Raw genomic sequence first — 556,166 nt, forward strand, 5'->3', positions numbered from 1 at the left:
GGAGGATGAATCGGGCATGGGGGGGCAAACAGGGTGGAGGGGGGTGAACCAGGCTTGGGGGCTGGACTGGGCTTGAGGGGATGAACCGGGCTTGGGGGGGGCAAATTGGGCGGGGGGGGCTGAATGGGGCTGGACTGGGCTTGGGGGGCTGAACCAGGCTTGGGGGAGCCGAACCAGGTGGTGGGTGGGAGAACGGGGTTTAGGGGGAGCCGAACCGGGCTTGGGGGGAGCCAAACTGCGCTTGGGGGGGTGAACCGGGCTTGGGGGGGAGCCAAACCAGGCAGTGGGTGGGAGAACAGGGTTTGAGGGGAGCTGAACCGGGCTTGGGGGGCTCAACTGGGCTTGGGGGGAGCTGAACCGGGTGGGGGCTGGACCAGGTGGTGAGGTGGAGAACGGGGCTTGGGGGGGCCGAGCCGGGCTGGGGGCTGGGCTGGGCTTGGCCGGGGCTGAACTGGGCTTGGGGGGAGCCGAACCAGGCGGTGGGGGGAAGAACGGGGTTTGGGGGGGGGGGGGGGGGGCTGAAATGGGCTCGGGGGGAGCTCAACCGGGCGGTGGGGTGGAGAACGCGGCTTGGGGGAGCCGAACCGGGCTGGGGCGGGGGGGGGGGGGGGGGCTGGACTGGGCTTGGGGGGGCTGAACCGGTGTGCGGGGAACCCGGCGCTTACAGTGGCTCACGGAGCCCGAGGGCGGGGTCGGGGCGGTCCCCACGGAGGCCGATCCTCGCCGGTGCCGCCCCCCCCCCACTCCCCAACCCCTGCCCTCCCGGGAGCCCGAAAGGGCCGCCCCCCCCCCCCCCCCCCCCCCGAGCGATCCCCGGCGGCGTCTCGATGTCTGCGGCGGCGACGGGGGGCTGCCGGCGTCGTGCGCGGTGCCGTCGGGCGGCGGGGGGGTGGGCTCCGTGCGCGGCGCTGGCGCTGGGGTGGGCGCTGGGGTGGGCGCTGGGCGCGGAGCCGCCCCACCGCTGCCGGCCCGACGCCGCGCTGCTGCCGCCGCCGCTGCGCCGCCTGGCGGGGACCGCGCTCCTCCGCGCCGCCGTCCCGCGCCTCCGCGCCGGCTGGAGCCCCTGCCAGCTCTACCGCTACCGCCCCGCCGGCGGCGGGAGCGCCCGGCCCAACGGCACCGGGCCCTGTACGCGAGGCTGGCACTACGCCCTGCCCGCCGCCGGTCTCCGCTCCAACCTCGTCACGCAGGTTTGGGTTGGGGGGGGGGGGGGGCGGGCCGGGGAGGGGGTGTGTGTGGTTCTGGACGGGGGTTCGGGGGGGTCTCTGTGGTTCTGGAGGGGGATCGGGGGGGGTGTGTGGTTCTGGAGGGGGGTTCGGGGTGTCTGTGGTTCTGGAGGGGGGTCGGGGGGGTGTCTGTGGTTCTGGAGGGGGATTGGGGGGGTCTCTGTGGTTCTGGAGGGGGGTTCAGGGGTGTCTGTGGTCCTGGAGGCAGGGTGGGAGGGTGTCTGTGGTTCTGGAGGGGGTTTGGGGGGGTCTCTGTGGTTCTGGAGGGGGATCGGGGGGGGGTGTGGTTCTGGAGGGGGGTTCGGGGTGTCTGTGGTCCTGGAGGCAGGGTGGGAGGGTGTCTGTGGTTCTGGAGGAGGTTTGGGGGGGTCTCTGTGGTTCTTGAGCAGGGTTCAGGGGTGTCTGTGGTTCTGGAGGGGGGTCGGGGGGGTGTCTGTGGTTCTGGAGGGGGGTTCAGGGGTGTCTGTGGTCCTGGAGGCAGGGTAGGAGGGTGTCTGTGGTTCTGGAGGGGGATTGGGGGGGTCTCTGTGGTTCTTGAGCAGGGTTCAGGGGTGTCTGTGGTTCTGGAGGGGGATTGGGGGGTCTCTGTGGTTCTTGAGCGGGGTTCAGGGTCTCTGTGGTTCTGGAGGCAGGGTGGGGGGGTGTCTGTGGTTCTGGAGGGGGATTGGGGGGAGTCTCTGTGGTTCTTGAGCAGGGTTCAGAGTGTCTGTGGTTCTGGAGGGGGTTTGGGGGGGTCTCTGGTTCTGCAGGGGGTTTGGGTGGGTGTCTGCGGTTCTGGAGGGGCATTGGGGGGAGTCTCTGGTTCTTGAGCGGGGTTCAGGGGTCTCTGTGGTTCTGGAGGGAGTTTCGGGGATGTCTGTTGTTCTGGAGAGGGATTGGGGGGTGTCTGTGGTTCTGGAGGGGGGTTGGGGGGGTCGCCGGGGTACAGGAGGGGTTAAGGGGTGTGCGGGGCGGGGGGGGAGAACAAGCTGGGGACCCCACAAGGGTCACACAGGAAAGCCCTGGGTGTGCACTGGGGGTGGGGGGAGAGGGAGTTTGCGGGGGGGGGGGGGGCAGGGACCCTGGAGAAGGGAGAGGGGTCCTCGGGGGGGACAGTCCCGTGGAGGGGCTTTGGGAGTGGCTGAGGGGAGCCCTGGGGTGCTGGGGGGGGACGACAACAGGGGACAGGGCAGTAAGGGCCATCGACGCTGTCCTGCCACATCCAGCCCCACGTTTTTCGCTCGTGGGGTGGGGGCTGGCCAGAAGCCCCCCCAGGCGACTCACGGGGATGGTGACCCCATCCGTCCCACCCCTGCGGGCAGCGAGGGAGTCCGCCGGGACCCCAATGCTGACGTTTCTCCTCCGTGTCCCCCCCTCGCCCGCAGTGGGACCTGGTGTGCACCTCGCGCTGGAAGGTGCCCCTGGAGCAGACCACGCACTTGCTGGGCTGGATGCTGGGCAGCGTCGCTGCCGGCCTGGCCTGCGACAGGTAAGCGGGGGTCCCCGGGGCAGCTCCCCCCCCCGGGCAGGGGGGACACCGTGCCCAGCCCCGCTCAGAGGTCCCGTCCCCCGGCAGGTTCGGCCGCCGGCCCGCTTTCGTGGTGTCCCTGGTGCTGGCGGTGCCCCTGGGCCTCGGCGTGGCGCTGGCCGTGGACTTCGTCATGGTCCTGGTCGCACGGCTGCTCTTCGGGGCGGCACTGGCGGGCGCCTTCCTCTCCCTCTACGTGGCACGTGAGTGGGACCGCGGGGGGGTCCGCGGTGGCGGCGCGGGGACCGAGGACGTTCCGGGGCGCGGGATGCTCCGGAACGCAGGATGCTATGGGGTACGGGATGCCCCGCAGCACCCCTCGTGTCCCGTCCCCCGCGCCAGGGTTGGAGCTGTGTGACCCCCCGCACCGGCTGGGGGTGACGATGGTGGCCGGCTTCTTCTGGATCGCTGGGGAGCTGCTGCTGCCGGGGCTGGCCGTGCTGTGCCGGGACTGGCGGGTGCTGCAGGGTGCCGTCACCATGATCCTGGCTCTGCTGGCTGCCTGCTGGTGGTAAGGACACCCCCCCCCCCCCCGCGCCTGGGGGCTGCGTGTACGGGGAAGGGGGCCGCTGCCTGCGGTGGGGCTGAGCAGTGCCCTCAGGGCTGGCACCGAGCCGTTCCCCGGGGAGCGCCAGGGCAGCACCCCAGCTCAGCACACCCTGCCCAGGGCCGCGGTGGGGATCAAAGGGTGCCAGAGGCTCTCCAGGTGGAGCGCAGGGACCCCCCCGCCCTGGGTAAATGTTTGCTCAGGTTTGAAGTTGAGGGTTTCTGGGCAAGTGTCGCTTTGAAGCCGGAAAGGGGGGGGTCAGCACTGGAGGGGGACCATGCCGCTGGAGAACCCCGTGATGCCCACACTTGTGCCCCAGGTGCCCGGCGCTGCTGCTGGAGTCACCGCGCTGGCTGCTGGCCACGCGGCAGCTGGAGAAGGCCAGGAAGACCCTGCAGGCACTGGCCGAAAACAGCGGCCCCAGCTCCGACGACAGCTCCTGCCACCAGGAGAGCCTTCTCGAGGGTCTGTGACCCCGGAGCTCCTGGCCGCAATGCGGCCGCTGGGCCCCCTCCCCAAAGCCACGGTGCCGGGGCGGTGGGACGGTGCCGGCTCTAACTCGAGTCCCCCTGTCCCGGCAGAGCTGGAGTCCCTGTCTGAGGGGTCCCCGCAGCCCCGGTACCACGCCGTCTGCGAGATCTTCGGCACCAGGGTCATCTGGAAGAACGGCGTCATCCTCGGCTTCGCGGCGTGAGCAGGCGGGGGGGGCGGCGGTGTGTGTGTGTGGGGAGGGGTCCCGCTCGTGGCCCCCTGACCCCGCTCTCCCACAGGTTCATCGGCTCCGGCATCCGCCACTGCTTCACCCGCAACCTGGCCCCCCACCTGCCCCACTTTTTCTCCTCTTACTACGTGGTGGTGGGCACCGAGGCGGCCGCCTGCCTCTTCGTCTGCCTGACGGCCGAGCGCTTCGGGCGCCGCGCCGTCCTCCTGCTCTGCACCGTCCTCACCGGCATCTCCTCTCTCCTGCTGCTGGCCCTCACCCAGTGTAAGGATGCACGGGAAGACCCCCCACCCTCCCTGCGGTGGGGTGCAGCCCCCAGCTGGGGGGCTGGGGGCGGGAACAGGATGTTTGAGGGGTGGGGGGTGCAGGATTTGACCCCTGATGGTGCTTTCCCAGACCTGCTGGACCTCATTGTCCTGACCCTGTCCGTTGTGGGCATCACCGCCTCCCACGCCGTCACCATGCTCAGCATCTTCTTTGCCAGCGAGGTGCTCCCCACCGTGGTCAGGTAAGGGGGGGGGGAGCTCCCACCCTCCCGGTCCTACCCCGGGGTGGGGGAGCACCCAGGCAGGGTCCCCCCCCGGGCCCCCTCTGAGCACGTTTCCCCCCGCAGGGGTGCCGGGCTGGGTCTCGTCGTGGGGGCCAGCTTCGTGGGCAAGGCGGCCGCCCCCATCACCGCCATCCCCAACAGCCGGGGCTTCTTCCTGCACCACGTGGTGTTCGCCTCCTTCGCCATCCTCGCCGTCCTCAGCATCATGCTGCTGCCGGAGAGCCAGGGCCGCAGCCTGCCTCAGTCTTTGCAGGATGGCGAGAGCCAGCGCCGGCCACCCCTCTTCCACCGGCCCCCCCGTGAGGACCACCTACCCCTGCTTGCCCCCCACGGCATCCCCCACGACTACTCCCACCTCGCCGCCTCCACCAAAAGGGTGCTGGGCTCCCCGGCCGCCCCACCGTGAGGCATAGCCGTGTCCCACCCCAGGCTCTCCCTGCTGCTGGGGGGGGGGCTGAGTGTGGTGCTGGGACCCCCATCCCATCCCCCCGTGGAGCACTGGGACCCCCATCCGTGGGCGCCCGTGGGGATGGCGGGGTGCACCAGGACACATGCAATGGCTGGGCTGGGGGGGGGGGAGCAGCGCACCCACCCCGTGGCGGGGCCGGATCCTGCCCCAGGAGGAGCTGTGCTGGGAGTCCTGGGGTGGGGGTGATGCCCCCCAGGGTGTTTGCGGCGGTGTGCTCGCGGGCTGCCAATAAAAGTGCCTTGTTTCTACAGGCGGCTGGCGTGGCTGGGGGCCCCGCGCGGTGCCCCTGCCACTGGCCCCCTTCTCTGGGATCTTTATTTGGGGGGGGTCTCCTTGCCCACCCTCCCCAGCTCCGTGGGGCCTTTCCCTGGGGTGTCCCCCCCACCACAGGGCTGCCCGTGCCCTCGGCCTCTGCCTTCCTGGGGTTTGCTGGGGGGGGGGGGGGGCCTGCGGGTGTGCGCAGGCGTGCAAACCCCCGCGCTGAGGCCTCTCTTGGTGCACGCGCGTGTGCAAAGCCCCTGCAGCCGGGCATCTTGTGCACGTCCATATGCAAAGCCGCTGCATCTGGGCATCTCGTGCACGTGCGTGTGCGAGCCCCCCCCCCCGCGCTGCCCGTTCCCTACCCCAGCCCCTCCGTGGGCAGCGGGGTACCCCCCTCCTGACCCCCCCCCCCCCCCCCCAGTCCCCGCTACTGCCCGTAGAGATCGGCCAGGCGCCGGAACCGTGGCCCCCACTCGCTCAGGTAGTCGTAGTCCTGGTCCTCGTCCGTCAGGCTGGAGACGATGGAGCTGAGGGGGCTGGCGACGGAGCCCGAGCCCTCGTAGTCGTAGATGAGGGCCGTGTCGTAGGGGGGCACGCTGGGGTCGTTGTCGGCCGCCTCCAGCCCCTGCGGGGACGGGGATGGGGGGCCACCGTCAGCCCCAAAGGGGATGGGGGGGGACCGAGGGCAAGGGGAGCCCCGGACCCCATCCCCACCTCGTTGATGAAGTCCTCGATGTCGGAGGGGCTGTTGGGCAGCTTGCGGGGGGCCGGGGGGGTGGCGGAGCTGAGCGGGGCGTCCCTGCGCACCGGCGGTTTGGCCCGCGGCGAGAAGAGCTCGGGGTGCCGGAGCTGGTTGATGTCGTAGGCGTCCTGCAGGGACGAGGTGGGGGGGGTCAGGGGTGTGGGGTTGGGACAGACCCCCCACCACCACTGGGACCCCCCCCCCTCCCCACCTCCTCAGATCCCGCTCACCTGGTCCTCCTCGCCCCCGCCTTGCTCGTCGTAGTTGAGGATGTTGTCCCGCATGTCGTCCCGCGAGCGCTGCAGCAGCCCCTTGCGCAGAGCCCGCCGGCGCCCGCGCGCCCGCGCAGCCCCCAGCCCCGCCAGCACTGCGGGCAGAGGGCGGGTGGGCACGGGGTGGGGTACCGGGGGCGTGGGGCACGCGGGGATGGGGTGGCTGGGCCCGGCGGGACGCGGGGTGATGGGGATGCTGGTTGGGTTGGGATGCCGTTGGTGGGGCCGGGAGAGTGGGATGGGGATGCAGGTAGGGATTTGGGGTGGGGGATGCTGGGGGGGGGGGGGGGGATGAGGGAAATTGTTGGGGGGGTTCGTGGCCGGGATCAGAAGGGGTTGCTGGGGTGGTGGGGGTGTTGAGGGTCATGGGTGGGGACTGGATGGAGTGGCCAGGACCAGGATGGGGCAATGGGGGACGTAGGTAGGGAGAGGTTGGGGTGTCCTGGACCAGGACGGGGTGACGGGGGGACGTGAGTAGGGACTGGATGGGGTGGCCAGGATGGAGTGATGGGGGGGTGGGGGACAAGGTGACGGAGAGTGCTGGTGGGGTTCGGGATGGGTGGGCAGGACCAGCACCGCACGGTAGAGCACCGGGCTGGGGTGCCGGGTGGGAGCAGGACGGAGGGGCTGGGAGGGGTGGGGGTGAGGATGGTGGGGGGGGTCTCACTCACCAAGGAGGAGGATGCTGCTGCCGAGGATGATCATGAGGGCCCCGAGGGTGATGCCGGCCCCGGCGGTGGCGGCGGCCAGGACACCGTCCTCGCAGGTGCCGTCCCGGCCGCAGTGGCACACCGAGAGGTTCAGCAGCTGCTGCCGCTCCTGGGGGGGGGTCCCCGAGTCCCGGAGCAGCAGCGGGAGCGAGTAGGGCCCCTCGGGCAGCTCCACCAGCACGGCCAGCACCGCGTGGGTCACTGCAGAAGGGCCGTGGGCAGGGGGTGAGCGGGGGGCCCCCTATGCAGCAGCCCCCCTCCCCTCCCCCAGCCAGCCCTCACCATTGAAGCGGGTGATGCTCCAGTTGCGGGCAAGCTGGGGGTGCTGGGGGCTGAGCTGGAAGTGGAAGGGGGCAGCGTGGGGGGGCCGGTCGTCATCCGTGGCCCCCAGGAGCAGGGTCCCCCCTCGGCCCGGGCGCCCACAGACCACCCCGGCCGGCGGCTGCAGCAGGGGCGCGTGGTCGTTCACCTCCAGGATCTCGATGGAGAGGGTGCCGGTGGCGGAGAGCGGGGGCTCGGCTGGGGGTACAGAGCAAGGGGGGGGGTCAGGAGAGGGATGGCGGGAGCGGGGGGGACACAGCAGGTGTGGGGGGGCCGCTCACCGTCATCGCGGGCGAGGACCAGGGCGATGTACCAGCCACCCTGCAGGAAGGCGGAGGGGTGCAGCAGCTCCCGCTTGGTGCGGACGGTGCCGACGTGGGGGTCCAGCTGCAGCCAGTCCGCCGGGTCATAGAGCAGTGCATAGCTGTGGGCGCAGAGGGGGGGTCATGCTGTCACCCCCCCTCCACCCCAAACACCTGGCACAGGCTGCAAACGCGGGAACCCGAACGCAGCGGGTGCTGGGAGGTGATGCAAGGGGACCGGGTGCCCAAACCCATGGCCTGGGACTCACGTGAGGGTCTGGAGCTGGCGGGTGTCGGGGTCGCTGGCAGTGTATGTGGTGACGGGGGTGCCCGGGGGGGCCCCCTCCAGCACACTGACCCGCCGCGGGTTCTCACGGAAGATGGGTGCCTCGTTCACATCCCGCACCCGCACCCGCACGGTGGCCAGCGCCCGGGGGCTGGCGGGGGCCGTGGGCTCCAGCGGCTGCTCATTCTGCACTGACATCGTCAGCTCGAAGCGGTCCCGCACCTCGTGGTCCAGTGGCTACCGAGAGGGGACACGGGTCAGCCGAGCCACGGGAGACACCCCCCCCCCACCAGCCCCTCGGCTGCCCCGCGCCCACCTTGGCCACGGAGAGCACGCCGTCGTTGGTGTAGGGGTCGGTGCGGATGGCGAAGGCACCCTCGGGGTCGCCCTCCAGGATGGTGAATTTGGCCAGCCAGTTGGGCGAGCCGGCCAGGTCCTTGTCGTGCACGAAGACCTTGCCCACGTCCACGCTGGCCGCCTGCTCCTCCACCTCCATGGAGAACTGGGGGAGACACCAGCGTGGGGCTGGTGTCTGCCCCCTTGGGATGCTGCTGCTCCCGGGGAGGGCCGGCTCCTACCCCCCCCGACCCCTGCGTGTCTCCTCACCCCATCCCAGCCATTACCTCCTCCTTGGTGAACTCGGGAGGGTTGTCGTTGATGTCCTCCAGGTAGATGACGGCTGTGGCGGTGGTGGTAAGCCCATCCCCGGACATGTCGGCTGCCTGCACCGTCAGGTTGTACACCCCCACGGTCTGCGGGGAAGGAGGGGGTGCGGTGCTGAGCCCCTCCAGCCCCCCCCAGGAGCCCAGAGGTCCCCCAGCCGCTGGCCACCCACCCTGTCCCCACGCCTGGGTCTGCTCACGGCTTGGAGCCGTGGTTTCACCAGCTGGGGGTCTCTGGCTGCCCCCAGTCCCGGTGTCACCCCGGTGCCACCCGTGCCCCCCACGCCCGCTACCTCGCGGTCAAGGCCGGGCCGCGCGGTGCAGATCTGGCCGGTGGTGGCGTTGATGCTGAACATGCCGCCAGCGCCCTGCTCCAGGATGGAGTACCGCAGCGCCGCGTTATCCGTATCGGGGTCGTCGGCGTCGGTGGCAGCCACCGTCATTACGCAAGTCCCTGCGGCCGCAGGAGCGCCCTGGTGGGTGACGGCGTGGGGGCTGGCTCGCCCCCCCCCCCACTCCCCAGCCCCGGCTCCCCGGCTGGACCCACCTGGTTCAGCCCCCTCCACCACGCGCCCCGTGAAGATGTCCTGCTGGAAGAGCGGCCGGTTGTCGTTCTGGTCCACCACGATGATCTCCAGGTCGGTGGGGTCCTCCAGCGTCACGCCACCCAGGTCCAGCGCGAAGGCTTTCAGCTGTGGGCGCAGAGCAGGTGGGTTTTGGCCCGGCTGGGGGGGGGCTGAGGAGGGGGCTGCGGGCGGCCAGGCAGCATCCTTACCCGGAAGCGGTCGTTCTCCTCCCGGTCCAGCATGGCGTTGAGGAAGACCTTCCCGCTGAACTTGTCGATGGAGAAGATGCCCAGGGGCTCCTCGTCCACCCCTGGCCCCTTGATGCTGTAGATCACCCCCCCAGGCTGCTGCTTGTCCGACTTGATCTGCCCCGGGGAAAGCAGGGCTGGTGGTCCCGGGGCTGGGGGGGGTCTGTCCCCCACCTGGGGTCCCCCTGTGCCCTAAGTCTCCCCCCATACCATGTCCCCCTCCTGGGGTGCCCCCATGCAATCCCCCCCACCCCACCGCCTGGAAGAAAGGGTGGGGGGACACCCTGCCTACCTGCACCAGGAGGTGGGGAATGCGCTTGTGGTTCTCCGAGACGCTGATGGGGGGGATCACCCAGGCCCTCTTCACCCGCCGCGGACCCTCGTGCTGCCGCCAGGCCTGGGGGCTGCCCGGGGCTGCGGCACCCAGCTGGGCTGGGCTGGCACCCTGTGGGAGGGACACAGTGCTGCCGGTGACCCCAAAACCTCCAGAGCGGGGTGCAATGCCGGGGCAGCGGGCACGGCGTCGAACTTGGGCTGGGTGCCTGGTGCCGGGATGTGCGGTGTGGGGGTACACAGCGCCGGGATGCACGGTGCTGGGGTGCATGGTGCTGGGGTGCACAGCACTGGCACCCCCTGATGGGGTTGGGTTTGGGGGAATGGAGAGGCCACCCAGCTCCCCCGGGAGCTTCGTGTCGGTGGTTCCCTGACATCCCGATGTGACGGTGACAGGCATCCCACCAGGCTCGCCGGGAAGGGGTGCCCCACGGGACCCTGCAGTGGGATGAAGGGGTTACCCTGGGCTGGCAGCGCCTGGCGTGGCCCCAGCCCATGTCACTGTCACGCGTGGATGTGGCAGCGAGGGCGGAAGGGTCAGGGATCGGTTTAGGCTGCAAGGGTGGCCCGGCTGGGGTACAGAGCTGGGGGGGGGGTAGGGAGCTGGGGGGGCTGGGGTGGAGCTGGGGGGGGGGGGGATGTTGGGGGTGGAAGATTAGGAACAGGGACTGGGGGAGCAGGAGTTATTGGGGGGCTGCAATGGGCATCAGGGAGCTGTGGGGGCTAGGATGGGTTTAGGGGCCACGAGAGACTGGGCTGGAGGGTCAGGGAATTGGGGGGGGTGGCATGGGGGGGTCTGGAGCTGTGGGGAGCAAGTGTGGGGGCTGGGAGATGGGGGTTGGGGGGGGTAGGGAGCTGTGCATGCAGCCTACCCCCTCCCCAAGCTCCATGCCACACGGCTCACCCTTGTCCTGGGCCCTGGGGACATGTCCTGTCCCCTCCCCGGGGAGGGAGCACATCTGGGCAGCACCAGGCCTTGCACCCACATCTGCACCCACCCACATCTGCACCCATCCTGGCTGCACCGCCGGGTGCTGGGGTGCCCTGCATGGGCACCCTGCCCACGGCAGGGGAGTGGGCCGGTGGGGATGGCTGTGCTGGGGGTCCCTGGGGATGGTGTGGAGCTGTGCAGGGCTGGGGGGGGGGGTCTGCATGCCAGTCCTATGGGATGGGCAGGACGAGGGGCTCATTTTGAGGCTGTGATGGGAGCTGCCCCGCGGCCTCCAGCTGTCCCTCTGCCCTCCCCAGGAGAGACCCCCCCCCTTCCCCAGGAGGCTGACGGAGCTCGGGGCGGATGGGGAGGGTGGTGGGGAGCGATGGGGACCCTGCTGCTGGGGGGGGCTGCCCTGCAGGCCCTCTTTTCTTCCCCTGCCCTGAGCACCCAGCCATGGGGTCCAGGCCAGAACGCCAACAGCCCCATGTGGCTCAGGCCTGAGACGGCGGTGAGGGGCTCTGGGGGGACATGCATGGACAGGGGGGTGCAGGGAGGTCTGGGACCACAGCTGGGGTGGGAAAGGGGGCAGCAGGCTGTTTCTGAATGCCTAAACCTCCCCCAAATCCCATCTCCCGGTTCACAAACGCAGGCAGTGTGCCGGAGCCGCAGGCTCCCCCCCGCCACCACCATCTGTGGGGTGGGAAATGCCTCAAGAGGGGCACCAAGCCCCCATCAACCCCATCCCCATCCCCGCTGCCCCCCAAGGACGTGCCTCCATGGGGTCTGGGGTCCGGCCATCCCCCCCCCCCCCCCGGCACCGCATCCGGGCTCCCCATCCCGGCCGGCCCTCCCAGAGCACGGAGCGGGGCGGGGGGGGGGGTCCCCATCCCCATCTCCCCGTACCCCTTACCCGAGCGCAGAGGGGGGCGAGCAGGCAGGCGAGGAGAAGCGGGGGGCCCATGGCGAAGCGGGGCGCAATCCGGCCGCCAGCCCCGAGCCTTTCACCGGCCCCGAGCTAAAATAACCGCGGGGCTGGCTGAGTGACAGCACATGTGCTACCGAGCGGGCCGGGCCCCCCCCGGGCCGGGCAGCTGTCCCCTCCGCCCCCCCCCCTCCCCTCTCCCCGGGCCGGCAGTCTGCACCCCCTGCCCGGCGGGGGCGGCGGGGAGAAGGGGGGGGAACCGGGCACCGGGGGGCTCGGAGGGGGATGCGGAGGGGTGAGGGAGGGGGTGTCCCCGCTGCCCGGGGCGGGGGGGGGGGGGGGGCGGCCCGGGGGGGTGCTCGGCCCCCGGGGCAGGGCGGGCGGGAAGGCGGCAGCTGTCGCCGGGCGCGCCGCGGGGATGCCGCGACGGGGCGGGCGGGAAGGAGAGACCCGGCCCCCGGTACCCCCGCCACGGCTGGTCCGGCACCGGCACCGGGACAGGGAAGGGAACCGGTTCTGCCCGCCCCGCTCCGCCGTGCCCCCCCCCGTCGAGGCGAGGTGTCCCCCCCCCCCCCCGGCCCCACTCCCCCCCCCCCCGGCCGAGCCAGGGACCGGGGCCGCCCGCGCCTGTGACGGGGCCGGTGCGGGCTCGGGAGAGGAGCGGCAGCGTCCCGCGGTGTCCCGTGGTGTCCCGGTCCCGGCGGGTTTCCACGGGGCGGGGTAGCCCCGGGTTGCTCCCGGAGCCCCGGCAAGGCCCCCGGCCCCGCTGCCCCCTGACACCCCGGTGCCTCTCCCGGACCCTGGTGCCGGCTCCGGCGCTGCCCCCCCATCCTCGCTGCAGGTCCCGGTGCTGCTCCTGACCCCCGGTGCCGGTCCTGGTGCTGCCCTCGACCTCCGGTGCCCCCCCGCCGACCCCCGGAGCCGGTCCCGGTGCTGCCCCCCGACTCCCGGAGCCGGTCCCGGTGCTGCCCCCCGACCCCCGGAGCCGGTCCCGGTGCTGACCCTGACCCCCGGAGCCGGTCCCGGTGCTGCCCCCGACCCCCGGTGCCCCCCCCGGACCCCCGGTTCCCGTCCCGGCGGCGCCGCGAGGCCGCGGCACCAGGTGGCAGCATCGTCCCGGCCACCGGCCCCGACACCGGCGGTTCCCCCCCCCCCCCGCCCCCGCCCGGGGGTACCGCAGCGGGGAGCGCCCTCCGGCGCGGGGTCCCGGGGGTCCCGGCTGCGGTAGGGCTGGCCGAGCCGCCACCCCCCCCCCCCCTCCCGCCTCCCCGGGCAGGGCGGAGGGGGGGCCGGGGATTTTCCTCATCCTCCCGGGGAAGCGAGCCCTGGGCCTGGCAAGGGAACGTGCGGCGTTTCGGTGACACTGGTGGCATCGCCACGTCCCTGCCGTGGGCACCCCTGCCCGGCCAGCATCCCTCCCCTTCTTGGCAGTAAGTGCCCTTGGTGCCATCCCGGTGCGGGGCATCGTTTGGAGGGGGGTGCGTGGCGTAGGGCACTGACACGGCGGGGGGGGTAGGCCACAAGGCGTGGGAAAAGGGACACGGGATGCAGGACACGGGGTGCAGGACGCCTTCTGTCCATCCCCAGAAGCTGAGCGGTGGCGGCAGGGCTCTCGGTGTCCCCAGGGACGTGGAGCCACGACACGAGCGGGTGAGCGTCGGGCACCGGTGACCCGTGGCGCGGCTGGGCCCTGGCGTGGGCAGCGGCGCTCACTTGCCCGTCTGTCTGTCCGATCCCATCCGTCCATCCCACTCACCCTGTCACCCTGCATCAATGTCACGGCAAGGAGCTGCCCGGGCGGCGCTGGCCGGGGGTCCTGGCGGCTGCCCCTGACCCTAACGCGCCGTGGCAGCGGGGCGGCCGAGCAGATGTTCCCTGCCACCGGCACCACGGCGTGGGGGGGGGCGTGGGGGGGACAGACGTGACAGGCTCTGACAAGGCGCCAGTCCCAGCTCGTGGTGCCGGTGCTGCCGGCCACGGGAGCTGCCTGGTGCCCGTGGCACGGCTCTGGCTGCAGCACGGCAGCAGGACGCCCACCCCCCCCGACCTCTGGCCCTGCACCACCACCCCCTGCCCCTCTCCTCCTGCAAGCAGGGGCTCCCACTGGGGTGCAGGGATGTGGGGTCCCACAGATTCCCCAGTGCCAGCCCAGGCCTACGACCCTCCTCCTTGCCGTGCCGGGTCGGAGAAGGGGTCACCCTATTTTAGAGGGGCCAGGTCCCTCCCTCCCAGCCGACATCCTCTGATCTCCCCAGGACAGTGCGAGAGCTGCAGGTGTTGGGACCAGTTGTGCCCGCACCGTGGGTGATGGGACCAGTCACATCCCTAATGACGGTGCAGTGGGAGCAGTCGTGGCCCCAGTGCAGGCACTGGGGGGTCTGGGCAGCGCCCTGTCCCCGCCATGCCCAGCGATGGGGAGAGCGAGCAGCCAGGAGCGCAGAGCCGAGCAGAGAGGTGCCAAACGCCGGCACAGCAGCCATAAAGCCACTGGAGCTTCGGTTTTTATATGGCAATAAAAGATAATGTCAGCCATAAAGCACGAGAGCAGGTCCCGGCGTGCCTAGCCGCCCGCCAAGCCCGGGACAGGGGCGAGCTGCTGGGAGCAGCTGGGGGGGGGGGGGCACAGAGGTGTGGGCAGCCCCCAGCTCCCTGGGGACACCCCAGCGAGGCGATACCTTGCTCGGGGCGAGAAGGTCCCCGGGTGGGCTGCGGGCAGGGGGACGCTGCAGCGAGGTGGGAGATGCTGCGGGACGGCGGCATCGGCACTGGGGCCGGTGTTACGGCCGCCGCATTAAAGATGCTACTTTGGGTTGTTGTTGTTGTTTTAATGGTTTTATTGCGCGATGCTAGGGACGGGCCTGGCAGGCCTTAATGAAGGAGATTGATGGCTTAATAGCCTGTAGCCATTACGGGGTAATTGAATGGTTGTGTACATATGATCAGACCGTCAATGCGGACGTGGCTTGCAAGCGAAGTGCCTGGAGCCATGGGGGGAGGAATGCACACAGCCCCCCCCCCCCACGCCCCTGATGGATGCAGCGTGGGGGGAGCAGAGCCCATGGCCTTGGGGACACCCCTCCATCCCTGAGGTCCGGGCTGTGTTGGTGGCCAGGGCTGCATCCAGCGGTAAGGGAATGGAGCAGGTCTCCAGGTTCATCCAGTGGCACCGGGTCACCGAAACCCATCTTCAGCCGGCTCAGCTCCCAGCCTGGGCTCTGGAGCACCATAACCAGGTGCTTTAACGAGGCTTTTAATTAACAGGTCCCATCTATAGGGATGAATAGTGGTGGGGGAGCAGAGGTGGGAGGCATTGGGGTCCAGCATGGATGGCAGCCCCAAACTGGGGGCTGCAGCTGCGGCCGCCAGCACCCCAAGGCTGCGCCGCTGACCACCCTCCCTGCGAAAGCCACCACCGAGGAGGAAAGCCGGCAGAGTCACAGCCGGGTCCCTGCGCCGAGGTGTGAGTCAAACTACTCATTTTTGTGTGTGACAACCAGGTGTTTTACAGTATTTGCTACCTGTGATCATCCATCAAAGCGATCGATAGCGTTCCTGCAGAGTTTTATTAATGATCTTGTCACCGGGCTGGTGCTGGGTGCCTGAGGTTGTCGAGAATGATAGATCATTAAGAGCTTTTGCTGCTATTTATTCTCCAGTGACCTTGTCTCTCTCCATTGTTGCTTGCTTAAGAGTTATGAATGTGAGACATGATAATTTGATATTGATCTATTTGGTAAGTTAAAAAATTTACTGCATCGTTGATGTTTTAACAAAGGATCCGCTCGGTCCCTCCTGCAGACCGGTGAGAGCCGCCGGTGCTCGGCTCTGCACGCCGCGGCGAGGGGGCAAGCCGGGCGCCGTGCCGGTGCATCTGTGTGCCGGAGCACTGTGCCCGCCGGGCGCGGGATGGTGAGAGGAGGCTGCGTGAGCTCTGTGTGTCCCTGGGGAGCCCCGTCCCAACGCCTTCTGAGCCTGAAGTACCGAAATCCAGGTGCTGGCACTGCCCTGGGAGATGCTGCCGTGGGCAGGGATGGACAGAGCGGGTGCGTGGCTGGACCTGTCCGTGTGGGGAGGGTGAGGTGGGATGGAGGGGCTGCAGCGGAGGAAGCCTGTCCCCATCCATACCCCCTTCCCCTATTTCCCAGCCCCTCTCTTGTCCCAGTCCCATCCCTGCTCCCTCTGCCCAGTGCCACGTGTCTGCCAGCTGTCCCCTCCGTGTCCTCTCCACCTTCACTAATTGTCCCCCCAAATGTTCGGGGCTCCACTGACCCTAACAAAGGTATTCGATGTAATTACTTGTGCTCCCGATTCCTCTTGCTCTCCCTGGTGCTCCCAGGGTCCTGTCGTCTGGCAGGGAAATCTGGGGCTCCCTGTCACCCCCTTGGCACCAGGCAGGACCGGACCAGCATCCCACTGCCTTCCCAGTGCACTGTTCCCACACTGGGATGGACCTCACTGGTCAGGGAGCTGCAGGGCATGACCGCCATCCTCTCCCCCCGGCGTTATCCATCCCCATCGCCCACTGCTGCGTGGCCGGCAGCTCACGCATGAAGTCAAACAGGGACAAAAATCCGTTTATAAAGGTAGGGTTTATCAATACCGCCTGTCCTCCAGGAAATCGATGACCTTCAGACGTTGGCACCGGTGTCAGCGCGCACGCACACACACACACACAAAGGCACAGGCGTGCACATGCAGTATAATTCACGCTGCATCTGCTCCCCGGTGCCTCCAACACCCTGCTCGGCTCTCCCCCCACCCCACGCCAGACCCTGTGCCCACCGTGGCTCGCACCTCTTGCCACGCTGCGGCCACGGCCAAAAACTGAGCCCAGCTCCTGCCTGGCCACACCATTCCTCCCCATCTCCCTGGGCTCGCTGCACATTATTCAAGGCTTCACGGCTCTCCTATCACACTGAGGTCACTGCAAGCCCCTGGCAGCAATCCCTGCCCCTTCCTCCCCCCGTCTTTCCCCCTCCGCTATCGGATGGGAGTTGCAGGCAGAGGAACGCTCCCCGGCACCGGCCAGCGCGGCGGGGCTCTGTCCCGGTGGTGCCGGCACCCCTGCCATCGCTCCGTGCCGAGGCCCGGCTGGCGGGGGAGCACCTGGGTGGGGGAGATGCACTGGGTTGGCAAGTGCCGCTGGTATTTATTTGTGATTTTTATTTATTCTTCACTTCTGCAGGGAAATGGGAGGTGGCGCTTGGTGGAGCAGGGAGGTGGATGGAACCGATTCACAGCAGGTTGTGGGGCATCCCATGGAGAGCAGGATCCCACCGGTGAGGGGATCCACTCGCTCTCTGGGGCTCTCCCTCTCTATAAACCGAACTATGGGGAAAGTCACTGAGTCCGTGGGAAAGGGCAGAGAGGATGCAAAATTACCAGGCATCACCGCAGCTGGCTGAAGACAGGAGTTTAATCTACAGAGTGATTTCACCTGGCGATGAGTTCCACGTGGCCTGAGGCAGAGCTATAATGGGAACAAGCATCCAGAGAGGCAGATGAAGGCAAGGTGAGGGAGCCAGGCTGCCTGGCCAGCCCTTCCCACCCGGGCAGAGCGGCTCTGGTGGGTTGGCATCACAGGGCTGAGACCCACCGAGGGCCAGTGGGGCCTGTCTGCTCCCGAGCAGCTGCTGCTGGGACCAGCTTGGGATGGATGCGGAGGTGTTTGTGGTGTCGGCTTTTCACCTGCCTCCCACTACCTACATGGGGCTCAATAGAGCAACTCTGGCCAGCGTGTGGCTGCTGCTAGCACTGGCCCGGTGGGCCGTTCTGGCCCGGGACCCTCCAGCTTTCACCCCACGCTTTGCTTTGAGACCCAGGGCTGCCCCGAGCCTCCTGCGAATGGCTCCTGCACAAGGAAGGTGGCCCTGCAGCTCCGGCTCAGTTCAGCCAAAGAGGAGACCACACTGGATGAATCCTGCTTTTTTTGGACTTTATTCATGGACCAGACTGTAGTGAGCCCAGACTTGCTACTGCTGATCACCGCAGGTACCTCGTCAGTGGTGTTGTAGAGGGAGAACAGATGCGGTGGAGGACCAAACACGCCCTGGGCTCCCCGGTCCTGGCCTGAAGCCGTGCTCTAGGCTGAGTAAAAGCGCTGCAGAAGCTCCTTCTTGTTAACTTTTCCCATCTGATTGCGTGGGATCTCCTCCACCACGATCAGCTCGGTCGGGATGGTGTACGGTGCCATGGTCTCCCTGCATCGCAGAAGCACAGTCTGTTACGGCTGACAGACCAGCGCTTCCAGCCCCTCCATCCCACAGAGCCCATCTTGAGACCTCACGAACACCACCAGACCTGGGGGGGGATCTGCTCCGGGACCCTGGCGTCCTGCAGCCTGATGTGGGGTACAACCAAGCTGCCCCAGCCACGGCTCTCCAGGCAGTAGGGCTTTGGTTGCAAGCGAGTGGCTTTGGCCGAATGTTGACCATGCCCTGGCTCTCTCCTAAGGGCTCAACGCAGACCCCGGGAGAGCTGCGGGGCTGAGTGGTCACACCATTCACTGGTCACACATTTCTGTGTTGCAGAAGGGGGGGGGGGGCTGGAGAGCAGCCCCTCTAACAGGCTGAGCTGTCCTGGGAGCACCCACAGCCCTGAGCAGCAATACCTGTGCCCCCCACCCATGCCCCAGGAGCCCATTTAGGCTCAGCCCTGGACCCCAGCCCCATCCTGAGCTGTGCTGTGGGGTGCCTGCTCCCAGCCTGTCTCTGCAGGGAGCTGTGCTGCCAGCAGCTCATCCGTGGAGGGACAGCTCGGAGGTGCGGAGCTTGCCTCCAGCCCTGTCCTTGCCCCTCTCTCCGGGGAGGATTTTGGCCCCACACCATCACTCATCTCTGGCCCTGTTTTGCTCCTGCCTGTGCTCCCTGGTTGTGCCCTGGACCTGGCTCATCGCTTGCTGCGTTTTGGGCTGCTCATGGACTAGAGATAGGAGGGGAAAACAGCGGCATGATGGATGCTGGACCCCACCGATCCCTGAGGAGCGAGACTGCAGGTGGGCCACCTCCCCGGTGCATGCCAGTGACTTGGCAGGGACTCGCAGCCACGCGCTCCGGCCCACGGGGGCTCTTCCCGCTGCGGGAGGGAGTCTGAGCACCGAGCATCGTCCCCATGCCCTTTGCAGAGCGCGGAGGGGGGGCTCTCCTGCCTTCTGCTGCCTGTGTGTCACCAACCTGGGGCCGTGCCCAGCTCCGGCAGCGTCCTGGCACTGACTCTAATGCGAGATGCCAAGTCTGCTGAGCCCTTCAACCATCCCCTGGCCCTCCTCCTCCTCCCCCTCCCCACCCGCCACCAGCACCCCCTGCCATATGGATGCCTCTAACTCGGGATGGCGCCTGTCGCCGGGAAGCACGATTGGAGGCGAAAGCCGCAAAATGAATCACTCTGAAGAGGGACATGTGTCTCCTGCCAGGGAGTGCGAGAAAAAGGGCCAAACGAATGTAAGTGACATAAAAAATAAAGGGGAGAGACAGGGTGAGAGGGAGAGGCAGGCGGGGGGGGGGAGTCGGAGCGATGCCCAGAGCAAGCGCTGGGCAGGGAGCAGCAGCCCCGGGTGGGCGGCTGGCCCCTCCAACCCCTCCGTGGGCTTTTGTTCCAAGGGCTCCTGCCCTTGCTCGGCACGGGCAGAACAGCATCGTGTCTGCCCACAGAGCTGGGGACGGCGATGGGAAGAGATGTGCAGGGAGAAGGGGGAACACCCCGGGAGGGGGGCAGGCAGGGGACGATGTGGGGGGGGGGGCCGAGCGCAGCCCCCTGCCCTGCGACAGGGACCCCAGAGCAACACCCGGGTGACACGCAAAGCGCAGCCGTGTGGGGCGGACGAAGGGATCTGCTGGGGTCACCAACATCCCTGCCAGGAGGCTTAGGGATGAGCAGCCATCACACCGCACGGTGAAGGTCTCCCTTCCCTGCTCTCCATCGCTCCTGCCCCGTGCTGAGGCCAGGGAGGGTCCTGGATGGAGAAGCCCAGAGCACCAGAGCCCGTACCGACCAGGACGGGCTGAGCCTGGCCGAGAAACGGCATCTCAGCTTGCAAGAGAGGACATCAGTAAAAACAAGCAAAAGCTGCTGGTGGCCGTGGAGCTGCCCTGGGAGGAGCAGGAGTCCCAGATGACCATCAGCCAGGGGGTTAACGTGCGTGCACAGCGCAGAGGTGGCAGCAGGATGGACACCCTGGCAGGGTCTTGGCCCCTCTGCCCCAGCAGCCACCCCTGTGGGTTTGGTTTCTTTGCTTCTCTTCCCCCACTACGTAACTGTTTAATCAGAGCAGCAGCCGGCCAGCTAGCGTCTTCCTTGCATTTGCTAAATCGCAGTCCCCCAACTGTGATTTTTGCAAATCCAGGGGAAATCTTTAATTGGCTGCTGCGCAGCCCCTGATGAAACAAGTGCTCCTGCCGCTTACAAAATAGCGCCAGCCTTGCCAAAAATATCCGCAGCCTGAAGGAGGGAGTTGCCAGGAAAAGAAAGAATCTGCTCTTAAATATTTTGCTAATGGAATATTAGTGATAAACCCAGTGATTCTGCTTCCTGGCTCTTGCCTGCTTATGCTCCCATGGCTGACGCCCGAAACCTCGGCCGCTCTCTGACCAATTTGAACGAGGAGGTGCAGGTCTTCATGCCGAAACCTTGCAGGATGGCAGGCAGCTGCTTTGTGCCATGCTCATTGGTACTGCGATGACTCCAAGCAAGGTCCGTGAGCTCTGGTGTCTTCCTCCTCTCCAAACCCCATGGGAGAGGTCTCTGGGATTAACTGGGGACTGGGCTGGGCCAGCTTCCAGCAGGTAGGAAGGCAAGCAAGGAGCGATTGCAGCAGCACCAGGGAAAAGCTGAGCAAATATTCTTGCTGCTGAGAAAACATGAAGCTTCCCCTGCTCTGGTGCTTGCTCTGTGCTTTCTGCCAGCGGCTGGGCTGCGGGGCGAGAGCCACACGGCCGTACCGTGCAGGTCATTTATCAAAGGCACTTTTGGGGTGAGAGGCCCATTTATTTCCATTGTCTTGTGTGCTCGGTGACCTCCTGGTTGGAGCTGTGGTCTTTTCTCCATCCCCAGAGCCTGAGGTGCTATGTTGCTGCCAGTCACCCCTTCCCTGACGTGTCCCTAATGAAGATGCTGCAGGCTTTGAGCCTGCTTTCCCCGTGCCGCGCCGCTCACCGTGCACTGCCCCGTGGCATCTTACCTGGCCCAGTCCTTCAGGTCCTTCACGGAGAGCATCTTACCCTTGCGCAGCTGCACGACAGCACTGACCCGCTGGCCCCAGACCATGTCCGGAGGCCCGATCACAGCTACATCTGCAGAGAGAGCAGAGGACTCCTCTGCCTGAAGAAACCTGAGTGATTTCTGGGGTCAGGGGTGGGGTAGAAGAGGGGTTCAGCACCACTGGTAGGTGCCAGCAGCAGTGGTGGGCAGGGAAGAGCAGCGTGTGGAGGAGGATGCCGTGGGACGGTAGTATAGGAAAAGACTAGGACTTTTGTGCTGACACAATTTCCAAGAACAGAACTTTTCACCAAGGAAAAGGCAGGAAGCCCCATGGTTTGAACGATTTAGAGTCAACGGGGAGGAATATGATGTACGGAGTGGTGTGGAGCCGGGGGCACCGCTTCCATCCCCTCGTACACGGTCATGCACAAGGGCAGGACAGATTTAATTATAGTCTCATTTCCAAAATCAGATGAGAGCTGCTGCTGACTTGGCACCCCGCCACAGGCTTCACAGCTTCAGCCCCAGGAGACAAGTAACAACGGGCTTTAAATGCAGCCTGCTCTTTACTCGGACCCAGCCTCGCTAATGGGAAGGCTGGGAGAGAGCCTCCAGGCAAGAGCCCTCGGGCAGCCTCCCGTCTGCACCCGCTGAGCCACGGCTGTCGCTCGAGCCAGGCTCCCACGCACCGTCCCTTCTCGGCACGGCACGGGGACCAGGGAAGAGCAGCGTACCTGTGATGTGCGGGTGCGCGAGCAGATGACGCTCCACCTCCAAAGCGCTGATTTTGAAACCCCCGTTTTTGATGATGTCCACCGAGGTGCGGCCCTTGATCCAGTAAACGCCGTCTTTGTACGCTGCCGTGTCTCCTGAAAAGCAAAACGGGCTCCATCAGAGGCCGTCCCCTTGCTTCTCCTCTGCCTTTCCTGCCGTGTGGATGTGATGCTCGGGCGATGCCCAGGGCAGGCGCTGAGCCCGGCTCCCTGAACTGGCACGTGGGGAGAGCCACGCTCAGCATGATGTTCACGAGCGTCTCTGCAGAGACCCCAGGGATGGCGTGTCAGCCTTCCCCACGTGACAGGCTGCTCCTGGGGCCATACAGAGAGGAGACAGCCATTGCTTTTCTGTGGAGGAAAAGGGAAGAATAAGGCTATGGATCCAGAAGTCCTTTAATATGGAAGCAATGAAAATAGGAGCCATTGCTGCAGGTGGACATGTTCCCCAGCGCACTCTCGACATGGACCACAAGACAAGCAGGTTCCAGCTCAGCCCCTTCCTCGCATTCCTGGCAATCACCAGTCACAAAGACCTCAGTTGTCCCACCCCGGTAGGACATGACTCCTCCTGGACCTCTGCCATCACCGGGGCTGCTCAGCCCCCATGGCGTAGTCTCCAGCCTCTTCTTCCTCCCACCCGCTCACCCATGCCAGCGATGAGACGTCTGCCTCCAGCAGCCTGCAAAAGCCACGGCGGGTCTTTCCTAGCAGCTCCAGCACCGTATGCGTGCCCTGACCGCAGCCACCAGCCCCTGTGCCATCCCTGGGAGCAGCCTTGGTTCCAGGGACTTCCAGCTGGCAACACCACTGCTCGCGTGGGGGGGGCTTTCCCCCACTCCTGCATGGCTACTACTAATAAAAAAAGGTGGGGGACGACGTCGGGAAGATGAGACTGTCCCAAGCAACACGTTGAATCCGACCTGTCCTTTCTGCAGGGGGAGAAGGCGTGTGGCAGGTGTGATCCGGTAATTAGCCGCTCGCGCTGAGGCTGGGAAGATTGAGGAGAGAGGTCATGTCAGCACAACCTGGCTAAATGCTTAACAAGCTGGTGCACTTTGATAGCTACTTAAGATGATTACTCACATCCTGCTAATAGAGCCTTTGCCAACCGGTGGGCGAGGGGGGGCTGAGGACCTCGCATTTCCATTTCAGAGCCTTGATGGCAGCACCAGGGGGCCCTTAGCTTTCCCCCCCGTGTGTCAGCCTCCATCCTCTCCTTAATGATACGCGCTGCCATTGTGTCCACACACCCGGCCCGCTCCCCGCTGTGGCTTCGCTCGCAGACCTCATTTCACTGCCGGCTGGAAGGCTCAAACGCGGAGATGACACGGAGATTGGCAGTGGGAAAAAGCAGCTTCCAACAAAGCGGGGTGAACCGGCACGGCTGGGGCTGCAGGAGTTCCCACACTCGCTTGCCTTGTCCTCCATCCAGGCGTGTGTCCCAAATCTGGGGAATGAGGACAGCCCGGGGTCCTGGACCCCAGCATCCCTGCGGCTGGGAGCCCGCTGAGCCAGGAGAACCTGCTAAACCTCTGGCTTGGGGGAAAGCTGTGCAAGAAGCGTGCCAAGTGCGCTCTGAGGGCTCTGGTAGGCGTCAAGACCTGGGGACTTTGTTGGGTGGCCCCGGGAAGAGCCTCCCCACTGCCAGGGACCGTGGGGACCCCAGTCCTCTCCTTCAGAGATGAGGTCCTCTCTCCTCCGGGGGACTCACAGTGTCACCCCAGCAGAGATGAGCACACCCCACCATCCACGTCGCTGAACCCCACCTCCGCCTCGCTCCCCTCCTTTCCAGTGGTCCTTCTGCCCCCCCACAGTGCTGCTTTGCAGTGCTCCCGGCACGCTCCACAGCCCAGGTACCATAAGACATGTCCACCAGCTACGCAGCTTTGCAAAACCCCGTTTCCAGCTCACTGCGGAGGTTGCATGTGGTGTGTGCGAAGGCAGCGAACGCCCAGAGATTTACGGTGTCAGAGCAATGAAATATCAGAATCAGTTCTGAAATTTGGGCTGCTCCCCAAAAGAGCTGTGTCCCTGCTCAGCTGGCACATGCCAAAATCCTGAGCAGCTCATCTTGCTCAGATCAGCCAGGGAATGATTAATTGTTCCTGTATTTGCCTGCCTGGCTCTTGGCTCTCTCCTGGATGTTGAAGGCTGTCTGGAATATTTTAAAGTTGTGGGAGAGTTTTAAACTCGGGCTCTCTGGGTGTTTGGCTGCTCGGGGTTGAAAGGAATTCATGACTGCTGTGATAAACTACCTTCTGCGCCTGGTATCACTGTGGCATGTGTGACTGACACAGGACCAGAGAGTGAACATTAATTAAAACGTGGCACTGGGGGACCGGAGAGCCACGAGCTTTCGGCAGGGAGATCAGGAGCTGCTTATTCATACAGAGAAGACAGGGAGAGGAGAGGGAATTCAGACCTGGTTCAATGACACACAGTTCCCATGTTGTTCTTCACGATTTAAACACACAAAAGCTACCACATTTGTATTTTCCCCTGCTCTGCGATGGGGAGAACAGTCCCGGGGACAGGTCTGGGGACGGTTGGGTCCATGAGACAGACCTGGGTGGGGGCAGGACATTTCTCTGCACCAAGGTCTCCCAATGTGAAAGCTGAAAGGCTCTGCGCCTGCCGGACGACTCGCTCCCCTTATCTCTCCTTACAATGAGCAAGGACTGAATTCACATCCCTGCGTGCCCTTGAGTCTGTTGGGGAGGTGTCAGCCACGGCTGATTTCTCCGGAGCCTGTTTGCAAAGCAAACTGCCAGGGCAGAGCCTGTCACCGGAGTCTCGTCTCTGCCCACTCCCGTCCCCCCGTACACGGGGCACGGGGCAGAGCGGCACATGCAAGCCCCAGCGTTGCCTGACCTGCGGCAGCGGGATTTCAGGGCATGTCTGTACTATAACAAAATACCGGAGCTGGCAGCAGCCTGAGCTCCCAGGACTGTGTGGAGTATCCAGCCCGGCCCCGCAAGCCGTGCCGAGGCGATGTGGGTGCTGTGCTGGAGCAGGCTCGTTAGGCTGGGCACTGTGCCCGGCTGGCTCAGCTGGGTGGCAGCTGGAACCAGGCTGGCTGAGGGCTAGCCTGCCTGAGCATCCCTGCACGGCCATCGCCAGCATCCCTGCACGGCCATCACCCCTGCATGGCCATCACCAGCATCCCCGCACGGCCATCACCAGCATCCCCGCACGGCCATCCCCTGCCTTCCCGGCTCTGGCAGGGTCTGCTCACACCTGCCCGTGGAGACGTGCACTCACACTCAGAGGAGTGCCACTGCCAACTGCGAAATGTGCTTTTTGAAGGAGACGCGCTCCCCAAGCTGTCACCCTCCCAGATGTTCCCCACGCAGCCAGGGCCGGGAGGAAGGGTCATTTCAGATTGGGGATGGAGAGGCAGGGGACACCCCCTCCTCGCCGCTCATCTTCCATCCCTGCGCTCCCCACAAACGCCGTCGCTGCTTCTCACATGGATCCCTCCAGCCCCGTCAGCAGCACGGCGTGGCGGGTGGACAGCATTATTATTGCGATTATTGTGAGCTTCTGGGACGAGCTCTGTAATTTCCCCCCGTCTCTTTCTTTCCGTCTGCTCTCTCCCATAAGCCGAGCATCAGGGTCTTGCTGTCACTTCCCGCGCTGACAGCACAGAGCACGCTCCGGGGGACCGCCGTCCGCCGAGGACAGCCACATTACCCTCTGCCCTGTGCCATCTGCTACCAGCCGAGCACATCAAGACGGCGTGTGCACCGGCACATCCAGCACAGCAAAGTGCTCGCTGCCTCCCAGGCCAGCGGGGATTTCCTGGGCCAGGGAGACTAGTTAAAAGGATGCTGTCGTTTGCTTAATGACTCTCCCCCACATGTTGCCGTTCAACAGTGCTAAGAGCATCATTTCCAAACCTGGCCCTGCACCGAGGGCCCGTGGCGAGGGTTGTGCCCATCTCCCCGGGGCTCCCTATGCGGGTCCCTGTGCCCAGCGGTGCATAAGCCCACCCAGTCCCTGCAGGCAGCGCTGCCGCCGGTGTCATGCTCCGTCCCCGCCGGCTGCCCAGGCTTTTTCTGCTCCGTGATGCAGGCAGCCACCTCCAGCGGGCTGCAGACCACGGTGCTCCTCACCCAGCAGCCCCTGAACACTTTGCCAGCGTGGGGACCTCCTCCCCGGCAGGCAGGGGCAACAGAGGCGATGGGGGGGGATTTCTTGGTGGGGAACAGAGCTCTGCCCCCCATGAGATGACATCACCTTCCAAACCACTTTTTTGCCAATCCTCCTTTCCAGTTGGCTGTGCCCGTGGCTCCCGGCTGCTCCCAGGGAGCACCCAGTGCGGGGACAGGAGGGACGCGGTGGAAGCGGTTCAGCAAACAGTGAGTTCAACACCTGCGTGATTCTGCTCCCAAACCACCACCTCATCTGGTATGAAACAGGGACAACTGCCCTTACTATCGCCTGGCTGTCTCTCCTCCCTGTGCAAGCCTTTTAAACACTTCAGGCCAGGGCTCCCACGTGCCCAGCCTGGCTCAGCTTGGGAATGGTGAACCCCAATAGCACCCCATCACTTCTCCATCCTCGCTCCCAAAGCCTTTCCCTGTCTCCTCCCTTCGGCACAGGAATCACCCCAGCAGCACACAACAGCAGGGTCAGGACAGCCGTGCCTGTGCTCAGATGCTTCCCGCAGCACGGAGCCAGAAACGGTATTTCCTTCCTCGCAGCCAGCTGTGCAGGGAAGGGGATTTTGGCTGATGAGAAGATTATGGTCTCTGACACCACATCTCCGCCTCTGCTTGCCCGGGCCACCTCCGACCGAGCTCCTTTCATCAGACAAAGCAGCCAGCGGCAGAAGCCTCCGTCGCACGTGGCTCAGCTCCGGTGCTGCGGCGCAGCTGATGCTGGCGAGGCCATGGGATTATTGTTTCCCTGACAGCAGCCGTCACCGCTACCTTTGGATTTGTTTCAAGACGCTCAGTGGGCATCTGTTCTGTGAAATGTTAAAGGCTCTGCTGAGCTGCATACTGAACAGGCTCCTGCGCCGGTTGAGCTGGGGGTGGGCTGCACTTTGCCAGAGTTTTAGACAATTCTGTATATCTATATATGTAGAATCACAGAATGGTTTGGGTTGGAAGGGACCTTAAAGATCATCTAGTTCCAACCCCTTGTCATGGGCAGGGACACCTTCCACTAGACCAGGTTGCCCAAAGCCTCATTCAACCTGGCCTGCTTTTTATATATATATATGTGTGTGTGTGTATATATATAACAGGCAGCAGTCTGGCTCAAGCGGCACAGCTCCGAGCAGCGAGGGGGGGGAATGTGGCCAGGCCAGGCTTCCCCATCAAGCTGCCGAGGGCTGCCCGTTCAGCACCTTAAAGCAAGCTGTGGCCATCTCCATCGTCCTGCTGGCCCAGCTGGCACCATGCCGTGCTGACCCATGGCTCAGCCCTTGGAGACACCAGGCTGGCATGAACCACTAAGTGAAAGGCATAAAAGACCATTTCCAGGCTACCTTTGTTTTAGAAATGAGGCTTTTGGGTAAGATCTATTTAGAGGGAAGGGTTGTCTGTAGATAGTTACTTGGCAATGGCCGCCAGACTGTAGATGCATGCCTTGCCCAAATGAACTCTAAGAAGCAGACACGCTGCAACGGAGACCCTATTTCCAAACTCAAACCCTAGAGATTTCTGCAATGAGGTCCTTCAAGTTGCAAAATACTTGTTGCAAAGATGAAAGAGCCCTTGTGATTCTGCCACTACGGCTTCAGTTTGTGCCCCTCCTTCGCCGAGCGGCAAGATGTCCCAGTGACTAATGCGGTGCCTGAGCTGCTTTCCCAGGACGTGCTGAACAAGAGCCTCTTTGCTCCCAAGAGCAGAGCTACAGGAGCAAACCTGCCCTGGAGCTCCTGTGCCAAAACCCTCGCCCATGGGTCAGCTTGTTCCTGGCAAACACAGTAATGTTTCTACATCAAAGGTGTCACGAGCAAACATTTGAGCAAACATTTGAACAAACTATTGACCAAGAGAACACTTTAGCTGGAGAAATGAAATGCTGAGCTGCTTGGAGAAGCTCTGAGATAGCAGAAGTATGCAGGAAAAAATGAGACTTTTCAGGTAAATGACGAAGAACGGTGACTTCAGCCCAGTCTAGATGCAGACTGTCTTAGGATCTGCTGGAAAAACCCAATGAATGGTGATAGTGTTGCCCTCATAATGGGTCTAACCCACCCGGCTTCATTAAGTGACCTCAGCCCTGCAAAGGGGTGCTGAGGAGAGGTTGGCGCACGGGAGCTGCACCCCAGGAGGAGCCCACCCTAGACACAGCCGCTGCCGACATGACATCCCTGCTCACCGGGGACAGATGTTACTCGGATGCCTGGAAGAACGGTGAGATGGAAGATTGTTTGGTAACACGTGTCTCCAACTTGGCGGCAACGACAGTGCCGCTTGCGCTGCGACATGAGCTTCAGCTGCGGCTCTGCGAGCCGAAAACCTGCACGCCGAGACGACACGAGAGCGACGCGGCACCACGCTGACTTGCAAATTGTCACACAGCCTTTCCTGGCTTCTGGGAGGTTTTTCACCATCCCCACATTATTTATACACCTATTCCTTTGTGTTCAAAGCTCCCCAGAAGGGACGTGCCAGGTGTTTCCCAAGCGTCTCGCCATGCCGCCCCAGCAGATGGGAGGCAGGACACCCGAGGACACGCGCTGCAAAGTTTGCAAACCAAAGTCACGCAGTCTACCAATGTCACGAACGCAGCCTGGCCCGGGAGCATCAGAGCGGATTTTGCTGTTTGCAGCTGCGATATGAAAGACTTGCTCAGGACCTCCCTAGCTGCACTGCTGGGCAGGATTGAAGCTGGGCAGATCCGGCACTGGTAATGCTTGGCACGGCAGCATTCGTGCACGTCAGCAGTGGGGAAAAGCAGCAGGAAAGGGATGCCAGTGCCCTGGACTTGAGTCTAGCCTCAAACACAACCTTTCCCTTGGTCCCGCTCAGGCACTGGCAGCGTGGAGAGGACAGCCTGGGCTCAGGCCAGGTCCAGCCTTCACAAGGGTACTTGCAAAAGATGAAGATAGAAGCAGACAGTGTACGAACGCTTTGCTGGAAGCACACAGGAGGCATTAGGAGAAGCATCGTGCACAGCTGTGGTGTCAGAAGAGAAAGCCTCAGCCCTGCTTTGTGTATTATCACACCTAGTCTAGCTTGAGGACGTGGTCCCTGAAGGACAGGAGAGCAGGGACACTCAGGACTCTGTCTCCCCAGGGCACAGCACGGCAGAAGGGTCTGCGAACGTCCCTGCCACCTCCCATTCACAATTACACGGTGCTTTTGCAGACCAAGTGCCTCACAGCAGAAAATACTGAGAAACAGCAAAACAGCCCTTTGAAAGGGAATCTGTTTTGTTGAGAAGCAAAAAGTGGATTATTTTACCCTCCTGCTATGGTGGCAGCTAATGCTCTCATTGGGACTTCCAGAGTCTTGATCAAATGCTGCAAAGCATCCCCCTGCGTGGGGCACAGCCCTCGCCCGGGTAAATGGTGCTCTCAGGCAAGGCTGGGCTCCCACGGTACCAGCTAAGTGATTTGCTCCTGGTGGAAAGTGCTTGCTGACCCAGCAGGCTGGAGCTGCTCATTTGAACAGTTTCTTGGCTGCTGGAGCGGCTTTTCCAGGTTTCAGAAGTGCCTGTGGAAAAACGTGAAGGCGAGGAGCCCGGAGAGGCAAGCTGGGTCTCCAGGGCCACGGCAGTGTGGGGGATGCTGGTGGGCTCTTCCTTGCCAGCAGCAGAACATGGTTTGAGCACTTTCTAATATTAATTAGACATTTTGCTGCTAATGAATCACTCCAGATTTTGCAAAGTCTTGGCTTGACACAGAGCCCAACCCAGCGCTCCTCAGAGAGCTGGGCTGGAGAGCGGGGATGTCTCGCAGCCACTTTTCCAGGAGATGCTGACCCACAGGGACACAGAAGAGACCCGTGGGGCTGCCCGCCTGGGGACGGTCACCCCCCCGTGCTGCCCGGGGATGGGGCAGGATGGCAGGGGACAGCCAGCAGACCTCCCTCAGATCCAGAGGGTCTCCGTTGACGGTCCATCCTGGATGGTCCCTGGGAAAGCATTGTGATCGGTCCCGCTCCCCTGCCGCAGCATGGATCCTGGCCCGCGGCCGTGCCCCCAGCCCGGCTCAGGACCAGCCCTACTGTTGCAGGGGCTGGGGCCAGACCAGCCCCATAACCACCGTGAGAAACCAGCACCGGCCGCTCCAGCTGCGCCGAACGGAAAAACAAACCCCAAGCCAGCCCCGTTCCCTCTGATGGGCGGCTGCTGACGGGCTGTCAGGGGGTGTCGGGGGGAGTGGGGTGCTGCTCCCCAACCAAACGGGAGCCCGGGCTCCTCCTGCCCTGCCGGCATGGCTGCTCCCAGCTCCGTGCCACCGGCCGGAGCGAGCTCCTGGCCCTGCCGCGACACTGCCGATGCTCCGCTCCTGCCGGGGCTTGACACCTGCTCTTTTGGGAGCCTTTAAGTTGTTTTGTTGTTTGTTTTTTTTTTTCCCAAACTCCAGGAGGAATCCCTGGAGTCAGCTGCTCTCCTGGCATGACAATCCCTCATTTCCAGAGATCAGAGATGGAGCGAGGCGCTCGCCTTCCTGCATTCCTCTGCACTGCCTGTACCTGGAGAATTGCTGCTCTCGCCAAACAAGCCGTGTCGGGGGGACTGGCAGGTTCCCAGCTGGCAGACCCCCGGGGAAGCTTGCAGGGAGGCAGTTGGAATAATCAGTCTTTGCCCTTCTCCGGTGCCTTTCAGCTGAGGATCTCCAAGCACGCTGATCTGGAGGCTAATTAGGCAGAAATGGGAACAGCTGGCAGGACAGCGGCAGGATAGGAAGATGGGAAGCAGCCTCTTTGCTGCTCACACCACAGAGCAGCGGGCAGGAGGTTGTGCATCCATCTCTGCTCTACCCTAGGATTAACTCTGACCTGTCTCCCACTTCCCTAAAATGGTTGTTGATGCTCCTGGTCCATCCCAGGCTGAGGCAGAGCTCACCCTCTGGCAAAGAGACACACATCGGTGATGAGGACGATGATTTATTTTCCAGGTGGGATTGGTCCAACAGCCTGAAGAACCTGAGTCCTGATCCTGATACTCACGCTGGTTCGGACAGCAGAGCGAAAATCTGGGGGCTCAAACCCCCTTTGCCTGAACGGGGCATTGTGCGAGCGAGTCTAAGTCCCCGGGCCAGACTTCACCAGCACGCACAGCTGAACGGGGGCACGCAGGGGACGGCCACCCTGCCCACTCAAAGGCAGCTGTGGGACCACAGCTGGCAGGCATGTCCTCCTGCCTTTGGGCACAGGTTTTCCAGAGAAGCTGGGCAGGAGCAGGTTCCTGCCTGCAGATTAGGTCCGTCCTGGGCTGTTACACACAGTCCAGCAGCAGACCGCAGAAATGCTCCTTCCCGGTCTGAACACCAAGCTGTCGGCTTTGGAAGCCTCCTGAAGCAATAAGCTCCACGTGCCCATCACGCCTCACATGGACAAGCACTTCTTTTGAGGGGTTTCAAGTTTTCCTCGCTCTTTCCAGGGCAGTTCAGTGTCTCGCTGGTCTCCTAAATCCACGGAAGTTATTTTTTTGTAGGTAACGCAGACACAGTGGGACGGAGAAGCTGCAGAGCGTGGCGTGGCATGGCAGTGGCATTCCTGCGGCCGCTCTGCCTGTTTTCCCATCCCTCTGGGCACAAGCTCCCCACGCGGCTCCCAGCCCCAAGTCCAATGCTCAGAGAAACAGTTTCTTCCCCCTGCCAGAGGCTCCTGTGGTTGAGAAAAGCCGCGGGTGGAGATGTGGGGTGGACAAAAGATTAGGAGGCGAGAGCTAAAGGCTGTCTATAGGAATTAGATAATCCGTCCTCTCTGCGGCCAAGTGCATACCTTGACGGGCAGAGGGATGGGAGGCTGTGCGATAAGTCTCCGTTATGGACATAAACCTTTCCCTCCCCCCATGCAATGAAAACTGCATCAATAGATCCCCCATCTGCTCACATACATCACACACTTCACTCCAGTTTATTAGCTGGAATAAATCATAAATATTTCATTATATATCAACGACGCTCGACTCCGGGAAGGCGCAATCCATCACCTCGACACTCCTTGCGACCTGCCGCCATGCAATAAGCTTTCCAGTCTATTAAACAAGATCGATACAGTGTGCTAGGATGGACTAGGGGAATTTATTTATGGGGCGCTAGGAGAGGGAGGGCACCGAACGCATGGTGCCGCGTGGGCAAATCGGACCTGCTCTCATTAGCCCCTTGGACTGGGCAGCCCAACCAGAAAGCCCCGGAGCAGCAAGAGGCAAAGTCCTCCTCCGAGCGTGCCGTGGGACTGCTGCCGTGGTAAGAAGATGCCGCAGCAAAGCAGGGTCCAGGCTGAACCCCAAGGTGCCCAGGTCCAGATGCAGGACCCCGGGGTCCTGTGCAAGGAAGCTCCCGCTCCAGGTTGGACCACTCGGATGGATTGGCAGAGCTCCGGCAGAAAGCTCCCAACTCTGCCCTGCTCAGCACCCCGAGGCTCATCGGCACAGAGAGGAGAGCCCAGCGCTGCTGTGGCTGCACAAGAGCAGTAGCTGCTGTTCTGCGCTGCTGCACAGGTTCCTTGGTGCTATGAGGACTGGTGTGCCCAGAAATACTTACTGTAGTGCCAGGATTTTGCTACTCTTTGTAGCTCCAGGCTCATTTTAATGCCACACCTTCTCCTTTACTTCTGCCTACCGTGAAAGTGAACACATTCTCCCGCTCAGCAGAGGCCAACAGCAAACAGAGGGGACCTTTCCAATACAGAGCGCTGCTACTCACCCTCCACCACCACCACGTGCTATCGTGTGGGGCACTTCACCCTTACAACCTTATTGCTATTGCACAGGGCAGCAATGCTCCCACAACCTGTCGTTATCTCCCCTCTGTCAGCGGTGCAAGGATTAAGCGATTCAGCGAAGGTGATGCAGAGCAGCTCCGAGCCCAAGCTCGGTACTCTCAGCCCCTCGGCTGCTGCTCTTTCCATGCCGGAGCTGATGCAAAGCCTGGCAGAAGCATGCTTCCTCCGTCAGGAACCTTGCAGACGGCTGCAGGTCAGCCCCCAACTCAGGAATCTGACCTCATCCACCCAAGAGAGACCTCGTCTCTCCAAGCCACATCTCCATTTAGGAGCAATGGCATCATTGCTGCTAGTAACTCTCTGGTTGAATATTGGGCGTGCGACCGGCTGATGAGTTACCGATGCTGATGGATGCTGAGCAAGATGCTAACCTGGCACACGGTAATCCGGAGCCTCTCCATGGCACGGTGCGCTGCTGGGATTGATTAGAGGCAGCCTTGCTCCTGAAGGGGATTGACACAGCCTCGGCAACGATGATGTATGTGTACATATCTATTTAATGAAATGCTAAATGATAGGCTAAATAACAGAAGCAACTTTAGCTTGATTTATTGCATGGAAATGAATAATGTTTGTCACTGCTGTCAGCCATCTTGGCTAAGAACAGAGGTTACGAGCACAAATTGTAGCTAATTAACAGTAATTAGCACTTCTGAAATTCTGGATTTTGGCTCCTTTGCAGAGGCCGGTTGTGCAGCAGTGCGTGTCCCAGCTCACACGGGTCGCCTGCCGGGGCTGCCAAAGGCTCGTCACCTCTCCCCGCTCACCCCCCCATCCACCCCAGCCCTTCAGCACACACGTTCTCTGAAACCAGGCTGCTTTCCCAGGCTTGCTCCATTCCTCCTCTGCTCCCCTGCTGCTGCCTCACATCCCCGACTGCTTCAGCAGGGAAAGGCGGCGGGAAAACCCTGGGCTCCTCTGGCAGCCTCTAGGCATCAAAGTTAAGCAGAGCCAACCCCTGATCTCATCCTTTCTGCAGGCTCTTGGATCCTCTTTTGAGTTACAAGAGGACCCGAGGAAGTTCCTATTAATCCCGATCCAGGGCGTAAAGTTGAAATCTTGAACTTCTGCTTTTGCAAACCTTTTCCACCCTGCGCAGACCGCAATGGTGAGTCCTGCTGAGCTCCCAAAGACCGGCTTGCTGCTGCCTCCGGAGCCTGTCACAGCAGTGGAGTGGCTCTTCGGGGCTACTCAAGTCCATCTACCCTCGCCTGGTCGCTTGGACCAGCAAAATGCCTTCCCTGGGCTCATGAAAGACGACCAAAAAGAAATGGGCTGCTTCTGCAGGGGCATGGGGCTGCTCTGAGGCGGTGTACCGAGGGGCTGGCATGTGCCGCAATCATTAATAAACCATCAAAGGCTCCTGAGGGGGAGAGTTTGAAACTTCTTCAAAAAAATCCATGCATATTCATAATGCACCAATTATTCATGAGGAAACCATCTCCCCTCCCCAGCATCTACCAGGGCTCCTGTTTGCTCGGGTGCTGCCTGGGTGCAGTGCAAAAGCCTTTCCCAGTGACCCAGCCCTGCCCAGTAGAGCCACTGGCACCAGCTCTCCGCTGGGAGAAGTGCCGGCACGGCACTTCTCGAACCAGCAGCTATCCTGGCACCGGCAGCCCCGGCGCAGCGCCTCAACGCTCTCGCTGGCAGCAGCCCTACCTATCTGCTACCCGTCTTGCTGTCAAAACCCTTCAGCGGAGCCCGGGAGCAGAAGAGAGGAGAGCGGCTCAGCAGCTGCAGCCCAGAGATAGGTTCCTGTGGTTGCGAAGAGGCAGGTCAGCTCGGAGAGGAGCCGGCTGCTCTCCTTGCAGGTCTCGTCAACCGGTGCACGGTGTCAGAGAGCCTGGCGAGCCCCGGTGCCGACGCTCTGCCGGGGCGGGGGGGGTGATGGGTTTCCTAGCAAACCCCAGCCCAAAGCCTCCTCAAGGTCCAGAGCAAGTTCTTGCTTCAACGCCCTGGAAGGGAAGAGCCCTTCACCCTCTGGTCAGATGAAGGAGCTGCCCCGAGGGGTCTGGATGAGGCCTCTCGCCCTCCAGACATGGGCTGCACAGCCACCGAGCTCAGCCCGGCACGGGGAGGTTTGCTGCTGCCTTCACTGCAAACTGCCCGGCGGTGGTGGGAGCCCCGGCGGGAGGTGCGGACATCCAAAGACAGCGATATAACGAGGATGATACCGGTTGCTCCCATGCCTCCCCCCGAAACCATATCTGAGAGTAATAGGTGGCTGTCACGCTTTGCGGGCCACCGTCCACTGAGGCAGAGCGAGATTTCGACACTGTTACAGATTTCTACCTGCGTGAAATCTGGAGGTAATTTAATGGCTCACGAGAAAGGAAATAAATCTATTAGAACGGAATCGCTGTTTGTTTACGTATCTTGCCATGAACATCACCACGAGCAGCAGCAGCAGCAGGTGTATGTGCAAGCACCATTTATTTACATAATAAAATTGCCAAGTAGATTTGTAGCTCAGGGGCATCCTTGCCTTTCCGTGCGCGTGCCTAACTCCCATTAGCACTAATGGCAGGCGCTGTGTGCTCAGCAAGCGGGGAACAGACCCTCCGACTGCCCTAATGGCTGGTACTAAGGGATGGAGGGATGCAGACATCTCAATGTGTCGGTTCCTCTCCTCTGACTCAGCCAGGGGATGGGAATTGCACCGCAGCTTCAAGCTGCTTTGCAGTCCTCCCCATCTGCGAGAGCTGTCAGGTCTGCTGCGAGCTGCCTGCTCCTGGAAGAGAGGGGGTTAAGTAACTGGCTCCCCACTCTCAAAACTTCTCCAGAGACCCCTGAAGCATCCAGCACAAGGGAAAAAGAAAAGCAGAAAAAAAGCCCCAGTCTGGAATGAATTCCTGTCATGCTCTGCAACAGGGAAGTTTGTTTGTATTCCACAGGCAGCAGCGCTGAGCCTGCTGTCAGAGCCACGCTGGGAGAAAGGGCAAAACCCTGCCGAGATGAAAGAATGTGAAGCACTGGTACAGCTTCCCCTGGCATTTACACCTGGAAAAAAAAAAAAAAAAATCACTCAAGGGCATCTCACAAAGAGCTATGCTAACAAGGCACTCCTCCCCATGCTGTGTGGCTGAATCGGTGGAGCGGGAGATGGAGCGGTGCCGGGAATGTTGGCAGCATCTCCAGGTACCTGGGAGGGGAAAGCTGCAGATAAGACAAGTCTGATTTCAACCCAGTAATCCTGAGCCGTGCTCTCCCCCACTCTGCTTCCAGCGAGGGGACAGGGGGAGTCAGGGACTTGTTGCCGGACAGAGGAGGAATGCAGCTACCTCTTGTCTTGGCTGATAAATCAGTGAGACCTTCCCCTCCCACTTGTATTTTTTTAAAGGTTCCTTTGAGTTTATTGCACCTTTCAGGCAGCTGGGTGAGAAGCCAGGATGATGCTCACTGACCCCATGCTGCACTCGGGTCTGCCCTCGTGGCTGCTTGCACATCGTATTCCCTTCGCCATCCCGAAGCCTGTTCGGTGCAAATCTCCCCCTCCACGCTCTGCTCTGCAACCCCGACCCGGGTGCTGTGAGTGGGCTCAGGCCACCACGCAGACCTGCCTCTGCTCGCAAGAGGACTTTTCTCCTGGGGGACCTTGCTCAATCAGAGAGCTTTGCTGAGCACAGGAGGGAAGGCAAGGCAGTATTTAGGCAGGGGCAGATGAAGCCCTTGTGTCACTTTGTCCTGCTGCACCATGCCTTCACGCAGGATTTGCCCCAAGGGTGCAAAGGGCTGGTTTAAGGCTGGCAGGGGTGCTGGCAGCTCTCTGAAATCCACAGATGAACAGAGCTAGCAGCTTCAGCCTTGTCTGCAGACACATTAGGGGAGCTTGGAAACCATCGTCCGCTGCATCCCTTCCAAATCCCAAACCCTCTCCCACCCCCTGCGAGACGAGCTTCCCAGCATGCCCAAATGGCCAGCAGGTTTTGGCTAGCAAATACAAAGGCCCATCTCCATCCTATTGTTTTGGGGCCTTGGGGATTGCTGCATATGGTCCCTGCTCCAGCCTTGGCTTGGGTTGGCATCAGAACCCCTCACACGACATATGCCAGCAGTGTCCCGGGCACCAGCTTTCAGCCAGGAGAGGCCAGCACCAAATGGATTAACAGAAAACTCAGACTTTGGCAATGACTGGCAGCATCCTGGGTCCTGCCTGCCCTTGGCAGGGGTGCTGTACCTCGGTTCTGGGTACGCTCTGCACATGTAGCTCAGCATGACCAGGAGCCTCTCCAAGCACATCGCAGACCCGAAGGACAAGCAGCAGATGAAGGCTCCCCAGGCTGCACCCCCTGCTCCAACGGTGCCATACCCCTCTAATGGAAAATAGCAGATAAACCAGCCGAGCCTTTGAACGTTTCTGCCAGCCAGGCGGCCAAGACTTTGTAGGTTCGCTCGTCATTAGCAGGAACTCATGGGTGACTGATATGACACAAGTAGGCTGGGCAGAGGGAGCCCCCCCGCTGCCTACAGCCAGAATTACTGCAGATGGGTTTGCCCAGAGGACAAGCCAGAAAAGAAAATGGGTAAGTAAAAATGAAAAACGTTTTTTTTTCACATTAGCATTTAAATATTTATAGAAATCCCTGCAGACAACGAGATGAAAAAGAAAACTCAAAGACTAATAAATAAGTGCTCCAAGGTGTGGCAGCCCAGCTGAACGCGGCTGCCACTCAGCTGGCAAAACTTTGAAGACCGCGGTAACCATGCGTGCACAGCTAAAAATAATAATTGTAATAATAAAAACATTAAGACTAAACACCTCTGTTTTGGCTTCTGCCCTCTGCAGAACAGCTGAGGGATCAACTACACCTTAGCTAAAGAGAGCACTACTTCTTCTTTTCCATGCTGTGATCTGTCCCAGTCTCTGGTGAGACAATTTATTAAATAAAACAGAGATACTGATGGGAGGATGTTGACTAAGAGAGGCAGCGGTGGGATAGGAGGAAAGATATCTGCCTTAAATTGTTTGCTTAAATATACAGAAGCCTATACTTTTGCTTACAGCATAACAACATTAGTTGTAAGTAAACATGTTCTCAATTGTCTTGAGCAAAACCCAGAGGGAGGACTCTTGTCGAAAGTAAAGAGCCTCTCAAAGCCAGAGATGTTCAGCTCTTCTTCAAGCACTATTACCAGCTCAACAAAATACCCGACACAAACCTCACCACTTAATGACGCCTGGCCTTGGAGCACGCCTGCTAAAAGTGATCCCTCGCTTTCCTGCGCTGAGGAAGGAAGGAAATCAGGCCACTGGTTACCCAGCTCGTCCTATGAGCTGTAATCAGTTTGAGCAATTCCCCGACCCTGCTCCACTTTCGGCTGTGCTGGGTTATGTAAATCAAATGCCAAAAACCATTCAGCAAGCTAAACAGATTGTGTGGGCACCAGCAGAGTGCTTCAAGCAACGGGAAACCCAGCAAACGAGGAGGAAGGGAAAGTTGAGGACACAAAATAAGGCAGAAAAATGATAGATGGCCAAAGGTGGAAGGAAGGCCTATTTTCAACAAATTTCCTCTTGAGCTGGGCATCTCTGGTGACAGGCAAGTGTCAGGACTGAAGATAACCCCCATCACCATCGAAGCTCGAAGAACAGGCGTCCCCATGGCCTGCAAAGCAGCCTTTTGCACCCGTGTGCTGCTTTAGGGGAAGCTCCTGGTGCGAGATGCCATGCAAAGAAGCCCACCAGGACACGACGAGCGTGTGCGGCAGCTGGGAAATGGACCCACAGGACCATCAAACGCAAAACCTGCAGCGCAACTGCTTGAGCATCCCTGCCGAGCAGCTCCGGCTCTCTGCCCCAACCTCCTTCAGCCTCTACAAGGTGAAGCTCCTATGGAAGCTCTGAGTGAGCAAACTAGCAGGTTTAACTCCTGCCAGATTGTTGCCAGAGTGAAACCTCCATCCCAAGAGCTGGGCATGGTAGCTTGAACAGGATGAGGCCAGGCAGCAGCAGGCTTGGCTTGGCAAGGCACCGAAGAGCGAAGCACAAACAGTCTGTACACAGATCACAAGTCTCATTTGGAGCAGCGAGTTGCCAGTCTGGCATCTGCAAAGCTGAATGCTGTTTGGATTTTGGGTGATCACTTCAACATTCAGTCTTAATCGTTACCTTTCCTACCCTGATGCTTTCTTCTGGGGTACAGTAAATCCACCCCCTCAGTCACTGCTGTAGACAACCCTCTGCAGCATTTATCCTTCCTGCTGAAGAGGCTTTCCAAAGCCCTGTGGTCATGGGGCGATCAGCGACAGTAAAGACACTACAAACACTAGTCTGCACAGTGCCCCGGCCATGAGCACGGACCAGTGAAAACCCCTGGGGCCCCGTTCCAGCCGCACTCAAGACAATACATGCTTTGACAGTGCCTGCAATAGGACCATGGTCCTGTCCTCTGCACGACTGCTCACGGATCTCACTCAGCTGATTTGATACTGACCTTTCCCTACGGCGTTTTTAATTTTGCACTGGAGGAGACATGCTATTTATAAAGCAGTATGTAGCCACTTGAAAGAAAGCCTTGCCAATGATCCAACGGGCTCTGCCAAGTACCATGAGAAAGATGATTGTTCAGCCCATTTCTTTACCACATACTGAGCTCAATCCTCCACTTCCCCTCTTAACCCACTTGCCGGCTTGCAATTCTCCTGCTAGATCTTCTGACAGGCTTGCAGAGCTCAGCTTGACGTCTCTACAACATAACCCAGCCGGAGCTCCGGCCAGGACTCCTTGCATTAATCCCTGGGATGGGAAGGGAAGAGTCACTCCCAGCGGTCAGAACCTGAACGAGCCCTTCTCCCTTCCAGCTGCAAAAGCAGCTCTGCCGTAGCACAGCTTGAAAGGTAAAAGCAAATAGAGACTGAGAGGGAACAGCCTGGATTTTGGAGATGTGGGTGCCTGCTCTTCCCACCAACTCTCAGCTGGGGTGCAATTGCTCCACGCCTCTGAAAATTGGACTCTGTGTAGCAGAGGTTCTCAAACAAGTAAAGGATTGGCATCCAAGATGTTTGATACAACTAGAGCAGAACTTTGTAGAGAGTAAACAAATTCTGTGCCAAAAGCTGCTCTCATTTACAGCTACCAAAATCCCAAGTCACTCTCTGAACTGCTGAAAACATCAACCTCACAAGCAGTCAAGGAAACATAGGGTTTCATTTTGCTGTGTCCTGATGACCCTAAGACTTCTAGCCATTGGGCAAACCTGGCAATATTGTCTCCTCAAGGAGAAAGAATAAATACTGAGGCAGGAAGCAGAAAAAAAATGAATTCTCTCTCCATGGTGTTAGAAGGGTGTGTATATAAGGAACGTTTTGAGATTATAAAGGAATCTTTACACCATGCCATCTTTATGTTTTTACTTCTAGAAACACCTCTTAAATGAGGGCTGGGCTGGAAGCGTGAGCCCAGCGCACGGGTGGTCTGGCTTCACCGGAGAGGCTGCCCAGTAGGTGCCTGCAGCCTCTGTTCCTCTCCCATGAAGATCCAGTGGGATATCCTTCCCAAAGCAGCACACGGAGCTGTGTTTGGGGCACGCTTGGTGGTTTTTTGGGGTGTCCTTTCATGTCTTTTCATTTGTGGGAACGTGGGTCCAAGTTCTAAGCCGCTGGCAGAGGAAGCAGGTGAGAACTGCCACCCTGCCTGACTCATGAGCTTAAGCTACGACAGACTCAAAAAAGAAGCTCCTTCAGCCCAGCCTCAGAGGGAGCCAACGCTTCATCCGGTGGGCTTACCAAACCGGTAAGTCACATCATCTGCAACGCATTATAATTAAGGAATCATTTCTTTAAAAATAGAATTTGCATTAACTAGATTTGTGACTAGGAAAGACACTGCAAACAAACAGAAAACCTGCAGATTAGGATGCTAATTAGATGCACTTCTATTTATAATCTGCCTTGATCAGGCTAAAGTATTTTCTGTTTCAGGTGTCAGTGCTACACCCATGAATGTAAGCAATTCCCCTGGCAGGGAAACACCTGCTTGTCTCTGGGGACAGGCAAGTGCCAGGGAAAAAGCTTATGCCGGAGGGACGGGGTGTACCTCGCTTGCTACTTCTCCTGCCCCTTCTCCTTGGAGAGCAGCCCGAGAGGAGGAATGGGTCGTGTTTGGCCAAGGGTGACCTGCCCAGGGCGCTTCCTACAAACACGAGATTTCTCTGCGCTGGAAAACTGCAGGCAGCTTTGCCTTTTCCGTCAGAAGCGGTGGGGTGGAAATCTCCAAAGAGCCGGGTCTGGGAATGGCAAGGATCTGCAGCTGGTGCCAGCAGACCTACCCAGCTATGGACTGGAGAGCTCAGTCTGAAGAGGACAGACGGACACCAGGAGGTCCCTGAAACCGGTCTGAGAGAATCGCTGGGCTTCTTCCCTTGACTGGGGATTCACGGCTGCAGCAAGAGTAGGTCCCATTTCTGGAGCAACCTGGGAACTGCAGTGCTGAGTAGGATGCTCCCAGCTAAGCCAAGGCTTGTCCTCGGTGCCCGAGTTTGTAGATCACAGTGGAAAGGCCTGAGCTGAGAGGACGGCACGTTCGGCAAGCACAGACAGATGCACAGCGTGCTGCCGACTGCCCAAGCTTGGCAGCATCTGAAAGCCTGCCAGAACTGATGGGTGCTTCTCATTTCTCCTGATGATGTCTTCTTCCCGATAAACTACCTTTTTTTTTTTTTTTTTCCCCTGGAGCTCCCTCTTTCACTGCAGAACACCCAGAAGCAATAAAGAGAGAGCAGGTCCACCCTGTTCTCCTTCTCTTCTAAGGCCTTCAATAATGGCATATGGGAAGTCTTTTGGGCCATAGGAATTATTGTTCATGAGAGTCTGGGGGGGTCTGAGACCTGCATAAAAGGATCTAGCAAAACTTCAGTGATAAACTAGGACATAGCAATGTGAAAAACAGCTATAAGGTTGTTTTTTTAAATGCAGCTTAAGGAAAGAAACTTAAAAGATATGAGTCATCATTCTGAAATGTGCATCAAACAAGTTAAATAACTCTTACTTTCTTAACGACATATTAATCAAAGTGCATTGATTCTTGAATCAGATTCTACTACCAACAAGCTTTCTATCTTCTCCATCCTGATGCATGCATTAAGAGAGTTTTATTCTGACAGATACAATATAGCAATCAATAAAATCTTATTATATGGAGCTGAGATACATGGATTTGTTGCAGGATTTATGCACTACTTTCAAACCTGGTGCTATTTCACGTCTCAGCCTTAACCTGTAATTGAAAATAAATCTCCCCGAATACACCAGATTCTAATTTTCTGGATGTATGGGCAAATGTGAATGGAAGCCGGCCTTCCCTCAGGGAGAAGTCAGCTTTCTGATCCTATCATTCCCCCTGTGCACACCACTGTATTGCCAGATTCCTCCAGAGAAAGCACCCTGCCTGGCCCTGCGCAGGCAGAAAAACACGCGGGCAAAGGGGTAGCGCCTTGGCACTGCGCTGTGCAGCTCCATAACGCTCCCAAACCCTCTGTCCCCTTCCTCACGCCTCCGAAGCCGCTCGCTGCCTGACGATCGCTGCCTCCTGGGCAGAGATAACGCGATCTGACAGTGCCAGAGCCTGAGCGACACGAGCATCGCAAGGCTGGGACGGATGAATAAAGATCAGGGAGCGGGATGACGAGAGAAGCTGGTGTTTGCCTGCTGCTTTCCTCCGGCTCCCAGGGATTGCTCATAGAATCATCGAATGGTTTGGGTTGGAAGGGACATTTAAAGGTCATCTAGTCCAACACCCTGCAATGAGCAGGGACATCTTCAATGAGACCAGGTTGCTCAGAGCCCCATCCAACCTGACCTCGAATGTTTCCAGGGATGGGGCATCCACCACCTCTCTGGGCAACCTGTGCCAGCGTTTCACCACCCTCAGCATAAAAAATTTCTTCTTTCCTTATTTCTTTCTTTCCTTCTTCCTGCTCAGCGGCACGCGAGTGTGCTCGGAGATTGCCTCTCACCTCGCAGGGCGCAGGACAGCTGGGAAGGTATTGCAGCGACAGGAGAGAGACGGCCGTAGGCATTTTTCCTTTGGGTTTGTCTCGGACTCCGAGGGCTCGGTGCCGCTTGGATGTATGACAGCAGGTGGATACCCAGCAGTCTCCCTGGAAATGGCTGGAGGGGACTTTGATCTAAGCAGCTCTGTCAACAGCGTTAATACAATAAAAATAATCAAATTCACTCAGATGGAAATGAGAGAGATGGAGAGATAGGCAGACAACGGTGCAAATCAGAGGGAATAAAGAGGACGGGAGCAACGGTAAATCACCTACGCAACACCACAAGTTCACATGCTTCTCAAAAGAGCCATGATCTTGAATGCATCAAAAAGTCACTGCAGCATCACACCTTTTTGTCTGCCTTTTTTTTCCCATCACACACACACACACACACATACTCGTTCCTTCTCTAACTGGAGGCACAAAACCATCATGTTTGCAGAGGGATGCCTGCACAGGCTTCCCGCATGGAACACACACGGTGTTTGCCTCTCGCCCCCGGGGGAGGAAACACAGGTTTGCAATTGTTGCACTAAATGCCTGGTCTTTCTGAGATTTCCCTAGAAACCGAGCAGGGAGCTGCAGGAGCACGCTGTGGAGATAGTGCTGGTGGCCAGAGTCTGCAGCGCTATTTTTTGTCTCCCGTCATGGAGGGAATGACCATCCCCAATGCTCAACATGAGGTTGTTTTCTCGGGGAAGACAGTTTCATGGGAGAAAAGGGGATTTTGATAAAGGAGCTGTCAATCAGAAAGGAAAATGGCTGCTGCCATTAAGTGTTGACTCTTTTTTTGGTTCCTATACTTTTCTGAAAAAACCCACGATAACTCAATTTACAGGAACAGCAACTAGAAACAGAGAATTGGCCTGAGAAAGGTACTTGGGAAATAAATGACCTGCAGCCAGAAGACTTAAAAATTCAAGATTCCTTTGTGAGCCCTGCATTGCGGGAAGCAGCCCAGAAAAGCACCCGATGGAACATTTCAGCAGGCACCTTGCAAGGTTTGAGCATCATCCCTCACTCTGGGGGCAGGGATGGAAGGGAACCTGCACTCAGACCACGTGAGACCCATGCAGTGGTTCCAGCTTAACTCCGATCACAAAACCAAAGAAGGGAACGAGCTCCAGTGGCTTTTGGCTTGGTGTGTGCAAACTCTGAGGATGGACACCCAGGTAGACCCCCCCAAACCGATCATACTTAGCAAAGCCAGTAGGACATGCGACCTCGTGAGACGGCAGCAACGCACGGGGAGGGTACGCGCAAAGCCCGCGTTTGGTGCTCGGCATGCGGAGACATCACGCTGCCTTCTGTTTAACAGTACGGCGAGTGCCAACCGCGGGACACCCCTCCCCGCGCGCCCCAGCTCCGTGCGGTGCCACCCGAGAGCAGTGCCCTTCCAGGGTTGGACTCCCGATGAGGTGCAGCACGAGCAACACGCCAGGATTTCCATTGCAATAATTATTCTTCATTTGCTGACCCGCTGGTTTTTCAGATCACCAATGACAGCCGAGGAGTTACCCGCACTGTCTCCAAATTTACCCGCTCCAAACCTCGTCCCTGCCACAGCTGAGTGCGCGTTCCCCGTGTCCTTGGGGGACGTGGGGGACCTAGCCACTGCCTGCAATCACACGGTCATCTGCTTTAGGTGACCTGTAGGTCACTTGGTGGCGACCCACACAAGGGTCTGGCAGCAAGAGGAACGCTAGCACGGAGTCAGAAATATCATCGCCTGGGTTTCAGGAGCACCGTGTGCATGCATGCAGCCTCACCTTTAAAACACTGACCTGTATGACCTGCAAATGGCAGATATAGCAGATTATAGACTGGCAGTGGCCAGGCTTTGCCTCTTTGGGATTCTGCCCGTACAATCTCCACTCCAAAGTTACCCACTGCTGCTTAATGGGAGTAATTCACTCTCCAGATCCCAGTCACTATGATGGGACACAACCTCCTCGGTGCCCTGAAGTGGATTTTTACCACCACAGGGACATTTGCCATCTCCGAGTGATCTCCAAAGGCTGTCACCGTGGCGGGGGCGGGCAAGGGGTGATGGGGCTTGCTCACGGCACCGCTGGCTAAATGAGGCTTGGGAAAAAATAGCCCCATCGACCCGACATCCACGAGAGATGAAGCAAGCAGTCAGGAGAGGAACGAAAGGAAAGAAAGGCAAAGAGTGGGGCAACGGGATGGAGAAGAGAGTTAAAAGCCTGCTGTCCTCCCTAGGCAGCTGCGGGGGACGTCGGAGAGGCAGCCTGGCCAGGGCTCTGCTGCTGGGGGGGTCAGCCAGGCACCCCCCGACCTGGCCTGAACCCCCCACGCCTGTCTCCACTCCCCCCCCCTTATTTCTAGCTCTGAGCTTTGCTCAGCTAGTGAAAGGGTTAAGTCTAATTTATACTGATTTCTATTTAATATCATTCTCTCCCCGTAGGAGCCGGCAGCTGTGAGCTGATTGTACTCTCTCATTATGCAGTCTGTATCACTAATGGCCTGTGACAAAGGCATGCCATCTTCCCGGCCTTACCCCCGAGAGCCAATTAAACACACATACTCCCTTCCTGTTTGCAGCGCATTACAATGAAATTAAACTGAATTTCAAAATCATTTTCTCCTAAAGACATCTCTTTGCAATAATTAATGCATGCTATTCCTTTGCATCTGAAATATTCATCAGGAGTGTTGACTAAAAAATTTTTAGAGCTGATTGCCCTGCACCCGGCATCGCCTGATGATGCTCCAGTCCCAGCCCGCGGTACCCGCCTGGGATGGGGACCTGCGGTGACACTGCCGGCAAGGCAGCTCCGCGTCTGCTTCGGGATAACAATAATAATAAATCACAGCTTCTTCAAGAACCGTAAATAAATAAGATTACACAGAAGGCATCAGAAATCCAGCCTGACTCCTGACTTGATGGCACTGTTAACACACAGTGAAAGAGGGGAACGGGAAAGTCGGAGCTGCATATGTGTTATTAGGCAGAAATGAGCCATTTCACCTTTTTGCACTCACAAGATTTATCGGCGGTTTGGCGCGGTGCAGGCAGACAAATGCGCTGCCTGTATTTACCCCGCTGCCCAACCGGCTCCCAGCCGGCGGCAGGGGGGGCAGGAAGGTGGGCACGCCGAGATACCAACCGGCAGCCAGGGCCAGAGCCTGCCAGCCTGTCCTGCGGCTGGTTTAGTATTTAATCTAAATTGCAGAATGGTGCTGGGGGACAGGAACCTCTGACCAAGGAGGTCTCCGACCGCTCGCCATGCCACGCGCAGAGCGGGAGGCGTAATTTGAAGCACATAACTTATTCACGGCCTGTCACAGCTATTCCATTTGGGAAGAGTCTTCAGCCTGGTATCCTCTTGAATTTGTTATCCCATGATGGGCAGGATTAGCCGTAAAGAGTTCTCCTCCAAGAACTTGCCGTCCCAGCCACAGTGGCTTCAGGTAGGGACAGTCCTGATGGCATCTGCTGCTATCACAGATAATAGCATCTTTCTTCTGTTTGCAAATATTTGATAAAACCTACCAAGGTGCATACAGGACCTACCTGCAATAGGTATTATTATAATTAGGGTATTAATTACCTTCTGGTGAAATTTGATTTGAAAGAAGCAAATACCAGAGGTGTTACCACCCCTGGAAACATTTTGTGTTTCAGAAACATTTCTCTTAGTTGAAAGGGAAAGGCAAATCCTGAGAAAACACAGAAGAAGAAACATTTCCTTTGCATTTCCATAATATATCATGTAAAAATAAAATGAGCCTTGGTTTCAAATTAAAAGGTCTCTTTATTTGGAAGACTCAGACTTTACACTTTAAAAAGATGTTCTGGCAATTTCAAAATCCCTTCCTGACCCGCTCCCACACTGAAGACACCCGCTGTGATTTTTCCCCAGAAAGTTCAGCTTTCCATCATTAGTACTTTCTGACTGACAAATGACGGTTCCTTGAAAAGCTCCCTCGTGACGCCGGTGGCCAAGCCCACGACCCCAGCCCACCCCACGCAGCCGCGCTGCCCCTGCTCACGGCTTCGACCCTACACACCTTGTCTTTAAATAGTCAGCCACGACCAGGAGGGCAAACTGCCCCGCAGACACCACGCCGGCGGTGCGAGGGGAGGCAGGATGGATCCAGCACCTCCGAGCTTAGTGGGGGTTTTCCACTGACATGGTCCCCATCTAAGTTAAGCTAAACCCCACCCATTTGCAAAGTTAAAGGCCCCAGAAAACATTAAGCATCAGTATATTACGCTCACAACCAAGCAACGCCAAACATACCCCATTACTTGGCTGACTAATTACGGCCAACGCAAGCAAAGCCCCTCCCTGAGCCCGGCTTTCGGAAGCACGCCCAGCGTGCACCCCCAGCCAGGCTGTGACACCCCCCCCATCTCCAAACACCCCCCAGCAGCCGGGGAACCCATCGTGGTACCTGTTTTGAACCAGCCGTCGGGCGTGAAGGCATCTGCTGTTTCTCTGGGTCTGTTCCAGTACTCGCGGAAGACGGAGGGTCCCTTCACGAGCAGCTCCCCTTCTTGGCCTTCGAGACCCGGTGTCACCTAGGACAAGCACACAGTGAATGCATCCCGGGGAGCGGCAGCGAGCAGTCGTCCCTGCGGCCGCATCGCCTCCACCGCCCGTCCCCCAGCACCACGGCTTGCCACGCAGCGCGGTGGGGGACAAGCAGGACGCACGCCGCACGCCGCATGCCCTCCCAGCCTTTACCAACCTCCAATGCAGCCTGCCGACCTGCAGGACCTCTTTCCTCAGGTGGAATGGCTCCCTTAAGTGTCTTTGATATTCAAAAGCACTGAAAACATACATTCGTGTTATATGAAAACAAGAACTGCCATCCTGGAACTGCAATCCAGGCAGGCTGACGCCTTCCAGCTGCTGGCGGAGGAGAGGAGAGGTCGGGAAATACTCTTGGTCCTTTCTGACCCCTGGATGGCCGACCGGCTTCACAAGAGCTCTCTGTACCCTGCTCCCACTGCAGCACCTGTCAGCCTCTGCCAAATTCAGGTTGTCCCCTAGGAAATCATTCAGGAACCCCCCCCATCCCCATTTACTGCCCCCGGAGCCTCAGCACGGTTCAGGGGGTGGGATGCTGGGGGGGGCATCAGCAGAGACAGCGTGTTGTGCTTTGCAATCTCCAGGCACCTCGACCAGGGCACCCACTCGCTCAGGGAGCCCGTCTCCCATCTCTCTTTGGCAAGATTGCCCTTCTCCGCGATGGAGGCTCTTGGGGGATAGATGAAAGCAGGTCACGGAGGCTGCGTCCTGGAAGACCCACACATCCCTGACAACTCCGTGTCCCGTCCCCAGCGTGCTGCTGGGGATAGCTCACAGTGACAGCAGCAAGCTGAAAGGGTGAATAGATGGCTCAGCTAGGGAAAAAGCAGCCACGAGGGACACCGGCCACCAGCTGCACCGCTTGGCACTTGCAGCAACCCATCGCTGGGCTGGCAGCGGCGAAGCCCTGCCCTCCCTGGGGAAGGGAAGCACGGACCACTGTCCCACAGCAACTGGGAGATCGGATCCTGGTCTGATGTTGAAGGCATCGCCACCACTCACCCTAGACGTACTAGATTTGCAGTGTCCTCGGGGATGAGAACCATCCTTCTGCCCGCCGCAGCCGGGCAATGCAGCCCGTGGGCAGCCGCTGCCAGGCTGGGGGAGGCAGGGGACGATGCGCTCCTGTGACTGTGCCATGCTGCTGTCTGCTCTGTTGATAGATAGAAAATTTCGCTTTCCAAAACTGTCAATCTAACACTTTTTTTTTTTCCTGAGGAGGTGGCAGGAAACACCATCTGATTTATTCTCAGGGACACGCGGCTCCTCTCATGCTCACTGGAAGGCAACGGTTGTAGTGACAACTCGGTACCCTGCAAACCTGCACGGGCAGGTTTTCTATGGCAACAAAACAAATATCCTGCTGTTATGGAAACTGGAGAATCGCAGGAAGGTCACAGACTTGCCTGGCATAGTACGGTATCTCATCTCCCCTGCACGTACATCGCTTCACAATTATAAGGATGCAGGCAGGCTAAGAGAAGAGGCACTAGAGAGGCACGAATGTCGCACTGCTCGTGGGACTGTATTAACCTAAAGTCCTTTGCAGGGAAGATGTGCAAAGCCACTGCCGGGATGGAAGATTACTGCGAGATGTGCTCGTACACATTGCTCCCTCCCTTTGCAGAGAACATCCCAGTAACGGGAACTCCGAGCCACTTTGTACTTGAGCTGCTGCAACACGGACGAGATACATCTGGGACCCCGAAAGTCAGCAATGCCAGAAACGCAGCCGCGAGGGAAAGCAGTAATAGCAGAACTGGAGCGCCAGGCAGAATCCCAGGGCAGCGCAGGCTTTGTGTCTCTGTGCAGCCTTTGATGGAAACAAAGCTTCTCCAGCAGAAAATACTTAGAAAGCTGCTTTTAAGGCACAATTTTTGTTTTAAGTAATTTCTTCCTCATGGCCTGTCTTGGAGGATGGGGTGACATGAGGATCTCTGCACATACAGCCCAGGCACTTCTACAGAATTGCCTAAATGCCCCCGTGTGTCATGGGCTGGGCTGAGCCCCCAGAGCTCTGGCTGTGCATCATCTCCACTGCCTGGAAGACGCTGCACTGCAGGAAAAAAAGGTCGTTAATGCTGATGACAGGAGTTTAGCTGAACAACGGCAAGGTGAGGATGGTGCTGGTGAGTTCTCCCCAGAGGATCTGAAAGAAGGAACCTGCAGACCAGACTATCCACAAGCAGGACAGCACAGAGAAACCTGTGGTCCAGGAGAGCCCGGGACCAAACCTCTGTAGCTGCAGCAGCAAAAGGGCAAGAGGCACAAAGCCTGCGTGGCAGGGACGTGCTGGGTGACGCAGAGGGACCGGCAAGGCAGGGTTTCAGTGCTCTTACGGAGGCTGCGTGTCGTTTTACGATGCAGCTCACTCTTCTCACTCCCTTTCCTTGCTGGTCCAGCCATGGCATCACAAAACAAGCAACTTCCTTGAGCAACCCAGTGCCCCTGGTGTTCTCAGTTCCAGTTTAGCCCATCAGGTAACCCAGCCCTTACGACCTTGCCAGGGACACCTCTTCCTTCAGAGGGGGACAACTCCACCCTTCTCACCTCCCTGCAAACCCCACTGGAGCCCATCCACCCCATCTCAGCTAGAGATAACTGGCTATCGAAATTTCCCTCACATTACAGGCATTTTAATTACTACTGCAAGCCTCCAAAGTCAACCCCTTTAGCTGTCGGGCTGCTTCCGACTCCCTCGAAAGGGCTGGGGAGGGGGTGGCGGAGGTAAGGACAGCAAGGACCCGCGAACAGCTGCCTGAGCTTCATCTACAGATCCTGCCAGATTTTGTCTTCTGCTTGTCGGTGCTGAACGCAAGAACGGGTGTAAATTTGGCTACTGCAAATGCCTTCAGCCCCAGGCTGCCCGGCTGAGCCCTACCCTGCGCAGGCATTGCACGGCGCCAGCCGGCAGTGCTGGATACTGCCCCACCTGCACGGCCAGTGCCGTGCCCCGGATCAGAGCAGCAGAGCTGCCCCAGGGACCAATCCTGCACAGTGTTTACCTGCACGCTGCAACGTCTTGTGCGAATCAAGCCTTGAACCAGCTCCAAATTTCTTGTCATATCAACTCAAATTTTGGCAGCGGCTCAACCCACATCTTATCTCGAGCAGAGCTCCTTGGCAGCAGGCACCTCCCTGTTGTGTAATTTAATGATGTTATGGCTGGCTTGCAAACAGTAAAACAGAAAGGCCATGACGTTATCTTAATAGGATTTTGCTTGCTGAACTCCGAATGTCACTGGCACTGCTCCCCAGCGTAGCAGAGGGGATGCAAACCACCCCAGCGCCAGCAGCTTCTGCTGCTTGCAAACAGCATAAATTAAAATTCAAGGTTCAAGGCATTTATCTCCTACAACCTCTTGCATCTGATCCCTGCTAAAACCCCACGTACCCCAAGCTAGCTGGCTGCTAACCCACTTTGAAAGTGGGATTTTGGTGGCAGCAGCATGGCTAGTGCGTTTGTTTCCTTTCCCCGTCAAATCTCAGCGGCACCCGTTGTTGATACACCGGATCGACGTTGTAAGCAGCTGCTGAAACATCAGATTGCTAATTGCACAGATATCCTCCTCTCCTAGTGTCATATTTTAATGCACGTTTCAACTGCTTTAATGCATTCGAGCAACTTTAACACCCAGGCACAGCGTGCCCCTGAAGGTTGCTGTTTGATAGCTTTCTGCTGTAAAACCGATTCGGTGAGTTGAGCTGGGCCAGCCGGCATACTAGATAAGATTACATTTTCCACGCATGAAAATAAAAGGTTGTAATAAATCCTTTGAAGGACTAAATCTGGGTGATTATAAAATGCATATTTTCCCTGCTTCCATTTTACCTCTTTATTAGGAGGAAGCGAGGGCGGTTTGTAAATAGCTGGGAATCCCCGCTTGGCAAGCGTCCCTGGGATTTGTTCAAAGTGGCCATTTGTTTTCTTGCGGTCTCTGATATACGCTGCCCCGTGCTCCTCCGGGAACTGTGGGAGAGGAGCTTGTAATGGCCTTTAATGGAATTAGGGGCCTTTATGGAGGTAGGCTCAGAGCAGCGTGTCTTCCACTGGGAAGCAGGGCAGGCACTGCAGATTCCTAAGCAGAAACATGTGGAAAACACAGAGTGAAAGCTGGAAGGCGAGGCTTGTAAGGGGAGGTAATAACTTGTTATTGGGCTGATAGGATCGGGAGGAAGGCAGACAAGCTTTTAGGAAAAAAACCGAACACCTTCAGGTTGCAAACAGCAGGTTTCAGGGGGACACATTTAACTTCTACCAGACCCCTCCTTCCCCCTGCCCCCCAAAAAATAATCTTCTGAACCTCTTTCCTGGGTGAGTACCAAAGGCTGTGGATCAGAGCATCTTCTCGCAGGAGGGACCTTAAAAGGGACCTTGCAACTCTCGTACTGCAGAAGTGCAAGGCAGTGCATTTGCAGGAGAGCAGTTTGCCTGGATGGGGTGAAGCGGAACAGGGAGGAGGGCAGTGCAAGGGGCTCTTCTGGCCCTACAGATCTCGTATCACTTTCCTTTTACTCTTCCCTACTTACACTTCTATCCTTGGGTCCCCACTCCTTGTTCCACCCTCCTACCCAGCCACAGCCTGCTTTCCGACTCCTCCGCAGTCCTTGCTCCGTGAAGAACCAGTTCCCCGCAGCCAAGCCCACTCCTGCAGCTCCCATCACCCTGGGCTCCGAGCAGCCCAGCTTCCTTCACACCACTGTTCTCAGAGTAGGGGACGTGCACGGGCTGGGCACCATCACCGATGCAACCAAGAAAAGCAAATGCATTTACATTTGTGGGGAAGAAGGAAATGTTTCTGCAGCCCTGCCTCCTCTGCCACAGCCCTACTGTGCTGCTCAGCTTGGAAGTGCTTGGCACTTTTCCCCACCTTGTAAATAAGTGATTACTGTGATGAAAATAATTAAGCAACCTAGCCTTTTAAGTGACTAATAGAAGACAATAATTTATATGTGTGAGGTTTATGGAAGTGATGGAGCCCTTTTAGCAGTTCTCGCAGAGTAGTAATTTTGGGGGGGGGGGGTGTTGTTTTTTTTAAACATACCAGAGCATGGAAAATAATATGATGAAGCCTGAAGAACTGCCCCAACCTCCCCCCCTGCACCCCAGGGTCGAGCTGCAGAGCATGGATGCCCTCCCACGCTCACCACCACACTGCTGCTGAAGCTTACCTCCCACCAGCGCTTCCAGACACGTTCCCTGTCCCTCACGAGACCACTCACTCACCCTTTCAAGATTTCGGTGGCCCAGAAAGCGCTGCGATACAGCAAAGCCTTGCCCCAACATGGCATCCAGCAGCTCAGCCCCCACCAACCTGGAGAAAGCACAGGAGCTCCAGGCTTTGCCCAGACCCTGCTTTTCCAGACCAGGGGATCACGCTACATCCAGGACTGCTGCGGTGGGTGACGAGGGAGGTGAGGACATGCTCACCTGCCTCCTAAAAGGAAGCTGGAGACCAATAATCCACTTGACAGTGCCTTTTAATCACTGTCTCCCTGGGCCATATTTGAATGGATGTCCTAGAGGTGTGAGGCTTGCTAGAGCATTACCAAATTCCCAGGCAATCTGAACTCTCATGCACATTCATAATTAAAAATTCCTTGCTAAGTTGCATGGTTTTGTAAAAGCATTATCCTTCCTCTGAGCTTCGTGTCCTGCAGCATCCTGCAGAAGGCTAGCAGGAGGCAATTTAGACACAGAACAATTTTCCTCCTGCTGCAAAAAGGCAGATTTCTGCTCCTCGGGGACACAGCACAGAGAGAGAAAGAAAAAAAAACCCAACCAAAAAACCCCAAGCCCAGACTGTAATCTACGAGGCCACATTTCACATCTGTTTTTGCAATGTTAACTTTTATAAAAGGGCTGGGAATAACACAATCAATTTACTTTTCATTTTGGAGGGTTATAAATTTAAAAGCAAGGCTGGTGCACAGTGGAGCTGGAACACTGAAACTTATTTTCAAAAAACCCAACCCTCTACTTACAGCAAATGTTGCTCCACTGAAAACAAAAGTGATTGTATATATTTTTAGGCAATACTGATTTTTGAAAGTTACCAGACTGATTAACTCCAGATGATCCCAAAAGAACCACAGAAAACAACCCAAGTTTGGGAAAGGTCAGTCCTCCCTGCCGTTGTTCCACAGACCCAAAACTTCTTGATCTATATTAACACCATAAATTAGACGTGTAACACTATTCCAGAAACGCCAACAGCTCTCCACGCTGCTGTTCTCATCCCTCTTGTTTGCAGGCTTCAGAAGATAATAAACGAGGCGAGATGTCAGCACATCTTCCCACTCCCTCAGCTCTCTTCATTAGAGAAAGGCTCCTGACGTGCCCTCGCAACGCCCGCTCTGATTTTGTGCTCGGGGGAGGCAGAGGACCAGGCAAGGATTCAATTAGTGGCCCACCTTCAGTTCGTTTTTCATAAGCCTCACTTAAAAGTCGAGGTCAGAGAGGCTGTGATGTGCTGTGACTACAGACGATCACGCTGCCCGAGAACCTCTAATTGCTTCCTTGTGCTAAGCCGTCCCGTCGCGGCCGGTGCCTCCTCCCTTTGCCTGGAAGGGCAGAGACCGTCCCTTTTTCTTCTGGCCTCTGTGCTTCAGCATCTCCCCCACCACATCCAGGGCTCTTTGGCCAACACCTCCAAGAAATGCTACAGCAGCAACAGCTTCCACGACCCGACAGAAGTCCAACAAGCTTATCACGGGAGGAGGCAGGTTGTAAGCATGGGGGTTGAACCCACAGGTCAGAAGGACTCAGGCGTGAAGTTGCAAAAATCAAGCAGGAACAAGCACCAGCAACTGCGTTGGCAGGAGACCCGCTTTCATCCCATGCCTCACAACACCAAACATGAACACCCCAGCCTCCCAAGGCTCTCCTGGCACAGGCAAGGATACAGAAAAGGGCTGAAGACCAAAACCAGCCATGATGGGACCAGAGAGGAATCCACCCACCCCTTGTCCTTCACGCTGGGAGAATCAAGACTGCCAGCCTGGTGAAGGGGACCAAGGACACATATCCCAAGTCTTCCCCCTGCTACAAGGAAGAATGAAAGCATAAAACAATAATAAAGAGATTAACAGAGATCTTGAGCGTGCTATGACAAAGGTTAGCTCAAAGCAAACACTTGTGGAAAGAAGGTTCTTCTTGACAGATGGATTCAATTTCAATGTGCAAGGAAATAGTCTTCTGGGATCAAGGCTGCTCCTGTGATAAGAAAAGTTTTCAGCTGAGAAACAAGGGGACATGATGCTAACATAATCTCTGCCTCCACTTTTACTAGCAGGAAGAAATAAAATACAGCTATGGCCACAAATAAAAAAAAAAATCAGAGGACAGACAGAAAGAAAGGAGGAGATATAAATACATATGAGAATTCAATTACTGACTGAGTTGACTAAGGAACTGGATGTGACCAATGAGAAGCAGCTAAAATGTTTATACAGTAATGAAAGCAGCCTGGGCAACAAAGTGGAGAAACTTGAATTACTTGGGCAGGACACAAAACAGAATACTGAGGAGAGGAACATGGTGAAACAGAAATCGTAACTGGAATACACACAACTACAGTGTCCAACGCTGCGAGGGCTCTGGAAGGAGTTTTTGGAAGAAGCAGAGGCAAATGGAAAATGGGAAAAAATGCAGCATGAGCTTACCAAAGGTGGATTGTGCCAGAAAACCCGAGGACTGATGTTCCAGATAAAAGAAAAGCAGCAGATCTAATCCAGGCTGCCTTCAAGAACATATTCCCCACGCTGCCTGCCTGGGAGGTGCCTACTGACAGGAGAGATCACGGGGCTGAGGGCAAGATTCGTGAGGCGGGCAAAGACCCAGGTGGAGGAGACGAAGCCCAAAGCATCCCACGAGCCCCTGTGGTAGCCAGCCAGCCTTGTCAGCCAGCCTTTGGCTCTCTGTAGATCAACTTGAATTTCCCCCCAAGTCCCAAGTAACAGTTTGACCCTGAATCTCAGCGACCTGCTGTCCTGAGGAAGGCATCCTATGAGGCTTCAGCACCCTATGGCATATCCTGCACCTACAGCAGTGAGCTGCTGATGGGAGCTGGAACTGGGATGCTGGAGGTAAGGTTAACCATCAACAGACCTGTGGGAGGTACCAGGACACAAGAATGGGATGCAGCAGGGACAAGAAAAGAGATGAAAAATTGTACCAATGGGAGGAGAGATGTTCTGGAAGTGTAGGAGCACTGAAGACAAAGAACAAACTGGTTTAGGCTGAGGTCTGATCAGGATAGGAAAGGAACAAACCAGGGTGGCTGCCTGGGACAGCCAGAGACAGGACTCCCTGGGCCAGGTGGTCACATCCCCGCCAGCACGTCCGTACCTGTTCATTTTCAGGAATGCCAGTCACGGCTGGCACGAGCCTATCTCTAGCCTCAGGAGCTACACGCAGGAGAAGAGCTGGGTACATTCGCACCAGCCGTTTCAAAATACCTGGATGGGTGAGACAGAGGCGACGCCACGCAAGAGATACCTGTGCAACAGCAACTCCATGCAGGACCTGGCCCAGAGAGGTGCCAAGTACCCAAGTCCACAGCACCCACCCCCACCCATGGACAGCAACCATGGGGGTGCCCAGACCTTGGAGGAAGCCTCCAAGACAACCCTGGAAGCTCAGTGACGACCGAGCACCTCCCCACCGGTTCTCTGGAGATCTGGGATGAACGTGAGCGAGGTGAAGCCACTTTTGATCCCCTCCACAGGGGCATCAACGGCCAAGACCTCCGGTCATAACAAAGGGTGACAGTGCCAGCTGCCCCCAACGCCCGCAGCCCCACGGAGGTGCTGGCAACCAGCAGCAAGCTGCTAGCAGATGGCAGAGATGCGGGGGGCACGGGGAGAGGAGGGGCCAGGAGATGCTGGTGGCTTTCGGAAGGGATGGCCGCAGCCGAGCCGGTTCCCGTCCAGGACGACAGCTTGCATATGGATAAACAACGAGATAATTACAACCTTTGAGGGGGGAGAAAAGCCCATGGCTGCAGTGTCCTCCTGCTGCCAGCTCCTGCAACCCATACGTCCCGCACGGCTCCCTTCGCAGCCTCATCACGAGAAAATTACTCGCCATAAAAGCCCTGGCTAGAGCACTGCATTAGATACAGCTGTGAAACCATTTATCTATTGATAGACCCCTATTGTCAGAGACTGGGGTTTGGCTTTCGTATGAGCGAGCAATTTGGAAAAGGAAAAAAAAAAAATCCAACAAAAATGACAACCCAAAAAACGTATCAACCAACAAACAAACAAATAAAGAAGGAGAGAGACAATACCCGACAGCTTGCAGGGTTTCCAGGCCTCTGCCAGCTGGGAAGCTAAGCGTATGAAATATGCATCGCACTGAACAAAGCAAACTGAAACATTCAGCGCTGGAGAGCTGTAACCCTTTCCTGTGCGCCAGAGCCAGGCATGGGGAGAGCAAGATCCCCAGGCTGCCAAAAAATTAAGGGGAAAAAAGACCAGGAGAAAAAGCATCCGGGGCCATGGATAAGGATTACTGAGCCTGCCTGTATAGAATCACAGAATGGTTTGGGTTGGAAGGGACCTTAAAGATCACCTAGTTCCAACCCCCCTGCCATGGGCAGGGACACCTTCCACTAGACCAGGTTGCTCAAAGCCCCATCCAACCTGGCCTTGAACACTGCCAGGGATGGAGCATCCACAGCTTCTCTGGGCAACCTGTTCCAGTGCCTCACCACCCTCACTGTGAAGAACTTCCTTACATCTAATCTAACTCTACTCTCTTTCAGTTTAAACCCATTACCGCTTGTCCCATCACTACAGGACCTACTAAAAAGTCTGTCCCCATCTTTCTTATAACCCCCCTTTAAGTACTGGAAGGCTGCTCTAAGGTCTCCCCGGAGCCTTCTCTTCTCCAGGCTGAACAACCCCAACTCTCTCAGCCTTTCCTCATAGGAGAGGTGTTCCAGCCCCCCGATCATCTTTGTGGCCCTCCTCTGGGCTCGCTCCAACAGGTCCACGTCCTTCTTCTGCTGGGGGCCCCAGAGCTGGATGCAGTACTGCAGGTGGGGTCTCACCAGAGTAGAGGGGCAGAATCCCCTCCCTTGACCTGCTGGTCATGCTGATTTGGATGCAGCCCAGGATACGGCTGGCTTTCTGGGCTGCAAACGCACATTGCCGGGTCATGTTGGGGGTGTTGGTTGACAAGAAGCTCAAGTCCTTCTCCGCAGGGCTGCTCTCAATCCACTCATCGCCCAGCCTGTATTTGTGCTTGGGATTGCCCCGACCCATGTGCAGGACCTTGCATTTGGCCTTGTTGAACTTCATGAGGTTTGTACAGGCCCACTTCTTAAGCCCGTCAAGGTCCCTCTGGATGGCATCCCTTCCCTCCAGCGTGTCAGACGGGCTCAGCAGGCAGCTGCTTAAGGTAGCTTAAAAGTTTAGGAACTGCTTCAGATGTGAGTGGCTACAGGAGGAATAGCTGGGATGGCTCAAAGCAGGCAAAGCTGCTGCTGTCCCGACATCCACTGCCACACCTCTGCTCCCCAGGGATGTATGGGAGGAGAAGCACTTCTCCGAGCGCTCGAAGGACAGCATCTCTCCAGGAGACCACGCTCTGCATCACCACGCTCCTGCGCAGGGAGGAGGTGGGGGACACCGTGTCAGGGTGCAGGCCTCGTCTCACACCAGGTTGCAAAGCATCCTCGGCTGGGAACGGACCCTGCGGTGATGGGATCTCATCAGGCTGGGGGATCTCGTCAGGCTGGAGCACCTTGTTTCGGTGTTGGCGGCGACGATGCAGCTTCAGGCAGGGCATGGCCGCCAGCCCGATCACACACGGCTCCATGTCAGCTCAGGAAACCAGCTCGCAGCCCAAGGTGCAGCAACAATTAGCAAGGAAGCGGCATGACAGCCAGCTAGAAAACCTGAGCAAACTGGATGCAACGGAGCACAAAGCTCATGAGAGCTGCAAGGAGATCGGAGGGCTGGAGCACGTGTGTGAAAGGAATCCAGCACTCTCATCAAGGGAAGGGAGAAAATGAAGGGAAGAACAGAGATCCAGCAAACTTTCAGCTAAATAGATTATTGATCTTCAGGGTGTGCCAGAAACCAGCTTTGCAAATTACAGCAGTCCCCTGCTGCAAGCTCAGGCACTTACCGGATGGCAAAGCAGAAACTCTCCCCACCTCCCCGCTCCTGCCACCCACACGCCTTCCTCTGCCACCGCCACGATGCCGCCGAGCTCCTGTTTGCATCTCACTGCGGCAGGATGCACAAACATGTCCAAAGGGTGATGATGTGAAAGGAAACAGCGCGATGCCCCAGCATCTAATGGGAGAGACAGTGTTAGTGGGGAAGAAACAGTTCGGAGAAAGTCTGTTGTCTTCTGTTGTCAAGAGGGAGCAGAAGGCAGAAACCTCAGCCCGACGCGAGTGGGGAAGGCGGTGACCTTGTGAGGCTCCGTACAGCTAAGCAAATAATTTCCTTGGCAAAGGCAGGCGCTCTTTCTGCTCACAGTCAGGAGGGTTTCTGCACAGCGGAGCCGAGGTGTGAACGCCTTGCAGATTGCCCTGACAATGCGCCTAACCCCCGGCACGAAGATCACCTGCTTGCAGGAGCCGAGAGGCTGGTGAGAAGAGATGGCTTGGACCCCAACTCCCACCGGGGCGCTCAGCATCCCACTAGATCTGGCCCACCGTGCTCGTCCTTAGCCCTCCGTGCTGCCGGACACGGCCGCCCCACAGCACGGCTGCCTCACGGCACGGCCCCGTGTCCTCGCTGCGGCCAGGACCAGCTCCGGCTTGGCAGTTTCATTATTATCTGTGCAGCCGCACAGATGTGCACTGCGCTTTCTGTATACTGAGAGAGGTCCCTGCCCTGAAAGTCATATAACTGAAGCAGACGGCAGGCGCTCCCTGTGCCGGCCCGGCTGCCATGAGGTGTTTATTTCCAGCAATCCATTACATGACATTTGGTAATTTTTCATAGCATCAATGCTAAACTAGAGAGAAATGCCTGGAGCAGGGATGGGGCTGTGGATGCTCATATCAAACCAGAGCAGAGTGGGCGCTGGGAGGGCTGCATGCCTCCTGCCACTGGTCCCACCACCACTGTCCTTCCACCAGGACCCCTCTGCCTTTGGGACGTCCACCCTACAGACCTTCCAGCCCTCAACCAACATGCTGGAAGCCTCAGAGCCCTCATGCGAGGGAGGTGAGGAAGTATTTGTTTATCCCTTCTCATAAGAGGCAAGGAAAAGGCCACGCCAGGGCTGTCGGGTGGCACAGGCAGGGAGGGTGACACTGACCAGGTCTTCTCATCCCAGGGACAGCCCCTCCACTATGGGGGAGCAGATTTTAAACAAAGCCAGGCCTTTCTTTGACTGGCGGAGCATGATGAGCACTCGGACTGTCAGATCCTCCTTGTTTTAAATAAATTCCACTGACGTACTCTCTTCTGACATAAATTATTAACCAAGCATGATGCACACAGTGTGCCAGCAGCAGCATCCAGGGCAGGAACACGCAGCAGGTGAGGCTTTCTGCCTGCGACTGCAGGTGTGAAGCAGTTAAATTACACCGTCACTGGGAGAAGAAATGTGCCACCACGGCTGCCACCTGCCCGCCAGCGTGGCCACGCGATAGAAAGTCACACTCCATACCCAGGCCATATAAAAACCAAACTCCTGGCATCTCCACGCGTCCGTCTGTGCCAAGACACACTGAGAGTGGGGACCGTTTTTCCCACCTTGCCACAGCCCTTCTGACAGTCCCAGGGACAGAGGCAGCCGGCTCCGCTCTGCCCCTGGAAATGCTGTGGATGTCCTGGAGGTACCCATCCAGGCACTGTCTCCTAGGGTGGCCCAAAGCAGATGGGACCATTTGTCTCCCTTCAGCCTGAAGAAACTCCCAGTTAAGCTGGGGCGAGGTGGGTGAGATGGGGACAGCCCTTCAGAGAGGGACCAACCCATCGGCCAACACCCAGAGGCAAACTCTACCACCTCCCCACACCCTCCCCAGCTGATGTCTTGAGAATTCACCAGAACATTCAAAAAAACCCAAGGGAGAGCATGACTGAAAACCAGCCATCAGCAAGGGGTGTGGGGCCAACGCCAGCGCTGGTGGGAGCTCCTGGGAGCACTGTGAGATGTCGGTGTGGACCTCAGCCACCTGCGCTGGGGGCTGAAGGGTGTATGTGAGAAACGGCTGGGATAAAAGGGCAATTCCTCTGCCCCAAATATAAACTCAAGCAGCCTGAAGCCAGAGAAAAGAGAAGAGTTATGTGAGTCTCAGCTCTCTGAAGACCTGGGGGGTGGTGGGCTTTCAGCACCAGACACAGGTCATCTGGGCTCCCCTTCTTCTCCAGTCACTCAATACAACTAGAAGGAAGGGGAAGGAGTATTGAGCAGAAAAAAAAAATTACGTATTTTTTCCTCTCATAATTCAGAAGAACAACGTCCACATTTCATGTCAGAAGTAGCGGCACTTTGGGGATTCTTGTGTCTGAGACCTAATTTGTAAAGCGCCTAGGGATCCCTTAGGGTAAAAAAAGCATTAGAGGATCATTATTAAAATGGACACGTATTTCATGTCTCTGTTCCACACCAGTGAGAAAAAAAGGCCAAGATCTAACTCCGGGATGAGGGGACAAAACCGTGAAACAAAACACTCACCCAGTGAAGTGATAAAAATGGGACGCAGCTTCCTACATGTTGAGTGCTGCACCAGGGAGGCTGCTCCAGGTCTCCTGCTTTGCCCACTGCTCAAACATGCCATGGCAGTGACACAGAGTAAAGAGCAGCAAACCTTTTTTTTTTTTTTAATAAAAGCCACAATCCCTGGCCAGAGTGGTCCCTCTCAGCCCTCCCCTGGGCTCGTTTTGCACGTCTGGGGTGAGATCCAGTGCTCCGTTACGGCATCAGAATGAAACCTGCTGCAGCTTGACCACAACCCACACACACGGCTGCCCGTGGTCCTGCTGGCTCCTCCAGCTGCCAGCACAGATAATCTAGAGAAAAAAAAAAAAAAAAAAGGCTTTCTCGAGCCTTTCACCACTACTTACATCAGCAGTGTCTCTAGCATACCCTGTCACAGACTGGGAAGCTCTTCTCGAACCCTTGGCATGTACGTGGCTAGATGAGAAGCTATTTCCCCAGAGGAACGAGTGAAGCCACGTATTTCAGGTTGAATCTCATGCCTGCCTGTCTCCCACCCACACGACGCACACGACTGCTGGCGTAATTTCTCTCGCACATACAGAATCTATCTACTCAGCCGAGCCTGTACATCACCTGGCTATTGATCTGCTGGAGGCAACATGACCTGCACCCGCAATGAGGGTGCAAAGGAGATGTGGCAGGAATGCAGACCCTGTTCAGCCGTTTCTGTGGGGAGAGAAAGGGGCTGAGGCAGCAGGACACCCTGAGTCTTGGGCTGGGGGCTGCTTCTGCAGCGGGGAACACACAGCACACTAACACAGGGGCAGCTCACGGGGAAAGGCGCCCAACCGCTTCACCATCAAGGATATCTGACTTCTGAGATACCAGAACTGCTGGTGCAGATATCACTTGGTGGTTGGAGTTCGGCGTGGAGCTGGATTTTCATGGAAACCTGACAGGTTTCCTCCTGCGCTATTTTGAAGTGAATGCAAGCCCCAAGGCCACCAGTTCCAGTTCTCACTGCTACACCCCTGATCAACCCAGTGAAATAAACACAGACCCTATTTCTAGGGTGAGAAATCACTCATCCTCTCCTCCAGACTGCAGATATTTAGTGACTCTTTAGATCAGAGCAGGGTCTACCTGAATTCCCTTCTATTCCTTGTTCTTACCTTCTGCAGTAGACTTCAACTTTTTGTCCTGGCTTTCAAAGGCCAGGCACTGCTTAACTCCTCACCTTCCTCTGGGGCATCAACAGCCTCAGCAGACACAGTATCATCTTCTTACACCATAGCCCATAGCCCTCATACCACAGCCTTCACCTCCCACTCCCACGCAGGGCGTGTTCTCGCTCAGATGTTGTTCATCTGTGCGGCAAGGATGACACTTGTGCAGTCCATAAAGTACCATGGCTATAGTAACCCATAAAAAGAATACAAGAAAGAGAAAACTCTAAATAGCATCACTGAGTTCCTGGGAATAACAGCAGTGCAAGCCTCAGTCCTTGGGGCTTCAAAGGGCTGGGGAGGAGAGAACTTTTCATGAGACAAAGTGAAGCAGCAGAGAACATGGCTGAGCACTACCTGTGTGTTGTCTTCATCTCCCTGAGCATGGATGGTGTAGGAACGACCACCGTTCTTCAAGGTCTCAGTGGCAATGCGCACTTCCACCCCTGGAAGCGGGGTGCCCACAGAACCTACAACAGAAAAAAAGGCTGAAACAGTGGACAGCCTCTGGGAAACAACAAAATCAAGGATGCAAAAGAGCAGCTGCTCGTCTATCAATGGCATCTGCAGACTGTGCTGGCACTAAAGAACTTCCTAGCAGGGGGTTACCCTTCAGGAAGGCTTCGATCACATCGTATGTCTGCATGCAAATGTCACTGCGGTGCAATACACCGTTGTTCGCTGAGCAGGCAGTGTTGGAAATGCCTAGGAAAACAAATGTGTCTCCAGCCCTGAACAGTCTCTCTTGGCCAGTCTTTGAAGACATCAGCACAGCTTCGCAGCTCAGTAATGAAGCTGTCTTTAAAAAAAAAAAAAAAGGCACCATGAAACCTACACAAAGATGTGAAAAGAAAGAGCACAATGATTACTACAGTGGCTCACTGCTTCTCTATAGCCTGGACCTGACAGAGAAGGCAAAGGCTTAACAGTGTGAGAATTGCAAGGGATTATCTCAGTTTTATGAGACATCAATACACTGTATATAAAACATCACAGGAGAAAAGCAGAGATCAAAACCACACCATTCGCCCACAGGTTTCAATTTTCAAAGCCAGGGAATCTGACACAGTGTCACGAATGACTGCTATTAAGCTCCAAGATGGTTCTGCGACCCAGAGCTCCCCAACCTGCAGCATTCCCACTCCTTGGTTTTAGTCCATGCTCTTCTTGGTGAGCATCTGAAGGCACAGAAGAAAGGGCAGCTTTGTTCCTGCGACCTCTGTCTGAAGGGGGGCTCCAGGCTCAGCAGCAACCAGGAGTCGTGGGCATCTGCTGGCTCAGCAGGTTTCGCTCTGCATCTCAACGGCACGAGACGGCTTTCATTGCAAGACGATGCCTGTGAGTTTCATCCCCTGTGAGTGGGAAGAGGGACGTCAGCACAGAGCAACCTGTGGCTCAGGAGGACTGGACAGGTCTGAGCTTAAATCAGTAAGTGTACTCTTTATTTTAAGAGATGATCAATTTTTCCCCTGGAGACCCTCCAGTTGTTGATGCTTTCTAGCTCTGCTATGATCAGCTTGACATTGGAAAGTCCTTAGAGCAGGGTGTGCAGGACCTGGAGCTCAGCGCTGCCTTCCCCTTGTCATCTAAATTTCAGGCATTTGGGTTGAGTGGCATTTTTCCTATCCTGGTCTCATTCTCCTGTTCAAGCCCTGGAGATCTGGTATCTGTGACATCATGATTTTGTTTGCTACATTGGTCAGTTGCCATGGAAATAGATATGTCGTCGTAGCCCAGATTTATGGCATCCCTGCAGGATCAGCTAAGAGCAGATGGGCTATGAGGGAGTGAGATTTTATTGCAGCGAAACTACCCGAACAATTAGCAAATCTGGCAAGAAATAAACAGAAAGCGACGTGGCAGTTCTGTGATGTGTGTCTGTTCAGCTTGAAATTGCCTTCGGCATTCAGGTCAGCCAACACGCAGCCAGGTCCTTCTCTTACCACAAGCATCACTTGGGCTGCTCTCATCTCGTGGCCTGACGCTGCCAGGAGTCAGAGACAGAGCACTGCAGTAAGGACGGAGAAGCATGTGCCAGGAGAAGTCACCAGGGGAAGTGCCTGGAGGTGCCATGTAGAGGTATTTATGTATTTTAAACAGCCTGGTACTTGCCATGGTAGACTCCAGGAGGACTCAAAGCAAGTAACAAGTCATGGAAAACACCCTAAACGTTTGCATGCCAAGCTTGCTGAAGCCAACTTCTAGACTTCTATGGGAACATTTTCTCCAGTGTGAAAAATGCCTTGCGCGGACAGTCGCCAACCTGCCTGTGAGACATGGCAAGGGACAGCGGGCAGACACTGTGAAGTCAGTCTTGCAAAGCTCATGGAGGGAGCAGTAACCAGTGCAATGAACTGCTACAGGCTCTCACAGGCTTGCCACCTCTGGAAGCTTTCAAATCAAGATCAGATGGATGTCTTCCTGGAAGATGCTTCTTCCCTGTATGCAAGCTACTGACCTCAATGCAGAAATGTAATTGACTGATTCAGGGGCAGCAGGACTCAATGATCAGTGCTCACTTCTAGTCTCGGTCCTTGAGAATGAAATACCGAAGATCAGCACAGCACTGTCAAAACAAATCTGAAGACACAGAGAAGGCAGTGTGTCCCCCATACAGTGTTTCAGATCCAGTCACAAATACAAGTCCATCAATTTATTTCCTACTTGGCTAAAGTAAAACCAACGTGTAAAATAAGTCCCTTGTGGAGAGCTGTTTCCTTATATTCAGTCTGGAAAAGGCTTTCTGGTATTTAGGAAAAATCACAAACTTGGAAATCCAACATCTGTAAAGGCTGAAAATGCTCGTAATGTTGATTAGAGCTACACGAACCTGACAGTATTAATAAAATTTGTGCAAAACCAATGACTAGAGCTTCTCAGGCCCATCTGCTGTGTCAAGATACACACCGTGCTGACTCCAACAGGTCAGCAGAAGGTTGAGCCCCTTCCCAAAGGAACGGCACCGGAGGTCCTGGCTTCACCAAGACCACAATCGAGGGTGATCAGAAAGGGGTCGACACTCCGCACTGGCTTCTTTTTGTCCCCAGCCAGAACCCCGAGGGGAAACTGGGGACAAATCCCTGCTCCTTCCCCTCTCGCTCCCTCCCAGCTCTCTCCAATTTGCAGGCTCCTGAATGTTAAGAAATGCTGGCAACATGCCCGCGGTGTCAGCTCAGCCGGCATCAGCCAGGCTGCAGTCAGGAAGGAGTGACACTATTATACTTTCACCAGTTCTCCTCTGTTTAAAAAAGTTGTCAGCTCTTCCCAGATAAATTTAATTGGCCCTGCGGTCTGTGTCCTTCGGTATCTGGGGACCTCGACGCTGTTATGCGCGGTGGTGTCCTGGGAGAATTGAAACAGGCCAACGATAAGGCACTCAACGATCTCACTGTCAACAATACACGGAGTCCCCGCTGTAGGAGCTATTAGCCGCCTCTGATCTAAACCTCCAATTAAAGTGGTGATTAGGCCCAGTGAGGCATTCTCCGTCCATGAATTATTCATCTCCCTTCACAGTAACAGCACCGGGGGGGATTAGAATGAGAGCTGGTGAAAACAGAGGCATTTTAAGCAGGGTTTTAACCATATACAAGCAAACATTTATCTTTCAAATCTTTCATCTTTTCTTCTTCTGGAAATTAAAGCCCCCCCCTCCCTGCCCCTTCAGACCTGTGCTGCGGGTGGAGAGCAGTGTCACACTGCCAGAGACACCGGTGGTGACACGGGCAGGACAGGCAGGCTCCGAGGACTCGACCCTTCCCCAGCCACACCAAGTGGGTGGAAGTGGGCAAGGGAAGCCCCAGGACCTCTCTTCAGAGGCTCATGAAGCAGTAGAGAAGGACGTGTGCTGCTTTCACTCCAGGAGAAATCCCCTGGCAAGTGTGAGGATCCCTGGACCTACCCACGGAGTAAAGTGTCACGCTTGCAGTGCTCTTTTTTCAAAATAAAGCTAGTAATCGCTTTGGCCAGCGTGCAAGTCTGTGGTCACCACCGCCTGTACTTCTAACACCAGTATACCTGTACACCAGAGCCATCTGAGGTCTTTTCTCTGGATACTTCACTCCTCCTCCTGCCCAGCCTCTGTTCCCAGCCCATCATTGCGTTTGACTCTCAGTTGATTCTCTCGCACTGGATGCCCTGTGGTACCTGGTGACCTTACATCCCAGCCTCTAATGGGGTACTATATCAAAAGCTTTTTCACAGCTCCAGTAAATTACGCCTCAGCTTCACCCATCTGCTTCCCAACTGACACTTCCTGAAATAAATTAATCAAGCCTATTCAATTATAGCCTTCTTTCTGTAAGGTCTCTCGCTGATCCACAGCTTTGTGAGATGCTTCTCTCCCCTCTTGGGGCTGCAGCGAGCCCCTGGACAGTGGCTGGAGTGACAGTCAGCCAGCCTTTATCCCCAGCCCCTCTGCTTGTAGCTGCACGAGAGGATTTGTCCCCAGCTCCCCTGCAGACCCCAGTACCCTCAGGGATGCTACCCCAGCTCTGTTCAGGAGCACGGCCACCCAGATCTGGAGTAGCAGCTGCCCTTCTGGGTGCCAACGTCTGTCTTGCCCATGTTACTTTCAGTCTTACTTCCTTTCTGCTTTTGTCTCCTGGGAAATTTCTAGAGCCTCCGCTCATTTCCCCTCCTGAAGATAAATGAAAAGCAAACGTGACCAGGCCACAGGGACATTCAAATGATCTCTGCACCGTCACCCTGTGGTGTGGGGCTCACAGACAGCTCGAGCTCGTGCAGGTGGGAATCTTGTTTCCCTGCCTGCTTCCCTCTCCTGCCTGCAGGGATGGGGCTTCTGGAGGAAGGGAAGACTGGCTGAGCTGGGGTGGAGGAACGACAGTTATTCTGCAAAAGTAAACTAGAGTTTGTATTTCACACTGTCCCTGAGCTGTCCTCAGGCGGAGGAGCCACTGCAGGGGAGCTGCGGCTTCTCCTCTCCCTGTGCAATCCCTGCAGGGGCACAGCTACTGCATCCCATGGGACTGGAGTGCTGTGGGAAGCCACAATGCCCAGGAGAGTCCCCCTGGGTAACATCGGTCCTCCAAGACACCGGAGACCAAGATGATGCATACGGTGCCATGCATGCACAGACAGCATGTGGGGAGGAGAAGGTGGCGTAGTGGTGGGCTGGGTTGCTCAGCAGACAGATGGCCATGTTTTTAGCCAAAGGGAGGGTGGGGGCATTTTATATTTTTCATGTTTCAGATCAATTTATTTCTAGGTTATATAAAGTACAGATATTGAGAGGAGTCACAAAGTGTACCTAAGAGAAGTGAGGGAAGACAAGGAGAGAACAGAACCAGAGTGTACAACGAGGTGTGACAATTTTAATTCCTGAGGAGTCAAGAAACTTGCACTAAAATAAGAGTAAGCAGACATCCTATTTTAAATGTTCAGTACCGATCAGTTGGACGTGAACTGCTGCGTGGGGAATCCTGTGTCAACACCACACATGAATACAATTTCACAGAGCAGGAGCTGAAGACGCAGTCCCACCACAGTGCTTGAATTAAGACTTTGGACATAATAAAGCATCAATATGGACTCTGCCTCCTGGGCAGAACCAGCCTAGCTGGTCAGGTCAGCGTGCACCACTGTGAGCTCTGCACACACAGCTTTGCCAATCCACCGTGGCCAGCGATCCCAGAGAAACCCACCAGCCACTTCCCACATACCCATGCCCCCTCCTGGCTTCCCAAGGCCAATTCCCCTGCCAGCATCATTGTTCGTACCACAGCCTGCTCCTCAATCATGACAAATGGCGATTAGATGTATATTCTTTGTGATGACAAAACCCAAGAACACTTCACAGCCAAATGCCTCCAAACAGTGTGCACCCTCTAGAGACTCCTACCTGGGACACGGACTCCATGCAAAGGGTTAGAAAGCGCCATCCCAATCTCAGTCATCCCATACCTCTCCAGCAATGTGTGCCCAGTGATGCTCTTCCACTTCTCCAGGACAGGCACAGGCAGGGCTGCTGAGCCTGATACCATTAACCTGCACAAGGAAACCCCATTTAAGAAAGTATCCAAGATCACCTTTGCTCCAGGGAATTTGCAGTCTGACACAGGGTTACATAAAGGCTGCTCCTACGCAAAACCTTAAGCCAGAAGCCCCCAAAGCCTTTTAACTGCAACCAAGGATGTTCCTCACATATAGAAGATTCTCTGTCTGATATGGGTTTTAAATTAAGATGGGACAGCCTCCTAAAAGAGATACTGCACTACAAACTTGGGTTGCAGGACAAAAAGTCCTTAGTTTTGTGTTATGTAGGGTGACACATATAACGAGCATGCAGACCCCTTCTGGCTTTACCATGCAAGAGTGGCTCATGATTAAGTAATGTCACCCTGGTTCTTGTCAAACAGACACTAAAGCACAACAATCAGCACTGCAAAGAGGTGATCCTAAAAAGAAATCTCAGCAGATCCACTGTGGGGACAGCTAGCCACCAGCAGCCCCTGCCCAGAGGGGCATCGCTCACCTACCTGATGTTCTCCTGGCAAAACGCACGCACAAAATCCTGGACTTGTGGTTGAGAGAAATGCTTGTCATAATACTCTATCAGCTTGGCATAGATAGTGGGCACTGCCATGAAGACACTGATACGGGGAGCTTGGGAGCTTAGGAACTTCTTCCAAACCTACAAAGGAAGGGAACACACATGTATAAAAATACACCTCAATGTAAATTGTAGAGGGAAGTGATTGTCAGCGCTGTCCATGCTAAATCCTCAACACCTTTGAAGAGGTTCACACGCGAGGGCTCTGCAAACGCCTCACAGGGCAGTGAGCCCCACCACTGCTCCTTCGTACAGTGCAAGGGGCAACTGAGGTACAGGAGGGTGACAGGCTTGTCCAAAACAAAGCCACCCCGGGCTGGTCGCACACAGTCAAACCTCTGCTATCTAAGACTTCTGGAAAGTACAAACAACTGGAAGCCTGGTGTGTGCACCTCATCCACGTCCAGAACAATGGCTCCCAACCCTCATCATGCCCTTCTTGCCCAAAGCACAACATTCGACCTCCTCATTCTACCAGTGGATCACCCACCTGCTTTCACTCTCAATAAGCACAAGATGATGGAAATGGCATTTTTAGTACCATCATGTTACAGCCAAGAATTTGCTCATGAAGATGTAAGCTTGTGGCAGAATCAATTAATTCCCTTATCACGTACAACTCTTCAGAAGCTACACAAAGCCACCAGCTTTTCAAAGCATGGGAGCTCTTCTTTGCAAAGGCACTAAGCCACATGCGAAGAACGTGATACACAGGTAGGAGCCCACAGACTTGAACCTTTGAGGGAGAAATGCTTTTAAGATGTTGGCAGGGCTGGGAAGAGAGATATCACGCGCTTAAACTGGGAGTGAAACTCCATTGCAATAGAAATGGTCATCTTCTGGTGAGCAGGCGCAGGGAGACGGGCCCCCAGAGGGCTCAGATCAGCCATCAGAAACCACAGGTAAAACAGCTGTAGCCAGGAGACAGCAGCTAGCCAGGAGGGCCACTACACCAACCCCGCTCTTCCCGAGAGGAACCATCCCTCTGGGACGGATGTTCTTCAGCTGCGACTCCTGCTAACATGTGGCAACTACAAATGGGGGCAAATTCCAGGAGCCAGCTCTGCTGGGGGGGGGATGAAGACTAAGCGACCCCCGGCTGCTGCCCTGGCTGAGCAGCCCCTCCTGGGAGCAGCTAGCAATGGGAAGGAGCCATAAATATTGCAATTGGGCCCATTCCTTCCACACCTCGCCACTCTTCCCCCTAGATAAGCTCTTCCCAAGACAGGAACGATCCAAAGTCATCAATAAATTAAAGGCTACGGTGACGGCCGCCTCTTTCCTTTCGCTCCGGTCCCTGCCCCGTTGTTGACAAATGTATTTCCTAACAGCTCCTGACAACGCGCGCCGCCTCTCCCCTCCCTGCCCGCGCACGCTCAGCTGCACACAGGCGCGTGCAACGGCGAGAAAAAGCAGGAATTGATTGAAGGTGAACAAGTGATTCTCCTTCATGCTGTCACTCTGCCCCCTTCCCCTCCGTCCCGCTCACTCAGGCTCCATTTCATTACTTTCTACTTCGCTGCTCCGGCACCGCCTCCCCCTGCGTCTCTCACTCCACTGCTTCAGAACAATCAGCTCCTAAAAAAAACCCCACCACCACCATGTTGTTATTCTTAATAGAGCCGGACACATCCAACAAAGGCACCGTCCCACCAAACAGAAGGGATTTCATGCTGCCTCCCAGCCCAGAGATGGTCCTCGACGGGGCGAGACAAATGCACAAGGTGGAAACCCCCCGGACACCTCCGGAGCTGGGACATGAGCGCTGCAAGATCCCCTCAGCATCAGGGAAAGCAGAGGAGGAACATGACTTGCCCAGACCGATGGGTGACATGCCCAGAGAGGGAACATCACACTCCCTTGCAGAAACCCCACCTACCAGCACGATCCCCTAAACCAAGCTGGAATAGACAAAATTGCATTTAGAAGGATCTAACCCCTGCCATACTCCTCCCAGCCTCTTTCCCCAAAGATCTTTTTCTCTTCAACCCCCCAATATCTTTCTCATTCAAGGCAGCAGGACGGAGAAGGACCTCTCCAAAGCCAGGGGCTGAATGCACGGACCTGCTCTCCTCAGCCTGGTGCTCCCGAGAGCCATTGCCTTGGGCAGGGAGAGAAGCGTGATGAAAAGCAGGGATCAGGACTGTGCCAAAAGAATTGAAGGGAGACAGATGCTTGGGGCTGTTGGATCCTTGCTTTTCGATTTTTTTTTTTGCTTTCACAAGTCCAGAGCAGCTGCGGGGAGCACAGGCAGACTTCTAGTCTGGCCACGCAGCACAGTTATTTTCACACGGATTTGGATTTGAAAAAAAAACACCAAACCATTGCTCCAAAACACAGCAGATCTCTCTTGCACCCCAGAGTCCCCTTTCCTCGCACACCTGCTCCACTCCTGCCCTAGACAAAATCCTCCCTACCACCACTCCAGACACAGGAGCAGCTTTTTCAGTGTCAGTCCAACTCGCCCCAGCAACAGCCCCTTCCTGAAGATAAGCAGCTGCCTTTGGATTTGTGCCACCAGCTGCCGGGGTGATCTGCTGACAGCCAAACCTCTCCACCTGCTCTGCTCCTGCTCAGCCAAATCTGGATCCTACCCATGTGTTTTAACGGTACTAAGCACTGAGCCATGGTACAAAGCTGGCAGCCCCAAGCCCTCTGCAGACCCCGAGCTGTCCGGAGAGCTTGTCACTGCCCAGCCAGCTGTAACAGCTATTTCTGTTTTATAACTATAACTTCACGGTTTGAGAGAAGGATCTGGGAAAGTCTCGTTACCTGGGACTAATCAATCAATCCCGGGGCTTGGACAGGCTCGTAGCAAGAGGCCAGCTTTGCCCTTCCAGCGCACGGCATCCTCCCACACCGTCAGGCTTAGAGCAGCACAATCAATCTCCTCTTCTGTTATCCCATGTGTCACTATCACCACATCAATTACCTGTGGACAGGGTATTGGCAGCCCATCACTTCATTTTATTTTGCTCACCTGATACCTCAGGACTCCAAGGGCTTTTAAAAAGCCACAGATTCCAGAGGCAAACATGACACTGTGTGCCAGGGCTGCTGGACTTTGCACCGGGTGCTCACCGGACACAAGGGAAGCAGCAGCCTTCTGATGGAATACGTTCAGGAGATGGACCAAGATTCCTTTTAAGATAAACGAGGGCTAGAAACAAAAAGTTTCTAACTGCAAGACAGCAAGAGTGGGAACAGCTTCCTACCAGCAATAACAGCAGTGAAAGCCCACAGCAGGCTTACAGGACAGGGCTGCCTGAGCCAGCAAAGAAGTGGGAGACCTTCTGTTCCCAAGAGCCTTCCCGTCAGCCTGACATTCCTGATTTTCTTCCCCTCCCACTGCACAAAATCGTATCTGGACAATTCCATGGGCTGGCCAATGGGATTTTGCCATCAGTAAATGGAAAAAAAAAAAAAAAGGAAAAAATTACACCAGGAGGTACAAAACAACAGACACAGCTGTAAGATTTTTCCCACGTATTTCTTCCAGCACACAGATGGCATGATGGTGAATGAGGACAGAGGAACACGCAAGCTGCTCCAAGAGATAGTCATTCCATGCAGCAGCCTTCCCAACCAGCCTCCATATCTGCTAAGATCACCTGAAGCAAGAGATACAAGCACAGGGGAGAAAAGCCAGTAACTTTTTTTACCTTTACAGAGGCCTCACCTTCAGAGGGAGATGCGCAATGCCATAAACTAGACAGAAAACACCATATCTACCAACATCTGGGCATCTTCTAATGCAAAAAAAGATAAGAAGGTGGCAACAACCATTTGTATGCTGAATCTTGCAAGACTTTGCCCGATAGAGGACTGCCAAAAACAGCCAGAAGAGATGCAGGCAAAAATGCCTAAAAGCTGAAAAGGAAGTGAATATCAGCATGGATTTTCCCATCAGATAGCAAACGGATAATAGACAGCCCGTGCTGCTGCCTGTATTGACAGATACTACAGTTCCTCTCTTCTATAAAATTATTGTATCATTTTCAGTTGTTATTGAATTTTTTTTAAACCTTTTCAAAAGTAACAATACCCCTAATGCAAGGCTAAATCATCCCTTTACTTCCCTTTTGATTGGGCAGATGGGTTTGTGTTTTGCATCGATCACTGCCATGCGGGCAGCACTGCCGGGGAGGAAAAGGGCGCCTGCAATTTTCGGAGCATCTGCAAGAGCAACAGGCAGCAACGTGGCTGCAGCCAAGCCTGATCCTCGTTTGGCAAGACCCTGTGCCTAACACCAAGGACAGAAAGCTCCCAGAACTCTCCAGTACCACCAAAGGGATGGCAGGACCACGCACCCACGTCCAACACCGGTTTATCCCCAACAAAGGCAGACGGGCACAACATGAGATGGGAGAGAATCAAGGAGAGCTCTGCGCTCTGCTAAGGACCAAGCCATGATGGTTCGTGAGCAATATGCAGAGAGAGAAACATTCTTCTCTTCAAAGGGAAATTGGGCCCTTGGTGGCTTCGTCTCATGTTTGTTATAACCCCAAACTGTTTGCGCTCTGCATGACTCTGGTTTTAATCATTTATTCATCAGTGCAGTCTGATGGCCCCTCTGCATTCCAGGCTGAAGCTTTTAAACCCTTCCTATGCTTTAGGCATACTGAAAGGAGCAAGTGCTTTCCCTGGGACCTGGTAATATAAGTAAATATGACAGGCTCTGGTTCCATTTTTTATATTTCCACACACACATCAAAAGACATTACTCCGTAACAGATGCTGAGGACAGACGGCAGATCTGGGGAGATGGGAAGAAAAACTCTAACTTTTTAAAGCCAGGTCTGTGAGAAGTGATCAAACATAATCCATTCACTAGTGACCTGCTCCTCCCTCCACCGACTCCTCTTTGAGTCTGAAATAAAATTACTCCTCTGAAGCCTCCCATTAACGGATGAAAAGACAATTGCCTTTCTCTAGCTGAAACTGGATGGGAGACACAATCCCCAGCATGCTATGAGCAGCGTCTTAGCCATGCTTGGTTATTGGAGATCAGACTCCTCTACTTGGATTTGCCTTTTTTTTTTTTTTTTTTTAAATAAACTAAAAGAGCTGCCCAGAGTGATGTTTGCAGAACTGACATATCAAGGGGAGAGGCTCACTGCGGTGCACGCTTCTCCTTCCCAGAGGCAACCGTGACTACCGAGCCATAGATCTCCCCGCACAGCCCAGTGAAGGTATAAAGCATCAGCGCCCAGCCTCAGCCCAGCCTGGTTCACACAGATAACAGCAGCAGCAAGGACAAACAGTTTGCTTGCAGATGTAGCACAGGCTGCTGGTCTTCACGAGGAAGTCAGGGGTATAACCATACGATGCAGCAGTGACCCCCGAGCAACACCTCACATGCAAGCTCGACAAGCATCAGGTCCGCGGCAGCCTCCCACCACGGGAAAAAGCTGCCATGGGTGACAGCACGCTTACAGCATGTTGGGGGAATTAGTCCCGAATCACACACTAGCTTTGGGCACTCATTCCCATCAGGCCAAATGCCTAGAAAGAAGGGTCCAAATAAAATTAATGATTTTGATGGCTTTGCGTGTGACATTGTAAAACTGGGTATGATTTTTAGAGGGCTTGATCCTCGGAGGCACCTTAAGTCAGACGTGCAGTAACACAGGCACCAAAACAACAGCTCCTTTTGGAACTTAAGGGCACTAAATCTGCATCTTGGCATGTTTATCATGGAAGCAGTTGCAGGGTACAGACAGCATTGTCATTCTGCAGGCAGCACACCACAGCTCGAAACCTGCCTAGCAGAGGCAAGCGGGTAGTGCACGCTACAACTAGGTCACACCAAGTTGAGATTTCTATAAGCTTCCCCCATCACTCAGAGCAAGTTTCTTCCTTCATGTTTTTGAATACTTCCCCACCTTCCCACTCTGTACTTAAGGCTGAAAGACCTCCCGGGATCCAATCTCACATTTATCAATGTGAAGAGCTGACAGGGAGCCTTTTGCTATTAGAACATCTTTCCCTTAAAGAGAGATCAGAGGTGGTCCAAGGCAAAGACAAGCTGTTGTTCAAACTCAGGGTGGATCCACTTTGGCCAAAAGCCTCAGCATAAGATCCTGCAAAGCAGACACTGACCTCACAACTCGCTCCAAAAGACTCCTGTCCGCAGGGTGCCCAGCGCAGCCGGGTCCCAGTCCAGAACGGGATCATCAACGTGTGACTGTCACGGCAAGAGCACCGGCACAGAGGACACATGACTTCCCCTGGGTCTCTCTCTCCAGACTCGCTGACATTTCCATTGAGTAACAGTCACACCACAGGGTGTGCTCAGCCTTCGCAGCCGTCACTGAATCGATGCGGGGAAGGGAGATGGAGAGAGGGAGTCTTTGGGGAACGGATGCTCTACTGTCTGTTTGGCGCAAAGCCCGATGCTCCAGAGGCCTTCAAAAAGCACTTGGTCATGGGCTTTCTCCAATGCCCAGTAAGGAGAAGGCTCACCTTGCGCTCCTTCCTTAAGCAAAGGCATTAATCTCTTCTCCTCTGGCCACCAATTTACACAAAAACTGTATAAATCCAGCATCTTTAAAATTTCTACTCCTGCACAAGAAAAAAAAAAAGGCAGGCATTTCAACCAGGCTCAGAAGCAGCTGAGAAATCCTGGCTGCCTGCAAACAGGAACAGTGCAGCTGGAGAAGTAAACTTGGAAGCAAGTTAGGATGGGAGGATCGTATAGGGATGCTCAGGCTGCAGCTTGCTCTGGCTCCAAAGGAGGTTTCTGCCCTCCCAGTCCTCACCCTTGGAAAAAAAAAAAAAAAAACACAAACAAAAAAACCCCCAAAAAACCCAACAACATCACAACAACACTCTTGCCCCACACAGCTGCTGGGAGGAATGCACTTTAAGGCTCACTGCTGTTCTCCTGCCTGCTCCAAGTCCACATGCTCATAGCAGCACTGAAATTTCTCCCCCCGCAGTCAGTGCTGTCGATCCCAAGCACCAGAAGCACGGGCAGGAGCACTGGGTGCCAGTCCATGGTCTCCAGGCAGGAGCGCAGGCAGCAGCCTGAGAAGGGCAGCCCGTGGAGACACACTGCACCCCAAGGAGTACACGCACCAGAGGACTTAGCACATCATGTACAAGTGGACTGTAACACTGGAAATTAAGGGCCCATTTATAAACCCTTTATTAATAAGTGATTAATAGATACAGCCATATTTTTTAATAACTTACAATAAAAAGATGCTACAAAAAGCTTAAGCAAGACAGTCTTAACAGATGGTGCTATAAAGTGAATTATAACATGTACAGTAGCTAGTGCAAAGTAATGGATGTCCTCATTTAATAAAAAGAATCAGATTTTATGCAGCAACTTTCACGCTTGAGGCATCTCAATACACTTTAATGAGCCCTTGTGGCCTCAGCAATAGCTTGCATGCAGCCACAGACATCAGATGCTGTTTTAGTAAGAGAGTGGATGTTGGTCAGGACACTGGGGTTACTCCACAGTCTTGATTTTTAACCTTTCCTTGGACAGTTACCAAAAACAGACAGAAGGGTCTGAAAGATGCCACCTCCTAACACTGCACTGCAGGGAACGACAAGCAAGCCTTGGTCTGGGGCTTGAAATGTCTTCTAACTAAGAAAAAAAGAAAAGAACATTATTACCACTACCGAAACCAGACTGGCATCTGTATCCACGACTATAAGGCATGCCGCAAATTATGTAATTTAATAAACACTGTAATAATAAAGTATTTATTTTGTATAATGAAGTGTTAGTGATTAGAAACCAAACACACATTGGGCATGCTGCTGCGGTTTCTCTTGAACCCTTGCCAGTATCACTCAAGGCTAAATATGTCTGCAGCAGGTTGAGAGTAAGTTCCTAGCCTTGTTTTGATCAGCCTGTCAAGTGTTTTAGCTGCCATTCGAGTTTCTTTATATCACACTATAATTGGCTGCTTTCTCAAGGTGCAGCAAAGGAAAAAAGCACATAGCAAAACTCGGGCTCCTTTTGCAAAATCCTCCACTGAAACTCCACTGCTTTTCTGAAAGCTGATTTCAGTAGCAAAGGGCATTTTGTAAACAGCTGGTGAAAATAGACTGGAACTGAAAGGCAGCTTGCATTAAACTCCACAAGAAAGCCTTATTTACCCTCATGTGCTTTCTTTGTAGTGTCGATCAAACCACTTTCAGCTCCCAGGGGAGGCCCTCGGAAAAATAAAGGGAATAAAAAAAAAAACCAGAAAAAGCAAATGACGTCCTTCAGAGCCTGAATGCACCTGAGAGCCCTCGAACGACACTCGCGGCGGCAGGCACGCTTGCCACGCCGACCTCCCTGCCCAAGTTCAACCTCCAGGGTCAAGCAGACGCCCTCCAGCACTGTCCCCGCTTGCCCTTGGTTGTCAAGTCTGGGGGAGAGCTTTGATCAGAGAAGGCAGGCGGGGTGTCCTGCTCCCCCGCACCTGAACCCATCCTTCAACGTCAGCTCATTGATTTGCAGATGTCGGGAGACAGCAGAGAAAAACACAAGGGTATAAGGGACAATCAATCACCGGTGGCACAGGACGTGGAGAAACGCGCCCTCCAGAGGGCTTGGCTTTGCTTCCAGGCTACCAGCACGCTCTTCTGCCACCTCACCAGCATCACCAGGGCTGGCCACGATCCGAGCTCCAGCTTTGGTGGGGCACACGTCCCTACTGCACCCTGAGCTTTTGGGGCGACACCCTAAAGACAGGGGGAGACACTTTGGCAGCGACCATCGAGGAGAGAGCCCTGGCTACAGCTGCCAGGGGACCTTCCTGCCTTCTTCTACCATAGCATCCTACCTATTTACCATGGAAATGCAAATGCAGAGCTGCCCCCCCAGGATTCTGGGGCTGTTCCCCCACCAAAGCGTCAGTGCGCGGGCAGCAACTGGATGTTCAGGTGTCAGGGCCATCTTGAAACAAGAAAGGAAGCGTGCATTTTCTGTGGTTGCTTCTCCGAGAAGCAGAAATAAGCAATGAAGAATCACATGGTCCTGCAGCCGCTCGTATCAGAGCCCAGGCTCACCCTGGCCTGACAACAGCACAGTCAAAGGCTTCTGGGTGTATCCCACACCTTTGCACTTTGTCTTTTCAGTGTGACAAGGCCACCCAGCATATGAATAAACAGGTAAAGCAGTCTGTTTAGTTACAAAGCACAGGCTTGACAGGCTCTTTGCACTTTCCCAGGGAGTTCTGTAGGACAACGTTTGTTTTCTTTCTGCTATGAGGTGGCAGCAGCACCTGAAAATCCAGTTGCTCCCTTAACAGTGACACTCCAACATCTCTCACACCACCCACAACACTGGGAGACTTAAATGAACGGTGCTGGATCCCAGGGGCCGGTAACTGTAGAAACTGTTCTGTTCAAACCTTACTGTTGGTTGCCCTCTTTCTAGCCCCTTTTCTTCCTCTCTTTAGGTCGGCTGCCTGCCACCGCAGCAAGGAACAAGAGAAGCAGAGCACTGGGACTGGTGTTTCCTGTCTCAGCTAGAAAACAACATTATAAGCATGTCTTTACTGCATTCAAGTAAGGTCTCCCTCCTGCCACCTTTCCTGCAAGGCTGCAAGAAGGTCTCGATTTGCAAACTCTCTCTCGTATCACTGAGTCTAAACCAAGAGATCTGTTAACACTCATTTCTCCACAGAGGAAGAGCAATGTTTCCATGCAAGTGATGAGTACCAGTATTTCTCTTACCTGGGCTGCAAGAAACTCTAAAGCCTGTGTTCTGTCATATAATGTAATACAAAGCACCGAGGACATAGGATTGGAAGGGAAAAATGCAAGCTACTAAAAACGTCAACAAGCAGCATAGCTTCAAGCAGCACACCGCTAACATGCAAGAGAAAAATCCAGTATTTCCACCTTTCCTGGTACTAGAAAATTAACAACCCTTATTCTGGGTGCAGATGCTCTTAAGTGGGTACGTAGAAGGGCCCACTTCCAGCCAGAGACCCTCAACATCATGAGGAGGGGCAGTGTAGCGTTACAATTACATACGTCACACTTAAACAAGTTGTAGCCTCCAGAAGAGCACGTTTACCCCAGACTGAGTGTCCAACCAAAAGCGTTTTTTAACAGACACTTTGTGAATGGCATGCAGCCAGTGGCTGAAGAGGCTGGAATTCTTTAAGAACTTATTTCCAAAGTTGCTCTAATTACAATGCATGGGGTCTTGCTGCTGAATTTCAAAGACAACGCGCAATCCCTCCAGGCTTACCATCTGTGCATTAAATTCGGGTAACATGATGCATGTCGCTCCCACCCAGAGAGGACAGAGGAGCTTATTGATCACGCCGTGGACATGATGTAAAGGCAGCACATGCAGAATAACATCCTCCTTCTTCCACTCCCATTTTTCAACCAGCCCCGTGGTCTGCAGAAGAAAACATATAACCCAGTGTTAGGGCAGGAGGAAAGACTCTCACTGCTTGAAAAGCCCAAGGTATCCAGGCCCCAGATCCCCTGGGCACAGCTGGCAGCAGAAATCCCAGACCTCCTGGAACAACGCTTAGGCACAAAAATCTTTCCTTTAGGGTCAGCATAAGCAAAATTCCCACCACAACAGTAGAATACAAGAGGAATTCCTCCTGCATCTCATCAGTACATGTCTTCATATACATCAGCAAAATTCTTCCTCATTTCTGAGAAACAGTCAACAATTATTTTAAGCAGGGCCTACAAAAATTATTAGCCTGCTACTGCACATGCAGAGCTGGCAGATATAGTAATCAAAAAACTAATTTTCCCAGAACTCTGTTGACACAGTTTGGACACCAATGACATTGGGCTTTTAGCACCTGTAAGGGATAGTCAGTAGGAGCAGAAAATCACTGTCTGATAAACAGAAAGTAGGCTTCATGTTATTAAAAAAAAAAATAGTATATCAAGCTTCTAAAATACTCTGCTGTGAAGGGATAATTGTCTAAAGCGTTAGACCTCAGGCCTCTGGGTGAACAATAACCTTCAGAGCACAGCGTTAGCAACTGGAAAGCTTATTTCCAGCCATCTAAAAATAAAAAAGCATTTGAACAGTGGAATTTAGTCATGTCATTCACAACCCTCTTCCACAGGGCAGGGAGAAGGTTTTAGGCTTTCTGTAAGACAGCACAAAAGATGGTGACTGCTCAGGCCACCTCCCAAATGATCAGCATATTTGTAAGGGAACAGATTCTTTGCCCAATATAGCCAAGCCCTGGCTCTATCCATCAAGGCTTTCATACCACTCCCGACATTGCAGTATCTGAGCACCCAGAACAACGTAAGCTCTCAGAGGCATCCGTAAGGCACGATGTATTCCCTGCCCTTTTTCCCTAATGGCATGAGTCTATCAGTTGCAGGCAGTGATAACCAACTGGTGAGGTAGTCAGCAGGCTCATTCAAACTTTTAATTCCTTTTGGCTCAGAGAGCTAATGGATTTTTTGCCTTGGGGACATATAGCTGAATAATGCACAGACTTCACACAGTACTGTACTGGGCTGGGCTAAGTTATATTCCAATTAGGGGCACAGATTTTTTTCCTAGTCACAGTAAAGAAAAGCAAACTGTAAAGAAAGCAGTCTTTTTACAACAGGTCTCATCCCTTCTGCTTTCCAGGAAAGCAGGAAGAGTCCATCTGCTCCTGGTTGCAGTTGCAGCACCACAACACCAAAAGGACAAGGTTTAGAGCCTCAAACACGCTTCTGTGTGTTCACTTCAAAAGGGTTGAGGACTTTCGAGATACAATCCCACAGCTCTGCGCAGGAACTCGGTTGTGGTAAGGTGTGTCGTGCTTTGAGGTTTGCAACCCCAAATCAGCTCTGAAGGCCAAGACCTCTGTAACTTGGCACGAGCTTTGCAGAGGGAAAGCAGCACTCACCACAGCTTGCACGTTCTCATGGGTGCTGAGGACACCTTTCGGTCTTCCCGTTGTCCCACTAGTGTAGATTATCATGGCTCCTCTGTCCTTCCATGAGGAGCAGGTTGTCAAGGGACCCTCTTCCACTGCTGCATGACTTGCAGATTCATCACCACGAGACCTAAGAAGCGGCAGAACCGGGACTCCCAACTTCTCAGCGCTAGGGGCTATTTTCCCCACATATTCCTCTGCTGCGATGACTAGAGCGCTCTGCGAATCCCGAATCACGTACTCCAGTTCCTGCACAGGGTGTTTCTTGTAAAGGGGCACTGCTATGCCCCCACTCATCCAGGAAGCCCACTGGGCCACCACATATGAGGCATCATTGGGACACAAAAATGAGATCCTCTCTTCCTTCAAGTCCCTGCTGGAGCACTCCAGAGCTCTACAGATCTCCTGGGACAAGCGTAGACTCTGGCTGAGAAGGTCCCTGTAAGTGTGCTCACCGTTTTGGTCAACAATGGCGATTTTATCACCAAAAGCCAAAGCCCTAGTGAAGACAGGGGTAACGTCACTGCTGTAGGTTGCCCACACAGTCTGCAGACCTCTGCGAGGACAGCCAGCCCTGTTCTGCCCACGCAACCCCCATCTGCAACGGTGCAAGTCCTGGACGAGGCATCGAAGCGGCCGGCTCACTTGGGGGAAGAGCAGAGAGACCAGCATCCTGCCAGCACCGCTTGTTTTGAAGTGATTCTGCAGAAAGCAATTATAGGAACAGATAAGTATGTGCAGCAATTACCCAGGGGTTTATTCCCACAAAGGAAAAGTGGCAGCCTTCATTTGAATAATACCCACTGTATTATTAATGTTTATGCTTCAGACTGCTGCATCCCCAGTGCGCTAGGCCCTGCCCAGATGGAACAGGAGACAGAGACCCTTCCCTACACAGCCTCCATGTCCCTAAAAAACAGTCTAAGTTAAATTATGAAATAGTTTTCATCGATCAGTAATATTAGGCCACTAAGTAGTGGCTACTTGAGGTGTCACTCTAACTCAGCGGGACCAGCATTTAAAGAAATTAAATAATTACAACAGTACCCAGCTCTCAATTTACAGTTTCCACTGCTTTGGTAAACTATTGCCTTGCTCTGTGCTTCCAGTTAGGCAGCACAGTCCTAGACATGAAATCTAAGCCTCCTAAGGTTTAGCCCAGTGGAAGATTGTTTCCTGTGTGAGCCTTCTTTCAAGCAATAGCACATCTAAATACAGGGAAGTGCCCAAACCCTCCCACCTGACGGGTCATCCATCACAAACACTGCTTCAACTCAAAAGCTCTTACGCGACAGACCAAGCAGTTAACAGCTCTGGAACAGCCACAGGCGGCAGGAGCCCTCCCCATGCCGAGCAACTGGTTTTCCCAGCAAACCGCAGCAGGGAAGCGCAGCCGCACACACGCTGACCTGTGGGTTTGGTACGGCACTTCTGAAAGTACCAACCTGGCAGCACCCAGAGCCAGGCAGAGCATCGGGACAAGCTCAGCCATGGCACCAGGCTCCACCTGGGCAGCCAGAGCTTGATCTGAGCCCAGCCCAGCCCAACCACCAGCCTGGCCCAGCCACTGCGCCACAGCGATGACACGATGCACAGAGGCATTAAGAGAAAGTCTCCAGAAAGAAATGGGGAGGCGTACCAGCACCATTAAAGGCTTTACAGGAAGATCACGGGCTGGCACAAACGGCACGCATTCTGCCTTTGTGCTTAGACAGCATGATGATATCAACCTATCCGCTCACAGGAGAAGTTACCAAAAAAGCTTTTGCGGTAACTAGCGAGAAGTACCAGAAGTTTGCACTTTACCCCTCTTTTCATCATCCCCTATTTTTCAAAGGGAAAAGTTTGTGTAATAGTATCGGGCTCTACCTGGATCATCTCACAGAAACATCAGGGAAAAAAAAAGTTAATGCACAGTGCGAAACCCATAAGAATATAACAGGGAGAAGGAAGCCTTGGGGACTACGGGAACGCTTTGCAGGGGAGACTACTGGTACACCAAAGACAAGAGGAAGAAGCAATAAATTGAGAGGACTGAGGAGATGCTTCAGAAGAATCCTAACACCCCTTTGCACAGAGCCTGGAGCTCTGGCTGGAAGCTCAGCAAGAGCAAGCACCCTCTCCATACACAGACCATCACCGACACCAACAGGGGAGCGGAGAGGAAAGAACAGGGCTGTGGCAGAAGAGAAAGGGCTTTACTGCATGGCCTACCTAATGGCGGCTATTAAACACCACCATGAAGCATCCCCAGAGAGATACTATGACAAGAGGAGACAGCCAAAGGATGACAACTTCTCACTCTGTAAGAGTGTACGTGACGCTTCCTCAACGCTGGCAATAATGACTTGATTTTTTACAAATTTTCTTATAAATGCCTATTAGTGGTGTGGCTCAACTCAAATAGCCTCCTAGCTCAGCTTCCCACCATGGGGAGGAGCTGAAACTAAAAAGATCCAGAGAACTGGCAGCTACTCAGGGACAAGCTGAACACGGCTTAGCCCAGCTCAGGCTGCTCAGACATGTCCACGGGCAGCACCTGCTGACAGCAGCGAGTGTTTATTTTTGCCTAAACATAGCTGCGAGCCCCACAGTTTCTCCCATCCACCTTCAGAGCATTTCTCCAGCCAGACATTGGTTTTGCACTTATTTTCTTTTGCATATTGACCTCAATTTCTGCTTCTGCAAAAGAAACTTGTGATTTAGTGCGGAAACATCTGGGAGGGGGAGAGGCTTTACCCCAGAGCGTGGTAACCATGTGCACTCATGACATATACCATCAGCATGGAAAAAAACCAAAACAGGTCATGAAAAAGCTTGCATGACATCTTTCCATTTCTCTGCAGAGACTAAAATATAAAGAGCCAATACCATTTGTAACCTAAACCAAACCACCTCCTCCTAACCCACGCCCAAGGCCAGCTCACTGGCGAGATGTTAATGCCCCAGACATTAAGAGGGGCATTAATTGGAAGCGACCGTTTGCCAGGATCACGCCGTGCTCCAGCCCAGCGCAGCTAAGTGCACTTGGCGTACTCGCTCTTCCTCATACGGCTCCAGAGCAGGTGTTAGCTGCTGCTTCAGAGCAGCGCCTTCCAAAAATTACATTATTCCCTTTTCACCACAGCGCCAGTCCAGATTTAATGGAACAATAAACAGCAGCACCTTTAGCCAGGCCTGTGCGTTTATGGACTTCAGAGAACTAGCATTGACTGTGCGTGCGCTGACTTGCAGACACTCAGGACGGGCAGAAGTAACACCGGGGGCTGTTTTCTTTACCTCACACGTTGCTCAGGGATAGCTGGTAACACAAACTTGGGCAAAGCACGCCCGAATACGAAGTTTGTCACTGGGGGCCTTGGGCAGAAGATCGTGGCAGCGCAGCAGATGAGTGTTTGCCGCCTTGAAAGGGAAGGCTCAGCCCCCACCTTCCTATGGCTAAAGTAAGAAACGAAAGCGGCTGGGGAGCTCACACCAGCTCCCGGCATGGCAAAACCCACCGCAAAGCGCGGCGGAGCTGGAAGGTGTGAGGCTGAGCCCTTGCAGGCCCTGCGTCTCTCCTGAGAAGGACGGGCTTTATTCTTCTTTCACCCCAACCCTCTGCCCTTCACCCTGCCCACATCAAATCTCGGAGCAGCAGCAGAAAACCCCCTCGCCCCGTGACTGCCGAGCTACGGAGGATGAAAATTGGCCTCACCAGGCCGGAGCCGAGGCACAGCGCTGCCACACACCGGGAGCACCAGCGTCCCACCGTGTCAAGAGAGCGAAGGGCCGGTGTGACACCCCCCCCCCCCCTCCCCGCAGGGACCGGGGCCGGCCCGGAGCCACGGCCGAGACCCGCCACAGGCCCCGCAGGCCAGCGGGTCCCGCAGGGGAGCAGAGCCGGACCCAAAGGCACCGGCTCAAGGCTCGGCCCGGTTTAACGGGACAAGACCGGGCCCGCTTCAGGGCTCCGGAGCCCCGGGTCCCCCCCCCCGCGCCCGCCTCCTCCCGCAGCCCCGGCGGGGCCTCACCTGGCGGCGGCACCGCGCACCGGGGGACCGGTCCGCCCGCGAACGGGCTCCGGCGGAAACGCGGCACCGCGGCCCGCACGTTCCGCGCCCAAACGTTCCCCCCCCCACCCCCAGCGCCCCACACCCGTTTTATGGGGATTTGGCCCCAAACCGCCCACTAGGGGGTGGGGCTTGTCGTGCACGCGGGGCCGGCGTCCTCCGCTGGCGCCGCAGCGTGCCCCTGATGTCACTGCATCCCCCTGCGGCGTCACCGTGGCGTCCTCTGACGTCACGGCGGGCATCCGGGACGTCATGGAGCTGGGTTTCCGCAAGGCTGAGGAATGGCCCGGGACCCCCACTTTGCGGAGCCTGGACCCACGGCACCTCCTGGGGGGGGGACACACACACAGACACCCCCAGGGACACGCAAAGGCCACCACGGTGGCACACGGCGGCCGAGCTGGAGCTCCCCGGCTGCGGCGGCACCACGTTCCCCTCCCGCTCCGGCCCCGTGGCCACATCCAGCACCTCCCAGCCGGGCCGGAGCAAAGCTCCACGCAGGGCTCGGATGGGGGCTCGGCAGGAGCCGGCAAGGGACCTCAGCACGGGACAGCCGGGCGGCACCGACCCCCACCGCAGCCGCGCAGAAACCCAGCCCGGTTTATTATTTTTGGCCGGTCCCGCTGCAGATTCGTGTTCGCCTCTGCAGCAATGGGGGACGTGCGGGATGCGGCGGGGGGCACGGGGACAGCCGGACTCTCTCCCGGCAAGTCGCCGGCAAGACCCAGCACGCGGCTGGGGGCACCCACGGGTGACGGGCACAGGGGTGCAGCCACGGTGGGATGGGGCAGGACTCCCCGCACAGCCCTGCCAGCCTCGGCGACGGGATGCTGCCGGTCCGGCCGCGGCGCAGGCAGCCCCTCGCACGGAGGCACGTGGCCCTCGTGCCACGCAAGCCGCCGTGCGCCTGCCCTTCTCCGGCCCTTCTCCGGCGGCACGTGTCCCGGCGCCGTCCCCTCCCAGGCCCCGCAGCCCGCTCCTCTGCTGGAGCCTTGTTTTTCCGGCTGTGCGCGGCGGCGCGTGAAGCGGGGCGGCCGGGGTGACCCCCCACCCACCTCCCTCAGGTGTGTTTCCACCCGGGGCCGGCGGCCGGCAGCCCAGCGAGGCGCAGCGGGGCTGGGAGCGGAAGCGAGGACAGGAGCCCAGCCTTGGGCAGAGCCCGGCCATGATGGGACCTGCACCCGCCAGCCCTGCGCCAGCCGTGCTGCATGGCACCCCGTTGCACGCCTCCCTGTTGCACGCCTCCCCGTTGCATGGCTCCGCACTGCACGCCTCCCCGTTGCACGCCTCCCTGTTGCATGGCTCCGCACTGCACGCCTCCCCATTGCATGGCTCCACATTGCACGTCTCCCTCCCGTTGCACGCCTCCCCGTTGCACGGCGCCCCATTGCACGGCTCCCTCCCATTGCACGTCTTCCTGATGCACAGCTCCCCATTTCACACCTCCCCGTTGCGTGGCTCCCTCCATGTTGCACAGCTCCCTGTTGCACAGCTCTCCACTGCACGGCTCCCTCCCACGCTGCACGGTTCCCCACTGCAAGGCTCCCTCCCAGTTGCACGGCTTCCTCCGCATTGCAGAGCTCCCCATTGCACGGCTCCTTCCCTGTTGTACACTACCCTCACCACTGCTCAATTCCCCATTGCATGTCTGTTGCACGGCTCCCCGTTGCATGGCTCCCCAATGCACAGCTGTTGCATGGCTCGCTCCCCATTGCACGGCTCGCTCCCCGTTGCACGGCTCCCCTGTGCGGAGCTGCTGCAGGAGGGACCCCTCCCTCACACCAGCGGCCACCCATCTCCCCGCCGGAGGGTTCGGCGTGCCCCGTGCCCACGTGCTGCCCTGCAGATGTGCCCGGCTCCCACCACCACCCTGCCACCGCCGCTTTCATTCTCCTTTTCGCACTTGCCACCTGTCACCGGCCTCCCCCGGTCCCCGCAGGCTGAGGGGATTAACCCCCCCCACCCCACCGAGGGGGACCGGGGGGTGACGACAGTGGGGTGCCATCGTCCCTGCGGTGGTCCCGGGGCTGGAGGGGACAGGGTGCGTGGTGTGGGGACAGGGCTGTGACAGTCGCAGATGCGTGCGCCAGGCAGGATCCTCCTCTGCCACTACGTGGCCCCTCCAGGTTGTGCAGGGACCCCCATCCCCGGGGCGGGGGGTGACGGGGCCGTGCCCCCCCCCGCGACCGTGGCAGGCTGCCGGGCCAGCTGGCCGCATGCACAGCAGATGTCCACCCCGAGCCACCCTCTGCGGCTCCGTCCCCCGGCACCTGGTGCCCACTGGCCATCTGGAGTCGGCCGCATCCCCGGAGACGATGCTCAGCCCTGGCCCCGAGCAGCACCCGGCCACTGCCGTCCGTCCTGGGGGGCTGCCGGGGCTGCGCTTTGCTCCCCAGGGCCAGGAGGGAGAGAGCTGCTCCGCAGCGGTGCCAAGCCAGCCCCGGCCATTGCCGGTGCTGGGGGAGCGGGTTATGGTTTATTTAGCAGCGGCAATGCCGGCTCACCCTGTGCCAGTGTTTGGCCGCACGGGGAGAGACGTGCGGTGCCCGGCCCCGTTCTCCATATCGGGATGGCGAGGACAACGCATCGGGGAAGGGGTCAGTCCAGATGTGCCATCACAGCTGGAAGCAAAATACCCAGTGCCTGCGGCTGCCGTGGAGCAGCCGGGCACTGCAAAAGCAGAAACCCGGGTGCACTACAGCCCTGCCCACCCACGGACCCCCCAACCCCGGGCTCACAGGGCTGCTGCAGCGGTCCCCGGGGCACTGGGATGTCCCCAGGCTGCCACCGTGGTTTGTCACCTCCCTCCCAGCCGGGTGCGAGCCCTGCGGCCCACGTTGGCGGGAGGGTTTTCCACTTGCTCCCCCCCACCTTACGCAGCTTGCTGATTAATTATGGATCCAGCAGAAAGCTTTTATTACATTAGAGTTTACTTGTGGCAACATCCGTATTTATTAAAAAAAAAAAAAAAAAGAAAGGAAAGTAATTACTATGGTGGTGTAAACACCGCAAACACCGCTGGGTTACGGGGAGCTTAGGGTGAGTGCCACGGCTGCCGGCGGCTCCAACCCGGTGCTCCATGGTGGGATGGGATGGGGGCACAGGGGGCTGCCGCCGTGATGCTGCTTGGGGTAAGGACAGAGCACGGCAAGGGGGGAGCCCGTCCATTCCCGCTGGGACACCCCAAGGCTGCGGGCACCGTGTCCCCAGCCCTGTCCTTTCCCAGCCCAAGGTGGGACAGAGCCAGAGCCTGTGCCGGGGTCCCCGGCCGCTGCCGAGGAGGGAGTGGTAAACAAGGTGGAGTGAAACGTTTGATCTCCATCCATCTGCCAGTGCCTAATCTCCCACCGGCAGCCCTCGTGCCTCATCGCCTCCCAGTCCCCCCTAATCTGCTCCCCGCCAGCCAGCGGAGGGTCAGAGCCGGGGCTGCTGGCCGTGCACACGCCGCATGGCATCGGCGCAACCGAGAGGCTGCCGTGGTGCGGGGAGCCTGGCCGGCAGGGCCATATGGTGGGAGAAACCAGATTAACTGTCCCCGTTTCGGGGTTTAACCCCTGTGTTGCTGCTGCAGTGGTGGGAGGGCACGAGCCAGGGGACACGGTCCCGCTACCATCCCCCCCCGTGCCCGCATCCCACGCGGCACGAGCATCCGCTGGGGGTGGCAGGGGACGGGTCTGTCCCCCGGAGCTTGTGGGGGACGCGATTGCCGTCGGGACTCCCCGGGGACGGGAGCAGCTCGGAGACGCTCGGCGTGAAGTGGAGCCGTAAGTGCCTCCTGCGTCACGTGGCGAGGATAAGTGCAAAATGGCCCTATTATGATAATTGCGCGAAATTATGATTGATGGAGATTAGCTGCTTATTTGAGGAAATGGCAGGCGCACGTGTGACACGGGCAGGCCGGGGTACAGCCGCCGGGGGACGGGGGGGTGCGGGCAGAAGGGCACGCCGGGACGGCTCCTGGGGCTCTTCCTATGGCATGGACCGTCACCGCCATCCCGGGAGCTGCCGCATCCCCGGCCGCTGGCTCTTGGGCTGGGATGTGCCACAGCATAGGGACACCGGGTGCTGCATGGCAGGAGTCCGGGCTGGGGCCGGTGTGAGCCACGCACGGCCCTGACCTGCCCCGTGGAAGGCTCCTGGTGTCTCCTACCAAGCCCATTAAAGGCATTCCCAATTAGGGGGTAAACCTGTTAAACAGTGATAGCGGGCAGGTCTCTGTGTGCTGGTGCCTTGACCGGTGCTCCCGGTGCTCCGTGCCATGGGGCTGTGCCGTGGGGCTGGGGAGAGGACAGCGGGGCAGCCCCAGCACCCCTGCAGCTCCCAATAAATGTGGCTCTCGGTAAATGACTTATTTCAGGTGAAGCTGAGCAGGGTGCTGGGCCGGCTCTGGGCTGGCAGCCCGTCCCCTGCCTCCCGCTCGGCCGTCCCCACCGGTGTCCCTCGGCCTCCGGGACTCTCCCGGGGCATCGGTGCCGGGAGCACCCAGGCGACAGTGGATGCTCAAGCCACGCTCCCGCTTCTCCCTCTAAAAGAGACGCCAAGACCAGGAATGTGGGGAAGAAAAGCCGGAGAGGCAGGCATTGCCGCAGTGCCGATGGCTGGCCAGGATGGAGCCATGGCACGACTGCGCCGCCGGGGCCAGGATTTCGGCACGGTGTGGGGATGCCGTGTCGCACGAGGCTGAGGTGGCCACGTAGAGCAACGCACGGCCGGAGGGCACCCCAAAACCACCCACCCGTCGCCAGAAGTCCCTCCTCCGCTCTCCCCTTCCCAATTTCCCGGGCCCCCCTACGCGGCAGACGGATGCTGGGTAAGAGGTGTGTCTGCGGGAGCCGTGCTCGCCACGCAGCATCGCCGAGCCGGGCTGCGTCGGCGCTTGCCATCCCCGCGATGGGTTCTCCCGGCTGGGCTGGGGGCACGAGTAGAGACAGACGGGGCTGAGCCTCTCCGTGCGACGCCAGCACCGCAGCCAGGCTCCCGTGCCCTCCGCCGAAGGACGAGGACGTCGCCCAGCCGGCCGCGGCGAAGGGAAGGGGCCCCCAGCGGGTTCCCCCGCCGCCGGGCACGGCGAAGCCAGCTCTTCTCTCTGCCATTTTCCCCTTTTCCTCCCCCTCATTTGGCTTTTGGCAGCCGAGCCGCGGCGGCGGCTGGGGCGCGCGGTGCTGGGGAAGGGCTGCCAAGCGTCGGCAGCCCCCCGCGGCCCCCCGGCCCCCCGTGCCAAGGCTGGTGGCTGGCAGAAGGGCTGCCTGCGCCTGGCGGGGCTCCGTCAGCTGCGGGAGGATCCCTGCGCCGCGTTCGCTGCCAATTTCCCTGCGAGCTGGCACCGCAGGCGGCTCCGGAGGCACCGGCGGAGAAGGCTGGGGAGGACGGATTGTGAAAGGGAGAGAGGAGAAAAAAAAAAAAAAAAAAAAAAAAAAATAATGGACACATGCCATCGCTGGAGCGGCGAGGCTGCCGCTGCCAAAACGCCAGCAGGCAGCGCGGGGCCAAAACCCGCCGGCGGCAGAGAGGAGGGTCTGGCAGCCCGTCCCGGCGCGGGACACATGGAGGACGGGCAGCGCAGCGGAGGCAACGGCGTGGCCGAGGCAGGACGGGTAGTGGACGACGGAGCCGGAGAGAGGTATTTGCCTTCGTTTTAAAGGCTGCGTGTGCACGCGTCTGCTGCCGGGGCTGCGCACCCCGGCCGCCTCAGCGCCGTGCAGGCTGCCCGCGGCCTCCCCGTCCGTCCCGCCGCTCTCCCGCCTGCGGCCTGCCCCGCGGCGCTGCCGGCCCTTTGCCGCCCGCAGCCGCTGCCCGGCGCAGGCGGGCGAGGGCTGCGGGTGCGGGTCAGGTTCGGCCGGTGGCTGCGAAGGGGGGATTTGCCGTCCCCTCGGCCACGCACGCTGGGGCCGGCGAGGGAGGTCGCGGCTTTGTCTGGTCGGGCTTTGTCTGCCGGCGGCGGCGGTGGTGCCGGGAGCTGCGCGGTTGCGGCGGGCAGGGGCGGCCGCGGCGGAGCGGGGAGGGCGTGAGCCGAAGTCCTGCCGGCGGCACGCGGGAACCGTCCCCTGCTCCCAAACTGGGGCTGCCGCGGAGGCGAGCCTGGGGGTGAGGGAGAAGGAGAGGGTGGGCAGAGAGCCCTCCGCGCCCACCGCCACGCTGGGGAGGAGGAGGAGGGAAGGGGAGGATTGCGGGGCACCGGGGAGAGGTGCCGGGAAGCTCGTGGTCCCGTGGCCACGAGCCGCGCCGGTGCAGGGGTCATGGTCGCGGGGTGCTGGCCGCAGGGGTTGGGGTTGCGGGTGGTGGGCGTCGCGTGGGGTTGGGGGTGTGAATGCGTGTCGGGAGCCTCGGGGAAGGGGCTGAGGGGTGGAGGGCAGAGCCTCAGTCCGGCAGCACCGGTGCTGCCGCGTGCTGGTCCGGGTTGGTGAACGTGTTGCCTGCCCCGTGGTGCGGGAGCAACGTCGGAGCCAGCAGCAGATGCCAGTGTGCTGGGAACGCCGTGGCTTCGCAGCTCCACCGGCACCCACGCGAAGGCAAAGGGCTCTGGCTGGGCCCCCCAGTGCCAAACCTGGCCGGCACCAGGGGAAGGAGCCGGCACTGACGGGAAACAGAGAAGTTGGCAATGCCGAGCCCCCCACACCACCCCGACTCTCGCCTGCTGCTCTGCGCCTCTGAAGGACCCGGGCTGTGCCCAGCAGCACCCCTGCGCCTGGGGATGTTCTCTCTGCACAAGCACCACCAGGAAAAACCTCCCTCGGGGTCCCTGACCCCAGTACCCATCGCCTGCAGGAGCCAGGGCAGGGCGCCCAGCGTCCAGCTTCAAGGGCATCAGCATCTCCCTGGGAGGGATGTGGAGCGAAGCCAGAGGAGCCGTCCCGTCCCATCCCATCCCATCCCATCCCATCCCATGCTCAGGCATCGCTGGCCAGGCTTGTCCGCATCTGGCCACCCCACAGCCAGCCCGTGCATCGTGACTTCAAGCTGGAGGAGCAGCTCTGCCCATTCCTGCATCGGATATTGGGATTAAACACAGCACCCTGCTTGCGAGGGGCAGACCGTGCTGCAGCCGAGTCCCCAAAACGTTCCACGGAGAAGGGTCAGAAAAGGTCCCTCCAGCAGCCAGACAGCACTGCCGCAGCCTCTCCACCTCATGCAAACCTCCCGGCACCACCATTCATGGGAGGACGAAGCCCCACGCCTGCCCCATGCTGCTCGTCTCGGAGCCGGAGGGGGGGGGGGGGGGCAGGAACGTTCCCTGTGTTGTGGGACGCTTCCCCCTGTCTCCCCCTCTCCCTCATTTTCCTCCATATTTCACAGTTCCTGCTTCCTGCACAAGGCAGGGGTCTCCAGGGACTCCAGCCAGATGTTCTCTGCAGCACACCACATTGCTTTCCTAATGAAATATTCATGGAGCCTCTCCGCCTTTTGCCATGAAAGCCTTCTGCAGCTCCCAGCCATGGAAACGCTGTGCAGGCAGCATTCCTGCAAAGCCACCCGCCCGGGGCTCCTGACCCCCCGCTTGCCGCTTGGCACCTTCACGCCGCTCCTCCTTCCTCTTCCTCCTCCCGCGGGCAGTGCCGGAGCGGGGGGCTTCGTCCCACCTTGCCTTGCAGCCGACGCATCACCAAGGGTGCAGCCAGGGCCAACGTGCTGGGGACACCGGTGTCCCCACGCGGCCGTCACCCACCCCGAGGCAGGGTCCGTCCACGGCTGGGAGGGGTGGTGGGTGGGTGGACACCCCGGCGTGGGGCACGGAGGCATCTCACCCAACCCCTGCCAAAACCACCCCCGGCGCGGCAGAGGCGGAGGCCTCGTCTGCTGGCACGGCCGCCGTGCTGCCGCCGGCTCCCAGCCAGCCCGCAGCATTAGCGATGCTGTGCACTATAATCCAATTAGGTTGTTTATGCAAACAATCAGGTTTTATGTTTCGGTAAAAAGCTTAAATAACCTTAATCAAAGCAAAAGACCTGAAATTATCACCGGTGGAGGCTGTGGTTTGTTGGGTGGGGGGCAGGACACCCTGCCCAGCTCGGGACACCCTGCCTGGCTCGCACCAGCCGCCAGCGGCTCCGGGATCTCTTGGGGGGGGGCTGAGCACCAAGAGCCGTGTCGGAGATGCTTTGCTCCAGCCCAGCGTTGCTGCCAGAGGGTCTGAGCCGTCCCGCTGGCACTGCCAGTGCAGGAGGTGCCGGTGCCCTTCGGCGACACGTCCTGCAAGCCCCAGCGTGGTCCCGCGGCTGGCGGGGGGGCTGGGGGTCGGGGTCCCTTTGCCCGCAGCCACCCGCTTAGTGAGCCTGTGGGGGCCCAGCACGCCTGCCTCCTCCTGCCCCTCACACAAAGATCATTAACTGAAACTCCAGAGGCATTAATCAGGCAGAGTAATAATCCGAGGAGGGAAGGGTGGGTGGGGGGTGGCCGTGGCGGGGGGCAGCAGGAGGGTGCTGGGGCGCAGGTTGGCTGTGCCGGTTGGGGACAGGGGAACACGTCTCTGCCACAGCCACCTCTGGGGCTCCCAGCTCTGGGTGCTGAGCGCCTGACCCTCTGGTTCTGGCACCCAGGGACCTCTTGTCACCCCTGTCCCGTATGTGTCCATAAATGCGGGAGCATCCCTCTGCACCAAGGTGTGGCGTCAGGCCCGGGGGGGCGGGATGCAGGAGATGCCAGCCAGCGACTGATCCAGCACGCTGCCACCATCCCACCTCGCATCACCAGCCTGGGCTGCACCGACAGCACCAGAGCATCCCGGTACCGGCAGAAAATACCTGCAGCTCCAGCTCGGGTCAGGGACAGCAGCGTGAGGTGGCACGGGGGACTGTGCCGCACCGTCCCTGCGCCTGCCTGGGGATGGGCACGGTGAAGCGGGGAGCAGGGCTTGCTCTGGAGGGCTGTACCCGCCGGCGCTGCCTCCCCGCACACCCCGAGTTGCTGGCGGAGTAATAAGCTATGCATGTAGTGTAGAAATAAAACATGTTCTGCAGAACAAATGATGTTAATTTGCTGAGAGGCTCTGAAGCTGAGTATTAGCGAAATGCCTTGAGGGAGAGAGCGGCAGCTGTGCTGGAATTAATGGCAACGTGCCGAATTAGCACCGCTATGCATCATAGTCAGAGGGAAAAATTACCGGAGAGGGGGAAAACAACCCCCTCCGTGTGCCAGCCCAGACCCTGAGGCACGCTGCGGAGCGGAGCCGGCCGCGGCAGGTCCCGGTGCCGGTGGGCTGCCCTCGCCCCAGCCTTGCCAGGGCGCACAGTGGGGGAGGCTGTTTGCTCCGAGCCCGACAGCCTCCTCTGCGAAGGTGTGTCCTTGGGAGTGTTCAGCATCCCTCTGGGATGCTCGACATCGCTCCAGGGTGCTCAGCATCCCTCTGGACCAACCCATGCCATTGCATCCCACCCTGCTCCAAGGGACTGTCTCCTCAGGGTCTGCATCCCTGCTGCTCCCCCATTCCTTCCCCTCCTTTCTGGGGGGCTATTCATCTCCTTGTCTATTTATTTCTTCTATTTATTCCTGGCGGTTGAGCGCCTAAAGTCTGTAGATCCTCATTGATTACTAACAGTGCATCTGGCTTATGGCTCTGCAGCCTCCTCCGGAGCATCCGTCTTCCTTCCCCGCCGCCTTCCGCCCGGCCGCTCACCACGGCGTGCCCCAGCTACCGGGAGCATGCTGCGGATTGTGCATTACCTCTTAATGGACGGTTCCAGTAAAATCCACGCCTCTGATGAATATTTAACACCAACATCCGTCTCTGCTGCCCGACGCAGGGAGGGGGGTCGGTTTGGCTGGTCCTGCTGCGGCTGCCGGGTCAGGGCTGCAGAGCCGGCTGCGGCCACGGTGCTGCCGGCTCTCACGAGAAACTGGGCTTAGCCTTTGCGTGGCTGAACCCAAGCCCGTGCAGACAGCAGTGAGCAGTTAGCCCAGCAGAGACTGGGGCTGGTGACATCCCGAGCCACTTTCCCCGTGAATCCCTTGTCATCCCATGTGTCCGTCACAGCCCACGGCCGCTCATCCCCAGTGTAAAACATCTCCCTATCTGTCTTGTCACCCTCAACCTTTTCTCCCACTTTTGCCTCTGCAGATCCCCAGCCCCGTGGGTGCCGCCTTCCTCGGGGGACAAGGCTACGCTGGACGGAGCAACCCTCAGCCTGCCCCGGATGCCACCGTGCCACCCAGCCCTGTCGTGGGACCGTCCCGAGGCGGGGGCTCGCGCCTGCCCGTGCTGTGGGCTGCGCGGTGTGATGGATGTGGATGTGCCGCCAGTCTGGTCTTTGCTGGGATGCGCCAAGGACTGCCGGGCACCGAACCTGCTGGGATGTGGCGACGGGGATGGGACCCCCCACCCCATGGCCCCCCTGCAGCCATCGGGTCTCAGCATCCCCAGGAGAAGGAGGAGGTTTATCCACCCAGAGGCTTATCCATCTGAACACCAGTACATGTGGAGCTTTACCAAACACGCTCAGGCCCCGCTGGCTGCCTCGGGGACCAGAATTGGGCCTGGGGAGGAGAACCGTGCTCCCAGCCACGCTCCGGACGGTGGGAGCATGGGAGGCTGACGGAGGCATCACCCAGCGGGACCTGCATGGACCCACCGAGGGCTGTGCCGGGAGCTGCTCTGCTCGCCCGGGGCACCATCACTCCTAACCCCGACCCCGCTACCCCCGCATCCCAGGGATGCTCCGGGGTGGTTGCCCCATCCCCACCCCAAACTGGGAGCTCTGGGTACACAGGGCTTGGCTCCGCAGCACGGGGCCATCCCACCTCTCCATCCCCGGGCTGGGAAATCTTGTAACCTGGTTGGTTTTGGAGCGGGAGGTGAGAAGTGGGAGAAGGGTGCCGTGGGGTGCCACGGGTGCTCCGGGCATGGGTGCCCGGGTGCGGGCAGGACGGCAGGGGCTGCCGGTCACTGCCAGGTTACATCTGCCGGGGCACGCAAGAGTGACTCCAGATGCATTAGAAGTGCCGTGCTCCAATTTCAATTTCATCGTCTCACAATCATTTTCAGGCTCCTCTTAGTGCCACATTAACGAAGCCTGCTCGTTTGAATGCATAATTAGCCCAAGCATTCTACCTCGCTAATTTCGAAGCAAGAGCTGGGGGGGGTGGGGGGTGGAATTTGCATATTAATTTAGCAGAGGGAGAGAAAAACTGTTTACCACTTGCTTCTTGCTGTTGATCACAGCGGACTTAACTCTTTCCCGGGTGCCATCTGGAGCTGCAGAGCCGGGCGCCTGGCCGGCACGTGGGACGGGGCGCAAAGGTTACACGGCAGCAATTAAATCCTCTCCGTGATGCCGCGGCCGTCCGGACCACCCTGGTTGCCTATGCTACTGGGAGCCAACTGGGGCCACTGGGGCTGCAGCTCCTGAGAGCGCAGGCCAGACAAACCGAGGCGGAGGTGCAAGCTCCAAGGTGCACCCCAGCCCTCCTCCCCACGTGGCCCTGGGGTGAAAAGTGCCATCGTCACCCCCCCCGCAGGGTGTCAGGGTCCCATCCTGGGTCTGTCCCTACTATCCTTGGCTAAGCTGGTGGGGTGCCAGGCGCAGGGATGCCCAACAGCATCGCCCCTCCTACGAAGGGTGGCTGGGACCATGCAAAGAGCACCCTGTCACCCTCGGTGTGTCCCCTCCAAGGCGACAGCTCTGTCCCCACAACCCCCTTGCTTTTAGCATCACCCATCCATAATATGATGTCGGATGCTCACGTGTGCCATCCCCAACAGCCCTTTGCAACGGGGTGGCTCATTGGCATTGGTGTGCATGGGATGCCCGCAGACATGATGCACCCACGGAGCACCCATGGTCCAGTGTGGGCAGCCTCGCTGAGCACTGACAACTTGCTACACCCCCCCATCGCCATCTCCCTTTGTTTGGGAGTCTGTGGGTTTCTTGAGCCGAGGTTGGAGGTAATTTGTCTGTCTCTGGCAGCGGGCTGTCATCTTGCATCTGCGAACCAGTTCCATTTGCACTGCCATTAAAAAATCTCAGGTTTGACAGGTAGTAAAAAAAATTTTTTAAAAAAGGAGAAAAGCCTAAAAAAAGAAAAACAGCCCAGCTGAGGAACTCCTGGGCAATAGGATGCTGCAAACATTGTGGGCTCATCGCATCTGCGACCACCCTCAAATCCAGCGGTACCTGGATTTGAGGACAGTCACAGATGCAACGAGCCATAATTTGGCCTTTGGACCTGCATCCCCATCTCATCTGGGCTTTGCACCTCCATTGCCATCTTATCCGGGCTCCCCAAAAGGGCTTAATCACCCCTGGAGAGCCCCTGCCCCAACCGTCCACCCTGTCTTGCTGGCTTGGAGCCATCCCAGCACGTCACAGCGATTTGGGGGACAGCCTCCATCGCTGGCATCCCGGTCTGGCTTCTGCACCCACGCTGTCAAGGAGAGATGCACACGGGGTTTATCCTGTGCCCGTGCATGCTGCCAGGTCGTGGAGCCGCATAGCCAGGGGACACCCCGCATGTGGGTATGGGGTCTCCGGCATGGCCGGAGCCGTGCCGGTGCTGCTGCGGCACGTGGGGCCGGCTCGCAGAGGGTTAACAGTTGATTACAGCCTTTGTCTCTGCATCAGTGTACATAATGCGCCCCACATTTGCATACTGCAGTGTGCGCTCAATTAAAATGAACTTTTAATTTCTTCTAAGTAAATTACTTCTTCCCGGTACGTGACGCGCACAAATGTCAGAATAATGGGAGAGCCTTAATGAGCTGGGAATGAGGGGTGGGGAGGGGAGCGCTGGGGACCCCGGCCCCCCGGGCTGCTCTGCAGCCTGCAGCCTCCCTACCAGGGGAAAGGACGGATCCTGCCTTCTTCTGCCTTCCCCGCCGGGGCCTGGGACATCCCTGCTGCCAGCACGTCCCCCGGGCAGGGCAGGGGTCCCCACCTCCTCCCCATCACCTCCTCCTGCCCATGTCCCTGCAAGGGGCTGAGCTCTCCGGGTCCTGCCCACATCCCGGTACGTGTGCACCCCTCACCATCCCAAAAAGGCTCCCTTGGGCAGCTTCTGCCCAGGGTGCCCCAGGCCATTCCCACGGACCCCGCAGCCCGCTCTGCCCTCCCTACGGCAGCTCGGGGACGATGCTCGGGGAGGGACGGGGAGCCCTGCACCCTGACCCTCCTGGCTGCCTCCCACCCGGGGCCAGGGCCGGCCGTGTGTCCGCGGGGGCCAGATGGCAGGCGAGATTACTGGAATTTGATTTTCAGATAAATCACAAACCTGGATGAGCGAGTGCTGCTCCAGATGCATTATCCGTAATCCCCTGGAAGGGAACCTTTCGGAGGAGACGGTCCCCGTGCCAGCTCGGCAGCAGCTGGGTAATCCCGGCCGACAGCGTGGCCCCGCACAGCCCGGGGGGATCAGCTGCTCCCCGGCCGCACCGCGGTGTGTCACCCGTGCTCGCCACGACCCACATTGGGTCCCGCCGAGCCTGGGTGGGAGCAGATGGGGCCAGATGGAGTCACACCAGGAGCATGCGGGCACCAGGACGAGCCCGTGCCCACGGTGCCCATGCCTGGCTGGCGTGCCTGCTCAGCTCAGCTCTGCAGGAGGAGGATGCGGGGATGCGGGGGGTTGTTGCCGGGCTTTCCCCACCCCGCTTCTCCCCATCAGTGATGCCCGGAGCATCCCCACGCTGCCCAGTGCTCCCAGTGCGGGGGCCGTGGAGACCCTCCCTTCGCTCACCCCCCGCAGTGCCCAGCCTGTCAACACCAACAGCGTTGCTCGGTTAAGTCATAACGATGCACCTCCACTCGTTGCACTGATTAACTGGGACGTGGGAATGACTTCGCCCGTGGCGAAGCAGCTGAGGAAGAGGAGGGAAGAGACAGGGTGGCCACAGCCAGGGCCTGACACCAGTGGGGGCTGCCTGCAGCCTTCCCCGGGGTCCCGGTGCTTTGGGCTGCCAAGGGGAACCAGCATCGCAGAGCCAGGGAGGGAGGGGGGTGCAAGCACCGGGCTCCCCGGCGGTCCTCGGGGCCATGCTGGGGTCTGCAGCTTGCTCCTGCTCTCTGCTCCGGCTTGGGGCCATGCTTTGGGGGCACACGGAGCTTTTGGGGGTTCTTGGTTGGGCAGCAGCTTCCCCCAGCCCCAGGGCCGGCTTGTCCCCACCATTGGGAGCAGCCGCCTGCAGCTCCCCATCTCCTTCAGAAGTGCAGATTTGGGGCCCCCCCCAACTTCTGCAAATAGATGCAAACAGCAAATGGTGGGGATGCAAGGTCCAGCACAAAGCCCCCCCCTCTTCCCGAGCCACCCAAAAAGCGCAGCCGCGGCCCCCGGGGCTGACCCCCATTTCCCAGGCGGCGGTGGCAGGGTCGCGCCCGCCCTGAGACAGGCCATCCATCACGCACCGGGAACGGCAAAATAGGCAACGGTGCATCGCGGCGCAGAGCAACCGTAACCGGAGGATGCTGCCGATCAATGGGTGCATTAACCTGAGCCCGCGCCCCCTCCCTGGGGGCCCGGGGTGGACGAGGGGGGAGGCGGCGGATATTAATTCCTCTCCAGCTCCCCAAGGAGGAGGAGATGAGAAAAGCCAAGGGGGGGGAAAGCAAAGCTTTGTCTGGCTGCTCCTGACGCCCTGCTCTAGCGTGGCTCTGGGAATGCCACCATCGCGTGTATGAGGACAGTCCTCGCACAGCTCAGCCCTGTCCCCACTAAGGGGAAGGGTCCCCCAAGCCGGTCGGGACACCGAGTGTATTAGCAAATGCGTATTTGTGGGAGCCAACAGACATACCAACCCATGGACATTGCTGGACTCCGCTTTTTACTTTTCCTCCCCAAATCACCTGGTTTTGCATCCTTATTTACAGGGACTGGTAGCCCATCTCCCTGGGCTGGTGGCCCTTCTCCCCAGGCTGGCGGTCCATCTCCCCAGGGTGATGACCCACCTCTCCGCGCCCCCGATGCAACGGAGCCTGGAGGCAGCGCTGCCAAACACCATCGCCCCTAAGGCCAGGCATTACCCATCACCTTGTCCCCCTCGCTGGGTTTGGTGCTCCCCCAGACCCTCCACGGCACGGTCCCAACAGCAGCCGGCGCGTGCTGGTGCACGAGTGAGGGAGCGTGCGCCGGCGGCAGCGCGCGGGAGGCGAGCAGGACCGCGCTTTCCCCCCAATGCCAAAATTTACATTGAACCACAAATTAATTTCATAATTTTTTCCTCTCTAATTATGCCAACATCTGCTGCAAGGCCCAAGCTGTGCACATGCATTTTAATACATCCCTCCCCCCCGTCTCTCTCGGCACTGAACTTTTCAGTAATTATCGTCAGGAGAAGGGTTCCTTTCCGCGGGAGGGAGCGGCGAAGGCTGGCAGCGGGCAGGAGCACGCGGAGCGAGGTGCAGGCAGCGTGGGGTGGGCAGGGGCTGTGCCCGGTTTGCGGGCTGCTCTCGGAGCCGCGGCTGGTCCTGGCCTCTACCGAGCCACGGCGTGGAGAGCTGCCAGCAGCAGTGGAGGATTTGCCTCCTTAAAGGCTGGTTTTATTTCTAGGAGAAAAGGGAAAGAGGAGGGATGAGGCTGCTCTGGCGGCAGCTCAGGAGAGCAAAGGGGCAGCAGGGACCCTACATGTGCAAGGCAACCCGTTGCGCCCTGTGCCGGGCTGGAGCCCGGAGTGCTGGCTCTGCCCTGGGGATGCTGCACCATGCCGGGGCTCCAAAGACCAACTCTGCCCCAGGGATGCTGCACCATGCCGGGGCTCCAGGCACCAACTCTGCCCCAGGGATGCTGCACCATGCTGGGGCTCCAAAGACCAACTCTGCCCCAGGGATGCTGCACCATGCTGGGGCTCCAAAGACCAACTCTGCCCCAGGGATGCTGCACCATGCTGGGGCTCCAAAGACCAACTCTGCCCCAGGGATGCTGCACCATGCCGGGGCTCCAGGCACCAACTCTGCCCCAGGGATGCTCCCTCCCAGGGCAAGACCAGCCCATGCTGGAGGCGACAGTGAAGAGCCCCTGGAGACCTTGGTCCTGTTTTCATCCTGGCATCTCTAGCCACACTCTCCCACGCTGCACAACAGGCTCTGAATCTTTCCCTTTGCTCCTTGGTGTCCTGCCTGCAAGAGGAGGGGAGCGCTGGGGACGTGTGATGTCCGGGGGTCCCTGTGCTCAGCCTCCAGCATGCTGTCCCCCGGCCTTGTCCCCATCACCTGAGGGTCCAGGCGAAGCTGATGGCCGTGGCAGCCCCCTCCTGTCTCCCACTGCACGTCTGCTCCCACTCAGGGAGATGTTTCATGGCCTCGCTGGCAGATGCAAAAGGTCATTTGGCTGCCGAGTAATTAAAACCTGGCAATTATCAATTTAGAGCAGCAAGCTCCTGGCCTGGCGAGTGCTCCGGTCCTCCCACGGGAGCTGCGGGATGCAGTTGAGGGGCAGAAACAGGGCAGGCACCTGGGAGGGGACGGGGGGATGATGCATGTCCTCCGTGCTGGGACCTCACCTTCAGCCCTGGCAGCTCGCTGGAGAGCCCGCAGGGATGCTGCGCTCTCATTACATAGTTCATCAAGTGTTTTAATTAAAAGGCGTGGGGATGAAGGTCCTGCTCGGGGTGCAGGGTGAGTTCGGCTGCTGCGCTCCAAAGAGGAAAATCCTCCATCCTGCTCTGGGCACGGATGCACGGCCCAACCCTGCGTTCAGGCAGCAGCTCGGAGCTGCCTCTATGATGGGAAGGGGCCCGATCCTGCCCAGGGCTGAGCGCCAAGCGTGCCACAGGCCGCGGCACTGATGGAATGACCGAGGGGGTGCAAACCCTTTTCCCTCTCCCTGCCTCCCCGCTGCCAGGGGTTCTGCCGGTGGCATGGCATGGCTGGGAAGCCCATTCCCCATCCCAGGGGGGTCGGAGCTGAGCCCCCAGCTCCTACAGTTAATTACAGCTATAAAAACCAAGGTGAACGGCAGTACCGGGGCTCCGCTCCGACTCAGCCTGCAGCGAGGCGGGGAGCAGGATCAAACCTTGGGGCTGGGGGTTGCCCTTTGGGGTCGTGCATGAACTCTGAGGGGAGTGGCAGGGGCCTAATCCTGCTCCAGCACCAAGAACAGGCAGGGAACCGGTCTCCAATGAGGGAGGCTGTGGAGGAACGGGGGGCTAGCCACTGCAGTGGGACCCCTTCCCGCAGGACGCCCCATGGCACGGCACGAGGCTCCCACCCACCCCACGGAGCATCACCCTGGGGGGCAGCGGGGACATCCCGCACCCTACCCAGCCACCACACGGGTGCCGTCCCGGCATGGTGCCGGCTTTTGCGGCAGCCCAGGTGTGACAGCAGGAGTGGGGCCGCGTCAGCCCCGTTAGGCTGCTGCCGCCCGCCCGACTCGCAGCCGGGAACAGATGGCAGGCGACAGAAGCTGCCGATGAATAATACACGTCTAATGAGCGCCGCTCCCAGCCGCCCGCTCGCTCAGCGCGCTGCCCCGCACGCGCGCCCGCTCGCTCCATCTGTGCCCGACGCCTTGCATGGGGTCCCGCACCAGGGTTTCCCTGCCATGTGCCCAGCACCCATGGGTCCTGCCCCATACCAGGGTTCCCCTGCCATGCCCATGGCACCCATGGGTTCTGCCCCATACCAGGGTTCCCCTGCCATGCCCATGGCACCCATGGGTTCTGCCCCATACCAGGGTTCCCCTGCCATGCCCATGGCATCCATGGGTTCTGCCCCATACCAGGGTTCCCCTGCCACGTACATGGCACCCATGGGTTCTGCCCCATACCAGGGTTTCCCTGCCATGCCCATGGCACCCATGGGTTCTGCCCCATACCAGGGTTTCCCTGCCATGCCCATGGCACCCCTGGATCCTGCCCTATACTGGGGTGCCTCCACCACAACTGTGGCACCCGTGAGTTCCACCACATACCAGGATGCCCCAGCTACGTGCGTGGCACCCACAGATCCTGTCCTGTGCTGGGCTGCCCCTGTGGGTGCTGGGGCTCTGCTACAGCAGGGTGGCCTGGAGAAGTGTACCAGGGACCGACCGAGCACTCCAGAGACCTTGTCTGAAAATGCTGCGGGGTCAGCAAGCAGTGTGTCTGGCACGGGGCTGGCAGGGGAGGAGCACGTGGGTGCCACGGCACGTGGCAGCCCAGCACCCATGCCGTGGGACCGGGAGCAGAGGAGAAGAGGCAGGACTGCGCTTGCTCAACACCTCTCCCTCTCACTGATGAGGCCCTGGCTAATTAGGGCTCCGGGGAGGGCTGCTCCCCTGTTTTGGGGCTTTGGTTGCTGCATCTGGGAAACCAGCATCACTCGGGGTGTGGGAACAGTGAGTTTCTCCTACTGAGGAGCACACAGGTGAATTTTCCATCACCTGGGCACACAGGTCCTGGATCTCCAGGCCCGCGATGCTCCGCTCCCCGGCTCTGAGGGCTTTGTGCCTCCATGCCCTGATGCCCCTGGCTGATCTCCCAGCCATTGCCATCATCCTGCAGCAAAGCTCCCGCCTTGGTGCTCCCCACCGTGGTCCCTGGTCCCTGTCCGGAGGGGTGTGGGTTAGTGGGCACCCACAGACAACGCCTTGGGAAGGGAAGGAGGAGGATGGAAAACAAAACGCTGATGGATTGTAAAGCTATTGAAGTGCCGGCAAGTAAACTCCATATTTTTAACGGCATTTAAATGCCTCCAAGCAGATTAATAAGGTCTAGGTAATAGCAGAACCAGTCTATATTTATTCTATCTTAAACGCCAGTTTGTCAGGCTGTATTAATATTGATGGTAAGGCTTGGATTGAGGACAGTAAACGCTGGGACTTCACTTTATCTCTCCCAAACAGGCTGCCTCAGCCCCTTTATCAGGGCTGCGGCTGAGGCAGCAGCTGCCTCTTCAAGGGCTCAGCGCATCCCCTCTCCCCCCCCGCTCCCTCTTTTTAATCAGAGGAGGAGAAGTTGCTGGCTTGATCGTTCCATTTTTATCTCTTTTATTTACTCCATTTTCATGTCTTTCAGTGCATATTTTATTCCCATCAAGGCAGGACCATTGATAGCTTAAACTGTCCCCCCCCCCCTCGGCTCCCCCCACGCAGCGTGACGGGGAAGGACGAGGGGTAATTACCGGAGACGTGCCCCCCCTGCCCACCCCTCCTGCCCTGCAGCAGCCGCACGCAGCGTGGCCCCCCGGGAGAGGACGAGCTGCCGTTTAGGGAGCCTGCGGGGGGGGACAACCGCTGCTGCCCCATGTTCTCTTCCCCCTTGGCTCCCAGCCTTGGGGAGATGGCTCAGCAGCCAGTCCATCCCCCCCCCCCAGTACCCGCTGCCCCCCAGCCCCACAAGCATCTCTCACTGCTGTCGTGGTGCTGCTGCAGAGGGTCCCGTCCCCGCTGCCACCGATGTCCCTGAGCACCCAGGACCGACCCCCCCATCCCACCCCATCCTGTCCCATTGGCACAGCCCCAGCCACGCCGCGGGGCGGCACCGGGCACGCCGGCACCCCAAAAAGTGCTTAAATAGGTGCTGGGTTTCCTGGGGCTGTGCCACGGGGGGAGAGCCCACTGGAGTGCCACGGGGCAGAGGGGTCCCACGCTGGCACCCCACACGGGACGGCTTGGGCGATGGCAGAGGCTGAGGACAAACCCATTTTCTTCCTGAATATTCCCCAAAGCCCAGATTCCTGCCTGGTTCTTCCCTGCCAGCATTTGAAATTCAAAGTACGCTCTGCCTTGATTAGTGCTACAAATCATCCAGCTGGGGAGCAGCCGCGCGGCCACGTGGCTGGGGCGCGGGACCGGCAAGGATGGCATCGCCTCCCCGATCCCGGGCTCTGAATATTCACAGCAAACTGTTTGTACAACCCTTCTCCTCCAAGAGTGGGAAAAATGATGCAAAGAAATTTGCAAATTATTTCAGATGGGGTATAGCGCTGGCTCTCGGCTCCGCTGGTAATGAATGCGAAATAATCATAATAAATGCTAATTGCAGGAGGAGGTTTGCAGCCTGCCACAGGTTTTAAAAGATAGTCTGTAAAAATCCATGTCAGGGGCAGGACAAGCTTTGGCTCCTGCTGTGTGCATCCTTGTCCTCTCGCTGTGGTGGCCCGTGGCTCCCAGCCGGCCGCAGGCACCGTTTACTGGCCACCGTGGGCACTGTGGCCGGAGCAGCTCCTGCTCCCCCATCACCCTCCACCACCAGCAAAGCAAACAAGTTGAATTTAACAGCCATTAGTCCTGGAAACATCAAAGGGCTCCTCTGCTGGAAAATGAAAATCCTCATTAACTAATAAAAAGCCCATCGCTCACTCTGCCTTTAATATAATTAACAGCAGCCAAGACTTCAATTAAGGTTTTATCCAAACTTCAAAATGCCACTCTCTCTCTATAATTACAGCAGGCACAGCGGCTCCAACCTTCACCGGGGCTCCTCCAGCCCCGCACACACGTGCGCGTTCACCCATGCCACCGGCCGTGCACACGCGTGTGCCCTCAGCCCGTGCCACCCCGGGGACAGCGTCGCGGCCGAGGATGCAACGCTCGGCGCGGCGGGCGCGTACATCCCAAATAGGAAATGTTTGTGCAATCGGTGCTTGGCAGGAACCGGGTGTTTTGCCGGGTGGCTCTGACTTCAGCAGGGAAATATGCTGCCGGCGGGGAGCCGGCGGTGCCGAGCGATGGGAACGGGCCAGTTCTCACCGCTCTCTCCCCCGCGGCGGCCGGGACGGCAGCGCTCGTCTCGCTCCGATGATGGGAAAGGCCAGGGGCTGGCGAGCCTCACGCCGTGCTGTCACGGGGGTATGTCACCCTGTCCCCTGGCCAGCATCCCCGGGTGCGTGGAGGTGGCCCTGAACCCAGACGTGTCACCCTGAGGGAGGGCAGCAGCGTTGGCTGAGCACCCTGAGCCCGCCTCGGTGCCCGCGGGAGGGTGCTGCGGGCAGCAAACCCCTGCCACCCTGCCGGGCACCGTGCCACTGGTGCTGGCATGGCCATAGGGACGGTGTTCCCAGGCACAGCCCCAGCTGGGTGCTGCTCGGTGGGCAGGGGATGCCTCCAGCCCCGTCTGCGCAGAACAGCCTGTCATGCCTCTGAGCAGAAACAAGAGAGCCATGTTCATTTTAGAAGGGAAAACGGTGACTGCATGGCTTAGTCCCTAAATACATATAAACCACAACTTTCATAAACCCTTTTTTCTCTTTTTATTGACTTGATAAAACATTGGCTGGGTTTTTGCCCTGTCTTCCTCCCAGTTCCCAGCCTGGCTTTCCCACGTGCCACCCTTTGCAGCCCCAAGGCTGTGAGATGTCGCTCCCCCAGCGCCCCATCAGTGCCACCGGCTTTGATTTGCAGTGCTCTGAACCCTGGGATGTTTTTAGGACAGGAGCTGGGAACCTCTGCCAGATCCCTGGAGAGGCAATGGCCGCAGCGCAGCTCCAGAGGTGGCCTGGGCATGCAAGAGAATGCTGAGTGCCCCAGGGATGTGCAGGGATGCTGGGTGCCCTGGGGATGCAGGAGGATGCTGCATGCCCTGGAGGTATGGAGGGGTGCTTGAGCACCCCAGGGATGCAGGGATACTCAGTACCCTGAGGATGCAGGGATGCTGGGTCCCCCAGGGATGCAGGGGGATGCCTGAGCACCCCAGGGACATGCAAGGATGCTGAGCACCCCAGGGATGTGCAGGGATGATGGGTGCTGGGCTCATGTGCAGGACAGCACATCACCCACCCCAGATGGCCATGAGCCCTTGCTCCCACATGCCCCTCGTGGGGATGGGGCGTGAAGTCCAGCCCCGCGGGGTGCAGCGGGTCGGCATTGCCGTCCTGGGACCCGGCACGGATGAGGGAGAGTCCGGCTGGGCTTGTCGGGGAGCAGACATGTCAGGAGACGGATACGCAGATGGCAGCTCTCTTGGAGAGACGGGGACCGTAATCCTCCCCATGGGTCCCATTATCATCTCTATCTGGTGAAAAAACTCTCATCCTGGATGTGTCTAATCCTAATCACTCCCTATCGCACAGGACCACTTCAGATGGGCCAGACGGACAGACGAGTCCTCCTCCTGCCCCGCATATCTGCACAGGCAGCCCCCGGATGGGGGGGGGGAGGAGAGGCCACCCCTTCGCTCCTAATCCCTTCGCAAGGCCTTCATTTAAAAGGGGATTTGCTGTTTATTCCCTCCGCAGGCTGCGCGATCATTACAGGGGTCAACATCTGATCTGGGAGAGCCTTGTTAAAAAATAATAACGGCACGTTAATTTAGGGGGGGCTGGGTAATGCACTGGCGAGTTTCCAAGCCCAAGAGCATCGCTTGGGCTCGTTGCCTGCAATGAAATTCTCTGGTCTCTGCAGCAGTGGCCGGCCGGGGCTGCTCACCGAGATGTCCCCTTTGACTTTCCCAAAACAGCCCGGAGGTGGTGAAATCCATCCTGGGGGAGGGCAGTTGTGACACCCACTGCTCCCCCAGGTATTTCCTTGGGGGGGGCTGAGATTTGGGCACCACATGGCCTCTTTCCCCCATGCCAGCCTCCCTGCTTGTGCATTTAATTCAGTCCTCTCTTGCTTCCACATCCGTTTTTATGGCAGGGACGGGTGCAGGGCAGGAGGGTCGTCACTTGGGGGGGGTCTCCCGCTGCCTGTCCAGCCCTGGGGAGTGCCTGGGGCTGCTGGGGAGGGGGGGATTAAATCCAGAAGGGAAAATATCCTGCAGCAGGTGCAGCTTGCGACAGGTCTGAACGGCTGCCAGCCGGCTCGGAAATCCCAAACACATCTGTGCTCATCAGTTGGACACCAGCTGGGCCCTGGGTTAGTATTTTGGGCTGGGGTTAGCTTGGGGGGGCTGGGGAAAAGCCTGTGGGGGGGGCTGGCTGCTCCAGCCCGGGACACTTACACCCTGCCTGCATTCCCCTGTATACTTAGCCTGGTATTTTTAGCATGTTTTGCCAGCCAGAGGCCAGACCCCTCTCAGGGTGTGGGGCAGATCGGGGCTACACCGAAGACCACAGCGATCCTTGCCAGGCACGACAGTTCTCCGAGCCCCAGCTCTGCACCCCGCTTCTCACCCCAAATCCCCCAGTGAAACCCAGCTCCTCGCCCCTCCGGGGTCCTGCGAGCATCCATCAGGCGAGAGCTGCAAAGCCCTGCGTGCACAAAAGCCCTGCCTAAGTGCTAAATATTGTTAACCCCCAATGTTCTTAGCCGCACGTCTAATTCCCTGGTGGATTAGGACTGTCCCAACCCTGAGAGCATCTCTTGTCCATCCTGGTGTCCTGTCCCCAGGCTGGCACAGGGATGGCTGCATCCTCCCGTGCCGGTGACTCCAAGCACTCCTGCAGCTGAACAGTGCTGGGGCCAGCTCTGTGCACCCCAGCGCCAAGCACCCCAGCCCCATGCACCCCAGCCCTGAGAACCCACAGGATGAAAGCTCCCTGTCCGCTCCCTGTGCCAGCAGATGCAGCTCACCAGCCTCCTGGCTCCTGGCTATTTTTAGGAGCTTGTCGGTGGCTAAATCTGGTGCCATGTGGGCTCGAGGCTTCCCGGCGCTTCCCGGCAACGCGGCGGCTGCCACCTCGTGCGGCGCTTTTGGGCTTCACATCTCCCTGTGTGAGCTGGGAGCATTGCGAGTGCACATGGGCCCGTGCTCCCCGGCCGGGGTGCGTTCAGCGTAGGACCACACTGCAGGATGGGAAAACCATCCCAGTGCAGGGATGGATGCAGCGGGAGAGGAGTTTCCCAGCCCCATGGCACCAACCCTTGCCTGAGCGAGCGTGGGGTGCAAGGTGGGTGGCAGAGGGGGCAGCATGGGCACCCCCAGCCCCATTTGTCATCTCGGTCCTGAGCAGCAGGAGTGAGGGGCAAGCCTTGACCCCAAGCACAGGGATTAAGAGCCCATGAGGGTCCCCGATGGCTTCACCTGGTCTAACTTACAAGCAGGGGGATGCCACCACCTGCCTCTCCCTTTCTGCAGGGCTGGAGTGATCAGGACACCTCTTCCCTCCCCATCTCGCCCTGAGCCCTGTGGCCTGGCCAAGCTGGGAGCCTGCAGCCCCTCCGACAAGAGGAGGAAGGTATTGAATGCAGAAACGTGGCTGCAGGGAGAGGAGCCGGCAGAGACTTGCATGCCCATGAGGAGGAGGATGTGCCTTCTTCCAGCTCTGCCTCTGCCCAGCCAGGGCTGAGCCGGGGAGCTGCAAGGGGCTGTTTCCCCCTGCATGTCCCCCAATCCCTCTGCCCCTGTGCACTCACAGACCCATCCCCATCCCCATCTCCATCCCCATCCCCATCCCCATCTCCATCCCTGTCCCCATCTCCATCCCCATCTCCATCCCCATCCCCATCCCCATCTCCATCCCTGTCCCCATCACCATCCCCATCCCCATCTCCATCCCTGTCCCCATCTCCATCCCCATCTCCATCCCCATCCCCGTTCCCCCACCCCGAAGCCCCGGAGGTGCCGGCACAGCCCCGGGGATGCTCGGGGACACTGCACCCAGGGCGCAGAGCCCAGCACCCTGGCTGGGGACGGCTGCGCGCCCCTGCGACTGGTGACGGCCGTTCTGCTTCTCTCACCCCCTCCCCTCTCTCTCCCTTTCTGAAAATTGATAATTAACCTTTTGTCCATGGGGCTGTTGTGTTTATTTGGTGCAGGCGGCTGCAGGGCGCTGATATGGAAATCGCAGCCGGCAGGCAGCTCCCCGTCCTCCCGCAATCTGCAGCCTCGCACAGCCGTTGGGCAGAGATAAGCAGGTGCTTATTCACAGCCCTGCAGCTGCCTGCGAGGGCAGCCCTACCTGATCACTCCAATCTCAGTGAAAAACTACTTGAGGTTAGGCTACCGTGATGGAGAGAGCCGATAGGGACCGCGCCAGACAGCTCCCCCGGCTCCCCGGCTTCGCCTCCGCCCGCGCCTCCTGCTTCCCTCTGCCCGCATCCTCTCCGCTCCCTCCGTCTCCCTGCTCTGTCTTCCCTCTTATCTCCCTCTCCACATCCCTTTGATTTCTTTTTTTTTTTTTTCTTTTTTTTTTTCTTAAAGAATTCATCTTTGTGTTTCATGTGAACTCTCGGCGGCTCCCGTCTCCCCGGCTCGGCTGCCGCTCTCCTTCCCATCCCCGGCTCCTGCCTTTGCTCCCGCATCCACATTTCCCTGGGGTGGAAGAGGCAGATTTGGGCATTGGTATATAAACCCCCATCCCAGTTGCATGCATGCATGCAGGCAGCCAGGGCCGTACACCCCACCACCAGCCCCAAAGGCAGCACCCGTTTTGGGAAGCAATGGTCTCTTTTTGGTTCCGGCAGCTGCCGGTGGTGTTTTGCTCACGGGTTATTGTCGCCGCTTCCTTTCACCTCGGGTTTCCCCCCACCTGGGGCGGCCGCATCGCGCTCAGATCGAAAGGGGAAGGCAGCGGGGTGCTGCAGGCAGCGGGGCGCGTGGGCACGGGCAGCACGCGGGGCCGAGCGGGCACCCACCGGAGCATTCCCAAGCGCCGGGGAAGCGTGCCGTGCCAAGCACGGGGCTGACACGGCCCCGGTAAGTGCGAAGGCGGGTGGCGGGTGCCGCGGCGGGGCCCCGGCTGCCCCCCCGAGGGTTTCTACTTTCCTACTGCCCTCCTGCTCCGAGTGTGGGGGTGGTGGGAGCCCGTCCCGCTTCTCCTTTAACCGGAGGGGGAAGTTTCTGCTGGGCAGCAAGCGTGAGGTTCTGACTCAGAGAGAAACCGGCTGGGAGTACCGGCAGGCTCCCCGGAGCCGACGGGGACGGGGGACTCACCTGCACCGGGGCAGACCCCACGTCCCCAGGGGTTCCCCCCACACCAGGTTGGACCCTGCACCCCCAGGGGTTCCTCCCACACTGAGCCAGACCCTGGGACCCCAGGGGTTCCCTCCACGCCGGGGCAGACCTCGTGCACCCAGGGGTTCCCCCCACGCCGGGGCATTCCCCGGCCCCCGGCGGCCCCGTGCCGCTGATGCACGGTGCCTGCAGCTGCCCGGGCAGGTGCTCGCCTGTTTGCCTGCGGAGAAAACCCTCCCGCCGCAGGTGACGTGGGGGACACGGGGCCGCAGCTGGGTGGGATTTTCCTGGCTGGCCCTGAAACCCTCTGGTTTTGACTCGCTGCCCCGGGACACTCCCCAGGAGCAGCCGCTGCCATTTAATCCCCCATGCACTTTCTGTCTCTCGTTGCAGTCGAGCCTGACCCTCGCCGCAGGGCAGCTTGGCAAAAACCCGAGCCGACGATGCCGAGCCCACCTGGGCCTGCGGCTGCCTGTCCTGCCAGAAATAAAAGGGGAAGAGGCGAGAGCACGAAACACGGATGGAAACCCTCCTGCTCGGCAGGACGGGCAGGTGGGAGCCCACGGCCCCCACACGCAGCCGAAACCTCTGCCAGCGCTCGGTCCCCGTGCCCAGGCTGCTCGGCCCTCGCCGGTGGGGCGCGGGCATCTCCAGGGCAGGTAGGATGGAGCTGGGACCCCCCAGCGTCGCTGGGGTGCAGGATGCGGGTCCAGGGCAGAGGCTTGCTGGGGGCAGCTGCAGCATCCCCGCCTCGAGTGCACGGCCCTGGCTTGGCGCATGCCGTCCCGGCTGGGTTGGGGCTGTGGTTTGTAGCTGTGTGGACCTTTCCCCCGGCACATCGGCCGTGTGCCGGGGCTTCCCCTCGTCTCCCTCCAGACCACGCTCGCTGTCCCCCAGGGTCCCGGGCTGCACCCGGAGGACAGAGATGCTGCAAACCCTCCCGGTGACACCCCACTTCGCCCCGTTCTGTCCCACAGCCTGTGCCCCAAAGCACAGCACACCTGCACGCCCATGCTCTGGGACCCTCCTTCCCACTTACACCCCACCATCCCTTCCCTGTCCCCCCCTCCGGAGCCCTGGGCTGGGGGCACGAAGCGGGGAGCCCCGGGTACCATCTGTAGGAGCCCAGGTGGCCACCGAGACACGCCATCTGCTCAGCCACCTTCGGGGACCGTGCAGGCGCTGCTGTATTTTTAGGACATGTTTCCTCCCTCCCACCTGCAGCCCGGAGCCGCCTTTCGGTTTTCTAACAAGTTGTTTCTCTCGCTGGCGGCTGTCAGGGAGCCCAGGCCCCGGCGCAGGGAGGGCTGGCCTGGGGGTGCAAAGGGGGGCTCCGTACCCGGCGGGGGGGTTATCCCAAGCACCCAGCAGGCCAGGGCGATGCCAGGAGCCAGGCTGGTTCGTGCACGGCGCTGATGCTGCGGCTGCGGTTCAGGAGGGCAGCGGCAGCCGGGGGACATCCTCGCCCCCGCGGCTGTCCCCAGGCAAAGGGGAGAGCGGGTTGCAGGGCTGCAGGAAAAGGGACGAGCCCTCGGTGTTGCAGCATGCTGGTTGCGCCGGGCTGCACCATGCTGTGCCCGGCTGCACCATGCTGTGCCGCGGCTATCCCCGTGTTGCACGGGCCGTGCTGTGCCGGTTGCGCCATACTGCAGTGTGTTTCCCATGCTGTGTTGCATCATGCTGGCCACGCCATGCTGGGCTGCATCATGCCGGCTGTGCCACACTGGTTTTCCAGTGCAATGCTGCAACTTGACAGCCATGCCATGCCGCGCTGTGCCGTGCCGTGCCATGCTGCATGGTGCTGCCTGTGCTGAGCTGCACCCTTGAGAGCTGTGCCATGCGGCACCGTGCCGGTCCTGCCGTGCCGTGCTGCATGGCGCTGCCTGTGCCAAGCTGCACCGCACCAGCCCCTCGCAGTGAGGAAGTGAAGCCGGCGTGAAGGGGAAGTTGTTGGAAAGTCAGACCGGAATGGCTGATAGGCAAGGCAGAGCTGGGCTTGGTCGCAGATGGTTCCTGTTGGGGAAGGACACGGGCGCAGCTGCCCAGACTCCCCGCACCCGCCGCATTATCACCGCCCGGCAGCTGTTCACCTTCCCCCTCGCCGTGGGACACGGCTCCGCTGCCACCCCGGCCACGGCCATCACATGAACGGCCCTCGCGGCAGGGCAAGCACCGGGCGGGCAGGACGCCCCGTGCCCCGCCGGTGCTCAGCATCTCCCTCCCCGGCACGGCTCCTGCACCGACACGTGTGAGCAGGCTGGCTGTGCCGGCTGCTGTGAGGCTCGCGGCGCTGGGGTGCTGACACCCACCCGCCCGGGATGCCCGGGGGAACCCCCAAGCTGGACGGCCAACCCTCCTGGGCCAGGGCGGCGGGCAGGACCGGCCAAGGTAAGGCCGAGGTAGCGGCGGGAGGAAGGCAGCGGGTGGCCGTGGCCGCGCCGTGTGCCGTGCCGTAGTGCAGGCGACTCACCCCAATGTCAAACGCAGCCCTGGGCGGGCACGTGCTCCCCGAGGCTGGCACGCAGCCGGTGCCCATCGGTGCATCCCCGTGGGGACCGGCCAGAAGGAGCGGGGAGCCGGGGCATGGCCAAGCCCATGGCACCGGCGCCGTGGGGTACCATGGGCTCACCGTCACGGGGACCCATTCGGAGCCTGCTCTGCAATTAACCTTTCCATAATAATCAGCCACGATTATGTTTTATTTACAGGGTTTCGATCCGCTGTTTACCGGGTGTTTTCGTTCATTCTCGGGTCAGCAGCTTGCGTGCGGCTCGGGAACGCGTTCCCATGCTTGCTCCCTGGCAGCGGCCGGATCCTGCGTGCAGCAGGTTTGTGCCACCGGGGTCAGGATCCGACCCCACGAGCTCTCCAGGTGCTGCTGTTTCCTTGCAGCGTGGCAACGTCGAGCCTCCGTGGGGCCGGGGCATCCCGTGGCCCTGTGTCGGAGCATCCCCCCGGCAGTGGCACAGCCACGCACAGGGCGAGGGGCACCCCACAGCCCGGCCTCGGCCAAGGGGCTGCGGCAGCTCTGGAAGGGCCCGGGGGGGGTCCCGCTGGGCCCGTGCCCGGCGCGGGCAGGAAAGCGGCTGCCGGCTGAGTCACCGGCATTTGTTTGCCCCGAATGAACAATACTGGCCCTCTGCCTCGCTTCCCCTTGCACACCCCTCTCCCCACCGGCACCGCGCTTCGGCCGCAGCCCCCTGCCCCGCTGCCCAGTCCTGGCACCCACCCTGCGGGTCAGGGACACGGCAAGGATGGGCTCGAGGGCAAGGTTTGGGGTGCACCCTGGGTGCTGAACCCATCGTGCCGGTTCGCCGCAGGTGGGAGCTGCACTGGGGTCCCTGTCCCCCAGATCTGCCGCCCGCAGCAATGTTCGGCGCATTCCGGGCGAGGGGCACCCGCCGATAAGGCACCAGGGACCGGGTGGGCGCAGTGCCACCGCGGCGGCTCGGTGGGCACCGTTGACCAGAATGATGCAGCGAGGGGAGCCGTGCAGATTGCTGCGGGCTCGCCAAGCTGCCGGTTAGGAGCTTGGCAGGAGAATTGTTTATTTTGTTGGTCGAATATCTCTGCAAACTTCCTGATTTCCTTGCGGCCGGCGAGGCAGCGATAGGGCTGGCGAGGCCGTTGCCTGCCCTGCACTTCGGCTTCGGTGCAGAGAGCTGTTATCTCCGATGCGCAGCGGGCAGGGAAGAGGTGGAGAAAGGGAAATGAAATACAACAGAGGTGGCACATTTTTTGCTCTTGATAACAAGCCCTGCTTTTAGCCTGGGAACTTGGAAACGATGCAGGTGGCCAGACACAGCCGCAACATCCCCTGCTGCCGTGGCGCATCTGGACCTTGTAACGAATCCCAGACCTCCCTGCTGCGAGGCTGCAGCTCCCCGTGGCACGGCACGGCACGGCACAGACCAGTGCCGACCTCCACATGGCCAGAGCTCAGTGCCGGGGCATTTTGGCCCCGGGGGGGTTCTGAAAGCAGCCCCAGGTCTTTGCTGCCGGGCCGAGCCGTGTGCCGGAGCGAAGGCAGGCTGCGCTACGCCACCTCCCACTAGCTCTGATTGATTTTTGCAGGGATGCGAGGTGTTGGAAGTGCAATGCAAACTAATTAAATTCCCATCGTTAAAGAACCCTGTGCAGGCAGTTGCAGCCTGTGGGATGGGGAAGGCTGGCAAGCAGACAGGTACCCCTGGTTTGGAGGGGAGAACGGGGGTGTGAACCCGCTATTAACTCCACTGGGGCTGCCCGCCGGGCGAGGGGCAGCGAGGGCAACCGTGGTGCTGCGGCAGGGCCAAGAGATGCCATTGCATGGAGGTCTCGCATGCCCCAGGCAGTGGTAGGGACCAGGCGTTGAGGACATGGCTCTTGTGGAGGCTCAGCACCGCCATTCCCGGCAAAGGGGAGCAGTGCCACGGAGAGGGGAGCTCCCTGGGCGAGGGACCAGAGGAGCCAGAGGGACCCTCTGCCCTGCGGCAGGGTGCGTGGCTCTCCCAGCATGCTGTGCTTACTGGGGCAGCTCAGCGGATTTTGTTCAGCATCTCCCAGAGAATTCCCGCTGGCCAAGGACGAGGCTGGCAGGACTTGCCGCCGGTGCCGCTGCCAGGCGCTGCTCCCACGGGGGTGGCCAGCAGTGTCTTCGTGCACCCCAAAGCACCAGCTCCTGGAGGCAAGGCAGCACGTGGCCATCTCCACTAGGCAATTAAAACACTTTCCAGACTCTCTGTGGCAAAGAAAGGCTGGAAACTTGGGCTCCAGCAGCCCCAAAACCTTAAAGCCCCCAGAAGAATGGTGCCATATCCCAAAGTCTCCCGGTGTTTAAGCCAATCCGGTGATTTTTCAGAGCCTGCGGTGCAGGGCGAGCAGGGATGGTAAGCAGTAGGGGCCGGTTTCCCTTTGAATGCCATGAAGCAGGAACGAATCTGTCAGCCAGGAAAACAGGATTTTTTTTTTTTCCTTTTAATGGAAGATGCATTTTTTTTTCTTTTCTTTATGGAAGTTGTGTGAAAGCCGCAAAACCTCCGCGTCTGCTTCCCGGCAGCAACAGCCTGGAGAGCTGCTCCTTCCAGCCCTCGGCCAAGGAAGCGAGGGGCCGGGGCAGCTGCGGGGTGGGTGACCCCAAGTCCAGGGACCCCCACGAGCGGGCGCAGAGGGAAGCCGGGCGCAAACGAACCCCCTTTCTTCAGAAAGGCCGGTGAGCGATGCTTCCTGCCGAGCAGATGTCACCACGGCGGATGCAGCTGCGGCGGGCGATAGCCGGCGGGCGGGCGAGCCGTCTTCCCCGGTTGCTGGCTCCCCACCAGCCCCTTATCTCCCCCGCGCATTCCCTGATGAATTAACGCGCAGGGAAAGGCAACGCCAGCCCGGGTCCCTGCTGCAGCAAAATGCCAAGGGAAGAACACCGGGGGCTACAGCCCGGCTCCTGGAGCTCCTCTGGGCTGGATTTCGGCACCGAGACTCAAGCCACCGCGTCCATGCACGCAGCCAGGGCGATGGGACCATCCGCGGTCACACTGACCCTTCCCAGCCCGGCAGCTCCCTTCCCCGAGCACGGCATCCCCGCTGGGATGCTCTAAGCAAACGGGTCCCCAGCAAAATGGGGACGCCACCAGCGGCGTGGAGCTTTGCATCGCTGCGGCTGCTCATGAGAACCCGGCCCCACGCTGTCCCCAAGTTCTGCTCGGCGCTGTGCCAGGCAGGCACCGTTGGCACAGCCTCATCTAGGGAGGACCGCAGAGAGGCACCCAGGGATGCTCTGCTCCCCAAGAGGGAGCGGATAGAGATCGAGAAACCCAGACGGACAGACAGACTCGCTTGGGGTGACACAGGAAACCTGTGGCACGCCAGGGGCTGAGCACCGGCACGGCTCGCTGCCTTCGCCTCCAGACAAGCCTCCCGCGCGAGCCAGGCTGTGGTGGGACCCCCGGTACGGCGCGGCAGGGGGACCGCGGGTGCCCACGGGTGCTGCCCGCAGCGGGGCAGGTCTGCGCGGCTCCTGGCTGGGTGGCATGCCGGCAAGGGGATGACTCACCAGCGCGGTGAGGGGGAAGGTGTGATAAACCAACACCGTGGGCTTTTTTAAAAAGGCTTGCGAAGTGGGGGGGGACGCAGCCTGAATAGCAATCAGCTCTTCCAGGCACACTGGGAAGAGACAGGGCTGAGCGAGAGCCCGGGTTGAGAGAGCTCAGGGAGAGCTGGGGAGAAGGGGGACGACACGGTGCTGGCGGGATGCAGGGTGAGGGGCTGAGCGAGAGCTACAGGGGGAGAAGCCGTGGGTCAGGACGATGGTCGGGCGCCCACAGGGTGTGAAAAGGGACCCCAACACCGTGGTGGCTGCAAAGGCACGAGTGGGGCACAGGGTTGGGGCCGCGCTGTCGGCAGCGTGAGCCGGCGGTACCCACCGTGTTGCCCCCAGCCCGCGTGCGCGGCCCCGATAGCGGGCGGGGGGTCACGTGTACGGGCAGATATGGGGCCCGGATGGCGCGTGGTGGTGACCATTCCCCACGAGGGTTGGTGCCGGTTGCTCTCATCTGACCTCAGTGGGCATGTTATCTGCTGGAGTGCGCCGTGCCGGGCCCCGGTGCCTCGGGGAGCCCCTTTGCCTGGGGCAGGTCCTTAGCTGCTCCCTGAGCCTCCCCGCTTGCAGTCTCTCCCCACGCACACCCAGCAGGGATGGAGGACATGGGACATGGGTGCCGTGAGCGGGAATGATGGGTGACAGTACCGGCATCCTCCCGTGGGACCAAGACACCCGTGGGGGCTGCGCTGGTGGGAATGGGGAGGACAGGCAGCGGTGGGCGCAGGATAGGATGTACGGCGGCAGGAGATGCCGGCTCCTGAAAACAAAGGGAGCGTGAATTGCCATAACATGTGCAGTTAATCCCCGCGCCGGGCTGTTGCACGCTGCGCCATCAATCACGCGCCGGCGTGACCGACACCGAGTCATTACAGGAGTTTCCACCCTCTCTGCTGGGTGGGAACCCGGCGGGGCCCCATCCTGCCCCGGCTCCAGATTTGCTGATGGACGGATTGCCAGGCCCTGGGCTGGGATGGATCCAGGCAGGCTATCGGGCCCTGGCAAGCGCTTATCTCCTGGCCCGGCCGTTGCTTTCCCACCGCAGCGAAGCGGGGCTGTTGGCTCTGATGAAGTGGGGCTGGTCCCACCATCTGCCCCACTGCGCCGCATCTGTCCTGTGTCTCCAGGCAGCTGAGGGATGGGGGATATTTCCCCACCCCAGGGATGCCAGATCCCCCCCCTCTCCATCCCCATCCATGGGACCCACGAGTGACAGCGGATGCGTGGCCGTGGGGCCAGCTGGCAGCACCAGCCAGCAGCCACCAGCCCCGGGCTGGGCAGGGACCGGGCTTGGGGGGGGGGGGGACCACGAAAGGGTTAACCGGGGGAAGTTTGCTCACTCTCCGCAATGATTTAAACCAGACAGAAAGGTTCTGTCATCCATCACGCTAACAGCCAGATCATTGTGTTTTAAAGTGTCTGTAATTGCAGCAATACCGGGACCGGGAGAAAGATAAAGGCTGGGAAGATGCAAATGGGGAGGGGAAGCACCAGGCCCCCCACCACCACCCAGCAGGGAGAAACCCGGGGAGCCCTGGGGCCAGCCCTGCCCGGGCTGGTGGCTGAGCAGGGACAGGGATGGGGACAGGGATGGGGACAGCCAGAGGTGGCCCAGTCGTCCTCCTGCCTGCCCCAGCTCGGCTACGGCACAGGGTGGGTGCTGGGGCATCCCGGCTGCAGGTGGGAGCACCCAGAAAAGAGCAAAAGCAAATAAAAGCAGGGACGGGCACGGGACTGGAAGGGTCCAGAGCAGGTGCTGGACTCGATCTGCTTTACTCTAAATATTACCTTTACATTACCCCTATCTTGTGGCAACTCCCTCGTCATTGCCGGCTTAGTTCTAAGTGGCACTTCTCTCCCCATCTCTTCTCTGTCGGGATCCAGGGATCCCCAGGACAGCGTGTGAAGGATGCTGAGATCCTACCCAAAGCGTGCGAGTTGGTGGCCACGGCCATGGGTGCCTGGGCTTTGTCCCAGCGGCCGAGGCCACGTGCGAGCATGCCAGCAGGGAATTATTAACATTCAGACGAGGCCCGCCGAATAAAGCGAGCTAACACAAATGTTTATTTTCACAGTAGTGAATTATGACTTCAATAGACCAAAATTACAGGCTGCACACGCGGAATAGAAACGAAGCAGACCCTGCCACCCAAACGCTGCCGGCTCCCTCCTGCCCACGCTGTCCCGTGCAGGCGGCAGTGCCGCTGCCTGCCCATCCCGCCGGTGGACGGGCAGCTCTTGCCTGCGCGGTGGCCCCGGCAGGGCGGCTCTGCCTGGCTCCGTCCGCCTTCGCTGCAACGACCCCGTGGGCTCGCAGCCACCCGGCTCAGCCTCAGCTCGACCCCCTTGGCTGATGTCAGGTATTTGATGGCATCCTTCACCTACACCCCAAATTAAGCAGGAGCCGGAGAGGTTGCGGCTTTTCCCGGCAGGTCCCCGCGTGGTGCCCACAGGCAGGGTGTCGGCAGGTCCATGGGGTTTGCAATGTATTCAATGGCTTGCGCTGCATTGGGGTGGGTGTGTGGGACAGCCCATCTGGCCAAAAGCATGGTCACCCCCGTGGTCAGGTCCGGGCTCTCCCAGTGAGCGGCCAAAGCCCAAAGGAGCCCTGTGCTCGCACCCCAGAAAACCAGGCTTCTGCCTTGGGAGCGCTCTCAGACTGCCTCGGTGGTGGCTGATGTTCTGTGATGCCTCGACGTGTGCGCCGGCGGGGACTGTGCCGTGCACCACGTGTCCAAATGCACATGCACCGCCGGCATTTGCATGTGCCAGCCGGTGCTGCCTATGCAAAGCCGGGGGGGGCGGCGGGACGGGCATGCAGCTGTGCGCGGGGGCGGATTTTCCTCCGCTGCTCATGGGCCCTTGCCAGTGGGGCTGTGCCGGTGGGGCCGTGACACTCACCCACAAGAGGCTCCTCGAGAAAGGCCCCTCGGGGAATGAGGGCAGCGCAGAGAGGGGCAGGAACGGGGACAACCCCAGTGCTTCAGGCTGGGAAATGCAGGCAGGGCAGGCAGGGTGCTCAGTAGCAGGGTGTGTGATGCTGCACAGCGTGCGCACAGCGTGCCAACCAGTGTAGGTGCAAAAACTTCTGGGGTGAGCACAGACCTGCTCATCCCACCAAAGCAGGGAAACGCTCTGAGCCTCCCCACTGTCGGGTCGAGCCACCGTGAGAATGGCAGGGAAGGATGCATCAGCTCTTGGGGGGAACAAGGGGGGGCAAAACCAGAGCTGGAGGTCGGGATGGAGGGGTCTGGGTTGGGGTGCTGCAGCATCAACCCACTACAACCCTGTCGGTGGGGTGACATGGGGGGCAGCTTGGCTGTACAGCGACCGTGCAGTGGTCATTTAGTGGCCGTGCAGTGGTCACGCAGTGGCCATGCAATGGTCACTTACTGGCCATGCGGCGGTCACGCAGTGGCCATGCGGCAGGTATGTCGTGGCCGTGCAATGGCCGTGCGGTGCCGATGCAGTTACCACGCAGTGGCGATGCATCGGTCATGCCAGGGCCATGCACTGGCCGTACATGGTTCTGCAGCGGTGGTGCCACCCAACGCTCCGGCAGCGGTTACTCACCGCCTGGCAGAGCTGCCGCGGTTCCCAGCGCCGGAGCCCTGGGAAGCGGGCGAGGATGAGCAACACAACAACCGTACGGGCGGCAAAGGCTCCGCACAGCAACTTGCAGAGAGAAGGCAGCTGCCAAGCAGAGTAATTACGCAAAGAGGCAGGGCTTCGGCTTGTAGGGAAATTAGCAGGGCTTGCATTACCCAGCGCACAAGCAAGCAACAACATCGTAGTAGGACTTGGGGGTGTGTGGAATTTTTAATGTCCCCCCCCAGCTGGCACAGGGCAGGCGGGAGGGGCACGCTGGGGACCCGGCGTGGGCAGGCAGCGCCGCAAACGCGTGCACCGTTGCCGTGCACTGCTGTAAAGGAAGGGCCCCGCTGGCATTCCTGTGGTGCCGGTGCCACGCAGCCACCTTAGGGAGCCCTGCCGAGGCCAAGCTGGGTGGGGGGCACCCCGAGGCCGGGCTGGGACCGGCATGTGGACCATGGGGTGCAGATGGAGAGATGGAGGCTGTGCCCACGGGGCTTGCTGTGCGCTGATGTTGCGGCTGCGCGTGTGACTGCTCCTATTGCAACCCTGGCCCTCAGGCTTCCGGAGGGGGAAGCAGAGCAACCACAACTCCAGCCCCCCCCAGCCCCCCAGCCCCTTGCACACACCCCCACCCTGCAAGCCCCAGCCCCTTGGCTGTTCCCAGGACCCCAGACAGGCCCCGGCCCCATCCCCTCGCAGTCCCCCCACCCCACGCAAACAACTCCCGGCCCCTTGCAGCCCCCTAAACCACATGCAGCCCCCCACCCTCCCCAGCTTTACAACCCTCAGTCTTCCTCACCCCCAACCCCTTGCGAACCCTCAGCCTTTTGCAAAACCCCAGCCCCCTGCAGCCCCCCCCCCAAACCCCATCCAACCCCTGCACGGCCGCCTCCAGTCCCCATGCGGTCGGTCCCCAATCCCTATGAGCATCCCGTATGCCCGTGCAGCCCCCCGGTGCCGTGCAAACCCCGTATCCCCGTGTAGCCCCCCGGTGCCGCGCAGCCCCCCCGGTGCCGTGCAACCCCCGTATCCCCGCACAGCCCCCCCCGGTGCCGTGCAACCCCCGTATCCCCGTGTAGCCCCCCGGTGCCGTGCAACCCCCCCGGTGCCGTGCAACCCCCGTATCCCCGTGTAGCCCCCCGGTGCCGTGCAACCCCCGTATCCCCGCGCAGCCCCCCGGTGCCGTGCAACCCCCGTATCCCCGCGCAGCCCCCCCGGTGCCGCGCAGCCCCCCCGGTGCCGTGCAACCCCCATATCCCCGCGCATGCCCCCGGTGCCGTGCAGCCCCCGTATCCCCGTACATCCCATTCCCCCCCCCCCCCGCCCCAGCCGCGCACCCCGGGGGCCCCGCTCCGGTGGCGGCGGCGGCGGCGGCGGGGCGCCCCCTGCCGGGCCCGGTGGAGACGCCGTCTAAGGCAGGGGCGCGGGCGGGCGGCGCTCACTCCGGGGCGGGCGGGCGGCGGCGGCGGCGGGCGCTGCGGGCGGCCCGGCCCGGCACGGAGCGCGGCCGCGGGCGCCCCATGGCCGCGACGCGGTGCCGGAGGATGCGCCGCCGGTCAGCGCGTAGGAGGTGAACCGGCCCCGCGGATTTACCGGTTTTTTTTCTCCGTTCCCGCCTTCTCTCGCTTCTCCGGTGCCCCCCCTTCGGGGGGGGGGGAAGCGCCCCGACCCCCGGGCTGGCGGCCCTCGGTGGTCCCGGGCGCGGCGAGCGGCGGCGGGCAGGTGCCGGGGGCAACCGCCGCCGCGGGGCCGCGCTCCGCCCGCGCCGGCCTTAACGGGGCCGGGGCCGCCGCCGCCGCCGGGGGCCGCTGCCGGCTCTGCCCGCTCCTACCGGCCCCTGCCTTGGGACTTACCTCACGCCTCCGCCACACCTCAGGACGGTAAGTGCCGTCCGCGCCCGGGAACGGGGACGGGGAGGCTCCCGGTGCTCGGGGGTGCTCCCGGGGAAGAGGGGCTGGGGATGCTCCCGGTGCCCGGGGGATGCTCCCGGTGCGCAGGGGAGTCGGAGGCTCCCGGTGCCCGGGGGATGCTCCCGGTGCGCAGGAGTCCGGGACGCTGCCGGTGCTCGGAGGAGGCTCCCGGTGTCGGGGAAGCTGCCGGTGCGCAGGGGAAGGGGATGCTCCCGGTGCCCGAGCCAGCGCGGTCCCCGCCGCCGCCGTCTCTCCGGCCCCGCGCCCGGCCGCCCCCGGGACGCGCCGCGGCAGCGGAACGGAGCAGGGCGAACCGGGGCGAGCGGTCCCCGGAGCCGCCGTCCGTGCAGCGGGCAGCGCTCGGAGCGGTTCCTCCAGCGGGGAGGCCGGGCAGGAGCCGTCTGCCGCGACCGTGGGCCCCGCTCACGCCGGGGCGGCGGGATGCCGACCCCTCTCCCCCGCCACGGCGGCGGGGCCGGGGGCTTTGCCTGCGCTCCCCTCCGCGGACCCGGCGGCTGCTTTCCGAGAGCTGGGGTGGCGTGGGGCGACCCGGCATCCCCGGGAACCCACGCGAGTTTGTGCCCTCTACCTCCCACCCCCCCCCCGGAGTAATCCCTCCCCGGTCGTGGCTCCCGACTTTCTGCCCGGTGGGAGAAGTGGTTTTCATCCCCCGCATCCCTCCTCCTCAGAACGCCAACCGGCTCCGCATCCCGCTCCGGTCACCGACGGAGCCGCGTTTCGTGGCGAGGAGGAGCTGATCCACTCGGGGAGAGTTTGTGGGAGGAATCCCAGAGCTGGTTTGGGAAGTTTACAGCTACAGCAGCATAATTCTGTGTTTACACACAAGGACACGGGTCCGTGTTGGCGACACGGGTCCGTGTTGCGGACACGTGCCGTGTCCTCGCGTGTGCCGTGGGACAATTTTGTTGGATGCAGATTTGGGAAGGAAGGCTGGCTTGGGGAGCCTCCAGCTCTTTGCCTCAGCGCTGCCCAGCTTCTGATCCTCGCAGCCATTAATCACCGTCCGGCTCCTTCTCTGGCGGCGGCAGTGGCCTGGTTTTGCTAAGGGGATGCTCTCCGCGTAGCAATGGAGCAGGGCTGGCACCGCGCTCCTCCGTGGCTCCTCCGTGGCTCCTCCGTGACGCTGGGCCGGGGCACGGCCAGCTCTCCCCATCACTCCCACACACAGCCCTCGCCGCTGGATGGTGCCTTCGGATACTGCAGAGCATTTCTCTGGTTAAACACACCTTTTGTTGGATTTTTTTTTTTTTTTCCCCTATTAGCCAAGAAAAACTTTGCAACTTTCCTTCGCTTTTGGAGAGGAGCTGCTGCCGCTGCTGGGTTTCATTTTGTTTTTTTAATTTGAGGTCACGTGCACGTTGACAGTGTCTTTGAATCTAAGCGATGGTCCCGTCTCTCGCTTAGAAAGAGCTTTTGAGCTCTTCCCTCTGTTGTTTTCTGTCTGTTCAGGAACAAAGAGATTTTTCTGCCTTTAATTAAAAGGAATATTAATTTTCCGCTCCTTTGTCGAGTGACTTGAAGACACTCTGCAAACATCCGTCTGCTCGGCGCTGTGGCGGGGTGAGCTCTGCTATGGTACGGGGCACGGAGATATGGGGGAACCGTCCCAAAATCCCACTGCAAACGCAGAGCAGCAGCCGGGGAGGATGCTGAGAGCCCCGGCACCCGCGGTCCTCGGGTGAGGAGCCCCGTGGGGCCGAGCTGCCTGGGTCTCCGGAGGTGGATAAGGCAGGTCCCCGCGCAGTGCGTTTCCACGCGGGGAGAAGTTTTGAGCGTTGCTTTTGCTGTGGTTGGGGAGGCAAGCGGAGATGAATTTGGCTGTGCAAAGGGGTTTTTCGCTGCCTGCTGCCTCCCGGCAGGCCCGGCTGGTGTCTGCGTTGGCAGGTAAGGTTTTACCCGCGGACGGCCAGATGTCGGGCGTGTTTTGTTTGAAAAAACGTGTGACTGCAGATGTTGGCTTGTAGGGAGGAAAAGCCGAGATGCGTAGCGGGGAGAGGCTGTTCTCCCGTGGCGCTGGGTGCCGGCACGGGGTGGGTGCGGGGTTCGGGCAGGTTAGCAGCGAGGCCTCGTGTGGGTGCAGGATTTGCCTCTTACATCAGGAACTTCCAGGATGCAGGATGGAAAAATACTCTGGTGCTCGGCCCCGCTTTGGGTTGGGAGGGTTGAGCAGCCCCCCAGCCTCTGCCCGTGGCTGCGGCACGCTCGGCACCACCGGGCTCGGGGGCAGCCCCGTGGGCACGGCTGGGGTGGGCTGCCTGCAGCCAGCGTGCCGGGAAGGGGGCTCTGGCAGGTCCCATGGGGAACCTGGGGCTGGGGGCTGGCGGGTCTCTGCCGACATCCCCTGCGTCGCTTCCCTGGATTTCTGCTTCTGAGCCGCGGTTGTTTGCAGGCGTGGAAAACCCCATGCAGGATCTGGCCTGCACGGTGTCTGGCTTTGCCATGAAAATGGGGTCTCGGCTCCGCTCGCTGCCGGCAGCCGGCTTAAATCCCCGGCATGGTCTAGAGGCAGTTCGGCTCTCTGCCCGCGGGTACCCGGGGAAGGGGTGTGGGGTGCCACGGGGCAGCCCCCCAGCCTCTCCCTCCTCCCGTGGGACCCCGGGAGAGGAGAGGCACCCTGTAAATATCTATTATTACGTCTCTTAATGGGGGGGGGGGTGTCAGTTGATTGCCGGTGAGCTGGCCAGGGAGCACAGGGCTGCTGGTGCGGCATGCGGGAGCGCTGGCAGCGGGGCAGGCAGCCGGGCCCCCGGGGGGGACACACCAGCCCCCATCACCGGCACCGACGCCGCTTCTGCCTCCGGCCAGACCGGCACAGTGCGCACAAGGTTTTGGGCAGATCAGGGCCTGATCCTGCAAACGGGGCTGCCTGGGCCCTGGGAGGGAGCTGGGGGGCAGCCCATGGGTTGCAGCGCTGAGCTCGATGCAAAGCTGGGCTTAAAAGCTGCTGCTGGGGTCGAGGGGATGTGGGTCGGATGCTGCAGCCCTGGCTTATGCTTTCCAAGCTGGACCACGGGTGGGAGCTGGATTAAGCTGCCCCCACCAGGCTGGGGCCAGGGGGGAGTCCCCAAGCTGGGGCCAGTCCTTGCGAGCTTCGTGATGGCCGGTGTGGGGCAAGACCAGGCCGGTGACACAGAGGAGAACCCCCCTGCCCAGGCACCGCTGGCGTTAGTGCCATTGCCCGGTTGGGGGTTTATTTTTAGATTTCCTGCAGCTTGTTTTCTGCCGTCCCTCCCAGCGCGCTCAGGCTCCCCAGGGGCAACCCCACCTTGACAAGCCCGCAGCTTTCCTTTGGAAGATGCTGACCAATGTTTCCAGAAAACATCCAAGGGATTTCCTGTTTATTTTGCAAAATTCTCATTAATATTTTTTTCTGTGTTGTTTGATTCAATCTCGCATGGGCAAAATTGCTTTGAAATGGAGCCCGTGGTGAAAAAATAGACAAAGAGTCAGTAACGCAGCAGCCCAGAGGCTGTGGGGATGCACGGCTGGATTCGGCACCCCTTTGGAGCTGTTACCATCCTGGCGTCTGCGGGGCAGGATCCGGCCCCGGGTCCCTGGGGACCCAGCGGTGTCTCGGCGTTCCCACGCTGCAGGGACCTCGCAGGGAGCTCCCCGCCGGCGCTGGCATGTGGAGGGGGATGTTTTCCCTTCCCCAGCCGCTCTCTGCCTCCAGAATATCCCGAGTCCCCTGGCTGCTTGTGCCACTTGTCCCCGTTCCAGCCGTCAAGGCCACCTTTGGGCAGGAGCGTCCCTGTGCACATGCGTGGCTGGGTGGCTGCAAAAATTGCAGGTTAGGGGCATCGTAGCCTGAACCTCTCCCTGCCCTTGAAGAGCATCTGGCTCTGTAGCTAGGGCATCGGGCTGGTTTTGGGGTTCCCCTTTGGCAGCATGTTGGTGGAGCAATTGCCCTTCTAGCGTGGCCGCCGCGGTGATGCACCCGCAGCCCTTGCACCGAGGAAGTGGTTTGCAGCTAAGAAGACGTGGGTGTTTCCCGGGCGGAGGGCAGCTCCGGGCGATGCTGCCGGTGCCCACGTGCCTTCAGGTGTGCTGGGCTGGCCACGGCACTCTGTTTACTCCTGGTGTTTAGCCAGTATATTTAATTTCCAGAAGAGTAAGGCAGCTGAGGAGCAGTGAGGGCATGTGGGTGCCCACCTCCCCCCGCCGCCCCGGGAGCTGCTGGCAGGATGGGTCAGACGGCAGCAGGAGGGTGCAACGCAACGGGCAGCGTCTGTGGCAGATGCTGTGCCCCGGCTGGGGGACTCGAGGGGTATCGTTGGCCATCCTGCCGCTCCTCCGGAGCCAGTGGATCAGGGGGACCCCCCAGCCTGACCTTCTGCGTGGGGGGGATCCTGGTTCCCGGCCCCTCTCCGTGCCGGCCGGCCACGTCGCCGCCAGCCGCTGTTGACTCACAGGCTCCGACGTCGAGTCCCAGGGCTGAGCCCGAGATGCTTTTACAGGCAAGGCTGAAATGCACAAAATGTTCAACTTGTAAAATATGTAGCGTGAGAAAATAGCCTTTTCTGCTCTCCTCCTCGCTGCCGCCGCTCCCCTGCCCCATCTGCTCGCTTGGAAATCTTCCCGCAGCCGGGGGGGGGGACAGACGAGGGGCTGACGGCGCCTGGGGTCCCTCGGCAATCGCCACCGGCCCGGCTCGAGGAGGGCATCCACCCCGTGCCGCTGTGCCCACGCAGAGGTGTTGCCACTTGGCAGCAGGAGGGCTCCCGGGGGCGGCACGGGCTCCTCGAGGATGCGCTTGGTCCATGAGGATGCTGCCCACGTGAAGCCTCCTCCATCCTCCCGCCCTTCCCGCGCGCTTCGGCATCCCGAGGTTTCTCTCCCCCGGGATACATTTTGAGAGCAAATGTGGGGCTGGCACCGGGAAAGCCAGCCGGGCTGTGCCGTGGCCACCGTCGGCACGGGGGATGACGCAGGCGGTGTTGGCACGTCCCGCGGGACCCGCGGTTTCTGAAACGGGGTGGCACGGCACCTCTCCGGAGGGTGCCGGGAAATACCCCCCTGAGGCACCCCGGCAGCGCCCATCGGGGCCGGGAGGGAGCTGCCACGCTGGAGCTGGCCACGAGCCACGGTTTTCACCAGCCACCTTAATCCATCATTATCTGGGCACATTTCGGATCCTTGCCAAGAGCAAGGTGGGAAGGGGGGGTTGTAAGCATGCTTTGCCTATTCCCCTGCCATCCTTTTTGCTGCCTGTGTGTAATTAACAGAGTAATTAAAAACAGGATGAGTTAATTGGTATTCATTTATGTGGCAGATGTTTTTAATTGCGATACGAAACAATTTACCTGTTTACATAAACAATAGCAAATGAAGGCTTGTAAAACAGAGAGGGTGCTTTTTTTGGGGGGCCTTTTTTTTGTTGTTGTTTTGAGGAAAATCAAACCCACCTCCCTCCTGCCTGGCCACGCCGGCTCGGGGGGAGCGGGAGGCGGCTGGCACTGCCTGTGCGGCACCGAGGCGGCGGGTTTGGGTCCCTGGGCGGCTGGTTGTGGCTTGAAAAATGGAGGTTTTTTGGGCTTGGGGTGCCTGGGGGAGCCTGGCCCCAGGTACTGGTGTCCCATGCAGAGCCGTGCTGGCACTGCCACACTGGGGGAGGTGGAAGGGGAGCAGGCGGCAGGGTCCCCGCTGGCACCGCTGCCCTGGAGCCGAGTGGGGAGCATCGCCTGTGGCGCATCCCCCAAGCAGCACCGGACCTCCCCGGGATGCTGGCACCGCTGGTGCAGGCAGCGCGGTCGCAGGCTGCTCATGCGATGGGGCTATGGGGAAAGCAAAGCAAATCGGGATGTGTCTGCGCGTGGTGAAATCCGCTTTACGCCTGGCATCGGGTGGGTAGGGAGCGTCCCAGCGGCGTGGGACCCGTCCCAGGACACTCATGGGCAAGGTGACGATGGCGGGGACAAAGGCTGGCTCGCCGACCGGTGCAAAGGGCTACCGTGGTGGTGCGAGGATGGCGTGTCCCCTCCGCTGAGCAGCCGAACTAAACCGCAGGGGCGATGCCCAAATTCGTGGGTTGGTTGGCGCGGCACTGTCACTCATCCTGGGCCAGGCTGCTGCCATCCCCCCGGCTGGAGCAGCAGGGCAGAGCAAGGCTTGCACCGCTCGGGGCATGAGCATCCTTGTGAGGATCCCTGCCTGCAGGCAGGAGCGCAGGCAGGGCCCAGGTACCCGGCAGCGCTGGGCACCGCTGCCAGCACTGCCCTGGCACTGCCGGGCACATCTGCGTCCCGTCGTCCTCGCAGCAGCCATTACTTGCAGCGAGAGCTCCGCGCGCCTGCAAGCGCCTCCCCGGGCCTGGAGTCGGCCGAATCCAGGTTCATTTACATGTTGTGCAGAGGGTTTAATTAATTGAATTTCCTTTTAAAAGGCTTCATTTGTGCTGACGAGTGCTGGGGTTTGGATCGCTCCCTGCTAGCCCGGCTCCCCAAAACGTGCGCACGGGACACGTTGGCAATGGGATAACTGCCGGGGGTGGGCAGCATCCCTGCCGCATCCCGCAGGCGCCGTCCTGGTCCTGCTCTCTCCCCCTCCGCGTGCAATTGGGGATGAGCCACCTCCGAGCTGCCTGCTGTCACCTACCCCCATCGTCGCCTCGTCCCCGGGGAGGGGAGCAGGATGGGTGCAGGGGAGGAGGGAGACGATGGTGCCCTGCAGCTCCCACCACCTCTGCCGGGCTCGCGCACGTGGCCGGCGCTGCTGCCTGGCCGCCGGCGCTGCACGCTTCCCTGACGTGCTCCAGCTGGGACGGCTCGGTCCCTCGCCATCTTATCGGGGAGTTGTTCTTGGCCCCCGTGGCAGCGGCAGCTGAGGAGCAGGAATGCTTGCCTTTGTTTCGGAGGCAGCCTGGCTTCAGGAGACGTCGCCTCCAGCATCTGGATTTCATTTGTGGCCATTTGGAGAGCATGAAGGATGCTGGTCTTTTAATTCCCTTTTAACCCCTTCCTCGCCAGGAAGCTTCGCCTGGCCTGGGAGGGCTGCAGGAAGCCGGAGCTTTCCGACGGCTGCAGTCAGGGCAGCTCCCTGCCCTCTCCATCCCCATCCCTGGGGAGGTAGAGAGGAGAGCAGCCAGCCTGGGTGCTCCACAGTCATCAGGCTCACCCCCGGGGCTGGCGCACCCCTATTCCCATCCCCAGCTGCTCCGTGGCCCTGCCCAAGGCTGCAGAGAGCAGGGGCCGCTCGCTGCCCGGGGAGGACGGGTACCCCGGGCCGGGGCAGAGCCTGCAGCGGCGGGACGGGATCCCCACGGCCACGGGAAACAGCAGACGTTGGGCTGGGCCGGCTGCTGGGCACCGTCCCTCACGCGCCAGGCTGCAGGATGCCATGCATAGGTGCCCGCTGGCATGCACGGCTGCAGGATGCCATGTGTCGGTGCCCACCGGCGTGCTCGGCTGCACGTCGGCGCTCGCTGGTGTGCACGGCTGTGTGATGCTGTGCCTTGGTGCCTGCCGGTGTGCACAGCTGCGCAGCGCCATGTGTTGGTGCCCGCCAGCATGCACGGTTGCGCCGTGCCATGTGTTGGTGCCTAATGGCGCGCACGGCCGCACGGTGCCATGCATTGGTGCTTTCCAGCATCCAGCGCTGCCCGCTGAGGAGCACGCAGCCGAGCAGACCCCCGGCCCCAGCTCCGGTGGGAGGCAGGGGACCAGCTAACAGGCTCTCCTGCAGCTTCCACCCGGGAAAAGCGACGCACAAGCTGGAGCGAGCGATTCGGGGGTTGCTGGCGCCCAGCGGGGTCACAAAACCCGACCCCTGCGGCGCTGCCGGCGCGGCACGGGGCCAGGCACCACGAGCAAGCTGGGGCCAAGCCGAGCTTTATCAGCCGGTAGCGGCCACGCTGGTGTGTCACCCCAGCGGGGACCGTGCCCGGGCCAGTGTGCCAGGGGTTAAACCCTCCGGTGTGACAAATGGGGGGCTCGGGGTCGTGCGGGGGTGTGCGGGGTCCAGCATTTGCTGGCCCCGGGAGGCAGGGTGGGGGACGCCCGCTCCCGCCAGCCAAGGAGAAAATACTAATCCTTTTATTTTTATATTATTACTTATTCATCTGGGCTGTACGGGCCTAATGGAAACCAGATGGAGGAAAACAGACACAGCCCCGAGCGGCTGGGACAAATTACCCCAAAGAAAGAAAGAAAAAAAAAAAAAAAACAAACCCAGAGAAAGAAAAAAAAAAAATTCCAGCAGACTTTGAGTCATGTTGGGGAATTATTGTTTGGAGGCACTGCCAGGAGGCTGCAGCGTGCCCCCCTGAAACCCCCTTTGCCCACCACGGAGCTTGTCCCATCCTGTAAAGGACCTGGGTTGGTGCCATGGCCATGGCCAGATCCTGCGGGCATCCTGGGCTCTGTTTCCCATGGGCTTTTCTGGGCTTGGGCACTGAGAAATCCCATCGTGTTTGGGGCCGTCCCTTATCCCTGTGCCCACATGGCAGTGTTTGGGTTGCAAACACCTTGGGGAAAATTTATGACTTAGAGAAGAAAAAGGAAAAGACATGAAAAAACACAGCCAGGCCCTGTTTCCCTGGGTGCTTGCTCAGCTTCATGGAAACTTTCCTCCCAATGGGAAGCTGTGGAAAAACCGTGTCGGTGCCAGAATGAGTGTATCCTTGTTTTCCCCTCGGCGTGGACTTGCGTACGGAGTCAGGACAGCAAGGAGGACGGGGACAGGGATGGGGATGCAGGCAGGCATGGGGATACAGGCAGGGACAGGGATGGGCATGCAGGCAGGGATGCTGCCAGGGAGGCAGACGGGAACAGGGATGCACATAGCGATGGTGCCAGGGATGCAAGCAGGGATGGGGATGCAGACAGGGACAGAGATGCAGGCTGGGGCGAACATCTCGCAGCCTGCAGCCTCCTCCCTCCCTGCAAGCAACGGCAGAGCCAAACGCGCCAGCGCAGCCCCACCGTGCTGGGAGCCGCGCAAGCAACTGGTGCAGGTGCACTTACCCGGGCAAGCTGCCACGCTGTCCCCAAGCTGCTGCGGCTTGTCCCCACGCCCAGCGGCTGTTGCGCGGAGGGCTGGGGCCGAGCACGTGGGCGGTTGCAGCGTTGCCGACGTGAAGAACGCGTCGCGATGCCTCGCCGCGCTCGGTGTGCAATGCCAGCCAGCGCCCCGCGGTGCAAACCCCGGGCTCGGAGGGGGCAAGAAGGGCGAGGGGATGGCAGCGGTGCCCACGCAGAGCTCTGTGTCACGGGGAGGTGCTGGCCCTGCCTGTTGCGGGCAGGAGCCAGCAAGCAGAGGCGATGCAGGTCGTGCTTTGCCAAGCTGGGTGGAGGGCGATGGTTGGGGGATGCTGAGCCCAGGAGGGATCGTGTGGGCACCCGGCGGATCAAGGCACTGTGGCTGCGCGGATGCAGGCACCCACTCCAGGTCATGCTCTGTGCACGCTCGCGGCTCGTCCTCTGCCGTCGGGGCTGGATCCTGCTCCGCTGGTTGACGGGGGAAGCCTGGAAGTCTGGAGAAGCCTTGCCTAGAGATGGGCATTTCCATGAAAAGGAAAATAAAAGGTGTTTTTCAGAACACACCATCTATTTTGGCAGGTCCTGTCAACAAACTGTTGTTTTACGGGGAGGGATGCTGCTTGGTCTTGGGGTTTCTCCCGTGCCTGGAGTGGGAGAAGGAAGCAAGGAAAGGGAAACTTGGAGCACGCACATCCAGGCATCTGCAGGATTACGGTGTGCCGCGGGTGGGGAGGGATGCTCCCACGGTGCCGGAGCAATCTGGGGAGATACTGTGGGACCACGATGGTGACTGCCCAAAATTTTGGCCCTTGCCACCAGCTCTCCCATCTCCCGGTCCTCCGCGCACAGCATCGGCTGCGGCACGAGCCCCGATAGCATCTCGCTCGGGATGAGGCCCCGGTTTTATTTAGCCCAGACAATGCGCTCTTGCAGGGTTCAATTAATCTCACAACAGTTGCAGCGGATTAAGCATGCATATTAGATTAGTGTTTATCAGCCTTGCCTGGCAGGGGGGAGCGTGCCGGGGCGCAGCGGGGACCCCGGCCGGGTGCGGGGCTGGGGGGCAGCCGTGGCGGCCGATTCCTTCTTTGGCTGGGGCCGGCGACGGCGCGGGCTCGGGCACACTGACAGATCGCCGCAGCTGCCCGCACTTGCGGTCACCCGTCACTGCCCGGCGCAGCAGCCGCGGGGCCAAAACCTTGCACCGGGGCCGTGCCGCCGCCGCCGTCATCCGGACTGGATGGTGCTGGCACGCTCTCCCCGGGGATGCCGCTGCCGGGTGTTATTTGGGGTTGCAAGCGCAGGGCGGTGGGAGGGAGGCAGTGATGCCTGGCGGGGAGCCCCGTGCTCCCCGGTTTGCAGGATCCGGTGCCTCGTGGGGCTCCTCGGGGCTGTGGGAGGACAGCCACTGGTGGGTGTGTGGGTCCTGCCATCACCACTGCCACCGAGCGCCGGCTGTAACGAACCCACGATTTACTGCCTGTCCGTAATCCCCGCCTGGGATTACGGCAGCCCTGCGCATAGCTGCCGGGGACGGCGAGGGGTTAGCGGGCAGCCGGGGATTCCTGAGACGTGGGCAGGTAACCGCTGGCAGGAGGGTGCTGGGATGTGACAGCGATGGCTTTGTGGGGACACGCACGCCGTTTGTGTGCTGGGCCGGGCTGTGCCCCGTGCGTGGGGCAGAGCGGTGCCTTGCCCTGTCCCCACCACCCTGCATCCACGCCGGGCACAGGGCACCGTCCCCACCGTCGTGCAGATGCACGGGAATTCGGTCACCATCCCCACCGTCCTGCAGGCACACAGGACACCAGGCACCGTCCCCGCTGCCCCAGCTCTGCCCAGGGTGAGGGTTGCTGCCATCCTGCACCAGCGAGCAGAGATGCCCAGCCCAGCCCGAGGTCCCCGTGGGTCCCCTCTGCCCCTGACCCCGGACACCCCCGCACGACCCCGAGCCCCCCATTTGTCACACCGGAGGGTTTAACCCCCGCTCACCGCCCCGTGCCCTCTCCCCGCAGATAACGCGGAGACACAGACCGCCACCATGCCCGACTCGCCGGCCGACGTGAAGACGCAGTCCAGGTCCACGCCGCCCAGCATGCCTCCGCCGCCGCCGGCCGTCACGCAGGGAGCCACGCGCCACCCCTCCTTCACACCAAACACCAGTGAGTACCGGGCTGCCGGCGGGGATGGGGACGGGATGCCGGGATGAGGATGGGATGCCGGGATGGGGGGCTGCCCAGCTCCCTTTGTCTCTGGGTCACATGCTGCACCCGGGACCAGCGGCATCCTCAGACCCCTGCGCGGTGCCGGCCATGCCGTGGGGTGGCATTACCCGTTCTTGCACCGGAGAAGGGCTTTGGGCTGCACGCCCCAAGCCCCGGCTCGTGCACGTGCCTGCGGGGAGCACCACGGCACTGCCCGTCGCCAGCAGTGCCCCACGAGGTGCTCGGGGACGGGGATGTCCCGGTCTCCTGCCACGCGATCACCCAACGGTGGCACAGAGCAGCGCGTGGCCCCGGGTGCTCTCGCCCGCAGAGAGCCGGCCGGAGGATGCTGCGGGCTGGGGGAGTCCCCGTGGGTCCAAGCTGGCCCCGTCACGGGGGTCCGGGCGTGTGGGGACCTGCCTGCCCATCCGCATGTGGCACCCGGTGGTGGCAGGTTGGTGTCACGGCCAGCCACGGCGGCAGGGACCTTCTTGCCCTGCCCAGGCCACGGCGTGGTGGCATCAGGGGACTCGGCGGGGACTCGAGGTCCGAGTCCTTAGTGTCTGTAGCATCGTTGAACCGGGCAAGCCCCGACGCGCTGGTGGCACGTGGGCTCGTTACACACCTGCATGGCTCGCACCGGGGATCGGTCCCTGTGCCGGTGTCACCGCCCCGGCACACGGCCAGACAAGGCACACGCAGGGCAGGATCCGGGGGGGGCAGGGGCCGAGGCTGGTCCCCCCCGGCAGGAGTGACGGTGGCCATAGCGAGGGTTGCTCCAGCTCCGCCGAGACGTATCCCGGGCACGCGTGCACGCAGGCGTTTTGCTCGTAGCTGCTTCTTGCTTAGAAACCCCAGCGGGGAAGAAAACACCCCTAAAACAACCCCCCGAGCCGCAGCCCCCCCAACAGCCGCTGCGCCCCGGCGGTGCTCCCCGCCGCGGCCCTGCCGCCCTCCCGGCCAGATGCTCTCTAATTAGAAATCAGCTTGTGCTCGGCTGCGCTCTGAGGGGGTTTGCTTTTTAATCCGAGCCCTGCAGCAGATGTGGCATCGTGGGTTCGGCTCGGCGCAGGATGCGGGGCCGGGGGTGCAGGTAGCCTCTTTTGCCGTGGCTCGGCCCGCAGCGCGACGGTGTTTCGGTTGTTCTTGGTCTCGGGAAAATGTCGCAAACCACCCCCCTGCGCTGGGGCTTTGCAGGGGTGGTCCCGAAATGCGGGGACCACGTTAGGCAGCCGAGCATCCCTTGAACCCTCCCGATGGCTGCAGTGGGATGCAGGGACCCGGCTCCATCCCTGGCACGCCTGGGTCCGGGTGGCTTAGCCCACGGCACGCGTGCCCCTGCCGTGCCCGCTGTCGAGGAGCGTTGCCTGCAGGAGGAGCGGGTCGTGCCCAAGCCGGGACCCCCCGGCCGAGAGCTGCCCCCTCTGCTCTCTCATCATAGCGTGTTTTATTTTGCTTGCAGATCGAGACGCTGGCCCTCCGACGTTTCTGCCTCGCGGCCGTTTTCATGGTTGCTTGAAATGGTCGATGGTCTGTCTTTGTAAGTAAAATGAAGCATCCGCTCTCATGAGAGACCCGAGCCGCAGCCGCAGCCCCCCACCCCGGCAGGCACAGGGTCCCGTGGGGGGCACGGTGCCGCCGCGGGGGGCTTGGGCAGGGTACGCTCCCCCATGCCAGCCCCTCTCCCTGCTCCGGCGGGTCACGGGGATGCGAACCCCGTCCCCGTCCCGGCCGAGGGACATGTGCGGCGTCTAACTTAGTAACGCACCTGTCGTGGGAATAAAAGCAGTTGTGGCCACCGGGTTATTTTCGGCACCTCTTTAGCGGGCGGCTGATACTGCCCGGCCGTAGAGCGAGCGGGAGTCTGCCAAAGCAGGCAGGGCAGGCAGGGCGGCACAGGCACCGCAAGGTTAGTGCGATCCCAGGAGCCGGGTGCCCGGCGCGCCGCGGGGAAAGGCGCGGTGCATGCCCGGGTGCCGCGGAACGGCGCGCGGTTGGGAGATGGGGTGACGCGTGCCATCACCCGTGCCGGCCGTGGAAAGGTCCCTGCGCTTGCGCGGTCTGTGCGGAGGGCTGGCGCGGGAGCGAGGGGCCCGCCGCGCTGCAGGCTGGCACCTCCAGATGTCCCCTTCCCGGTCCCCTGGCGTGGGGTGCTCTGGGCAGCTCCCGTCCTCTCCTGCCTGGGCAGTGGGGCCAGAGGCACTGGCGTGCTGCAAGCCGGGCTGGGCTCCATGGGAAATGGCTCGTGGCTTCTCCCTGGGGGGTGCTGAGCAGCTCCCAGAGGGGCAGGATGGAGCCCCTTCTCTTGGCTGCCGTGAACATCGCAGAGCAGGATCAGGCCCTCGCTGTGCTGGGGCATGCACTGCATCCCATCCCTCCCTCCAGCCCCCCACAGCACCAGGGACCGGTCCAGGATGCGGCCCCAGGGATGCAGCAGCATCCCGAAGCCTCCCGGGGGGTGCCGGCCCCGCGGTACCCGGCAGGATGCTCCGGTGCCCCCAGCCCAGTCTTGTCCCCGTGGTGCCAGGGCACGGCCACCCACTCTGACCTCCCATCCCCTCTTCTCCCCGCAGTGATGAACGGGAGCAGCCACTCGCCGACCGCCATCAATGGGGCTCCGTCCACCCCAAACGGGTTCAGCAACGGGCCGGCCACCTCCTCCACCGCCTCCCTCTCCACCCACCAGCTCCCGCCGGCCTGCGGCGCCCGCCAGCTCTCCAAACTCAAGCGGTTCCTCACCACGCTGCAGCAGTTCGGCAACGACATCTCCCCCGAGATCGGGGAGCGGGTGCGAACCCTCGTCCTGGGGCTCGTGGTACGTCTGCCGGGTGCGGGGGGCTGGCGGGGCGATGCCGTAGCTGGGGATCCTGTGTTCTCCCTTACGGAGATGCTGCTAAATGGGGGAAAAAAGAGGGTCCTGTTGGTGCTGGATTGACCTAAATCCTGGAAAAATGGGGGCTGTTTTTCCGGCATCTCCTGGGATCTGCCCAGCGCGGTGCAGGGTTGGGTCCCGGCTGCTGGCATTGCCAGCAAAGCCTTGAGCATGGTTTTCCCTCGAGCGTGGTTTTCCCTCGAGCGTGGTTTTTCCCTCAAGCGTGGCAGAGCAGCAGAAACGGGGGAGAAACAGCAAAGCATCCTCCTGGGGGGTGCAGGGCAGGCGGGGGGCCACGGCCAGCGGTGCTGAGCCCGGGCTGTCCCCACAGAACTCCACGCTCACCATCGAGGAGTTTCATGCCAAGCTCCAGGAGGCCACCAACTTCCCGCTGCGACCCTTCGTCATCCCCTTCCTCAAGGTGGGTGCCGCAGCCCGGGGACCGCGGGGATGTCGGGGTTAGCGTCCGTATCGCCGGCAAAGGGGGATTTGGGGGGTGGCTTTGGGGTCGGGGCTGGCGGCTGCCTGCGGGGCTGCCTGCGTCCCCCCCCCGGGCACGTGTGTCCCCCCTGCACACCCAGCTCCTTGCACGTGTGGAGTCACACGAGGCCGGGGCTGTTTGCAATAAAGCGAGGGGTTTGGCCCAGCTGGTAACCATTTGCAATTCATTAAAAATCCCCTTCTTTTTATTTGCCTTTTAATTTCGCGCTGACTCCACACTGTCACCCCGCTCCGGAGGGATTCACTGACCGCTGGCACGCCTGGCAGCACTGGCGCTGCCGGCAGATGTTCAAGCCCGGCGTCGCCTGCCCCTCGTTAGCAGAGGAATAACGAAAAAAGCGCGAAAAAAGCGCAAAAAAAGCCCCTTTTCCACCTCTGCATCCCCGGCCCCCTGGAGCGGAGGTCCACACTCACCGCAGGAATCTGCCTGCAAAGCTGCCGGAGCGGTTTGCTCCTGGCAGGGGAAGGCAGAACCGAAATACGGCCAAACCGAGCCGGGGTGGCTGGGGGGACGACGACGGCAGAGCCCTCCCGCTCGGGTTTGGAGGGCAACGTGGGGTCTGGGGGAGCAGGGGGACGGTGCCTCCCCGGCTGTGCGGCTCACGGTGTCCCGGCGGGTGCTGGTGTCCCCGCGGCTGGGAGCCGTCCCCGCTGTCCCACTGCCAAGTTCGCGGCGGCCCCGCCGGCCGCCCTGGCACCCTGCTCCCAGCTGTTCCCACCGTGGGCTCCAGATGTTTCTCATTATCCTAACTGCAACCAGCCGGGCTCGGCATGCTTCCCAGACTCGGGGGCTTGCTTGTTTTTGTGGGGTTGTTCCCCCCCCCCCTGCCCCGGCTGGGGAAGGGGAGGGTCCGGACCCACTCACCGCAGCGTGCATCTCCGGCTCGGGCGCTAACGTGTCCGACAGATGGGCGCTTGGCTGCGGATCAGCTGCCTAAAGAGAAAACCAGAGCTGGCAGCCGGAGCGCCTGGGCAGAAAGGGGTCTCTGCTCCTTCGTTCTTGCTGCTCTGCGTGATCCTAGGGGCTGCGGTGCCGGGGGGGGGACGGACACGGACACGGTGGGTGGGTGGATGGGGAGTTCCCAGCCGGTCCTCGTGCCCCACTGGTGCCAGATGGGCTGGGGGGGTCTCCAGCCTGGAGACTTGTGTCCCCAGGGCGAGTACTGCGGGGACAGGGTGGCAGAGGTGGCCGAGCTGGCCGGGGGAGGATGCTTTGCAACCCCTGCCAGGATGCAGGAGGGCTCGGTTGAAGCTGTGCCCATGCCGGCACGTGGCCGAACCCTGCGGGGTGCCACATGTGTGTGTGTCCCCCCCCCACCCCGGCAGCCCAGCTGGCCCGGGCACGCTGCAGCGAGTGGGGTCCCAAGGATGTCCCCATGGGGAAGGCGAGCAGGACCCCAAAGGGAAGGCTGCTGCCTGCCCGGCACCTCCTGCCTGCGGCAGGTTGGGGGCAAAGCCGGGCTGCGCCGGGGGGGCCGCGGCTCTACAGAGGGCTCTGAGCCGGCTGGGTGCCAGGCTGGGGCGGAGGGGGGGTTTGCGGGACCGTGGACTGGACTCTCTCCCCTCTCGCAGGCCAACCTGCCGCTGCTGCAGCGGGAGCTGCTGCACTGCGCCCGCATGGCCAAGCAGACGCCGGCCCAGTACCTGGCCCAGCACGAGCAGCTGCTGCTGGACGCCAACGCCTCTTCTCCCATCGACTCCTCCGAGCTGCTCCTGGAGGTGGGCGAGAGCGGCAAGAGGAGGACGCCAGACAGGTGCGAGCCGGGACGGGCGCGTGGGGTTGGTTTTTTTTTGGGGTGGGGGGGATGCATCCCTGCCACCCCCTCCTCGGGGCAGCGGGTGCCGGTGCCCGGCGGGGACCGACCTCCTCTCCTCCACCCAGGACCAAAGAGAACGGTTTGGACCGAGACCCTCTGCACCCCGAGCACCTCAGCAAGCGGCCGTGCACCATGAGCCCGGCGCAGCGCTACAGCCCCAGCAACGGGCTGAACCACCCCCCCAACGGGCTGGGACACCCCCCCCCCCGCCGCCCCCCCTCTCCCCCAGCACTACCGCCTGGAGGACATGGCCATGGCGCACCATTACCGCGACGCCTACCGTCACCCCGACCCCCGGGAGCTCCGCGAGCGCCAGCGACCCGCCGGTGAGTGGTGGCATCCCCCCGTGTGCCGGGGCTGGTGGGGGGGGGACACTGGGGAACACACACACACACTGCCCCAGGGAATGGGGTGCTGCAGGGGGGATGACCCCCACCCCACGCTTGCCTTGCAGTGGTGCACGGGACGCGGCAGGAGGAGGTGATCGACCACCGGCTCACCGACCGGGAATGGGCGGAGGAGTGGAAACACCTCAACAACGTAAGTAATGCCCCCCCCCCAGCCATCCCACGGGGCTGGCGTGAGTGCTTTCCCCTGGCTTTGCCCTCCATCCCCACTGTGTCCCCCCTCCAGGGCTTTTCTCCCGAGCATCCTTTGCTCCCCACAGCCAGAATGGCACACCGGCCCCGGCACAGCCCGGCATAGCCCAAATCCCCCGCTTCTAGCACCAGGCACCGCAGCCCCCCCAGCTGCTCGCAGCAAAGTCCCCCCCCGCCCCGACCCTGACGTTGCCTCCCCCCCGCAGCTGCTGAACTGCATCATGGACATGGTGGAGAAGACGCGCCGGTCGCTGACGGTGCTGCGGCGGTGCCAGGAGGCCGACCGCGAGGAGCTCAACCACTGGATCCGGCGCTACAGCGATGCCGAAGACATGAAGAAAGGCAGCCCCCCCTCCGCCCGCCCCCACAACAGCTCCTCCGCCTCGGAGGCACCCCAGTTAGGTATTGACCCCCGGGGCCGCGGGGTGCGTTCGGGGGGGGGCTGCGCTCCTCTCCGGGGTGCCCGTGCCGTTCCCCCGGGGGTCCGGCGCTGCCGGCGGGTGGGTTCGAAGAGGACGGCGTCTCCTAACGGCGTTGCCCCCTCTCCCGTCGCAGATGCTCACCGGGAGTTCGCGCCGCGGCCCCTCTCCGGGTACATGCCGGAGGAGATCTGGAGGAAGGCTGGTGAGTGCGGGGCGGGTACCGGCGCCCATCGGTGCGCTGAGTTCGCAGGGTCTCTGCCCCATCCCCTTCCCCACTCTGTGTGGGGGTGCCGGCGGGGCTGGAGAAGGGGGTGAGGGTGGGTTTGCCGCGCAGGGTGGATGCTCGCAGCCCTCCCACGGTGCTGCTGCAGAGGGGGACGTGCAGAGCCGGGGCTGGGGTGCCGGCACACCCCCGTGCCACGCTCGGCCGCCTTCCTTCCAGAAGAAGCTGTGAACGAGGTAAAGCGTCAGGCCATGTCCGAGCTGCAGAAGGCCGTGTCGGATGCCGAGCGGAAAGCCCACGAGCTGATCACGACGGAGCGAGCCAAGATGGAGCGAGCCCTGGCCGAGGCCAAGCGCCAGGCTTCGGAGGATGCCCTGACCGTCATCAATCAGCAGGAGGACTCGAGCGAGGTGGGGGCCCGGGGGGGGACAGGGTCGGTGGCAGCAAGGGCAGGTTTGGGACCTGCTCCTTTTGCAATCAAGTTTTCAACGTCTGTGCTTGCAAGCGTGGGTACCGGGGGGGCTGTGGGAACACCACGGGATGGGAAGAAAAGGGGATTTCTTGCAGCGAGCTGGGGATGGAGCGCATGGTCCAGCATGCAGGTGCATGGTCCGGGACAAGGTGCATGGTCCAGGTTGATGTGCATGGTCCAGGATGGGGGTGCACGGTCTGGAACAAGGTGCACGGTCCGGAATGGTCTACATGGTCTGGGATGATGTGCATAGCCCAGGATGGGGGAGTATGGTCCAGGATGGGGGAGCACAGTCTGGGATGATGGAGTGCAGTGCTCAAGGATGGGGGCGCACGGTCTGGGATGGGGGTGCACGATCCGGAGCTGAGGCTTGGCTTTGCATCCCCGCAGAGCTGCTGGAACTGCGGACGCAAAGCGAGCGAGACCTGCAGCGGCTGCAACACCGCTCGCTACTGCGGCTCCTTCTGCCAACACAAGGATTGGGAGAAGCATCACCACGTCTGCGGGCAGACTCTGCAAGGGCTGCCGGCCCCCGCCGCCCCCGCCGCCGGTGTGGGGCTGCCGCCGGGTCCGGGCCAGCCCGACGGGGTGGCCACCATCGCCAGCAGCCCCAGCGAGACGGGCTCGGCGGCCGCTTCCCGCGCCGGCACGCCGGCCACCCCGGCTCCGCTGGAGAGCGCGTCCCGCTGAGCCGCCCTCGGACTGCCGCCGCCGCCGCCGCCGCCGCTGCTACCACCGCTCTCCAAAAGACACGGACTGCACTCGATGCAATTTCCTCAGCTACCTGACTCGTGTGACCTCCGAAACGACCTCTCTAGCTCTCACAAATAATCCTCACGGATCCTCAAACTGGGCTTTAAGTGGAGTTAAGGCAAATACCGGTCTTCTCTGTTCTCTCTTTGGTCTTTGTTTTGGCTTTTTTTGGTTGGTTTTCTATCTGTTGGGGGATTGCGGTTCGGGTTTGGTTTTGGTTTTTTGTTGGTTTTTTTTTTTTGTTTGGGTTTTTTTTTTCTTTTTTTCTTTCCGGATGAGGGATTTGGCTGTAGCCTCGCCACGCAGTGACGTGGGGAGAGGTCGGCCCAGCCCCAGCCCGCATTGGCGCTGCCGAGGGGCTCGCTTGCAGGAGGAAAGAAACTTCTTTTCTTCGTCTCTCTCTTCCTTGTTTTTTCTTTTTTTTTTTTTTTGTAAAAAAAAAATAAAGAAAATAAAAAAGAAAACGTCGGACTCTTTGGCTTTAAGTAAGAAATTGTAAAAAAGGAAAAAAAAAGAAAAAAAAAAAGAAAAATCCAAAAACCAGACAACGCCAAGTCAAGCCGCGTGATGGACGCTCACCTGTAACTACCTTGCTAGCTAGCCAAGAACAGACCAGACTCACCTCTGCTCCAAAGGAAATCCAAAACCAAGGAAGATCCAAACGTCTCTCCACTGCCAAAGTTCGTTTCGTTCTGTTGTCGCTTCCTTCCCCTCCCTGTAAGGATGGACGGACGCGCCCCTGGGGCTTTAAAGAGTTTCTATTAAAATAAAGCAAAAAAAAGGTGTTTTTTTTTAAAAAAGCAAGCCTCCGAGGCGTGGGAGGGGGAGATGGTGGCTGAGAACCGCCCGGGTGGGCGCAGCTGGAGCTGGCATATCTCTACCTCTGCCCGCCGCCGCCCTGGAAAAAGAGAATAAAAAAAGAGATTAAAAGACAGATTTTGGTTTTCTCCCTTCCCGAAGCCGTCGGGGGCCGCCTGCGGCCGGACCCCCCCAGCCCCTTGCTGCCGGGCTGCTCTCACACCCCATGTCGGATTTATTTTGCAAGGATTTTTAAGAGGAAAAAGGAAAGGAAAGGAAAGCGAGCGCCACCTCCTTCCTGGCCGAGGAGGCAGCCAAGGACGATGTCGATTATTTTGTATTTCTCGCATCATTGTACAAAGCGCAGAGGACGGGAGTGCAATACGGAAAGTCCCCCGGCTCCGAGAGGAGGGAAGCCCCGCGCGGGGCAGGAGTGCTGTACGCTAATGTGAATGTAAATAGTGTTTTGCAGAGGTCCAAAAAATAATAATAATAATGATAGTGATAATAATAAGAGACATTTGCCAAATAAAAGATGATGAGAACCCGCTGGAGACTGTGGCGTGGGGGAGCGAGGCTGGCCGGAGGCGAACAGAAGTCGTGTGCTCGATAGGAGCTGTAGTTTTTCCGCATTTGCAAAAACCATCCTATGTGTTTTTTGTAGGGGAGGAAGAGGAGGGAAGGGCTTGGGGCCGGGTCGGTTGTGTTGCCGGTCACCCAGGGGCCCAGCTGCGGCTGCCTTCTGCGGCAGCCGTGCCGTGCCGTGCCGTGCCATGCCGTGCCACGCTGCAGCAGAGCTTGGTGCATGGGGGACCCCCGAGGCAACGTTACCGGCCCCATGCCACCAGCACCGAGCCCTGCTGCAGGTTTCTGTGCACCCCAAGGTCTCGGTGCATCCCCCCGGGGGGGGTCTGTGCACCCCGAGACCTTGGTGCATCTCCCCGGGGGGTTTCTGTGCACCCCAAGTCTTCGGTGCATCCCCCCGGGGGGTGGTTCTGTGCACCCTGAGGCTGGGAGCTTTGCTGGGTGCCCCTCAAGTGACTGTTCACTTTATTTATGGTGTGACATATGTAATATTGTCTATTTTTCTTACGTTTCCTGAGAAGAGGTAATATATAAGAGTATTGCAGATGCACCTGCTGCGGGGCCGCCTGCTCTCCTGGGTGTCCGTCCCGTCCCTGCCCTTCCCACCACGCGTGTCCCCGCGTGTCCCCGTGTGTCCCCGGCCCCGCTCCGCGCTGGGGCTCTGCCTCTCTACCTCCGCCTCGCCGGGAAACCGCGGACGAGAGCATTTCCACAGAGACTGCTCTCGTTTCCACTCCCTTCTGTTTTGCTTTTTTTTAATTATTATTTTCTTCTTTTTTTTTTTTTTTAAATAATAATAAAAATACCCTACAGAACCTTGTATTGAAACCAAAAGCCGAGGGAGGGAGGGGACAGGCGGCGCGGCACTAGCAGACGTCCAAACCAGAACGACAGCTTTAAAGTGTAGTATTTCCCAAAAAATTAGTGATGCGGGGAGGACGGCAGCGGCGGTGCGGCCGCGGGGCCGGAGTGATGCGGGTGCAGAGGGGGCCGTGGCGGCCGGGGAGGCTCTGGCCGGAGCAGCGGGCGCTTCCGTGGGGTTTTGCTCCAAAATGGTGTTGGAGCGTGGGGGGGGCCAGGGGACGCGTGTCCCATGCCGCGTCCTTCGGTGGCTTTGTGGCATCTGGGAGATGGCAGACGGATGAGCCTCGTGGTGCCGGTGCAGGCTGGCCGGTGGGTAGGGACACCCCAGTGGCTGTGGGGCAGTTCGGGGACGCCGGGGTTCCCCGGGCACAGTCCTCTGCCGGATCGGGTCCCCGTGGCCGCCCACAGCTCCCCTTCTTGGGTTTCCCCCCCTCAATCGCGGCTGGGGACGGGGGACGGTGTTGGCGGCGTGGGGACAGCCTGCCCGAGGTCCCGGTCCCCAGGGGGAGGCAGAGCCCAGGGTGCTGAGTGCTGGGTGCTGGCTGCGGCACCAGGCTGGAGGAGGTGGCAGGAGAGACGTGGCTCTCCTCCGGCACCGAGCGTGGCACGGGGGCCCCATCCCCAGCTCCTTTCTCACGTTCCCAACCCGAAATCCCAGCTGAAACCAAAGTGCCGCATCCCAGCGAGGCAGGGCACCCCGGAGCGGGGGTCCCACACCTGCCTGGGCTTTGCTCCATCACTGTCGGAGCCCCCCACAGCCTCTCCTTGCCCTCCTCCTCTGGGGCCTGCTGGGGTCCCCCCTTCTCCTCGGGGTGCCCCCCTGGATCCCAGTGGGTTTGAGGTCGGGAACAAGATGCCACCTTATTCCCAGGTCCTAGGCACCGTGCTGGGGTGTCCCCGCCGCGGTGCCAGCCCCGGGGGCTCCTCTGATGCCACCCAACGCCACGGCCCCGGGCGGGAGGTGTCGTGCCACCGTCCCCACTCGCTCACGGCTGCGCGGGCAGCACCGGTTCCCCGGTCCCATGCGGGGCTGAGCCCTGCCCGCGTCACCCTGCCAGCCCTGGGGACGGGGACACCGGGGCATGGGGGTCCTCGGGGGGGAGCTGGAAACCAGAGCCCCCCACCAGGGCCGGGTGGGCACGGCGGCAGCCTGCCCTGCCCTGTTGCGTGGGTTTTGGGGGCCAGTCCAGAGAGATGACGTGTTAGGACTTTCCTTCGGCATGCTGTCCCCCCCCTTGCTGTTTCCCGCTTTCTCTAAGTGTACTGTATGTTTGACCTGTGAAAGATGTAAACTTTATGATTCAGGTTCTGTCTGTTCTTAACTCTGTATCTGTGTAATAAAGACAATTTAATATCAACCGGAGGCTCCGTAGCCTGGGCTTGTGCTGGGTGCCCTCGCCCCACTCTCCCGGCAGCGCCCCGCACCCCGTGCCCGCAACCCTGGTGGGGTTCATTATAACCCTGGGGTCGGTCGCTGCCCCGCGTCCGGCTCTGAGGAGGGGTGTCCACGGCGGGTTGTCCCCAGGGAACCCAAAGGGATGTCCCCTCCTGGCTGCAGATGCTGCACCCCCTCGGGGTGCCCTGCTGCTCCCCCCTGTGCCAGGGGCAGCCGCCAGGAGCTGGCTGCGGTCCCCAGCACCACCAGCGCGGTCGGTGGACACGGAAGGTCCCCAAACCCGGGGGGGGGCCGTGCCCCCGCCTGGCCACGCGTGTCCCCGGGTGCACACGCGTGCCCGCTGCCGCCCCCGGGGCTCGAACCCTCGGCCCCAGAATCACGGCTGGGCAGGGCCGCCTTCCCCCCGCCCTACCGGCACGGGGCGGGGCCTAGCGGCGCGCCCGGCCCTCATTGGCCCCTGATGTATGAAAGTGGCGCGCCGGCGGGAGAGGCGCACGTGGTGGCGGGAGATCCGCACGTGTTGCCGCTCCGCTGGTTCCCGCCGGCTCCGCGAAGGCAGCGCAGCATGTTTGGGGGCCGGGTGAGGTGGGTCCGGGGCGGTGGGAGGCCTGGGGCTCCCCGGGCTGCAGCGGGGTCAGCTTCCTGCTCATGGGTGGGTGAGTTTGTCCCTCTGTGGGCTCAAACAAAGAGCCCAGGGCTGGAAGAGTGCGGGTTTGCCTTTGCTTGGGTGAGGCAGGGTTTCCTGCTGCTCCCTCTGTACAGCCTGTGAGCTCTGCTGGTGGGGCAGGTCATGCCTCCTCTTCCTCTTCCCTGCCAGCAGGCTGTGATGTTTGTGCCTGGTTTGTTTTTTTTTTTTTCACCCAAGGGAAGCTGCTTCCAGGTTCCCTCTGCAGCCCCCCTGAGTTGGGAGGTGGCTCAGCATGAACTGGAGACCTTTCAGTAGCCCTCACTCCTGCAGTTCTGGGGTCTTGCTGCAAGCCTGCCTGCAGCACCAAGAGCAAACTGCTTTGGTGGCACCTGTTCAGCCTTCTGCTGGAAGCAACCTTAAAGCTTTTGCCTGGCTGGCGTTCTGCTTTAGGTTCTATGTTAAATGGCTGTTTGTTTCTTAAATGGCTTTTTGCCCCTGTTCCCGCCCAGTCCTCTCTTCCTGGACACTTCAGGGATCTGGTGGCAGGACCCGCCGTCCCTGGCAGCAGTGGAGGCGTCCTGGGATGTGGCAGAGATGGCAGCTCTGCGGAAGGCTGCAGATGGTGACTCGGACCTGAGCCACCTGGAGAGGGACAGTGCAGAGGAGCTGGCTGTGCCGGACCCAGTGAGTGCCTGGCTGAGTGTGGAATCAATTTTCCCTGTTTCCTCTAAGGAAATGGGAAACTTTCTACACCTTTCTTCAAGCGCTTCCAAAAATAAAGAATAAGAATAATCTTGGGCCCCTGATGTTAAAACCCCTGAGCTGAGAAGCTGGAAATGGAATTGTTACTCTCCTGCTGCTTAGCTTTCACTGCTGAGATGTCTGCCTGGCTGAGCGAGAGTAAATGGCTCCTGTTCGTCACCAGCTTAAATCCCCGGTTCCCTCCAGCAGCTCTGGTGCTGCTGGTACACCTCTGCTGCAGCACACGCTGCTTTGCAAGCAAGCATGGGAAAGGAAATATTTACCTGGTTTTTTTCTCCCCAGCGAAGCTGGGAGCTGAACTCTCCGTTTGTGGACAGGCTGTTGTCCCCAGCACCCAGCCCACCCTTGTCCCCAGTCTGGAAGGGCACTGCTGGTGGAGGTGCATGCTGTGCAGCACTGCAATGTCCCAGCCCGGGGTGGGGAGCAGGGTGGGGGTGTCCCTGCTCTGTGTGCTGCTCATGCAAGTCTTGGTTTGGGTTTCAGGAGCTGGAGGCCATCAAAGCCAGAGTGCGGGAGATGGAGAAGGAGGATGAGAGGCTGAAGGAGTTGCAGCTGGAAGCTGAGAGCCGCCTCGTCATGAGCTCGGAGGCAGGTACGGGCTGTCCCTGGGTGCTGCTCTCCCCCCAGGGACACCTCTGGGGCACAGGGTGGCAACTGGAGCCAGAGCATGTGGCTCTGCCTCTCCTGGCAGCCTGGGACTGCACATGTAAGGTGGGTGAGGGACGGGGTCCCAGGCGTGGTGTGATGTTAATGCAGGTTATATCCACTCTTACCTCCTACCTTTGCAGGCCAAGATGCAGTAAATTAATTTAATTAAATTTAATTCAGTTAAGTAACTGAGTTTAGCACCAACGGCCCCAGTAGAGCAGTCACCCTGTGGGTCTCTTTAGTGAAGAGAGAGGGGGCAAGGGGATGGAGGAGGAGGAGGAGGCAGCAGTGTGGGGATTTGGGTATGCCCAGACATGACCGGGCACCCGAGGAGCTTTGCAGTGTGTCAGCTCGGTGGTGGCCATGCTGGGAGCAGACCTTGCACGGACAGACGTGCCTCTGGTTGAGGGCTCCTGCGACTCCGTCCAGCACAACCCCTTGTCTCTGCAGGTCTCTTCCCAAAGATGACTCAGGAGAAGATGGAGGTCGACCAGCGATCCATCTACGTGGGCAACGTAAGTGGGAGACCCTGGAGCAAAGCCCACCTTGCTGCTCCTTGCCCAGCTGGACGTATGTCCGAGATCCCTAGCATGGGGGTCCACATGCCCCCCCCACCGAAGGCTGGCTGGTCCCATCCCAAATGCTTCTCCTCTGCCCAGCCCAGACTGGGAATGTGGCTCAGCATCTGCCCATGATCCTCAGCCACTTGCAGATAATCTGTTGCAAGTGTCAGCTCCCCAAAATACCCTGCTGCAAGCTGTGGGTTGTGCAGTGTTGCTTGTTCCCTCAAAGGGGGGGGGCTGTCTCTTGGATTTGGGTTTCCAGGCTGGAGCATTCAGCTGGAAGGGTCTCCTGAACCTGAGGAGATGATGAAGCTGTGGTGGCAAGGTGTGAGTGGGGTCAGCCAGGCCCTTTGCCTCCCACGATGGTGTGTGAATGCAGACCCACAAGCCGGAGGGGGACTGGCTGGAGGGGCTGGGACTGTTGTTGCAGGTTGATTACGGGGGCACGGCGGAAGAGCTGGAGTCTCACTTCAACAGCTGTGGGCAGATCAACCGAGTGACCATCCTCTGCGACAAGTTCTCAGGGCATCCCAAAGGGTCAGTACTGTGTGCAGGGGCTGGGATTGGGATCTTGAGGGTGCTCCCCTGTGCTCCCCAGCCTTTGGGAGCAGTGGGGTGTCTCTGGGGCTCTGCTCACCCTGTCCCCTTGCAGGTATGCCTACATTGAGTTTGAGGAGAAGAGCTCAGTGAAGGCTGCAGTGGAGCTGGACGAGAGTGTGTTCAGAGGCCGTGTCATTAAGGTAAGAGCTGGATGAGGCCCCGGGGTGATGCATCCATCCCTCCCAGCCCCATGTGCATGGGGCTGTGCCAAACCCCAGTGCCACCCGCTGCCTTCCAGGTGCTGCCCAAAAGGACCAACATGCCGGGCATCAGCACCACTGACCGTGGGGGCTACCGGGGCCGCTTCCAAGCCCGGGGAGGGCTAGCGCGGCGGAGAGGCTACTACGGAGGGCAGCACCCGAGGGTGCGAGGGAGGACGTACAGGTGAGCAGCCAGGCAGGGCGGTTTCTTGCGTATTTGGGTCAAGATCCCTGTGGAGCAGGGTGTCCCCAGGGTGGGGATAGCTGTCCCTCGCTCTGGCTGTGCTCAGCTTCATACCTCCCACCCTGGCATGGACAGGAGGATGGAGGAGGGCTCTGGCAGGAGTTATCCTCCTGGAGACTTGTGCTAGAAATGTCTCCTGCCCATCATATGCTGTTAGCATCACCCCGGTGTCTGGCAGGAGCCTGGCAGCTGGTCCAGCTGGGACATGGGCACCTCAGCAGGGACTGTGGGCTGCCGAGAGGGAGAAGGACTGAAGTGAGCAGTCACCAATGTCACGGCAGACCCATCCCCGCTGCTGTCCCGGCATCCCTCACATCCCCAGCGCAGGCCTGGAGCTATTCTCCGGCACACCTCCTGCTGCTCGTGCATCCGTGAGCTCGCTGCGGATTAGCTTCAATGATGCCCCGGCCCCTTTGGCACTGCAGGAGGGAGCAGAGAAGAGCTTTGAGGGTGGAAGAAACACCTGGAAATGTGCTGCTCTCCCCCCCATCCCTGCAGGGATTTGGGGGGTGGTGAGTGGGAAACGTACTCCCAGCCTGACCAGTCCCAGAGCTGTGCCTGGCTTTGGGGCTCCCCCATCTTTTGGGTGTTCAGTCTAGGTTAGCTGGGGCAGAAGGGTGAGTCCCAGCTCTTGGAGGGGTGAAGGAGCAGGTAGCTGTGCTTTTTGGCACAGCTGACCTCTCAGCTGAGCAATGCCCCGGTGCTTTAGAATGCTATTTTTGTTCTTGTTTAGGGGTCGGGCAAGGCTGCTGCCTTGGTATTTTCCGTACTAGAAAGGACTGGACTGCCCTGGTGATGCCGATGGGACTGAAATGAGATGGGATTGGAGAGATTTAAAAATATGCCTACCCAAGCCAAAAAAGATTAATTTTAAAAATGCCATCTGCCTGGCCGTGAGGATTACCGGTGAGGCAGCTGTGTGCCAGGCTGCGGGAGGGAAGACTGGATCTGCTCCACCCGCACATCGGCCGGATCCCTGCCAGCATCCCAGGAGGGGCTCACCTTAGCTTTGCTTAGGGGATTGCATTGTCATCAAGAACAGTCTCATTCCAGAGAACACCCTGGCCTGAGAAGGGAAGAGCTTTCCCAGACCATCAGTCTCATCCTCATTCCATAGAGAAGGGCTGTACTGGAGGATTTGGTTTGGCTTCCAGGTGTCCAAACGCCCTCTGCCCCACCGCAAGGGCAGAGCTGTCCTGCTCGGCACGTGAAGCACCCTCAGCTTTGCCAGATATTTCTAAAAGAGCTGGATGCTGCTTTCTCTTGCCCGTAAGAAGATGCTAAAGACCTTTCCAAAGACCACTTTTTTCCAAATCGGTGCAGAAAGTCTTGGGTTGCAGCCGTAGATCTGACTGCTGGGGAGCTTTTCCTTCATCAGCCTTGTGGATTTCTGACCTTGCTCTTGGGAAGAGGATGGAGCCTAATGATGTGTTTTGGGTCTGTTTTTTAGCTTGCTGCTGCTGTTGTACACGTAACAACTAGGGGAGGGAAAAAGCATCCCTTGCTGTTTCTCTGGAAGCCTCTGTATCTCTGTGGTGGTTAAACAAGACCTGGGTGTCACAAAATCCTTCCCCCTTTTTATTTCAGAAGTCAACAAACCCCCTCTTACCCCCTCCTGCTTTCATTCCAAAGCTACAGGGATCAAGGGGCACTGCCAACTCATCATTTTACTTTATTTCTAGCAGTAGCAGTACTACAAAATCATCCACTGTTGCAAATTTGGTCTGATCTTCCTCTTTACTCCTGTCACCATTCTTGCTCCAGATCCCTGTTTGGGAATGGTGTGAGCCCAGCTGAACTAGAGGGTCAGGACTGAAGTGCACCACAGGAGCTGGGTACTGGGAAACAAGCGCTGCCTGACACTTCCCCTTCCTGCTGATCTTGCATTTATGAGCTCTGAAACCACTTGTTTTTAAAGGAAAAACTTTGTGTTCAAAGAGGCAGGCTGCAAACACCAGCAGACAGTGTTACTGTGTGAAGTTCTGCATTGAAATCGGTTTTATTATGTAATTCTCACGCTAATCTTTCGGGATCCTTGGTTAGGATTCCTCTAACCCAGATGCAACAGATGCAACTGACTCCTAAAGCAGCTTTTCACAGCTCAGGCGGCATTGCCAGGCTAAAAATCCCACTTTTTTTTTTTCCCTTTAAGATCTCAAGATTTTTTTTAAAGCTTGGGGCCTTAACTCTTCATGGTGTGTTGATTTTGCACTTTGCCCAGTGTGCACTATGCTGCTGAGACTGGCCTTGATCTGAGCTACCCTTAGGCTTAGACTATAAAACAGGCTTTTTCTAGGGCTTTAAACTTTCCATTTAGTAGCTTTGTAAATTTTTGAGACTTAATTTTTAACAGAAACTACTTTGGGGTGTTTGGACTCTTGTGGAAGAGGAAATGCTGAGCTCCATATCTCTGAGTGAAAAGAGTGAAGACTTTTATATGAATGTTTCGGAATAGCAGTGTACAGCTGTGCCTTGTTTAGATGGTGGGAGAGGCTTGAACACTTTAATCTCCCATTATTTGACAGTTTGTTGTTGATTAAATGTATTTAAGTTCTGTTTGAGAAGGTATTGTAAATTTCACTTATTTTTAAAATAAATGATCCTGCTGTGTGAACTTCATCTGCAGCAAGACCGTGCTGGCTGTGAGCTGACACTCTATGCTGACCTGGCTTTCTCCAGGCTTCTTGTATCCTTTGGGGCTGTGCAGCTTTTTTTTTTTTTTTTTAGCTATGTTTTATGTATTTTTTAACTGATTAGGTGCTTGAAGCACAGACTGCTGCCTGTGGGGCAGGAAAGACTTGGGAGTAGAGGTGTGTGAAAAGCACTGAGTAGCTGCTCAGTGCCTATGCCTGCCTGCATTACCTCTGCTGAACTTGCTATAGCTGCATAGTGTGAGCATACTGCACAAGTGATTAAGAAGCTGGGATGCTCTTCTAGTCTAGTTTGTAATTTTTTTTCTATATAAATACCTGCTATTGATTTAGTAGTCTTTAATTAGAACAGCAGGGAGCTGCAGGGGGAGGAGATGCTAATAGAGATTAGTTTGGGATGAGCCAGGCAGCTGTGCAATCCTGATGTCTTAATCTATTGGTGTGGATTTATCCCAGCTGCACTACCTGTGCTCCTGACCTGGGCTAGAAATAACTGTTAAGTCTGCCTGGCCTGTCTGAATGAGGTGCAAAGTGATAACAGCAAATACTGTCAAATGTGAGTCACCCAAAGATCTTTCCCAGGAAGGCAAGATCAGTGTAGGGCTTAATCAGGTTCAAGGTGGTGCTTTGAGACCAGCTGTTTGCTGTCTGCCAGAGCTTTCTCAAGTACATAAACAGTGGTTGGGGTTGTAGAGAAACCTGGAGCCTTCAGCTGACTTGCAGAGCTTTCTCTTTCCAAGAACTAATGGAGTAAGGTACGTACAGATCTGAGCACTCCCAGCTAAGTAAAAACAGGACAAGGAGCCCAAGTATGTTTGAATTAAGCATTGCTTGTGATGTTCCTGTCAGAATGAACAGTCCTGAGCAGCAGTGAAGTGGGCTGGCACAGAGCAAAAGGACTGCTGTTGCTGATGTGCTCCTCCTGCTTCAGAGGAACTGCTCTGAAGCACCAGTACTTCAGAGGAGCAGTGTCACTCTCTCTGCATCTCAGCTGACTGAAATCTAGGTTGACCCTAATAATAATCTCTTAGCTGTCTCTTGTGCAGCTGTGCTTGCTCTAATCACAAGCACAGCAGGAACTGCTGTTTTTACCCAAAACCCAATTTCTACAGCAACATCTGAGTTGCACAGAGGCACAGCTGCATACATTTCTGTAGGGAACAAACCTCCTATCTGACACAGCTGACCTTCCTGAAGGAAGAGCTGGCTCTCACATGTTACCTGAAGGCATGAAGCTGAACAGTGACTTCTGTGCTATACTCAGGTTTGCTAGAGTAGAAATGCATGCAAACCTTGCAGGTGTCAAGTTTATTTTACATAGAATAAATTTAAAATATTACACAGAATGAAGACAATATATACATCACTTTGTAGGCACACTCCTGTACATGGGGAATGTTCTCAACACTCAGATGAGAAGGGGCAGAGCTTCAGCACACCTGCATCATCATGGAGTTCACCATATTATCAAAAGCCCTAGAGAAGGAAATGAACACAGAATATTAAAGGAAGCAGCTAGTTCTGCACAACAAATCTCTTGTAACAAAACCAATGGCTAACAATGCCTCTTACTGGTTAACAAGCTAGCTTTCCCTAAGCAGAATACATGGTTTTACTCTTTAACTATAGCATACTCTTTAACTAGAGCATTGTGTAAATAATGACTTTTAACTAAGCTGAAGTAACGACAGGTCTTATCCTGGTTGTAGACCTGCCTCAGTGAAGTGTAAAAGAAGTTGTTCTTGCCTAGGCAATAGAAACTCCCAAAGTTATTAAATAATTTCCCTGTGACATTACAGATGAGAAATGGGGGGCACTGGCCTTCACATGTGAGGAATTACATGTGCTGAATGCCCATCTGTCCTTACCCCAGGATAAGCCCTGGACAAGAGCAGTTGTTCACTCTTTAACTTGCTCTACTTACCTATGTTTCTTTTCCTATTTATCTATGAAACAGGCAATTTTTTCTCCCCAAGAAATTAATTTTCTTGAGTCAATGTTTCCAACGCCAGTTCTGAGGTGGGAGTGAGTTCAGTGTAACTTCTCATGAGAGTATCAGTTTTCTGTTATGCAGTAATGGCCCAAAGACAACACAGCTGTTCTCCATTTAGGCAGTTAGAGCATGCACATCTGAACTGGTCAACCACAGAGGTTATGCTCTTGGTCCTATTACATCATAGGTACACTGCAAGTTCCAGAAAGATGACAAAGATCAGAAAGATCAGTATGGTCAACCCACTTACCTGGAATGGATACGGTCTCCAGGGTTATAAAAAGGGTTACACATTATGTCCGTATATGAATTATGCAGCTTTCGGAACATCTGAAAAGGGATTGTAGTTTAATTAATTTTTTTTGCTTCTCAGCACTTTATGAATAAGTGGAAGTAGCAAAAACACTGATGTGGCGAGTTGTGCTCTGATTTCCTGCACTTACACTGCGGATCTCATTGTCTCGAAGTGCTGTGTTTGAAGAATCCACCACCATAACAAACTTCACCTTCGAATTTGTCACGTAGCCATATCTGTGCAGCTGTTAAGGCATGTGCTTCTGACACACCAGAGCCTGGCAAAGCAACTGAAACAAGGCTGGAATACACTCAAAGAAACAAGCTGAGAGGAAACATGACATTCTTGCTGTGCCCAGCACATAACTAGGACTAGATGAGGTAAGCAAGACACTAGATTGCAGGCACTGTATCCCCTTTCTCCCTGACTTCTGCCATCTCTGATAACTCCATGTCAAGCTCACTCCTATGGTGGCCAGTAAGGCATGCCTTGCAATTTCAGAAGCAGCCTCCCATTAGCTATTTTGGTGAGGGTTTCTCTCTTCTTAAGAACCATTTTAATGACACAGCCACTTTATTTATTCTTGTTTGGGAGGCCACAATCAGAGGGCTGGAGATCTTCTAATATCAGCCAGCGTGACTGACCCGAGACTTTAAAAATTAACAACCGGTTTATGAAAACCCAGAAATCAGGTATGCTGATAACTTCCATCTGGGGGATTCGGAGAAAAAGACAAAGAAAGTTCAAAAGATCAACTCTGTGACTTAAAAACATTGGGGATGCTGTGGCCATGAACTACAGATTTTAGAGAAATCAGACCACACACCTGGGATTTAGGTACTTGACCAGAGACACCTTCATACTCCTGCTACTTTCACTGGTGTTATTAAAGGGTCTAACCTTTGTTCTAGCCACAGTCAGCTGCTGAACTGGCCAAGGCACCAAACCTGAACCTTTACGTGACAAACTGGTCAGTGAACAAGTCTGTATATTTTCTGCTGATGTCTTTAACTTGGCATCCAGTAGGAAGAGAGGTTTCCCACGTGGAGCCCCTCACAAGAAAGAGCCTAAAAATACATAATGGCATGGCAAAAGGCTTTAGAAAGATACACCTTGTAGTCTTCAGTGGGGTAGAGGAGCCCTAGGTACAGTTCCCTCTGATCTACAAGGGCCTTGCCCATCGCAGAGATCTTCTCATCCACAACATCGAGGGAAGTGTGCACGGTGTAGTGGAACTTCAGCTCATTTTCAGTTGGAACGCTCCGGATGTAGAGAGGGTAGTTCTGAGGAGGAGAACAAATTATGCTAACTAGGACTGGCCACTCTGCTGTGTAAGTGACTGCTGATGCCATAACAGTGCTTTCACCCAAAGAATTGCTGCTGTCAGAGTAAGCTACTTTAACCATTTAATGTTCACAGCTGTCACAGCACAGCCCCCCTTTACACCTTGCAGCGCTGGTGGAGCAGATCAGTCTCCATACACCAGTGGCAGGAGAATCATTGCACAGGCACGGCACAAGGCTCAGGTCTCTCCACTGCTTGACCTGTCCCCTTGCCCCACCAGAGCCTGTCCCCAGCTCTTTCTGAGGAAAACCCTTCTCCTCTCCTGGCAACAGGACACCACAGACCACCCTCGCACTGTCCCTGCGCTCGCTACCCCAGCTCCCTCTGCCCTGGTCCCAGCCTGCTCAGCCCACTTCAACTTCCAGCGTCTGCCCCGCTCACCCTGTATCTGCCAAGGCTCTGGCCCGCTCCCCTCACCCCCGTTCAGGCCCCACAACCTGAGACCCTGCCCTGGTCCCCTCACTCCCACCCCACAACCTCACCTGGCCCCACCACCCTGCTCAGGGCCCACAATCTGAAACCCAGCCCTTCTCCCCTCACCCCTCCTCAGGCCCCACAGCTCCACCTGACCCCCCTGTCCCCCTCAGGCCCCACGATCTGAAACCCAGCCCTTCTCCCCTCACCCCTCCTCAGGCCCCACAGCTCCACCTGACCCCCCTGTCCCCCTCAGGCCCCACGATCTGAAACCCAGCCCTTCTCCCCTCACCCCTCCTCAGGCCCCACAGCTCCACCTGACCCCCCTGTCCCCCTCAGGCCCCACAACCTGAGACCCAGCCCCCCTCCCCTCACCCCTCCTCAGGCCCCACAGCTCCACCTGACCCCCTTGTCCCCCCTCAGGCTCCACAACTTGAGGCCCACCCCCGCTCTCCCTCACTCCCGCCCCACCTCCTTAGCGATCACGGCGATGCAGACCGCCATCTTGCCCCCACCTCCGCCGTCCCCCTCCGCCCCGCCCCGCCCCGCCCCGCCCCTCCCGCGCGTCACGTGAGGCAGAGCGCGGGCGGCGCTCACGTGACGCGCGGAGGGGCGCTCACGTGACGCGCGGGGGGCGGCGGTTGCCATGGCGAGGAGGGTGCTGGTGCCCCTCTGCCTGTGCTGGGCCTTGGGCCCCGCCGCGGCCTCCGCGCCCCCAAACCTCCTCCTCCTCCTCATGGACGACGTGAGTGGGGCCGGGGGGGGGTGTCCCGGGGGACGGGACACTTGTCACTGGGGGGCAGAGGCCCGTGTCACTGGGAGAAGGTCACTTTGGGGGGGGGGGACACACACTGAGGTGGGTGTTAGGATGGAGGGAGGGGACGGCGGTCACCGGGGAGGGGGCTCTGTTTGTGACTAAGAAGGGGGCTGGGTGTCTGTCCGCAGAGCGGGGCTTGGGTTCCTGGGAAGGGGTCACTGTGGCTGAGGGAAATTGGGGCCTGGGCTCCATAGAGTGCTTGTCACGGGGTGTGGGCTGTGGGGGGGCTTGCCATCGGGGTGAGAGAAGGGCCCTCGTGGTGAGGTGGGGTCCCAGGGCTGGTGGAGGGGCTCCCGTGGTGGCCCACCCTCTCCCAGGCTCTGGTGATGGGTGCTCGGTGGGGCATGGTTTGAGCGCCAGCGCCTTGCGGGCAGGGCCGCTGTCAAAAACCTTTTGCTGGTGCCTGGGAAATTTGTTCGCGGTGCGTGCACAGCACATCGAAGATGCTGTTGTGGTGGTCCGTGAGCTCACGGGAGCATCATGGTGCACAGGCTGGGTCCAAAACTGTATTGGTGCCGAGGCAGAGGCCTTTAAATAGAGGTTTCATCAAGTTGGTTCCCCATGAGCCTTATCCTGGAAACTACTATTTTTTTCTAGACATCCTCCTAAGTGCGCATCAAGGGCCATTTCTGGGCCTGGCAAGACTTACGATTTGAGAGCGTGTCTTGAGCATTTATTTGCTGCTTTGTGCTCCTTAGGGCTCTGTCTCATTGACTCCTGCTGAGCAGAGCTCTCCCTGATGTGCACAATCCCCCCTAGGTCACAGTTTCCAGGTTCACACATCATCCCTTCCAGGTGGCATGGCCTCTGTGTTCAGCCATGTGCTACATCTGTTCCCTTTGTCTGTAGGCCAGCGCCTGTGGGATAGCATGTGAACAGGGTCTATACCGTGATTCATGGTCGGAGGTCTTCAGGACAGTGATTCAGGCACAGCTCATGGGTCGATGTGATGATCTGGAAAAGTTTGAAATAAGCAGGAACATTTGAATAAGCACTTACTCCAAAAGTTGTCATGCTCAGTTGCTTTCTTTCTCGAGTCCTTTCCAGATTTTGTGTAAAAAGCAGTGAAGAATTGAAAGGAAGGCCCAGGCCTGGCGTATCTCTACCCTGCCCCTCCTTCAGGGCAGAGCTGCCCTAGGGAACCTGCACTAGAGACACTGCACATAAACCTCTCGTTATTCCTTGTGCGTGGATGTCCTGCTGAAAACAAATGAGACTTCTCAGATCTAGAAAGTCAAGCCCATGTGCAAGTCTTTTAGAATTGGTGCTTACAAACCTACATACCTTATCTAGAAGTCTAATCATCTTATCTATCAGTCCATTCATAATGACTGAGCAATTAACTCCACAGTCCTTGGCAAAGGATTCCACCAGCTGGTAAATGTGGAAAAACAGGGTGTCTTGGTGATTTTCAAACCTTGATAGAATCATTTGGAAGTTAAGGCTTGATTTTGTAGCCTACAAAAATAATCCTGGCAATATCTTCTAATACCAGTGATGGATGTAGTTGTGGTAGCACTGAATAAGGTGCATCTACAAGTGTAGACAAAGAAACTCCAATACATTTCAGGAAGTGTTTTAGAAACCCAAACTTGCCTGCTGAAAAACTAAACAAGAAGAAAGCTAATTCTGCTAATTTTTGCTCCCGAACTGGGGGGTGGGGGAGGCAAGAAATCATTAAGGAGCAGAAATAATCACAGATTTGTTTCCAACTAAAAGTCTTTTCACTTTTGCACCCTGTAGTGGTCTTAGCCACGTGGCTAAGGAAATATATTCTTTTCCAACATGTTCAAGTTGCTGCCATCTTCCTATTTTGCTTCTCTTCTAATATTTTCATCTCATCTTTCAGGTATGTTTGTAGTAGAAATGCATTGTGTGCTGTTTTAAGCTACTTGAAAAGCTAATGAGGGTAGGTATGTGACTCGAAGGGTGGGCAAGCTCTTATTGCCTGTTTGGCTCCGTTCTGCCAATTCAACATGACTGTTGTTTTCATAGTGTTTCTACACTCCTGTACAAGATAATTACATTGTAAGCTTAGTTTTTCTGGCCACTTGAGCCTCCGGCAGTCCATCTCAATTTTCCATTCAGGAATATTTCCCCCCAAGCTGGCATTTGTAATTTTCAAGATGAAAGCTCCTTGGGCCAGTGATTATCCCACTCTAGAAGTGTTGGTATGGCATGAGACATGATGAGGCACAGATCCTGACTGGAGCTTCTGTGAACTGTGTATTTATTTATTTAACAGGCTGTTCATTAAAAATACATCTCCGTGGTCTTTTTCCTTTGATCCTTCCGTAACTTCTGTGACTCTGTCACTGTGTGTGAATTAGAGCAACATGATACTCTTTTTTTCTTTCTTCCTTGATGATAAAGATACTGAAGAATTGAGAACTCGGGGGTGATCGTGTTGAATCCATTTTAATTCCACATCCTAGTGTTAGGTGGTACCATTTAATTGCTATTCTCTCAAACCTCAACAGCCGGCTCTGCAGCTCTCCAACAGTTTTCTTTTCCAAACTGCACCACTGCAGTGTAAATGTTAGACTCTCAAATAGGACCAGACAGATGGTTTTCTAAAGATCTTGATACGTTATGCCCTCCATATCAGTTGCTTACCTGATACGCATCTGTATTAAAGAAAGCTATTGCCTTTTTTAAAGCATAATATAATCTCCAGCAACCATGGTGCCTAATTGCTCATTAAGTTGTTCCCTTCTAGAACCTTCTGTTTTAAGTCACTTAATTTTATTTGTATTATTACCAGTAATAGTTGTCAGCAATGAACGTAGATAACGTGATGGTAATTTTATGGTTCTTCTGACTCTGTGACCCCTCTGAATTAGGAGGAGGACGCGGGGTGAAACCACTGTCTTGCAAATAAGCAGAGTGACACGTGATGCCTCCGGCAGGTTTCTCTCCAGAGCTTGCTTTTAAAATAAACACTTTCTCTCTTTTCCTGTACTGCTTTTGAGTTAGACCTTTTCCTTGCATTTCTAGTTACATATACACAGATGGATAGATAGATGCAGCAGGCTTAGATGGAGTCCTGCGGTCAATGGTCCAACACAAAGACACGTAGCCAGGGACTGAACGGTCAGGGTTTGCAGCTGTAAAACACTGAGCATATGATGTGTAACTTCCTTTTCCTCCCCAGTATGTGTGTGCTTGCCAGTCTTCAGGCACGTGAGTAAGAGTGAAGGCATTAGGGCTCTTACCCAGTTCTGCTACAAGTGTTTTAATGCCTGTTAGCAAGTTATTTAATCTCATGTGTGCCTCGGTTTCCCATTCACCAGTGAAAAGTGTCATAGTTCCCCACTTCACAGGGTTGGGGAAGTTCATTTTTATCTCATTTGTGAGGTACTCCCTAAGTAGGGAGATGAGCACTATAAAGATGCAGAAATGAAGGGATACAATGAAAGTGTTATAGAATCATAGAATCATTTAGGTGGGAAAGGACCTTTAAGATCATCAAGTCCAACCATCAACCATGCCCCCTAAACCATGTCCTGAAGTGCCTTGTCTACATGCTTTTTGAATACCTCCAGGGATGGTGACTCCACCACTTCCCTGGGCAGCCTGTTCCAATGCCTGACAACCCTTTCAGTAAAGAAATTTTTCCTAATATCCAACCTAAATCTCCCTTGCTGCAACTTGAAGCCATTTCATCTCATCCTATCACTTGTTACTTGATAAAAGAGACCAGCACCCACCTCACTACAACCTCCTTTCAGGTAGTTGTAGAGAGCGATAAGGTCTCCCCTCAGCCTCCTTTTCTCCAGGCTAAACAACCCCAGATCCCTCAGCCGCTCCTCATCAGACTTGTGCTCCAGGCCCCTCACCAACTTGGTTGCCCTTCTCTGGACACGCTCCAGCACCTCCATGTCTTTCCTGTAGTGAGGGGCCCAAAACTGAACATGAACATTATGTGGGCCCAGAAGCATTGTCACTGTGGAAGAGTAAAAGTACTTTTACATCTTTTGGTGTGTTCTTTTTACAGATGGGTTGGGGTGATTTGGGAGCTTTTGGAGAGCCTTCTAAGGAAACTCCTAACTTAGACCAGATGGCTTCAGAAGGGATGCTTTTCCTAGATTTTTATACTGCCAACCCCCTCTGTTCTCCGTGTAAGTAAACTTGAGTTTTAAACTAGCATATAAGCATGCCACCTTCTGAGAAGATTGGGACGTTTGCCAGCATCTAACATGAACTAGCAACCAAACCAGTGATTACCCTCAGGGCAGAGTTTGGATTTGGTGCTTTGATCTTGCATTTTGCTCCCTTTTTATTTATGTTTTGATTGGAAAACCTACAATCTTCAGTTCATACAAAGCACTGTTTTAGTGATCAAATCAGTCTAGCTAAAGGATTTTTTTTACATTATGGTTTAGTATTCTAGCCTCAGTCATTGCATTTTTTCATCTTTCTTATTTTGGGACAAACAGACAAAGCAGTATCTAAATTGTTGCTGAACATAGTTTGTACGTAGTTTGTCTGATTCTATTGGATTTGGTGAGAGTTTCATGCAAGGAATGGCAGCACGTTGTGTCCTGTTGTTGACCCTGGTGGCTTGCAAGATTCTTGGGGAAGGGACAAGAGATAAAAGAAACGTTTGGGTCTGGGAGACACAGATATTTTTATCCTTACTGTTTTTTCTGGGGGATGGGTTTTTTTTTTTCTTTCTTTTTTCCTATAACTTGATTGGTAGCCAAGAACTGAAACAACAATGAGGAACAGGGGCTTTTTATTTGGGCTTTCATTTAGGATATAAGTTGTCAGTGTGCTGATGACGTCCTTGCTCTGAAAAGGCATTTGAAATATGCTGAAGTCCTAACTCCAGTGGTGGTACTGCATATGCTTAAAGTTAAACATCTGTTTAAATGTTCCCTGCAGTCAGGACCTGACTTGTATTGTCAAAGCTGGACAGCTCTTTATTTGCTATTACATGACTTTTGTTCAGGCAAGCTTGAAAACTTAGCCTTAAGCGTGTAATCAGTTTGTGTTATGATTTCCTCTTAAATATATATGTCAGGTATTCCTTTTATAATTACTGAGTTAGAAGGGCTGCTACATTGACTATTGAAAGTAATTATTCTTCAGGAGTGGGTAATTTAATAGAGGAGCCAAATTTCAGTCGGGTTTGTCTTGGAATAACTCAAATGGTGTCATATCAGAACCTGGCTCTCTCCATGACTCACTGGAGACAGGAGTTGCCGCCTGTTCCAATGTGAGTGATCTTACTAGCTGGCTGGGGCAAAAGGACACTGACATCCTTCAGTCAGAGCGCTGTCCTCAGCCTTAATGTTAATATTAAGCAAAGAATGCATGTAAAATAAAACGTTTTTTGTTGTTTGCAGCAAGGGCAGCACTGTTGACAGGCCGTCTCCCAGTGAGGAATGGTTTTTACACCACGAATGCACATGCCAGAAACGGTATGGGCTTCATTCCTGATTTGCCTTCCTCTCTTGATTTCCCTCTGTGCTTTGTAGGAAGTCTTGCTTTGAACAAAAGCTTGGCTCGGTGATCTTCCCCTATGGATCTTCCAGAGTGGCACAAAAAGATTACCATGTTAACTGCTGGTAATAAGCGTGAAATTTATTGCTTCCTCCTCATCAAGCAGAAAACCTCCTCAAATTAAGAGAGATAAACAAGGCTGGTTGATCCATTTGCTTCTGCTGGCTGAGAAGTGTTTCCTCTGGGCAGACTGATTGGTGTCTGGTGAAAGAAAGTCACCTGGGGTGTATGTTAACACCCAGAGTAAAGAACAAGCTGCTAACAGTTTTATTCAGCAGCCAGTTTTCTAACCATTTCAGCCTTGGAAGTTTTAAAACACTGTTGTGCCAGTGGTGCTTCTAGGGAAGGTTACCAGTTCATAACGACCCTGGGTTGATTTTGATTCCTGTGATTGGTTCCAGTGTGAAAGATGCCATGTGCCTGGGCATGCTTGGGCAAGAGCCAGCAGCTATGTACTGATTCACACTGTGTATCAGCAAGCGTGCTTGGCTATCTCTGTCCTAACCAAAGTCACACCTTAGATTCTCAAGGGCCAGAGAGCTGTGGACTATGGGAGACATATCGTTTTTTTCAGGTCTTGCAGTCTGAGCAAGTTTCTCGATCATTTGATTTAGGAAAAAAATGCCTTCATTTTAGAAAATATACAGCAAATTTGCAAGAGTAAAGGCAACTCCAATGCACACCTAAAGCACTTGCTCTTTTTATGACCCCCCCTTTCAAGGGTCTTGCCTTCATTCTGTGATGGCAGCCCTCTCTGTTATTGGCAGTGGTGTGCAAGTGGGTGGAGATGTCCCTTTGATCTCTCTGAACCAATTTGTTCTCTTCATCTCGTGGCCTGGGAGGACTCCCAAGGAGTGATATTGCTGGTACTTCAAGCTAATTGCTATTTCTGATCCAGTAACAGTGCTTCTAATGATGGGTAGCCATGAGCTGTTTGCTCCAATATTTGTAAGAGTTGGAAACGTTTTTGTTTGTTTGTTTGTTTTATGTAGCATACACACCACAGGATATAGTAGGAGGAATTGCAGATTCTGAATTACTGCTTCCAGAGTTGCTGAAGAAAGCTGGCTACATCAATAAGATCATTGGCAAATGGTAAACTTATTTTAAGATCTCTTGCTTTGAGATTTCAGTATGTGTGTGTATGTATTGTGAAAGGGCAGCAGAACAACCAGAACTGCAGGAAAAAAACTGTTGTGGAGCTCGGATGTCCAACTTTTGAAATATGTGGTGGATCTTCCCCCCTGCTGTGATCAATTTCTGAATTGTTACCATTACAAGTACATACATATATCTTCATACAAAGAGTTGAAGGGGGTTTTGTGTATGTATATATATATTTATAAACCCTTCTACTCTTTGTGCTTTCATCCATGTATCACACTACTTGATTTAATCAAATAACACCAAGATGTTCTATTGGAACTTGCCTTGAGCACCTATGTGCGTTTTATCTTTGGCCCCTGCTATATGTTGGGGTTTTTTGTTAATAGAGTAGACTCAATTGTGAAAGCTTCTTGTTGGGGGGGTAGAAGTGTGTGGTGTAGAAATAGAGATGCAGACATCTCCAGGGCTACATTGAAGATTGTTCATCGAATGTAGAAGGTCGGGGTGGATAGGAATAGGCTTGATTGGGATGGTTGATACCAGGTGTTTTAAAAGACCTAGAAGGCTGATCCAATACTCTGTGAATGTTGTCCTTTGACTTGATGGACTTTCATAGGAGTACTGTATAATCTTTGCAGAGGATACAGAAGAACTTCTAAAAACCAATGTTTTGTGATGTCTGCAAAGAATCGGAAGGGAAAAGCCTGAAAGATGTCCAGATCAAACACACACAGTGGAATTACCAGTGTAATAGTTGAAACTGGTGCATTTGTAACATTCGATTTTCAAATGCACTTGTGGGCTGTTGTGGAATCCCATGGGGCCTGGGGATCTCTGAACAGTTGATTCGCAGTTTGTAACAATGCTGTAATAAATAAATGCATAAATAGCAACTTCAAAACTACACAGACACCAGAGGAGTACTGCTTGGTTAGCAGAGTAATTGTTAATGAAGAGACTTCGGACAGGAGTAGTATCAGGGGAATACTGTTTGGGAAAGTAATGGGTTACAATTTATTTAACAGTTTCATTAACAAGTTAGAGAAAAGTGAGTTTGAATTGTGGTTGGATTCACCGGTGCTGCTGAAATTGGAAAGAAAGCAAACTAACCTAAAACAGTGAATTATTTATTACCACAAATCCAAACAGCAGAGTGGCCGTAAAGAATCGGATCAGTGGGCTGAATGCAATAAGATGCAGTTCAGTGCTAATAAATGTAAATTCATACACCCAGGGAAAAGAAATAAACAACGCAAATACAGATTGGTTCCAGGCAGTTATTTGGAAAACAGCAAATCTGGAAGGACCTGCAGCTGTTAGCAAGAAGCAGACTAAATATGAATGTGCAGCGCACTATCGTTGTGCGCCCAAGAACTGTTATCCTGGACAGGACTAGGGAGTGATACTGTACAGCAGCAGTCCTGTCATTTGTGCACACCACCTGCTTCCTAGAAAGGTGTAAAGAAATACACAGTACGGTAGTTAAATTGGAGTCTCATCCTAGCCACGCACAGAATTTTAAGGCTTTTAAAGATTTTTAAGTTTTCCAGAAGAAGATTTTTATATCCTTTCAATATCCCTTCTAAAGACTTTGCAGGGTGTCCTGTGACAGTAAGTTCCACAGTTTAATTATATGTTTGCAAGTCAAGTATTTTCCATGACCGTTTTAGAATTTGTTGCATTTTATTAAATATCTCTTTATCTTTTGTGTTGTGAGAGGGAGAGAATAATGTGCATCTCAGTAATTATTTGATACCTTTTTCAGGTCTCTTCCTCTGTAAGTTCTCTTAGGGCTTTCTTAGAATAAAATATTTTTTCATGTCCCCTGTTGTAGGAACAGCTGGGAATAGCTTTGTTTTATCATGTATATAAATGAGGAAAGGGTAGAATCCTTCAGGTCAGACTTGAAATTTTAGTTACATCACCGAGATATGATCATAGCTGGAATGATGATTATTTTCTGTTATAACTAATTTTGGAATAGCTCAGAATAACACCATGGATCATTTTACTTCAGGTAATGCATTTTATGCCCCTTATGTTCAGAAAGTGTGCAGAGGGTGATGGCACAAAATGGACAGGTTGCAGGTGCAGGCTTGTGAGTAGAAACTGGAATGATTAAATAAACATTTAGCTACAAAGATCTCCTTTAGAGACTGGGAGATACATTCTGTATCTTCAAGATAGTATAAATGAAGAAAATGTAGAATTTGCAATACGGAAGTTGGAGATTAGAGAGGAGCTTCATCTTGAAGTTAAGAACGGAGAATTTTCAAGCTGCGTAGTAGAATGGAACTGTCATCAGGAGTAGCTAAATGTGTTTTGTGTTCACATGTGCACATAAAGAACTCATTCTCACTTACATTCAGGTGTCTCTGTACCATTTTGGCAGCGTGAATACTCCATAAAGGGAATACAGATATAATGGTACATTTCATGAGCTTTACCTTGTGTTTTTACAGCTTAGTGGTATAAAAGTGACTTGTCATAGATCAGAATCCTTAAGTAAAACATTACATGCGTCTTCGCAATGGCTTTGGGCAGTGTAGTCCATCAGTACACATCATCGAGACAGCATGAGAAAAGACACCAATAGAAGGAAATAATGGAAAACAAAGATTGGACAGTAGACTAAAATGGGATATATGTAAGCACTGGAGTGAGTCTGCATGGATGTGTTTGCAACAAGTATGAAACCACGACAATGAGGAAGATCAAGACAGTGGTCTGCAATCATTTATTTGATTAAAATGCTTGAAGTTTTTCTTCTTAGGCAAAGATTGTTTTCTTGCATGCCATTCTGATGAGATTATTATTTGCTTCTTTGCAGTAGAATTTTAATTCCTCTGTTGCTTTTGTTCCTAGGCATCTGGGTCACAGGCCCCAGTTCCACCCCCTGAAGCATGGGTTTGATGAATGGTTTGGGTCCCCAAACTGCCATTTTGGACCTTTTGATAACAGAGCGCTCCCCAATATCCCTGTGTATAGGGACTGGGAAATGATTGGCAGGTAATTCTGCTACTTGCCTGGTAATGTTATTTTCTTTGCTTTCCCTGCTGACATTACAGTGCTGGAAGGTAAGTGCTAGCGTAGCAAACCCATTTCAATGAAAAGGGGTTGGCAAAAACAGCAGCTGCTTCAGAATCAGAGTTAACAGACTCAGGTGGATGGGCAGTGATCTACAAGTGCTTTACCCTATGCAGAGGACTTTTATAGCGCGTCAAGCATTGGGAATATCCTGACTCTCATATGATCTGAGACGCTTACTTATTCAGAGTGCCCTGAATATCCTGCAGTTCAGCAGTAAGCCAGTGCAGGAAAGATGCTTGTAAGAGGTCACGAAACACATGAACAGCCCTTCTGGGTCAGGCCCAAGGCCCATTTAATCCATTATACTGTGCAATGACCACTGGTAGTGAATGCCTACAGAAAGGGTATAAGAAAACAGATAGGTGGAATGGTCCTTCTCTTGTATGGTTGTCCACCTTCTGAAACTGAAGGTTGTGTCCAGATCTTAATAGCCACTGACTTAACTTCCACGAACTGTCTCTTTTCTAAACCCATTTGTATTTCTGGACTCTACAACATCCTGTGCCAGGATCTCATCTCTTGCTTTGCCCTTTTACTTTTGAACAGGACTTTCCCTCTAGTCTGGTGATGGCCAATATCCAGCCTTACAAGGCCTGGGTGGTGGTTTCCATTGGAGCTAAGACAGACTGAAGGGGAACCCCTGTGGGAAAACACACAAGACAGGCAGAAACAGGAAGGTATAGATTAACCGTCAAGAGGTATGAGAATTTCACACCTAGGAGAGGAAGCAAGGATAGTCCTTCCTGGGGGAAGAAGAGATTTTGAAGGCAATGCCGGCAGCAAAGGATACTCAAGCACGGTTGTGTGGGCAGTGCCTGTTGCTTCTCAGTTGTGATTGTGGCACTCTGACTTTTCCAGTTAAAGCTGAGACAATACAGACCTACTTCTATGGTATTGATGCCCCTCAGAGACTAAGCATGGTAGCTGACTACTAAACTTTATTCTAAACTCCTAAACCACTTTTTGCAGGAATCCTGTCTTCTTCATCTCTACGTTAGCATCTAAATTTAAAGTTGAAGCTCATTAAATATGAAGCTAGATGTTTGATTCTGAGGATTAATAAAGCTCTGAGTACCAAGGCCAACCTGCAAGTTGCATGTGGGCCATCTAGGGGTGTGACTGCTCTAGAGTGCCTCCCTCAGAGATGTTTGCTTATCCCATTGCACCCTAAAGGCTTCCTGTGATGATTTCACTCCACTACTTCTCTTGGAAGTACTGTACTGGTTCCATTCTGTACTGAAAGACCTCTTTATTCTTTCTCTTCCTGTTTGTAATAACCTTTTGTCTGTTTGCGTAACAGCATTCTATGCTCCAGCTCTGCAGTCTGTGCCATTCTTGTCCATTCACTTTTGAGTCTGTTATCATCTTATTTCACTTGCTGTTATTCTCCTGAGGACTGCCCTCTACCCTTCTTTGCTTAATTAGTGTCCAAAGATATTTCTAACATAAAGTTTTCAAAGCAGCCCAAGTTCTGATTCCAGAATTGCTCTATCTCACTGAAAGTTGTTGTGTACTTCTGAAAATTTTACTCTTCTTTCAAACAGCTCTCTGTTGAAAGAGTAGCAGCATGAGATCTTTAAGCATACTACCCCTAGTCTAATAGCTTAACAGTGAAAGGTTGGTGGCTCGGGTTTGTCCAAAACTTGCAGTTGTCATTAATTTGGATCTAGCTGTTTCACTGCTTTCTCCCATAAGAAAAACTATGGTGACATTCTTTTTAATATCTGAAGAGAGTTTGCTGAGTAGCAACTGTGACCTGTTTGTCACCTACTTACACAGTAAGGGAAGAAAGGCCTTTTTATGTTGTATATTCCTTAGGATTGATTTTTTTTTTTTCTCTCTGATTCATTTTATCATAAGGTATTATGAAGATTTCAAAATTGATCGGAAGACAGGTGAAGCCAACTTGACTCAGATCTACCTGCAGGTACTGTCTATTTTAATACTGGTTTCTAAGCTGCAGTGTCTTTATGCTTCTTTTTTTTGGAGAGATTTAGATGGCAGAGAACGATTCCATTAAATTCATTTTTATTGTTGTTTACAGGAAGCTCTCGATTTTATTAGCAAGCAGCAGGGCAGCCAGCAGCCATTCTTTTTATACTGGGCAATTGATGCTACCCATGCTCCTGTTTATGCCTCCAAACAGTTCCTGGGCACTAGTCAGAGAGGACTGTAAGTCTTGGTTTTGTGGGTGTTGGTTTTGTTGGTTTTGTTTTTTAATTAATACCTCATGCCGCAGAAGCAGAAAACCTAAGCAATGTTTATTAGAACCAAGTATATAGATCGTTTCTCAAAAATGTATGTGTGTGCTGAAATACACTAGTTAGTGAGGACTTTGCTTGGATTGTTCTTGAATAATTTTGCTATAACCTGAAATGAAGATCATGTGACTAAAATGGGGGTGAAGGGGGAGCCTAAGCTCCTTTGCCAGTTGTGTGAGTAATGAAGTGCTGTATGTGGCACAGATGATTTTTTGGAAGGCTTTTGTATGATCAATGCCTGTTTTAAAAGCCTATAAATCAGACCAGCAAGTAGAAAAGCATGCATGAAAACCACAACTTACAGGAGGCAAAAAGCTCTGTGGATACTGCGAGCCCTGCTTCTCAGAGCACAGTTTCAAACCGGCATCCATAAGCAAATCCATGTTACTAGCTTCAAGTCTATGGCGAAGTGCCTTTGCCTATATTTGAGAACTTTGTACCTAAATTTGTATCAGTTGCTGGTTTCTGTCCAAGAGTGGCTCACATCTGATCAATTCTGACTCTTAATATCCAAGAGAGGTTGCTCTCTGCAGGCAAGAGACACGGGATTTGCAGTGACGGTGGAAAACTTTATCACAGTACCTGATGCATAAGAGAAGTATTTCTGCAGCACAGGTATAACTTACGTGCACTGAAAGCATTGTGGCTGATTGCAATGCATTATGCTGTGTGACACTTTTCCTCCTTTGCTGCCTTTAATGTTTTACATCTACTTTTGCCTCAGATATGGGGATGCTGTGCGAGAAATTGATGATAGCATTGGAAAAATCCTAAAACATCTTCAGAAGCTGGGTATCAGCGAGAAGACTTTTGTGTTTTTCACCTCTGATAATGGGGCTGCTCTCATTTCAGCTCCTAAACAAGGTGAGTCTCAGATGAACAAACCTGGTCTGGGGCTGTGAAATCAAGGCTTAAATCTCTATGTCTGAGGGGTAGACACACCTGTACCTGGGGTTTTCCTTTATGCAGTTAGGAGAAGCCTCAAAATGCAGAGCATTTATGTTTAGAGTTAGCTTATGTTCATTACTTCTGCTCACTGTTGAAGGAGGTATCCTTGGCTAAATGGACTTTTGGCCTAACCCAGTGTGGCTCTTCACCTATGTGCATTTCCACTTTGTGCTCCACTGTCAGGGGGTGATTTTTTTTTTTTTTTTAATTTATTTAGGACCAGGCGCAGTAACTTAGCAGGGTTTTTACTCTCCATCTGCCAAATGCATATTTGAGCTTTCTGAGTAATTACAGAGAGTTCAAGAGTCCCTTCTTCTTTAGCTCTCATGAAGAATAGCAAGAAGAAAAAGTATTTTTGTTACTTTACAAGTTTTCCTTTGTTTAAATGATTGTTTCTCAGAGTCATTGCAAATTGATTTTAGAACCCGCTCTCTTCTATTTAGAGGCAGGCTGTCTCGTGGTTATTGGACCACAGAGCAGGGAGTATCCTGAGTTCTGATTTCAGCTGAACCACTGTGTTTGACTTTGTGTGACCTGGAATCAGTCACAAGACCTCCCTGTTTGTTCCTCAGCAAGCTTAGCTACAAGGTTGGGTTAAAAACCCAGACATTCCTCCAAAGCACTTGCTATGTCTGAAAGTGAACATTCAGGGAATGCATGATTATTTTTCTCACTCTTGTATCTGCATCTAATACTGCTCTGGTACTTTAAAAGGACTATGAAAAAATTACTATTTCTCCCTAAAAGTGTCATATTTCCTTTAGTTCCAAACAGCAGTTAACATCCTTAAAGGGAAGGAAAATGCCAGCTAAGTATTTTCTGTTTGTTTGGTTTTGGGTTTTATTTTCTTTGTTTGGTTGATAGCAAGTTGTGTTTAACTGTCACTTTCTCCCTGTGCTGAAAAGACACTTCTAAAATTTCATCACAAATGGATATTTAAAAAAACCCAACCCAACAAACAAACCAACAATGAAAAAGGCCCACCCCAAAACAACTCTGGACATGTTATTTGAAGAAGCATTCATGCAGAAAGGAAAATTCATTTAAAACGAGCCTAAAAATTTCCTAGTTGACAGTGTCCCTTTGAAGTGTGATATTGGCATATCGTGTTTTTTATGGCTTCTTTTCTCTCTCTAGGAGGAAGCAATGGTCGTTTTCTGTGTGGTAAACAAACCACCTTTGAAGGTGGCATGAGAGAGCCAGCTATTGCTTGGTGGCCCGGACATATACCTGCAGGAGGGGTGAGTATCTGCTTTGAACAATTCCGATCAGTCTTAAGTGGACTCAAGTGGATGGAGTGGTTCTTGCTGGATTCGGTGGGCTTTGGATGAGACTTTTAACATGCCCAATGCATCAGTCCAGATGCTTGTCTAAATAAGGAGCTGAACACTGCCCCTAGAGAACGATGTCATTCCTGTTCCTTATTGCAAATTTACATCTAGAGTGTCTATGATCAACACTTCTGTGAGCACCGAGCGGTCTGGTCTTTTTGTCTTCCTGCTCTGTCTAAACCCTTTACTCTTTTGGACAACAGTATTTTTAGTGGGTTACGCGTTTGAACAAATTGGAGTATAAAGACACATTGCTGATGTGCGTCCCAGTCTGGAGCAGGAGTGTGTTGCCCACACACACTCTCTGTGCCCTGGAGTATCAAGTGATTTGACCCTCACAGCTCTCGCTTTGGTGTTTGATAAAAGTTCCACTCAGGGAGGTCTAGATACCAGACTATTCCTCTTTCCTGCCTGTACCCAAATTCAGATATGATCACTTCAAAATAATCCTCCAGTGGCACTACCAGCCTCACTTGTCCCAGTTCTCATTAAAGAAGGATGCAATCAATTCTTCTGCAGGCAGGGTTCACAGTAAATAATAGAGATTCCCTCCCCTTTGTGAGCATCTCTTATCCCTGAAGAAAGTGATACTTCATTAACTGGGCACTGTGCTTAAGACTGCAAACTATTCATAAATAAAACATTTTTCTAAGTTGCATTCCTCTTCGGTGGTTTAATTGAGTCAGGATAATGATAATTTATCGTTTACATTTAGGAGGAAGCCATCAGCTTAGATCTGCAGCTGAGGGCAGGAGGGTAGTTTGGTTTCATCATTTTTAAAGAGTTCACAAAACCTACTAGGGATGTTTTATTATTTTTTTAATTTGAAAAGAAAACAGTCTTTTTGTTTAAATTTAAACATTTCCATAAAGCCTTTACAAGCCAAGTACAACAGCCTTGGGCTAGCATACAAGAACATGAAACTGAAGCTGACTGTTTTGTTTTCCATGTCCAAACTAAATAATGTGCTAAAAGTAAACATGCATTATAAATGGGAACAAGTAAATACCAAATTTAAAAATTCTTTCCATTGTAGTAACTCTGAGGATAATTAAGAACATGAGTAAAGAAATCATTGTGCCTGCTTATTTTCTAACTGTAACTGGCTGGTACCCTTCTCACAGGTAGTCTTTTGCATGTAGTGCAGCGGTGAAGCTTCATGTAATGCAAAATGTTCTTGGTAGCCTGGTGTGAGGCATGGCTTTTTGCTTGAGGCCATAGTTGAAGCTGCTGTTTGAATTCCTGTGAACAGTCATTTCTGTGCAGAGTTAACATGTTTGCATAGGTGGGTGGACTGACCAACGCCATACTATCATAAGCCCATGCATGCTCAGCAAGCTGGAGAGTGTGCTTAAGGCTTATTAGGGCAGGTACGTGCCTGAAAATCCCCTCCTCCACCACTGCTGATACCATCCTTGGCACTTAAACACATGCTTAACTTTAAATCCTTCCTATCCTGGGCTCCAATTCACGATGCTGCCTGCCACATATCTGCACATGCAGGTGTTACACTCCCAAATGTCCTCTAGGACTCCACTCGGTACCTCGAGAAGCCTCTTCTGAACTCTGTCCCCAGGATGTGATGCTTTGCTGTGAGTTAGGCCCCCGTATGATGCTACTGATAAGTAAATATGTGATAGCTACTTATATGTCTTTTCTGCTTGTATTCTTGCCATCGAGGCTCCAGCACTGGTACCCACAGCAGCACTGACCGCAGGTGAGAGGTTTGGCATTGCTTCTGCGTAATACAGCTCACGCTACATTGGCCTGTAGGGCACCTTAGTTACTGCTTCATAATTGCCTCTTTCACTGACAGTAAGTGAAGAGACATGTTTGCTAGTACATTTTTGGCTTCTTTTCTGTATCTTATGGAGTTTGTAGCTTCCACATCTTCTTGATTGCAAGTTTAAACTAGTCAGCTTAAGCCCCGTGTAGTCCAAGAATCTGTAAAACGTGGGAAAACTGCTTCAAAGTCTCTCATTGCTCTTTCTTTTCAAAAGAGTTGAAGGAAACAAAGGCTCGGGAGCCCTGAACCAGGGTGGAAGCAAAAAGCTTCTCAGGAGTGCCAAGCACAAAGCTGAAGGGTCAACTCCTCCTTCCTGGGCTGGTGTTGCTCCCAGTGTAATGGTTGTTCCTTTCCAGCCGTGGACGTTTTGAGGAGCAGGCGGAGGGCCAGCAACTGTTTCAGTTGGCACAACTGCAGCCAGAAAAAGAGGACTTGTGTCTCTGGCCAGTGAAATCCAGTTATTGGGTGGAAGGCTCATTCCGCTGATGGGATCTGGCAGTTTATTAATAATCTTATTGATATATAGGGTGGGGTTTTTTTGTTTCTATTAAAGGGTACATGTGTTTGCTGAAATAAAGGAGTACCTTTTTATTTAAACAAAAGAAGTTAGGTGACAGCATTGTGAACACTTGACAGGATATTGATACAGGTTAGGATAATTGGTGCAGTTGGCTGATTTGCAGTTTTTGGGGGGAGAGGGATGCCTCGGGAGTGTGTGTTGCTCTTGGCATCAACATTCAGTTAATTCTGGTCCCCCATCAGGAATATTTATTTGTACACAAAGAGCCTTTCTGCAGTTTCCTCCTCAGCTACGTTTTCCAGGTGAATTCACAACAAATCAGCATTTCAACATTCCCCACATCACATCTGCCTTCTGGAAGGATCCAGCTGGAAAAAAAAAAAAAAAGAGTGAAAAAAAGAATCTTATTCTGTTGGTATTTGAATCCTCCTCCTCTCTTCCCTCACCCTCCTCCCCTTCCTCTCTCGTGCCTGCTTCCTGAAGGAGAAAAGAACATATCAACCCAAAGACAGCATTGCAACCTTTTCTTCACTATCTCCCATGGGGCGCAAATTGAAATTGAATTAGACAGGGATATCGGGTCTGCTCGCTGTGATAACTGTAAAAGGATTTTATTTAAAAACACCCTGACATTTGTTCACCCAGTTTCAAATATTTAGCTTTCCTCCTTTCCATTCCTGGCGGGGGCGACTTTATTAATTGTCGCCTTTGATTCAGAGTTAAAGCTTGAAAGCACTGATAACAGCAGTGGTGACTATTTCTTCTAGCGACGTGGCCCACAGCAAAAGGATTTCATTTTCTTAAAGACGTTATGTGTATACTGAGAGTTTATTAAAAAGAAGGGGGGGAAGGAGGGGGGAAAAATCCGTTCTTACGTGCGTAATACCGGCTGTTTCTCACTGATACGAGCAATATCTGATCTCACTCTTTTTTATATATTATTTATTTTCTCTGGGCTGTTGCCCTCTCTGGATTTTTCTTTTTCTTTTCTTAAAAAAAAAAATAAATAAATGGGAAAGGCAACTAGAATGAAAGAGCACTGTTGACAGGAGAAAATGGTAATTTTTTTATTTTTCTCTGAAAATACTTCAAAGTTTTATATAAATATTAACCTTTTTTTTTTTCCCCTTTCTTCCATGTGGTGCTGCAGAGCACAGATAAATCCAAGTGGCTGTGGCATGGGCATTTAATTTCTGTAAGAAGTTTTCTCTGCTTCACGGAAAAATGTTGTCTGAGACCAGAAACATAATTGGATGATTAAAGAGAGTCATCTACATCTGGTTATGGTTAATAAGGGCCAGTACAAGAAGACCATGGTGGCCCCACAGGATTGTCACAACGCGATGTATAAATTAGGTGATATTAGAGGCACGAGTCTCAGGTCAGCGGTTGCCTCTTGCTGCTTGTTATCAAAAGATTGAGGCGAGGGAATGGAGCGACAAGAAAAGTGACTTTTGGATGTGCCTTCTAAATTGTGAGAGGTCTAATTACAAAAAGTCTCAGCCGCCAGTCTGCCCGCCTGCTCCTGACGTAGCAGTTGTCAGGGAGCAGGCATGTGCCAGATCTCCTCTTTATTAGATTCCGAGCTCTGCATATGGTGTTCTGCTGACCCCGCAGCTCTCCTAAGGCATGCTCAGGGTAAATTAGCTAGCAGATGAGCCTGTGAGGGACTGAGCACCTTTGCTGAGATGCTGAGCACATGTAATCCCCTTTGACTTCAGAGGGAGCGCAGCCTTCCTAACACCAGTGGCTCACGAAGCTGTCCGGCTCTGTAAGGAGTGACCTGATGTTTGGGGTTTTTTTGGTTTGGTGCACCGTTTTTTTAAGGTGTCAGTCCTTTCTGAGTGCACACCCGAGACCAGAGAAGAGCCTGTGCAAGGGGACGGTCCAAGGGGCACACAGCACTGTCTGCCACAGTTAATCTCGAGGACGACACAGCCAGCTTTGGTCCTCCTCGGCGGTCCACGTTTGCCAAGTGGCCCCGGGGAGAGCAAGAAGCCAGGTTATCCCATCGGAGGGCTCAGTTCTGTTTCCTTCTCCACAGCTGTGTATCAGAAGATCCCCATCCTTTTCTCCATGCAGAGAGGGAACTTCATGTATACATCTGCTTTTTGTGAGGGATTTGTGGGCTCATGTCTAATTGTCACTTTCTACCAAGGACAGGCTGAGCATGACCTCTTTCAGGCTGCCTGCTGCAGCAATGTCCGTGAATAAGGCTTAACTTCAAATGTCTGAGACCTTCTGCAAGACCTATTGATCCTGGTCAACTGATCCAACTGCTTTCCTGGGCAAGGGTTTCCATGGTCAGGCTTCCTCTTGGGCTTAGAGCTTTGCACTTTGATTTCTTCTTAAAAGTTGTGGAAGTATTCTTGCACGTAACTTTAATATTGTGTGTTCCTGGCAACACCTTTTGATGAACGAAAGCCATTAAAATTTGAAATTACTGTAATCAAGTAATGTGATACTGTAATTTTAGACTTGTAATTAGTCCCCTGCATGTTGCTTTCTCCAGTTTCTTTTTTAAAAAAAAACTTGTTTGTTCTTCCTTTGTGTTCACTTTTTTCAGCCTGGTGTCTTAATAAAAGGCTTAGTGTCCCAGCAAAAATAGCATTTTCCCTTTAGTTTTGCTCTCTAGAGCCAGCATCTCACAAAAATTCATTTATCATGTTATCATTTGTTGTCATACTTAAATAATTAGTGTCAGCTTACAGGCTGGGGGTCTGTTTGTGAGTAGAAAGAGGATTCAGAGATAAAAAGTCTTTGATAGTCCCAGCATCGTAATGTTCACGCTGACATTCGCAAGGCTGCTGCTAGGACTTGGATTTCAGTCAGAAAGTGCTTCTGTACTTACAGATGTGGACTTGTATCAGATGGCTTCTTGTTTCTGAACAAGTGGTATGGCTGAAAAGGCTCTTTTCATGTTGCATCTTGTGCTGGTGCATCCTGGTGCAAAACAGTTTTGCTCTTGATTTGAATGCATCTGCTTCGATTTAGTGTGTTGCTGGCTAGTTAAACATCCTACAGCAGATAACTGTAGCATACCACAAGCAGGGTGGGAGCAAAGATTCAGAAAGAATCAGTCAGAACAGACTTTTTAGGTTTTAAAAATATAAATAATTAAGACCAGAGAGATAAGTATGGCTTCCAATTAAGGAAGGCAAAAAAAAAAAGAAAAAAGCAAGGGGAGGGGGGTGGAAATGCTTGCACATCTCCATTGGAGCCAAAACCAGATGTTTTTCTCCCTTATTAAAATATATACTAAAAATACCACGACTTTACAGTTTTTGAATTGTTGGAAATGGTTTGCAGATGAAGTCATCAGGCTCTTTTTGTTATTATCCATCTATCCCTGTGCTTTCTGGGGACTCTCTCAGGTTATTCTGGACTCCAGAGATGACCTGGAGAAGGAACAAATCAAGGACTTTCTTTTTCTTGGTTTAAGTGCTAATTTTTTCAATCCATAAATGACTTGGACTTTGCTAAATTAAGTTGATCTCTGTGAAAACATGCTCCCGTAAAGTGGATACAGAGAGAAAAGTGAGAAGAAAGAGAGGAAAATGAAAAAATGAATCAAAATGCAAATGCTCCCTAGCAGTGGAGAAATATGGATCATCTCCTTTCCTTTATTATTTTAATAGGAGGTTTGCTGGTGACTGCAGCACTGTAAAGGGAGATAATCTCAAAAGATGCTTGGCGGAGAAGGAGGTTCAGGAAGCAATACTTCTGCTTTGGTGGAAACCAGCCTGTTTCATTTTGGCTTTTACTGAAGGTCTTTTTGCAAATGTGTTTCTGTTGATTTTTCAGGTCAGTCATCAGCTGGGCAGTGTGATGGATCTCTTCACCACCAGCCTCTCCCTGGCGGGACTGCAGCCTCCCAGTGACAGGCAGATTGACGGCATCGACCTTTTACCTGCCATCTTGCAGGGCAAGCTAATTGACAGGTTAGTTATGAGCCCAGAGCTCCAACCCTTGCCTCCGAACTGAAGTGATGCCAAATTTTGGGTTATTTTTTAAATCAAGTTTACAGAAATATTTTATAAACTGAATTGATGCATCTTTGCTCCTGCTTAGTGAGGTGGGGTAGCACCAGAGCTTTTTGCTATGTGCTAGTTCTCTGGTGGAGCAAGCAGCGGTGGGATTTCCTGACATGTGGCATGTTGCCATACAGTGGAGTCTGGGGACAGATGAAAATGTCAGGGGGTTAGCAGGGATCCCTGGAACAACATATGGCAATAGGGGAGATAAAAGCCTGAGAACTGTAGCCTGGGTAGGGGAGAATACATTATTTATTACTGGAAAAACATCCAAGAGCATGCTAGGTCGTTATAGCCCCAGCTTGAGAGAGGTTGGAGGTAAAGGCTGGGCTGCTGCGTGTGAACTGGGAGCCCACCTCCTCCCAAGGTCCGGTTTCTGCAGATGCTTTTGCAAGAATAGATTTGGGTTAAAGACCTGGGATCTTCATGGGCATGGAGGAGTGCAGTCAGCTCTTTGGTACAGGCACTGAGATCTGCCAGCAAATATCCTTGGCTCCCTTGTTGGAAGGATTGGAGGTCAAGAGAGGTCTCATAGTTGCGATTTTGATGAGGAATTTGGCAGCCCGGGAAATCTGAATACAAGCGTATTCTTTCTCTGTGAGACAGTGAGGAAACATATGCATGGAAAACATACTTGACTTCTTTTCTGTGTTGCACATAAGGCTTTGTTCCATAAAACTGCTTTTGTGCCTGTTAACGCAAGAAGCACGCGTACGGTATTACCTGAGAGCTCAGCCAGTGGCTGACTTGAGGCATTGCAGGTTCCTCAAACACAGCCTATCCCATCTTTACTTCTGTAAGTTTGTAAAGCTTCTTTGTTGTTTTAAAAGAGAATTTCACCGCAGTCACCAGCCCCTTGGAACTGGTGCTGTTTGTGTTACAATAGCAGTTGCTCAAGGCACATAATGGCTTTTTTCCCTTCTTTTTTTTTTCCCTTCTTTTTTTTTTCCCTTCTTTTTTTTCCCTTCTTTTTTTTCCCCTCTTCTTTTTTCCCCTCTTCTTTTTTCCCCTCTTCTTTTTTCCCCTCTTCTTTTTTCCCCTCTTCTTTTTTCCCCTCTTCTTTTTTCCCCTCTTCTTTTTTCCCCTCTTCTTTTTTCCCCTCTTCTTTTTTCCCCTCTTCTTTTTTCCCCTCTTCTTTTTTCCCCTCTTCTTTTTTCCCCTCTTCTTTTTTCCCCTCTTCTTTTTTCCCCTCTTCTTTTTTCCCCTCTTCTTTTTTCCCCTCTTCTTTTTTCCCCTCTTCTTTTTTCCCCTCTTCTTTTTTCCCCTCTTCTTTTTTCCCCTCTTCTTTTTTCCCCTCTTCTTTTTTCCCCTCTTCTTTTTTCCCCTCTTCTTTTTTCCCCTCTTCTTTTTTCCCCTCTTCTTTTTTCCCCTCTTCTTTTTTCCCCTCTTCTTTTTTCCCCTCTTCTTTTTTCCCCTCTTCTTTTTTCCCCTCTTCTTTTTTTTCTCCAGACCTGACCAGGTGAGTTTCCACAGCCCCAAAAACTTTCCAGGAGATGCAGTTGTGTTCTTTTAAGCTTAAAAAGGAAAAAGTGGATGGGGGGGAAAAGATATTGGTAATAGCGGAATTCTGAGTACAAGCTGTAATCCTCTTTCAAAGATGGACTTTTTTTTTTTTTTAAAAAGCAAAAACCTAACCCCCACACCTTCAATCAAAGGGACACATAATAGCTTGTCAAATAGTGAGTGTTTATGGCAAGGAAAAAGGAGACTGGTGTACTTTGAGGCGTATTTGTTTGGGCTTTTGTTAATGGGACTGGTTTAGATCAGATTCTGCACTTTGGCAGATCTCTCAAGCTGCCTTTATTTCACTGGCATTTCAGGTGCGTTAAGGATGCAGGAGTGGGCTCTGCTGGCAGCAGCGTTTCCCCTTTGTTCACGGGCAGCTCCTAGTGACAAAGGGGAAAGGCTCATTGTTTGTGCAAGGAACCTGCAGGGGAGGCTACAATTTTAAGATAGAAGAGATCTAAGGCCACTCCTGACATTCAGATGTGGAGATTTTAATCTTATCTTGCATTTAGGGACTGTTTTTTCAAGGTGGCATCACGGGAGTGAGTAGTTTTTGCCGAGTGGCATCTCTGAATGAGAGACAAAGATGTATGTACCCTCCTGACAGTGATAAACAGCTTCACCATCTCGCCCTGTCAGCAGCCTGAAACAACTGGAGAGAAGAGCTGACTAAGTCTGATGTCCTTGTGTGATGAGCCGCACCAAGAAATCAAGCCTCTCTCCTGCAGATAGTCTGTTTCAGTAAAATTTTGTACTGTTCCCTCAAAAAACAAGAGCGTGTTATTGGGGAAACTGACAGGGGCATCGCTGGGATGCCCAGGGAAAGGGAAGTGTATGTACACAGGTGCAGACCAAATGCTCCAAGTGAGGTGCATTTCTCAAATGTATTTTTAATTAGGAAAACCTCCGGGAAAAAACTGCAGTTTTCAGTGGTATGTTTAGATGATGCAAAGGGAGATTTGGGGAAAGAAAATGGACAGGAGATAAAAATAAAGCACGTCTGGCTGCCAGGTTTTTCCATATGGAGTTTTTCTGAGATGTCATCCAGAACAGGCCAGCATCTGGTGTCTTCCCCAGCCACCCTGTCCATGCAACACTAACGGCACATAGCTTGGTGCTGCCCTAAAGAGAAGGCTGAGCATCACATATTCTGTGAATCCCCGTTTCTCTCTCGCGCGCACACACACGCGCCACTTCTGAGACACTTGGTGTTTAAATCGGCATGCTCTGTAGGAAATAACAGGGTCTGATAGTTCAAGGATTAACAATCACTGGCAGCCAAGCTGTATAATGTTTCATTCTTGCGCCCTGTAAGCTCTCAACTTGACGAACACTTTAAAAAATGTTAATTGAAAACCTTGCAGTGGAGACTATTAGGAGGCAGCCTGTTTCTGACTGATAGCCGAATCGGAAGTCAGACGCCATTAAAGTGTTTGTCTCCCTTATCAGCGAGGCTGCTGCGGCGGTGGCTGCCCAGGCCTGGCACGTTGGCGTTTCTCATGCATCTCTGCTCTCCTTTTCAGGCCCATATTCTATTATCGTGGCAACGAGATGATGGCGGTGAGAGTCGGGCTTTACAAGGCTCACTACTGGACCTGGAGCAACTCCTGGGAGGAGTACAGCAAGGTAACAGGACACCGACCTGCACCCTGGTCTCACTGGTTCTCCTGGGGACAAATAATCCTTTAAAGCAGAGCTTTAAATTGGGGAATGTCGCTGTGCACTTGCAAGCCAGGCTTTTATTCACAGCCACTTAAGAGCTACCAGATCTGCTGCAAAATCTGAGGGGACTGGTGTCACCGCACCCCTCTGCTGAAGCTGGAGACAAGCAGAGGAAAATGAGCAAAGTCTGAGTTGTTCTGAGGGGTGTTCCCTTTAATCAGCACTTAATGCCCCTTAATATTAAGCTGCTTTCCCTGCTGAATTCTGAGCTTTCATGCGTACCCTTACGAAGTTTGGAGTCCGATGCTGAATTGATCATGTATCTCACAATTTCTAGTACGAAAGACCTAGTGCCCTAAATGGAATAGGGATGGGTTTGTTTGTTTCCTTTTTTTCTTGAAAGGGAAAAGGAAAGCCGTAGGAACTGCACAGTGGAAAGAACAGCAGTTGTTGAAAACAGTAGAGTACATGTGTTTAATCTATTATCAGCACTTTTGCGAGCCCATATCGCACTATAAGATGTTGTACGTTTTATTTGCCAAATCGGCACAGCTTTTGTAATTTCCTGGCTGATCTTCTCACAATTGGATGTTAAGCACTATTATTTTTCTTCTTTTGTGTCTTTCTTGCCTCAGACTTGGGTACTAAACTCTGGGGCATTTCTTGAATGGCAGGTTCACACATGTGCCTTGCTGATTATACCTTTAGATATGAACTAAATGCATTATGGCACAGCTCTCAGCAATTTTGACAGCAGGCTGGTATTGGGGAGGGATTGTTTGTATGATTTTTTTTTTATGTCTTTTTTTTTTTTTTAACTTATGGTGGGTCCTCAAGGCATCACAGGTGCAGAAATAAGTGCTGATGACATTTGTGGATATAAAAGTGCGTGTTTTCTTTCATTGGGATGTCCTGGGGGTAGAAGGAAACGTCAGCTCCAAGGGAGTCATTTACATTCAGGGCTGTAAATATGTGCATTTGTCTTTTTAAGACTGTAATGCTCCAGGAGTCAAAGTTTCTGTTTTACATGGAGTAAGGAAAGGAAAGTTGGATCCAAAAATGCGTTGCACGCTCTGCCTCAGTGCTAATTCTACACAGCTAAAATGAGATAATGTATTTGTCTAGGTTAGTATGTGAGTAAAACCCATATATCGCACGTGGCACAGTGTGGAGGATTTTCCCTGTGTGAGAGACGCTGGAAGCTTGTATGTACATGTGTATGGGTATATGAATGCGCTCAGAGGCATGCTTTTCCCATGTGCATGGAAGATAGTCTCACATGTGAATAATTGCTCTCCATTGTAATATAAGCCCATACAAACACTTACATACCTAGCTGGGAAATAAATAAACGTCTACGTTGATCTAAACTTATTTGTACATGTCTGAGTATGTGTGCAGCCGTGATAATGGGGACCAGTTACTCATTTCAAAGGCTTTCCTACTGTGAGCAATGGCAGTTGTGCAATTAAGAAATATTTATTTCTTTCTAAGTCTTTGTTTAACTACTGTCTGATAAAAGTCAGCAATTGTACTGTACATCAGAGAGATGATTAAAAATTTACTTGCTTTCCTGCAGCTTGTGTCACGTGCGGTTGATGTGGGTAAAATTGGAGCACATTAGTGGACAGACTAGCCATTAACAACATGCAGAGGAAGCTGAGGCTGAAATTTGTTCCAATTCTCCTCATGTTCTCAAGCCATTAATTACAAGTCTTGCAAGTTTAAAAATAGAAATAAATCAGAATGCAGAACAGTTCCACAGTTCTGAGTCCTGTTTTAGGAGTTTTGTAATCTCACCTTATGATACAGTTGCCTCTTTCAGTGACTAGTGTTCTCAGCTGTATTGATATTGGACTACAGTTATGCTGCCGGAATCAAAAAGGCCAATTTGTTTGCCAATTTCATTTGAAAAATGTATTTAAATACATGCACATCTGTGGCATTAGGAATTCTGACTGTCGGCAGGTTTGCTGTTCAATAAGTTTGATTTGCCATCCCAGTAGAACTTCAGCTAATGAGGCCTTGTTAATTGTATGATCTTTAGCATGGCTCCTTACCTTATTGTGAATACAATGTGATGATTTATTAAACTTTCAAACATGAAACTCTATGTCTGAAGGTCCAGATTCAGACCTGGAATAAACAAATGTATCTGGTTGGCATGTCATCCATTTAAAAGAGGTCTGAAGTTGGCCAGGTGTGTCAAAACAGCTGTCTGCAAATTTTTAAGAGGTTTGTTTTATGGGTAGTTGAGTATGTCATGATTTTGACGGATACATGGCGCGTTTTAGCCAAACCTCCTTTTACTTTCAGAATTCCCTTGTTAATTGACAGTGTGGGAAATCATTGATTCAGAAAACTTGCACTGTTTTTAATCCACACTTTATGCATTTTTGTTTGACTTTTAGATGAGATTATACCATTAAAGCAGCCAGAACCACATTTTCATGTTGACACTGGAAAATGTGGAATTGGTGCACGTCCTGGGTCTGTTTAGGACTACCATGTCTTTCAGGATTGTCTAGAAAGAATGTGTGCAATTGTGGCCTCTAACCTATGTGTGTGAATGTGGTATAAGTTAGTTAAGTAATAAAGTATGTATATACAAATAAAAATGTACCAGAGAGACGCAGCTTACAGAAAGCAAAGCCTAGGAAAGCAGAACAGGCATATGAATGCTTCTCACCATATGGCACTTGGAATATTTACACTGGAAAGATCCCATGCAAGCAGTACACAGGTTTACAGTCATCTTAGACTCCCATGACATTAACGTGCCCTTACTGGTCTGCATCCTCTGCCTTATGGCCTGGGATTAAAATTTGTCATCTTTCACAAAGATGAAGTGTGCTGTTCTGTTCTTCCTATTTTTTGTTTGTTTATTTGTTTTTTAACCCCCAAGCAATTTTTTTCTAGTCTGACTCCTCTCATAAACTCCTGTAGTCTTTCTCAGTGCTGGAGGATACCTTGATGCTGTCTTTTCTGCTGGCTTAACTTGATTACTTAGGTAACTTGCCTTCTTGAATGGTTAGTCTCTTGAAAGCATAAAGGGAAGGATCACTCAACAGAAGCAAGTGAGAGTAAGCTCTCTGTGGGACGTTTTCCCTGTGGATTGCATAGCATGCTTGTTTGGGTCTGTTTACCTGGCTTCCATCTCCTTTCATATAGGTGGCTCATGTTATGTATAATTTGACATATCTGACATTCAAAAGGTGATAAATAGGACAGAGCAGATGAAAGGAAACTTTACTTGAAAAATAGGGTTTATTTTTAAATGGTAAAAGATTTTTAAATAGTTTGGCAGAGGGAGAGAATTCTTCACCCTGCACAAGACCTGAGTCCCTGTTGCTGTAGGACTGGTGGATGTCAGCGCATAAGCTCTTCCACCATCATTGACCACCTTTCTTCTTGTAGCAAAAATCAGCAGTGATAAAAACAGCCACATGTGTTGTGTGTTGGAGCAGAAGTAAGAACTAAGGATAAACCTGGGGAGCTCCCTCTCTTGTATGGCATAAGACACACAGGACTTTTACGGGGAGTCTCCTGTAAAATGCAGTTCTTGTTGCTGTCATCATCCATCCTTTTAGCCTGTAAGTCATGCTTGTTCGGTACCAAATTTGAACTGGATTGCAAAGTGCATGACAAATAATGCACACAAACTTGGCGTTTCTGTTTTATTGCTGCTGGTGCCCACAGCCATGATGCTGGGTGCATAGCTTCCCATTCTTAAAATACAAACGCTCACAGTCTGCATTGTTATGAGTTATCTTGTCCACTGGATGGAAGGGAGAGGTACATTTCATCATCCTTGTTTGGAAGGAGAGGTCTGAAAGGGGAAAAAATGGGTATTCCCTATGGATTTATCTAAGTAGCCAGCAAGTCCTTCAGGCATTGCCTAATTTAATGCTATGTAGAGAAAGTAGGAGTATGAGCTAGCAGGAGAAAGGAAATTCCCTTCTCTCTGCCTGCCACAGAGACTATCCAGCAGAGAATAGTTCTTGTGCCTTCCAAGAGCAGTGATGCAAGAAGGGGAAAAAATAATTAAGAAAAAATGTGGAAAACGCCCTTTGGTTCATTGGAGAGTGGCTGATAACATCAACCTTTCTACTGTCAGCTTAGTATCTTGTTAGTAGTCTTCAGTGATTTTTCATGAGAGCTCCTGTGTCTTTAAATGATTGGTGTAGGTGCCTGCCAGAAGACCCTATTGTTTTAATGTAAAATGCCAAAGGGGTTATTCCTGCCGCAGTCTGTCTGATTGCCCTTCTCCTCAACGTGAAGGGATCGATAAAGCCTTTTCTGCAAGGGGGATGTGAAGTCAAGTAGAACCTCACAAATAATGACATTTGATTGTGGTCCTCTGAGCATATGAGCTAGCCATTGATCGCTTCTGCTTGAGAGCCGCTGGAGGCTTGCTGATCTGCCCATCTTCTGGGGTCTCTTCCAGACAGTTAACACATTAGAAGCAATTTTTGTTCAACAGGGTTGAAGCTTGGCAGTCACACTTTCAGGTGTCTGGTCGCTCAGAGCTCCAGTTTGGGAGGCTTTTGCTGGGAATCGCCAGGAGAGTGAGAACAGCCACTTACCCGTGCTGTGGCAAACAGCAAGAAACAACGTTCCTGGCTTTAATTAACTGCTGTTCTTTTCTCCTTCCAATATTAATACAGTTTTGCTGCTCTGGGTTTTGTGTGGTGGAATGAGGAGACCTGACCAGGAGACAGACCCCAGATTTTCTGCGCCACTATCAAAATCTGCAGCCGCTTGTCAAGTCGGAGGGATCTGGGATAGCGCCAGGGTGACGAATTGCCAGAGGGCTTACGTTAACACAAGTGGTGATTCCATCACTTGGCGGAGAGCCCAAACTGGCAACCGGCTGTATTTGTCTCGTGTCTATATTGACATAGCATCTGTGGTCCATTTGCTCTGGAAATTAAAGCATAAGCTGTGCAACCAATAGCCGCTAGATCTTATGAACGGAAAAACAATCCAGGTTTCACGATTGCTGGGGAGAAGGGCAGAAAGACGTGCTCACTGAAAGGTTTACCTGATGTGCAGGAAATGTTGTGATTTTCATTTTTAAAAAAAAAAAGCGTTGCTGGAATTTCTCCTACAGCAAACAGGTCTGTGCAGTGGTGCAAAACACTGTGCCTGTGCAAGAGACTGGGTGCAGGAGCTGAGCTATTTCTGGTTGCCATCTGATGCTCTTTTATGGGCTCCCTTAGAAGGCAGGGAGCTGATCTTCTGGTGGTTTTCATGCTTTTATAGTTGAGGAGGAAAGCTCCAAGAATTTGCTTAAACACTGGGAGTAACCTTTCTACTTTGTTTGATCAGTGTTACCTGTAAACATGCAAATTACCTTGGATAGTGTGCAGAGTAAAATATTAGGCACGTACTTTAACTGGCTATTGATCCCCTGCATATTGTTATTAACAGTCTGCCAAATAAATAGCTTAAAGGAAACAACAGCAGATGAAATGGTAGTTGATTTGGATTTTGTTATCCTGGTGGATAGGGCAGGTATAGCTACCTCTTTACTCTTCTCAGACAGAACATAGCTTTATTTTTGGGTGAAGTTGCTGTTCTGTTGGCAGTGCCAGAGAGCTGAAGCCAGCGTAACTGGGGAGAGTTCCTCTGCAGCCCATGGAACGATGTGGCTTTTGCTCCAGCTGAGAACCTGGCACATTTGCATTTATTGTTAAAGCCTGCAGTGTTCTTGGGGTCCATCAAGCATGTTGTCAGCTCGGGCTTTTGCAAGGGGAAAAAAAAAAAAGTTTTGTTTAATGAAGAGCAAGAAATGATCCAAAATGTTGACATGATTTAAAATCATCACCTAGAACAGAGTCCCCTTCCTCACCAGGCCTGTTGTCCTGCAGCCTGCTTGGGGCAGCAGAGCTGGAGGGCAGCTCCTTCTCTCCCATTCAAGACGTGCACAAGGAGTTTTGGCTTGTCCCTCTGCCCCAGCTCCCAGTACCACACGTGACCAAATTTGCACGCTTTCCAAGCAACCAGAGGCGTTGTCCAGATGCTCCAGAGAGTGGATTGTCTTGTCTTTAAATACTTCTCAAATCTCAAGCAGATTTAATTTATACTGGTTTTGCTCCAGAAAAGAAAAGCAATCCAGACTTGGGATCCCAGACTTTCAGTTCACTGGTATAGCTGATTTTTCTCTTTCCATCCTGCGAACTGAAAATGCTTTGACTTACAAAACAGAATGAGATAGAGTTGTGGATCATAAGTTAAATATTCTTTTCTGTCAGAGGGACAGAAGACTATGCTGCTCTAGCTGTATCCGTAGTGTATCACTTACTCTGGTGCAGAACAATGCCTTGATCAGGGGTGTGAGGATAAAATTTTACCTCTTATTTTTTGCTCATTTGTTGATGAGCAGGTAGAAACTATTTTAAGCTCTCTCTGTAGGTTGAATATTGGCAGTCACACAGTACATAAAAATTCTAATAGTCAATTTTATTTGTGGAGATAAAGTTGAAAGGCTTTAGAAATTTAAAGGGTGGTTTCAGCCATATTTTAAGAGTGTTATTTATCAATGTCATAAAACGGTATGCTTGATTTTATTTTTTGTATTTATTTGATTTTTTTCCCAATAGACTTCTTTTGAAGAGGGCATTGAGTGCTTAGATTAGAAAGACAGATAGCTTTTGGCTAGGGGCATCAGGCAAGTTGTCACAGCACTTTCTTTCCTGGGAGTCTTTGGGATGTAGCCTGGGCTGTGTTCTAGAGTCTCGGCTACAAGGATTTTATAAGAAACAAAAGATAAAATGTAAACAGAGCGATGTATAAACAAATACCCAAGAGACTAAAATCTTCTTTCAAACCAAAGCATTTGCAGCCGAAGAGCATTGTACCAATTAGCAGGCTCTTAATTAAATTGCTTGTTTGATTTGCATCCAAATTATAATTTGGGTGTTATGTAGGCTTTGATACCTTTTCATTAACTGTTCCTTTTGAGGAAAAAAAAAAAAAATCTATTTTTCACTGTGTGTTTCAGAGGCCTGTGGCGTCACAAGGTGGAAAGGTCAATCATTTTTGTATCCATTTAAAGTCCATTATTGGTAGGCCACTACAACCTATCAAGCAACTCTCTTATTTTTCCAGTCAGTGATTCAGGAATCTATAGCTCTGTGCAGATAAATGGGATTTCATGGGCTTCTAAACTTCTTGCTTTATTGAAAAGCAGAATATTAACTGCTCCACTGACCAGCTGTCCATTAAAAACAGAGGATATTTTTAGAAAATTGTTTGCCAATCAAATCCTACCAACATCTGTAGAGAGCCTTTTCAGTTTGTTTGTTTTATAAGCAAATGCTACAGCTGCTTTCCCACCTCCATTGAAATATTCCCATTTACCTTCTCTCCATGTCTCTGTCCGTGTCTCGGGGCATTCTGAGGTATTGTAAGGAGCGCAGCGTGTTAGCTGGAATTGTAAAACTGAGCTTTAACAAGTCCATTTGGTGCTAGTCCTTGCTGGTCTGTGGGGCCCCCTGCTTTATTTGCTGTTCAGTGAAATTAGTGCTTTGCATTTTTTGCTATTCCCAGGGCTTAAATGGGTTCTGTTAGCCCTCAAGACTGCCGGCCAGGCTCTAGGTGATTAGGGAGCTCGACACCTGGCTAATAACCGGCTGGGCTTCGGGAGACGCAGCCTGGCAAGGCGTGCAAGGGCAGATGCAGAGAGCTCACCGCTCTGGATTTGCGAGCAGGCGGCTCGCTCTGTCCCTCGGTGGCCAGTGAGCACTTTAACCCGTTGCTGCTAGCAAAGGGAGAGCCCCAGTACTTGTGCCCTTCATACCCACTGCCACTGCTGGGAAAATCCCAACTTCTGACCCCGTAGACTTGAACGTTAGTGAAAGGAACGTCTCCAGACTTAATACAGTTCTTTCAGCCCCACTGTCATTCCCAGGTGAGTGCCTCAGTACCAGCTTGCTATGAATCAGATCAACAAATGCACCCATTTCTTTAAAATTAACTGGATTTGCTCTGTTCTTCAGTGAAACAGATCCTTCAGGTCTGGTGTCAGGTGCTAGCAAGCTGAGTTTTCAGGGAGGCTAGCAGGTGCGCATTGCCTCTTAGGGTGATGCCCCTTAGTTTGGCTGGATGTTTCCCCCGGGGACTGTTGCTTTTTGATCAGAACTGCCAAGTGATCTGATCCCCTCTGTGAGTTTCAAAGCCATAGAAACCAAACAGAGAAGATACTTTCCACGTGCAGAATTTTTATGATTAAATGGTTTCACCTCTTTGTCTTTTGTTTTGCCATTTCATTTTAATGAATATTTTATAGAGATTACTTTTTTATAAGGCAAGAATATAAGGCTGCTTCAGCTTTTCTGTGAGTGCAATGCCAACATTGTCACCTTATTTTACCCTGTCAGATCAGAATCCATTTTGCAGACTGAAGTGGACTCTCGGTTTAAAATAATTCTGAGGTTTGTGGGTATATTGGAACAAGGTGCTGAAGAAAGTGGCATCAGCTAACATTTTGCTCCCTCCCCTACTGCGCCCTTGATGACCTCTCTCCTCTTCACTGTAGGGCATTGATTTCTGTCCTGGGCAGAATGTCTCTGGAGTGACAACACATACACTGGAGGAGCACACTACCCTGCCGCTGCTTTTCCACCTGGGGATGGACCCTGGAGAGAAGTACCCATTAAGGTGAGCCAGTTAACGAAGGTGTGAAAACTCTCAGCACTGTCAGCATATGCTTTATATAATTCATTTGCCTTGGTAGCTGTTTCTTGCAATATGCTTGAAAACTATCCCAGAAAGCCATTACTGGTAAGAGTAGTGAAAAGAAAGGAACAAACCTTCATTCTCAAATGGTCAGGTTAGATGGACGTGCACATGTCCATGGCTCGACTCATCAGTCCGGTCGTTCTTGCTCTGTGTCCTACAACCCCTGATGAAGGAGGCAAAACACACACTGTTGGACGGGAGAGGGCACAGCAGGGTAGCTGTGGAATAAAGCAGTGGTGCTGGTGAGCATAGGCATTGGAGCTGTGATTCTCTGTGTGTTTTGGGGCTAGGGAAGAAATGTTTAGTGATCTTTGCATACCCTGCAGTGTTTTTCCTCTGTGCACTGGAATCTGTGGAAGGCAAATGTGGTAACCTTCCAATCTCCTAGCCCCTGCTAAAGGAGCTTCTCCAGAGGGTCTTTAGCAAGAGGACTTTCTGCCCAATCCTGTTCCTTCCTTGGACTCTCCTGGCTGTCTGAATCCATTTTCCTATAAGCCTACTATTATAATACTTATCTCTGGCACACACCATGCCCTGAGAGATTTCTGTAAGGATTTCTGTAGTCATCAGCCATCACATATAAACATGCCACCTCCAAAAAGCTCCCAAGGTGTCCCCACCTCCCTCCCTCCTTCCTTCTACTGACTGCGTTTTACCCTGTGGCAAAAGTAGCTGCAAACAGGGGCATGCAGCCTCATCCCTTGCCAGTGGCTCCAGCTCAGAGAATGTGGAAATAAATAAAGAGAAAACTAGTGCCACTGTGACCGCCTGCACAGAAATGGTTTTGTACAGCAGCTTTAACAGAGAGATGTTTTCTGAGCTGACAGGACTGCAATTACTCAACTGTTTTAAATAATTGAGTGGATACACTCGCTCCATTACTTTCAAAAGAACCGAGCCTGTGCTGTCCACTAAGTGTTTTCACTAGAGAGAGAAGGGGAGGAAAAATATTTTCACTTCTCTCTCAGTTAACAGACGAGCACCCTAGAGGTGCATTACGCAGTGTATAAAGCTCTTCAGAAGCCCAGCATGTTAGCTCTCGCTTTCTATTGCATTTCAGCACTAATGAATAAAGCATATCTGAAGCTCCTGTATTTTAAATTCAGCTCAGTGAAACTACGCTACTAGGTTGGGATTCCAGATGAGACTATGCCCTGTTTGGTTTAACAACTATTTTATTTTAGGAAGATGAGTGGATAGAAATTGCCTGTTTTTCCAAAAGTCAAACAAACGGGTAGTATCAAGTGAACTGTAGTTTGCCTACTCTTTGTGTTTCCTCTGAATTTGAGGGAGAGGAGCTCTTCCCTAAGAGGTGTTTGCAGGACACCTGCTTCCCTGTTATTTAGATGTTCCTTACCACCACCATGGATTGAGCATTGAAATAAATTCCAGTGTTAAATCTGCAATCATTCCTCATACAGTTCCATTGATTTTTGGGCATTCACAAGCTGTTGCTTTGATTGAATTTTATGGCAAGATTATGACATGATTATGGAAAGCTGTGATGTTGTTTAATATGCAGACCCTAATAGAAAGCCTCTTTTTAGTAAATGAATCTTCCTTTCTGCAGCACGTTCTGTTGCTATTGTCTCCTCTCTGGTCACAATGGAAAACTCATGGGAAGTGGGTCTCCTATATCGAATGTGGTAATTAAATTACCCTCATTTGTGGAGCTGTTACTGTTGTGTATTTTTATTTAGCTTAATTATCCCCCTTGGCAGACAGCCTGTTGGGAGTCCCGACACTAATGTTTCTCAGAAGGGAATCCAGCATTCTCCTCCAAGCGTGCATCTGTCTGTCCGTACATGCTGGGTGTGCTCGTATTGCTTCTGCTCCAGCCCGAGGTTTGTGCGTGTTCGCAGTCCATGTTGGCCACGCTCCTCTGTTCGCCCTCCTGCAGCCCTGGAGGAACAGGGTGTATCATATAGCTCTTTCACCAGCTTGGCTCCTCTGGTGCGTCGTTATGTTGCCAAAGCGTTTAGAAAAATTTGCATTGCACCCCTGATTTATTGGTACCTTTCCCTCTTTTATGTAATTTACTTTTACCACTTTGCTTTGTTAAATCTATACTGGATTTTACTAGATTTTCTGCTGCTGTGAAGGAGCAGCATGGCGCACCGATGCCCTGTTCTCTCTGCCTGCTTTTGCTCATTTTTTATTTCATTTATTCCTTATTTTAGTGCAGCCTTTTCTTCTCCCTAAAATGATTTTAATAATCTGTCATATCTCTTGATTTGCATTAGTTTGGAGTGGGGTCACATGCAAATCCACCGGTAAGAGGTTTCATTGCTGCGCGTGAAGGCCAGGCATCACACGCACCTCCAGAGAGATTTACTGCTTATATATTTGGGCTCCCTCTAGGATCCTGGGGGATCTCAGAGCCAGGGTATCCTAGAAATCAGTCATCTCAGTCAACTGTGGCAACACTCTTGACTTGCAGAGTGCTTATGCTCAGGCAGTCTCATCTGAAATGTCTTTGGGTCGTGACATTGTGCACACAAGATACTGCGTGACGCGAAGAGACTTTTTCAAGGCTACAATTTCAGTTCATCTCATAACATGGGGATTAGCCTTTTCAATCTTCGTTGGAGAACTGGCTGCTAAAGGGATCACTGAAGATGCAAGTCCTTCAAAATCTAGAGACAGCACGTAAAGTTTTCAGTTCCCTGGGTTTCATGGTGAAGCAGGACAAGTCCTTCCTCTTCCTGACTCAGTTCACTGGATTTCCTGGAGCCTGCCTGGAAACAATATCAGCAAAAGCTTATCTCCCACAGGAGCACTTTTCATGCAGTGGAAAAACTGGTCAGGCAATTACAGGCAGGTCCTGTCATCATGTTGCGGACACATCTGGCAGTTCTGAGCCACATGGCACCCTGCACTTATGTTCCCCTTCATGTAAGGCTGTGCATCCATCCCTACCCACGTCTGACTCTAGGAACAGACCCTCCCAACAGGGTTGTGACTGTTTCTTCTTGCTATTGCCCATCTCTTTAGCCGGACTGCCTCCTGCACCCCAGCTTCTGCCAAGGGACACAGTTGTGTTTACCCCTTTTTCTTAAAAGATAATTACTGATGTTTCTCAGTGCGGACTGGAACTTCACCCCAGCAATCCAACAGCTTCACAGACTTTGCATTTTGTTAGCTGGGATTCATAGCAGTGCCAAATGCATGGTATGAGTTCTCACACTGCCTGAGCTTGCCCAGGTGATGGCACATTTACATCATCACAGCAACAGACTGAACGGAGCAAGATCCCTGTCCTGTAGTTGACCTTCAGGACTTGACGTGCTCAGCACTAACATCAGATACGTTCACTGCCAAGCTCTTATCCCCTTCTCTCCTGGAAAGAGGAGGACTCTCCTGAGAACTGCAGGACTCTGGGGTCCTGGCATTGAGAGAAGCTTGGCATCATAGGACAAGCTCAACATTTCTATGGCTGCAGGATGAGGTAGGGCATGAACATGCCTGCAGGTACTGACGAGGCAAAACTGGCATCTGGAGAGGTGCTTGTAATAAGAACACCTGCAATGGCAGGGTATATATGGGCAATATATTTCAAAGAAGTGTGGTTACTGGTAAGTAATCTTCTGCTCGGTTGCCAAAAATGGTAATGTAACTGCAATTACATAAGTAAGAGTTACCTTGTTATCTGGTCCTTGTGTAGTGAGAAGTGAACTGTTTGTGTCTTTTGTCATCCAAGAGATTAACTAGATCTGTGTGGGCTGGGGGTAGAAGATCTTTCTTTTTTTATAGCTCTCAACTTTAAAATATAAATAAGATAGTGTGTTAGGCAGCACACAAAACAGAAGCATTTCCCTAAGCCTAAGCAGTATTTTGTTTCCTCCCTAGAGGCAATTACTAGGGGTTTTTGCTTCGTAAAACAACACTCAAACTGTGGGATGCCCTTGTTACCAAATTTATCAGAACACAGAACTAAAAGATCTGATAGGTCTTTTTCTTTACTAAATTCTGTTATGTTTGGGATATTGTGTGTCTGCTAAGTACCACATAGGGAACTTGTTTCTCCATTCAAACCATATGTGACAAATAGAGTAAAAATATCTGTTAGTAACATCTTCACAACCAGTTGTCAGTTTTATTACCCAAGTCACAGATTACTGTTTATACACGCCTTTACTAAAATACTTCATTGCCAGTCAGGAAGAACACAAGTAACAATATATAGCAAAAGCTGGCACAGCTTAAAATACAGTTAGCAAAATACCTAATGCAGACTGAAGTAGAGTGTTTTGAGTCAGACTCCAAAGCTGCAAAAATAATTTATAACAGAAATCTCTGAAATTCTGTCAGTTTGAGCCAGAGGTGCAAAGCCTTAATAACAAGTAAGTACAGCATGCTCACGCCTTGTTGATACTCCAGGTTAGGAGCGACTTCTGCTTTGAGTGATTAGCCTCTGTTCAAAACGGAGTTTACTAAATTTTGAACGTCAAAATACCTACCTCTGTTTTACTTAGGGCAATAGATTTTACTATTATGGAAAAAAATGGAAGTGATAAGGCTTGGTTGATGAACATAATGATTTTAGAACACATTAATTAACAAGAGAGCTCACAAGTGCCTATTTTGAGCAGATGGAAAATCCAGGAAATCATCAGAGAGGTAGTTGCACTGCTTATGGAGCCAGAAAAGAAGGGAAGAAGCTCCTGAAGGGAAGCTAAAGGGGAAAGGATCTGATAGAGAAGTTGCCAGTCTCACCTTACTGATCAGGGCAGAAACCTCGCTGTGGGGAAAAGACAGAAGGTGCAAAAGAGGGAAAAAACCGTGTGTAACAGAGCCAGAATCTTGCCCAGGGAAGATGCTGACTCCTCATCTTCTTGAAAAAGAAGGAAATGGTACCAGCTGCATTGCAGGGGCGAATTAGCTGCTGCCACAGGAGAGGTGGCATTGAGGAACACTAAAACCGTGGAAACTGTGGAGAGCTATGGATAAAGAGCCTCAGCCATGCCAGTGAAAAACACTGAGCATCAACCATGCAGGGGCTGGACCCAGAAAGGTTGTCAGAAGTATGCAAGGCAGGCTTGACAGCCGGTACGCAGCCAGCTCTGGTGGGAAGCAAGCTGAAGAAAAATACACCTGCAGAGGACAGTCACTAGCCTGGGGACTAAGAATGGAGACAAACTTGTCTCGATCGATAGCTGCTCTTTACCCAGTCCAGGATCAGTGCTCTGCGTTGTGGCACACCATCTGATCAACCTGTAACTTGTGCTTAATCGTGGCAGACCAATAGCCTGCAGGTATTTTGATGAGTAACTGTCTAGACTAGAATGATGCTGTATAAAAAGGAATATTGAAGTAAAAAGCCATATGAACCAGTTTCAAAAATGCAAAATGCTGTTTGAAATGGACATTATCTTCTTCAGAAACAGGTCCAGGCAGTGCTGCAGCCTCAGAGAGTAGCCTGAAGAGCCCATTGCATAAATTATGATTCAGAAATACCACTGAAGCAACTAGCGGGAGGATCAGATAGATAGTCATTATTTTCTGTCGCCTGTTCATGCAGAGACTAAGGCTTTACGTAGTCAGTCTGCCTTTATCCCCTCTGCCATTTAAACGCTGTGGTTGCTCGCAATGTGGTGGAAAGGCAGGATTGTCGGAGTTGGGGAGTTACAGCTTCCATGAAAATAGGTGACCAGGTAGAGGATTGGCACGATCACATCTCCTTGCTGCAAGGAAGGCTGTGGACACCATTAGAGAATCCAGACAGGTGAGAGGCATCATCAATACTCCCAAATATTCATGTGGCTAACTGGCCACATGCCCCACACGCCTCCAGGGGCATTTGCCTCTGGGGCCCACAGATGCTGCTGGACCAGAGAGGAGAGTTGGGGTACAGGCTGCCCTTCAATCTTCTCTGTGATTCCTTGTTTGTTTTTCTTCGGCCCTGTGAGTCTCCCCAGTAATTGCAAGTCACCATGTTTCGGAAGCAGAGCCCCAAACCTGTTGTCTGCCTTCTGTATTGTGCAGACTTTAAATTGCAAATAAACTTGATGATAGAATAGAGGAACTGAGGAAGACTGAATAATAGGACAAGATCAAGACTTGGATACTACAGTGCTGAGCAGCCTCAAAGCACTGATAACAGATAAAATCAAATTACCTGAATCTGGGTGTACTTCACAATTAAAAATAATGTTTTTAATTAAAATAATTCCAGTGGAGAAGGAAGTAAAATATACAAACCTTTAGCCAAGTTTTATGCTCTTCCCATAAATTCATGTGCATCTGGTATAACATGCTATAAATCTGAAAGCTGCTATTAAGAGCCCACTGTAAGGTTTGTGTGAAGCGCGCTATGTAATACCCATTTTGTTACATTCCTCTCAATAATAACATGGTCCTGTCACTCCCAGGATAGACATACTGTGCTGTGCCCATATATGAATCATCAGGATGAGGTATAAACCATCAAGATCTAGATCTAAAAAAATGCTGAAAATGCTCTTTAATTTGCTCCGGTTCTGATCTATTTGAGGGTGTATTTATGATGGTAGAGAATCGCCCTCTCCCTCTCCTTACAGCTCAGGATGCTAGCAGACCTGAAGGTGACAGACTGACGACTGCAAGATTAAACCGGAGCTCTAACACCGAAAGCAGCGTGTGAGACAAACCCTCCTTCTTCCAAACCTGAATTTCAGCGTAGGGCATGGCAGGGTTAATGGCAGAGCAGGTTACACTGGAGTTGTTTGGCTAGGGAGGAGATGGGAACAGATTGCCAAGGCACAATTACACTAAATGAAGGAAGCACAGGCCACACCTGTGCCTGGGACCCTGCGCTCGCAATCCAGCCCTGATTGGATCTCCAGAGACTTCCCGGAGGTAAAGTGTCAATTAGTGTAATGACCCTGGACTTTGTCCACTCCGTTCGCTCATTCTGAGCGTGGAATAATTTTGTGTACGCTGGGGGATCTCTTTTAGCAAACTCCTCACAACACCACCTGCTCGCCCTCTCATTCTTCCAGTGCTATTCCCAGCTCTCCTTCTGCAGGATTGTTGAACTAGAATACAAAATGCAGCATGCCCCGGAGGCAGCAAGGTCTGGATCTTCACGCAGACAATAATGCCCAAACACCTGTATAGATAATATCATCTTTTTTTGGAACAGAGAATGTAGCAAACCCTGCCCTTGCAGCCCAGTCCTGCATACGCATTCAGGGAAATAAGGGGACTCCATGTAAGGGTAAGAGAGGTTCCCAGCTCCATTAACAACTCAGACTGATTACCATGAAGTAATTATCCCCATCTTACATACAGATTAAAGGCACTTTTCTCTTGCAGATTTTCTCTCAAAATGCACTTCTTGCGTAAGGCTGGAGACAGTTTTAACCTCCCTGTATGCGGTCAGTAAATACTTTACAAATCCCTGCATGGATATTGGATCTTGGTGCACATGGTGGAGCAAAACAGGTCGGTCTGAGCAAAACCTGAGCTCACTGGAGTGAGGAATGGGGACCTCCATGGGGCCAAGACAGGAGAACCAACCCTCACTGCCAGCACGGCTTTGTCTCTGTGTGACTCCAGTTTCACATCAGTGCCAGCCCCGGGGCTGGTGCCATCCTGCAGGCATTGCAGTCCCCTGCTATGCCTGGAGACTTGATACACGTCTGGATGAGGAAGATAGTTCATGTGTTTGAGGCATCTGAAGACGATCAGTGACGATCTTCCAGTATTGAATGACACCTTACAGCACTCGGGGTCTGTCACTGTCGTGTACTTCAACACAATCGGATATGTTTTAAGCTAGTGTCAACAGGTTTAGCCAGCTTAAGAGCATGTTAAGCCCTACTGAGACAAGGTTTATAGGTTAGCGGTATGACTTGGAGCATAATCTATACATGTTCTTTAGCTTTAGCCAGCTTTGTACTTATGTGAGAAGTGCGAGTCTTTTATATGTGCCAAGCTGTTTCTATCATGCTTTGGGGAAGTCATTCAGCCTGTGCTAAATGCTGAAATAATCTAAAAGTGTAGAAGCTGCAGGGGAGAGCTGTTCAAAAACACCAGGAGCTGAAGTTAGGCCAAGATTTCCTGTCACTGCTGAGCTAGCTGAAAAAAACAGGAGTGTCCTGAACATGGGAATTAAAGCAAGGAGATGATTCAAATGACTCGAGCCATTTTGTTATACTGCAGCATTCATGTGTCTTAGGTTGCTAATGAGCAACAATACCGTGGATAAATGCAGTAGTTAAGATTATAGCAAAAAAGATTTTTTTCACTTCAACAGGACTGGCATATTTGGAGCAAAAAGCAGCAGTCGTGACAACATATTGTTTATCTTTCATCCAGAGCACAGCTGTGTTTTCCACTGGTCTGTCCAGATTATAGCTAATTTGGAATCCTATGTATGAAAAGCCGTTTCGATGGATGAAATTGGGCTATCTCTTTAGCACTTAAATATTTGCAAAGATGCTGTGGAGCTTAATTAGTTAGCAGCAACATTTTATCTTATGGGTCCACTTCCAAAAGAAGATCATAAATGCTGGAGAGATGACACAAGTATGTGACAGAAATAAACACATTAGATAGTTACAAGAGCAGCAGTAGGAGGTATTAAATGATTTGATATTTAGAGTATCTGTTAGACTCTAACAACTGATTAAAATATGTATTAATTCATATTAATCCTTAATACAAGGATCTTAATAAAGTGTGATTAGCTCGGGTTTGGAAGAGCTTTCAAATCCTGGCACAATAGGTGCAGTAGAAATCCAAAACACTGAAATACACGTGTCTCCCTAAACAGCATTTCTTCTCCGTTTCTATCACTAGAGTACATAGGCTTTAAAATGTTTCTGGCTCCCCCGTTTCATCCAGTCTCCAGCTCAGATGTCCAACATGCTGTGTGCATCCCTGGTACTTGCCTGCGGTTTTAGGCAGACTCCCTCGGTGTGTTTGTTTCTGCAGCCTTTTCTCTCCATGTGCAGGCTCTCCCGTGTTTGCTGTTCTCTGCGTGTCAACACAGGTTAGCTTTAAACCCTCTCTGCCTCTTTTAAAAATCTGTTTTGATTTTTTTCAAGCGTGCTGCCGGGCTGGCAATCCTGCGTGCTTGAAACGCGACCAGAGGGCTTCCAGATAAAATCTGGCCAAACTGAAAGGCCATTGTGCCACCGGGATGCAACGCTGGCTGAGCCAAGTGATTGCTGCCTTGAGTGTCCTCATCGGGGTGTGAGTCAGAGATGGTCTTTGGCAGCTCCCAAACTTCTGCCTGTCCCTCTGTTTTCATGAGTCTTTGGGGCAGCGCAGGAGCACAGCTGCCTGCTGCGAGAGCTAAGGTGGGATGCGTGGGGAGAGGAGCAAGCAAATTCGGGAGCTTCGCAAGAACAGGCTGAATTTCAGGGTGGTCCGTGCAGGTCACACAGCCGGTCCCGGTGATAGCCTCTCCACCAGGATACAGCTAGCTGGGTGTGAGAGCAACAGATTAGTTTGCTCAAGCTTGTCATTTCAAATTCCCTTCCGGTTCTCTATCAGCAAAGCTCAGGCCCATCCCCACAATCAGCTTCTCTCTGGATGGCTGCCGAGATGTGATATTTATAGGGTTTACTGGAAACTGTTGGCACATTACTGGGCTTCAAAATGTGATTGTTTTTCAAAGAAGGAAATTAGCTGGAGTGTGGGGCTGGTGGCCAGCTTGGACTGTAAGCAAAGGGAGCCTGAGGTCAGGACCAAGCTGCATTGTTTCTTTTATCTTCAGAAGCAATTTGCCGCTCTCTGTTTTTTAAGTGACTCTTCATGTGATGGACAAAATGAGATCATTGGGTAGTAATCCTCCATTTTAGAAATACTTGAAGTATTAGTGAAGTACACCCTGAACCACTTAAACAAGTACCTACTGGAGTAATTGGGTGGATAAAAATCTGGTAATTTATAACCCTGTATGAGGGCTTGGAGCATGACAGATGGGTCTCGGCTTGGAATAATAAGGCTGTAATGGAAGAACGTGGATGGGGCAGAACCCTGGGGTGGATGTTGCGAAATGGAGGAGGTATTCTTGTCTTGGACAAGTCACTTCTATTCTTCTTCATCTTCCTATTTGCATAATATTAGTTCATCTTACTTGGTGATTGTGAAGTTTTACTAGCCAATGGTCGTATTTGAAGCCCTTAGCTTGAGAACAGCCTTGAAAAACAAAGTATTGACATTACCTTTGTTTCCCTACAATAAATGCCTCTGAGTGATGCACGTGTTACGGAAAAGCACTTGAAAGAGCGGAGGACGTATGCGCAGAGAGCTGGGTGACCTTTTGGGTGACACACCAGAAGGATTGCCTCAGCAAACTTCTGTATGTACTAGCGTGGCTGGCAAGGTGTTTGTCCTGTGTCTAGGAAGTCTCCCTTGACATTCGCTTAAGGCGCAGCTTGAGGAAAACCCCAGAAGCACCCTTCTTTGTACATGCCACCTTTGCCAACAAGATCCCCTTTGGGAATCAACACGAGCTCGCAGCCTATCTGCTTGACTACGAAGCGACACGTTTGGGGCCGCTGGGACTAGCAGTTTGGAAAGCTGAAGCCCCATACTGAGAGATGATCTGCCAGGAGCCATGTGCTGCTTTGCTGGGGAGGGCAAGCCATCTGCCGTCCTTGCTGCCCTAAGCAAAGCATCTCAGACCCGCAGCCCCCAGGCCCGGCCAGGCTGGACTTTCTCAGCCCAGATGCTTCATTGCCCTATGGACCTGTTAGGTCCTATGGGCAGTTAGTGTCAACTGCATGTTTACGTACTCTTCTCCTTCACTATGGCCCAGGAAAAGTCTTCTGACCTAGCTTAGTGATGTGGACACTGTAATGATACCATGTACGAAGCCCTACTAATAACATCTGTATTTTTTTCACGTACTAGTTTTCCCAGCGATGAATACCAAAGGGCTATGGAGCGAATATCTGTCGTTGTCCAGCAGCACAAAGCGACCATGGTGCCAGGGGAGCCGCAGCTTAACGTGTGCGACAAGGCCGTCATGGTGAGTGGTTAAAGCATGAATACATTTGAGAATCCTTAGCTTAAAATATATTTTGTAAAGGCTTTATAAAATGCCACATGATGCTGGGAAGGGATGGAGAAGAGATGCATGCTCACCTGTTTGAAGGGCTGTCTGGCTGTTCTACGGAGGAGAGGGATGTTTGTTACCTGTGGAATGCAGCAGTGTAGGAAGGCTCATACAGAGTGGGGTTAGGTCTGGAAGGTCTACCAACATGCTGGATAAACTGTGGCTTCCTTCCTTAGAGATACGGCAATATCTACAGCTGTAGGGCCTTCTTCTCCTTTCTAATCCCCTTCTGCAAATCTCAAAAGTCCTCTGTGTTTTGAGTGGTGGGACTGGGACAGTGGCTCTTTTTCAGTGATGTGTGTGAGTATCTCTGGTCTTGCTTGGTGTCCTCCAATTCTATCTGTGCCTGACTTTTCCAAAGTCCTTATGGCTTGAAACATGACAAACATTTACAATTCTGTTTTCTGCTTCAAATTGTATGTTGGGAAGTTACAGTTTGGCTTTCCTGTCAAATGCTGCTTAGTTTGTTGAGAAACTGCATGGTTTGTAGGAGGCAAAGTCGTCAGATGACAAGAGTGTGTGGAGTCTAAGGGGATGTGCCTGTAGACTGACACAAAATAGTAATAGGCAAAATCTTTCTGACACTGAAATAATCTTCTGAAACAAACAGTCAATACCTGCTGCTTAGGGTCTGGCTCCAGACAGACAGAAAAGTACAAAATGTGGAGCTGTGTCTCCTTAGTGAGAAGGCAAAGATCTTTTTTAGCTTTGTCACATCTTTTTATTTTTGGATGTTAAGTAGGAAAAAGATTTGAAGGACCATTGTTTCTGTGTTGTTTTCTTTCATTATTCAACTTTTCCCTTAATAAACACTATTCTGTGCTCCTCTGGGACCTTTTGGGTTCAGGCACTCTCCCCAGTGCCTGGCTGCTGCCAGAGACCTTCACTGGAAAGGCATTTCTTCTGTGCTAACTCCAACTCCTAAACTGGTTCATAAAGTGTAGGCATACTCCGCTGTTCTGCAGCTACCCTGGGGCAGTGTGTTTAGGTGCTGTGAAAACATCTGGTATTCCTGTTTGTCAACAAACAGTGTCTTTGGATTGCATAATGGAAAAAGTGCTGCACTGGAGGTCCCATACTTGGTCCTGTAACCCAGCCCTCTCTTTGGGGCTACTGAGAGTCAGTCTTCTCCCTGAGCATGCCTTGTTCTATCTCAGTTGGGTAGAAGTTTTGCAGACCATGGGCTGCCACTTCTGCTTTGGCTATGGCAGCGTCCAGGGCTTGGCCAAACCCAGTTATGCCTGCCTAGTCTATAAGCAGAGAGAGCTAATGACTGCTCCAATGCTTGGCCGAGCTCAAACCAGACCATTCAGGCTCTCTGAGGCAGAAAGTCCTCCTTGGCGGGCTGGGAGGTAATCTAGTCCCAGGAGAAATGTTCAGATCCCAGCAGGAAATATTATGAGTTTTCCATTCTATTCTATGTAAACTCCTACCATAGAGTAGCTAATAGTAGCTTCCTACATAGGCTAATTACACGGTCACAAAACTGAAATAAACAGGCACCGAATTATTGCCTTTTGAGGCCAGAAATGAAGATACCCAAATCTTTTTGGAGTGATAGTATTGCTGGGGTTGATTGGGCCCTAGATCTGTCTTTGGGGGATGCTGGGAGAATCACCTACTAATACTATGCCCAACATTCTCTTCTAAATTCTGTCACCCATTTATTTGACATGGATATTTGACATCCTTTCTGGGACAGAGAAGAATTGTCTTTACTTATCCATGAGCAAAGCAGATGGATCATTTTGTAGCTACTGCAGTCTTGGGATTGATGTAAGCGTAGCAGCAGCAGCCCTCCTGAGCAGGGGAAGTGTTTGCTGGCCCATCTGTGGTGTATCCCACCAGCAGTGTAGATGAAGCTCCTGCGGAGCCAGTTCTGCTGTGTTTTCCTCCTGTGGAAGTGTAGGAGAAATTGCTCCATGCAGTGGAGCCATGCTGGCTTGACTGCATGTTTGACCTGCAGCACACATGGTGTCCTCAGGGCGCTCTGCACTTCCAGCACGGATCCAGGAAAGCCAACTTGGACTGCAGGACTGAAGCAGATACGATGTGGTTTTTTCAAAAGAACAAACATTTCATTTGTTTCTTTGGATCTCTATTGCTTCTACAGAGTGGTCAGGCGTCTGAAATTTCCAGCGGTGGTTGTGCATTTTAAAATTGAGAAACGGATTTAGAAAACAGTATTAATTGTTCTTAAACCGTCTGGAGCCCTTCATGCAGTGAGGTGCCTTCCGCCAAAGCTCCCCTCCGTGGTCTGCTCCTTCTGCAGAGATAGCTGGTGTCTCACTGCCATCTGTTGTCAGCTGGATGGAATAGAAACCTGCTCTGGCATTTTCTCCAGGCTTAAGCTTTTCTTTTACTCTATAGGAATTTAATTCCAAGAAAACGTAAATGACTTGAAGGATAAAAATAAATAAAATGAAAGGCATTCGGTCAGAGCTGAACTGACCTTTAATAGGCAACAGCAGGAATCTCCCATGGATGGATAGACCTTGAGAGAGGGAGGGACAGAGAATGGAGGCAAAAGATTTCTGAAGGCAGAATGGGAATTGTAACCTGCCATTCACATTACCACAGTCCCAAATTTTAAATGGCAAGGCCCCATGAAACTGAAAAAGTTTTTGTCCAAATTCCTTCCTCCGTTAATCCCTTTGGAAGCTGAGGTTTGCAGTGGGCTTCCTTGCTGACGTCGTTTCTCTGTTGTACACGTGCTGGAGAAAGGTAGTGCAAGAAACATGGAAACAAGGGACACAAATAGTTTTGGTCTGCATGCACTGGAGTAGTTGTCTCATAAATGCCTCCTACTCCATCTGTTCATGAATTCATCCATCAAAATGCTCATTAAAATACAGGCATTCTTATCTCTCTCACACCCTTGGCCTCCTGTTGCTTCTTGCTTGTTTCCACAAGAAAATGCATAGATATCTTAGTGCTAAGAACGAGAACTCGTTTGTGGATCCCAGGAGAATTGGGGGTTTCACCTCATGGTCTGCTTGCTCCACGCTACTACAGGAAAGAGAGGAAGGTCACCAGAGTCCCAGCAGACTGCATTTGTACAGGAGAGACCACTGTATCCCAGAAGAGGGAGTCATCTGCTGCAGGAGGATTTGTAGTCTTTCCTAAAGCTTTTTTTGAATAGTGTTTGGAGTTGGGAAGTTGATGAGCCCAGGAGCATCAGCTGTAAGAGGAGTTTCATTTTTTCAAGCAGGACATAAGAGCGTCTTTGTGAGAACCAAAAAGGGTTGGTTAGGGTACAGGGCTTAGCAGATACTTGGTATGAATCATCTTTCTGTATACTTTTTGTTTGTTTTTAACAGAACTGGTCTCCTCCAGGCTGTGAGAAGCTAGGGAAGTGCCTGAAACCACCCAAGTCTGATCCTAAGAAGTGCTTTTGGCCTCATTGATCTTCCCTGCAGCCCTCAAGAGCTACACAGAAAAGCTATAACCAGCTGGACATACAGTTTACAAAGCATGTCTTTTCACGTTGGCACTCCTGTTTACACAGGAAGGGTGTGATGTATGTATGATATCATCATTTGCTCTTCCAAAAGGGCCAGTGTTTATATTGCTAGTGCTCAGGGTTTAGCCTGTACTCTTGTGGTGTTCTGGTTGTTTCCGTAAATGGTAACTTTTCAGTGAAGACTGTTTCAACTGTAAAAGCTCTCTGGACAACCACAACTCTGCCATCACCTCAGAAATGCCATGGATGCACCTTTCCTCTTGCTTCTTCCACCCAACCTGCTCTCTCAAATCATTTTTCGATCGGATGCCCCTACAGCAGCCATGAGGGACTGTTCAGGAAACTTACAACTGCCAGCAAACCCTGCCCAAACTGCCCTTGTTTTGTTTGCCTGTAACTTGTTGGTTTAACATTTGATTTCCATTGTGAACTCTGGACACCAACTTGTTTTTCCTTTCTCTCTAAACTTGTGAGTACTGGGTGCAGCTGTACAGCCCAGACTGCTGCTGTGCATCGCTGGGTGCAAACAAGTGCTCCCTCCCGTTCCTGACTAAGGGGTTGGCTCCAGGGAGAACACCCTGCCTGCCTTCCATCTGTAGCTGCAAACATTCCCTAGGTAACGGTATAAAGAAATTTGAAGATGGTGTTCATGTAAGTATTGCCTTATTGATGGTGTGCAGGATGTTCTTGTGGAGCTGGGGGTCAGTTGTTCATTTCAGGGGTTTTCTTTGTTTCCAAAAATCTGGGTCCAAATATGGTTTAAGTCACACTTCTAGTCTCATGATCTGGGTCCAGCCAACTGCAGGCTCAGAAATGCCCATTTACATCAGATGTTAACTCTTGACCCTGTTTCCAGTGTACGCTCTCTGAGGAATTCTCCTTGTGCAAACTTTCCACAGCCTGGGTGTAGCACTTCTCTAAACAGAGTTCATGGTAAATGCTGGTCCTTTGCACAGTTCCACATTGCAGATTTCTCATCTGCTTTTGAGCCTGTTTCACACCCTTCGCTATTGCTAATTAAACGTGTCTCGAACAAAACTGCGCAAGGTTACTCTGGGGCTTCGGGGGAGTAGTTAGAAGCAACCCTGAACATGCTGTTTGCGCCACTGACAGCTCCACTTCCACCCCTCCAGTGTTTTGTACAATACACAAGCCCTCTCCGTATGGCGTTGTGCTGCCTTGGGAAAAATTGAGGTGCTCTGTACCTGTAAACAGCCCTACTTGCTTCCCAAGCAAAGCTTGGGGCTGACTTGAGATGGGTTGAGAGCTCTGCTTTTCTGGTAACTGCTGTGCTACTGCCTGCTACGGGCTTCTCAGCTGCTTGTTCTTACCCTCCCTGTAATCCCAAATGCTCTCATTCTCTCCGTTCCCATGGTTTATGCTACCTGTAATCCCCTCCACAGTATTTCCTACTGTATATCTCATGAAGCTGGATAATCCTATAAGATTGTAATAAGAACAGCAGTTGAGTCGGCTCTTAACTGTTCCACCTATCAGAAATCACAGCCAACATTTCATCGGCTGGCAGAGCCTCTGAATCTCTGTGCATCTACAAATGGCATTTGTTTATAGTCCAAATTTCTTAATTGCCTTATGATGTTCCCAGTTGTCCTTCAAGTGTATCAAGGCATTTCCAGTTCATCCATAACGTTTCTCCTTGCTTTGACATAGTGCGGATAGCTCAAGTCTTGGGAGATTCTGATCAGCCTATTCTTCAGTGATGCTGTGTGAGAAGGACTGGTAGGAGGACTTGCAGCAGTCATGTGCGTCTGGCAGCACAGCAGACCAGACAAAACCAGTAACTTCCCATTTTCTGGGGGCTGTCCACATCTGCTTTAGCGCTTTAGCGCTTGTGTCACCCCAAAGTGTTCAGGGCCCTGCAGTTCATTATTATCAGCAGATGAAGGTACCACCAGAGGAGGGAGTCTGTCACTGCAACTCCCTGAAAATCCCTGTCAGCCCTCAAATAGTTACGAACGTATCTGCTGCGACTTGTAACAGTGCTTTGTCTTTCTACCTGCTGCTTATTAAGAGATTGCATCGCAGGATCGCAGCTCATTGTCTGAGCGCTAGCCCAGACATGTTTCTCAGTTCTTGGCATTTGCAGTATGCACATCGTGAGCGTACTGGGTGCCTGCTACCCTGCGTCCCCTACCTGTCTGGCTGCCACTTTGTTCTTTACTCTTTCACAGCTTGCAGTTTTGAAGATACTGCTTTTCCCCTGCCTGTGTAACTTGCTTGGACAAGCCATCCTGTTCTCAGAACGCACGGTGTTTGTCTGGTTACCCAGCACACAAAGTCCTCATTCCTCATTGAAATAATCTCTCCGTGCATAGATACTGGATGTAAACTTTGCACTAGAAAGCTGGCTGCTACAAGTGAATTGACTTGATGTCTGTTTATTATTTGCTTCATGTCCGTTTATTGTAAAAGATCAAAGCTTAATGTGAAGAAGCTACTGCTCTAAATTTAAATAAGAATAGTAGTTTTACAGCTGGATAGCTAGGAAGAATTCTAAATCAATGCCTCTCCCAAAGATGTACAGGTTTTAAAGTTGTGAGATGAAGAAATAATGAAGAAAAAATAAACTATCAGAAATGCATTATATGATTTGTCTGTGCGCACCTGTAAAACAACTAACTAACACCTTGCTTTGGGACAGTCTCACAGATACGCCTTCCAGATCATGAGACTGGCTTGGGTTAAAAATAGCTTGTTTTGTTTTCCCTGTATTATTTTTAACGTGGATCAATTTCCCAGCCCACACAGCTGCCCAAGTACAATTCAGAGGCTGGTGTGGGGACCAGGGGCATACGTGGCCTGAGGCTGCATCCACCAGCACAGCCGCAGGGATGTGTGGGGCAGCTCAAAAACACCGATACACGCCGTGGATCACAAAGCGGCCACCATGTATTACCACGTCTGCCCTTAATCATTATCCTGAGCCTCTGATCTGAAGTTGGTCTGTGTGATAGTTGCCCAGTTCTGGGAACTGCCCGTACTGGGGCAGGTGTTGGCTTTGCAGGAGCTGCCTGTGGGACCTGCCTGGGGTTGTGTGTGCAATAGCGGTCGACAGAGGAGTGGGTCTGGTGGGGTTTACTGGCCGCCAGTCAGGGACCTGCAGCACTGAAGCGGGCTTGTTGGTGGCTTCTTTTCTCAAGCCGCAAGACATAAGAGCTAAAGGAAAGATGATGTCTTTCTAAGACTGCTTCTATGTGATGTTCCTTTCTTTATATTTAAATACATCTGCTAAATGCTAAAAGCTTAATATCTGCTTGGGCTAAGAGTCCAAGGAATTTCTTTCTTGCCTTTAATTTCCAATTAGCTGAGCCTCTCGAGTCCCCCTGCTCTGCCCCTGAGGCTGTGTTATCATCCAACCCTCCATGCAGAGAAGCTTCTGAAATTGATGTAGCTAATAATCGTGGAAAAAGTCCTACTGCATTTACAGTCTATGGCTGCAAAAATGGAGCCTTGATTTAAAATCCTGCAGCGACAAATGGATTATTTCGGTGGCAAATTAGTCTCTGAGGACCAACAATTTGGGGATCTGAACACTGGAATTGGAAACCAGAAGATCAATTCCGAACACTTAGAGCCAAGGTTAATGCCCTGCAAACTGTATTGAGTGCAATGATGGAAGATAACATGCCTCTGCATTTTAAATGGGAAGCCGAGGAACACAGTATAAAATGTGAAAATGGGCACGTTCGGAACAGAACGAGAGCGAGCGATACCCACGTATTTGCTAATAAAACGTTACGTGGTGTCTGGGGACTGAGTTTCCAGGCGAGTGCTGAGGATGACAGTGGGCTTTTACTAAAGGAACGGAAACTAACATCGCCGAGAAGGAGCCTGTTGAACTTGGGACACTTGCTGCCACGTGGAAGCTGGCAGTTCTTGGTACCTGCCGAGTCGAGCCTTTCCCGAACGTGGTGGACAGCTTCCAGAAGCCTCCTGGTTTCACATAAAGCGAAGCAGACAAGATGAGAATCTCCCAAAGGTGGGTGAATACTCTTTATTCCAGTGAGGACATTCTTGCAGTCACCATGCAAGATAATTTCAGCAGCTGAAGAAAGACCTTTTGAAGGTGAGAATGGTTTGAATTGGGGCTTTGGGGGGAAGGCAGTACTGGGAGGCAGTTTATTGTCTGCAGAGTTGCCAGCAGCCTCTTCAGCACAGCTAGATGAGAAATCTCTCCCCGGGGATCTTGCTGTTGTCCTCACCACTGGGAAACTTTACAAACTACATGCACTCTCCAAGAGTTACTCTTGAGTGCTTGTTCAGTATCCAAATAACTGTTCTGCAGTTAAAGTGGCTTGTTTTCCATTTCTCTTCACAGTTACAATACTTGGAAATAGACTTTTGCTTTTGTTTTCTGGTAGTATTTGATGTGAGTTTTTCATATGTTATCAGAAAGCGACACGGCAGTGCCTCTTGAATTAAACTGTTAGTTTTTAAGAACAATTGTAAGGGAAGAACTGAAATCCCATTTTAGGTTCTTTCTTCCTTTGGAAAATAGCTATTTTAAACACCGAGAAAAGAGTCCATTTGCCTGTTTTCTTTATATCCCCTTCCACCGTTTATAGTTTTGTTGTTGCTCGAAGTCTAGTTCGGATTATATAAATCCTAAATAAAGGTGGATCCCTAGCCAAAAGGCTGTGGTCTCTTAGGAGTGAAAAAAACCTCTGCCATCCAACTTCGAGAGAGAGCCAATCTGGCAGCTCTCTACACCTTTGTCCCTCCTGAAGTCACTTAATACCCTTCTGGGCGATACGTAGGTTGGTAGCACGATTCCCATCTGAAAGGGATAGGGGCTGAAAAACCCGCCAGCCCCTTCGCCAGCAGCGAGGAATGCGTGCCAAATCCATTAGTTCTGGATCGGACTCAAAATCCCCTCCCGGCTCGGCCAAGCTGGCCGGAGGAGAGAAAGAGAGAGGGGGGTTGTGTCTTCTCCAAGGGCCTGATCCAACCTGCTGCAGTGGGCAGGAGGGGCTGGGTTCGGCTCCATGCAAACAAGGATGCTGTGGAAGGGCAGAGCTGGTTCACCATGCTTTCGCCTCTTTTAGGGGGGACAACGCTAGCTCGTTATTCAGTACGGATGCTTCGGTCCCGAGCCCAGGGAGCTGGCCAGGGAACTGCATTCTTCTGCTGTTGAAATAAGATATTTCAAATTTGTTTTTTAAAAAAAATGGGTCTAAAGTGCATGCGTTTCTAAAGCCGAAATTGAAACGAAATGTTCCAGCAGATTTGAAAGGAAATTTTAGTTCTCATTTCCCCTTGTGGGGCGTGTTGAAATTTTGGGCATTTTGTTCCACTTCACGCTGAAGTTTTAAACTCCTTAACGGAACAGAAACTTCCATACTTGGCACAGCTCTTCTAATTGCCTGCTTAAGCTGATTAGAGTTAGCTCTCAAGCTTTTACACCCCCAGTTTCTATGTTCACCGGCTAATTACATCTCTCGTATGAGGATCTCAAAGCACTTTTAAATCACTGATCACCTCTGTGTCCAAAAGAGAGGCAAAGCCAGTGTCCCCCTGCTACAGTACGGGCAGTAGTTCCTCTGCCAGGCACAGAACAGCCCTAAACCTCTCCGAGCTGCGAGCGGATGTTGAGACACCTCCCCAGCGATATTCCAGAGCCGAAGTCCTTTGACATCACATTTGGAAATTGGTCCTAGGAAAGTTCTTTTCAGATGGAAATTGCAGCAGGAGTCAGCACTGTTGTTTGAAAGATTGAACAATTACAGGGAAAGCTAATTTACTTTGGATGTTAAAAACCAGTCTGTACTGGTAGGTGCAATTCATATCCTTTGAAAGGGAGGATTAATGAGGTGAAGTTCTGACAGAGATTTGAGAAATGTTGGTTTTAAACCTGAGCTGGCATGTGGCATTATTCCTGGCAGCTGAATAATTGGAAGTCTGATTTGGTATAACCTTTATGTTCTTCCTGGCAGAACTGATGGTGTTTGAGAGGCCTGATCCTGCATCAGAGGAGAGGAGAGATCCCCCCAGCTGCTTCTTCACCCGGCTGCTGGATGCAAAGGGACCGGTGGGAGCCCTCGGCAGCTCGTCCTGGTGAGAGCTGCTGGTTTGCCGGGGGTCGGTTGGCATGAGAGCCCTGGGAACCTTGCTTAGCCTGAAGAAAAATGTGGTGGTGTCTTCTGCTAGTAATGGTGATGATAGTGTAGGAGGGTCACAAACAAGAAAAGTGTGATGAAGACCCCAGCTTACGGCTCCTCCATTAGTGAGATGCAGAAGGCAGGGTTGCCTGGTGTTTGCACTGCAGGCAAAAGAGCCCTTTCTCAGCTCCTGCTTATTTCCATGGGTAGGCAGATAAATTCCATCACTTCCATCCGCCAGGAAGAAGAGGAGTTGCTGGAATAGCTCATTGTCCGGTATCGTGGTTGGTAAGGTTACAAGAGAAACCCTTCCAGCTCATCCGAGGGAGTGAGGGTGTTGCAAAGCTGCTGTTCCAGCGGAAGGCTACGTGCTTCGTCCGTGTTTGCTTCACTGAAACAGCTGCTAGAGAGGATTTTTCTGGTGCCAAAGAGATAATCTGACTTCAGGGAAAATCTTAGTCTGTAAGGGAATGGTTGTGGAAGGAGGCACGCTGACCTCCTGCGCAGGCTGTCTCTGGCAATAGAGAGCTTAACAAGAAAGGGAGCAACCTTTTCACTGGCCTTCAGCTTGTCTCTCTTTGCACCTCAGGCAGACATCCATTAAGCAGGTGTCTTTTGCTGTCTATAGAAGAATTAGGAAGACAATAGAGCAGTGGAGGATTCGGTGTACAGCAAATAATTCCCGAGGGTTTGCACCAAGCACTGGCAACCGTGCAACGACACAGGACGTGTCGGATGCTGGGATGAAGGCAGAATCGGGTGTCTCGCGAGCCGTGCTGTGCATACGAGCCCGTCACGGCTAAGTTGGAGGGGAGACCAGCTGCTCCTCCTGTGCGAGAAGCACCTCTCGTAGCAGGGGAGGACCCACAGGGCTGTTGGGAGTGACTGGTCCAGCAAGAGTAGGAGAAAGCAGCTCTGCGTTCGTTACCAGGCTGCTGCAGCCCTCAGCACTCAACCCACGGGTTCCACATCAAATCACCGCAAAATACCTGGATAGCTGCTGGCACGCTGTCGCACGCTTCGAAGACCGGTCCTAACGGCTGTCCGGAGGGTGCGGAGCTGAAACCGTTCCCATCACAGCTATCGGCAGCAAGCACTGAGTTCGGCCAGGGGTGTTGCACGCTAGAACTGCCTTTGCTTTCTGCGGCGGGTTGTACCCAGATGCATTTGGACCAGATCCAAGGCGTATTTGCTAATGTAAGAGGAGATCTGTACTCATTCAACAGTACGTCTCCTGCCCGCAATGGATTTTGGATGGGCAAACGGATGTTCACCCATCAGGCGATGGGAGATAGGAGCTGTGCGAGAGTGCTTTGACCTGCCGTACGAACGAGTGACACCAATAGCTGCTGAGCTGTTAGTCCAGGACCGAGGGCACTCAGACCGGCTGTGTTATCATCCCCCATGAGTGTAATCCAAACCAACGGTTTTAACAAGCACAAAATGCGATTTCAGGGGTTCATAAGAGGTGACGAGGGACAGAAAAGCAGGAAATAGTTCAGTCCTAACAAGCTTGCTATCTATGCGAGGTGCAGGTCAGGTGTGAAGGGGGGTGAAAGTGTAACCCCTGGGCACGGGACCCCTTTCCCAAGCTGGCTGGGGCAAGGCAGGGTCCCAGGGCTTCACGTAGCGGGGGAAATACGGCTCCCCACGCCGCAGGTACCAGAACGCTCTTCAGAGGGGAAACTGGGGCTCCATACACTGGGGTACCAGGGCTCCATGCAGCGGGGTCACCCAGGCTCTCTGCAGCAGGGTACAGAGCACTGTGCACTGCAGGTGTCCGCGCAGCGTGCACCGAGGTACCGGGGTGCTGTGTGCTGGGATACCTGGGCTCCCTGCACCGGGATACCAGAGCTCCGTGCTCCGGGGTAGCAGGGCTTCGTGCACCGGGGGGATCGGGGCTCTGTGCCCCAGGGGGCCAGAGCTCTATGCACTGGGGGGACTGGGGCTCTGTGTACTGGGGGATCGGGGCTCTGTGCCACAGGGGGCCAGAGCTCTATGCACTGGGGCGACTGGGGCTCTGTACCCAAGGGTACCAGAGCTCCATGCACTGGGGGGGACTGGGGCTCTGTGCACTGGGGGATCGGGGCTCCGTGCCCTGGGGGGGACTGGGGCTCTGTGCACTGGGGGACTGGGGCTCCGTGCCCTGGGGGGGACTGGGGCTCTGTGCACTGGGGGATCGGGGCTCCGTGCCCTGGGGGGGACTGGGGCTCTGTGCACTGGGGGATCGGGGCTCTGTGCACTGGGGGGGGACTGGGGCTCTGTGCACTGGGGGATCGGGGCTCCGTGCCCTGGGGGGGACTGGGGCTCTGTGCACTGGGGGATCGGGGCTCTGTGCACTGGGGGGGGACTGGGGCTCTGTGCACTGGGGGACTGGGGCTCCGTGCCCTGGGGGGGACTGGGGCTCTGTGCACTGGGGGATCAGGGCTTTGTGCGCTGGGGGGGACTGGGGCTCTGTGCACTGGGGGATCGGGGCTCTGTGCCCCGGGGTACCAGAGCTCCACGCACCGGGGCTCGGGTCTCCGTACCCCGGCGGCGGGGGGGGGCGGGGGGGGGGACACACCGGCGCTCCATACACGGGGGTGCCACACCTCCACGCACCGGCTGGTGCGGAGCTGGGGTCTCCGCACCCCGAAGCGCCAGACCTCCACCCACCGCGGCACCGTCGCTCCGTGTGGCCGTTCCCGCCGGCGGAGGGCCGCCCCCCCCCCCGCCGCCCCCCCCCCCGGCCCCTCGCCCCGCCTCGCCCGGCTGTGCGCGGCGCTGCCGGGATGCGCAGAGCGGGGCCGCCATGACCCAGGAACGGCTGCGGCTCGTCCGGCAACGGCTGCGCTCCTTCCCAGACTTCCCGGTGCCCGGCGTGCTTTTCCGGTGCGGACCGGGATGGGGCCGGGCCGGGGAGGGAGCGGAGCCCGGGGGACGGACGGGGACGGGGGGGGGTTTGCTGCCAGCGTCCCCCCCCCCCCCCGCTGCCCATCCTTCCCCTTGCCTGCTCCGGGCAGAACCCGCTTCCCCTGGGGTTAGGAGCAAGGGCTAACTGTTCTCCCTCTCTTTGCAGCGATATCAGCCCTTTGCTGAAGGATCCTGCAGCTTTCAGGGCTTTGCTTGATCTTCTGGAAGATCATTTGAGGGCGTCTTTCCCCCAAATCGACTTTATCGCAGGTGAGCGTTGGTTGAAAGGTCTCTGAGCGCGGGGCACCGCGTGTGTCCTCAGGCTGCCCGGGCAGGAGGCGTGGGGAGACTCCTCTGCTAATGGGGCAGCAAACCCTGTACCCCGTGGACACTGTAATCGCTCAAATGTTGGCCAGCACCGGGACAGGTTATACCCTTAACCTGCTCCTGTAGTTTCCCGAAATACTGGGTTTAGATCTGGCAAACGCCACCTGATGACACTTCGGTGCCAATTTCGTAATTCATCGCTTTCATCGTTAAAAAAACAAGTCGGGGAGTACAGAAAGCCTGCCGTGCGTGTAAGGTCTCGCGCGGTCCCCACGGCAGGCAGACCCTGTTCCAGCACGTTTTCCTTCTCAGGGGGCCTTTTCAAGCCAACAGAAACAGCCTTTGTGGCGATAACGTGTCGCAGCACACCTATGAAAGAGGCTGAGAATGAAAGTGCTTAGGAAGGCGGTGCTTGGGCTGGACGATAGCCCAAAGGTCAAGGAGTCTAGACCAAACCTGGTCCAAGTGCCTCATGATAACTGAAGTCTGTCCCCCGGCAGTACAAAGTCCCTGGTTGTGTGGCCAAACTGATAGCGGGCCTTTGCTGAGCTTATCTCTAAGAACGAGAGCTAGAGGGGAGGCAAAACGGGCAGATGGGGGGATCGATGCGGTGCCCCGAAGCCCGTCAGCAGCACATCTTGGTGAGCACAGGCAGCGCAGGAGTGTGGTGTGTGTTTTCAACCCAGAGAAATGATTGTAAGAGCAAATCGCTTCTAGAGACACCCCCCCCCCCCCGAACACAGGAGGATAAACCTGGGGTATTGTGCAAAGACACCCCCAGTCGAATGGCTCTATTCTGAGTATTCGTGCTGCTCTGTTCCCCCCAGGCCTGGACTCCCGTGGCTTCCTCATAGGCCCCTCTCTGGCTCAGAGACTGGGGATCGGCTTCGTGCTGGTACGGAAAAAGGGGAAGCTTCCCGGTCCGACCGAGTCTGTCTCCTACGACCTTGAGTATGGCAAGGTAATGCCCAGGGAGGAGAAGAGGGTTTCCAGCCTGCTTGATGCAGGGCTGGGGGGTGTCAGCGAGGGGACGGAGTGATAAAACCAGCGGAGGGGTCCCCAACCTGGGTTTCACAGCCAGTGCTGATGCCACGGGCAGTCTGGCACCGCACAAGCTTCAGAAATGGCACTGAACTTCACCATGCCCTGGCATGGCAGCTCCCTCCCTGAGCCACAGACATGTGGTTTGTGTTGGTGATCTGCGCTGTGATTTTGGGGGGGGGGGGGGGGATGACAAGACTTGGCGCTAAATTGCTTTCTTTGGCTTGAATTCAGGCGCATGGACATGGAGTGTGTTTCCCACTCTTTCAGTAAGTGCTATAAGTAAATGCCTTTATTGCACGGCTTCAAAACACGAGCGCTCGCCTCGTAACACCGCAGCCTCTCTGATTAAAGAGCAGAGGTATAAGCCTAATAACACGCTACCACTGGTAACTAACAGCAGCCAGGGACTGGCAGCAGAAACACCAAACCTAGGCATTATTTATGAGGATTGTTTGGGCCAACCCCTGCATGGGACAAGTTCATCTCACACAGGACGTGCCTGTGACGGTTTGGATCAGGCTTGGAGGTGCTGTCAAGGCAGAGCGCTCCAGCCCAGTGCATTACAGGAGATTTTCCTCACTGGAGAACTGCTTCGGGATAAGGTTTCATGGTGAGACCGTAACTCGATGAATGTTCAGGATCTAGACGTGCCAGAGGGTTGGCCCAGCAATCACCTAACCCACTATATATTTCCATGGCACTCCCGTATAGCTGGAGTATGTGGTTTGGGGGGGTTTTAGGTGCTGAGTGTTAAGGTTGATCTCGCTGAAGACTTGTCTGCATTCCACCATGTGAAGTGTTTCTCTGTAAGACAAGACTAAAATGAAGCTACTCTTTCCACCCTGCAGGCTGAACTTGAAATCCAGAGTGATGCTGTGGAACCGGGACAAAAAGTAGTTATTGTAGATGACTTGCTTGCAACTGGAGGTGAGAGAAGCAGACGGTGTTAGAGCATGTGTAACCCACATATGCATGCGTTGGTAGCAGCAGGCGGCACGGCTGTGGGGTTGGAAGCTTACCTCGGCACTGCTCCTCGAGTGACAATGTTTCTGCTCAACCTCTGTGTCCTGCAGGTACCATGTGTGCAGCCTGTGAGCTGATGAAGAGGCTGAAGGCTGAAGTCCTGGAGTGCCTGGTGGTCATAGAGTTAAAATTCCTGAAAGGGTCGGAAAAGCTCAAATCCATCCCTTTCTACTCTCTGCTGCAGTATGACTGAGGAGGAGGAGGAGGAAGGAAATGCACGCCCTGAGCTGTGCACAAGTTTGGGGCTTTATTCAGTGACTCTTGTTGTCACAGGGGGGTGGGCAGGGGGGGGGAATCTAAAATTTTGATCCTGGCCAGATGCTATACAATCGTAAGTCCTATTTATTTTCCAAGCCACAGATTAAGGTGTGTTGAGTGTAAGGATGCTTTTTGGAGTTCATCCTTTTGGGAAGAAAGAACAGCCTGATTGGTTTGGCGGATGGAGGCCAACATGCAGCCTCACTGAGTATTTTTCTTTTAGGAGACCAAAGTGAAAATACTGCTGCTGAGGCAGGAGAGGTCTGATAGCTTAGTGGGCCCAGCATTCCCTTTCGGTTGAGCTGTGCCCAGTCAGCCTCCTAGGAACCCATTAGAAGTTTGCCAAAGAAACATGGAAGATGGGCAAAAAGTGATTACTCATCTAAGGGATAAATCCCTCTGTATTTGACCTCAGAGGATGGTCTGGTTGCTCTCTGCTGTTGCTCAAACCGGAATAGGTTGCTCTTACATTAAGGTAGTGCTTGCTAAGGAGAATTAAGTGCCTGCCCAGCCCTGTATCCTGAAATCAGGAGGCAGCCACTGCCAACGCAATGGAGGTTGCTGGTCTAGATGAGCTCGAGCACCATGTCAGCTTGCAGCTTGGCTCGTGGTCTCCTTCCCTTGAGACTGCGAGAAGCCGAAGGTCTCTGTTGTAGGAAGCCGTCTGCCTTCCCTTGCTGCAGGGTAGTTCTTAGCAGCAAACTTTAGAAAACTGGGAGCAATCTACATCAGGAGAAGTAGCACACAGCTGGGCGACAGGCAGTGAGGAAGGGGGCCCGTGCACATGCTCAGGGCTGTTTACCTGCCTTCTCTCCAGCAGCACTAGCACCTACCAAAGCCTGCAGTCCAGCCACAGCTGGCAGCTTTTGTTTAGCACAGATTCCCCACTTACGTGGGGGATCCCCTCTGCTGTATTCTTCTTGGGGCATCAGGATGTTGAAAGGACAATGCCAGTTTGGAGCCCATTCTTCTTGGTATGTTTGGTGTCAGATAAGGCCACAAGAAAGAAAGAAAAGGTGTTAAGGCTTGCAGCCGAGCTCTGGCAGTCTCACTCAGGTTGTGTGATGGATGACGTGGGGTTTGGAGATGCTCCCTATAGCATGGTTCAGTTTGGTCACAGGAGTAGCTAAAACCCAGTGTGCCAAAACTTTCACATGCCTGCAAACATTAGGGACTGTGTCCCTGGCATAGCAGGGGCTAAACTCGCTGGTAAAATAAATGTTGACTTACTTTTATTTTTTCTAAACTGTCTCAGAGCTGTTCTTGCAGTAGCTGAAGCCATTAATTACCCTTGTGAGTGTCTTCCTCCAAACCCAGGCTGTCAGTGGAGAGCAAGGCTGTGGCGTGAGCTCCCCTTGTCACCCCAAACGCTTGGAAGGAATCGCTTGCCAGGACTGAGCAGGTCAGGTATCTTTTCTTTGTGCCTGGCACCAACCTCGAGCTGGAAGGGGGTACTCAGGCTGGTCCTGCTGGGTTGCAGTAGAAGTGCCCAGCGCTGGTGGGAGCATCGATCAAGCCCCCACAGCTCAGCTCACCTTCCCCAGCCAGCGCGTAGGGATGCCGCGGACCCTGCCCTTACACTTTTAAGGGCTATTACAGCTATTTTTATCACCATTTCCTGAAAAGCCACTTCAGTGGCTGCTCAGTTTGTGCTGAGAAACACCATTCCCCCGGGAGAAACCTACCCCAGGGCACTTGTTTTCACAGCCAGCCCCTGCGCAGAGCCAAGGGAGGCAGCGCCTCGCATGCATACTTGGCACAAGGAGAGGGTCCCTGCTGTGAGGTAGAGAAGGGAAAAATTAGTTCCACCCCAAAGAGCCGTGGAAAGCAGCTGCACGCTGTGGAAGCGAGCGTAAGCCCTGCCAGTGCCAGAGCTGGCTGCGTGCGGGGCCAAGGGGTGACATCAGGGAACCAGGGGACGGTGCCTTCACGTCGGCCGGGCTGCAAGCAACCGTTGATGTAATTAATTTGCTTGTAGAGACAAGGCTGTGCAGAGGTGGCTTCCAGGCAGGAGGAAGGTTTTTGTCCCAAGCAGCAGAACAGGAGCTCGCTGCAAGCTCTCCTGGGGCACGCGTGTGCTTGCCAGGCTGCCGAAACCGGCTCCTCTCCGCTGCGCCGTTGAGCGCGGCCGATAGCCCAGCCTGCACCCAGAGCCCAGCCTCGAACCCCAGCCCTGCGCCTCCCTCCAGCCTCTGGGCCGGGTTTAAACCTTCCTCCCTGGAAAAAAGGGTTACCTCCGGCCAGCAGTGCCGGCCAGCTGGCCTGCAGGATGGCAAGCAGGGTCCTGGAGGAGGAAGAGGAGGAAGAGGAGGAAGAGGAGGAAGAGGAGGAAGAGGAGGAAGAGGAGGAAGAGGAGGGAGGAAGAGGAGGAGGGCCTGCCTGCTCCCTAGGGCAGCACTACAGGGATCTCCAGTGCTGCCAGCCTCCGAGAGCGACGCTTTAGGTGCGGAAGCTTCCCTGGACCAGCGCGGATGAAGGGCAGTCCCCTTTCTGTGCAAGTCCTTGATGCCCCATGCTAAAACCAGCCGAGTCTGGCTCGGAAAGCAGTGCGAGGCATGCCTGACGCGACACCGCGCAGGGGCAGCTCCCACCTCCTCCCTTGCACCCACGCTGCCCGTCCTGCAGCAAGAGCTGACCTGGGCGCTGGGCCAGGCCAGCACCTCTGCAGCAATCGGCACCCTCTTTGTCCCTCTTCCCGCGCCACTTCAGCCAAGTGACCCGGGCTTTCCCCTGGGAAAAAGCCCCCCCATGCCCACCCCCAGCCCTGCCTGCTCCTGTCCCCGTGGGAGCTGCTCCACAGTCCCTATTTACAAAAGCTGCATTCAGTTCCCTGCAAACCCACGCTCACTTTTTCCAGTAAGTCTTTCTCCAGGAGCTGGATGACGACCCAGCCCTTCCCCGCGTGTGCCGGCCGACGCCAATTGCCATGGAGAACCGCGGTGCTAACGCGGCACAGACAGGCAGCTCATGGAGGAAGAGCACTGTGTTAACACAAGTCAGCTATATTTAAAACATTTAATACAAATATGTTTTGACAAGTCCTGTAGTTGTTTCCAGAGAGCACTGGAGATGCGATTTCCCTCCCTTAAAAACAGAACAAGGCCCAGAGCTCCAAAAACATCAATTTGTGACGACTTCTCTCAGTCCTTCCTGCCTGTCACCCTCTCACCCTGCCCAGTCCTGCCTCCACCCCACCAGGACCCAGTTAATGGAAGAAACCTCCTGTATCAAACCAGGAGAACGCAGCAAAGCCGAGAAGAGGTTACTAGCTCCTCTTCACTGCTGGCATCCTCACCCTGGGACACAGGACTGCCTGCCTTCAGCTCAAGGGTTAAGGGAGCTATGGTCCTCATGGACCCTGGCAGAGGAATTCGTTAAATTAAGGTGTTTTGCTCTTCCTCAGACGTCCCTGAGGATGAGCCTCCCATCAGCCCACACCAGATCGCAGAGCGCGGTCGGGATTTGCTACATTTAGAGGAGATTACATGGGGGAAGCCTCGACCCTTGGGGGGCTCAGAGGACTTCTGCCTCCTTTGCCGCCTTGGTGAGCCTCTCCGTGACGAGGCCGAGGTCCTTCCCTTTGTCCAGTTTGATGTAGGTATCCGTCCTGATGGCGTGGATCCCTACCCAGTCGGGCAGCAGCTCTGCGAAGAGGCGCAAGTGTTTCTCCATCTCGCCTGCGAAAAGGAGCGACAGCCGCCGGGTCAGAGCTCAGCTCCCCCAGCCCCTTCCTCCTGCAAAGACCCTTCCACGCCGGTGAGATTCCCCCCTCCCCGCTTTCCTACCGGGAGGCATCTGTGCATCGTAGCTGTCAGCCATGCGGGCACAAGCCACCTCCATGGTCAGCGCCTGCTTCTTCTCGGCCACGAAGACGTTGCGCAAGATGCGGGCCATGGCCGGCAGCCGCCCCAGCATGGCCAGCCGCTCCTCCTGCTGCGGGTCCCGTGTCATCAGCGCCTGCAGCTTCTGCGCCTCCTTCGCCCGGATCTTGGGGAGCAGAGAAGATGGGGTGAGACACAAGCGGGTTGTCCCCCCCGCCCCCGGCACTGGCGTTACGGCCAGGACTGAATTACTCACCCTCTCGAGCAGAGCCTGGGACACCCCTTTCAGAGCACTGGAGGTGCTGGCAGGGGACGGTGCTTTGGAAACCACCGGTTCCCCCGCACCGGCTTCAGCAGTTCTCAAGGCCAGGTTGGCAAGAGCTTTTTCCATCTGCTCATGTGGAAGAGGGAGGAGGAGTTGGGTTACAGCTGGGAGCCGCTTGTGCTGGAGGAAGGAGAAATTTCCCCTCCACCGCCCCCGCCGCCACCCTGCAGCCCAGCACGTCTGACCCATCCCTGCCTGCGCAGAGGACAGTTTTGGGGTGCTTCATCTCCTCTCCCAGCCCCAAAGTCACTCCTGACGGCTCCTCTAGCTTGAAACCAGCCCTACACCACAACCTGCAGCGGTAACAGCCAGGCTTGCGTTCCCACCTGCCTACACCTTACGGTGCTCCGAGTCCCGTGGCTCTGAAACGATCCTTCCCGAGCCCTGTCCGGTAACATCTTCCCACAGAGCCAGCTGGTTTGACATCTGCCAGCTGCAGACGGAGCCAGACCCTGGTCCTGACTCACCTTGGGGGTCAGCATCCCCCGCGCCGTGCTCAGCACCTCCTGAGCCGTGGTAAGCCTGTCCTCCTGGGGCGGCTGCGGCAGCTCCGCCGGGCTGATGTCCGGCACCTCGTCCACTTTGAAGCGGGGATGCCAGCGGGTCAGTTTCTCCTCTGGCACCACCATGGGAGGGCTGAGGGCAGCCAGGAATGCCTGGAGAGGGGTGAGAGCTGCGTCACAGCACCTGCGGGCCAGGTACGGGGGAGCCAGCCACTGCCCCGCGCTCCCAGCACAGCTTGGCGACACATGGCAGCTGGCTTGGAGGAAATTCAGAGCCAGGAGAGATTCCATTTGCCATCCTTCCCACCCACACCTGCCTGCCAAGAGCATCCCACAGGAACCAGCGATGTCCTTCAGCCTGGATCCCAGCCTGCTCTTTCCACTGATTCTCTAGATAGCAACCAGAGCAACCCCAGGCCCCAAAAGCAGAGGGTGCCGGAGGGGGGGGGGTCCTCACCTTGTGGTGCTGCTTGACGATGTTCACCAGGTTGCGGTTGAACTCCTTCCTGCGCTCCAGCAAGCGCGACGCCGACAAGTGCGGGCGGCCATCCACTTTCTCCTCTGCAAGGAGAGAGACACGAGCATCACCTGTGGCATCAAGGCAAAGCGCGGCAGCACCGCGACGGGGCCCAAACCTCGAGAGCCTTGGGAAGGACAGGATCAGACCCCCACCGTGGGGCTGAGTCGCTGCCAGAATCACCGCCCCATCATCCTCCCACTTGTCCCAAAAGTGTTTTCCACTTCCAACACGCTCAGGCCCTTCTGCGTCAGATGATTATCTAATGAACTGAGCAGAGAGCATCCCTGGGGATTCAGGGATCCCAGCCAGGACCGAGCGCACCCCAGCTCTTGGGGGCTCCCCCTCAGGCCATACATACCTTCCCCCAGCACTGGCTCCAGCGTAAGCTGGTAGTCAGACTTCTTGACGCTGTTGCCAAAGGTGGGGATGTTCTTCTCCTGGCGCAGCCTGTACGAGGTGGGGTATACCGCCTTGATCTGCCCCACGTGCCGCTCCTCAAACTGCCTGCAACAGCACCCGGAGAGGTCAGGAACCCCAAGGGCTGACACCGGGGCATCGGGCCCAACAGCTTCAGCTGGGACCCCAAAATGGGCTGCCCGCTGCTGCCGACTTACTTGCGCATCATGTCCTGCACCCCCTGCTTGACCTTCGCAAAGGTGATGGTCTCAGCACGGTTGAAGAGCATCCCGGCGATGGTGTCCACGCTGCGGAACATCTCCGCCAGCACCTTGAACTTGTAGGGCAGCGTGAGCCCCGGGGGCTGGTCCTGCGCGAGGGTGTGGAACCGCTGGTACGCGGGGGCCTTCTCGCTGCCGGGAAAGGAGAGGGGTCAGGGTCCCCCGCACGCAACAGCCACCAGGCATGGCGAACACGGTGCTGGGACGGCACCGAGGGTGCAGCCGGGGACAGAGACCAGCCAGATTGGGGGTCCCACTGCTGACAGGGCTGACCTCAGAGCCCAGGAGCCGCGTGCCCACCCCAGACCCCTCTCCACCCCCCCATCCCCAAACCCTCTCTCTGAGCAATGTGTGCCAGTACCTGGGTCACATCACCCATCCTGGGGACGTCGATGCCCCGACGCTCATGGCAGAGTCAGGGTGGCTTGGACTACACTCAGAGAAGCCCTTTGCATGCAGCGGGGCCCGCCAGCGCACCCACAGAGCTCCCACACCCCCCTCACGGGGGTGGGAAGACCCCTGCAAAATCGCTGTGAGGCTGAGCAGCCGAAGAGGGCTGCAGCAGTCACTGGGACACCCCAATTTCCCCTCAAATCTGGGGCTGCATCCCCAAATCCACTCCTCACCCGGCCTCTGCCGCAGGAGCTGCCACCCCAGCGTCCCTGGATGGCTGCGCTCCCAGCGTGGCTCCTCTTCCCGCTTTCTTCTCACGGATCCGCAGCTCCAGTTGCCGCACTCGCTCCAGACGGCTCCGCAGGTCGGCGCTGGCCCCGGCGGGGATGGGTGGCAGCTGGGCCAGCGTCTTCACCCTCCGCAGGCGGCACCGCAGCCCGGCCAGGTCCTCCTGGGTGGGGAAGGGGGACACAGTCAGAGCGGGGCTCGCACACCGGCAAGAAACACAAAAAAATGGAGCAGAAAGCCAGCCTTGTCCCGTACCTGCTGCAGGCGCCTGGTTGTCCCTGGGGGGGCTGTGCCGGGCTGTGTCCCCCCATCCTGTCCCCGGCCCGGGGAGCGGGTGGTGCTGGCTGGGGGGTCCGCTGCCAGGTCCAGCGAGGGTGGCATCAGGGGACGAGCAGTGGCCGGAGGCGAGGGGCTGGCGGCCTGCAAGAGAGCAGGGGAGCGTTAGATGTGCAGGGAACCCACCCACCGGGACCCCCTCCCCGGTGTGTGTCCCCCACCACGGCCTTGCACTGGGGGGGGGTGGACCCATAGGGGGGGTCTGCACTAGGGGCAGGGGGCAAGCCCTGGGGACTGTCTGCATCAGGAGAAGGAGGGCAAGCCCTGGGGGGGGGGGATGTCTGCACTGGGGGGGGGGGGGGGTCAAGCCCTTGGGGGGGCTGCTCCGGAGACGCTGCCCCCGTTTTACGCTCCCCCCCCCCCCCCGTTTTAGGGCCGCAGCCGCGGGGAAGCGGCGCACCCCCGACCCCAGCAGTTCCCTACCGCGGCCGGCTGTCCCGGTTCCGCATCCCGGTGCAGCTCCAGCCTCTTCCGCGCCGACTTCCCGCTCGGCTCCCCGGGCCGGGCCCCGACCGACGGTTCCGTTTCCATCTCCCGCCGGCTCCGTTTCCTACCCGCCAGCCGCCGCACCACCGGGGAGCCGCCGCGGGCCGGGGTACGCGGCGAGCCGGGCAGCGGCGGCGGGTGGGCGCTGAGCCCCACCGGGGCACCATCCTCCTCCTCCTCTTCCTTCACCTCCCGGTGTACCGGGGGACCGGCAAGGCCGGCCTTGAGCCGGCGGCCGCCGTCGCGCTTAACCGGGGCTCCGGTAGCCGCCTTCGTGCGGCTGAAGAAGTCGGTGAGGCGGAGCTGGGCCATGGCGGTCCCGGTCCCGGTCCCGGTAACGATCCCGGTCCCGGCGCGCCGACACGTGCACCCGCGCTACCGGGCGCGCCAAAGCCTCCACGCTTGGCGGGAACCCGCGCGGCCGCAGCACCGCCCACCGCCGGGGGGGTGGGGGGTGGTGGTGCCGGGAGGAGTCACGTGGTGCGGAATTGGCGCCACGGGGTTCTTAAAGGCGCCGTGCCTCCCTATAGCTGTGCTCCACGTGGGGGTCGGGAGGGGATTGTTCGGTTGCGAGGGTTCAGACCCGTTCCGGGGGGGGCTGCGACCTTGCCCGGTGCCGCAGCGCCTGGTTCAGGGGACCAGCCCGGTGCACCGTGTGCTCACCGCGGGGATGGAGGCTTCCCGGCCCTTGGGTGGTGCAGGGGGGCTGCAAGCTGGGGGACCCTGAGCGGGGCAAAACAGCATCTGAAATGGCGCTGGGTTGGGGGTCACGCCTCTTACCTGCCCTCCCCAGCGTGCCCGGGACCAAGCCGTGCCCAGTTCCCTGCCAGAGCTCTGCGGTGGCCGTGGGGTCCTTCGAGGGACGCTGCCACTGCTGCCTTCCCCCACGTCCACGGGTCCAGGCAGCGGCCGTCCCTCCGGCTAGGGTCAGCCATGGGAACAAGGGGCACCAGCAGCACCCACTACCCCAGTATCCCCCTGCCCCGCGGCGTGGCCGTCTGCTAATGGCACTGCCCGGACGTGGGAAAAGCTTGCTCGCCCATAAAACGCCTTGCCGGGCACTCAGGCCGTACCCGCAGCACATTACGGGACCGCGCCGTTCTCCAGCATCTCTCTTAAAGCCTGAGCGAGGCCGGCAAATTGGAGCGGGACCACTCAGGGCCGGATTCGGCCGCGTGAGGCAGGGCTCTGGGGTGCCGTTCCCTGTGCCCATTTACTTCCACAGCCTCCGTTCCCAGCCCAGCTGCCGGCTGCGGTGCGGCGGGTGCTCGGGGCCAGGGCTGGGAGCGAGACGCCGGCGTGGGTGCCATGGACCACCCTTTCCTGGATCCATTCTGGGTGGGGGAGATGCAGCCCTGGGCTTTTGCAGCAGTAATTTCCACACCCGGGTCTCACGGACGTGGTGTTAATGCAGAGCCTCGTGGCTCAGCGCTGACGAGCGTTTTCATTTACACGAGTGAATCCCTCCGGGTCCCAGCGATGAGGGTCAATGCAGCCGGGCAGAGGGGCTGAGTCCCTCCTCTGAGGATGCTCAGAGGTGGTTTGGGCACCCACAGCCCGTCCCAGCTCCCACGAGGGGCTGCGCCCAGCAAAAACTCATTTGGACACCCGTGTTGGGGGTTCTTGGGCCCATCCTGCCCATGGTTCGGGTGCTACAGCATGGGCGGCGGTGGTCCGGATGGCTGCGGCTTCTGCGGCACATCTGGGGTCCGGGCCTGGGGTGGGGGGAAGAGCCCGGAGAGTGCTGGCGGGAGACAAGGGAAGAGAGCGGAGCCCGCCAAGGTGGGGAGCGGGCCGGCAGCGTGCCAGCTGGATGCCAGTTTATTAAGTACGTTCGGAAAACAAACACGGGAAGCTAAAGAATGCGGAGAATTTCATGGGCCGATGCTTCTTGTTAGGGGCTGGCAATTACCAGCACTGCCCGGTGCTGCCCGCTGCCCTCGCCGGCGATGCTGCCCTCGCCGCCGGCTGTGCCGGGCACCTTCCCAGCCAGGCGCTGAGCTTGGGCTACCGGCGGTGAGCGTGGCACCCAGCTCCCCTCATCCGGGCACCCATCTCCCCTCGTCTGGGCACCCAACTCCATGGGTGCGCGGGCCACGCATCCGGCTTCCCCAGGGTCTGCGGCGTGCACCCCAGCTCCGGCGGCACGGGACCCAGCTCCCAGGGGTGCACGGCTGCTCTCGGGGGAGCACGCCCCGAGCACCCCGCTCCCGTGCAGCGCGCTGGCTGTCCGCAGCGGCTCTCTGCCCCGTGCCGCATTGCCGCCCCGGTTGCAGGGCTCCGCGCAGGCATTACCGAGCCCCGGGCCGGAGCGCGGCACTCAGCCTCAATTAGCTCTGACCTCTTTTGGTTTTTTTTTCTTTGTTGTTTTTACGAAGCAAACAGGAAACACATCGGCTTTTTTTTTTTTTAATTATTTTTTTAGCTAGATTTTTTTGTTTTTCCCCCCCCCTGCCACAAATGCCCTTGCTGCCAGTGGCGGGAACCGGGGTGGGGTGGCTGTGCGGGGTCCGGCCTCTCCCCCCCCACCGTCCCCGGCCCGCCGCGCTCCGTTCCGGGGATCCGCCCCCATTGCCGTTTTGGGCTGAGACCGGCCAACTCGTGGCAGCAGTGGCGGGGTTGCAGTGCCGGCGGGCGGCACTAGGCGGGGCGGGCCGGGGCCGAGCAAAGCGGAGCCGTGCCGTGCCGTGCCACACCGGACCAGCCCGCCGAGGCGGGCGGGCGGCGGGGGGGGGGTGTGTGTTTTTTGGGGGGGGGCGGGCGGCTCCGCTTTATAAAGGCGACTAGAACGGGGCGGGGGAAAAGAAGCGCGTCCGTTCGCTGCGCTCCGGGACCGGCCAGCGGGGCCTGCCCAGCCCCGGCGGGGCGGAACGGCACGGTGGGGTTCGGTGGGGCATGGGCCGGGCCCCCCAACCCCCCCAGGCCCCCCCCGCCGCCGCCGCCTGAAGGGATGGAGCGGCGGGCGCTGTGTGCGGGGCTGTACTGGCTGCTGCTGCCGCTCGCCCTGCTCGCCGGTGAGTGGGGGGGGGGGGGGAGGTGGGGGGGGGGGTGTTGGGGTGTTCCCCCCCCCGCTATCTGTGAGCCGGGGCACGGTGTTCCCCACCCCGGGAGGAGCCGCCGGCGGCCCCCGGGGGGGGGGGGGGAGGCGGTGGGACGCGCGGTGGGTGGGGGGGTTCCCAGCCTTATGGGGGGGGGGGAAGCACCCTGCATGCCCCCCCCCCCCCCCAGCTCCACGCGGGACCGAGGCCGCTCTCGGGGAAACGCTGCAACTTCTCCGGGCCGGGTGTGGGGGGCAGCGCGTGGGGTGTCCGTGTGTCCCTGTGTGTCGTGTATGTGTGGCCCCCCCCCCTCCGCCCCCGGGCACGGCCAGCGGGCACCCGCACCCCCAGCACCGGGGGCCGGTTGGGGCTGAAACCGTCCCGGTTTGGACACAGCCGCGTCACCCCGTCTCTTGCAAGGTGGGGGGTGAGGAGGGTGCCGGGACAACCAGATGCGATGCTCGGGGGATGTGTGTGGGGGGGGTGCAGCTGGGATGGGTGATGCTCGGGGGGGGGGGGGGGGGGGGACAGCTGGCACCCAGCCCGGGTACCGTCCCGGCGCCACGGTCGGGAGTGGGGCACCCACCTCGGCCGCAGCAACCTCTGCAGGGCCGTGGGTGCCCAAGCTGCTCCCGGCTCGTTTTAAGCAACGCTGGCCTTTGAAGGCAAATGCACCACCCACCGAGGCAACCGTCTGGCTACCGGCCTGGAAAATACCCGTGTCCTGGGACGCGCGGAACAAGAATCGGCTCTTTGAACCACCGGTTTCTCGGGGGAGCCCGTTCGGGGCTTCTCCGTTTACCTTGACGGAGACGCAAAGGAAAAAACCTCTCCGTAAACAGGATTGTTCAACGGGCTCCTTGTGCCCCCGGCAGGGTCCGGCCGCCGCCACCCACCGGGCTCACGCCACCCATGCACCCCCCGGGGAAGCGGTGGCGTGACTTTTGGGGGTAGCATCACCCGGAGAGAGGGACGTGTACCCGACCGGAGCCACGTCCAGCCGAGCAGTCCCCTGTCCCAGCTGCGTTTTGGGAAAACCGGGCTGGGGTGCGTGGCACTAGCCGTGCCGGCGGCACGGGGCGAGCCTCGCTGGCAGAGGAAGTCGGTGACTGTTGAAAAAGCTTCTCTTTATTTGCTCCGGTTTGCTCGAGGAGTGACTCAGTGCATCGCGCAGGATGTGAGGAGGTTAATTATAACCCTGCCTACGAACGGGCTGGGAAGGGAAGGTGGCCGGGAGCCGCTTGCACAAGGCCTCCCCGGCCGGTGGGGTGACGGCCGCCGCTCCGGGACGCGGGAGCTGCCGGCTGCATCCCATGGGTGCACGGGGTGACACGTGGGCCTCTGGCGCGGCCTCGCGAGTGGGGCCCTCGCGCCCCAATTATGCCCATTTGGCCCCAAATCGTGCCGGGCTTGCTTGCCCCGCTGTGGCGCGGGACGTCGTGCTGGGGACCCGCCGTCTCCCGTGGCCGGTGATGCCGGTGGTGTTGGCGTTGCCCGCCACGGTCAGCTCGTAGGTGGTTTGTTTAAATTTGGGACCCTGCTTGGGCGGGGGCTGTCCTGGGAGAGCAGTTCCCTCTTGCTCCGGCCGCTTGTCAAAATAGCCGTACGGGTGACTCAGCGGTGTCCGGGGGGGGGGGTGGCCTGGGGTCTCGCGCCCACTCCCAGGGGGAAACTGAGGCACGGGGGAATGTGGCTCGTCCTGCTGCACCTGGGGGGGGGGGTGGTGGTGGTGGAGGAAGAGCCCCAGAGCACGACCCGCCTGCGGCCTTTCCTTCCCCGGCAATTAGGCTCTTCCCAAACGTCCGGAGGATGTTTGCTGGTGGCTCCCGGCCAGCTCGGGGAGGGTGGAGGCGCAGGAGCTGGGCCCCCCGGCACGGCTCGGGGCAGCCCCCCCCCCTGCTTCCCACGGGCTGGCACAGGCGTGAACCCCTATGGTGCAGCTCCCAGCCGTGCCACGGGCCGTATCCTCACCCGGCACAGGGAGATGCCTCGGCTCTAGCCTGTCTGGCAGGAATGTTGGGGTGCACGGAGCCTGCCGTGCCTTCCCACCAGTGCATATCCCACCCGTGGGGGGACCGGGGTGGGGGGACCAGGCGGCCGGGACCTCCAGGCTGGTCGACGGTCGTGGCTGCGCCGGCTCCCAGCTCCAGCGTGGCTCCGTGGTGCTGGGGCAGGAGCGATGGGTGAGGACGGCAGCCCCCCCTTCCCTGGGGCTGCGGTGCTCCCCAAACCAGGGGGGACTGACCCGGGGTGAGGTGAGGACACAGCCCCTCCTGGCTGAGCCCCCCCCTGCTTGGCCAGGAGGTGATGGGGTGCTGGGGGGTCCCTGGGGGGGGGGGTCCCGGGTGCCACAGGGGGCCGGTACCCAGCCGGGTGCTGGCAAGGTGCGTGGGCTGCAGCCAGCTGCCTCCTGCGGTCAGGTGCTTTTTATAAAATGAAGGGAAATAAAAAAGAGGAGGGGGAAAAAAAAAAAAAAATTAAAAAAAAAAAAAAAAGCCACCGCTGTCTCCAAGAGCAATACTGCTGTTTCCTCCCCAGGCGCACAGGGGGATGGGAAGCGCAGGGCCGGCTGCCTGCAGCCTGCCCGGACACTGCCCGGGCCAGGGTGCCCATCTCCCCGGGACTGAGCCTTTTGCAAAGCCCCCGCACGGCCCCATTGAGGTGGGTGAGGCTGTGGGGGCTCCCCGGGGGTGCAGTGGGTCCCCACGCTGCCCCTGGGGCTCGCCTTGCTAGCTGGGGGGGGTTGCTGCAGGCTGGGTTCGCGGGGGCTTTATCGCTCCCGTTGGCAAAGCCTTGGCACGGGGGGGTTTAGCCCTTTGCCTCCTCTGCACCCCGGTCGCAGCGGAGTCTTGGGGTGCCCATCGGGGCTGGGCGAGGAAGGGGGGGGGGGGGATGCGTTTGGACACCGGCGCTGCCATACGGCAGACGCCGTCACGGCCCCGAGCTGCGCGTGGGAAATCTTACGGTGGATCTGGGAATGTCGCCGCGCGATGGGAACGTGGGTCTTCGCGTGCAGGCGGGAGATGCGCACGGGCATCCCGGTGCTGAGCCCGTGGGTCTGGGGACCCCGAGGGCTGATCCGGCCTCCTGGCGTGGGCTGTGCCATCCCGGCGTGTGCCCGGTGTAGGGGCTGCAGCCCCGGGGCTGTGGGTGCTGGGTGTCCCCCGGCACTGGGGTGGCAGCGAGCGCCCGTCCCCAAAGCCGCTGCGTTCCCTGTCCCGTTGCATCAGCCACCGGCATTTCCCAGGCTGGCAGCCGTGGCATCCAGCCCGGTGCCCTCCCGGGGCAGCTCCCACGGCATCCCCGGGGAGCGGGGCCGGTTGCTGTCTCGGCGCTGGCAGGAGTGGGATTAACTTTCCACAAAAACAGGATACAGCGGGTGAACCGGTGGGGCTGTTCCCTCTTCCCGGAAAGAGGAGCCGGGGCTGGGGCTGGGAATGTACTGGTGGCTGGCTCTCCCAGCATGGCCAGCCCTGGGGCTCGCTGCTTTGGGGCTGTCCGGATTTTTTGGGGATGGGGAGAAATCCCGTGGGGAGAGCTGCCGTGGCCGGGGTTTGTTAGCCGGCCTCTGGTTGGCAGCCAGCAGGCGCAGAGCGCAGGGTCCTGGGTGCAAAGTGACACCCTGGGGACCCTGTCTGGGTTCCCCCGGCCGTGGGGACCCCAGTTGGGACCGGTTAGCCGGGACGCAGGACCCAGCTGCAGGGAAGCAGCTTGGCAGAGCTGCCTGGCTCCGGCAGCAGGTAACGGGCCCATGTGAAAATAGCAGGGCAGGCAGGGAATTAAAGAGTTCTGCTAATTAATCCTGAGCGGCCGCAGGTCCCCGCAGAGCCAGAGGCTGTGCCGGTGCCAATCGGTGTATGGGCTGTGCGTGGGCACAGGGTGGATGGTGCTGCGGGGCCGGTGCGTGGGGCTCCCCCGTCGCCGGCGGGGTCCGGGGAGCCCGCTTTCCCCATGGAGTTGGGTATGGATCCGTCCCCAGGAGCTGGCTGGGCACGGGATGGTGTTCGGTTTGCAGGGAGGGGGCTGCACCAGACCCCAACCCTCTCCCGCAGCCGCCCTTCCCATGCTTCCCCGGCCCGATCGCGATGGGAGAGACCCCGGTGTCGACCCTCCCCAGCCACCCCCACCCTCGCTGCCGGGTCCCTGCCTTCCCCTGGGGTCCCCGATGACCCCCTTCCCCTCCCACGGGGAGATCTCAAGGAGGGATGAAAGGCTGGCGGGAAGGAAACCCGGCACACCTCACCCAGCTCCCCAGCGCTGCGATTTATCCTCCTCCCGGCACATTAACGTCGTTAATATTTCAAATGCTGCTGGCCGCCAGCAGTGGCGGTGAACTGTCCGGCAGCGTGGGAGCTGGGCCGGCTGCTCCCGACTCCCCACGGTCACGGGGCTGGGGAAGGGGGGATTTGGGGTGCGGATCCAGGATAACTTTGCTGGGGGTACAAGGGGGATGCTCAGCGCGGGCCAGATCCTGCCCCGTGCTTGCAGCAGAGGCGAGGACCGCAGGGCATCGTGGGCGATGGGTGCTGCTTCGCGTGGGGAGGGGGACCGTGGGTGCCACGGCACTGCACCCACCCACCCGGCTCGGGATGATGGGGTGCGGGAGGGCGGGTTTCACCGCGGGACTGCTCTCCCCACATGCCAAACTGGTTTTTCTCCTCGTGCTGGTGCTTCCCCTGCTGTCAGCACCGCGGGGAACCGGTTTCCTCTGACTCCAGGACGGAGCACCCACGCACCGCCGGCATGGCACGCCTCGGTGTGCTTTCAAACTGGGCTGCATCGTGCCGGCGGGCTGCTCCCCGTAGCATCATTTTTTTCCCCCTTTTTCATCCTTGAGCCCTTAAAACTTGAAGCCAGGGCTGTGGTGAGTGCTGACCACCCTGCCGGGGGCTTTCCCGCTGATGCCTCGAGCCTGGGCGAGGGGGCAGCTGCTGGCCAGAGGGTCCCGTGGGTGCTGGCTCGGCTCTGGGGTGCAGTGGGGTGCTTTGCATTGGCAGGCAGCTGCTGCCAGCCCTTCCCAATGCCTTAGGTGACCCCGAGCCGCTGCCACTGGGATGCCTGCTCTGTACTGGTCCAGGAGTGATGTCCCTTGTCCTGGGGGGCTGGCGCTGGTGGCATAAAATACCTGGGTCACTCTGTTGCTCCGGGTACGGGTGGTCCCTGCAGCAAGTGCATACCCTGGTGCCCAGCGATGCCCGTGGGTCTCTCCACGGTGCCCACAATCCCCCTCCTCCCCGCAGCTCTCGGGCAGACCCCAGCCCAGGCGATGCCGGCAGGGCTCCGGCACAGCCGGTCCCCTCCATACCACCCGGCACCCACGGGGTGACCGCGGCTGGGACAGGGGCTCACGCTGGGACTGGTTTGCCCCAGGCACCCAAAGGACTCTGCCTTGGCACAGGGGTGGGCAGCGGGGTCTGTGCCAGGACGCAGGGGTGCCGGTGGCGATTGGGGGGGGGGGCTGGCTGGCTCCCACGTAAGTGGAGCGGCGGCTCGCCCCCGCGCCGGGAAGGCTCCTCTCGGCCCCATCGCCGTTGGCGCGGGAAGGGGAATATTTGCTCCATGAGATCATGGTTTGCCGAAACGTAGCCAGCAACCCTCAGCGGCGTGTGGGGAGGTGACGCGTCCTGGGGTCACCGCGGAGAGGCAACTGGCGGGACGTTGGTCCACGGAGGGGCAATTGCTCGTGGGGGGGCCGCACCGCGTCCCCCCTCGGCTGTGCCGCCCCTCGCTCCGGGATGTGCCGTCCCATTGAAACCTCGTAAACACGGGAAGGGCCGTGCCGCGCTGCTGGTGCTGAGCACGTTCCCTGGCACCCCGCCTGCCCCCCGCCTCGTCGTCCCCCCCCCAGCCCCATGGGGCCGGGGGCTGCCCGCTTGGCCCCCTCTGCCTCTCCCCTTTCCCAAGTGGGGTGCCAAGGGGAGCAGGTCCCTGCCCTGGCCACGCAGAGCCAGGGTCCCTGAGACCAGTTTGCTGTGGCTATCCCCTCCCCGGGCTGCCCTAGAGGGGTCCCCCCCTACCCAGAGTTGGGTCCCCCCAGCCTGCGGGGGGGTGTATGCAAGGACGTGTCCCCCTGGTTTGCAGGGGAGGGGATGGAGGGATGCCCTGGGACTGCCTGGAGCGAGGGCACAGTTAAAAAGCGAAGCCACCATGCTGCGCAGCCCCCCTCCGTGACTCCCTTCCTCTCCGGCCAGGCGCTGATTTGGGGGGTGTCTTGCAGCGGCCGTGCCCGTCACCGTGGCCTCGTGGCTGGGCGGCCGCAGGGCTGCCCCGCGGCTGGTCCCAGCTCGCACCGGTGCATATGCCGGTGTCTGTCACCGCTCGCCTGGCGTGTGCATGCAGCCAACGGGAACGCCGCGTCCCAGCCATGGTGGCAGCTGCCCTGGGATGTCCCTGCTGTGCGGTTCCCGTTCCCGTTCCCGGCGGCGGCAGCTCCGCGGGACCCTGGCTCAGTCCCGCTCCCTGCCCAGCTCCTCCGACGGTTTCACGCCTGCAAACAAGCTGTAATTTAGGTCTAAAAATAGGCGAGGGGGAAGGTGGTGAGCTGGTGGCACGCCTGGAGCAGGGCTGGGTGCAGGTGAGGGGCTGTGCCAGCCCCGGGGTGGCCATGGGTGGGGGTCCCAGCCCAGCCGTGGGGTCCCTGCAAACCTTGGCGTGGTCTTGCAGGAATGACGTGGAAATGGAGCAGATTTGCTCATGGCTCTCGTCGCCCTGTCACCCCACATGTCTGGGACCTCTGGTGTCCCCCATGCGACCCTTGCAGGTCACCAGGACTGACCCAGCCTGGGCTCCTGCCCTCTCTTCCCACCGGCTTTTCTGGGGGGCTTGAGCCCCCATCTGGGACAGCCCATCACTTTGGGGTGCCTTTTATTTCAGGGTATCCCTCTCCTCCTGCTGGGCGTCCCTCACCGTGCAGGTCAGGGTGCCATCCTTGGGGGTCCCCAGGGTGGGTGGGGGGGGGGGCGATGCAGCCAGGAGCCTGGTGGGCTCCAGCCCCTTCCCCGTGCCGCATCCCCGGTACTAACCCTGCCTGTCCCTCTGCCCCCAGCCTGCCTCTTCCGATTCAACGTCCTCTCCTTGGTGTACCTGCTCTTCCTGCTGCTCCTGCCCTGGTTCCGGGACCCACCCAGCACTCCGCCGGAGGTAAGGGGCTCACCTAAGGGTGGGGGGACCGGGCAGAGCACGGCGGGCAGCAGGGTGGGCAGCACGCAGGCAGCTCTGGCTTGGGGGAACTGGGCAGCGCGGGGGCTGCCAGCCGCTCTCCGGCAGGTACCTGCCCTCCTTCTCCTGCGGTTTCCCCCCCGGCTGGGCGGCGTGGCTCCGCGTGGCAGCCTCGCTCTGTTAATTATAGCCCGGCGCGGCTATTAATAGGTCTCCTGCTCCGAAATGGCCGGTTTTGAGCCCTAGACTTATTAACCAGAAACCTCAGGGCTGAGCTCTGCCCGCCGGGTGGGCAGGGATGTACCACGAGCAGCCCCTCCGCCCTGCCCGGGCACGTTCCCCACGGTGGGCATGCGTGGGGGGGTTGCAGGAGGTGCATCGCCCACGGCGGGTGCACGGGACGTGTCCCTTCAGGGTGGGCACCGGGTGCCCGTAGCCCTCCTGTCTCCCTGCCCTCTGTGCCAGGCTGAGCCATGCTGTAACACAAGCCGGCAACGCCTGGCACGGCCGCGGCTAAAAGCTTTGCCCTCTGAATATTTCATGGGCTTGCACGGCCCCGGAGCCCGGGCGCTGCCGAGAGCCTTCGCAGGGATTTACAGGAAAAAACAAGCGGAGGGAGAGTTTTTGGCCAGGGGCCGCCCCCCAGCGGCACACAGCTGCGGTGGGCTCGCTGCCTGTCCCATGGCCAGGAAAACGGGCGCGTGGCCCGGGGAGCCGGGTGGGATTTGGGCACGGCTGCAGCTGGTGGAAGGTGTGACGGGGCTGGCGGTGCGGGGGAAACCCCTGGCGCCCACCCACAGCCCCCCCCCCAGGATGTTCCACCAGGGATTGGGGTGGGGATGGTGAGCTGCATCCCGATGCCGGTCCCGGTGCAGTGGGCCCGGGAAGCGCCCGGTGCCAGCGAGGTTGGAGGGTGCTGCAGGGGCAAGGGGAGGGAGCGTGGTCCTGGGTTCCTGCATTGCCCCGTGCCTCAGTTTCCCCAGTAATGCAACAGAAAGGATGCTCTTAAGCTGTGCTGGGTGCACGGTGAGACATGCAAGGTCCTGGCGGGACCATGTCCCTGGGGCAGACCCCTGGCATCTCTGGGCACAGCCACAGCGCGTCCCTTCCCAGCTTTTCCCAGGGGTGCTGGGTCTCCAGTGGGGATGTTGGCACTCCCCGGGGCCACCTTGGGCGATGGGTAATGGGGTGCCCGTATCTCGCAGGTCACACCAGCCGCCTCCTCAAAGCTCTTCTGGGGACCAGCATCCTCTTCCTCCTCGCCCACTTCGTTTTCCAAATATGCCTATACACGCTGCCCATCCTGGACCAGCTGCTGGGGCCCAGCTGTGAGTACGGGGTGCCCGGGCAGCCTGCCCTCGCCCTCCTGCACCTCTGCTCTCCCAGGCTTCACCCCCTCCCCGCAGTGCCCTGGGGCTGGACCCCCAACATGGTAATATGTGGGTGCGGGGATCCCATCCGTCTGGGTGCCGGGGGGGGCTGCTGAAGCTCTGCGGGGGTCCCAGCCGCTGTGCCCAGCACCGGAGGTGTGCTGTGCCGTGCCAGGGTGCCCTGCTCGGTGGACGCTGCACCGGGCACAGACCCCATCCTGGGTCCCCACGGATGTGGAGTGTTCTCCCCACGGGGAAGCCGCCTGCTCCGGGTGGGCTGGGAGCCTGCCCACGCGGGGTCTGCCAAACTCAGCACCTCCCCGCTTCCCCGCAGGCAGCACCTGGGAGGTCCTCGCCCGGCACATCGGGGTCACCAGGTAAGGGTACCCCGGCGGGTGGTGGGGCTGGGGGCTGGCGGTGGGGGTGTTGCACCCCCAAACCCTCCCCTGCCCCGCTTTCCCCCCCTGACCAGGCTGGACTTGAGCGACATCCCCAATTCGGTGCGTCTCGTGGCACCCGACGTTGGCATCCTGCTGGCCTCGTCCCTCTGCCTGTGCCTGTGCCGCCGTCTCGCCCCCAGGGCCGGTGCTGCCGCCCGCGGCCGGAGGCCGGAGTCCGTGGACCCCCTTGAGCGGGTGAGAGCCGACCCCGGCACCGTCGGCAGCATCCCACCCGCCATGTCCTGCCGAGCCCCTGCCAGAATTCCCGGGGCACGGCGGCCGGTCCCCGTCCCCTCCCTGGAGACGGCAGACTGGGACACAGGGGCTTGGCATGGGTGGGTGGCTGGGGGACCCGGGTGGGAGCAGTTTCAGCCGCCCGGCTGAGCGGGCAGCGGTGGAGGACTGGGACATCATCACGGCATCTCGTACGGGCTGGGGTGACTCAGCCGCAGAGGAGCGCTTGTGTTTGCTCCCGCGTTGCCGTAGGGATCCCGGCAAACAGCCCGGCCCTACGGTCCCCACCGGCGGGGGGAATGCGGTGCCTGCACCCCCGGCCGGAGCCCGGCACCGCCACCCCAAAACCCCTGGGCTCAGGAAGGGCAGTGGCGGGGGGGGGGCAATCATGGGATGCTGGCACCCAGCTTGAGCTCGCCGGCTGGGTGCCGTGCCGTGCCATGCCGTGCTGTGCCAGCGGGGCACCGGGACGCTGCGCTTGTGCCACTGGGGTCACCCAGGCAGACGCAGCCCCAAGCTGATGGCATCCCCCAGCTCAGCAAACACCCCTCAGGGCTCAGCCCCATTTCGGGGTGCTCCCCACTGGTCCGGGTTGTCGTGGCGGGTGCTCGCTTGCCCGGCTCTGGCCGTGGCCGGGCTGTAACCGGAGCGCGGCCGATGCGAATGCCTTTGCCGTGAGCGCGGGGCCAGCGCGGGAGGCAGCCTGGAAAAAAGCTCAGTGCTGGGAACCTGGGCGCCAGCGCCAAGAAAAACAGCCGCCTTTCGGAGGCACTTTCCAAGCAGTTAATGAGATAAACACGGCCAGGTGCCGGGCTGCGCGCCCGCACAGCGCCGGGCAGGGTGCCCCGGCTGTCCACCCGTGCTCTCCCCCAAGTGGGGAAACTGAGGCACGGCCAGGAGCAGCCTGGAGCTGGTGGACTGCCCGGGGTCGGACCACGGGGTTCACGCCGCGCTCTCCTCACCTGGCAGGGGGAAGAGGAGGACGTGGAGCGGCACGGCGGCACGGCCGATGGGGACACGCCGCTCAGCGCCAGGCTGCGGGTGACGGCTCACTGGCTGCTCTGGGCGGCCGGGAAGGGCCTGGCCATCCTGCTGCTGGCCTTGGCCGTGGGTATGGGATGTGGGGGGGGGGGTGCGGTGAGCTGGGGGGGGGGGTCTCGGTGGCCGTGCTGCCCGGGGGGGATGCTCGGTCCAGGGCGGGATGCTCGATCTAGGGGGGGGATGCTCGGCCACGCACTGACCGCCCACGGGGCGCTGCTCCCCAGGGATCACCCTGCCCTCCGCCTCCTCCAGCGTCTACTACCTGCTCTTCGTGGGGCTGTGCACGTGGTGGGCTTGCCACCTCCCCACCAGCCGCCTGGCCTTCGACACCCTCTGCTTCCTCGTCGGCGTCTACGCCGGCGGCCACCTCCTCTGCCTCTATGCCTACCAGACGCCCTTCGTCCAGGGGGTCTTCCGCCCCCACCATCTGGGCACGGTGAGTCTCCGGGGAGGGAGCCGTGCCGTGGGTTCCCGCGCCATCCCCGGTTGAGTGGGTGCCCCGCTTGGCCCCCGTCCCGCCGCCAGCTGCGGCGGGTCCCCGGGGAGGGCGGCCGGGGGTCTGCCCGGTGAAGCCGTATGCCGTGCCAGCACCGGGATGGGAGCGTGGCTGGCGGTGGGGGTCCTGGCTCGGGCGGGCGATAACGCCATCCGCTCCGTCCCCGCAGGCTGTTCGGCTTCAAGGACGTCGTCCTGTACCGCAACTGCTCCCGGCCCAACGCCCTGGTGCTCAACACTGGCCACCCCTGGCCCGTCTACGCCAACCCCGGCATCCTGCTCCTGCTCTACTACACCGTGGCCACCCTGGTGAAGCTGCGCCGGCTGGATGCCAGGGTGAGGGGCTGCGGGGCCAAGCCGGACCCCGTGCCGATGCCCGGCGTTGCCCGCCGCTCTGACCGCCCCAGCCCTGGCACCGGGGGTGCCCGGTGGTGGGGGACGGCGGGGGGTGCCCGGTGGAGGGGTGCCTCGGCAGGGGCACCGGGCATGATTCTGCTCCCCCGGTGGCTGCAGCGGGGTGCTCTGAGCTGGCTCCTGCCCCTCACAGAGAACCGCGGGTGCCGGCACAGCCGCCGGCAAGGTGCCCGGCGAGGGAGCTGGTGGAGCTGGAGAGCTGGCCCAAGGACACCGACGGGGTGGCTGAGGACACCAAGGTGGGTTTGGGGGGCGGGGGGGGGGCTTTGCTGGAGCTGGAGGGGGGAATGGGTGCGGGATGCTCTGGGGGTGCCGGGGTGGGCTCTGAGCCCTCTCTGCCCCCCCAGCCCATGCTATCCCCCAGCACGGGAAGCCGGGCAGCGGTGCCGAGAACTGCACCGTCCACGTCATGGGCAACTCACCGCAGCCGGGTAAGCCCGTCCCCGCCGCCATCCCCCTCCCCAAGGGCTGCCCGTGGCCCGGGGGGTGGCTCACGGTCCCCCTCCCCGTGGCTAGGCAGGAGGCGTCCGGCGGAGCGGCTGCCCCTGCACGCCCTGGGCCACGTCGTCATGAACCAGAGCTACATCTGTGCCCTCATCGCCATGATGGTAAGGGGCTGGGGGGGGGGGGAATGAACACGATGGGGGGGGGGCACCTCCCGGGCTGAGCCCGGGCGAGGGGCCGCATTCCTGCCTGCCCGCAGGTGTGGAGCATCACCTACCACAGCTGGCTGACCTTCGTGCTGCTGCTCTGGGCATGCCTCATCTGGACGGTGCGGAGCCGGCATCACTTCGCCATGCTCTGCTCGCCTTTCCTCCTCCTCTACGGCATCGCGCTCTGCAGCCTGCAGTACGTCTGGGGGATGGATCTGGCCCCCGAGCTGCCCACCCGCGTCGGCTTCATGAGCCTCGAACAGTTGGGGCTGGTGCACCCCAAATATCCCTGCTTGGACCTGGGGGCCAAGGTAAGCCCGGTGTCCCCATCCCTGTCCCCTCTGGTACCCCGGCTGTCCCCACTCACCGCCTATCCCCGCAGCTCCTGCTCACCCTCACCTTCTGGCTGCTGCTGCGGCAGTTCGTTAAGGAGAAGCTGCTAACGAGGAGGTGCCCGGCCACCCCGCTCCTGGAGGTGACCGTCTCGGACACGGGTGAGGGCTCCCGGCGTCACCCACCCCGAGGGACCCTGTCCCGGGCTGAGCATCCCCAGGGTGCGAGTGCCCGGAGGTGGGCAGCTGCCGGAGAGGGGGGGACAAGACACGCGTGCCCCCCCCGGGGCGGCTGCCTGCAGCCCTCTCCTTGCCTTACAGAGCCCAGCCGGCAGCGGGACGTGCTGAAGGCGCTGGGGGTCCTGGTGCGGGATTTCTATGCCAAATACTGGATCTGCGTCTGCGCCGGCATGTTCATCGTGGTGAGCTTCGCCGGGCGCCTCGTCGTCTACAAGATCGTCTACATGTTCCTTTTCCTCCTCTGCCTCACCCTCTTCCAGGTAAGGGGGGCTGGGGACCCCTCCCCGTCCCCATCCCCATCCCTGACCCCGTCCCCGTCCCCGGCGTGGTCCCGCTGATGTCCCCATCCCCGCAGGTGTACTACAGCCTGTGGCGCAAGGTGCTGAAGGGCTTCTGGTGGCTGGTGGTGGCGTACACCATGCTGGTGCTCATCGCCGTCTACACCTTCCAGTTTGAGGATTTCCCCATGTACTGGAGGAACCTGACGGGCCTCACCGACGAGCAGTGAGTGTCCCTGACCCACCGCGGGGTCCCTGCTGCCGCCAGCCCCCGTGGTGGCACCAGGGCACGGCCAAGGGATGCGTTGCACATGGGGAAACTGAGGCACGGGGCGGGGGCAGTTGGGGTTGAGCCCTGGCGTGGCAGCTTGATGCCTGTGCAGGGTGGGATGGATGCGGCCCCGTGTTGACCTTCCTCCTCCCTGCCCAGGCTGGGCGACCTGGGTCTGGAGCAGTTCAGCGTCTCCGAGCTCTTCTCCAGCACTCTCATCCCGGGCTTCTTCCTCCTGGCTTGCATCCTCCAGCTCCATTACTTCCACCGCCCCTTCATGCACATCACCGACCTGGAGCACATCCCTGCTGCCACCATGCCACCCTGCCACATCCCCAGGTAGGGCCCCGCACCAGGGTGACCCCCCCCCTGCACCCTGAGACCCCCCCGTCCCCGCTCTGAGCCCTCCTCCCCGCAGGCCTGAGGAGCTGCACGGGAGCCGGCTGCTGCGGGATGCGGCTGCTGCCGAGAATGCCGGGACGGGTGACTCCGACACGGCGTCACAGGGTACCGGGCAGACAGGGGGATGGGGTGGGACGGGGTGTCCTCCAAGCCAGGAAGGGGCTGGGGGGGTGCGGGGATGGATTGGAGCATCCTCCAATCCAGCAAGGGGCTGGGAGGGTAGGGAGATAGATTTGGGGTGACCTCCAAGTGTGGGAGGGTATGGGGATGGGTTGGAGCATCCTCCAAGCCAGGAATGGGCTGGGGAGGTGCAGGGATGGATTGGGGTGTCCTTCAAGTCTGGGAGGGTATGAGGATGCATTGGGGTGTCCTCTCAGCCAGGAAGAGGCTGGGAGGATACAGGGATGGATTGGGGTGCCCTTCAAGCCAGGATGGGGCAAGGGGGGAGCAGGGATAGATTGGAGCATCCTCCAAGCCAGGAAGGGGCTGGGAGGGTGCGGGGATGGATTGGGGTGTCCTCCAAGCCTGGGAGGGTATGGAGATGGATTGGAGTGTCCTCCAAGTGTGGGAGGTTGTGGGAACGGATTGGGGTGTCCTCCAAGCATGGGAGGATACAGGGATGGGTTGGGGTGTCCCCTGAGCCAGGGTGGCTGTGGGGGTGTCCGTGACGCTCCGTGTCCCCGCAGCGCCCACCAAATGGGGGCTGGTGCTGGAGCGCCTGATCGTGCTGGGCTGGACCTTCTCGGACACGCTGACCCGCGGGCAGGTCTTCGTGGGGCGTCTGTTGGAGCTCCACGTCCTCAAGCTGGTGGCTCTCTACACCGTCTGGGTGGCCCTGCAGGAGGTACCAGCCCCGGGGTGCTGGGGTGGGGGGGGGGCAGGCTCAGCCGGGCACCCTGGGGTGCTAACGCAGCCGCTGCCGCAGGTATCGCTGATGAACTTCTTGCTGGTGCTGCTGTGGGCCTTCGCCATGCCCTACTGCCGTTTCCGCCACATGGCCTCCTGCCTCTCCACCGTCTGGACCTGCATCATCATCGTCTGCAAGATGCTCTACCAGCTCAAGATCGTCGACCCCAGCGAGTACTCCAGCAACTGCACCCAGGTGCCCAGGCGGCCGTGCCGGGGAGATGCCCCGTTCTTGGGGTGCTTGTGGTGGCGTGGGGGGGGGGGTTCCCTGGCTGGAGGTGGCAGGGGCAAGGGGTCCTGACACCCGGTGGTGCTCCCCTTTTGCAGCCCCAGCTCAACGGCACCAACCTGAGCCCGGAGGAGCTGGGTAACTCCACGCTGTACCGCGGCCCCGTGGACCCTGCCAACTGGTTCGGCATCCGCAAGGGCTACCCCAACCTGGGCTACATCCAGGTGGGTACGGGGTCGCCCCGTCTGCGGGGAGCACGTGGGGGGATGCTTAGTGGCATACCATGGTCCTGAGCATCCCCTCGTCCTCCCCCCCCCCCCCCCCAAAACAGAACCACCTCCTGGTGCTGCTGCTGCTGGTGTTCGAGGCGGTGGTGTACCGGCGCCAGGAGTATTACCGCAAGCAGCACCAGCTGGTGGCCCCCGTCACCGAGACCATCTTCGAGGACATCTCCCGCGAGCATCTCGACCACGGCCTCGGCAGCTGTGCCAAATACTTCCTCAACTACTTCTACTACAAGTTTGGCTTGGAGGTGGGGAGCGGGTGCCGTGGGGGGGGATCCCACGCTCGCGGCACCCCGGGGCTGAGCCTCTGCATTCCCATCCCCTCCCCGTCCCAGATCTGCTTCCTGATGACGGTGAATGTGATCGGGCAACGGATGAACTTCATGGTGATCCTGCACGGTTGCTGGCTGGTCGTCATCCTGACGCGGCGCCGGCGGGCGGCCATCGCCCGCCTCTGGCCCAAGTACTGCCTCTTCCTCGTCGTCTTCCTCCTCTACCAGTACTTGCTGTGCGTGGGCATGCCGCCCGCCCTCTGCGTGGGTAAGGGGCAGGGGCTGGGGGGGGGACCCCCATCCTTCGCATGGGTCACGGAGGCAGAGGTCCGTGCGTGGGCACGCTGCCTGGCCTGGATAAGGGGCTGGGGTGGGGGGGGTCTGGCATCGAGTGTGCCCACCACCCCCCCCAGACTATCCGTGGCGCTGGACCCGAGCCCTCCCCTTCAACTCGGCGCTCATCAAGTGGCTCTACCTGCCCGACTTCTTCGTGGCCCCCAAATCCACCAACCTCATCAGTGAGTATTCCGCCCCCCCCGGCAGCCCCCTGCCTACGGGGTGCCCTGTCCCCCCTATTCCAGCCCCTGGCACCCCCCTGCCCATGGGGCACCCCCAACCCCAGCCATGGATTTTGGGGGGGGGGGGGGGTTTGTCCAGTCCTGCCCCCAGGGAGGTGAGCAGAGGGGAGGTGGGAGGAGCTGGAGAAGCCCCACCCCTTTGGGGTGGAGCTTGACCTGTGCCCACGCCCTTTTGGAGGAGGAGCTGTGGGAGAGCCTTGCCCCCTGTGGGAGGAGTTTGGTTGAAGTCCCGCCCCCTTTGGGTAGAAGGAGGGGGCTGGGGAGAGCTACACCCCTTTGGGGCGGTGCTTGAATAAAGCCACACCCCCTGAGGAGGAGGGGGCTGGGGAGCACCACACCCTCTTGGGGGAGGAGCTTAATGAAACTCACATCCCAGGGGAAGAGCACCCGGGGTGCCCCACCCTTTGGGGAGGGGCTTGGTGGGTGCCACGCCCCATTCTAGGGGGGTGTGGCCTACCAGAGCCCCGCCCACCCCCCAGTCTGAGCCATGTGCCCGCAGACGACTTCGTGCTGCTGCTGTGCGCGGCCCAGCAGTGGCGGGTCTTCGAGGCCGAGCGCACCGAGGAATGGCTGCGGGCGGCCGGCGAGAACACCGACCGGCTCGACCTGGCGCGGGACCCCCACAACCCCACGCCCAACTTCATCCACTGCCGGTGGGCGCCCGCCGCCGCCGTCGTCGCGTGACACGGCACCGCAACCTGGGTTTGGGGTGGGCTGGGGCACCGGGGGCCGTGGGGATGGGACCCACCCCCCTCCTGGGGTGGGGTATGGACAGGATGGGACCCCCAGGCAGTGGGACCTGCTGGGCTGGGATCCCCCAGGATGGGGCTGGGACCCCTTTGGGCCAGGGAAGCCCTCCCGCCGATGCTGGGCTGGGATGGGACCCCCCGCCACGGCTGGAGCAGGACCCCCTGTCACTGGGATGGGACCCCCAGGCTGGGACAGGAGCACCCTAAGGCTGTGCTGGGAAGGAGATGCCGTGCTCCAGGACACCCCTGGTGATTGTGCAGGACCCCCATGGGCATTGGGACCCCGTAGGCTGGGACGAGGCGCTTTGTTCCCCAAGATAGGGCTGATGCGGGGGCTGGGACCGTGCTGGTTTGGTTGGGCTGTGGGGTAGCACCTCGCTGCACCCCAAACCCAGGTGGTGGCAAGCATGGGTGCTGGGAGGGGACGGGGACCCTGCTCTGAGCACCCCATCCCGCAGGTCATACCTGGACATGGCGAAGGTGGTGGTCTTCCGCTACCTCTTCTGGTTCGTCCTGGTGGTGGTCTTCATCACCGGAGCCACCCGCATCAGCCTCTTCGGCCTCGGCTACCTGCTGGCCTGCTTCTACCTCCTCCTCTTCGGCACCGCCATGCTGCGCAAGCCGGCCCGGGCTCGCCTCGTGCTCTGGGACTGCCTCATCCTCTACAACATCACCGTCATCATCTCCAAAAACATGCTGTCGGTGAGGGCTGCCGGTCCTCAGCCATGCAGCGGCCCCTGGGCTGCTCCTCGGGGCCGCCCACCCCCCGGACATCCCCTGGGGAGGGGACGGGTGGCGATGCTGTCCCCCGGGCAAACCCCACGCTCTGCCCCCTCTCCCCGCAGCTCCTCTCCTGCGTCTTCGTGCAGCAGATGCAGAGCAACTTCTGCTGGGTGATCCAGCTCTTCAGCCTGGTCTGCACCGTCAAGGGCTACTACGACCGTGAGTTGCTGGCCTGGGGGTTGGGGGGGGGGGGTCTGGGGTCTGCCCTGCCTGAGCTGGTGGGGTTGGGGGTGCAGGTTTGGGCTGCTGCCTGACCTGCCTGCATCTCTGCCTGCCAGCCAAGGAGATGGGCAAGGACCAGGACTGCTCGCTGCCCGTGGAGGAGGCGGGCATCATCTGGGACAGCATCTGCTTCTTCTTCCTCCTGCTCCAGCGCCGAGTCTTCCTCAGCTACTACTACTTGCACGTCATGCTGGACCTCCAGGCCTCTGCCCTACAGGCCTCCAGGTGGGGCTGGGGTCCCGGAGGGTCCCCGCGGGTGCTGGGGTGCGGGTACCCCCCCCCTCACCCTCCCGCCGTCCCTGTCCCCGCAGGGGCGTCGCGCTGTTCAAGGCCAGCACCCTGAAGAGCATGCGCTCCCACCGGCAAGCCGAGAAGAAGTCGCTGGCCCAGCTGAAGCGGCAGTGAGTGGGTTTTGGGGGGGCACCTGGGACCATTCTCCCCCCCCCCCGCCCCAGCACTACAGCACCTTGGGGCACCGCTGTGCGGGTGGGGTGGATGGGGGTGCTCCCGGGGGGTTTGGGGGAGCGGGCTCCGCAGCAGCCTCTGCCTGGCAGGATGGAGCGGATCCGAGCCAAGCAGGAGAAGTACCACCAGGAGCGGCTGCCCCGCGGCACCGGCGAGGGGCAGGATGAGGCCAGGCCAGGTGAGAGCTGGGGGGTCCCCCCGTCCCCCGTCCCCCCAACCCCTCTCCGGGCACAGCAGGGTGACCGCGACCCATCGCCGACGCCTGTCCCGGTGGAGCCCCACGGAGCATCGTGGTGAACTCCCCTCCCTGCCCTCCTGGCTCGCCCCCCGTGCCGGGGGTGGGTGCACCGAGCGTGGCCATTCTCAGCCCCCCCCCCCCCCCCCGTCTGCCATTCCACAGCGCCCGGCAGCCCGGTGGACCCTTCCCGGCAGAGGGAGCGGTGGTGGCGGCCATGGTTAGACCACGCCGCAGGTACTGGCCCGGCACGGGGCCGTAACGGGGCGCAGCCCCTCGGTGAGGTCCCTCCGCCGGGGACCGCTAACACCCGCGGGGAGCGGTGGTGACGGTGCTTTCGGCAAGGTGACGCCCTGCATGTTCCCCGTCCCCACGCTCGGCCGCAGGGCACTAACTAGGACTTCTCCACTTCCCAGCACTAACAGGGTGTTGGACTGGGGGTACCGGGGCTGGGTTTGGGGTTACCGGCATCGGTCGCCTCCGAATGCCGGCACCGGAGGGACCCCACTTTGGGGACGTGGGATTTGACTCTTTGTCCCACGGAGATCCCCACGGGTGTCCTCGGCACCGTGCCAGCATCGCCGCGTTGGGCAGAGAGCCTTGGGGAGACGGCAGCCCTGCCGTGACCCCCCCCCCCGCCCCATGCCGTGCCACCGGTGGGGCACCGGCCGTGCCGTGGCACCAGCCGTGCCGTGACACCCCGTGCCGCCCCGGCAGTGCTGCATTCGGGGGAATACTTCCTCTTTGAGTCGGACAGCGAGGAGGAGGAGGAGGCGGCGATGCCGGAGGAGCCGCAGCCGGGCAGGCAGAGCGCCTTCCAGGTGAGCATGGCTGGGGGGCTGGGGGGGGGCTGGTGGTGCCCACAGGGCACTCACGGCTCCTTTCCCCCTGCCAGCTCGCCTACCAGGCCTGGGTGACCAACACCAGGACGGCACTGCGGCAGCAGGAGCAGCCGGAGGCAGCCGGTGCCGAGGTCGCTGCAGGTGGGTCCGGCTCACCCCAAAATGGGGCTGGGGGGGGGGGGCAGGAGGGGACGCAGCCCTGCCCCGTTCCCCGCTGTTTGCCTTGGGAGTGGTTGGCATCCCGTACTGGGGCATCGCCTCGGGGTGGTTCCCAGTGCGTGTGGACTCTCCAGTGTCTATGATGGGGTTGGGCGTAATCCGTGCAGCTCTCCTTTGGTGGCCATGCTGGTTTTTAAGCCGGAGGGGGGGGACACAGGGGATGGGGTGATGAGCGGGGAGAGCCCCAACGGGGGCTAGAAATGATGTCCATCCTCTGCTGAGCCGGTGCTACCCCTCGCCGGGGGGGTCTGACCCTTGTAGGGGACAGCGGAGGGAGGGAGGAGGAGTTGGAAGCACCTGAAGAGGCTGAAGGCCAGGAGGAAGAGGAGGAGGAAGGCTCCGGTAGGTGGGCGGCAGGACCGCAGCTCGGGGTGGGGGGTGTCGGGGGGATCCAAGAGGGTGTGAAGTGACACCCCCCCCACCCCAGCAGAGCGGGGCAACGTGGTGCAGCGAGTGCTGAACACCCTGCGGTTCCTGTGGGTGCTGTGCCGGGCCATGGTGGATGGGCTGACCCAGTGGCTGGACGCCTGCACTCGGGAGCACGCCGACATGTCCACCGTCCTGTGCCTCGAGAGATACGTCCTCACGCGCCGGCTGGCCACGGTGAGCCCTGGGGGGGGACATCGGGACACGACGGGGGGGGGGGATGGCGACAGCCCCGCGGTGGCACTGACCTGCTGCCCGCTGCAGGGAGAGGACATGCACCGCGGGGTCCTGGACGAGCTCTACCTGCTGCCGCCGGAGGAGCCCCCAGCTGAGGAGCTGAGCCCACGGGGGGCCAGGGGTGCGGACCCCCAAAACGGCGTCGCTTCCAGGCAGGTGCATAGATACCCCCCGAGGGGGCAGCCGGCAGCGCCGCGGGCAGGAGTCGGCGAGCGGGGGGCTCACCCCTGTCCCCGTGCCGTCCCCAGCGGGCACCAAGGAGCCACCCCCGGCCCGGTGGGATGCCCGCTGCCCACCGGCAGCCAGGAGCAGGTGACAATTTTGGAGAGCCAGGAGGACGTGGCTGGGTCTCAGGAGCTCCTGGCCTTGCCCCAGAACCGGAGCCGGACGGCCAGCGAGCTCCTCCTGAGCAGGTACGGGGACGTGGGGACGGTGGGGATGGGGACGGGGGGGTGTCGGGGCTAGCTCACCCCCCCCTGCACCCCGCAGGCGGCTGTACTTCCCCGAGCTGGAAGAGTCGGAGCGGTTTTATCGGTCCCACAACCGGTTCCTGAAGCTGCTGCTGGCCGGGTACCGCTGCGTGGCCGCCCACTCCGAGCTGCTCTGTTACTTCATCATCATCCTCAACAACATGGTGACTGCCTCCGTCATCTCCCTCTTCCTGCCCATCCTCGTCTTCCTCTGGGCCATGCTCTCCATCCCCCGGCCCAGCAAGCGCTTTTGGATGACCGCCATCATCTTCACCGAGGTGGGCAGGGGGTGGCCGGGGAGGGGACGATGCCACCCGGCTCCCGGCTGCCACCCGCTGACCCCGACGTCCTCCACAGGTGATGGTGGTGGTGAAATACCTCTTCCAGTTTGGGTTCTTCCCCTGGAACGGCTACACCATGCTGGTGCGCAACGAGGGCAAGCCCTTCTTCCCACCCCGCATCCTGGGCTTGGAGAAGACTGACCGCTACATCAAGTATGACCTCATCCAGCTCCTGGCCCTCTTCTTCCATCGCTCCCTGCTGCTGGTGAGCCCCAGGGCACGGGCACTGCCGTGGGCATCACCTGGGTGGGAGTTTCCAGGAGCTGGGGGGGTGATGGGGGCTCTGGAGAGCACCCAGTGGGTGCTTGGTGGCTCTGCCTTGGTTTCCACCCAAGGCACCCATTGCTCGTTGGGTCCTGGTGGTGCAACGGGAGCCGATGCTGCGGGATGGGGGGGGTGAGGTGCGTGGGGCTGGGGGGGGCATCAGGAACCCTGTCTCCCCCTGACCGCACTCCTCCTCAGTCCTACGGGCTGTGGGACCACGAGGAGGACTCCTTCCCCAAGAAGAAGGCAGAGGCGGAGCGGGTGGAGGATGAGGAAGAAGAGGAGAGGCGGGAGGAAGCAGCGTCCCCCGTGGGTGAGGAAGGGACGGAGGTGCCGGCAGAGCCGGGGGCACCGGGCGCAGCCGCGGGGCCGGAGCCGGAGGGTGATGCCGTGGGGCAGGAAAAGGGGGCCGGGACGACGCAGCTCCGCTTCAGGAGGAAGAGGCGATGGGGGAAGAAGCAACCGGAGGCGGCTCCGGAGGAAGGTGAGCACCCGTTCCTGGACCTCGAGCCCCGGCGAGGGGCAAGGCTGGCATCCCCCAGGGTGGAGGGATGCTGGGGCCGGGCAGGATTGCAGCCCTGCAGGACCCCGGCTGTCGCCCATGCTGTGCCTCACTCGCAGGGGATGGGGAGGAGGAGGAGGAGGAGGAGGAAGAGGCAAAACAGAGCCACGCTCAGAAGAAACTGAAGGCGTTTGGGCTGCAGGTCAAGCTGTTCTTCCTCACCATGTGAGTGCCCCGCGGCATTGGTTGGGGTGGGGGATGCGGGGTGCAGCCCCCGGTCACCCGTCCCTTCTGTCCCCCTCCAGGGCGCAGAACATGTACCGGCCGGTGCGCGGGTTCTTCTGGGATATCCTGCACACCCAGCACCGGGCGGCCACCGACGTCTACGCCTTCATGTTCCTGGCCGACGTGGTCGACTTCATCATCATCATCTTCGGCTTCTGGGCTTTCGGGGTGAGCAGGGGGTTCCCGCAGGGCACTGACCGGCTCCCACCGCGGGGTCAGGCCGGGCCGTATCCTGACCTCTCCTTCATCCCCAGAAACACTCAGCGGCCGCCGACATCACCTCCTCGCTGTCGGATGACCAAGTGCCAGAGGCCTTCTTGGTCATGCTGCTCATCCAGTTCACCACCATGGTCATCGACCGCGCGCTCTACCTCCGCAAGACCGTGCTGGGCAAGCTCATCTTCCAGGTCATCTTGGTCTTCAGCATCCACCTCTGGATGTTCTTCATCCTGCCGGCTGTCACCGAAAGGTACCGTGCGTGCCCCGAGGATGTCCCCAAGGGCACGGTGTGGCCCTAGGGTGGCACCTTTGTGTCCCCAAGGCCACGTGGTGGCCCACCCTGGCCGGGGAGGTGGCCGGAGGGGTGACACCCTCCCTCCCGCAGGTTGTTCAGCCTCAACACGGTGGCCCAGCTGTGGTACTTCGTGAAGTGCATCTACTTCTCGCTGTCCGCCTACCAGATCCGCTGCGGCTACCCTACCCGCATCCTGGGCAACTTCCTCACCAAGAAATACAACCACCTCAACCTCTTCCTCTTCCAGGGGTACGGCACGGGGCCGCGCGGACCCCCGAGCGCCCGGAGGGTGCCGTACCAGCCCCCTCTCCCTGTGTTCCCCCCCCCCCCAGGTTTCGCCTCGTACCCTTCCTGGTGGAGCTGCGGGCCGTCATGGACTGGGTCTGGACGGACACCACGCTGTCCCTCTCCAACTGGATGTGCGTGGAGGACATCTACGCCAACATCTTCATCATCAAGTGCAGCCGCGAGACGGAGAAGGTACAGCCCCGCCGTGCTGGGAAGGGCCCCCCAGTAAGCCCCTTGTTGCTTGGGGTCCCCCCGAGCCCACCTGACATCGTGTGCTGTCTCCCCCCCCCCCCACCTAGAAATACCCCCAGCCCAAGGGGCAGAAGAAGAAGAAGATCGTGAAGTATGGCATGGGGGGCCTCATCATCCTCTTCCTCGTGGCCATCATCTGGTTCCCACTGCTCTTTATGTCGCTGGTGCGCTCCGTGGTGGGCGTTGTGAACCACCCCATTGACGTCACCGTCACCCTCAAACTGGGGGGGTATGAGGTGAGGATGCAGGGGGTGGGTGCTGGGGTGCCCAGCCCAGATGCTGGGGTCCCCTGCCCAGCTGATGGCACCCCCGTCCCCTGCAGCCGCTGTTCACCATGAGCGCCCAGCAGCAATCCATCCAGCCCTTCACCCCCCAGGACTACGAAGCCCTCACCAACCAATTTGAGAGGCAGCCGGTAAATCCCCTCCCCGCTCCCTGCTCCATCCTGCTGGGGGGCCGGCAGAGTCGGGGGGGGTGCCCCGGGGTAGGGGTGTCCTTGGGTGGGGGTTGACCTGGTCATCGTGTGTCCCCCCCCGCACTAGGTGGCCATGCAGTTCATCACGCTGTACGGCTACGAGGACATCGTGAGGGCTCGCATCGAGGGTAGCTCGGGCTCGCTCTGGAGCATCAGCCCCCCCAGCCGGGAACAGATGCGACGAGAGCTGCAGAACGGCTCCTCCGACATCACCCTCCGCCTCACCTGGACCTTCCAGAGGTACCGCCGGCACGGTGGAGAGGAGGAGGAGGAGGGGGGGCAGCCCTGCCTGCACCCCCCCCAACACACACTCAGCTTCTGCTCTGCCCGCAGGGACCTGGGCAAAGGGGGGACGGTGGAGCACACCTTCGACAAGCACACCACCGACCTGCAGCCTGGCGCGCCCCAGCGCATGGAGCTGGCCCAGCTGCTGCAGGGCACCCGTGATGCCCCCGTGTGAGTGTCCCCAGGGAAGGGACAGGGGGCTGGACCCCCCCCCACACACATATTCAATGGGATGGTGCCCCCCCCGCCTCCGCATCGCTCACCCCGCTCTCTTGCAGGCAAGTGCCCAAACTCTTCCCAAAATACATCCGGGCGCCCAACGGTCCCGAAGCCAACCCCGTCAAGCAGCTGCTGCCAGGTGAGTCCCACCATGTGTCCCCCACCCCAAAAAAGAAATCAGTGTTGGGGGTACACCAGCAGCCGTACTGTGTCCTGACACTGTGTGTGTGTCCCCCCCCCTCGACAGACGGGGAGGACAGCTACCTGGACGTGGAGGTGCAGCTGAAACGGGAGCGTGCGGGTGCCGGCCGAGGGGGTGACAGCTTTTTGGAGTGGTGGGTGGTACGGCTGAAGGAGGCCTCCCCCAACGACGGCAACATCCTCCCCATGATCATCTTCAACGATAAAGTCAGCCCCCCCAGCCTGGGCTTCTTGGCTGGCTACGGGTAAGTAAGTGGAGGGGGTACGCGGGGGGGGGGGGACACCACCAGGCTGTACCCCAAAAGGGACGCGAGTCTGGGGGTGTGGGATACAGGATGCAATCCCCCCCCCCCCCGCCCTTGCAGGATCATGGGGCTGTACGTCTCCATCGTGCTGGTGATCGGGAAGTTCGTGCGGGGTTTCTTCAGCGAGATCTCGCACTCCATCATGTTTGAGGAGCTGCCCTGCGTGGACCGCATCCTGAAGCTGTGCCAGGACATCTTCCTGGTGCGGGAAACGGGCGAGCTGGAGCTGGAGGAAGAGCTCTACGCCAAGCTCATCTTCCTCTACCGCTCCCCCGAGACCATGATCAAGTGGACGCGGGAGAAGGAGTAAGGGGAAGGGGCTCCGGGCCGCCCCCCCCCCCTCCCGGGGACATCACCGCCAATGCCTTAACCAGTCCGTCCCCCCCCCCCCCCCCCCCGCAACAAGCTGGGGCCGTATCCTGCTGGGGGAGGCAGTGGGACGCAGGGTGCTCGGCGCTCGCTTTTAGGGAGGATGTTTTTCTTGCCGTCCGACCTGCGGAGACCACGTCGTGCCTTCCCGGGGTGGGGGACAGGAGCTGGCCCCCCCCCCCCCAACCCGCTGGGCACCCCTGGCTGCCAGGTGGGGGGGGGGTTGGTCAGGAGCCAGCCTGTGCCCCCTCCCCGCTCTCCCCAGCCCTGCTCAAGAACCAGGTTGAACTCAAAAGCAATAGCCCCCCAGCCCCAGGACGGGGGGGCCCTGGGTCATGGCCCCCCCAACCAGGGGTGGGGGCTGGCAGCCCCAGCTGGACTCTAGACACTTGTGACTTTGGTTTTGTTTTTTTTTTTTTTTATTAATTCAAATGGTTTATTTATACAGATATCTAATAAAACAAAGCTGAGGCCTCCCTGGCTGATGTGCAGCTGGGGTGGGGAGATGGGGGGTGCTGGGTGGGACTGGGGACCTGCTGCCCCCGGGGGGTACCAGCACCCCTGGCTCCCACTGAATGGGGGTAACCAAAACGGGGTGTAAAAGCAGCTAACCTGGGTACCAGCGTTCCCCAGGAGCTCTGGTTCCCTACCATCCTATGGGGCATCCCTGATGGGGGGGGTAGCACCCTGCCCCACCGGTACCCCCGAGGGATGAGGGTCTGTATCCCCCGCTGTCCTCAGCCCCTTCAGCTCCCGCCGGGCTCCTCATCCTCCAGCGGGACCTCCTGGCTCTGCTGCTCCATCTCTGCTCTGCAAAGGACGGACACGGTGTGGATGGACGCACGTGGCAGCGGGGGCTGAGCCGGCGGGGAGGGGACACCCCCCCACCCCGTCATCCCCCCCACCTGCGGATCCTGCGCTGGGCCTCAGCACGCACGTAGGGCGGCAGCGTGGCGAGGGGACCCTGCAAGAGAGGGGCCGTGGGCACGGGGACCCCCGTTCCCGAGGAGGAGAGCCGCCCCCCCTGTCCCCCAAAAGCCTTACCAGCTCCTTGAAGGTGAGGCGGCAGCTGTAGCACAGCAGCGGGATGAAGGCAGCTCTGCTCTCAGCCCTGCGGGGACAGGGACCCTCAGCGGTGACGGCACGGTTGGCCCCGGTCCCGGCACGGCATCCCCCCCCCCCGCCCAAATTCTTACCCTGCTGCCGCCGTGTCCTGGCAGCACCCGTTCCCCTCCGGCTCCTCCGTGATCAGCGTGGGCTCCAGGGCCAACTCCTCCTCTGCAAGAGCCAGAGGGCAGGGGTATGACTAGGGGGGGTGCATGCCTGCCCCCCCCAATCCCCTATTACCCCCCCCACTCACCCCCGGCGATGTCCAGGGCGCACAGGCAGAGCAGGCAGCGCTGGGACTCGCTGCTCGCCTTGGCCGGAGCCGGGCTCAGCTTCTCACCCGTCCTGCAGCCAACATGGGGGGGGTAAATGTGTGCACCCCGCTCACCCTCAAACCAAACCACCCCCCTCACCCCGGGGCGTCCCCGTGCAGGGGACACCATACCGGTAGACGGTGCTGATGGTGGAGGGGAAATCCTCCTGCAGCCCCAGGAGGAAGCGTTCCATCAGGCGGTGGATGCTGGGCTTCTCCCGGCGCTGGGGGAGCAAGCGGAGAGGGCAGGGGCAGGATGGGGGGGGTCCCGTTCCCGCCATGGGGACGCAGAGCTCGGGATCCCCCCCCCCAGGGGACGGGGGATGTCCTTACCTTGGTGGGGAGGGGCGGCGCGATGACGGTGGGGACGTCGAAGAAGTGGTTGTAGAAGGCGATCTCCTTGGCCATGTACTCCCGCATGGGACGCACCACCATCACGTCGCCGTGGCGGTTGTCCACGAAGCCCTGCGGGTGCATGGCTGCCGAGGGACCGTCCCACCACCAAGCCGCGGATCATCCCCCCCGCCTCCCTCCACGGCATCGTGTCACCCCTCCAGGTGAGGATCGCCATCCCCAGCTTGGGGACAGGGTGCCGGCAGGCTGCTCACCGTGTCAACGGCGAGGAAGGCACCGCGACCCAGCGCCAGGTTGGTGAGGAGCTTGATGGCCAGGCGGGTGCAGCTCTCGCCTGTCATCACCTTGGTGTAGCCCCTGGTCCGGGCTGTCTGCAGGATGAGGTGGATCCTGGGGGGACAAGGCGACACCAGCTCAGAGCCACCGCGCCACGCGTGGTGCCGACGCCGGGCAGGATCGGCCCCTCACCGCAGCATCTGCAGCAGCTCCTCTCTCGCCGTCGGCGTCTCCACGGCCTCGAAGAGCCGCAGCAGCTCCTGGGTGCGGGCAGCGGCGGGCAGGCGGGGGGCAGGCGGATCCCCCACCCGGGTGCTGAGGCTGGGCAGCGAGGTGCCACCGTCCCCGTCCCCCTCCTGCCGCTGCTGCTGGATGAAGCCCTCCACAGCCTCCTTGTAGGAGGGGCCGGGCTCGCCGGAACCCCCCGGCCCCGGCCGCAAGATGGATGCGGGCAGCTCCAGCGCCTGTGGGGCAGAGATGGGTACCAGTGTGGGGCTGGGGGCAGCCAGGTGTGTCCCCCTGCCCCGGCGTGTCCCCCCTCACTTCATCCCCATACCTGCTCCAGGTGGGCCAGGTGGTAGGGGAAGCCGGTCGCCTGCAGCAGGGTCTCCATACGAGCCAGGCTCTCCTCCCGCTGTGCCGGGCTCTGCCCGCGCACCGCTCCCTCTGCAAGGCAGGTGGGCAGCACCGGGGCCGCCGCCACGGTGAGGAAGGGGCACCCACCCCATCCCCGGGGCGAGGGGGACACCCCGGGATGCCACAGCCTCCCTGGGCTTGGCGGCAGCCCCCAGCCCTGGGCACGGCGCTGGGAGCAGGCAGCGGGGCAAGGAGCAGGCAGCAAATGGGCAGCAGGGTTAATCCTTACCGTCAACATAGATGAGGCCGGGGATGAAGCGGAGTCTCTTGGCCGTCTCCCGGCTGAGCCCCTGGCAGAGGTGCAGGGTGAGGGGGGTGGGTGAGTTGTACCCCCCCCCCAGTCCCCCCATCACCCCCACTCTCACCTCTTGGACCTGCCGGAGCATGGCACTGGATGCCGGTCCGCCCGACAACGCCAGCAGCACCTGCAGGGACATGAGGGACGGTCACCGGCCCTGGTGCCACCACCCGGGTCCCCCCCACACCTCTGTGTCCCACCCCCCCCCCAGTACCTTGTCTCCCGGGAAGATGACGCGGTTCTTGCCCAGCATTGCACGGAACTTATGCACGAAGTACTCGCGGAAGCAGCCGCTGCGGAGACACGGCCCTGAGCCATGGCATCTTCTATGGCACCCAGCCCCCATGTCCCCAGGACGCAAAGTCCTTGAGCCCCCTCTCTCCAAGCCTTGATGTCCCAGAGACCCAATGTCCCCGAGACCCGATGTCCCCAAGCCACAATATTCTTGTGCCCTGCTGTCCCCAAGCCCCTTGTCTCCAAGCCCTGCTGTCCCCAAGCCTTGATATCCCTGAGACCCAATGTCCCCAAGCTCCATGTCCCCAAGCCCCAACGTCCCAGAGACCCAATGTCCCCAAGCCTTGACATCCCAGAGACCCAATGTCCCCACACCCTGATGTCCCCAAGCGTTGACGTCTCAGACACCCAATGTCCCCAATCCCCGTGTCCCCAAGCCCCAATGTCCCAGAGACTAAACGTCCCCAAGCCTTGACATCCCAGAGACCCAATGTCCCCAATCCCCAATGTCCCAGAGACTAAACGTCCCCAAGCCTTGACATCCCAGAGACCCAATGTCCCCAAACCCTGATGTCCCCAAGCCTTGACGTCCCAGAGACCCAATGACCCAGAGACCCAATGTCTCCAAGCATTGATGTCCCCAAGCCCCAATGTCCCAGAGACCCAATGTCTCCAAGCCCCGATGTCCCCAAGCCTTAATGTCCCAGAGACCAAATGTGCCCAAGCCCCAATGTCCCAGAGACCCAATGTCCCCAAACCCTGATGTCCCCAAGCCCTGATGTCCCAGAGACCCGATGTCCCAGAGACCCAATGTCTCCAAGCATTGATGTCCCCAAGCCTTGATGTCTCAGAGACCCAATGTCCCCAATCCCCGTTTCCCCAAGCCTTGATATCCCAGAGACCCAATGTCCCAGAGACCCAATGTCTCCAAGCCCCGATGTCCCCAAGCCTTAATGTCCCAGAGACCAAATGTGCCCAAGCCCCAATGTCCCCGAGCCCCAATGTCCCCAAGCCTTGACGTCCCAGAGACCCAATATTCCCAAGTCCCGTGTCCCCAAGCCCCAACGTCCCCGAGCCCCAATGTCCCCGAGCCCCAATGTCCCCGAGCTCCGTGTCCCCGAGCCCCAATGTCCCCGAGCTCCGTGTCCCCAAGCCCCAATGTCCCCAAGCCCCGATGTCCAAGAGACCCAATGTCCCCAAGCCCCGATGTCCCCAAACCTTAATGTCCCAGAGACCCGATGTCCCCAAGCCCCGGTGTCCCCGCACACCGCCGCCCCCGTCCCGTCCCGCCCGGTCCGTGTCCCTCACCGGCAGAAGGCGTCCCCGACGCGGATGACGAGGGCGGCAGAGCCCTGCCCGCACTTCACGCAGGACCGCGGGTGGCTGCGGGGACACGGGGGGGGGGGGGGGGAGAACACCGGGGGTAGCACCGGAGGGAGCAGCACGGGGCGGCTACCGGAGGGATAACGGGGGAGGCGGGGGGGTACGGCGACCGGCGACAGCACCGGGAGCGGCGCCGGGGCCCCCAGCCCGAGCTCCCCGGACCGACCTTCCCACCTGTTTCCCGGGGCTCGTCGTCGGCGCCGTGCCGGTGCCGCGTCCTCCCCGCACCCTCCATCATCCCCCGCCGCCTCGCACATGGCGGCCCCCGCTCCCTTCCACCCCGGCGCCGCTCCCCGGCGCACGGCGATGACGCGCCGGTGCGCGCTGACGTCAGGGCACATGGCGGCCCCCGCTCCCTTCCACCCCAGCGCCGCTCCCCGGCGCACGGCGATGACGCGCCGGTGCGCGCTGACGTCAGGGCACCGCCCCTCCTTCCTCTCCCCCGCCGCCGCCGCCGCCGCCATGTTGCGGAACCTGCTGGTGGCGGCGGCGCAGCGGCCTCAGGCCCCGGGTGGGTCCCCCCGGCCGCCCCCCCACACGCACACCTCGTCTTCTTCCTCCTCCTCTTCCTCCTCCTCCTCCTGTCCCGCCGCCGAGGCGCTGGAAGCGCAGTTCAGCTGCCCCATCTGCCTGGAGGTTTTTCACCGAGCCGTCGGTATCGCGGGCTGCGGACACACGTGAGCCGGGGTGGGGGGTGGGGGGACCCGGGGGCGGTGGAGGGGACCCCCCCTCCATCCCCGGTCTGTCCCAGTTCCCCCTCCGGGGTCGGAGCTATCGCTTTCGCTGGGCGCTTCTGCTTGCACCGGGACCCCCTCCGGGCCTTCTACCGTGTGACCCCAGCCGGTACCGGGACCCCCAGCCCACCCCTCAACTGACACCTGGGTCCCGCTGCTCGGCCCCGGGACCCCCCCTCCCACCCCTAGCTGCTCCACCACCACCGGGCTCCTTGCCCCCCCAGCCCCAATCCCCTTCCCCTCCTGGGGAGCTGGGTCCTGCCCTGTCCCGGTACCCCCCCACCTTCTGCCCCCCAGCCCGGACCCTCTGTGGGGTGCACCCAGGGGTCCTTCCCCCCTCCCCACGACCCCAGCCCCCTTCTCCCTCAGCACCCAGACTTGGTTTCTGCCCCCAGGAACTCCCCCAGTGCTGGCTGGGGGTCTTACCTGGGTGGGAATCCTGCCCCAGCCCCCCCCCCCCAGTTTGGGCCACCCACGGGTTCTGTGCCCTGGCCCCCTGGGAAGAGGCCACCCGTGGGTGCTGCTACGGGGAGCTGGGGTCTACTCATCACCCCAGCGTTTCGGTGACATCTCCTTGTCCCCCCTTTCACAGCCTGTTTTTGGGACACCTTGGTCTCTCGTGGAGGCCGTGGCTTTGCTTGGTCCCCCTCCACTCCCCCCCAGCTCTTTCGGGGCTGGGGGCACTTCATGCCGGAGCAAGGAGCACCGTGACTTTGCCCCCCCGCCCCCGTGCAGCGGCAGAGGCTTAGCAACGTGTCGTTCCCCCCCCCCCCCCCCCGCCGTTCTGGGTGACGTGAGCTGGGTGGGCAGGCGGAGGGGACAGGGACCCCTGTGACAATTGACTTTGTGGGTACGGAGCCGCTTTGCCTCCTGCCCGGGGCTGCCTCCCTCACGCTTCTTCTCCGCTGCTTTGATTTCTCATCCGCGTTCCTGCAGGCGTAAGGGACCTTGAAAGGAGGTGAGCCGTGGCTCTGACACGCTCGCTCGCTTTATTCCTGTCCGGCCTGGATGCTCGGCACCGGTTTTTATTTTGGCTCCCTTCAAATCCGCTCCCGGATGCGGGTCTCGGAGCAGCGGCGTTGTCTGCGCCCCGGCTTTACGTCCAGTGAGCTCCTTCAGGGCTTGGGCTGTGCCTGGCCTCCCCGTGCCCTCTCCCAAGCTCCTGGTTCTGTCCCGTTCCTCCCAGTGTGGATGCCAATCCCTGGGTTTTGGGGCTGCCCTGCAGCCTGGGGAGTGCAGGAGTCCCCGAGAACGAGTGTGCCCTGGGGCTGGGGTCTTGCTTACCCCTCTGCCCTCCTCCTCCTCCTGGGCCGGGACGCTGCTGGGCCACTCGACGCTGCTCTCTGTGCCCCCAGGTTTTGCGGGGAGTGCCTGCAACCCTGCCTGCAAGTGCCATCCCCGCTCTGCCCGCTCTGCCGCATGCCCTTCGACCCCAAGAAGGTGGAAAAGGCTTCCAGCGTGGAGAAACAGCTTTCGTCCTACAAGGCTCCCTGCAGAGGCTGCAGCAAGAAGGTAAAGCTGGCGGGGGAAGGCTGCCTGTCCCCGTCCCGCTGTCGATCCCGCAGCCGTGCTGCCGGAGGAGGGAGGTCGCTTGCTGTCCGCGGTTGGGTTCGCGGAGTCCCCTGTTCAGCGGGTCCCCAAACTGCGCCTGCGAGGTGTGGTGTTCCCTGCATGTCACGGCTGCTGCTGTGAGCCAGGTGCAGAGACAGAGGCACTCTCTCTTAGCTGCCTTTGTCGGCAGACTAGAGCTATTATTAGACAGTGGGGACCTTCAAAAGCAGGCTGAGGTCTTTCCTACAACACGGGAGAGGCTGAGACAAACCAGCTCTGCTGCTGCTCCTAATGAGGGTAAGGATTTAGCTCTCGCTTAAGGTGCAGTGATCCCAACGGCCGTGGGGAAGCTGAACCAGCCTGGGGCAGTCTGATCTGGGACGCTTCTGGGACCGGCTGTAAAGCTGTGATTCATGGTGCGTCTCCGCTGATGTGTTTTCTGGCTTCCGTTAACTTTGGGGATCTTCTTGTAACTCCCTGGCTGTGGCCCAGGAGCGATCCTGGACGGTGTCAAAGCCGTTTGGGGTTTCTGCCTGTCAGCAGTTCTTCTTTTGCAGAGGAAAATGGAGCTAGTGCTACAATAATGCAGCCTGGGTGGCTTGTGTGTGACCTCTGGGGACACGTGCAGCGAGCCTGCAACCCCAAATCCCAGTCCTGCAAGGAAGGGGAGGGGCTGGTGCAGCGTTTCCACGCTGGTGCGGGCCATCCTGCACAGACCAGTGTTTGCTTTGATGTTGGTGGACCAAAACTGCTCTCCCGAGCTGTAGCGGAGGCTCCAGCGCTGCATCTGGAAGGTGTCGCAGCCTGCAGGAACGTTTCTTCTCTCCTTGTTCTCCAGGTGACCCTTGCGAAAATGCGCTCTCACGTCTCATCCTGTGCGAAGGTGCAGGAGCAGATGGCCAACTGCCCCAAGTTCGTTCCAGTTGTCCCCACGTCCCAACCTATTCCCAGGTACTGCCGTGCGTCGGGTAGGGAAACTTGTCCCTCCTTGCAAACTGCACCGATGTTCCCCTCTGTCTTCATTACAAGCCCTAAAATCCAAGCATGTGTTTTACTTTCTCTTGGGTATTCACAGCAAGAAAGGTCAGCACCTTCTCCCTCCTGGCATCTGCAGCCCCTGCGCTGCCCTGTGTTTCTTATCATGGTGCCAGAGGAAGGACCGACCAAACCAGGGTGGTTCAGCCCGCGGCTGGGGTGGGAACAGGCTGGTCTGGTTTCTGCTGTGGGTCGGTATCACAAAGCTGAGCAGGGGGCAGCTGGGTTAGTTTGGAAGGAGTCAATCCAGCCCTTCCTGGGGGATCTGAGCTTGTCCTTGCTCCCTTTAGCAATATTCCCAATCGCTCAACGTTCGTGTGCCCGTACTGTGGGGCCCGGAACCTGGACCAGCAGGAGCTGGTGAAGCACTGCATGGAGAACCACCGCAACGACCCCAACAAAGTGGTGAGTGATGCCGGGGCGTGGGGACGGGCTGGTTCTGTGCGGGGTAACTCCTGGAAATCCAAATACACTGTAGCTGATACTGCAGCCGAGGCTGCTGGCATGCAGAGCTGCTGCTGTGCGTAAAGTACAACTGTATTTCCAGTTCACTTAGTTTGTTTTAAATGCCTTTGATGGGAGGTGGGGACCTGCCTCTGTTTGCTTTGCTAGAGGCTCTCTGGAATAAGCTGCCTCCATCCTCCTGTGCCTGCAACCTGGATGGTGCTGGATTTCCTCTCCCCATCCCTGCTGGGTTGACCGGGTGGGGAACTTGCAGCTCTGCTTACATGCGCGTGTAATTTATCAGTGAGCTGAAAGCAGCCTGGGTCACATGCCAGAGGCTCTGTGCACCGAGGGATCTGCTCAGGGGGTTGAGGGACCCCCTATTTAGCGCATCCTCTGCAAATCACCCTCTGTCAGAAAAGGGGGGGGACCACTACTCGCCTCTCCGAGAGACAGAGGCGGAGGGGTCTGTGCCCGCGAGTCATGGCTCCCTGTCGTCCCCGCCTGCTGCAGGTGTGCCCAGTCTGCTCAGCCATGCCCTGGGGGGACCCCAGTTACAAGAGTGCCAACTTCCTCCAGCACCTCCTCCACAGGCACAAGTTCTCCTACGACACCTTTGTGGTGAGTACAGCTCTGAGCCGAAACGGGATCATCTTCCCCATGTCCCTTGCTGAGCGGCTGGGAGATGAAACCAGCCCTTCCCTTCCCGTGCCGGGACCGGCCTGTCCCGCTGTGCAGCCCCTCACGATGGGAAGGGGACGGATCCTCCTTTGGGCTTTGCAGGAGGCATGTGGTGCACGCGTAGCCCCACTCGGGAGACCCCCATGGGTGTGGGGCTGGGCTCCCCACCTGCCCCAGGGTGTGCTCGAGCTGGTCATCGTCAGATGCACCAGGAAGAAGTCTCTGAAGGAGGAGAGGGAAATGTTATTGCTCTCCGTGAAGATGGGTTGTTTCCTCTGCGTGCTCCATTAAACTCTTCCCCTGAGGAACTGTAGCACAAAAGCCCTTTTCTTTGAGGCTTCGAAAGTAGTGGGAGGGGAGCAGCCCAGCCTCAGGCCTTGGGGGGGGTCCATGGCCCCACTCTAAGAGGGTTGCTGACCCCTCTTGTGTGGGGGTTAGGGTGTGATCGCCCAGCCTTGGGACCGAGGGGAGGTTTTGTTAGCATCCTGCTTTTATTGCAGGGCCGTTAGATGTCAGGGAAAGGAACCTCCAAATATTTACAGAGAAATATCCCCACTTAGGGAGCGATCGCTGTGTTGCATAAACCCGAACCGGAGCGCTGGAGAAGCCCGTGGCCTTGCTAGAAAGCTTTGTGCTTTGGCCACAGCTTCTTGCGTGGGCATGTTTCCTCCCTGCCTGCTGCCGGGTCTAAGAGCCAGGCTGATGTTGGCAGATTCCAGGCAGGAGAGGGACCGTGGGCACAAAGGACATCCCAAAGAGCACGACGTTCCTGGGACCTGTGTGCCAGAGGAGATGGAGGCTCGCAACCTCAGTAGCACGATAAGGAGCAGGAAGGGCTCCTTGCCCGGGCTACCCCCACTGCTTGATGGACACTGTGCGGCCTGGCCGTGCTAACTCTTCTGACCGCCCCTCTTTTTTTTTTTTTTTTTTTAGGACTATAACATCGATGAGGAGGCAGCATTGCAGGCTGCCCTGGCACTGTCGCTCTCTGAGAACTGAGGGTGACTGTGGAGCATCGGTTCAGACCCCCCTCATCACCCCGACTCCTTTTGCACACTTGGCCTTCCTGCCAGGGAGGCACAGAGCTCGTCAACCCCCGGCACACCCGGAGACTCGCTGCCACCTCTCTTCCCTCTCCTCCCTGGGCAAATCCCACCTTGTTTAAGAAGGTGGAGTCTCTTTAGCATCGCACTGAACCGGCGAGTGAGCAGAGACGTCCGCTGTTGGGATGAGAGAGGAGTCGGCGCCGAAGGGCTGGGATCATTCCTCGGTTAGGCATTTCATATCCGTATACGGAGTATATACCTGTATCCAGATCTATTTATTATTAGATGCTTTTTGGCACCATTTGTCTTCATGCTCTCTGTTGCAATTGAATAGGTACGTAAAACTATGATGCATTTTATGCAGAAATGCCCTACTTTGAAACTGCCATTATCCACATCCTTTTTGAAAAGGAAGAAAACGGCACGGAGCATCTTTTTTTAAACTCTGCAAGGCTATTACCAGAGACGTCGGTCTGTCCCGTCCCCCATGCTGCAGGCAGGAGCTGCCTCCTTTGCCTGCTACTGCCCAGGCCAGGCTGAATCCCAGGGCGAGACGGTTGCCCTCGTGTGCCCTGTGATGGCAGCGGGTTCGGAGGAGTCCATGGGGACGGTGTCCGGCGTTCAGTGAAACTCTCACCTTCCTCGTTTTGTACCAGCTCTTGTGATACTGAGTTCTTGCATTTTTCTACATTAATCGGCGTGATGCCTTTTCCACGTTTTATAGAGTGGGAACAGAAGCTGTTACTCTTCACACTGCAATATCCGTCACCGGGGACAAGAGTATTTTTATGGAACATTATTAAGAAAGTATATTTTTAAAAAAAAAAAAACCCAAACAAATGAACATGCTGTGGATTTGAAATCAGGCAGGAAGCAGGAGCCGGACCCTGGGCCGGCGGGTGGGACTCCGCGGGGGCCGTGGGAAGATCGCGGGTGTCCTCTTCGGTTGTTTTGGGGCCGTTCCCTTCCCTTGTCGTCGTGTTTCTCCGCAGGCGGGTGGTGATGCAGGAGAGGCCGGGTCAGAGCAGCACCTCGTCAGCTGGAGGAACGGCTGCCAAGCAGCTCGCTGGGCTGCCCTTTTGAGGAGCAGCGGCACCACTTCCATTCTCCAAGAGCCGCTTGGCCAGCCGTGCTCTCTGAGCTGCTAACCCTCTCCAGGACGCGTGGTCAGGCTCGGGATGGCTTAACCCTTGCAGGCAGAGCTTCTGTGGCAGTGCTGGATGTGGCCGCGGGCAGGGCGTAATCTGGAGCGATGGTTTTGTCTCTGCGAGCGGGCAGCGAGGGAGCAGGCAGGTTAGTTGTGGCACGCTGGCACTCGGTGCAGAGCAGCCGGGTTGTGTCTGGGCGATGGGTGTGTGGGAGGGACGTCTGCCCATGCAAGACCCCAACGCTGAGCATCTTGTCCCCCTGAAATAGGGGATTGCGTTTCCCTCTCCCAGGTCTCTCCCTGGGTATAGGGCACACCTGGGCAGATGTTGATCTGAGAGATGCTCCATAGCATCCCGGTGACCTGTCCCCCCTGGTCCCCTTCCTCTGCTCTGCTGGGCTGGGAGAGGGTGGCAGGGAGATCTCCTCTGCCAGGCCTTGGATGGGCTGCTGCCAGCCTGAGCGTGGCCCCCCTGTGCAGAGCTGCCTGCAGGGACCCCGACACCCTTTGGGGTCACACCAGCGACGGGATCAGCCCAAGGCTCTCGGTGGAGGAACCGCGGGGAGGCGGTGATGTGTGATACCCGCAGACCTGCTAGTTCAGCACTAATCCCACAGCACCAGCCGTGCCGCGTTCCCGCAGGGGTTTGCAGAGAAAGAGGTGTGGGAGAGCAATCCCTCTGCGTGTCCCTGCTTGGAGAAGTGCCCTTTCGTGGTTTATCCAAGGCCTGGCTCCAGCTCCAGCTCTGCTCTAGCAATACTGTCTTGTTTTTTACTTTTGATTTAAATAGTACTGGGTGTTTTGGGGGCCTGTGAGCTCCCCCGTGCCACCTGCAGCCCTACCAGGAGCATGCAGAGACCATCCGCTCCCCTGGCAGAGGGCAGGGAAAGGGCTGGAGCTGCTCCGCTCCCCTCCCTCAAGCCCGCTAGCGAGGAGGGATGGGGTCTTCTCTTACCAGCATGGCATTGCTGGCACCTGCCCAGCCTGGGGGCTGTCCCTGGTGGGACGGAGAGCACTGGCGTCTCCCAAAAGGGACCCAGGAGGGTTTCCCTGTCCCATCCTCAGCTGGGACCCTCGGGTCCCAGAGCAGCCTCCATCAGAGCTCTCAGTTGCAGGGAGCTCCCTGCCTCTGGGGCAGCACTATTAACCTCTCTGTCTCCTTCGTCCTCCTCCTCCTCCTTTTTGCCCTGCAACACCAGAGCAGGGGCAGCAACGGCTGCTTTTGTAAAGCACTTTAAGGGCCCAGGCTGCGAGGGTGCAGGCAGGCGCTGCACTGCACAGGCAGCTCCTGCCTCTCCCCACTTTGTGCAGGGTCAGGTCTGGCTCTGCCTGCCGCCGGCCGGGCTGTGCCGGGGCTCCCGCCGTGCCACCGGCCGTGCTCGTTAGTGTGTTACCTGCGACTTTTTGCATAACTAGAACTTTTAACGAGACGTACTGTTTTTTGAAAAAGAATAAAATCAATGACGTATTTGTAGCAAACCATTTTTCTCAATAAAGGCAGTTTCATCCACAGGTGGCCTCCCTGTGCGGTCTCTGCCGTGGCTCTGGGGTGCGGGATGTGGCTGGGGGTGGGTGCCCCCCACCCTGGCTTATCTGGGCTGCTCCTTCCCCAAACGCAGAGCTTGTCTTTACAGCTTTGTCCCCGATTCGTCAACTCCTCCCGTTAATGGCAGCGGTGCGGCCGCAGAAGGTTTGGCAACGCCATTTCATCACCCCTGCCCTAGGTTCCCCCCACCACGCTCCCCCAGCCCTTATCTCCCTCTGACCAAGCACTTCACAACCCGCTGTCCCAGTGCCCAGTGTTGCCAAACCTGCCGGGGGCTGGCGTTGCTCCTGGGGGCATCGGGGATCCCCCCCGCACCCCTCCTGGCACCCCCCAGCTGTGCGCATTGCTGCTGACAGCCTTGCCCCCTCCCTGGCAAGCCGGGTCTTGGTGCTCGGAGGGACAACACGGGGGAGGACACTTGGCACCGTGCGCTGTCCCCAAAGCCTCGCTGGCCTTCTGCGGATGTCCCTGGGAGGTGTCCTGGCTCCGAGCCCCCACGGGGCTGTCGGGGTTCCCCAGGGACACGGGCTGCCTCCGCGCAGCCGATCCCTCCAGCCTGGGCACGGGCTGAACCGGCGTCCCCCTCCCTGGGGGACCAATCCTGGGACCAGCCACTGGTGTCCCCTTGGAGGGGTATGGGTGTTCACCCTTGTCCTGGCGCTGGCCAGAGCATGGCTCCTGTCCCCCGGGGGCAGTGAAAAGTCTTGGGGCTACAACGGCCAGGGCTGATGGCGTTGAGGAACTGCCTTATCTGCTCCCCGGTCCTCCCCAAAGAAGCCCCTGCGAGCCTTTCTGGGGCCAGGAGGGCACCACGGCGGAGGGGACGGGCATGTGGGGCTACCCGTCCCTGCGGGGAAAAGGGGTGTCGGGGGTCCCCGTGAGCCCGGGTGCCTGCTCCGTCCTACCCCAGCCGGGTGTCGGGAGCTGGGGGGGTGTTATGCCGGGCGTGAGCCAGCCTGGGCAGGGGGATGCTGTGGGCAGTGGGAGCCCGTCTGCGGGGCGCGTGGGGTGACAGTGGCGGGGGACAGGGCTTGTCCCCGATGCCGTCCCTTGTGCTGCTGGCAGCCAAGGCCAGCCCTCGGGCAGCGGTTGGCCCGGGGGCTCCCCGGGGGCTGCCCATGCTAATGAGCCCCGGGGCCTTATCTGCCGTCACCCGTCGGGACACGACACACGGGGACACGGCGTGGGGACACGACACGGGGACGCAACCCTGCCTTGTCACCCTGCCTGTCCGGCCATGCCCCGCTCCTTCCTGGTGAAGAAGCCTTCCAGCACCCGCATCCCCAACTACGGCCAGCTCGACACCGGCGCTCGCGGTAAGGCTGCACGGTTCCACCTGCACCGGGGGGTCCCGGGACCCCCCCGGGACCCCCCGGGACCCTCAGTTCCTGCTGCCACCCCGGCGGTGGGCAGGGACTCCCCGGTCTGAGCTTGGGGTGATGCCCTGTGCCGAGATGCCGGGGGACTCCCTGGCTCCGTGCCCCCACGCTGTCAGCCCCATCCCGGGTGGCTCGGCCAGCTGGGCAGAGATGCTGGTGATGGGGGGGGGGGGGGGGGGGAGAATTGGGGTCACCTGGGGGCTTCCCAAGGCTAGGCATGCAGGACCCTCCCCTCCAACATACCCCCATCCTCCCCACCCATATGGGGGTCCCTGTGCTGCTGGGAGGCGGGGGGGGACAGGAGCAAGTCAGTGGGTGCTTGCCAGCATGGTGCCTGCCCCCCCCCCGGCCATGCTGCCCGAGGGGATGCCCAGATTTTGGGGTGCATCCAGCCCCAGGCGAGCTGGCACCCAGGCACAAGCTGGGCTCCAGCAGGCACCGGGGGTGTCTGTGACTCCCCTTTTGGGGTGAAAGGACTGGTTTTGCTCTGTTTTGCGGTGGGTGCCTTGGTTCTGCCGTGCCCAGGGGTGGGAGCGGAGGGGTGACCTGGTGCAGATGAACCCCTGCCGAGTGCGTGACCCCCAAGGGGGGCTCCGGGGACCGGCTGGGCAGCCCGGCTGCCATCCCTCATCCCTTAACCCCCTCCCCATTCCCACAGAGCTCGACGGCTTGTGTGACTGCGGGGGGCTGCTCCCCCCCGGCCACCGCCAGCCCCCCGTGCCCCCCGCTCCTCCTTGCCTGCAGGACCGCGGCCGCCTTCTCTCCCGCTTCCCCCTCCTGCTGCCCCCCGACACCAAGGCTTCCCCCATCCCGATGGGCACCCACAGCCCGGGCAACCCCCTGAAGGACATCCAGACCCTCAACCTGCCCCTGCGGCGGGGGCCGCACCGGCGGAGCTTCAGCTGCCGGCACTGCGCCCGGGCGTACGCCAGCTTGGGCGCCCTGAAGATGCACATCCGTACCCACACCCTGCCCTGCCGATGCCGCCTCTGCGGCAAAGCCTTCTCCCGGCCCTGGCTGCTCCAGGGTCACATCCGCACCCACACGGGTAAGGATGGGACCCCCGCACCGGTTGCTGCTGGTCCTGCCGGCACCTCTGCTTTTTGGGGCCGATGGGTGCAAAATCGCCGTCCGTCCGGGTTTGGCATGGCTTGCTCTCTAGGAGGGACCTGCCTGGGGTGGGTACGGCCGGCGATCCCGGTGCTGGGGGGGGGCTGGTGTGCTGGCATGGACCGTGAGTCCCGTGGGAGACCCCCTGGCAGGTCCCACTCTAACGTTGCCCACCGGGAAGGCACCGATGGGTTTGGGGGATTCCTGGGAAGCACTTGGGGGAGGCACAGGGAAAGGTGATGAGAGCGATGCAGGAGGGGATGGGGATGGGGGGGGGGGGGTCGGGGTGACCTTGGGTACGGGGGGGCCCTGACACGTGTCCCCGCAGGGGAGAAGCCCTACGCCTGCCCCCACTGCAGCCGGGCTTTCGCCGACCGCTCCAACCTCCGCGCCCACCTCCAGACCCACTCGGACGTCAAGAAGTACCGGTGCCGTGCCTGCGCCAGGACCTTCTCCCGCATGTCGCTGCTGGCCCGGCACGAGGAGGGGGGGTGTTGCGGTACGTCCTGAGCCCCCCCAACCGCGCACAGCCGCCCCGGAGAGGGCAGCGAGCCCCGTGCCGTGCCATGCTGCGCCGTGCCATGTTGCGGCGTGCTGTGCCGTGCCGCACCGCATCGTGCTGTGCCGTGCCGCGCCGTGCCACGCGATGCCACGCCGCACCATGCCATGCCGTGCCGGTGCAACACCCCAAGAAGGGACACGGGAGCATCGGACGGGACTACCTGGACTTTGGCAGCGGGTCACCGAAGCCCCGCGGCTGCTCCCCGGTGGTTCTGGGGGACACGGTGCCTGGCCCGTTCCCGCACCTCTTTTGGGCACCGGGGAGGATTCTCACCCCTTACATCGCAAGAGCCATTAAAAGCGGAGCCGAGCACCGCAGGTGTGAGCGAAGAAAGTGTCCTTTAGTGCTGCCGGGGATGTCCCTGCTTGGCCGGCATTGTGTCCCACCAGCCCCGGCGCAGGATGCGGCCGGAGTCCGGCTGCCAGCCCCTCTGGGTGATGTGTAGAGCATCCTCCGTCCTCTCCTGCATCCCTGCAGCTCCCTGCCTGGGGACAGCACGGCTGAGGGATGGAGCAGGGGTCCTGGCCGGCCTCGTGCCCCAAAAAAGAGACCCGGTGGCCTTTTGGGACTCAGGGCTGCGTGGCCCCAGTGCCGTACTGGGATCTAGCCTGGCCAGGACTGGGACGGCAGAGACGATGGGGACAAGGACACCCCGCCAGCGACCCTGACGTCCCCGCGGCGCGGTGAGACTCAGGGTGATGGTGGCGGGACCGTCCTCGCCGTGGGGATCCCGTCGCCCTCCCCACGGCCCCGTGGCGGTGGGGACGGCCCCGTCCCCGCTGGTGTCACCCCAGGCGCTGGGTGCATGGCTGGGGGGGGGGGACGACGGACGATTTGGGTGGGTGCCGGAGGAAGCCGCCGCGTGCACCCCGTGCTATTTGCAGCTCTGCCCGGCTAAATCGGGCCCCGCACCTGTGCCGGCGGCGGGGGGAAAGAATCCCACACCCCAAAATAGCCGCGTGCCGGGCCCTCCCCTCCCGCCCATGGAAAATGCTTATAAATACCCCGGGGGGGGCACAGCCAGGGACCCCCCACCCCGCCACCGAGGGGGTCCCCAAAGGTCCCCGCTCTGGCGAGGGGCGGCGGTGGTGGCGGGGGGGGGGATGCTGCTGCTCCCCTCATCCCCTTGGGTATTTATTCAGGGTGGGATGGGACCCGCACCCCCCCACCGGCGGTGACCCCGTGGGAGCGGGGCTGTGCCCACCAGCACCGCGGTGTCACCCACGTGCCCGGCGTGTCCCCCCCCCGCCACCCGGATTTGTGGGATATTTTCCACTGCAAGTGAGCGACCAGGGGATAAAAATACCCCCGGGGGGGGGACACGCACATATGGCGGGGCCCGGCTGGGGTTGCCTGTGGGGGTGGGATGGGGCCACTCGGGGGGGGGGTGGCTTCCAGCCTCTGGTGTGCTGGGGGCACTGGGAGCACTGGGAGGGGGGAGCTGGGAGCACTGGGAGGGGGAGCTGGGAGCACTGGAGGGTCTGGGGCTGCTGGGGTCACTGTGAGCACCGCAAGGCGACTGGGAGCACCGAAGGGATGCCAAGGGCACTGGGAGCACTGGAGGGGCACTGGGATATCAGGGTACTGGGCATGCTGGGAGCAGTGGGGGCTGCGAAAGCACTGGGAGCACTGGAGGCGCTGGGATACTGGGGGCCCTGAAGGCTCTGGGAGCACTGGGGGAGTCCCGGGGATATTGGGAGCACTGGGGGGGGGGGTACAGGGGGTTTGGGACCACTGGGGCAGTGCTGGGGTAACTGGGAGAAGTGTTGCACTGGGTGTACTGAGGGCACGGGGAGCACCGGGGTAACACCGGAGCACTGGGGTGTTGGGGGCAGAGGGGTGTTGGTTGGGGAGCACTGGGAGCACTGGAGGGGCACTGGGAGCACTGGTGGGGCACTGGCAGCACCGGCTCGGCCCCGCCCCCGCCGGTCCCCAACGGCGCATGCGCAAGCTCCTTCCCGACTCCAAGATGGCGCCCTCCGCATGCCCGTACCGGCGCCGGCAAGGGGGCGGGGAGGGGCGGGGCCGCTCTGTGGTCCGATCGCTGCCATTGGGCGTCGGGAGCCGGGCGCTACGGCGCCGACCAATGGCAGGGCGGGAACCCGCCACGGGCGACGGTCACCTGGGTGGTGCGGGGGCGGGGCTTGAGGCCGTCCGCCCCTTTGCCGGGAGCGGCGGCGGCGGCGAGATGGCGGAGGAGCGGGGCCTCGCCATGGTCACCTGCACGGCCCCCGTCAACATCGCCGTCATCAAGTACTGTGAGTGCGGGCGGCTGGAGGCTGTCCCTGCGGCCGGGACCCCCCCTCGGTCTGGGGGGGGGGGAACCAGGCGGGACGGAGACACCCGACAGCCCCCCCCCGGGTGCGGGGCAGGCCGGGCCGGGCCGGTGGCGGGGCCGGGTCCGGGTTTGGCACCTGCCCGGGGGTGGGAGTGAGCAAAGGTGCCGTGCCATGCCATGCCGTGCCGTGCCACGGTGCAGTGTGCCAAGCCAACCCATGACAAGCCGAGCTGTGCCAGCTCTGTGCCGTGCCGAGCTGTGCCGAGCCAACCTGTGACACGCTGATGCTGAGCCGTGTCGTGCCACGCAATGCTGCGCCGTGCCAAGCCGCGCCATCTCTTGCAGGGGGCAAGCGGGACAACGACCTGATCCTGCCCATCAACTCCTCCCTGAGCGTGACGCTGCACCAGGACCAGGTTGGTGTGGGGGTCCAGGTCAGGGTCAAGCCCCTTTGCCCCCCCACCCTGTGCATGGGGGGGCTGCTGAGACCCCCACGCGCTGCGCTCACACCCCCCCCATCTCCCCGGCAGCTGAAGACCACCACCACGGCCGCCGCCAGCCGGGATTTCGCAGAGGACCGGCTGTGGCTGAACGGGGAGGAGGCCGACGTGGGGCACCCCCGGCTGCAGGCCTGCCTGCGGGAGGGTGAGTGTCCCCCCACCCCGGGCACCCCGGGGAGCCGGGCAGGGTGTCCCCCATACCGACCACCCTCCCCCCTCGCCTGGCTCTTGTCCCCTCGTAGTGCGGCGCCTGGCCCGTAAGCGCCGGGGCGGCAGCGACGAGGACGCAGCCCCGCTCAGCCTCTCCTACAAAATCCACATCGCCACCGAGAACAACTTCCCCACCGCCGCCGGCTTGGCATCCTCCGCCGCCGGCTACGCCTGCCTGGGTGGGTGAGCGGGGACTTGGGGGTACCGGGAGCGGGGTGGCAGGGGTGTTTTCTCCCCGCTGACCCCATCCCCTCCCCGCAGTGTCGGCGCTGGCGCGGCTGTACGGCGTGGAGGGCGAGCTGTCGGAGGTGGCGCGGCGCGGCTCGGGCAGCGCCTGCCGCAGCATGTTGGGGGGCTTCGTGCAGTGGCAGCGGGGCGAGCGGACCGGACGGCAGGGACAGCCTCGCCCACCAAGTGGCCCCCGAGACGCACTGGCCGGAGCTCAGGGTCCTCGTCCTGGTGGTGAGGGACTGGCGGAGCGTGGGGGGCACGGCTGTACCCACCGCCCCCCCTGGCTGGGTGGGATTTGCAGGGAGAGGGTGGTGGGAGCACCCCAACCCCGTGTGGGTGCAGACCCCGGGGCTCAGGGGATCCCCCTTGGTGGGTCTGGGGGCTCAGGGGGGTTCACGTCCCGCTGTCTGTGTCGTCCCCCCCCAGGTCAGTGGGGAGAAGAAGCAGGTGGGCAGCACGGCGGGGATGCAGACCAGCGTGGACACCAGCCCCTTGCTGAAGGTACGGGGCAACGGGCCTGATCCTGCCCCGGGGAAGCTGCCTGCCTCCTGCCTGCAGGCAGGGTTTGGGGTCCCGTTTCCCTCGGAGGGGGGCATTTCTCTGTGCTGGAGGGCATGGCGGGGCGGTGGGGGGGGAGGTTGCTCCTGTGGTGCCGTCTGAGTGAAGCCCAAAGGTGGGTGTCGCCGAATTGGGGTGACCGCGACCCACCTGCCGCGGCAGCACCGGGCAGAGGCGGTGGTGCCAGAACGCCTGGCCCTGATGATGCGGCACATCCGTGAGCGGGACTTCGAGGGCTTCGGGCAACTCGCCATGCGGGACAGCAACCAGTTCCACGCCACCTGCCTCGACACCTTCCCCCCCATCTTCTACCTCAACGACCTTTCGCGGCACATCATCGCCCTGGCACACCGCTTCAACGCCCACCACGGGCGCACCAAGGTACCGGCTGGCCGCGCCGGCCCCGCGGGGCTTCTGGTTTGCTGTGGTGCCGCGGTCCGTCACCATGTCCCCTCCTCATCCCGCCGCAGGTAGCCTACACCTTCGACGCCGGCCCCAACGCCGTCATCTTCACGCTGGCCGACACCGTGGCCGAGTTCGTGGAGGTGGTGAGACGCAGCTTCCCCCCCGCCGCCAACGGGGACCAGTAAGGCCAATCCCATCTCTTACTGGGGGGGAAGCAGCGGGATGGCGGGGGGGCTCGGGACTGAGCACTCCGCCGTGCCGCAGGTTCGTGCGAGGGCTGCCGGTCGGCTCGGCCTCGCTGCCGGAGGAGCTGCTCGCGGCCGTGGTGACGGAGCCGGTGCCGGGGGCTGTCCGGTACATCCTGCACACCAAGGTATGGGGCTGGGGGGGGGGGTAAACGTGGGGCAGGGGGACCCATCTGCCTGGCCTCTGCGGGGGGGTGTGGGACCCCATCCCTGTCCCCAGGGGTGCACAGGACCCCGTCCCTAGACACGTTCCCAGTGGCGAGACCAAGGGGGCGGCTTTTTGGGGTCCGTGGGGCACAGAGCTACCCTACAGCCCCGAAGTGGGGGGGGGTCCCTGCAGGCAGCGGGGCTCCGTGGTGCCAGGATCTGGCCCCCGCTGCCCCTAACCCATCTTTTGCCCCACAGCCTGGCCCCGGCCCCCAGCTTGTGGATGACCCCGGCCAGCACCTCCTGGGAGCGGACGGGCTGCCCCGCCGCCGTGCCTGAGCCCCGGTGACATCGCCGGTGACACCGCCGGTGACGGCCGTGATGCACCGGGACGGGGGGGCTCAGGGTGCTGAGTCCGGCCCGGTGCAAAGCCGTCCCCAGCCCCAGGGTGGGACGTGACTCCTGGGGCTGGTTTTTACTCTTTTGTAAGGAAATAAGAGTTTTTCTGGCTGCAGCGCTGTTTTGGGGTGTACGGGCTCTGTGGGTGCTTTGGGGGGGGGACACACACATCGCCGGCTGCGGGGTGGGGGGTTGGAGATAGGGGGGGTTCCTCCTCACGGCTGCGCCTGGCCCTGCTGGGACTGATCCTGTCCCCCCCGTGTCCCTTGCGGGGCTGATCCTGCCCCCCTGTGACCCCCTTGTCACCCCACATGGCCCCTGTCCCCCCCCCTCCATGTCCCTTGCGGGGCTGATCCTGTCCCCCCCCACTCCTCTCGTCACCCCGACATGTCCCCTGTCCCCTCGTGTCCTTTGTGGGGGTGGTCCTGTCCCCGCACGGCCCCTGTGCCCCGGTATAGCCCCGGTGCTGTGTCCCGTTGCGGGGGGGGGGGGGGGGTGTGGCTGGAGCCGGTCCCCACGGGGGCGTGGCCTGTGGAATCAGGGCGTGGTTTAGGAGCTGGAGGAGGCGTGGCCGCGGGCGAAGCGGGGCGTGGCTAGCGTCTGGTTACATCGTAGCGTCGCATCCGCCTTCCGGGTCGAGCCGAACCGAGCCGAATCGGGCCGGGCCGAGCCGAGTCGAGCCGAACGGACTCGGGCCGAGCCATGGGGCAGATCGAGTGGGCCATGTGGGCTAACGAGCAGGCGCTGGCGGCCGGGCTCAGTGAGTTTGGGGGGGGGGGGGGGGTCCTGGGGGTGAGGATTGAGGGTCTGGGGGGGGTGCAGGGGCTGGTTGGGTGACGGGGACCGGAGTGCTGCAGAGGGGTCTGAGCTCCCCCGCCCCACGCAGGGACCCCCTGTGTGCCCCCCCCCCTTCCACGGGTCGTGGGTGTCCCCGGGGGGGGCCCGGCCCCACCGACCGGGGGAAGCTGGGGGTAGCGCAAGCGGGAAGCGCCGGGGACGGCCGGGAAGAGGGCTAGAGCCTCCTCTTCCTCCTCCTCTTCCTCCTCCTCTTCCTCCTCCTCTTCCTCCTCCTCTTCCTCCTCCTCTTCCTCGTCCCCCTCTCCCCAGGTTTCCTGGCCACGCCGGGCAGCCAGAGTGGGGCAAACCTTCCCCCAGAGCCCCCCCAGCCTGGAGTTCCCCCCACCCCCCAGTTCCCATCCCTGAATCCCGGGGGGGTCCCGCACACAAGCATCTCCCCGCTTCCCCACGCGTGGGGGTCCCCGGGGCCATAATCCCGGGGGGGTGTGGGGGGCTTTATCCCGGTTTGAGGGTTTGTATCCCGGGTTTGGGGGGGGGAGGACAGCGTATCCTCAGGCAGGGACCCCTCCAGCCCCTCTCTGTCCCCCCCCCAGTCATGCTGACGGGCGGGATCGTGGCCGTGGCAGGGCAGTTCAAGGGCTGGTACTTCGCAGCGTACGCCATGTATCCTTGTGGAGAGGATGCCCGGGACTGGTTTTGGGGGAAAAACCCTGCCCCGGTTAGGGTGGGAGGCATGGATGGTGGGGGGGAGACATCCTCCTCCTCCCCGGTCTGGGCTCAAATCACTCTTTCCCTGCCCCGAACAGCCCTTTTTTGGGGCGAGGGTTGTGCCTAGGGATTAATCCTGGCCCCGAGCACCCCTTTCCTTGACACCCCCCCCCCCCGCAGCGTGGCAGGCGTCTTGGTCTGCCTGCTCGAGTACCCCAGGAGCAAGAGGAAAAAGGGTTCTACCATGGAGAGATGGTAAGTAAGTAAAAGTGGTGTGTCCCCCCCTTGCCCCTCACCCCTGTGACTGGGGGTCCTGATACCCCCCCCCCCCCCCCCCAGAAACAGACATAGCACCGGGGCCGGGAGCAGTGGGATGGGAGCAGGGCTGGATCCCATGGGTGGGTTCCGTGGGGTGCCCCATGCAGGGGCAGTGAGGAGATGGGGGTCCCTCGGGGCTGGGTGTCCCCCAAGCGGCGGGGGGCCGGCCGCTCTGACCCCCCCGGTGTTGCTCTGCAGTGGCCAGAAGTACTTGACGGCAGTGGTGAAGGTGTTTGGGCCCCTCACGAGGAATTACTACATCCGAGCTATCCTGCACGCCGCGTAAGTGGGGTGTGCGGGGTTGGGGTTGGGGTGCAGCCCCCCCCAGCCCCCCCTAAACCCCCAGTCTCTCACACAGCCTGGCCGTCCCCGCTGGTTTCCTCCTCTCCACCATCCTGGGCACTGTCTGCCTGGGCATCGCGAGCGGCATCTACCTGCTGGTGAGTGCAGAGTAGCTTTGGGGGGGGGATTTTGGGGGGGCTGGGGGCCCTGCTGGAGGAAGGGGTCCCCCCCTGATGGCCCCCATGGCTTTGCAGGCGGCGGTGCGCGGGGAGGAGTGGAGACCCATCGAGCAGAAGCCCCGGGAGCGGCCGCACGTGGGGGACACCATCAAGCAGCCGCCCAGCAACCCCCCGCCCCGGCCCCCCGCCGACACCCGCAAGAAGCAGCCGGCGGAGGTGGGGGGGCAGGTGAACCCCATCCCCGTCGAAGCTGAGTAACTGGGGGGGGGGTCTCCTGCCGCTGCTGCGCTGCTCGTGTTCCCGCTTCCCAATTGCACCCCGGCTCCTCGGTGGGAAACTGGGGTGGCTGGCTCCTGGGGGTCCCCAAATCCCCAGGGATGCTCAGCTCCTGGAGTGGTCCCCAGCTCCCAGGGGCTCCCTAGCTCCTGTTGGATCCCCAAGGATGCTCAGCTCTCTGAGGGGTCCCCAGCTCCTGGGTGTCCCCAAATCCCTGAGGATGCTCAGCTCCCTGAGAGGTTCCCAGCTCCCCAAGGGATCCCCAGCTCCTGGGGATCCCCGAATCCCTAAGGGTGCTCAGCTCCCTGAAGGGACCCCAGCTTTCCAAGCAGCCTCTGGTTCCCTGGGGGATCCCCAAATCCCTGGGGAACCTCAGTTCTCCGGGGAATTCCCAGCTTCCCGAGGGGTCCCCAGGCCCCACAGCCCCACGGGGATGGGGGGGGATCAGGCAGCTCTGCTCCCTGCACCCTCTCTCGCTGTTTTTTGTCACTTCTGCGGTCGCTGTTGCAATAAAAGGTGGGAAAAGCGCCGTCTCCCCCTGCCTCCTGCTCCCCCGGGGGGGGGGGCTGCAGCTGCTGGGGCTGGATTTGGGGGGGTTTTAAGGACAAATAGCCCAATTATGGGCAAGTGCAGCTGAAGCTGGGGTGAGGGCGTGCAGAATGCGGCCGCTGCAGGGCTTTGTCCCTCCTGCTGTGGGGAGGGGGGAACAGGGAGATGTCCTTAGGGGACCTATGGCGGGGAGGGGGGGCCATGCTGCTGTGCCGTCCTCAAATCTTCCATGGAGCTAAAGGTGGAGTGAAGTTTCGGGGACAGATGCGCTGGCACGTGGACCTGCAGCGCAGCTGCACAGCGTGTCCCAGAGGAGCCCCCAAAGCCTGGGGTGACCCCCCCGGCAGGGAAAGTAGTGTCTGCGTGGGGGGGCATTTCCCTCCCCACTCCCACTGGAGTGCCCAGGTGTGATGTGGGACCGTGTGCTGCTCGGTGGTATTGATCTCGTTGGGCATCAGCAGCAGCTCCAGGCTCCCCTCTACCTGCCCCCCCCCCCCCCCCCAAGTAACCCCCTGGTCTGGTGGGGGGGTGCAGACACCCCAGGACACCCGTGGGTGCTGGCAGGGCACGTGGGGTGGCCCCAGCAGGTGGCGCTGGGCCCGTGGGACGTGGGTGCCCGGGGGCAGAACCGTGGGAAAGGTGTGGGTGGTGGGATGCTGCGAGTGCCGGGGCTGGTCCCCCCCATCCTGGGGCTGGGGGGGGGTGTGGGGCACCCCCCTGCCCCATTACCTTCTCTATCGCCTCCCAGTTCATCCTGCCCTGCCGCACTGGGTGCACCGGTGCTTTGCCCACCGCGCTGGGGCTGCGAGATGCCCCACAGCTGAGCGTTGCCCCATGGGGTACCCAGGGATGTACCCCATCCCCATCTGCACCCATTTGCCCCCCCCGGCTGACCTCCCCACAACGCTGGCTGGGAACAGAGCAAGGACCATGCCCGGGGAGTCGGCCTTTATTTGCAGGCTGCACGCTGCCGGTATTAAATAGCACATATAGAGGAGACAATAAATAGCTTTGCGGGGGAATAAATAACCAGCCAGCCCCTGGGAAGCACTCGTGGGGTCTTGGGCACCGTGGGGTGATGCTGGACCCGGAGTTGCAGCCTTGGCGGGGGGGTCAGCAATAAATATGGGTTAAAAAAAAAGTCCCCTAGCAGCAAGGCTCATAAATAACGAGGTGATGGTTTGGGGGGGGGGGAGACACCCGGCTGTGTGTGGGGGGGGCCGGGCGGGTGCTCTAAAACAAGCACGGGTGGGGGGTGGTTGCGGTGACACGGTCACGCTATGGGGCTCCACGGGAGCCGGGGTCGGGGGGCTCAGCGCCCGGTGCGGGGCAGGACGCAGGTACAGCCCACCGGCACCCTAATATAGTCCACCTCGAAGGTGACGAGGCCGGGGCCGGTGGGACGTGGGCAGGGCTTGCGCCGCAGGACCATCATGGTCTGGTGGATGGCCACGGAGTTGAGCGACGTCGTCTCCCGACCCGTCTTGACGTCCACGCAGCCGCTGCAGAGGCACTCGGCGAAGGCCAGCTTGCGCGGGTAGCGGTTCTCATCCTCATCGATGCTGCAGGTGAGGTGGGGGGGGGAACATGGTCAGCGAACCCCTACCCCTGTGCCCCTCTCCCCCCAAGTCATCCCATGCTAGGATCAACAGGGATGCTCCCGGGAAGCGGCAAGTGAAGGATGCTCGGGGAAACTGAGGCACGCCGCAGCAGCCAGCGTGGGGTGTGTGTGGGGGGTGTCCCGGGTGGGGGGCCGCTCACCGGTAGCGCCACGGGGAGATGGAGCGCTCGTTGGGTTCGCTGCGAAGGCCGGCGCGGAGCTGCAGCGTGGGGCAGGCACGCTCGCGATGGCGACGGTGGCGGCGATGGCCGGCGTTGGCCTCCTGCAAGCGTTCCAGCTGCGGCACCAGCTGCACCGGCACGTAGTGGTCCCAGCGCAGGCTGCGGCCCAAGAGATGCGCGGGGGCTTCGCCGTCCCGCAGCTCACCCACGCTGTAGCAGTGGACGTGGGGATGGTGCGGGGGGCTACCGGGGCGGCGCAGACCACGGCACAGCATCAGGGTGCCCAGCAGCACCAGGGCACCCAGCCAGCCCTGTGTGACAGCCTGGGTCAGAGGGGGGGGGACCCAAACCCCGCACCCTGCCCCGGCACCCACCCCCCTGCCCTCCTGGGGACGCAGCCCGGAGCAGAGACCCACAGCCCACCAAGGGTTCCCCCCCCAACCTCAGGGGGCTTTGACATGCAGAGCAGCAGCACATGTGTGCTTGCTCAGCCCTCCCCAAAAGCGTGAGCCGGCACCCACACATGCACTGGCACATGTATGCACACACATGTTTACATGTGCACACATATACACCCCCACCTCCTAAAGCAGTAGCACACCTATGTGCATGCATATATGTATGCACAGAGTACCAGCACACGTATATATACAGCGGCTACCTGTACATATACACATGGGTACAGACAGCTATACACACACGCAGAGAATACCTGTATATACGCACGGACAGCCAGCACACATGTAGCTCTGCACAAACATACACGCGGTATCAGCGCAGGCGCCTGGAGCGCCAGCACATGTCAAGATACCACTACATGTGTGTAACACACACCCCAGCACCAGTGTGCATGCACAGGTGCATATGTACAAGCACATATATACACATATGTCCCATACTGCCCTTCCACGCACATCCACAGAGCAGTATCAGCCTGTGCGCATCTACACACCCACACAGAGGTAACAGCACATACGCATACACGCACACGGACATTTGTGCACACATACACACACATATATTACCAGCACACATGCCTACACCTGATCCACCCTTCCACACGCACACCCCAGCCAGAAACTCACACGTATATCACCAGCATATGTGCATAGAGCCACGCACATGTGCACATACAATACTGCCCAGCCCTTATACATATAGAGGACTATCCTCCCCCCCCCCCCAGCACGCACGTAGCTACATGTGCAAAACCACCAGCACGCACACATCCACATGCACGGCCAGCCTGACACACGCATCGCCAGCACATGTGCATCTACACACACAGCAGCAGCACCCACCAGCCTTCACGTTCCCACCCCCTCAAGCTGGGGACCCCTTTGTGCACACACGCACACGTGTGTGCACCCCCCCGCCACCCACATACGCTCTCACCCGCCAGCAGTCCCACCCCACGCTCACGCCGCTTGCACGCCCGTACCCCCGCAGCACCCGCTCCCCCCCTTAAGGCCCAGTATTACCATTAGGGGGTTACGGGAGCACGACAAGGGGTGGTGGGTGATGTTGGGGGGGTCCTTCCGAACTGCTACCCCGGGGATGCGGGCGGCCGAGTGGCAGCACAACCGCCGCCGCCGCCTTTATATAGGGCTTGGGCAGGTGATGTACACACACCTGGAAACTCCAGCTCTGGCTGCCTTCCTCCTCCCCGCGGGCCGTCGTACTTCCTTCTCAACTCGAGCGTTGTTTCAGCCCGGAAATTGGCTCCCGACACCCCCAAAATTGGGGAGGGACACGCACAGACCGGTAGGGAAAGGGGTGTCCACCAGTTTGGCTGTTCCGGTGATGGGCATAGAGCATCGTGGGGGTGTGTGGTTCAGGTCGCGGGAGGGCTGGGGTGCCGGCGGACGGGTACCCAGGGCATCCCGTGCCCGCCGACGGCGGGCACGGGATGCCCTGGGTACCCATCCGCCGGCACCCCAGCCCTCCCGCGACCCGTGGGGACAGGATCCCATAGCCCCAGCCCTGGCCCCGTTGCGTAAGCCCGGCGGTGATATCACTGTCACATTCCTGGGTCTGCCAGAACAGAAATCCCAAATTGGGCAACTCTGGAAAAGGCTGCGTCCACCCTCTTCTGCTGCTCTCCGGTCCAGCAGCGAGGGATGTCCCGGTGACGGTGGAGGCTCAAAGCCAAGATGATGGTGCTGAGCTGAGAGGGGAGGATGCGGTGGGACCAGAGGAGCTGGTTCAGGGATGAGGGTCCTTCAAGGAGCCCCCCTCGCACCCCATCCCGCTGCAGAACCCGGCTTGGGTTCACCCGGACCACGGCACCCTGCTGGCACCGTACATGCCGCGCTGCACCGTGGGCTCAACGCCTTTGGTGTGCAGGGAAAGGATTCGGGGTCAGGGTGCCAACTGTCCCCATAGCCGTCCAGTGGTCCCAGTATAGCGGGAAACACAGTACTGGTGGTGGTGGGGGGAAGGGTGTGGGAAAGCAGCTTTGCACAGCTGCAGGACCAGGCACAGCCACAGCTTTGGTCTTTTACCGGAGAGATGGGATTTGCACCCCGTTTTGGCAGTGACTTTATGGGGTGCCACATCCCCCAAGCAGAGCCTCCCGCATGCAGGTTGGGGTGCAGGGACCCCATACATGATCTCCCAAAGGCCTGGATGAGCCCAGAGGCCCCCCCAGATTATGCCAGGTGAAGCCAGCTACGGCACAGGTTGCAGAGCCCTCCGCTACCATCAGTGGGATACTGGTTTAGTAACTGGGTGCAAGGAGCAGTCCCACAGCCCCAGAGGTTGGCAGGGGGGCTCAGGGGCACCAGGCACCCGCAGCGAGGGGATGCGTTGCTCCCCGCAGGAGATGCAGCAGCTCTTCCAGCTCCACAAGGCTGCTTGTGCCGGCAGCAGTCGGTGCGGCCGCAGGATCATCAGGAGAACAAGAAAAATAAACTACACACCCCAAAGATGGGAGGGGAGATAGGCCCCCCGAGGCAAGGGAGAGGGAGGACAGGGGATGGAGAGAAGAGTAGAGAAAGGAAGAACTGGTTATCAAAATACTTTATTTCAGGGAGATCCCTCAAAAAAAAAAAAAAAAGAAAAAAAAAAGAAAAAAAGGAAAAAAAAAAAAAGGGAAAAAGGACCCTCCTTGTTAAACAGACATCCCCACACCACCTTCAGGGCTCCTTTTAAATCAACTAAAACAATCCGATGCTTAAAATAAAAGACAGGTCATTTTCCCAATCAGACTTTAGTCAAGAATATATATATATTTTTGTTCCTGGGGTGGGAGGGCAGGGGGAGAAGGTCATTTTGCCAGCAGTTCACAGCAGTTTTCGGCTCTCTCGTTACACAGTATATAGAACTGCATTGCTGAAGACACTCAACACACAGCAGGGCTAACTAGGAGAATACAACTCAAGGCTAGCAAAGAGGAGAGGGCAGAGAGAAAGAGAGGAATAGTGAGAGCATCCGACAGGGCTGGAGTCCTCTGTGCATAATTTACATGGAACCGGCGCCGGCAGAGCCAGGGGCTGGCCCCGCTCACCCTTCGGGAGCCGGAGCGAGTCGTCACGGGCATCTCAGCTGACAAAACTTCAGTATTTTTTTTTTTGTGTGGTTTTTTTTTTTAAAAAGAATCGCAGCCAAAATAAGACAGAACTGCAAAATCCCAAAGTGGCCGCTTTTACACTATTTATAAAAACATGAACAGTCACTAAAGGGCAGAGCGGCGCTCCGCGCACGGCCCACTATACTTTCCCCGGGATTTTGGCCCGCTTGCGAGCGATGGCATCTTCCACCGCCTTAAGCTGCTTCAGGAGCTCCTCCCGTCGCGACAGGGTGCTGGACTTGCCCGCCTTGGCACCCGTGGGGCCTGGCTCGGATGCTTTGCCCGGTACGCTCGTGACTTTGCTGGAGCTCTTGGACTGAGGCGAGAGCTGGCGTTTCCTGGCAGGGAGAGAAAGCAGAGGGTGGTGAGATGCTGCTCGGCGGCAGCACGCCGCGCTGGAAACAAACCCCGTCAGCGTCTGCTTCGGCAGAAAGCATCGCTCTAAGCGCTGGTGGAAGAAAATGGGTTCAAGATGCAAGGCCTGGGGCTGGAAAACTTGCTGAAACAGTAGAAGATCAGCTGCTCTGGGGGGGGATCCTGAAATTTAAACCCAGCACCACGGCCACCATGATGGCAACCCCCAAGGGCTGTGCCGGCTGTTGTGAGCAGCTTGCTGGGGATGGACATGTGCAAGGCAGCAAAGAGGGGGGAGCGTCAGAGGGCAGCCCTGGAGAACTCCCACGGTCTCAAATCCTGACAGCCCCTGCCCTGCGACGCAGCTCACAAACACCCAGTGTCGCACTCCAGTTCTGCTCTGAAGCCGCTTCGCTGCAGTCCGAAGCCGTTGCCGCGAGAGCAAAGCAAAGCTGGGGGAACTCTCCCTCTCCTGCACACGGGGAGCCTGGCTGGCCCCGCATGGGGAGGACCGCGGGCCACCGGTCCCCATCGCTAGCAGCAGCGGCTTTTCCTGGATCGGGCTGTGACCGGGGCTGGAGGCAGGCAGCCCACGGCTCTTGCTGCCGCAGGCCACCACTTCCCCTTACGGCAGAAGAAGGATGACAGGACCGGGAAGTAGAGTGGCATCATGAGCCTGCCGGAGTTTTGCAGTGCTGCTAGCTTGCACCGAAGGTGCAGTCTGAACCTCGGCTGGCTCCTTCTGATGACTTGGACCATTTGGGAAAGCCTGTTGCCACTGCTGCTGCCAGCCTGCTGGTGGATGTCAGCGGTGGGAGTCACCGTCTCCTCTCTTAATGCCGCTTGCACCCTTTCGTACTACATTGAAGAGAAGCGGGGCTGTGCAAGCATGACCCAAATAACCCCAAGGAGTTCAAAACAGGACACAGAACTACGCTTCAGATGCCCTAGAGAAACCCAGTGTGTCCTTAACCACCCCTGTGCCAGGGCACAGGGCACATTGAACCCACCACGCAACACTGCCAACCCAAACAGCAGTAGGCAGAAGAGGGTCAAGAACCAAGGATGCGGTCAACATGACCAGTCTGAGAAGGCTTAAGTTCCTCTTCGCTGCTAGAAAACAGGACCTCAGGGCCTGAAGGAGGACAGGGCTGTGGCAGCCAGGGCTAGGTTTTGGTCTGGGAAGACTCTGACACACAGAAATTGAGGCTCGCTCATGCCCCAAGCTGGGGAGAGGGGATGACACGAGTCCTGCTGGCCAAGGAAGGCAGGGGTGCAAGACAGGGCTGCTCACAGAGATCCTCGGAGAGATGACACTAGAGAAATGCAAAGCGACGCCGGCTGGCTGCAGGCAAGGAGGACAGAGGGAGCTTTAGGTGTGCCGCGGAAGGTGCTCCACAACCCTTCACCAAAGGGCTCTGAGCGGAGCACACCCCAAGGCCCCTGGAGCCACACGTCCAGTTCTGCAATGGGGCATTTCCAGCACAGGAGCGAGTGCAGACTGCCAAGAAATCGGATGTGAGCTGGTCACCTGTCGCCAGAGGGGATGGAAAGGCGCTAAGCCAGGGCTAGTCACCAGTCTCGTGCAGGGGCCACATTTTACCATCTCACAGCAGCAAAGTGAGCAGCTGAGGGTATGCCAGACTATGAAAGAAAGGGCATCGGGCACCCGAGCCAGGTGCCACGAGGAGCTCGGCAGGAGGGTGAAGGGGTTGTACTTTCTTTCTCATTAGCACTACACAGCGCTAGCGACAGGCAGAGGCACTGGCATGAATGAGCTTGCACCTAACCCAGTTGGCTCCTCTTGCTGGGACTGACCTCAAGAAAACCCCCAGGCTCCTGCTCATTTCTGAGCTGGAACAGCTTAGCTGGTGGCGTGTGAGCCCCTGAGCACCTCTGGCTCCTGCCCAGGGAGCTCCGCGTCCTTCCTCTTGCTGTGCCTCCATGGCAACTAGAAACTACAGCCAGAGAGCATCAGAGCTGCCCCGAGAGGAGGGAGTGAACTGCTGGAGAAGTGTGAGCCCCAGCCTGGCCCACAAGACACCCAGGAGAACAAGCGGGCACTGACCTGTCTGTCTGTGCAGGAGAAGGTTTCGGGTTCTGGCCTCTCTGTCGCTCTTGCTTGGGTGAAGAGAGTCTCCCGGTTGCCTTCCTGTCACGAGAGCCTATCGGGAGACAAAAAGGTGAGACGTTCTCGCTCACTGCCAAGGTATGGGTCGCTACCCTGCCTACTGTACCGTCTCAGCAGTGTACGGATGCTCTCTTGAGACCGACCGGATCGTGCCAACAGAAGGCCAAGTCCAGCAGCAGCTAGAAAAGGAACCCTGTCTTCACAGGGAGCAGAAAAGCTAGTCAAGGCTGTGCCTCATGGTCAGCTGTACAAAACATTACCTGCGGGGAGCCGCACCGGCCCTCTCCTCACCCTCCGGCTGCTGGAACAAGGCTCCTCCACTGCGCTTTTAGGCTGTGCTTTGCTTGCAAACCTGCGGGGCAAGGCTGGCCCTCGCGGACTGAGTCAGTGCTCCATTATCCCCCAGCAAATCATCCAGTTTGTGAGCAATGGGCACAGCGGCATCTCAGCTGGCTCCACGCTGGCCAGGTAACAGGGTGTATTGGCTTAAAGAGTGCTGGGCAAGTGCAGCTCTGCTGCTTTTGGAGCCAGCTGGGGCCAATCCACAGGCAGCATCACCCCCATGTTTTCGTGCCCTGCCCGAACGGAGCTGCTGTGGGGACTTGCAGGTGGTGGGAAGCCCACTGGGGTCCTGCAGCAGCATTATCCAGCTTTGCTGCAGTGGGTTTCCCAGCCGCTGCTATCCCAGCGCACAGAGGGGCAACTATAGCTGCGGATCTGATCGCAGCAAGGTTACAGTACAGGGAAGCGAGACTCAGGGCACAAACACCGACCAGCTTTGTGCTGGGACACTGGAATGCAGGCTGCATGCCGGAGGGTGCCTCTTGCTCAGTCCCGATTCAGTCAAGGGTATGCTTGCCACTGGGAGGTGAGGCTGAGTTGCCTTCAGGGCTTGTGTCCCATTTGCTACTGCTTAAAAATGCTTTATAACGTATAGACAACAAATAAAGTATATAATTACATCTACATCTATGTATCTATAAAATCAGCACAGTTTGCTAGGTCGGCCCATTAATTTGTCTGCAGCTCAGCAGTAGTTGTGAACTAGATCCCAGTGAACTTCAACCTCACCCAGTCCCTTCCATGCTGCCTTTGCAGGAGTCGAATGCAACCAGGCTATTAGCACAGAAATTTTTTCTGGCTGGCACCCAGAGTCAACAAGATACACCTACAGCCGAGACAACACGGAAAACAACATCACGTGTCAATGCTGGCTTGTACGTCAAAACCAGGCACCTCTGACTGATGACCCCCCCCCCCTTTGTTTTTCGGCAGCGACAGCAGAGGCTGGAGCGTGGCATTTAGGTCCCTCTTGATGCAGCGTGCTAGCTCGGTTTTCTGAGGTGCTCGTACTGCTGCTGAGGATTCAGACACAGGAGAACACCTGGAAAGCCCATGTCTTTCTAAACATACGGGGCAGATCAGATTGTGTCACACACAAGTGGGGAAATCATCTCATTTCGCAGGATGGGTGATCTAGCCAATTATTACATCCATCCTGGAGCCTTGGCAGCCTGTGTTCCGTTTCTAAGCACCGCCACAAGCCTTTCTATCGGGAGGACTAAGATCCATTGCGATGCACTGAAATACAAGGCAGAGAAGACCCCACGATACAGTAAGGGAAAACCCTATGACTTCCACAGCCACATCCAATGACGTTACTAGAGAACAGGAGGCTGCTGTGGGATGAATACGTACCTACAGCAGAGATGAGCACGCTGTGTCTTCAAAGCGAGGGTTAGTTTTTTTTTTTTTTTTAGTGGAGTTACACAGACATAGTGGAGCCAAGGTACTCGCAATGTGTGCCACAAAACAGCTAGGCAAGGCCGGGTTTGGCCTGCCCAGGGCTGACCTCACCTCGCTTACTTCACAAACCAGAGCGTCTCACCTCCACCGTGTATTTGCAGCCGGACGGCTAAAACGCCTGCGTTATCTGGTGGCAATCGCACACTCTGAGGTTTTGGAAGGACACATGCCTGCAATTAACCTCTCTAGCAAGTGGACTCTTGCAGGAGAGACTTTCACCGGACATTTGTCACTGGAGCATCGCCTCGAGCGGCAGAGCAGGAACCCAGCCAGGCCAGGAGTCCCTGGGATGGCTGATATCTCACCTCTGTCAGGCGACAGGTTCGCCCGTTTGGCTGGAGGAGAGGTCGGCCTGTCTTTGTCTGCTGGCTCGTATCTCTTCCTGCTTCCTTTGTCAGCTGCCTGAAATGGAATTAAAACAGACAACAGAGCTGAGCAGCCACTTCCCTCTGGGGAGGGAAGCAGGCAGAGATATTTCCTGTGACGGGTGCCCACGATGTGCTGGCTGGCTCACGCAAGCACATCTCCTATTAAACTCTTTGTGCATACCAGTCCCAATCATCACTGGCACCATGTAATTCCCCTACCACCGTAAGCAAACAGCAACCTCCTCTGGCACTGGGGCTAACGTTGCGCTATTTTCATAATTGTCAGAAATGGAAAAAAAATAGCAGCATTTTGTGGAGTTTTTTTTCAGCAGCACCAAGGATAGCAAATGTCAAGGAGGCATGTGGAGCCGTGCCTTCTTCCAGGATCTGACCATGCCAGCTGGTAGTTATGTGTAATTGCACACTCCTCCCCACGGAGCATGCTTCACAGACTCGATAAAGGCGCCTCACGTCATAGCACAGGGAAGTAGAGAAAACTGCGGCCTCAGACTGCAACGGGGAATTTGGACTGTCAGAAAAAAAAACATTAACGTTTCAAAAACAGGAACCTACCCATGTGACTGGGGCCAACACCCTGCTGTGGCACAAAACCCAACAAGGCCGAACTCTCCCACATGAACTGGATTACAATCTTAGCTGAAGGCACGAAAGCGGGGCATCAGGCTCAGTCGTAAAGAGGAAAGAGCCAGGCTCCCCGCGGAAAGCGCGGCTGGTGGCAGGCACCCCAGAGAGGCGAGGCAATCGCCACTTTTACCTCCTGACTCAATTAGCGACTCGTCAGCGGTTCGCTCCAGAGCAGGCAGTGGGAGGAGAGCTTGCTCGGAAGCGTGCGGGGAGCATGCTTTCAGTGGGCAAGGCTCCAGCGCATGCGGGACTGCGCCGCGCACGCCTTCGCCTCGGTGCTCCGGCTGCAGCCTTCGAGAAAGCGGGGAAGAGCCCTTGAAGCTGCAGCAGGAATGTGCCCCAGGGGAGCCGCCAACACAGTCCCAAACTCAAGCCACCACAGGGTGTGTGCTGCCAGACTGGTTCTGTCTGCCGCCCTTCAATCCCCAGCTGCGGACCTACCCGGCTGAGCTCATCCCGACGGCACGGAGCCTCGGGCTCCCCTTCCGCCAGCCCCGAGCCTCAGTATCCATCCCATCCGCCCCTCGGACCCCCAGCGCGGAGGGAACTGCACCCACCCTACCTCTCACCTTATTCAAAAGCGTCAGTTTGATCTCTTTGTGAGCGCTGAAGCCCCCTTGCTGAGACTGGGGGGCTGAGGGCTGCTGGGTCTGGAGGAGCTGCTGCGATTTGCTCCCCTGGGTGGGCTTGGCTGATTTCAGGAGCTGAGCAGGCACATCCCGTTTCCGCTTCTCCTCTTTAGCGCTATCTTCTTTTTTTGACTTTCCTGTTGAAACCAGAGTGCAACGTAGTGACTTGCAACTGATTCCTTTCGACTGCCCTCCCTTCGGAGGGCAGGGCAAGAGGATGCTGCTCCAGGGACTGAAAAAGCCCACACCAGTTAGCACAGCACATGGCCCCAAGGTTAAAAGATTCAGGAAACCAGAATTTCCGCAGAGAGGACACTTAACATAAAAGACAAAGAACAAAAGGCTCTTGCTGCCAACTCTGCTACGGTCTAAAAAGAACAGAGGAAGAGCAATACGATACTGGAGTTGTCCAGAAGATTTAGCATCACCTCGCAAGGGTGAAAGAGAACAAGGTAACAGAGGGGGCATCAGGCAGAACTCCCATGCAGGAAAAGGCATCTTTACAGCCAGAGACACATGGACAGAAGGATGCGAATGTATATTTGCTCCACACCCTCCCTTCTCCATGGTCTCACCCTCCTCAGGTGAAGCCTCTGGGCTCCCCTAGTTCACGCCAGGCACAAGTGTCAGCCTCTGCTCAACTATTTTCCTGGAGCCCATAGTACCACCAAGCAAGCTGTATGCAGATCTCTGCTCCCTGTTTCTTTTCCCAGGACCCCTTGGAGAAGAAAATACCAAACCAGGTACCTCTACCTTTCTTCTGCTGCGCTGGGGTTGGGGATCGGGAGCTGGCTGAGGAAACAGGACTGGCCAAGTCTGCGTACATGTCTTCGGAGTCGGCGCTGCGTACAGAGCTGCTGCTAGAGGAGGCACTAGAGACAGAAGAAACGCTGCTCACGCTCAGGGACCTGGAAAGAGCCAACAGCCCGTTACAGTCACAAATGCAACAAGAACCAGGCAGCGATGAGACAGACACCTTTGTTTCAATTCCCCTGCATGGCTGGGATGTCAGAAGGCTGCTAAGGCAGGCAAATAACGAGGAAGAGACAAAGGCTGTGCCTCCTGGGGCACACACAATATGAAAAATCCCAAACATGTTAGATGCAAGTCTAGAAAGTACTGTTCATTTATAAACAAGATTAAGGTCACTGTTTCCCCAGGTAAACAAAAAGTGAAAGCAGGGTGTGCACTATCATGTACAGGTCAGTGTTAAGGCTCAGGTCAAGGGTTCCCTGGCAATGTTTTTGTTGTGTGGGACACATTGATTCACTGAGGCTTTAAAAACCCTGGAGTCCTACAGCCCACAGCTCCTGCCCAGCTCGCCAGGGTACAGGAGAGCCCAGCTGCCTGTTTTGAGGATGCACATATTGTCACAACTGATAATGACAGGGAAGATGCCTATAAGATGGCTATCTTCTAATAGTGCCTTAAGATGGCTATCTCCTAATGGATTCACAACATTAAAAATGTCAGACAATCATTATATTCATTTAAGGAAGACTTTCTACTTAAAAATGTATCAGACAAAAATACAGGGCTATGCACCAGACTTCCCTGGCGCAGCAAAGCGGCTGCAAAAAACCCAGCTAGCTGGCAGCCGGCTGGCATCGCAGCCACCGCCACGTGGGACCAGGTGTACGCTAACTACATGAATATTTAGGCAGCCTCTCCAGCAGGTTCTGCAGGCCACACCGACGTCTGCGCTCCAATGACTGACCTGCCAGCAAGGTCCAAGCTCACCTGCTGGAAGCTGGCGTGCGTACGACTGCACGGGCTGCAGCAGCTTCAGCACAGACTAGCCCTGGAACGAGCTGCAAAGTCTCTACCTGCTGGCATCCTGACAGAGACGACTTTTGAGAGGTTGCATGGACTGTTGCAATGGTGACTGGATGAGCCAGGAACAACTTCTCCAGGAAAGCTCCTGGCTACGAGGTTGTGACAGCAAATCTGGTTTGGGCACACACCATGTTTCCTATGTTTCCCCTTTCCCACACACCTGTAAAAGCAGCAAGCACAGCCCCAGTGCCACAAAAGCAACACCTGCATTGAGTTTTTCCCATCTTCTCTTCTCAAGCCCTGTACAACAGGGCAGCGCAGAGCCAGCGTGTCCAAGTGCTCTGAGCCTCTTGCATCACCCCTGCCTGATCTGATGAAGGCGACAAGCATGTAGTAAACAAGTTTGTATTTCCGTAAAATAACACGGATGTTGAACCTTGGAGTTTCACAGAGTTCAGATATGGGAATTACTGCTGGTCAGAGCTAAGTCCTACTTAATCCACTAGTTTTACACTACTTGTCTGCTTTTAAATCTGTATCACAGGGAAGCATCGTGTTTCAAGGCTGCCTGTGAGGTTTCAGGGATTCCTATGGGTGAACAGATGCAAAAAACCCAAACGAAGGACTTGGAAAGAGGTTTATTTCATGACTCTACTGGAGGGAGTCAGCTGTTTACAAATCCCACAGACTAACAGCCATATAACTATTAACTTGGAGCTAAACACAAAGGGAACTGGCCATGCAACTTTGCCAGCAAAGTAAAAATATCATTAGCTGGGCCTTGTAGGTATTTTCTGACCTACCTCTTCTGACAGGCCAAGCATCTTCCCTCAGGACATTCGGTAACCAGAGGTAGTAGAGGTTTAGAAGAGCAAAGCTCCGTAGCCCGGAACTGTTAACTTGTAAATAAATTTGGATGTGCAATCAGCCTGGCCATAAGGAGATGTTTTGGTCATAATTTAGGTAAAAATGGGCAGTTCAGTACACATGACAGATTACTTCCTTGAATAAGCCACAAGGGCACTACCAACATTGTACTGCTGTCAATTCAGGACTTGGGATTCTGAACACCACACAAAGAATCAATCTTGTTTCACGTCCTAGTTACCTACAGCTTCTGATACTTGAAGCTAGAGCGTTTTAGCTGCAAGAAACCACAACAGTTAAGAAAGGTTATAATCTCCTCCTCCTTCAACAAAGGTTATGAAGGGCCGAGGCTGTACCTGGATTTCCTGGACCCAGACGGGGAGTGGGAGACTGAGGCAGATGATGATCTGGAATGAGATCTGGAGAGAGACCGAGACAAGGACCTAGATCGGGAACTGGAACCACTGTAGCTGCTGGCACTGCCACTGATGCTGCCGCTGATAGTCCGCCTGCAAGACAGCAAACGACATTCTCACTTAGCTGCGCTCCGCTTTTTTAGGGACAGTTTGAGCATGATGCTGTTGTCCTGTATTGTATACGAGACTGGTGCTTTGCAAACGTAATTGTTTCAGATGTTCTTCTCAACCTTGCGTTCCCAGTCCCGAGGAAGCTTCTGTTTTCTGGACAGTGGATGTTTTATGCAAGACTGAATAATGTTAATGAGAGCCAGACAAAAGAATGAGCTAGAGTACCTTAATCCTGTACTGATACCACGAGCAAACGCTTCCTACAAATAAAAATTACTAACTGCGTAACACAGTGGGACTACCTTGTATTTCAGGCTATACAAATAATCATACACATTTTTTGTGACTAACACACCAGTACTAAAATAGAGCGAGCTGTTTTGTCATTTGCACAGCAGGGAGAGTGCAGGGCAGTGGGGTTTCTGTGGGTGTAAGCATGAAAAAAAACCAAGGCTGGAATAAAGAATAAGGGAAGGTGACTAAAGACATCCAAGACTATTATTAACTAGTTAAAGTGAAATGGAAACTAGAACTGATGGAGTTTCTAGGGAAAAGAAACTGTCGTGATCAGTTTTCACTTGTGGAGACATAAGTGCTCAGCCCAGGCCTTTTCTTCAACTACTGGGAAGAAACATGCGATGTAATCCCATGCAAAATTAAGAACTGGCTCAGGATGCTTCTGAAAACCTGAACGGAAAACAGACTTACAGCCATCTTCAAAACACATTACAGCCATCTTCAAAACACACTAATAAAAGCATCATCCAGTGATCCAAGAAAACTGTATATGACTTACTGCAGGGATAAAACATTCTCAGTGCTCATAAGATAGACATTTATATTAAATACATTTCTAACACACCAAGCTATTGCTTCCATAGACTAGGCACACAGGTGTCATACTATTTCAAAACTTCTAATGTAAAAAGGATGCATGATGAATTTGAGCTGTGCTTAGCTGACTTCGTGTCCCTCCAAGAACAGGCAATGCTCCCTGCATTTATCCTGTAACATTTTTAAATACAGTACAATGGATTAAGCCTGATAAACATATTTAAATACAGACAAATGCTCCTTGTTTGAAAACCATCAGAAGCCTCTCTCATTTCAAATGCAAAGGAAGAGAAAAAGACAACAGGAACAATTAGAGGACAGACAGAAAACACTTGAAATACTCAGACTAGTCACACAGGATGAAGCCAGGAAGAGAAAGCGGAGCAGGGGAGCCAGCAAGCTGTGTACTGGGGAGTTTTTCCTCCCCTCCTCCAGGGGTACTGCTGGATGCTGACGAACCAGCTCCTGGGACCACACACAAGAAATACTCCCTGCATACTGGCACATGTTTAGAGTAAAGAGGGCCCAAACCCATCACCACAAATGAATCTCCAACACATCAGATCTGCTCTCGGGACCAAACACACCTTTGCTTCCTTGCTGTGAAGCCTCCACAAACAGCAGCTCTCAAACATGCCTTTTTTTGTACTGCAGACCCTGCCTTTTGGCACATTTCATGTATTCCACCTACTTCATCCTCCAACCAGCCTTCAAAGACAGGAGCCACTTGCTGTGGCAAGTCACTAGCATTCACCCCTGACTCCTTCCCCCTCTTCCCGTTCCCTTCCTGCCCCAGGAAACAGATTTCTCCTTTAATACCAAAGAGCCCTTGTAGTTGGTACTCCCAAGAGAAACCCAGGATTTGCTCTATCTTCCAGGAGATCAAGCCTCACTCCACCCCACAGCTTTCTTACCTCCTGGGTGGAGTCCTTGTCTGACGTTCCTTCCTTCTCGCCTCTCTATTATCCCCTGGTTTGGCTGGCTCCGGTGCAGCTGTTGTAATTTTAGTGAGTGGCTGAGGGACTGGAAGGGCAGCTAGTTTCTTCACAGATTTTTCACTACAAAAATTAAAATTATCATGTGCTTGGTCAAACTCAGTAGATACAGACATTCTCAAAAGCGATGAAATGCATTCATGTTTGTTGTTGACTAAATATTATATAGATATGATTACTGTAGCTACAGACACATGGCTATTTCACCAAAACACTCTCAAACAATACAGATTCCCCTACGGGGATGTTTCCCATGTTCTAAATCGAGTCACCTTTTCAGAGGCAAGTTACTATACAACAGCCAATTCTGGAGACATTCAACTTGCAAATTAACTAATGAAGTAGATTGTGTGGAATCGCTGTTTCTTATCCACTTGATTCTGTGCATTTTTATCCAAAATGCATACACCTACTTAAAATCTGCCAGTCAGGCTTCAGAATCAAATGCACACAGTTTATGCAAAAATGCTCTTTTCCCTCACACGGATCAGCAGGGTGCAAAACAGCCCACGTGTGCAAATGTTGCTTGGACCTGTCCCTTGGCTCGCGTTACCCTGCAGAACATTTAACAGGTAACACCATTGCGGAGGACCGCTATGCAACGTTTTTGTGACTTTATCTAGCACGCACTATGCGAGATGGGAATCGCTTTGGCTCTTCAGCGCTGCTCACTTCTGGGCTCAGAGCAGTCCAACCTCTGCTCTAATAGCTGGTTACTGCTCAATATCCCCAGCACTGATGTCACACCTACTATTAACTGGGGAGGAGGCAGCTGTCTGCATACAAAAATAGAGACTGTTAATTCCTTCTCTTGTGCTTAAGAATATCTGCATTCATCCCCTGCAGAACACAGGATTAAATACATGCAATGTTATGCGGCGAAAACAATCCCCGTGCTAGTGCAGGCTGCTGGCTGGTGTCATGTGTTACCAAACCAGCACTGCAATATGTACTAGAAGGGTGTAAAGACAACGCTGTAGGTGGAGATCGTGTCCTTGAAGGGTTGAACCCTCTGAGTTGAGAAGAAAAAAAAAAACAGGTCAATAAGGCACAAGAAGTGTGGCAAAGGGTATTGTCCCATATTCTGGAGAATTCAGGGGGATTCCCATTGTGTAATTTATTTGCAGGTCACCTTAAACGAGGTGACATCACTATGGTGGTGTGTCACCCTCCAATGTATCCATAATTTACTATGTATTACAGGAGTTTATGAAATAGCAACTTCAAGTATTTAAAAGAGCAGGAGCGCTGGCATAATCTGCCAAAACCAGTTTCATAGCTACAATACTGTTTTAATTTCTCTCCAATGTTAAAAGTAGATAAGGCTGAACATTTCTTTATTCTAAGGCTATGCATTAACTCAAAGCTACAGTAGAGGAATGAATGAAACTTTCTTAGAGCTCCTGCGTAAACATATCTGCACACACAGAATGTTTAAATTGTAAATCATGAGTGTGTTTAAACACTCATGTATACATGACAGGGGCCTCGATGTGACGCTTAGGGACATGGTTTAGTGGTGGACTTGGTAGTGTTAGATTAATGGTCGGACTTGATCTTAAGGATCTTTTCCAACCTAAATGATTCTATGACTCTATAAAATACTTAAGGATACCTGTACAATTTAACTTGGTTTTAATAAGTGAAAGTGTCATCATTTAATTAAATATTCAAAGCTAAACATTATTCTATGTGGTTCATATTTTGCATCTTCCATTTCTTCCTTAAACTGTCAACCAGGTCACAAGGGTCTGACTCAGGGATTAGGCTACTGTTTGGAGCCTCTTCTGCACTGCATTATCAAAACAGAGATGAAGCCTTACCCTTTACCAGCAGGTGGTAATAACTCCCCTTTAGCTTTCGCAAGCGGCTTATGTGGAGACGGTGTTGGAGAAGGAGAGGGTGAAGATGAGAAGGACCGTGATCTAGGAAGGAAGGACATACAATTCAGCTCAGTCTCTGGGACTGCAGAAGGCTTTCCTGGCTTTTGGTGCATTTAGCCATCACTCCCTCCTTCGGCTAACGACTGCATCCCAGGAACTAGTCCCCATGGGTCTGAGCTTACCCTAGTTTTATATTTGGACTCTGTTCAACAAAACTAAGTTCTATCACCAGACCAGTGGTAAAAGTAGAAAACAAAAGGAAAAAATAGGGTCAGCTGCAAGAGAGGCACTCTCACATATTCCACACCAACACCTGAGGCTTTCTCCATACTCTCTGTATTCTCTCCTTACAGAGAATATGCCTACAGGAAAGTAAGTGGGATTTTGACTTGCAAGTTCAGCCTGATTTGTTTCAACCTGCTTTATATTCCAGTAGTTCCTAGTGCAGTTTATCCTTTAAAGGGCAGCAAAAAAAAAACCCCTTGGGAGAAAGACACGAAAAACACATCTAACTGGATATCTGTAATTTCTGGAACACAAGGAGAAAAATCAAACGGAGAATATCAAAGCCAACAGATCAAAGGGCAAGAGCTGTTTCCTAAGACCGGGACTGACCAAAGAGGCAAGCCACTTACACAGCACACCAGATGCTGGCGTTCAGGTGATTCACCCTGCTGCCAAGACTGGAAGTACCCTTGTTGCAGCCTAGTACTTCAGAAAGGCAGACACCTCGGTGACTGGCTTTCCGAAGAACAGTTAGGCACTTGGGTGCTCCTCACCCTCCTACCTTCAGAGAGGGGCACGCTAATTGAAGTACGTCACCTATGCCTGACATTGTCCTGCCAGGAACAGAGCCTGAAATGGGGTGGATGGGAGAAGGTCAGCCTGCTCGCCAGAAACACGTATGTGCTTGCATCAAGATCAACTCCCACCTGAGCCTTTTCTAGGAGAAACCGTCTCTGAAATGACACCGTGCGCTCCCATCAACTGCGTGATCCACACTGGGTATCTGTTCGATTTCAGCTCTGAAGAAGTGCCTATCTAGGGAGCCAGTTTTCCTACTATGCATATTCCAGACTTGGGAAACTGTCTGCAGGGGCCAGGAAGTGGCAGAGTAATAAACAGGCCTCTGTTTAATCAGCATGGGACACCGAATTGCTACTTTGAAGTGTCAGGACTATCACAAGACACAACTGCATGGATTGCTTTATTAAAGAAATGTGATGTGCCTCTTTAAATAGAAATTCCAGTGCAACAGAAAAGAGATGCCAGTAACTTCTTCCAATCATAAAATGCAAATGATGGCAACATTAATCTCAGCTAGGCTCCTACAACTGCTCAGCTACCACAGGCATGGGAAACAGCCCAGCCACAACAGCAGAGTACTCATGGGTGGGGGTACTGGGGAGAGGAGGGGGTGGCTGACATACCTACTTCATTCAGCAACCAAACCAGCAGGCTGCCTTGCAGTCTATCGTACTTCCCTCACTCAGGAAAGTGGTTTGAATGTTTTATTTCAAGAGTTGGCTATTTGCTTTTAAGTAGCAGCAAAAGTAGCTGTTAGCAAATGTTTGGAAAACAGTACACCATTATTTTCAAATCCAAGGAGCCATTACCTGGACCTGCTGCCTGAGAAAGAGCTGTGTCTTGAAGAGCGACTAGAGTAAGAGCTGTAAGAAGATGATCTGGAACGAGATCGCGAGGAACCTGAACCAGAATAGGTGGATGAACGAGAAGAGGACCTGAAAGAAAAACATTAAAATTCAGTGCCTCCCGAGAAGTCCTCTGAGACCAAGGTCTTGTTTCCAGTACACTCTTCCCAAGTTCTCAAACACTGCTCCAAAAATTACCTGCCTTCTCCTCAGTGGTCTGGCAGGAGTACAGCCTCTCCTCGGTCCCCCCTTTTCTTTTAGAGAGGATCCCATTGTTGCTACCCACTTTGCGCCCTTGAATAGGCCTCCCTCCTTTAGCTAGTGACTTTCCATCCCTTTTTGAGAACTCCTTCCACACAATTTTATGCCTTTTCACCAGACAACCCCCTGACAGGTTGGGTCACACAGGTATGAGAAAACAGAAAAATCTCAGGTGCAGTGATCCCAGCAAGAAACACTATCTACTTCAGGAGGGCTTTGGTTTTTAGATCCATATCTTCAATTCAGTGTGTTCCTCATTCCTCTCTGATACTTTCTCCCCCTCTTTTCAGGAGCTTCAAGTTCAAACGTTTAAAGAAAATGGATCCAGCTCATGCCTCAACTCTCCTAGATTCAGCATGCTTTGTTCTGAAAAGTCTTTATCTCGCACCCATTGGTTTCCAAGCTCCACTGCAGCCCTCTAAGGCTCTGTCAAACCTCCACAACTGCAGTTTTTCCCCAGTAGCATCAGCATGCTCTTCCTGGAGTGGGCTTGCCTCATCCCCCCAGCACTCCTGGAGTGAAAAGGCTCCAATTTTTATAGCTTCTAGCTCCTTCTGCTCCTATTAAGGTCAGTTTTCATCTAGGTGAGCTACTAATATCTGGACTGCTTCCAAGTCTAATTTCCCTGAATAGTGACTTTTCCAAGGAACTGTCTTTGCTTAGTTTTCAGCAGATCACATCACAGCACCCACAGTTATGTGCGCCCTTTAGCTTCCACCTCACTACCTATATGCCTGTGTCCTTAGCTGTTACTGAGCAGCAAGCCTTGAACTGCTTTCCCAAACATCTCAACAGCTTCCACTGACAAGAAAAAGTCACACCACATTCCCTGACACACTAACGAGGCTCAGATGTGACACGCTCTTCGCCTTCACTCACCTTGAAGAGCCAGAAGCAGACGCTGAAGAAGCAGAGGTTTTTCGGCGCCTACGCGCACGGCTGGGAGAGACAGACACACCAAGTTTCTTTTTGGGGGACTTGGATCGGCGCCAGGGGTCCTTCCATTCATCTGCTCTCTTCGACTGAGTGGTGGTAATTGTGGTTGCCTCCTTCTCCTTCTTTGGTGGCTCAGGCTGACGGCTGGAAAACACAGAAGTCAAGTAGCTGGGACGTTTTTTATATAGTAAGGCTAACAGAAACACAGGGCCAGGAAAAGATCTCAGAAATTCATCCTTCATGCCAGTACTAGCTCTTAACCTCCACTGCAGGATATTCAGCATCATTTTGGGGTGATGAAGGGTCAGAACAGCTATCATTTTGTAAATCAGTGACTGCAAGCCCTTGAAAATAGCAGTACCTGCAAGTTTTGTGAACTACTTTGTGGCACTGACCAAGCAGTGACCTGCCAGCTGATTTCAGCTTTGGCTTTTGGCCTCCAAGGAGCAGACACAAGCACACTTAAGAGGGAAGGGAATGGGAAACTTAGTTCTTCCTATGCTTATGCCAAGCAGCTAGAGCTGCAACAACCCAAACCAAGTAGGCAGCCCCCAGTGCAATGAAAATACTGAACAGAGCTAGGCTAACGACAGACTTCGAGCGTGCATCTGAAATACCGTTTCAATACAGCAAACTGCTGGAAGTAACCAGCAGGTACTAAGACATTCAGCCTGAATTACTCTCCTACAGTTCCCTTATCAGAACATCACGTGGGACTGCGTCACAAGCCTTACCACAGCCAAGACAGATGGATCTGTTTTTACCCTTACAAAGGGGACGGTTACCTCATCAGCTGAGCATAAAGCAGTTCTTAATGGCTGTTTTATCACCGTATTACTCTCTAGGTGCTTACAAACACCATCGAACATGTGCTCTCCTGTTGTTGATAACCAGGAAGATGTGTTGAGTCAGGCTAGATACCCTCCATCTCCTCCCTTCCCTTTTAAGGGCTCTACTTGCGTTTCCCTTTTTTCTTTGGTTCTCTGGGCTTCTGTTCTCCTCTACAACCCTCTGAAAATAATTCAGGGCTAACTTTTCAGCATCTGCACCAGAGAGTTCCTTAAATACTCCAGGATGAGTTTCTTCAGGCCTAGACTTTATTACCTCTCTTATCTATGGGTGATTTAACTTGGGATTTTTCCTTGCCCTGACTCTAACCTGCAAACGACTGTTCAATTACCTGCTTATAAGCTTCTCCCTCAGGTTTTAGGCAAAGTTTGTGCTTGCCTAAAGGTTTATGAAGTCTGTTGCACTCATCAAGTTACCAGTACAACAATGTGTTTATTCCTTTTCTCAAAATAAGGAACCCTCTCGCTATGAGAATTTGGGGGAGGAAAGGCACCTTCCATCGCTGGGTTCAGCCAGTACCACCCCATTAGTCACACGACTGAAGCAACCACTCCCCACGCAACTTCCTCTACCTTTTGAGATAAAAAAAGCAACCTCAAGTTTTCTAATAATTCTGTGGACTGCATTTCTTGCCACAACACTTTTTCAACAGACAACAACAGGATAATTAAAGCTCTTCGTTAGCAGCCTGTTCTGCCCTTTGAAGGCTCCACTAGTCACTAAGAAGTCTCATCACCTCCTTGCTTGGCAGTATTAAAACACAGTCTCAACACAGTTGAAACTCCTACAGCCTCTCACCTCTTCCCTGACTCCAGAACTTGTATACACTGATTTTAAAGTCTAGTGCAGCATCCTACTCTTTCCCTATCTTTGCTGATATAACTACAGCAATTTTACAATTTGTCCCACATCTGTCTCGGTATGTACAGAATTTTATGGGAGGAGAAACTCTTCTTTCACATTCACCTCTCCCACAAATCTCATTCCAGCTTCAGAAGAGGATGCTTACGTATTAGCACAGAAAATTGCTGACTGCCTAGTAAGAGAGTCCCAAGCAGGGTTATGGCTCAGCATTATTCACCAGCATCTTCATTTAGCATCATCACCCTTTCCAGTGCTGCTCTAACACATGCTATTTAACACAGCACGTTATTTGCAGTGGGTTGGTCTAGTTTCCCATGTTATAGCCACGATTATATCTGAGTATCTAATCATGGAGGAAGACCATTGTCGTGGTTTAACCCTAGCCAGCAACTAAGCACCGCGCAGCCGCTCACTCACTTCCCTCCCAACACAGTGGGATGGGGGAGACAATCAGGAAAAGAAGTAAAACTCGTGGGTTGAGATAAGAACGGTTTAATAGAACAGAAAAGAAGAAACTAATAATGATAATGGTAACACTAATAAAATGACAACAGTAATAATAAAAGGATTGGAATATACAAACGATGCACAGTGCAATTGCTCACCACTCGCTGATCGATGCCCAGTTAATCCCCGAGCGGTGATCCCCCCACCCCCACTCCCCCCAGTTTATATACTGGGCGTGACATCACATGGTATGGAATACCCTGTTGGCCAGTTTGGGTCAGCTGTCCTGGCTGTGTGCCCTCCCAAATTCTTGTGCCCCTCCAGCCTTCTTGCTGGCTGGGCATCAGGAGCTGAAAAATCCTTGACTTTAGTCTAAACATTACTTAGCAACAACTGAAAACATCAGTGTTATCAACATTCTTCTCTACCTAGCTCAAAAAACAGCACTACACCAGCTACTAGGAAGACAGTTAACTCTATCCCAGCTGAAACCAGGACAACCATGACTCTGAATATGGGGTTGAGATAGACTGGACCTGTTATTTATAGACTGATAACACGTAGCTGTAGCTGGGGTAATTTTGAAGCCATCTTGACCTCTGGAGTATCTTCAAAGCAACTAAGTGCAAAGCAGAAGGAAAAAGAAGGTTGGGAAAAGCCTACACACCTGGCATCAAGCAGCAGGCTAAACAGCAGCAGAAAAGAGGAGAACACCATGCGAGGATGCTCGTGAATAACGCTAGACTACGTCCCGCTCTGATGTCCCTTCCTGAGTGACCGCAGTCTGCATGCTTTGGGAGACACAGGGGGAATATTCTGCTAGCACAGGTGAGCAGAGAGGCAGTATCCATCTCAAGACCTAGATAAAGCCTGCTGAGCAGCTCTTCACTGCAGCGTCCAAGGTGACAAATGTGAAAGCCAACAACTAATGAACGACCTTGCCCCTCTCTAGGCTCAACTCTCTCCTGCAATAGTTTTTAGCAAGAAAAGCCTCCTACAGAATTTATTCTCTGTCTCTCTCTCAAAAAAACAACTTGCCCACATTCACGTCCAACAGCAGCACAACCTGGGAGCTGGACCTCAGCTCCAACCCCACGTGGGAACAACTTACGCTGAACTCCACAACTTGGGTGCGAGCTTGGAGCAAAGATGACTATGAAGGCAAATCTCATTACTTGCATCTATTACCTGGTTAGATGCAATTCTCTCTCGATGAAGTCACTTTCTGGAGGAAAGGTTTTTTCCCCAGGAAAACCACAACAGAAAGCCTCATTTCTGGATATGCTTTGGCTTTTTGACTCAGCAGTAAATATGTTACCATACTATAGCCAAGAAAGAAAGATGATGCTCATGTCAGGACATTTTCAAAGTCTTTCCTCAAGAGCTACCTGCATGCCCAACATGTAGCATCACCAAATAAACTTGTTCAACTTAATATGAGGGACTGGTATCTGATGCCACTTGGCTCGTCTCCTCCAGTGGAATTCAGGAGTCAGAATTGAAAGTAAGCCGGAGCAACTGCCAAGATCCTCACCATCAGCCTTAGACTAACATCTCAATTACAGCCTGTATGAATTTCACCGAAGAGACTATTAGAGGCTAGCAGCCCACGAAACAGTCGGCACTTCAATCAAATTTACTCCTGCATACTGATACCGTGCAGTTGCTGGGATGGAAGTGGAGGAAGCTGTAAAGCTCGCAGCGGAAAGCCTGCTGAGAAGAGGCAGCAGGCAACCAGCCTGTGGCTCCCAGCCCAGATCAGGCAGGAAGGCTGCCCAGAGCTACGCCAAATACGATAGCTGCTCCTGGTGCTGCACTGCTGGGTGGGTTGAGCGATGTATTTGATCCTGAGAAGGGGAAGGCTTTCTCTTCACTTTCACTCTTACAACTGGGTAAATTTTCCCTTCCTGTCTTGTGCTGGATCTCCTTCATTCAAGAGGGAGAGGGGGGGAGGAAAAAAAAAAAAAAAAAAAAAAGTAGTTTGCTGCTGGGTCAGCAAGTCCAACCAGCCCATGGCAGGGTTTGAATAACTGCGGGAGCTGACCCCTGGCAAACAGAGGAGGGAAGGAGAGAAGAAGCCTGGCTGCTTTGGGGTGGTGAGCCATGAGATCAACTTGCGGCACTTTGTACGAGTTCATCCTCAGCCCAGCACAGTTACCCAGGCTGGTGCAGTCCAACACTACAGGCAAACCTAACGCACTTCGGCACAGAGAGCAGCTGGCAAAAAAAAGTCATACGCTACCAAAGGACACGTGTGAATCCTGGTCTACTTTTTCACCAAATTCCAATTTTTAGGAAACATCTCAAATATTTAAGAATTAACTCCCTAATTAGGTAAGCCTATGGCACGAGGTTTTAAAAAAAAAAAAAAAAAAAATTAGAGGGAGTAAAAGGGACTGACAAGACAGACTGATCAAAAGCAGCTTAATTTCCTTCCAGAACCCTGAGGAGCAGCATCCTGCGTCACCAGGGCACGAGCAAGGTCTGCAGAGCTTAGCTATTTCCGAAGCCCATTTTAACCTTAAAATAACTAAATGCTTTATTTTCCAGAACGAACACATTAATGCATATTTGGCTGGAATTTAATTACAGCAATCAAGCGGAGAACTGAAGCTGAACGTGGCTTTGGCAATGAGAGGAGGAACAAAGGCAGCTCCAGCTGGCAACACAAACCACAGCGTAGGTCAGCCAGCTCCCAACCGCACGCGCTCCGGCTCCCAAATAAACCCCGTTTGAAGCACGTCACTGAATTCGACAAGAATTTGGAGGGGCAAAAGCAGAGCCGCACGGTTCAAGTTTTCCTCCTCACGTATTATACAATTGATGCCAAAGCATTTCTAATCTTAGAGGGGAAAATAATCTTGCCGGGGAAAGCGCTTCCTTCCTTCCCCCTCCCCGTGGGACATGGCTCCCACAGGTAACGCAAACCTTATCACCCACGGTCACCGGTGACGTCAGCCTGGCTCCAGGGCTACTGTTTTGGCCGGCAGTTACAGCTCAATTTTCTGAAGGAGGAAAGTCCACCGATGATTTAAAAGCCTTTTCGTTTCTTGCAGGAAAGCAAGCATTGCGTCAGCAGCACCGGCGCGAGTTTTCCTTCAGTGTCAGTGGAATTTTCCAGAGGAAGCGGACTCGAGGAAAGCCTGGAGCCATGTGCCAAGGCAGTTGTGAAGGGACCTGTAGTTGCTGCAAAATAAACTCCAGCAGCGTGCATGCACACTGGAAGTTTTTTCCTGTCTCAGCACAATAAAGTCACCTGTGTGGCTGGAGAGGGACAACAGATCCCGAAAGCCACCTACGTGCAGCTACGATGGGAAATGCTGAACCTTGGAGCCAGTGCTCATTGATCTTGGTGAAATACTAGCAAAGGATATGCTTTTGTCAAGACATTTCAATCTAAAGCAGAGTTATCAGTCACTTGGAGGGAAAAAAAAAAAAAAAAAAAGATTTCTTCAAAGCCTGATGGGGAGAGGCTTTGAAATTAAATAGTGGAGATACAATCTGAACCTACAGTATGAAATCATCACAGCAGGCAGATAAACATATCTGAGATGTGATCTGCCCTAAGGGCTGAGCATTTGACGCCTTGAGAGCCTCCTCTAAATGAGAGGTACCCGCGTGCAGTGATTCTGCCCCAGCCTTTGCAATGTTTTAATAAAATCCAGTGTGGGAGATCTCTCCAGTAATGCCATCTCTGAAATGCCAAAGAAAAACACATTCCTTGAGATCCACATCTGAGTCGCTCGATGCCCTTCATCTTGATTTACAGTTACGAAACCCTTTGCCTTTTACTGTGGAAGCGGAGGCAGAACCTCAAGAACCATGAAGACTAACGAATGCTCCAGTCAACAGAAATGCTTTCTGGAGAACTTTGAAAAGCTTTGCTGGTTTGGTTCGCGGAGGGATTTTATTATTGCTAACTTCCCAAATGAACTGGGAACATAAATGAAAGCAAAGCCGCCTAACCAGGTTCCATTGCTCCAGCTGGAAGCGGCACCACAAAAAAATGGGGATGTAAACAAGTTATTATAATGTTTATCACCGCAGTGTTCCCATACAGGGCACCCGACTGAGTCTGAAGCGCCGCAGGGCAGCACAGGGCATGTTCTGTATGCGGGGAGAAGGGAAATCCTCTTCTGAGCAGCGCTGCATGGTGTAGCACTGAAAGCGGCATGGCAGTCCTGGTGTGTGCAGGAGGAACAGAGGTCCAGCTCCACCTGGAGCCAATAAACCTTGTTTCAGCCTGGGAAGCCCAATGGCCTGGGGCCATTTGCTTCTCTTAACTCACTGCACTCCAAGAAGCCATCCAGGGAAGGTGCAGACACCTGGAGAGCAAATCTATGCCTCCTGACAGAGGCTGCTTTTCCTCTTCAGTAACTTCTCATGGATGTAAGACTAATTCAGAGCACTCCAGGGTCTTACCAATGCCTGACTCGAAACACAGCTATCCTGCCTGCTCTTCCTCCTGGGGCAGGACAAACAGGAACAAATGAAGGATTTCTTTTAAGAAACAGCCGAATTTTCCACAGGGAAAACTAAAAGACAAAATCAACCAGCCTACCGCACCATCTTTATACAACAGGATGAGATGCTCTTACTAAGCCCACCAAAACACCCAGCTCTATTTGAACAGCAGCTGCTTTTGTACAGAGCCTCTACACTCAAAAAATAGGGAGCAGATCCAGCCAGCAGCTTGGGGAGACCACCAGAAGATGTTGGGAAAGATGACGACAAGCCAGGAACACTTAGAATTACACATTCTTCCGAAAAACAAGTTCAGTTGGTTTGTGATCACACACATACACACACACAATCATGAATCACTCCATTTGCATTCCCTTACTTTTGCCACTCCTTTATCTAATCAACCTCATTCCAACACTTTCTAACTTGCAAGCCCTGGGTAACCTGCATTCATTGATTTTAGACTCCAGGTTATCCTGTTCATTAACGTGCTCATCCCAGAGATCAACAACGACCCATTACAAAGTCAACTTGAACTAGCTTAAAAAAATAATGCAAGGGTGAGCTCTGTTGAGGGAACACATAACCTTTTGTCCCAGGGTCTGCAGCATTATACAGCATCTCACAATGGAGGGCTACTGCCACCTCAACAGAAGCTGGAAAGAAGTACAACACTCCTTGCTGGAAGGGTTTTACAGAGGATTTATGATTTGCTACAGAATAGCTGCCCTTTCTGACATTGCTTTAAATTTTACAGTGTCCCTACTTGCAGGTGTTATTTTTATTTTTTAATGGCTGCATAAGTGCACTCCATCGATAGTCTTTAGCTCAGCTGAAGAAAACTTCCTTCCAAAAAACTGTTGTGTGTGCGATAATCACAGGACGGTTCACCAGGACACTGCTCCTTCCTGGCAGCTTTCGAGCTGCTGTCACCTCCTGTCTGGACTGTGGGACATCTCTGAGGACAACAGCCGCCTCCTCACCCCACTTGGCACCGGCACCTCACAGATTTTGGGGTCCGTATCATGGGCCCTGACCAAACTTATCTGCATGGAAATAGCTTTTAGGTCAGACTGCAGGACAAATTTCCTTGAGAACTGGAGACGACAAGTTTCTCATGCAAAGGTTTATTTTGCCATGCTGCTTCTCAACAGGGCCCACAACATTCCCCACAGAGGAAACCCAGGTGGGAAAGGAACCAATGCCCATCTCATGGACTTGCAGCATGGGATTGCTTCCTCTTCTTCCTCCCCTCTCGGTGGACAACCACCTAGTGCTACCCCAGCCAACAGGGCAGCAATACTGAGCGTGCTGCCCTTGCCAGTGGGTCCAACTCATCAATGTCCCTCGGTGCTTTGGAAATACAACTGCTAACGGGTCCCACAACGCTAACCGAGTTGCTTAATGTGCTCCTGAAACAATCAGATTCGCTCAGTTGATGGTGGGATAAAGGCCTGTGCAACAACAGAAGGATTAAAGCAAATTACTATTACTGTATGTAGGGCCTTTGCTCACAGCTAAAGGCCAGCAGCCCAAGTGAGAACATCTTGCATTGCTCTAAGTTTCTTCAAATAATATATTTCATGCCACTTCTTTATCCCTGAAATGCTTTGCACAACAGTGAGCTACACTGGCAAGACAGAGATATAAAGCAGAATTTTGCACTCAGCAAAATCAGTCACAGCCTGGGGCATCAGAACTCGTTCTGGAGATGGGGAGCACAAGGACAGACAGCCAAGTTATCCCTCTAATTGATCATAAAGTGTCCTGGCTTGTTTAAGTGTTCGATGCCTGAGGAGGGAGGAGGAGGAACAATTTTACTAGCACTGCAATCTCAGATTATAGACTTCTTGGAGTGCTCATCTTAAGCTTGGGAAAAAAAACCCAACCCAAAGCATAAAGCAGCCATTGCACACTCCTTCAAAAAAAGTCCAATCCACATGTGACAATCCTACTTGAAGCCCAAACACTGCAGCCTCTTCTTTTAAAAGGTTCAAGGAGAAACATTTGCCACTGAGTCCATTAGGGTTTACAATCTTTGTTTGTTGTTAAATTCTAATCCTCATCTGTAGCAAGCAATGATGCCAGGAAGTCCTCTGGCTTCTCTGTGTTATTAGCCTTAACTGCTCTGCTGTTGTTTAGAGATCAGATTAAACCTTCCTGCTTTCAATATAATGGAAAGGGAATTTGTTTTCATGTTCCTGCTATTAGCTTTTCGAGTTTTCTTTCATCCCTTTCAATTCCGCATTCTGTATGACAGTTCGCTCCTTCCTCCAGCCCCTACTTGAGGGAGCTTGTATGCTGATGGACAGACCGGCATCTACCTGTAATTACAGACATCCTCAGCTCTGCCTTTGGCAAAGCTCGTTGCCGGTTGCACAACCTCTGTGGAGCAGTTTTCCAATCTCCCTAGCTCATTAGTAAGGGAAGAGCAGGGCCGTGTGGGCTCCGGCTGGAAGCGGCACTGCCTTTGGTGCAGGAATGTTAACGGGCAGCTGCCTGCAGCCCGGCGCGAGCCAGCCCCCATCGCCGCATGACGCCTGGAAAGGCCGGACTTACCAAAAGCTGGGATCTAGCAATTAGGGAAAGCCCAGAGTCTATAAATAGACCCGCAGGTGAGCGCTACACCACTATTGTGCGTCCTGTTGCCCAGGAAGCGCAAAGCAATCACAAGCACTTTACACATTAAACAAACTTGGGAGCTGTTTAATTCCAAGGTGCCAAACCTGACCCTCTGCAGCACGGCACAAAGGTATTTGGAGAAAAGGTGAGACGGCTCAAACTGCCGCACTGCCACAAGGAAGTTTGGAGCCTGTCAAAAAGGTTATGTGGGACAAAATGGCACTGCCCAGAGCCAAGTCACACCGTAAGCGTGACGGAGGCTTCCGGGGAATGCAGCGTAGGGAAACACAAGCTGCTGGAGGAGGCATGTCTTCTCCAAGGGAAAAGAAATTGAATTATGCTTTCATTTTGTTAAAAAGTTTTTTCGAAACTTATTTCTGCAGTTTTATTTTCTCTGCAAACATCCATACACCTGTAAATGCTGTAGTAAGAGCGTTCATGTTGACATGGGTTTCAACAGCGGGCACTGAAGTCCCATTAAGAGTACTTGGAGAGCTGCCTCCAACAACGTAGGGCTTTCAGGTTTACTGGTAAGCACTCCCATTAATTCCAGTCTCCTCTAAGAGGAGATACGGTATGTAGGCACTGACCTAAAGTTTTTTCTTTTTTTTTTTTGAGATTTTAAAGCTTTCCGCTCAGTACTAACTCCCTATTCAACACAAAAATTACAAACGCTTCTTGCCACCAGCTTTTAAAGGCCCGCACAAATGAAGCCAAAAGCAAGCCCTGCTTGCTGTCCCTCTCTCCCAGCTCTCTGCCTGGCCCTACAGTCATCAGCGCTTGCATTACAGGACAAGGCTGAGGACACTTCAAACAGTAGATTCCCTGCGATCTGCTTCTAGAAAGAATAGTGGACTTAAAACAAAAATAGCAAAGAGGCATATCAAGGACTCCTTTGAATTTACCAAGACTCGCCTTAAGAAGCCTGTTTTGGAGATCCAAGAGGCATCCACAGCTCCCTTAAGCAGTGCTATGTCAGAGCGGGGGCACGGGAGGGAAGCAGGGAACTTGTATCCACAAAGCATATAACGTCAAGAACACTGTAAATCCCATCTCTTGGCTCACGCAGATGGTTACATCAGGCAAGATGGATCTAAGATTGGCAAACACGGCCACTGCTCCTACCCAGCAAACCTTGGGCGGTACTAATAGCGAAAGCTCTCCCGCAAAGCCCTGCCCCATGACCGAGCACAAGTGTCAAGGGAAGGAGCAGCCTCAGCCTTGCACGCAACGATCCTGATCATGGTGACTGTTAATGACTAACAACCTGAGCTGCCAATCAGCTGATGTCACTTTCATCATCGTCATCATCTTCATCACATGGTTCTGGACTGCAAGATCTCTTCCATCACTAACCCAACAAGAGCACAAACCAACAGCAAATGTGGTAATTAAGGTGCACAAATTATGGTTGTAAGTGAAGATTATAATTAAATGTAGCATATAATTAAATGTATTCCTATAACCACTTTGACACTGCTACTGCACCAAGGTGCTCACAAGACACCTTCAAACTGTTCTGAAACTGTGACTTCCTCTTGGAAAAAAAAGGGTTATCATCAAAAATCAGCTTTCCTTCTAGTAATGCAAATAAAAAATTCTGGCTCAGATTCAAGACTAAACCCTGCTCCCACCTGAAACCACACAATTCCACATGACACCTTGTTCCGGGCCTTCTTAGCTCTGTTCTTAATTAAAATACACTTTTCCTCATGCTTATGATGTTTCACACCTTCCTCTATCGCTCGAGAAACAACACAGACATCAACCAGAAGCAGCAGCTCCAATATGTCTCCGGAAACACAGCTTCCCTGCACCACTCTTTGCCCCAACATGCACATACACACACTTGTGCATCCACATGTTTCTTGACACACTGTTGGAAGACTCCATCTGCCACTAGTTTCCAAGACACTGACACTGCTAATCAGTTTTCCTGGACATGTCCTTCAGCAGGAAATTTGATACTTTTCTCTGATTCTGAACCAAAAGACGTCGTGACATTAGAACTTCCCGTAAGACAAGTTCTATATTCAGCTGTGATATTTATACAGTGCTTTACAAATACACCTAATACACAGTATGCTGGTAGGCCACGATAATTAAATAACTGACAGAGAAGCAAAATAGGATTCACTTTTGAAATTCCTAGACTTTTAGTCCATCTGGTTCAATTTTCTCTTTCACAAAGGTCAGAACCAGGATTTTCAGAAAAACTGGGCAGAGGCAAGAAACCTGACTCCACACTGCAATTCCACCATTAACACCTAGCAAAGACTCATTTCAAGGCATACAATCCCTTTACCTTTTCTAGCCTCTTTTAGTATCTCCAGACACTTTTGCTATCCACAAACTCCCAAACCAGCCCTGATTCTTGTCAAAGGACATTTGTCAAGGCCACAATGGGAGTCGCCACCATTTGCAGGACCCTCTCGGCACTGGGGACTCAGCCAGCCTCCCAAGGCGTACTCTGGCCTCAAGGGAACAGGGACAAGCTGAATATCTCCATACCTACAGGCCAGAGGACAGACACTCTCCTCCTTTCAGAGTCAGGCTATGCACACTCGGTTCTTACTGATGTTTTAGCTCCACTTAGTGGTCAGCAAGGCTCATTTAAAGCGTCGCCTTCTTCCTCTTGAAACTACTGCTTTACTCAAGAGTTGTGGACAATAGTGATCTTCTCCAGTCTGATCAGTGCGAGCCTGGTTCGTGATCCACAGCTAAAACATCAACTAAAATGTCAAGTCTGAATTCCAGCAAACACTTACCTTGGTAGCAGCGGGGACCGGGGCTTTGGTTTTTCTTTCTCCTTTTCACGTTCCCGGTCCCTGTCCCGGTCTCGGTCCCTGTCCCGGTCCCTGTGCTGCCTGTCTTTTTCATCTCTCTTCACTCGTTCTCTCTCCCGTTCCCACTCTTCTTTCCGCCGCTGGCGCTCCTTGTCACGCTCCCGTTCCCTTTCTCGTTCTCGCTCCCGCTGGCGCCGCTCTCGCTCGCGTTCTCGCTCCCTCTCGCGTTCCCTTTCTCGTTGTCTGTTCTCTCTTTCCCTTTCCCGTTCTCGCTCTCTTTCCTTTAAAAAGAAAAAAGAAATCATCGTGACACTGCAGTAACATCTCCTAACAAAGGAGGCAGCAAGGTTTCAAAGTCTTGGACCGCAAGCAGTTACATACACCCTCCCATGTTAGAGCAAAGTATTGAGATAAATAATCTGGAGCTTGCTGGCCATCACTGTTTGCTGAGCATGCAGAAAGTGGAAGGGAACAAACCACCACATCATAGTCATCACAGTTGTCGTTTTCAAAGGCAACAGTCAAACATTAATTTGGCTTATTATGCTTATTAAACAAATGTATTGATGTTTACAAGTATTTACTCTCATTGCTAATCATGTTTATAACGAGCTAATTAACTTTACAAATAAGCACCATGAAAACAACTGATGGTGCATCATGCACAGCAGTAGCAAGGACAGGCTCCTGTTTGTGCACTGCTGCTGTAGAACAGTACAGTCTTACAGCAAAAGGAAAGCCACTTTTTAAAGGATGTGACAAATACCACTGAAAAGCTCCCCACTGAGCAGGATTTATTATTTTTGCCACTACTCTCGAGGCACAACAGTTTGCATGAGGGCAAAAGGAAGCAGAGGGAAACTGTTCATAGCCTTGTTTTCATTGAGCTCTACACCTTACAGCAGTGCAACACCAACAAACTGCATCTGGGATGTTAGCAACTGGCTGGGTGCTTTCCTCATCTGACTCAACTAATATGCAACTCCACCAGTGGTAGACAGTCACGCTGGGGCCTCTGTCTGTACACAAAGCACGCCTGTCCAGATCTAATCCTTTCAGTCTGCCCCACTAATTAACAAGCAAACTGTTCCTCAGTCAGGTTATTTCCTGGAAACTCCCTCCCTCTCCAACACTTCCAAGAATGGCTGCAGATGCAGGCGTAAGCGCTGCACAACTGCCTGGTATGCAGAGGAGCAGTCCGTGCACATGGAAAAGAACCATCTTCCCATCTCGGACATGCTTTTGCCTTCATCATGCTGAAACAGAATATCCTCCCATCCTTGCACCTACAGTGTGTTCTGTGTAATAATTAAGTCAAGATTTAACTATTTGTAAGATTAAGCATCTTGAACATACATGAAAAGCCCCGTTTCAACCACTGCACTGGAAACATGACAAGCACCAGAAGTACCTGGAAGAAAGTTGAAAGTAGAAGTGCAGAAAGGGGTATTACCTTACTTACTCTGTAGTTACGGTATGGATCTGGGTCTGTATACTGAACCCTGAAATTCTCATACTGCCCACCACGCCAGAACCGTTCTATTTCATAGTCATAATAGGGATCTGTATAGGGATCAAGCCTACAATGAAAAACAGGGAAGGTTAGAAAGGGAAATATCACCTTGTTGCCATACAGAAACACTACTTATTCTAGGTCAGGTCTTAGTCACTCTGCACTGACAAGAAAAAACATGTTCAACGGCATATGACCATACAAAGTGGTTTATTTTCTACATATCCCAAACAGACAGTCTTTTTTAAGTGAAGCTTATCAGAGAAAGCACAAACCTTTCTTGATAAACACAAAAAAAGAACACTATGAACCAAATTCAGCCTTCAAATCAATGTGGCAAAAATGCAGAAACACCAATTGCTTTTTATAGTCACTTCAAATGTATGCAAATGTAACAGAACATGTTTTGCCTCATTGATTTAGAGCTGCATTTTCTGTCCATGCACACAGAGCTAATCTTAAGCACCCTCCCATCAGAAGTGGAATGGATGGTGATCTACGCCCCTGCCACCGGAGGTGATGGGTGCATACCAGTGCTGCCAGCACAGGACATGAGCTGTTGCTGAGCTTTCCACTGGGAGAAGCTAAGCTTGGGGGGCAGGCCAGCAATGCTCTGCCCCTACGCCTGGAATTACTCCATGCAATGAAGGTAACCGCATCTGCAGCTGATATTCTCCAGTGGAAAACAGGTGCTGGCCCCCCAGCATACAAGTGACCTGGCAAGCGTGTTGGTGCACCCTGTGCAACTGCAAAACTGTAGTTACTTTTGGGGAGGAAAAGGATTTAAAACCAACCCTCCTTGAATCTGCAATGTTTCCTCCATTTGATGATTTCTATTAACATTATTTGCTGTTTTTAATTCACATACTCAACAATATCCAATCCCTGCCAGCCACCTGAAGTGAAAATATCAGATCCATTGTAAAGATGGGGAAGTGGGTACAGGAAAACAAGAAACTTCCAGGGCCACAGAGGAGTCAGTGGCAGGACTAAGATTATAAAGCAAGTGCTCCCAAATTCCAGATTATCTGTAATGAGACCGACTTGTATGTAAGGGGAATAAAGGGCCCACTTTTGCATTTTAAAAAGTGCCATATAATCTAAAACAGGCTAAGATTTAAGTGCTGCCCTGCAAGTCAAGCGGCTACCTCTATTTCTTTCAGTGCTTTTAAATGGTTTAAGATTTCTCTTTTTGTCTGAAACAACACACCAAGGGAAAGAGTACCAGGGAATCTTGAATACAGATGCTTAATTCAGCAACAAACTCCTGATGCCAACCAGACAACAGTCTGGATTCAATGACATCAGGTGTTCAAAGAGACACAAAAAATCTCAAGCTACACCAAAAAAGGAAATGTTTTACTTTTTAATCCAGCCTCAAGTCCAAATCTCCCCATTCCCTTCCTATAACATTTGTGGACTTTTTATTCATTTCACTGCTGTGCATTTAGATAATGCAGTGCTTAAATCCTTAGGTGAATAACTGGTATTACGAAAAAATCAAATACATCCATTCAGTTAATAAATTGCCCACCACACCTGATGGGACAGCGGTCTGTGGCCTAGGAAGTTTTTAAAAGTGCAATGGAGAAAGGAAAGGGAGTATTTTCTTACAGTTGCAACAGTACTGGAATCAAAGACCTGCTTACCCATAGTTAATGTTTTCTTTGATGTCCACCTCCCTATAGTTTTTCAAAAAAGAAAAAGGGATTCATGAACTATTTAGACATCTTCATATGTCACAAGACAGTCCTGAAAGCATTTATTAACATCACAGCTGCACCACCAGTGGTTAGTTTGCTGCAAGGTGTCAATCTGTGCAATAAGTCTGTGTGTGTGAGCAAAATCACCATTTTCTAGAGTTTACAGCAGCAGCAGCTTCATAACTTTTGCCTTTACACACAATGAAGATATTTTAATGCCACAGTCTGGGTTATACATCAAGGTGCTTGAATTTTCAGGAATTCCATTTGTTTGACTTCTATTTAACACTGGCTAGATGCAATACATTTTTTCCTTGACTACATGAAAAAAACAGAAAGTCCTGTACCTAACAACAATTCTTACATCAGCAAGGCAGTGGCATAAAATGACTAGAACGCTGATGCTAGTTTTCATATACAATCATAGAATAAAGGTACTATATGGTCAACCCACAGAGCACTGGTGATAATATGACCCAGGGGCAACTGAAAGCCTTCTCAAGGGAAGAGAAGACCAAGATACAGACCAATTTCAACGCAGGAAAAAATTAATATGGGGCAACTGTTTTGTTACAGTCTGCAGAACTGAGCACGTAGCCTCTTTTTCAAAGCGTGGAAAGAAATTGCACTCCAGAGGAAACCAAAGATTATTGAACAAAAACTTAACCTACTCCCTACTCCTTTTCAGAGGTTTTTTTTGCAATTCATTCACTCTAAAATATACAGAACCAAGTGTTGCAAACACTTTCTCAGTGAGTGAGTAGAAATAATCCATAATCTGTACATGTAGGAAGAACAGAGATTCACCTGTACTCCTGCAGAATACAAGCTCCTCTCTCAAAAATTCTTTTTCCATTCCATTTCTTGGCTTGAGAACTACTACACAAGTTTCCCAGAGCTGACGGATTCATCCCTGCACCTTCTTCTGCCTGCTCTCAGTCATGACAGGAGTGTGTCTGAGATCTCCAACATTTTGTTTTACCTCCTTAAAAAAAACCAATCACCTAAACGCTTAAGTTTAAGGTGTTTGTTTTGGCCCAGGCTGCACCCTGGCAGCTAAGAGGTTTGCTTTCTGATCAGTGTGTTACTGAACTGTTTATCTGGGACCAGTCAAGATGTTTAAGACCAGCTGCTGTGCCAATGCCCTCGCAAACAAACACCCAGCTGGTTGAGACAGTACAACTGCTGCCCTGAAGCTCTTGCACATTGAGCATACTCCAACTTTGCAGCCCCAGCTTTAGCATTTTAAAACTCTCATGGGTTGGAATAAGAAAAGCAAGAGGAAAAAAAGTCGGAAGAATGCAGGTGTGAGATAAGCAATGGACAACTAAAGAGTGTCCTCAAGGGACCAGCAGGCCAACAACACTGAAGGCAGAAAGGTTTAAAGACGACTGTAAAGGAAGGTAGTGTTGAACTCAAGTGAGCGGAGGCAGCTCAAGTTTCTAACCGGTGTACATACTGCTTAATGGAAGCTGTTTTCCATTTTCTGAGGTGGGCATTCCTCCAGTTTGGAGGAACAAGTTAACTGAAGACTGCCATACTAGTAGCACTACATTTCCCACCCATCTATTCCATGTAGCAAAACCAAGACTGCATCTTACGCTGGATCTCTGACGTCTCTGGTGATGCGGTAATTCCAGTCGCGGAAAAACTCGTTTTCTTTGTCAAATTCACGCTCGTCTTCTCCAATAGTCACAGTGAACCTCTTCTCCTCAAAGTCAGGCTCCTGTTCTTTTCTCATAGTTGCCTTTTTTAATACCTGCCATAACGTATAAACATTGTAAAGAGAGACCATTTCTGAGGCACAGAGAAATTGCAGTATTAAAAACCCCTCACTTGGGAGAAACCTGCCCTTCAACTAAAGCACCCTTCTTCTGCCCAACTCTCATGAACGTGCAGGACACTGGACTTTTCCTGACATAGAAAGTGCAATTCACTATTCCATCAGTGCAGAACAGCAGCAGACAGGTGATAGAAGTTTCACACATGCTGACCCCATTTTCTGCAATGATCAGACACGTGGATCCTATACGTGCTAGAGAAACAGGTACTGAAGGGAAATTGGATCAGCTTTAAAAGTTTTGCTTTTCAGAGGGCTTGACTTCAGGCCACAAACTCCCTCTAGCTCATGTTAATATAAAAAAATCAAACCTGGATGTCAGCTCTTCTTGACTGTATAACAACTGTGATGTACAACAAGACACAGTTAATAGGTTAAAATGCAAAAGGAAGGCCCCTTAGAAAGAACAAGACACTACATGCTCCAAGAAGAGCTATTCTAGCATCCTGCTCCCGACAAAACAGGCCAGCGGATTTTGGAGACGGTCAGCACACTTTCCGAGGATGGCATTTACCTCTTTAGCATGCCGGAGTCCTCTCTCCCAGGCACTTTCTGTTGGAGGGTCTGGAGGGGGTGGAGGTAAGATTTCATCAACAACTGGCCCTCCCTGTTCGAAAGGTGAGAAGAGGAAGGAGACAGACACTTGACATCAGTTTTAAGTAGCAAACTCATGCTTTGTAAACAGTTACCCCAGAGTACCTCCAGATAGTCCAGAGATGTATCAGCAGGACATAAGCTGGGACACCCAAGGAAAATTATTCCCCTCTACTTGCAACTTCAAGACCACCTTTTAAAAATCACACGTCTAATTGATATATTCAATTTTGCTGAAGTACTAGCTCAAAAAAAATCTTCACTTCTCCTAGAGCAGGAGACAAAAGCTATGTGCAGAAGCCATAAATTCACAGAAAAGATGTCCATACCCAAGGGTTGGCTGGCATCAGTGGGTGGGGGCCGATAGGAGGAGCACCATTTGGGGAGAAGGGCTCAGGCTTAGAGATCAAGGAGTAGTTTCCTTTGTCATTCACGCCAGGGTGAATAAATCGACAGTTCATGCCCCAAGTACAGTGACCTGTGGAAATACAGTTCTGTTAGATCCCTGTGTGCCTAGAGCAAGCATTTGTTCAGCCCCACAACCATTTAAAACCCATCAAGGAATAATGCTGGTTGAGACATATGACTTCCTCTCTCCAACTCTGTTGCAGTTTACCTGTTTTCATACACATGGAAAAACACTCACCACCCTCCACCTTCCCAGAGAGGACAAATAGATTCATAGTCACAGATGGATGAAAGTACAAGACCCTTATTATGGTGAGAAGGGAGGGATGGATGCATACACACCATTAAGCAAATGCAGTAATAAGCCTGTGAGCTCTTCAAGTCTTATTAATGACAAACACCTCAAGTTAGGAGCTCTACCTTTTACAGAAAACAATGAATATAAACTGATAGCAACAGAAGTATCACAGTGCATTCTGGCGAGGCACAAAGTACATCAAAGCTTTTCTCTCCAACCGACTCCACAGACTTGCCAGCAGAAAGCAGGAAAGGAGACATCACTACAGAGGGCAGCAGACAAATCTGAAGCCGCTCATTAGCTTCAGGTACCATCCCCAAAGAGATGGTAACACTCAGGGGTCTCTAACAGGATACAAAGCTAACTCCCAACTTTAATTTAGCTTGCCATAGAAACAAAACCCTTTTTTTTCTTCTGGCACTCCACTCAACATCAGTCAACAGACATTTTGCAGATTTCCCAGCAGACACCTACATCACAAAGTCATCACTAATTCTGTGCTAGCTCAGGCATTAGCACCTTGACTTTAGAGACAATGGAACAGTCAATGATGCTGTGGCCTAAGGAGGAGTCCCTGATCTCGGCTGGCTGGGCAACACGTCAAAAATTCACACTGCACCTGGGTCCCGGGAAATGCTCCTCATCGGTCCCATATTAACCACAAACTGGTGTTCACAGTCAGAGGTAACACTGGATGGATGCTTTTGTACTGTCCAATGTAATAAGAGCACAAATCCCTTTGCACAGCGGCTCATGGAGCAACGCATCCTTCCTCAATGCCTGAGCACCGGGTGTAGGGGCTGCCAGACACCTACACAAATACTATTCCTACCGAGGTGTCAGGGGAAATGACTACCCTGACAAGTAGGGGCCCTGCTATATATGTCAAGGCAGCTACACAGCAAGCTACTTCACTGGAAGGCTTTGCAAGCTAGACATTCATGCCACTGGACAGATGCAGCCACGTGAGTGCTGCTCAGACACAGCAAGGACAAAAAACTGAGTCTCTCCAAGGTCCCATGCGAGTCGTGCCTGATCTCCCCAGTGGCAATAAAACCTTTAAGGGGTGAGCAAGAGTGGATGTCAACGTTATCTGAACCCACGCCAAATCAAAGAAAAACAACTGCGGCAGGAGATCCTGCAGTCTGAACTTTGACTTGGGCAAATAGTTCCATGCTGCACAGAGGCGTACGTCACGCTAAGGATTCAGGAACAAACACCTCTCTTTGTTGAGGGACTTCCCTGTTCCACCATCATCACCAACACGTTCGTGTCTCAGCACAGGCAGAAAATTTGATAGCGGAAGACATTCAGGAAGCCAAGTACGTGATATCTGATGGTCACGTCTCTGGAAACCCCCTAAGTAGTTCCCTACCTTGCATACGCCACTGACACAAGGAGTAAGAGACTCCACCCAGTTCTCCACCCTTCTTTTAATTTCAGATTTTCATAAATTGTTTCAAGGGTGATTGTAAATAAAACCAAGTAAATGAGCAAACATTAAGTGAAATGAAGCTGAAGCAAGTGGAAAAGAGCTATAATCAGTTTAAATAAGAAAACTTCTATAAAACCTACCCTCTACACTAAAAAAAAAAATGCAGGATAGTCTAAGATAGCTATTGTGCAGTTGCACAAACTTTGGGGAATGTCCTATTAAGGAGAATTAAAAAAAAAATACAACTGGTTAGATTTAAAAGTTTCAAGTCTTAGGTCTCATTAGCAGTTAAGAAATACATTTTAACAATTTCCTATCCCATTCCTTCCAATCGAGGCTGACAATCCCAATCGTATTTCAGAAATGTGGTATCTGATAGAGTGTGGAGCAATCTTCCGGCTTGAGGAAAAAGCTTCTATTTACATGAGAATTATTTTTTATTCCAGCTGACTATTTCCTCAGCCCAGTGGAAGTACTGGCCACCGGCACATTTCACCCTGTCAGGTCCAACGTCACCCCTTGAGCACGCCGTCTCACTGGGGTTTCTGGGTTGCTTGTGAAAACAGCTATACGTGAGCTGCCAACACCTGACACCACTATGCAGACAACACAGGAACCTGGTCAACAGATGCATTTGCAGGGCCTGCAGCAGCTTGGTGGATGTCAACATGATGTCGCATCAACATTTCTTACCAGGAAACAGTATTTCTAGCCCTATTTTTGATTTTAGAATTTCATCAAATGTCTTTTAATAACTGGGGAAGCGAGATGGATATGGGATTGCAAGAAATAACTACGTTTTGTATGCAAGTATTTGCCATTTTTGTTTTCCACAGAATAACCTCTAAGCAATAGTTGTTAAATCAGCCCAAGCAGTTTTATTCCATGCTGTTTTAAAAACACTAGCAAGTTTTCCTTTATTTGCTTCTACTGGGCTCACCATACTTAGGACAAAGCCATTTTTGCATACTGGCTCTATGTAAACTCAGCATCTGGCCACCAAGGAACAGAAAGGTGATACTGAGGATGCCTGAGGCACAGTTTATCATGTAGACAGCAGCTTAATGGGTACAAAACCAAACAAGAAAAATTACAGCATCTTCGGTTTTCTTCCATCATTACAGCATGTCATTACCTTTCATGAAAAATCGGCAGGTGGGACGTGGCCTCACTTTTCTGTCACTGGGGTCTTTAACTTCTCCTTCTTCTAAGTCATCATCCTGGAACAGACAGACAAGCTGACATTTCACGTGGTGCATTTTCTGCAGCGACTTGACATTTCACAATATGGTCAAATATCAGTCACTGAAAACACACCCTGGAGCAAAACACAAGAGAAAAGCAATATAAAGTTACAATAAATACCCTATAGCATCTTTGCAACATGCCGCTACAAACAGGAAGCTGCATCAACTTCAGTGTTTCAAAGACGACTGCAAAACCCTTCAGGTGTTACAGACATCTTGGTGCCAACACCACAGACCAAGGTTTCAAGCTGCATCATTTTACCCGATACATGCTCAAAGGCTCAAAATCAACAGTCCAGTGGATTAAGATCTTATACCTCAGCTGAATGAGGCTGGCTGTGCACTTCTAGCTGGCAGTACACGCAAGGCAGTTCGAAGCAGCTCCACGCTCTTTTGAGGCAAATGAGCTCTATCACGTTACCTTCCCATCCCGCAGGCTAACAGCACGCACACTGGCAGCTACCACGGCTCCGCTGGCATGGATAATACCACTCACTAGCCTTCAGAGCCTTTAAACTGGCCTGTCCCCTGCTCAGCACTCATGTCATCCCTATTTAGCTCAAGCCAATTCCTTCTGTTCACTGATTTAAAATACATAGCGGTATTCCTGTGTTAATGCAATAACCCAATACAGACATCACACACCTATACATCAAGTTCTGAAGGACAACTGCTATTACAATAACTAATTACAAAATGCTTCCCAACAACGCTGAGTGACAATCTCGCACACAAGCTTTTCAGGAAAAAAGTCATACATATTTTTTCCAGTCCTCTCTGGCAACAACTTGATACCTTCCCTTCTACTCCTCAGCTCCACACAGGAGTTGTGAATCAGCTCGAACAAAACTCTACATCATCTCCAGGCACAGCAGCCCCAGGAAGAAATTCTGGGAGATGGAGGTTGCTTCAAAGATTATGAACCACAGGGGATGAACACGAAATAACAGTCATGAAACATCCCCAGAAGAAAGTTGTTGAAACTTTAAAGTACCAGCCTTTGCCTTTGTTCTCGAAGGAAAAAAAACCCTTTCCCGGCTTCATTAGGCTGCACCTGAAAAGTCAAAAGGAGCTAAAAAGAGCTGGCAATGCAGAAGGCAAAGGCATACGTGAGCAGAGAGCTGTCAGAGGTATCTGACAAGGAAATCAGTTATTTATCCTAAAAGGCACTCTGGCCTTCCCTCAGTCTGCCTCCGTTTCACCACCACAGAAGTTTTCAGCATATGAAACGCATCTGAAGAGGGAGCATCTGGTGGAGGCCTTCCCTTTGCGTGGCAATCGCAGCAACCCTGTGGCAGTGACAGCAGTTGTCTACATGGAAAAGATTAAGAAAGTTATGTACTTTGATCAGTTTAGCAGCTGGAAAGGAGGAAAAACCATCACTCAGCTGTAGACAAACAAAGGATGTACAGAGAGATGGGTTAACAGCCTCTTCTGCTGCATTCCTCTGAGGGCAATACAAGGAGAGCTCTCCTGAGCAAGAGCAGATTTTGAAGACTACACATATATTCAAACTAAAATTTGCATTAATATCCCCCCCCCCCCCCCCAAGACAGAACTCTGAAAGCAGAATAAAACGGAGAGATTTAACAGTTTCCCCCAAACTGGGGATGGGATTCAATGACGTGTGAATGGTATAACCAGCTCAAGTCTGCTTCTTTCAAAAGAACTGTGTGAAGTCTTTGCAAATGCTGTACTTGAACAAAAGGGAAAGTATTTATTTCTGTGAGGTCTCCTTGGAATCAGGCAGCTGGGAACCCTGTTATGAGTTAATGTATGAAAACCAGAGTACAGATTCATCTTGTGCTTTGTAAGGAGAGTGCTCCCAAGAATGCCTTAGACTCTTAAGGAAAGCATTCATATTTTAATCAAGAAGCAGGCACGGAGTCAGGATTCTAGGAATTTTTTTCCCCCTGCCTGGACTCTCCCACAACACGCTGAAATTCCTTCTGAATCAGAAATACACAAAACTTTTGGAAAATACGTAAATGTTTAACAAAATCACCTGCCAGAATGGGCACGAAGAAGAAAAATAACATCATCTTTTTTTAAGCAACAGAACTTGTCAAAGCACCATTAGAGTAAAAAACCACTACAGTAAAAAACACACAATATACCACTCTTCAATAAAAAGGGAGGAGGGTCTCTCCAGCGAGGCTCTGCGAGCTTCCCGAGCATGTGGCCACGTCAGCTACACAGCAATGGGCGCTGGAAGGCAACACCATCTCCCAAGTCTGAACCCTCCCCTCCTTGGCTGAGAAGCCCCACCAGTGACCCCATCCACAGTCCATTGCTTCCTTGGCTAGTCACCAGGACATTCTCACGACACTGCCCCAACCTAGTCTAGCTGTGCAGGAGCACTTTTTGCCACGGACAGTGAGGAGCAGAGCCAGCCAGGTACTCTGGACTGGCGACTTCTCTTTGCAGTACTTTGCACTAAACTATTTGGATTCAAGTAAGGTGTCCACCAGACCAGGAACCCACAGGAGGGTTTCTACTCTACTGCTAGAATCGCTTTGTTCTGTTTTCTTCTGCCTGCAAGAGAGAAACTGGTATTAAGCTGTATTAAATACAACTGCTGTACTGCAGTGCTTCCTACCTAAAGACAAACATGGATAAAGAGTGCTATTTGCCCTAATCACTAATGCAATTAAAACCAGTTTTCGTTTTTTCTAAATAGCTGCATTTGTTCCGAGCTGTGAAACAGTAGCTACTGGGACTGCACATCCCTGAACACATCACCCAAACCATGTGCAGGGGCTGCCTGGTTAGGCACTTTTCAGAAAGCCTAGCACCTTCTTTTCCTCTTCCACGCACCCAGATGCTGCTAGAGCCCAACAAACAGCTCAGGGCCACAGGCTTCCCGCACATGCCTGACGCCTCAAGCACATGGCAGCCACTCTACAGCACCAGCCTCTCAACCTACACTGATGAGACAGCCTAATCCATGGCTAAGTAACTTACTGTCAGCATCATTCAAAAGTCCTCCGAGAGCTGAGGCAGAATAGTTTCTTAAAGCACTGGAGCCCTTCCATATTCAGTGAGAAAAAAAGCTTATTTGTGATGGCTCTTGACAATATTCGACACAAAGTTTTTCCATAGCACGTGGCACTAGACATCTTACCCGCTGAGTTTAGGACTTGGTACATAGTATGGTCTTACCCCCGAAGAAAAAAGTGTGTTACTTGCACACTGGGGACACACCTAACAGATATTTACATCAAAGAAGGAGGAAGGCATGGCAGTCTAAGAGCCAAACAGTTCTGAAACACGAGGATAGGTCTCTCCCTGCAGGACTCTGCCCACCTTGGACCAGCTCCTACTTACATCAATTTCTCCATCGTCAATTTCTCCATCATCTTCTTCTTTCTTCTTCTCCTTGAGGGGATCCTGGCCATCCTTTTCATCGTCACTTTTACTGCTGGATTTTTTCTCATCTTCATGGGCATCATCTCCTTTCTCCTCTTCCTCATCATCCTCACCAGCAGCTTTCTCACCATCCTCCTCTGCAGCAGCAGCACTTGGTTCCTCAGGAACTTCCTCATCATAGTCCAACTCGTGCTCATCTAGTTCACGGGTGACAGAGGATGCTTCATCACCAAGGTCATTTGTCCGGTCCTCCTCCTCTCCTTTGCGAGGTGGAGGGCTCTTCAGCTCCCCACTCTGCTCGTTGTTGTCAGACTCCTGAGACTTGGTTTCGCTTAAGCGATCCTCTTCATCCGAGTGGTTCTCTTCTTCACCATGACTCAGTCCCCTGGCTGCATCCTCCTCCTCCTCTCCCAGGACGCTGCCTTGCCCACCCTCTCCATCAAGTTCCCGGTCTGAACCACTCTCCTTCAGGACTTCGTCATCGGAAAGATGCTGGTCCTCTTCATCAGGAGAGCAGGGGTTTCGCTCAGGGCTGTCGGAAACGTCCATCAGTACCCAATAGTCTGCAGAGGGTAGAAAACAACACTTGTTATGGGGAAACAAGCTGGGAAATGAAGGAAGGCTCACCCTGCAGAATTTGTACTCTTCTATTTTACCTCCTAAAGATGAAAAGGCTGCTTGAATTCATGAACATGGTTTATCACAGTACCTTCAAAAAGAAAATATGGAGTTTAAACCGCACAAAGAACTGATTCCAATATTGTCCCAGACTAGATAAGAGTGTGCTACCCTTCACATACAACAATGGAGCTCGAGGTTGGAATTTCATCTACAAGCTCTAATAGGTGAGGCTGCACAAGCACTCCCACCAAATCACCATTAGCAATCCCAAGGTAGGCCTCACCCCAGGCACAATCAGCAGTGGCATTTCTTCCATAAACAAGTGAGTGAGCTTCAGAACATAGGGCCAGGTTTTCAGGTGTATTTTACAACTATAAGCACATGGCACCACAAATTGCACGGACTCCTGAAGAGGCACGGGAGCACAACTTACAGTGATTCTGGAAAAACAGCCTATATATTTACAGTACTTGTTACACTGCATCCAGAATAAATATGAAAGCAAGGACAGCATGCATTCATGAAAACTCTTGGATTTTTAATCAGGTTTAATTTAGTGCATCAATTGCCATCTAATCTCTACCCACTTTATACAGTAAAGATTCAAAATTCCTTCAAAGCAGCAGATCAACTTCATAACTGTCTGCATCATGCACTTTTGCTAAAAGCTCAGTATGAACATGTGCTTGGTATGAATAAGTTAAAAATTAGATGTCTGCTTAGAATAAGCATAATAAACGCAACAGAAAGGGACAAGATGTAAATCAGGAAAAAAACCCAACCCATACATCTATTTTACTCCAGAAAACAAAACCCCTGCGAATTACAGAAGAACTGTCTGACCCAAGGAGCTGGTTGAGCTGTCTCTTACTAGGAAGATTACTGATTCACATCTAGACAAAAGCTCTTTGTGATTAAAAACTCTTACCCTTTGGCTGTGGTCTCTTGCTGCAGCATGTCTTTAGCCCTATAAACAATGATGGCAACTCCTTCCTCAACCCCCTGTCCTGGTTTTGGCTAGGATAGAGTTCATTTTCTTCCTAGTACCTGGTATAGTGTTGTGTTTTGGATTTAGTATGAGAAGAATGTTGGTAACACACTGATGTTTTCAGCTGTTGCTAAGTAGGGTTTAGACTAAGTCAAGGATTTTTCAGCTTTTCATGCCCAGCCAGCAAGAAGGCTGGAGGGGCACAAGAAGCTGGGGGGACACACAGCTGGGACAGCTGACCCAAACAGGCCAAAGGGGTATTCCATACCAGGTGACACCAGGCCCAGTATATAAACTGGGGGGAGTTGGCCAGGGGTGGGGAGCAGATCACTGCTCGGGAACTAACTGGGCATCGGTCAGCGAGTGGTGAGCAACTGCATTGTGCATCACTTGTTTTATATATTCCAATCCTTTTATTATTATTGTCATTTTATTATTAACATTATTATTTTCTTCCTTTCTGTTCTATTAACTGTTCTTATCTCAACCCAAGAGTTTTTACTTTTTTTCCCCCATTCTCCTCCCCATCCCACTGGGTGGGGGGGAAGCAAGCGAGTGGCTGTGTGGTGCTTACTTGCTGGCTGGGGTTAAACCACGACACCCCCTCAGTGATGACCAACAGTGCTGGGCTGCCTCAGAAAAGCCCAAGCTGAGAAAGGTGTCTCGGCAGGTTTTCCAGCACCGAGGCAGCCAACGCTCAGAGAGATAAAAGCACCCACCACAGTTATCTGGTTGTACCAGTGGAACAGTTCAACAGAGGCATCGGCTCCTCTCAAGGTGGCACCTTTCCAGGGGACTAAATTCACTGTTTCAGTATATGCCACTTCCTCCTCCAAACCCAAAAGTCTGTACAGGAACAAGCTTGTGCAGCCATCAGACAGAAATGAAAAGCTAAAGACAAACCCAAGGCTTACAGAAGCATATTTAGGGCTAAAGAAAAAGCCATGGTGTTACAAATCAACAGGGCTTCTTCATCTTAATATGTACCATGTTTTACTTCAGCTGCTCCTACCTACAACCTCCCTGCAAGCACATTTACTGCTGGTACAACAGAAAGACAGCATATTACCAGATTTTGACCTGCTATTTTTAAGACCTTTGGAGCAGAAATGCTGCAAGAACAAGACCCTGATAGCTCCTTCAAACACATCCAGCAATCCTTCCTGAAATAAAAGTTATTAACACTATGCAGCTCTGCACTACTTAACCTTTTCCTGACCCACTCCATCACTTTTCTCTGCTACGGTCCTTCAAATGGTTCTGCATAGTAAATGTTGTTATTTACCATCAAAGAGCAAGAACAGACAGGCAGAAGGCACACTAAGTCACAGACTGCCACGTACTGTATACGCAACCAAAGCAAATCCAAGCCTTCACAGCATCTGAAACCCAAAACGTTTTGGTAATGACAGAATTGCCAATCTCAGTGCTGAAATACAGAAGAAGGGTAAGCACAGGGAACATGCTCTTCTGTGTATTAAGAGCCCACGCCTGGAAATCAGGAAGGCATGACAACTTTGTTACCCGTGCTACTCATCTGCTTCTTCATAAACTTTCCAGGACCAGGGCTGTTGTATTTTTGTCTTGCACATGGGCAGATGCACTGTCCTCACTGAGATAACATCTCTTGCCTTCACCCTAGTGAAGATATTATTAGCTGGTATTTGCCGCAAACTCTCAAGGCGAAAGTCACGCTCGAGAAAATGCTGCTTGTTATACTATAGGAGGTCTGCAGAGAAGGAGCTAAAAAAAAGTAAAATTAAAAACACTCCCAGAAGCCGTACAAGTCTATATGTTAGTACCTAATAAATATGCTCTACTTCAAGTCTTCAAAGCCCTGCACAGGTATTAGCTAACTGATAAACGTGAGGATGATCTAAACATTTGACGGGGCCCCAAGCAGCAGAAGAGTCACATTTTGAGCTTCCTACTGGCTACTCTTTGTTTCTCCACACATTTGAAGAAGTTGGCTCTTGCTCACAACCAAAGTTTTGATTTTACTGAAAAGTTAAAAGCCAAATTAAAAGACAGCAATTGCCTCCTGGTGAGAGCAGCTCTGGGCAGTTAAACAGGATGTAATCTGAAACAAATTATACTCTTACTAAATATATAAAGGTTGATGCTGAGTTCATAAATGCTTGCACAAATTGTTACTGGCTTTAAGAGCAAGTTTATGGCAGCGATTTTAATTGCCTAAGTGCCTGAGAAGTTACACTTCGCATGCACGTAGAACAACATAGCGTATTACATCTGAAAGGTCAGCCTTAAGAGGCCAGTAGAAATATAAAAGCTGTCAAGGGCAGATGTATTCAGGAAATTTGTTTTCCGATTTCTTGCAAATAAGCAGCACCAAAGAAAAAGCGTTTAAGTGAACTAGATGCCTTGCTGCATTCAACATCAGGATCTTCAGAGGGATGGGGGAAAACAAATACGAACGCGTTCTCACCACCAGCTAAGGTGATAAGTATAAAACATTCACCTCCACCGGCAGGTATTAACGCTATTATAAAAATCCAGTGCATCCATCAGTTGCAATAATTTCCCGTTAATTTCCATCGGCAGAAATGATAAGAAACACAATAAGTGACCGCCCAATTGGAAAGGAGTCACAAAATCCAGGCAGCCCGTTTTTGGTGCGTACTTCCCTGGATTCAAGTAACAGCAAGTTTCCCTTCAGCAACAGGCCTTACATCCTCCCCGGTGCCTCTCTCTGCGCGGGCCGTGATGCAATGCACAGAAGGCACTTACAGTTCCTCCACCACCTCTTATGCCGAATTATTTTGGTGAGAGCCACAGTTCAGTCAGTCTCCAAGGGCTGCTGCTCCGAGTTCACCAGTAGGCGTAGAAAAGATACCCCAAAACCAATGAACCAGATTTTTGCTTAAATCTTATGTGCAACTGCATGGAAATGCCCCAAAGCAAACCCATGATATGCAAGGGGAAAATCAGAAGCAGGAAAAAAAACCAGGAAGATGGAAATTAAAAGAAAACTTGTCAGACTAATGATGGAACAGGACTAGATAGCATTTTTGCTGCATGATGGCAAGATACTGTTCCAGCAGCCATCCAAAAGTTAGGCTAGCCTCTCACTCACTGCCACAGCAACTCCTCCTGCAACAGGCAAGATCAAGATGAAAAAGTGTCCTCCAGCCATTCCTTAGCTCTGTGCAGCCCCAAGGCTTTGAGCCCAGGAGGACAGTGAGGGAAGAAGGTGCGGCATTCCAACAAGCACCTTAGGGGCAACAGCAACGTCGCAGAAGTGTGATCTGAGATGGGAGAATGCCTTATCACTGAGCTAGTTGGTATTACTTGTAGTCACTCATTTGTAGAAACAAGAAATAATTGAACGTTATGAAAAGCAAGAGTACCATAGCAAGAATTTTGTGAAGTGCTACAGTACTTGCTCTAGCCACTCAAACTTTCTTTCAAGCTCCAATGGATTTATTCTTTGCATGGTAGCAAGTTTAACTCCAGCTTAAAGTGCATGTCTCAAGCGCTGTCTCAGAATAATCTGCAAATCACAGTTTATCCCAAATCTCTGGAATCCTGCGAGGTTTTTTTGAGGTGGTTTTTTAGGGGCATGGTCTGGGTTTTTTTGTTTATTTAGGATTTTTTTTGCTTTCCACTCTCCTTTAGTTACATATACAGAGAAATACCAGAAAAACCTAAGAAAAGTGACTACATGGAAGTATTTCAAATTGAGCAACACTGACATAAGTGGTAGAGCAGAAATCACAGGTTTCATCCCTCACCATGAGCTTGGAATTTTTGTGCCTTAAAACCCAGCCAGTTTCTTACTGTCTTCAAAACCAGTTATAAAAGCAAAAAATTAACTTCTAGCCTACAGATAAGATTGTTTGACTTGTAGCTTAGGATGATGGGGCAAGAGCCAGGTATATAATAATACTTCTCGCTTAGCAGTGTTTTATCTTCAGAGGTATCTTTAGAATTACAGGCAGTTCACGCAAAGCCGCCTTTGGTCAAAGCTACACAACCCCTTCTATTACAAAACTGATTTCATTTGCTCAAAGTGTGTCAAATTTTCATTTTCTGCATGTCTGAAGCAGACTAGTTCAGAACAGGTCACTAAGTGTTTCAGACAAGGCTTACAAAACCCTCGCTTTGCCAGGCTAAAGAAATTGGTACAGCCTTTCCATTGAGAGGCTTTGGAGCAAATGCAATTGTAGCGTGTACTTTCAGCCAAAAGTGCGTCTTTTACTGTCTCTAGAATCACTTATGCATGCCTCATTGAGTTGAAAGCCCCTTAAAAGCAGCTCACACTATCTCAGTGAAGAAACTGAGGATTTGGCAGATAAACTTTCCAGCCATCCCACCTGCAGTAAGCACATGCCATCCTCCCAGGTGCGAGCCAGATGGCACTTGCTGTCCCCACAGGTGTCAGTCAGGTCCAGCAAGACTTCCCCTTCAGTTGTTCCTTCTGGATTCTCATGCCCCCAGCCAGTCCCTGTTGGCTTGCAATGTCCCTGCCAGTGCTGTGAGCCAGCAGTATTAGAGACAGTCTCCCAAAAACACAAAGTGAAGAAATCCCCTAAGTAAGAGGCCCAGGGCTTTATTGTCTTTTCAGTAGCAGTACCTTTGCATCATGCTCAGCAGCCCAAGCAGAATCCCACTGCACTCAGCTACAACTGCGAACACCTGGCAGTTTTTGCAAACCTAAGTTTGGCCATTTGGTCACCAGGTATCCGGAAAGGACAGAAAGCACTCTTCAGAGGCATGCCTAGCATCATCTAGGAGCAGGATGAAAAAGGCTAGAACAGCCTGGTGTCCTAGGGGACATCTGGCTGCAAGGATCTGCAGCTTTCTTTGGCGCAAACCTGCCTTCTCTCCCTGCAGCCCCTCACCTCTCTCCCTGTACATGCACAGGCTGCTGGAAGAGGCACAGACAGCACGCTTGTTCAGCACGCAGCCCTGACTTGCCTCCAAGGCGGCCCGTTCGCACACTGAGTCAGGTCTGGCAGAAAAGAGCACCTTTTAGTTACACAATATACGTGCAACAGGAGGCAGTGCTGAAGTTTCATAGACTGAGCTCTGGAATTTTTCAAATTAGGGAATGAAGCGTTAACTACTCCTTAACTTTGTCAGTGTTTCATGGCTTGCATACCGTGGAACAGAGATGCTCCTTCTAAGCCAGGCATTCGTGTGGCCATCCTCACCTGTAAGGACTTGGATGCAATAATGAAGGGGCCCATCTTGTTCCCACTTAAGTCTCATAGCCTTACCGGAAAACCTTTAAAATTACACAGATTCCCTCCCCCACCCCTCTCACACAGGTAAAAAGGCACTGTACCTTGAGGAGGTGTTAGGGAAATTTAAATTCATCTGCTTCAGCAACATTATAATACACTTTTTCCAAAGCTTAATGACAGCCAAGACTTTTTTTAACTTAAAATACAGCATTGAGATTAAGAAGCCTTGACATAGCACTGAACGCAGTAAGAGAAAAGCACTTTGCTACTTAAGTTGCTTTTTAAAACTCAACTTCAATATCGCCAGGTAATCCCAGGATACATTTTAAATAGTATTTTTAACCTCACAATTTTGTTAGGTGACTTGCCCAAGGCAAGAGGTAGATGAGTCAGAGCACTGGAATTCTTAGCAGCAGGTCTGTCTTCAAGATCAAGCCCAACTTCTACTCTCTGTTAAATGAGCAGCATCAAAAGGTACAAAACTAGAACGAAGAAATGCCATCCATGTTTTAGTCGGTGGTCACACGTGTACCTTGGATGCTACTCTAAGGCAGTGCAGTGTTTCACTGACACGCAATCTGGATCCGTGGCTCTTGACAGGGCCTATTGTTGGCAGGAGGCTCAAGTTCTGTTTTTTATTGCTCTACGCTGTGCTGTTTTCAATTAGAACTCACGAAAAGTTTGAGCAGCATCTTCAATTAAGCCAACAAAGTTAAGCTTTGTGCACAACTAACTGACTTGCTGCTGCAGGTAGTGTCTTGGCAGCAGATGAACTGGAACTAGTATGGAAAGGATGGCTGCTTACTCTAACCTGCTGATAGGATAAAGCTGTGAGTTAAAATAGGATTTGAAACAGCCACCAAGAAAAAAAATACTCCTGGCAAGCATTATTTCCATTCATTAAATTCCTCCCTCCAAGGCTGAGCCTTTATAAGGTGCCACAAAAAGCTTTTTCCAAGTGAACAAGGAAGGCACCTTGGATATAGTATGGGAACCAACGGCTCAGACGGTTCCAGCACCTCCGGTAGCAGGAAGGCACTGAGTACCCTATAGAAAACTGGAGCTTGACAGAGCCATCAGCTTCCATCTTGAAATCCTACAAATCGTCAGTCGGATGGCAAGAACCAAGCACATACCCAACATCTATACCCCCCCAGCAGAGACCTCACAGCTCCTGGGGTGGTCACGGGACAGACACGAAGGAAAGGAGCAAGGAATCTCTTTGCTTCAGGCAGATATCTTTGTGACAGAAAGGAGAAAAAACACTTTCTAACAGCCAAACAGCTTGATGCAAAATCAAAATGTTGCCATTAATCAGACACATGAAAACCAGGGGTTAATGCAGAACAGAAAAGTTCTGGAGCACGGTCTAAGTCCAGCCACGAGGATGGGTGAAGAACGATGAGTGCGTTGAGAAGAATGAATGGGAAATAGTGCTGACAGGACAGGTAAGAAGAGAAACACAGCACAAAAAGGTTTAGGGAACAAAGAACAGGAAAACAGAAGCAAAACAGAAACGAAGGGCAGGAACCACAATGGGGAAAAAATATGGAAGAGTAGCAACAACAGGAGGAAAAGGAAATAAAATGCCTCGTGATCCAGGAAAGGAGCATCACGCGAAAGACATGTAGAACAAAAGCAAAGCACCCAGTCCTTTGCTTTGAATGAAACTATGGTCGTTAACATGCTTAATTAACCAAAATAGACACTTATCTGCCATCCTTAGAGAAGCACTGACTTTGAAGATGCATAGGAAACTTCAATTACCTAGCAGCTGTCAAGAAAGCTTTTAACGCAGAAAATAGAGCTGCCTTTCGGTATTAATTAAAGAGAACTGCTTGGTGACAGCCATTTTCAGCGAGCTGATTGTTAAAAAAGAGCTCAGAGAGCCCCGCTTCAGAATGTTAACCACTGCTTTCTGTCAGGCAGACTTTGGGACCGAAACCTGAAGAGGAACGGTGCTGTAGGCAGCTGGAGTTTGTTTCACAGTGTAACTGATTTTCCTATTGCTGGAGCACACACGGCTCTTCCTGCAGCTCTCTGCTGGCAAATGCTAATTTTGAATTATCAGCGCCTCGCTCCCAACACAGAAAACAAGTACAATTGTTCCTGTATTTTGTAGGATTTGTGAATAATTACACTCAAGAGTCTAACTTCGCTCAGAACACTGGATCAGAAGTCCTGCAAAGAGTTGCCTTGATTAGACTGCGACCCTTTTCCTTAACCTAGGCAAACCTTAGGAAGGCCAGGAGAAAGAATTCACACCTTGGAGGTGCTGCTCTTGCTACAGCCAAAGCAGCACCGTTAACAGTTGTTTCAGAAGAGCTGAGCTACGGACAGCAGTAAAAGAAAATATTATTGGCATGGATGCTGAAAGGACACCTCTGAGAAAAGACAACCCTGCTGAGAGGGCTCACAGAGGGAATTTAAACCACCTGCAGCAGCTATGTGTTGCAGCATTTGCAAAGACAACGGCAGCTCTGAGCAGCGTGTGCCTCATGGCTCCTGCTGCGCTGGGCGGACAACACAAACCAGTGTTACACAGGTGCTGTACCCACTTGCCCATCACAGAACAGACCCCCATGGGTGCTGTACCCACTTGCCCATCGCAGAACAGACCCCCACGTGCGCTGTACCCACTTGCCCATCGCAGAACAGACCCCCACGTGCAGCTGGTGCCTCTACAGGTTCCCAGCCCTTCTCCCCACCCCAGCCCCCAGCTCCCAGCTCCCCCCATGCCTCCCCTTACCTCACAGGGCCTCCTGCCAGGCTGAGGTCCTTCTGCTGTGCCCCCCGGGCCAAAGCTACTGGAGCTCTCCCTGTTCCCACCTGCCCAGGGAGGAAGGACAGTCAGACCTGCCTGCAGCCCTGGGGTCCGACCACCCCCCGTGCTGCCCTCCAGAACGCAAGCTCCCCCCTCCCAGCACCCCCAGTTGAGACTACCCCCTTCCATAACACCCACCCAAAATTAAGGCTCCCCCTTTCCCTTCCCCAGCATCCCCCCATCTAGCTGGGGCTGCCCCCCCCCCTCAACATCCCCCCCAAAGTAAGGCTACACCCCCAAATCCCCTCACCAAATGGAGCGGCCCTCCCCAAATCCCCCCACAAACTAAGGCCTCCCCACCCCAAGTACTCCCCCTCCCCATCCCAACACCCCCCGGGGCTGCCCTGCACAACTCCCCCCCACCTCCAAACCGGGGCTGCCACCCTCCCCTCGCCTCCAACTGGCGCTTCCCTCCCCAGATCCCCCTTCCCACCCCCCCCCCCCATTCCCAGCCAGAACCGCCCCTCCCTTCCCACCATCCCCACTGTGGGCTGCCCACCCCCCGTGGGGGGGGGGGGGGCGGGGGTACCCCCCTTTCCCTAGCATCCCCCACCGGGGCTGCCCCCCTCCCGGTTCCGCCGCCGGCGCCGCTGCCTGGGCCCGCCTCCCCCCCCCGCCCCGTCCCCGGCGCTAGGCCGCAGCCGGCGCCCGCCGAGAGCGGCCGTGGGGGCAGCAGCTCACCTGAACGGGCGGGCGCACCGGACCGGGCCGAGCCGGACCGGGGAGGCGGGTGGGACGGACCGGGGAGGGGGGGAAGACACGGAACGGTAGGAGGGAAGGGGAAGGGGAGGGGGGGTGCGGCGAAGCTGCGGCGCGGGACGGGACGGGGCCTCTACTCGCGGCGGCGCAGGGCGGCCATGGCGTGACGTCATCCAGGCGCGACGGGCCTCGCGCCTGGAAGGGGGGGGAAGGGAGGGGAGGGGAAGGGACGGGAGGGGCGGGGCGTCCTCCTTCCTTTGGCCCCGCCCCTTCCCGCGCGTGCGCCGCCGCCCCGGCCGCGCCTTAAAGGGGACGCGCGGGACGGCGGGGAGGGGCGTGCACACGCGCGTGCAGTTGCACACGAGCGTGCAGCTGCACACGCCCGCCCGTGTCACGCGGGGATAGGCGTGCAAGCGCGGCGAGCTGTATGTACCTGGATGCGCGCGTGCCCGTGGGAGAATGCACACCTGGAGCGAGTGCAGCTGCATGCACACGCAGGGGTAGAACGTGCGTGTGCAGGGGGATAGGCGTGCACGGGGAGGTGCACGAATGCATGCACGTGGAGGTATGCATACGTGCACGCAGAGGGGTGCACGCATGTACGTGTGACTCCGGGTACAGACACGCGTGCCCACACGCGGAGCTACGCCTACGTGCGGGCATGCTCACGGAGCCGCGCGTGTGAACACGCAGCTAGCCGTGCCTGTGCACCGTGGAGGTGGGCACGCGTGCATGCACTCGTGTTAACACGTGCCTCCATGCATATGCACGTGCTGAAATGTATGAACACGCGCAGTTGTACGCATAAATGTACGTCCATAGGCACACACAGAGGTGCAGGTACATGCAACTGTACTTCTGGATAGGGACATGCACGGAGACAGACACACACACGTAGAGCTACGCCTGCACACACGGAGGAATATATATGTGCACGCAGAAGTATGCCGCACCCATGCACACTCACGCGTGCACACGAACATGCCGGAGGCGATGGCTCATGGCCGCGGGGTGCAGCCCCATACCCCGCTTCCACATCCCCAACCCAGCCTGGATGGTGCCGCGGGCGCTGCCCCGGCTATCCCCGATGCCAATGGGAGCAAACGCCAGCAGCCGGAGCGTGGTTGCGGGTCCCTGCCAGCCTGCTCAGCGCCCCGGCCCTCCTCATTAACCAGAGCACTAATGAGCTCCCCTCGTCAGTGCTCCAAGCTGCCTGGACTTCTCCCTCCCTGCGGGGTTTTGTGCCCACGCTGGGTGCGTGCCCGCGGGGCTTTAGCCATGCCCGCTCTCCTGGTCTTCCACCCGATCTACCCCAGGGCTGCCGGTTTTCCAGGATCCCGATGCCCGCAGCCCAGGATGCGGCCCCAAAGCCCAGGCCTGCTCAGCACGCTGTGTGGCCTGGCTGCCTTTGCCCGAGCCCCAAGGTTGCGGGTCACCGGTCCCCCCCAGGTGCCCCATGGCAGCCCCTTCTGCTGCAGCTCGCCCGGGAGCCACGGCCGCTCCTTCCCCTCCGGCCGGCCGGGCTCCAACCGCGCTTTGGCAAGCCCAGGGCACCGAACGCCGTACCCCTTGCCCTGACTGTCGCAACGGCCCCGTGGGCCCATCGCCCTTCCCAGCTCCCCCCCTCGCCCTTCCCAGCTCCCCCCCCTCGCCCTTCCCAGCTCCCCAACCCGGGGCCAAATTCAGCCCCGGGAGGTGCAGGGGAAATGTCCCAGAGATGCAAAATGCCCAGGAGGGAGCTTACTGGGGGGCACTGGGAGGGAGCTTGCTGGGGGCACTGGGAGTGGGCTTACTGGGGGGCACTAGGAGGAAGCTTGCTGAGGGCACTGGGAGCAGGCTTACTGGGGGGCATTGGGAGGGAGCTTGCTGGGGGGCACTGGGAGGGAGCTTGCTGGGGGCACTGGGAGGGAGCTTACTGGGGGCACTGGGAGGGAGCTTGCTGGGGCCAGCCTGGAGAAGCAGTGCGTGGGCAGCCCATGGGATGCTGGTGGGTCTGGGCTGGAAGACGCTCCTTCGGGTCAGCCCCAGGGATGCTCCTTCATCACCCGCTGCAGCAGTGCCAGGCTGGCCCCGCCCCCCTGCATTGGCCCCACCCCTTGTTCCAGCAGGCCAGGAGGTGATTGGCTCAGGCAGGAGGGGTGGGGCTGGGTGGGCGGAGTCTTTGGATGACAGGTATATAAGGTGAGGGAGGGCTGGTAGGAACGATCCAGTGGAGAGGTGCTGGTGTGTGCTGGAGGTGAGTGGGGATGGGGATGGGGATGGGGATGGGGATGGGGATGGGGATGGGGATGGGGATGGGGATGGGGATGGGGATGGGGATGGGGATGGGGATGGGGATGGGGATGGGGATGGGGATGGGGATGGGGATGGGGATGGGGATGGGGATGGGGATGGGGATGGGGATGGTCCACAGGACCCCCCCCAGTAGGTTCCTAGCTGAAGATATCCCTACAGCAACAGGGTTGGCATTGCCACCATGGGTGCCCCTAATTCCCCAAAGCTTTTCTTGCCCCCCCCCACCCCACCTAACCCCGAGGGGCCGGGGTGAGGGTGCAGCCTGTATCTCGCCTTTGCTCCAGCGCTGACTCAGGGCCCCACGTGCCGCTTTGCGCAAGAGCCGCGCTGGCAGGCAGACTCTGCCCGGGCGGCTGCTGCCATCCTGGTCCCGGCCAAAGGGCAGGCGCAGCCCTTGCGTAAAGGCAGCCGTGCCGGGGTGCTGGCTCACCGCTGTGCCGGAGTCGAGCCTGGGAGGTGCTGGTGGGAAGGGGTCACCTGGAGTGGAGAGGAGCTGGATGAGACCACCCCTGCCCAGGGCTGAATCCTTCTTTCCCGGCAGGCTGGACTGTGCTCCTTGCAAAGATGGATTATGCTAAGTCCCTGAGCCTGCGCCTGGCTGCCCCCGTCTCCAAGTAAGCGCTGGGGAGCCATCGTCCCCGGGGTGGGGGACATCGGAACCCTCCCTGCTTTGGCTCCCGGAGTGGATGTGCTGCTCCCCACTGAGATTTGGGGGGGGCTGGCACTGCCTGGGGCTGGCGGTGGGTCTCAGGATACCCCAATCCCTCCATCCTTCCCCAGATGTGTCTCGGCAAGCGCCTCCATGACCCAGCAGCTACTGTCGAGCCCGGCCCCGCGACCCCGACCCTACCGCGTCTGCAACTGGGACCGCAGCCTGCGCAAGGGCATCATGGCACAGAGCCTCGCCGAGCTGCTGCGCCAGGTGAGCCGGAGGCTGTCTGTCTGTCTGCCTGGGGACTGTCCGTCCACCTAGGTGGGTGGTGGGCTGGCTGTCCCCCAGCCCCGCTCACCCCCAGCACCCTCGCAGGCTCAGAGCGCCCTGCTCGCCCCGGGTCCCGTCTCGCTGGTGCTGGATGAGGATGGCACCGCGGTGGAGACGGAGGCTTTCTTCCGGACGCTGGAGGAGGGGACGGTGCTGATGGCCCTGAGCAAGGGGCAGACTTGGGCTCCCTCCAAGGTGAGTGCATCCCTGGGGGGCAGGACCCTGGTTCGTCCCATCTGCAGCCCACGCTGGGATCGGTGGGGAGATGATGTGATGCTTGCTGGGAGGTACCTGGGATGCTGGGTGAGGTGGGACTGGGAGGGTGGGGGGGGTGCTACTGGGTAACCCTGGTCCCGCTCTCCCCTAGACGCCTGGCTACCAGCTGGGCCTGTCCCGCAAGCCCCCTCGGAGGATCGACGTCGCCTGCGTCACCTTCGACCTCTACAAGACGAGCCCGCGGGACCTGGGCTGCCTCAATGTCAAAGCCACGCTCTACGGCACCTACAGCATGTCCTACGACCTGCGCTGCTACGGGGCCAAGCGGCTGATGAAGTGAGTGCTGGGGTGGGGGGGCCTGGAGATGGCTCCGGGAGCGGGGATGCTGCAGTGGGGGACCAGCCCCGCCGTCCATACCCTCAGTGGGGTGCAAGAAGGGATGCTCATCTGCTTCTTCCCTGCCCAGGGAAGCGCTGCGCTGGACGCTCTTCACCATGCAGGCCACCGGCCACGTCCTGCTTGGCACCTCTTGCTACATGCAGCAGCTCCTGGATGCCACGGAAGAACCGAAGGAGACGGAGAGCAGCCCAGCGCTGCGAAGCCCCCTGCCCTGCAGCCTCCCACCCCTGCCCCGCAGGAAGACGCTGCAGTGAGGGTTGGGTGCCCTGTCCTGTCGTCCCCCCCCCCCATCACTCCCACCCGATCCCTGGGGGTCCCAGCACCCCGCTAGGTCAATGCCAGGGGAGAGGCTGCCACGGTGCCTGGCACAGCCTCTCCTTGCACCCTGCTGGCTAAGCGCGGCCAGCTCTTCTCTGTAATATCTGCTGCTCTGTAAATATATTTATTTAAGTAAAGCTCTGCTGCCTTCAGCTGCATTTCATCTCATCTTTGCTGGGGTGGGGTGAGGGAGAAGGTTCAACCACTTGCTCTACTTGGCACTCTGGGGCTGTGCTGGGCAGTGGTGCAAGAGCGTGCAAGGAGGGGACCTGTCGCAAGCCTTCCCCAAGGGAGCTGCTGCCTTCGTCCTCCTCGGGACCCCTGCTGCACCATTGGCACCCAGAGCAGGGCTGGCACGGAGCCTTGGGGGGGGGGTGTTTTAGCCCCTGGGGTCCCTGACCCCCCCCACCTTGGCAGCCCCATGCAGGGGGGAGCTGCTGCAACCCCAGCCTTGCACAACGCTGCGGGACAGCAACCTCCCCACAGCTCCAGGGCTACCAGACTGGGAAACAACCCAGAGCCTGGGGTGACACTGGGTTATACTGACCTGGCACTGGGGGGGACTGTCCCCCCCATGGGAGATGGGGAGCCCAGACCGGGTCCTTCAAGCGCAAGCCCTGCCAGCCAGGGTGGGCAAGCTGGGACGGAGGGGAATGACCCACACTGCCCACCTGCGTGGTACTGGGAAGCACTGGGGCGAGCTGTGGGCAGGTGAGAATCCATGCTTAGGGGGATTCCCCCCCCCGGTGATGCACTTGCAGCCCCGCTCACCTGGGGACCCCACCGCAGGGGTCTGGGGCTCCAGCACGGGAACAGCTACTGTGGCAGAGCCCGGAGCCAGACTCAGGGCAGCACAGCCCACCTGTGGCTGTGGAGGCTTCATTAGCCAGATAATTAACGAGCCAAATGTGTGACACCTGGGGTGAGGCGGGTGCTGGGGGATGCCATGCTCTGCCCCGCTATCGCAGGCTGCCCCTGCCACCCCGGGGCTATACATACCCCCCGTCCCCAGCCCGATACCCCTGACCCCACGGGGTGACGGTGGCCCCGCCAGCTCCCGCAGCACCCCCCCACCCGCACGCAGGCGGCAGCCTGGCTTTATTAGACATTATTTATTTCTGTACACGCTTATACACACGGTTCCCAGGGTAGTTTCGTCCTCGCCTTCTTCAGTGCTGTCTCCTTGCAGGGTCCGGTCTGCGGTGGGGGGGGCACCCACACACTTCCTAGGGTGCCTGGGGCCAAGCCCAGCTGTGCTGTGCCCCCTCCCCATCCCTGTAGTGTCTACCTGGGGGGCAGAGCCATGCACCTTCCCCCTGCCTCAGTTTCCCTGCGGCATCGGCCCTGGCTGCGGCAGGGGCAGAGGTAGGGGCTTTCCATGCACCATGGACCTGGGGGGGGCCGGCCCCCCCGCCAGCACCACGCTCCCCCCCCAGCCCACCCCGCAGCGTCCTTGGCCCGGGACGGACGGGACCCCCAACCTGGGGCGAAGTTTGGGGGTACTGGAGGGACCTCCGGATGCTGAAGCCACCCCGGGGGGGTCCTCCATCACCCCGACCCCTGCAAGGGGGTTGTGCTGGCCATCGGTTCTGGGTCCCCCAGCCTCTGCAGCCCCCCTAGCCCTGAGCGGTGGGGGGGGGCATTGGGGGGGGGGGGCTTTACTTGACGTGCTCAGCAGCGTGGGAGGAACAATAATACTTCTTGTGGGCGATGAAGGTGGAGAGGCTGCTGAACTTGATGTTGCAGAGGCGACAGTACCTGTGGTTGCCGTTGGGCACGGGGCCGGGCACAGCCTTGGCCGGGGGGGTCTGCACCCCCCTGTCCGTGTAGGCGGGGGGGGGTGGGGGGCTTGCGTGCGGCTTCCCGCAGTCCCTCGGGGGCTCCGGGTGAAGCGGGGGGCCGGGGCGAGGCGGGGGGCCGGGGGCTGCCGCTGCCATCCCGACCCTCCTTGCTGTTGAAGCTGTCCCGGCGGAGACGGGGGGCTGGCGGGCGGGGGGGGCGACGCCGCGGGCAGCGGGGGCTCGGGCGTCCTGCCGGCACCAGGCACCGGGGCGTCGGGGACCCCCTGCCCGGTCACCGCCGGCTTGGCCACGAAAAGCCCGTGGGCGTTACGGAAGTGCTCGAGGAGGTCGCCCTTGACGGCCCCGTTGAGGGGACAGTAGGGACAGGCGGAGAGGGGTCCCTTCGCCCCCAGGGGCGGCAGGGGACCCTTGGGGTGACGCTGCAGCGAGTCCGCCCCGGACGCGCCGGGGTAAGGGATGCCGGGGCTCCCCGCCGCCGGAGCCGCCCTCGCCCGCACGCCTTCGGGGTCCCCCTCGCCGGGGCTGCCGGGGCTGCGTCGGCCCTTGAGGGGGGCTGGCACGGCCCCCTTCATCTTCTGGAGGTGCTCGAGGGTGCGGGGCTGCAGCGGGGTGGCCGGGCACCGGTACTTCTTGTGGGCCAGGTAGGTGTCGAGGCTGTGGAAGCTGATGCGGCAAGCGGTGCATTCGTGGTAGTCGGCCAAGGGCGGCAGCGGTGCCGGTGCCGGTTCGCCCTGCCGCCGCGGCTTCTTGCTCAGGTCGATGGGACCGTCGTCGGCATCTGGGCTGGAGCGGGGCGAGGGGGCAGCCCCCGGCGGGTCGGGGGCCGGCGACGGGTCGGGCGCCGGCGGGGGTTCGGCGGGGCGGTGAGCGGCCCCGTGGATCTCGTAGAGCTTGCGGCGTTTGCGGGTGCGGAGGGGTTGGGGCGGGAAGGGGACTTTGGGGGCGTTGGGGCGGCGGAGGGGGGGGTCGTGGCGGGAGGCGCAGTAGAAACGCTTGTGGACCACGTAGGTCTCGTGGCGGCTGAAGCGGATGTTGCACGCCTCGCACAGCGTCTTGCTGGGGTCCTCGTCCCCCTCGTCCCCCGCCGAGCTGCCGGGGCTCTGGCTGTCCTCGCTGCACCGCCCCGACCCCCCCTCCGCCTCGGGGGACCCCGCTTTGCCGCTCCCCTCTTCTGCCTTCGCCTCCGGCGCGCCGGCCGGCGGCGTGGCATCCCGGCCGGCGTCCCCGTCCCCCGCCGGCGTCCCCTGCCCGTCACCCGCCGGGGGGGACAGCAGCGTCCCTGGGGCGGGAGGACCCTTGGGTGCCCCGGGGGGGGCTTTGAGCTTGCGCGCCCCGGGGGGGCTGTCCTCGGCGAGGTGCCGGCTGGAGCAGTAGAGGCGTTTGTGCACGTAGTAGTTGTTGATGTTGTTGAAGGTGATCTCGCACTCGAAGCACGTGGCACCCTTGGGCACCGGCGTGCCGGTGTAGACGGTGGGCGGCACCGTGCCGCCGTGGCCCTGCTTCAGCCGGCTGTGCACCAGCTCCGACATCTTCGCCAGGATCTCCGACGCCTGCGGCACCACCGCGGCTTCGTGGCTGAACACGTACTGGGGTAGGAAGACGGTGCCGCCGGCCGTGCCCGTCCCCGGCTCGCTGGGCACCGGGCTGGAGCCCGGCGTGGGGCTGGCGAGCTCCGACTTGACCTTGGCCGAGGGCAGGCTGCGGGGGGACGAGGTCCGGGAGGAGGCGTCGGGGCTGCCGCCCCCCTCCCCGGGGCCGCCGCTTTTCGGTGCCTCCACCTCGCTCACCGGGCTGCCGGCGGGCTCCTCCTTGACACGGACAGCTTCGCCGGAGGAGGAGGAAGAAGAGGAGGAAGAGGAGGAGGAGGAAGAGGATGACGACGGCCCTTCCCCGTTCTGCGGCGGGGCTGGTGGCGACAGCTTGCCGGCCCTGGCGTCGGGGGGTGAGGCGGGCTGTGCCGGGGGGGGCACGGCGTCGGAACCGGGCGGCGGGGCGGGCAGGGGACCGTGCAGCACCACGTGCTGCGGCAGTGCCGGCAACGCCTCGGGCAGGAACGCCGGCAGGCTGCACTTCCGCAGGGGCACGTTGTTCGTCTGGCTCAGCCCTGCCGAGGGGAGAGAGGCACCGGCGTCACCCCGACATCCCCGGCGCAGGGATGCTCGCCCCGTCCCCCGCCTCCCTCCTCCCTCCTCGAGCCGTTTTGGGGCCGTAGCCCTCGGTGGCGGACGCCAGGCTCCGCGTGGGGCGGCGGCGCGCGTCCCAGCGCGGCCGTGGCCCCACGGTACCCACCGGGGGCGAGGGGTTTGGCGGCGGGCAGGGCTGGTCCCGGCGAGAAGACCTCTCCCTTGGAGCCTGGCTGGCATATCATGTGGTTGGTGACCAAGTGGCTGTAGAGGATGTCCCTCGTGGTGGAGATGAAGCCGCAGCTGTGGCAGACGCCTGCGGGGAAGGCGGCACGGGGCTGAGCGGGCGGGACGGCAGCCGGCGGGGCGGGGGGAGACCCGCGGGGAGGGGGTCCCCGTCCTCAGGCTGTGCTGGAGGGGAATGGGACGGGGCTGTCCCCGCGGGGACGCCGGGCAGGGCTGACTCACCGTTCAGGGTGTCCGTGTGTACCTTCAGGTGACGCTCGCAGTTGGCTTTCGTGGTGAAGGCGGACAGGCAGATCAGGCAGACGAATGGCCGCTCTCCTGCAGGACGGACGGACGGACGCCTCAGTGCTAAGGGAAGGGGGACGGGGACCGCGGGGACACCCCACGGGGCCGTGCTGGCCAGGAGGGTGCCGGCTGCGGGAAGCAGGATGCCCCCTCCCATCTTTACAGGGCTGAGATGGGGGAAGACCTGCAAGCGAGCGGCCCCAAACCAGTAACCCAACTGGGGGAGAACCTCATCTAACTGGTCACCGTGCTGCAGCCCCATTGCCCCTCCACCCAGCCGGCTCCTGGGGTCCTCGCACGTGTCCCCGGGCTGCGGCAGCGTGCCGTGCCGTACCGCTGTGGCTCCGCATGTGGATCTCCAAGGAGCTGGCGCTGGGGCAGCTCTTCTTGCACTGGGGGAAGGGGCAGACGCGCTCGTTGGGGTAGGTCTCCTTGGGCTTCTCCTCCAGGGCGGGCGAGCCGGCGCTCTGCCGGCTGGCACAGTAGTACATCAGGTGGGCTTGCAGGTTGCGCTCGCTCCGGTACCAGATCCCGCAGTCCTTGCACGGAAAGACGTCCTCTGCGGAGAGGAAGGGACATACGTCGCTTGCGTGACGGGCTGGGGACCCCCGGCACGGTCCCGGCCCCGCGGGCTGCACCGCGTGTGTGTGTCCCCCCCCCTTCCCCACGCTCTCCGTCCCCGAGGACTCACTGTTCACCACGGCGGTGGCCAGGATGGCGGCCATGCCGGCTTGCTGCGGCAGCAGCTGAATATCCGAGTGCAGCGCGGCCGGGTACGGCGACTCGCCGGGCTCCGCTTTCACCGCGTGGTGGTTGGGGATGGCCGGCGGCTCTGCCACCACGAAGGCACACACGGCCTCGTCCTCCCGCAGGGCACGCGTCGTCCGGCACCACAGGGCTTCATCTGGAGGTGGCGGGGAGGGGGGGGGGGACAGCGGTCAGCCGTGACCCCCCCACCACCACCACCCTGGACCCCCATCGTGCTGCTGCCAGCTTGGCTTTGGGTCCCGCTGTCCCCCCCCCCCCCTTCTGCCCTTGTCCCCCTTCTCCCCTGGCAGCACCCAGGGTTTGCTCCTGGCCATGGCTGAGCACCCAGCCTGCCTGGAGATGGCGGTGTCTGCCCGTGCCGGAGCGCTGCCTGGCACAGCCCTGCCTGCCAGGAGGCTTCTGCTCCAACGCTCGCACCCATGCTTGCAGTAATGCTCGCACCCATGCTTGCAGTAACGCTCGCACGGAGTCTTGCACCCATATACGCCGTAACGCGCCGAGCCTCGCACCCGCGCGTGCGGTAACGCTTGCACCAGCGGTCTGTGCCCGGTCTTGCACCGACGCATGCGGCAACGCTTGCATCGAGGCTCGCCCGAATAGCGTGCGAGTAACGCGCTGACGCTTGCGCCGACATTTGCACCAGCGACTGCACGCTGGGACCCTCCTCCTATCCAACCCCCCCCCGGCAAGCCACAGAGCCGGGGAGGGCTGGGACAGGGGACGAGCCCCAGGGACAGCCAGCGGTGGGTCACGGAGGAGGTGGAGGAGCAGACGCTGCCCCGGCAGACGTGGGGGGCCATGGGGGGTGCTGGCCGGTGGCAGCGGGCTGGGGGCACGGCCGGCGCTGGGATGGCTGGGGGGACAAGGGACCCATTCCTCGGCAGCAGCACCCCTTCCCTCACCCAAGCGCCGAGGTGGCCATCCCCGGCTCCCCCCCCGAGACCCCTCCTCGGACGCGGGGACGCGTGGCACCGGTACCGACCCTTCCTGTAGATCACGGCGTTGGCGTCGGACTCTCCGGGCACGAGGGGCAGCCGGGACAGCCAGCAGCTCTCGTCCCCCAGCACCAGCGTCACGGGTGGGCTCTGCCAAAGGGCAGGGAGAGGGGGGGTGAGCACCGCTCCCCAAAACGGGCTGGGGTCGGGGGGGGGGGGGGGGCTGGCGGTGGCGGGGTCACGGTTCTCCCCGCTCAGCCCTCGCCCGGCTCTGCCTTCCCACATCTCTAATGAATATTAATGAGCAGAAGGGAAGGGGGGGGGGGGGAAATTAATCTGCCTGATCCTCTGATGGCTGCTGCGGTAACGATATGAAATCTAATTATTCGTCCCAATATTTCTAAACCCTCCAACTCAGCCTGACAGTCGCAGCCGGTTGAGGCCTTATCACCGCCAGGAGCCGAGTGCCGGCAGCGTGATAAACCCCACGCGCACGCGCGTGCAGGCGCTCGCACACGCGTGTGCACGCCCCGGGGGTGCACAGGCAGAGCCTGCACGCTGCTGCTGCTGCTGCTGCTGCAGGAAAACCCACCCGCCCCTGCTGAAAGCGGGTGGGAAATGGGGCTGGGGGCTTAGGGACCCCCCCCACATGGGATGCAGGGATGGGTGCTGCTGGTGGCACATGGGCTGAGCTCCCTTGGGGACCGTGGTGGCCCCTCCACGTCCTGTGCCACGGCTGGGAGGAAGAGGAGGGTCTCTGGCAGAGCTTTTGCAGATTTGCTCTGTGCACGGGGGGGACCTCTGGGTACCCCCCCGATGGAGGGAGGTCCCCGTGGCGTCCGGGCACCCCGCAGCACCCCGGGGTGCTCCCAGCACCCCGAAGGCGGTCCCAGCACCCCAGGGTGCCCGCCCTGGCTCCCCTCGGTGGCCCCAGCCTCTGCACCGAGCCCTTCCTTGTTCTCCCTGGAACAAAGAGGTCAGTGTCTCCGCTCTGCACCGGCCCGATAACCATCGGAAACCCTATCTGCTCCGCATCCGCCGGGACGGTGTTATCGGGACGGCCCCATGCCCTCGCTGTCCCCCGCCGTGGGCATCGCCCCAGGGCTGGGCGGCTGCGGGGGGGGGGGGATGCAGGGCAGGGATGGAGCGGGGGGGACAGCCACAGGGCGAGCCGGCACGTGGGGCTCCACTGGCCCTTGGCACCCCCGGGCTGGTGAGTTTGCACACCCTCCCGAGCAAGGCTGGTTTTGGGGGAACCCCATGGGACCAGCTGGGGGCAGACAGGCATCTTCCTCCTCCTCCTCCTCCTCCTCCTCCTCCTCCTCCTCCATCAGGGCACCTTCTCCTTCTCCTCCATCAGTGCAGCGATGGGCACACGCGATGCTCCATGCCACAGAGGCGTTAAAGCCACCCAGTGTTCCCATTTCCCACTAAAACCCCAGGATGGGATAATCTCCGACACGGAGATGGAGAGCAGAGCCAGGCAGGATTTGGGGGAGACCCCCTGCACCCCCCCACCCCCCCGCCGCCAGCAACAAAGACGAAGGGACCCGAGGGCGACAGCCCATATCAGGGATGGGGCTGTGATTCCTTCCTCGCTTCCCTGAGCAGAGATAGGGAGGGAGGCGAGCGGTAGAGGAGAGCAGGGCTGGGAATCATCAGCCGGGCTCGATAAGGGAGCTGCTGAAATGGGAGCAAAAATATTTAGACAATAAATGAAGTATCAGAAAAAAGCCGCGCATATCTTTAAGAAATCAATCATCCTGTACCGGGTGTCTGGACACACGGCGCCAACCGGGAGATAGGGAGCCAAACTGGGCAGATAAGGGTTAATCAAGGATTTAATTCGGCAAAGATAAACGGGCCTGAGCTAAAAAAAAAAAAAAAAAAGAAAAAAAGCGAGGGAGAAAGGAGGAGGAGGAGGTGGGGATGGAGCCCGGGCGAGATTCTCCGGCCTTGAAGATCCTGGGCTGTAGCTGCCCATGTGCGACTCGGAGAGGATGCGGTGGGGGAAAGATGTGGCCGGGATGCGAGGATCCAGCGCCTACAACCCCCCATGTGCACACACACACACAGCCCCGCCACATGCACACCCACACACACTCATGCACACCCACACACACTCATGCACACCCACGCCCCGGCGCAGCGTGCGGCCGATGGCGTGCTCCTTCACCGTGGGCTGCAGAGCCCGGGCGCTTTCCAGGCGCAACCGGAGTCCCCCGGGAGCAAATTTGGGATGGGGAACCCAGATCCCATCTCCTCTGCGAGGACGCGTGTGCCACCGAGCAGCCTGCTTGCCTGCAGCCATGTGCAGGAGGGGACGGCCAGTGTCCCGTCCCCCCTGCGATGCTCTGATCTCGGGGCGGTGGGCAGCGTATGGCAGGGAAACCTCCTGCGCACCCAAACCAGGCGATTCCCAAGGGGTCGGGAGCTCAGGTAGGGAAAAATCCCTCCCGAACCGACTCGTCTCCCCAAACAACTTGGTTCCTCGGGACTTTCCCCACCAGTCTCCCCGGCAGCCCGCGGCAGCATTGCTCCTTACCGTCTCGCCGTGCCCCGGCGATGCCGGTTCGCTGTGGATGCTGCCCTGGAAGGGTCCCCACGAGAAGCCCTCGGGGAGGCTCCTGCGGGTTCGCACCCGCCTCTCCCCTTCCTGCACGGCCAGATCCAGCTCATCTGCAGGGAGACAGGCACAGCATCAGCACCATGCCCTCCCAGCCGGACCCCTGGCCCATGGCAGCCCCAGGTCCCTGGGGACGCGGGCACCCTCTTGGAGCCGAGAGCTGCCGATGGGTCCCCCGGGGCTGCGCGTCCACGGTGGGTGGGTGGGATCCGGCCGCTTGCCGGGGGGGTGCGGGCACGGCACGGGGGGTCCGGGCACGGCACGGCGGCAGAGCGGAAGGAGCGTTTCCCATCCCTGCACCCAAAGTCACAGCAGCTTCAGGGCTTAATGGCTTTGATTATCTGATAAGCCTCTGGTTTAATGGGTTAGATAACATGTTAATACGCTATGAAGGCTGCTCTAAAATGTTTTAACTGTGCCTTTGTCTTTCGGAGCGCAGATAAGATGGCAGGTAACCAATACGCAGATGGATGTGCGTTGGCTGCCCCTCGCCACGCGGCGGGAAGGGGCTAGACCCTGCACCCCAAAAAACCAGATGCTCTCAGAGGACAGCGAGCCAAACACCAGGTAGCCAGCGAGGCGAGGTGCCCGGGGCACCCGTCTGCAGCCGGGAAGACTCCTAGCACCCCAGGGTGCTCCAGGGCAGAAGTGGGGTCCCCCTACCCCCATGCCGGGGAAAAGAGCCCCCCTAAAGCCACGTGCCTGGAGCCCCGTCCTTCGAGGGCACCGTGGCAGATGCAGCCGGTGCCCGGGTCCCGCGGGCGGGGAGGAGGCTGCGCTCGTTCGAAGGCAAAATTGCTTTCAGAGCTGGGAGCGCGGGGAGGATAAAGCGATCCCATGGCTGCGGAGATTGAAATCTGATGTGTTTATTAGCCGGGCTGACATCTGGATCCTCTCGGCACTGGGGTAAGTTAAGGCGAGCGACTGGAAGCCCTGGGCGGTGAGCACGGGTTGGCGGCACCCGCGATCGCCCGCATCCCACCGTCACCCGCGGGTCCCCTCCATCCGCCGAGGAAGCCCTGTGCCGCCGGGACCGTGGCTCCGAGCACGTCCCCAGAGCAGCAGCCGGTGTCCCTCGGCAAAACCAGCCGGGAGGTGGGCTGGAGAAAAGGTCCGTGAAGGCGTCGAAGGTCCCCGAGATCTTTGGGGTCACCAGGCTGGTCCCCCACGCTTAGGCACGTGCCGCCCTCCATCCCCATGCCCCAGCCTCCAGCACGTGCCGGCGAACGGAGAGATGTGCTCTGCCCGCAGACTCCTCTGCCCTGCCGGGGTGCAGGCAGGGCTGCCTGCCTTCCCCTTCTGGCAGCACCTCCTGCCCGCAGTGCCTCGGTGCCTTTGACCCGGGAGCCCTCGGCGCTGGCTTGGAGCCAGCACCCTCAGAAAGCCGCCCCGGCCGTGGGGAATCCTGGCTTTGTGTTTCTAGCTGGGATTTCATCCCCAGCAAAGTGGTTTTTGGGAGTGAGCACGGTGCTGGCTCTGCCCCTGCCCCATGTCCCTGGCATCCCCCTGCCCGTGCCCCAACTGGTTCCATCTCAGGACAGGGAGAAGGAGGGCAGAAGGCTGGGGCCTTTGAGGAGCCGATGGGATTTATTCCCTGCCACAAACCGATGCCAAGGAGGGGCAGCAGCAGCCCCTCGCCCGGCTGGTCCCTCCCGTGAAAGCCCCAGGGGGGCAGGCAGGGAGCAGAGCCGCCGGGCAGGATGCGGCCATCAGCATGGCCTCGGGGCTGAGCGGAACCCTTGCACAGTGCGCGTCTCCGCATTTCCAACGCCCGGCTCCTGGCTGACTCCCGACATGCTGCCAGGGTGCCGGGCTCCCTCCAGCCCCTCCATCGCGGTCCCACCATCCCCAGGTCACCGGTCCTCATCCCTCCGGCTCTGGGGAGGGGACAGCAAACCCCCAAATCCCCAGGAGAGCCCCAACGGTGGTGGCTCCCCTCTAGCTTTGCCATCCCATATAGCCTGGCTGCTTTTGGGGAACGGAGCCCAACCGCCACCTCCCCCACCCCATGCCCCCCCCTTTTTTGCCCCCCCTTCCCCCCGTCTCACTGGTAATCAGCGGCGTTTGGGTCAGGAGACCATGTCTCTGAGATAAGAGCGTTCGCCTGACACTTCCCATGTCAGAGCACTTCATCTTCTGTGTATCAATCCCCAGCAGAGAAAACACGCAGGCGCTGATAAAGAGAAAACCGTTCCAGACAGGGGGACAAAAATAGTGTTGCTGGAGCTGGCCCCGCTCCCCGTCAGCGCCTGATGGCCACGGCACCGGCCGGTGACCCAAGCCACCAGTGTCACCCCAAAAACGGGGCGGTGGTGAACCCCCGGCGCTGAGCGGTTCTCCGTCTGGATGGGTGTCCCTGTGCCCGGCCAGGGATGCTGCCGGAGCCCCTGCGGTACCCGCCTGCACCCACGTTGATACAGCCAGAAAAAAGAGGAGGAAAATGGTGATTTCCAAATTAAACACGCAGCATCGCTGCGCTTCTTCCCTGGCACGGGGGAAACGATGCCGAGCTGGGATGGGGCAAACTGGGAGAGGCTGCGTGCTCACCTTGTCTGCGCTTTGGGAACAAAGCCCAAAGTGAGCGAGCAAGCCGTGTCCCCACGCGGGGACAACCACGCAGCGGGGAGCGAGCCCCATCCCTGCGCTCTGACGGCACCGGATTCGGCCACATCACTCCGCCTGCAACCTAGGGAGGTTGGGAAAAGCCGATGCCAGCCCGTGGGGTGTCCCGGGTGACCCCCCGGCAGCCTCCCCGGCGAGCGGCGAGGAGCAAAGTCCACGGACGCGGGCCCCCTTCCCACGGGATCCCCCCCGGCAGGTGAACACCACCCTGGGTATCTCATCTGGCCATCGGTCCCTGGCCAGGCGGGGCCCCGCCGTTATCGCGGGAGGGTTTATCTCCCAGATCATTAACCAAATTGGGCAGGGACCCGACTGTTTGCTTTGGGTCGCAAAGAAAAGCGGCGGAAAGAAAGGAAGGAGGGGAAAAAGCCCCCGGTGAGCTGGGTGCACCTGCTCGGCACGGCACGGACCCCGGTCCTCTGCCCGCTGCCAAAATACGGGGTGCCGGGGCTGCTCCCTGCCCCCCAGGACTGACAGCGCCTGCTCGCCCGGTGCTGCGCCTCGGCTTATCTCCCCATCGAGAGATTTCAAAGAAATAGGCTGAGCTGTGCCGGAGAGCCAAGGTTAATCCTCTCATCACACTGCGGCCACGTATCGGGCGATCAATGGCTGAGAAGGCACGGCTGGCACCTGAGTCCCTGGGGACCTGGGGGTCCCGGGTGGGCGTATGGGCAAGGATGAAGCCTGCGGGGTTGCACAGTGCCGGTGAGGCATCACCGTGCAACGCGGCTGCATCTTCCTCCGGCACGGGGTGAACGCAGGACCGGGATGCGATAAAGATGAACTTCTGCAAGAGCCCATCTGCAAGGCGACCCACAGCATCCTTATGGCTGGGGAAATAAATAGCATCCCCTCGTCCCAACCGCATCTGTGTGACTTTAATCAAATCCGAAAAAACCCGCTCTGCCCCTCGGTGGGGATCCGGGCTCAGAGGTCCCCGCAGTGTTTGCAGCTGCCTGGATACTATCTGGATAAATACCGCTATCGGGGTGTCACGGGACCGCATCCCAGCATCAGCCGCACCGCATGCCACTCCTATTAATACAGCACTTTACGCCCAGCCCCGGGGGCTGCCAGCCCTGGGGGGCCACAACACCGGGTATGGCGCCCGCATGAGCCCTGGTGATGCAGAGCCTGGGAGAATGGGGATGAACTGGTGGTCTCTGTTCCCATCCCCGCATGTGCGCGATGTCCCCATGGCACAGGAACCCCCAAGAAGGAGGGAGGATGCATCCATCCATCCATCCATCCATCGGTACTCAAGCTCCCATGGCTCTCCCGCTCCTGCCCGGGCAAAGCCAAGCTGGAGAAGTCCCGACTCCCCCGGCAGCCCCGGTCCCGCCGCACGCCCCAGCTGCTGTTTTTAGAAGCGGCGAGTGCACGGCGGAAGGAATAAATCCTGACAACTCAACTAGTGAAATGATGTGATGGCACCGCTCCGATAAGATGGAGGGAGCCGATTGGGAAGAGTCTTAAGCTGTGAACACGCAGCATCTCCACTCTTCACCTCCGCTCACAAAGGGAAATCTCTCCAAAGGGGCTAAGGAGATTATCCCGGCTTTGCCGTCCCGGGTGCTCGAGTAATCAGGGCAGCCTTGGGGACGACAAAGGAGCGGGGAAGGTTTAAATTCGAGCCTTGCTGGGCTGCGCCTGCTTGGGCTCAGCCTGGGGCTGCTCTGGCCGTGCTGCCGCAGACTGAGCGGGGACGGTCGTGGGAGAGCCAGGCTGCTGCTGGTTCTGCCTCCCCGGCTTTGGGGTGCAGCGGGGAACCCCGCTGCCCCGGCGGGACGGGAGCCGAGGGGAGATTTCTGCCGTTATCGCTCCTGCCCATCGTTTGCAATTTATTGATTTTTTTTTTTTTTTTTTGACAGAGTACAAAAGCAAATCTTTATCGGGCTGAACCCTGCCCCCGGTTAATGGAGGAGCTGTGACCTACCCCGGGAGAGCAAAACCGGCACTTCCCGGCATGCAGAGGGGGGGCCGGGGAGGGAAGCGTTGGCACCCAGGAGGTGCTGCACCCCAAAAGGGCCGGGAACCCCGCTCGCCAGCTGTGGTGCACAGCTGGCAGGCGCTGGCAGCGGGGCGGCCACCGGCCGTGCCACGCGTTGCCCAGGGAATCACCCTTCCCGACGCTCCACGTAAGCCGGGGTGCCCTGCCCCAGCAGGATGCGTCCCGATAAGCTTCCCCGGGACGTTTGCATTTGGGGTGTTGCTGCACCTTACTGGGATGTGGCCCTGAGGGGGGGGGGTCCCTGTCCCCAAGGGGTCCCCAGCCCAAGGCTGGGGTCCCCATCCCAGGAAATAAATGGGAGCTGCGCCCACAGGGATGGGGACAGGAATAAACACCGGGAATAACATCAGAAAGCGCTCAGGGAGGATGGGAAGGAGGAAAACTTCCCGGCTCTCCCTGGGCTGCCAGGGGTGGCCGGACCCCTGTGCCAGGGACCCCCTGTCCCTGCTCTGTCCCCGCTCGTGGGGCTGCTGGGACCCCCTGGCTCTGCCCAGGCTGGTGCCAGGCAGCGGGTAGGGGTGCACTGGAGGGGGGGGCAGGAAACCAGACGGAGAGGGGGGAGGAAGGGGAGAAAAGGGGCCCCCGGAGCCGATGCAGAGGGTAGATATCCCCTCCGGAAAAAGAGGAGGGGACCGCATGGGGGGGGTCACTGCCGCAGAGCCTGCCTGCAGGGAGGGGGAGGGAGGGCCCCCGGGGGGGCAGCACCCAGATGGAGGAGGGGGGTGGGAGCTCGGCTTCGTGCCAGACCCCCAAAACCCACCGGTTCTCAGATCCAGCCCAGGGCAGAGCGGCAAGGCAGCAGTGATTGACAGCTGTCAGTCACCGCGAGCCTGGCAGCATCGCCCTCAGGGCTCTCACCCCAAGCGTGCAAGACATTTTTCTCCTTCCCAAGGGAAAATGGAAGGGAGGATGGGGACAGAGGCGGGGGATGCTGCCTGCGTGTCTCAACACTCTCCCGGTGCTGCCCGACGCAAGGGTGTCCCTGCCAGGCTGTGGGAAAGACTGGTCGGGGTGTCCCCCCACCTCAGCAGTGTCCCCAAACCAGCCTGAGAATGCCTCCACCCCAGCAGTGTCCCCAAACTAGTCAGAGCATCCTTCCACCCAGCAATGTCCCCAAACCAGTCTGAGCATCCCTTCACCCCATCAATGTCCCCAAACCAGTCTGAGCATCCCTTCAGCCCATCAATGTCTCCAAACCAGTCTAAGCATCCCTCAGCCCATCAATGTCTCCAAACCAGTCTGAGCATCCCTTCCACTCAGCAATGTCCCCAAACCAGTCTGAGCATCCCTTCACCCCATCAATGTCCCCAAACCGGTCTGAGCATCCCTTCACCCCATCAATGTCCCCAAACCGATATGAGCATCCCTTCAGCCCAGCAGTGTCCCCAAACCAGTCTGAGCATCCCTTCACCCCATCAATGTCCCCAAACCAGTCTGAGCATCCCTTCAGCCCATCAATGTCTCCAAACCAGTCTAAGCATCCCTCAGCCCATCAATGTCTCCAAACCAGTCTGAGCATCCCTTCCACTCAGCAATGTCCCCAAACCAGTCTGAGCATCCCTTCACCCCATCAATGTCCCCAAACCAGTCTGAGCATCCCTTCAGCCCATCAATGTCTCCAAACCAATATGAGCATCCCTTCAGCCCAGCAGTGTCCCCAAACCAGTCTGAGCATCCCTTCCACTCAGCAATGTCCCCAAACTGTCCTGAGCATCCCTCCACCCTGCAGTGTCCCCAGACAGAGGCCGAACAGATAGCAGGGACCTGCGGGTACAGACCCCAGCAGGGACGGGGTCCCCTTCAACATCCCCAATCCAGGACAGATGCCACCACCTCTGCTGGGACCTTCCCCATCCTGATGCCAAACATCCCGCTGCCTTCGGTGCCGGCACGCGGCTTTGCCGGACACAAGCCAGGCAGGGGGGTTTCAGGGCCCTGGGGGACCCCCCAACTGTCGGGGGTGCTACTTCCCTGAACCCCAACTTCTCCCCATCCCCCAGCAATCTAACACACACAAAACTATCTGCCGCTCAGCCCGGCTCCCAGCGATAAAAAGAAATAGCTGGAATAATTTTTCCCACCCACACATACCAGGGCGGAGGGGAAGGGGGAGCGATGGGGCTGATGCGGTGAGGGGCCGGCCATCCGGACGAGCCGTCCCTCCTCATCGTGTCCTGCTCGCCCCGATAATAAACCTTGAGGTTTGCAGACAAACTCCGGGCAGCCGGAGATTATTCAGGCAGGAGTCACGGCACAGATAAACACAACCGAAGGCGAGCGGGAGGCGAAGGGGAAGGGGGAGGTGGCCGGGGGAAAGGCAAAATAAAAAAAGTTTGCAGTTTTAATTAGATGCACCAAAAATATAAGAAGTTGCTCTGTCCCATCCTGATACCCCGCATGCAGGACTGGTGGCGAGGATGGATTTGGGGTTCATGGCTGGTCTTGGGAGAGGTGGACCTGTGCCATGTTCTGTAATTAACCCAGAGCCATCGTTACCACCCGGGAGCAATTAAATAAACCCTGAACAGACGAGCCGGCAGCGGGGCGTTGGGGGCTCAGCGAGGTGGAAATCTTGGTGGGGACCTAAACAGCGAAGCCAAAGTAGGAAAGGGGGTGAGGAACCCCCCGGGAGTGACCGCTACTCTTTTGGGGAGTGTGGGGGGACACGGCCGCAGGGGACAAGGCGAAAGCCACCCTGGGTTTGGCTCCTTCTGCTCCATCCCTTGCCTATCGGTGGCCTGGCAGTGTCCCCACAGGGACAAAAGCAAAAAGCTTCATCCTACCTTGCAGAAAGGCGAGCACTGGCTGGGCTTCCCTGGGGCTGCAGCCTCCGAGCAGCTCCCTGCGGGGATTCTCTAGTGTCTCGTAATGCGGTTGAGCAGCTTGTCCCTCAGCGAGGCTCTGCTCTCCTCCATTCCCCTGTCCCAGCACCACGTTCGTGAAATTTGCTGGAGCTTTTCACCTTACCCCTCTGGGAAAATTGGCCAGACTTGGTGAGGGTGGCCAGGCAGCAATGGGGCAGGAGGGGATGGCCCTGGGAGGGGAGCTGTAGGCTGTGGGTGCTCCCAAAAGTCTCCACTACTGGCCCCGCTCCAGAGCAAACAAAAATGAATAGGAAAGATGGAAACCTGGGGCATGGCAGAGGGCTGCTGGTGGGGCTGTGGGGAAGGGTCTGGGGGAATTTGGGGTGGTTTGGGGGAATTGGGGAGGATGCGCATCCCCTCTCCGGACCCACCAGAGGATGAAGTGGTTGGCACGAGTGGGCACGAAGCACGGCCACGCTCCATCCCGCGATCCCATCGGGAAGCGGAACCGAGTCGGTCCCAGCACCCCGGCCGAAGGGGCGGCACATCTGTAAAGGCTCCCAAGTCAAGGATTACAGCCTCCAGCTCCCAGGGATTTGCACATCAGCTGGGCGAGCGGCAGCCCCCTCCAGCAAACAAGGTCATTTCAAAGATAAAACAAAATACTCCTTCTCCCTCGCCGGCACGCGGGGCCGAGGAGCCCCAAGGCGAGGTCCCGGCATGCCGCGTCCACACGCTGCCAAGCCTCCGGCACGGCAGCAATTTTGGAGACCCAGAGGGTAAAGCCATAGAGGGGGGCTTAGCCCCGTAGCCCCCCAAAAAGGGCCAGGGCAAGGTGAGAAGCCCACAGGGCACGAACAAAGGCGCCCGGAGCTGTCCGCTTGCCCCCCCCCATCCCGTGCCGCATCTTCGCGGCTGCCATTGCTGACATACGGCGGATCCTGCCAGATAAAAAAGAAAATTCAGGCTGCTCAGAGTTTCCCTTTTCGCCAGCTCCATCCCTGATAAGTGCAGAGCCTGCAGAGCGCCTGATAGACGGGCTATCGCGGCGGTTGGTGCGAAAGGAACACCCTATCGCTGCAGCATCGCCGGACCGCCATCAACTCCCAGCCACACAGAAATTAATACCACTCCAATTACCAGAATAGAGATGGGCTGGGAGAAGGCGATAATAAAATCTCTTTTACATAAAGAATGCAAATAACCCGCTCCGCCGAGGGAAGGGGAGGGGTGAAGGGGAGGCATGGCCAGAGCCGAGGCTTCGTGGTCCCTTTTGGGGAGCCCGCGGTCGACGGTCCTGCTGGGATACGGGGCTGCGCGGTGCCGTGACCCCCGGGATACTGGGACGCCCGTGGGTTTGGCATCGCAGCCCCCTCCCGCCCTACACCGGGATGCCAGCGCAGGAGCCGGGAGCCCGGCGGTGCCGGGGGCAAAGGGCTGGGGAGCAGATAAGGAGGAGCCGGGGGTGGCCTCGCAGCTCCTTCCTGCCCGGCACGCAGGAAAGGCCGGGATATCAGCGGGGCTGGCGAGAGCTTCCCCTCGGATGGGTCGGGAAGGGGGAGCGGAGCCACGGCTCCCCGCCGGACCGTGGGGATTTTGGCAGCTGCGGGAGCACGTGCGCTGGCGGCCGGCATTTCCCAGGGCTTTTCCATCACCCAGCCCACGTGGGAGGCTGGTGGCTTTGGGGAAACGCGGGGATCCCCCCCCCCCCGTCGCGTCCATCACAGAAGGGGCGATCGCTGTCCTGCATCAGGGTCACCCCTTCCCATCACGCGCTGCTCCGAAACCAGACCCACCGGCATCGCCCAGCCGGGAGGTCCCCTGGGAACAGGGTTGGGGCTGGCAGCACGAAGGGGGCCCGAAATATGGCACATCCACCCTTGGGGGGGTCTCAGTTCCCCCCCCCCAGACCCGTCTCCGTCCACTCGCCGGGTGCCATCCCCAGCGGACGGGCGCCCGCAAACCCAATCGGCGCGGCGGAACCCCGACCGTAACCCCATCGGCGGGTCGGTTTGGAGATAGCAGGGCGATAGGGCGCGGGGTACCCACACGGCACGCCTGGCCTCGCCGGGCTGCCAGGGCGCTGGCGGCCCCGGCGTGGAGATGCCGAGGGGGAGATAGACAGCTGTATTTGCTCCTTGGGGTTTTGATAAGCATCGCGAAACCGCTCAAGCGTCGCTCTTGTGGTTGCCAGGATGTTTGCAAAGTGCCCTCGCGAGCACGGGGTGATGCAGGATGGGGTCCAAACCTGCCCTGCGCCGGGGAGCGCGGTGCCAGCCATGGTGCCGGCATCCCCGCCGCTCCCGGCTCGGTTTTTACCACCCCAACGGCAGCTTGGGGACGTGGGGGGACCACAACCATCATCTCGTATCTCCTCTCTCAGCAGAAGTGCTGGTATTTGCAGCCTGCCCGGCTCCCAGTGCTCCCAGTCCTCCTCATACTGGTTTTTGCAAGAGGTGGCGAATGCCTGGGGGCTGCTCCGGCTGCTCTAGCCCGCGGTCCAGCCAGGACGGAGTGGGATGACCAGCCGCACACCGGGGACTCACCTGGCCCATTCCAGGCGTCCAGCTCCTGCGGGTTTTCTCCAGGATCCGGCTTCTCCGGCTCCTTCGGACTCTCCGGGGCGTCTCTGGACTCTGCAGCAGGAGAGGGAAGACAGCAGGTCACGTGCAGGGAATTTCAGAGGCAGCATCCCACGGGGGTCAGGACCAGTGGACCGGTGACACCCTGGGGCCAGGATGTGCGCGGGAAGGGGATTCACTCTTGAGGATGTGCAGGGGCGGAGGGTTTCCCTCAAAATCCCCGTGTCCCTCAAAATCCCACCGCCCAGCCGTGGGGTCTCCTGCGCCCCACGGGATGACCCGTAAGGACAGCCAAGCCCACCCACTCATCCTCCTCAGGGATCTCCCAAGCCATCCCTGGGTGGGCGCCCACCTCCCACCCCCAAAACCCCCTCCATCCCACCACGGGCCCCCACGTCACCCGGTTCAGCCCCCTCCCGTCACGGCTCTATTTGTGGCGTATTCATAGCAACTTGATAACAATTATTTTCTCCATTAACTGCTGCTGGAGATGCAGCTGATAAAGCCTATCTGCATATGACAGTGTGGAAGATTAGCGCCCAAAGTACATGTTTGCCTTGGCGTCCCGGGCGGATAACCAGCGCGGAGCCCAATCGATCGGCGCCAGAGCGAACACCCAGGGGTGACGTCACCGGCATTGGAGATTATTAATACAGGTGATAAGCAGAATGATTAACATCAAATAAATCAATCACCGGGTATAAAAGTCCTATTATTTTTGGCTATAAATCAAAGTGCCTGGCATATCGATTTTTATCCATCGTGCTGAAAGCTTTAGTGGCCGTTATTGCTGCTCGGCGTTATCTCTGCTATCACCTTTTTATCGAGGCAGGCTAGTGCCAGGTGCAGCTCCGCGCCCGGGCTCCCGGCTCCCTCGCCCCCAGCCCGGCTCCCCCATCAGATAAGAGCCGCTCGCTTCTCCCTGCTGCCGAGCAAAGTTTGCCGGCGAGCCCTCCCTGCCCCGGCTATCGGGGTGCTGGCGTGGATCCCCCCGCTTTCCTGGTGCATCACGGGTCGGCTCCCGTGGTTTTGGGGGAACGCGTTGCTTCCCGGTTGCCGGCGAATGAAGGCAGCGGGCGCTTGCCGGGGACTGGCCGGCTCCATTAGCCGGCGCAGCCTTGCCCCGCTGCGGTTATCTCGAAGGGCACTGCAAACATTAACTGATTAGGATTTGCCCCCACCTCCACAGGAAGGAACTCAAAGGATATCTGGGGACTGTTTCAGCCCAGCCCTGAAACGCAGCCGTCTCTGGGGTGGGGCACGGCACGGCACGGCGCGGCACGGCGGCACGCAGCAACGGCCACGTCCCCTTATTCCCATCCGTGGCGCTGCCGGTGCCAGCGCTTGCGGCCTCGGTGGCTGCTTTGCACTCTGGGGAGTCACTTTGCACCCCAAGGGGTCACTTTGCATCCTGGGGGGAGTCACTTTGCACCCCAAGGGGTCACTTTGCACCCCAGGGAGGGGGTTACTTTGCACCCCAAGGGGTCACTTTGCACCCCAGGGAGTGGGTTACTTTGCACCCTAAGGGGTCACTTTGCATCCCAAGGGGTCACTTTGCACCCCAGGGAGGGGGTTACTTTGCACCCCAGGGAGGGGGTTACTTTGCACCCCAAGGGGAGTCACTTTGCATCCCGGGGGGAGTCACTTTGCACCCTAAGGGGTCACTTTGCATCCCAAGGGGTCACTTTGCACCCCAGGGAGGGGGTCACTTTGCACCCCAGGGAGGGGGTCACTCTGCACCCCAAGGGGTCACTTTGCACCCCAGGGAGGGGGTCACTTTGCACCCCAAGGGGTTACTTTGCATCCTGGGGGCAGTCACTCTGCACCCCAAGGGGTCACTTTGCACCCCAGGGAGGGGGTTACTTTGCACCCCAAGGGGAGTCACTCTGCACCCCAAGGGGTCACTTTGCACCCCAGGGAGGGGGTCACTTTGCACCCCAAGGGGTCACTTTGCATCCCAGGGAGGGGGTCACTTTGCACCCCCACATCCCTCCGCTGTCACCGGCGGCTCAGCGCCGGGGCGGGTGAAAGGCGCTGAAACGGATACAGGGTGACGGTGCTCATTAGCAGCCCTCGCGGCGAGCAACCCGCCTCCAGTTTCCAGCAGCCTGGCTTGCGGCCCCCTGCCCCCCCCCCGGCACGCCGTTGCCCCCCGGCCAAGCCGAGATTGCTCCTGCCTGCGCCGGCCGTGGGGATCCCCTCTGTGCCGGGGAGCATCCTCGCTCCTGGCCCATTGCTCGCCGTCACCCCGGGACTGGGCTGCCGCCAGCGGGTCCCACCGCCGGCCGGAGGGTGCCCGGAGGGATGGAGCACCCCAGGAAGACTGGGGGGTCTCACTTAACCAACAGCCCAACCCTCGACGGGTGCGCGGGATGCTTCGTTTGCTAATTAACGCCACGCGCCGACAGCGGAGACGATGCTCAGGACGCCGGCGTGCCCGGCAGGTTGCTCCGGTGGCGGAGCCCGTCCCCGTGGCGAGGGGACACCACGGGCAGCCCCCCGACATCGCGGCGAAGCTCACCTTCGCTGCCGGGGGGGCTGGAGCTGTCGCGCTCGGCAGAGCCCTCGCAGTCCGAGGCGGCCCCCTCCCTCTCCGAGGGGCTCTTCTCCCCCGCTGGGCCGTCCTCGCCTTCCTCCATCGCTGCCAGGGAACCTGCCGAAACACAGAGGGGGTGGTTAGCGGGGGTGAACCGGAGGGGAAAAAAAACCCCCCAGTGGGTTTTCCCAGTTGGGAAATGTAGGATGCTTTCCTTGACCCAGCGTGGGCACGGGGTCCGGAGGAGATGCCCTGCAGCTCTGCACCCCACGGCAAGGGAAACCCCCTCCCCAGCCAGCCCGGTGGGCCAGCATCTCCCTGGGGTCCCTCGTCCCCTTGCAGAGCCGGGGGGGGGTTTATAGAGCCACCCGCCTTGCTCCGGGGTGTCCCCCGAGGGATGCCCGGTTCCCCCCCAGACATCGTGGGGAATGAACCCCACACCTGCCCGGGAATCGAGTGGGGTCCCCACGTATCAGGGGCACACGGCTGCGGCACGGCGAGGTGCCCAGCCTGCCGCACCGCTCACCCGCTCTTCCCACCCAAACCTCCCCCCCGGCACCTGCCCCGAACGGGGGCGAGGGACCCCAGGGACCGTCCCCCCCCCAGTTCCCAGCACCCCTTGTCTGACGGGGGACCCATAACACAGCCCCCCCCGCCATGCCCACAGCCCCGGACAAAGGGGGATGCCGCGGTGGGGACACCGGGTGCAAGCAGGGTGCACGTGGGGGCCACCCCAGCAGCACCCCCCCCCCCCCAAAACAGCCCTGCGGGCCCACGCTGCCATTCCCACGGCAACGCAGCATCCCCATCCGCGCCAAAAATCAAGAAAGGAAGGAAGAGCGGCGCACGCGGCTCGTGCCGCACGAAGCCGCGCCGGGGGCTGCCCGGTGTCCCATCCGGCATCGCCTCGCCGAGGCCGGCACGCGGGCAGGGGGAACGGCGCGGTGACAAACCGTCTGCAGACCTCAGCTGCTCTCTGTGACTCCAGGCATGTATATTTACAGCAGGAGAACAAAGAGCCCATAATCTATACAAAGCAGACAACAATGAGCGTGAATAAAGAGGCTGCGGGAGAAGGGAAGGCAATTTATTCTAATTCTGCTAATTTCAGTTCCAGCACAATTAAAAAGGCTCTGATAATATTCAGAAACAATCGCCAGCTAACAAATCGTTTCTCTCGCTGTAAATGAAACATTGTTAGGCTAATTTCTTCTTTCACGCCTTCACGGCTCTTGGGCTTCTGATAAAGTTAACCCGACTCTCGCCTGCTCCGTGGCTTGGCACCTCCAGCCTGGCCGGGGAGGGATGGACGGGGCTGGGACCGCATGTGGCACCCACCCAGGGGTGCCCAGACCACCCGCATCCTACCCCAAAACACCAAGCCCTGGCCAGCAGGGAGATGGGGATGCCCCGCATAAATGTATAAAAATTGTATAAAAGCTGGTGTTTGGGTACCGTGGCGTCACTGAATGCCTACGAGGATGATGGGTGGCCGGCAGCATCCCAGCACCATGTCACCGCGGTCCCTGGATGCATCCCCGCACCCAGCCTGTCCCATTGCAGCATCCCGCTCCCAGCGCGCCCGCCTGTCCCCAGGGGATGCTCTGGCCCCGGCGCTGCCGGCTGTGTGGGTGAAATGAACTACTGGATAGCTTAAAAAAAAAAAAAAAAGGGAAAAAAAAGAAAAAAAAAAAAGCGAGGGAGAGGGAGCGTGGAGCAGGGAGTGGAGCGTCACTTCTCCGGGATTGCTGGAAGCCCTGCACAGTTATCACCGCACACAGCCTCCCTCGGCTTGCCTGATCTGTCTATTCTTCATTAAGCAAATACGCTGAAATGGAAATGAAAACATAATAGCTATTTGATTTTCGGCGAGATATTTTGCATATTGGTTCAGTGCTGATAGTGGAATTTCATCAACTCCCTTTTTTCATGCTTTAAAACTGAATTACTGAGGCTGGCTTTACAGAGAGGGGAAGAGCCAAAAAATGCTCCCTTCCAAGATACTCCGCTTCGACGATTAACTCTGCTCCCTCCCTACTTCTCCCTCTTTTTTTTTTTTTGATAACAAGGAAGGATTTCTTTTTTTTTTTTCTCCCCCCCCCCCCCCTCTTTTTTAAAAAAAATTACAGCGATAGTAAAAACTTGCAGGAAGCGAAGGCAATGTGCCCATGTCACCCGTGTGCAGGTTGGGGATGTGGGTCCGGGTGGGCGCGAGGGTCGGTATTCCCGGGGCTTTGCCAGCGGTAGGAAAACCCATTGTTACCCAGGTAATGATTTGATCATTTCACTCAAATTAAGGTTCTCCCAGCATAGGAACAATAAACCTTTTCTTGATTCTTTGCGCTTAGCCGATAAATTAAATAAAAGGAAAAAATAAGACAGAAAGTAAAAAAGGAGCAGGGACTTCTCCAGGCTGCCAAGAGCGAGACCCCGGACGCTCCGAAAGCCAGCACACAGACAAGAGCAAAGCGATAAGAGGCCTCGATAACAGATAGAAAATAGCAACAGCCCCAGACTTTCCCACCGGCTCTGGAGCAGGGAGGAGGAGGAGGAGGAGGAAGAGGAGGAGGAGGAGTCCCCGTGGTGGAAAGCGGGTCCTGGATCACGTGCAGGCTGGGGGCAACCTGCCTTCGCTGTCTGGCGTTCATTGGCACACATCCAACTCCAAAAAACTTATTATTTTTAAAAATAAAGAGGCTGGGCAGGTGGTGAGCCCAAGGGGAGGCTCCGGGAGCGGGGGGAGCGAGGGTGAGAGCTTCATACCCCAAAACTCGCCTACAGACACCTCGAAGCTCGTGGTGCAGCGAGTCCCCAGGGTGTCACCCCCCCCCCAGTGCCGGGGGGGACCCAGGGGACATCCCCAGCTCCACCGGGGTCAGTGGGACCACGCGGGCAGCACGACGGAGGCTCCTTTCTTCATCCTTCCAGCTCCTCCTCATCCCCTCGCTGGCCCTCAATCCATCTTCCAATTAAAAATAAACCAGAAAAATAACAGCAATAAACCAGTAAACCCCAAAGCAGCCGGGTGAGGCTCCCCACCAGCGCTGCCATGATGCTCACCCATCACGTCGCGATCGAGATGCGGGGAATCCAGCTCAGGCATCACCTCCTCAGGGCATGCTGCCCCTAAACCACCTTATTTTCCCCCAGATTTTGCAGCCACAAGCAAAGGGCTGCAGGAGTGGGCACGGGGGGCTGGTATTCCCCAGGGAAAGATGCCCTCGGAGAGGGTTGCAGCCACTCCTGATCCTTCCTTGCACCAGCTGCAAAACCATCTCCGGTGATTCGGTGGGGACCGGCACAGCCCGGGGATTCCCCAGGGTCTCGTAGCAGGGTTGTGCCCTGCAGCAAGCAACACCCAGAGAGCAACCTGGGCTGCAAATCCAAAAAACCACCGGTATCTGATGGGACACCAGCCTGCCTCTTCTCACCCAATTTTTCCCCAGTATGTATTAATGTTTGCTTTTGCCGACGACCTCGGATGCCCTCGAGCCCGTTCCCTGGGGATTGGGGATGCCAAGCGCTACGGCTGAGGCCAAATGAGGTTTCGGTGGCCGGGAAATGATGCTGGTCCTCAGAGGTCACGTTAACCAGTGGGTTATTTTTTCCCCTCCCCTTGGTTGATGCTGCTGGAATCCAGCATTAAATTGCAATGCTCTCCAAGAACGGAGGTCTGAGGCGGGCAAGAGCCCCCCCCTCGGACCCCCGTTTTGGAGTAAAACAGACCTTTTTGAGCACAAATCAACCCTTTCCCCTATCAGCCCGGCTGCAGCATCCCAGGGCCGGGCTCCCCCCACGGATATCGGCACATTAAATATCAGCCCCACGCATGGAGCCGATAGCAGTTGGGGCCAGACCCAGCCCCAGTGGTACCTATCTCTAATTCGGGGCCCTTCTCCATCACCCCCAGATAAAACTCACCCTGACCCTTCCCACGGTGCCCTGTGTTAAAAGGGCAAGGAAAAAAAAGATGTTTGGGGAGCCGGTAGGTGGAGGAGGGGATTTATAATGTATTTGTAATAATTTATTATTAAATTATGCCCAATTTATCCAGGAGGGGAATGAAGGGTAGTGGGGAATGAAGGTGGTGGGGGATGCTATGATTGCTGGTGGGACGCTGCAATTGCTTGCAGGAAAAGATGCTGTGATTGCTTGGGGGGGAGTTTATAATAATTTATAATTAAATTTATAAAGTATTTAGACCTGATTTATCCAGGAGGGGAATGAAGGATAGTGGGGGATGCTGTGACTGCTTATGGGGGGTATTTATAATAATTTATTATTAAATTTATGAAGTATTTAGGCCTAATTTTTCCAGAAGGGGAATAAAGGATAGTGGGGGAATAGAGGCGGTGGGGGATGTTGCGATTGCTGATAGGGGGTATTATAATAATTTATTATTAAATTTATAATGTGTTGAGGCCTGATTTATCTAGGAGGGGAATGAAGGATAGTGGGGGAATGAAGGTGGTGAGGGGTGCTGTGATTTCTCACGGTGGGGGAGGATGCTGCTGCGAGTGCTCACAGGGGGATACTGCAATTACTGACAGGGGGGAGACGCTCACGTCTGGACCCCGCAGCATCCCGACCACCGCAAAAACACACCCGGGCTGGCATCCCCATCCCGGCGATGCAAAACACCCCATCCATCCACCTGTGGGGTGCAGCACCCCGAGCATCCCTTCCCGATCCGGAGCAGCTCTGCTCCGGGGGGAGCCCCCGATTGTAACCGTCGGGGAAGAAAAGAGCTGGGGAGAAGCAGAGCCTGAGAAAAAGCAGCCCTGCTGATAGGGGAGAGATTGGTTTCAGCCGGAGCTGCTCCCCCTGCCAAGTCCATATCCTATCTGCGCGGGGTGCAGTTACTTAACATTCATCACCGCCTGAACTCTGTAACTTTATCAGCGGCCGAGCATGGCGCCATCGCCGAGCCCAGCCATTCCCGGCGCTCAGATAGGGCCGATAAACCGCTGATAGATTACAGGAGATTGTTTCACTTCAGGGGCCGCGATTACTAATACTAATAGCGAGAGAGCCCGCATCATATCAAACAGCAGCTGGGGAGGGGGGGGGTGGGAAGGAACGGGCCGCGGCGGGCACGGGAAAATAATGAGAAAGAAAATACAGGGACAATGACAATGAAGTGACTTTACGTTTCAGATGGGGTCGATAACGCCCTGATAGATTTTTAAGAGAGGAGAGAGTCTAATAGAGCCGTCCCCGTCCCCGGCACATCAGATGGATGGGAGCAGATTGCTCCGTGAGAATGGGATGCGATGCTTAACGTGGTCCTGCCTTCCCAGCTGGCGAGGGAGCCGGGGCCAGGAGACGATGTTCAAAGCACAGGAGGGAAACTGAGGCAGCTGGTGAGGCCCCCCTGCAGCTGGCAGAGAGGGACTGGTCCTTACCGGGGGGACCCGGGGGTGTCCTTCATCCCAATCCCCATCCAAGAGCAGTTTGAGATGTTTAACCCCATGTCGATGCAGCCTGGTGTGAGGCCGGGGCTGGGGAGCAGCTGGATACCCCGATAATTTGGAAGGAAACTCCATCCGTGAAGATCAGGCTCCAAATGTGCACGAGCGTGCAAGGCGGCATGGGCGTGCAAGGCGGCATGGGCGTGCAAGGCTCACTGCCACCGCTGCTCCTGCACCGGGTGCTTGCAGTGCTGCTGGCCAAAGGGAGTTTTTCTGGGTGAAAACCCCTCAATTCTCGTACTTTTTCTCCCACCTGGAATAAAGCCGTTCCGGCTGGGAATGGCTGGGGGCAGGCGGCGATGCTCACCCGCCGGCGTGGCCCCCCCGGAGCCCATCAATACCAGGTGACGGCGAGGCCAGAGGTCAAGCTCTTTGCTAATCTAGCGACAAATTACCCCGGAGATGCCGCGCCGGAGCCATCCCCCTCCCCGTGGGAAGTGGTTTCGGGTCCTGCCGGGTCCATCCCGCTGCCAAAAGCTGCTGGGAAGGGAACGGGGACAGATTTCAGCCTCCAGCCCGAGACGTTCAGTCCACGATGGCACCAGGTGAGGACAAGGATGGGGGACAGGGACAAGGATGGAGGGACAGGGACAAGGATGACGGTGGACGTGGCCCAGAAGCCCACCAGACCCATCATCGAAGATGCTCTGGCTGGGGTGTCCCTGCTGCTCCCAGCCCCCCCCAGCATGCCCAGCGCCAGCTCCCAGTGCCACCCTGGATCATTTTGGGGTCTCCAGCCAACGCTGCAGCAATGAGCAGGGGCTGGGGGAAGCTCCAGGAGCAGAAAAGGACCCTAAGAAGGTACAACACGGTTGGGTGGCCATCTGCAAGAAGCCGAGCGGGCTGCTGGCACCGAGCCTGGTAGATGAAGGTCACCAGGGGCCACTGGGACGGGGCTGTCCCCAAAAACCTTACGGCCACAGGCCCCCCCCCGGCAGCCTTCGCTGGACCAGCACGAGCATCCACAGCAGCACAGTCCTTCCATCACCAGCACCTTCACCCAGCACCCCCAACCCTCCTCTTCCTCCAACTCCAAGCAGCGTGGCTGTTCATGCCTGGCTCCGCGGACGCCAAGTTTGTCTCCGTGCAAACACGCGTGCCTGCGCTGCCTCTTTTTTTTTTTTTTTTTTTAATTTTTTTTTTTTCCTGTTCTTGGCATTTTGGTGGAGCGAGATAAGAGTAAAAAACAACAGAGCTGCTCAGAGAGTGAAAAAGGGAGATAGATAACGCAGATACTGACTCCTACACAAAACAGTCCTGGCTTTATCACTGCTTTTTATCACAGTTCCTTTAAAAAAAATAAAGAGAGCAGCCCAACTGGAATGGGGCAACACATTAAAAAATGAACTTTATACTGTTTGCTCTTTAGTTTTATATTTAGATGAAACAAACTTAGATTCTTGCAGTCGATACCTTTTCCAGTGCAAGGAACCAAAAAGTCTGGAAGCCCTATTTGCTCTGGTGGGGACGAGTGAGGAAACTCAAGTATAATTTTTAAGCCCAGATGGGCCGGGGGATGAGGCCGGTCCCAAAGCATCCTGCTGGACTGGGCAGCATCCCGCTGGACCAGGCAGTATCCCACAGCAGAACCAGTAAGGCTCAGGCTAGAGATGGGTATAGAAAGGCAGACACTTCCCGAGCATCCCCGGGCCCCGGCTGCCGGTCCCTGGGGACCACCGGAGCCCACCCAAGATGCCACAGCCGGCACCGGGATCCCAGCCACGTGCCGCAGCCATGCGGCATCGCTGCAGCTGGCGAAGCCCAACATCCCCGCGACGGGAGCGGATCCCTGGCATCCGAGGACAGCAACTCCATCCCAATGCAGGGTGCTATACAGCCCGTGCACGTGGCTCCCAGAAATTCTTCGCCCACCGCGAAACCCCGTCGCTGAGGGCACCGCACAAGGCTCTGCCCTCCCGCTGCCAACCCCAGGCACGGGCTGGGGAGGGCATTTTGGAGCTGAAAAACCCCAACCCACAGGGCACGGCCAGAAAGAGGGAAGGGGAAAAAAAAAAATAATAAAAATGGACTGAAGGTTTTTCCCTCCCCTCGTACTCCCTTCCCTACCTTCTTTTTGAAAAACATAATTTATCTGTGTATTATCAAGAAATCCAGACACTTTAATCAGTGAGCTATGAAGTCAGTATTTCCATTCTTATCTAGCGGAGGAGTGGAAATGGAGAGCAGATAGGCAGCTCCGAGCCGGTCCGTGGTGGGGAATGTTAATGGGAGGAGCGGCAGAGCCATTGGCTACCGAGCTGCCGCTATCGCTGCCATTATCGGGGCATTATCAAGGCAACCATCGCAGCGCAGTAATGGGGCCAGTTCAACTTTCCGCATTATCATAGGAGCTGGAAGTAGCATGAGAGGCCTCGGCTGGGAGACGGAGAAGCGAGCGAGCGGCCAAACTTCCCGGCGAAGCAGGGGGGAAAAGCAAAAAGCAGCTTTTCCTCCCCACAGTCCCCTGAGCCGGTGATGCGTGGGGTGATGCTCTCCTACTCCGGCATCCTCCTGCGTGTTCCGGGTACCGACCCCGAGGCACAGCCCTAAAGCCCTGCATGCCTTGGGTACCAACCCCACTGAGCATCCCCAAAGCCTCGGGCACCGACCCCTGGCTCACCAAGGACGAGAGAAAACAATGCATCTATATTTCATCAGATGAACAAATTAGAAGAGCACATTTCCTCCACGCGCTATCAAATGGGAGATGTCAAGAAAATATGTTGATGTGAGAAAGAGGAGATAAAGAATTATTTTGGAGGAAAAAAGCCGTGGAAGGCTCTTATCTGGAGTGACTCATAGGCACACACTCCTTAACCCCACTGCAGCCCAAGGTCAGCAGTTACATTCCTTTCGGCATTTCATCCCTTCCAAAAAAACATGCTGCGGGAACAATGCGGAGCCTTTGCCGGGCAGCCATCGGAAGAGGGAACTGTATTACCCCTGAAACACTTGAACTTTCCTGATAAAATAAGCAGCAGGACAGCAGCCTGGCCAAGCCGGAGCGTCCAAAAGCCCTGAGTCAGGCAACAAACACAGTCATGGGATGCGTCGCAGAAAAAAAAAAAAAAAAAAAAAAAAATTGGCTTCCTGCTCCCATTCCTGCTCTTCTCCAATGGAGGGGGGGAGCTGATTTCTTCTCCCCCCAGGAAGAAAAATCCATGCCCCTGGCGCAGCCATAGGACTCGCAGAGCTGGAGCGCAATGCAGGGCTGGCAGAGAGGCGTTTTCCACTTTTTCTTGTTAGATGAAGAGATCTTAAAAGCCCAAGGTTTCTCCACTCCTGCCGCCCCCCTCAGTTGCTCCGACCGGTGCTCGGGGCCGCTCACATCCCCCTCGCCGGGCAGCCTCGGGTCCCAGCGCCGGGCTGCGCTGCCGTGGAAGGTCTGGGCTGGTTTTCTCTCCGCAGCATCGCCCCAGTCAGCATTTTCCAAGGCAAATCATGGGGTTTTTTTGCAGTAGGATGGACAGCATGCATGGAAAACATCCTCTTCCCTTCCCCAGAACGGGTGTATTCGACCCCAAATCCACCAACGCCAAGCAGGGCACAGCAGCTCCGTCCCCAGGCTGTGCCAGCCCTGCTGCTCCCGGTTTGGGCAGCGTTGTCCCTTCCCTTCCCAGGGACGCGGGTAGCATCGGCCCCACAGCCGGCACAGGGCTGGGAGCATCGCACGGCGCAGGGTGCCCCAGGGATGCTGCGGATGGTGGATATGGACACGGTGATGCCGGAAGACTTGGCTCTCCAGTGACTTGATGCCACGTTATCTTTGGGATGCTGCCATCGCCGGGTGGCTCCGATGGGTCCCCAGGGAGGGACGGGGCTGCCCCTCTCCAGGAATCGCGGATCACCTGCGCCGTGGCACTATCTCCTTGCGCAACCTGCTGCAATTCCCATGGGGAAAGGATCGCTTTCTTCCCAAGCCCCGATTGCCGAACTGGCCGGCTCGCAACTTGGCGAAAGGGGAACCTGCAGCTTGCTAGGTGGCCTCGTGATTCACGATGGAAAATAAGACCTTGCCCAACCGCGCGCGTTCGGATCCAGGGCCGTAAATCCCAGCCGGAGGCGGTTTTCCCCCTCCGGCGTGGGATGCCGGGGATGGTCCCCGCGGCGCGGGCATCGCGGCGGCTCCGTGCCTGCTCGGGGTGCCCGAGGAGGAGGTGGCACGGGGGTGTCCCCGGCGGTGCGGGAGGTGGAAAAGCGGCAGCAGACACAACCCAACCCAACCCCAGCGCCCACGGGCCCTGGAAGCGGCCGCCTGCCAAAGCCGCTGCAACCTCCCTCGCCGGCGCGGCTGCCAGCGCCGCCTTCCCGCCCGCCGGCCGCCGGCAGGGATGTGCGCCGGGGCTCTCGGCAGAACAGGTTTTGCTGCACTGCCGGGTGCCCCACGCATGGCCGTGGCAAGCCCGGATCCGGCACTTGGCCTCCGAGCATCCCGCACGCATCCTTCCTACCCGATGCGGAGATGGGGATGGTTGGGAAGAACCATCCTGGGGATAAAGCCCGAGCAGGTCCCAAAATGGGCTCGTAGGCGCTGAGGGAAGCACCCGCGTGGGACAGCCGTGACGTGTCCCGTGGCCAGCAGAGCACGGGGCTGGTGGCACAGGGTGGCCCAGAGCCCCGTAAATGGATATATTGCTCCGGAGAGAGGCCGAGGCGAGCTGTCCCCTTGGCCACCAGCCGCCGAGCACGGTGCCGACCCCTCTCCCAGGCCCGCAGGGATGCTCGCGCCTGGACCACTGGCCATGGAAGAGGAAAGAAACTTCTTCAAGCATCACTTGCGGCTGATCCAAACCCTGCACCGAGCAGGAGCACGGCTTTCCCGTGGCACTCCCGAGTTACCGTAAGGAAACGGCCGGCGACGGCTGGGAGAGCTCACCGCAGCGGGTTGCGGGCTCTACCGGACGCATCCCACCATCGCCAGCCCCGTCCCACCCGTGGGGACCACGATGGATCCTCACCTTCGATGGCGCATCCCAGGACACCGGCAGCAGCTGGGATGGGCAGAGCCGCTGCGGGGGTGGATGTGCCATGGGGCTTTCCTGCCTGCACCGAGGAGCCGTCATTTCGGGATGCCACTGAGTCAGGGTTGGCAAACGCCTCGGGGGACGGGGGGGACGGGGTGTTTGCACAAGAGGGGAGGGGTTGGCAGGCAAGCAGGCAGCACCCGTGGGTGTAGCAGACATGTGGGACACGGGGATGCCACCCTCGGGATGCCGGGAGAGGGGCACGGGGGGCTGCAATGCTGAGACAGCCCCTGGGGAGGTGTAGAAAATACCGGTTTTGGGAGCAGAGCTGGGGGGGGTCCCAGCAGCAAACCCTCCCCACCCTGCAGAGCAGCCCTGGGTAATGTGCCTCCCCAGACACCCCACTGCCCACCCCAGCCCAGAGCATCCCTTGCCTGGCAGGCATGGATGGGGAAACTGAGGCACAGAGGAGGCTGGCGGTGATGGAAAAGTGCAGCAGCATCAGAGCGACGGGGGGGGGGGGGGGGGGGGGGAAGAAAGGCAAGCGGAGGCAGTTAGTCACCTGCACGGACCGAAAGGAAAGGAGCAACTCAGCGAGCAAAGGGAGCGGGAGAGGAGCGGGCAGGAGGCGTGCCGGGAGCATCCCACGCCACCGGCTCACCATGCCGCTGCTAAAAATAGATACCGGGTTGGCCGCTGTCATCTTTGCAAGAAATGCAATTTTCCAAGCTCCTGGGAAGGCCGATGGCTCCCACGGTCCGGCTGGCACCGTGACCCCCTGCCCGGCACCACGACCTCCCGCCCGGCATCACCGCAGAGCCCACGCGGGACTGGGGAGCGGCCAAGCTTGCAAAAGAGGAAAGGAAAAAAAACAAAAAAAACCCCAAACTACCCAACCCAAACCAACCCATCAAGAGGCAGCCAGGTTTAACAGCGCAGATCGCACTCGCTATCTAACACCATCTAACAGCAATTAAAGAAAATCCACACGCAAAAATATGACGGTGCTTTCGCCACCCCCCTGCCCCAGCCCATGCGTTTGCTCCGCAGAGCAGAATGCGAGATAATGATCGAAAAAGAAAGTCAAAGCTCTCATCAAACTAATGCAACATCTGCAGCTGATAACAGGCACTGGGGAGAGCTCGGCTTCTCAACCCAGCTTGTTTCACAGAGCACACGGGGCGGAGGAAAAAAAAAACAACACCTTGAGAAATACAAACACATATGCAGCTGCCCCCCCATCAGATAATTAAAGCGCCTGCGTTAATCACGTTTGCAATGGAACAAACTGTTGGAGCCCTTTTGCCCCTCTTTGCTGTGTTTGTTGTTGTAGCGAATCCTGCTCCGGTCTGGTGGGGAGAGATAAGTGGTCCTTATCTCCCCTGGCAATCTCTATCAGGATGGAGATCGCGCCTCGGCGCTTATCGGGAGCTCAGATCTACTGTAGCTGAAAGCAGAATAGAAAGGGAAAAGGAAAAAAAAAAAAAAGAAAAAAACCCCCACAAGCAGGCCCCTGCAACTACTACAAAAATGTTCGTTTCCAGTTGATTTCGGAAAGAAAAAAAAAAATATATATATTAGAACAACAACAGAGGGAGAGGCACATCAGCAAGATGAGATCAATCTCCCACTTATCAGCTTCCCCCATCAGAAGACCCGGCGCTGCGAGTGCACGCACAGGCAGCTGCCAGCAGCCTCGCTCATCAGCTGTGTGCCCGCGCTCCCATGTTTGAAGTTAATAAATATAACAGGCTATCTGGGTTGGAGATCAGCTCCTGCTCTCTATCAGCCCCTCACATCTATCTACCAGCAGAACAAAAGACAGAAAAAAAAATAAATAAAGAGGAAAAAAAAAAAAACCCCAACCCTATAATGCAGCAGCAGCAGCTGCAGGGAGGTTGCTGGTTTTACAGCCATGGATGGAGAGGGGGGGCAAAAAGCAACTGTCCCCCCCAGGCAGGTACCCTGCAAAATCAAATCAATAAATGCTCTGGGTGTTTTCTCCGCTATCGGAAGCCACCAGCTAGACGCAATCGGCTTTCAAAGCCTCACCACCACGTGCCACCGGGCAGAGCAGGTGTTCCCGGGGGGGCTCGGAGGGACCCCACGTTGCTGGTACCCCCGTCCCCCTCCATCGCTGCATCGCTCCAGCCCAAAAAGCGAAGAAGGAGGTCAAAGCAACTGGTTAAATATAGTCCGGTGTCTGATCTTTGTCTTATCGCTCTTGGCGATCGCCTGCTCTCCCGGCGATCTCCCCTGCGAGCCTATCTGCGCATCGCATCGAGTTTTAAAAAAAACAAAACAAAACAAAACAAACAAAAAAAACCCCCAAAACCCAGAAGAGATGAAGCCAGAGCGAGAACATAGCGTCACCCAGGAAAATAAAATCAGCAGATACCAATCTGGAGGAGGTTTTTAATTCTCCAGCCGAGATGATAAAAAGGATAGACTTTGTGGAAACAGGTCCGGTCTGTACATGAGAGGAGTCTGGTTACCGGAGCCCTGATTCATGCATACCTTCCCTCGGCGCGGAGAGCCGTCGGAGGCAGCGGCAAGGCGCTCTCGCCGCGCTCTCGCCGCCTCTAATGACTGTTTTCATGTTGACACATACAGGAAGGGTTCCAAGCTTTCAGCTTTTAATCAGTTTTGGCCATCGCCGGCGGCCTGAGATCAGCCTCCCACTTTATCATTTCTTCGCATCTCTGCAGAAAAGCAGCAGAGGAAGGAGATACGAGCCGCCTTCGCCCAGCCAAGCTGCCACGGCCTCATCCAGCCCCATTTTTTTGCCCCCAACGAGGTCCACGCCGGTGGGTGCCGGGACCAGGCGGGCATCCTGCCATCGGCGCGTCCCCCACGCGAGCAGCTATCGCCCACATCGGCGTCGTTATTTCGGTGGCTGCGACGCTACCGCTCGCTTCGGTCTTAACGCTCCCGGTTTAACGAGCTGGAGTTACTAGGGGAGGGATTGCCGGGCAGCCGGGCTTTTTGCCGAAATAAAGCCGCAGAAGTTGGATAAAGCTAAAGGAGAAAATTATCACCAAAAAAAAAAAAAAAATACAGGAGGCAGCTGGGACTATTTTTAACTCTACCCGGGTAAAAGTCTAGCTGAGCTTTATCACCAGAGCAATCACCCCAGGCAGGGAAACAGGTAGGTGCAACTCAGCCTTGCAATTATTTCAAGAGAAAGATAAAGCTAGATTATCACATGGTGGCCAGCCTTCCCTATCCTCCCATCTCCCTCTTATCGCCAGCTTCCATCGACTCAAGGGGGAAAGAAAAGAAACACACACACACACACACCAAAGAGGAAGGGAGAAAAGCCGAGCTAAGCCCGTCATCGACAAACTTCCAGCACTTTACAGAATTTCTCAGCGCAGCCGGTACATCCCCGCCGGACCGAAACCGGATCCCGGCCGATGGGTTGGATCGTGGGGAGCGCGACCCTCCGGAGACAGGGAGACACGGACGATGGCCCGAATCCCGTGGGACCCCCACGGTGGTCCTTCCCGCTGTCGGCCTGGGGTGTTATCACCCCATCCCTGCCCTGGGTTGGGGGGTGCGAAGCGGGAACCGGGGAGGGGGCCACCGGGCAGGGCGAAAGGTTGAGGCCAGCGCGGTCAGCGGGGACGATGGCACGCCGTGTCCGGCGGCATCGATGGCGAACGGGGGGGGTCCCCGTGCGGAAAGGGGAGCGGGGTGAGGGTGCCGTACCCGGGGTGAGGAGCTGCTGGCAGGGCTGGGGTGCCCCGGGGCGGGGGGGGGAGGTTTGGGGAGCCCCTCACCCCGGCTCTGGATAGGAGGCAGGCAGGGGAGATAAGATCACAATTTCAGGCCGTCCCGACAGAGCGATGTTATCAGGACGGGACTTGCAGAACGGAATATTTTAAAGCCTTATCGGGGCCCCCATCGGGAGCCGGTACCGGAGCCACCGCGCTGGTGGGGGGGGGGGGGGGGGGGGGAGGCGGCGGGGACGGAGACTACAACGGGCGACCGGTAGCGGGAACGGGCACCCACGGCGGCCGTCCCGGCTGGGTACCGAGGGGGGTGAGGAAGTACCGGGGGGGTTGGGGGGGGGGGGGGGGCCGCGCTCCGGCGGGGGCGGGGGTGCTGCCGCCGAGGGGATAGTGCAAAAAAATAAAGGGGGGAGGGAGGGCAGTCGAGAAGGGGGCAGCTGGCGGCAGCGGGGGGGAGGGGGGGGAGATGTGGGGCGGGGGGGGGGGGGGGGTGTACCGGTACCGTGGACTCACGTTTAATCTGCCGGGGGTTGCTCTGTTTCCTCCTGGACATCGCTCGGCGGGGGGCGAGCCCGGCGCCCCGGCTGGCGGCTGGGCGGGCGGCAGGTGGGTGGCGGCGGGCGGGCCCCCGGCTGCTCGCATGCCCGCCCCCCCCGCCCAGCGTTGGCCGGGGCCGGGGCCGGGGCCGTACGCGGCGGAGCGGAGCCGCCGCCGCCGCCGCCGCCGCGGGATTTTCTCAATGGGGCGCCGCGGCGGATCAAACCCGCGGAACGTTCCACGGGGGCGGGGCCTGCCTCCGCCGCGCACCGCCGCGGCCGCCCATAGGCCACCGCCCACCCACCCCACCCCCCGCGTCCCGACGGCCCCGCCCACCGGATGGCGTAGCCGGCTACCGCCGCGGCGAGGGGCGGGGCGGGGCGGGGCGGGGCGAGGAGGCCGACGGGGGTGGGAGGGGGCGGGGCAGGGGGCGGGGGCCCATTGAGGACGGGGCCCGATCCGTGCGGGGGGACGGTCCCCAAAGCCTGCCCCGTGTCCCCAGCCCCACTTTGGGGTCGCCATGCCCCCCCCCCCCGAGGCCTCCAGCCCCCTGCCTTGGGGCCCTGACCCCCTCCCCTTTGGGGGTCCTATCCCCCGCTCGGGGTCCCCAACCCCTCCCGCATGTCCCCAACTCCGCCTTCGGGGTCCCCAAAGCCTCCTTTGGGGTCCCCAACCCGCTCCTTTGAGACTCCAACCCCCCCCTTGGGGTCCCCAAGCCCCTCCCTTGGGACCCCAACCCCACTTCAGGGTTCCTAACGCCCTCCTTTGGGACCCCAACCGCTCCTTTGGTGTCCCCAACTCCCCCCTTTGGGGTCCCAATTGCCCTTTGTACCCTCATGCCCCCACGGGAAGGTCCTAAACTCCCACGGGGCCACCAATCCCCCCCTTCTGGGACCTCAGTCCCCCCCTCAGTGGGGTGCCAACCCACCCTTTGGAGGTCCTCAAAGCCTCCTGGGGGACCCCCAAGCCCTTCCATGGGGTCCCCAGGGCCTCTTTTTGGGATCCCAAACCCCTCTTAAAATCCCGCTCATTTGTAGATGGACGGTCCAAAAAGTCCCACTTGCGACTTCCAGGGTGACCGTGACCCCGGCTCGGGGTGGGGGGGGACACCCCAGGGTGCACTGGGGACTGCAGAGGGATGCTGGGGTCCCCCTCGACATCATCCCAGCCGCACGAGCCAGTCCTCGCCGCGAGCATGCAGCCAGGCGGCGATTTTGGGGCTAATTGTGGGGTAAACAGGAGCCGCTTATATTTTTGGGCCTGCGATGGGAATATTCGTCTGTGAAAAATAACCATTTCTGCCTAACCCAGCCCTTGGCCGTGGCCGATCTCATCTTGGGCGGGGTTGCCAGTGGCGATGGCCGGTGCTCCCCAATTAGTGATGCAATTTTTGGACCAGTGGCCAAGCAGGGGGCTGGTGGGCTGTGGGGACATGGCACGGCATGGCACGGCACAGCCCGGCACTGCACGGCACAGCGGCTTGGCCGTGTCCCCTCTCCATCTATCCCTGGACATGGGGTGTGCTTTTTCCTTCCCCCTCTCTTTTTCTTTTTTTAAAGGGTTTTTAATTAACTTCCTGTTCCAATGGTGGGATAATGAGTTTTAAGCAGCACATGATTCCAGTAAAGAGGTCAAGCCGGCAATGAGGATGTCAAAAGAAATTAAGTTAGGAATTAAGAAGAGTTCCAGGGGAGAAAAAAAAAAAAACCCCCACATCGAGGGAGGGAGATGCTGCTGAGGACAAGGCTTTGCTCTCCCCCCGCTTGGCCGGCTGCCCCCCAAAATGAGCCTGACGGCGTTTTTCACCTCGTTTGGCCCCGATTCGCAGCCTTCCTGGAGACCATCACACCCCAGGGCAGGCAGCTCTGCTTCCAGAGCCTTTCCCTTCCCCGCCGCGACTCACGTGCGTGATGAAATCAAGCGCGATGGCTTTGCAGGGTCCGGCCCAAGGAGACTTGAGTGGCCTCTGCTTTGCATCAGCAGTGATGGGTGCTGACTCCATCAGGGCCTGGGTGACGGGGAGCCGAGGTCTCCATCCTCCCCACAACCCCGGCACGGCCACGAGCGTTTTGGAGTTGAGGCCAGTGCAATGCTGCAGACGCAGCCGGTTCCTCTGGCACATCCACAGCATCGCCCGCTGACACCGCTCACGGCACCCGTGTTATTTACCCGACACGTGTTGGCTATTCCCGGCTCTTTGTGCTAGAAGAAGCAGCGACAGCATTCCTCGAAGGGCCAAGGGGACAGAACCCGGTCGCTGTCACGCCCTCGGGGGGCATCTCACCCCTGCTGTAAGGAGCCGAAAAAGCCTCAACCGAGCCGCTGGGTGCCAAACACCGGCACGCAGCCCTGCCCCAGGGAGGGGAGCCCAGTTACGGGGAAGAAACAGGTTGCAGTCCTTCCCCTTGCACATTCCTTGCCAGTGTCCTTTTAATTAGCTTTTTGGCACCATCCCAAAGCCTCTTAGATCCCCCCAGGCCTGAGAATTTGCAGTTGCATCAAACAACGCCGGGCCAAGGGCCGGATCCCAGGTTTAGGGACATCCTCGAGCCCCGCATCTCCCTGCCCCATCACCCCATGCATCCCACCCTGCTGTGCGGGGGGGGACCCATGGGTGCCCCTGCATGGGGACAACCGACACGGTGCTGGTGACAGTGGCATGGCCGGGTGTTTATTTCCACCCCCCCTCCCCGATCCTGTTGTGTTTGCAGAGAGATTGTTATAGGGTAACAGAATAAATAGCGTGTGTTCCCGAGGAGTGAATTACACGCCTGCAGAGCAGAGATAATGTGCGAGCAGCCGTTTCCCCCATTGTGAGCGAGGTGACATCTTTTTATGGAGCTGTGTACATTTGTATTAGTGCCAATTAATCTGGGGTGATATTATTAGAGACGCAGGGAGAGGAGGTGTCGGCCGAGGAATGTAAATGGGAAAAGCTAAGGCGCTGCCTCGGCCATATTTCACGGGCGAGGGGCGGGTGGTGGCGATGCTGGGTGCTGCGCTGAGCACCCCGAGTGGGTCTGGGTGCCCACCGCATCACGGGGCTGCCCCAGCCGGTGGCACGGCTCCGCCAGGTCTGCAGAAACAGCTCTTTCCAGCTACCAAAAAGTCATGTTTTAGGGTTGGGTGTTATATTTTTTCTTTTATCCCAAGAGGGACAAATGGCATCTCAGTGCCCCTGCCTGCGGGGGTGGGTGCTGGGTGCGCTGCGGAGGGGTCCTGCCACCTACTGGCAAGAGAACCTGGCCCCGGGTGCCACTTGTCACCTGCCTGCAGCTCAGCCTCAGGCAGCTGCCGGCAACCCTGGGGCCATCTTTGGCTTGGGCATGGCTTGGGCACGGCGTGGTCACGGCTTGGTCACGCCTTGGTCACGCCTTGGTCATGGCTTGGTCATGTCCTGTGCAGAGATGCTGCTGCGGGATTCGGGGCTCCTGGGGAGCTGTGGTGGCAGCACGAAGGGTTTTGGGTTAAAAGAAATGATGCAAAATGATGCTGGATGCTGTTCCCCCCCTGCCCGAAATTCAAGGCTGGGATTTCTCAGTGCTTATTCCCCCCCCCCGCTACCGTTTTCCTGCTATAGGGATGATGCTCTAAGTCACAACAGGACCGATCCCCATGTCCCTGGGGGTTGAGCGGCGAAACTGGGCTGCAGCTCGAGGGGCATCGCTGCTGGCAGGATGGCAGCCCCCGGGCGGGTGCATTGCCCCTGCATTATCTCCCCGGCTCCCCCAAATCTGCCATCGCCGCACCCCACAGCCACCCGGCCTTGGGGTTTCCCCCACCTGAAGGCAATTCAGCATCAGGGATGCAGGAGCCCGCAGGTGCGCGTGGTCCCCGTCCCACACATACAGCCAGGGGCACGTGGGAGCTGGGGTTTAAATTCCTGCTGTGCAAGGAACGGCCAGATTTGACTCAAGAGCAAGAAAAAAAAAAAAAAAATCTTTAGCCCCTGCTAGCAGTGTGACAACCATGGTGGATCCCGTTATCCTCCAGGCTTTACGGAGAGGCTTAAAGCACCTCCAGTCAGAAACTTGGGTGTGCAGCAGAGAAGAAAGGCCGGCTGGATTTGGGGGGGCTTGAAGAGCAAACAGAAGCTCGAGGAAAATTTAGGGTGGTGGCAAGAAGCCAAGAAGTCCCCTAAGGGGCTCCGTGCAAGGCCAGGCACCCTCTGTACGGACCCAGCCACCCTGCAACCCCCCCGGGGCTGGGTGCAGGGTTGTCCCCATCCATGAAGGATGTGGATTGGGGCTGAGGATGGTGCAGACCAGCCGTGCATCCCGGTGCGGTGCAGCCCTGGGACCCGTGGACGTGCCGGGTCCCCTGGGTGCCCCCCCCCGTGCCGCTGGCACCCGCTGAGCAGCGAGTTAATCCGCAGCCGGGAGAAGCCGCCCGGTTTTGCCTTCCTTGCTGGAATTACGTTGATGGGGGCCTGCAATCTTCCAAGTGACAAGCGCTGCCGGATAATGCAGGACTCAGCAAACCCGAGGGCTTTAGGGAGCTGATGGATGGCGGGGGGGCTGCCCACTCAGCAGGCACTGAGACCGCGGGAGGGGGATGCAGGTGAGAGCAGGCAGGAGAGGATGGGGGGGACACCCATCTTTTAGAGGGAAAAGGGAAGAATTAAATATTTCAGCCTTCAGAGCTGCAGGGACGATGCTAGCATCAACCCGGGGAGCAGCGTGCGGGAGGGAGCGGTACCCGAGGCGAGAGCATCGCTCGTGGGCTCTGCTGCAATAAGGTGGGTGCTGCTTTAGGACGGTGTCCCTGCACCCTGCCCAGGGCCCCGGGGACGGGTCCCAGCCCCTGCAGCAAACCTGTGGCTGCCAGGGAACTTCATTTTGAGGTGCCCAGGTTACGAATCTGGAGGTGCGGGAGAGCTACAGTAACAACCAGGCATGAAATACTCCTCTGCCCCGTAGGTTTGCTGCCCTGGTGAAATACGGTGGAGGGAAAACATAAAAGCCCCATTTCCAGCTCCATAATATTTCCTGCCAAAACAAAGTAAAATGTGCTGCCTTAAATTTTCTGCAAAATTCTTTTGAGGTTATTTTTTTCCCTAAATTAAGCCATACTAATTATTTTCAGCCACTTTATCTCCACTCTGCAACACACCAGGAGGGTGCAGTCGGCAAGCATTTTAAGCCTCCATAAACAAAAGAGTAGTTTGGAAAATAATTCTATCAATTAATCAAATTAATCCTGCAGTTTTAGTTACAAGCCCCAAGTGGCAAGGATTCTAGCCTGCGGTTAGGAGCTATCTCTCATTGACAGCGTTTAAATGTTACGATTGCAACAGTAATTAGAGAATATAATATGCCCGGCTTTGTGTCAGCCTCCTACCTTCAGACCTCAGCACTGTACCGGCAGAGGTCAGCTTGAGGACAAATTGGTGATGACCAAACTGGGCCATCACCATCACCATCACCATCACCAGTTGATGATGACCAAACTGGGCCATCACCATCACCATCATCAATTAATGATGACCAAACTAGGCCATCACCATCACTACTTGATGATGACCAAACTGGGCCATCACCATCACCAATTGGTGATAACCAAACTGGGTCATCACCATCACCATCACCATCACCAGTTGATGATGACCAAACTGGGCCATTGCCGTCATCAATTAATGATGACCAAACTAGGCCATCACCATCAGCAATTGGTGATGACCAAACTGGGCTATCACCATCACCAACTGGTGATAAACAAACTGGGTCATCACCATCACCATCACCAATTGGTGATGACCAAACTGGGCCATCACCATCACCAGTTGATGATGACCAAACTGGGTTATCACCATCACCATCACCAACTGGTGGTGGCCAAACTGGGCCATCACCATCACTATCACCATCACCAACTGGTGATGACCCAATTTGGTCATCACCATCGCCATCACCATTATATTGGGCTTTTTTTCCCCCTGGGGACAAGACACTCATGCCGTGAGTAGGGCCCAGGGAAGATGCAATGGGGAAGAGGAGATGCGTGAGCACCTTCACCATTGAGAAGCTCCGGTGCTTTGCAAATGATTGCAAGGTGATGGCAGTGGCACCAATGTCCTCCCGCAGTGACTTTACAGAGGACACCACGAAGATGTACAGGGCATCCAACTGTCAATTAGAAACACAATCATTTGGTTAGAGATGTGCGCGGGAGGAGGGGACCGCAGGGTATGGGACACAACCGGGGAGGAACATCCCACAAACATCACGCAGACAGGGAATTTCTGTGAAAATATTGGAATATATTTGAAAAGATTAATCATGTATGATTTTACAGTACCACCCCATATTTTCATCTCATACTTTATTTAACAATATTAAAGAGGCACTTTAAAAGCACACATACAACATCATAAAACGGCGTTTCCTGCTCTCTCTCTGCTTCTCTGACAAAATATCAAAATAAAAACTTTTGACAGAACACATTGCACCCAAGGTAAATTACCTACAATATTTTTATACAATACGAAGAATTGTAAAGATACATATTAACAGAATAAAGCCTCTTTTTTTTCCTTTTAAATCTAAAACAAAACAAAAAAAATAATTGCAGGACAGACGCAAAGTACTCTGACTGTTCATATCACATCAGTGCATTACTTCACCTCCTTGACTTGGGAGTATTTCAATAGTATTTTTAATTATCTTCCATGTCCTCATTTGCACCTGAGATTTCTTTCCGGATTCAAAAGTTCGGTTGTATAACATGCTCGTTTAACGTGACGTAACCTTTTCAACACTATGGAGTACCAGCATACAGGATTTTTTTCCCTAAAGTTGGATTTTTTAATATTTTTTTCCTGCTTCGTTTTCTTTTACAGGTAACGGCTACTTCCTAACGGTTCCCTTTTATTTTTCAATCAAGGAAGTCTGTATTCACATTACAAAAGAAGAATAGCACCAGTAACTGCATAGTAAAAAGCGGATACCTATATAGCCACTAACTCAATACAGTAAGATAGTTTAGAAGTGATACCGTTGAGGGCACTCGGACAGTACTGGTTCGGTGCGGTAAATTGGCACAGTTTTGTCGTTACGCAAAACACCCCCCCTCCCCCCCCCAAACAAAAAGAAAACACACAAACACACACACAAAACCCCTAAAAAATCAGAGTTTGTCACAAGTGTCAAGGTGCAGTTTGCTCGCGGTGGCGGCTCTCCTCCGGTTACATCGTCTACAGTGGTCAAAGAGTGGCAGCATCCTCTGAAGGGCTCCGACAGCCCCGGCAGCCCCAGAGCCGGTTCATTATTCTCTTGACGATGTAGAAACAAATTCATAGGGATGGCTGTCAAAATATAGGACACTCGATTCTTAATTTAATTTTTTTTTTTTAATTGTATCATCTCTTAGGCCAGCTCCCAATTAAATGAATTGTACGGGATTATTTGTGCAAAATCTTCAAAAAAAATTTGCTTTCTACAGTGTACTGCACCTTATGAATAAGACGTCTACGGAATGAAGTTCATCTCTTCAAGTACTTTGTACAAAGATAACACAGACACAGACTCAAAAGGGTCTGAGATTTGCAAGTATCCTTATAACCTCAGCACTTCTGCAATAAAGCAATTGCTCTCGACGATTCAGTCTGCCCAAAGCGATTACAATTTCAGTTCATGAAAATCATCAGCAACATCAAAGTTCTAGCATTTGCATGATAAATCAGGTGAATTAAAGTAGATTAGTAGACACAAAGCAAACTATTTCACAGAGGCTGCAGTGCAAGTTCATTTAAGCTAGACAGAGAAATCGTGCTACACAAACGAATTTAATGCTTTGATAATTTTTCCCTTGCAAACCCCATGAAAGCAGCTGAGGATCACCATAAGTCACTTCCATAAATTACTCTGAAGTATCTCTTCTTAAAGGAATTTTAAAGCTAGTTAATTTTTGCCCAAAGAGTTGGCTTAGCAGGTTGTTCTGGGACTCGGCGGTGCGGTAGCTGGCCGAGCCGGCCGGCTTGGCACCCCGGGCGGCGCGCGGGCTGTGCAAGGATCCGCGCTGGGGACGGCGCCGGCCCCTTGGCCAACACTTGGTGGAGGCTCTTCCCCAGAATGGCCTTCCTGCGTTTCACATCCCCGTTGGCGTGACGGAGCTCGCCCTTCTTCTGGTTGTAAGTGTCCAAGACCATCTTCTTCAGCTGGGTGCCCGTTTTGGGCTTGGGTACCAGTTTGTTGCAGTGCGTCTCCCTCCTCCCAGGGGAGAGGGCAGAAGCTTCGGCATTGCTCCAGTCGGCGCGTTTGAGCTCACCTGTGCTCTCGCTCCTCCCCGGGCACGGGGTCCGGGTTTTTTTCTTTTTCCCGTCTCCCTCCATGTTCTCCCGGGAGCCAGAGCTGCTCCGGTGGCTCAAGGACTTGTGCTCTTTCCTCCTCTTGGGGTGAAGCTTGCCGGTGGCTTTGCTCGGCTCCACATGGCCATGTCTCACGGCGTTGCTGGCCGCCTCACCTCGGGGCTGGTGGCCGGTGGATTTGCTTGGGTTGCTGCCTTGGTCTTTGGTGTTAGCGCTACTGTCCTTAGCCTCGGGCACGGCTTTCTCCCTCCCTGAGATGGGTTGCTGACCCTCCTCGGTGCTGCCGCCGGGGCTGTCCACGCTGGGAGCAGCCTCACCGCCGGGCTGGCTACCCGCGGTCTTCTTCTGCGGGACCAAATCTTTGGCAGCTCTGTTCAGCGTGGGCGATGCCGTCTTGTCCTTCAGGGGCAGGGGGTAGTGGGCAGCTTCTGGAGACGTGGCCTGAGATGCACCTTCCCAAGAGGCATCGCTGGCACTGGGGTTGCCCCACCTGTGGCTCTCCTTGGCTGGTGGAGCCTCCGCCTGCGGGGAAGGAAGCTCCGAGACCTTCTTGGCAAGCTGGAGAAATGGGATCCCATCCACAGCGTCAGTGGCTGCACTGGGATTTTCCAGGGCACCCGCTATATATTCATCTTTGTTGCCTACGCTTGTTCTTTTACGGGCATCGGTGTAGCCACGTTTCTCAGTCAGGTGTGGAGGAGAGAGTTTCTGGTCTGTGGCCTGGTTACAAGCCAACCCAGCAAGGTCAATGGCAAACTCGGGCGAGTCCAAGAAAGGAAGTGGTTTCCCATCAAACGCTCCTTTCTCCAGCTCCTCGATTGACAGGGCAGCGATATGGCCAAGCTCCGGGCTGCTCGCCGCAGCCTGCGGCAAAGACGGGGAGAGGCAGGGTGGTGGAGGCAGGGTGTCAAACTGGGATTTCTCCATTTCTGCCAGGAGGTCGGAGAAGTCACCCACCAGGTCTTCTGTCTTCACAGAGGGTTGGGGTGCTCCCGGCTCAGCAGGTGCTGTAGGGAAGGAATCAGTGGGAGCCTGCAGGCTGGGGCTTGCAGCCTCTACCAGCTGAAGGTCACTAGCGTGGTCCAGGTGGACTGGCGAGCTGCGCGGGAGCGAGCTGCCACGGTGAGCAACCTTCCTCTTCTTGCTCGGCGGCATGCCCTCCCGGAGAGAGCCGTCCTCTTTCACCTTCTCCCTGCCCTCCCTGGAGGCAATGCCAGGCCTCATGACCCCTCTGAATTTGAAAGTCTTGTTGCTTCCCGCCAGGTGCTTCTCCATGTGCCGGTCGTATTGCTCTTTCTTGGAGAAGGTGTAGTTGCACATGCTGCAGATGAAGGACTTCTTGATAACGTGCATGACGTCTGCGCAGAGCTCGCAGGCGTACAGGGTGGTGTGCTTGATCTCCTGCTCCTCCACTATGCCGTGCTCCTGGCTGAGGTGGTTTCGAAGCTCTTTGGTCTCCTGGTAGAACATCGGACACTTGTGGCACAGGTAAATCTTCTGTAAACTGTGCACGACTAAGTGCCGCTGGAGCTTGAAGGGTTTGGGAAACTGTTTGCCACAGTGATGACAGTCCCTGGAAGGATCCTTGCAGTCTGGGTGCATGGGGACAGATTTTGGGGTGCCTTCGCTTTTTGCCATGTGCTCTGGAGACGGACTGGCGGATGCTTTAGAGGAGCTGGGAGCAGGTGGCTTCACCTTAACGTTGCTTTCCAAGGGGTCTTTCATCGCCTTGGCCTCCTGCTCGAGGGGCAGCTCCTTGGGGCTCTTGCTCTCTCTGCTAACTGCGTGCTTGCTGCTGGGGTCGGCGTGCCGGGAGGACCTGCTGGGCTTCCGATACATGATGGTGTTGAGGAAGTGGGTGACAGCAGCGTTGTCCTCACCGAAGCAGGCTGGCAGACCCATCACGGTCTTCTGGGCTTGCCCCTTGCGAGCGAACTGGGTGGCGTGCTCCCGGAGATGCTCGTTGTACATCCAGACGTCGGAGATCTCCTTCAGGCACATCCCGCAAGCCCACAGACCGGCTTTGTTTTTGGCATGCTTCTCCTTCAGATGGTCCCTCAGCTGCTCCCGGGAGCTGAATTTGCGCTGGACACACATGTAGCAGGTAGGCGGAGGGGAAGGGTTATGGGAGAGCTTGTGGAAGTCCAGCTCCCCTAACGTCAGGAACCACTGGAAGCAGACTTTGCATTTGTACTGCTTGTCTTTGGTCTTGATGGTTATCTCACTGCGGTTTTTCCCCAGTTTCCCATCTTCTAGCTTACTTCTGTGCTTGCTGTGCTGGCCCAGCTTCGGCTTGAAACTCACAGCGCTGTCCTCCCCGTGGCCAGGAAGATCTTCGCAAGGGCCGAAGAAGCACATGTCTCTCATTTTCAGCTTTGCGTTCAGCATCTCAATGTCGATGGTATGAAATTCGGGAGAGTCTGAATCTTCATTAGCCTTGCCATCGTAGGGCTCCTCTGCCAGGTCGGGGGGCTCAGAGCTTGCTTCTCTGAGCGAGTGCTCATCCTCAAGGTCCATCAGAGGCTCAAACATGTCCTCGGCAGAGAGGCTTTCTCCCTCCTTCTCCAGACTCCCCCAGAGGTTCAAGCTGGGGACGTTGTCCACTTGGCTGTTTTGGCACAAGAAGGTTAGCATGTTGTCTTCCAGGTCAATGTCCTCCTTCCCTTGGTCGGTCTTCTCGCAGTCCAACCTTGGCGCAATGCTTTTAGATCCGCTGGGAGCAGCATCTCCGCTCTTCGCCTTGCCATGACACATGTTTAGCATTAAGGCGTCATCAACAGAGATGGTTTCATATTCGCAAGGGTCCTCCCTGGTGACGCAGAAAGAGCTGGTTTCGCTGAGGTCAGAAGCTAATCGGATTGTGAAGAGGTCGATGGCACCTGCTGGCTGGAGGTTCACCTCAGTGATGGGCTTGGGTTTCTTGCTGCGCTTCCCATACACCCGTGTGCACTTTCTCCGGACAAACTGGTCGTCCCGGGGGAACAGCTGGGAGAATGTGGAGTCATCATCAAACAAGCTCTGGAGGTCCGAGACGGCTGTGCTCTCCACGCAATGCTCTCTGCCCGGTGGCACGTCTGCCTTTGCCCATTGCTTTGGCTCTGCAGGAGGAGGGCTGGTCCCCGGCGGGGTCTGCACGCTGCCTTGCCCGGGAGCCTTTTGGGTGGTTTCCGAATCACACGTCTCCAGCGGCAGACCCCCTTCGGCAGGAGCCGTGGGACCCTGGGGGGCACCACTCTGATTCCCAGTGCCGCTGCCTGCCTCAGGACTGTCTCCTGTCTCAGCATCCATCTCCTCTGCGCCATCAGCACCACGATGCGGCTCTTTGCCTACCTTGCCCAATCCTTTCTCCACTTGCTTCACAAACCCGCTAACCCATTTTTTGCAAGCCTGCGTGTCTTCCACTCCATTTGGATCTTCCGCCTCTCCAGGACAGGCTACTGTGCCCGTTACTGACTCCTCACTGACCATCTCCTTTGAAGACACCATCCTGTCGCCCAGGTCCTCTGCAAGCTCAGCTGCACAAGGGGACTGTTGAGCTTTTTGAGAGTGCTGGGTTGAGTTGGACCTATTTTGCTCCTCTGTGGAGATGCAACCACCCGGCTCATGCAAGCCCTCCATGATCCTCGGCAGACCGGAGCTGAGGACAGCAGGGGGAGAACCTGCATTCTCCAGCTCACATGGACCATTGGGCTCATTTCTGCTGGGAAATACCTTTGCTTTCCTTCGTCTCACTTTCCTGTTTAGCTTCTTTTCAGAACTGCCGTTCACCTCTCCGGGATTTTTGCTTTGGCTCCTTCTGCCCTTTTCTCCCTTCCTGGCTTGCCGTCCCGAGTCCAGCTTCCCAGCGGCCGCCTCGCCTGCTCCCCTCGTCTCTGAGCGCGGTCCCTTTGCCTTCATCTCCCTCTGCAGAACACGTGTGCGGTGCAGCTCCTGGGACATCTCGAAGGAGATCACGCTGAGATCGCTGAGCACTCTGCTGACCACTTCTTGCATCTGCGCGCTGGGCTCTTTCTCCAGGTCTGGGCATATTTTCTTGGGGACGTGGTCAACGTTGGTGGTCGGCATCTGTGAGCTGCAGGTTTTGTCTTTGACCGAAGTTTTCAGGCTCCTCCTGGGCACCTTTTGGGCTGCTTTTGATGTCTTGTCTGCAGGAATCAAAGTGGACCTGGGAGTCTTGCTGGGCTGTGGTACGCCACCGTTTTTCACCTGGTGCTTGACAGCTTTGTGCCTCGTCAGGCCAGGCTTGGACCGGAAAGTGGCTGAACAAATGTCGCAGGTCACCGGGAGCACATTTGGCTTCTTTTCTTTGTGAAGTTCATTTTGGGAAGGGTTTGGAGTACTGTTAGGCGTGTTGCCCTCTCCTTGGCCCATACTGTTTAACACACAACTCCCAGCTTCTCCAGCCCCATGGCTTTTGGATTTCTCCCCTTTTAAGCTCTTTCCTCCACTCTCTGTGGTTTTGGAAAGACCAAGTCTCACCTCTGCTGCCTCTGAAAACTCGTGGCCATTTAATTCGGCAGGACCAAGATCTCCAATCCTTGTAAGACCTCTGCTGACAGCAGCTGGCACCTGCTGAACAGCAAAACCGTTGGACAAAGCCTCTGGTTCACTTTGATGCTTATTTCCATCATCAGAGCAGCTCTCAAGCTTGGTCTCTTGATTCAGGTTTACCTCTCTTTCTCTGATCGGCAGAAGATCCATTGTGGGCTGGGTTGGGTAATCTTGGGTTTCCGGAGGAATGGAGTTAACGACCGTATCTGTGATGGTGCACGCTTGGCTTTCTTTAAAATGGGAACTTGAGAGCACAGCACCGGCACTTTCGGGTACCTCTTTCCCCACACCCTTTTGGTTGAAAGGTGGCGAGCAGGGAAGAGAGCAGTCCTTCCCGTGTGGTTTCTGGGGACCATCCACCTCCACGGCAGAGCCCACCAGACCATCAGTGTGCAGCAGAGCGCAGGGTATCGCCGTCCCTTCTCTTTCAGGCGGTCCGTAGTTACCCAAAATGCCATCGGGGAGGTGACGGTGACTGTCCTCGACCGCTTCCATTGGCACGGCCCCGCAGTGATGCAGCGAGAGGGGAAAGGTGGGTGCCCTTTTCCACGTCCCTTGCTCTACCGGGCTGACGGTGGCGTGATGGATGCGATGGCTGTTGGCCTCGGGAGGACACCTCTTCATGACGAATGAACTTGATGTGTTAAGCGGGGATGCGCTGTATTTCTTCTCATCCGAGAGCTGAGTACCGAACCCGGGGACCTCTCCTCCCTCAGCCCCACCGCTTTGCAAGCATCTGGGGGGAGAAAAATTGGTCGGCAGGGGCAGGCTGGCCGGAGATTCGCCCGTGTAATGACAGCCATTGAGGGACTTCTTCTTGCCATTTCCTTCTCTGGGAACCTTTGCACTGATTGCGCCGGCTTTTGTCTCTGGCGCCAAGCGTTGATCCTGGTGGAGATCCTCCTCGGAGGGAGTGGGGGGGCTGGTGGGACTTGTGGAAGCACTGTGCGGGGGCTGTGCCCCCTGCCCCGCCTGATTCTTTTCCAGCCTCTCTGCTACTGCACTGCCCAGCGTTTCTTTGTTGAGCGAACTATGGCTTAAATGGGATTGCTCATGTTTTTTAAATGCCAAGGTCGCTTTGTTTTTACCTTGCTCCTGCTCCTCCATGAGCTGATCAGCTTTCTTTCCTTGCCCTGGCAGTGGGGTCACCGCTGTGTTTTTGAGTGGCGAGAGGTCATTACGCTCTTGGGAAACACCATCTGCACGGATATTAATGTCATTTGGCTCCGCATGTTCATTTGCTAAGTGCTGCAGCTCCGTTACATTATTTTGCAGCTCTGGCTTCACAAATGTGGATTGTTTTGCACGGTAAGAGCCCATTGCGCCAAATGACTCCAGCTGCTCGCATCCACCGGAGAAAAGCACAGTCTCTTTCGCTGGGGCAGCAAGACTTTCCGTGTTGCCTCCGATGGGGACGTTCCCCTCCCCTTGGGCAGGGCAGTATGTCCGATTTTCCCCTTCCAAGGCACTGCCGCTCTCCTCTTTCTGCTCCAGCTGGATGCGGGTGGTGGCAGAGGGGTGACTGGGAGCAAGCAGCATGGGGAAGCACGGCATCAACAGCTCCTCCTCATTGCTCTTCACTGTTCGGGCAACGAAGAGCTGTAGCTGCTGCAGAGGGTTAGCAGCCGTCTCCTGGGAAGCCAGCGTCTGTCGGGAGCCGCAGTCGCTCTCCTTGGGCAGACTCAGCATATCAAACAGCAGCACTTTTTGCTTGCTGGCTTTGTCGCCGGGTCCAGGGGCTGGATAGGTGGTGGGATTCTTCCTCTCCTCCGTTTCTTCCATCAATGCAGACCCACCACCATCCCCTTTGAAGTCCATGGCGCTTTTCGCCATTTTGGGTGACTCGGGCTTTCTTAAGGGTCTTTCTTCTGTATCTGGGACCTCTTTGATGTGAGGCGAAAAGGTGAGATCCAAGGCTGGGGTGGGACCTTGCTGAAAGCCAAATTCAGGTTTACAGTTTGGAAGATGTGCATCAAACTTCTCCAGCTCTGCAGCATCAGCGAGGCTTTCATCTGCTTTCCCGGGAACAGGGAAGCTCTTGGCACCACGCTGGGATGGCAGGGGATCTTTGGTCGCTTCAGCTGCCTCCAGGCTCTTGGCCGACATGGAGTCGGTGACAACAGGAGGGCTTTTTGTCACGGGGTCTGGGTAGACAGGAGCCTCTGTTTGGTCTGGCACGCGTAAGCCAGGTAGACTTTTGGAGGAAGACCCATCTTCCATCTTTCCAGGGTCTCTTTCCTTGGCAGTCGCAGCTTCCTGGAGCTGCTCGCCACTGTCTTTGGAGCAGAAAGGGTCCACGGCGAGGGGGGCTGGTGTGCACATCCCTGTGTCTAGCGAGCCCAGCTCCACCGGGCAGGGCCAGGGCTCCCTGGGTCTCTCGTAATCCCCACGGGCGCTCGTGACGGCCGGCTTCTCGCCTCCCAGCCTCTCCCCGACGCAGAGGCTTGAACTGCCCAGCTCGTCTGTCAAAAACAGTCCTTTCTCATGGCCCGTCTCTTGCTCGACCGGCAGCGGTGGGAACTGCTCGGCCGCCTGTCCTCGCAGATGGGCAGCAACGTGTTGCTGGGGTTTCTGAAGGGCGACAGATGCCTCGTTACCCAGTTTGCTGGTTTGCAGTTGACTTTCCAGCTCTGTGACTAATCGCTTGATCTCCAGCTCATCGTCTGATATGTTGTTCATAAAAGTCACGTTATAATCCGTTATCCTGTCCGACAGTGGCAGGGAGAGTTGGCTGGTGGGGACGGGTCCTTCCTCGGGGAATTTCTTGGCTAGTGGCTTCTCCACTGAAAGACTGTGGAACTCAGTCATGTCTTCTGGCAGCATCGGAGCTACCTCCTCCATGAGGGACCAGTCTTTCTCTGGCATGAATGGTGGGTACGGTTGCTCGAACTGCAGCGGCTTGCTGGGGGGATTGCTGGGACAGGTGAACGTTGTCACATAACCATCCTTGCTCGCAGAAACGCTGTCATACAGTGGTGGATCAAACTCGGTGACAGGAAGCTCTCCAAATATTGAAGAGGAATCAAAGCCGAGAGGGGAGGAGACCTTGCCCTGTGGCGTTTCTGTGGCATAAGGGGAGATGCTGGCGTGCTTCTGCTCAAAGGACCTGGCATTGATGTCATCCCGGCATAAGTACATGTCATTCATGTGCGAGGAGCCCAAGGCTGGGGGCTTTGAGAAGAGGTTCTCATCGTAGTGACTGGGAAGGCCTTTGGGATCGAAAAACGTGTTGTCGCTGCTGACGTATGGATCGGGCGCCTTGGCAGCGAGCATCATCCCCACTGCATCCCCCCCGTACGGGGCAACCGGCGCGGGATAGTCCTTCTGACCGTCACAGAGCCCGTGTGCCTTCAAATATTTGATGCCCGCTTCTGAGTAGGCAGCACTCACATTGCCAGGACCAGCTTTGTTACCGCCATGGGATGGAGCAACTAACTCTTCTGCGCGGTACTTCAGCCCGTCACTCGTGAAAGGGGCAAACTGATGCCTCTGGTTGACCATGGCCAGTTCAGGTGAGTCCTGAGCCTCCAGGGTGGGTTCTCCTGCCTCACCTCTGTGCTTTGCTGCTCCTTTGGGCTCTTCTGCACCCTCCTTACGGGAGACCCCGACGGGGCTCCTGCCCGAGGCGGCCGTGCTGGGGAGCTGCCTTTCCTGGGGCTGCGCTAACAGCTCCTCCTTTGCACAGTCCGTCGCAGCAACATCTGGTTCCGTACTCGGACGTGTCCTGGAGCCTGCTAGCAAAGGTTTGGCTGAGCCAAACTGCCTGCTCCCCCTGGGAAAGTTCTCTTTGCTCTTCTGGCTCTTCTTTGGGCTCCTGTCCTCAGGAAGGCTGAGCAGAGTCCTTGGCGTACGTGCCGGGCTGCCCGACCGCCTCCTCCTCCGCGTGCTTCCCTTCTCCCTGCCCGAGCCAGCCCCATCAGCGTGGGGTGGGCTGGTGCCCATCTCGCTGGGCACGCTGCCGCTGTGGTTGCTGCTGGTAGACGACTGGCTGCTCCGTCTTCGGACTCTGGCGGCACAATCCTCTTTCTCGGCATCCTTCTGGCTCGGGACCCCTCCGTGCTCCTGTGCCTCCCTTTTCCGACCATCCCTTTTCCGCCTGTAGCTCCAGGCTGGGTCTTTCTCTTTGACTGCCTCACTTCTTCCCGGGCGTTTCTTGCTAAAGCTGTATTTGGTCCTCCCAATGAATCCCGTGCCACGCTTCTTTCTTCCCCGGACCTTGCTGCACTCCGCCCCATCATCATCCGAATCGGAGACGTAGTCGTACTCCCGAAACCTGCCCTCCTTGGCGGCTGGCATCAGCCTCTCGGTGACCTGGGGGAACTGCGCCTGCTTGCTGCTCTTCACCTGCAGTTTGTGGAGCTTGTTCTTCTGCTGCACGATCTTGTGAATGAGCTCCTTGCTCCACGTCCCGCTTCGGGGCTTCCGCTTCTTCATCTCCTTCATGGAGAATCGGGGTGGCTTGGAGCTCTTGGTGGCAATGCCCAGCCCCACCTCACTCTTCGTTGGAGGCTCCTGGCTGAGCTTCCTGGGATGCTTTTGGCTGGAGGTGGACTTGGAGGAGGTGTTGGCCAGTGGGACGCTGTTCTTCCTGCCCGCCCGCAGCCTCGCCGTCCTCTGCGCTCCCGCTGCCCCGGGATCCGGCTCCTGCGCTGCCAACCTCCGCGCCGCCCTCCCCTTGTGAAGGTGCTGCTTTCCTGCTCCTCTCTTCGCCTGCTCCCCACCCGGGTGGCTATCTTCATAAAAATAGCCAGCCTTGGGCTGGCCCGCTGCCTTCTCCTCCGCTGCTGCCTGCTTTGATTTGCTTTCCGACGCCAGGGCTTCCTTTGCCTTGTGGGACATCCCACCACCGGCCGCCTTCATGCCCGTCAGCTCCTCGTCGGCAAACACGTCTATGAAGCTGCTGTCGATCTCTGGGTTATCTGACTGGTACCCCAGGCCGTTGAGGGCTTCGGTGATCAGGCTGTCCAGCTTGGCGTCGTCGATGTCCAGGTCCGAGGCGGTGAGCGGCAGGGAGCCGGCGGCGAGGCCGTTGAAGAGGCCGCCCTTCAGAGCATCTTCCTTGCCCTCGCTTTTGCTTTCCCCATCCAGCAAGAAGTCATCGCTCTTGTTTAACGCCAACAAATGCGCCTGGGGGTCCGGAGAGAGCCCCAGGCTGGGGGGCTTGGGTAGCTCCGGGGGGAGCGCTTTCCGCCCCTCGGCTGCCCGGGGAGCATCCTTGCCCTCTCCCTGGGGAGCGGGATGGGAGGCACAGAACTGGCGGTGCTGCAGGAAGGAGGAGAGGTTGCTGTAGTTCTGGTCGCACTGCTTGCAGGTCAGGAGCACGTCCAGCTGGTCCAGGCTGGCACTGCTGAGCGAACTGGCCAGCAAGTGATGGGAAGAGTACGGCGGCGGAGGCTGCTCCCCATCCAGCCCATCTGAACATCCTTTGGCCACCTCCACGCCGGGTTTGTGGAACGGGCTCGCCGGGGCACATTTCAGGAGGCTGTCGTCTTTCAGGGCATCAGGAGGGAAGTGGAAGGTCTTGACGGAGTCCGGGGGGTGGTAATGAAGCGAGCTGGAGCTCAGGACATCGGAGGGGTGGAAGGTTTTGTTGCCGTCCTTGGGATGGCAGGGGTGCTGGAAGAAGGGAGAGGGGGTCAGTGCTCCGGACATCTGGCTGTCTTCGAAGCCGGGGTTGAGGGGGCTGCTGGACATGGGGGGAGAGCGATGAGCAGGTGCTGCCGCAGGTGGGGTTGGGGACAGGGGACGGCAGCGGGGACTCGCAAGGGGAGGCAGCCACCAAGGCTGACGGCGGCAGGACCAGCGCTGAGCCCGACGAGCTCCTTGAGGGAGGAGGAGGAGGAGGAAGAGGACCTGCTTGACCCATGCTGTAGAAGAGGGCTTTGCTTCTTGAGTCACAGGCAGGAGACCCCGGCTCCTTCCCACTTTCGAAAGAGAAAGCGCCCGTTGAGTTGGGGTCTCCCCTCTGGACCCCGAGGCTCTCTCCCGACAAGAGCTTTTTGCCATGATACCCCGGAGAGTTACTTACGGGGGGCCCTTTCTGGGCTTTCCCGCTCCCCTGCCACTCCGACGTGCCCAGGGGGAAGGGGAGCTTCTGGCTGGTGATCTGTCTCGACAGCTCTAGCCTGTTTTGACCGGGCATTGCAGAAGTGAGGTGTATTTGCTGCCAAGGCATCCTGGCATTTTTCTGCCTGTGCTGCCTCTGCTCGGGGCCAGATTGGCACTCGAATGAGAACTGGTTTCCAACAGGGTTTGAATAAGGTGCTGAATTCTGGTCCATGGGAGAAAACGCCTTAGTGGCACCTTCCCAAGCTTGCACAAGCCTGGGGTGGGTGGGTGCCGTAGTGGGAATGCTTGTCTCGAAAGGCACGGATCCTGCGCTGGCGCTGCCCGCGGGGGAACTGCAATAGGCTTTGCTCTGAAAGTGCACTTGGGAGAGAGAGTTTGGTGGCATGTTCCTTCTCAGAGGGCTGCTCTGGACCAGCAGCCGCGGGCTGGGGGCACTGTCTTTCGCTGAGGCTTGCCTCTTACCGACTGGCTTTGGCATACTAGGCGAGTGTAAACTAGACGGAAAAACAGCTTGGTTTTCTTGGAAAGTGCTTGGGTTTTGGTCGATAGCACCAGACGACGAGAGAGCACCATTGGGGTCGGCGGGATGCTCGCTCCTGCCCTTGCAGCACGGCAGCGGGCCGTGGTGCGGGGCCGGCGGCGGCGGCGGGTGCAGGAACGGCGGCGGCGGCGGCGCGGGCAAGCCGTACAGCCTTCCCTCGGGGGACACGGTCTCGTAGGAGCCGCCGCTCAGCGTGTCCTCTTGCCACTCTCTGGAGGACGAGTGGAAGGCGAAGGTGCCGTGAGCCAGCTGGCTGGTGGCGATCCCCATGTCCAGGTACTCCTGGCTCCCCGCGTCGCTGCGGTACGGCTCCTTCCCCGTGTCGTGCAGCAGCTGGAAGGGGTACTGGCACGGCAAAGCCCCCAGACCGTGGGTGCTGGCTTTGCCGCCCTCGGGGAAAGAGCTGGGCTTCTGCACCGAGATCCCATAGCTAGCGCCGGCAAAGCTCTTTTCCGCAGAGGGCCAGGAGTCGGCCCTGTTCGCCTGAAACTCTAAATAATGTAGCTGCCCATTGGTGCCGGAGCTCTTGAGGGGGATGCCGGCGGCGGGGGGCTGCCCTTTGGGGCCGTGGGGGGGAGCGGGCTGTGAGGTATAGTTGGCGGAGGTACGGCCAGCGGCGGCATCGGGGAAGCAGCGGCCGAAGCCGAGGTCTTCTTGCCGGAGCTCGGCCTCACGCTGGGGGATGCTGGGCACGTGGAAGCGGTAGCTGCCGGCCACGGGGCCGCGATTCGCCTCCGGCTTCTTCGGGGGGGTAACCTTCTGTTGGGGATAGGCGATGCCGATGGTGGGGTTCGGCCGGGCGCCGGCGATGCTGAGCCGGTAGAGCTGATGGTGGCCCCGCTCGCCCTTCCCTGAGCGCCGGCTACGCTCGCGGGCTCGACCCTTCCCCGGGGGGGACTGGGGGCCGCCCTTGACCTCTCCCCAGGCGCCGTCGTTGCCGAACTTGGGTTTGCGGTGGAGGGATTTGAAGTCGATCTTCCCCGCTTGCTGTGGCCGGATCACGGCTTCCCGCTGGCTGTGGGGCTCCTTGTCCTTGGGGCCGGGGAAGGGGGACGTGCCCTCCCCGCCGAGCACCTTCCCATCCTTCTCCCCGCAGCCTTCAAAGCCAAACTCCTTGTCGGGGTCTTTGGGGCCGGCCTCAGTATCGCCGATGGTGTAAACATGCTGGGTCTCTCCAGTCATGATACCGAGGAGGGGGGAAAGGCTAGAAAGCCCCGTTTTCCCGTCCCGCTGCGAGCTGCCGTCCCTCCGTCACGGGCATGGTCCTCCGCTGATGGGCACCGGGGCGGTGAGAGGGGCAGCGGCTCCCCGGGGCCGGGGCAGCGCGGGGTCCCGAGCGCCGGCGGGGCTCTGCTGCATCGTTTCAGACCTGAAAAAGAGGAGAAAAGGGAGAAAAGGCGGCTGTCAGCCGGGGAGGAGAGATATTTTGGCCCCTTTTCTTGGCGCTGCGGTGGGGAGGGAGATGGAGGAAGGGGCAGTGCAACCCCCCCCACACCCCGAGCAGCCCCGGGGTGAAGCCCTCCAGCTTTTGGCTCTTCAAAGGATGCTCGGAGCATTTCACCTTTGGCAAAAGCTGCTGAGGGAGGCACTTTTTTCCTCCCAGGGAAGCTATTTCTGGGTTACTTCTTAGCAACATAAGCAGAAAAAGATGACAGAAGAGCTCCACCTACGGATTAGCGGGAAGGGCTGTCGGACCAGGCTGGGAGAGGCGTCCTGGGAAGGGCTTTCTGTCCCCATGTCCCCATGTCCCCGTGTCCTGGCTCCCATGGCCGGAGGGACGATGAGGTTGGGGTGTGCGGCAAAAGGCTTTTGCTTCACCTTGATTCCCCCGCCTCCGGTGCATCCCTCCGACCTCGCTGCCCCTCCACCAAACCATTGCTCTGAAACCACTGGAGAAAGGATTTGAGCTTCTGCTGCCTCTGCCTTAACTTTAACACCACCCGCAAACTGCCCTCGCAATTTTAGTCACTGTTAAGTAGGTGAAAGCGTAAAAGCTAAGCCCTGAATTTACCAGCTGATTTTACAATACAGGACCTCAGGGCATTAGACATGAAGCACAAGTCAAGCGCAGCCTTTTAAAAGGTACCACCAGGATTTTAGCCCTAGACACAGGTTACATTAAAAAGAAGAGTAAATCCCTGTTTTAGAGAGTGTCTTTTTAAAAGTCTACTGGAAACAGAAAGGGTTTCTCTCTCCTCCCTCACTAGGGAGGCTCTTTACTGTCTGCTGCAGGGGGCAAAGGCATGATACTGCTGGGAGCTGGGGAGGGGGCGACCTGGCTGCAAAGCAGTATGAAATTCAGCTTATTAGTCTTCTCCTGGGTGTAATTCTTGCAGCTCCCCAGCCCCATCCGGGGTCCACCCCATGCTGCACAGCCTCACCATCCCAGCCCAACAGCGATCTGAGCAGAAAATGAGAATTTCTGCAAGAAAAGGGGAGCGACCTGCATCTATTCGGGGTCTCTGGAGCGTGCACGGGTCATCTCTCAGTTCACATTTGACGCTTTGCATACGCGCAGCAGCCAGGGTGAGCACCCAGCGCTCCGCGATGCTGCTACGGCACATATGCATTAATAGTATTATCGTGTATATATAGAGATAGCAGAGGCACGGCTGCATCCCCGCCGCTCCTTCTGCAAAGAGGAAGGCAATGCAGCGGGGAGAGTCTGGGGGGGCTCCCCGGGGTCCCCTCTCTGATTCGAGCTGCTGGGCTCAAATTCCTCCACAATTTCACACCCCGCTAAGTGAAATGAATGCCGGGCTGATACGGCCGGACCCTATCGTGCTTGCTCCCCACGCGCTGGCCAAAGCTCACACGCGGCCCTTTGGCACGCAAGGGTTTTGCTTGCAAAACAATGCGCCACTTATGCCGCTTCCAGCCACAACTGTGAAGCCTGTTTGCTGCTGTTTAAATTTGCAAAGGCTCCTTGCCAAGATAAAATACCCAAGGCCAGCACTCGCTACATTATCACAGTCGTGCTCTTTCAGCCACATAAAGGAGCCCTTTTTTTTTTTTTTTTTTTTTTTTGAAGGAAAGGCTCGTTTGCGTATCCGTAAAGCTGCAGGATTTGCATGGCAAGGTCTGGGGTTTGCTGGTGCATTAGTGCTGAGCGCCAGGAGAAACAAACACCGCGCTCCCTGTGCTGGCAAGTGATGGAGATGGGGGAAGCAGAGCCGGTGGCACACAGGACTGTCCCGCTGATGAAGGGGATCCGTGTGCCGTGACGGGATGCCCGGCGATGGTGGCAGAGCCTGGGCAGGAGATGGGCACAAATTTATCCCATGCAAATGATAGATAGCACATGGGGATAAGGGCAAGGTGTAAATTAGGGCTTCGTTCCCCCAAACCGGCTTCATTCCCCAAAACCCTGATGCTTGTCCCTGCGCCGGGGTTTGGGGGTCCCGCATCCCTGCGTGGGGGTCCCTCCCGCTGGCTGCAGCCACCGTCTGCAAACCCAGCGGTGGGGCTCGATGGCATGGCAGCCTTGGGAGCAGCACGGCGCAGAAATCTGGGGCCTCTCGGTGAGGCTCAGCCAGTGCTGCTCCCGATGGGGCGTTCGATAAGGAGGGCTGGGCGTGTTGATTTAAAGCAATATTCCCCCGGCAGCTGCCTGCATCCATCCCCGTAGGGTTTACGGATCCAGCCCAAACATAGTTCACCCCTTGTGGGACGGGAAACCCAGAATAAAATGAAAATAGGGACCATTTCATCTTTTTTTTTTTTTTTTGACAGGCTCTCAGCCCACTCGGCCTGCCCCCAGAACCAGGCTCCTCTTTGGATTACCACTAGCATCGCTTCTTGTGTTTTTACATTTCAGCTCCTGGAAAAGGAGGTGGAAAGGGATGGGACAGGGGCAAAGGAAGCTTATGCTTTAAAAAAAGCATGTGACATTTATTACCAGGCTGCTTGGCTGCAGGGAGAGTGATCCCCACCTGCAATTGCGTGCCCTGCCGGGTGCTCAGCTCTTTCGCCCATCCCTGGAGCATCCTCCCACGCTGGGGCCGACGTGGGGCCACCCACAGCCTCCTGCAGCCCCGGTGCGGTTTGGGGACACAGGGACGAGCCGAGCAGCGATGGCAGGAGCCTGGCTGGCAAGGCAGAGCCCAGCTTGCCGCTCCGTGGGGCAGGTCCCATCCTGCCAGGAGCCCCGACACGCCAGACAGGTTGTGATTCACCGCCCCGGCTCTCCGGCACCCGGAGCCAAGGGGCTCGACTCTTCACACCCCGAGAGCCAGCTATGCTCGAGGGGCAGAGCCGAGGGTCCCCTTGGGCTGCCCGTGCTCCCTGAGCCCCTTAGCGCTTCCCAATCCCTTTAGCACTTATTCCTTCAGGGCTGGCCCGGCACGCACGTCCCGGGGAACCGTGTGACCCCCAGCCCTGATAGCATCTCCTTCCCAAGAGAGAAGAGCTGTGAATCCCACCAGCAGGACGCTGGAGCTTTGCATCTTGGCTGGGATATTGTATGGGGACCACACCACGAAGACCGAGGGGACCACCATGTCCCCACCACGGGCAGGGCAGCAGCAGGTGAAGCATCTCCCTGGGGCTCAACCCTGCTCCAGCAGAAACAAAACGGTTGTTGAATAGCCAAAAAAAAAAAAAACAAACCAAACCCAACACCCAACAAGAAAACCCCACCGGCTGCTGACGCAAAGGAGGAAAAATTCTATGATTTCTATGATTTCTAAAAGGGGGCTGAAACGGCTCAGCCGGGCATCGCTCCGGGCGGAAGGAAAAAATCCTTCCCCTTGGCGGGGAGCGGAGGGATGGCCTCACCGGGGGACTCGGGAGAGCCGGGTTCAGCGTTCGGCTCGGCCTCTCCCTTGCATGACCTTGGGTAAGTCAGTTAATCACGGTGACTCAGCCCTCCATCTGTAAATCAGGCCCGATAATGCTTCCCCTCGCCTATCTGCTCTTTGTATCGTCTATTGAGATTAGCAAGGCAGGGACTGTTCTCGCTATTTGTATGTACAGTGCCCGGTCTGGCGAAGCCCTGATGGGGCTGGGAGACGTGCAGGGCTGGGTGTAAGGGGGTCCGGTCAGGGTGGGGGTCCCGGGGCCGCGGCTCCGGTTGGGGTTTGGCACAGGTAAGCTCGCAGGCTGCTCCTGCAAGGTGAATAAACAACCATCCCGGGATGGGGCTGCTCTTATCTGGGTGGGTATCGTGGCCGGAGGCACTGCGGTTTCGGCAACGGCAGCGTAGGGACGGGTGTGGGAGTGGGTGGAAGGAAAAAAAAAAAAAATCAAGATACTGGCTGGGTGGCATCACCCAGGCAAATACCCTTTGCTGCAGTTGGCGGGAGGGAGATGGGCAGGGGGCATGTGGGGGTCCCACAAAGAAGCCCCCCAGTTCTACAGGCTTTCACCGGCTCCACGAGACGCAGGGGTGACTCTGAACACGGTTTGGGCTTTTTTCCGCAAAAAGGGGCACTTAACCACTGCCAAAAGGATTTAAATCCTACCCAGGTGGGTCGATCCTACCCAGCACAGCTTTGGCTGGGGCTGTGAAAAATCCCTTCCCGTTGTGAAGCGGCCCCTTCTCAAAGCCCAGCACCTCTTTAAACTTTCTGCCTCTCATGGCTGGGCTGCTGTGGGGTCAGAAAAGCAGCCGGGGAGGTCCCCGAGCATCCCTGCAGCCGGGACTTGGGGAGGCCGGGGCCATCCCCAGAGCCCGTCCGGGATGAGGAGAGCATCTGGCTCCCAAAAATAGCATCCGACCCTGCGCTGTCAGCTGGCCCGTACCTTGGCACCCTCCGCCGCTCAGCTACTGCCGGGACTCACTTTCACCTCCCATGAAATATGAATTTCTTGGCTGCAAAGGAAAGAGAAAAATATGTCAGGAATCTGTGTTTGGCTTGGCTGCCTGCACCGCGGCGCACGGGGAGCGCTCGGCCGCCAAAAGGAGGGGTTTCCACCCCAAAATGCCCCGTCACGGCCACCCCCAGCCGGGTCCCGGCGAGTGGGTGGCTTTGGCCAGGCGTGTAGACATAGGGTGCTGTGGGAGTGAGGAAACTGAGGCAGGGATGGAGATGGGGTCCCACCTCCCCCTCTCCTGCATCCCAGCTCCATCCCCTGCATCCCGGCCACCGCCTCCACCCGTTGGGGTCCTGCAGACGCGACACCTTGCAGGGGCTCATTGTAACCGCGGTCAGGATACGGCCCCGAGAGGGAGGAAACGGCCTCGCCGGTGTGAGGAGGAGGAGGAGGAGGAGGAGGAGGAAGGGGAGACTGAGGACGGCCAAAGCCCAAACCACAGCACCGGGCGCGCTCAGGGCACCGGCCAGCCTCTGGCAGGTGCTGAGAGAAGCCGCGGGGCAGCCGCCAACCTGCTGCCAGCCAGGCCTGATCCTGCACCCAGCAATGAGCCCAGGTCCCCCCCCCAGCTCCGTGCCATCCCCAACCCTCAGTGCCCCCCGGCTGGGCGGTGACGTGCCGGTCCCCGCGATGCTCAGCCCCAAGTGGGCAGGCGGTAGAGGAGCAGCCCACCTCCCGTCTGTCTCCATCCCGTACCGTGCCGGATCAGGCCATGCTCCTGAAACAGCACTCGCCTACGTTACACCTTGGGATTGAGCTGGGAAAAGGGTGCTTTTTCCCAAGTTTGGGAAAAGGCGGGAATTTTAAGGGATTGCTGTTACCTCCTTGCCAGCCTCAGGTCCAGCCTGGAGTTAACCCGCATTCGCTGCTCCCCAAGAGCACGCGGGTCATATCCAGACTCATCCTGACATTACCCTATTTCCCGGTCAAATAAAGACAAAAGCAGGATGAGGGGTCTGGCTCTTGCCTGGGCATGATGCAGCGGGTGGGAGTATCTCACCAGGAGGGATGTGACATCTCCCTTACCAGCCCTGGTCCCCGCTTGTCCCCAAGGAGGGAGGGCTGGGACCAGGGACCGGGGCTGGCCCCATGCCCGGGCACTGCCCAGGACCAAAGGGACAGGTCTGGGGATGGACAGAGGCTCTTTCTGAGAAAGGCTGGGAAAAGGCTGGAGCATCCCTTGGGCAGAAACTGCAGTGGGAAGGAGCTGAGCCCTGGTGCCGGCAGCTTGAAAAGGACCTTGTAAGAAGGGCTGGGAAAGATGCTGAGGGTGTGCATGCACACACACACACAAACGGTCCTGGATGGTCTGGTCTGGCTGTGTTGGGCAAGAGGTTGTTTCCAGCAGATTTTTCTGGCCCGAGGAGAAGTTGGAAGGTTATTCAGAAAGTTTGTTTCTTGCTCACGATGGTCCAAATTGATTTTCTGGATCCAAACAGCTTTGAATTTCCAAGCTGGTGAGAATCCAACTTTCGCTCGGGATCCAGATTTTGCAAACAGTCCTAACCCTTCCTCGGCTCATAACGCAAAATAGCGGAGGAGGGCAGGTCCCTGGGCGGGCACGGCCGAGCCTGGCAGCTCCGCGGGCTCCCCGCGAGATGTGGGGGTGTTGCGAGCCGGTGTCTCGGCATCGTGCCCGGGGTCCCTCCCGAATCTTCGTGCCGCCCGAGCCAGAGGCGCTGCGAGAGGAGGTTGCACATCTGGCAGAGGGGATGCCCCATGGGACGCGGCACAGAGGAGGTGGTTGGGGTTGGGGGGGAGAGGAGAAGACGTGAGATACGGCTCAGCCCCGCCTGGAGGTCACCCCAGTCCGATGTCTGCATGAAAAGGGACGGAGGGATCAGGGTGACCTGGCAAAGCAAATCCCGTAATTCCCCGGCTGGGCGGTCGCGGGAGCTGGGTGTCAGTCAGCTACGGACGTTCGCTCCGGTCCCATCCCCAGCCGTGGCCAACAGCATCTGAGTCTTTTCCAAAGGAAATAAGATGGCTGGTGATAGAGAGCGGCGAGGCTCTGCCGAGGTTTAACTCAGCTTCTTCTCGCCCGTCGCGGAGCGGGAAAGGCAGCTGGGATGTGCCGAGCGGGGCCGGGAGCTGCCAGGTTGGAGCTACCCCAGGGAAATCTGGGCTGGGGCCGCGCATCCTCGAGGGGGGAACGATGGCAGAGCCGGGACCTGCATCCTCCCGTCCCCGCTGCAGCGCCGGGGCTGCTGGCGAGGTCAGGGTCAGCTCCCCAAATTCCCCCCCCAAAGCAAGGGGCTGGCCTGGTTCTGATGTGCTTTGGCATGGGCGAGCGGAGCCCTTCAAAGCATCTGCTTCCCTAAAAAACCAGAGGCATCAGACATCTGAGACCTCTTCCCCTACCGCTCACCGAGCCCCGAGACTGCGGCGGGTTTAATCTCCCCTGGTAATCAGCAGAGGGGCTTGGCCTGACAGCAACATCTTTGTACGGTTGAAATAAAGAATGACTTATTTTGACATTTATTTAAGAAATATTAATCTTTCATTTTCCTTCTAAATGCTCCTGTTTGCTAAGGAACTATCTGTTACCTAAGTGCTCCGATAAATCTTCTAAGGTAAAATTACATGTTAGATGCTGCCAGAAGGGTACATTTAAGAATACTTCCTAAATTATCAACTGCATTAATCTTAATTACTTTGGTAAAAGTAGAGTCTGGCGTTAGGGTGAACTAAATTGAACGGGTGTTTGTTTGTCTTTATCATATCACATATTTGAGATCATTTAACAGAACGCAGATAAAAGGCGTGCGAGGTACAGAGCAGCTGCCTAATGAAAATGATGGCTCCGGATGACAAAGAGCAGGCGGGAGGGGACCGCAGGAACCCCTGGGGTCCCCGACACAGCAGGACCTGCCTGGGCCAGGGTGGTACGCGGGCAGAGGATCACGGCAAAAAAATTTAAAAAATCAAAATTAACTCCTCAGACACCATTTTGAGCGATAAAAGCAGAAGATCGGAAGGATCGGTGTCCCACCGGGTGCTGGGGGAGGCAAAGGGCTCTGGGTACCAGCACATCCCACACATCACCCTGTGGGTGCCCTGGCAACCAGCCCGCACCCTGCCAGGGTGCAAACAGACAGAGCGGGATGCACCAAAGCACGTGCTCAAGTTTTTTGCTGAAATTTGGCCGCTGTCCGGCTTATTTGGAGAACCGCGGCACGCCTGAGTAGGCCCAGGCCCTCACGTCGAGACGAGTGCATCACTCAGTATTTTGAGGCACAGAAATGAAATTAAGCATGGGATTAAGTGCTCTCTTTCACTGGGGCCTTGGAAAGGTATTAAATCTTGCTGCGATGAAATCTCGCCATCTCCCCAGGTCTGCGTGACCCAGGCAGATTCGTTATCAAAGCGGAGTGAATTTGCATAAGCCAAAAAGGAGGATTTTCCTCTCCCTTGCTCGCTTTTGTTTTAAATTTAACAAAAATTTGTCCATTGACACCCCTGTGCATGGGATGCTGAAGGGCAGCTGGTGGAAGAAGGGGAGAAATGATTCTGTGCGCTGCCGAAGATGCAGATAAAGGATGGATTTTGGGGAAGGGCAGCCCAGCGGCAACACCTTGACCATCTCCAGCCCTGGCTGACCCCCTCGGGCATCGCCAGGGCACGGCACGCCAGTATCCCACGTCACCGTATCCCCCTCACCCCGCTTTCCCGGGATAGGGCCCCGCTCCGCATTTCCCTCCTAGCCTTCCGTGACCCCCCAAAAAGGAAGAAAAAAGCAAAAAAGCAAAGGCAATGACACCATTCCCAGGCCAATATCACATTTCCTTCCTCCCGGCAGAGCCTGGGTCTGCTCCAAGCTGCCTTCCCCTCCGCTCCCGCTCCCAGCCCTGGTCAAACGGGGACAGGAAACCCGAGAGCAATGAGCACATCACCAATATTTTCACCCAAGCCTCATTTAGCTCGTTATCCTTTTGGCATCCTTCTCCTCCCCTTCGCTCGGCGGCACGGCTGCCGGAGCGGCTGCTCGGGGATGGGAATGGGAGGGGGGGGCTACAGCAGATCAGAATCTGCCCCACGTTCATTTGGCCAGTTCCGCCTTCGGGCAGACACACGCACGCACACACGTATCGCCGAGTGAAATTAATTGGCTCATTGCAATTAACGCAGTCACAGACTTCAATTGGGGTCGGCTGGATGCCTGTCAGCGAGCGCACGAATCCAGCCCTCACCCATCGGGGTGCTGTGAGCCCCCATCGCTGACCGAGGAAGGCCGCTTTCCTGCAGGTCTCATCCTGCTGATGACAGCGATGCCCAGCGACCCTGGTCTTGCCAAGCCCTGGCAGACAGACTGACGGACCGCCACCTCCCCGGTGGAGGCTGCGCTCCGCGAAAGCAGCAAAATCCCATTTTTCCTCCCCGAGCTGCTCTGCCTTCGGGGTGCGGTGGCCCCAGAGACCCACGCAGAGCCGGGTTTAGCAGATGGAGAGAGCGGCATTTCACGCCGGGGCTTAGACGGACCAAAGGCAGCGCAAGGACCACGAGCGGCACGAGGAGCATCATGGCACCGGCCGGCAGCGATGCTCTGAGCGCACCTATCAAGCCGGTTCAGATCTTGTCACCCCTCCCCGGGCTTCTCCCCGAGCTCAGGCCGGAGAGATGACCCGCAGCGGGAGCCCTTCCAAGGCCATCCCTGGTGACACAGACCCCTCATCCCTTGCAACCCACCCCCGGCATCATCCCGGGGAATCCCACCCATCCTGGTGGTACCCGACGGCCGCAGCGGTCACCCCAGCCCGGAGAGCAGGGATGCTCCCGTCCAGCCTGAACTAGTTACTGGAGGATCTGATAGGAGGAGACTGCTGCTAGATTTGGGGGCTTTTAAGCTGTCAACTTTCCTATAATTATTAGCAATGTTTTAAATAAGCTCTCTTCTGAAATTTGCTTCTGAAAGACAAGATTAATGAGCATTTCCTTTGGGGATTTATTGCACTGTTAATTATTCTCTTCCAGAAATTTGGTTCAGAATATTATCAGCTTTTTTTTTTTCAATTAAAAGTGATTATAATTTGCTCTGTATAAAAGAAAAGTGGATTTAAAAAAAAATATTATAATATCCCCCCTTCCTGATTAAGTATAATAGTCAAGTGATGGAGATAAAAGTAGCCAGTGGCTCTGGCAGGCCACGCCGTGCAGACGCGAACTTGGCTTGTCCCCCCCCCCGCAGCAGCAATATTCCTGGTGGGGTCCAGCTCTTGGGATAACGCGATGCACAGAGGCTGACTTGCAATTTATGGAGATTTCCTGCAGAGGGAAGCAAAGGTGTCTGCAAGCAGCCGCCCAGCGCGGTGCCAACTTTGGACAGGGGGGTTCAGGGAGGAGGAGGCTGGCGATGGTGAGACCCAGCGATGCTGTTCCAGCAGCTACCTTCTCCCAAATAATCTTTGGCTGCGATTTCAGGGCTTGTGGTAGGAGATGCTCCACGGAACACCAATCCCTGTCGGCTCACGCAGCGGGAAGGTGTCGGTAAAAATGGTGGTTTCTCTTTTCACCGAAAAAATGCCTTTTGCACCAGGGAAATCTGTGGGATTTGTTGCGGGACCCAAGCAGGGACAGCCCTGGAGAAGGGGCTCAGGTCCCCAAAACGCACCCCAGGCCAGGCACCAGCGCCTCGCTGGTTCACAGGCTGTTTGCCCTCCCCAGCAGACATTCCTCGTGAGTCTCCCAAATGCAAAACATTCAGAAAATGCTCCGAATACAAATGCTTGCTTGGTGGGGGACGGATCTGATTACACCCAGGGCACGGGGGGAGCAGCCCCATGCAGGGCTTTGCTGGAAAACACCCTACAGAGTGCACAAGACCCCGAGACCACGTCCACTGCAAGGTTTGCTTTAACCCCAGACTCTCCCTGCAAAAGCCCCGCTGCTTGGCTTGGCTAGTAGAAAGCAAACAAGATGTTGAGCTAAATGCAAAGGCTGGCCAGGACATGACTCGTACCGCCGCGTCTCGCATCGGGACCGGCAGATTTGGCGGCACAGATTTGGCACCCATGGGTGCTGTCTGTGTCCCCTGGCACACAGAACTCCGCTGGTGATGGGATGCTCTGGGCTACGTGGACGTGCTTTGGGTGCCACCTGCCCTGAGGACCCAAGGCACTTGATGCCTTGGAGGGCTTCGAGCAGCAAGCTGGCATCACGTACCCATGCCCAGATGCCCGGGTGAGAGGCACATCACAGATCAAATGGGATCACAGGGGCTTGCAGCCCGACCTCTGCAAGCACGGTGTGCGTTGCCCATCTCCTAGCACACCTTCCCTCTGCCAACCCAAACGTGCCGGCCCGGGGCACCGCGACCTCCGACTGCAATGCCGTGGGTATTCCCCCTCATCCAGCCCCCACGAGCTGGCACCACTGGCTTGCATCATCTGTAGTCTCACACACGCACTGGTGACATCCCTGCAAAATCCCTGCCGCTCTCAGGAGCGATGCCGGCTCCGTCCCCTCCCGCGGGAGCCCCGGTGCTCGCAGCCGGCGTCGTGCAGCCATCCTCGGCTGCCTGTGACCTGCAGCTACGGCACAGATCCTGCTGCAAAACCCTCACGGCCGCATCCCTCCCCATCGCTGCCAGAGAGCAGGGACCCCACCAGCCCCTGCAGAAGAGGGGATTTTAATAGCATCCCTTTAATTTACTGCCTATATTTACTCCTTTCTGTAAGTAATGTCCTCTGCTTGGCCACAGAAAAACCAACCGGGAGCAGATCCTTGCTGCCCAGCCCTTGGTTTATGGCTGCTCCAGAACATTTCCCCATTGCTCAGCCAGCAGCATGCATCAGCGCCTTGCCATCCTCCCCACGCCAAAGGGGAAGCGGACGGCTCATGGGCCGGGGGAAGAGGAGCACCTGCGACGAGGGAATCACATCCCAGAGAGCAGGGAAGGCAGTTTGGGAATTTTGGGGTTTCCCCTCCTTGAGGCTCCCTCTTCCACCTGTGGGGCTGGGATGCACCCGTGGGTACCGCATCACCACGGGGAGCTGCACCCATGGGAGGTGGGAGCGGGGCTGTTGTGATTTTGGTGGAGAATGGCCCGGTTTGGCTTCCTCCAGCTGGGGCTGCTGTCTGGAGCCAAGCTTGCCATCGCCTTCAGCACCTTGCACGGTGTTTCCCTGGGATTCGTGGCCCGTGGGAGGCAGGAGGGATGTGCCACATGGGAAACCGCAGCTTGAGGTCGGGCGTTTAGGAAAGGGCTCGATCCTCAGACTCCAGCATCACCGCAGCTCCTCTCCAGGACAGTCCCTGAGCTCTGTCTTGTCTGAGCTACAAAACACACTGGCTACCCCAGTGGCATAGGCACGGTGGGAACATTGCATTTCAGGCAGTGGGACCCCGAAAAATAAGCTGCCCTGATGCAGCCCCCTCCCGTCCCGGCTGGCTGCGGATGCCGGCGCTGAGAGATGCTCTCTGTTCTCAACAGGAGCAGAAATGCTCAGGGCCAAGAAAAACGCACGGAGCTATAAAAAGGCTGGTGAACAGAAGGACATTCATGGCGAACTTCAATCGGCCGCTTCGTAAAGATGCCGGTGGCGGTCGGGAGGGTTACACGGTCCCGGCAGCCGCAGCCGGGGAGCAGCGGACGGCTGCCAGCCTCGGGCAGCACTGGGAACAGCGAGCAGCTTGGTCCTCCTCTGCCTGCCAACGTGATGTGGACGTGTCAAACACCAGTGACATAAAAGTGGGATGGATTTGCACGCCTTGCTGGTGCATCCCTGGTTTGCGGGGTGAGGAGGAGCTGGACCAAAATCCATCCGCGTTTTCCGTCGTCTCTCCTGGGTGTCCGGTCCTCTCCGGCCCCTCTCCGGGAGGGTGATGGCAGCCCGTGGCTGTGGAGATCCTCCCGCGCCGTGAAATATCAAAGCTGGGCGGCCACTCGGGTCAGGTTTGTTTGCAGGTGCTGAACACGAGTCCGGCACATGCCTGAAACTTCAAAGGGCGAGTAATGAAAAGCATTTTGCCGATGGGTTTCCAGGCACACGCAGCCCTTCCTGCTGGTCCAGCTGCTGGGTGGCAGATGTGGGGACACATCCCTGTGCCCCAGCCGTGGCAGGACAGGGCGTGAGCCAGGCGATACCAAGGTGGAGAAAATCCACCGAGAGGCTCCGTGCTATTTCTTCTGCTTTTTTTTCTTTTCTTTTTCACCAGGCACCATCCATGAGCGAGCGCGGTTGAATAATGCCAATATTCATTGCCCAGACAAGCCCAGGCTCTGTTTGCTCGGGAGGCACGTTTTCTCCAGAGACACGCTGAGCGACAAAATCCCCTTCCTCATGCCGGTGTATTTTTCTTTCATCAGTCAAAAAAATTAGCACAGGATATTTCAGAGGGTTGAAGAATTGCATCCTGCAAATATTTTGCTTTTGCTGGTGCTGCATGAGGTGGAAAAGCACTTGGGGTCCAGGCCCATCCCTGCTGTGTTGGTCTGGGTACCGGTCCGGGACAACATCCCTCCTTAGCATGTGCTTGCAAGATGCAAAGTGAGGACTGGGAATTTCCCTTCTGCTTCAGGATACGGTTTTCAGGCAGAGCAGGGAGATTTTAAGACGTCGTCTCAGGGAGACCAGGTCTGAAGAAAGGATGCTGCTGCCCTTCCCACAGGGAAAATGCAGATGCAGCCACTCCCAGGGCTGAATCCCAGCGGTGAGGTGATGCTGCAAGCAGAAAGTGGCTGGAAAGCACAGAAATGGGCTGGGGATCTGGCCATTGCCCCCGGCCCGGGGCGGGCAGCATTGCCATGGACCGGGCTCTGTGCTTTCCCATGCGTCTCATCCCTTTCCTCATCTTCAGCCACTGAAGGAGGAATGAAAAAGAATGACCTCCCCTGCCCCCAACCCTCTGGGAGTCTGGAAAAAAATGTGTATTTTTATATCCTGGCTGGAAAACTGAAGTCTTCCAAACAGTGACAATTAAAAAAAAAAATAAATCTTGCTTCTGAAAAATGGGTGAAACCCACTCATTACTGGTTTCTCTCCAGACCCCAGTGGCACGCAGATACGGGTAGGAGAGGGCAGGGGGTCGGGGCATCACTCTCCGTCTGACGGGCCATGCTTATCCCGGGATTACTTTTCCTCCCTGCAGAAAGCATCCCAGACAATACCTAATGCTGTGGACACCGGAAACTATTTATTTCCCTCAGCTATTTAGCAACGACCAAACCAGTGCTAATGCAATATTACTAAACCCCGCATACTTTTACAGTGAATTCACAGACCAAGAGGTTTTTTTTTTCCTTCACCTGGAGATTTAATGCTGCTGGGAGCGGGCAGGAGATATTTGAGGGGAAAGCCGGGTGGGATATTCATGCCGGTGTGGGGATAGGGCTGCGGAGCAAATAACTTCATGCATCTCTCATCTGCCCCACTCCTTTTTCCTCTGTTTTCCAGCAAAACGTTGCAACTAATAATTTTCACACATGGTGCGAGAGCTGCCGTAAAGTGGCTGCTTATTTCATTAACAGCCGCCGGCTGCTATCGGGTTTAGGAAAAGGGGGTGTTGGAGAAGGGCCGCCCGCACCCCGCGGGGTATCGCTTTACCCCGCCGCTTCCTGCCCAGGTGAACCCACACAAACCCGCCTGTGTGATGGAAAACATTCGGGACCCGAGACACGTTTCCAACCGAAAACACAGGCTGCGATTCAGCTTCCCTCCCCTGCCTTCCAAGACGTCCTCCTTTTAACACAGAAAGTGGCATTTATCTCGGGATTCCTCAAACCCACAGTATAAAAAAAATATATATATATATATAAAAAAAATTAAATATAGGTCTGGGAGTCTGCCTGCGCCCCGCTGCCCATCACCGTGCCCACGCTGCCCGTCTCCTCGGGGCAGGCAGCGCTGCCTGCAACGCGTTTGCCCCCCCGGGGCGGTCAGTGCCCCTCGTGTGCCTGGGGATGCTGGGGGGATGCTCCCAAAACAAACCACCCCGTGCAAGCAACCCTACAATAACAAGCCGGCGCTGAGATCAGCCAGAGGGAAATGGGTTCACTGTCCCGGGTCCTCCCAAAAAAGAGCGGAGCTGGGGAGACGGAGACACGGCGAGAAGACAACTCCCTCGCGCCCGCGTCTGCTCCCGGTACATCCCAGCATCCTGACACCCAGCCTGCCTTCCCCCGAGCCACCCTTTAATCTTCCTCGCCGCGTGTTTCTAAACTGAGAGTTACAATGATCGACCAGAGCAAGGCTTTGGTTTGTTGTTTTTTTTAAAGCTGCTTTGCAAAAACACATTATAAAGAGGAAAATGCGCTGCCTGCCTCTGCCCTAGGATAGGGCCAGCAAGCACGGCGGGGGCTGCAGGGGATGCGAGGACTTTGCCCGTCGTGCCTCACCAGGGCCAAGCCCAGGCACAGCTTGGGGGTTACTTTTCCCTTTCATCGGATGCCAGGTTTCAGCCCAGGATTTATACGGTCAAATCCAAAATCCCTGGAAGGCAGGGCTTGGCGCGGTGGGAACACAGATGCTGCCTTTACCCTGCTGCTGTAATTATGCCACCAAACTTAGAAAGCAGCGGAAGAGCCGTATGTAGCGCTACAATTAGGAGGCTGTTTAATTGCAGTGCAATCGCGTATTGTTTTCTTCTCCCCGGCTCCAGTCGCCAACAACCAGCTGAGCATCAGGAGCCACATTGCAAACCCAGGCACGCTGGCTCCCCGGTGCTCCCTGCTCGTGCATCCTCTGAGCATCGCTGCCGCGGTGACGCATGTGGCCAGACAGCTCTGGGGACAACAGGCTTGGCACCCCAAAGGGGACCCATCACAGATGTACGGCCGCGTTGGGTCAAGAGCAGCAGGCAGACCTGGCCGGAGCATCCAAGTGGGGAAGGAGCCACCAAAATACATATCTGCTTGATGAAAGATGCTTTCTTCCAGCAACAGACGTCGTTCCCCTCTCTCTGGGACTCCCCTTCTCCTGCCCAAGGCACATGGGCTGGACTCAGGAGCAGCCAGGAATGATTTCTCCCTGTCAGCCTGGAGATTTAAATGGATATATGCGTGGGAACCAGCAGCAGCAATGGAGACAACATGGGAGAGCAGCTGATTTATATCGCGTTGCCCCTGCAAACACTGTGCATAAATCTGCTGCTTTTCAAGGCAAAGCGTGAATCAGAATAGCTCAGCTCGACTTCGCTTTATCTCCTCGCTGCATGACTCATCCTCGGAGCGTCGAGTTGGGCTTCCTACGGAAAAGTGACGGATGTACAGGGCCAACGGACTGGCTTTGCATTGGGGATTTCACAGCGCCCGGCAGGAACGGTGCCACTGCCAACTCCTTCGTTGTTTATGAAGAAAATGAGGATCCAAGAGGAAAAACCCAGTTGTTCCCAGTCTGACACAGGCAGGCACACACTGGTTTGGGCAGAGCCGACTCAGGTCCCCTGCTCTTGCCTGCAGATGTTGTCACATCCCTGAAGTTTAAGCTGGAGCAAAGCCCCCCGAGATGCTCACCAGCCCCAAGGCTGCAAGAAGCTTCCACGGATTTATCCAGCTGCGGCACCAGGAGGAGGGATGTGCGGGGAGACCCAGAGCACATCCCCGGTGTCGGCAGCCTGGCCGGGGCTACGCGACCCAGACAGAGGTGGAAAACACGAGCAGGACCTGGCATCTTCTGCAGGATGGCTCTAGGTTTACAGCACTGCTGAAAGGAGGGATGATAATACTCAAATATCAGGTTTAAAGCATTCTGAAAGTGGGAGCAGGTCTGGGGAGAGAGATGGAGGGAGCTTTGTGTTCCCACCAGGGCTGGGGTCTCCTCCAAGCCTCTCCCCAGCTGTTCTCGGGCAAGGCCCTTTAAAATGAACAGGCATGGTGACTTAACTTCACATTTTATCATTTCAATCCTAGAGGCACATATAACGTTTAGCAGTTGGCAAACGGGGCCGGGCAGCCTCCCGTCGCAAAGACGGAGACACCCAACGCGCCCAACGCTGCGAGTCCTCTCCGCGGCGGTGGCAGGGGCTTTGCCGGAGGAGCCGGACACATCTCCTGCACCATGCGGGAAGGCAGCTTCTTTTGTTTTCACAGCTGATGTCAGGTCTGGAGAGGCTGCCGTGGAGCGATGCTGGGGAGGAAATGCGGCAGAGGGTCGGCCGGCAGCTGTGGCCGTTGCTGCCTGCACCTGGGCTTGTCTCCGACCCGCGCCGATGGGGAGGCTCCTGGATCTGCGGCACGGCGGGATGCAGAGGACGCTTTCCAGGGATAAGCTGCTGCTCCGAAGTCCTTGCCGAGCTCTGCGTGCTCGGGAGGAACGGCAGCGTTGCTGGGTGATGCTCTAGCAAGATATCAACATAGAGAGCCACCGATGTTTTGCAAAGCACTTCAGAAGCTGCCTGCACTATCGCTCGCTGGAAGGCACTGGGGGAGCATAGAGGACCGGCCAGACCCTGGTCTCGTCGCCGTGATGTCCTCAGTCCTCCTTTCCCTGGGCTGCGTTGCACGCACAGCCTGCGAAGGAGGTTACTCGGAGGTGGGGATGGAGAGCATGCGGTGGGGAGCCTGGGTGTAGCCGGCAGCGTGGACACGGTGAGAGCTGCACGGACGGCCACGAAGGGAGAGATGTCCCAGCAAAGCCCAGGGATGTGCAACCACCCCGGGCCCCGTGGCAGCAAGGATGCTGCTCAGGGAAAAAAATTGGCTCCGGAGAAAGGCCAGAGAACCTCTTCCCTTCCGTCCTTTAATGATCCGCTCTCAGTAAAGTCACAGGCAAAAGGAAATATATATATATATATATATAAAAGCAAGCAGACTGTCTGGGCTTCCCTTCGTTGCACCCTGCTGTTGAATATTTCCCAGAAGGGTGCGGAGAGCTCAGCCAAGCCCAACACACGCCTGTCCCCAGCAGCCAGTGTCACAGTGCAACGGCCATCGGCTTGTCCCCCTCTGCAAAAACAACAGGCGAAGAAAGAGCACTTTTGTTTCTTCCTCCTCTATTGACACAGCTGGGAGGGCTGGAGCCGGGGGAGGTTCCTCCTCTGGAGGGCCAAGAGCCTCCGCACACTCACTTTGTAGCTCAGGCGGTGCTGGAAGAGGCAAAGCTCCTTCGCCCACCTCACACGGGCTTGCTGGGCGCAGCCAGAGCATCCCCAACCTGTGCTGGGACCCCGAGCGAGGTGGCAATGGGGAAAGATGTGACCCCAGCAGCTCCTGGTGGGTCCCATTATATCTGGGAGCCCCGGGAAGGACCGTTCCTGGGATGACGGCGATGTGCAACCCCAAAGCTGCGGCTGCCGGTGCCATGCTGTGCAAACCGAGTCCAGCCAAGCCACCGATCGCTCTTCCTACACCCGTCCGCATCCAAGACAGGGATGCTCCTATAATCCCAGGGGATTTGCACTGGGTGCCGTGCTGAGCTTTCTGCACGAACGAGCCACTGGCCTTCGCCTTCCCCTTCCCCGCAGCATCTTCCCGGCTCAGTCGGACACGGCACGATGCCGGCACAGACGGGTCCGGTGGCCAAGCCGGCGTGTGCCCGCCGGCTCAGCCGGCTCCTTGGCCAGCCCTGTGTCACCCTGCTTTTAACATGAAGGCACCGATCCCTCCTCTCCCTTCAGTTTCTGTTGAAGAATTTACTGCGCTGGCTTTAGCAGATGTCCAGTGCAGCTATTCTATTGCCATTTATTCTAAGCTCCCCACTCAGTGCTGTAACGACACGGGAAAGAGATTACTTAATAAACCGTAGAGAGGAGCTATACGTTTCCCCATAAATAAACCCTTAGGTGTTGCGCATGTTTGCAAAGTGTCACGATTAGCTGGGATTTCAGGAAGAATCCGGTTCAATCTCTTAGGGCAGAAAGTGCCCTCCAAGCCAAACTCGGGGCCTTGTCCAGCCAACATTTAAGAGCACGAAGCATGCTGCTTCACAGCCCCCCGCGAGCATCACCTCCAAGCATCCCTCTCCCGGGATTTTGCCACTGACTTGCATGGAGCTGGGGCCGAATCCGGCCGCCCGGCCATTGCGTGATTGGTGGGTTTGCTCCTCTTTGCCTCCGGCCTCCAAGGCAAGAGACAAATGCAAAGCATTCCTTTATCTCCCTGCCTTTACCGAACGACAGGCAAAGCAATAAAATGCATTTTTTTATAGAGCTGTAAATTTAATTTCCTTTTAAACCATTTGCTTCCACTTATAACTCAATGGAAATCCTGTGCTGCTGGCAAAGCTGCAGCATCCCTGTCCTGCCATCAATGTATAGAAGCAGAGGGCTGCAGTTTTTGGAAGAGCTTAAAAGTTGATGGAAGGGAAGATGGGGTGGGGGAAGAGAGGAAAATTCTTAGGGCATTAAGGGCCTATTTTCCATCTTCCTTGTGAACCTTCCTCAAGGGAAGAGCTTGAGCTGCTTTATGGGGACACAATTAAAGCCATCTCTGTCTGCAGGACAAAAGTTCAGCCCCAGACTTTGCTGCGAAGCCGAGGACGCTGGTTGTGAGAGGGAGAAAAATGATGATTTTTCTGGCCTGAAAAACCGCACAAGGCTTTAGATTTGGTGCTAAGAAGCAAGAATAAGCGGCGTGGGCTCATGCGCATGTCCAGCATCCTTACACCATCAGGAAACCAGAGGGAATTTTCCCAGCGAGCGAGGCAGTGGCACCGGGATCACCGACCCTCGGCACGGGAGATCAACCTTGGCACGAAGCGGTGGGCGGCGGGTGTTGGGTTGATCCTTCGGCGCGGACCCTTCCTTCACCAGGACATCAATTAGGGCAGAGCCCGCTGCTCGGCCACCTCTCCTCGGAGCTCCTCGTTACTGTGTCCCTTGATGGGGCTGATGGGAAGCAAACGAACGGCTGCTACGGCATGACGGCCCCAAGCACCTCACCCCAAGGCTGTGCGCATCCTCCATCAGCACCTGGAGCTGGCGCCGAGCCGTGGGCATGCTCCGGGCACCCGTTTTGTGTCTCCTGCACAAAAAGGGTGGCCGCGTCCCCATCACCTACCTGGCACCTGAGGACTCCTCTGTCCTACTCGGGCTCCTCTCGAGCTCCGGACGTGCGGAGCTCCCCGGCGTGGCAAATCCCAAGAGCTGGAGAGGCCATTCCCGCTTGTCCCAGGCAGATTCTCCTGTGCTCGTGCTTGTCCCGTGCCACTCGAAGGCGGCAGGCTGCTTACCGGGTGCTGGATCTGCGGGAGAAGGGAGCAACCCGGCTCAGCAGGGAACGACTGCACGGGGATGCTGGAGATGGGCTCCAAGCCACCGCTGCAGGGACATCATCCTGCCACCCCGGCGTATCGAGTCCAAAGTACGGGAGCTCTTTTGGAAGAAGCTCTGATGGAGAAGCTGTTCTGGAAAGCCAGTGCAGGGATTTTGGAAGAGCCCCCCAGCCCGGCTGGGAGGGGGATGCTGCGGCAGGATTCGCGGGGGGGGGGGGTCCCACCAAAGCTCCACGGTGCTGCCCCTGCCGAAGCCAGCACCCCTGAGGGGACGGCAAGGGGAAAGCGAGCACCCACGCGTGCTGCCGTCCCTTCTGCCTGCAGTCTGCCCTCCTCGCTGCCGGTGCTGCCAAAACCCGAGAGGTGCCGCGTGCCGAGGGATGCAGGCCCCCTTCTCCCTGCTCTTAGCTCTATTTTTTTAATCCTGCTTTTTTAATTGAGTGATGAGGAATGAGGACAAAAAGGCTCAAGACAGATCCACGGGGGCCACCGCTGTCTCTGCCGCTGCCTGTACCAGACTTCATGTCCGAGTCCTCCTCTCCAGCCCATCACCTCCCCCAGGGATGCTCACCAGGCTGGCACGGGCTCTCTGGCCACACTTCGGGAGACCTGCCCGCAGCCCAACACCCAGCACCCTCCTCGCCCCATGCTGGGGGAAGAGCTGCTTGCAAACACCTTCAAATCCCTCGTCCCTGCTCTCCAAACCTGCATCATTTCAGCGAATATTCAGGTTGTTCTGGGGGACAGAGACCCCTGTCCTGCTCTGTGCCTGTGCAGCACCCCAGAACGACATGCCCTGGACCGTCAAAAAATATAAGTGAATAAACAAGCAGTAACAGTTATACTTTAAGCCCAGCTTAAGGCATTGCACGAATCAAGCTTGATTCATCCCCACGTCCTGGGAGGTGGCCGCATGACCCACGGCTCATGGACGCTGCTCGTTAGCACCGTGGGACTCGTTTGCAAACCCAAACGAGCCCATCCACGTCCCTGTTAATCCACTACAGGTGAGCAGAGCTCCCAGCGCCGGCTGCTCGAGGCTGCTCCCATCCCGGAGTCATTTGCTGCTGCTTTGGGAAAGCTTCGTGCTGTTGCTTCCAGCTGGATCCACAGCACCTCTGAAACAAGATGTAAGGGTGCCTTTTTGGGGTGAAATTTTGGGAAGGCAGCTGCGGGAGCAAAGCAGAAAGGGGTTTTACAATAACCCAGACGAGCGCAACCCTGAAAACATCATCCCATGCAGCTCCTCTGGAATCAGGACATGACCCATTTCCACCGCCCCAGGTCACAGCGGCGAGGCCAGATGTTCAAACCAGCAGCAGAGCACCCAAATCTTACCCAGGCCACAGTCCTGGGCTCCCTGAGCATTAAATCTCACCAGGCAGCTGCGAGCTATGTTCTCGTTTCTTCTACAAGCTCCCAGCCCAGGGTGCGAGTGGTCCCAGCTGAGCCCTCGGACATCCCTCGGTGGCCACAGTCCTCGGATCTGAAGTCGGGGTGATCCGTACCAAACCTGCACCCAGTGCTGAAGGTTTAAAATCCCCAGAAGTTTAAAGCGTGATGTGAAGCCCACTTCAAAGAGCTGCAGCTTCCTACTTGATAACATCAGGATTCTGGATCAAAGGCTGCGTCCTAGGAAGTCCAGCAAGGGAAGGAAAAATAAAATCGCTTCCTCTAGAGCATTCCTCGCTGCTGAAAATCAGCTGCTGGTTTAGGAAAATTAGACCATCGTGTTAAAATTATAGACGATGCTGAAGCGTGCTTCTCTAACGGCTTTACAGGGTTTGAAAGTGGTTTGCTAGCAGAGGGAAGGGGTGGCAGCAGTTCTCCGGTGCTGTTTGAACCCAGTCTTGCACATCAGGGTACATCCAGCTCAGGCTTGTGCGGGGATGTGGCTCCTGGTTTCTCCCATCCCAAAAGGGACAGGAGTGAAGGGGAAGGCTGCAAGGACAGCCTGGGATGGAGCAGGCAGCTGGGGACAGAGGGGCATTCAGCCATGCACGGGGACCCACGACCCAGCACGGGACGTCCCTGGCAGGTCTGGGGTTTGGGAGCATCCCATGCCCCTTGGTGCCTCTCAGCAGCTGGAGGCAGATATTCCTCTTTTTAAGGCTGCTTCCGTGCCAGCTACAGGCACGGCCGTGGGCTTTGCAATCCTCCCTGCTTTTAAGTGTTCCCAGTTGGCCGGTCCCTGCTGGGTTTGATATCAGCGCTCTGGTATGCCAGCGCTGGGATCTGGACTTTGCTGGAAGCCACCCCGGAGAACAGCCTCATCTCATCCTCCAGCTCCGATAATAAGGTGAGAGCGAGCAAACCTCACCCAGCTGGGAGTTTCTCACCCAGGGCACCGCACGAGGCTGGGCTCTCCGGGCTGGGGGATGCCCGAAAGCCATCGCCACATGCGGATGGAGAACAAGCTGTCACCCCGGGATGTCCTTGTCCCTGCTCGCCCGGCGCTAGCCCTGCAGGACAACGCAGCATGGGAACTCTGCCCACGGCTCCTCCGAAAGCACTTGGTCCTGCGTGGCTGCTGAGAGAAAGGGGCATGGTGTTGCCTCCTCTGTAGTTCTCACGTGGCCAGCCTGGCATTTCCGAATGAATTTTGCAGGACAGTGACTGTCTCGGCCCACTGGGAATCTCAAAGCCCCAAGAAACATCAGCAAAATGGCCACGTGCAATAAAAAGTCAAAGTCAACCAACACAAGAAGAAGCCACGGGCAGTGCTGGTGCCCTGAGTTGACTATGGGCAGAGGTTTTCCTCCCGACTTTGCAAATGCCATCGCTGAGAGTCAGGGTAAAAACAGACCACCCGTTTCATAAAGCCGGCTCTGACCACACCACCTAGAAACAATCCCATTTCACCCCCCCAGCAAAACCCCAAAGACCCTGCAAAAGCCTGCGAACGCCCCGAGCCCTGTGCCGTGCGGGTGGGCTTTGCACCAGCTGGATGGAGCAGACCCCCTGGCACCAGCAACCATGTGCAACTCCGGAGGTGTTTGGGATGCTCAGAGCCACCCTCTGCCACCCGACGCTGCCAAGAGCATGGAGAAAGGGTACCGAGGACAAATCCGGGGGGCAGATATACCACGAAAGCACGTGCCATGCGCGCATACCATCAATCATTGCTGAAATCCCTCCTGCAAACCCATCCTTTCCTCTGCCCTAACATTCTGGGATGCATTTGCCAGATCCCCGTCCCGAGCGCAGGCAGGGGCTGCAGCAGAGCCCGGACCCGGGTGGGCTAGAGCTCCTCCTCGCCCTCCTGCCCCTCATTTTGCATCCCACAGCACGCAGGGACAGCAGATCCTTTCTCTGCTCTCCACCTCCGCAATGATTAGTGCCTTTCAGGAACGGGTTTGGTTTTTTTTTTTTTTTTTTGGCGAGCCGGCCCCAGATGAATAGCTCTGGGCAGAAGCGAGCAGACAGCATCCCCTGTATTCCACCCTTCATATGAAAACCAGATGCCACGAGTACGGTTACAAATCAAAGCTGACAGGGGGACGAGAGGTTTACTTAGGAATTGAGAGAGGGCACGAAACCTTTCAAAGGGGGCTACCGTGCAGCCCCCCCAACGCACAAACACCAAATTGCACCAGCCCTCCCGCCGCCCCGTGCCACGGAGCCTGAAAAATGCCGATAATCATCCCCTTTCGCGTTACTCACGCTTTCCATTAGCTTTTCCAGAAATGATAACTGGATAAGGAGCTGTTACCTGGGAAGCCTTTTATTTTTGTTAGTTTTAACTCATCGCTGCTTGCATTTATACAGCTGGTTGGGATGGCGCGGGGCACGGCCGAGCCTGGAAGAAAAGCCTTGCTCAGAGGGCGAGGCGGTGGCAGCATCCTGACGGGTACCGCGCTCTAATGAACTGTCAGCTTGCAGAGGGAGAGCTGATGAAACAGCCGGGCTAATGTTTAGTGACAGCTGTGATTTACTAATCCATCCGAGAAATAAATAGGAGCCATGTGGAATAAAAGCGGAGTTCAAGCCTGGCCCTCGCCGGGGCATTTGCAATGAAATAAAACGTCAGGTTTTATAAATGACCTTTTCATGTAAGTCCCTGGCGAGGCCTGGAAGGAAGCGGGGGGCGGCTGCCCAGGGAATCGCTTCGAAAGCTGCAAAGTCAGGAGGCTGGTGCTGGATATGGCCGAGGCCATGGCGAGGTGGGACTGGGGCTGGGAGAAGCAGCACGGAGATGATCTCCAGCCTGCCCGGCCAGAAGACCGTACCATCGGGGTGCGCATCTCCCCCATCTGCAGCACGCATTGGGGTGCGCATCTCCCACATCTGCAGCACGCATCGGGGTGTGCAGCTCCCATTTAACCCCGGAGCTGCGGAGAGAAAATTCCAGTTTAGACCTGTCACGGGCAAACAGGGCTAAGACCTCAATTTCCAATGCTGAGTAATGCTCAGATGTGCCGTTCCTGGCCTCAAGGGTTTATCCAGCCCCACCGAGAAGCCATCCCGGCCGGGATGCAGGGCTGCATTGAAATACTCTCTGCAAGCCAAGCCCTCGCATGGCTGGTGCCACCATCTCGGGGCTGCTCGTGCAAAGCGTGATGGCCTTTGATGCCACAAAATTTCCCGGCTCGCTCCTCCTGCAAGCCAGAGCTGCCGGCAGCAACACCCTGACAGCTGTGGGAGGGATGTTATATTGCAAAATCCGTTGGGATGCAGACCGGATCCATGCCGTGCGAGCCCTGTAGTCGTCCCAAGGACCTTGCCATGAACTCGGGGTTGTGAAACTCTCCCCAGCCGACATTCCCATCCGGGGAGCTCCGTCTGTCCAGCTTGTGCATCTCTCTGGAAGGATTTCTCTCTACTGGAAAAAGAGATTTTTCAGAGCAACCTGCCTCTGCCTCCCGACAGCCCTCGCTGCCGTCACAGCCCAGGAAACATTTCAGCTCGGGTAGTTGAAAGGATTGCTGCAAACAGTTGGCAGCGAAGATCGCTCGGACTGTGGAAGTGCTTTGGGATGAAAAGTATGTGATAAATTAAGATTACTACTCTTCCCTCTGATCAGCCAGTCACTGGTTTCCAGCACAGTGCTGGCCAGAAAAGTCTCACCGAGGGATTCTGGCCTCGCCCCGAGAGCTTGCGGTTGAATGAAAGCAGATATTTTACACCAGCGTCCAGAGTCTGCTTTGGGCTCTTGAAGTGACAGAGAATTCACCACAGCTTTCGTAATCTCTTCCAAAATTAATTATCCCCGCTACTCAAAACCTTCCTGCTTGAATTGCTCAGCTTGCAGCTTCGGCAGCAGAACCAGCGATGCCGCAGCGTGTGCGATGGGAGAGCCTCTGCCACCAGGTACCTTCTGTCCGGGATGGTATATAGAACCAGATTCTCGTATTTTTTGCACTAATACTGGCCTTAAAGCTTAACCCTAAGCTCTCGGCAGCATTGCGCCCTGCTCCCATGGGAGCACCGTGACAAGCCCTGGGCTCATTGCTCCGGCTCATGTGCAACCTGGGTGCTTCACTGTTGGAGATTTGCTGTGGGTTACTGCTGCGCCAACCTGGATAGCATCTGCAGGCACCTGCAGCACTGCTTTACGCTGCTTCCAAATTAAAAAAAATAATCCTGAAGAGTGAAAAGCAGCGAGCTGAAGAAAGGGATCCCACCAGGATGCTCTGGGAAACACCCACCTTGCTCGCAATTGTTGCTTGCAGTTGCCTTGGTTGCGATTCCTTGCTTGCGACTTGCCTTGGTTGCAATTTGCCTTGGTTGCAATTCCTTGCTCACAATTTGCCTTGCTCGCAATTCCTCGCTTGCAATTTGCCTTGCTTGCAATTCCTCGCTCATAATTCCTTGCTTGCAATTGCCTTAATTGCAATTCCTTGCTCGCAATTGCCTTGCTTGCAATTCCTTGCTCGCAATTTGCCTTGCTTGCAATTCCTTGCTTGCAGTTGAGGCGGAGGCAGGTGGAGGCTGGCAGGAAAGGGGTTTCGGACTTCCAGCCGGAGGGTGATGAAGCATCGGGGCGAGAAGCAGTGCCTCTTGCGCAGCGTCGGGCAGGGACCTGGCATCGCTCCCCGGCATGCAGCATCGGCATGCAGCATCGCTGCTGGACCAGCCGGGGAACACGAGGTCGGGATCGCAGCTCACCTGCTCTCGCCCTGAGCGGGTATCAAGGCAACGAAAAGCCAGTGCTTAACCCCAACGCTCACAGTGATAGCTAGAGCAGGTTTTCATTAAAAACTTTACCTCCCTGGGAGGAGATTCGCCAGCTGCAGTGCGTGCAGGTGAAATAGGGCTTGAATTTCTATAAATAATACACCAGATGCGCAATGCGGTGTGAGCTCTGCAAGGCCATGATGGGTTGCTGCCTCTTGTTATGCCTGTGCCCCCATCGTGTGCTGAGCTGATGGAAAAGCAACATGTACAAGATCTGCCAGGCGCTGTACATGCACCCACTGCGCTGCCCTGCTGCCGGCCAGTCTCCTCCACCGTGGCACGATAAATGGCAATGAAATGCTTCCTTGGTCCGGAGGGAGAAGAGGCCACTGAAACGTGTTCAGAAGGACTTTATATGAAATAGAACACTGGTCTTAGTGGAAATGCTATTGGGAAGCACACCACTTGCTAAAGCTGCGGGGAGAATATTATGGAAAAAGGGTTTATTACCCCAAAATGCAGGTGTGAGCCGCCAGAGCTAGTCCGTGATTAGTGTCAGCTGAGAAGGTGGACAAAAAAAGCCCAAATTTTCCATTTCAAGAGCAATGCTCCACCACTAAATTTAGTTTGTTTTTTTTTTAAATTTCCAAGAGGATGCCAATGGGATGGATGAAACAGAGACCCTGCACACACAGATACTGGTGCTGGTTCCTCCGCCCGTAGCATCTCATGCCATGCTCGGCTGCGCTGCCCATCTCACCCCGCTCCCTGCACCCTTCGGAGAGAGCCAGCACCGCAGGGTCACACCACCAAGGATGGGCTCGGCTCCGTGGCACGTCCCGGAGGCACGATGCCACGGTGTTGGGCGCTTTCGCCGGGGGGACTGTGGGAATCCTCCCTGTCACCGTCTCCCTCCCGTGCCTCTGAACGCCGGCCAAGGAAAACACCATTGTGTTGGGAGCAGACAAGGAGCCGGTGCCAGCCAGGTCCAAACAGCCGGCTCATTGTGTGCCTCCGGCTGTCGGCTTAGCTCGGGGTTAGGTCAGCCTAAGTGTGCAGCTTTTCACTTCGAGCCTTCATTAATGTATAGAGGAAATGAGAAACATTACACGGTAGGGCTGGTTTGCATGGAAGGCAAACGTGGAGAAGGAAAATAATCCTCCTTCCCCGACACGATGCTCCGGCAGCGAGCCATGACCCAAAACGGGAGCAGGGCTGCTGCGAAACGTGGGGATCGGCGGGATGGGAGCGATGCCACGGCTGTCGGTCTCGCCTGCAGCCAGTCCAGCTCCTTCCAGCCCATCCCCTCCCTCCAGCATCCCGTCCCCCAGGTTGCCGGGATGCACAGGCAGGGTTTGAGGGTGCTCCCACCCCAGCGTGCTCCTTCCCCTCCCTGTTATTAATCCGTTTGCTGAAGAACAGGCAACGCACACCAGGCAATTAAGCCAGCCCTTCTGGTGTGTCCTCCAGGGGCTTTTCCAGCTTCGGAAGGGTGGAAAGGGAGATCCGAGGTGTGGGCTGGGACGCTGGGACCGTGGCGGGCAAGGGCAGAGGGGATGGTTCCCGACGGGCTCCCCTTTCATCTCACGAATCCCCTGAAATGAGGTTGGTTTAGTTCGGCCGCTCAGGGCTGTGTGAACTCCCCGAAACCTCCTCCAACAGCTTCGTAAGCTTTGCCAGCCCAAGCTGCCTCCTGGGTATTTCCTGCAGGTTTTACAAGGTCTTTTAGAGAGATAAGAGCGAGTGCATCCTCGGCATCCTCACGTCTCTCTCCTGCCAGGTTAGACACCAGGTTTTTAGTGAAACCCACGGTCTGGAGGTTTGAAGCACCCACCTCTCCCTGTTTCCAGTCTTGCAGCAGCACAGACTCTCCAGCGGCTGCTCCGAGGTGCCCAAATCCCCACTCTGGATGGGAGCAGCTTGCCCTTGCACCCATCCAGCCTCATCCAGGCACACGCCTCCCAGCCCTGCTCGCTCTGCTCCATTCAGCATCCTTTTCCCATGCCCCTCGGCAGCCGTGACAGCCCCAGCCCCTCCGCATGGATGCCTGCACCGGCTTCTCCCATTCCCCCCCATTGCCATCACCCCGGCGGGGTTAGGTGTGGGCCCAGGGAGCCCGGCGTTTTCACATGCGTGTGAAGCACCACGCGTGTGACGGGCAGGCTGTCAATAAGCAGCATCGCTGTCTCCGGTCCAAGAACTTCCTGGGACCTTGTTTTGGTTTCAGCAAAGATAAAATGTCAACATTTTTAGGCACAGAGGGATGGCCGGATAGCCTGACCTGTCAACATCTAGAATGGAAAACATGCTCGTCAAGTACTTGGGATGAGGTTCTAATTACTCCCCACATACCAGCCTGCATAAATACAGCGGAGCAGTCCAAGAAAAGCACGCTTCCGACACGAATAGCTTTTCCCGGAGTTACATGCAGTCTCCTTTGCCCTGGGAGCCGGGTTTCATCTCCAGTAGGTAGCAGTTTGCTTCTGCTGGGTTTGCGGGGCTTTATGGAAGAGCCCCAGCCCAGGCAGCATTTCTCCACGGAGGAAAGGAGCAGCACCCTCCGCGGTGATGGGAACGGCGATCAGGGACACAGCCCGCGGTGGGAGCATCTGAACGGTGCTGGCGTGGTCCTGTGGGTCTTGGGGACATCAGCCACGCCGATCCCAAAGCACCGGAGGATGCTGCGGGATGCTGACATCTCACCAGATCTCATCCACCCTGACTTTGCTTCTGGGAAAGCCGAACGGGGAAGAGATCTGATGCCTTGTTTCACGGCACAGGTCGAACTCCCTCATCTTCATCAACAGCTTTCAGGCTCCCACGTGCCCATGAGGCATCGCAAGCAAAGAGATGCTACCCCAGAAAAATGCAACAAATTTGCTTGAAGCAAATCCTCATCTCCCGGCCCCAGGTCCTGGCTCCTCAGAGACACGGTTTCTGCTTCCTTGAGGTAAGAAACACCCTCTTTAAAACTTTCACCTTGACTTTGGACAACCTGCCCTCTCGGGGCTGGCTCCGGGGAGGCAGCCCCTGCCTAAATCCCTGGCAGCAGCGGTCCCACGGGAAGGGTCCTGCCCGTGCTGCTGCTGAGGGAGGTCGGGGCAGGGACGAGGATGCTCCGAGCCAGGGCATGTCAGCGCTGCTGGGTAGATTTGTGTTTATCTCAGTTAATCGCCGTGAGAACTGGGCTCTCTTTGCTACAGACCTCCTCTTTCCCACTCTGTATATTATGATTTCTGTGTCGCCAACAGGCAAGGGAGAAAATAAACTCAGTCGACGCTTAGAAAAACACTCAGGGGAGCAAAACTCCTTGTTTTAGAGTCAAAAGACCCCAAACCGTCAGCTCTGAGGACACTTGACCACAAGCAGGACCAAGGTGGGGCTGAAGGGCCAGGACACTCCTCAGAAGCCAGACGAGTCCCAGCAGAGACTGGGATGGGGTGGGAGGACACCTGGATCTGAACCAGCGCTGCCTCAGTTTCCCCTCCAGCCTTTTCCCTGCCATGGATATTCCAGTTATAACTTCCCAGATGATAAACCGCTGCCCCCCGAATGGCACTTAAGGCCAGGAGGACGTCAGCTTAGCTGGGTACTTCCACGCTGTTCCCAAACACCCTTCAAGGGCTTTGCCTGGCAGCTTCAGCCTCGCCATCTCCCCATTTGCAATGCCCATGAAGTAAAGCCCAAGAGAAGGAAAAGCAGAGCTGCAGCTTCATGCAACGCACGGACCCTCTTTGGGAGGGTCTCGGGGGAGCGGCAGCAGTCGCAGGCAGCAGTCGCAGGCAGCGGCGCTGCCTGGGCTGTTTGAAGCCCCACGTGGGGGACCTGCCCTCTGCAATCCATTTAGCACTTGGCACCGCTCAGAGGGCTATTTTTAAAAGGTATGCAACTGTCCCAGAAACCCAACTTTGAAGTGTGGTTCAAGGCTTTGTTGTTGTGAAAAGAAAGGGCTTCTTTACGTTTGTAATTAAATGCAAACACAAGCGAGTTATTGGACCGGAGCCGGCCAAGGCAGGTCAGCTCCGCTCTATCCATCGGGGCTGGATGTTGTCCCGCTCCGGTTTCACAGCACGCCCGATAGACCGCCGGCCTTCTCTCACCTCTGTAAAATGCTGTGGGTTGCTGTCAATTAGAAAAATTTGTTTCCTGGCCGCTGATAAGTACCAGGAGAGCACAGGGTTCCTTCCCATCCTCTGCAGCCCAGCGTTGGCGTTTGAAGATCATTCCCCCAGGCTAGGTGGGGTGGGCAGGGGACTCGGCTGAAGGCAACGCCAACGGTGATCCCCTGGCAGCGGCCACCACGGGTCCTGGGTGGGAGGGGAGGTTGCTCTGAACCCCCCATGTGCATCCCTGCTCCCAGCTTGCCTCCTCCTCCTCTTCCTCCGAAGAGCCCAGGCTTTTCAGGGTCCGTGCTTTCAGGGGCAGGTGATGCCCAGTCCGGGGAGATCCTAGACCTGCCCAGAGAGGCAATACCAGCCAGCCGGTGCCAAAAGAACCCGGTAGCATTGCCCGAACACCTCCGGGCTGGCAGAAGACGTCTATAGGAGCAGTTTGCATCTCTTGGCTGCGCGGTTTCAGATGCGGCAGGCAGAGCCACGAAGCTGCTTTTCGCTTATCACCCCGCCGCGGCTGTACGGGACTGCAGAGCAGCCTTTCCCCCTTACAGGGCTACCGAGGGTCTCCAACTCTGAGCCTGCAGCCAGGCCTTCACCCGGGGAGTCCCGACTGCAACGGCACGGTCCAGCTAAGAAGAAACATTAACGCACAGTGCAACGCCCGGAGAGACGTGGGGGTCCCCTTACACGTCCCTCCCAGGGAGGTATTTTGGAGGTGCTGCTGAGTGGGAAGCCCCGGGCCAGCACCCAGTGTTATTGCAGCCTGGTTTTAACCTGGGCTGGGGTGGGAGGGTGCTAATTAAACATGACAGCTTGACAGGAAGGGGCGTTAAATAATTCCTGCCACCCCGTTTGTCCGGGCAGCTCTGTGCGGCCACAGGGAGGGGGCAGGCGGTTCCCCTTAATTAAAAAGCAGCAGATCCAAACCAAAAATAGATCAGGTTCTTTTTTTTGAAGGGGACACCGATGGTCGCCCGCGGCTGCATTTTTCACATGCCTTCCGAAGGAGATCTCTATCGATGCACGAGCTGGTTCGGGTCCTGCAGTTCACCGTGCATTGCACCCGGGGACTCGACCGTGCCCAGCTCCTTCCCGCGGGCTCCAGCAGCCTGTCCCATGCATGGGGGGCACCGGGGCAGAGCTGGTGGGTAACGCAGGGATGGAAAAGACCTTGCCGGAGGGCAAAGCCACGAGAGGGGAAGGAGTCGGTGCCAGGCGGATTTCAGAGCGCTGCCTGGAAGGCGGGTGGGCAGGCAGCAAGGGTTGGCACGGGGGAAGCCGGGCTTGCAAGGAGGCCAAAACGCAGTGCAAATATCTGCCTGCTGCCCTGCCAGCGCCTGGCACTCATGTGCCACGCTCCCGACCCCGCTGCCCGCCAGGTCAGGAACAGGTGACTGTTAAACAAGTTTAAAACCAAAGACTAAAAAAAAAAAAAGCAGATTAAAAACCAAAAGAAAACACAGGGGACAGCACAAGCACTGGTCCTTCCCTGCTGGATTTCGTTCCTACGTTTGCAGGACCCCGGAGGAAGGAGGGATGTGTGTCCTCGCAAAGCAAAATGCACGCTCCTGAATCCTGCTGCACAGTGGAGAGGGTGATGCCAGCGACTGCGAGCATGGGAACGGCGAGAAAGGGTCAGACCTCAGGCCTTTTTGTCTGTCCCCATGTCTCTGTGTGGTGGGTTGACCCTGGCTGGATGCCAGGTGCCCACCAGAGCTGTTCTATCACTCCCCCTCCTTCTCAACTGGACAGGGGAGAGAAAATATAACAAAGAGCTTGTGGGTCGAGATAAGGATAGGAGAGATCACTCACCAATTACCGTCACGGGCAAAACAGACTCAGTTTGGGGAAAAATTAACTTGATTTATTACAAATCAACCGGAGTAGGGTAATGAGAAATAAAACCAAATCTCAGAACACCTTCCCTCCACCCCTCCCTTCTTCCCGGGCACAACTTCACTCCCGGATTCTCTACCACCCCCCCAGCGGCACAGGGGGACGGGGATGGGGTTTACGGTCAGTTCATCACACGTTATTTTCTGCCGCTTCATCCTCCTCAGGGGGAGGACTCATCACACTCTTCCCCTGCTCCGGCGTGGGGTCCCACCCACGGGAGACAGTCCTCCACGAACTTCTCCAACGTGGGTCCTTCCCACGGGCTGCAGTTCTTCACGAACTGCTCCAGCATGGGTCCTTTCCACGGTGTGCAGTCCTTCAGGCACAGACTGCTCCAGCGTGGGCCCCCCACGGGGTCACAAGTCCTGCCAGAAAACCTGCTCTGTGGGCTCCTCTCTCCACAGATCCGCAGGTCCTGCCAGGAGCCTGCTCCAGCACGGGGTTCCCACGGGGTCACAGACTCCTTCGGGAACCCACCTGCTCCGGCGTGGGGTCCTCCACGGGCTGCAGGTGGATATCTGCTCCACCGTGGACCTCCCTGGGCTGCAGGGGGACAGCCTGCCTCACCATGGTCTTCCCCACGGGCTGCAGGGGAATCTCTGCTCCGGCGCCTGGAGCATCTCCTCCCCCTCCTTCTTCACTGACCTTGGTGTCCGCAGGGTTGTTTCTCTTACATGTTCTCACTCCTCTCTCCGGCTGCCGAATACCGCCGTCCCAACTTTTTTCCTTCTTAAAAATGTTATCACGGAGGCGTTACCACTATCGCTGATTGGCTCGGCCTTGGCCGGCGGCGGGTCCGTCTTAGAGCCGGCTGGTATGGGCTCTGTCGAACACAGGGGAAGCTTCCAGCAGCTTCTTACAGAAGCCACCCCTGTAACCCCACCCGCTACCAAAACCTTGCCACACAAAACCAATACACTCTGAGAGCATCCCATAGTGAAGGATGGGGGGACAGCCCCAAGCGGGACTCTGCCCATGGGAATGCTGGCCCTGGTCATCATTAAACGCAGCTCTAAACCTCCGGGTTGAATATTCCCTTCTGAACCAGAGTTGTGATAAAACTGGATGGTTTTCTTAGATATAAACACCTTGTCCTTTTCCGAGATACGTCAAGTTCTTGGTTTCGGCCTCTTCCACCAGTGGCCTCATCCACAGGCTCTTTGCTCCAAGGTCTTTGAGGGCTATAAATAAGCAGAGACGCTGGATCCCAGTACCCTCCGGCGATGCTCCAAAGGGAGACCCCGGCTCTCGCACGCCTGATGGGTGTTATCCTGGAAAACTCAGGCCACATGTGCAGGCAGGCAGGAGTGCCCCGGCCGCCCAGGGTGCAGAGGGACAGTCCGCACGAGACCCAAATCTTCCCTCCCAGCCGTCCCGCCATCCCACACCGGCCGGCTTTCCCTGAATCCTGGCTCAAGTTCATCAAACCTGGGGTTGGATGCCACTTCTTCCAGCTCCTCCGGAATGCAGTGAGCCCGTGACAGGGCTGGCACAGGGATTCCTGGTGTCACGGGGGATGCTGCTAAACGGCTCGCGGACCCTTGCCCTTTGCTGGGCTGCGGTGTGGGTGCTTTAAAACAAGCAGCACCTCGGCAATGATTGCTGTAGGGGCTCCGGCCAGCCAGGAGTTGGGATTTGTAGGGGACCAGGCAAACCCCAAACAACTCCGCGGTGTCTCCCGGGGCACACGGCCGCGATGCGGTTTCCTCTGTGCAGCGCACGGTGCCGTCAATCTCCGCTTTGTTTGCGATAACAGAGAGGTGAGGGCAGGCTCAGTCTTCCCGGGAAGCCACATCCACGTGAGTGGGTGTTAAACGACGAGGAACACCATCGGCCATCCCCTCCGTGAGTCATCCAGCTTCTCTTCCCCGGTCCTCTGCCCTTCGGCAGGAGGGAGAGGAGAGTCCCTTTCCACGCCGGAGCAGGAATTTAAACTGGGAAATCCTTTTGCTTGATCCCAAGCGGACGATGGAGAGACCCGAGGCTGGCACAAATGTGTTGGCAAGCCAAGACCATGCTCCCTTCAAGTTATTCCGTGGAAGCCCAACTCTGATTTCGCTTACGCACGTGTAAATGAGACCTAACCCCACCAGGGCCGACGCTGTTGCTCCCCGTACGTCAGCAGATCTGGGTTGAGGAATTAAAAGCTGGATTGCAGCCTGAGGTGAGCTTCTGCAAAATGAATGCCCAGCAGTCAGGCGCAGATACCTTCAGGGGTTGATTCCCAGCTACATTAAGGCCCCTTTATACTCCTCTAGCCATGTAAAGAGGTCTCTAAGTGAGTGTAAATTAAATTTAAGTTACTTTTGCTTCCTTTTTAAGGCCCCTTTATGCTTCCAATGAGGGGTAAAGGAGCCTTAGTGTGACTGCGAGGCGGGCAGGCTTCCCTGCCAGGCGCAGGCAGGTGAGAGCCCCTCCTGTGCTGCCTGCACTTGCCCATAAAGCAGGCTCGGCGGCTTTATGGGGTGCCGGCTCCAGCCGTGCCGGCGCGGGGTGTGATGTGGGCCGACTTCCCGGGGACAGCAGGTCTCTGGGCAAAGGCACGGCAAGTCAGCAGGAACCACATCAAGACATCCCACGACCATGCACGGCCAAGGCCTCTTTTCCAAGGATGGGACAGACCAGGACGTGAATTTTCAATTCCCAGATTTTCTCTCCATATAGGTGAAGGTATTTCCCCACGTACCCTGGCCGACTTGCAACACAGGCAACTCTATTCTGCCAGAGAGCATTTTCCCTGCACCAGCCTGGTTAGGATGTCTCTCTCCAAAGCTGTTGGCTGGTGGTGGTGTGCAGCCAGTTCTTGCATTTATCCCCAAATATAACTGCATTTTTACGGTGCCAAAAGCAATTCCTGCCATTACTGCTTGTACAACGTTTGCTGACCGCAAGAGCGGTGCGGTAGGGTACGGGACGGTACAGCACGGGTGTGATGTGCTGCAATGCCGGCACCTCGCCGCAAGCTAACCGCATCCTCAACCTCTCCTCCCAGGCACGAGGACCGCCGATACACCCTGACCTTCTGCACAGCCCCCAAAAACTGCTCTTCGACCGTGGTTCCCGCGAGTCACCCACTACCAGCTATGACAAATACGCTCAACCCGTCCCGAGGTCCGTCCGTCCCCACGGCATCTCTCCGTCAGCGCACCTTGCGCAGGCGAACCCCCACCCTGGCGAGGTCCCGGCTGGAGGAATCGCCTCTCCCAAGCGCTCGGGTGCCAAAAATCTCCCTCCTTATGGGGTTGCCAGTTCATTTTGCGTTGCCAGGCCGGGGTTCCCAAAGCCGCTCAGCCCCGAAGGAGTTAACGGAGCAGAGCACGACTCAGATTCCTCCACCTAACCCTCCAAAGTCCCCGTATAACCAGACTTGGCACTTTGAGAAAGCTCCACAAATCCAGAGGCTAAAACGCGCTGCCTTCCGTTCGTCAAGAGAAGGCAAGTCCCAGCTAATTGAGGAAACAGTCTTCCCCCAGCCCCCTTCCAGGCTGCTTATTTATTTAGGGGCTTTTTTTTTTTTCTCCTCTTTTTCCTCTTTTTTTTTTTTTTTTTGTTGTTCTCAGAGCAAACATTAGGAAAAGAAAGTGCAAATTAATTTGGTGGGGCACAGTTGCAATTTATGATGCTCCCCAGCTGAGGAGGGCTATTAACCCCATTGGTGCCCGGTGCGGGTGGGTGCAGACACCCTGCTACCGCCGGGGGGGTGCAGCATCCTCCCAGTCCCCCCCTCTGTGTCCCGTGGGGAGGCTTCACCATCGGCCACTGCCCCATTCCTCTGCTCCCCACACAGGGAGAACGGAACGGGAGCAGGAAGGCAAAGGGAAACGGTAGCAGATGACTTTTTCCCCCTAAATTTTAGGGTTTTTTCCCTAAATCTTAGGTTTTTTTCCCTAAATCTCATTTTTTTCCCTAAACCTCAGGGTGTTTTTTTCCCCTTTTTCCCTTGTCTTGCTGCTGCTGCAGCTTTCCCGAGTGTACATTATTTTTTGTTTTTATTTTTTTTTTTTTTAACTCCCTCTGACTACTGCACACAATTCAGAGGAAAGCTGGGAAACCAAATTCTCAGCTCTCCAAAGCAGCAAATGGAAAGTCACTTAAAGGGACTTCTGCCTTAAAGCGACAGCAGCGCTTTTCTTCGGCGGCGAAGAAAAGGGGTTAACCCCCCCCCGCCCCCCCAAAAACCACCACCAACAACAAAAAAAGGCTGGGGCCACCCCAGGTGACAGCTCGTTCGCCACCCCGCTCCTCTGGTCGCCGGTGTCCCCCCCCCCTGCCCCGGGACCGGCGGGAGCGCTGCCGGGGGGATGCACATCCCGGGAGTTGGGGGGGGGGGAAGCAAATGGGTGGGGAAATGCCAGCACCCCACGATGTCCCTGCGTGTCGGCGACCCTCTGCCACGCTCACGATACTCCTAGGGAGGGGAAGGGGGGGTGTCCGTAAATCCACCCAGGAGACAGCAAACACCGGCAGAAGGGTTAAGGGCGGGGGGGGGGGGGGGAGAAAAAAAAAAAAGGAGGAGGAAAGGAAGGACCGACATCAAAGGCAACTTCTCTGCTCAGCAGATGAGCAGATCTATCCTCACTTCATATTTTTTGCAGCTGAAGTCGGGGGGCGGGGGATTAACTCTTTATCCCCCGGGGGGGTCACCCCGCCGGGGCAGAGGCGACACTTTCCCGGGAGAGGTGGGATCGTGACAGCCGATGACAGGAGAAAAGCGGAACCCGGTTCCCGGGAGCAGCCCCCAGCTGCAAACCGGGGGCACCTTTAGCTTTGGGGGGGGGACACAAAGGGGATGGCACTGATTTTTCTTTTAAAGTTCCGGGATGACACAAATAGCCCAAATACTTTGCAGCAAAGGAGCATCATTTTTTTTTTTAAACTCTGACAAACCTCGTTGAGTCACTGAATGAGCAAGAAAGGGGAAGCGGGAGGGGGGAGAAAAGTTGTGTTAAAGGGACTTTGCAGAGCAAAAAAGCAGGAGCCTTCAGCAAGGCGGATTCCTGAGGCGAATAAAACCCGAGGAAATCACTGGAGCGGAGGTATTAAACCCCCGACACTGACATGTGGCAAACAGCACATTCTCCTTTCCCCCCCTCGTCCTTCTACCAAACAAAAATAATATTTACATGACATCAGGCAGCAAGCCTTAAATGACAAAAGGGTGTTTACTCACCTCATTATAAGTCGGCCGGAGGCGAAGGCTGCATTCTCCTCGGTGAGGGCTGAAAAATTAAAAAGTCGGGAAATTAAGAGCTGCCGTCTGGCCCTGTGTGCAGTTCCTCCGTAATCTGTGTATAAAAAGAGAAGTCTTCATTACTGACCACAGGCACGGAGCTGCGCTGCTCACGCCCCCTCCGCGCCGCACCAGCCAGTAGCACACAGAAGTTGGGCTACGGGAGAAGGAGACAAGCTGAGCGGAGACTATAATGATTTATCTGCACCTCTGGTAGGGGAAAAAAAAAAAAAAAGGATAGAAAGGGGGGGGAAAAAAAAAAGCTTCGCCTCAAATATGACACGGGAGGAAAAGTGAGTCTTGTAGTTGCAGAAGGGTGACAGACGCGAGGATGTGCCAAGTCCCTAAGGACAAAAAAACCACACACCTCTTTAATCAGCCCTTCAGCCAAAGCCTTAATTAAAAAAGCTGCTACAAAATATCAGATAATGGATTGCATTTTCAGGCCTCTCTGGAAAACCAGCTCATATGGCAATGTTTCTAAACTCCTGCCAGAGCAGGGAAAGCTGCCAGTTTTAGGTTACAATATCAAAGGCACACATCCTCCGCACCAGCAGCCGGCTCCCAGTTACACCGGAGTAAATCCAGAGCCACCTCGCTGCCTTCGAGGCAGCTGGGGCTGATTTGCAGCAGAGCAGGATCAGGCCCTGCCCTGGCAAACTGCTGGGCTGCTCCTGCCTGCAGCACCGCCGGTGGAAGGAGAATTTGGCCTCTCTTTCCCCCAATCTGTGATCAGGTCTGCTCATGTCTCATAGTAAAAAAAAAAAAAAGTAAAAGCAGCATTCTCCTAATTTGTAAGGATAAAAGGCCAGGAGGATTATCTGCTTTGCTCTCCTCTGACAGCAGCGCGTGTAATATTTGAAACCCCGCTCTGAGGTCAATACGACTTTCCATAGCACGAGACCGACTGACATTTTTCACGTTGTGACGATTATTCCCGGAGCTCCGTAAGCGTAGAGAATGAGTCCTCATCTAATCTCGGCAATCAAGTGGAATTGCAATAAAACCCCTGGACTGGATGCCATCCAAGCAGCTCCGAACGGAGCAGCCCCTGGAAGAGCACATCCTTATTTAGAGCAACGACTGCAAACTGCCTTTGAAAATCTGGCTTTTGCGGACTGCAATAGTGGGGCTACACCAACTTTTGACGTTGTTTGCAATAAAGCTCGCGTGGTTTTGAATTACTCATATTTAACATCTTTTTCTTTCTCTTTTTTTTGGGTTTATTTCCGCCCCAGAAGCGAGCAAACATTTCTTGGCATCGCTGGGTTACAGCTGTGCCCTGCGCCGCTGTTTTGCGCAGCACGGACAACCTCCCATCCATGGTTTTGCTCTCATGGCCTCCAATACCCTATGGAAACATGGTATATAATAATACACACCAGTTTGGATCAAAAGCTCTCCAAAGGCCTGTGCAATTTCAGCAAAGGCCTATTTTGATGAAAACCAGAACTAAGGGGCTGAAAAATGTTGCTTTTGCCCAGCTTGCCTCCAGCCTGTCCCACCGAGCCCGAACCCAGCACTACGTGGGTGAACCGGTCCAGGCTGACGGTGCTGCCCGATGCTGCCAGCTCGCGCCCAGCATCCCGGCTCCCCCCATCACCCTCCCAGCGCTGCCAAGGCTTCGGCACGGGCTCGGCTTTTGCTTTTTGAAGCGTATGAGTGGCTTTTGGCAGCAGATCTTTCCTTGGGGAAAACACCCCAAACCATCCTCTGTATAGGAGGTCATCTCCGTGCATCTGCAGCGTGCTTTATTCCAGCAAGAAGGGTACCAGCGCGCCAGCCTTTAGCATCCATTTGGCAAATATCACCGCGAAACATCACATGCAGTCCCCAATACGGCGTGCACATCCAGGAGGAGGGATGAAGGAGGAAAAAAGGCTCATTTAGCTAATGAGGTAAGTCCAGAGGAACTTCCCCAAGCCAAGGGAGCTACTACGGACTGAACCCCATCTACCAGCGAGCTGGCTCTGGATCCCAGTCCGGGACTTTTTTAGAAGACTCATTCACAGGGTGAAACAATGAATTTTAAAATACATGCTGCATTCATAGATCTGTTTTGAACCCACTGACTTGAAACCACTTATATAATTGTCACAGAGCAAACAACCCATTATGCACAATAAAAGAAAGATTTCATTTCGCTCCCCGCCCCCCCTCCCCAGTTCTGTGTTTTTGCCTTGGCCAAGACGTTTCTCATGTAACATAAATCAAACCCAGGTGCATCTTTCTGCATGAAACGCTGCTTAAAATACATATAAGACTGCATTAAAATAAAACCCAGCCCATCATTTGGAGGCCTCAGAATTCCCTTTTGGACCCAGGAATAGTGGTTTTTCCCCCAGGTGGTGATGACCCCATCAGCATTTGATGCATTAGACATCAGGATCAAAGTGCCCTGTTCTTCCTCACACTGGATTTCTTCTGTGACATCTACCAAATTTCCTAGAAATCAGGTAGGCTCAAAACTGTTCTCAACTTATACGCAAGAAAATGATGTTTTCATCCAAGTACAGTTGGCCTCATGCTTATTTTTAATGGTACCAGATTATAAGTATATATTAATTATACATTATTAATATACTGCAGTGTTAGTTAATACAGAAGATTTTTCCCTTGCTTTGCTCCCTTTTAGCCAAAGGCTTTCAGCATCCTCCTGATACAGGTCAGGCAATTTGCAGGACCGCTGCCCTGACCTGCTGCAATGAGCCGGGTCAGGATCCGGCCCCGCAGCTCCTCCGCTCCATCAGGGCGTTCCTTACCATGCCAGCCTCCTTGCAAGCGCGTACCCTGGATTTGCACAAGTGATGGGGTGAAAACAGACTTTGGTCTGACCGAAGCACGCATCAAGGGTGTCTGATCCTGATCTGAATCCACAACTCCAATCTGCAGATCTTTGGAGTGCGCGGGCTGGCCAAGCACTTGCGTGAGATGGTGCCAAGGAAGGTGCTGAGGACCCAACCTCAGAGACAAGCCAGAAGCCAATTCATGGCCAGGAACGCTGCAGGCAGCATCGCTCGTCTTTGCTGTCTGCTCATTCTTTATTTCAGGCTCCTCAAAACCACAATCCAAGCGACTACAGGCTAGAAATCAGAGACCAAGGTAAGGGAGATTGTCTCTACGCCAGCCTCATTGGGAGCGCCAATGCAAAACCACGCCGCAGACCCGGCTGCGAGGTCTCACGGGACGCTTTTGAACGGTGGCTCCAGACTGGGCAATCCAGCCAGGTAGCAGTGAAGGACACGGGCTGCTCAACGGTTAAAGGAGGTTGAGTAGCCAAGCATGATTTCAAGTCCAATGGGGTTTGCAAGGCAGATGTCAAACCCACAGCCGTTACTGTCGTTGTTACAAGTGTACTTGTGGGGACGCACTGTCTATAGAACAGAAGGACCCAACACCGTTCCCACCACATCTGGGTTTGCAGGAGACAAGCCAAACCATGGGGAACATCTATGGGGTCCTGAGCACCAGAAGGGGTCACCACTGCTAGCAAAGAGATGGCTCTCCAAGCCCCTTTTCTACCTGGGTGCTCATCACCTGGGGTCTCCACCGCAACCCTTCAAATTTGCACCCTTCCATGGAGTGAGGACAACCACCAGCATTAGATAAAGGGAAAGAGTGATGCAACGGCAGCAGCACCACAAGACATGGGGATGGCACCCCTGAAGAGCCTGGCTGGCCTCAAAGGGCTTCCATCAAACACAGGGAATCACCCCGGACCCTGAGCTACTCGTGAAGCCTCCAAGAATGGCAACTAAATCAGTGAAATTTAAATTCACTGCAGATGAGTCTCCACTACTAACAGAATAGTTGCAAAGGGCCAAAACCCAAATAAGGTTCAACATAGCTGCGGACAATAGATGGTCAACGCGAAGCTAACATTTTGCTATAAATTTCTGTTGAAAAGCCCATCACTTTCCCATTGAAAAACTTGCCAAAAGTTAATTTCCTTCACCAGCTCATCCATAAAAGTGGCAGCTCAGTAAGAGAGCCGGGCCAGGGCTGTGGGCTGATCTCATCTGGAGGGTGGCAGAGGGGGCGGCGAAAGCCGCGGCTGCTCCGCGGTGCCTTGCTCTTCCTTCCCAAAGCAAATTCCCTCATCGTAACCCTTCTGTGACCCTCCGCGTCCCAGCACGGATTTCCTAGAAACTCATTTTCTCGCTCTCCTCTAATCTTGCTCTGGTAAAGGCTTGCTGAATAGCTTGACTCCCAAAAGAAAAGCTGACATAACCCAAACCGCTCTCTGCCTAGGCAGACCCGCTCCTGTCCATCCCACATCTGCGATGGGGTTCTTCTGTCCATCTCCCTTTTATAAAAGATTTGAACTGGCTGCTGAGACAGGCGTCAACATCCCCTGCTCATCGCACAGGCATGGAGGGCAAGGACAGCCAAGCCCATATGGCTTCAGCTATGGTACTTAAGACACACATGTATGCTATGCTGCAGTCCTGATGTGCACCCCCGGAGCGCTGCCATGGCTTGGATGCAGCCAAATAAGCACCAGAAGATCCCAAAGCATCTTCCAAGGGGTTCCCAGGGTGGGCAGTGCCTGTCCTGCCTGCAGCTCCCCTGCCAGCTTGCAGAAAGTGCTGCAAACTCATCGCTGCGGTGGGTGGAACCAGGGTCTGCTCAGGGAAACTGAGGCACGGGGCAGTCGGGGCAGCACTCAGAGTTGCTTTTATAGCAGCACTTTAGAAAAAAAACCCCAAACCCCAAAGATTTTGGCTTTCTTGCTCTGCAGACCTCACGGCAAACGGCAGGAGCGTGCGCGGGGCAGGTATTTGCACAGCCCTTATGCTAATGGGGTTGTAGCATCTCTTCCCAGCCCTTCGCAGCCATTCAATCTGGGAATCCTGCTAATGAAAGGAAAACAGAGAGGAGCTGCGGAGCAGAGGCCCAGGGTGTGGTAACTCTAGAAGGCAGCAGAGGAGGGATGAATGAAACCTTTCACTGTGGTCCAGAGAAGCCAGTGGCACACAGGCTTGAGGAATTCAAGAGCTCTGCTCACCAAAGCAGGCGGCGAAGACGTTTCGCGGGACGTGGAGACACAGCTTTCCTTTAATTAGGGGGCCGGGAGGACGATGGAGGAGCTGCGAGAGGGGGGACGCGCCGTGCTGGATGCAGACACCCCACGGGGGGGAAATAATCTGTGTATCAGCAGTTAGAAAGGGGACGAAGGAGGCCGGCTTCCCAAACGCTGAAAAGCTGTCCTTATTTTTTCCTGTAATTATGTCTCTAAGGGATCACTAACATTTACATTTTTGTACGAGCTGTATAGTTTATTCACAGCCCTGCTCAGCAAAAGGCTCCGCTAATAAATAGACTTATTGATGCTTGCACTTCTATACATTATGCCACATCCACGCTCAGACAACCAGCCTATTTTACCCTGCTCTATATTGTGAACAAATTATTCTCCTCTCCGGCGTGGTGCGCTCCCACCCAGCCACGCGCCCCGCACGCCCCCAGCTGAGCCATGAATGGCCGCAGTGTACAGAGCTGCTTGCTCCCCTGCCTCTCTAAACACTTGCAGAGGGGAAAAAAAAAGCCAAAAAAGAAAAAGGACGGGGTATAAAGATTCCTTCACACACTCTGCCCGGGATTATTTCACCTCCCCACCCTCCTCCAGCCCCTTTTCCCACTCCAAAAATAAATATATAAGGAAAAAAAGCAGAGGAAATGATTCCTTAATGCTTCTGCACAAAAATCCTGTGGCCTCGCTCCCTGTTGTCTTCCTCCTGTGGCCAGAACAAACTCTTTTCTCCTGCCCCTCGTTGAGGGAGATTACTACGGGGAAATATTTTCCCTCTCAAACCCTCTACTGGCTTGAAATTATTTATATGAAACTTATCTGGAAGCTTCTCCCCAGCCTGAGCAGTGCTGGGTACCTCCAGGACACGGGCGAAAGCCTGGGTGAGGCTGGTAGTAGCCGTAACCTGCTCTCAATATGATTTGTGGCATACATGAAATGAGTTGGGGAGGTCTCAGTCCTCTCCAACATGGCCCGTATCCACGCCATGAAACCATCCCGTGCGCCGGAGGGTTTGGGCAGCGGGGCTGTCCCTGGCTCATCCTTGCGCTGCACCCATCCCGCCATCTGTGAATCCAGGAATTAGCCCAGTCCGCTCTTTCATTTTTATGACTTTTTCTTAGAGCCAACATCTTTTTTCGACCTTTTTTTCCTCCTGCCCTCTGCATCCCTGCCCGCAGCCGCTGAGGCTGCCCGGGCACAGGGAAGCACCCCGGCACGAGCAGCATGGTGCACCGCAACATCCCACGCCCCAGCAAAGAGCTTTCCTTGCCCCAAATCCCTCTCCAAAGGGGAGAAAAGCATTTCTGGCAGACATCAATATCGGGATCGCTCCCAGCATCCCTGCTTGCAGCCGAGGACCGCTCGAAGGCAAATAGTACCCCTCTGTGCCTCCGGCACGCAGCACCACGGACACATAGATGGCATTATATTTAGCTGGCCCCAGATCTCGGGCATAATATTTTTTTTAGCAGTGGACTAAATATTTTTAACATATGCAAACATGCATGACTGAGGCAGCTACAGAGCCAGGGAGTTGGGATGCTGACGGCCTTCCAGGGCAGAACAATGTCACCTTTCTACTCCCCGGCACTGCCTGTCCCTGAGATGACGACCGTGCAGCTTGAGAGGGATGGGGAGAAGGGGGCAAAGAAAAACGTGGAAGCTTTTCAGGGTGAATTTTGCAATGGTGTCACAGCGAAAGGATCCGAATTCCTCCGAGGCGGAGAGGCAGGGATGCACAGACCAGCGGTCTGTCTCTTGGGCAAACATACCTGCGTGCGCGCCTGGCTTGGCTGAAAGGAAACGTTCCCGGCTTTAAGCAAACAGAAAGGTGCGGGGTCAAATAAGTGGAGCAGAAAGTTCTGCCGTAGGTAAATAGGTCACTGTCAGCCCTGGGTTGAGCAGCACGGCCAGGGACATGCCAGCCATCCTGGGTATGCACCCCAGCACTCCCACCCCTGCTTTACAGATGGGGAAACTGAGGCACGAGTCTCCCAAGAGGCACGTGTGTTTGGCTGCAGGAGGGAGAAGGGATGCTGCGCCGGTACCTAACCCAGCGCTGATGCCCTGGACCCGTGGGCCAGCTCTGGATAAATAAATTTGGATTAATGGCCCGTGTTTGTGCTGCAGCTTTGCTCCGTCCATCCATGCCCCTGCCACCGCCGTGCTCCCTGGAAGGTCAGCAAAACCTCAGGCACCAGCGCAGGGGGTTGGTGATGGAGCGGTTGCAGGAACAGGGCGAGGAATCCCAAACCGAGCCTTCATCTTCCACCTCAAGCCCACCACTGGGCTGCAGGAGATGAGCAGAAACCCCCCAGTTTTATTGCTTAACTCTTTTTTTTTTTTTTTTTTTGCACCATTGCTGTGGCGGGTGATCAGGTATCAGCAAAGCCGGGTGGGAGCAGGGAAACTGAGGCAGGGAGAGGAAAGGGGAGTCGGTCCATGGCCAGCAAGGAGCTGGGGCTGGTGGCCAGTGTCCTGCCACGCTGCGTGGCAAACTGCAGAGCCTCCCCCGTGCTTCCCTGCACGCTGTGGCCATCGGGCCAGGTCTTCTCGCTGACATGGCTTTCAGGAGGCTTTGTGCAAGCCCACCCCTTGGCTTCGTCAGCTTTTGAACGGCAAAGGAGGCTCACGAGGAACACGACGGGGTTTTTCCAGGGAGGAGAGGGGCTGCAGGGATGTGGCTTTGCCCCATGGCAGCTCTCCCGGCCGCGCTGGGCACCCTCCCCACGCCGTCACCCCGTCACATGCATTTCTGGCTCCTTATCTCAAGGCATCTCAGACATTTCTCCTTGCTAAACATCTGCAGCTCCCACATACAAAACACTCATCTCAGCGGCACGTTATTGCTTCCAGGGGGCCAGATGTGGACAGGAGGCACGCGTCGTCCCTGCGCCAGGCTTTGCATCCTCCTCTTTCCCTGCAAACAGGCACATTTGCACTGCAAAAAAGTGCCAGATTGTTGAAAGCCGGATCCAGAATACCTCTGCCGACCAACAACATCCATCAAAATCTCCCCTGCACCTGGGACAGGGCTGATATCACCCTGCCGGGGTGCAGGGTTGGGGTACACGAACCAGCTCTGTTCTGATGGCTGTGAGCATAAGCTCAGCCCAGCGCATGGAAGCGCGGGATGAGGAAGGGATAGGGGGATGTAGCTTCCAAAAGCAAGAGCCAGATTAAATAGGAGTGTATTCCTGCTGCTCCTTCCAATTCACCGGACATTTGGAGCAGCTTGCGGTGACTGAAGGCACCAACCCAGGACAGTCCCAGGGCCAGAACAACAGTTTTATAGCCCAGATGGGTGATGTCCCCCTAAAAGCTGGTGAAGGCAAAGGGAGAACCCCGAGGTTAGATCAGCTTGAAGTGTCACAGGCTCAACCCAGAAGCATTACATGGGTCTTGGCTCAGAGCGCACGTTGCTTTTTACCCTACAGGAACAACGCAAGGTCAGCCTTGGACCTTTATTTCTTCTATTTCTGCTAACAAAAGTGTATTTGCACCCAGAGCTGCCGCGGTGCCTTTGGCTGGGCTGGGGGGAGATGCCCTTAGAGCCGCAGAAGACCCGGTGCTGCCAGTGCCCCACCGGCTTCGGCACGGGGCTGGGATTTGGCTGCGGGGTGACACCGGCTCTCTGCAGCTGGGAGCTGATCGGCCAACGTGAGGATTTTGCCGCTTGGCTGTGCTGGCACGGCTGCGACGTGCGGACTAGGCTCGGGACGCGTAGGAACGTCTGCTTTAAAGCTTCCTTTTAAACTCTAATAAAAACAACCAAAGCTCGCCTTGCCTCTTCTCCCGCTGAGCCAAAAAACTGCAACCTCGTGCCCAGGGGCGAGAAACCGAGCAAAACCTGGCAACGGACAGGAGTGAAAAGTCACCCCGAGGAATTGGTGGCACTGGCTGAGCCGGAGGGGACCGCTGCGGGCTGGCACCAGGCTGGCACAGGTCCCGCAGCTCTGCCCCAGGGCTGCCCCCCGCTCCCCCCCAGCGCCGAGCCGCGGACAGGCTCGTATTTGATTTGGAAAGACGTGCGATGCCTGCTAGTAGCGCGATGTTCCCTCTCCGATGCAATCCGGGAGGCAAGTGCCAGCACGGTGCCTGGGGAGCAGCCGAGGCGGCCGGCGCGTCCTCCGGTTCCCAGCTCCAGAGCTGCCACCTCCTTCCCCGCATAAACACACCGCTTATCCCAGGCTCCAGCACTGTTTTGACCTTGCAGATGTGAAACTCAAGGGCTCAATTTTCTGGCTCTTTAGACGCAGAAAGATTGTGATTATGCCAAAATAGGCATCTTAGAGGCGGCTGCACGTTGCTAAACCCTTTCCTGTACCTTTTGGGTTGAACAGAGGCTGCAGAGCATCCAGCTGGGATGGAGCTCAGCCAGACCCAGGCTCCCCGCTCCCTTCCCCGTCCCACCAGCATCAGCCCTCGTGCACATCACGAGAGGCTGCTGGGATGCGGGATCCCGTGCCAGAGGTAGGACGTGGGCTATCTGCCTCCAGCACCGCGGCAGGAGCACCGCCACTGCCGGCGTCACCCCGGCAAAGAGCAGGGAGGCAGAGGGCTGTGGCTCCGGGCAAGGTGAGCGGCGCAGAAAGCAGAGCTATAAGCCATGCCCTTGGGTTGAAGGGGTGTGAGAGCCTGGGTGGCTGCAGGGGTGGCTGCTGGCATCAGCAGGAGGAGGATCCACGTTTCTTGTGGGTTTAGCATTGATGGTGGCCACGGCAGAGCTGTCCCTGCCGCGGCATTTCCATCTGTGCAATGGGATTCCTGAGGTGGACCTCGGTTTCAGGGCGTCCTCTGAAAAGAAGAGCTGGGATTGATCCAGGAGTCAGGCAGCACCCTCCTCGGGGCACAGCCGCGGGATGTCCCGGAGCTTGGCACCCAGCTCCTGCCACCACCGGCGGTCACCTGCCCAGAGGGTGTCACCACATCTGCCTCTCCCAGTTCTTGCTCTTTCATGGACTGTGCTCGACACTGCAACAGGACCGACTAATTTTCATTTTCCATTTGCAATCAACTGAGTTAGTCTTGGATTTTCCAGTTTCATCATTTCAAAATGAAACTTCTGGGTGTTACCTGCAATGGCAGGAGAACCACCGAGCCTGTTCCTGCCTCCCAACTGGCCACAGACCCGGCTGGAGTTTAATCCTTTTTCTTGTCTTTTTTGCATTTCAAATTGAACAAGAACAACGAAGGAGGGAACACCACCTTCTTCTTCTACCTATCTTTGACCCGGACATCCCCCAGTTCCACAGGCATCATCCCAGAGTTACCGTGCTGTATCTGGATGGACACACGCCTGCTTGAGCCCTGCCACGGCCGGTGGAGAGCTGGCACCGGCGATGCACTGGGGACGTGGGACTGATCCTGGCATCGGGGCACCGCGTCTAGTCCTGCTGCATCCTCTAATGTCACCGCAGCCATAAGTTTTCCCAAATTTTTCCTAATGCCTTTTAGGCTTTCCCCCTGCACCCCTCTCCATCCCGGCTCCCCTTCACACCAAGCGGCACAGACCCTCTTTAAACTCTTATTGTAGACGCAGCGGTTCAGCCTGAATTTTGCTCGAGCGCATGAATAAAAAGAATCTTTTCACAGAGTTTCAAGCCGCATGCGTGTTAAAAAAAATAATAAAAAGACGAGGAGGGGGACAAGGTTGCCGCCCTGGTCTGCAGCCACGACTCCCAGCACCGGGTCCTCCCTCAGCTCGACACAGAGGGCTGCAGTCTCACCCCGAGGTGCGCCGGCAGCTCCCCTGCATGTCGAGATGAAAGGACACCTCACAATTGCTGCTTAATGCCGGATAAGTGTTTTTCCTCAAAATTATGGGAGAGGAAATTCAATATTTTTTTAGGACTTGGCTTTGCATAATAACGACCGGCGCGGGGAGAACAATTCCGTATTCATGCTCAACACAAACAAGCACCTTCCAATAACCTCACACCTCTGACTCCAGCCCAGCCACGGGTCAGGCACCGACTTGTCCCCAACCGTCACCTGCGGTGCCGCAGTGCCAGCACACGCTCCCGAGGCCACCCGTCTCCCGTGGAGGGCAGAAGGGTGACAGCGTTGTGTTGTGTCCACGTTTGGCTGCAGATGCCCCCCGAGATGCTTCACGAGGCTGGGAGATGCAGGATGCAGAAATATATATATAATAATTATATATAATAATTATAAATATGTATTGTAATGCAGCAAGGGGGTTGGGGAAAGAAAGAAGGTATCCTCTGGGAAGAGGAGAAAGGTCTCTCATCTTCTTTATGGCAGGAGTACGGCAGCTTTGCCCCGAAATGCCCGATTTCTGCTGGCACACAGACGAAGCCTAGCAGAAATGTAGGGAGAGCCATCCAGAGCATGACTTTGGCCAGCGCTCCCGAGATGTTTCAAAACCACGGAGAACAAATCTAAGTCACATCAAACGAATGAAGACAAGGTTGTTTCAGCCACACAAAAACCACTCGGGAAGCTGAAGGTGGAGACCCTGCAGCCCCACAACGCACCAGACCCCACTTTTGGGCATCTCTCCCCAAACGTGTCTCACCATGTCCGTGCCCTTGCACGAGCCCAACCTGCTCATGTCTTCCACCATCGTGGCACCCAGCCTGGGTTATCCTGGACCAGCCCCAGAGGCTGAGACCCTTTTTACAGGTACTTCTGAAGAGGAGCAGATAGTCCAGCACCTCCCCACCTCCTCAAGGAGAAGGACCTCCATCATTCAGCAGCTGGACCCCCGGCGACGTTAGGTCTCCGCTGAGGGCAGCCAAGGCACAGAGTGTTATTTACATTTTGATAAACACTGACACATCTTTTGGAGCAGAAGGCAGCTTTCGAAATACACAGCAAAGGGGAAAACGAGCAGTGAGATCAACAACCAAAACTTGCAGGGAGAAAATGTGCTCAACGGAGCATAGGTAAGGGACTGGAGTCCATGTTCCTGATCTCATTTCTTCCTTCACCAAATCCTGGTTCTTCTTGTCTCCATCTTTTGCCATTTATTCCCTCTGCTCCCCTGCAGCCCTTTCTGAGCAGCTGCCCTTTGCTAGTAAACAGCCCACAGCCCCAGGGCCAGCTCTCCCAGCACTAAAAGCCCACTTATTTCTGTTTGTCTTGACAAAACAGTAGCAGATTTGTGCTATAAATCCCCATTAATGGAACAATCTACGTTGGCTTGTTCCCATTAGCACTTTCCAAATGAGAAGAGGTTTGTGTGCGTGCACATGCGTGTGAGTGTGTGCACACATCTCCCTCCTGCAACAGCAGCCAGGGCTTTCGATTCAACATCTTCCCATTAAATGCCAATATTCATAAGCAGAATCTAAATATTTCAAATCCCGACAAATTTAAACATACAAATGTCTTGTTGAGTCATTTCCTAGAAGGCTTCTTTCAAACAAAAGCCTGACACTTAATCCATGCATGCTATTCATGGAAATGGGGGGAGCACAGGAGCATTTGTCCAAAGTATGTGAATAGCCCTTATGCATTGTACAGGCACAAAAAGGATTTGAATAGCCCCTATGCATTGTACAGGCATGACATAGCTTTTAGCATCGAGGTGAAGGAGGATAAGCCCAACGTGTGACGAATCCTCAATCTATTGCCAGATATCCTAAATATCCACTGAAAATCAATGAAATCCTCCAAACCCAGTGCAGTGAGATGTGTGAGCCCAGTGCCCTGATGCTCAGCCCTAGCTCTTGCTCCAGCCGGCCCAACCCCTCAGCCTGCTCTTCTCTGAGGCATCTTTCCGAATAGAGACTTTTCCAGCAGAAGCATCTGGGTTTGGGGAACAGACCCCACATTTCACAGCAGACTGACTCCGATGTGATGCAGAGTACACCTCGGCTTAATTCAACAGCCAGTCCCTGGTGGGGATTTTGGAAAGATGAAGCCCTCAAAGGGGTTTTGCTCAAGTGAGAGCGAGGAGCAGAGGGAACCCCTCAACAGCAGCTCAGCCCCGCTTGCTCCAGCTCTCTGCATCTTCTAGTTGCCATCGCAGAGCAGATCTTCCAACAACCTCCCAGGGGGATGCAGCAGCTACACTGGCTGCAAGGCAATGCATGGATATGCTCAGCTCCCGATGGCTTTCAGGCCACCCCAGTCACATGCAGCTCTGCAATTCCTGGTCTCGCTGACTTAGCCTTGCCCATGTCAGGTTCCAGAGTCCTATTTAAACCTCTTGATGTGGATGGGGGAAAAAACCACATTAAGAGCCTGGCAGCGAAGGGCTCCAGGGAAGCACGCATGGGTACACGTAAAAGCAGGAGATCCAACAGTCCGGAGCAGCAAAGGTGGTACCGGCACAGCAGCACACTCCGCGCTGTCCCAGGGGCTGGGGAGCTCCTCTGTTCCGGCAGAAAACCAGCACTTACTCCTCTCTCTCCATCCCCTCCTCGTCCTGGCTTTGGCTACGCAGCCTCTGCATGCTGCAGCCAGGAGCACCGCTGCAGGGCGGCCCGATGGGTGCATCCCGGTGGGGTGCATCCCGGTGGGGTGCATCCCAGTGGGGTGTATCCCGGTGGGGGACTGCCCGATGGGGGTGCATCCTAATGGGTTGCATCCCGATGGGACGTATCCTGCTGGGGTGCATCCCAATGGGGTGCATCCTGCTGGGGTGCATCCTGGTGGGATTTATCCTGCCGGGATTTATCCTGCTGTATGTTCGCCTGTGGCAAACAGGTGGCGATGTTGTACTCCAGGACTTCAGCTTCCAGCCCCAAAAAGCCAGCTGCTGTCAGAAATCCACGCTCGGAGGCTCCCCGGCCCGTGTGCCCCCCAGGAGGCAACAAGAGAGGTGCCCTGATGAACCCAAGTTTTCTCCTTCACTTTAATTATAATAAACGCAAGCCAAGGCCTCTCTTTCCATTCCTTTTTAATCAAGGCAAGGGATAAAAAGTCCATCCTTTGCAAGCACACTGTTCCCTTGAGCTTTGAAGCGAAGAAGGAAGTTAGACTTGCGAGGGGAGCGGAGAGGATGCGTTGGGGAAGATGCATCATCCCGTGGTCGCAGGCACAGGAGCTGCCGTTAAGACGCACGGACCTGCGACATCGCAAGGGTACGCCTCAAGCAGAAGGAAAAATTCCTGCAGCAAAGCAGAGATCCGCCCTGTAAAATGACTTCCATCCACAGCAGGTACCTGCACTGCCTGGGTTGGAGCACGATGTCTGCGGGGACCTGTGTGCACCCAAGGCACTGGAGCAGCGGGGAAGATAACCGGGGCGTGGGGTTATCTTGCTTGTACCTGCTGTTCGCAGCCTTCCAGAGCCAGCGGCCCGGGGTCTCGCACGAGACCGGCAAGACGGTGCCTCACCGGAGGAATTCTTCATCTCGGAGGGAACCAAGCGCCTGCGGCGTGCTGGATGCTGCGCACACAGGGATTGCTTCACGCGTGTCCCCGAGGGATGCGGCACAGGGACCAGGGGCACAGAAGGCACCGGGGCCGTGGGAGTGGAGGTGGCAGTGCTGGGGCAGATGCTGGCGCAGCAGCCCGTGGCCACCACTTGCCCCATGCCCCTGGCTGCATGCCCTCCGGAGCAGCTGGAGCGATGCCGCCTAACACCTCCGTGAAAGCAGAAGCTGCCAAGGGCTTTGCATCGCCGCATCCTGCTCTTCCAGAGAAGCAAATTTGGAGTCACTGGAGTCCTTCTCTGAACAGAGTCCCTGTCCCTGCGCTGGAGCCTGTCTCTGACACTCCTCATCCTTTGAAAGGAAAGGTGGAAGCTCAGGGAAAAGCTCCTTCAAGCCTTGCCATCACCACGCCGCTGGGCAGGAGATGCCCACACAGGGACACGGTGAGCAAGTCGCAGAGCAGTGCCACGCTCCCACAGACCGATGCCTTTTCTTAGCAAAGCCCTTGCAGCTCTCGGCACTGCAGCCAGCCGGGCTTGTGTGTCACCGGCGATGTCAGATGACAGAAAGCAAGGGTGGAAGGGTTCCAGAAGGTACCAGGACGAAGGCCTCCATCCTCTTAACAAGTGCTGCCGGTGCAAAAAAACAGGTGAGTGCGCTATGGAGGTGACAGCCACAAATTCAAGGGGATCCTCAGCAATTCAAGGGGATCCTCAGCAGGTCTTGGGGCAGTGGAGGCTGGAAACGTGAGGGAGCATCCACAGGCACGGCGAAGAGCGGCAAGATGAAAAACGATGGTCATTTGCAGGTGAAGAAAGCAATTCCCAGGGCGAGGTGAGATGGGCTCTGTGCTGTAGGATGTGTTTAAAAGCAGGTTGGGAAAAGCAGCTGCATTTCTCTTCTTAGGATTATCTTTCCCTGACTTTCTGCCTGTCTTCAGTGCCTGTCTTGCAAGGATCTGTATTTTGCTGGCTAACCCACAACATACAGCCCCAAAGACCCATCTTGCAGAGGGGACAGGAGTCATCTAAGGTCACAACCAAACCACTACAGAGCTCAGGAGACGGGTCCCCTCTACCAACCCCAAATCCCACCCTCACCTTTCCACAGCGACCAGCATCACTGAAAAGTCAGAGTCTGCAACACAGCCCACGGGACGGCAAACCAGCCCTAGCAATGACTGCCTGGCTCAAACGCATGCGCTTTTCCTTGCAGCAAGACTTACCGTCCCCAGACCCGGACAGATTATGGGAGCGCAACTTGCCAAGAGAGCCGGGGAACGCCTCTGCAGACGAGCTCGGACAGACGGACGTCTGCCCATGGAGACGGGCTGCCTATACAGTTATTTATATAGTGCCAGACAGCGACAGCTCAGAGCTGAAACAAATCTACCTGCACGTATAAAATGCCTTTGCTCGAGCGATGGCTTCCAGCCCTTCCACCAGCAGCACGGCCATCCTGGGAAAGCTGCCTTGGAAACAGTGCACTGGATAAACCCACTTTTTTTTCAGAGGCTTGCAGAGTAAATGTTAGCTTTGTGCTCACTTGGTATTCCCTTGAACCTTAGCAGTGGGACGGGCACCTCCGAAAGTGATTCCTGGTCTCCCACCTTTGGATGGAGCCCGGGCATCCCCCCGGGACCACTCAGTCAGCCCCTGCGGGGCGACTTCCCTGAAATATTCCCTGTGCAATCCAGATCTTGAGGATCTGCATAAAAACCCAATCTCGAACACCGCTGGGATAACGCCCTCCCTTCATCAGCTGAATTTCCCTCTCTCTTAGCTGGCGTGTGGTCAAGGCTTGAGGACCTGACCTGCAACGAACTGCACTGGCATGAAAGCTGCGGCCCAAAATGCACAAAGAAATAGCACACGACATCGGAAATGTCCCGTAACTAAGCATTAAAAAACCCCCCAGTCTTAAGGACAGAAACCCATAAATCTCAGCTTCTCGCTCAGGCTATCTAGCAGCCAGAGAAATACACTTTATTTGAAATGGTCATAAATATTCGGGGATGTCTAATCTCCAAGGGCCGGCAGATTTGATGTGTGGATGCTGTCATCTAGGAACAAGCGGGGAGTAGCAGACATGCACTACTGACTCACACAGCAGAGATGCTGGGAATCAGCTGCAGTTCCCCTGTTTTCATAATCTCACATATTTTATTTGCTTAAGGTTGTTGGTAACTGTTGCTTAGTAGTGGGCCACTGGCCCTTTAACACCTTTCTCCTCCAAGGAGAGCCAGCCAAAGTGGATGGTGGAGGATCCAAGGGTGTTTAAAGCCCATGGGACCTGCGGGCAGCTCCTGCTAGCTGACTTTTGGTTCCCTGAGTGCTACAGTCCCCCCAAAATCTGCAGCAAAAATCAGAACAGCACAACTAGTTACTAGTACACTTGCATCGGATGCGCAACCAGCCGGTTACGGTGCTACTCGAGCTGAATCGGGGCTTGGGAGACTGACAAAATCCACGTCCTTGGTGGGATGAGGTGCGTTCCAGGTTCAGAAACACACTCCTGTCTCCCTTTGAAGGCAGCCGGAGCCAGCCTGACGGCCAGGCTTTGCCACCCGCAGCTGGCATGGCTGCATCTGGACCTGGTGTTGAGTGTGGAACTCCAATCCTACCCACAAAAAAAAAAAAAAAAAAAAAGAGGAATTGGCAATTTTAGCTTTTTTTCTTGGGCGGCTCTCGGTACAGCCACAAGCCCTGCTGGCAGCCAGCTGGGAGGGCGCACAAGGTGAATCTCCATCTCCCCGTTTTAAACGATTTGGTGTGTATTAAGGAAAAGTCACCCCGAGAGCTCGGAGCGGCAAGTCGGGCTGGGGAGGCTGCGCAGAAGCAGGTTGCAGCACCCAGGAGATCTTGCCAAGGGTCACCTGGGCTTGTCCACCTCTGCCCGCAGCCACGGTCCTTCTGCGGGTCCTCTGCTTGCCACCCACCGCGGGCAGGACACAAGATGCTGGGGATGGGGAGCTGGGCAAGGGAGTTAAGAAAGGAGGCAATCCTCCTTGAATTTTCTCTTATTTAATTAAAGCTGCACTTGCACCGGAAAACAAGAAGCCGGTGCGATGTCGCCGGGCGCGGCAGGGATGCAGAGCTGGGTCCATCGCGAGGAGCTCACCGAGATGCCACGCCGGCGTGCGATGCACGTGGACGAAGGTGCATTTCCCAGCGCAGAGAGCTCCTGCAAAGGGAAAAACCTCCCAGGACGGCGGTCCCGTGGCCACGGCGGGGCGGGGGGGCAATCTACCTGTGCCCCTCCACTGCCCAGGGATGGGGGTTTGTGGGGGTCTGCTTTGGGCTGGGATGCAGCTGAACAGAGCGATGTTGCTTTTAGAGTAACTCTCATTAAGATTTTCTAGCTATAATGGGATACGAGGAAACAAGATGCTTCTGATGTAGGATTAAAAAGGTAATCATGTCGGCAATCTCGCTGGGAATCCCTAGGCCCCCAAAATTCAGTTAATGTTGATATAATGTTAACTTCCATATGGATAAAATCAAGGGATTTATGTTTTTTTAAGGATGTATTATTTGCAATGAGGAGCAGGGTATTACAGGAGTTCACATAAACCCAGAAGCTGGGTGTCTGTCTTCCTCGAAATACACTCTCAGCGTCACAAACTTGGACGCTTCTGCGACAGGAAAATTAAAACTACAGTGAGGCAGAAAATGCAAAATTTGGGGACAGACCTGAAGACGGGCTGAGGATCTGTACGAGTGCTAAGCTCGATGCGGTAGTTGAGTTGTCAGCTCATTTCTAACCACTGTAAAGTGATATACGCTCATCTTATCCCAGCAATAGTCCCAGGAACTCATCATCTTGAACGGCTTAATTGCATCTGGTTAGGAGCAAAACCTCTTCTGCATATTTTTCTTTCATTTACGATAAACAAAAATGCATGTTTTCATGGTGTGACTTTTTGTAAATTAAACAGCACTGCCAAGTCATCAGCTCCGGAGTGGATTTGTCTGCATAAGAGTTACTGGGTTTAGCCTTAAGGCAACTGCTTAACTAAAACTTTGCTCTGTCCTAAGTTTCTAAATTATTCCAAAAAAGCCATTTTTTACAGAAAAGGCAGGACCTGAGCCTACGAGCCACTGATGCTAATGTGCAGAGGCTCTAAGAGCAAGGGTGATAAAACCTTGACACAGTTTCTTTGCAAAACCGCAGAAGAGGAGAACGATATTTTTTAATGCTATTAAAACTGCCCACGTATTTTTCAAAGGGCGACTAGAGGCTAAGGACCAAAGGCAGCTGGGTTCCGCTTTACTCGCCGTTCCCGAGAGCAGTGTTCCTGCCCTGCTCTCCCGGGAGGTCCGTACCTGGGCGCAGGGGACGGCCAGGGCTCGCCGGGGCATCGCTGTCCCCGGCCACCGCTCCGCAAACTTTCCAGCTGCAGAGCGAGCACGAAACACCCACCGTGTTTCCAGAAACATCCCCCTTACCCCACCCCCAGCATTTCCACAACCCAACCGCCGGCAATACAGAGAAACCCACGGGATTTTTCCAAGAGAATGCCCTCACCTTTCCCGCAGAGCCGGGAGCTGCCCTTTGCTGTCTTTCTAGTCTCTCACTGCACTATCTCCAGTCTTCCCGCAGCTCCCGCGGAGCTGGAAATATCATTAAGCTCCAGTGAAGCAAAAAAAAAAAAAAAAAAAAAAAAAAAAATCCCAGGGAAAGCGTCGCAATATCCAAAGGGAGGGGAGTGAAGCCAGCGGGAACGGCCGAGCCCCGGGTCCCTGCGAGCCCCGCTCCACCTGCACGCGCCTTGTTGGGATCCAGCGATACCCCGTCCGGCATGGAGCAGGCATGAATACTTCTCTGGTGTCTGCTGATGACTTCACTTCATTAGCATGCTCCTGATAGTTCTCTCTGACCGTCTTTTTACTGACTTTAAGGCTCTGCTAATCAAAATACTGTAGCATTTAACTATTTCCTGACTCCGGGGTTTGGAAAGACGAAGCTCCACGGGGCAACAAAACCCGAACGGGAGCAGAAACGCGAGCCCCGGCGTGCAGCGGCCCCAGCCTCCATCCACGAGCAATTCGTGCTGTTGGGGTTTGCAGGTCACGACTCCGAGTGCGTTCCAGTTTTATCTACTTAACGAGGGCAAAACGCTCCTCTGCTGCGCCGGACTTTTTAGCGCAGACGGATGCAAAGAGGAAAGTGCCCTTCCACCTTTGGGGATGAGATTTCCCCCAGGTAATCATTTTATTTAAAGACAGCTCGGGCAGAGCGTGAAGCCGTTCATGCACTTGTTAACCTACGACACCAGGTCAAGCGTCCCTTCAAGACGGGGTGGTGAGACCCAGGCGGGTCCCAGGCGATGCCACCCTCCAGAAGTGCCGCTGCCGCCTTCACCTTCTTGCTCACGTGCTTTGGGAGCAGAGCTGACTTTCAGAGGGGAAGAAAAGCTGCATAACCCCGGGGTTAGAAAAGGGGAAAGCAAGGCACGGAAAAATAAAGCAACTCCGCTGAGAGCACACCTGGAGCATGTGGCAGGGATGAGGACTCTGCTGAGGGCTCCCAGGTGTCAGCCTCGTGCTTTCTCCTGAGGGTTTCTAGCTGGTCTGGAGTCCATGTCAGGTTTTACTTTAACAAAGAAAAAACAGGAGTGGATTTTGCAACAGTGGGATAGGAAAAAAAAAAAAAAAAAAAAAAGAAAGAGAGACCGCATTAAGCGTATGCCCTGTTTTCCCTGGGTGTGCGCGTCGGCACCTGGTTGCACGTACCCGTGCATCGTACCCACGATCACGGGCGACGGTGTTTCGGTGCACACAGACGCGTGCCCATCTTCACCCCGTGCAGCGCCGGTGCGGGCGGGCGCTGTGTCCCGGCACGCGTAGATGCCACGGCGAAGGATGCCCGGCCGTGCCGGCGCGCGGTCGCGCACACGTGTGTGTGCACGCACGCCGGGTGGGAACACGGGGTTTAACCGTTTGGGTCCCTGCTCTGAGCACCAGCACTATTTCCAGGAAAAAAAGCCATGCCTGCACTCTTCGCCCAATTAACACCCTTTCCTTATAACTGAGAAAACTGGCCCCCAAAAGCCTTTAATAAAGGCCTGCTGTGGGGTTTGGGAACCGCGTCCGAAGCTGCCGTAGCAGAAGCAGCTGTGGGGTCCGTCGGGCTGGAGGCCTGATTCATACCCAGCAAAATGAGGTCAGGAGCAGATGAGTCTCCGAACATTCATTTCTTCGCACAGGAGGTGACCCACATTTTTTACTCCTGATTCACAGCTCAGCTGCAGACACGGCTATCTTTAGCCCCAGAGAGAGACGCGGAAAGGCCGAGGGCCCCTCTGCAAAAGTCGTAAGGTCCAGGCTTCAGAGAGCTATGATTTTTTATGATTATATATATACCTTCCCCTGCTTTCTACGATGTCTCTTGGAGGAGAGCGGGACAAGCTCCAAGCGCAGGTTTGATGCACTAAGCAGAAGAAGTCCCGCACGGGCTCTAGGAGCCCGAGGGTCTTCCCGGGATGCACCCACTGGGTGCCCACCCAGCCAGAGCCCATTGCAACCCATGTTGGGACCTGCTGGAAATGGGGTCAGCTGCAGAGGGTCAGGGCATTGGGGGGGGGGGGGTTCCAAAACCATCTCGCTGATGGTGATACACGGGTTGATGGGAGCAAGGAGCCACCAGCACCCATCCTGCAATCGCCCCCAAGATGGGGGCCGGTCTTTGTCCGGTCACCGTGCCCCCCCCAGAAGATGGGGGCTCTGTTTATACTGATAAGGGCAGAGGATGCTAAACAAATCTGTTCCCTGCTCCAGCTGGTCCCAGCAAAACTCCCAGGCACTTTCCCGTGCTGTGGAAGAAACTCTTGCGATCGTGGCCGTACCCAGCACCCAGAGCGCAGTTGCACAAACGATAACATTTTGGCAATGTTTATCCTTCTCCTTCAGGGCAGGATTTTTTTTAATCTGTTTTCAGAGCCCTAAAGCACATGTTTACTTTTGTGATGAGTAAAGTCTCCAGCACTGGTGTGGGGGAGCCTCCAGCGCTGGTGTGAGGTTAAGCATGTGCTTAAAGGGCTTGGACTAAAAATTGCTTTACTTTTTTTTTTTTTTAAGCAAGGCCACAATGCAGCAAGAAACCCATCCCTGGGACTGTTACATGAGAGCAATGCACATAAACAAGAGGGTTGCTCCCCACAACCACCACTCCCCTCCTTAGCCAGAGCCTTGGAGACAGAAATGGGCTTTATAGCTGGTCCTAAATGGCCCCGATTCAGACCTGCAACGTGTCACCTGAAGACATTACTCCGTATCCAGAATCAGTACCCAGCTTTGTGCCTTTTTGGCCAGGCAGTGGCACGAATTGCCTAAGTACACCGACCTTCTCACAGACCAAGAGGTCTCCAGGAGAACCAAGTCAGGAACATGAACAGGGTTTGCCGGATCCTGAAAATCACATCAAGCTGTGCTCAGAAGAGATTAAGGAGCTAGGACATATTTCCCAGCATCCTGAGATTCTCTTCTACTACCAAGCAGCAAACGGCCACTGGTGACACCTTATTTCATCCCACCAGGGTGGATGGGAGGGCATTTGTTCACCAGCTTTTGCTGCAGATGGGACCATCCCATCAGGGACCATGCTGGCAGTCTCCCTTCCAGCTTGCAAACCCATAAATATCCCCCTCTCACAGCAGAGAGGGCTCTGCTGAGGTCATCACATCAGACATATCTTCACCATAACCTTGATTTCTCTCATGGGTTTGGGTGGCCTTCCTTTGAAAGCACATAGCTCCCAACAATTCCTTTTCCTAAAGTCAAGAAACAGCGATTTAAAAGCCAAAAACCCCAAGCAATGCTGCTTAAACCAGCAGTGTCAGATTATAACCAGGGGGAGAAAGCCCATGCACGCATCCAGAGTGCACCAGTAGTGTAACCACAAAAAAATTTGCAGGTCTGGCATTTCTTTGAGAGCTAACATGGATTAGCAAAGAGTGAATTTAAAGCCCACCAGCTATTCCTGAATTGCTCCATGTAGGGACACCAATCACACAAAGCTGATGCCCCGCCAGGTCCCCAGATCAGGCAGGTTGGGATGGGTCGGTGCTCTCTGTCCATCCCTCCCTTTCCCTCCCGGCTATACCGTGGAATACGACTCAACTATTTCATAACAAACACAAGTTGGGTAAAATCAAGGGGAAAAAAAAAAAAGCAGCAGCAGCACATGCTTTCTTAAATAATAAACATATAAAAATGTTAATTAAATCATGCTTTTCAACAGAGAACGATGGGAAAATACTTTCACACAATGCTGAAATCAACACAGCTTGCTTTTTTTAATGTCTCCTTGCAGCCAAGGAGATGCAAAGACCAAGCGAGATGCGGGGCGCACACTATGCAAGCACTGCAAATCAAAGCGAGACACTTTCTTCTGCAGGAAAGCATCTTCTGCGCTAATGGAGGATGCCAAATGACTTAACGTGCCATGAACGTCGCTCTAAATAAGTCTGCGGTAAACAGAGATATGAGACCCAGATGTTTGATACTGGCCTCTAATTTTGTGTGTCCACAACCTCCCAGTTGCGCTCACAAACCGCAGTGGGGAAGTGAAAAGCTTTGGGGCCTCCCACCCGGGAGCATCATCCCTCCAAAGAGGGCACGGGTGAAAAACCAGCCTTGCAATTTGGGGCAAATAGCTCCACAAACCAGCAAGTAGACACCTGGGAGGGTAAAGGGTTTCTGTAGCGTCTGGTTGCTCCCTCGCAGACGCGTGAGCTCAAGCGGGGCAGCAGGGGACGTCTGCAGGGGCTGAAATCCTTTTCATCACTACCAGGGTCTTGGTGCATGTCCATCCCTTCCAGTAACAAACCTCATTTGTCCTTCCTCAGGGATGCTGCGTTGTTTTAAGGACAACTGTTTTCCCGGGTCCCCCCACGAGGTGAGCCCACCTTGCAGAGGGGTCTGCTCGGTCTCATCTCTGCTTCTGCATACCCCCGTCCGCCCCGGAGCTCTGCAATGGTGCCAGCACCAGCAATTAAAAGAGGCTCGTGCCACATAAAAATTTACGGAATAAATCCTGCCGGGATGCAGGAGACATTGCACAGCTTGGTTTCCTTCTGTCTCCTTTCAGATCCTGAAGACCATAGGTTTGAAACAGTTGGCTGCAGAGGAGCTACGAGCCCAGGCTCATAGCTCCCAAAGTCCCATGCCCAAACCTGGGAAATGAAGGCTCCTGGGTCCCTCCTGGACACAACCTCTGCCCCAGCAAGACCAATGCCCTCTCTCCAAAGCAAGCAGATGGAGAGGGGCAGGCACGGGAGAGCAAGAGCAAACAAATTCCTCTGCAGCCACGCGCCACTTGTAATGACTTTATGGTCTAGTCATTCCTACAGCTTTCTTTTCTGCGGCATTACTCATGCTGCTGCAAGCTTCTGGGGAGAGTTTTGGTGTCAGGCTTCCCCAGTTGTCTTGCTTAGCGTCACGCATGACCAAAATATCCTACTCCTTCTCTAGAAGAACCCGCTAATAGTCGATGTGCTTCTCCTACAGCCTCTGCAAAGGTCAAGTGTGGATGCTTGGTGACTATCAAGCCTTCCCCACCCCACCAGGTCTTTACCAGCTATAAAACATAGAGCTGGAAGGCTTGACAGGCTTTGTGTGGCTCCTTGTTGGCTCTCTAGCAGCTCTGCCCTTCCTAAGTGCTGCTGGTGGCAATGGGCCAGGGACACCCACAGAGCGTGCAGCCACGAGACGGGCTCGGTTATCGGTGGTAAGCTCCTCGCCAGCTGCTGGCTGGCACTGCATCGATTCAGGCTTTGCTATTTAAAGTCTTGAGCATTCATGGAAAAAAAAACCAAACCCAGAGTGAGTCAAATGGCAAGGGAGATGGAGGTACACAACAGCAAGAGGAGCAGAAACGGCATGCCTGGCATCGTTAATGGGCTCTAACGCTTTCAACAGCCACGTTGTGCTGATTTCTTGGGATTCTCCGAATGCCTTCTCGGTGCTTGCCGAGAGAACAGCCCTCTCCAAGCCAGCCCCAAAAGCACCAGGCAACTCCTTTGAAACCTGCTTATGAAGCTGCCGAACAATAGACTAGCAAGATCCCGTGGACGGGCTCCAGCCTGCACCAAAGGCAGAACGGTGACAAAAAGCCAAAGGAGAAGGGACGTGGAAGCAACTGGCTTCCTAGAAACCCCACAGCCACTGTGCACATGGCTTCTGTAGCGAGGAGGAGGCATTTAGTGGCCTCTGTGTTGTGGGGAAATGCTTTGGGATGGTATTGAAGTGGCCTGAGTCAGACAAAAGCATTTTGACAATAATGTTCTGAGGCCAGAAATTAAATCGGAACAAAAAGTTGGAACTTGCCCAGCAGGGATAATACGGCATGTGTAAGAGCTCGCTGACTCCCAGCTGTTTGGAGAAAGCCATCCTTGCCACCATCCCCAGAGCTTTTCCTCCACCCTCTTGTAGAAAGTTCATCCCAGTTCTCATCCTCTCAACCCCACCAAGTGATGCTGTCATTCCAGAGCAGAAAGAGTCTGGCTCTGCTGCCTCCACCCCTCGTCTGTTCTTCCTACGCTTTGAGCGAGGGCAAGATCCTCCTACGCAATGCCATGGTGAGCTCTTGCAACACAGAGCTGCCTTCAAGAGCGTGGCTACGGCAGCCACAGCGATTTGTGCAGATGGAGCCAGAGCCTTCAACATGGACAGGAGGCCCATTACTGAGACGCTGAGCTTTGCTTCTGCAAGAAAACCCCTGCTGAAACGCACCAAGAGTTCAAACGCTCATCTGAGCGGGGACAGGCTCCTCCAGCAACGCGGTGCGGCTGGAGAAGAGTGGGTTGGAGCGTCACACCACGTGCTCCCACGTACCCCAGGACCTCTGTCCCAAAGACAAGAGCTCCAAAGGCCAGACCTGACCTCAGATGCACAGTCCTCCCATCCAGCCTCCTGCTCCCCGTCTCTAGAGAGACCTTCTCGAGGAACATTTCTGGCAGCAACTCCCTTTCTCGCCGTACGTGACAGAGCCCTGATAAGGGGGTGCAGCCCCAGTTGCTGACCCCAGCTTCACATCAGCGTGATCCGCCGAGCAGTGGGTCTCCCAGGCAGCCCCACTGTGCTTCCAAAACAAGCCTCCCTGTGAAACGCTGGATAGCCAGCATGTGTCTCCAGCTATAATGCAGGCACGAGCCAGAAAAACCGTCAACATCAAAGACTAGATCCATACATCCAGCAACTCGGGACAGCAGGGGGGAAGAAACGGCCCCCAAAATTGGGCAGAAAACTGTCAAGCTGCATTCTTGGGAGCAAAGTTTTGTTGACACCATTTCTGCCAAGGGGAGAGGGACAAGTGAGCGAGCTGAGGCCACCGAGACAGTACAGAGGGTCACCAGGAAAAATGCAGATGCCATAAACAGCAGCCGTGCAAGCAAAGGACACGATGGGAAACGCTTCCAAACTGCTTCAGAAGCGAAGAGGCAACGCTTTGCTCGAGACGAAAGTAAACAAGCCTCACGAAGGGACGAATCCAGCCCCTTCTCATAATGCTGCTGCTGCCCCGAGCATCTCCAAATGCCTCACTGGGGGCCGAGAAAGGAAAGCAACTGAACCGAGAACCGGCCAGATTGAGTCACCTTTCCCAGCCCCCGCGACATGCACGTATTTCAGCAGTCACAGAACAATATTCTTCAGATATTCATCACCCTTTGGAAGCTGGAAAACCCTTTTTTCCCCCTTCCCCTGCCAGGGTTTGTTTTCCTCCATCACCTAAGACAGCAGCTTGTTGCTGTAGGGCTGCTGCTGAAGGCTGGCTGGAAGTTCACCAGTCTGCCATGGGGGAACGCTTGGAAAAGTTCTGTATTTTGTTTTGCACAATATAGTTATGTATTTGGGGTTGGGGTGTTTTTTTTCTATTTTTTGTTTTGCTGGAGTGATATTTTTGATGATTTGCAGTGGGGCAGTGAGGAGCAATACAGCAACTATTTTTTTTGCGGTCTCGGACAGGAACGAAGAGGGTTTGCAAACACCTGCAGCCAGATTATTTCTCACCCAGCAAAGCAGACACGATCCCCTCTCCTGTCCTGCTTACCCAAACCTGTATCACACTTATGAATGTCTTTATCAAGAAAATACCAGCTCTGAGGGGTGATGCAGGAGCCTGGCACGGCAAGAGCAGCTTTGGGACCCAGCACAAGCCCCAGGAGCAGCCAGGGAGATGCCGATCCCCAGGCAAAACCAGCGCAGACTAATAAACCAACAGAGGTTTGCTGCTCACACGAATACCTGCTGAGAAGCCCTATTCCCATGGAGAAAGGTGACTTTTCCAGCACAAGAACCACCACTCGGCACTTTGCTAACCCCAACACCCAGTAAATCATCCCAGTCTCAGATAGGGGCTGGAAAAATAACTGATTTTTTTGGTTCATTGCAAATTCCAGTGAACCTGGAGGGGGGAAGCACTCTGAGGTTAGCTCAGAGAAAAAAAACTTGAGGCTTGATGAGCTGAAAAGCTGTGGGAAAAAGCTGTTTCAGGGTGAGCACAGTACCTCATCCAGACCAAATCCACCTCAATTATTGTGGCATTTTGGCCTTTTCAAAGGAAACCGAGGGTGCTCCCATTCCCAGACAGGAATTCAAAATGTTTTGAAATGTTCCAGGTGTTTTAGGATGCATTTCCCTTCAGTCCCCAAGGTAAGTGGTGCAGGGAAGTGGGGCAGGATCCGCGCAGCAGCCCGCTGCTGTGTCCTTCCTTTTCCCTTTTACAGAAACTGTTTTGCTCAAAATTTCCCTTCCCGTTTGCACTGCTTTGTTAAGGGACAGGCTAGATTTCTCAGGACTCTCGTCTTTCCCTTTGTTTTGTTTCCCAGGGATTTCTCCATCGGCTTTCTCTCCTGTCGTAGCTCCTGGGGTTCGGGTGCAATAATACACTCCAGACAGCCGAAGAGACGTGATCTTAAAACAATAACATAGAAAGCACTTCGATTTTCATCGTTGGCCTCTAAGATCCATTTTCTTTGAAGTAAAAAGGATCCTGATGCCACACAGACCCAGCTTTGCAAAGCACTTAAGCCCAGCCATAACACTAAACGGGTGCAAATTGCCTCCCAGCGTCACCAGAACCAGCGATGGGCTTAGAGCACCGCGGGCACCGGAGCAAGGCTCCAGCATCGATACTTTGGGAAAAGCCACCCCTTCTGGCTCCTACATCCCAGCAAAGACCTGCACAGCATTAACAACCGTTGCAACTCTTTATAACCGCGACGCCCTGGGAAATAAGCCGTCCTCACCAGGTGGAAAATGCCGCTGTCCAGGCAGGTGCTGCGGAGCCGGCTCTGGCCAAGGCATCATTCCCGCATCGCATCGCCTTCTGATAGACCCTGGATGGGCTCAGGCCTTGGAGAAAAGCCACCTCTGAGCATTTTCAAAACCCAAGAGCTGTGCTAGCCCTCCCCTTCCTCTTTTTCTGGCAGCTTTTTAATGAATACTCCCATTAAAAACAAAGGAAATTATATTAAAAAGGAGTGTGTTAAAATAGCTTTAAGGGCCTGACTTTAACTGACACCTACAGTTACAACACGTTTTGCCAGAGCGTGAATCATGCACAGATTATCGGCCAACATGGGTGATTTCCATTATGCAGCCTGGAGTAGTTCAAGTCTGCTGGGCTGTTTGTACAGAGCTTGGCACAATCCGCTTGGATCTTCTCCCGCTGGTGGTATAATTTCATTTAAAAGCCTTCGCCTATTGTAGCCCTCCAAAGCAACAGAAACCAAAGGAGGGGGAAAGGGGGGGAAAAAAAAAAAAAAGCATTTTTTGTGGCTGGCCCAAGCTGTAAAATAGAAATCTTCCAGCAGAAAGAGGAGAAAATGCGTCTTTCGAAGACGTGTGTCTTCGCTTGCCGACCCTAGCAGGGAGAGGGGTTTATTTATCGGCTTATTAACCACTAAGGCAAAAGGAATTTGATGGATTTCTTAAGTGGCATCTTGGCCCATTAAGTTTAGGAGTCTTCAGATTCATTTGGACCCCATGCAGAAGCCACTTTTCCCTCCATACGTGACCCCAAAAAGCTGCTCTCCTCCAAGCATACCCAAACTTTCCAGGTCTTCTCCTTGCTCCGGCGCTCGCCCACATCCATACTTCTCAAGCAGATCCTCCCTGCCTTCCTGACAGCTTGGACCAAGCTCGTGGGAGAAAGCCAGCCAAAAAAAGCCATTTCTGGGATATTTTTTAAAGGTTTGGTTTGGAATTTTTGCTCCTTTTTGACACATACAACAGCAACACCGCCGAGGGAAAACTCGCTGCTTGAGAACAGTGCTAGGTCAGAACATTTGATTTCTAATAAAAACGTAGTTATTTTCCAATTTTACAAAGGAAATGAAGGTTTAAAGTTTGGTTAAATGAGGTGTTTTCACTTACAAATCCCACCTAACCTGGCCTCAAGAGAAAGCCCTGTTGGGTTTTGCGGGGTGGGAGATGGGGGTCCGTTCCCTCGCGTGAAACGAGGACACCTCCGACCATGCAGGGGCAAGTCCCTATAAAAAATGCCAGGTTTAGATGGATGGGCTCCGGGTCCCCTTGGAAGCTGAGGCCAATTTTGCATCCTCTGCCGCTTGGTTATTTTATTCCTAATAAATATTGCCCCCTTCCCAAGCCCTCCTCCCTTGCAAGAAGCCATATGCCATAAGGACCTGGCTGGGCTCAGGGACCCACAGACCTAAAGCGATTCCTCAGTCTTACAAGGCAGCAGCCAAATCCCAGGGCACTGCCCCAATTTGCTTTATTTTTTCCAGATATAGAGATGATTTGAACCATGCAAAGACGAGACGTGCATCCCGCCCCAGCATCCAACCGCTGCCGGATTGTCATCTTGTTTGGGGCGCTGCTGCCGTCGGCCACATCTCTGCGCGGGCATCGACCGCAGGCAGCTGGAAAATCCCACGCCCCCCTTTCCCAGGGGCAAAACAATCCCAGTCGCCACCAGAAATACCACCTGGGAAATATTTGGAAAAAAATATTTGTCTGCTAGGACACATGCCTGCCCCATCTGCGGACCAGGCAAGGGCTTCTGCGCTTCCTAGGATGAAGCGGAGAGGCAGAGCGTGCTCCGGGCGCGCAGCCCCGAAAGCCAACGTCGGCTCTTCATCAGCACGCAGGTGAAAAACTGCAAAGGCTGAGCCGAAAGGGCAGGTACCTTCACGGAGCTGGCGAGCGTCTGTCAGCGGTGGCTGGCTGCCAAACCCCTCCTTTTTAGTCTGCTACCGCTGAATTTTCTAACAGCCCGCGGCTCCGCGGTTTCACGTGAGCATCTTCTGCCTCGACCATTGTTTCCAGTCCCACCTGCTCCAGCTTCCCCGCCGCCCCGAAGGCTTCGGCAACGAGTCGCGGCATGTGGGATTTTTTTTTTAGCAGCCTGACACATGCCAAACCTGAGAAAGGAGCTTGATAAACCCAAGGTCAGGGAGGAATTTTAACTCAGCTTAATTGCTAGGAGGCAATTCAGATCCGTAACGTACCTAGACGGGCAATACAAAGAAGCGAGACAGATCGTGTGGGAGTAGATCAGTAAAAGCTACAGAAAATATAAAAGGATTAGCTTGATTTTTTGTTTGGGTTTTTTTGGAAGTCACATGTTCTGCCAGGCTTTCTTGGAGGTAAACATTTTTGTACCGCAGCCAGCCTTGCCAGCCTCAAGTATGCAAAAGTCCTGAGTCAGATTTCGAAAGGCAAAGCGATACTGACTTAAAAATAATTAGACTGAAAAAAATCACTTGATTTTCTATTCTAATCTCTATCCTCACTCTTACAACATTGTTTTTGGGTTTCCAGTTACATCGGTTTTATTCTAAATGAACCGGCGAACCTCCGTGAATCCCCTGCCTCCGGCAGCTGGGGCTTCAAGGGACCCGGCGAGTATCGCGGGATTCAGGGTACCACTGTCAAGACTGGGGGAGCTTCATTTTTGCTGGGGGGGGCTGCTTTCTGTGCTTATTCCTCTACTCTGTCCCTCTCCCCATCCCGGGTCTGGATCCAGCCGCTGGTGGGAATGAACCGCAGCGCTCGGCACTGCCGCTCCGGTGCTGTACCTGTGGCTGGAGGGGAATCCTCCTCCGGAGTGGTCCAGCCAGCACCTATCGCAACCATGGCCTCCGTGCCAAAGCCTACAATTGGGAATAAATCCCTTTCCCTGCTTTCAGCTGCTGGATCCAGTGCTTCGGCCAGAAATCTGGCCGGTGGGTTCGAGCCCGTTGTGCCTCGGCCGCCGCCTCTCGCTGCCCTCCCTTCCAAGAAAAATGGAAACAGGAGACGAAGGAACTTTCCTATACTGCATCCAGCTTTGCCCGCTGCCAGATTATCATCATGATATTATATTAACGTGCAAATCATGATTGCTCACAATAAAAAACATAAAAAGAACAGAACGTGCATGCCAGCGAGAAGCAAAGCAGAAAGCGCATAAGCTCCAGCTCAGCCTTTGGCAGGACCTGCTGCAACGGCAAAGCGCAGACAAACCGGGATGGTGTCAGCAAAAGGGTCCGGCTCAGCCCCGTGCAGGATTTGCCTCCCAGAAAACATTTTTAGCAGCCAAGAACCCCCTCTCCTCCATTGCCTTGTGCCGTGTTTTGCCCAAAGGGGCTCCCCGAGCTCCGTACGGGACGCATCGTGCCGGGCATCTGTGCGATGGGGTCATCACGGCTCTGCCCCAGCGACACAGGCCAGAAGGGAGATGTGACCTGGGTTTATGTGATTTGATTCGGGGGGATCAAGAACAAGTTGAATCAGATTTCTTTTTTTTTTTTTTCTTTCGAAGACACGATAACCTTCAAACTGACCCCCTTTAAAAAGCAACGGTAGCCTCAGGAGGCAGGATTTCCACCCATAAACTGTTCATATAAAGTGCTTATAGGTTCAATCCTCTGGCTTCTAGGTTTCTGCATGAAAAAATCTGAAAGCAGCAAACACTACGTCACCGCTCGCATTTATTCAGGGCTTCCTACCCTCTGACAATCCCAAACCTCGAGAGATTGATGCTGCTTTACAAACCATTGACTGCACAGACCCACGCGAACGCGCCGCCGACGTTATTAAAGGAACATTGAAGTTGCAAAAGCAAAGTTAGGAAATTCCAGAATTGCCGTTTCCTGGGCAACCTCAAAAAGCCTCTTTGTGTCTTTGCATTTCCATACCTGCTTTTTCTGCCGGCCCCCCTCCCTCCCTCTGCAGCAAGCCCGCTCTCGCCCATGCGTGTCCCAGTCGCCGACTCCCCCCCAGCCTCCCCCGTGCCCAGTGCTCCCAGTTTGCTTCGGGAGGCAGCTGGTACCCCAGACGAATGGGTTATTTGGGGCAGGGAGCACTGGGGATGCTGGAGCCCCAGCGGGAGGATGAAGGGGATCGCCGGAGCGTGGCGGCTGCCTCCCAGCCTTGCCGTCCCTCGGCGTGCCGATAGCCGCGAAGGAGCACAGGCGTGCACGCTTCGCAGCGGCGGAGTCCCCGCTGATGTAAAATGAAGATGCCGGGTGGATTTCTGTGGTTTGAAGGAGCAGTGAAACTGAAATCGGGTCCCAAGCTGAGATCGCAGCTATTTTCCAGAGCTATTTTCGAGCAGTATCAGTTCCACCCTGAAACGCAAAGGCATTCCACAAATAGCCCCATCTACGACTCGCCAAAAATGCCAGCTTATCTCCTGAAAGCATCTGCAGGGTGTCAGCATGTGTGGATACACACAGGCTGGGGAGGAACAGAATGGACAAGGCTGGCTGAGAATTTAGATAAAAGTAGGAACGAAACCCCATCAGGACTGTTTTCGGCAAAGCAGCGTTGAGGATCCTGTTCCTAAACTGATACTTCTTTTTTTTCCATCCATCACATCAACACTGAACCTGAGGAGCTGGTACTGGAAAAGACCTGGGAAGCCAAAGAGAAAAGCAAAGAAATTGTTTTCAGGACCCACCTCAGGATCTTAGAGAAGAGTAAAAGCAAAGCGTGGCCTGGGCACACCAGCCTTGTGGGTCCTGATGTCCCCGGGAAGGTTGTGTGTATTTGCGTGCGTGTCAAAACATCCGTACGCTCTTAGATATGTGCAATAAACTCAGCAACGCAGAGTGCCAGCTTCCTTCAGCTCTGCAAGTCACAGCCTAAGTGAGCTCCAGGAAAATCAAAACAAGGTAATTAAGAGCAGATTTGGCCCTTAGCACTTTTTGTATACAAAACATTTTGGAAACTAATTAAACCACCGTCCAAGGCAATATCATTACGTGTCCAGAATGCCACGAATGTACTGGCGAGTGCCTCTGCCTGAGGACAGGGAAAGTATCAATAACTCCCAACCGGGCGTGATGGAGCTGCCGCATCTGACATCCCCAACATCTCGCAACCAGCCTTCAGAGGCAGGCGCTGGATTTACGAGGTGTCAGAGAGAGGAGGGGATGTCACTCACAAAAGATCATTCGTTTTTCCCCCTGCCGGAACCACGCTGTGTGTTTTTAACCGAGCTCCAGCTGAAGGGAAACCTGGCTTTCTGCTGGCGGGGAGCTGGGCTGGACTGGGAGGAACAAGTCACACCAGTGCACTGCTATTGGGGAGAAAGCAATGCTGCGGCGAGGGTCTGGGACAGAGCTGCCGGACCATAGTTTTATACCTCTTACAGATGCCAGCGCTTCTCAAACTACAAAATATTCTGATATATTAGAAGAGGGGCAGGTGGCAGAAATCTCTTCTGCAGGAATGGGCTGCGAGCCGGAGCAACCTCGGGACCGCTCTGGGACACTACTGGCTTTTTGGTGACCCTCACGTTTGTTCGTGTTTTCATTTAAGCAATGGAAACAGAAAAATGTTCCTTTCCTGAAAAGCTTAGCAAAGCTGCTCTCAAAGGGGAGGCAGCAAAAACTGAAGCTGCAGGATGGGACTCGGGGAAAGCACCATCGAGGGGCAGAAAATGAGGAGCCGCTGACCCAGAAGGATGGGGAGAGAAACTGCAGCCCCACGCTGGTGCGTTGTGAGGGCTCCCTACACGGGGTTTTCCAAAAACTAAGACACCTGGATGGAAGAAAATATATATTTACGCTGTGATGCATCTCAAGTGCATGGAAAACATCTCTCCTATGCACTGGTACAAGACATCCAGAAAGGAGGAGCTGCCTCCAGCCACCATCCTCATCTCATCCGCATCCCTCCAAGCAGCCTGGGTCAGTCAGCAGCTCGTTTCCCCCGATTTATGATGAGTAAATGGCTTCTTAGCTCCTTCATTGCCCTGCATGGGTTTTGCCGGTGTTTTTGAGCCCTTTGGCAGCCCGCCTGTGGGATGTGCCAGCCTGCTCAGAGAGCAGATCCTTGTGGAGGTTGCGGTGGCCCCAGGTGGGACCAAATTTGTCCTGTTGGTGACTACATCCCAGCAGCATCCCAGTGACTGTTTTCCCGCGGAGATGGACGGAGTGGTACCCCAAAAGCCCGGCCGGGCCAACAGGCAACCATAGGGCTGCAAAGAGGAAGAACAAAATACCAGTGAAAGCGCTGCTTGGCCGGGATATGTAAATCAGAGAAACAGAAGAGGAAGAAGAGGTAGCAGAAAGAGCGGGGCCGCGTACGGAGGTAATTATTGACACACATACAGATAATAATGGATGCGGATGCCAATTCCCAGGGGCACCGCACGCCCCTCTCCTAGGGAAAATGACGCATTGCAAAGAGGATACTTCCAAAAGACCCTTTACTTGTCCTCTAAGATTTTGGCATCCTGTCTCTCTGAGGCGGTCTGACACCCCAAAACTGCCCCAGACCCACATAAGAAATGTTTCTTGGAGTTGGCGCCGCTCACGCTCTCTTTCCATTTTCCAAGTCTCTACAACTATTCAGCTTTTATATAAAAACACAGGCAAAATACACGGTGGGGTGATAGGAAACAGAAATGCCCCGCTCTTTCTCTCCAATAAATAAATTAAACCCCAACTGGGCTGAACTTTGCCTGGCCGTGTATTTTATTACTAATTCAAATTATTTATTGATGTCTTGAGATGGTCCCTATCATGGCGTAAAGAGACTCAGCCGTAGCCACATCCCAACATCTCCACTGTGTATCTGAGCAAAGCGTTCGCTTCAGCTTGCATCTCCAGACAATAACAGATAAAAATAATAAAATTGCAGGAAATTAAAGATGCATAGTATTTGTCACCACTTCTACGCCACAGCTTTCACCTTTTGCTTTTTGCTCAGCAAAACCAGACAGAAACCATTTTCTCTGCCTGCTTATTCTTGGTCAACCCTTTAAAATTCAGACCTTCTTGGGAGGAAACCCAGTAAAGACTGACCTTTCTTAAAACACTCGTAAACCTTTTCTAATTTTTCCTTTTGCCTTAATGTTCTATGTTTTTATTGGGACCCGAATGTAGAGTTATTCTCCATTTTTATTTTCCTCCCCTTTTTTTGCCACTGAATCTGACGGTGAACATCCCGGAGGAGGGGGAGTTTTCCACCCTTTCTGGTAGCAAATTCTTTATGTTTCATTTTAGCCTTTTGTGGCTTCAAAGAAACAGCTTGAACACCAGAAAGGGTCCAGATTGGCCAAGGAAATATGAAACATCGTAATATTTCTAATGTTAGAAGAATTTTTAAAAGGTTACATAATGGAAAAACAAAATATAAAAACCTTGTGGAAGCAAGGAGGTTCCTCGAATGCTCCTGCCAGCCCCCCTGCTACTGCAAAAAAGGGCAAAAGGCAGGGGGGGAAATGTCAAAAATCCCCCTTAAAAGCAAATTTCACCCAACAGAAGGAAAAGCATTTTAAATCCTACAAAGCAGAAAACACTCCAAAATGGTAAAAAGCTTTTCTCTACGTTTTTCTCATAGCTGACCTATTCTAATCATCATTTTCACTCTCTTTTTCTGGCACGCCAGCCCAAAGCCACTGTGTGCATGTCCCTAAAGCTGCCTATGGACTTTCAAAATCTATTTTAATAGAAATGAAGCAGTAATGGAAACATTTCGATTTCCTATTAGCTTTCCTAAAGCCTTTTAACTACAAAAATCTAAACTTCAGGCTTAAGCCATGCTGACAGATGCATCTCTTTAATTCCATTTGCTGTTGGTCTGCAGGGCTGGCCTGACCCAAGCCCTGAGCGTGGTGCTTCGGGCTGGCAGAAAAATCCAGCTACCCATCGCTGCTGGGTCCCACGAGCCTCAGCGAGCAGGCATTCACTTTGGGTACGGGCCACAGCATTTCAGGGAATATTTTATTTACACGGACTAAAATAACGCCAGCAAGAAGTCAAGGTATCGACCCTGCCCATCACGAGGAGCTCGAATCACCAAGCAACGTGTAGCAGCGGTTTTGGGCACATCATTTCTAAACAGCTCTAATGGAAACCAGGCACTGGTTTATTCGCTTCTCCCTCTGGCTTATCAAATGAGGTGGATGTTGCCACTTGGTTCCCCAGCCAAGAAAAGCTCCCTTTCTTTCTCTTTTGTTTTCAGCTGTTCTTTCGCTTGAAGAATGAGGTGGTTTATGAGGATTTTCTTCACAGGGGGAAAAAAAAATGCTCCAAACTATCAGCCCGTGCAGGCAGAGAATAAGCTGATTTTTCAACACTTCAAAATTATGTCATAAAGGCCCAGAAAGAGGCTTTGGCGAATATATAAACACAGAATCCAATAGAAGTCACAGGGTGATTAACTAAACCCAGTGTTTCCAGAGAAATAATATCTACACAAACAGCCACATGCTTTGTTTAGCTAAATGAGTAACAGCGATTCAGCTGCCGCCAAGTGTCTTTTTTTTTTTTAACTAAAACAAAAAAAGATTTGAGAAAGATTGGCTCTTTTATACAAAATGTAGTGTCGGAAGCAAAAGTCATACCCGACGGGCTCGACCTTGCAAAGTTTTGCCTTTATGGGATATATTATCACCACGTGGTTTGGGGGTCTGTGCCCGTGAGCGTGGATGAGCTCAGGGATAAATGTCCCCCCGTGCCCAGGAGCAGGCAGCTGCCCGCTCTGCCTGCACAGCTTGCCCGAGCTGCCCTCGGCCGCACGCAGGACGAAGCGCTTTTTAGGGATGGGATGCTATGAGACGTGATCCGAAGCTCACTTCTGGCAGGAGCGTGCCGAAGGAAGGGGAAACTCCTCGTTACAAGCCCATTAATCATCAGCGTGGTCCCGCTGGACGCCGATATTTGCTACCCGCTTCTCCAGCCGCAGGCAGCGCTGAAACATCAGCATCTCGTGCATCGCACGCGTTTCCCACGCCGACCGATTGCTTCATGCGAGGCACCGCGCTTGGCTCGGCCGCGGGGGTAAGAGGAGGGTGCAAAAATTGCTGATTTTTCACAGGTCAGCAGGTCCAAACCAGACTTTAAACAATATAATAATAGCGATAATATCGCCTTGCCTCTCCTAGGGCAAGACTAACCCCTCGCAAACATCGGGCTGAGCCCTCGCAGCTGCCTGGGAAGGGATGGCGGGTGCATCGCACGCCTTCCCCATGGGGATCCCCCCTAAGGGAAGCAATCGAGGGACAAGCCTGGCAGCACACAACAGCGGGGGCACTGCCCGTCCTCCCTATTTTACCCTCCAGCTCTCCTCACCCGCATTCACATCTGCTTTTGCTCCTTTCCTGGGTGCCGGCTCCCTGCAGGTCCTAGGGGCAGCGCCGTGCGCAAGCCACCCAACTCCGAAAGCGATGCTCCCCCCTCCATCACCTCCTCCCCCCAGCAAGATGCTCGCGCTGGCTTCCAGCAGCATCTCCCTCGCGAAGAAGAGCCATCGCGGTAGGCTACGGACGGAGAGGCAGCCCCATAGCACGGCCAGCTTGGCGACGACTGCGATGTTGAACTAGAGCAGTTTGTTTAAAAGGGGGGGAAAAAATAAAATAATAAAAAAAAAAAAAAAATTTTCCTTTCTCATAACTGAGGAGCAGCCCCTGGATTGTGCAATCGCATAAAACTCAGAGCGAACACTGGGCCCTGGAGAAAGTTTCCTATGGAAAGATGTATAGTGCCGAGGGGCTGGAAAGGCTCCCGCTGCCCGGGTGCATGCAGCAGCCCAACGAGGGGCTGTAACCAGACCTCGCCGGCTACGTGAATTGCTTTTGCAGGGCACTTTCCTTCGTACAGCATGTGCCTTCGGCCCCGAGTTGCCATGGTAAAGGGTGAATCTTTGAAGTAAATAGTCTGTGCGGTGACGTCCCAGGTCAGGTTATAGACTTGCATCATCTGATTTGCATTTTATTCCCATTTCCCGCTCCCTGCCGCCTCTTCTTTTAAGTAGGGACGAGCACAAAAATCCTCACGGCAAGGACCCTGCGTATTGCTCTGCAGCACCAGTTGAGACTTCAGTTAGAAAGCTTTCCTGGAACTAAAGCAATGCAGAAATAGGAAAGAAAGGCAGGCATACCAGATCAGATCAGAGGTTAGAAAATAGACTTTTAGTTTCAGCAGCCTCAGGATTCATAACCTAAACCCTCACCCAGGAGAATACTTGAGTGCTTAGCTGAAGTTAAGCAGATGCTTAAGCTCACTCCTATCCTTAAATATGTAAACTCATCACATGAGTCATCGCGCTGACTTCACGGACATGGGGGAGTTGCAGGGGGGGGTCGATGGCTGAGGAAGGTGGGGGGCAGTTTCTGGGTGGGACAGAAACTTCCCTGGCCGGGCAGTTCAGGCAAGCAGCGGCCATGAGCAGATTTTGGGCATGGCACACGTGGCCCAGGTCCAAAGCTCAGCACCTTGGATCCATAACCTATCCTTCGCTAGCAGCCACCAACCAACCGTAAATGATACTTGAACAAAACTTGTCCAGAAATAAACGCATCAGTAGGTTTGCACGCTCTTATCACTTAAGGTAACCGCAGGTAGATACGCGTCTTACTTCCTTGCCCGCTTTCCTCCCTGGAGCCGGGGGTGCGAAACAGGGGGACAGGAATACGCGTTTGTGCACAAGGTGAAGGATTCACAGGCTTGAAACCATCCCCGTGAAAGCTCGCACAGAGGCAGCGGGGACCGTGCGAGAGAAAAGGCAGAAGCTTCCCTCAAAAGATGTTGAGAGGCAGGAAGGCTCCGGAGAAAACGCGCTCGCTGCCAGCAACACAGAGGTGTGGAAATACGAAGCAATTAAGACAAATGGCGACCGCGAAACAAGAGTCTGCTGGACCGCGAGACGTTGCTTACGACAAATAAATAAACCCAGCGCCTGATTGCAAAGACAGATATTCACGGGAGCCGCTTCTGCGCCGAGACCTGGAGCCTTTCTGCGGCCAGCGATCGCTCCGTGCCTTGCGAGCCCCCGGCCCTTTGCAAACCTCCTCCCCTGCTGCGCACGGCAGCCACCGCCGGGAGACGCGGCACGGCCTCGGCATGCGGTCCTTTTAATTAAAAGGTTGTCATCAGATAGACGGCAAATAAACGAAGCCGCGACAATGATGAAAGCAAATAACCTGATGGTGTGGAAGGAAGGGAAGAGCCGTGAGCGGCAGGGGCTGCGGCGCGTATGAATATCTCGTTAGCGCAGCTGCAATTAGTAGCTGCTCTGGTTTAATTGTACAACACCCTTAATCACAGTACAGCAGGCAATTCCCTACACTTTCCCTTCTGGCACACGCTTCCTCCTCCTTAAATTAGCTGCGTGGAAACAGCTCATTAACGCACACATACGCAAAGCTTGCTTAGGCCAGAAATAATTAGGTGCTATCTGTTTTGCTTATGTTGTTCTGGCTTTGGCCGTCTTGAAGACTCAGACCTGACCTCCCGATCTCCTGGGACTATGGAAATCCTCTGCAATCACCGCGTATGGAGGAACCCTTTGAATGTGCTCAGGAATTTGCTGTTGCTGGGAAAAAAGTGGGGAAAAAGAGGATATTTCAGCAGAGCAGGAGGCTGCGGTATGACAGAAAGGTGAGAGGTTTCACCGAGAGCTCCCGTCGTGCACCCGAGAAGCCAAAAACTCAGTGACGACCCTCGGGAGGCTGATGGGGAGCTGGGGTTGGAGGGAGCCCTCGGCTGCATCAGTCCCCAGGACCTGGCTCTTGCACGAGGAATTGCCGTGGCCGGGGGCTGCCGGCTCCCACCGCGGCCGACGCTGCTGGAACTGGCCACTTGCTTAAAGATAAGCCCGGTTTCAGGTGCGTTACGGAAAACCAGAGTTAAAGCTCATGATGAGAAGCGGTATCAAAGACTGATTAAGCAGAAAGGAGGAAGAGGTTTAAAATACGAAGCATTATTTAGATTAGAGCAAGTACTATAGATGGATTAGGTTCAAGATAAACAAAACTGTTCAAGCAGCAAAATCCTTAAAGGAAAGATCTGCATAGGATAATAGAGTGTAAAAATGTAACACACGCAGGCAAATTCCTAATAACTTCCCAGATTCAGTCAAGGGAATATTGGGATTACTTCTCGTTTTGGCAGAAAAATAATCCCTAGGATAATGGCAGAAAGGCTTTGAAGGTATAAGCCAAGCAAATGGGCTGGCTGAAGCCACGCACTAGATAGATTTGCAGATAAACTGGGGTAGATATTATCTTTTCAGCACTAGCTATGAGAAATGTCTGTCTGTGCTCTTCACTTTCTAACAAACTTAATCGCTTCATGATGAACCAATGGCATTTCCACTTCCATATGCTTTTGATATTACTTAATAAACTTAATTAGAAAGCAGCCATCCTATTGGAAAAATAATATTTCAGAGGGTTCCCTCTCCGTGGTTAGGAACAGGCCACGTTACATAACTGGATTTCTTTGCTGCTCCATATTATCACAGTTGGGTTAAATTCCACTATTCATTTTTACAATACACCGTAAAGCTAATAACCATAATCATTTTGCAAGTAGGTAATAAAATGCCTGTCTGCCCAAGCTTGCAGGTAATGCCTTAAAAGATATCGGGTATTATTAAAAAACGATGTCCTGAGTCTGTGGCTCTTCCTACACAATTTAGGAATTAAAGCTATGAACATCCTGTGTGCCGGAGGAAAAAAAAGGAAAAAAAAAATTCAGGGTAATCTGCAATGGGGTGAGTGACATTACCCGTAGGGACACTGAGACAAAACCCGCTCAGATAAATTCTTCTGGGGAGGAGATGGCAGTGAGGAGGAGACCCTTCCTTGAGGTCACTCCAAATCGAGTGGACCAAACGCTGGGGTGCATTTCTCTTCCAACCTGCCTTGTGTCCCCCCGTCCCGCAGAGCCCGGCTGGTCGGCATCTGCGTCTTCCACGTGTTCTGGTGACAGGCACGCCCGCCTTTTCCAGACAATTGGAACAGAAAGCAAAACCATCTGTACTGGTTTGAGGGAGGATGAAAACAACTAATATACATTTCAGTCTTAATGTAAGGCACATTGCTGGTATTAGGGTGAGGGCTTGCCTACAGATAAATCCTGTCATCTGACCGGGACGAGCCTGCACTGTGCGATGCACAGAAGAAGCAAAGCTCGCTCACTGCTTCAGCATCCCCGGCACGTTGCGCAAGCTTGCACGGGGAGTTACTGGAACAACGAAATCTCTCTAGGCAAAGCCCAGGGCTCGCTACTTCAACAGCTGAGGTACCCTGCTCCTTGTGAGCTAGGGACCTGCTGTACGCTATCGTACGCATCCTTCACACCGTCGTGCTCTGGTCCTTCCTCCTCTTCTTCCCTGCAATGGACTCAGAGGTTTCCATTTTTTGAACTTACGGGACATTATCCGATGGACTGCATTTCTTTAGTCACAACCAACCTCCTTATGGTTTGCAAATTACACTCTACGAGAAAGAAGCTGGCGTGTTCAACCAGCCATTAAGGGTTTGTTCTCTTTTGAAATTATTTGTTTCAACAGACAGAAAACCGGACCAGCTTTCGCAGCTCCTCCCTGATTTGGAGGTATTCCAGAGGCAATATAACTTTCAAGGCTTTTCTACAATCTGTAAGGAGAGTACACAAGTCTACGAGATTTGAAGGTGAGTCTCCCACCTCAGCCAGGATCTTTCCTTCTGCAATGGGAAGTCATCGCATGTGAGCAATGGGATACTAGGAAAGGTCTCTCAGCTACAAATAGAAGACAACCACAAGCGGAGCACAGATGAGATTGGTTTTCAACCCTCAACCAATTTTTAAGACTAAAGATTTTCTTCCGTCTTTGCTTTCGTACAACAAATTGTCAAGCTTATTACAGTACTCCATGAAAAATGTGATTAGCTTACAAGAAATGTGATGACCTGGTGATGGTTTTGGGAGCCTATGTACTGCCTGCGAATTCTGTTTGGTCACTGAGGGCATTTTATGACTGAAAACTTCTTGAATGTGTGGCTTATCTGCTTCTCCCATTGCCTTTTTCCACCGATGAGCCTCCGGAAGCTCAGCAGCTAGAAACACAGGTACCGTTTAGGCAAACCGTTTTTTAAATCTGAATTCCAGGGCTGAAATAACGAAGCAACAGACCTGGTGAGATGCCTGGATCATATGCTGGGGCTGAGCAAGAATCATCTGGAAAAGGATGGGAAGATTATGAAAGAGAAGATCTCTCAGCGGTCGTTTTTGGAAACCAGCCACAAAAGCAAGAAGGGCTCTGTGTGCTGGAGGAGAGCTCAGGTGCATCAAAGCAGAAGGAGGGAGGATATGAGATTATTTAGAGGGCTTGGACTTGTGTTCAAAGGCCTTTCAGGAAGCATTAAAGAAAAAGAAGCAGGAAAACATACTTGGGCATTTATTATTTTGTCTAAACCTATGTGTATCTTGGGTTAGCTAAAATAAAATGCCGGGGTTTCTTTGGAATCGCCGGTCTCCTCCAAGGCAAAGCTGGCACTGGGACAGTATGTGCTCCGATCACACTGCACAGACTCTGTGCTCGCTGCAGAGCACCCGAGTGACCTTGCCTGAATCCCCTAATCCATTTCCATTCTTGGAGCTGAGTCTGCCACGGACCAGATGCTTGTAGCCATGGCTCTGCTCTCCTTGGGCAACTCTTGGTCCTACTACAGCACAGCAACAACTAGCAGAGCTGAGAGGAGGAAGATGGGGGTTAAGTGATGCTACGCACAATTTGGGGACCATTGTAATACCTGGCTACAACATAAGCAATCAAAGGCAGCCTTTAACTCTGATTTTTCTGGCAGTCAAGTAATAACTACGATGTTGTTTTAATGTAACGTCGAGTATTTTACTTGAGATTGCTGGCATGCTCACACAAGGATATGACTGGGAGACAGGATGCACTAATATTTGCCAGTGAGACAGAACAGAAGACAAGAGATAAAGAACAGGATTACGCACAGCACACTACATACTCACACAATAAAGAGCATTATTTCATTGCTCTTGGGACCGTCGTGCAAACTAATTAAAATGGTATTTCAGCATATTGAATTAATGACTCCACTGAGGGCAAGAAAGATCTTATCAACGGGCGTTTTGAAACCTCATTTGCTTTAAAAAATGTACTGGATTGGTAATAATCTTAACAGTGAACTGGCAGAGTCAAGTAGAAACACTCGTTTTGTCAAGGTTTGCGTGGCAACGAACGCTGCCGCTTTGTAGCCCTACAGATGCCATCGACCAGGAGCGGGGCACGGCAGGACGGGCACTGAGCATCACTCTGCGCTCTGTGCGTGGATATTGCTCTCTTCGTGGGAACTCTTACCTTCTCTTTAGCTTAAGGAAAGGATTTCTGGCTGGAAAGAAAGGCTGCAAGGAGCGGGGATATTTTGCCCAATTTGCCTCTCCTGAAGGAGATGCCGCGTTGTCTCCTTGCAGCCACGTAAAACGTCACCCGTGCAACTCGTTCACAGCTGGGGCTCTGCTTTGGGACGTTTTTTACCCACTGCAGGTCGTAGACTGGAGATGTTTTGTGTACAATTGACAGGGGCCTCCTGCATCAGCTGCTAATGCTGAAAACTACGTCAGATAGTCCTTTTCACAGATACAACCAAGCTCCAGCCCAGAACCAGCCCGGGTTTTGCCCCAACTTCTCCCACGAGAAGGACACGTGTGACTCATGGCCACGTACTATGCCAAAGTATGGATTGGTGTGTCTGAAGAATAAAAAGAGAAATAAAATGCCTTGGCTTCCCTCCCCACTCCTCCCTAGGCTCCCGGCAGCCTGGATCAGACTCTTGCGTGGTGCAGCCCACCACAGGCGACAACATGGGCTTCACCGCCCACGTGGTCCTCACGTAGCCCAGGGTCTGCAGGGTGAGCGGTGTCTCTACTCAGACATATCGCTGCCCCATCGCAGCCATAAAGTCTTTCCCATGGTCCTGAAGTCAAGTCTCAGAGCAAGAATCAGTGCAAAACCAACAAAGTCCCAGAGAGCGTGAACAGATGCCAAAAAGATAGATGGGAAAAACTTGCATTTCCAAGTGCCAGAGAAGACAATGAGACATAACAAAGCTCTTTGTTTGGGAGAGGGTTTTCTTTAGGGAAGAGGGGAGAAGACTGGAGCAGGAGTGGGGGGAATAATAGTCCATCTTACACCCAATCCAACAGTCACATAATTCTACTGATGCCAAAAATTTTTCATATCCAACCATCGCATTTTGGTGCCAGAGAACTCCCCGTCCAGATAAGGTCCCTGAGAAGGGACATGCCCTGGGTTGGTCTAGCCAGTTTTCCTTATTTTATATAAACCCCACCACCCCTTGGTTCAGCAGACGTATAGCAGAGCTGGCAGCAGGGATGTGCCGGTTCATCGTGCACATACAGCTTACATGCACAACAGCCCCATTCGGGTCCGACGGGGACTGGGACGGGCACAGAGGATCAGCTGGAAGCTGAGCATTTGCATTGCAAGAGAGGACCGGCGCTGGGGAAAAGGCAATGTGTCCTGGGGAGGAGCAGGAAAGTGGGATGAGATGTCACCTCACCTCACGTCTGAGAAATTAGAGCTGAGCCGTGCAGCTGCTGCACGCGGGTGTCACCGCAGGGATGTCAGCGAAGTCAGGCATCCCCCAGGTACTCAGAGATCCCGACCGGCAGTGACACGAAAGCCTCTGCCGGCTTTTGGCAGCTGATTCCTAGTCACTGGGAGCTTAACTGGGAGCCTGACGGTGTTGCAGCGGGGCTTCCATAAACCAGCGCAGGCACCTGGGTGTTTTAAAGCAGCAATGTGTGCTTTCTGGATGGCTGTTGCATATCAAGAAAACACCCGTTACCGCTTAGAAGGATTCAGGTTATGCAAAGGTCTCTTTTTAAAAGGTGCTGGAGTATAGGCAAACCTTTGGCCTCTGCTTCCAAGGGAGGTGATACACCTATAAAGGCAAACATGTGAAAACCGGAGTATGTAGCTTTCCCGTGGTGACCTTTCAGATCTCCCACGCCGGGAGATTGCCTGGCTCGGCCTCCCCGTCTGCAGCAAGTTCCGACCTTCCCCTCCAGCCCCGCGGAGCTGCAATGCCTTGACCCTGGCCAGCGAGGACAGAAAGCGGCCGCAGGGGCACCCAGGCGAGCACCCACCATCCCCTGGCGTGGGATTCAGGTTGTGCTAAATCCTCAGCCGAGCATCAGCGTGGTAGCCACAGCAGAGCGAAGCTCAAGATGTGCTCCGGGTAATTTGAGGCAGAGGGTGAGGACTTGGAGTCGTAAAACCTCATCCTCTGCAGGCTGCTGACGCAACTCCGAATAGACACCTGTTTTAGGACATGCCACGTGCCTTTTTGTGGCTATTAAGGGGGTAATTAGAACAGGCTGAGGCATCTGAGCTTTAGATGCCTAAGGTAAGGCAGGTGAATCCATGCTTCATTTGCTAAGGAGTTACCACTCGGGAGCAAAGACAGGCTGAGCCAGAAAACTCCCCACTATGACAGCAAAAAAGAAAAAAGCCCCTCGAGTGCGTTGACCTCCCAGTGAACTGCATGGGGAGAAAAAACAACCCGTCAGTTAGGAGTAGCTGCTATCTCACCCGTCATCGCCGTTACCTGCGATGGGGAAGCTGACAGATCTCACCTGACGGCGGGCACAGAGCTGTCCCGGGGACTGAAGCGCTTTCCTCTCCCCAGCCGGGCTGGGTTTGAAGGGAGCAGCTACCAGCATCGGCACCGGGTCCCCTGGGATGGGAGGACGGGGGGCTCCCGGGTAGAGGAGAGCTATGCCAAAAAGGAGCGGAGATTCTGCAAAGCAACAGCCACAAATGCTAGTATGCATTCGGGTGCAGTTCACGAGCACCCTTTTTTCCAGCCAGAATTTGCCGGCAGCCAAGACAGTCCCCAACTTGATGCTATTTAACACCGAGGCCACCGCTGCCAGCGTGCTGACGTGCAGAATTCACGGACAGGGCTCCTTGTAGGCTTAAAAAACTCCTTAATTTAGATGGACTGTCGATTACTGTCTGCCACTTCGGTAAAGCGTGTTACCCGGGATCTCAGCCTGCAGCTGACAGCCCAGCCTTGCAGCAGGGACCCTCCTAGGACCTGCATCTCCTCCCTCCTTGGGTGGAGAGCTTGGAGACCGCCGCTGCTCGCCCCATCGTTGTGGCGTTAGGCTTTGCAACAGCAGGTCTTGAGAACAAATGTCCAGCAGCATATGGCAAATCCCAGGCAGAAAATTACAAACATCGACATTTTATTATGCTGTTTCCCATCCAGGAACAGAGAACAACACGGAGCGTGCTGGGAACTGGGCCCAGGGAAGGGAAAAGGCCCGTGCGGAGCAGAGGTGGCTCTCACTTAATAGTTATTTGAATTTTTAAAATCTCCCTCCCTTATCAGCAGTTTTGTGTCCAGAATCTGACAAAGCCCAAGTACATTTCCCAGCTTGCCCTTATGGTCTCCCACCGCTCTGTTTCTAGGACAGAAAATGCCATGGTACAGTGGTGAAGCGGAGAGCTTGAGCTTACTTGCAGCACGCAAACCAGGGCTTCAGCTTTTGCAGAAGTCCTTTCTGAAACACCTCACTCGGCTGACTCAGGGACCCCTGGTTAAGTCCCAAGATACCCACAGCAAGCCTCGCCGACAAATGGCAGCAGGAGAAGGGCTGACACACCAGCAGAAACGCTCTGGGATGTCAACAGTGCGTGTTCTGCAGCCTTTGGATGCAAAAAGGCGCTTTGCAAGGCACTCCATTGCCCCAGCCTTTGGGAAGCCCAATGCCACAAAAGGGGACGTGCGGGTCCTTTACTCTGCCGAGCAGCAGCCGAGCTCTGGGCAGGGCAAGTCAGCTGCCTTTAAAAGAAAGAGCATCTTTTCCCTTCCAGACCGTAAAACCTGCGGTCATTATTATCCAGTATTCCCTACTGACTTGCTCTTGCGGTGGCATCTTCTCTTGCTAGAACAAGCCCTAGGATGACTAAAATAATGAGGTCAGAACTGCCCTATCTGGCTCCCCGGATGGACGGACCTGGATCTCAACAAACATAAATACATTCAACCTCCCGGTGCCTGCTCCTCGCTCGCTGCAACTCACCTATCCCAAAACAAAGCAGCACGAGCCTGCTAACATCTCTGAGTGCTCTCCAAAAAATAAAAAAAAAAGGCAGCTCTATCATAGTTTCTACGGCGATAAGCGCAAAGCAAATGATTTCAGCACCGAAAGGCCGCCCTGCGCCGGAGAGCAAGAGACGAGCTGCTAGAAACGCTGAGTCCCACGCGGAGGGCAAGACGGCTCCAACGCTCCCCGGCCCCCCCAGCCCTGCCATTGCCACAGCAACCTGCCCTGTTTGCATCGCCCGCGCTGCTGTTTCGGGGCTGTTCTCCAGCCCGCCAAGGGCAGCGCTTCGGTTGCTACGATAACAGGGATCTGTTTTCCACGCGTCCCCGTTCGCACCTGATGCTGAAGGAGTTTGACCTTTCCTTCCCTCCCCTCCGACAGCTCATTACGGTCAGCAGGAGATGGCAAGGAGAATAAAGCCCGACGGCGGCGCGCGCTCCAGCAGAAGGAATTGGAGCCCAGCTTGAAAACACAGCTAATAAACTTGAAAGCCTGAGCCTATCTGAAGCCAGTTCCTCGATTTTTACGATAACCCAAAGCGTCGTTTGAGAAAAGCGCAGCCTCTCCGCAGCCGGGGCTGGGGGCAGAAGCCCCGAGCTTCCTCCGACAGCACCGGGCAGAATTGCCTTTTACACCTCCAAACCCACCAGCTGGACCAGTTTGCTTCGAGCCATCAGATGTCTCTGCTCCAGAAGCGTGTCGTGCCCTTGCGATGACAAATAATCATCTAACTAGAGGCTGCTGAATCCCATCAGCATCAAGTGCGTTTTCCCAGCATCTTTTATCCTCCCCATTTGTCCGACTGAACTTTGTGCTTCCCCCACAGCGGTAGGAATTTCCTGCTTCCTGAGACAGCAGTAAATACTTAAATATGCTAAATGAGCCGCTGTGCTTTTACTCATATTTTGGAGGACGGGTCCTTGGTTTCTGCAAGAGCCGCCCCGTGCTGCCCATCGCCCGCAGCACCTCTCCCAGCCCACTCTCGGTCCTCACCCCGGCACAGTGTATTTTTAAGTGAAGTCTTGGCAACAAGTTACTAGCATTTTTCTGGTACCAGCAAATATCGCTGTGTTGGAGAGAATTCCCAATTCAGCAGGATTTCATGGAGCTGGAGAACAAAATTTTTTCTTGTTTTTTTTTTTTTAAATAGAAATCTTTCTCCCTGTTGCTGCTCTACTTCTAATTCTTAATTGGACGAGGCAGGTTCTTTCCTATTTCCAATAGGGCTGTGCAAAATTATGAGATCCATTAGCTTTGCAAAGAAGAAAAGCCTTCTCAAATGATTTTCAAATTCTTCCTTGGAACACATGTGCTCTGTGGCAGGGTAATTTTGTTTAGGGTAATTCACTTGCGCTAATTTCCTGTAAGTCTTGCAAGATATATGACTATATTTTTTGGTTATTTTCCACATATATTCAGCACTCGTTTCCCTCGGAGCAATATTTATGTGCAAAATATCCCCAGAGACAGGGGAGGTTTTTTTGTTTGCAGGAACAGTGGAAATGCCCGGTGGATCAGATCACCGGCTCATTCAATTCAGCGTTCATCAGAGCTAGCAGAGAACTGTTATTCCAAAATACATAGCTACTGCCTCAAACACAGTCCCAACTTTCCCCAAGGTCCTGAGCTCTCAGAATTGTAATTCTAATTAGTCTGGGTGACTTCATTTCAGTAAATTGCTCATAACGGAAAAATGCTGTTTCTGTAAACTGCAAGCTGTTGGTGAGCAGGTTGAATGGTGAATATTAGGAGTTCGGGGGGATATTTAAGATATATCCTTGAAATGAGTAAAATTTGATGAGGAGGCAGACACTCTGTGCCCAGGAAAGAAGAGGCTTGCCCAGAGATGCAGAGGCAGGAGCAAAAAAGCTTCAGCTGCCAAGCTCAAAAGAAACCTCCCAGGAGGGGAGATCCCTTAATTCAAATCCTCGCTCCTGGCCCCCAAAAGCTCAGCGTCTCCCCATGATAGAGGCAGCAGGGTGGGAGACAGATGCTGGGAGAGATGCAGCCTGGCGTAGGAGCATCTCCTCCCGTGCCCTGCCTTTCCATCACGCAGAAGGGGTTTGCACGCTTCCACATCACTTTTCTTCTAAATCATGGATTCTTTTCCCCAATGTAACCTCGGTTTCAGGTCGACACAAGGTAAATATCTACATCCTTTGCTTTTTTTTTGGTTCAGCTGCTGATCTACAAATCCCAGCTGGCCACCGAGCCCCCGGTTATAATTTGCTTTCACCTCCAGGTGGAGCGTTTCGGTTGCTGTTGCAGGGCTGAGCCCCGCTCTCCCTCCCAGCTTCGCAGCCGTCCGCCGTGGGACCTCAACTGGACACCACGCTGCAAAAGGGGGAGAAAAACCCCCAACCCACCCGTGCAGAAATCCCAAATGCCGCCGCACGCTTTGAGTCACCGTTTGCTAAGACAGACGGACATCGGCCAAGCGGTCCCCCGCCTTGGTGCAAGGGACCAAGCCCTGCCTTGGTGAACGTGCAACGAGACCCACCACCATCATCTCTTGATGGTGGCAGCAAGGATGCTCTGCAGAGGACTGGATTTTGGGGATGTCCCACGCAGGTGATGTGCCAAAGCGATGCAGGTCTCGAGCACCTTCCCCGCGGCACCGCTGGCTCCCCCCGGCAGCGGAAAGTTTCAGTTTTGCTGGAGAAAGCGTTTTGTTCCAGGGTGGATTTTCATGCTCTGAGAGGCAGAACTGGAAAGCCGGTCGCAAGCCAGGAAGGAAAAATTGCAAAACAGGAGTGGGGAGGAGGGGAGACCTGGATCAAAAACCACCCTCCTCACTTACAGGAAGGCAACTGGGAGAAAGCATGGTGTGGAAATGAACTTCCCAAAATAAAGGGAATTTAATGCTAACCAAAACACCCAGACACAGATGAACTTAATCATACTGAAGTGAGTGAAGGTCGTTAAACAAACAGCAAAAGTCAAAGTGTTGAGATCGGGAATATATTTAGCTATCAGCTCTTAGGGACAAAAAATAAACATCGGGAATCACAAGGCAAAAAGTTATCTGAAGCACTGAGACAAAGAGAAAAAAACAAATATGAGTCTTTGCTGACACATAATGTACATAATGGCTCTTTCAGAAGGATGTGGGCAGGGGTTAGGAGCCGGTTAGGAAGGTAAGGGGGATTTCCAAGGCACTTTATATGCATTTGCCTTCTCTGATTTCTTATTCTTCTGCACCGTAGTCCCAACACCACCGTAAAAAATTTTAATGTTGACTGTGGTTGGTATAACTATTGATGGCCATGGGCTGCTCCTCGGCTGCTGGCTGACCCTTGCATTTCATCTCCCATTATTGCAATTAGTTTCCCTAATTGCAAAACGCGGTGGCTTGGGCACACGGGCGTCCTTGTCAACCATTTGCAACTCTGCGGTATAAAATGGGATATAAATTTTTATACTACTCCTCCGGTTTTCCTTTCTATCAGCTTGGCAAGAGCCCGCATTTTTTAAACAGATGATCCAGGGTTCAGTTCTCACTAATGAATTTCACGTTCATTTTGCCATTGCAAGAAAATCCGTACAAAAAGCGCGCACAACTTTTCAGCTTCCGCATAAATCCAATGTCCTGGAAACCAGCTGCGAGCATTTGCACAGAGGGATCCTCACGCTGGGCTTGGTGGTGGTGGTTGTTATTTGCAGCACTCACCTGGCAGTCCTCTGCGTGCAAAGGTGTCCGAGAAACTTGTGGGACCCATAAAATCAGAATTGGCCAGTGAGTCATCTGGAGCTTTTGACCTTGAATCACTCTTCAGCCTCCTGGATGGGGAGTTTCACTGGTTTTAATAGGACACGTGCTGAATAAAGCACTTGAGCCGATCTTTTCTGTCACACCTGCACTACAGAAACGCGTTTGCAAAGAGGGTAAGCAGAAGAGTTATTTTCCTGATATGAATAAGCAAGGGCCCTTTACACATCCAAACACAGTGTTCGGGGGGGGGGGGATGCATGATTGCTGCAAAGCCCCTGTAGGAAGGGTAGTTTGTGGAGCGATCACTTGGAAATGCAAGGGAATAAATCATCCTCCCTGAATCTCAAGTCTATACCAAAGAGATACCTAGACTGCAAACGCGCACGCTCAGCAAAAGTAAATAAATAAAAATCAGAGCTAAAAAATCACAGGTAAAATCACCCCAAGAGTCAACAGGGATGCGCATCTGACTCCTGTAGCTGCTTTTAGAAGTATTAACTTGAGCTGTTAATGCCAGCAAAACCTCTGCTGGGCCCTCTAGATTTTCCTGAGTCATTAGACGGTCAAGAAAACAGCAGGCCACTGGATGCTTGTCAAACTCCACAGAAGAAAGCGATAAAGCCATTTATTCTATACAGGAATCAAAACCAGTGCATACAAATTTCTGCTCCCAAAAACATTTCGATGATTAGCTTTGATTAATGGTGCTGCCAGAGGATCATTCATCAGTATTAACTAACAACATCTTTTTCCACATTATTTTCAACTCCCCAGAAGCTGAAAAGTGAAATACGTTTCTCTTCTACGACATTCTTTTTACCCTCTTCCCAACTGCATACTGATTTTATGGGGTTTTTGGGGGGTTGCCCACAAGACCTGCTCATATACAAGAGAGTCAGTGAAAACCTTTGCACAGCACATGCTAGTCCTCCGTTAACAGGCTGTAGGCATCTCTCATTTGTTATTGTAGGGTTGCTTAGGAGCACCCCGTACTGGAAGGCTGCTCAGTGTTGTTGAGCTTCTAGAGTGATTCCCCGCTGCCCTGTTTTTTGTTTTTCCTGCAGGAGAGAACTGCTGTAAAGTCCTGAGTTTGGAAACCAAGCCATCACAGCCTGCGATGCTGGTTTTGCAAAGACACACCGTAAGAAAAAAATTAGGTCAGATTTTGGGCTACAACAGCATCTTGCCACCACCGAAGGCAAAGGGACAGAGGGCAGAGAGCCTGTCCCACGCACGTGGGACCTTGAGCTCTGTGCTCTCCTGGAGCATTCAGGAAAACATGGAAACAAAGCACAGTGTTATACACACACACAACCTCGACAGCCAAGATCTCCATGCTGCCCGCGGTATTCCCCACTTCCCAAACATGGGATTCAAGTGCTAGCTTTCACAGGCTGAACATTCGGGTTTGTACAGAGGAATTATTTTGGAAGGTGCGGTATAATTGTGACTCACCCTGTAAGTAGCAGCATGTCGTAAGAACATATAAGTACGTAAATAGGGAAGGGATGGCGCAACCTTTGTGGCTGCAGGAATCAGGCAGCAGCCAGAGGTGTCTGGGGTGTCTTCAAGCAAACCAAACCGCATAAGAAAAGCCCTGCCCCTAGTCCCTGGGCACGAGAACACAGCAGAGAAAACATTCTGCACCACGTTCGGTGATTTACCAATTCAGGAGAAATAAGAGGCTATGTCCTTACCGTTGCTTGAGCGGGTCCACACTCCAGCGGGGAGCAGCAGTGTCTAGGACGGCCTTGGCGTTAAGCCGTGCTCCCTCTCCCGCTCCGGTCCCAGCCCCTCACCAGCTGCCAGACACCTTGACGAAGAAAAAAAAACCAAAACATTAAGAGATTTTGTTAGCAAACAGAAAGGTCTGTGTTACTGCTCCTCTGTTTTCTCACCAATCACTTTATCCAGGGGTGTTAGCAATAAAAGCAGCAACTAGGCAAGGCACCTAAGAAATTTTAGAAGAAAAAGCTGAAAGGCAGAGCAAACATCACTCGTGATAGTGGTGCTAATGTCTGCCCTCCAGGTACGGGGTTGGGAAGGACTTTCCATCAAGCTATGCATCTTCCTCCAGCTGGGGCGATGCTGTGGATGGAGTTAGGGCCCCTTGTAGCCCCCAAAACTTTAGTTCTTTCCCCAAACACCTTCCAATCTTTCTAGGTACCAGCCAGCCCCCTGGGAGAAGCGGTTCCTCCAGGCTTGGGGAGATGAAGCGGTGGGCACCCAAACTGCTCCTCTCCAACACCACCTTCCCGCTGCTAAATTTGGCCATTTCCAGGAGATCAGAAGAGGCAACAATAAACCTCGGGGAAAGACCGGACTGTCCCCCTGCCTCCTCCTCTTCAAACCCAAGCGGTGGAGCAACCAGCGACCAGCTTGATGCATTGCCCGTGGCAGGGTGTCCCGTCCCCAATGTCCCCCATGGCAGACCTGCCCACGACGATGGGCAGAGGGGCCGAGCTGCTCCCCCCTCCCCGGCTCCCGTGGCAGCCTGCCATGGGTCAACTTTCCACCGAGCCGCAGAGAGCAACCATCATTCTTCTGACAGCTCGGGGGGTGTTTCCAGACCGCTGGACTCGCTTTCTGTCACTGCGGATAGGGAAAAATCTCCAGTCATCCAAAAATGGATTCCAGCGGGCCCTCCAGGTAATTCTTAAACCTTGAGACAGGCCTGGAGAGCAATCGTTCCCTTCTTAATCCCCTAAAAACATCCAAAGGAATGGCAAGCTGGCTTCCCCCATATGTCTGCCCCTTCCCCCGGAGCCCCATCTCTCCCTGTTCAGAGTCGGACAGACAAAGGCTGCCTCGAATCTCGGCTTTCCCAAGAGTTTAGTTTCAGGTCAGTGAGCCTATGAAGACTAACTGCATCGAAGGAATGGCACATGCCATTGCCATGATGTGATGCGGCTGGAAGGGCTTTCCCCAGCTGATGCTGGCTCCTGGGCCACATTCTTCCCGAACCACCTGGATGCTGCTCCATCCTGGAAATGCCAGGACCTCATCCAGGCACTAGAAGCCCCCAGAGATGTGCTCAACTGGTGACCCTTCAACTCCTCCTTCCACCAATATGCATTTATGCATTAACATAGTATACATTATAATGTTTACAAACACACTCTACATATTTATATTTATTTATGTTTTGCATTAGGCTAGTATTAACGCAGGCGTCTCAACTATGTAGTAGGTAGATAGAGATTGCAATGGTAAGAAAAACAAAACCAATAATTGCATGCTTTTTCAGCATCCACACATACCTGGCTCCAGGCAGGCTCATACATGCTTCAGGGGCAATTTTTGGCACAAACATACACCAGCCCTTCCCAAAAATGAGCTGCCGGACAAAACCATCTCCTGCTAGGCCACCTCCGCTTTCCTTTTGGCCACTGGGCAGTATTCTCCACTGAGGTACACACGCACGTATGCCCTCCCACGATACCCCCTGTCCCTTACTAACAAAAACTGCTGAAAACAAACCAAAAAAGAAGGCAGCGCACATGAACCAGAGGGATTGCGACAGATGGGCAAAACTAGAAACGGCTCTTTGTATATGTGCTTTTTCTTTTTTTTTTGGCTAGGAAATGCTAGAAAATGAGGCCTTCTGTATCCAAGCAGCCTCGTTTTGCTTCAAGTGCTTCCCATGTTTAAAGCCTGTCCGCAGTTGTATATATAGTGCTCTATAAATATTTCATTGAGCCCACAGCGCGAGCCCTTTCCTTCGACACTTCCTTTATGCTCTTCAATGATGCTCAACTAGGAGCTGCCTGGGGCTGACCCCGAGCTGTCAAACCCCTGTGCAGCGCAGACCAGGGAGGTAGAAGTGATGACAACAGCCAACGGGAGCACGTAGTTGTAATTTCTAGAGTTAGGATCATCACGATGCACGTTTTTTTTCTGCAGGGAGGCTGGAAACTAAACTGTAAAAGAGGTTTTTTTCCTGCTTTTCTAATCATCAGCTCACTTGAATAATGGGAAGAAAGCATGATATCCTACCACGTCCTACCAAAACCAGATATGGCAGCGTTTCTAGGGACTACTGTGTTGAAAATGAGGATCACAGGACACAAGGAGAGAGAAACTGGGCATCAGCCCTCCTCAGACATCTCCTTAACTCTGCAGATGACTTGCTGGAACAAGTGCAAGTGCCAGCTGAAATGTCCCTTTTCCCAGTGTGCCCGTTAACATTCACAGAGAAGGAGCAAGGGTTAGCGGATTACATTTTCTCCTCCAAAAGCCTTTTTGGTGACCACCGCCCAAGTCCCACTGGAACTGATGGGTGTCCCCAACTTTAACATGGTGGTTTCTGTGCAGAATATTTCTCACCCCTTTTCCTCCATCCCTTAAGGACTTTGCTCTTCATTCACATTAATATCGCGCATGCTCCTCCCAGCCTCTCTCTAGGACTGGATCAGTCCTTTGGTCGGTCTAAGCCAGCGCAAAGGATCCTGCCCAGTATGTTTGCACCCAATCCCAAGAAAAAAAAGTAGGTCCTACATGAATGAAGAAAAGGCAAGGAGGAGAGAAAGCATGACTCCAGCAGTTTTCATGGCATTCGGCAGGGCTGGAAACAGTGATGGCAATAATTGCCCGTAGCCTCCCGAAAACTGCTTGTCACAGATTTTCCAAATGCTGAAAAATAGAGATATGTATTTGTAAGTAACCACCAGACTCAATCAGCTCATCTTGACCAAATACTCCACAATGACATTATTCCACAATGGCATAATCCTTAGAGAAAAACCACAGCATTCTTGGACCCCAAACAGAAACTCGACACATGTAATACCTAATACTAGAGTGTACTTTATACCCTGTTTTCCTATGAGTCATTTTCCATCCCACTGTCTGTTGAAAAATGCTTTTTTGTTTATTTATTAAAGATTCTCTCAATGGTTTTATTGATGACAGAAGAAGGGAGCAAACGAGGCAGAGATTCGGCATCCCAGGGACCTGCCACCAAATCTGGCCTAACTAAAGCCATCTGCTCGGGACAGGAGCCGCAGCCACCGGACCTGCTGCCAAAATCTGATTTTAAAGGGACAGTGCTAGAGCGGGCGGAATGCAGACCAGGCTTTGCATTTTAAAACAAAGTCATGTTACACACACACAAAAAGAGAGACGTGCTTTTTAACTTACTGGGAGGGACATGAGATGGAAGGACAAAGTTGTTTTGTTTTGTTTTGACTGTCAAAGCCCAATTTTCTTGGCACAAATGGAAACACCCCCAGGCCTGTCTGGAAGAACCCGTGCTGGGCAGCTTTTCAGCCGGCACAAGAAAACGGGCAAACGAAACCATGTACCAACCCAAAAAAGCGAAACTGGCTGGTCTAGCTCAATAGTCCAAAGCAAAGGCTCCATTCAGTCCTCGCCTGTGCTAGCGTTCATGCGGTGGGACTCATTTAAAGCCAGCAAGAGGCAGCTCAGCATCAGCCCCGCGGGTGCAAGGCGACAGAAAGATAAACAACCCATTTATTTAATAAATACATTTAATTGTGCTATTTGATCAGTCTTCATAATCTCAACAACTCAAGCCTGAGCCATGGGGGTTTATTTTCCAATTAAATATTGGCAAGACCCATTTAAACACTATAAAGTGAGTAGCAGCATCTCGTGGGGATGTTGCAGGGAGCTGAAGGGCACTGGATGGAGTCGGGGCTGCCGTGAGCTCGTACAAAGCTGGGTGAACGCAGCGGGGGTGCCCCAGCACCGACAGCAACAGCTCCCATCTTCAATAGATGCTTAACCAACTAAACATCTTCATTTTGAGTTAGGGCACTCAACTCTGCTTCCCCAATCTGTTTTGGTGGCAAGCTACCAGGTCACTTGATAAATGGAAGGCTGACCTTTCCTTCCCCTCCGACAAAGAGCTCAAAGTCTTTGCTTACAGGTTATGCTGGGGTTTTGCTGGATGTTAGGACTTTCGAAAAGGAAAGAAGAAGAAAGGCCTGCAGGCAGGGGTCTCGGGCATGCTCCAGGTCCAGTTAGCCAAATCCAGCCGACGGCTATGGAGAGGGACTCATCCTAGCTTGCTCCATCAGGCTTGAGCTACACAAGAGCGACAGTCACCAGCCCACCAGCAGAACAGCCCAAATAGCAGAGATCACTGAACAACACAACTCATCTGTGCTAATGACTGATCAAACAAGCAACAGCGTGTTCATGGTCTGCAGGAGATCAGATTAACCGATGGTTGTGATCCATGCAATAGGCGCCATGAATCAAAGGACCCGCAGCAGATACGCTCGCCTCCCGATGACGACCGTGCCACAGCCATGAAGGAGCACATTGTGCGGAGCTCTCGGCATATGGTGGGACTTGGTGTTCACATTAAAACTAATAATCACAGATCTAAAAATGATAACATTAGGAATACCCTTGCTTCAAATAGAGGTTCTGTCTTCCCCAGCTTCAGCCAAATACAAAGAATAAACTCAAATGTATGCATTTATATACACGTATCATAAATACATGACACAAGCAAGACAGCCAAGTCAGCTCTCCCGACCTATCTGCAGTGCTGACAGGAGATCCCTAGTGCAAATGTTACACGTTTGCCTTATATTCATTCTTAAACAAAATGAGCAAAGGTTAAAACTAAGTTCCCATAGGAGGGCACATTTGCTGTCCAGATGGTAACAAAATATGAAGGCCTTTTCTGTGAGCAGAATGGACAAACAGACACTCTGCAGCCCTAATGTCATTCTGACCTTCACGTTGTACAGTACGCATATGCTTTTTCTCTTGGGTTTATGCATCAGAGATGGAGTTTGGGACTAGCAAAGCAGAGCACGGGGAGGGCACCTTGTTCGTAAGACACCTGGTCTTGTATTGCACCAAGCTCAGTGAAGCTCACCCTATAGCTCAAGCGCCTTCATAAAGTCCTGGTGCAAAGTTCAACCTTGGGATGAAAACCCTGCCTGCAGCACAGAGGGTTTCATTTCCAATGTTTGGCACAACCCTAAAGTGGCTCAAGAGTAGTCTCTAAAAACAGAAGAAGGTCTGTTGGGGGAAGAAGAAAAAATAGACTAAAGGCTGGGATCAACATCAGTTTAATGATATTTCTCAGGACAACTGGGTTAACTTGCTGGTTTCTAAAAAGCACATACAAAAAATTCTCATCCATTTGTCTTTCTTGGGAAGAAGCACCAAGGCTCAGTGGAGCAGGTTGCCTTCAGCAGCAACAGCTTCCCACCCTTTAGCAAGATGCTTTAACTGGGCATTTCTGTTATTGTGGTGTTGCACAGAGACTAGAGAGCTTGTGAAGAGCTGCGAGAGGAGGATCAGTAATCTAGGGAACAGTGCTGCGGTGACTTTTACCATTTACCTTTGGCACTGCAGTCGTACTTAAGCCATACCTGGCCATGCAGGAGAAGACAAGGAGAGGCAGAGCTCTCTGAGCCTCCATCCTGCCATCAGCCAGTGGTTTGGTGACCCTGCTCCAGGTCCCACAACGAGGAAGATGCACATCGCAGCTTCATCCAGACCGCAAAGCAGAACTCCCCCGTGGAAAACACTGTGCGAAATCTCAAAGACAGAAAAAACCAACCCAAAACCCAACAGGGCCATGGCCCCGAGTCAAAGCGCCTGGGTCCTATGGTCCTGGAAGCAATACTGCAGACTGAAAGCTGCAACGATTCCCAGTTGTTTCTGTTTTGTTTTCTTGGCCTAATTTCTTTCAGGCTGTCAATAGCTGCATGTCCTCCGCAGAGCCAAGCATAAATCTAGTCAAATCCTGACTTATCCTAGAGCAAAGAAATGTCCTTATTGTTATTCTAGCCAGGAATGCATGCATTTTTATTGGCCTGAGAAGTGCAATCAATACCCTCAGAGCAAAGGTACTGCCCACCTACCACCTCCTCTTTCTCTATCCCACAAAGAGATCAAGCTTCTTACAACCTGTTTTTTCCCAGGTTGAATCACCAGGTAAGAATGAAGGTCTCTACCAGCAGGAGAATTAGCACTCTTCAGCTGCAGCTTTTGTATCTCACTCCAAACGCTGAAGCTAATGCAGTGTGAAGACTATTACCCAATCGCAGAGGAAAGCTAATTCTCCAGGACAGTCTGAAACATGCAAATATAACCGTGATCTTTGCCATTTGCAACACAATGGAAAATTGCTAATAAAAGTTCCTATTGTGTCGGGGATGTAATACTAACCGCGTGGTATTTCTCTCTCCCTCCTCCCTCCCTTCCCCTTTGCAGCCAGGCAGCTAAAAATGGCTTAAAACTTCCCAGCTCAAACGCTCGGGGTCAAACAGTGATGCTGAAGCACCAGAACGAAGGGTTTGAAAACCATCCACTGCACAGCCCGCTGCTCCCTTCCAGGCTCAGGGGACGCAGTGCTCCCGCTCCACGCTCCGAGCCCGGGAGCACTGCCTGCGACTCCGGCTTGAGGCTGGACCTCCCCAAAGCGCAGGAGGCTGTAGGACTCCCCTCTAGCCCCCAGTTAATGCCAACCCACCCTCCCAGCACCAAGCTATGAGACAGGGGACACAAAGTCCAACCGGCCTCCCTCATCCCTGGTATCTCCCAAATGTCACGCTGGCACCATCCTTCCCATCCCACCACTGAGCCGCTTCTCACATTGCCTCTGTCCCATGCGAGGTGATAACAGACCCTTCTTCATCCTCACGGCTGTGAAGGCACCTTGCTTTGGACACAGTTCTCCCTCCTCCTTCCCCTAAAGGGAAAACGTATGCACACACGCGTGCCGCACTGATGTCTGCCTACGCCCTTGTCCCAGCCCCAGGAAAAGAAGCCCAGACACAAGAATAAAAAACTGGGCCAGTATTTTCAAGGCTAGATGCCTAGTGTGGGGCACCTTGATCCATCTTTTGGCACAACCAACCTGATTGCTTTACAACCTGCGTGAGCACCTGCAGCTCCCGGCAGCCACCTCCTTCATCGGGGTCAGCACTTGCAGGGATGCCAAAGGAGGGATTGAAAACCCGACTCCGGGCTCCCTGCTTCGAGGGCTCTGAGTTTTCCCAAGGGTCTTTCCGACTCCGACTCCCTTCCTTCCTTCCTCCCCAGGCTTTTAGGCCCAAGCAATGAAGTGGCAGCAGCAGGACAGAGGTCAAGCAGACGAGAAGAGACCAGTGCAGCTCACACCTCTGCCCTGCTTCCTTGGATGGGCACTCATCTCTCCCACTTTGTGCTTTTTCCCCACAGCATCCTTTCTCCTGCCAACATCTTATGCCCCAGAGCATCAGCATCTCTGTTCTGCCCCAGCCACTCCTCCGGCCCTTCGGCGGGAGGAAAGTGTAGGATTAAACCGTGGCGCACACAAGATGCAAAACCCAACGCAGAACCTCAGATCTTGACAGGCTGCAGTGAAAAACACCCATTACAGGGCAATCGGGGGCAATTAAGAGATTTCAGCTGAAACCAGTGGCTTCAGTGTTTCACCGAGGCAGCCAAATGGCTTTATTTCTGTGTATTTGTTAATAATCTCATTATTTACAGGACCCATGTGCTCTCTATTACCTTCCATATTCCAATATTGAAGAGACATCTGAGGCTGGTTAGCCTGTTTGTAACGGGTCCATCTTCAGCTTTTTGGTATTTCCTGGTTGGCACATGACCAAATCAACACACTTCTCTTTCCACTTAAAAAAGAGTCCCTCCAAGGAACTGCACTAAGCAATTACCTCGTTCAGCAATTCCTAGCACACAAGCTGCCTTGGGACTTTATAGGTTTTAGAGAAAAAAAAAACCCCAAAAACTCAAAACCAACAGCAAAACATAAAACCTCTTTGATTCCTGTAGTTGTCCACTAGTGAGTGCAGGCAAGGAAAATAGTTTGGGGATTGGGAACATTTCAAATGAGGAGGTATTTCAGGGGTTTGTTCTGTTTGGGGGTGGTGGTGGTGTTGATTTTTAGGAGGATCGGAGAGTTAGCTGCAGATGTCAGCTGTACATCTGCAAGCACGGGACACGCTGCCAGCACCTGAACCTCTTCCACTCGGTTTCCCCCCTTTAACTTGCAGCTGACAGAGGCTCAGATGGAAGAAGCCACATGAAGCAGCAGCATCCCTTCCTGGATGCTGAAGGCATCTGCTCCAGCTGATTTAAGAAGCAGCAGTCTGAAAACCGAGTGGTCTCAGCATCTCTATCTCCTGTGCCTCATGAGTATTACTGCTCCATGAAGTGCAGGTTTGCTTTCCCTGCTGGCATTCCTACATTTCATGGTGCTGGTGTTTAGCAAGTCTTTGCGTACAGCACGTTTCTTTCGCCTGGGAATCTCAGCCTGGGTTCAACATCTGGTACTTTCAAGGAGATAAAGTTTGGGGAGGGTTTCCAAGCTGTTGGGTTCAGGCAGAGCAAGTGACTCGCTGACAGCTTTGGCACAGGTTGGTGACCCATCCTCAGCCCCAAACAGGCACCCTCAGCTTGGCTTCCTTATGCCCACCCCTACCCAGCAAAAAACCCGGGCAGCAAATGTGCTCCCTTCCCGACTTCACCATCCCCTGAAGCTGGTCCCACGGAGCAGCCCACCCTACCGTCAACCAACCAAGTGGAAATCCTTTGAACGCAACATGGACAGCTTAGGTGACTTATTTCTGCAAGCCACATTATGGGACCAACATGCTGATTTGCCTTCTAAATACATGCCCATGCACACCCATGTGACTCAGAGATACGTTTCCGGACAGTTTGCATACCACAATTATCACCAAAACTAGTAGCATGTAGTGAGTCAGATTAAATTCTTCTCCGGGGCAGCCAGAGAGGGTCACAGCCGGGATCCAGAGGTTGACGTGCCGGGTCTAAAACTCTCCGTTAGAAAAGAGCCTGCCCTGCCCTGTCCCCTCGGCAGATGAAACCACGCTCGTTGCTTCCTGCAGGGAGAGGCATGCCGTCGGCATGCACGGGTGGCAGGGCCTGCCAGGAAAGCTTAGTTGCTCTTACGACACTTGGAGCAGAGGGAACTGAAAGGACAATTCCCAGGCAGCTGCGATGGGCACCTGCAGAGATGCTAACGCAGACTGCACCCTTCCTCTGCCCCACCACGGCCTCCCACGAGCAGCTAAAAGCCACGCGAACCTGATCCCGACAAGCCTGCCTCTATCCTTCCCAGAAGCCACCTTCGACATCGTGACCTTGCACTTCACGGAGGTTACGACTGCCAGCAAGGATCCAACCGAGCACGTGCCCGTCAGCTGGAAGTGGTGGGGACCATCACAAGCTGCAGCTCGTGACCACCTTCATTGCTGCCAGATCCCGCCGGCAGAGCTAGATAGGCAGATTTGCTGGCATTTCTAACTTCGCTGAGGTTCACGGGTGGCCCAGAATATGACAAAATATTGAGTTGTTAGTAAAGCAAAGAGATTTGGGCTGGAGTTCCTGGGTAAAACTGCCAGATGTGTCACTTCTACTCAGAGCTGAATTGGCAGATCATCGCTGCTGGGGAAAAAGCTGGAGGGGAAGGAAAGGAAATCAAACGATTTCCCAAGTCACCTGTTTTCTTTATGCCAGTGCTGCCAGCTTCATACCGAAAAGTACAGCCTGCAGATTTAACTTGTGCTAAACGGGATTCCCTCCTCCACTCCTCCATTCATTCGCCTACTCCCTCTGCACCCCCTTGACTTGAGCCATTCCTAGGCATTTCACACCTAATTATTTATTATCCCTAATGAACGCTCATCATGCATCCACCCCTCTCCTCATCTGTAGCTGGTTTTAATCGGGCAGCTCCATCCTCAGCGGTGAGGAGTTGTGCAATCTTTCACACACATCTGCCACCAGTCCTGCTCCACCTCGACTGCTATTTATTTTAATCCCAAACAACAAGTCTTAGGGACTTTCTCTGGTCTGCCTATTCAGGGAGAAGCATCAGTCATTACAGAGGGAGAGAGGGACCTCTCCGAGATAATGTTCCAGGCTGATGCTTAATCAACATGATGGCCTCATTAACAGCACAACCCAGATAATGCAATCCTTGCATTCCTCCTTGCTGAGCAGGCGCATAATAAATCAAGAAGAGATTTGGTGGGAAAGAAAAGCCCTGCTCTGTTCCCATGTGCTCTGGTGGTACAGCTTTCCATCCCAAAGGCCCCAGAACTTCTGCTGGGATGGAGTAACTGGAGATAATCACCACCTCCTGCCAACACCTCCCTGACTCCCAATGCCCCGGTCCCCAGCTGGACCCCTCGGGCTCCTACCGACAGCGAAGGCAGCAGAATGACCCTGCAATGGGCAGCTGGAAGTCTGCGGCAGCCATCGGCAGAGATGCAAAAATCAATTCTCCCCAAGTAAACTCAGCCCCTGAAATCCCCCCAACATAGTCGGCTGCTTTGGAAAGCTGTGCTCGGCTTTCCCTTTCCATTGCTCAGCGTCTTAAACTCGGCATGCGGGCAAGGGAAATTTTGCCACCCCCCTCCACTTTTTTTTTTTCTCCTTTTGGGGTCTTTTTTTGCCTGCCTGACCTCTTGCCTGGTGGGAGACAGACAAATAAACAGGGCTGCACCGCTCGCAACCCAGCCTGAAACTGCAGCGTCCTCACCCCAGAGAATCGCTCCGTGTGCAGCCGGCTTGGCATATGAGCCGCGCTCCTGGGAGCACATCCATTCACTTGAAAGCCTAAATGGAAACCCTTTGAAAATGGTGGGAACAAAAAGGGCATAGATTGGTCCTCAGTCCTGCAGAATGGAGCTCTGGCTGGCAGCCACCCATCCCACAGGGAAAAAAAACATATTCCACAATGTCTGTTTATTTTCCGTTCATCCTTTCTAGGTAGCCTGTGCTGTGTGCTCGCCTGGTGAAGGAGCAAGAAGATGAATTCAGGCACTTTATGGACAACATTCCTCATCCCACAAATGCTCGCAGCCTCCTGATGCTGCTGGCATCCGCTGAGGACTAAGAGATGAAGAACTGACCCAAGGCAGAGAATTGTCCTCTCCTTGTAGCCCCAGGTCTCCTAGAAATATCACAGGGAGGATTATAGCTTGCGAGTATCCCAGCAGAGGTTCAAGGGAGAGGGAAAGGCCAAGAAGCAATCCAAGAGCACAGCAAGTTTTCATTAAGACTGACTTCAGATTTGGCTTTCATACACTTCTCAGATCCAGGCTGCTTCGCATAAAAGGACAGTTTTTACCCCAGTGAACATCATGGTTTAGATTTACATCAAGGCTTTTGGTTTGAGTCTGTTTTGCCTGCTGTGGGAATTTACGGGCAACTAATTTTTCCTTGGGAGCTCTGGAGATGATGGAGCCCTTTTCCAAAACAGCCTGCCGCATACTTGTTGGGATCTCACCTTGCACTTGGCAGCTGGAGGAATTTGACTGCATCTACCTGACATCCGGAAAAAATCCATGTGGTTTGGATTCAGAGGAACAGTCGAGAATTTTGAAAGAGGAGGACACAAAGAGTCCTACAGACAAAAACCACTAACATTCAAACAACCTCATGTCAAATGCCTCGGTGCTGCTCTCATGTTCCCCAGCACAAGACTCTTGTTGAGAGTCTTGATCTATTTGAAGGAAGGCAGTGGCTCACGCAGACCAGCCAACGCGGCTCTCTCAACAGACCTATTCGTTCACAACTCTATAATCGGAGACAGGCCTGAACAAAGCCCCGGATCAGAGAACGTCTAAATCTGGTGGAAGCAGGAAACTTCAAAATCCAAACCCAACCCCCAGTCTTCTGAGAGACCTTGAACTTTCTAATGGGGCTCATGCACAAATCCACTTATGGATTTTTGAGGTGTTTGAAATCTGAACCGAATGCTACTTCAGGGCTTGGACGCGTCTCTCCAGTTCATTTTTCAGCTCTTCTTTCACTTGAGAAGCAGTAGCCTCCCTCCTGACATCAGTGTACTTGTTTTTCCATTTATCCCAGAATAACAGAATTGCTTCTCCAAGGGTTACCCTGCGGGGTACCAGTACCTTGTAGAGAACATCTTGCCAACTTGAAACGAAAATCTCCACGGCAGCTCCAGTGCAAATGCTAAATGTGGTTTGCAGCTCTGCCTGAAAACAGGCAGACAGTGACTTAGGCAGATCTTCTGGAAACTTGGGTCCTGACTGTCAGTGAGCTTCACCTCCATTCCCTCCGGGACTCCGGGACCTTCGTCATTCCAAAGCCCTTTTAAAACATCATCACTTCAGGAGAGGCAAGTTAGTGCTTGAGCCAGGGCTGGCCTGCTGGGTGACGGAGCGATGAGACTAAAGCTTTGAACTTTGAACAGTCTGGAAAGCCGGGAGAAGCCAGAGCAGGAGCTTACATCACCCCATCTCAGAGGCAAGCAAGCACGGAATCTCCCCAGGCCTGTGCGTTGTAGCCACTGTCGGACAGTTACGGGAAGCCAGGATGATGAACGTATGAGTCATTGCGGCTAGATGCTCTCCTGGGAGGAAGGAGCAAGAGTTTCCTCGCAAGAAGTAGCTTTTTTCCACTGTAAATCTTCTAAGCACAGTGATGAGTCTGAAAGGTCACTGGGGCTTGGCACTGGTTTGGCAACTGAGAGCCAGATGGCTTTGATGGGAAAGAGGATAACGCTGTCTCCTTCTGAGTGCCTCTCTGCTAACAGGCTTCACCTACAGCTTCTCGGGTTCACTATGGACCAGCTTTCTTCACCTCCTGGCTGCTCTAAGGTAGGAAGAGGTCAAACATTTTTGTTTTGCAGGGCTGGAAGTCCTGGTCCTACCTAAGGGAACGGGAATTTTGGCTTTGGCTTCAACAAGAGAAGGATTTTCAACTAGGATCCCTATTTGTATTTTGAGAGGGGATCTCTGGTGAATAGTGAACTAAACCTGCATGTATTCTGAGGGTCCTATGCAGACCCAGAGCTTTTGAATTTGCAGTGAAGGTCCTGAACACATATACCTCCAGCGCTTTGCCCCCATTCAGATCTCACCTTTGCCATTCAAATCAATGGGGTTCCTGATATGAGTCACTTCCTTCCACACATAACTGTTATTCACTGAAGTCCCTTTTCTTAGGTTTAGGAGAGAAGCATCAACATTAAAGGGCATGTAGATAGGAAACCCTTCATCTGGAAATGCGGAGAAGATGATTTGCACTGCTCCATGATGGAGCTGCCACTGCTCTGGCAGCAGTGGTACCCAAGAGGAAAGCACTCAAACATTGGAGGCTTGAGCATCCTCAGGAGTGCTCTGGAGGGTGGGAGACAAAACCCCACGAAAGCAGCTGTGCACGGCTTTAGCCCATCCAAGACCAACCTCTTCAGAGAGGCTAGTGGTACCACAGTCAGAGGAAAAGTCAGCTGCAAGCAAAGAGGTTGTCAGAGGAAGGGTGAGAAGAAAAGCAGGATGAAGAAAACGACAAAAAAACCTCTGTGCAATTGTCCCTCAGCACTTCTATAACACTAATTAAAAGTCATAGGAACAACCCGATGACACCAAGTGAAATAATGGCTTTCCAAGGTCCACCTAGCACAATATTTTGTCACTGAAAGTGGCCAAAAGCAGACACCTAGGGAAGGGTTTAAGAATACAATAAACATGCTGTGATTGGTTTTTTCCCTAGAATATTCTCCCAGCCTCAAAAAAAGTGCAGCTCAGGGATTTCCTGAGCTGAAGGAGGTGTTGTCTTTGTATTAAACAGGACTCTGGGGATTTCCCTTCTACAAACCTCTCCATTGTCCCTCGGTTAATAACAAAAGGGGAGAAAGAAACATTGCAAACTGTATTTATGATTAGGTGTCAGCCTAAAACGCAGGGAAAGAAATCTAAATGAATTCACCTGCACCTAAAGGCCATGTCAGAAAAAGCCCCATTTCTTCCTTTGACAACAAAATCTTGATTCATTAACAAAAGTTTTGCAGTAAAGTCTTTCCCCTGACTTAATGGGACTGCTCTAACGTCCTTGGAAGGATTATTTCAACACTACAGGCTGAATCAGTTGGTTCATTAAGCAGCGAAAGTTGAGAAAATCCACAAGGGATTTCTTCATTGAACATTATTGTTACCTCTACAAAATGTCTCCCTTGATTTTTCAACCAGCTGCAAGCAAGTTTTTGCTTTTAAAGCAAATGAATCAGGGACCCATCAGCACCCAAACACATCTGTGTGGAAGTGTTAACGGGCCTTTTGGGGTGAACCTTAGAGCTGGAGAATGGTATTTAAAGGCATTCAACTAGGAGGGACGGTGGAGGAGGTAAGTCCTTCCTCATCATACATCTGGAAGTGGCTGCAGCTGTACATTTTACCCCTCCACAAAACCACTTTTATAAGGAATTTGCCATTTGCTCTGCATTGTTCCCAGTGACACGCAACCTGGGCAAACACGGAATCTCATGCACAAAGTAATGACCCTTTCGCACATCCCTCCCTGGATGGCATCCAAGGAATGCTGCTAGAGTTTTCTGCTCCACTGGAGAAATTGGTGAGTGTATTCAGCAGGACATGTCTGGGCAGAAGAATTGGCCTAGAGGACCTGCCTTAGCCTAATTTCTGAATCAGGAATTTCTGCCTGGCTTAAGCAAAGTTAATTTTCTTTACCACTCTTGGGAATCATTATAGAAAATTCAACGCTCCAAGATTTTTTTTTTTTTTCTTACTATGTCTCCCTTTCACTGGCTTGACACTGCTTTGTGTTATCTTTCTTGCACATCTTGGCCACATACTAACATACCAGAAATCTAAACTCCAGACTAGTTGCAACATCTTCACTGTGTATCACAAATACAAGACTCTAATCTGTGGTGGGAAACAGACACTATCATGGGATGCACTTCCAACTCACTTCAGTACCCACTGATTTTTTTTTTTTTTTGAGATTCTATAAAAATTGAGCATGAAAGCATCAGGAAAAAAATTACACAGCCTAGCAGCTCCTGGCTGGTGGTCCATGTCCCACCAGTATCATGGAAAACAGCTGAAAGAGAAATACATATACAGTCGCAGTCCTGCTCCTGCCAACAGAGCAAACACAGCATAGGAAAAAAAATTAAATCAAATACCAAATGAACATTCAAAATTTAGCTTCAGTTTTGGTGATTCTAAAAAGCAGCCACTTGCATGGGCACTGCCTTCTGGCAACTGCTACTAGACAAATAAAGAAATCTTAGATTTTTTTTTTTTAATGGTATAACAGTCCTTCAAATAAAAAGTTTGAGAAAGGCAGATCTGGTCCCCTGCCTCAAGCTACAGTGAACTGTATATCACGGCATATCTGAAGGATGTCTGCCTGAATTATTCCTGAAGTCTGAATACAGGCAACGCAGGAGGCGCAACTGGGTCCAGAACTGGTGTTTCTGATCTCCCAGCCAGTATCGCCTGAGCAAGGGCAGAAAAAAAATTACCAGTTTCAGCTCTGCTTTAGCAATATGGAAAAGGGTAATTTGTTTGGGAGATATTTCCCAGTTTACTTCTATGCAGACCCACATTCACGAGGCACCTCCAGATACCGCAGCGATACCACCGGCCATGAAAAACTCCTTTTTTTCCCCAAACGACAGCAGAAAGAACAGAAGTGACTGGAGGAGAGTGTCCGCCCTGACTCTGGTTTCCACCCAAATCCTTTAAAACAACCCAGGGCTGCAGCACCAAGGCCTTTGAGGACATCGTGGTGTATGTGGAAGAACGTGTAACCAAAAAGAGTGACAGGAAGAGGATCTTGGAAAAGGGAGGAGAGCGGCACCGAGTCAACGCAGCAGCAGGACCAACAACGAGAAGAAGAGGGAAAGAAGCTCTTCATCCCACAAACTCGCCAAATTCCTCATTCCCGTGGCAAATACAAATACATCCTGCCACCTCTGTGCCTTGGCTTTGCGGCCCATAAGCCCAGGACTTCCACATAGCATCGGGCTAGCTAATTGACATTTAAATCATTAGCGACGCACCGAATTAGCGTCAGGGCCTCCTGCACCCTTGGGCTGCTGGCTTGTTTTTGTAGCCCATATCCCAGAGAGGAGGCCCTGCTCATTGTTAATGAGGCATTTCAGCACCTACTCAGGATCGTTATTGGTCTCTAATGAGGGCAAAGGTGTTTGTGGTATTTGACCACTTGCCTAATTAGTTTATAGCACAAATGCTCCCTGCTGAGTAGGAGATTTATGAGGTTGAGTTTGTCCCAAAGAACAGCACTGGGAAGGGAGCTGATGGCTGCAAACACTCCCGGTTTCTCAAAGCACAGCTCCCACCCACCCACTGGTGAGACATCAAAAAACCAACCGGGGAGCTTCTGGGGAGCAATGCCCCCCCACAGGGCACAGCTTACTGCCCCAAGACTCACCCATGTGGGTCTTCCCTCCGTGCGTCTCTGGGGACAGCAGCAGGGATGAAGGTTTGCCTTGCAAGTACCAGAGTTCAACCATTCCAAAGAGCTTTGGACAAGGGAGTTTTCCCTGTGACATCCAGCAAAACAGGGTCAACTGCTCATGTGAAACCTCTTCTGACTCAGTCCTTGGCTTGCAGACCCCTTGGCAGCCATGGCCTGCCTTACCAAATGGCTGCTCCATGGGCAGGAACCTCTGGCTATCACTGGACACTCCTTGCCGGCGTCGAGCAGCAGGCGAGGATGAAATCCTGCCCCTGCTTTTGGAGGAGCATGTTCTCGCTGCTAGGTATGGGTGCTGGGGTGCCAACACCACAGATGGAGATAGAGACAATGCCCCCAGGTCTTCGTTCTCCTCCCCGAAGCCACGTTTGGGTGATCCACAAACTGGGTTTGCTTCAATTCTGCCCCAGGAGGGTGTCACGCAAGGTGGGAACAAACTCAATTCGACCTGGGCTCGTGCCGCTCCTCGCTGCCGACAGCCAGCACCACTGTACACCGAGGATGATTCCACATCCTCTATTTCGGTTGTTCCAGAGAGCACGTTGGCTTTCATAGCTAATACGAGAACAATTGTGGAGCTTCAGAAACTCCTCACATTAAACACTTCAGAAAAAGCATCAGAAATTCAGAGCTTTGACTGAATTGCATCTGAAACCTTTGGGACTGGAAATCCCCAATGCAACTGCTGTACCAAGAGAAGAGCTGCAATTTGTTGACAACCTCTTGAAATCATACACTCAAAAATGTCCAGCAACTGGAAATCATTTCCCTCGAAATTTTCAGCTAATTAAAAAATGTTATAAATGCATCTTGGATTGCTAAAAATGGTTTGCTTTGCTTTCAACTATTAGATTCTCTCATATACATTTTTGAGTAAGATTTAGGAGAATTTCCAATGAGGAAGCGGCTTCAACCACCATAAGAATGCCTCCCTTACAAAATCCCCAAACCTTAACATCTAAAAAATGTGATATAAATGAAAAAAAGAAACAAACCCAGCACGTACACGCAATCAACTTCATACACATCCATGTCTTCTGTGCGGGATGGAAAGAACGTTAAAGAACATTTAACACAAACCACGTTGCAGCAGCTCAGCTTTGCCATGGCGGAGCTGGTGACCCCAGAACTGAGCCCACGAGCTGCCCCCAGGCCCAGCACTGTGGACCCCAAGACGCTCGGCTCCCCGAGGACAGGCACTGGCTCCGAGACACAAACCCCCTTCCAACGACCTCTTTTCTGTTTGCCTCAGCAGGAAGAGTTGTTTGTTTGGTTTTTTTAAGTCACAGCAAATAGCTTAATGCAAAGCAGGAGCAAATAAGCAGTAGGACTTGCCAGACGCATAGCATCTTTCCTGCCTTTTGCCTGCAGCTGTACCGGTTCCCTTTGCATTTTTTGCTCCTGCAAGTGTTTGGGCCGAGCTCATAAATCATTTCTGACAGTCCCAGTCGGTAACTGTGACGCCAGCCCATGGAGGGGACTGCAGAAAAAGGCATCGTTGCTGCTAGGATAAGGCTTAGCTCGACTGGAATAGCAATGCCCCCCCGCCCCCACAAATAGCCTGGTGCCTCCTTTCCCCTGGTTTCCCACTCCTCTGCTCCCAAAGGACACTTGCCATTACAGGGGCTCACGGTGTCAGCAAACCCCCAGCTCCTCTCCAAAATCCTCACGGTACGGAAATAATCCACGCTAATCCTTCAGCCCCGTTTTCCTCTGGTTTTCCCCAATACCCATCTCTAGTCCTTGGTAGGCAACCCCATGGGCTGTCCAAAGGCTGCCCACAGCAGTGGTTCCCAGCGCATCCCGCATTCCCGCCCCAGTGCGCCCTGCTCCTGCCCCAGTGCCGTGGGTTTGTCAGCAGCATCGGCTTATGGTGGTTGTGCAATAGCTCGAGGACAACAAGTGGAAAAATCACGCTTCCAAGCGGGAGGTAATGAGATGCGATTCTGTCTGTACAAGACAATAAATCACCTCTTAGACTTTTCTAGCCTTAAAATATGTGAAGCAGAGAGCAAGGATGTGGCCGACAAAGGAAGACTGGAAGGACTAAGGTTGCTTTTGCCAGAAGGAAAAGATGACAGCTGAAGAAAGATGCAATAGCAGTCTTCGGATCTGCGGCAAAGAGGAAAGGAATAAAATATGCTCCACATCCACCATGCAGACGACAAGACATGCTTGAAGATATTCACCACCACAGCCTAAACAATGAATCATGCTTTGCAGACAACGTCACATTCCTGAAAAGTCTCAATAAACGCACAGTTTGGACAACAACAAAGTAAAACCAAGCGAAGCGTGCTCATTTCCCCATCACCCAGGGCCAACACATCTCACCAAAGCTTCTCAGCACCCTCAGGGGCTTTTTAGCTATAATTGTTTTATTCGTTAGCTGGAGATTATTTGGCGTTTATTCACAGCCCAAACTGATTGAGTCCAATGAGGGGTACATGGTGGAGTCAGCCTGGTGCCAGCGAGCTGCCACTCAACAGGGACATTGAGCCATCAGCTCTGCTGCTGGCCTGTTAGGTGACGATCTCGGTCAAGCTTATTCACCGCGCTCTGCCACACCTCTCCTCACCTGCAAAATGGGCACAATGCTACTGCACACCTATGCAACACACAGGGACGTGGGCGTTATGCGTGGAGAAATATGACATAAAAACAATGCAGTGTTACTCTGTTTTCAGTTTAACCCACATGGAGGACAGCCCCTTCTTTCTAGTTCCTGGTATGTCGAGTCCTGCGAGAAAGCCTAGTTGAGTCACTTAAATGGCGAGGAGCTCGGCATCTCTCTCCTACCCGGCTTTCAATTTAAAAAGCATTACACAGATGTAATTGGATTCAATTGCTACTACACATGCCATCTGGGGCTGCAGCCACCGAGTAATATTCAAAATCAAAAAGATTGCGTTTGGCACAGCCCCTAATGAGGGCAGCTGCAGCACACCCCAGCCAAGAAACTGTCAAAAAATGACAATCAAAAATAATTATGTAAAAAAAAAAAAAAAAAAGAAAAAGTATAATTGCCACAAAAACAAACGGGCGATACATTTACCTCATATGCCTACAGAGGACAAGCTAGATGTTTAATACAGTCTGCTTTAAATCAGGAAGACAATAACCGATCGCGGGGGGAAAGCAACGCAGAGCAGCTGCTGACAGGCGAGGCCCAAAGGTGCAAATTCGACACACGCTTTGCCTCCGCCACTGAAAAGATACAGACCATTGCGACAGCCACGCTGGCAGCCCCTGCACCTACAAAGCGTGCAGCTTTGCAGCGCCGTTACCCGCCCTGCGGTGACGGCAACAATTCACTGCCACGACATTTCAGCAGCTTCCACTGGGGCTCCAGAAAATCTCCTCCAAAGGAGACCTACTCCTGGGTTAATCACCATGGGGAAGCATCACAAACGTGCACCATCAGCACGTGCTAAAGAGCAGCACTTTCTCCAAGAGAGGAGCACTTTCTCCAAAAAGTCTGGAGCTGTCTGCACAAAACACCTGCTATTGGCTCCTCTTCATTTCCAGCTGCTAAATAATCGCTCCAACTTCTGCTGTGTTTATATCACACGTTCTCCTAGTTTTCTCTTGCCAGGTAAGAGCTTGCTGCAGCTTCTCAAGGAAAATCTTCAACACCAATGCATCGAGGAACACGAGCCATGACCTCTCGTCGAAGCACGCTCGTCATCTGGTTGAATGAGATCGGGTGGAGATGACGGCTTTCTTTTTAAAGTTTTGAAACAAAGCATGTTGAAAATCCAGCAGTAAAGTCATTTAATAACTGAAGCAAATCTCCAGATCCACACTGGCATTACATGCTTCCTCCCCAACCCTTTTTCCTGGAGAAACCCCTTCAGAAATGCGGGTTGGGTTTCAGCCTTTCTGTTGAGGTTACCAGCATGTTTACCCATTACACCGCTCATGATGGCAGGTTTTGCTGTGTGGGCGTCTTTTCTGCCATGTCGGCGACTGAGATCCACCACCCCGGTTTCCGTAAGTTACCAAACCCTCATCAGCCATCAGGGCAATTGGGTCACGGGCTGGATGCTAACCGCCAAAGACTCCATATAGCGCATTACTAACCTCCCGAGCTGCTCCATGTTCCCCAAACCCGGGTATTAACTTCTCTCCTCTACATCATTTTGTGGTTTGTGGTGCTCTCAGAGGAGCCCAGCTGAGCTGTAACAGCCCCATATGTAATCAAACAAGGGGGGAGCAGATAAAGCTATGACTTTTTGGAGGCAGCTCCAGAGAGCACAGGGGGACGCAGAGAACAGCATCTCCCCTGCCTGCATCGCCTCTGCATTACTGTGCCGTCACCTCTCGTTGGAGGCTTCCCGAGACACGGACAATTCCATTGCACGCCACTGCACTTGTGCTCAGATAAATGACACGCTATGATTTTAAAGTTAGGAAATAAAAATGCAGAATGGACATGATCCGGGTGCAGAACATAGCATGCGTTCAGTCACAGGGACGTTCATTAATGCGCTCTCTGGTGCTCTACAGCGGGGGGCAAAGTGCACACAGGGTAAGTTACGTGCCTTTATGGACCAAAACCTTGGCTATGTGTTCTCGTTATCAATTCAACATTTGCAATCAAAGCATCCTAACATCCTGCTGGCAATGCATAATTTAGAGGTAGGAGTCTCTGCTCGCTTTGCTACAGACACAACTTCCACGGACCACAAGGAAAGCTGTGTGGCATTATACACAGGAAAGAAGAGAACTAGAAAATTAATTGGAGTTCTCCACTGCTTTGAAACTCAAATGCTGTTTTTGTTTTTAGGGGCTCAGAAGGTAAATATTCAAGATATGCCCAAACCACAACATTCAGCTCCAAATCCAAACTTTCCCAAAGTTCAGGGGTACGAGGATCCAAGTTTTTGGTTCAGCAGTGAAGTCTGGCCTTCAGTTTCTCTCAAGTTCAGAGATGTGTGGATCAAAGTAGTTTCTGGTCCATCTCTAGGAAGTATCATATCTGCCTGGAGCAAGCAGGGGACCTCACCCAGTGAGCCACGCGCCAAAATCTTCACGTACGACAGAGACATGAGACACATGCTGGGTACCTCCACGGCCAAGGGGAACCCTAGGAGGAGTTCACCAGGGGTTGAAGAGGTCCGGAGAGGTAAGAATTTGACCTGGGACTTGGAATCCCTCCTCCGTTACCAACTTGCTAAGCAACACATTTTTTTTCTTTGCCACATCTCTGCTCTCTGTCCGTAAAATGGCAGCGTTTCCCAGCCTGAGAAGAGTGTCGCGAAGGTAAATAAATAAAAGAGACTGAAGCGCTTGGATACTTGTGCACTGCAGCAGCCGCAGCTCATCACATGAAGAGCTGAAGATGTTAGAACAAGTAGCACTCTGCATACTTGATCTTTTTATCCCCCTTCGTTTCCATTTCCTTATAATGGCTCAAAAGCAACTGGACCGTGATGTTTCCCATACTTTGTCTAAACTCAGAGGGGAAAAAACCCATAAACATTCCAGCAACATCTACTGAGCCATTTTACTAATTGGCAAATGAGTCGAAAAAAACTCCACCATACTTTCCCCCATATGTTCACGAGTCTATCAAGTGTTTACGGTTCCAACCACAACGCTGCATTAACTGCGTTCCTTGCAAGATCGCTGTGCATAGCTGGCAATCGCAGTCCTGTCCTTAGACTGAGAGAGAAGACAAAACAATGACAATTTACATATTAAAGAATTAATAACAGCATCTAGCACTAATGAGCACTTCCATAACATTTTACATCTCCCAAGTTTTATGCAAATTAATTATTCCCACAAGCAACATAAATGTCGCACAATGCATGACTCCAAAAGGATCGCTGGCAATCCTGAAGCATAAGGAATAACCTTGCAAACCATTTGTCACCCCAGTCTGTCCACTTTCCCCTGGAGAAGATGGCAGCCCATCAGGGAGAAGACTCAAAGCTCTGCACACCCGTGTATATCAAAGCAGCCAGGAGCACCAGGGCCATAAGAGAATCATCCAAAGAGACAGACCGGTGCCAATGCCCCTTCATGACAAAAGGGAACTCTAATCGCATCTGAAATAGGGGTTTTAACAGCTAAAGCCAGATCCATAAATAAACCGAGATTAGGGATCGCAATTTATTTTGCTTTGTATAATAATATCCAGACCCAACGGTAAGAGGGAAATTCTGCACCGCATTAGCATCCTGCGCAGGGCCGGCAGCGCTCGGCTCTGGCTGTAGCGCTCGGATGCGCAGATGCTGCGCTCCGTGCAGAAACACCAACCCGCTGCCTGCTCCGGCACCGTGCCGACGGCACCGCTCTGCCGGGGAGCATCCTGCCGGGCGATGGTCATCCTTGCAGCATGGATATAGGCTGTGCCCGCAAACAGTCCTACACCAGCCAAAATGGCAGCAATAAATGGGAGGAAAAGCGCCTCGAACCCACTTTACGTGACCCCAGAGGTAGCAAAATAAGGACTTGGGAAGGTTTCCAAGCAGAGGCGCACACGCAGCAACTTTTACAGGGAGACGGACGCCCTTCCCGCAGGCACGCTCAGCTTTCAGAGCTTGCGCAGAGGGACTCTGGCTCCTGTCAGGAGCACCCATGCGAAGGGTTCATGCACTTGCAAGGGTCTATGTTATCTTATCTACGATGATAGTTTCTACAAGTAGGTAAGCCCACCTGGATCTCCACGCGCATTTTCACACGCTTCAAAAGTGCCTTTATTTTCAGAGTTGCTGAACGGCCAAAATTTTTGGTAAAGTCATTGCGGGTACTCACCGCCTCCAAAAATCACTTACCTATCCAAAGGCCCAACTCAGCAAACACATGACAAGCATTAAAGCACTTGAGTAGATCCACTGAGGTGGCTCTGACTCGTGTGCTGTATTTCAACTCAGCCACTTGCAGATAACCCAGAGAAAAACTCTCTCTCCACAAAGTCAGGTCCATAGGGTCCAAAACAAGCTGTGAGCTGCTTTTTGCTAAACTGAAACCTCATCCACGAGGTTTGGCAAAAGCCAGATCAATCCCCCCGTCTGCCTGTCTCGAAGCCAACGATCACAAGGATGATTATTTAATATTTATAGTATGGCGGTACCCAGAAGCTCCAGCGTGGAGCAGGACTCCATCCTGCTACGCTCTGTGCAAAAAAAACTCTTTGAAGGAAATAACTGCCTCTGCTCTGAGATGCTACAGGAGCTACATCAGAGACTTCCCAGGTGCTCTGTAAACCCAGACAAAAGCTATAAAAACCGTGCTGCAGGGAAGAACCGGGAAATGGAGAATGTGATAGAAGGAATTTCTCCATCTATAACCATCACAACACCATAAGGTTGTTTAAAATAGGGAACAGAGACTATTTTCTTCGTGGAAATCCTATGTTTATTATTAGTTATGCCTCTGAGTATAAATAAATATGTAACGGATTGCATATTGGTTAATTCCCTTCATTGTGCACTTAATTGCTTCCTTGTTTGCTTTATACTTTCCATTCTGCTATATCCTCATATTTCAGCATAAGCTCATCCCTTCCACGTTTGTTTATTGTGTCTACATTTCCAGAAACTGAAAGGTCAAGAGAAAATATGATTTGTTATGGAACTTCCTAATACTAACATAGCTTTAACATACAGTACAGCTCCCCGCCCGCCCTTGGCACGCAGATTAGCAGCTGAGCCCGGCTTTCCTCCTAGCTCAGACACCCACCAGCCTGAACGCCAGGCAAGCCAGCCCGGTGCCAGCAAGGAGGCAGCTTCCCTGAAACCTCCTCCTCTGTTTTCTTTCCCGGACAGGACGCTTGTGTTCGAGCCCTCAGCTCGCGTCCCTGAAGAGGACATTCTCCTAACCCACAGGACAGATGCTCCTTGGGCAGGGATGCTGCCAAAGCAGACGGCACCCTGCCAGCACCTCCTCACCCTGGTTTTGTGGGGCCACCCTTGGCCGAGAAATGAGTCGTCAGCCCTTTTGGCACCGTCTGATGATGTTTCCCAGTAGGACTGGTGGTTTTTGCTACGTGGATGCCCCCGTCCGTGAGTCGGAGCCAAGATTGCTGCGTGCTCCAGAGCACAGCGAGCACCCTAAGGAGACCCGCGGGGCAGGCGTGCTCGGCCAGGGCGTTTCTGGACCTGGAGCAGCGACGTGGGTTTGAATGGTGAAGGTGTCACCTAGCACTGACAGCCTCTAAATCTGCTCCCCGACCCCCAGCAGGGCATAACCCGCACCCCGGCTGCGCCCATCTCGCCGCAGAAACCTCTGCGACCCTCCTTTGAACACGCCGTGATCTTTCCTTCCAAAATGAGAGGGAGGAAGCTGCAATCCTCGCGACGCGCGCCTTAACGCTGGAGTCTTCGCGGGCAGCTCCGGATACGTGGGAAGGGGTTTCCATTTGCATTTGTTTCACGGGCAAAGCGTCGCGTTTGCTTTGCAGTAGAGACATGGGTGGGAAGTGTGCACTCAAGATGAGAACATATTTCGAAGGTGAATGCATGAGGGAAGTCACTCTGAGTTCATTATTGGAAGTACAGAGAAACACACACTTTTTCCAAACAAATATTAGATCAAGATGACGTTTGCGCGCAGCGTACAGATGCACCAGCTGCGGGCAGGAAGAAATGTGTCCCGTAGGATACAGCTGTACAAGTCGGTGTGTTCTGGAGGGTCTCCGTGTTCCCCTAAAGCATCCAGGAGCAGGCAGACCCGGAGGCACCGGTGGGACCGCACAGGGGGATGGCTGGAATTGCACGGAGGCAATTACACCCTCTAAGAATGAGATGCCTGGAGTTGCAGAGACCGGGTTGAACACAAACTAACTTAACGCGGTGGAAAGAAAGGAGAAAGAGGAGATTTGTCCAAATATCCCGCAACTCTGCCTTTGCGCCATGCTCCCAGCGAGCAAGCTTCATCCTTCCTACAGGGCTGTCGTCCTTCCCCCAGCAAAAAGACGTCCCTTAGATGCTTCCTTGGGTGAGAGGAAGGTGTTATGGCTCTCGGGACCAGCAGTTGGTCCTGTTGCAGAGGTGAATCAGGCCACATGCAATGTTTTCCTACCCTGCTACCACCACCGACCCCCGACTAGCACTGGGTTTTATTTATTTATTTATTTATTTTTCAAACCCATCCTCAGACTATAAAGCTGCCCAGAGTTTCAATTGCCTGTTAGGACTCCCACCCTCAGTCCAGTTAGTCCTTGTGCTTCTCAAAAAAGGACTGATTTTTGGTAAGCAACCAGAGGCTTAAAATTCCTAACTCAACCTTATTAGAGGTAAGGAGAAAAATATGCAGGGACATGAAGCAAATTCCTTTCTAATTCCTCGGGAGACCCAATCAATGGAAGACTTCTCTTCTCTGTTTATTTTCTTCCCAGCAGAAGTCCCAGTCTGTCCTCTTCCTCTTCCAAAAAAACGATCGTGCTCCACACCCAGGAGCCGTGACATCAGAGGATATTTTAAGAAGGCAAATTTGTCCCCAACCCAGGTTTGGTCTCATTCCCTTTCCCTCGCACAACCCCAGCCCAACCCCACAACTCACTGCAGAGGAAAGTCAAAGCTGGCTACTGGATGCCAAACCTGGAGGTAAAGTGGGAATTTAAAAAAGAAGGAATTGTCTTTTCCAGTAATTTCCCTCAGAAGAAATAATATGCTTGGCTTGTCTCTATGTTGATACAAGGGTGACTCATTAATCCAACAATGTGAGACTGTTTTAAGGTTAATGGCAGGCATCTAGAACTGGCATCGTGTCAGTTGGCAGCTTCCGCGCTTAGCTAAAAAATGCACTTTTATCGTTGTAATATATCCGGAATGCAGCCATACCTAAAGATTTCATTCTCAGACTCATTTTTTAAGGCTATTCTCAGAGTCCATTTGCTCCTGGCTCCAAGCTTTGCTTGAAAATTACCCTTGCAAACCACACTTGTGCCCACCCTTCGCGTCTTTGCGCTATATTAGAGCCTAATCGCACCTCTGCGTATTCTCATTTTACCCAGGTTTGGTCTAACCCGAAACTCTGCGGATGACTACAGACTCGGTCAGCTCACTGCAAGAGTTCAGCACAGGCAGGAGTTTTATAACTCTCTCAACACCCATTCGGCACCATCCCTTAGAGCGTATCTGGGAGCACACTCCAAAACGTCTACTGACTTCCACCTGAGCTGAAAAAAGCTGCTTGCCCTAAAAACTACTAGTTTTTCAAGGAGAACTCCAACAAAAACAACAACCAATGGTGGTATTTCTGCTATGAAAAAAAAAAAAAACCCAACCCAAAAAGAAAAGAGCTAAAATAACTACTTCCACCCTTCCTACATCATAAAACGAAGGGGGGCGGGGGGGGAAAGCAAGAATATTCGCTCCTTGCACGTCACCTCTGAATTTTCCTTTAACTTTTAAAAGATGTTTGCTTGGTTGGTTACAGCCATCCTGTGGACAAATGCCTACATCCTTACTCACAAACTGCTCAGGCAGAATTCCCAGGGAAAACGGTGGGCCAAGTCTCAAACCGCTTCATCCAGTCCTACCAAAGCAGGGCTCCGCTAGCCAGGGACATGCCGAGAGCTGGAAACTCAGCCCCCTCAAAGACAGTCAGGCTGCCTTAAACAAGAGAGGAGAATGGGAAAAAAATGTCTTTTTCAGCATCAAAAGCCTCTCCTCCCTTCTAAGAGGGACGCTGGGGACTCTGAAATGCTCTCCCGCAGCACTGCAGACAAGCAGAAGGGTGATGCAAGCTCTGCGGACGGAGCACCAGAGTGGCCATACCAGGACCCAAGACCCATCCAACGCAGGATTTGTTTCCAACAGTGGCTGAGAGCCATGGGAAGAGCATAAAAAACAGAAGCATAAAGTGATACTCCCCCATTATACTTTATCGGCCTCCAGCTTTTTTGCATCACCGAGATGTACCATGCCAGGTACTCTGTCTTTGTAGTTATTAGCCCTTGGCTCATGCTTCTGCCAAGGTCCCTATGGGGCAAGTTCTCTGCTGGGCTTCCAAATCCCATAACCGCGCGTAGCTTCGAGGCACAGCATAACCACGCTTGCAAAAGTGGCCTGATGAGTTTAGTATTAGTCAGGTTAGGCCTCATTAAACATCTGCTTAGCGTTTGTAGGACCATGCCTCAATGCTTAAGGGGTTTTTTTTCCAAAGATAATGATCCTTTTTCCGTCAGATTCCTCGCGACAGCGCAATACATCATTCTAACCATGCGCAAAGCTCTCAAAATCCAAACCTGCTGCTGCAACTCCTTCAGAAACGCGCATAATATTTATCAGTCCTATAATACCAAACTTACACGCCTCTAAGCAGAACTGACAAGTCCCAGAGGTTCAGGATTAGAAAACACATCTGCTGTTAGGCTTTTGAAAAACTGGCCTCCATTTATTAGATACATGGAAGTTACAAAATGTAAATAAGCCAAATAAGTTATCTCTGCTTTCCATCTTATGAAATCTTCCAGCTTTGTTTGTCTTGAGGAACAAACTGCATCATATTCCTGAATTTGTCATGCTGTAACTTGTTCATATGCCATAAGCCTTTATTTTCTTCTCCTGTACCTGCACCTATTTTACTGAACCCCCATAAAACAGGTCACACATTAACCGCCCACCTCCACAGTTCTCCACCGACCCACGGCAGCCTGTGGACCCTGTCGCAAACTCCCACCCTTGCAAGAAACGTCTACTGCAGACAGAGCACAACCCTCGCTTCCAAAGTAAAATAATTATGACAGAAAAAATGCAGAAAGACATTGGAAAGGGCCTGGAATTGCTGCTTCTCTGAGGGATCCCAGTCTGAGAAGGGACATTGTCGCGTCTGAGAAGGGACATCATCCCGTGCCCACTTACCCACACTTTGTGCCCTCCCTTGCAAGGGGATGGTGGTCTCTCTCCACACCATGGAGCCCGAGCAGAAGCTCCAAGGTACCACCAGCATAGCTGGGTCCCTTCCTGAAGGATGGCAAAGGTCCGCGTGTAGGAGACGGTGCCAAGGAGGCAGAGGGGTCTCCAAACCGCGGCAGGAAAGGTTGTGGCTATCGGAGCACGACACTTACTCCTGGCTGGGCAACGTGCACCCGAACACATTCCATTCTCGAGACTCCATCATCCTCCCTCCCCCTTTTCTCTGCTTCAATATCTAACATACTGATGCTCAACCAGAACTCCTGGGTGTATCTGCAATAAAATCGAGCATTAACAGCTACGCAGCTACTCCAAAGTGGATAATGGCAGCAGAATGACTAAAGGTACAACTGTGTGGGGAAAAATGGGATAATTCCCGTAACACCTCCATCGTACGTTTAATCACATAAGAGCAGACCATTTACTGCTACAGTTCACGTGGTGAAGCATGTAAGAACTGTAAGTTACCATGCTCTCCATCAGTAGTCACGTTAAAGAAACCATATTAGCAGCCTGCTAATAGTGCCACATGTTTTCAGATTCCACCACGGTGGGAATCTGTCCGTCCCCGGTCCGGCGCGATGGCTACTGTCACTTATTAAATGCATGACCCATTCGGAAGGCAACAGCACTGACTTCCATGGGCAGAGCCACGCTAAGTTGTGAACACCTCGCCTCTCCCTGCTATCATTTTGCTGCATGCAAAGGGCACTTCGGATTTGCTCTGCTATTAAATTAGGAAGCAATACCGTTCTGCTCCAGAAACCCTTTTAGGCTGCTGCAGCCCCGAGCTTTCGGAGCCGGCGGAGGCAGAGCTAGCTGACGGCAGCAGAGGGCAGTGGTTGATTCACGCCGGCCAATTTGTCCCGCTGTCATGATGAAAACATAGACACATGTTCCAAATAAGTCTCCCCATAAACTACAGACATGTCCAGTCTTAGCTGAAAGGTTAAGCCTGGGAAATCTAAGACAGCAGGTGAAACGAAAGGAGAGTGCAGACACCACGTCTCGATTCAGGGCAATGATGCAAAAACAAGTAAGCAACAGCGATTATCCACCGCTCCCACCGAGGCAGGGATCGCTGCTGGGAGATTTTTTCCCTTTTTGTTAAGGTGCCTACCCTGGGGACAGTGCTTCAGTCCAGGCAAAAAACCAAACCAAACCAAAACCCCCCCCAAACCCCACACTCAGCTCCAGTAACAAGACATTTTTTACATGCTTCGAAAGTGGGGTTTTTTTGACAACCAGAAACTATCTTCAAGTAAAACATTTTCTGTTTTATTCAAACATCCTGGCCAGTGACAGCCCTAATCTTTGTAATTGCTCTTAATGAATCTTAATTAGGGTAGGAGATCCAGAAGCTTCAAACCCACCCGAGCATCTTTCATTCAGAGGGAGGGAATCCAGGCAAAAAGCCTCACCAGCAATCAAGCGGTCTGCTCCTCCTAAAGCACACCGGCATTTCCCCTTAGCCATCCTCCTCTTCTTGCACATACAAGGCTGAGATTATGCAGCCATTTCCCTCTCATTTTATGAACGGCTTTTATTTTTTAATGCAATTTCACCCCAGGCTAGAGAGTCCTAAGAGGAACAGAAGTAAAAAAGGGACAATTAAAGGCTTTTTAACAGCTCCAAAAGCCAGGCCACCGACTACGCTAATCGCTAACAGCTTTCATTACTACTCCTCTCCTTTCATTTCCCTGCACGTGAAGCTGGTGCACTTAAAGCAAAGAGCTGACCGTGCAAGGGAGAGGGGGGCTGCGGAGGTGTCCCCCACCACCCCGCCAGAGCAACGTCTCCAGATCCATCATCATCCTCTTGCTCCTCCGGCCCCGAGGCTCCCGTCCACGTTGCCCGATTCTCAGCAAAGCTCAGACCTCCCACATCCAGCCACCCGGCCACGTGTGGTTCTCCTCCAGCCCCACGTTACCCCATCCACCCAAGCCCCGACCCAGCCGTCCTCCAGCCCAACGCGTGCTCCTCCGCGTGTCACCCTGACATTTGAAGTTTCAGCTCCTAAGCAGACATCTCAGCCTTGGCCCGTGGCACCCCGTGGACAAAGAACAGCTGTAAAACACTTCAGCCCAGACAACAAACCGTTTTCTAGAATTTAAAAGGTCAGGAACTAAATCCATCTTATCGCATGGTGCACGGCATTTCGCCATGATGCAAGGCCAGACCCTTCCGCCGCTGGCGTTTCCACGGCGTTACAGGATCGCTTCTGAGCGGGACACCGCTCTTGAGGGATGCTCGAGACATTTTGGAGGATGTTAACCCAAGTACCACACATCCTACGTTCTCAGAGTTCATTTCAGTGTGCGCAAAGGCTTTCCCTTTCACAATTTGGCCCCCTTCCCTGCTGGCTGCGTGCCTGTAGCTGGCAGTTCAAGCATCCCAGCAGATCCATAAATAATTCAACAGCTTGCTAAAAAAAGTGATCAATCATGTTTATGGTTCTGAAACATGCAGAAAACGTAGGCAGAGTCAGAGACCCGGAGTACCAGGAATAAGTCAGGAAAAGTCAGAGGGGGATGTCGTAAGGCAAAGCATCAGAGAAGCCAGCTGCAACAGGACTGAAGGAGAGAAGGGGAAAAAAAACCCCTTTGACTTTTAATTAAACCTTCAACAAAATAAAAGAAAAAAAAAAAAACCAAAAAACTTTTCCATTTCCAGACAAGAATATTTTAGGGACCTAAACAGCCATGCGAGAAGTTCCAGCTAGAGTAAGCCTTTTTACACATCTTCCAGTAGCATATGCTTTAAAAATCACACGAGAGGAAAGCGTGCATTTCTTTGGCTATTCGTGCCTATTTATTTCCCGGCTCTAGGAGCAAAGTATGCCACAGAGACAAATTTCATCCATCCTTATGGCTACTGCTCCTCTGCTGATATGCAAATACCAGCATTCATTCATGCTCTTTTTGAAGTTTATTAGCCCACTTTCCACATTGCTGTTATTTTAGTAACACCATCTGAACCAGAAATCGTAATTCCACATCCTGTACTCTGCAGATATTGGTGTAAAATTAAAAGACTATTTTCTTGTACAGAGATCTCCAAATCTTTCTGGCAGGGAGAATGTCTGACAACCGACTGGGCTCCAGCCCACGCTGCTGAGTGCTGTTTTCTTTTCAGTTTTCTTTTCGTTGGCTGTTGTGCTAGATGTAGTGAAGAGAGACAGATTCTTATTTACGTATCTCCCATACATGTAAAAGCAGGGTCTTACGTTAGCAGGAGGAGCATGCCGGCATTCCAGACCCCACTGGTCATGCACGCTGGAGAGGTCCTCCCCAACTATTGATAGCAGAATGACACGCTGTCCAGATTTTCTGCAGCATTTTCCCTCTAGAAAGAGGGCCGCACCAAAATCCTAGGGTAGAGTCGAACGCTCATTTTCCTCCTTAATTCAGCGACAAACACGGGACGTGGAGATGAACTTAGAGCTGAAATAGGCTGTTGCCTTCAGCTGCCCACCCACCCGCAGCCCTCAGCGGCAGGGTTTGGAGCAGGATCGTGGGGTCAGGCTTAGGTGCCGTACGCACCTACCTCCAACTTTCTGCAGCCTCCCATCGCTGGATTAAATGACATTAAAGAGGAGGATAAAGGCAACAAAGGACTTTGAGATAGAAAAGATTGCCTTATTTTTAATTGTTGCAAGTGCAGGTATGTTCACAGTGAAGTATCAAATACAGTTTTCACTGGCTGGAGTAGGAGAATGCCTGCTGCTCTGTTGGGGAGGCTATGTTAGACCTTAAGAAAAAATCTCCTTGTAATAAAACACAGTATCAAACCTCCTAGCAGAGGTTTTGAATGCTGAAGTACCTAATACAACCCCACCACTCGCCTACACTGCAAATCAGAGATGGTCCTCAGTCCTTTTCTGTCCTGTCCTCATGGTACTGCTCTCCTTGTGGCTATGGAGTAAGAGAAGAGCTCCAAAGCAAGAAGATGACCGGGAACATTCTGAGTTCCTTATGCAAAACCTCTTCCCTTTGAAGCAAACAATCCTAATCCAAAGTAAAAATAGCGGGGAAGAGTGCAGCGGCTTGCAAACGCCAGGATTTATTTCTTTTCATGGAAGCAGGCAGACAGCTGAGAGGAGCAGGACCAGCACCGTGGACATTTTGGATTACTGGCCCAAGGAAAGAGACATCCTGATAGATTTCCTAAACATTGCAAAATGCTGAATTACCCTATCGGTGCCGCATGTCCCGTGTAATTTATCTTTCAACGATGCACTCAAATCCAGCTTTTTTTACAAAGTCACGGGCACACGCCTGTTTTCAAAAGCTTTGTAAACACAGTGACGCTTCCAGAAGACCAGCTGGAGGGAACACCTCCCTCCCCAGCCCTCCATCCTGCTGTGCCCCCCCGGGAGCGGGACACTGCCTTCGCACACCCCACACTGCCCGCAGGATTCCAGCTCTCCCTGCCTGGTCCAGGGCCAGGGAAGGCAGACTGCTCCTGCCTTTGCTTCCCACCTTCCTTCTTGCATACAGTCTCACTCCATCCCTCCCACGGAGATACAGGTCTTGAGAGGAGTCTTTCAAAGCATAAACTCCTTTTGCCTGGCTGTAAACAGGTAGAAACTGTTCCCCAAAAGACTTCCCATTTTTTTTCCACTCCTTGTTCCACCTTTCTCGCTTGATGCCTGCAACAAGCCTTTCTGATTCAACTCCACCATGCCTCACCGAAGCTCACAGAAGCATGGCCTGCAGCTACGAGCAATAATAGAGACATTTCCTGGTTTAATCACAGATTTGATAAACTGCACAGGGAGAGCCCACTTACAGCCACCGACTGCCCAAGACTCACAGCTTTACACGGGTGCATTGAAAGAAAAGATTTACATGATGATGCAATTGCTTTTTAGCGCAATAGTTTGCCATGTCCTCGAACGTCACCCTGCAGCCCGCAGGATCCAGCAGCAGGGAACAGCTAGATTTGCATCCAACCAGGAACACACTGGTGCTCCACAATGGTATTTCATGGGACGCTGGGTCAGCTAAGATCCCAGAGTTCGCTCACAGCCAAAAAAACCAACCAACCAACCAACCTACAGGCATATGTGCAAACGGAGAACCTTAGCCTTTGTTATCAGCACTAGAAAGATAAATACAAAGAAGGAAAACTGAGGAAAAGGAAATTAGATGCCCATTGTGCAGCCCTCTGCGGACTTCACGCATCATCTTCCTTAGGCTCTTCAGACTGAAGGCTTTTGGGGAACTGCTTTACTACCTATGCAGGTTTTCCACATTGCCAGAAACAGATGTATAGGATTAGAGGAATACTCAGCTCCTCTTGGCCCCAGTCCTACCCATGGAAGGAGAGCTACAGAAGCACACTGACATCTCGGAGCAAGGACCATAACGGTATCCTTGGGGTGAAACCTAAACCAACATGCTCTTATCCCCACCAAGGAACAGGACTAGCTTATAGGTCTGGCAAAAACAAATGAAAAGAAGAAAAGGAAGGAAGGAGAGGAAAACCCGCTGTGCTGGTGGAGACGCAGTGGCTGCACCCAGTGCCTTGTGCCTGGGAGGTGCGTGTCGGGTGAAGCAACAAAAGCACAGAGCAGGAGATGGTGTCAAACCCATCTGCAATGTGTCTTCGTGGCCGTGAGGAGGGTGCCGGCTGCAAGCCTTTGAGTGAAAAGCTGTTTCCAAGATGTAATTGCCTCTGGCACCTTCTGTGGGACAGATGGACGCTTAGAGGGTGCCTGTAATTCAATTGCCTCTGAAGGATGAAAGAGGCTTTTTTCTTCTTTCAAAAAAAAGAAAAGGAAGAAAAAAAAAAAGAAAGAAAAAGAGAGAAAAGCAGAAAAGCATCCAGGTAACAGTTTCCTTTGGGAACAGCGTCCTCCAAAATGTAGGTGGTAGGACAAATACATTTCTGGAGAAGCTATATTGAGAACTTGGCCATGGTGAGCTTCCATCCAAAACATGCCTTATTGCTGTTGGGCTAGGAGGCTAATTGCAAGTCCAAAGAAAAGAAAAAAAAAAAACCAACTCAGTGGAACTGAGCTTTAAAGACAGTAACTTCCAAATGCTATTTGGACACTGGCAAGCACATGCTCCATTTCAAACTTGAGGAGAAGAGAAAACAAACATGCCACTACTGGGAACACACTGGAGGTCTTTAGCTGGGATATGGAGAGGAAGCTCCCTCGCCGGCCCACACAAACACACACACAAGCTCACACAGTTGGATCGTTCGCTCAGAACAGAAGGAAATATTAAGCACTTTTGGAGGTGGACGCTAGCCTCGTGTCTCCAGTGACCTGCCCCGTCACATAGCCCGCAGCTACGCCAGAGCACAGGAATTGCCGTCCGGGAGAGCAGGTCCCCTGCCAAGGAGGAGCTGCAGCACCCCTGCGAGCTGAACGTCGTCACCGCGGGGCAAAGTATTTGCATCGTACTTTGTGCGTCTGCTGCCTAGATGGTGGCAAGCATCCAAGAAACATCACGTTCCAGGTACTGCTGAGGAAGCTACGCTTCCCCTACCCACAGTATAAATGAGGGATTAGTGATATTTAATATGTTTTACAAACCCACAAAGTGCTCAGAAAACCCTACCACAACCTGAGATGAGCAGAGTGAAGGAGGAGACTAGTGAATAGGACCTGCTTTCTTTTAGCTTGGTTTGAAAAAACCAGAAAGTCGGAGAACTTACAGCAAGTCTGGATTTCTGCAAGGACGTGAGGGACCAGCATTGCCACCCATTCCGCCCTGAGCAACGTCCAATATGTTTCCCGCTCTGTGCTAACCATCGGCCAGAGGCCGAGCTTTGCAGAAAACCTCTTCCATCCTTCCTGCCACGTCCCACCACCGCGTCCCCCTCCGCAAAGGGCGTAACTGGACCATCCGGAGCACGGCACTCAGCACCCTTTGGTCTCTCCTGAGGGTGCGTTTTGGGTGAAGAACAGTGGGTTGGGGGCTGGACTCAAAGGTGGTATATCGGGCGACAGCTCCCCCAAAGGGTTTACACATCCTTAATCCATCAGCAGGATTTGGTAGGAAGCTGACCGCCTCTGCTGACCGCCTGCATGTAATTAGACCTGTGAGTGCACCTCTGGCAGGTCATTTTATTTCCCTCCTCCTCATATGTTTTTTATAGCCCCACTGGCAAAGCATTTGACAGCTTCACAACCTTGAATGCATTCAGCTGGAGGAGGGAGGGCAGAGCTGGTGTCTCCATTTCACAGCAGGGGCAGAGGAAAAGGAGGAAAGTCGCTAGGGAAACACGGGCCAAAACAGAAAATGGACTTGGATCCCCCTAAATCTAAAAAGCCACTCTGCTAAAACAAGGGATAATTTCCTTTATGAAGGCCAGCTACCATCACCAGCAATTAAACACGTCGAGTTTGTTGTTTGGCAAGGCTCTGGCAGAAGAAGCCATGGAAAATACTGCGCAGTGGTGGTATCTCTGTAGCCCGTGGTATGCAAGCTGGGGTATGGCTCTCCACACACACACACACACACACCAGCCGTCACCAGTGCCTTGACCCTGTCAACAGTCATTCCTCCCAAGCCCAATTTCATCTTTGACTGTTCTCAGTGTTTTGGGGTTTCTTTTCCACAAGCGTTGCCACACAACTGATAACATCACCGCTGCTTCGCAGGGCACCCACGTGTAGCCTTTGTGAAGGCTCCCCGAGCAAATTTGCACCCGTGAACACACACAGGGATACTCCGCGATGTCAACAGAGAAAGAAAAGGAAAAGGCACAATTTACGGATGCTTTACTCCTATAGATGGTCAGTTCCCAGGATATCCTTAAAGGAAAAAAAACTTTGTTTACTACTTCTTGACAGTAACAGATGTGAAAATCCAGGGCCTGCCTCTGATAAACAGACAGGCAACTCATCTGCTGCGAAGGCGATGGGGAGCAAGGTAAAAGAAAGGAGACGCAGACCCTTGAAAGTCAGCAGCATCAGAGACTTGCTTTTGAGGACACGAGCGCGTGAGAACCCTGTATCCTCGCCTCTGCCATGCTCCCTGGGCCAGGCAGAGCCCTCCACGGCTTCACTGCAGACCATGAGGGTCTTCACTTGCCCCTTCCACGTAGCTCTACATGGAGACACCACCCTTGGCAGCTTTGCCCCTACCACGTCTCCAGAGGATGGAGACGATAAGCCGTGGCTGTTTTGTCAAATTTGGTCACCTGAAGGTGACACTGAAAGGTAACATTCCAAATAAAACCAGAGAGCACTTCCAGGGACCTGCCATGCTTATGCAGAGATGGAAAGGGAGGATTTAGAGGTTGGGAGGGCAGCCTAAATTAAGAAACAGTAATTAAGCATGGCCATGCACAGCGTGCATGCTCTGAGACTTGTGATGGAAAGCAGCAATTTCCTCCTTCCTTGCCCACCATCTCTCAGCATCAGTGCCGAGTCCAGCTGCCGTGTACAGGACACTCTTCCCACTCGCCTGCTCGAGGGGAACACAGATCTGAAGCTGTTGTACTAAAATAAAATAAAATGGTAGATGACTGACTGATCCTGCCTATAATACAAATGACTTGCTAGAGACCGGCAAGAGATTTTATTTCCTGAAAACATTCACAGCCATCCTAGGAAGGGTAATTCCCATTCGTCAACTTGAGTTTTTCCTGGCAGTACCTTCTAATCTCTTGGCACCGGTTTGCAAGTTAAAGCAAACAGATGTGTACATTTGCAAATCTAACTCCTGCACGCAAGTCAGGTGTGAAAGCTGATCAAAAGCCCCCTAACAAATGTCAGGACTGCATTTTGATGACAAATTAAGTTTTGATTAATTCTTTTAAGTGATCCATTTCCCCAGAAGATATCAACCATTCATCAAAAATTTGGGAACAAATTTGTCTAGATTTTGCTCCATCGCATTTTGTTCTCTCCAGAAGAAAAGTCCAAGCTTTCCCTTGGGCAAACCCCTTTTTCTTTTAGCTCCAGCACAGCATCATCTACATATGCCATCACTAAACTGTGCTCTATTAAGTTAGAGGGATCATAACAAATCTAACAATCAGCAGCATAAAGCTGAAATTTTTTTTTTTTTTAAATCACCAATTTTCCCTGAGCGCTCCCACAAACGTTTTCTCTTAACCTCATGACAACAGACCCACCTTAAGAACAAAGCCTGTGTGCGATATAACGTGTTATTTCAGTGACTGCCAAGTACCCCGTGAGAACTTTCCACCTTCTCCCACCCAGCGCTGGCCCCGTGGCAGTGACTCTGCTAAACTCGGCCGTGTCCCGACGGATGGGGCGAGGAGGACAGGTCTAGACCAGTTGTCTAGATGCGTGTCCCTGCTGCCGGCCATGGCAGCAGAGCCCAGCACCAGCTGATTTACGAGACGGACTACCTGGAGCTCCCCACGATGCTCCACCGCCTCCGCTCCCCGAGCCGGCATGGAGCAGCATCGCTCTGCCCGGTCGTGCTCATGCACCGATGAGGATATCGGGCTCTGAGTTTTCCTCCCAGCAGCACTTCTGGTACAAGCTACGGGATCAAGAAAACATCAGGTGTGGATGTTTGGAGGTGCCACATGGACTGGATGGGACGTAGCGCTCCGTAACGTCCTCCCCTCCGACACCACCCAGGATTAGGGACACGCCACAGCGTGTACAGAAAAGCCCTCTCCTCACTGACTTTACTATTTTTTCCCTCTTAGAACCCAGCCAAGCGCAGCTCTCTGTGGCAGGGGAGGAGGGTGTTGTGTAAAGCCCACAGCCCCAGGGGAGCCTGTGAATTCCCTATCAGCAGCCAAGTCCTTCGGACAAGCTTCTCTGCACGCAAAGCTGCTGGGACAACCGAGGGCGTATTTCCCTCCCTGTAATTTAAGCAGGCGGGTGCTTAACGAGGCTACAGCCTGCCTTCCTACAGTAAAAATCCCGTCGTAACTCTCTAACAACTGGCCAACTTGTTAACACCCAGGTACACAGGGGCTATGCAAGCAGTCACATATTCAGGCACTACAAATTAGACAAAAAAAAAAAACCCAGAAGAGACAAGCAGAGAGTCTGGGAGAGCAGGGGGTGAGCTGCTGCCAGTCCTGCGGTTTCCCATCACCCAAGTCCTTCCTCCCGAGGCCATCGGCAGCGTGAAACAGGAGCCAGATAGCGTGCCTGGAAGGAGGATCCTCTTGTCCTCCTGCTCTGAGAAGCGATGCTTTAAAGTAAGTGCCAAGTAGGCTGCAAACCTGTCCGGGCAGCTGAAGAGCCCTCGGGCAGAGCTCCTCGTTTCTAGCTGTCACCATCAGCTACAGTTCATCACCGCTGATGCAGTCCTGGGTCAGGGGTTCAGACTCGTAGGTTCAGTGGCAATTCTGGCAGGAGATGCCTTAATTTGTCCACAGCTTTTTTTCAGTAGGTAGCGGGGGGAACCGTGTTTGGATCTGCGCCACGCAAATGTTGCCTCGTTGCAAAAACAACGAGCTCAGAAATGGCCCCTTGATCCCACAGCTTGATGGCCTTCGTCTCCAGGCTATGGAAACCCCTCCAGGACTTCAAAAATATTTGGAAGGGACAACCCTCCAAGACATAGCTTTTGGAGTGTGTGTAAAATGCTAGGCCTGTATCTTCTACCCATAATCCAAACAAACAGCTGTTTTACCCAAGATACTTTCTTTTCGTCACTTAAAGAAATCACTAAAAATAAAATTTTTAAAAAATCTGTTAAATCAGTGATTTTGCATCACCTGATCTGTGAAGCAGCAAAGTGCCCAACACTTTGGACCTCAATTTATCTTTCCACTTTATTCAGAACCATTAAGGGGAAACTGGATGGTACAAAACTTGAATCTAAAAAGCAACGGGACCACTTCAGAAACACCAACAAATGGTAATTTCTCTTCTCCTCTGAAGGTTCACATCCTCTCCAAATCCATCTCATGGAGGCTTCAGAGCCAGAGGGGCAGCAATGAAAAAATGAAAGAGCAAGACAGGTCTATATTTCAAACATACTTTTCTACCATTGAACAAATCTGGATGCCTGTGAGAAGATACAAGTTTTTGCCTGAATGGAGACTTCAGGATTTGGCCAAAGTTGCTTTTTTGAGAATACCAGAGGAACTGAGTCTTTAGGAAAGCTGAGCAGTTCCCCACTTAAATCAGTTATCACTGAAATCCAGAAACAGCTGAGACATACAAATCTAGTCACAACTGACATCCCAATGACTCAACACTCAATTAAAAAAAAAAAAAAAAAAAAAAAGCCAGCTAAGTTTTACCAGGCCAGGTGATGGAAATAGTTTAGTCAACTTAAAAGAAAAAAAAACAAAAAAATCTTCTGATCAGCTACTAAGCCTGTGTAGGCAGCATTGTACATCCCAACACCAGAAAGGAAGGTAGGGTTGGAAAAATGAATCTAGAAGGCCCGGAAACCAAATGTATTTATAGGATAAACCTATGCCTTGCTGATAGGGGAGGAATGCACTCATAGTCACCATATTTTTATAGGCAGAGACTCGTCTAGAGTAGAATCAAAGGAACCTACACAGAGAGATAATTTTCTTTCCCTTTACTATTATTTAGAATACTGGAAAACAGATAACAATACTTAACTGCTAGCATATAGAAGAACGACAGCAGTTTTATAGCATTTTTGCCAGTGCTGTTTACAGCCTAGAAACATTACTAAAAAGACCAGGGGAGCCATCAAACATTTAGTGTAGGATCCATTTCAAAGGCAGCAGCACCCCTGGAAGGACCAGCATGTGGAAGATCCTCCTGTAACATTCAAATTACTCTTGCCTCCCTTCTGAAAGATATGGAGAATCAGCGGTGACCACCGAACCATCACCGGCTGAAGATACACCAGCTCCACTGATGCCCAACACCGGTGGGTACAGACCTGAGGGTGCATTTAAAGCTGTCATCTGCTGTCAGCCAGGACAGGAGCACCCCAGAAACCCAGCTTGGGGTCTCAGCTCTATCGCATGCTTTCCACGTGCCAGGGGAAGTCAGATAATTAAAGCGTTTCAATGCAGCAAGGTGTTTTCGAAAACCCATTAGTTGTCTGGCTGCACTTCCAAGGGCCTTCTGAAACTGGTGCACCGGCTCCTCTGCGCTTCATCCCCCAGGAATGGGGGAAACGCGTGTCCCGGCAAAGGAAGGAAGGACACGCCACTGGAAACAACTCTAAAACCTCTGACGATGCTCAGATACTGCCAAAACGGAGCCACTTCCATCACTCACGGCTGGTGAGAGCCAGGAGTGCCGTCACCTCTCCCTGGCTCTGCTCCTATCCGAGATGAGCTGCTTCCCTCCGCCTGCTCCCTTCCACGGTGTCTGCCTTCTTATTCAGACTGCGATCGCTCTCGTCCTTCACGCAGAGAGGCCCCGAGGTGCCGCCGACACGTACAAAGCGGCTGAGAGCGATGCCGTGGTCAGAGCCCAGGAACAGCCGAATTATGAGCCGAGAGCCCTCGACACAGGACCGCAATAGCATCAGGTATCAGAGCGTTTGCAATACAGGAGGACCCTTGGCATTCATCATATGCCCTACAGATACTTATAGCTATGTAATCACCCAGACTTTTAGTGAGGGCAGGGCAGAGGTCCACAAGGCATTTTTCCAAGCGGTTATGCTGTTTGGATGGGAGGCAATCAGAAATCCCCCAGAGATTTGGCAAGAATGCTCACAGGGCTCCTAAGATTTATTGCATGCACGCAACGCAACCGAGATGCTTAAAACGAAACATTCTTTGTGTGATTATCCAAAGAAAGTCAAAGGGAGAATATTAATTACAGGAAGAGGCTATGTTCTGCTCTTATTCCAGTAAAAGTGAAATCTAGGCAACTGATTTGCTTCATTTTTCCTTTATTCTTTGGAAGCACAAATAACACGCGGTTCGGCTGGACACGAACTGCAGCCTCCGAACACTCCCAAAGCTGAAGGCGAGGACCGACGCTTTGGTCACATCTGCCCTGATGCTCTGCGTTAGCACCAGCTGGTAAAACTCCACTTCGCCTGCTCCGAGCACGGGACCCTGCCTGTGGCATGGTTCAGAGGGACACCTCATGGAGGCTACCAGGAGAGAGAAAATCTCCCCATCTGATGGGGACAGAGAGCAGTGCAGAGCTGAGCACTCACCCCCGGGACACGAGAATACTTTCTACCAGGGCTCTGCTGCCCGCAAACAGCCTCCGATCCCTGCTGTCCATGCCCAAGGTTGCAATCCTAACCCAGCCCTTGCCTACCGCAGGGTGAGGATAAATTCAACCCTATGCCAAACACTCATACTCTCCTCCCTAGCCCAGGCTGTCCTTCCAAAGCCAACGGCATCTCTGCATCCCTACTTTCTGCAACAGATGCTCAGCAGAGTTGACACAGGGCTCACCTTGAGCTGTGCTAACAGAGGAGCAGCCAGTGTCCTGCGCAGGACAGCTGAGCCTTCTAGCAGCCAGGACGGTGAGTTTGAGAGCCCAATTTCTTAATCTTTGATTTACAACACAACTCAATTACCAGCAGCACAAAAATACTCCAGTCCTCCTTGACAGGACCTGGTGGTGCCCCTGTCCCTTTGGAGAAGAGCTTCTGCTCAGCGCCTGCCCCTTTCAAAGCATCCTCACCAGACACTCCTCCTCTTCCTCACGGGTGGGAAAGTCTTTTCAAATCTGTCTGCTAGAAACCTCTGGGCTGATTCTCAGCATTTGTGCATAACTTTGTGATGGGGCCAGTTGCTTTTTTTAAGGTGTTTAAAGGGCCGTGTGCTCTGTCACACCCTGCCATCACGCACAATGTGGCACCTGGCTCAGCTCGTACTGGAGGACCATGGGGAAAGCAGATATGCCAGACTGCACTAGGAAGCCATTCAGACACAGACCGCCTCATCAGATCCCAAAATTTAGCTGCTTCTGGCCACCACAGCAAACTCCCAGAAGCGGGAACACCAGGACTTGCACTTTCCAACCCGTGCCAGATCCATCCCATGGGGTCTCAGTAAGAGTTTAGCATAAGCAGTCTAAAACGTTGCAAGAAGCTATGGAAGAGGTGATGACTTTGCCAGGAGAACAAGTATGTCCTGGCTGCTGCTGCCTGTGGCTGTCTAGCCAGCATCTCCTCCTCCCAGGCCTTACTGCCTCACCCTATGTATTTCAAATTCCTTTGAAGGTCTTGACTACTGAGCCAGTTTTCTGACATGCTGTGAATCTCCATCACCACCAAGTCAGGAAGAACCACAAACGGGTCATACCTTAAAAACCCAAACCAGACTCACTCCTAAAGCATTCCTCCAGCACGAGCATGGATTATCCTCAGACAGAATCAACAGGACAGAGAAGTGGTGAGAAAAACAGGGCGCAGACAAAAAGTAACGTGACTTGCAGTGAACAGGGTCACGAGCAGACTCAGGAATTACCTTCCCGTGTCCCTTTGCTGGGTGATTCCTTGTGCTCTTCGCCAGCAAACAACAAAGCACGCGTGCAAACGAAGGAGATCTGAAGAAAGCAGCAACAGCTTGTTTGTGCTTCTGCTCGACTGCAGCTGGATGTTGCTCAGAGGCAAAATTGATGGGGACTTGATTTATTTATTGGATGATGTACACAATTCAAAAATATGGCACTGAACCCAGAGTTCTGCAGTCTGTTTAAAGGCAAACATAAATCAAAAAGCACTGCCGAAAACCCAAGATCCACGCGAGCTCTTACTGCGCACCACCTCCACCTGTTACCTTTTCATTTGTCCCAAAACTCATCGAGAGCTGCCGTCGTCCCACTTTGCAAACCGCTCCTGCCTCGAGCTGCTGCTGGGGGGCTCAGCCCCACACGTCCATTCCCACGTGCTGGTGGATTCCACCTCCTGCAGCGCTTGCACAACCCCACGTTCACACAACGCTACGTATGAAACTCAGCCTGACTCACCCCCACAGCAACTGCAAACATCAAGGAAAAAGGTAACCGATACACTAAATCATCTTTTTTTTTTTTTTTTTTCCCCACCCTAAGGATAATTTCCCACATTGGCTTTTGGCTCCTGCACACAGTGCAGGAGTGGTGGGTTCTCCTTAGGCTCATCCCATCGGCTGCCTTAGACCAGGGGAAGAAAAAGCCACTTCAGAGGCTTTACCGCTGATGTCTATTTATACTTTACATCAACAAATCTCTTCATTTTTAATAACATTGTCATCTCACCTATGTAAAATATGTATTAAAATTAAAACCCATAAAGTTTGGGTCTGTCACTGTAGGTTAAGTAAACATCGCCTCAATTTGCCGTTAGTCCTATAGCAAATGCTCAAATTGTTCACATTATTCAGCCAACCCATTTTTTATTAAAAAAAAAAAAAAAGAGAACCTATAGCAGAATAATACAATTCATGCTCAGAATATGCGGCTATGCCGTAAGCTTTCCTCACTCACAAGGGACGACACAGAAAATTGCATGCCTCTCCCAACAAATCTGTGCCGCAGAATTACAAGCAACCTGGACACAAGATGCGACCTGCTGCAGCAGGTCTTTCACCTGGAGAGGGGTGTCTTGCTTCTGGATACCTGCCAGTTTGTTGCCAAGAAATATAAGCAACCCAGAGCCCAAAACTAAATTTGTCCTAGCTGGTTGGAAGATACAATCCTACAAAACAACCATACAACTGGATTGGGGTCTGAAGCAGGTGAAGGATGCGCTAGAAGATACGGTTCTCCTTTCCCCCTCAGCTACGCAAACCGATCATCCCCTGATGTTTTTGTTGGCTGCACAAGGTTATTAAGAAGAACAGGCGCATGAGAGGACCTTGCCACACTGCCACAGGCACTCACCTGTATAATTTAGAATTCTGAAACAACCATCGCATTAGCGATGATGATCCAGGGACAGGATTACGGCAGCGTTACGTGGAAACGGCAGCAGGAAGTTTAGAAGATTAAACACCTTTTAAATGCAATACACACATACAAGCAGGAGCCTTTCCAAGGGAAAACACTACTTCCACCTTCTTACCTACGACGGAGGGGAGAGTCCCTCTCCTCCTGCCAAGGCTGAAATTTAAGACTAATCACAGATTAAGCTACAGAAAGAAATTCTTTGTCTCTGCGATGTTTAAATCTGTGTGAACCTACAGCGGTTCCATGATGGCATAAAAACAAGCCCCGTCCATCATTTTCTTCCAGAGAAAGCCCGAAGCAGCAAGTCAAGTCTCGCTCCCCATAAACATGCTGGAAACATAATAAATATTATTAAATTCCATTAGACACTACGAACTTGAAAGCCTTGTCTGGGGGAGGGGATAATTTCTGACATAGGGATGATTGATTACCAGTAGAGTTAGGAATGCGATGCTTGCTTAATAGAATTAAAACACAGGTATTTAAGTCTTCCTCCTTACCAGGAAACTGCAACATATATGGCTCTGTCTCGGTGCGATAACTGTGGTGACAATGAGCTACTGAACACGGGCTCCTCATGGTAGGGTAAGAAGTAGGTCCTGAGCTGCACTGCTCGCAGCTAAGTACACATCACAGCAACATGGCAGATGAGCCCCGGCAATTGTACATCTCCAAAAAGCGGAGCAGAAAAAAATGCACACAAAACCACACCCATGCATGATGCCTGCATCCTCAGGCAGAGATCACTGGAAAAGCTCCACAGACAGCAAAGATAACATCAAGACTGGGGTGCCAAGTTATGCCCAAGAAGGGGGTGGTGGGAGATGGCGATCCCTGCTGTTCCCAGTGCCGCGGCACAGAGCTCGCTCTGCGTCCTGTGCTACGTGTTGTTCTTATCTTGCTCCTTCTTGGCTGGTTCTCCCCGACAGCAGTGCCGAAAGGACAAATCCCTCTCTGAGGATGAAGCTGGTGAAGTTCCATAACTGAACATGACACCAGGACTCCCACGCGCTCTCCGGAGGCCAGTCGAGCCCAGCCCTTCCAGCCCGGCCACTTCCATGCACCGCTTCCACGAGTCTAAGGTTTCTAAGAACTGGCCCCAGATGCTTGGAAGCTCAGGATGCAGCTAAAACAGCTCGTGTGGCCTTTAGCCTGGAAGGGCCGAGGAGGACAGGAGAAACCAAGCTAGGGTCATTGAACATCAAGCCCGTGAGCCTCCCACTTCAGCTGAGCTTGGGGAACGCAGCTGCAGGGAAGATACACGGGGGTTAACGCCCCTTCCCGGCTCCGCAAGGAAGCTTTGGGAAGGGAGATATAAATGTGGAAAGCCTGGCGGCGTGGGCTTCGAAAGCCAGCTCCTGCGGCCAGAGGTTAGAGCCAGGGACAAAGTCGCTAACTAAGGTCCTGTTTTCTACGTGGCCAAGGATCTGCTGTGCATCCTTAGTCAACAAAGTGCTCTGTCTCATCTGAGGAACAGAGATAATGAAGATGAAAGACACTGCATGCATGCAAGGAACAAATTATTAGCTTGGCTCATGAGTTGGCAGGAAGAAACACAAGTCCTACCCTGGGTAGGGCAGAGGGCAGACGCGTATATAGCCTGCTCTGGGTATTTTTTTTGGTCTGTAATCGGACTCTGCTGTCATTAATACTGTACATCCAATCTGAGGCTTTCCTGATGTTTGGAGCCCAGCCACAGCCTCCTTGTTGTGTACATGAGGTTTTCCCTGCTGTTCTCAATGGCTCAGCAAATTGAGCTGCCTGTCCTGGCAGCATGTTTTTCTCTGGGGAAAGAGAATCATCTGGTATTAAATTGCAAACTAAAAACCTAGTCGTATTTGTAGGTTTGGCTGTCGGGACGCTAAATGGAGGCTGCTGCAAAGGCTTCTGGAGAGATGTTTGCAGAGAAAAAGAGAAAGGATAAGGTGTTGAATCAAGCAAGAGCACATTACGCAAGAGCCAGGTGGAGATGAGGTGCAAACCACATACTCATGACCTGCCTTTACATCAGTATTAAGCATCAGGTCTCGAACAGAGAGCACAGCAGGCATTATCTAAGGTAGCTACATCGGGAGCTTTCTGCTTTCCCTGGACTACAACTGACCAAACATGGGTACGTGCCATTGCTCCTGCCCCCAAGCTGGGTGACGCATTTCACCATTTCAGAGTACAGAGCTCACTCACAAACAGAAAATACCCACATTCCTCAACAGTATCTTTGCCTACATCAATAAATCCATTCCCATGCAAACACCTGGGGAGAAAAGGGCAAAATATTGTTGGAACTAAAACGACTCTTAAAAACACACGTGAACGATCCCTGCTGCAGTACATCCCTGGCAGCTCCATCACATGGACCTTTGGAATCATTTTTCCCTTGGTCCAGCAGGATAAGCTCCTCCAAGAGCCCCGTTGCCATTTGCAATTCAGTAGTAGTTAGGGATGGAGCTTCCCCAAACACAAGTCAGCCTAGCTATTTCTATTCTTTTAACGGGCACCAGAAAATCAACCGGGTGAAGAGATTCGAGAGACAAACACCTCTCAGGTACCCTAAACTGTGGCACATTTATCATCACAGGTAAATATACCAAAGTTAAAGGCACCGTGAAAGCCACATAGAGCTTTGTGAGAGATCTGAACATCTCCAGTGCAGCAACACAAAAAAGCAAAAGGTAGAGACAGAAAAATTAAATGACCCAGAAAGAGAGTTTTTTTCTGGGTTCTCTTCCAGGAAGAAGACTAGGGACACACATACACAATTTTTTTCCAAATTAATATATCTAGACTTTGATTAAACTAATCCCAGGTAATCACAGCATTTCAGCTACCGTCTGTCTCAGAAAGTGCAGCAATCTTTTTTTCTAGCTTTCGTCCACTGGCCCAGGAGCAGGTTGCTGTTAGCTTGTCCTGGGCTACATCAGCGAAGGCTAAAAATAATTCTCCTTAAAGGAAATCCAAACACTGCAATCTCCTCTTTCACTCACTACCTAATTAATAGTTTCCAGGTCACCCTAGCTTTCTGAGAACATCTGTTTGTTTTCACTACATTCAAGGAAAGTCAAAGCGGGCCTGAAAGGGGAATATGAATGCACATTTAATGTTTCCATAGTCTCCCTTCTACAGACGTATCCGGATGTTGGGGCATTCGAGTAAAAAATGCATCCACAAAGGCAGATTCATGACTACAAATTTACAGCGCATGCGTCCATGGTTCAGAGACAGCCATCGATCTCTGCAGTCACTAGGAACAGGGAGATTACCCACAGGTGTTTTTAGGAGTATTTTTTCAGAAATATAGAAATAAATGCAATTATGTAAAAAGACACCAATGAGTTACCTTAAAGTCTTTGGTGGCATTGCACGAGCAATTTGCGCTCAGGTACGTTTTTAGCATTTGGTTTCTGCACGTGGGTGAGACTTGAGTCAGCACATACATACACAGGAAAGGTCCTTTCTTTTTGTTTAAGTGAGGTTTGCACGTACCCAGTCCTCGCATGTATGGCAGGACAGGGCCCGTTCATCTTGCTTTGTATGCACTTGACAAGAGGCAGAACACAGGATGGCTCCAAGTTTGCCACGCAGGCTGGTGGCATCGCTTCTATGCGTCAACATTGCTGTGACACAGCAGCCCAGCCTCCCTCTGCTCCCAACCTGCATAAAACAACATGCGAAGCTAGGAAATACAACCGCAGCAAGAGTATTGGAGGTACACGGCAAGAAAGAGACACCAGAACAGGACAACGGATGTGCCGTTAATAAAGATGGAAAATCATGGACAAACTGCTCCAGATGGCAAAGGCTGGAGAAGCAAGTTGGAGTCAACAGCACGAGGATGAGCAGAAGGAAGCACAGGGAGATACAGCCCCCAAAGGGACTTTCTAAACGGCGAGCAACGGGTAATAAAATGAATGGTGGCAGGGAAAGAGCTGGAAGATGGAGAAGATATGAGTGTTCTGGCTTTCCATACATCCAGGGACAGAACCTGGCACCAGGAGCTCCCCCGGAGTCTGTCAGCACCTTCAACCCAGTCATCACTTCACAGCACAGCCCTGATGCAACTCCCTAGCTGTAACACAAACAACACGGCTCTGCGGCTCAGATCCCAGCTCATCCCCAACCGTGGCCAAGGATGTGCATTCCTGCGCGCTGTGTGCCAGAAGGCAGCGCGCTGGCTGGGTTGGGAGGCGCTGACAGAAATTAAGCAACCACTCATTATTCTTCGTTGTCAGAGCACTGTTCCACCCAAGAACACCAAGTCCTTGGGTGACAGGCACTGGAGGGACCTTTAGTAGCTTCTCAAGTGACATCAGCTCTGCAAGTGCTCACAGGCAAGCAGAAATGACAGAGCTTTGTGCGCCCCGCCGCACCTTGCACCCGCATGTTCTGGGAAGGATGGGTTTGCCCGCGTTCTCTCTGCATCGGGGTAAAGCTAGCATCGCAGTTCAGTCCGTTACTGGCACCCACTTGGGCCACGTCATTCCCTCCTCCCTGCAGAAACTTCTTCAAGCAACAGGAGCAAACAGACAAAACCAAGATGCAAAGCCAACTGTACAGCTTTGCTATTTCTCCAGAGCTGTCGACCTCTGCTTCTAAGGCAACACACGGGCCATCCCATCCTTCCCTGTCCCACAGTTTCCCCTGCACTGGGATGGCGGGGGAGTTGCAAGAATAGACCTGGGGTTGCAAGAATAATCCTGCTTAAGCTCCACGGTCCTGGGATGTGATATTGCAAGGGGCAGGTGCACCTCAGAGTAATTAGCAGGGCACCCTCCACAGGGCTGAACGTTAGTTTTAATGTAATTCTCTTTTTACTTTATTAAGTAGGCAGCACAACCGAGACTTGTATTTAACTTTTTATCTTCAGTTCTATGCTTTAATATCACCCCCGAGACACCCCAGTGCCTGGCTCTGATTTTTCTGCCCTGCTGCTCGAGACATGGAAAACAAGCGCGGTATCACACAGAGCAATGTCACTGGCATTTCAAGAGCTCCGTTTCAAGAAAAGCTATATTTAAAAGCCAAACCCAACGTGCCATTCTGTTTACCATGGGCAGATGGAATAACACGCGGTGCCTGGAACTGCCCAGGCTGTGGGACAGCACGTGTGGTGGATGCATGGAGGCAGGCTTCTACGACGGGTGCTGTGAACTGCAGTGCAACTTGGACGCTAGTTAGCTACAGGGCCATTTACTTGGCCGTAGTCATTTTCCACAGATTCTCTCAAGTCTTGGATAGGAGCATTAATCAACAATGCAGCAACCCACCAAAATTGTGAAACCTTCATTTAACAGTTTCCCCTAGCACTGGTGAGACCACAGCTGAGCCTTATGCTTTCAATTCCAGACCAGCACATACAATCAGGATCAGTGTCACGGAGCAAGAGCCCTTGCGTCCTAACCACGCTGCCCAAACCACAGCAGGGATCCTCTTCAACCACAAGAAATACTTTATCTTGGAAAACAAGGAAATCTTGTGGATGCACTCAAACAGCTTAAATTGTTGTCCTAAAGTGCAGTGAGTTGTACGGTTCACAAAAGCACATCCTGACCTTAATATACTCGCTGCTGGCTTGCACCGCAGTTAATTGAGATCTGAATCTGCACTTCTTGCATTTTAAGAGCATCTAACCTGTGTACATTCAAGTCAAGAGCAAAGTGACCATGGACCTCAATTAGCAAAGGATGGGGTCTTCTCCGGGGGCGACTGCTCTTGAGAACAAGCTCAAGGGAACGAGCATCCGGGAAGCGTCACTTCCCAAGATCAAAGCATTAATTAAATACTAATTTATTCTCATGATGAGAAACTATGTCTGAGAAAGCACCCATGATGTGGAGATTGGCACTGCGGCTCACAATCAGGCAAATAATACAATGAGATTCACTGGCTCATTCAAAGGGTGGAAGAAGGTTATAATTTCATTAGGAGTAAAAAGCTTTTGATTTGTTTTCTCCGTTCAGCAAAGGAAAACCAAAAATAATCCTTTAAGTTCAGGTCAACCAAAATGCATGACCAATCCCTTCGTTTTGGTTTGGTAGTCTGGATAATTTTTCCCTTTTGGAAAAAGGATTACAATGCAGGCAAGTTATGAAACGAAATGTTACTCCGAAATGGAAGTACATGAATATTTAGTTCCCAAAATGTTGAAACAAAACATAGCTGCCCTTTACAAAAAGATCAGCTACTAGTGCCAGTTCAGTAAATAGTTTCAGTCAACCCCAAAATTGCATTTCTCGGCAAATAAACTATTCATCCTGAAAAAGGTTGCCCAGATCTATGCAGACTCCAAAAACAAAGCGCTCCACTATTTGAGCTCAGAGCAAATCTCCATCACCGCAACCATGCTAATGACTTGGATCCTCTTTGAACGTCCCCAAGCCATTACGTGGAAACATTTTTAAGAACTTTGATAAAAGTGATTTGTTGGTGCTAAGTTTTGTTCTTAGGAGAAAAACAAGAGAAGTAATGGCATTTTGCTCCTTTATTCAGGAAAAAAAAGGGGGTGGGAGATGGGAATTTTGCCAGGCACCCATACCAGGCACTTAAACAGGTTAAATGATCCATGTAAGCAGAGATACCGGTTCTGAAAATGCATGACCCCATTACCTGGCTGTTAATATTTCTGTATTGTCCTCCGCTTTGCCAGCCCATTTTGTGGGCTTTCGTAGTGGAAAGAATTGAGGAATTTTTATAGTGATGGCTTCACAAAAACGAGCCCCAGTAGATGCTAATGGCAGAACTGTAGTCCCACTTGGGTTTGGTTTGTTATGGGTTTTTTAACCAACAGAAAAATCCTTTCATCTTCTGGGAAAACAGCAAATGGCCTCTAATAAAAGAGCAAACCCATGACCCTGCCAATTAAAATCCTCCAGACCAGGCATCTCAGCTCCCTGCAAGTCGAGACCTTTCTTCTGTTCCCAGCACCACTTCTGCTCCAGCAGAGTCCAAGAAGAGAGGAACCAGCACCCAAAATTCACTTACTACGTAGCAAAATAAACACAGGCATCCATACCTGGCAAAGACCTGCTTCTACGTGAAGGCAGATCTCAAGAGATGACACATGTAGACATCAGCAATAAAAGGAAATAATCTTGATGCTTCATGAGGAATAACAACCAAAAATTAAAGGCAGCAGAAGAAGCACAACTAAGTTCGTGCCACCCAAAGATAGACTTGACCTGCACAGATCCAGCAAGGTTTTTTTATGAAATACAGCCCAGAAGAAACACAAGAAACAGAATACCCACCCAAAACCCCTAAGGTTTGAAAAACTAACGATTAAACAGGAGCTGAAAAAGTTTATACCTGAGGCTTAGGTCTTCTGTCTATCAAGGAAACTAGACTAAATATTACTGTTCCAGATAGGAAAATCTGCACAGTGAAACTTAAATCACATATACAGCCAGTTCATGACTGAAGCAGCAAGAACCACTCTGTATTTGAACAACCATACAAATCTTCCATTTAACCTAGTTTAGTCATCTGAGCTAAATCATTTGTGTACATCTCTGTAGAGAGAGGACTGAAAGGTGGCAGAAGATAAGACCTGTTTTGCCAGTGCCCCAGACCTCCAGTGAAAAGTTCTCAAGAGTCTAATGCTGCTGTTTGCTTTACAAAAAAATGTCTTGTCCCTAAGGAGGGATCCCCACGCTGCACTGCCCAAGCTCTTTAGACCTCCTCTGTATCCTTTTTTCTTCGCCCCCCCCCCCCCCCAAGACTTTCCTACTCTTCATCACTAGCATCAACTTTCCCAACAAACTAAGAGGACTGAGGTTGGAACAAAAATAGCCATCATTTGACATCACATTCCCCAACAATGTGTCTTGGTAATCAGGACAAATCCAGTCTCAGCTCCTGGCAAAGCTCCTCTTGGAAGAAGATGACCTCTCAGACTAGGTCAGCATGAGATGGGAGTTCACTTGCTCCTCAAAACAAAAATGTAAAAAAAAAAAACCAAAAAAAAAGGATACCTAGGGTCTTATTCTGTTCACATTTACAACTGGCTCCACGCTGGGGAAATCCAGCTGATTTCCTTGGAGTTGCTCACGGTTTACATCACCACGAGCACGAGAAGAGTCGGGCCATTCACTGTGCGTGCTTCACAGCACTGGCTCGAGGCCATAATGATCTGATCTCAATCTACATTTTCATTAAGCTTGTGGGTGGTTCAGAGAGAGGGTTTTATTGGGCTCAGAGACAATAGGGTGCAGCTGTGAAGTTTGCATCCGGATCTGAACTTGCAAAGAGTTCAAATCCAGGGTTTTGGGTCAGATCCATCTCAAGCATTAATTTTCTAGATATCAAAATACCACCCTTGGGACTTGCAAAAGCAAGGCCAATTCTGGCGTACAACAGTGTAACAGCATTGCCCTCCATGGAGTCTGTCCTGATTTACACTAGAGAGAAATCAAAATTCATGCCAGGGCAGCAGGGAAGTTGTGCTTTACGTTCATTGCCATGATTCCAGTGGACACGATAACATCTGCTTGCTCCAAACCAGGAAAATATCCTAATGTGCTTCCCATCCATTGGTTATTATTGCCAGAAGAACTCTAAGTGCATTTTGAGCTACTATTTTTGTTTTGGGAAGATATGCACAACTCCTCTGCTTTCACATCCAAATGGTCTTTTTCATCCTCCTCCCCTTCTCCCTGGCAGCTGCTCGTGCTGCATCTGCGCCGGTTGTGTGAACCGTGCGAGCGGTGTGTTTTTATAGCTGGGAACTGGCAGTCGGTGTCCTGGTACCCGCTGTGCTCTGGCTGCTGCTTCGCTGCAGCTCTGCGCGGGTTTAACCAAAGCTTCTCGGGACTCCAATCATTTCACGCTCTGCGGAGGTTTGTGCTTTCGGGGAGGGTATTGCAAAAGCTTCAGAGTCAGGGATTGAAAATGAAGAAGGGAGGAAATGCAACCTCAAGCTTAGATACAACTTAGCATCGAGCGTATCTTGGCCAAACTAAATGGCGTACGAGCTGGGGATAGCTTTCCAGTGACACCCCACGGCGAGGCCGCGGGGGTAACCAAAGCCCAGGGAAGCTTGTAAGGACCACGGGAGCTTTGATCCAACTCCCAAAGCGATCGAGATCGGCAGCGCCATGAGCCTTTGGATTCAAAGGAGAGGGAGTTACTGCAGGAACAAGCCCAAGGCTGCTCTGCAACAACTGCCCGTGCTCACACCGTCAGCCCTTTGTGAAAGGGAAATAAATGGAACGAGCGTTAAAAGAGGTTGAAGCGGCTCCAGACTTCTCACGTTTGCCATGAGCAAAGCTGGACGGTCACCAACGAGCAAGTGATGGACAGTAACTGGTCACCCTTGCCAGACCAGACTTTCAAAGGCTTCAGGCACAGTAAGATGCAGGGCAGCTCCCAGCAACCAACCCAGCAGATTTTTCTGGGACTCAGATGTTTACCCCAATAATTTTTTTGTTTTTAAATCACGGTAGGTGCACATCGGCATCTCCAACCACTAAGAATGCTTTTGAAAATCAGCGATATGACAACATTCAAACCTCTAATTTACATCTGTCGGAGAAGTATGTCAGACAATCCTGATTCTCTACGTTCACAAAGCTTATGCAAGTCTGAGGCAGCGGGTGCAATGCCGTGCTCTGCTTCCCATTCTGCCACCTTCCCAGGTGGAGCCAGGCATCACCCATGGGGCCACCAGCTCCTTTGGGAAAGGACACCCCAGGTCACAAACCTGTGTCACTTAAGAGAACTTCAGTATTTGCTAACTGAAAAGTTTATTTTTAAATGAAAGACTGCCGCCTCCTCCTCTTAATATAACATCTCAAAAAATTGTCTGCTTCAGATTCAGACCCTTTGAGAATCTGAAACCCTGATAACTAAGAGCATTCGGGTTTGGGCTTCCGAAAAGCCAAAAGTTGAAAGAAAAAGCTCAGATTAGAAACCTGCCAGTTGGTCAGTATTTGAGACAGAGCTATGAAAAGCAGTTGCAAAATCACCACTGAGCTAAGTGAAACTGGTCTTATCTCAGGAAGTTACGAGCAAAACAAAAGCTTCTTTTCCTGTAAGTGTACCAGCTTTAAAGTACAGATTCTCATTTACCAGCAGCGTATATGGATTTAGCCATTTCCAAGGAAGAGTTTTGTGTGAGTGTGATTAGACCAGGATTTTCACTTCACGATACACTACTGACTATCTAGAAAATACACAAGCCTCTCTCATAAGCAAGATAATGAGATTTTGGGAGGGGGGCTTACCACAGGGGGGTTTTCAGCCTGCCTGGCTTTTCCAGACCTCTGTAGAGGCTGACAGATGCTACAAGTGGACCCCTCCCCACGCAGGAGAGAAAAGGGAGCTCTAACACACCGCCCCAGGGAAAGCCTGACCTGAAAACTTCATCTGACAGAAATCTGGCAGCAGGCAGAGGCTTCCAAGCAGCGCAGGCAGTTTGCATCTTATCCCGAGCATGAAGGACCAAATAGCATCGGAGCCACGAGCATCCCCATATGGGCGGCACGCTGGAGCTTAACGCATTTAAAGTTAACAACTACTTGTGCAAAGCCATTAATTTCACGTTTAGCATTGAAGCATCTGTTATCTTTGAAAGAAACCTCACAGCAGAAGCACAGGACGATTGCTGACGTTAACCGTTATCTTTTTTGCGTGGTGGGATTAGCGACGCTAATGACCACCTCTCAGCACGTGTCAGCTCTCGCTGCACCCCAGCAACGCTCTCCAGCTCGGGAAGGCTCAGTGACACCCCCGGGTGCTGGCAGGGAGCTTCAGCACCGTGGTTGCGAGGGGAATTTGGCCCAGTTTGTTTAAGTACATTCAGTTTAAAAGGTCAGGTTGAGAATAGCTTGCACGCTCTTTATGTCTGGAAATAGGAGGTAAGTGCAGCCATCAAGCATGGCTAAAATACATCTTAGTAAGAGATTCTTGGAAAGTCTCATAGTCTCAAGCGTCTTCACCTTTGGCCAAGAGCAAAGAAAGACTCGCTCCCACTTAGTCCATCTCAGTCACAAACAGGGGGCCTTCTACAGCTGCATAAAACTGATGCTGGTGGGAATTAATACACACAAAAATTCCTACGGAAAGCCAGTCCATCCCCTCCTTACTGCAGGGAAAACAGGGATTTTTTTTATTTTTTTTTTTTTTTTTTTTTAACTGCCAGATACAGGTTCAGGAGTCCGGGAAGCAGCCACATTGCTGCCCCCCCCCCCCCCCCCCGAACTAGCAGGCAACCAGAGACAAATCCCTGCTTGCACCTCCAGCTCCTCGCTCAGCCTGAGCAGCATCGGCGATTGGAACTGGCTCTGCCTCCCCTTGGCATGCTGCTGCGGACAGTGGCACACCAGTTGCTACGAGCATTTCTTCTGCTGCCTGATTATCACTGTTTAATCAGGTATCAGAAAAACAGGAAAATATGCCAGGTGAGATTATGCACCTTGTCTACGCCACAAAATGCCCCTGTGATTTCTAATCAAATTACTTGGGAACTGCATAATAGACAGTGATGTACAGAAAATTTTTGTTAATCAATTATCCTGACAACTTAAAAGACAGAAAAATGTACATTCACCAAATAGATTACATTACTATGACATTTCTATTAAAGTCAGATTTGTTTTAGATGACACTCGCAAGGGGACACTTAAAAGCGAAAAAAGCCCCCACAGAGTCCAAGAACAGGAGAATTCAAAGTATTTCTCCACCCATCTAACCAATAAAAAAAAAAAGCAAACAACCTACAGACCCCACTGCCACAGGATCTCGTAGAGGCCGAGAGATAGTGGGATTCAAAAGGATTACATATAAATACGTAAAGCAAGAATACTGGGAGTTCCGATATGAAATATTGAAGAAAAAAAACAACCCTGGGGTTTGAAAGAGTTGTACAGCCCCTCTTGCTCCAGAGCTTTTGGTAAAATTTAACTACCAAGAGTCAACCCCAAATCCTTGGTTCAGCAGGTTACCCCCCCACCGCTTCCCTTGGGGCAGGTGGTCCCAGAGAAAGCGCTGGCTGGGGGGGCTGCGGGCCGAGAGCAGGATTAGGCCTCTAAAGGTGCTGGGTGGAAAGCCTCAGCTCCGCCAGCCCACTGCAGGTTCGTACTGCCCGTGGGTCCTGAAGGAGAAATAAATGCCAGAAAAATAAAAGAGAAAAGTCGCCCAAGTGGAAAGAGCAGAACCAAACCGGGCAGGAATTCCTTCCTCTCATCCATCTTTAAGGAACAGCAGCTGGCAACCCCGGCTGGCCCAAAGCTGCCCACTTCAACCCCGACGACCCTGGCAATCTCCCTCTCTGGCCACAAACCTTAAATCCCATCGCGGGAGTGTCACGCCGGCTTTAAGAACTGGAGCAAGAAGCAGAGCCAGCTACAGCAGAGCAGCTGCTCCAGCACGGTCCCAGGTAGGCAGAAAGTGAAGAGCACACACCTGGAGCCGAGCCAGCCCAGCCAACATCTGGCTTTACTTTATACTTTCTGTCGATGCTATGCATGAGGATACGGAGCACCCGCATCTTCCTCTGCATTTATCTCCTCTCAGGATCCTCACCGCAGCCCCTTGGTTTCAGCTGTTGTGTTCTATTTGGTTTGCCCTAAAAGCCGTTCTTTAATTAAACAGTCATTTTTCTGGGTATGTTTCTGATTGCATCGTATTTAAACCAGACCCCCGAGTCCAGATCTACATTTCTGACACAAAACAGAAAGCTCTCCGTAGAACAGTTTCCCAAACCTTAATTACTTTTCTTTATGTTATTGCTTTTCTGCTTCAGAGGCCAGTACAGGGTCTTGGGACAGAGAGTGTAAGTTGCAGTTTTGAAATTGCCCACAGAACGAGGACAAGGGCAATAGCAGGTTCCGGCCCTTTCCTTTGGGCAGGTGCTGTTAAGAAACCACTGGTATCTCGTATCTAGTTCAGTCCCTGACTCTCGAGCTAGGGTGATACACCGGGCTGCTCAGACTTATTCGCAATGTGGAGAAACACTCAGATCCTGCGCGGTAACTGCACAGAAACCCTCTGTTCTTTCTCCCGACGCTTGTGTTTTTACCGTTAGGTTACCATCTCCCCCTGAATGAATACTCGAGCCGATACAGACCTTTTCCAGGACAGATAGCAGGTGCAGAGTTAGGGGATTTTACGGTCTGGGTTTTGGAAATCCTAGCTGCAAAATGCATCAGACTGGAGCGCACCGCTTTGCTTGTCTCAAGGTTTTGCCAGGAGAAATAGCCAAGCCAAAGGTAAGGAGGCACCACGGTCTCCTTGCAGCAGCCGAGCAGTGGAAGCCAGCCCCGCAACGCAATTAAACAGCCGTCCTTCCAAAGCTGTCGTTAATTGTCTGCAGGCAAAGGGAAGCGCTGTCCGGTGAAGGAAGTTGGAAGGATCAGTGAAAAGCTCGGGGAGTTCAGCAGGCTGCTGATGAGCGGATTATGTTACCGTTAGTTCTTAGACTTCCTTCCATAGGGACACTTACATATATTGGAGCCTGCACGAAAAAGCCACGCGCTTTTCAGACTAGCCAGCAGTTAAAACCAGAGATCTAAAACTTAGGATAACGGATAGAAAGGCAGATGCAAAGTCCCATTCAGCATCACTGAACACGGGCTAATAAATCCTTCTCGGAGTTTCCAGGAACCCAGTGCATCTTGATTGCATATTGGTGCTTTTCTTTCCAATACACATTGTCAACACAATGACATAAACTAGCGCATACATCCCAATACGTGCACCTCTTGTCCAGCTCCTCGTTTCACTTGACTCACCATAAACATACAACTCCCACTCTTTTGACTTCCACTGTCATTAATCTTTCTTCTTGGGAAAGTTTCAGCGATCAGTTAGTCTAAACCTACAGCAATGAAGTCATGCTCGCGGAGCTGTCGGGGGAACTGACTCAGAGGGATAGTGACTCACCCGCCTGAGGCAAACTTGCAGATCTCCATACGCTCATTCCTGGATCAAGCCGGTCCGGAGGGCTGTTTTAAGACATTGGCCACTACAAATGTTTCGGGGAGAGTTTAGCACAGATGCATCGGGAATGCTGGAGAATTAAGCGGTGTTGCAAGACCCTGAGCGTGGTGCACAGGAACACCGACCTCCACGCTTGCAGCTCTCTGCCAACCTGCCTCAAGATGAGAGGTGAAGATACGAGTCGTGTCTTCACAGCAATCTGGGAAGACTTTGGTTTTTTTCTCCTATTCCCATGCTTCTGTCACAGATTGAGGCTAAAGTTAGGAGGAAACCTAGACTGGAGGGGAGCTTCCAGAACTGCTCTTTGGCAGAGCTACCCGGGAGCAGACACACAGTAAGGACAGTTTTGTTTGGCAACTTGCCTGTAGGAATATATATATATATATGTATGTATATATTTTAATACCTTTGGCAAATAAAGGATCATAAAAAGAAAAGTTGGTTGGCCTTCCCGGCTGGGCAAAGAACATACTTGAGGTTAAAAAATAGACTCTGAATTGAACAGGATAAAGCAAGAAACAAAATGTTTTATTTGCCTCTGAACCTGCCTTATGTATTGCTGATGCCACAAATCGGTGTCAGGGTGAGAGCGTGTTACTCATGGAAAGTGGTTGATCAGCGAAACATAGGCGTGCCACACCTTTAGGGAAACATATTAGAGACTAGTATCTTTTCAATCAGGTCCAAAAAACCATATTTATTAATCTGCTGTCATGATCTGGAATGAATTTCATCCAGCATAAATCACTAGGCTGACAATGCAAATGAAGCAAAAGAGCAACCACATGTTTCACTGTGGAGTTGTTCTCTTTTTCCCCTTTCCCCTTCCACTTTAACTGCCTGATACTAATCCCAAAACCTGCAGACTCTCCCTTGCCCTCTAGCTTCTCGCTAGCCTTGGGGTCATATCAGCACCTTGACAATTCATGTGAATTTCTTTCATGTGGAGAAGGAAATTGCTCAATGCATGTCTTCTCTGAAGCACTAAGACAACTCCTAAATATTGCCTTAAAATGTAGATGTTTTCTGAGCGTGCCTAAAAAACCTATTTCAGCATGATAGATGCATAAAATAAGTTACAGATTGTTAAAATGGTGTCACTTCTGTGTAAAATGCCCATAAAGGTAATTGGCCTGTCCCTTACATCATGTAAATTGCTTCGAGAGTGCTCCAGGAGGCCAGCGCTTGGCCAACACAAAGCAGTCCAGGAAAGAAAAGCAATTTGCATGTGTAAAGGACGTTTATGGACAAGATCCTAGCCGAAAAAGTCTCCAAGCACACAGCTGTCTAAGTTATGGTGGGCTCCACCAAGCCAACCTGCATTTTTGGGGATGCGACACTTGGGACCCAACACTGCAAGCGGTGAAAACCCATTAAATCTCTCTGAGAACAGGACCGCTGCTGCAGGCTGGGTCCAAAGCACGATGAGTTACTGGGAATGTATCCACTGATGACACTGGGCTCTACACCAGACACCATGTAGGATCTGGAAAGATACTTAGGAGATTCCTATTCTTAGGCATCCGTGTGCTCTTTGGCATCCTATGAGGGGCCTACCTGCAGGTTTTTTGAGCTATAATACTTCAGAAATCTAGTCCTAAACACACAAATTAATAATGAAGTTATTAGCACAAAGAACCATGCCCTAATGGTGTTTTGCAGAGATTCCCACAGAAGTTACTAGAATGCTATCATTTACACTGGCATTTATCTTGCAAAATAACCATACGAGAAAAGGCATTTGCTAACTGAACAACACATCCACACATTAATACGGTGGCATTGCAAACACCTCCAGGTTTCAATACTGGTGAAAAAGCGCGTGCAAATAACACCAAAGTTTGCCGTTCTATCAGCATTCGCAACGTGTTGGTGTACGTTATTGCATGACCCAGACTCTCCATCCACGGGCAGTCACCAAGGGCAGAGACAGGTGAAGCAATGCCTGTTCCTTACTATTTCCGTACCATAAAATAAACGCATACGACGTTTTACAGCGTGTAAAACATACTACCTGAACCACAAAAATCTCTGCCTTGAGGAGCTTAAAATATTAAAAAAAACATGCTTAGGTACAGCTGCTGGTGAGACAGAGGAAGGTAGAGTTGCTTTAACTGCTGCGTCAAGGCATAGTTGGAAAGCAAACTGCAGAGGGCAGTTGGGCTTGATCCTGAAGGCAACTCTAGACAGATGTGAAGCAGATCAACCTTAAATGAAACCACCTCTAGTGGAAAAAAAAAAAAAAAAATACAGGTAGAAGGACTGAAAAAAAATACAGGCAGAGTACCAAAGTCCTAGCTGAATACTCCGGCCACTAACCACATAGACACAAACTCAACAGAAAAGTGGATGAGTCAAGAGAAAAAGTGCCTAGATAAGGGAGAGATCTTGGTCTTCAAGCTCTCCTTTGGACATTGGTACATCAGAGGTCAAAGGATCTCTGCCAGCCAGCCAGCTGAATCTTGTTTATTTGCAAGTTGTCAAATCCATGCAGTCAGAAAGTAATGGTGTTTTAGCATTTTGAGCTAAATTTTATAATGAAATTCCACAGGAAGATTAAGTTACATTAAGAAAAGTTTGTTTGTTTTTTCTTCAATTCCTCTAATAGAAGCCATATTAAAACTATAGATATACAGAGCATTTCAGAATTTCTCCATCCTAACCACCAGCAGCACCACCAAAAAAAAAAAAAAAATTCCACAAAACAGCAGAGCTGTTTTCAGTGAAATATAAATAATTTACCAATCACTTCCCTAATCTTTTTCCCAAGGCTGGAAAACCCATCCTGTGAATCCTCAGGTACGGTGAAGTATCTATAAACCTTTATAAATCTGACCTTTAAAGTCAGAGGATTCCTGCATTATGTGAATGGCTACAGGGTTAGGCAGTTTATACTTGGCTTTTAATTTTCATGTTTTACTGGTCTTAGGTGGGAGAGGTCTGCGTAGGCTCCTCTCACCCCTTCCCTGTCCCATCATCCATCCCCGGCAGATAGGGCCAAGAACAGATTCGAGATGATTTCAGTCCATGGGGAAATACTGAGTGCTCCCAGCACCATCCCTGGAGTCTCAAAAGTCTTGGCGTGGGGGGTCCGGCATGTGCTAAAGAGACTTCTCAAGCCAGTTGCAATGCTTTCATGCTTTAATACCTCTCCACCCAAGCCTCAAAACCACCACAAAAATGAGAAACTATGTCAAAAAATCATGAGAAACCAAGCAGAAATCGCAGCTGACCCCCCCTTCTCGGCAGCTCACCCGTCCAGGCACGCACACAAGCGGCCAATCTGCCACAGTGCTGTGTCAGTGCAAAAACGTTTGCTCCCCATTAACTGACTCATAAGTTGGAAATCCACAAGCCATCACAAGAGTCTTGACGCATTTGTTGAGCTGATGGTCAGAACATTATATTCTGATAAACACGGGGCTGAGAGGGAACCTCTAAATTTTGCTTGAAAACAAATGCTTTCTGCCAGTGTGGGAAAGAAGTGCCCTGGTCTTCCTTCCTCAGAGAAAAGCCGTACCATACACCCAAGCTCTCAAGACGCTTTCCAGGCCTGTCGATGACTCTTGCTTCCAGCATACTGCAAAGAGAAGCGGGGTATGCTCATACCCTGCAGTGCCCTGATGGGAAGAGAGGTAAGAGCTACCTCTGGAACCGGGACTAAAGCATCTAACTGGGCTTTTAACACCCAGTCCAGCATCTCTGCATACTGCACAACAGCCACCATGCAACAAAATACTGCTCCAAGTGCCCCGGGAACCTCAGCTTGATGCCCACGTGAGGCAGGCATGCCCCAAGACCCCTTCCAGCTACATCTCTTAGTCCTATGCATACTTTTTTTTGGTGTTAGACAACACGATAGAAAACCCAACTGAAAAGTTAAAGAGAGAAGGAAATCTGCTATCCAAGTGGGTGTGGTAGGCCAAATTAGTTTCCATCTACAGCTGAATTTTCCCTATTTTTAAGGTTGCATGGCTCTCCTTTCAAGCATTGCCTTGAGCATTTGGATGCCCCAATATTACTGAACCAGCAAATCCAAATCCTATAGGTAGCTTTGCAAGCTGGCTCCATAAATGTCATAAAGATACTCCTGGGAACTGGTTCTATCCAGAGACAAACATGCATCCAGCAAGCAGAACCGAGCCCAAGCCGTTCTGTTAAGCAGCCAAAAAAAAAAAAAAAAATTAAAAAAATCTCTTCCCTAGTCAACAGCTTTTCAAAACCAATAAAAAGCCTGACAGGCCTGTGGATGTGACCTGAACTGGCAAGTCTGGCAATGCTCCGGTTGTCAGAACAAAACACCACGAGGACGGCTGTTGTTGGGAATTTTGCCATTAAAAAAAACACAAACCCCAAACCCCACCACTTTTAGAGCTTTGTCATCTTCCTGTCTGTTAGAACTGAGATACTGGTTGTTTGCATAAGCTGCTGGCGCAGACCCAGCTCTCCGCAGCGTAAACACAGCCACAGAACATCAGGCTTTTCAGAAGTTGTTTCTTCTGAGTGTGTTCATGTGGCTTTTCAGGCAGTGGGAGATGGAGAAAGACTATCTTCAAGGAATCCTGTGTTAGTCTGCTTTATATAAACCAGCACCAAACAGCAGCCAAGTCGTCTCAATTTCCGACTCCGACTTAAACGTTTACCAATCTCATCGGAAACCCATTGCCTGACATTCTGACAACAGGGGTTGTTGAAATTAGAGATGCTCAGGGCTTTCTAAGGAGGTTTGCAGAGACAGATTCCCAAAGCTTGCTTCGCAGTGGTCCTCCAGAGATTTGCCTGGCCGTTCTCCCAAACACTGCATGCCTCTAGGCTATCACCAAACTGCACTGACATTTCCAAGGGAGATGGGTCTAAACCAGAGGATCAGATCCAAATATCCTTAAAGTGGATATGAAATCCAAACCAAATAACTCAATTTAAGCTTCAGACTTGTCCATCGTTCCTCTTACGGGAAAAGAAGAAACTCCACCTTCCAACACCTCCAAAACTGGAAGTACTTTAGCATCTAGGTCTGTCTGCTGCAGGCATCCAAGCCAATATGTTAGAGATTTAACGTCTGAAGAAAATCAATGACGTTGCTAAGGATCTGGATGAGGACCCAGGAGGCTTGGAATCAGTTCCATACAGCTATCCAGGGTTAATCTCTCTCAATTTGCAAACAGCATATGCCCACATCAAGCCCAATTTTGGAACAGAGATACTTTTATATAGCAAATAGTCCAATCCCAACCATCACCAAGTGGGTAAACAGAGAGAGCTATTCTTCAGATGCAGTTGAGACAGGCCACAGACCAAACTAAGATTTGGAAACCTGACAGGTTTTTGTCATGCGGGCATGTTCAGGTTTGGATCTGAAGTCAACAACTGTGGCTGATCCGTAAAACCCACCCAAAACTCGCAAGCGCGAGAGGCTGATATTTGCGTAAGCTCTAAGTAATCAGCGGCAGACTGTTACCAATGCAAGCGCTCTATGATGATTTGTCCATCAATCCTTTTTAATGCCTCATAATAAGCAAGCTTAGTATTTGAAGCCATTAGGTTTGCAATGAAGGAATTTATCCCATTAACCCTGCCAAATATTTCAGTCTGCAGAACAGGAGTTGAAATGAAGCAGCCGGGTTACACCTGCAAACCTGTAAGTGAATAGCGAGCTCAAATTCTCTTCCAACAGCGCACACGTGTCTGCCTGAGGCCTGTTTGATGAGCACAAGATGATTATTGTGAAGGCATCATGCTGACAACATTCCATCAACCACCATCTATTCCGGACACTCTTCTGTTTAATTGTTCTATATACACTCATGTATATATACAATTTGTTTTAAGGTTTGGGCCAGCCACAGCAGAGCACAGAAGCAAAGCTTCACCTGGTTTGCTCACAGCAGAGCAGTTCTGAAAGGTCAAATAAAAGGGTAACCAAACTGCATTTGCAGTGTCACAGTCTCATGTTTCTAACACATCCTTCACCTTGAACGATGACCGAGCCGAGCACTTCCCAAGCTACGCCTTGGAAGGTTTCACTGGACTCGTGCCCACGGCTGTCCGTCGCAGCTACACCTTCCACACAAAGGTTGTACAACCGTCGGTATTGAAGGAACCGGGAAGCTGCTCTTGGAACTGGAGTTGTTGTGCCCGGTGCTTTAAGTTTGTTAATTAAAACAAGAGACAATATAGGACTCGGAAGACTAAAGGAAGCTACAAAACAGTACTGGGCAGTTTGCTTGGCGCTGCCCTAAACCTGGTTGCAGCCTAGCAATCAGAACAAGGAAGGTGAAATGGCTTCAAAAGTATTTGCAGAAATTTTGCCCCAAGCTTGAGAGGCTGCAACAGGAAAAGCTAAAAAAAAGCCAGAAAGGAATAAAGAAAATCTCCAAAGAAGGAAGAAGCCCTGAGAAAGGTTGGAGGAGCAACAGGAGACAGAGGATGGTTACACACAGACATTGATGAAGGACAAAGCTGCCAGAAGAAAAGCATGGCCACAGCAAACAGAGTCCTGGAGGCCAGGGACAGAGCCCCGATTAAGCACGATTTACAACTGCACGCAAGAGTAGCTGAGCAAAGCAGAGTCTAGAAAAGGAATCAGTGGAGAGGAAACCCAAGCAGCAGCGGTGAACAGCATCTTCAGTGAGCTTGGAGGTGCAGAAAGGGCGAGAGACCATATGGAAACTCAGGGGGGGCTTAAGGGAGGCAAACAAAGCATTTGCAATGAAATAGAATAACGTGTGTTCTGGGGAGAGAGCCAGGGGGGACTGAGAGGACCAAAGTAACAGGGAAGAAAGAGTTAGTGTTTTATGACTTTTTCCCTAGGAAAAAGCTCGTGCAGAAAGGGCGGTGGGGGCCGGAGAGGGAGAGCGTGGGGAGCCGGAGCAGCTCATCTGCGTCAGGATTTCAGACCCCTGCCAGCAGCATCGCGGTGGCCGCGTTCAAACGCGCCCTGCAAACAACGTGTGAAACACACTCACCTCCAAGTTCACCTTTCCTGGGAGGGAAACCGAGACCCTTCGTGCTCCAGCCCTGAAGCGTCGAGGTGGATGTTAAACAGTGGATTTTCCTTCCTACCATGTGCAGCCAATATGGAAAGGCAGGTGGAAAGTGGTTTATGATTGCAAGTCAGGAGACTTCTCATCATGGCAGTTCTACAAATGACATCATTTCTCAGCAAATTGGCTGGAATTAACGCACAGGAATGCCCGGTTTAGTCATTATAACATTTTGCAGTGTGTTCTAGTTTAGATGTATGCGACGCTTCCAGCAACAGGCAACACCACGCTTCTCACAATGCGCAGCTTGCAGCAGGATGTCTTTGTAACATAAATTCTATTAATGCAATAAATTCATGGTTCAGGGGGAACTCCACAAGGTTCAAAAGTACAGGCTTCAGCAAGAACTAACACACAAGCCCCTCTTCAATATTAAGCTTTTTCTCTAAATCTGCAAGATGCACATTCACAAACTCATAGCGCTTTCTGCTCTCCCTCCCTGGCAAGGTGGATGATTTCACCCTGAGGGATGAGCAATCTTTAACCAGACAATAACTGCCTCAAAGTCCCCAAGACCGAGTCACGAAGCTCCCTTTAATTCGAGATTGGCTCAACCGCAGGCAAAGCCGAGAAAGTCACCAGAGGCCTCGATACGTTAAAGCCGTGCCATCGCGGTGCTCTCCAAACTCAGGGCTCAGCTGTATTAAGAAAGAAGCAGCAGTTTGTGGCTGCCATGCCCTGGAAAGGCATTTCCCAACATCCGCCCCAAAGTAGGCATGGAGAAAATGAAAACGGAAATGGAAATAGAGGTTAAAAAAAATCCAATGGGAAAGGCAAAGTTGGTCTGGTCTCTTCCCTGTCATATGGCAGGACGTATAACATTGGCATGGTTAGCAGCCGCTGCAGACAGACTTGCATCCCCCTGCCTTCCTCACTCCTTCGCTTCCAGTAAATCCCCAACTGAATCAACAGTCAGGCTAGGTATGGATTGCTGTCCAAACCAGCCATTTCTGATCGTTTAAAAGCGTATGCAAAGGTTTTCCAGAATCAGACACAATAAACAAGCCAGCAAGCATCCTTTCAACTTTCAAAAGCATCCTGTTCTTTTACCTCCGTTTTCCTCCCTATAATTTCCAAAGAAACACAAATTTCTCACCGATGTCCAGTCGTTTTCTCTCTTTTCCCTCCCCTGGGGAAACACACCGAGAAGAACCTGCTCATCACAGAAGCTGCCATCGGCCTTCCCACACGACGCAGCACCGTGTTCGTCCTGCCTCGCTCCCAGCGCTGCCGAGCGGAGCCGCTCCGGCGGCAGGCTCTGCTCCGGACCCAGCCTGCGTCCAAGCGTTGCCCACACGAAGTCCCACACGTTCCCACATTTCTTGCTATTCTTCTCGTTGCCTGGAGAGCAAACGCGTGTGCCACCAAGAAAGCCGCGAGCAGCCCTGGCCGGGGTCGTGTTGGTACACAGACCTGGGTGAAATGATCCAGGAGGCATCAATAAAAAAAAAATTAAAAATTGAGTAGCCCTGCTTTAAAGCACAGGAAACTCTAGTAACTGCCTATAAATAATCCTGGTACTTTTATTGCAAAGAAAAACATTTTTAAAGGTATAAAGCCCTTTCATTTATGTATGTACAGCAGAGATCAAATTTATGTTTCTCTTGCAATTATTAATACAAGCAACTAAACCAGCAGAGGCATCCAGGATCCTCACAGCATTTTAGAAACCCAGAAATATTTATGATCAGGCATTGGGCCTCTTAATATCTGAAGGGAGTATTGGAGGGAATGACTGGAGAACGCACTTTAAAAGATTTACTTCCCTCCCACAGGGAATTTAGTGTCTGAATGGGGAACAAATTCTGAAGTGACATAATATTCCATAAAAGAAAAATACAGCACAAATATTTTGTTTGTACATAAAAATCATAGTTTTAATTAAAAGAAAAAACATATAGAGGTCTTATCAGGGTTTTTGGCAAGAAATAAGTGATACGTTCAGTGTTATACAACCAAAACTACTGGAAATTTTTTACTTCATTTTTATCTACCCTGAGACACATTTCACAAGCAGAGTTATTGGAAGGATCTTATTCTGGTTTTTCTTAAAAGAATAAAATGGATAATCGCATTCACTAAGTACATTAAATTGTGTCACTACAGATCAGTCCCCTCAAGGTCACTGTCCCAAGTCCCTTATGGAGACACGTTACCTCGCAGAAGAAATTTAGCCCACCCTCTTCATAGCTTGGCTCGTTCTCCAATTTTTGGCATTTGCCTAGTACCTTTGTCCAGTTTTGGTTTGCATCGATTGCAATTCCAACTAATTTCTCTTGGAACCAAACTCAATGACTCAAACATAACACAGTCCAAGGCATCAATTTCTGCCTAGTTTTTGGTGGAAATCATATGACATTTTCCTTTCTTTGGCCTTTCACACGGTTCCCACCCGCCAGCGTGAAACGACCTGAGCTCCTTCAAAGCACCAACGCAGGATGGGTCACGCTCCATTTAGACCTGTATTCGTTCTGTTTGGGTGAAATCCCTTCTCAAGCTACAAGCAGCACACAGTCTGGGCACCACTGAAAAATGACCAAAGGTCTCAGAGGTGCCTCTTTGTGTCTCGATGAAAGCCACTGCTACTCACGGAGAGCATCGCATCGAGCAGGCACAGCATCCCTGCCCTACCACTTAACATTCCCGTTACTGCCCAGCGGAGTTCGAGCCTCGCTGGCCCATTGCGTAATTCCCTGCAAAACCATCACACTTTTGTTGTCACCATTTGCTTTGGCCATTCCGGTGGCTGGCATCTCCTGAAAAGGTGGGAGGCCACATGTGTTGCCCGTGGCTATGCGAGGCAGCGATCCGAGCTGCAAAAACCAACGCTTGAAATCACAAGGAGGAGGACCAGTCCTCTGTACTCTGTGCCAATATCTTGATAATACACCCTGATACTCCAACCAGCAAGTCAAAGCATATTCAAGCAAGGTTGACTCACCCCACAGTTATTTTGCAGCAGGACTTTCCATGCCCTACTGTGCCCCTTGCAGCAAAGCTCAGCAGGGATCTGCTGTCTGATCCCACAGAGCAGGACGGAGTTACAGAATTCTGAAGATGACTCACGTCACTCACATCAGTCTGGGCTTCTGGATTTTATTTTTACTTCAGCAAAATATTCAGCTTGCCCTGGAGCAAACCTATTAGTCACGCTCGCTTCTGGGAACGGTCAGAGTCCAAAAGGATCAAGAGTTATATGTGGTTTCCTTCTTTTGGATTTGACTATTATTCATCAGGAGTGAAATTCCTTCCTCTGTGGAAGCCCTATCTATCATGCATCCCTTAGATGGAATATAGGTCACCTAATTTCACCCCTGAAGAAAGACACATTTGCTGAGAAAAATCCCTTTCAGACTCCTGAGAAACTTTTTGGAGCAGAAGAAACACTTGCTCCCCAGCCCCAAAACCCAACTCTCTCTCATTTTAAGTCAGAAATGCTCGAGTTAAACCACGCAGTCTCCATCCTTTCAGAGGAGATATATCCAGGGAAAAGAGAAACTATCCCAAACAGCAAGTCATATTAGCATAGAGGTAGAATAAGACCCAGACAACGATTAAGGGCTTTAGTAGGACCCTTGAGACGTTCCGCATGCACAAATTACTTGTTGTGTTTATTGCAACAGTGCTCTATGATTCAACAAAGATAAAACCATCTGCTATAACTTATAGCTGTAACTCAGATATAACATGAATCTCAAAGCAAACACGTGCAGTCCTTGGGATGCTCTGCGGTATGTGGTGACTAATTACTCCAAGAGCAGACAGCGCACCACAGCATCTCCCTGAGCAAAGGGTCTCCAAGTTTCCTTCCAAACACGGAGAAGACCTGTCTCTCAGCTCTGCTCCTCCACACGTAGAACAGGCATTTAAGCACTAGACGTAGCAAAAAGTAGATGCTTTTCTCATCCTTTCTTAGAACAACATGTCCTAGGGGAGAGGGGTGGGGTGTTTTGATTAATAAGCAAAGTTAAAAGAAGATAAATTCAACTCCAACCCACTTCCAGCCATGGGTGCTTGTAGGGATCCTCCCTCAAAACTGCTCATCCCACGTGCTACAATCATCTCTCTAAAGACCCTTCGCATTTCCTCTCCATCCAGGTGGGCAGTAAATCACTTGCCATCACAAGGTCAGCAGCTCTCACTTAACCGTTTCCCACCAGAGTCTATGACTCCGAACAGGACAGAATGTTTCATGCGAACACCGACAGCTTTTTGCGGTATTTTATGGTGGAAGAATTGCCGTTTAAGAAAAACGCCATTAAAACCAGCACTATTTTGTACAAATTACTTTCACTGGGATGTAAAGAATGTGAAAAGTTTTCACAGTTTTAGTTGGACCGCAAGTACCTTTGCATTAGAAATATAAATAGCAACTTAATCCGAGCCAGACCTTTTCCCAAAGAGAGAGAATCCCTCAGACTTACTCCAACCCATCCAGATTTTATCTGATTCGCTGCTAATCCAGCTAACTTCTTCTGAGCTACCAGCAACAGCTAGACAAAAAAAAAAAAAAAAAAGAAAAAAGAAAAAAAATCACCGTGGGAAAACAACAACTTGGTTTAAAACCTCTTAACTCAGAGTCACTGTCTTCAGACACAACATCCGTTAGCAAGATATATGGCGTTTATCATTTCCAATGGCCCCTCTTGTCAGGGGTAGCAGGGAAACATGGCTTGTGAAATTGGGAAAATATGAATATGTCTCTAAGGGATTCAGCAGAGTCGCATCTTTACTGCATCTGACTGCTTCTCAGCATCCCACAAGTACCACTCGGGACACGCTGGTGTTTCTTGAACTGCAGCCGAGCTTTCCATCGCTCACCCCACATTAATCCATTCCCTACCAGTTTGCTTTGTTTTTTAACCCTGGTTGAAACTCCCCATTTCCCAGTTCCAGCCAGTACCTTTAAGTAAATATCACAGTTGTCTCCGGTTTAGAGGCAGTGTTAGAGCACAAGGAGGCCAAGTGACTTGCACAGAGGCAGAGTCTTGCAAGCTGATCACTTGGTCAATCAGAGTTCCTGCCCTGTCTTATAACCACGCTGGGCTGCAATGACCTGGGCTACAAAACAAACTAGACTAAAATATTTCACCAGATTTACAGGTTTTATTACGTTTTCCCTACTAATATGTTTTAAAGCCAAGATAGGCGCAATAATATATCAGAGAACAAAATCCAGCTCTTGTTTTCCCTAAGCCATAATGAACCTTAATGCTCATTACACCAATACTGATATTGCACGTGCATTTACCTCTGCTACAGACATCTTTGAAGCATGCAGCCATGTGATACCAGAAAACATAAGGCACATGAAAAATGAAAAGATTAGTAAAACCAAACCAAACCAACAACAAAAACTACCAAGGATTTTGAGTAGACTCATTGGGTGCAGAAAACCTTATTAACAAAGTAGGCATTCTGCAGTAAAGCACATGCAGAATCCCACAGATTTCATCTGCAGAATCCCACAGATTTCATCTTCAAAGACTCAGAGATTACCGCTCAGTCTGTGAGACGCAATCCAGGGTAGGATACTTACTTTACATTGTGGGACACAGGAAGAAACTAAGGAGGAAAATGCTGTAATGATTCTGAGAGGGAAAGAGACACATAATTTAGTGTCTTGATCTGTTTTAAAGCACTTCCAGAAGTCTGCCTTTTTTTTTTTCCCCATACTGAACAATGACTATATCTCTAATCAGAGTACACTTTGTTACAGCAGTAAATAGATATTTCTAAAGAAATAAAACAGCAAATCAGGGGCTTGCTTTTTTCTTTTTTTATGCCTCAGCTGGACTTGCAAAGCATGCACACGTTTGCATTTCACAGCAAGGGTGATGAGCACAAAAGTCCTTTGATTCCACAACTCCCCCAAAACACAAACACCCCGCCGGACCTCTGGGCAAGGCTCCAGCTGGAAACAGAGAAAAAACCGTTAAGACCAAACAAACAAACAAACCCCTAAAATGAAAAAAAAAACAAAAAAAACCCCAAACCACCCAGCCAGAAAACTGCCAAAACCATCCAAACTCCCCCTCACTGCCTGTTCCCTTCAGGAACAAGCTCACAGATCCTGCTGGCTGATAGGAAGAGGGCCAAGCCCCGGCGAGCTCTCCCTCCCGTCCATTTGGGAGGAGTAGGTGGGATGGGGAGAGCACAGGACAGGGTAGAGACGCAGCCCGGGTCGCCCCAGGGCAAACCCCGTGGTGAACCATCCCAAGAGCACCGGGCTCGCTCCGACCTTCCTCCTCAGGCCGTGGTCCCGAGCACGGGGATTTCCAGCTGCCACGTGGGTGGTAGGGCTTGGTGGTCTGCAGCAAAGCTCTGGAAGACCCTCACTTGAAGGTCAGTGCCTCCATGTTTCCTTGCATTTGCCTCCAGGTGATGGGATCCCATGGGATTCTTGTGGTTCTCTTTCCCAGATTCCTCTCCACGAACACGGCAGTGACGCACCTTTGCTTTCAGCTGTAGATCCCAAGGCAGTGTCTAGGCTACATTCGCTATTTATTACGGCATCCCTGTTCCTGGTTCCCCACTTATTCACCAAACAACATCTATGCAGCCAGTTGACGCAAGTGGTGGGTGATCCGGAAGCCAACTCCAGCCCCTGGGATCGCTCCGTCCTGCCTACTCATCCTTGTTGTGGAGAAGTGGCTGCGGCCACTGGCAAGAGCAGGGACCTCCAGCTACATCTGCCGGAAGATACATCATTTCTGTGTGGTCCTCACAGGGAGCCCAACGTTGCCGACAACATCTCCACTCCCCCACTTTCCACCCCAAGCAAGTCTGCTCCAGTGCGCAGCGTAGACCATCTTGAACTTTAGCATCTATAAAATTTGTAGTGCAGTCATTAACTGTGTCATCGTACAAACACTCCCTGGCAGTTAAGTCCTTTCCTGTTAAGTACATTCCCAAAGCCTGCAAAGGAAGACCGCAGCACGGAGAGATGCGGTCCACATCCCCTTCCACTCCTGGAAGGTTATGCCCAGGAGAGATGAGAAGAAAGAAGGAAAGGCAACCCAGGCTAACACAGCTTGCTGCTCCTCTTCTGAGCTCTTCTAGCACCGAGCCTGCGGGATGCTCGATGCTGTTCTGACAGCAACACCAGGCCAGCCGTGCGGCTGCATTACCTTAACGTCAAATCAAAATATGGGTCAATAAATAGACACCAATAGGAGCTTTGATACAATGCTTTATACCGGTCATTTGTCATGAAACAGATACTCTGGTTAGAGGCTAGAAGCCTACACACCACCACCTGGGTTAGCTTACCCTTCCCCATCCCAAAAACCCTAATCGAAAGCATTATCCTTGCAGGTAGCAGGCCCAGTATCACCAGGACAAGAGGGGACATGGCCAGCCCTGGGGAGCTGCACAGGGAGGGACACGGAGAGCAATTCCTCCCTGCTGAGGAAGACGGCGAGAAGGCAAGCCTCAGTCTCCCTTTGAGATCAGCCCCAGTCTCATCTCTGTAACTTGACGGTATTTCCAAATTCCTCTCTGCGTGCCCAGATCCCTTCCCCACACCTGGATGCTCAGAGACGTATCCTAATCCATCTCATTGCAGCCCAGCACAGGTTGCGACGCCTTTGGTGAACACACAAGATGAACAGACAGAGCGATTACTCCCACTAAACCTAAAAAAGGAAAGGTTGGGGATTTTTGTTTTCCCCCCTCCTCTCTAAATTGCTCCATAGATCAGTAACCGCAAAGCAAACAATTGCCATCTGCAAAGACAGTATTCTCCTTGCAGGAAGGAGAGGGGGTGTGGAAAGCGCTCTCAGGAGAGGGCTCAGCTGCTGAGCAGGATGTTCTGATGAAAGACAATTAAATCAGAGCTGGTTAAAAGAAGGCAGGTGGTTTTTTCTCTCTTTTTTTTTTTTTTTTTTTTTTCCCCCCACACACCAGTATTTGTTATTGGGGGCAGTCCCTGCTTGCCAGAATGTCCCACACCCCATCCTGCCAGCAAGAAGCCCCCACCTTGGGCTCTCCCTCTCCGCTGGCTCGAGGGTAACAGCGGGGATGCACTCTGCACCCAAAAGCCAAGAGTTATCACCTGCATTTTGTGGGATTGAAAGCAGCATGGGAAAAGTGAGCAACATGCCCAGGGCCACACAGCAGGACTGAAAAAACAGAGTCTGTAGGTTCAATTTCCACCTTTTGGCTGTAATCAGAAGAGGATTTTTCCTCCTGATGCAATTTCCCCTTCCACTCCTCCCTGCATATGCATAAAGGTAGGGAAAGCCCACACAGCAAAGAGGAGGGATCTCAGGTTTTATCCCGACTCATTACTACGCAGTTCACTCTGCATTGCTCAGCTATTAGAATTTGATGACAGCCCAGAAGACACCAGGAAATACCTCATTTTCACAAGCGAGCAGAAGACTCTTCTGTTCGCAGAAAAGCTGTAATCCTAGCTATATCATCATCTTAACTCTACCTTTTCCCCTACCAATTCAAATTAGGCTTAATGTTCTCTGAGCAATAAAGAGCAGGAAATTGGAAGCTTCAGTACGATTCTCAGGCACACTGAATCCCCGGGTCAAAACTTTACTTGCCCCTTGCGTGAGTTAAAGTTTGAAAGCTTGACTAAAGGGATTTTTCTTTTTCACTTTAACAAGGATAGCTGAAATCCTGCAAGGCATTCAGCATAAATTTAGTTTAATTTAACATGCGTCCACCACAGCATAAATGCATTAAAGACATTAACATTACAATGAATTTAATCCAAATCTATATTATAATAGGGCCAGATGTTTGCTCTGACAACAAGCTCAGAGGAACTTATATGCTCATTTACACCAGCTGGAAATTTGGCAGAAGGGGAACATCTGAGTTTCAGAGTACTGTAAAGATGTGCTAAAAAGAGAAGATTTGCAGTAGAGGAGCGCTCTCATTTCAGGCATCGCCTCAAATCCAGATTAAGACAGTAATTTTTTCAGGCACTGCTGTCACAGGACTGATGTCGTTCGTGACTTGCCCGACGGACAGCTATCACCTGTGCCTCTGAGAAGCGACTGCGATCATAAGATCCTTTGCTGCAAAATTTAATGTGGGAGCCAGAGCCCAGTCCTGGCAGGTTCTTCTCCTTATGCTCTCCCAATATTATCACCAGCCTTTGCACTGACAGCCAAGGACCACTACGGAAAAGTTATAAACCTACGCTTTATTTTCAGTTTCAAGCAAAGACAAATATAAAGAGAGATGAAAGCCCAGGCACTTTTTTATTCTCCCACCTACATACCATTCATTCTCCACTCAAAGTGCCACAACATTTTAAAAAAATACTGAATTATCCTTAAAACAGACACTTACGAACAAAAGAGATGATTGGCACCTGTGAAAACATATTTTCCCACTAATTCCAGTGGAAAAAAACCCCTCATCCAAAGCAAATCTGAAAGCATCCCTGTAAGTGACACATAAGAATGATTTACGTTACACATTGATTGATAACAGCTTACCGTATTATTTGGTACCCAGTATGTTTTTGTTACGCAAGATTCCTAATAATGCTCACACAGTTGAGTTCAGAAGTTCATATTTTGCTTGCAATGGTTCACTACAGATATAAAAAGAAATAATTTGTGGCGCAGGCTTCATTTACTGTATGATTAAACCAAACTCGAGTACAAAGGACAGCTTAATTTTTCTTCCTAATTCTTTCTGTTCTACACTGAACAACCTTCCCCCAAAATCTCTTTGTAGGGAGTCTGTCCATAACAGGAGGAAGCAGAGAGATTTCAAGCTATATTTAGGCACAGGGCCACACGGTTTGGTCCACCATGCTCAGCCCTGCGGCTCAAACACCAAGCCGGGCACTATCGCAACTTCTCTTAGTGGCGTTTTTGTCTGGGATTTTGGGCAACTTGGAAAAAACGTGTTTCTGTGCCCATGAATAGGTTTCTGAGATGCCACTGAACCAGGTACAGTGTTATTAAAGATATGTAGATCAAAGATTCATTTGTTCAAATGCTGAGCTATTCACAACAGCTGCTGGGTTGTTATTCTTTAGAAATACTTGGGAACTCAGCACAAACATATTAGCTGGAAGAAGAGAAGAGCAACGCATCTCCCTGCTTGGTTCTTCACAAGATACACTTTTTTTTATTGCTCAAAACTACACATTTTTATCTGGACACAGCTTGTTAGGATGAGCAGACAGTTCAGAAAAATAAGACGTGGCCCACGCCCTGAAAATCTTTTATCGCCAGCATTTCAACTGAAGACAGACATTTTTCTGAGGTTAGAAAACCCATTTTACTTTGGAGCTTGTAAACTTCTACCCCTCTCTGGGAATCCAGGAAATTAGAAAATACTCTAAGAAAGAGGTTTTCTGGGGAGCATTATCCAGTCTGGAAATACAAAGAGGCTCCCCACGTTGCACAGATTTGGGACACAGGCGTTCCCTGGGCTCGGGACATTCATAACATCGACCCTGACTCCAGCCCAAGTCATCCCTGGTCTTTTGCTCCCTGACAGGCTGCAGGGTTGGAAAAACCCCAGTCCCCAGCGCTCTGCTCCAGGTCTATTTTTGTGTGCGCACACACGCACATCCACATGCACACAAAACCAACGGGGTCACGTTGCAAAAAGCAAGAGCTGCCATCTGAAAGCACTTCAGAGATGGGGTGTTCACACATGCGGCGCAGTATAAATGTCAATATAAAGCAGCACAGATGTAAACTTTTAGATTTAAGTTTTACGAGGACATGGAAGTAAACATCAGCAAAGCACTGGAGGTCTGCCTCGAGAGCACTAGCTCTTACCCGACAGGCGTCTGAGAGGTTTCGTGGATCTGCTCAATAGCTTTGTGTTTTCTGAAGGACTGGTCCAGCGCTCCCTTTGAATTCGTCTTCGAGCCGTTAGTACTTACACACATGGTCGCAACCACAGAAGGTTCAGCGGCATAAAGCTTTACAAGAAGCCTTGAGAAAAGACAGAGCCCTGCCTGTGCAAAGGATTAAGCAAAAGCATAGGAAAGTATAGCACAATTTACCATGATCACCCCTTTTTACCTTCAAATAACAGTTCATGTGTCCTATGGGCAAAAACCACTGTGACCACAAGTCTTCTAAATTTGAATTATTGTATGAAAAGGTCCTCTTACAAGCCATGGAGGTCTACCGTGGGGTTATAGTAGCAGACATTTTATAGCCTTGCTGTTGTTCAGGCAGTTGACTTCAGAGTAGGAAAGAGATCTCAGGAAAGTCTGCAAGAAAAAGATATTCTTATGTAGCCTATAAATACCATTGACCCAAACTGTGAGGTGCTTACGCTGGCAAGTTTTCAAGACGCTATGTAAAGAAACCAGATCCCTCTGTCCATGATCAAATCCACTCTTGGTAGGGAACTTGCTAAATAAGACCAAACACAAGCCTGCTTCCAAATTTAGTCAGCTCAACCTAAAACTTGAATTCTTATCTTCACATCACCAATGAACCAAAGTATTCAGTAAAAAAACCAAACCCACATAGCGGACAGCAATCCAGGTTGTAGACCAGATGAAGAAACGACTGAAGAAATGAAGGACCAATAACAGGAAGGAGAACTTTTCCTGGACCATGTATTAGACTTGATAACATTTTACTAGAAAGGTTTATGGACACCCTTAGCAGAAGCAAACCAAAAGCTTTTAAACAGACATTTCCATTGAAAAGCTGTGGGGTTTGGTTTTTATTTTCCCCTTGTGGAAACATGTCAGTATTAATTAAAAGTTCATTGGAGAAATTTCACAGCAGCTAGTAGTGTTTTGTTGCACCCTTTCTTTGCATAATTATTAGTTACTTACTCTACAGTCAAAATTTAGTATTTAAATTTCTGACATTATCAAAATTAAAAATTTTCCCTTTTTCAGTGATATTCTTGATAGACAGCACTCCACATAAGTTTCCTCAAGTGCACTGTTATTCACCCCAGATAGGGCCCTTTTTCATAAGATACAGGAACTTTCCAAGGAAAAGAATTTTGTTTTTCAGCTATTTGCAGTCATCATCCAATTATGAGCCAACACCACAGAATACCTGGCTCACAAGAACCACAGACTCACCTAGGATCTTCTTTACAAGGATTTTTTTTTTTTTTTTTTTTTTTTTTTATGCTCAGAGGATGCATTCAGCATTATTAAAAACGATAAATATGATTTGGAAAAGGTCCTGTTTCTAATCAAAGATAGA

At 54.9% G+C, this 556,166-nt stretch overlaps 22 protein-coding genes across 47 annotated transcripts; 12 read left to right on the top strand and 10 right to left on the bottom strand.

The window, feature by feature from the left end:
* Positions 1 to 827: 827 nt before the first annotated feature.
* Positions 828 to 5,261, top strand: SLC22A31 (solute carrier family 22 member 31). The gene is made up of 9 exons (XM_052796490.1): positions 828 to 1,190; positions 2,591 to 2,694; positions 2,782 to 2,936; positions 3,076 to 3,244; positions 3,600 to 3,745; positions 3,862 to 3,970; positions 4,051 to 4,265; positions 4,398 to 4,509; positions 4,615 to 5,261. The coding sequence occupies exons 1-9, from the start codon at positions 828 to 830 to the stop codon at positions 4,955 to 4,957; spliced, it is 1,716 nt and encodes a 571-aa protein (XP_052652450.1). The 3' UTR covers positions 4,958 to 5,261.
* A 447-nt stretch (positions 5,262 to 5,708) lies between these two features.
* Positions 5,709 to 11,659, bottom strand: CDH15 (cadherin 15). The gene is made up of 14 exons (XM_052795275.1): positions 11,568 to 11,659; positions 9,683 to 9,835; positions 9,352 to 9,507; positions 9,124 to 9,268; positions 8,870 to 9,030; positions 8,538 to 8,666; positions 8,231 to 8,416; positions 7,898 to 8,151; positions 7,608 to 7,750; positions 7,288 to 7,524; positions 6,967 to 7,206; positions 6,254 to 6,390; positions 5,996 to 6,151; positions 5,709 to 5,906 (listed from the first exon to the last, which is right to left on the bottom strand). Exons 1-14 carry the CDS (start codon positions 11,616 to 11,618, stop codon positions 5,709 to 5,711), a joined length of 2,346 nt encoding a protein of 781 aa, XP_052651235.1. The 5' UTR covers positions 11,619 to 11,659.
* Positions 11,660 to 17,497: 5,838 nt separating this feature from the next.
* Positions 17,498 to 84,435, bottom strand: ACSF3 (acyl-CoA synthetase family member 3). Of its 3 annotated transcripts, none has more exons than XM_052795277.1 (10): positions 84,355 to 84,435; positions 80,312 to 81,043; positions 78,673 to 78,828; positions 68,386 to 68,540; positions 67,749 to 67,894; positions 62,246 to 62,358; positions 46,884 to 47,010; positions 21,509 to 21,643; positions 20,755 to 20,866; positions 17,498 to 17,779 (listed from the first exon to the last, which is right to left on the bottom strand). In XM_052795277.1, the coding sequence occupies exons 2-10, from the start codon at positions 81,011 to 81,013 to the stop codon at positions 17,662 to 17,664; spliced, it is 1,764 nt and encodes a 587-aa protein (XP_052651237.1). In that variant the 5' UTR covers positions 81,014 to 81,043; positions 84,355 to 84,435; the 3' UTR covers positions 17,498 to 17,661. The 3 variants fall into 3 exon arrangements, with proteins under 3 accessions (XP_052651237.1, XP_052651238.1, XP_052651239.1); XM_052795278.1 differs by lacking the exon at positions 84,355 to 84,435 and adding an exon at positions 84,039 to 84,141; XM_052795279.1 differs by lacking the exons at positions 78,673 to 78,828; positions 80,312 to 81,043; positions 84,355 to 84,435 and adding an exon at positions 74,562 to 74,902.
* Positions 84,436 to 90,782: 6,347 nt separating this feature from the next.
* LOC128145370 (uncharacterized) lies at positions 90,783 to 97,010 on the top strand. Its single transcript, XM_052795295.1, has 2 exons — positions 90,783 to 92,067; positions 94,445 to 97,010. The coding sequence occupies exons 1-2, from the start codon at positions 91,520 to 91,522 to the stop codon at positions 94,917 to 94,919; spliced, it is 1,023 nt and encodes a 340-aa protein (XP_052651255.1). The 5' UTR covers positions 90,783 to 91,519; the 3' UTR covers positions 94,920 to 97,010.
* A 24,314-nt stretch (positions 97,011 to 121,324) lies between these two features.
* On the top strand, positions 121,325 to 140,965 carry CBFA2T3 (CBFA2/RUNX1 partner transcriptional co-repressor 3). The gene is given in 13 exon segments (XM_052795286.1): positions 121,325 to 121,612; positions 132,654 to 132,800; positions 134,305 to 134,382; positions 135,416 to 135,657; positions 136,046 to 136,135; positions 137,788 to 137,969; positions 138,098 to 138,236; positions 138,238 to 138,358; positions 138,487 to 138,572; positions 138,838 to 139,033; positions 139,187 to 139,255; positions 139,496 to 139,686; positions 140,139 to 140,965. Coding segments are annotated over 12 exon segments (1,815 nt in total). The 5' UTR covers positions 121,325 to 121,612; positions 132,654 to 132,679; the 3' UTR covers positions 140,439 to 140,965.
* A 3,689-nt stretch (positions 140,966 to 144,654) lies between these two features.
* PABPN1L (PABPN1 like, cytoplasmic) lies at positions 144,655 to 150,679 on the top strand. Of its 2 annotated transcripts, XM_052795304.1 has the most exons (8): positions 144,655 to 144,729; positions 145,282 to 145,456; positions 146,018 to 146,126; positions 146,633 to 146,697; positions 147,176 to 147,282; positions 147,398 to 147,485; positions 147,584 to 147,729; positions 148,523 to 150,679. In XM_052795304.1, the coding sequence occupies exons 1-8, from the start codon at positions 144,710 to 144,712 to the stop codon at positions 148,560 to 148,562; spliced, it is 750 nt and encodes a 249-aa protein (XP_052651264.1). In that variant the 5' UTR covers positions 144,655 to 144,709; the 3' UTR covers positions 148,563 to 150,679. The 2 variants fall into 2 exon arrangements, with proteins under 2 accessions (XP_052651264.1, XP_052651263.1); XM_052795303.1 differs by lacking the exon at positions 144,655 to 144,729 and having other exon boundaries at positions 145,217 to 145,456.
* A 1,054-nt stretch (positions 150,680 to 151,733) lies between these two features.
* On the bottom strand, positions 151,734 to 155,031 carry TRAPPC2L (trafficking protein particle complex subunit 2L). The gene is made up of 5 exons (XM_052795316.1): positions 154,958 to 155,031; positions 153,839 to 154,011; positions 152,877 to 152,964; positions 152,684 to 152,763; positions 151,734 to 151,916 (listed from the first exon to the last, which is right to left on the bottom strand). Exons 1-5 carry the CDS (start codon positions 154,988 to 154,990, stop codon positions 151,871 to 151,873), a joined length of 420 nt encoding a protein of 139 aa, XP_052651276.1. The 5' UTR covers positions 154,991 to 155,031; the 3' UTR covers positions 151,734 to 151,870.
* A 63-nt stretch (positions 155,032 to 155,094) lies between these two features.
* GALNS (galactosamine (N-acetyl)-6-sulfatase) lies at positions 155,095 to 206,971 on the top strand. 7 transcript variants are annotated; one of them, XR_008236445.1, is made up of 15 exons: positions 155,095 to 155,231; positions 159,301 to 159,424; positions 160,655 to 160,729; positions 161,804 to 161,906; positions 164,784 to 164,927; positions 166,869 to 166,935; positions 167,053 to 167,180; positions 167,994 to 168,133; positions 169,355 to 169,458; positions 175,659 to 175,795; positions 178,918 to 179,020; positions 187,599 to 187,720; positions 198,650 to 198,767; positions 202,175 to 202,374; positions 205,643 to 206,971. XR_008236445.1 is itself a non-coding variant. In XM_052795282.1 (14 exons), the coding sequence occupies exons 1-14, from the start codon at positions 155,133 to 155,135 to the stop codon at positions 202,259 to 202,261; spliced, it is 1,551 nt and encodes a 516-aa protein (XP_052651242.1). In that variant the 5' UTR covers positions 155,095 to 155,132; the 3' UTR covers positions 202,262 to 204,919. The 7 variants fall into 7 exon arrangements, 4 of the variants coding, with proteins under 4 accessions (XP_052651242.1, XP_052651244.1, XP_052651241.1 ...); XR_008236444.1 differs by lacking the exon at positions 205,643 to 206,971 and adding an exon at positions 202,792 to 204,919; XR_008236446.1 differs by lacking the exons at positions 202,175 to 202,374; positions 205,643 to 206,971 and adding an exon at positions 194,341 to 194,419.
* Positions 206,087 to 215,226, top strand: APRT (adenine phosphoribosyltransferase). 5 transcript variants are annotated; one of them, XM_052795313.1, is made up of 7 exons: positions 206,292 to 206,404; positions 208,272 to 208,392; positions 211,495 to 211,598; positions 212,483 to 212,616; positions 212,931 to 212,965; positions 213,548 to 213,626; positions 213,773 to 215,226. In XM_052795313.1, exons 2-6 carry the CDS (start codon positions 208,277 to 208,279, stop codon positions 213,594 to 213,596), a joined length of 438 nt encoding a protein of 145 aa, XP_052651273.1. In that variant the 5' UTR covers positions 206,292 to 206,404; positions 208,272 to 208,276; the 3' UTR covers positions 213,597 to 213,626; positions 213,773 to 215,226. The 5 variants fall into 5 exon arrangements, with proteins under 5 accessions (XP_052651271.1, XP_052651273.1, XP_052651269.1 ...); XM_052795311.1 differs by lacking the exon at positions 212,931 to 212,965 and having other exon boundaries at positions 206,087 to 206,317; XM_052795309.1 differs by lacking the exon at positions 212,931 to 212,965.
* A 1,736-nt stretch (positions 215,227 to 216,962) lies between these two features.
* On the bottom strand, positions 216,963 to 221,758 carry CDT1 (chromatin licensing and DNA replication factor 1). Its single transcript, XM_052795276.1, has 10 exons — positions 221,267 to 221,758; positions 220,763 to 220,927; positions 220,453 to 220,670; positions 219,764 to 219,958; positions 219,508 to 219,653; positions 219,087 to 219,190; positions 218,594 to 218,782; positions 218,058 to 218,192; positions 217,766 to 217,967; positions 216,963 to 217,657 (listed from the first exon to the last, which is right to left on the bottom strand). The coding sequence occupies exons 1-10, from the start codon at positions 221,639 to 221,641 to the stop codon at positions 217,494 to 217,496; spliced, it is 1,893 nt and encodes a 630-aa protein (XP_052651236.1). The 5' UTR covers positions 221,642 to 221,758; the 3' UTR covers positions 216,963 to 217,493.
* A 2,349-nt stretch (positions 221,759 to 224,107) lies between these two features.
* PIEZO1 (piezo type mechanosensitive ion channel component 1) lies at positions 224,108 to 249,386 on the top strand. Its single transcript, XM_052795318.1, is given in 53 exon segments — positions 224,108 to 224,343; positions 231,413 to 231,514; positions 232,731 to 232,853; positions 233,230 to 233,272; positions 233,368 to 233,530; positions 234,539 to 234,676; positions 234,834 to 235,024; positions 235,026 to 235,046; positions 235,276 to 235,441; positions 235,675 to 235,758; positions 235,867 to 235,899; positions 235,902 to 235,950; positions 236,036 to 236,127; positions 236,223 to 236,483; positions 236,555 to 236,666; positions 236,826 to 237,004; positions 237,100 to 237,248; positions 237,453 to 237,632; positions 237,712 to 237,800; positions 238,382 to 238,539; positions 238,621 to 238,797; positions 238,929 to 239,054; positions 239,162 to 239,362; positions 239,450 to 239,654; positions 239,800 to 239,904; positions 240,464 to 240,617; positions 241,172 to 241,415; positions 241,559 to 241,655; positions 241,775 to 241,943; positions 242,030 to 242,119; positions 242,273 to 242,361; positions 242,584 to 242,655; positions 243,136 to 243,239; positions 243,314 to 243,401; positions 243,741 to 243,821; positions 243,907 to 244,082; positions 244,170 to 244,294; positions 244,391 to 244,555; positions 244,632 to 244,890; positions 244,970 to 245,158; positions 245,416 to 245,701; positions 245,839 to 245,944; positions 246,025 to 246,172; positions 246,259 to 246,473; positions 246,609 to 246,767; positions 246,851 to 246,998; positions 247,106 to 247,294; positions 247,381 to 247,473; positions 247,601 to 247,773; positions 247,867 to 247,989; positions 248,097 to 248,176; positions 248,285 to 248,483; positions 248,604 to 249,386. Coding segments are annotated over 53 exon segments (7,482 nt in total). The 5' UTR covers positions 224,108 to 224,279; the 3' UTR covers positions 248,854 to 249,386.
* Positions 249,387 to 249,425: 39 nt separating this feature from the next.
* CTU2 (cytosolic thiouridylase subunit 2) lies at positions 249,426 to 253,790 on the bottom strand. 2 transcript variants are annotated; one of them, XM_052795287.1, is made up of 15 exons: positions 253,688 to 253,790; positions 253,439 to 253,513; positions 252,111 to 252,189; positions 251,964 to 252,023; positions 251,828 to 251,888; positions 251,519 to 251,628; positions 251,155 to 251,426; positions 250,941 to 251,076; positions 250,666 to 250,797; positions 250,465 to 250,556; positions 250,273 to 250,364; positions 250,109 to 250,190; positions 249,957 to 250,023; positions 249,818 to 249,876; positions 249,426 to 249,722 (listed from the first exon to the last, which is right to left on the bottom strand). In XM_052795287.1, exons 1-15 carry the CDS (start codon positions 253,768 to 253,770, stop codon positions 249,659 to 249,661), a joined length of 1,464 nt encoding a protein of 487 aa, XP_052651247.1. In that variant the 5' UTR covers positions 253,771 to 253,790; the 3' UTR covers positions 249,426 to 249,658. The 2 variants fall into 2 exon arrangements, with proteins under 2 accessions (XP_052651247.1, XP_052651248.1); XM_052795288.1 differs by having other exon boundaries at positions 253,680 to 253,734.
* Positions 253,791 to 253,958: 168 nt separating this feature from the next.
* Positions 253,959 to 261,663, top strand: RNF166 (ring finger protein 166). Of its 6 annotated transcripts, none has more exons than XM_052795298.1 (6): positions 253,959 to 254,190; positions 255,603 to 255,759; positions 256,637 to 256,749; positions 257,124 to 257,238; positions 257,791 to 257,898; positions 258,892 to 261,663. In XM_052795298.1, the coding sequence occupies exons 1-6, from the start codon at positions 253,976 to 253,978 to the stop codon at positions 258,955 to 258,957; spliced, it is 774 nt and encodes a 257-aa protein (XP_052651258.1). In that variant the 5' UTR covers positions 253,959 to 253,975; the 3' UTR covers positions 258,958 to 261,663. The 6 variants fall into 6 exon arrangements, 5 of the variants coding, with proteins under 5 accessions (XP_052651258.1, XP_052651261.1, XP_052651257.1 ...); XM_052795301.1 differs by having other exon boundaries at positions 254,006 to 254,024; XM_052795297.1 differs by having other exon boundaries at positions 254,049 to 254,190; positions 254,840 to 255,759.
* Positions 261,664 to 262,934: 1,271 nt separating this feature from the next.
* Positions 262,935 to 264,696, top strand: SNAI3 (snail family transcriptional repressor 3). The gene is made up of 3 exons (XM_052796494.1): positions 262,935 to 263,120; positions 263,602 to 264,124; positions 264,515 to 264,696. Exons 1-3 carry the CDS (start codon positions 262,935 to 262,937, stop codon positions 264,694 to 264,696), a joined length of 891 nt encoding a protein of 296 aa, XP_052652454.1.
* A 2,204-nt stretch (positions 264,697 to 266,900) lies between these two features.
* On the top strand, positions 266,901 to 269,836 carry MVD (mevalonate diphosphate decarboxylase). Its single transcript, XM_052795292.1, is given in 11 exon segments — positions 266,901 to 267,006; positions 267,372 to 267,442; positions 267,557 to 267,671; positions 267,769 to 267,915; positions 267,998 to 268,122; positions 268,124 to 268,198; positions 268,394 to 268,468; positions 268,688 to 268,906; positions 268,996 to 269,111; positions 269,195 to 269,303; positions 269,581 to 269,836. Coding segments are annotated over 11 exon segments (1,203 nt in total). The 5' UTR covers positions 266,901 to 266,936; the 3' UTR covers positions 269,662 to 269,836.
* Positions 269,837 to 270,293: 457 nt separating this feature from the next.
* LOC128145378 (cytochrome b-245 light chain) lies at positions 270,294 to 272,812 on the top strand. The gene is made up of 6 exons (XM_052795314.1): positions 270,294 to 270,481; positions 271,113 to 271,182; positions 271,408 to 271,482; positions 271,744 to 271,827; positions 271,904 to 271,985; positions 272,082 to 272,812. The coding sequence occupies exons 1-6, from the start codon at positions 270,424 to 270,426 to the stop codon at positions 272,262 to 272,264; spliced, it is 552 nt and encodes a 183-aa protein (XP_052651274.1). The 5' UTR covers positions 270,294 to 270,423; the 3' UTR covers positions 272,265 to 272,812.
* A 1,282-nt stretch (positions 272,813 to 274,094) lies between these two features.
* On the bottom strand, positions 274,095 to 276,443 carry IL17C (interleukin 17C). Its single transcript, XM_052795315.1, has 3 exons — positions 276,246 to 276,443; positions 274,593 to 274,924; positions 274,095 to 274,393 (listed from the first exon to the last, which is right to left on the bottom strand). The coding sequence occupies exons 2-3, from the start codon at positions 274,886 to 274,888 to the stop codon at positions 274,144 to 274,146; spliced, it is 546 nt and encodes a 181-aa protein (XP_052651275.1). The 5' UTR covers positions 274,889 to 274,924; positions 276,246 to 276,443; the 3' UTR covers positions 274,095 to 274,143.
* Positions 276,444 to 277,619: 1,176 nt separating this feature from the next.
* Positions 277,620 to 328,803, bottom strand: ZC3H18 (zinc finger CCCH-type containing 18). 7 transcript variants are annotated; one of them, XM_052795267.1, is made up of 20 exons: positions 328,609 to 328,803; positions 327,853 to 327,932; positions 318,246 to 318,850; positions 314,807 to 314,891; positions 311,860 to 312,008; positions 311,451 to 311,543; positions 310,698 to 310,855; positions 309,043 to 309,075; positions 307,343 to 307,460; positions 305,863 to 306,161; positions 293,792 to 293,992; positions 292,616 to 292,741; positions 290,940 to 291,041; positions 289,036 to 289,179; positions 287,117 to 287,269; positions 284,865 to 285,025; positions 284,058 to 284,254; positions 282,781 to 282,877; positions 280,607 to 280,703; positions 277,620 to 278,522 (listed from the first exon to the last, which is right to left on the bottom strand). In XM_052795267.1, exons 3-20 carry the CDS (start codon positions 318,834 to 318,836, stop codon positions 278,324 to 278,326), a joined length of 3,003 nt encoding a protein of 1,000 aa, XP_052651227.1. In that variant the 5' UTR covers positions 318,837 to 318,850; positions 327,853 to 327,932; positions 328,609 to 328,803; the 3' UTR covers positions 277,620 to 278,323. The 7 variants fall into 7 exon arrangements, with proteins under 7 accessions (XP_052651227.1, XP_052651228.1, XP_052651231.1 ...); XM_052795268.1 differs by having other exon boundaries at positions 284,871 to 285,025; positions 328,609 to 328,802; XM_052795271.1 differs by having other exon boundaries at positions 284,865 to 284,989; positions 307,334 to 307,460; positions 328,609 to 328,802.
* A 1,797-nt stretch (positions 328,804 to 330,600) lies between these two features.
* CIDEC (cell death inducing DFFA like effector c) lies at positions 330,601 to 332,975 on the top strand. The gene is made up of 6 exons (XM_052795305.1): positions 330,601 to 330,862; positions 331,463 to 331,535; positions 331,702 to 331,843; positions 331,949 to 332,098; positions 332,271 to 332,455; positions 332,586 to 332,975. Exons 2-6 carry the CDS (start codon positions 331,486 to 331,488, stop codon positions 332,770 to 332,772), a joined length of 714 nt encoding a protein of 237 aa, XP_052651265.1. The 5' UTR covers positions 330,601 to 330,862; positions 331,463 to 331,485; the 3' UTR covers positions 332,773 to 332,975.
* Positions 332,976 to 334,448: 1,473 nt separating this feature from the next.
* ZFPM1 (zinc finger protein, FOG family member 1) lies at positions 334,449 to 367,520 on the bottom strand. Its single transcript, XM_052795264.1, is given in 12 exon segments — positions 334,449 to 334,674; positions 334,676 to 334,834; positions 334,836 to 336,742; positions 336,928 to 337,077; positions 337,230 to 337,325; positions 337,627 to 337,851; positions 337,984 to 338,196; positions 339,043 to 339,145; positions 341,541 to 341,674; positions 351,605 to 351,694; positions 354,162 to 354,293; positions 367,129 to 367,520. Coding segments are annotated over 12 exon segments (3,471 nt in total). The 5' UTR covers positions 367,211 to 367,520; the 3' UTR covers positions 334,449 to 334,494.
* A 13-nt stretch (positions 367,521 to 367,533) lies between these two features.
* Positions 367,534 to 369,404, bottom strand: LOC128145802 (translation initiation factor IF-2-like). The gene is made up of 2 exons (XM_052796508.1): positions 368,859 to 369,404; positions 367,534 to 367,629 (listed from the first exon to the last, which is right to left on the bottom strand). Exons 1-2 carry the CDS (start codon positions 369,402 to 369,404, stop codon positions 367,534 to 367,536), a joined length of 642 nt encoding a protein of 213 aa, XP_052652468.1.
* A 5,728-nt stretch (positions 369,405 to 375,132) lies between these two features.
* Positions 375,133 to 427,168, bottom strand: ZNF469 (zinc finger protein 469). The gene is given in 6 exon segments (XM_052795255.1): positions 375,133 to 376,895; positions 376,897 to 387,435; positions 387,437 to 389,717; positions 394,091 to 394,160; positions 409,095 to 409,278; positions 426,607 to 427,168. Coding segments are annotated over 3 exon segments (12,789 nt in total). The 5' UTR covers positions 389,531 to 389,717; positions 394,091 to 394,160; positions 409,095 to 409,278; positions 426,607 to 427,168; the 3' UTR covers positions 375,133 to 376,739.
* Between the last annotated feature and the right edge of the window lie 128,998 nt (positions 427,169 to 556,166).

Source organism: Harpia harpyja, chromosome 9 (genome assembly GCF_026419915.1).
Source record: "Harpia harpyja isolate bHarHar1 chromosome 9, bHarHar1 primary haplotype, whole genome shotgun sequence".
In the NCBI taxonomy this organism is placed as follows: Eukaryota; Metazoa; Chordata; class Aves; order Accipitriformes; family Accipitridae; genus Harpia; species Harpia harpyja.

What these genes read in the sequence shown, in the direction of transcription:
- SLC22A31 (XM_052796490.1), top strand. Translation starts at nt 828, where the DNA reads ATGTCTGCGGCGGCGACGGGGGGCTGCCGGCGTCGTGCGCGGTGCCGT. An exon ending in CTGCTGGCTGCCTGCTGGTG is followed by an intron (nt 3,245 to 3,599) that starts GTAAGGACACCC and finishes CTTGTGCCCCAG; the next exon opens with GTGCCCGGCGCTGCTGCTGG. An exon ending in GTGCTCCCCACCGTGGTCAG is followed by an intron (nt 4,510 to 4,614) that starts GTAAGGGGGGGG and finishes TTCCCCCCGCAG; the next exon opens with GGGTGCCGGGCTGGGTCTCG.
- TRAPPC2L (XM_052795316.1), bottom strand. Translation starts at nt 154,990, where the DNA reads ATGGCGGTCTGCATCGCCGTGATCGCTAAGGAG. An exon ending in GAGACAATGAGATCCGCAGT is followed by an intron (nt 152,764 to 152,876) that starts GTAAGTGCAGGA and finishes ATCCCTTTTCAG; the next exon opens with ATGTTCCGAAAGCTGCATAA. An exon ending in GGAGACCGTATCCATTCCAG is followed by an intron (nt 151,917 to 152,683) that starts GTAAGTGGGTTG and finishes TTCCTTCTCTAG; the next exon opens with GGCTTTTGATAATATGGTGA.
- LOC128145370 (XM_052795295.1), top strand. Translation starts at nt 91,520, where the DNA reads ATGCAAACCTCCCGGCACCACCATTCATGGGAGGACGAAGCCCCACGC. An exon ending in GTCACCCACCCCGAGGCAGG is followed by an intron (nt 92,068 to 94,444) that starts GTCCGTCCACGG and finishes TTGCCTCTGCAG; the next exon opens with ATCCCCAGCCCCGTGGGTGC.
- GALNS (XM_052795281.1), top strand. Translation starts at nt 155,133, where the DNA reads ATGGCGAGGAGGGTGCTGGTGCCCCTCTGCCTGTGCTGGGCCTTGGGC. An exon ending in CAGGGCAAGCTAATTGACAG is followed by an intron (nt 175,796 to 178,917) that starts GTTAGTTATGAG and finishes TCTCCTTTTCAG; the next exon opens with GCCCATATTCTATTATCGTG. An exon ending in CCTGGGAGGAGTACAGCAAG is followed by an intron (nt 179,021 to 187,598) that starts GTAACAGGACAC and finishes TCTTCACTGTAG; the next exon opens with GGCATTGATTTCTGTCCTGG.
- ACSF3 (XM_052795277.1), bottom strand. Translation starts at nt 81,013, where the DNA reads ATGCTGGTCTCTCTGCTCTTCCCCCAAGTGAGCCGGCCGCTTCGATGC. An exon ending in GAGATGAAGACAACACACAG is followed by an intron (nt 47,011 to 62,245) that starts GTAGTGCTCAGC and finishes TGCTTGTCCTAG; the next exon opens with GTGACACCGGGTCTCGAAGG. An exon ending in GACCTGAAGGACTGGGCCAG is followed by an intron (nt 17,780 to 20,754) that starts GTAAGATGCCAC and finishes TCTGCGATGCAG; the next exon opens with GGAGACCATGGCACCGTACA.
- APRT (XM_052795311.1), top strand. Translation starts at nt 208,277, where the DNA reads ATGGTGTTTGAGAGGCCTGATCCTGCATCAGAGGAGAGGAGAGATCCC. An exon ending in CCAAATCGACTTTATCGCAG is followed by an intron (nt 211,599 to 212,482) that starts GTGAGCGTTGGT and finishes TGTTCCCCCCAG; the next exon opens with GCCTGGACTCCCGTGGCTTC. An exon ending in ACGACCTTGAGTATGGCAAG is followed by an intron (nt 212,617 to 213,547) that starts GTAATGCCCAGG and finishes TCCACCCTGCAG; the next exon opens with GCTGAACTTGAAATCCAGAG.
- CDT1 (XM_052795276.1), bottom strand. Translation starts at nt 221,641, where the DNA reads ATGGCCCAGCTCCGCCTCACCGACTTCTTCAGCCGCACGAAGGCGGCT. An exon ending in GCTCCTGCGGCAGAGGCCGG is followed by an intron (nt 219,959 to 220,452) that starts GTGAGGAGTGGA and finishes CTTTCCCGGCAG; the next exon opens with CGAGAAGGCCCCCGCGTACC. An exon ending in CCCAGGCTCTGCTCGAGAGG is followed by an intron (nt 217,968 to 218,057) that starts GTGAGTAATTCA and finishes CTGCTCCCCAAG; the next exon opens with ATCCGGGCGAAGGAGGCGCA.
- IL17C (XM_052795315.1), bottom strand. Translation starts at nt 274,888, where the DNA reads ATGCTGTGCCGTGGTCTGCGCCGCCCCGGTAGCCCCCCGCACCATCCC. An exon ending in ATCTCCCCGTGGCGCTACCG is followed by an intron (nt 274,394 to 274,592) that starts GTGAGCGGCCCC and finishes CCTCACCTGCAG; the next exon opens with CATCGATGAGGATGAGAACC.
- LOC128145378 (XM_052795314.1), top strand. Translation starts at nt 270,424, where the DNA reads ATGGGGCAGATCGAGTGGGCCATGTGGGCTAACGAGCAGGCGCTGGCG. An exon ending in GGTTCTACCATGGAGAGATG is followed by an intron (nt 271,483 to 271,743) that starts GTAAGTAAGTAA and finishes GTTGCTCTGCAG; the next exon opens with TGGCCAGAAGTACTTGACGG. An exon ending in CGAGCGGCATCTACCTGCTG is followed by an intron (nt 271,986 to 272,081) that starts GTGAGTGCAGAG and finishes ATGGCTTTGCAG; the next exon opens with GCGGCGGTGCGCGGGGAGGA.
- RNF166 (XM_052795297.1), top strand. Translation starts at nt 255,256, where the DNA reads ATGCTCGGCACCGGTTTTTATTTTGGCTCCCTTCAAATCCGCTCCCGG. An exon ending in GCAGAGGCTGCAGCAAGAAG is followed by an intron (nt 255,760 to 256,636) that starts GTAAAGCTGGCG and finishes CTTGTTCTCCAG; the next exon opens with GTGACCCTTGCGAAAATGCG. An exon ending in TCTCCTACGACACCTTTGTG is followed by an intron (nt 257,899 to 258,891) that starts GTGAGTACAGCT and finishes TTTTTTTTTTAG; the next exon opens with GACTATAACATCGATGAGGA.
- PABPN1L (XM_052795303.1), top strand. Translation starts at nt 145,235, where the DNA reads ATGGCTGTTTGTTTCTTAAATGGCTTTTTGCCCCTGTTCCCGCCCAGT. An exon ending in AGCTGGCTGTGCCGGACCCA is followed by an intron (nt 145,457 to 146,017) that starts GTGAGTGCCTGG and finishes TTTGGGTTTCAG; the next exon opens with GAGCTGGAGGCCATCAAAGC. An exon ending in GTGCGAGGGAGGACGTACAG is followed by an intron (nt 147,730 to 148,522) that starts GTGAGCAGCCAG and finishes GTTCTTGTTTAG; the next exon opens with GGGTCGGGCAAGGCTGCTGC.
- CDH15 (XM_052795275.1), bottom strand. Translation starts at nt 11,618, where the DNA reads ATGGGCCCCCCGCTTCTCCTCGCCTGCCTGCTCGCCCCCCTCTGCGCT. An exon ending in GCGTGCTCTCCGTGGCCAAG is followed by an intron (nt 8,152 to 8,230) that starts GTGGGCGCGGGG and finishes CCCTCTCGGTAG; the next exon opens with CCACTGGACCACGAGGTGCG. An exon ending in GCGGGGGCGAGGAGGACCAG is followed by an intron (nt 6,152 to 6,253) that starts GTGAGCGGGATC and finishes TCGTCCCTGCAG; the next exon opens with GACGCCTACGACATCAACCA.
- CIDEC (XM_052795305.1), top strand. Translation starts at nt 331,486, where the DNA reads ATGGATTATGCTAAGTCCCTGAGCCTGCGCCTGGCTGCCCCCGTCTCC. An exon ending in CTGGCTGCCCCCGTCTCCAA is followed by an intron (nt 331,536 to 331,701) that starts GTAAGCGCTGGG and finishes ATCCTTCCCCAG; the next exon opens with ATGTGTCTCGGCAAGCGCCT. An exon ending in TCGCCGAGCTGCTGCGCCAG is followed by an intron (nt 331,844 to 331,948) that starts GTGAGCCGGAGG and finishes GCACCCTCGCAG; the next exon opens with GCTCAGAGCGCCCTGCTCGC.
- LOC128145802 (XM_052796508.1), bottom strand. Translation starts at nt 369,404, where the DNA reads ATGGCGACCCCAAAGTGGGGCTGGGGACACGGGGCAGGCTTTGGGGAC. An exon ending in CAACCCCCGGCAGATTAAAC is followed by an intron (nt 367,630 to 368,858) that starts GTGAGTCCACGG and finishes TTTCTCCTTTAG; the next exon opens with CTTTATCCAACTTCTGCGGC.
- ZC3H18 (XM_052795265.1), bottom strand. Translation starts at nt 318,836, where the DNA reads ATGGACGTTTCCGACAGCCCTGAGCGAAACCCCTGCTCTCCTGATGAA. An exon ending in TTGACGATGGAGAAATTGAT is followed by an intron (nt 314,892 to 318,245) that starts GTAAGTAGGAGC and finishes TGTCTGTTCCAG; the next exon opens with GATGATGACTTAGAAGAAGG. An exon ending in GAACCTGTCGCCTGACAGAG is followed by an intron (nt 280,704 to 282,780) that starts GTGAGATATCAG and finishes GTCTCCCGATAG; the next exon opens with GCTCTCGTGACAGGAAGGCA.
- CTU2 (XM_052795287.1), bottom strand. Translation starts at nt 253,770, where the DNA reads ATGTGCGAGGCGGCGGGGGATGATGGAGGGTGCGGGGAGGACGCGGCA. An exon ending in CGGCCTCATCTATGTTGACG is followed by an intron (nt 251,629 to 251,827) that starts GTAAGGATTAAC and finishes CCTGCCTTGCAG; the next exon opens with AGGGAGCGGTGCGCGGGCAG. An exon ending in CAGGACACGGCGGCAGCAGG is followed by an intron (nt 250,024 to 250,108) that starts GTAAGAATTTGG and finishes CTGTCCCCGCAG; the next exon opens with GGCTGAGAGCAGAGCTGCCT.
- SNAI3 (XM_052796494.1), top strand. Translation starts at nt 262,935, where the DNA reads ATGCCCCGCTCCTTCCTGGTGAAGAAGCCTTCCAGCACCCGCATCCCC. An exon ending in CGGTGGGCAGGGACTCCCCG is followed by an intron (nt 263,121 to 263,601) that starts GTCTGAGCTTGG and finishes TGCCGTGCCCAG; the next exon opens with GGGTGGGAGCGGAGGGGTGA. An exon ending in TCACATCCGCACCCACACGG is followed by an intron (nt 264,125 to 264,514) that starts GTAAGGATGGGA and finishes GTGTCCCCGCAG; the next exon opens with GGGAGAAGCCCTACGCCTGC.